General features: G+C 39.3%; 2 protein-coding genes across 2 annotated transcripts; one reads left to right on the forward strand and one right to left on the reverse strand.

Moving 5' to 3' along the window:
* The first annotated feature begins 56,996 nt into the window (after positions 1 to 56,996).
* Positions 56,997 to 60,986, forward strand: Rasl11b (RAS like family 11 member B). The gene is made up of 4 exons (XM_076864917.2): positions 56,997 to 57,284; positions 57,865 to 57,921; positions 58,982 to 59,058; positions 59,854 to 60,986. The coding sequence occupies exons 1-4, from the start codon at positions 57,143 to 57,145 to the stop codon at positions 60,322 to 60,324; spliced, it is 747 nt and encodes a 248-aa protein (XP_076721032.1). The 5' UTR covers positions 56,997 to 57,142; the 3' UTR covers positions 60,325 to 60,986.
* Positions 60,987 to 68,629: 7,643 nt separating this feature from the next.
* On the reverse strand, positions 68,630 to 468,529 carry Scfd2 (sec1 family domain containing 2). The gene is made up of 9 exons (XM_076864547.2): positions 467,606 to 468,529; positions 463,336 to 463,504; positions 426,099 to 426,226; positions 393,325 to 393,500; positions 308,875 to 309,124; positions 107,804 to 107,949; positions 95,364 to 95,498; positions 78,883 to 79,002; positions 68,630 to 69,044 (listed from the first exon to the last, which is right to left on the reverse strand). The coding sequence occupies exons 1-9, from the start codon at positions 468,441 to 468,443 to the stop codon at positions 68,952 to 68,954; spliced, it is 2,055 nt and encodes a 684-aa protein (XP_076720662.1). The 5' UTR covers positions 468,444 to 468,529; the 3' UTR covers positions 68,630 to 68,951.
* Between the last annotated feature and the right edge of the window lie 9,265 nt (positions 468,530 to 477,794).

Genomic DNA, 477,794 nt, shown 5'->3' on the forward strand with positions numbered 1-477,794 from the left:
GGCCCTTGAGGACCACAAGGCTCAAGAGTGACTGTCATAGAGGGTTTAACAAAGTGCAAGTGTTTCCCCCTCTGACCCTGTTCTCTTCTTCCCTTGTCTTGACTGGGTCTGGTAAACTTCGCCCCTTCCCTCTCTCTCTGCTAATATCGGAGCCTTTGGGATTCCAAATGGAGAGAATGGGTTTGAGCGACAGCAGGTAGAAGGAAGAGAGAAAAGAGGAGGCTTTCAAGAAGGAAAGGAGCATCCAGAGATCCAGAGGATCCATTTCAAGTAACATCATCTAAAGCATTATGAATAGTCAGAGCCCAAGACCATGGGGAAGATTTGTCATGGGTGTGAATCAGACTCCTTCACAGTTCTTCCAAAAAACAATTAATAACAAGAATTGTTATTAATTGGTTTCTTGACTTTTTTCTTTTAATGCACTTAAGATTTAATTTAGCAATATAAACCTGGCTAGCAAATAGATGCACCAGAGAAATGGCCCAGCTACTATTGGAACCACACTGTCCATGTAAACGATGTGCACTTAAAACATGCCACATACGTGTGACTCAATATATTGCTGATTTTAAAATTCATCTAATAAATCAGCTTCTGTCGTGTGATCCCATTTATTAACTACATTCTGAAAGATTAACAGTGGGAGGCATTAAAGAACATGTATTTTAAATGTAATTACATTATACAAGCAGGTACAGATGGCTGGCTATGCCCCCTTCTTAGAGTTGTACTTGGACTCAATTGCTCAATTGGGGACTAATTTGCCAGTCTGCCAATCAGGACATATGGCTAATTCTTACCAGTGGAATGTGAAGAGAACTGATGTGTCACTTCTGGGGTAGGACTTTTAAGAAAAGGGATTTGCTTTTTAAAATTTTTCTTTTTGTGCTCCCCTTTGCCTTCTGTTAGCTGGTATAGAGAACCCTAGGGAAACAGAGGCTATGGGACTACAACTTGGAAGGGGCTCAGGTCCCTAAATGACAATGTGGAGGAACAGCCAATGGCTGAGTAAAAATAACTTTTCTTTTCTCTTTTTATTTTTTCTTAGGCTGGTGATGGAACCCAGGGCCTTAAACATGCTAGGTATCACTCTACCACTGAGTTACATCCTAGGCCAGGAATACCTTCTTAAACATCACATGAGCAAGAAACAAATTTGTTTTGCCATGTCATTGATATTTGGGGGTTATTTGTTTGAGCAGCTAGCATTACTCTAACACAAATAATACTCACTGACCAGTAATTACAATTTTTATTTTCTTTTTATACACTTGTACTTTTTATAAAAATAATAAATTTAACATTTGTAGGATTCCAAGTTCTAGGTATAACAAGGAATGTCCTTACTAGTTTTTAAATTTCAAAACTCATATCATCTACATAAAGGTGGAAGGAGTTATAGAGGAAGGAGTAAAAAAAAATGGCAGATTAATGAACTGCCTCTTAACATTTCCTTTCATATTGGAACCTGATATGAGAAAGGTATCTATGCATTCCTAAGTTATTACTGCACCAGAAGGACCAAGCAGTGCCAAAGATTCTTGTCTATGCCCATTGTGACCAATTTTGCTTTTCCTTTAGTTGAATGGTATTTTAGGACTAGTAATTATGCATAACCATGGGGCAACTGAGGGCAAAGTACTTGTAAGCATAAGACCATAAAGGTGATGTGCCTACAATAGCTAAACTGTGGAACCAACCTAGATGCCCTTCAGTAGATGAATGGATTTAAAAATGTGGCATATATACACAATGGAATATTATCAGCAATAGAAGAGAATAAAATCATGGCATTTGCAGGTAAATGGACGAAGTTAGAGAAGATAATGCTAAATGAAGTTAGCCAATCCCCCCAAAAAACAAATACCAAATGTTTCCTCTGATATAAGGTGACTGACTCATAGTGGGGTAGTGAGGGAGAACTTGGGAGGAATAGAAGAACTCTAGATAGGGCAGAGGGGTGGGAGGGGAAGAGAGGGGGGAGGGAGCTAGCAATGATGGTGGAATGTGAAGGACATCATTATCCAAAGTACATGTATGAAGACATGAATTGGTGTGAACATACTTTATATACAAACAGAGATATGAAAAATTGTGTTCTATATGTACAATAAGAATTGTGATGCATTCTGCTGTCATGTATTTAAAAAAATAAAAGCAATTTAAAAATGATGTGCCTATTGTTTATCATCTATTTCACATAAACAAAGGAAGCTGAATTTAATGCTCTGTTGGTTAAAAAGAATTGCAGGTTTTTAGAAAAGCTGCATATAGTACTTTGGGGTTTTTTGCTATTATGGTTTTGGTTTTTTGGTACTGCGGATTTAATTCAGAGATGCTTAATCACTGAGGCACATCCCCAGCCCTTTTTAGTTTTTATTTAGAGACAGGGTCTCACTGAGTTGCTTAGGGCCTTGCTAAATTGCTGAGGCTGGGTTTGAACTTGCAATCCTCCTGCCTCAGCTTCCTGAGCTGCTGGGATTACAGGTGTGCAACACAGCACCCAGCTGCTTTGGGCTTAATTTCATGGGAGTTATGCTGCAGTGTCTTAATCAAAAACTCATAGCAAAGCGCAGTAACAGAACCCAAAGGCAATAAAAAGGTAAGGTCATTTAACTGCCAGGCTCTGTGAGATCTCGGGAGGGTACACACCAGCCACATTGTGCAAGGGTTTTAGTGGGTTTAAAGTTTCATCAAAAATTAAAAAAGAAGATAAAAAAAAGATTTGTAATTACTTGGAGTGCCAGAAGAAATCAGAGTTTAATTGTTTGGAGAATTAAAGCTTGCAAGGGAGGAGGGACGGGAACAGGAAAGACAGTAGAAGGAATCGGACACAACTTTCCTCCTGTGTTCATGTATGAATACACGACTCGTGAAAGTCCACATCATAGACAACCATAAGAATGGGAAGTTATCCTCCATGTAAGTGTGATATGCCAAAATACATTCTACTGTCATGTATATCTAAAAAGAACAAATAAAAATGAAAAAAAAATTAAGCATGCCATGAAAATTTGGGGAAAGAGTCTACCTTTAAATATAGGGAAATATTTATTTCCAGGGACAATATTAAGGGAAAAAATGATCAGATTTTTGTTTCTCAGGTCAATGATTACTGTGTTCTTTCATTTAGCATCTGAATGAGAGCAGAACCAGATCTTTGTGGACAGAGGCTTTATGTCAAATGAATAATTTACATACTGTCTGGCTGTGTCTACACAAAACTCAAATATCTACATAAGGAGTGTAAAGCTATTAAAATGCCAAATGATGCAAGGGTTTTTGATGTTTCCAAATATGTAGATGTTGTCTGTCTAGTTGACAAAACTCAGATAAGTATGGGCTTTTTATTTTTAGCATTGCTATTTTTAGTACAGAATTCTACCAATGTTTAGTAATGAGTGATAGGGTAATTGCTTCAAATTCTTGACCCCAAGAAATATTCAGAGAAGGCTTTGGAAAGCCTCGGGCCCTTCCAGGCTTCTTCTTTTCCCCAAATGTTGGGGGATGAACCCGGAGCTGTATGCATGCTAGGAAGGTGCTCTGCCATATATCTCTATTCCCAGCCCATCTTTCTAGGCTTCTGTGGGTACCATTTCCCCTGTCACTTTAAAACCAGTAAGTCCTATACATAGACCTGAATTATGACTGCAGCAGAGAGGCAGGGACATGCCAAGGATATAGAGAAGCTGGTATGGGCTAGTGGGCAGCCTACTGGCATGCATCCAGTAGGTTCTCAGTGAGTACATAAGAGAATCTGGCAATCAGAAGAGAATGTTCACAGACTCCCTTTACCAATCTGCCTCCTTATGAGCATCGGAAGTATTTATAAGGAAAAATTTCCCAGGCTCCTATTTAAAACCAGTCTCCAAATACAATTTCCATTTTGTATTCCCTCTAGTGGTTCTCTCCTCTCCTGCATTTCCTCTTATCTTCAGAATCCTCCCCATCAGCATGTACACATTCCTTAAAACACACACGCGCGTGCACCTGCATGTGCACACAGACACACATACACACACACTGTACCTTCTTTTAATACACCACCTCAGCTAGCTACTGCCACATTTAAAAGCAAACACCTCCAAGATTTGCCTGCATCAGTCTACAAGCTGTCTCCTCTCACCTCCCTTAAACCTGCTCTCTCAGGCTTGGTCCTGCCTCCTCCATCAGACCTGCTTTCAACAGCTGACGCTGCTCAACCCACCCATCGGTTCTTGGTCCTCCTCTTCACCTGATCTCTCTCTCTCACTTTTTATTTTGGAGTGCTAGGCTCCTGCATGCTAGGCGGGTGCTGTGCCATTGAGCCACATCTCCAGGCCACTTGGTCTCCTTCTAGTAGTACTTGACACCCTGGATCACTCTGTCCTCGATCTGCTTTCTTCTCCCCTTTCTTCTTTCTTTGGTTTCTAGGACATCAGACTCTCCTTGTTTTCCTCTTAAAATTTGCTGCTTATTGGTCTCCTTTGCTTTTCATTTCTCTCCCTCCAGACTTTTAGATTATCCCAGAGTTTAATCATTGGCCGTTTTATTTTGCTGCATCTAAATAAAGTTTTTGGAGATTGTATTTGATCTTAAAGTCTTACTGTCTGAATATTTACTATGTTTACTTACTGTATCCCAAACATATTTGCGATAAACTTAATCTCCAATGTGATGGTACTGGGCGGGGGGGGACCTTTGGAGGTGATTAGTTCACAAAGTTTTCATGAATAGGTTTGGTGCCCATGTAAAAGAAGCCCCAGAGAGCTCTTGCTTTAGGTTTGACTTCTGTTACTATAATATAAAACTTGGGGCTGGGTACCTTTTATAGAAAATAGGCTCATTTGACTCACAGTTCTGGAAGTTCAAAAGCATGGTCCCAGCATCTGTTAGGCTTTGTGATGGGCTCTTAGCAGATGGCATCACAATGGCAGGAACCTGTGTGGAAGAGATCAACGGTGAGCTGGGAAGCAAGTGGGGAGCAGGTTTTCTCTTCTTATAACCACCTTCCCCTGTAGGAGCCAGTTGACTGTCAGACTAGCATTAATCCTCCCTGAGGGTGGAGCCCCCAGGACCTAGTTGCCTTCCACTGGGCCCCATCTCTTAAAGGTCCCACCACCTCTTACCACCATCACTCTAGGGACCAAACTTCCAACACAGAAGGTTTGCGGGACACAGTTGAACCATATCCAGCAGCTCTCTGGGCCCTGTCTGCCATGTGAGGATACTGTGAGACAGTTGCACATGAAGGAAGTAGGCCCTCATCAGACACTGAATCTGCCGCTGTCTTCATCTTCTAGCTTCTAGAACATGAGAAATAAACTTTTGTTGTTTGTAATCAATCCAGTTTAGGGTATTTTGTTATAGCAGCCAAAAAAGACTAAACCTTATAGCTTGAAAATTCACACCTATGTCAACGACCCCTGAGTTTATATTTGAGTTTAGCCTTCTTTCCCAAACTCCAGAAGTCTGTCCACCTACCCAACTGTCTTCTCTCTATCTCCACTTGGATGTCTAGTAGATGATCAACCCCATAGTGCCCCGTCAATAAAGGCCACACTCTCCTTCCCAGTGCTCATGTCAAAAGCCATGAAGCGAGGTCTGGGGTTATGGTTCAGCGGTAGAGCGCTCGCCTAGCAGATGCAAGGCCCTGGGTTCTATCCTCAGCACCACATAAAAATAAATAAGTAAGTAAGTAAGTAAGTAAGTAAATAAATGGTATGATGTCCAACCACAACTAAAAAATAAATAATTAAAAAAAAAAAAAAAAAGCCATGAAGCGAATCCCTGACTCTTATTCATCTCATGCCCCGTTTCCAATTCTCACTTCACAGAAATCCTCCAGGTGCTACTTCAAAACATGCCCAGGGCTGGGTGCTTGTGGCCATCTTCACTACTTCGGCCCTGGTTGGAGGCACCATCACCTTTCCCTGCAGAGGCCCCTTGACAGGCTCCCTGGTTCTGCCCTTGGTTCCCCTAGTCTGTCTGAGACAGGGGGATTTTTATAAAACATGAGTCAGAGCATGTTACTGCCCTGCTCAGAATCCTGTGGTAGCTCCTCGCTCCACATAGAGGAAGAGGCCCTGAGTGATCTGCACCCCCTCCTGTGTTCTCTCCCTCTACCTGTGGCCCCAGTGATCCCAGGCCGCCTCCTCTCCAACAGCACCTCCTCCCTATCCCCTATCCCCCGCCAGGCTGCCCCTGCTGGCTTCTGAGGCTCCAGGCTGCTCCTGCTTACAGCCACTCTCCTGCTATCGAGTCCCACTCCTTCACCCCTTCAAGTCTTTGCTCATCTGTCACCTTCTCAATGGCACCTGCTCTGATGGCCCTTCTTAAAATTTCACCCCCAGCCCCCTGAATTCTTGAAAGTCCTCATTCTGCTCTGCGGTTCTAATCTCCTGTACAGTTACTTGTTTGTGATGTGCACTCTCTGTCTCTTCCCTCCCCCACGGGGACATTTATATTTAAACAGGATGCATTTAAATTTGCCTCCATGAGGACCAGGATCTTCCTGGATTTTTCACTGAGTATTCCAAGTGCCAAGAGCTGAGCCCGGCACACCAGAGGACACTCAATAAATATTTGTGCAGTGAATGGAATCACTGAGTGGAAGAACCTGGTAGTAAGATTCTCCTGATGATGATGATAACTTTTACTGAGCACCTATGCGAGATGCCATTCACAGGCCTGAGTCTTCATTTTATTTATTCTCCACAAGCCAGATGATACAAACACATTTATTTCCCCTATTTTTCAAAAAAGAAGTCTGAGGAACAGAAAATTTCTATAATTTGCCCCAGGTTACGTGACTGGAGAGTGGCAAAGCCAAGATTTGAACCCAGAACTGAATGTTCAACTTCCCTTTCTTTCCCTCCCTCCCTCCCTCCCTCCCTCCCTCCTTTCTTTCTTTCTTTCTTTTTCTGTATTTCTTTTTGGTACTAGGAATTGAACCCAGGAGCACTTTATCACTGGGCTATATCCCAGTCATTTTAATTTTTTATTTTGAGACAGTCTCCCTAAATTGCTTAAGGCCTTACTAAATTTCAGAGGCTGGCCTTGAACTTGCAATTCTCTGCCTCAGTTTCCCAAGTTGATTGGATTACAGGCGTGCACCACCGCACCTGGCTTCCCCACTATCTTTATACATTTTTGGAGTGAGCATATATTGTTACAACCTTTGGAGGTAATTTGGCTGTAGTATGAGTAGCTTTACAAAAAGATACACCCATAGTCTTTATTATAGAAAACCCATTGTGGATATACATTTGGGTCTATCATACTATCATTTGTTATAACAAACAAACAAGCAAGCAAATAAGAAGCCAGGATAACCAATGTAAGAAAGAAATCATGGTTCAGTTAATGGAAAGCTATATATCAATGATAAGGAGGGCTTAAAGGAATGTACAATGATACAGGACAGACTTTGCACCACATGTTAAGCAGAAGTGACAATAATAGCAAAATAGAGCATAAAATTTGGTACATTTATAATCCTCTGTTTTAAAATATCACATTATTGTTATAACTTCCTAATAAAAAACACATCATTTATGCATTAAAAATGGCTAAAAAAGCCAGGTATGATGGCATATGCCTATAATCCCGGTTGCTCAAGAGGCTGAGGCGGGAGGATTGCAAGTTCAAAGCCAGTTTCAACACTTTAGCAAGGCCCTAAGCAACTCAGTGAGACCCTGTCTCTGAATAAAATTTAAAAAAATGGGGGCTGAAGATGTGGCTCAGTGGTTGAGTGTGTCTGAGTTCAATTTCTGGTACCGAAAAATAAAAAAAAATAAATAAAAGACTAAAAAGCCTGAAAGATTTATCCTTAACAATTCATAATTGTTCTGAAGTTGTGATAGAAGTGATTTTTTTTCTGTCTTTCATAAATTTCTGTGTACTTCTATACTGATAGAAAGTTATTTTTAAAAGAGTCCCTTCCTCAACATCAATATATGCTTTTCCACTTATCAGACACATTAATAAAGTTTATGACAAAATTACACATACCTGGATAACTGATATGAAAGACTAGATCCCCATGAAAAACTGAATGGATTCTAAGTTAGAATATAATGATTGAATTTCACACATTCCAGGCTCAAATAGATGCATTGTATTGCCATATCTTTATCTAGGTAAGCTGCAATGAACCATTTCATTTAAGCATGCTAGGTTTTCACAGTTTCAATAAAGTCTAGTTTTTTCTTCCCCCATTTCTTTTGGAGATATGCCCACGGTAAGTATTACATTCTACTTATTTTTGGAGCATGTGGTTCTTGACAAGAGTGTAGTAAGTATCTTATTCCATGGCACAGAGCACCCGAGAAGTTGCTTCAAGAACACTGTAAATAAAATGTGTTCATACTGTGTCACTGCATTAAGAAATTACTGTATTAATCTGCACATTCCTGAGCAAGTACTTCCATATATTTTAACTCAGTTCCTGGGCAATTCTCTTGTTTACTTGGAAAACATCACTGCTTTTTTTTTTTTTTCTTTTTTCTGATGATAAGCCCTTCTGAGAACTGTCAGAAATCTACTTGGTACAAATAAGTACTGTGGGGTTTCTTAACACCCACAATAAGGCTAATGCCAGGATGATTAGTTAGCTTACTCAACAAAGAGAGAACAGGATGCATTTAAATTTGCACATGGAATGACTTGAAAGATTCCAAAAGGTTAAAGTTCCTAGATTAAGAGTCATGCAACTTGAAATTGCTTTTTTAAATCTATAATTCCTGAGGCCTCGAGAGAATCTCAGCATTCTTGTGGGTTTAGAGGTGAAATGTTTCAAAGGATTGAGGATGAATTTATTCAAAGAGAGGCTGCATGGGGAGTGGAAGAGCCAGGGTGGGGGGGGTGCCACAGGGAAGGGAGCACACTCATGCACACGTGAGTCACACTCAAGCCTGTTCTCACAGCTGCTGTAGCTCAACCCTGAGAACAGCAGTAGGAATGCCTGCCCAGATCAATGTGGCCCAGGAGGAGGGACGGCCTCTGTGCTCAGAGCTTTGCATCAGTGTGACAAAATACCTGAGAGACCTCATAGCTTCAGTCTACAGTCACTGGGCTCCATGATGTCGGGGCCTGTGGTGGGGCAGGATATCATGGCGGGAGGGCGTGGTGGGGCAGAGCTGCTCACCTCATGGTGGCCAGGAAGGAGGAGAGATACAGAAGAGAAGAGGAGAGGAGAGCAGGGTCAAGGATGAGATGTAGTCCCCGAGGACACACCCCAATCCCATCAACTAGGTCCCCACCTGAAGTTTCCACCATGTCCCAAGAGTCCATTCATCCATGAATCCATCAACAGATTGACCCTTTGACAGGGTCAGAGCCTCACCATCCAAACTCTTCCCCACCTCCCCATTCCTAAGCATTGCCCCACGGGGGACCAACCTTCAACCCATGAGCTTCTCTGGGGGACACTTCGTGTAAAAACCATAACAGCCTCCAACCTCAAAACTAGAGAAATGACCGTAGGCCTGAACCCCACGTCTAGAACTCAGGATGGGAGTGGAAGGAGAAGGGCACTGATTTCGGAGCAGCCCAGGCCCCAGACACAGGGCTAAGAGGAGAGGAATTCACACGTGGGAACCTGGGGACCAGCAATGATCAGCCACACACCCCAAACCCCAGGTCTGAGCTGGGAGTGAGCTGCTGCCCCTCACAGCGCCTCTTCCACGCCTGCGCCCTTCCCTCCCCCAGGGCTGTCAGGACCTTGCGCTTCTCTCTTCAGGCCTTTCCTCCTCCAATTTTTCTGCAGCTGTGGAAATGCTCCCTGGAGGGTCCCTCACAGGGGCATGAGCTGTAGGGAGCATTCGGGCCAGATTGCCCTGGTTTCTAGTCCCGTGGGGAAGGCCACCGCTGTCCTCCCAGGTGGCTCCTGAGAGACGCAGCTGGTCATGTCCGCTGCTCTGCTGGATCTGATGGCACCCATTTCTACTCGGGGCAAGTGGAGGCTTATCCTAGGTCCCTCAGCTAAGGCCTAGCAGCAATGGGACTTCAACTCCATTCTGCTCTTCTCCAAAACACAGATTCTTTTAATTCTACCACAATGCCACATCTGAGTTCTAGTCCTAATAGAAAATGTTAAAGACTTTCCCTGAAAGGTGGCTGGAGGTCTTCACTAACTAGGAAGCTGGTTTTAGCAATCCTGGTTCTTAAGTTTTCTCCTTCTTTCTTTCTCTCCATCCATTCTTCCCTTCCCTCTACTCTTCTCCCTCTCCCTCTCCCCCCTTCCTCTCTCTCTCTGTATTTTTTGTGGTGCTGAGGATGGAACCCAGGGCCTTTGTATGTGAAGCAAGCTCTCTACCAATTGACCTATATCCCCAGCCTCCTCCCTTTATCTTTTCTTTCTTCCAGTCTTAAGGGAAGCCTCACCCCCACTCCTTAACCTCCACCATCCATGTCTCCGCTGTGGACAACTGAACTTTAGAGACTGTCTGAATGCCCAGAGTGGGGTGGTACTGAGGACGCCAGTCCCAGGCTGCCCCCACTTACCCCCCCCATCCTGTGCCCTTTCCGGATCTCACTTTCCTCCCCATGTGAAGAGAGAAGGAAGAAGGATGCTCAGACGAATGGATGCAGGCAGTGGGCCCTTCCCCTGGGGGACTCTGGGGAAGGCAGGTGGAATGGAACACACGCTGGAAGGTTTTCAGCTTTGACAGTGTGAGCCGGCGGGGCTTCTTCACAGACAGTCATCATGGGAACAGGAGAGGAGAATGAGGCTGTAACGGAGGCCTGTGGAGCGGAAGTGTGAGGGAAGGAGGGAGACCTGGTTCTCAGCAGGGGGCGGAGCTCCCCACCCTGCAGGGCAAGTACGGCTGGCTTCTGGCCCCCTCTGGCTGCCCAAATCTGCCAGAACCTACCATGGAACACTTGAGCCATAAATAGAAGGGCTGAGGTTCAGGAAAGCCCACTCGGCCACTTACCAATAAATTACTAATGGCCCATTGATGGATCAAAGGGACACAGTCACAAGGAAGGCATAGCCACGTGTGTCTGAAGGCTTTTTCCTGTTCATATCCTCATTCCAGTAGCTGTGAATCAGAGACCTCGAATTCAGCATTGCCTCCTCCAGGAAGTCTTCCCTGACTTCAAGGTGGCCAGGGCAGGGTGGTTCTTCTCAGTCAGCATACCCAGCAGTACATGAACCTGGAGGGCTCACTCTGTTCATCCATCCATCTCTCCACCTGCTTGTGAGCTCCCAGAGGTGTGAGGCCCAATGTGGAGCAGGCCTTCAGGATCTGAGGCACCTACAGACTTCAGAAAGTGAAGGTAGGGTCGTTAGTGGTTATGTTCAAAGGCTGGGAGCCAGACTTCCTGGGGCTGGATCCTGCTATTAGCCCATAGTAACCGTGGCCTCAGTTTCTCCATCTGTCACATGGAGGTGTGATTGACCCCTGCCTCTTCATAGACTGTCATAGAGGTTGGCTCAGAGCCAGCCACTAGGCAGAGCAGGCAGCCTGTGAACAGGGTCATCTTACATATTATTAGGTAGAGAAAAAATTTTGGAGCAAGAAACAAATGCACTCTAGTTCAGTCCCTGCCTTTGCCTTGAATCCAGATTTTAGAGACTGACTCATCTCAAGTCCTGCCGCTCCCCGGGTGACTTGTGGTGCGTCCCGCTTTCCTGGAAACTGCATTCCGGTCATTCGTTTCAGCTGGCTGAGCTGTGACCAAAGGCTCACGGCCGCCACATGCCCAGAGTGGGATGGGTCAGCTTTGGCATTCCCGAGGGATTGACGACAGAGGTCCAGTCTTGTCCACTTAAACACAGGCGACATCATCCCACTTCTGTCCACTGAAGGACTTCTAGATGGCTTCAGATGGAACGGGGTTCATTTCCTGGGTGCTTCCATTTCTCTACACAGTTCTCAGAATTAACCTCCCCACTAAAAGACGACTCCTTCCCACGCCCTGCTCATCCCTCCACTGTTATTACCTCGTTAGTTCTCAAAACCCATGAGATGGACAGAATAGCCCCTCTCGTATAGCCAAGGGACTGGGAGCCCAGGGAAGTTAAGTGAATTGTCCTGATTGCCCAGAGAACAGTGTGAGGGCTCCTGGGCTCTTGAGACTCTCTTTTACAACACATTTGGAGATGCAAGAAATAATTCCTTCTTTAAACCTCTCAGTACTAAGCAGAGGCGGTTGATTTATCCACCCTCCCTTCTTAATTAATAACAAAGCATCCGGTTTTTAAGGAGGCACATGGGCACCTAGGATCAAGACTCCACCCCCAGCCTCCTAGCAGAGAGTTATGGCTACCTGATTAAATTGTGAGGGAAAGTGGAAGTGTTGTGTCCTAAGCAAAAGAAAACACCTGTCTTCCTCCTTCCTGCCGACTGGATGTGGCAGCTGCCCCCTCAAGCAGCCATGCTGAACCATGAGTTGGGGGCAAACTGTGTTGAGGATGACAGATAAAAGAAGATGCTAGATCCTCGATACTATGGCTAGACAATCCCGCCTCCGCTGGATCGCACAACACTTCGATCATGTGAGGAAGAGATGGATTTCCACCTTGTTTACACCTCTGTCACTTTTAGGTGACCCTAACTTACAGGAAACAAGTGATTTCCATTGCACTGAGGGGAAAAAAAAAAAAAAAAAAAACTCCTAGCTCCTGGGTTAAGGCAGACCCAGCCCTGGATCATCCTCTAACCTCGCCTTGCGCGATATTTCTTTTGTTGGCACGTGTTTAGCCCACTCTCCTTTTTTCTCACATGCTGCTCCTTCTGCCTGGAATGCTGTTCCCCTGGATAACTCCTGCTCCTCCCTGGGGTCTCCGTCTACAAGCTCCATGTTCGTGGATGGAGGTGACCCTTGATCAAATCTTCTTTTGTTCATTTTCTTTCCTGTTTTTTTTTTTCTCTCTTTTTTATAGCACCTCGGCTTTCAATGTGGAAACACGTATTTGATTGCATGCTTATTCTTATTTGTTTAATGCCTCCTAGACGTTAGCTCTGATTTCCAAGGGGCCTTACGGATGTATCCCTGGCCACACTCAGTGGCAGACTGTGGTCTCCAAAGGTGTTGGTGAGTATTTCCCGCCCATATGCCCTTCTGCACCCACCACCCTCCCATCTCCACCTCCTTGACCTGGGTGGGCCTGGTGACGGTTTCATGCATAGACCGGGGCCTGAGTAACGCTGTCCTGTTCTGTGGATGATCGTTGGCTGGCCTGGAGTCTTCGGCCTCCACCTTTGGAAGTCAGCTGCCCTGTGAGATGCGCAAGTGTCCTGAAGCCTCCCTGCTGTGTGAAGCCCACGCCAAGTGGAGATGGCCTGGGGGGAGGACACCCCATGGGCAGGGAGACTCCAAGGAGCACTGAGGTGCCGGCCTGGGAGGGAGCCATCTTGGATGTCCAGCCCTCGAAGACTCCAGCCCCAGATGTAAGCTGACTGCAGCCCCTTGAGCCCCCAAATAGAACCTCCCAGCTGATCTCGGCCAAAGCCCAAACCTGGGAGCAGGAATAATGAATTGTTCTTAAAAGCTATTTTGTTTTGAGGTGGTTTGTTATGCAGCAGTCAATGCTGTGAACGTTAGCACAGGGTATACAGTTGGCCAGTATCTGTCCAGTGACTGAGTAAATGAATAAGGTCTGATTTTGTTCTCATCATTCTTTGACTGCTGGAAGCTAAGGTGCACAGTCATTCCAAGACAGACCTAGCACTGGGTTATCTTCCAGGGTGGAGATCTTGCCTGGGCCTCCCACTTTCATGGAGGCCTGTGACATAACCCTTGCAAGACAAATATAAGAAGAGCAGGCCCAGGAGTGGAGGGTACAGTACTGGGAACAGGGCTGGGACATCAGCAGGTCATCACTGGCCGCTTGGCTTAGCGTGGTATGTGTTATCTTCAAGTCACTGTAAACACAGCTGGAGGAGTATCTGAACAAAGGTTAAGAAGGGCCAAAATAGGAAGGACAGAAGATGCAGAGACCCAGGGGGTAGCTTGGCCAGGGCTTTCTCTGGGCAGTGGGGTCACAGGCAATTTGAAGTATTTTCTCCCTTTTGCTCGTCTGTAATTTCTAAATACCCTTCAAAACATGTCTTACCATTTTACCAAAAATAAGAGATAAATTTGTATTTAAAGACTTTAGTTGTGCTGTGAACTTTGCAAAAGGCCCAAACTACCAAACAAACCGAAATAAAGACAAAACAGTAAGATAAAATCCCAGGCACCCAAATGACATTTTCTTTCTCAAAGTTAAACTAGAACCTACTGCATGATCCAGGAGTCCCACTCACAGCTGGGTTCATCTGCAAAGGAAAAGAAATCAGTATGTCAAGGAGACATGTCACTCTTGCTCAATGTCAAGACACTCACGATAGCTAAGATGTGGGAACGACCTCGTTAGTGTCCATCAACAGGCGAATGGATAGAGAAACCGTGGTCACTGTATACAGATGAATATTAGTCAGTACTAAAAAAGAAGAAAAATCTGTCATTTTGACATCATGGATGAGGTTAGAGAATGCTGTGCCAAGCCAGATAAGCCCAGAAATACAAACACAGCATGATCTCACTTACATGGGGACATTAACACATCCAATTCACAGAAGCAGAGAGTGGCCTCTGGTCATCAGGGCTGGAGGGGAGATGAATGGGAAAGGGGTGGCTGGTCACATGGTACAAACCTTCAGGTAGACCCGAGGAAAAACTTTCACTCATCAATTTGTGGCACAGTGACAATTGTTAATGATGTTGTACTATTTGTTTCCAAGTTGCCAAAAGTAGATTTTAGCACAGAAACCAGGGGTATGTGAAGTGATGAGGATGAGAGCTTGATTTAATCATTCCACAATGTATATGTTTATTATAACCACACATGATATCCCATAAATACACAAGATTACTAGTTATTCAGTTAAAAATATCATTAAAAATGACATTCCCATTAGCTATTCATCTCTTTCTTTCTTTTTTATTTTTCAAGTCTTGAAGGCCTTTATATTGGGAAATAAACAAGTAAGTGTATCCCACAGTAGCTTTTAAAGGTCGAACGAGCTTATAAATGGAAGGGGGCGTCAGGGGCGTGCATCTGCCTGAACCTGTGAGGAGCCTGTTCCCGCCTTCGTTATCCACGGGGTATTTGCTCAGCTCAAGCCATCCATGTCCCTTTTAGCAGAATCTCAGATTCACTGTATCCTCGTATTTATAATTACCCAACATCAAGTTGCTCTTTGGAAACGATTTTCAGTCATTATGCTCACTGGTGTGATTAATTACACCTTATTAAGAGACCAATATGCAATCTCTGGAAGTCTAACCTTTCTAACTCGGGGGTGGTGATTTTCGACTCAGTCAGCCTGGGAACCATTTAACTCCAAATCACCCCCAGGGATCCTCCCCAAGTAGGCAGCTCAGGATTTGGAAATCTGATGAGAAAAAGATAAAATAAATTAAAAAGCTAGAAAAAATAGTTTGTGAAGGGAATAACTCTTCGTGTCCACTGAGGACCTCCCAGGACTTCCCTAAGGGTGAGTTTACAGTTATTTAATCTCATTTTATTCTGTAGACACTTACTGACTTCTTGTCTGTGTCAGGAGCTAGTTGGATCACTGGCTGTTCATGACATATGACATGCATCATGCATTCATTCACTCAGCAAGGCTTTAATGAGCATCTGTTATGGGCTCAGCATTGTTCTAGGTGTAGATTCTTGTGTTATGTCAATGCATAAAGCAGACAAAAATCCCTTCCCTTGTGGAGATTTCATTCTAGTAGAAGGGAAGCATAATAGCAAGCCCCTTCTTACATAAGCAAATAACAGAGTGTATTAGAAGGTGACAAAACTGGGGAATTAAAAAGTAGAACAGGATAAAGGGCATGGAGGACGTGTGTGTGTGTGTGTGTGTGTGTGTGTGTGTGTGTGTGTGTTCAGTTTCACAATCATTAAATAGTGGGATGTATTGGGTTAATACTGTCCTCCCTAAAAGATATATCCGATTCCTAATTCCTGGAGCCTGTAAAAGTGACCTCATTTGGAAAAGAGATTCTGGCATACATAATTAAAGGTTTAAAGCTTTGAGTGTCCTGGATTATCCCTAGACAAGGAGCACCTGCAGCCTCCGGAAGCTGGAAGACACTGGGAAGGAGTCTCCCCGCAGCAGTTGAGGGAGTGTGGCTCTGCCAACACCTTGACTTTGGGCTTTTGGCCTCCTGGATTGTAAGAGAATAAACATCTGTTGTTTTAAAACTACCCAGTTTGTGGCAGTTTGTCTCCACAGCCTTAGGAAACTACTACAGGTGGTCAGAGTAGGTCTCATGGAAAGATGATATTGGGTGAAGTCTGAAGGAGATGGGGAAACCAGTTGTGTGTGTCCCAGTGTGAGGAACAGAGGCACCGAGGCCAGCATGGCTGGAGCAGGAGGGGTGAGAGGGACAGGAGGGAGAGGAGAACTGGACAGAGAAATAGCCTCAGGTGGAGGGGAGGTGGCCCGAGCATGCTGGGCCTCTCAGGGCATAACAGTGCCTGTAAATCACCCTAAAAGTGCTGCTGCAGAGCTCCTGTTGCGAGTCTAATGCCACGTCGTGGGTTCTCACCTACACAACTCTGTCTTCCTCATGGGGACCTTATAATGCAGGTTTCATTTCCCTGACTTTGTGGATGGAAAACTGTGTCATTACCAAGGTGCATAATTAGAAAGCGGTGGAGCTGCGCCTGGGACCAGTCCCTCTGCCCTAAAGCTCACACTTTCTCCAGCTCATCCCACAACCTTACAAGCAGATACTCAGCAAGGATGTAATGACCTGGGCAATAGTGATCTGTGACACTTCTGCTTCCAGCCATCGTAAGAGCAAGTCCCAACCCAGAGCCGACCGTGCATTACCTCTTCTTCTCTTCCTCAAACCTCAGGAGGGAGGACCGGTTAGGATGCTCCCCACTTGGCAGATGAAGAATCCAAGACTCAGAGAGGTTATGTAACTTATTTAAGTCACATGAATAGTAAATGGTGGACCCAAGCTCTGAGCCAAAAGAAGCTGGCTCTGGACTGTGTGTAGCCTTGACCTATGATTGTCTTCTCATTTACTGAACATTATTTTTAAAATCCTGTCATAGGCAGAACAATTGCCCTCCCCCAAAATGTCCAAATCCTAATCCCAGAACCTGTGACTATGCTAGTTTACATGACAAAAAGGATTTTGCAGGTGTGATTACATTAAGACCTGGGACTATTCTAAACCTTAACTATTTACATGATTCCTTCAAAGAGAACTCTCCCAGGCTGTGGAACAGGTGTTACATGGGAAGGAGAGTCCTGTGGAGAACCATGACTTGGATCATGGTCTCTAATTGCCTCAGAGCTGTGGCTGCACTTTGCTTTGGGAGCTTTCTGTGCAAAGGTGCAGGACAAGATTGCCCAGGAGCTATGGTAAAGCCCTGACTGAGGAAGTTCTGTGCAAAGGTATGGAACAGTAACAGTCTCAACCTTGAGCTCAGCTGCCAGGGATAGAGAATTCTGAGCATAACAAGATAGCCACGATATATCTTGCAAGGGTTGCAAACTTGAAGCCTTTCTACTTTGCAGAAATTCTCGACAATGGGCTTTCTGGGTGCAGCAGTATAATAACAGGATGTTCCTAGCACTGCAACAGTAAAATATCTACAAAAATGTTTTTAGTTCTGTAACATTTTAGTGCACAAAGGACAATACCCCGATAGTTTTAACTTCTTAATTGTGAGACCACTATATAATAAATGTGCTGCACTAGCTCTGAGTTGGTGTCCTGCCTGGCCCCAGATTTCTCTCTATAAATGTTGGTGCATCTTTCTTAATCTCCCATTGCCCCTCGCTGGTTTCTAGGGTTCGGCCATGCAGGTTGTGGCAGGGTCCAAGATACCATGTGAGAAGGGCTTACCCTTTGAGCTACTAGTTTTGAAAAGTGAGGAAGGCCTGAGCTCAGAGTAGTAGGCAGCCTTCTGGATCAGGAAAGGCAAGAAAATGGGCTCTCCCTGCCAGCCCCTCCAAGGAAGCCCATTTGGTATCTACCTAGGGAGATAGTTGGCCTGGCCTTCTGGCCTACAGGACCAGAAGGCAATATGTTTGCAGTGTTTTAAGCCATTCACTTTGTGATCATTTGTTACAGCCTCAATAGAAAATAAATATGAACATCTACTATGTGGCGGCACTGCTGTAGGCACCACGGATGCATAAGAAGGACACCGTGGGACAACCCCAGGATCTTGTGACAATGGGGGAGAGAAGCAGTGTGAGGCAGCAAGGGCCTAGGTAATCCCTTCTCCTCACAGCCCCAGAGTGAAGACAGCAGCCCTGAGTTCCTGGAGAAGGGGAGGTTGCACCCTTTCCCAGAGCTTTCTCCAACCCAGTGCTGGGCCTGCAGCTCTGGACCTCGGGGAGACCCTCATGTGGCTCAGCTCCAGCTCCTTGTCCTCTGCCTGCCCAGCAGCACCTGAGCGGCCAGAGGCTCTGGGTGTGGAGTCCCAGGAGGCCAATGGAGTCTCCCCTCCCTTTGCTTTTCATGTCCCCTCTCTCGCTCTGGGACAGCAAAGGGTTTACTGAGCCATGAGCGTGGCCTCTTGTTTGAAGCCGTCTTGAGTTTGAATTTCAGCTCCTTACTCCTTGACTTCTCAGCCCATCATCTCCTCACCTTCAAAATGGGCATATGGACACTCACTTTACAGCTGCAAAGACATATGTAGGTGTTCAGGTATTTGTGAAAAGTCACTGTATCTATCGCTGCTGAAGGAAGAGGAGCGGAGGTGGGAGAGCACTGGTTTCTCAATGTTATCACTGGTTGCTGAACCAACCCTGAGATTTCTTACCTGTTGACCATTAAACAATTGACAAATGTGCTTATAGATTAAAAAAAAAAAAAAAAAGCCCGTGTGAATGTAAAATAGTGCTCACTGAAGGCCAGGGAGGGTGGGGTGGCGGGGGATAAGAGGAGATTGGGTATGGGGTGTCAGACACAATCAGAAAAAATAAGTTCTAATAATATCACCTGGTTCCTCATTCATGTATACAATTATTACACACTAATAAAAACGAATGATAAGAGGCAGTTTGCCTTAGAGCACTGTTGGATTTTTAAATTTCTCATAACTGAAAATGTTCCCAGGAGATACAATAAGCCTGTACTTCCATATTCCCTTACCGGCACTGAGCTTCCCCATGTAGCTAAATTCATTTCTTTCCACTATAAATCAATTCTTTTCCTTCTTCTTTAGTCTAAGCAGAGAAGGGAGGCTTGTTGGGCCCCAGTCTTTGTTGTAGTTCCGCCTGTCAGATACGAGGTGGCTCTTGTCAAGGGTTAAACTTGGCTATTTGATCCCGTTTGTGGGACCTATTGCCTGATGTTGGCTGCGAGGGCCAGAATGTCGCTGCTTGGCCAGAACTCCTGGTGCCTGCTTTGCCACGGCTGTCTGCAGCAGACCGCGATGCCAAGAACAGGGATGGCCAGCCACCACCGCCAGAAGTGGGTGGGCGGTGTGTGTCCTGCTGCCTTCCCTCTTGGCCAGCTGTGCTGTCCAACCTCAAGCCTTCACTGGACTCCACTCCTCACATGGCCCGGCCCGTGGGTTTGCACAATTCTACCAGAAGCAAAGGGGCAGAAAAATCCAGGTCTGCCTCAGCCAGAGTGACTGTGACAGCTAATTTATGCATCAACTTGGCTAGGCCACAGCACCCACATAATGTGGTCAAACATTATTCCGGATGTTTCTGTTAGGGTATTTTGGGATGAGATTAACATTTAATCAGCCGACAGTGATAAAGCAGATTATCCTCCCTAGTACAGGTGGGCCTCATCCGATCACTTGAAGGCTGACCTCCTTCAAGCAAGAGGGACTTTGAGTGAGGGCCTGCCAACTTGAACTGCATCATTGGCTCCTTGCTGGCTCAGAGCCTGCCAGCCCATCTTGGCAGAGTTGGGACTTGCCAGCCTCTGTGATTGTGTGAACCAATTCCTTAAACTCTCTCAATCTTACCCTAACCTTATCCTCCATCTCCATATCTATAGCAGTCACCCTGTTATGGTTTGGATGTGTGGTGTACCTCAAGAGCTCATGTGCGAGACAATGCAAGAAGGTTCAGAGGAGAAATGACTGAGTTAGGAGAGCCTTAACCCAATCAGTGAATTATTCCCCTGATAGAGATTAGCTGAGTGGTAACTGAAGGCGGTATGTGTGGCTGGAGAAGGTGGGTCACTGGGTGTGCCTTTGGGGGTATATATTTTGCATCAGGTGAGTGGAGTCTCTCTGCTTCCCGATCATCATGTGAGCCACTTCCATCCACCACACTCTTCCACCATGATGTTCTGCCTCACCTTGATCCCCAAGAAATGGAGCTGGCTGGTTATGGACCTCTGACACCATGAGCCCCCAAATAAACTTTTCCTCCTTAAAATTGTTTTTGTCAAGGCTTTTGGTCATAGAAAAAAAAAATACTGACCAAAACACCCCCCTTTGCTATGGATGTCCATTCCAAGAATGGATGCGTGAAACCTTAAATAGTACTGAGTGAATACAAATTCCAACACCACAGGGCATCGCTCCCAGGGCCCTCTTGGATACCCAAATCTGCAGATGCTCAAGACTCTTAAATATGATGGCATAGTACTTAAATATAACCTATTCACTTGCTCACTGATATTTAAAAACATCTCTAGGTTACTTAACATACCTAATACAAGATAAATGCTATGTAAATAGTCATTATGTGCATTACTTAGAGAATAATGATGGGGAAAAAGCCTATGTAAGTTCAGTAAAGATGTAATTTTTTTTCTCCACATTTTCATTCCACCACTGCTTGAATGAACAGATACGGAAACCTGTGAATACAGAGTATTGACCAAACTATATATTCTTCCCTATACACACTTAACTTACAATAAAGTTTTATTTAAAAATTAGGTATTGCCTATACATACTTAACTTACAATAAAGTTTTATTTAAAAATTAGATATTGCCTGTACATACTTAATTTACAATAAAGTTTTATTTAAAAATTAGGTATTGCAAGAGATCAACAATAATAACTAATAATAAAATAACACAATTGTAACTATGCTCTAATAAAAATTATGTGAATATGGTATCTTTTTTTCAAAATATGTTACTCTATACACACCCTTCTTGTGATGATGTGAGATGATACAATGTCTGTGTGATGAGACAAAGTGAGATGGATGACAGAGACACTGTGATATAGCTACATAAAGGTCACTTGAACATAAGCACTACGATACTGTAAGAGTTGATCTGATAAAAAATATAGCTATAAATGACAAATGAATGGGTACATAGCATATACAGTGTGGATACACTGGACAAAGGGATAATTCATGTCCTGGCAGGATGAAGCATAATAGTGTGAGATTTCATTACACTACTCAGAACAGAGCACATTGAAAGCATGCATTGTTTATTTCTGGAATTTTCAATTTAATACTTTCAGGCCATGGATAACCAAGGGTAACTGAAAGCTCAGAAAACCCAAGTTGTGGATAAGGGGAACTACTATATATGTTTCTCCAGAGAATATATGTATATATATTCTGTTTCTCTGGAGAACCCTGACAATTTCAATAACCTACACCAACTTTCTGTTTTATTTTAGCTTTGTATCATGGCAGTTTAAACATATATAGCAATAGACAAAATAGTAATACAAACCCCCGTGTTCCTAGCACTCAGCTTTAACAACAATTAATTCATGACCTTTATTTTTTTTTATGTTATATACCTACCCACTTAACTATCTCCTTTATTATTTTGAAGACAACACAGACATCAACATTTCATCTACACATATTTTGGTGTATATCTCTAGAAGTCAAAGACTCTTCAAAATATAAACACAAGATCATTAGCACACTTAAAAATAAAAAAACCAATTCCTTAATATTATCAAATATTTAGCTTTACTCAAATTTCTACCACTTACCCTTTTGAAATTAGTTATATTATGCATTTTTTTTTTACTAATACAAAAGTTGCAGAATATCATGCTAAGCAAAATAAGACAATCCCAAAAAACCAAAGGATGAATATTTTCTCTGATATGTGGATGCTAATTCACAATAAGGGGGCAGGTAGCTAGGGAAGAATAGAGATACTTTAGATTAGGCAGAGGGGAGTAAAGGCAGGGGAGGGGGTATGGGGGTAGGAAGGAGAGTAGAATGAATCAGACATTGTTACCCTATGTACATATATGATTATACGACCAGTGGGATTCTACATCATGTACAACCAGAAGTATGAGAAATTATACTTCATCAATATATATGATATATCAAAGTACATTCTACTGTCATGTATAACTAATTAGAACAAATAAAAAATTAATACAAAAGTAGCATGTACTCATCGAGGAACTTTTGGAAAACATCGAAAAAGCACATTGACTAAAAATTAGAATCATCCACAGCTGTTGGGGCTGATGGTAGCCTCTACGGTGTCATTGTAAGAGTAGAAGAAGAGTCTTTCTGGTAGGCACAGCCTGTGCCAAGGTGCCAGCCACCGCTGTTCCCTCCAATGGATGCCATTGTGCCTGCACAAACTGGGCCCCTGCATGCTCACGGCCCCGAGTGTTCCGTCAGTGTTTACATTTTGGAGTACAGCCTTCCAGATTTTGTTACAGACATATGCATTATTTTTGCATAATTGCTTTCATACCGTGCATTCTGTTTTGTAAGCAGCTCTTTTCACTTAGTAGCAGACCATCAACATTTTTCCGTGTCATGAAATTTGCTTCCAAACTGTGACTTTCTATGACTATATGGGGTGCATTGTATGGCCAGACAACAATAGGCTTAAGCGACAGCCAATTGTCCAGACCCTTTGCCGGGGAATGCAATGCCTGTCTCAGGCAGATAAAACACAGGCAAGAACGGTGTGTCCCTCTTGGTAGAACATTCAAACAGGCAGGGAAATTTCTGCACATGCATTGCAAGATCATGAGGCTTTAAATTGGTTCCACCTGTTTGTTTGCAAAGAAACCAGAGGTATGGTTCCATTTAGTTCAACTCATGCCTTGAAGGGCCACGGGGCTGGGGGGACCGCCCCCTGATGTGTTTAGATTCTTAGCTCTTCCATAGTAAACAAGAAGTTTCAGCAAAAAGCAGAGAGGCAAGAAAAAATGGAACATACTTTTTAGGACAGTTAGACCTAAGTTATGTAAATAGGAGATCTGGGGTTTGGGAGACCAACCTGGGATGATGGGTGAGGCTGACAGAAGGCAGCAGGGGTGGGGTTCTCTCTGACTGGCACTGCTGGGTGGTAGGACAGCCGCACAATCATTCCTGGATGCAAAAACCCCCTAATTGCCTTGTAGGAAATAGCATCACCACAGACTCAAGGAGCTGGCTAATGGATTCTCGGAAAATTGCCAGCTCATAATCTCCATCTCTTGAGAACTAGGATAAACATGAGGTCAATTGCAAAGTGTCCATTTGCCCAAACCCACAACCCACAGTCAGCCAAATCCCAAGCTAGTGTTTTCTATGCCGGCTCTTATCATCTTTACTGAGTCCACAAAACTAAATGACTCAGTTTAATGAAGTCACTGGGACAGGGTGAGGTCACAAGGCAAATGTAAACCAGGAATTCCTAACCCCAGAGGCTATTCCAATTTTGGTGCCTTGAAATCCCTCGTATGGTAAAGTCACTTACATGCCAATCATCAGAACTGTAGACGGCAGCCCAAAGAAGGATTTAAGGGGGTCTGGGACGTAACTCAGTGGTAAAGTGCTTGCCTAGCATGCACGAGGCCTGGGTGGGATCCCTAGCACCACCAAAAATAAAAAATTAAAAATTAAAACAAAATAAGTAAATAAAAATGCTTAAAGGAAAAATCTCTCTGGTTTTGCATGAATATACAAATTAAAGTTAGATAAGAAGCCCACATCACTGGGCCTTGGTTGAGAGCTTTTCTCAGGATGAGAGGAGATGAAGAACACCAGATTCTCCTCAAAGATGACTGACATGCTGAACATGACCTGCTAGGTGCTCTTGAACCCCAACCCCATCATTTCTCATGCTTCCAAGAAACTGCATTCTCTTCTAAAAGGTCACCCAGTTCTTGTATCAGAAATGCTATTGGATGGGATATGACTTTCCTAGGATTGCTGTAACAAAGTTACCACAGCCAAGGTGGCCTAAAATAACAGATTATATCTCTTCTCTCAGACGTCCAGATGTTTGAAGTCTGAAATCAAGGTGTTGGCAGGGTTGTGCTCCCTCCAAACACTTGAGGAGGCTTTATTGAGGTGTTTCTTGGCTGGTGGCTACCTGACTCTAACCTCTTTCTCCATTTTCGCGTGGCCATCTTCCCCCTGTGTCTGGGTTCAGATTCTGTCTTATTGAAGGGACACCAGTTATAGTGGAGTATGGTCCACCCCTCATCTCAACCTGACTATGTCTGCAAAGGCCCTATTTCCACATGAGGTCATATTCACAAGTACAAGGGTTAGGATTCCATATCCTTAGGAGGATACAATGCAACCCATAATAGTTGGAAAGCTAAAAGATCTCAATCACCAAGGCTTTGTGGTCCTACACTTACCATTCCTGGTCCCCAGGTCCCCTCAATCTGTCCCCACAGGCACCCTCATGGCCTGCAGATTCAGGGCTGTTGGAAAAAGAGACCAAGTTCTTTCAGATAAGTCAGAGCCTAGATTCAGGTGGAAAGAGTCTGCCAGGCTGGGAGCTGCAGCACAAGCCCAGGAGGCAAGACCAGGACAGTGAAATCTGTGAGAGGGGCTTCCATCCTGGCAGACTGGGTATGCCCAGTTGAGACTGAAGGCATCAGACTCCTCTGCAGTCCCTGGCAAGTCCCCTGGTGATGCGAGCAGCCAGGCCATGAAATGAAGAGCAACCAGCCATACTGTCATGGGCCTCTTCCCTGGTCCCACAGGCTGCCAAGTTCAGGGACAGCGTTGAGGATAATCCGTCCTAAGGCCCCACGAGTGGTCAACCGCTCAAAGCTCATCATGAAACTGGCACTGGCAGGTGAGACCCAGTGGGCTTGGACACCTAGTGTACTCAGCGCAGGCTAAGTATGCCTGGCCTGGGCCCCGCTGAAGTGTGGGGACAGGCAGGGTGCACACGGGCACAGTCAGTGAGTGGGTGAGTGGGTTTCAGCTCCGGGTGAGACTGAGGGAACTTGACATGTTATTGGATCTAGGGCCGCAGAAGGTGAAGCCTGGGCCTCCACACATCCCAGGAATGCGGATGTAACGCTCTCCCTGTGTATCTGAGGCTGACAGGGTTTGACAGTCCCCATCTGGGAACAATAACAGCGAAACTGCAGGCCAGGCCCTGCAGCAGCTGCCGCCTCTCTCCTGGCTTCGCCTCCCTCACCCTTCTCTGCGCTGGGCACCCTGTGAGCTGGGACATGGAGGGAGTCCTGGGCTGCAGGCGGGAGGCCTGGAGGAGGCGGGCGGGGGCTGGCCTTCTGGAATGCTTGCCATTCCAGAGCAGTGGGCTGAAGACAGTCCATTTCCCTCCCTGGGAGACCTGAGTGGAATGCCACGGGAAGGCGATTTGGGATGCCAACTGATCACCCAGCCGGCTGCCGAGCGTCTCCGAGCATCAGGTGGCAGAGAGCCTGGGGGGTGGCCTTGTGTTTCTGTCACGTTTAATACCTCGGGCTTTCTTTGTGAGCATGGGGGAGGAGCTTTCATCGGGGAAGTTCAAAGCACTGTTCAGAAACTAATCCTCACTCTGATCTGAATTTTGTCGTGTAACTAAACTGATTACACGAGTTTGGTGAATCGGGGTGTGCTGCGCCCCTTGGACAGATTTCCGCATACTTTGCCCGGGGCCAGGGAGTGAGGTGGGGGTTGGTTTATGGTACGGAGCAGGAGCAGGAGCCGGATCAGGAGGGAACCTCCGTGACTGTACTGCCCAGTGTGGCATCGCCTGTTCCCTACGTGTGACACTGTGGGTATTGGATGTGAGAAGGCATCCGTGTGACTCCCAGATCTCGTCCTGAGCTCCAGAACAACATCTCTGACTGCTTCCTGGGCATCTCCACAGGCTTCCAAACACAACCTGCCCAGACTACCCCCTGACCCTGCTCCCTCCTGCAGCACATCCCCTAGACCGCAGCCGACTGCTGGGACACTGCCCTGGGCACTTGGGAGCCCTCATTTCTGTTCTCTTCTGGCTCTGCCCCTCTTTCCATAAGGACATGCCACCAAGCCCAGGCCAAGCCCTCTGCCCTTGCTTTTATTCCAGGTACTCAGAATTCTCTCCCTAATAGCTCTGAGTTTCTCCCAGGTCCCTTGTGGATCTCAGCCAGTGACTGCTGTGATTGCAAGGGCGGCAGGGGGTTGGGGCTGTGCAGACTGGGGAGCCACATGCCCAGCTCCTTACAGTGCAGGCAGAGGAGCCAGATTTAGGCTACTGGCTTCCATCAGTGGCAAAAGGTTCTGGTCTATCACCTGAGTTACCCATAAGCACCATGACATATATCCAGAGTTTTAAAGCTGACACTGATGCTCATGTTTGGACCCCTCCTGTCATCCCAAATGGATCCTTCAATCAGTCACCAAGATCCCTGATGCCGCCTCCAGAAGAGCCCATGTATGCATCCCCTTCTCTCCATCCAAACTGCCCCTCCCTCCTTCTGTCCTCCTGGGTGAAGCAACAGACTGGCCTCCCGGCCTCCGCACCTGCCCCTCTACCATTTGTTCTCTGCACGGGGACCAGAATGATCTTTCATCCTCCGATCTTGTCATTTGTTGGTTACTCATAATCTTAACAATCTGTCCTTGACCTTTAGCTCTCGGCTTGTAGAGCTGCCAGGGAGCTTCCTCTGCGGCCCCTCCTCCCTCCCATGGTGAATGTGAATTGTCTACAACCTCCAGCAGACTATGAGCACCATCGGGCTGTGGCATTGTTTGTGTTGGTTCTTGAGGCCACGACACCTAGCATGATGCCTTGGGCAAGTTAGATGCTTGACAAATGTTTTGTTGGATGAGAGACGGCTCATTGCTAGGTCAGAGGCAGACCGGTGTGGACCAGCCAGGTAACTGCTCAGACCACCAGTCTTTTGGAGTATTTGGACATTGTTGTGGAGCCAAAGCACCCTTGAAAATGTGTGGTGTTCATTCGTTTTTCATCACTGTCACCAAAATGCCTGATGAGAACGACTCAGAGGAGGAAAGGTTTATATTGGCTTATGATTTTAGAAGTGTCAGTCCCTGGCTGGCTGACTTCACTGCTGTGAGCCCGAGATGAGGCAGAACATCATGGCCAAAGAGCATGTCAAAGAGCACGTGAGAGAAAGCCACTCAGCTCAGTGAGAGGAAGCCAGGAAGGGGTGGGAGAGAGGTGGGGGAGGGGGAGGGGGGGACCAGGCATAAGACATATTCCCTGAGGGCACCCCAGGGAGCTACTTCCTCCAACCATGCCCCACCTGCCTGCAGTCCCCACCACTTCCCCCAGAGTCCACTGAAATGATCAATTCCATCAACTGGACTAACCCATGGATGAGGTCAGAACCCTCATGGTCCGATCACTTCCCCAAAGTCCCACCTCTGAACGTTGCTCACTGGGGACCAAGCCCTCAACTCACGAGCTTTTGGGGAATGTTCCAGATTTAAACCCTAACAGGTGCCATCATGGAACTAACTCTATCTGCCAGAATTCCCTGCTAGGGAATGGTACCTAACATGGTGAGGGGAAATCATTTGATATTCTCCGGGAAATATCTGAGTAACGAGGGTACTGATCCAGCTCTTTATAAAGTACTCTTTTGCAAGGTGCCTATGCAAGTTTGGGGCCAGATCAGAGTTTTGGAGGATCTGGGATAAGACATATTCCCTGGGGGCAGGTTGTGCTGCTCCTAATAGCCCCAATCTCCCCACTCGCTCAAAGCACTGTCATTGTCTTCTATGTAGCACAACCTCCTTTGCAGCTAGGTGCAGTTATGTGTCTGAGCTCTCACTATTGAAAAGTAAGCAGATTTGAGGTGGGACTTCTGAGAAGGTTCTATAGAGGGGAGAGTGTGAATCCTCTTTGCTCTTCCTTAGTTGCCTGGAATATGAATGCAATGGCTGGAGCTCCTGGCAACCATATTAGATCATGAGGAAACCATGAAGAATGGAAGCAATAAACCAAGACAATGAACCAGAGAGAAGAAAGAAGCCTAGGTCCCTCATGAGTTTATGGAGCCACTCTAGGAACTCTCTGGACCTCTGTTTGTGTGAGAGAGAAATAAACCACTTACTGAAGCTAGGTTTCTTACACTAGCAAAAAAAAAAAAAAAAAAAAAAAAAAAAAAAATACAGTCCCTCATTCAGTCTAGTACCAAATGGTTAGCTTGCCCTGGGATCCCACAATTCTCAGTTCTGCTCCTGGCCCTTGGTCCAGGACTCTCCTCCGCCTCCCACCCTCTGCTGCCCTTTTCCCATTTTGGCACAGCTCTAGGCACCCAGTGTCTCCTAAAGGCTTTCCATGACCAGCTCCCCCCACCTTGGCAAGATGCCCCCCGTCCTGCCCAACAGTGATCAGTAGAGTAAACTCAAACATAAGCAAGACCCTGCAGAGGCAAACAGAGAGACTTTCCCAGAAGTTTGGATCTTTTTGTTTGTTATGAAAATTGTTTCCTGGAACAAGTTGGTGAAATGTGATGGTTCCCTTGAAGCTGCAGACACAGACTACCCAGCATGCTCAGAGCACGCTGTACAGTTCTTCCAGGGATCCAGGGTGCGAGGCAGAAGTGGGGAGCGGAGGAACATCATTCTTCCTGGGGGAAAGGGGACATGGGGAGCCAGAGGCACAGAGGTGTAATTTCCCCCCCTGACATCTCACTTCCTTTTTTTTTTTTTAAGAGAGAGTGAGAGAGGGACAGAGAGAGAGAGAGAGAATTTTTTTTTTTAATATTTATTTTTTAGTTTTCGGCGGACACAACATCTTTGTTTGTATGTGGTGCTGAGAATCGAACCCGGGCCGCACGCATGCCAGGCGAGCGCGCTACCGCTTGAGCCACATCCCCAGCCCGACATCTCACTTCTGATGGCACCATTCTATTTCCCATCATGCGACCTCGATCTTTGTCCATGGCTGTGGCCTCTTGAAGTGCTCCCATGGATTCTGTGGCCCGTCTGGGAGCCAGGAATGGGGTTCAGTTCACTGACTTCCAAGGAAAGGAGAGCATCTCCGAGGGCAGGAGCCAGGAGGCTTTGAGAACAAATATTGCCCAAGGTCACTCAACTAGGTGGCCCAGAGTCTACTCTGTCATAACAATTCATAATAATAACAGCAGCAACTAAGAACTGTACTATCACCATGCCATACAGCATGTTAACATATTTCCTGACACGTACTCTGTTTTGTGCCTTACACACTTCAACTCCTTTAATCCTCAGGACAATCGCAGGGTCATTCTGATCTCCAGTCGAGAGATGAGGAGACCAAGGCATCAGCAGGTTACACACACCCCTATATCGTGGAAGAATGTAAGTGTAGGATCCCCCAGTTAAGAGGGGTTTTTTTTTGTGTGTGTGTGCCATATCTCAAGTGCTTTAGAAAAGGTATCACAGTCTGAGTTCCTACGGAAGGACATGCCTTTTCTTCAGTGTCTTCTGGGAGGGTGTCCTCCCATCTGCATGGGACCAGAGAGAGGGCTCAGTGTCAGGCTGCAGTCACGTGTAGGGTTGAGGGACAGGATCCCAGAAGTGGAGAGAGCTTCACTTCCTTCCCCACTGCTTTGTCTTTGTCACTTCTTCCAGGAGGACCTGGAGGGGCAATTCAGCCAGTGACATCCCCAGGGGGTGGTTTGGGTAGATGACCTTTGACTACAGAAACATGGGGACAGGTGAAACTTTAAGCAACAGGTGCACTGATAAAAATCTGGTGCCCCATTTTTACAAATAGAATTCTATTTGAAAGGCACAAGAGGTGTGTGTGTGTGTAGCTTGATTGTGGCGGGTCTTGGTGACTCATTTACAAAACCTGTTATCAGTCCTTTGCTCTATTTTCCTTGAAAATGTTGAGTTTTGATATAAGCATTGTTTAAATCTGAATGTCTCTGTTTTTATGACTCTGAAATATAATCTGATGTTCTGAGGTGGAGAGTTTCTGGAAATTATGACACTACCTGTGATCCCACCATAGGTAAGTGCTCAGGGACTGAGGAAATGGATCTGGCTTGGACCATTGGGACCATGGCTAGTGGGGTGGCCAGAGTCTAGCCATGCTTCACTGGACAGGCATTTTGAACTCTCTCTCTCTCTCTCTCTCTCTCTCTCTCTCTCTCTCTCTCTCTCTCTCCCCCTCTCTCTTTTAAAATCCTCCCTTTCAGTGTGATCTCAGATCTTTGGGTGACATCTTTTCACATAGTTTCTCCTGGGAACTTGGATGTCCAATGGGCATCACGAACTCAGTGTGTCCAAAATGGAACCTCTAATTGCCTCCTTGACATGCCTCATCCCTGCTTCCCCATCTCAGTTCTTGGAAACCATCTTTCTCCATTGCAGGACCCAAGCCCTGGAACTATCCTTGACTTCTTTCTCCCCTGCTCAACATTCAGACTTCCAGAATCCTTAGGGCTCCATTTCCATATTTTCAGAATTTGGCCTGTCTTCACCACTCTCACTACCACTGCTCTGGTGCAGGTCTCCATCTCTCCTGGGGCCATTGCAATCATCCATGTCCACTCTTGGCTCCATTGGTCTAGCTAGAATAAACCTGCCAAACAGAAGTGAGGTCTCATCAACCCTCTGCTCAGAACCTTCCAATGGTTTCTGAACTTTCAGAGGAAAGCCATGATCCTTGTGATCAGCTCCCCTCTCCTCCCACTGCATTGCAGACTCCATCTTCTGCTCTGCCCCCAGCCAAGGCTCTGCTCCAGCCTCCTTGCCGTTTGTTGAGCATGCCAGATCAAGTCCCATGGCAGAGCTTTCGCACTTGCCATTTTCCACCTCCTGAAACTCCCTCCTCTCCATGTCCTCTTCCTGCCCTTGGCCACAAGGAAGCTCCCTCGCTTCCTTTAGATTATTTTTCAAAAGCCACCTTCTCAGTGAGGTCTCCCTGACCATTCTATCGAACATTTACCTTCCACCAGCATGACCTCCATTCCTTCTGAAGTAGATGCTGCTGTTGTCCTGTCTAGATTCTTTTCCAGCCAGTGCACCCAGCCCACTGAATCACCCCACTTCTGTCTCAGTGAAGTGATAAAGTAAGAAAAAGGAATGTATTCATTTGCATCCAGGTATGATTTGAAAACCAGGCAGGAGAGGGAAGGTAAGAGGTGAAAGGTAGCAGGTGAGGCTGTTCTTCCTTGTTGGAGCAGAGATCAGAAAGTGTGATAGAGCTGGGAATGGCCACAGGCAAAGGGCAAAGCTCTTTTCTGGGTTACAACCCTGCCAAAGCAAGCTTGGAGCCTGACTCATACTAATGGTTAATTTTGGCACAGTGTCCAGCAGGCGTCTTAGGGCTGTGCTCCAGCCAGCCATACTGCCATCTCCTAGGAGTGATTCAGGGCTGGAGATACAGAATCAGACAATCCAAGTGAGGCCCAAATATTGGAGGTTCTGCACTATTGACTCCTCAATGACCTAGTTACTTTTCTGGGCTTGGTTTCTGGTCTGTGAACATTCTGTGCTTTTCAATGAGAGCCGGCTTTTGAATACTTCTCATGTTCCCAAACCCAGTAAGGTACCAGGATGTTACACGGGCACACACACTTTTACAGAGGAGGAAATAAAGGTACAGAGGCTTCAGCAACTCACCCAAGATTGCAGAATGAGTTGGTGGGAAAAAAGAGCTGGGAAAGAAGAGCAATAGGAAAGGTCTTTAGCAGAAAGGATGTCCATCAGGATGGACAAGCCCCAGCCATTTCCACTCTGCTTAAATTCCAACCAGCAAGTGCTGATTGGTCAAGCTCAGGTCAGGTCTCCCCCTGGACCAAACGAAGAAAAATGACTTCTCACATTTATCTTTTGTCTTACAAGCAATCATCCCCAAACTTAGTTGCTTAAGAAAGAAGTGAACATTTATTATGTGATGCTCTGTGGGCCAGGAATTTAGGAGCAGCTTGACAGGGTGATTCTGGACTAGGGTTTCCCATGAGTTGGCAAACTGCGGTCATCTGAAGTCTTGACTGGGGTTCCTCACACATCTCTAATCATCCCCTGCTTCAAATAGAGTTTGCTTCAAAGAATGTCTCACTCACACAGCTGAGCAGTTGGTGCTGGCTTTTGGCTGGAGGCCTCAGTTCCTTACCGTTTGGCTCTCTCCATGGGGCTTCTTGAGATCTTCATGACATGGCAGCTAGCTCCCCAGGCTGAGTGATCCAGGAAAGAAGAAAGTGGACACTGCCTGATTTTATGACATATGCCACTATTTCCACAATTTCTCTCTGGTTATGCAGGTCACAGCTATACAATGTGGACGGGGTGTATAAGGTGTGTCGAAACAAGGTTTCATTTGTGGTGTCCTGAAAACCTCTTAACACATTTCTTAAAAGGAAATAAACCAGAGTATGCTTAGGAGGAGGGAAAAATATTGTAAAACTAAGCCAAAACAAAACACACACACACACTTGCAGAAAACACTTGTCTCTTACAAGTAACAATGGGAAAATAATAGTGTCTACTTTGTAGTGTTGTCCAGAGAATTAATAGTTGGCTGGATCCTTGGCACCTCGTAGGCAGTAACACATTCTAGCTGTGGTTGTTACAGTTATCCATTTGCTAGTCCCATCAGGTTCCATCTGTGCTTTGCCCTAATTGGCATCTGTGTTTCACTTGTCACTGACTCCACTCACTCAGAGTTCAGCCCTCCCTGCACTCATGGTCTCTAGCTTGCACCCCCTTCCTCCTACCTGTCCCACTTTGCTTCCTTTTTTCCTGACAATATGCGAGCTACTCCATGTTGTCTTTACTCTGTTTGAGTCTTTGTCTCCATATGATTTCTCTGAATCACCCCACGTCCACTCTTGGCTCCATTGGTCTACTTTACCTGTAATTAAATTGCTTATATTGTCACCTGGAATTTTATCTGTGCCCAGATGGTAACAGGTCTTAAAAGGAGGCACCCTAAAATTCTTCCCTGCCACTCTAGTGGATGCAGAAGGCAGGCCCACCCAGGGAAAGCATAATAGTTGTTACCCTAATCTCTACCACTAAAACATCATTTTATAGTTTACAAAAATAATCTCATCTTTTATCAAGTGGCAAAATCTTGTCTGGTAAATGGAGTAAAATCTGTTTGAATTCTAAAATCTTGCACGAGTGAATAAAGTTGAATTCTTAGAAGTGTATGCCAAGGGGCTATCTGGTCTAGGCCTATGGAATTTGCTCTCCCCTAGATCTATTTTTTTAAATTAATTAATTTATTATTTATTTGGTACCAAGGATTGAACCCAGAGGCATTTAGCCAATGAGCCCCAGTCCCAGCCCTTTTTTGAAATTATTTTTTATTTTGAGACAGGGTCTTGCTAAGTTGCATAGGGCCTTGCTAAGTTGCTGAGGCTGGCTTTGAATTTGTAATCCTCCTGTGAGCCACTGGGATTTCAGGCATGCACCAGTGCTCCTAGCTTCAGCCTAAAATCTTGACTAGGGTTCCTCACACATCTCTAATCATCCCCTGCTTCAAATAGCATTTGCTTCAAAGATGCAACTTTGCTAGTCCCTTCATAGGGACTGTATGTAACTGTAACAACCACAACTAAAATGTGTTATTGCCTATGATGTGCCAAGATCCCATTCCAGGAATCAGTTGCTTGCAAGATAGGCAGAACACACTATTCATTCATTCAACTATTTTCAACGAATATTGCTAAAGAATCTCCTGGGACAATGTTCTGTGCTAGATGCTGGGGATGAATCTGAATTGAGCAGACTCCCTCCCTGTCCTCACAGAGCCTAGAGTTTGCAAGGCTAAGGGATGGTGAGGGGGAGGTGAAAGAAACATTAAACCAATAATTCCCCAAATATTTCATTCTGTGGTTTAATTCTGACTGTAGCAGAGGAAAGTGCAGAGGGTGACAGCGGAGTGTTTACAGAATATCTGACCTGCTCACTCTGCCCGCTGGCCCCAACTTGCCCTGGACCAGGCCTGGACTGACCCCTGCCCTCTGTTTCCCACACTCCAGGTCAGCTCACTTCCTGCTTGGTTCAGCCAATGGCAGGCACCTCCAGGAGGCTGGAGGGCAGGGCAAAGGGACAAAAGCCCAGTTCCTTTGGTCCCCTTCTGCCCTGCCTTGAATGGTGGCTTCCCCAGGGTGGCAGCTCCCACTGGGCAGGTCTGCTTTCTTAGTTTCTACATGGCTCTGCTTGTCCCTTCTCCTTTTGTCCCCTGCACTAGAGTAGTGACACTCCTACGGCTGCCAATTTCAGGTTGTCCCACCGTCCTGTCTCGGCTCCTCTGTCACCTGTGTAATACATTCCCTGGAGTAAGTTCCTGTTTTAGATACAAAGTGGTTTGTTTTCCTAGTTGAACTCAGACTGATGCAATTACGCTTTGTATTTTTAAACCCCAGCCGGGCCTTTGCAGCAGGGCCGGTGTCTGGTGTGGAGCAGGGATGTGACCTTCTCACAGACAGTGCCTGGCTGTGCCCTGTCTTAGGTCACTGCGAAAGTATGCAGCCCCGGGGCTGTAGGCAGGAACGGTTGGCACACGGAAAAGAAAGCACTCAGGTGGGACAGAGGCGGGGAGAGCTGCGTGAGTGCCTTCGCTTTCTAGATGAGGAACCTAACCCACAACCCCAAGTTTCCTGACTCTGAGACCATTTCCTCTCCAAACTCACCTGGCACCTTCAGAGTCCCACCTGTTAACCAAACCTATGAAATCATTCCAAGCTCTCCTGGCTTCATGGTGAATTCATCAAGAACTATTTGTCCACCACAATCTATGACACCTACCCTGAATGTGTTGTGGTTTTTGTTAGTGTCCAGAGTGGGGTAAGGGGAGAAAAAGTACTGTTATTTCAGCAGAGCAGATTTCTGAAGTCCAAAGGATCAATTAGCAGTGAGATCAGAAAGCAAACTGGGACTGAGACTGCGGGGCAGGAAAGGGTGACAGCCCTAGGTTCCTCTCCCCCGCAGCCATTGTCTCCATCTTTGAGGACACCGTGCATTTCCATTCAATGTGTTCCCTTGGTCTGGAATCGCTGCTGGAGCCCAAGGGAGGATTTTCATCTGTCCAGACACAAATGTTTCTCTCATTTAGCTCTGTGCATAGAAAACCTGACCTCCTTAGAAATGGCAGCCAGACAAACCTACCCTCCTCATAATCCTACAATTTCCCACTAATCAGATGTCTAGACAAGCATAGTCTCTGCCCCCTTTCCTGTTCGCAAATCTGCCTTGACAAGTCATATCCTCTGACAATACCATTAAAATGTTCTTTATTTGCTCTGGGAGCCTTCGGAGACTTGGTTGCTGGAAATGCTATCAGTTCCTGGATCAACTCAATTCTCTTAAAATCACGCTTTGATATTCCTCTGCTTAAATTTCGTTCTCTGGAGAGGAGTTCTGTTAACAAGGCAATTAGCATTGCTTTGAATACAGTAGGGTACTGTGGGTTTTGGGACCAGATGGCCCTGCGAGCCAAACCTGACTCAGGGTTACAGTGACTGGAGAGAAAGTCATTCTGTCTGTAGCTTGAGCCTGTTTAGACAACACAATGTGCTCCTTTAATCTGGTGAGGAAAATGTGTGAGAGAAGTTTGAATTTTCATCTATCCCTTAGAGAGCGGGAGAGACTACTGTTGGTTTCTCCCCCTTGATAGGCGAACTATATCTACCAAGGGTTGCAAAACCACACCATGAGGCTTAAAGCAAGATCTAACTTATATACTTTAAAAATACCACGAGAATAATGGAAATCAAGAGCTTCCAGAGGATGAACACCCTGGCTTCTTGTTTGAGGGGCTGGGCAATCCAGACACTGGTTAGACAGACCTTACCACTTCCACCTTCTTCCAACTCCACCCAACCCACTCTCAGTTAACTCCACCGAGAACTGGACTCAACAATCACAGACCCAAAGATGGTGTAGCTCTCATGGTGAAAAACAGCTGCAGCAACTTCCTTCCACACTGAAAAAAGAGTGTATTCTGTAAAAGTAATATATGCATATGATACAGTAAGCCCCACTCCATCTGAGGTTTTGCTTTTTGCAGTCTTACTTACCCATGGTCAAGTGCAATCTGAAAAGATTAAATGGAAAATTCCAGAAATAAGCAACTCATAAATTTTAAATAACTTTTAAAATTATTCGTTTGTTAAAATGTTCTATTTTTATTATTAGTTATTGTTGTTAATCTCTTACTGTGCCTAATTCATAAACTAAACTCATTAACAGGTGTGTATATGGGAAGAAAGCATAGTAGAGGGTTCATTATGATCCATGATTTGGGGCATTCCCTGTTATCTTGAAAAGTATCTCCCACACCTAAGAGAGGACTAATATTATAACCAGGTCTACACTGAAAAGATTTGCTGTAAATTAAAAAAAAAAATTACAATGAAAAGATCACTCCTCCTTAATCCCACCTACTCTTCTTGGCACTTTAGCTGTGGACGAGTGACTCATTTGTCCAGCTCCTGCTGAAGGTTGGTGAGGGTGTCCTGCCCCTTTTACCTGGGCTGCTTCGGTCCCTCGCTGTGTTTTTTGCCTTCCCTTATTCCCCATGCCCCAGGGGGAGACCCCTTCATGAGGCTCCTCAGGAGAAAGTTGAGGCAGATCCTTGTCTCCTAAAATGACCAGACTAAAGTAAGTGACCAGACGCCCTCCTGCAGCAGGCTCCACCCCTGAAGTCCAGGAGAGAGGAAATCAAGACCCCCTGAGTCCTAGGCAGGGAGGGGAGTGTCACACAGAAGTCATCAAATTTGCAAATGCATTTAAATGGTCTTTGGGCTATTTTTAGAAATCATCCCAAGAAGATATGTTCTGAAGTAGATTATAGACAGATCATAGACTGCACATGTACTTTCAAGTTAATTTTTTTTTCTTCTGGGATTTGGGTACCAAGAGTGCAGGCTGTCACACACCCAGCTATTTGTTTTTTAAAATTATTTTTATTTATTTATTTTATTGGTGCATTATAGTTATATATATGTTGATGGAATTTGTTGTTACATATTCTTACATGCACACAACATAACTATACAATTTGGCCAGTATTACTCCCCAGCATTTCTCCCTCCCTCCCTGCTTCTCTCTCTTTGGTCCCTTTTCTCTACACAGCCCTTTAATTTTTTTACATTCTAATTTAGCTTTTTTTTTTTTTTTTTAATGCTCTAAACTAACACTTAATTTTAGCACCTCGGTGATGATACACCCAGCGGGGCTATGAACTATAGTAATTTCAGGCATAAATAACAATGACATGTTAGAGTATTGTTCAAAGGTTCAATAGCATCACAAAGGACAAGCTATGTCTCAATTTCTCTCTAGAATGGGAAATGCCTTTTTCTGAAGGTTTAGCCTTTAGGAAAATTATGTATGTTGGTAAATTTGGTTGAAATAATCAAATGCCATCTGGGAGGCAGCTCTGGAATAATGAAGGTCCAGGCTTTCAGCCAGAGAGTCTTGCATTTGAACCTGATCTGGCTGTCTTACCACTTTACAATAGTGGGACCTGGGCTGCCTGACCTCCATCAGCCTCGTGACCCCACCTTTGAAGTGGAGAGAAGGTCCACAGTGAGTAAGGAGAGCCACTGTGAGGAGCCCCTGCCTGGAGTCATTCACTGGGGCTCTTCTCCATGGACAGACAACATGACCTGCCTGAACCTCAAGTCCTCTCTCCTCCCTCCGATGCCCTATTAGAAGATCCACACAGGAGCTGCAGTCAAGAGGAACCCCGAAATAAAAATAGGAATTATTAATTTATAAATAAAATAATCAATAAAATAAATATAAATATTTATTTATGGAATTTTCCATTTAATCTTTTCAGACTGCCCTTGGCCGTGGGTAACTACAGGCACTAATACACATAGCTCAGCTCCCCGTTTCTGATCCCTCCAAAGCACACAGTGATGGAGAAGACTGGCTGCATTCCTTGTTTCTCTTTCCCTTTTAATTTTGTCTCAGTAGAATGGGAACGAGGGAGGGAGCCAGGGCCCCCCGACCTCACAAAGGGCCAGTGTCTGTGGGCTTGGCATGTCTGGGAGGCCCATTAGGCTGAAAGGGGGTCCTGCCAAGTTTTCATATGGTTTTCATATCAGCCGGCTTGTTTTGACTCCTGTGAGCTTTCTCGCCACAATCCTCCTGGCAGGAAGGAAGCAGAGGATTCAGGAGCAATGGCTGCAATCGCACAGGCAACCCGGAGACAAAGAGAAGAAAACATCTCCAAGGCTGTGCAGGATCCCCCAAAGCTGTCCCCTCCAGGGGCTGTCTCCTCACTCCCCTTCCAAGGCGCCCAGACTCGGGCATGTGTTGGCCTCCAAAAAACTCAGTCATGTCTGCTCCTCCTTCCCAGAGGACAGGCAGGAGAATTTGGCAGACAAACAAAAGCCATTAGCAGCGTCTGGTCTGGAGGAGGCAGCAGCCGTTGGGGCAGTCTTCAGGCTCTGGTGGGACCATGTGGGCTGGTCCTTCATCAGCTACCCCTGGACAACTGCACCCAGGTTCATTTCCAATTTGGGCAACTGGTTTCCAGAGATAAAGATGGGTCAATCAGTCCAGGCTGATTCTAGGGGCTGACTCTAGATGGAGCTTGAGGGTACTTTGCAGGAAAAATAATAATGATGACAATTAATTATTAAGTCAACAAATATTTTTGAGCTCCTACTTTGTGCCCAGTACTTGAGTAGTTCCAAATGAAACAAATAGTCCCTGCCAAGGCTCCCTGGGTTGGCACTGACGCCAAGCATTTTCGAGTTATATTAATGGATTCGCTGATGTGCCTTGTGAAGTAGATACCGAAATTACTCCCATTCCTCCAGTGAGGAAAGATAAGTATCTTGCCCAAAATAACATTACTAGAATGGGAGTCACAATTGGGTGGTGGGTAAGAAAATGAAGCTAGGACCTTCCCAACATGAATGTCTGCCTGAGTCAGCTACCAAGTCTTCTGCTCCCTGGAGCTGCACCTCACCCTAGAAGACAGGAAAGGCCTGTGAAATCCTGACTCCATACACACAATGTCGTGCTGAGCTCTCAGGCCTTTGCACTATAACCTGCACAGCTTTCACTTCTACCAAGTGAAGGTGCACGGGGCCGGGGGTGGAGAGAATGGGGATGTGGGAGGATTCTCAGCCCAAAGCACATCACCTGGGTCCAGGAGAGCCTGGGTCCCACTCCCATCTTGCAACCTGAGACTTGCAACCTTTTTCTGAGACTGTCTTCATTGAACCCAGGCTCCTTCTCCCCTAAGGTCCTGGCTTGCACCTCATCTGGAGCTGGAGTTCCTCTTGACTGGGGCTCTGGCATGGATCTGCTAATAGGGATGGGGAGGGAGCAGAGAGTCAGGCAGCCTATGTCATCTGTTCATGGATGGGAAATGGGAGGAAACTACTTTGGGGCTTTCAGTCCTTAGGGCAATTATCCAACTTCAAGGAAGGGGGAAAGCATTATCTCTGTTGCCCTCATTGTCCACTCTGGACACTGCATCTTTATCATAATCTGGATGTGACCAGCAACTCTAGTCTCAGTTTCAACCCTTCCCCCTTCTGACTGACACCTTCCGCTTTCCCAGAACACAATCTCTAAAGCTCAACTCAAACATCTTCAGCCTCAGTGGGTAGAGGACCCAACAAGATCACTGCCCCAACCTGCCTCCTTTCTCACATCCCTCTGTCCCAAGCTTAGTGACCACAGTCTACGTCTAGAATTACTTACTTGCAAAGACCTGCCAGCCACCTCTTTCTCTTTCTTGTTCTTTCCTGGCAGAACATGAGTTCATTACACCTTCACCTGTGCCTGTCTGTAGGCTGCTGCACAAGATCGGAGAGAAACACTGCTATGCTGTTGACCACTGATCTCCAATAGGTCTTGAGACTGCCTGAAAATCCTAATATACACCCCCAACTTCTCCTTCCTCGTCCGTATCTCAGCTGCTGGCCTTGCTTTCCATGTCACTGAGATGAGGAAGCCCTTGGATAAGAACTTGCACACACTCCCACCATGCCCACCCTCCTGCCTTCATCAGTGTGATGCTCTCCCATCCCCGAGAGGGACAGTGCTGGCTACAGCCCAGGCAAAGATTTCCCTGAAGCTCTAAAGAAACTTCCACTTCCTCTATTTGGTTGTCCAGAACTTTGATGCAATCCTTACTGCAGTGGACACTGGGAAATGAGAACTCAGTCCTTTGTCATCTGTTTCAGAAGCAGCAAGGGCCAGGGAGCTGGGATTGGCCATTAGATCAGACAGCAACAGTGTCTGCCACAGATAGCCATGTTCATTCATGGCAGCGAGGTGGTTTCCTGTATTTTATGATGTTCTCCTAAGGTTCCCTTCCTCATTGAAGTATGGGGCCCTCATGGTACTGTTATCCTAGGTGGGGGTACATTTTTTACCCAAGTTAAGAGGAAAGATTTGGCCACTGTAAGCCTATTGAGTTCCTTGCTCCAGCTCTTAACATTAGTTGATACTTTATCACTTTATTAAAATGATCAGATTATTTTCTCACAACCTAAACATGGAGGCGTGGTCTGCTTTTTATGTTTCTGTCTTTAGGATCCATAGATATTTCTTCTTCATTCCCTCAACTACTCACTTATGTTGGGAACTGAGATGGGTTTATATATTGAAAAAAATGTAATGATGCTCTACAGCAAACAATGATAAAGGAACAAAGGCCTAGCAATGAAGATAAGGAAAAGTTACTGCAGAATATTCAAGATATGCATTCAGTTAAGCATGAATCTTAGTTGCAAGTCTTCCAGGAAATGTAAGGAATATTGATTATTAGTGAAGAATGAAAGAATACCTCATCATTCCATTAACTTGGCTTCAAAACTAAGCAGGTTTTGAGATCTGTGTCTTAATCAGCTCTTTTCTGTCCAGCCCACCCCCCCCACTTGGGAAGCCTCATAGAGATGTCTTCTCTGGCTGCTGCCATGTTGAAATCATGCCCATAGAGACTCCTCATTGGACACTAGAGCTTAGAGATGACCAATGAGAGCCTGAGGAGCCATTTTGAACAATGGGGAATGTTTACTAAGTGCCAAGTATTGGGAGAAGCCAACACCAAGTGCTCCAGGAACAATGCAGACATAGCCACAGATGCAAAGTCACACAAGAAAACCCTGCAAGTGAGCCAAAGGATCCTGTCTCAAGAGAAGACTCCCAAAGGCCTGCTTAACTGGGCAAAAGCCATTGGTTAAGGAAGACACTAAAGAATGCCTCTCTTTAAAAAAAAATTTAGAGCATTATAATTACAGTATTTGGGTTCATTTTGACAAATTAATACATGTAGGGGATTTGATTTCAATCTCCCTCCCCCTCCCCTTTCCCTTCCCCCCTTCCTCCCCCTGTTCCCTCTCTCTCCTTTATTGATAAGAATGCTTCTTTTTATTTTGAGTTTATTTTGAGTAGTAAGAAAGGCTCAAAGGGATTAAAGTAGTGAGCAGAATAGTTTGGGTAACTTTAAGAAATGACGACTCTGTGGTGACAACGGTTGCTCGGGAGGATCACCTTGTGAATGGCCACCAGGTACCACAACTGTGGAGCATCGGGAATGTCAGGAGTGTCATGGAGCCCAGGGTTGGCAGTGCATCCACCAGGCCCATCCACCATGCTTATCCTCCCTGGAAATCCACTTATCTGCATGATAAAATGAAAATGTCTCCAGGCAGTTTCGCCACCCCTCCTGCCTTTAGCTGAACAGGTTCTTCTCCCTAAGCTAGAGGCACCAAGAGTTAGTGCTGAGCATTTGAGTAGGATACTTTGGGTGAAACTGTCTCCAAAGATGATCTAAGGACTGTAGGGTTTAAGTGAGGGCAGGAGGCAGCAAAGAGCAAATTTCATTGCTGAATCAGGTTTTCTGTGGAAATTTCTTTTTACGTTCCTAAGTAATTAGGCATTCTGCTGTGACATCACGGCCAGCTTAATGCCAGAAAGCTATCAACGTGATGCTAGTCTCAACTTACCCAGAGCATCTTTGTGCTCCCCTGGTGCCCAGTTTGTGACTGTTAGCTTATGTTCAGTAAATCCTGCAGCCAACGAGAAGGAAAAGTCATGGTTTTGCAGAAATTAGGGCAAGGCAGTCCATAAATTTTTACTGACTTCACCTTTCTCACTCAAGTAAGTGTTTAATGAAGTCAAGAGAAAGGTGTCATCACAGGTTGGAAAATATTCCCCACCGTCAGCCTTCCAGAGGGAGCAGGGCCATTTCATTATCTATTTTCATCACCCAGGCTGCAGAATCCTGCTCCCAGCCTCTTCAGATGTCTGGTCTCTCTCCAAATGGGCTGAGCTCTCCTCCGGGAAGGAGGGCTGCCCACCTGGAGGCTTGGTAGAGGAATCCACCATCTGTCTATAAATGTGTTTTAACGCCCCCCACCCTCAGTGGAAGAGCTGCCTTCAACTTTTCTCACATCTACTATAAGTGGAAGGATGAACACAAACAAGGGCTGGCCCGGTCCTGGGGCCTTGTGCATGCATGTCTCATGCTCTATAGCCATCCTATGTTCTTTAACCTGCAGTCTTGGCTGGCTGGCAGTTTCCTTTCTTGGACTCGTCTCTGAACCTCTATTCAGCTGCACTACAACGTATATTAAGCATGCAGTTCAGGCCACACTGATGAACAGCTTCAAGAAATTTGTTCATATTTATTCTACATGGTGTTCTAGAGGTGCCCCTTATACAGAAAATGATATAAAATGGGGACCCCTGAATGATAACTAAGTGGCTGCACCTTGTATATTTTGTTGATGAGAATAGATGAATGACTGAATGAATGAAATTCTGGCTGAACATGCTTTCTTGGGCACACAAGGTTCTCCTTTTCTTTCTTTTTTTTTGAAAAAAAATATTTTATTTTTTAGTTTTAGTTGGACACAAGACCTTTATTTTGTTTATTTATTCTTATGTGGTGCTGAGGATTGAACCCAGGACCTTGCACGTGCTAGGCAAGCTCTCTACCGCTGAGCCACAACCCCAGCCCAAGGTTCTCTTTTTCATTATGTTGTCTATTCTAGCTTGCCTTTTCCTAATACAAACCTAACACATAGTAGATACTCCATAAATATTGCCTGGATGGTATCAGCTTCTAGATCAAATCTATTCCTATGATTATCTGCTTTCCATTTAGGCAATTTGACTGCTTATCGGAGCTTCTGGACAAGATCTGCTCAAGCAGACAGTTCTTTAGGATTGTTCATGCCCTCACCATCCTTCTTCTCCAGATTAGTGGTTACCCAGGGTTGCTCTTTCTCCTCATCCCATCACTCCTTTACTCTTGCTTGGTCCTACAGGTAGATGTCTGCTCCTGGATCACTGACGTGGTGAGTATTGTTTGTACCTTCTGAGACTCGTGATTCCCAGCATAAGGGCATTGAGAGGCGGCAGGACCCTAAAGATGTAGTTGGGTGGTTAAAGGGATTAGTGCCTTTTTCACAAGGGTTCCCACTCTCTCCAGACTGGATGAGTATAGCAAGAGCAGGTTGTAATGAAGTAAGGCTGCCCTTTTTGTGTTGTCTCAGCCTTGTGGGCCTGCCTGACCTTCCACTTTTCTATCATGTTCTGTTGCAGCATGAGGCCCTCATCAAAAGTTGCCACCATGCCCTGGGACTTCCCAGCCTCCAGAACCATGTACTTTTCTTTATAAATTCCCCAGTCTCAGGCATTCTATGACAACAACAGAAAACAGATTAAGACAACAGGGACTAAGCTCCGTGGTTATAGTTTCCTTGTTTTCCAAGAAACAACAAACATCAAAGATGGTCCACAGTTAAGTCAGTCTTTGGATAGTGGCCCATTTCTGAGGTTAGCCAAAGGCACCATGTTTCTTCTCCTGATTCCTTACTTCCTTCAATCCCTGTGCTTCTAGTGTAATCTGGAGTGCATCTGTCTTGCCAATGAACTATAGAAGGGATGTCTTTTAGTCAGCTTTTGTGTTGCTGTGACCAAAAGATTTGACAAGAACAATTAGTGGAGGAAAGTTTATTTGGGGGCTATAGTTTCAGAGGTCTCAGTCCATAGACGCCATTCTTTGGGGCCCAAGGTGAGGCAGAACATCATGATGGAAGAGTGTGGTGGAGGAGGTCAGCTCAGAACATGGCCACCAAGAAGCAGAGAGAGATCTCCTTCAACAAGGACAAAGGCTTGCCCCCAGTGACCCACCTTCTCTAGCCACACCCTACCTCCTATAGTTCCCACGTTAATCCTTATTAATGTGTGGATTAATGCACTGATCTGGTTCAGGCCCTCATTACCCGGTCATTCCACCCCTGCCCTGTCTTGCATTGTCTCACACATGAGCTTTTGGAGGATACCTCATGTCTGAACCATGACAGGTGGCTCTCTGCTCTGAGAGCTTTTCCTGCATGTTGCAGTCTTGGTTCACACTGAGTCTGGGTGGTAGCAGCCACTAACGAACGGTCAAGTCTGAACATGCCATCTCCCAGCTTCCAAGTCCTTCCATTATTTGGTTACATCTTATATATTGGGTTCAAGTGCCCTCTCTGTCCTCACACAATTCCTTCTGTCTTCGCAGCCTTTCCCACCCCCACCACAATACCACCTCCATTCCTCCTTCAGTTGCGCACTCTCATCAAATCTCATCCACCCTACAGAGTCCAGCTGGATTTCCAGCTCCTCCGAGAAGCTTCCTGCGGCCACTCCAGCACTTATCGATCTTCCTTTTCCTCCTTAAATACAGTCTGACATTTTTATGGCATAATATATAATTCATTCTTTCCTCTGTGGATTATTTTGCCTTCCTCGGTAGATTATAAATTTCCTGAGGACAAGGATTATGTCAAATTACTTCAGTGACTTTCACATTGGCACAAATGCACATCGTGATTTAACAAAAAACCGGACTGACCCTATATTATAGTTAAAAACCTAATATTTATGGGGTATCTCTCCTGGGAAATTTTTATTTTTTTAACATTTGAAAAATCCTTAACTTTTTCAAATTTTCAGCATCATGGTGATGAGGATAGTATTTGTTAGGGAATAAACTTTCTGACCACGTCAGAAGAATGAGCCATCTGTCCATGACAGAAACAGAATCTTTTCCTCCAAACCAGCTGGAGCCCGTTACCTGAACATAATTGTCACATGGGCAGGACATATGAAGCAATCGAAGGTTCTGTTGATGATTAAACAAACACTCAAGTGGAGCAGTGGCATTTGTCAACAGCCACCAGTGTTTGGCAAATGCGTTCCACGTCATTGAGCACTGGCCCTATTGTGAAGCATTATTCCAGTTTTGAATGGCACTGGCATTATGTAATAGAAGGACAGAAAGTGGAAAAAGCAAAACACCAAGACATAGATAAATGCCACTTTTCCTTTTCTAAGCACCTTACAGAATGTCTGGCTTATGGTTGGAGTTGAATTGAATTGGGACTTTGATGAAAATGAAGAGGTGCTTGGACTGAATGCTTAAATTAAATTCAAAAAGTGACTCTCTTTCCCCCCTCCTCCACTGGGAATAGGCAGAGTCTTGGTTTAGTGGCTTTTTTAGGCAACTGGTCCTAACCTTTCTATGCTCTGACTCGGAATTACGTCAGGGTCCAGCTGCTGTCCTGTAGCAGTGATCCACTCAGGTCTAGGGGGAAATACATAAAAAGTGACTTTTAACAACTGCAGGGCCCTTTAGAGTGTGTGTGTGCACATATGCACACACACACACACACACACACACACACACACACACACGCGTGCGCGCACACGCACAGAGGCTCCTGGACTCCAGCCTCCTTCTCAACCTGCTCTTGCATTGCACATATTCCATTCCAAATACAAAACTCCTCCAACCTGCAAGTCTCAGAAAAGATAAAAAGGGGCGATCAAGGCTGAGGATAAAGGGCACCCCGCTGGGTGGTCGCTAGACAGTGGTGCCTATTGAAAAGCAGGCAGCAGATTCTGAATCGTGGGTCTCTAGAGCCAGAATGTCTGGGTTCAGTTGTTGTCGTTCCCACCTTCTTTCTGTGTCTTCCCAAGCAAATGGCCTGATGTGTCTGGACCTGGACTCTATCTCTGTAAACAGGGATGACAACAGCATCTAAACAGTCTTGGTTTGTTGTGACAATTAAATGAGTCAGCTTGCTTGGAGCACTTATAATAGTACCAGGCACATGTTCTGTGCTCAGTTGGTATTAGTTAGCATTGCAGGGGAAGTTGCGCAAGTCCCAAACAGGTTAGGAAGGGCCCACAGAGAAAGTGAGTGATAGAAAACTGTATCTGCCAGTTCTTGCATTGACCCTGCCATCGTGGATAAATTCATCTGCAAGTGGAAGTAAGCGGGAAGTGCCTGCCCCATGCAGTTACAGTCCAGCATGTGGACTCAGTCGCAGATGCTCTAACGGGGAGATGCCTCGCCCTGGACGCTTGGTGAGCAGCACAGTGCCTGGCTCTCAGGAAGGAATCGGTACCATCCTCCTCCTGCAGGTAGGCCTCCCATGGATGCCCTTGACTGACCTCCCACTTCCATTCCACAATCAGTCACTCACCAAGATCCCGGGCAGAACCACCCACTTGGCTCCTTGTAATGCACCTTCTCTCTCTGCTTCCCTCCAGAGAACATTGCTGCCTGAACCATGAGCTCCAGACTCCCAGTTTTTCACTTCAGTTGCTCCTTTGGTTCTTGCTGAAGCATCTTTGGCAGATGTCTTCGCCTGCTCTGTTTTCACACCTTCCGCACCACCGCCCTGCCATTCCCTGTCTCACCTCCCATTCTGAGCCAATGACCTTACTTCTCTCTGCCTGAGACCCAGCTGGCCATCAGCAGCATTCTTTCCAAGCTCTCCACTTGGCAATCAACTCAAACCATGCAGTTCCTCCTTCTCAGTCAGTGGAGAGTGGGTCAAGGCCAAGCCAGTGCTAGGGCAACCTGGGAACCCTCACCTCCAAAGCCTGTGTTTCATCCCTTCCTCTAACCCCTCCAACCTCCACTCCTGCAGTTCTAGCTTTCTCAGACTCTCTCCACTGCCTCTTTTCTCAATGCCCACAAAACGCACAGATTCATTCATTCACTCACTCACAAATACCCATGAAGTGCTCACCTGTGTGCTATGGGCTAACTGTTATCCTAGGTTCTTGGGATAGAGCTGTGAATAAAATAAAATCTGTACCTACATGGAGCTCGCAGTATAGTGTGGAGAGTTGGAAATAAAATACCAAGCAAATGATGTGGCATATTGCATGGTAAATGATCAGCCTCTGTGTCTGTGGTTCTGCATCTGAGGATTCAACCAACTGAGAGTCCTAAATATTTGGGAAAATTTTGTATTTTTACTGAACATGTCCAGACTTTTTTCTTGTAATTATTTCTTTAACATTGTAGAATAAGAACTATTTACATAGTCTTTGCATTGTATAACTTATTATAAGTTATATAGAGGTGTTTAAAATATATGGGAGGATGTATTTAGGATAGATGCAACCACTGCACGATTTGATAGAAGGGAATTGAGCATCCATGGATTTGGGTATTTTTGGGGGGTCCTGGAATCCATGAATACTAAGGGGCAATTGTGCAACAAGTTTCAACCATGCATCAAGTGGCACTGGGCCTATGTGAGCTGGTGACCAAAGATGGAGGGAAAGAAAGAGAGAGCTTATGCAAGAAAGTGGCCTGTCATGGTTGTGCCAGTTCATGATGGTGAGGGAGAAGCTGTTCAATCTCCTGCTACTTGAACGAATATTTAAGACACTTCTGGAGTCAGCTGCCTTGGACAGTACAACAGTCTAGATATCGCTCTCCACAGTGTTCTGAGGCCTGGTGTGTGCTGTGACTGCAAGGATCCTGCCCTAAAGACACAGTGGGTCTGTTGATAGCACAATGCAATAGCTTGTCCAAAAGGAATCATTCCATCTCTTGCTTGGGGATAGGGAGCAGAGGAATGCCCTGGCTCTTGACTCCCCTGCATGTCTTTGGCAAATGAATACAAGAAATTCTTCAGCACGGGTCTTTCCTCCTATCTCCTCATCTAGGCCCAGGTAATGAGGAATTTGAGAGAGAACTTGATGAGCTGTAAATACGCTGCCTCCCAACCACTGATTAAAGGACAATGCAGGCTGGAAAAATAGCTCTTGGCTTCACTCTGATCACGAAGATGTAAACGTATTAAACTTGTATGACTTACTGGGCTCTTTCATATAACAGGTCTCATTGGATATTGAATGTATTGTGTGATAAAAAAAAATCTGTCATAATTTATTTACCATTGAGTTAAACAGATCTTTCTGTTAGCATGGGGGACACATTAAACTGCAAAAAATAAACAAATTCTGTTGTTGTTGCTTGCTTTTAGGGTCTGTTAAGAATTTTCTCAAATGATACTGAAATTTTCCTATCTTGTAATACTTAAGGTCCTGAAGTAGATAGCTTTACATTCCATATGAATTAATAATAATTACTAATGGGCTTCACACAATGTTCCCACAGAGATGTCCCTGCATACCAACTTTCATACTCCTGATGCTTGGCATATGTGATTCCTCTGCCAGCTGCATTGTGCCATGTGCAATTTCTATCTTGGGGCCAACTTGTTTCTTTATATAGAAACCAGTGCCTTATCAAATTAAGTAAGTACATGAGTCATTTGTGCATTTCCTAAAAACCATTACATCAAATTTTTTTCTCATCCACTACCTATTTTATTTTTTTTTTTCATTAGAAGGAAAATGTACTAACAATGCAAATATGGTGAAAAATCCTAAACACTGGTGGTCTACTGTTAAAAAAAAAAAAAAAGAGTTTCTGGGTGGTGATTGAATTTCATCCTTGTTTAAAAAATGATTGCACCTTCCTTTGCATCATCACCAACCAAGTAACTAATACACCTCTGTCAACTTGAGGCTCAACTTCTATAACTTCATACTATGACCATGATAACTTGGACACTAGTGAATGGCCTGAGACAGTAGCATTAATTAGCGTTTAGAAAGGTTCTGATGGTTACTGTAATTCTGAGAGCCAGAAAAAGCAATCACGATCATGGATTTGGTGCAAAACAAGACTCGATTTCTCGTTTTCTAGATGAAGTGTGAAATGGGGGAAGTGGCACTTGTTCTTTCCCTGGATCGTGGGTGGATATTTATGAAAAGTTCTGGTTTCCTTTTTCTTTAGATCCTTATGTTAAAGGAGCTAAAGCTCTGGGAAGAGGACACCATCTACCAAAACAATAAGAATTCCTTAGTGTGTCCTTCGATGGCTTTTTCTACATTCCGAGGGGCAGTAAGAGGGCAAATATTAGGTGTGTCCAATCTACTTAGGAATTTGAGACCCAAGGGGTTGGCTAAACAATTGGCTTAATTGTTGGGATTCTTTTATGAACCTTTTCTGCCTGTGCATAGCTTCTGATCACAAAATCTTGTCAAGTGTACCAAGAGTGCCCATTCCTGTGGACCCAAGGCCAAAATTCATTGCTTTCTGCTCCTTTGTTTTCTGGACAAATGATGGGTTAACGAGAAAAAGAGCAGGTGAACATGTTTGTACTGTTCTTCTTGCTGGACAAAAAAAAAAGAGACTGACCCAAAAGAATATTCTCACTGTCTACTCGCAGTATTATTAGACTTTTCATTTAACTAAGGGAACTCCTAAAAATGGCTTTATTAATAATGAAGTCATGTCAATTCCTCACATCTTTCAATGTTCCAAAAGCTTTGGGAAAATAGGCACTGAATTTTTTTTTTTCTACTCCTAAGTGAAAACACGAGGGAAACTCAGTAGTTGTCCCAAGCAATGTTGAAGACTTGAGTTTATTCTGAAATATTGACATCAGATTGCTTAGAAGTGGGAGATCTGTGTTCCTAGGAAAATGACTTGGGCTTATTAAGACTCAAGTCATTAGAGTAGAAGAAAACCTCAGATTTTTCCCTAAATGGAAAAAGAGAATTACTTTCATCTTTTCTTCATTATTACATTGAATTAGAGCAAGAGGGCAGAGTCAACCTTCCAGAAGACGACAGATAAAATCTGATTGAATAGCAGGGGAATATAACTGCGCAACACTAGTTCTTCTTTCTTCCTAGGCCTGGAAGGAGGAATTGTGACCTGTTTTGCTACCATAGAAACCCACCAAGGTATGTGAGGGGGGAGAGAGGGTCCATTCAAGGCCCATCCTCCCCCCTCTTGGAACTTAGGATCCCACTTTTTTCAAAGTTAAAGTTTTATAGTCAAGAGGCAAGAGGTATGTGTGTGTATGTTCCCTTTTATTTGAGTTCCTTCATGTCTACTTTGCCTTTTAAACCTAAGGATTCTGGCTGACTTTCAGTCTAGACTTGACCAGAAGGAAGGTTGGCAATTTAAAGCAAACCCCCCTGAGCATGCTACACGTCCCCCCGGAGCTCTCTGGTGTGGAATGTGCCGGCCTGTAGGATGTCTAACACACATTTCATGCAGTCACTGCATGACAGCTCTCTGCCATGCCTCATTATATCTGTCCTGTTCCTATTTGTATACTCAGAGATCTCTTTGAAGATAAGTTTTCTAGGTGAAATTCCTCCCCTCTTTAATTCACAGGCTGTTTCCAAGCCATGTTTTCCCTGAATTAAAAAAAAAAAAATCTGAATGTTAAAAGCTTTTATTGCAAGTATTTCCCAACACAGATGCAGGGGCCATGCCTCCCATGCAGCCCATGTCCAGGCAGCTACTGTCCCCATGTCCCTTCCCCACTACTTTCCAAATGCTGTAAAAAGCAAAGCAAAAATGCACCAGGCTTTTGGGAAGCTGGGAGCACGCCAAAGTCTGTCTTTCTGGAAGGAGGCTGGGGAGAGACAATGTGCTGCCGTGGGTGGTAGGGGTCCCACCACAGGAAGTGTTCTGGATGAGGTGCGACAATCTCATAGTAGGGATATTGTATGAGAGTTCAAAACCTCAGGGGAGAAGTTGGACCAGATACTCTACAATATATATATATATATATATATATATATATATATATATATATATATATATATATTTTTTTTTTTTTTTTTACTAAAAAAGAAAAATAAAAAAAGAATCAGACTTACTTTTTTTTTTTAAAGAAGTTTTTGATTTACAGCAAAACTGAAAAAAAAGGGGCAGAGAATTCCCACACACCTCCCCTCAACTTCCCCCACCCCACAATGGTATATTTGTCATAGTTAATGGAACCTTATCAACACATCATTATTACTCAAAGTCTATGGTCTATATTAAGGTTCAGTCTCAAGTGCTGTATATTCCATGGTTTTGAAAAAAATGTGAAGTGTGTCCACCATTACGGTGTCACATGGAGTAACTTCATTGCCCTAAAGGTCCTTGTGCTCCACTTGTTTGTCCCTCCTTCCCCTTCACCATGGGCAACCAACGATCTTTTTACTGACTTTATAGTTATGCCTTTCCCAGAATGTCACATGTAGGATCATCTCTACGTAGCCTTTTTAGACCGGCTTCTTTCACTTGGAGAATATTGCTTGTCTGGATGGACTAATGGCCTCATGAAATAAGAAGGATGTGACGGCCTAATGTCTGTAATGTCTATTGAAGAGAGATGGCTGAGCTGCAGAGTTCTGAGTGACGGGTGTGGCTGATGTTGGGGACCCATCCTAGTGTGGCAGCAGGGAGATCATGGCCCCAGGACAACAGAAAATGTGGGGACTTATTCAGTACAAGTGACAATGACTCAATGACAACCAGTTGGTTCTAAAAAGGGAGACTGTGTTGACTCCTGTAACTGGGGTAAGTCTGGATTTTCAGTCATGACTGGATGTAGAGCCAGAAAAGATGCCACTTGGGTTCTGGCTCTTTCTGTCTCTCAATTTTTGTCTTCTTCTAGGCTGGCTTCATTCTCAGGCACACTCACACATGAGGTAGTCAAGATGGTTCCCTGGAGCTGCAAGTTCACCTTCTACCAGGTGATTAACACCCGGCAAAGCTTTCGGGGAGTTATGTCACTGGACTGGCCATGAATTAATATGGGTGACAGGCCAGCACTGCCACTGGAATGAGAGGTTGGGATTGTCCCCACAGCACATTCACCAAGGAACAGGGAGGGTGTCTAAAGGAAAACTGGGATGTGCTTATTAAAAGAATGGAAAAGGATTCTGAGCAAGTGAAATCAACAGATGTTCCCTGTGGCAGAGCATGAGAAAACAGGAGGAGAATGGATTCAATACATACTATGTAAAAGCAATTAAACCTGTCCTCAATCCAATAAAACCAAACAAACCAAAACCCCCCAAAATCCTCTTTGTACTCCTTCTAATTGAAAACTAAATGTCTGGTAGGACACACTCTTTCCTGTGGGCTTTTGTGTTCTTGGGGCTGCTAAAGTGTGGAGGAAATGGTGGGTTCATACTTCGCTTCCTTTCTACCCATTTCTACTGTGATGTTGAGACTAGAAAGTTAAACATGACATTTCCCAGACTTCCTTGCAGTGAGGGTAATGGCTGTAAGTTAATTCCATTCAGTAAAGGTGCTCAGAGAAGTTCTACCAAGAAAAAGCTAGCAGGAAGGCAGCTCTCTGCTGCTTGATTGCTTTCTGCTGCCAGAGACAGTTGCGGAGATCTTGGGCTTTTCTGTAGCAACTTTCAATGTGCAGTCTCTGGTTTGGTGGGTTTTGAGAGACAGCAGCAGAGGTAGCCTTCGGAGTCCCCTGATTGTGGAAGTAGTAGCAGTTCTTAAGGTGGACCAGTTCTACAGCATTACTCTGGAAGCCATTTCTGTGGGCCCAGCTGAAAGCTTGCTATTTGTGCCCTTCCAACAGTGAAGACAGGGAGCTCACTGTTTGTTTGTTTGTTTTTAATTTTTGTTGTAGTTGTTGTTGTTTGTTTTCTTTTTTCAGGGAGTGGAGGTGGGTACCAGGGATTGAACTCAGGGGCACTCAGCCACTGAGCCACATCCAGCCCTATTTCTTTGTATTTTATTTAGAGACAGGGTCTCACTGAGATGCTTAGCACCTCGTTTTTGCTGAGGCTGGCTTTGGAAATCATGATCCTCCTGCCTCAGCCTCCTGAGACACTGGGATTACAGGCATGTGCCACCGTGCCCGGCCTATTTTTTTTTTCTTTTTTAATTTATTAAATCTATTCTGTTTAAAATAGCCAAAGAGGGGCTGGGGATGTGGCTCAAGCGGTAGCGCGCTCGTCTGGCATGCGTGCGGCCCGGGTTCGATCCTCAGCACCACATACCAACAAAGATGTTGTGTCTGCCAATAACTAAAAAAATAAAGAAATATTTAAAAAAAAAAAAAAAAAAAAAAATAAAAAAATAAAATAGCCAAAGAGGTATTTGTTTGCTGGATTCAAATAGGCAGGGTTGACATAAGTCTTGAAAAACAACAAAAATATGTTTGGTCCTTATTGAAGGCCCAGATGTTCAGATGGGTGCATTTGTGAGCAACCCTCAGTGAGAGGGGTAAAGAAGCTCCTTTGGCTTCCATGGGGCATGTTGCATGAAAGAAGGAAGGACCACACAAACCTCTCAGACCTCTTCTGTCAATATGCATGTCTCTCCTTAAAATTCACCAGGGCTCTTCTTTCTGCTCGCCAGTTGGGAACTATTCTTTCTTTCTTGAATTTGTTTTCGTGATGCGAGTGAGCTCTTTGCTTTATTCACTTATTCTTTCATTTCACAGTCTACAGATATTACTGAGTACCTTCTGTCTTTTGGCAGGGGATGTTTCCTCTATTAAGTGGCCCACCCAGACCACTCTCCTCGACTCCTGGCCCCTGCTACATCCTTGCATATCCATGTGTATTTGTATATCATTCACAACTTTGCAACCCCTCATACGCTCTTTCACACATGCTTCTTAGGGTGTCGTGATCCAGGCTTATAGTCCTGTAACTCCTGAATTTCTCCTATCAAAAGCATTTTCTCACATCCTATTGAAATTGCTTGGTCACTTGTTTCTCAGGCTAAATGTAATTGCCATAATGGCAAAGATGTGTCTCTCTTGTTGCCTGTGTAGACCCAAGACTCATGGGCATACCTATGTCCCAGAGGTTCAATAAATATTTATTGAGTTTATATTTTGGTATCCTAAGGGCTTCTGGACACTGAATTATCTTTGGAAGCTCTTAGAAAAAAGATCAGTTCTGAATATCCAAGGAGGTGATAGAAATTCCAGATGCTGAATTTTGTTTTTGAGGCAAAATCAAAACCTGGAAAAACATTTATTTTTATTCCTCCTGAAATCACTCATATTTTAATCCTCTATCCTCATCTCTTTTAGTTCCACCAGAGACACAGAGAGACAGAAAAAGAAAAAGAGAGACTTTTAAACCTCTTTGTAGCATGCGATGTAGCAAACCTCTATTGTGCCCTACCATACCATCTCATTGTGAATGTCCTGGCTATTTTAAATATTTTTGATGGAACATGTTAACATGCAGAACCATGAGCCACTAAGGTTTGCTAAGCAGCAGTGGATAACTGCCACTGGAAGGAAATGATAGGAGTGTTGTGAAAGCAAAATGAGATTTTAAAATGCAACATCCCTTTCCTACAGCCCTCAATAAATACCAGTTCTCCTGACCTGTCTCTTTCCTTTTCTTTTTTTAATTCTTTGAATTTACAAGAAGGAATAGGTCTGGGTCATCATCTGAGAGAGGTGGACTATATGGTAGATGCTTGGAATTTGAATTGCACTCTTTTCTTTTTTTCCATCTTTCTTTCCTCCTTTCTTTTTTGTGTTCTTTAAAGTACAGCCAGATCATTTAGGCCCAAAATAAGAATACCAAATTCAACCTTTGTGATGCAGACAGAAAAATCATAGGTTTGGTATAGTTTCATGGTAGTGAAAATCAAGCCCCAGAAGCTAAAATGATTCAAAGCAAAATTCTTCCCGACAACTTTTGTCATGTCTGGGGGTGGGGGGGAAGAGGGGTGAAAAGCAGTTAAACAAATACTGTAGACTACATAATTATTTTACCATGTAAACATGATAGAATTGCAAGCTTTTTGGGGGGTGGGGTTTAAAAGTACAAGGTTACCTGTAATTATAGTCTTGCTAAGTTTGATTTTATAGACCAGCAAAACTCAAATTTGATTTAAACCACACAGAAAGACATGAAGCATATTGGAAATGTTCTTTTTCTTTCTGACTCAAATGGCTGATCTTATTTCATTCTAGTGTCTCCCTAGAAGTGAACCTTTTATTATGGTTATTGCTAAAGTTGTGTGTCTTAGTAATTAAGTTGCCCATCCTAGAAGGCTTGCTACCAAAGCAGTTTGAGATTATCTTTTTTCCCCAAAGGCACAGACAGAGGTTTATTTAGGAAGTAGATACACATGCAAGGGAGAATGTGGGCTATCTTGAGAATGAGAAACCTTTGGAATAAAGCAAGGGATACACATTTAAGGGACAATGAGTGCGAGAGAGAGAGAGAGAGAGAGAGAGAGAGAGAGAGAGAATGAGAATGAATATTATTATCTTTTTATTTCCCCTTAAATTCCTTCAAACTTCTAAATTCCTTCAAACTTCTCTTGGAGACAAGAGAGTGCATCACAGTCTTCACTGGATCAGGTTGGTAAATTCTGCTAAATATCTGGTCAGTTAAACCCAGGGTGGAATGGGGTCAAATTAGATGCCTGATATGAAAATAAGGGAATTGGTTTATCATAAGTTTACATTTAAACCTTTAATGTGGATATACACAAATCACAAAATTTGTTGGAATATGCCACAGGATAAAAGACTCCGGGATGTCTGAGGTCCAGAAAAGCTGGAAGGAGGGTTCCGGGTATATGGGGTGATCAGCTTGAAAGAAGGGTGATGTATTTTGCAGTCAGTTCCAGCTACATAGGGTTGCTTGGAGGAGGAATTTGGCTTGCCATTGAAGATGCATTTCCCTGATGAGAATGTAAGGTTTGGAGCTCGAAATTTTATGAGTGCAGGGCCTACACCTCCCTTGGCATTAAGCCACTTTCAATTAACTCTTCTGGTATCTTGTGCCCAGAGACTAAGTACAGATCCTTTTGGGTTTCTGCTTCCCGATAGAGTCGGCATCCACAGACACTGCATTTGGGGTAACTGTTTTCTTACCATTTCATAGCTCCCCAGAGGAGGTGTGATGTGTGTGAGGCGCTAGAAAGCTTGTTGTATAATTACTTCTTGATTTGCCTCTTGGGGGCAGTACATGTGCTCTGCCGTGTGTGTGTGTGTGTGTGTGTGTGTGTGTGTGTGTGTGTGTGTGTTTTTTCATGCCAGCCTGCGCTGTCAACAGAGAACGTGGATCTAGAGCAAAATGGCACTATTTTGCCCCCAAGTCAAACATTACATTTTAGGGGGGTAGGTATGGGGGCCAATTATTGCAATTGTAGCTAAAATTTATGATCCAGGATGCCACCGCGGATGCATCCAAGTCAGTGCAATCACTCCCTAAATTAAGGAGCCCGGCAGCAGAATGCGAGGGAGCTCCAGTCCCCCCAAAAGCTCATCACACCCATGAGGTCCTGCACTGCCCTGAGCAGGCTCCCTAGGTAGGAACAGCTGTCCAGAAGTCAGCAGGATTCTGGGATGGGTGGGTTGGTGGGCTCAGGGAAGATGCCTGGGTATGCCCTTCGAAGCCTGGGGCCGCGCTCCCCCCAGGAAGACAGAGAACCGGATAAACTCACGCAGCCGCGGGGCCAGCACATTTCCCAGGGTCGGAGACGCCCGCTACCCCGCGGCCACAGCAGCTGCCCACTGCGGGCGCTGCTGGACCCAGCCCGGCGCTCGCCATTGGCTGAGCGGTGGGCTCCGGCCTACACGTCGCTCTCCCCGCGCCCGCGGCCCGGTTTTGCCCTCGCCTCACGGGGCCCAGGCACAGGCTCCAGGCACTCGCGGGGGCGCCGGGAGCGAGGAACAGCCTTGTGGGCGGGGCTTCGAGCCGAGGGCCCTGGGATTGGCCGCGGGGGGCGAGGGCGGGGCCGGCCTTGGAGAAAACCAGGCGCGCGCTGCCGTTGTGCAGTCCTAGCCCAGAGCTTCTGCTCTCTCGGTTCTGCGCCGTTTCCCTGCATTTCTTACTTTTTAATTTTTTTTCTTTACCGCGGAGCGCCCCGTCCGCGCCCACTCCTGCACTGCGCGACCTCCTCCCGCCCCGCAAGTCCGGTCCCGCGCGCGTGGTGCAGCCCCGGCTGGAGCGGCGATGCGCCTCATCCAGAACATGTGCACCATAGCCGAGTACCCTGCCCCCGGCAGCGCCTCCGCCGCCGATTGTTGCCTAGGGGCCGCCGGCCGCAGGCTGGTCAAGATCGCCGTGGTGGGAGCCAGCGGCGTGGGCAAGACCGGTGAGTCCCCGCGCTCAGGAGTTGGCGGGCGCGCAGTTCCAGGGCAGGACATGGGAGACCCGTGCCGAGATTCGTGGCTTAACCAGGCGTGGGGAAAGGTGGGAGCTGCAACTGGACCGCTTTCCCGCAGTCCCGCCGGGATTGCTTCAGCAGATGAGGCTGACTGGGATCCAGATTGGCCAGATGATTTCCCGGCCACTACCAGCACCACGGGGGTTAGATCTTTGGGGTTTAGAGCCTTGGGCGATGTCTAGCAGAGAAAGGGAAGTTAGTGAACATAATCCCTCCCAGAGGTCTCTAAAATTAGGGGAACGTTCGCTGCTGGAAGGCTTAGGTGTGGCTGAGCTGGACCCAGAGGAGGGGGTGGGCCACAAGACCCAGCTGGCAGAGCCATAATTCATCAGGCATGCTACCCCTTCGTCCTGTCTGTCTGGAAGAAGGGTCAAGGAGGTACAGGGTAGGAATTTCCTTCAGTGGCCGGCTGTGGCTTTCTCCAGGAAAGTTATTTTCCAGATGGGGGGTGGGGTGGAGAGTCATCCAATTCCCAGGGTTAACCCTCTTTCCTCTCTCTGACCTGCAGCTCTGGTGGTCCGGTTCCTCACTAAACGATTCATTGGTGACTACGAAAGAAACGCAGGTGAGGAAATGTGTTGAGGAAGATGCTGTCAGGAGTACTGCCATTCCCATTTCTCAGTGCCTCCCAGGCAGGTTCCTTTAGAGTGACAGTCTGAGAGCATCAGGATTCTGGCATTTACAATTCTGCATGTCCCTTTATACGACCCCCCCCCCCCCAAAAAAAAAAAAAAAAAAAAAAAAAAAAACCTGCCATCTGCCTCATTCCATTCCAGGCCCATTCATCATTTTATCAAGTGCCTGAAAGTATTCTCCTTGGTATGTTTTAACTATAGGGACCCCAGTTGGAAGCACCCTTTGTACTCCAGGGCCTCTCCCTTCAAAACAGGCCTGCAAAAGTCATAAAAAACATTGGCCAGCTCCTCCCCCTCCCCTCTTCCTCTCTGCTGGCTGCCTTTCAGAAGTGACCTTTTAAAGCAAAGGCCAAAGGACATCAGTTGTAAACCTAAAGTTCTCTTAACAAAGAAAATAACGGGATGGTAGAGTTTTAGAAGGAGAGTTCCTGAATAAATGAGAGGACAAATATTTCAATCCCTATGATTAAGAATAGCCACTGGGAGGCTTAAGGGCTTTCTACCTATGCTCTTTTAGCAAATTGCTTAAGTCCATAGAGCCTATGAATTACCTATAGGGGATTATTTGAAATGAACTATGCAGGCCATCTCAAGATACGATACGGTAGCCTTCTGCTTTGATGGAGAGTTGATAATTGTTGTGCCACATTTTTATTACATTTGATGTTAGCTGGGCATTACTAACCATATTTGCTTACTGAGCCATTATATCTCATGGCCCAAATATAAACTTCTTGTCAAAGAATGGTAACATATTAAAACAGAAACCCCACACAGGCTGAGCAACAAAATGTTCTTCAAGGAAACATTCTAGGGTTGAGTATATAATTCAGTGGTAAACTACTTGCCTAGCATGTATAAGGCTCTAGGTTCTTCTCCTCAGCAATATACATTCACCCCCACCACACACACATGTTTTAAAAGTTTTAAAAGTTGCACATGAAGGAAGATCATAATCTCTTTTTTTTGTCTGTTTGTTTGCCTTCATAGGTAATCTCTATACCAGACAAGTCCAGATAGAAGGTGAAACCCTGGCGATTCAAGTTCAGGATACTCCAGGTATTCAGGTAAGAAGCATTGAGACTTACTAGGTCAAAGGGGAGCTTAACTGTGGAATTGTTCAGTTGTTCTCAGAGTATCTCAAACTGGAGGGGGAAAAGACTTGAGGAGTCAGATCTAGACTTTTACATGTTGTTTGACACATTAATTGTATCTGGCTGTTGGTCAATCTTAGCCTGGCCTAATTTGGGAGATTTGGCTAAGAGGCAGAATCCTTCTCTTAGGAAGATTCAACACAGCAGGAAAGACTAAACCAAGCACTTGGAATTGGCGGTGATTCCTTGCTATGGTTAAAAAGGTCAGTTTTTACATATGTGTTTTTGGCATTAAAAACCAAATATCTAGGTATAGTCTCAAATACTTGGAATCACTTTTATGTTATGGAAAGTTACTCTATAGACAAAAGAGCCATGCTAGTGGTTTTTTTTTTTCCTTTTCTCCCTCTCCCGAACTGGGCAGTTATCCAGGTTTAAATGCTTCCAGCTCCTATCTTTACTTCCCCAGACTTACTGTCTAGCCAGTTAATTTCCCATTTTGTGCAACTACAAAGTCTCTCTGCATGGAGTTCTCTGCAGGTCAATTTTCCACTTGAGTGTGGTGAGCTGCACTGTTATTTATTCCAACTCTGTGCAGCTGGATCAACATATTGTCAAGAAAGCTGGAGTGTGTGGGGATCTAACTTGTTTATGACCTCCAGCCCGGCACTACTGTGAAGGGCTCTTTTGAATTTGCCAGCCACCCAAGCCAGGGTACTGTGCGGCACTGGCACTCCAATTCACCCTGGAACTGCCCTTCTCTTCCAGGTCCACGAGAATGGCCTGAGTTGCAGTGAACAGCTGAATCGGTGCATTCGCTGGGCAGATGCCGTGGTGATTGTTTTCTCTATTACTGACCACAAGAGCTATGAACTCATTGGCCAGCTCCACCAGCATGTCCAGCAGCTCCACCTGGGCACCCGGCTGCCTGTGGTGGTCGTGGCCAACAAAGCTGACCTATTGCATATCAAGCAGGTTGACCCTCAGCTTGGACTTCAACTGGCCAGTGTGCTGGGCTGTTCCTTCTATGAAGTGTCTGTCAGTGAAAATTACAATGATGTCTACAATGCTTTCCATGTCCTATGCAAAGAAGTGAGTCACAAACAGCAGCCCAGCAGCACACCAGAGAAGCGAAGAACCTCTCTCATTCCCAGGCCCAAGTCACCAAACATGCAGGACCTGAAGAGGAGGTTCAAGCAAGCTCTCTCTGCCAAAGTGAGAACTGTCACCTCTGTCTGAAGCAGGCCACTCAAGGGGATTTGGTCTTCTCAGAAAGAGGGCCTGAGGTTCTTCCAGTGCAGAAATGTTGGATGTTGGATGTAGTTCATGGTTCCAGAAAGGGCTGGAGCAGATGTGCCCAGAGGGCCTAAGGAACTGCTACAGAAAAGGAAGTGTTGTTTGGAGCAGGGGACAGGAGGACAGATGGATGAGGCTTGAGTGAGCCCATCGAGGCGCTCTGAATTATGTGACATATACTGTGTCTTTTCCTTTTGAGTGAAGAGGGGAGCAGACTGGCTTTGGCTTTTGTTCTTTGCCTTGTAAATGATGGTCAGTTGTAGTTTCACCAAATATATCGATGTGATTAATAGTGGGAAGGAAAGAACAAATTAAGCATTCACAGCCCCCTTTTTTTTCTTTCTCCCCCTCCCCCTTTCCTGTTGGATCAGTATGATTTGCATTTTTGGAACACTGTTCCTTACAGAATACCTTTCAAACTTGAAGGATACCCAGATTTCTTTAAGAACAAGGAGGAAGCCCCCCACACACACACACACAAAAGGTGGAGTTTATGGGCCAAAATATTCTGTATACAGACAGCGTAAGCTGTGGTTTTCAGGAAGGCGCTGGCTCTCCTGACACAGAATGGGCATGCCTGGTTGGACATGTGTGAATAGCTGTGAACTCAAAACAACCGAAACCCAGACAGACTAATTGTGAGACTGTGTAGTTTTTTTTTTTTTTTTTTTTTTTTAACTGTTGCTTGAAGTACACAGAAACAAAACTTGTCAATTGATTTTGGTGTGATTCAATTCAATGGCTCACGGCAATGACGTTAGGTTGATTCCTCAGCCTGGCTGAATCGTGGCTTTGGGTGGCTAACATACAAAACACTATGTTGCAGAAAGTGACCAGATGCCATGGCTACCCACCAAATCCCCTACCACAGATGCACTTTAAAAGCCACTCATGTTTTGGCTGAAACTGTAATTAATTTATTTTATGTATAATAAATCTGATTTTAAAACAGCAGACATCTGACTTGGTCTTTATTGAAATTTTAACCCTCTGCCCTTCAGATAAAACATCATTCAGTATCTTCTATTTCTTGGGCATGTTGAGTCAGGCATTATACACCTTTCAGAGTTATCTCTTAAGTCTCCCAATAAACCATTGAGGTCATTCGTTGGGGTATCTTTTATTAGCATCTCCATTTTATAGATGATGAAATTTAGACTTACGGAACAAGTTGAAGAACTGAAGGGCCACAACCTGTGAGTGTTGTGAACTGCGATTTATTTGGCACTTTATTTATTCTCCAGAGTAGCTTATGTCTATTCATTTCCTTCATGGTCTTCCAGGTAAACCTAAGACGAATGTCTTACTATGTGAATCTCGCAGCAAATCCTCAAGGGTAGAAATGCTTCTATACAAGATCAGTGCTTCTCTATGTGATTTATTTGGTAAGCCTCTTTGGGTGCACAGTTCTAAAAATACACTTTATTCTCACTGGAAAGCTCACAGCCACCAATGTATGGCTGCTCAGAGGCACTTCCACAGAGCTTTCTGCCAGTGTGTGTGCGATGACCGCTGGGCCTCTTATCTACTCCCACCTGGGCCTGGAAGCCTTTTTCATGCAAGCTAAGTGAGTCACCATCTTTGTGGGCAAATAATCGCACCTTCTATTTGAGTAGGGTTTTCACATACCTGATCTTGTTCAATCCTGGGGTAACCCTGTGAGAAGGGTGGGGGAGGTGATAACACCATTTTGCAAATGAGAAAAATGCACTCTGAGTTTTGAGTGGTGTCCTCAGGTTCATAACAGAGGACCTGAATCCGTATTTTCTGAATATATTCAATGTTCTCATGATATTGCTGCAGAGGTAGGGTGGTAGTGTCGGGGGAACAGCCACTGTGACTAGCTATTGGGGTCTACTATCACGTGGACCCAGATTTTCAAATCTGTTTTCCTGGAGGAAAAATCTGACTGTTCTTGACATTGATGCTCAGGTGATGCTCCAAAGCTTCCTCATATGCACTTGGAGTCCCACCTCACCTCAAGGGTGCATATGTTAGGGGCAGGGAGAGGAAAAGTTTCCAAGAGGAGACTAAAAACATCTTAGTACAAAGGCAGAGCCAACAATCTCTGACTGGAGTCCTCTCCCTTCATTCATTCTCAGTCTGCTTGGTTGTGTTAACAGTGACAAGTGAGTGGGAGGTTAATCTGTATATTTTTTTTACAGGGTCTCTTCCCCAGGTTCCAGAATGAAAGGAGGTAAAAGCTTCCCTGTGAGTGGCTTTCTGTGGCAAAGGTGCCTTTGCATTGGTCACTGCCATGCTGCTTCCCCTTCCTTTCGATCAGCTCCACACCTCTGTTTGCATCTTGCTGGCCTCCTCTGCTCCCGTGCTGGGTGTTTGCTGCACCTCTGCGTCCCTGGCCTCTGCTCCTCACTTCCTCACCCCTGCACAGAACTGGGTCTCACATGTCATCTCCATGTTCCAGCTTTAGTCCATTTAGAGGGATACAGGGGTTTGTTTCAGGCTATTGGGGGTGGGGAATGGGGAACAGAGGTAGATACAGAGTCCCAGCCAGAAACCACCCAGGGCCTAGTTCTGCCACCATCTCAGGCTGACTCCACTATCTATAATTGTGGAATACACTATGTTTTCTTTTCTGAATTCAACCTCATGTTTCATTATTTTTCTTATCTCTTTTATGACTAGTATTGTTTCTCATCATTTCATCCCCTAAGTTATAATCAGCTGGCTCTGAAAATCAGCCCTTTCCCTCCTGGGGCAGGGAAATCTCTCCTTTGCCACCTGGCAAGGGAAGGCAGGGGTGTGGATGTGTCTGGGTGTGGGGCAGTGGAGAAGGGGAAGGAATTCAAATTCAAATTTATTGAATGTTTACAGCATGCCACATTATACATGCTCACTTGTAATTTTTTGAAGAATCCTTAGAAAGGTACTATCACTTCGATTTCAAAGATGAGAAAATTGAGGCTCAGAGATGGCCCACTTAGGGCCATAAAGATGGTGACAATGATTGCTTCCACTATGTTTCTGAACATCTAGGTGCTGGGCATGGTGGGAGGTTTGAAATAACAGACATTTTCTACAACTCTACCATCCATCTTTAGTTTCTTCTCCTAAAAAGAAAATGGGAGGTTCGCAAGAACCAAATAGCCAGCCAGGCTCTGAAGTGGCAGATCCAGGACTCCATCCCAGGTTCTTATGATGCCACAGCTTAAAACTCTGGGGCCCGCTGTTCCTTGAATCAGACTCCACCAGGGACCTGCCTTCCCCACTCTGTTCTGGCCTGGGCCTGCTTCCTTCTGCTCCTGGCTCCTCCCTGGCCTAGCCCCCCTTTGGGGCTAGGCCACATCTGCTCTTGCCATCAGCCAGCTGCTGCTGCCCTCCAGCCCCCTCGGTAATAAAGATGTCCAGGCAGGAGGGGCGGCCACGCAGCCCGTCTGTCTAAGAACCAGCCGGACCCATGTCTGTCGTGATGTCTGGCTTTCGAGTTTCCTCCCTGCCTCAAATCAAAACCATTTGCAGGCTCTGCGGCAGGCCAAGCAGGGGCTGTACAGACAGGGATGGCTGATTTGCCAGCCTGGCCAGCTCTTAACCCCAAGGCTTAGGAGCTATGGATGTGTTTATAGAGAGATCCTTGTTTAGGAGAAAAATGGGATTTCAACATTCATCTTACACCCCAAGAGGGAAAAAAAGAAATCTATTTTCTGGGCAAATGAACAAGCTTGTGGGCAAATCCCCACAAAGGAGTAGTTGGGAAACTGTGATCCAGACTTGGCTTAGGGGAGATGGGATGGCTCAGAAGTCTCTGTAGAGAAAACTCACGACAGGCCCAGAGCAAGAGCGGGTGGGGGTGGGGGTCACAGCCCAGAAGGAATCATGGAGCTTGTCTGGTTACAATAAATAATCCAGGAAAACTGGTGTTGTTGGCACTCCCTTGAAAGTCTAAAGAGAAGATTCCAGAAAGTTCTTATTGTCCTCATTACTCCCGAATTTGAGAAGAGAACTGGATTACAGTTATTGCTGATGATGGCAAGACCCCAGCCACCCAATGCCTTCTTCTCACATAGTCTGCAAACCTCCCATCATCTTGTTTTGTCTCCTTAAATTCCTTTGAAAACAGAGATGGAGTTTCTTGATGTTTCTTGAGTAGGATGAAGACAATGTTTATAATACTGGGTTATTTGTTATTAAGATTTGGTTTCTGGTAACCAGGGTAAAATAAATAATAGTGGTCTTGGGGGCGGGAAGCTTGATGGAATTCTTTGTTATTTAAATGTGGCTGTAAGTAGGGGCCCTAGGAGAAGCAGAATATTTGCATAGGCCTGGCCCTGGGGACCATGCTGGGCTGAGTAATTAATTCTGGAGCTCTGCCAGACTCTGTTTGCAGAGGAGCTCCAGAAAGAGGCTTACAAAAGTACAAGTCAATTGCTACAAAGTATTTACACCTTTATCTACTGTTGTTTATAAAAAGTGGCCTGTGAGGTCCTTGGCAGGAGATTTGCATTTGTAAGTTGGCATTGACTCTGGCCAGCCAGTTCAGGTGGTAAACACTCACGCCAGGCCTGAGACAGGAGGAACAGCACTACCACTCAGCTCTGCATTTCATGTCACCTTTGGGTGGCTGAAATGGGGTGGGTGATCCCCTCAGAATGTCACATAGGACACAGGATAGAGGCATGAGGATGGGTAGAAAGGAGACAGACAGGACAACACAAGAGTAGCATAATTTGAAGTTCAGATTTATAAGTCACTTTCACATGCCTGATCACAAACAGCACTATTAAACTAATTATTAGACCTTGTCCACAGGTACACCAATACTATGCTGCATTTACAAAGCATAACAAGGAAGAAAAAGAATACCCTGTCCTGAAAATGGTCAAATGGCAGTAAATGACCCCCGACTGGCAACAGTCATGCCCAGTTACCAACACAAAGGAGAAATAAAAACACCCTCTTAGGTCATGTGCCTGTACTGTTGATCTCACATGTGGAATGTGCTAGTTAAGATGGTGCCATCACTTGTGCTCTACTCTGTCTCTCAGTGTGGACTTCTTTCTTTTTCTCAATAAGTTCAGTATGTGCTCACTTTGACCTGTCCTTAAATTCCTTTCTGTGACAACTTCAAGAACCCTAATGGCTAAGTTCAAGTCCACCTGCCTTTTGGGGATCTCCTTGGAACCCTCATCCCAATGACAAATGGACACATTTGGAAGAGAGTGAAATGGTAAATCAGGATGTCAATCTCAGATTCTCTATAACTATTTCTGAGTAATGTTAGTGATGGAGAAAGGACTCTTGGAGACAGATGGTCCTGCACAAGTAATCAGACATTAATCACGGACGGTGGTGACTCCAGTGAATGAGCTTACCTCATGCCATATTCCTGCTACATGTGCATCAGCTCTTTCAATTCTTGCCACAACCCAGTGTAGTAGGCCCATTGTCCTCTGATGTCATTGTCAGCTAAGACCAGGAAAAGTGAACCACTAAGTGAAAGAAGTGGAATTGGAATGTAGCCATGAGACTGGGCTACCAATACTGCTGTCAGGGTTATTTCGTCTTGGAAATGTACTGGACAAAGATATCCTCCATTTTTCATCTCCAGAGTGCCTTCAAACTTTTTCTTCATTTATTATTGCTCTCCTCCTGACACTTTAGCATTTTGTAAAGTAATTTCATTGGTGACTTCAGCAGTAAAGACAGACCTTGCTCGGGGGGTCACATGCTAAGCCATTGTGTTAGCAATGGCTCCATAGCATGCCTCCCTCGCCTGAGAAATGAGCACAGAAACAGTAGCAGAGAACTTCCAAGAGGGACAGTGGTTCCAAGAGGTTCCAAGATGTGCCAAGGGGACACCTCTTGGTACTATTATTATCTGTATTTTACAGATGCAGAAACAGGCTTGGAGGGATCCATATTGCTCTTAGTGGCAGAACTGACCCTGAGAAGGCTTCGGAGTTCTGTTCTGTACTCTGTTCCTTTGTAGAAGGTGAAGAAGGTAATTGGCAGCCCCTCCCTTGCCTGAGAAATGAGCACAGAAACAGTAGCAGAGAACTTCCAAGAGGGACAGTGGTTCTAAGAGGTTCCAAGATGTGCCAAGGGGACAGTGCTCCATTTCCTGAACCATCATCTTTTTCCTTATTTACTGAAGGCCCTTTGTGGGATTTATACCAAGTTTCTATGATGTTTTTGCTTTTTAACCAATCAGCTGTGTCCAGTCCTGTGCCTCCTGCCTTCTTATTCAAAGCAAACTGGCTAAGACTCACTTCCTCCAGTTCACCTTCCCTCCAAAGCCTTCTGCCATCTGCTTGTTCGCTGGCTCAGTTCCTCCAATCAGTGACCACAGTGATGGAAACAGATTATAAACAGCACTTTCTCCCCACCACTGAGAGACTAGGCCATGTTTAATGTGGCCATGTTTAATGCAGTATTGAGACCATTTTCAGGACATGGTAACTATTACATAGTAACACTTATAATTAGTCACTTTCTCCTATTATTATATAAAAATAGAAGACACTGAATGTTCTTCTGTAATATAAAAAAATTAACTTGTAAAAATACAATTGAAGTCACAAAAGTGCCAGGTGCAGTGGTGCACACCTGTAATCCCAGCTACTGGGGCAGCTGAGGCAGGAGGATCACAAATTCAAGGCCAGCGTCAGCAATTTTGCAAGATCCTGTCTCAATAAAAAAATATAAAAGACTGGGGATGTAGCTCAGTGGGAAAGTGCCCCTGGGTTCAATCCTCTTCACTGACTATACTCCAAATTTAAATTTTAATACCAAACAAAAATACAAGTTTGGTATTAAAAAAGAAAAAAAAAAACATAAGTATACAGAAAGCGAGACTCCCTCTTTTCATAGCCCTCCCATTGGATATTTTCTCCCAGAGGTAACCTTGTTAGGAGTTTGGTTCTATATTTCTAGAAAGCCTCCTTTGCCTGTAAGCATATGGTTTGCAACTTAACCTTGAGAAGATACTCACATAGGGCCCAGGCACAAAGGAAGCACTAGTTGCTTGTTCTGGGAGTGCCACCGAGTCAGGGATGTGTCTCCTCATGCATAACCATGTTTCGGAACCTAATAGAGGGCCTGGAATGTTATTGCAGGTGCTCACTCAACATGTGAGAATGAATTCAGATTTGAATTATATTATAGGTTTCTTCTAATTATACCATTTTATAAAATACTAGCCTCTGCTAACATCATAATGTCTTTGGGGCTACTGCCACTTTCTTCCTCATTCTGATAACTTTTAGACTAGCACGATAAAAAATAAATAAGTATATGAGGTCTCTGATATATTTCTTTAAATATTTATTTTTTTAGTTTTTGGTGGACACATCATCTTTATTTTTATTTTTATGTGGTGTTGAGTAACGAACCCTGTGCATGCCAGGCGAGCGCGCTACCGCTTGAGCCACATCCCCAGCCTGAGGTCTCCGATAGCTTGCACCAACAAAGAACTAGAGTGAGGGGCAAGAAAAAGAATGTCCATTTCTATAAAAAATCTTCACAGTTTTAAAAACAATTTTTTTAATTAAATACTTTTTAGAGAACTAAAATCAGATAAATGAGTGTTGTGGTTTAGTTTTATTTCCTCCACTTGTTCAATTCATATTAGAAACTTTTTCAGCTTTATTCCCTTGTTTCAAACATCTTTTAGAGATGCCAGAAATTTCCACCAATTGTACACCTATAAATGTCTGGGTTCCAAGCAGGTTTTTTTTTTTTTTTTTTTTTTTGTCTTTCTTTTCTTTTTCCCTAGGGTTCTCATATAATTTCACTAGGTGGGTCTCCAGAAAGAAATTTTAAACTTGCAGAAAAGATATATATTTCATTAGGAACTTGAAATCACAAAGGCCGTGGGGGTCGAGGTCCTGATCTAGACTCCCTGGGACAAGATTTCTTCTACTGGGCCTTCCTCTAGGGGGGAGGAAACCTCCAGGCAAGGCCAGTGCTCCCCTCGCCCTCTCTCCCACTGCTGTTCTAAGGAGCCTGGCAGCTCTGCCTCGCCAGCAGGCTGGAACAATGTGGCCCTTTGTTAGGCAGCATGATTTACAGCACACAGAGGCTGCCCCAGCGCCACCCCTCCCCTTGCCCGTCTTTTCAGAATTGTTTCAGATCAAGGGAGAAACAGAGCCTCAGACGCATCTGCAGCATGCCCTCCTCGGTTATGTAATCTTAAAGAAAAGCAAACTTTCCTCACACTCATAATTCTAAAGCATGCCTAAATTTTTCTTGGCCAATGTCAGATCAAAAGACTCATTGTCATCTACCCACACTTACCAACAGGCTTTTATTTAGAATTAATGAACTTACAGGAAGAATCACAAATAAAGAGTAAAGGACAAATGGAAATTATCACTATTAGGTCAGCTAAAGAGAACTTGACACTTTTAGAAAAATGAAAAAAACAACTTAAAAAAATATACGAGCAATCCAAACAGAGTACCTCGCTGCTCAGTTATCAAGACTCTTCCGGCAGAATGTGGTCATACCCACAATTAGCAACAGGGACACTGGTTTTGGAGGCATATCTGGAATGGGGACAGATGACGGTATTGGTATTCCAGCTTGGGCAGGTCTTATCTTCTTAGCAGTTGTCAGAAACCAAGGTCTGGATGTAGTCGATCAGTTGCAAATAACAGCTCGGGAATGTTAAGTGGCTTCAGGAGCCGTGTAGACAGTAGGATCACCTAACAACAGGAAGGGCAAACACACAGCAGAAATTAGGAAAGTCAATGCTGGGTTATTAGATGATAAGAAATAAAAATGCAATGCGTAAATTTGGAGGGGTGTGGAGAGAACCTCAATGAAAAAGGCAAAAGGTACAGGTTGAACACCACCTGGTGCCAGTGTCCTGGATGGAAGGAGGGATGCAGTCTAGGGAAGGTGGCCTGTGGGACAGCTGGGACGTTTACCAGACCTTTAACCAATGTTGTACATAGAACAGCTAAGAGGAACCCTGGGTGCACTGGGGCGGCTGGGCCCAGACACCACCTTGCTGTTAAATTGAATGCAGTAATTTGACCTCAATATTGAGGTTTCTTCCACTTTCAGGAAGACTTTGCTCCTTGAAGGGAGCAAATGGAGGTGAACCCAAGGTGGGGAATGCTGTTGTTGGGGATGACAATGATGACTCTATTAGTTTCTCCATATCATAAGCCAAATGGCTTAAATAACAGAAATCTCCTGTCCCACAGTTCTGGAGATGAGAAGTCCAAGATCAGCCCATAAGGTTGGTTGCTTCTAAGGGCTGCAGGAAGAATTCGGTCCACACCTTTTTCTCACTTCCCTGTGTATTCCCTTCTACTCATGTTTGCCACTGTGTCCAAATTTCTCCTTTCTATCTGGACACACTCATATTGAATTGGAGTCCATGTGAATGATCTCATTTTAACTCAATCATCTGCAAAGACCACATTTCCAAATAAGGTCACATTCACAGGTCTTAGAGGATGGGGTTAGAACTTCAACATCTCTTTTTTAGGGGGAAACATAATTCAATCTGTGATAATTATGCTGATGATTGCAGCTGATGTTCATTAGTTCTTATGCTACACAGGTTCTGAGGACTATCTCTAATCTCCATTTAATTCCTCAGCATACCCTTATGGAATAGTTGTTATTATTCCTATTTTGTAGACAGAAAAACAAAGTACAGAAAGGTTAAGTAGCTTTTCCAGGACAAATGTACGTGGGTAAGTCAGGAGCTGTTGAGGCTCCAGGATCACCTGTCTGTCACCTTTGGGCTCTCTGGCCCCTTGTTGGGTGATGCTTCCAGCTCCCTCAGCCTGGACTTCATTCTGGGGTGGATTTCTCTCTGGAACACTGGGAGAACCTGATCCTAGGGCTGGGGTGTGTGTGTGTAATGCTTGGTAAGTGCCCAGTGAGGTTTTGCCCAAGCAGGTGCTGTAACCCCCTCAGCAAGGAGGTGACTGTGGGAAATGGGGGAGGTGGTACTAGAGTTGGAATTTCCCAAGCCAGCGTCTGAGTGAAGGGGATTCTAGGGTGGCAGCATGACTGGGCTTCACCTGGCCATACTGCCTGGCCCTGTTACTTTGGAGGGAAGCAAGTTGGTCTGGACACATCCCATCCCCTGATTCTTATCCCCCAAAGTAGTCCTCAGTCCACTGTTCAAAACGGTAAAGTGACCAGATCCCATTTCAGCTGGTTCACTGATGAAAACAAAGTCTACATTCCCGCATGAAGGAAAAGTGGAAGGAACTAAGAAAGGAGAAAAGGAGGTCTTTCATCATTTTCTTGTTAAAGAAACAACTTTTAACAGTTTAATAAAGTTTTGTCTTTTTTTTTTTTAAGAAAAAACACTAGTTATTGAAAACATACAGTTTACTTGTTCTTTAAAGAGAATTATTAAAAAAAAAAAAATAGGTGGCTAGTGTCTTATGGCTGAATCGTATTTTGGCAGGAAAAAAAAAAACATGGAATTTGTGCTTGCCATTTTTCCTTGAAAGCAGGCAAAGAGTATTTGAGGACACTGAGTGAATATGAGCATCCTCTTATCACCCACACGTGTGGCTTAGACACTGTGGGCTTGGAGAGGGTCTCTTCTCATCCCAGGTCTGCACCAGGCCTAGCAGGTGAGTGTGATGGTGGCTACCAGGCCAGAGCCCACTGCAGACCCTGAGTGATCCAACTTCACTGCTGATAGGCTACACACCCTCTGGAAAGTCACCTAACTTCAAGTCCCCATGCCTCAGCTGTCACAGAAGGAAAAGAATGGCCTGAGCTCCCAGGATTGACATGAGGATTACATAAGCTCCTGTGTGGAGAGCACAGAAAGTGCTCAACAAGCGTCAGCTGCTGTTTTACTGTGATTTTTTTTTTTTTTTTTTTTTTTTTTGGTCACAGGCCTCCTTTTGAATATTATGTAAGTTAAGAACTCTCTAGAAAAATACACATATGCTCATATATAACTTTTCAAATGCAGTTTTAGGAGAGATTGGTGGACTCCTAGGGATCCACAGAACACAATTAGGAAGCCCATTTAAAAACGCTACATAAAGGCAAAAATTCTTTGCACACTCTCTGGAAGCAGAGTCTTCTGAGGTAAGAGAGGCCATTAATGGTTAATATACCAAAGGACCCAGCAAGGCAGCACCCCCTGTGACTTGCCAGTCCCCATCATACAGCCAGCCCCTGCTGTCCTGACGTCCTTGGTTCTCAAAGTTTGCTGGCAGAATTGAGGAACCTGGAGATTCAGTTGATGTCTGCATTTCAAGAGCAGCAATAACTGAACACCTGAGAGTGGAGGATCTATCACTCTTAGGTGGCGCGCTGGGCTCCTGACCATGGCCGACAGAGACTGTGGATCCACTGTCCACCACTGAGCTGGTACCCAAAGACCAGGTGCCTCACATCTAAACAAGCAAGTATTTACACACACCCCAGGCAACAGCTTAGTGAGAGCTAAACCAGAGTGTCTGTGGCCCACTCTGTGGAGAAGTGAAAAGAAACAGATGGAAAACAGAGGCAGCTCATAAAGTCGGTTAGGTGGCCTTTGAGGACGGGAAAGCCAGGCTGAGTCCATGGATTCTTCCCAGGAGTGAGAGGTTAAGAGTAAAGGTTCAGGAGCAACCAACTGGAGCTGGAACCCAGCTGACCCTGAAGAAGTTGTTTAATCATGCAGAGCCTCAGTTTCCTCATCTGTTAGGTATAATGTTTATGAGGATCCAATGGGAACAACTGTGTAAAACACTGAACACAGTAGGATCCAGAGGGGCCCAAGATGGCGGTTCTATCACCGTCTTGATCGCCATCACCACCATCGCCACCCTCACTGTTTGCTTCCTCTGCTGCACTCCTCTTGCTGCCCTTCCTCTGCTGTGCAGCCCCTGCTGTCACTAGGGCGATGCAGGGGAGGTGGAGTTGCCAGAACCTTCTTCTCCACCAAGTGTAAATCTGAGGGTATTACTCACAGGCTTCAAATCCTTGCCGCCTCCCCACTGCCCTTTGATAAGCCCAGCTCTCTGGAGAGTCTTCCAGGCTTCAGAATCGGCTCCTAGCTCAGCTCTTCACACCCCACCCCCTGCCTTCACACCCCTCACCATCAGTCCATGCTCCAGACACTCCAAATTATTAGCAGTTTTGTAACTGGCTTTTTCAGGGACAATTTAAAAAGTCTGGAAGAAGGTTTCCCTACTCTTGGGCTGAAGACATCTCAGTTGTCCTTCACTCTGCTCAGGTGTCACGGCCTCCAGAAAGTCTTCCCAGACTACCCTCCCCCAAGACTGTGTCCTCATGGTGGTTTATAATTCACAGCTTTCTCCATTTCCTCCACTGGGCTTCTTAGCACAGTTCCTGATACAGAGCAGGTCCCTGATTTAGTGAGTTCATAAAGAATTGATGAACAGAAACTGTACAGCGAAGGAGGCAGGGAGTTTAGCAATGGTCAACAGGAAGGTTTTCACTCAGAGAAGCTCTGGGAAAAGATGCTCCAATGGCTCTGGTTTTCACATGAATTCAACAAAAATCTACTCATCTAAAATTCCTATTAAAGAGCAAGTGGGGTCCCCTGGCTGAGTTCACACACAGTATGATAGGGACCCTTAGGTATTTTTTCATCTTAGGCATTTTTGACATTCAGACTGCTTTTGAGTATTTTTCTAGTTGGTTCAACTAAAGCCATTTCTGCACAAATGGACTCCAAATGGGGAAGGAAAAAAGACTCAAAAATGAAAAAGAAAATGCTCAGAAGAGCCTGAGACAGGCCTATCAGATGACACTTGGGTTTTTAAAACACAGCCAACAAGTGGGTGACAGGAGACAAACTAAATATTATCTCTAATGTCCTTTTAGAGAATGGCCTGCTATTAGGCAGTGAGAGCCCTAACGCAGAACCCAGGGCGGGCCCTGTCCTGGCCACCAGGCCACGCCTGGTCTCTGAGCTTTCTACTCCTTTGTCCCCCTTTTGTGTCTTTGCCCTTCTTCTCCGCCTCCCCTTCCTGCAGGGCGACTGCAGGGCGTCACTAAGTGTGGCTAGCAGTTCCACGGTGGAGTGTTGGGACGTGGAGATCCTTCATTAACAACAGGCATCTGGGACATAGCAGAAATCGGACATGAAAAAAAATGTGCTGGCTGACTGAGTCGGGGGAAGGACATTACATTCCCCAGAGCCAGGGAACTGATTCCCCGCTCCAGCACCTCCGGGCCCCATGCTGGTGGCGCTCTGCTCTAAGATGCCCTGCTCTCAGCACCAGGAGCAGCCCAGCCCCCAGAGACACCCAGCCCACTCTCTTGCTCAACCCTCCTCATCTGATATAATTTGCAGGTGCCAGCATCTTGCTGTTCTATTTCTGCTGAACGTGGAGGAACGTGGATGCTCATAACCCTCTGATTTCTAACACTGGGAATCAAAAGAAGCAGGGAATAATTTTGTTTTCTTCCTTTCTCTTTCTTGAGAGATTTTTCCCCCACCAAAAGTAACCCACATAAGCACAGGCACCACTATGCATATTCATTGACTTGAAGAACTATTTTTTGAGCACATATCATATTGGAGGCATCATCTAATTCTTGTGCGTGCATACACACCCATGTACACACTCACACACCTGTCTTAATTGTAAAAGGGTTTGATCTTACACCAATGGGACAATGGATTTTCCTTTTTTGGAAAATTCCTCGTAAACCATTTGACCTGCTTTCACCTTGTCCCAATCTCGGTGTGCTGTGCTTCAGGCTCCCCAAGAGCCTGGAAGTGTGAGATTCAGGTCATCTTTTGTCCCTTCTGATTTTTTGTAGGTGGAGTTGGTGTTTTTAAATTTACTCACCTCCCTCCCTGGGGCTTCTCATCAATTTAAAAATAACCTGGAAGCAGGTTTTAGAGCAGGATTTAGTTCTCCTTGAACCCCAGAAGTTGTGTGCAAAATTGTGTATTTGCATTTTTTGTCTTCCCCTAGTATTGAGGATTGAACTCCGGGGCATTTGAGTACTGAGCCACATCTCCAGCCCTTTATTATTATTATTATTATTGTTTTACTTTGAGACAGGGTCTCACTAGGTTGCCTGGGCTGTCTTCATATTGTGATCTTTTTGCCCCAGAGACCTGAGTAGCTGGGATTCTAGGGGTGAACCACTATACCTGACCTTGTGAACTTGTATGCCTGACCATACTTTAAAAAATATGATTATCATGTCCTCACTAAATATTCATCTCTGAAATGCAGAACTGCATGAAAGCAGGGTGGGTGATGAGCACAAGCCACCTCTGAAGAGTAGCAGGAGCCGGGTCTGCCTGCCCGCCTAGCCTCCTCTCTTTTCCTCAGCTGGCTGCTCCCTGTGCTTTCCAGCCCGGCTCCTCCATGTTATTTTCTTCTCACAATCACAGGCTTCTGAACTTACTGCCACCACCCGGCTGCACATCTCAGGTGACCAGAGCTGTCTGGCCACAAATCCCACACCAGGCAGCCAGTGAGTGAGGGGACAGGGGCTGGTGCTTGGCTGGGGAGGACTCCCACCTGGTTCTTGTGGCTCTCTGGGTGGGTTGGGGAGTTGAAGTCAAGGGAAGAGGGCTTTTTTGTGGCCAGGAAAAAGGACTTTTCCCAACTTGCCTCTTTCTCTCACCAGGATGTGTCCTGTGACCATAGACAGTGAGAGCAAAGCAAGTATCCCGTGTGAGTCCCACAGTCCTGGGGCCTAAAAGAGGGAACGTGTTTCTGGTTCCCCATGTTTCATGATATTCTTGTCACTCTTTGTGAGGGAAAGTTTGTTCCTGCAGGTGGCTTAAAAGAGTCCTATAGGCTTCCTTTGAATAGCTGATCCCTTATGTGCTTTTCGCATCTCAGATCCAAAGTGCTCTCCTCCCAGAGGAACCTGTGCCATCTAAAGGAAGCTTCTCCTCTGGTTTTCCCACCACAGCCCCCACCTGTATCCTCTGCATGTTCACCATGAGCTGCAGATCCTGCCTCTTATCAGTCACTCCCAGTTTTGAGAAAGCAGAAACGTATCTAGCTTGACTACTGCTCACCCTCTGCACAAATAGTGCTTGGCACAGAGTAGATGCTCAATAAATGTATTGTTGAGCGATAAGTTAATCCAATTTAGTAGAAATGATCTTAAGTGTCTCTACCTAGGTCTAAAAAGCACCCACAAACATATAGGATAGGGAAGATAGAGATTAGTAGCAATAGCTATAGAGATAAAGTGATTTTAGTTGTTCATATTCTCAATATGAATCAATAGGTTGGCATGATTTGTGTGGTCCAGAAAATCTTCTCTCTTATGCTACAATAATATAATAAATTTCTAATATTTAGTATCTGACAGTCAATGAACATGGATGAATATCCACTAAGTGGCAGACCCTCTTTGAGGTACTGGGAAACGATAGTTAAGAAAGGCAAAGTCCTGGAAGAGGTGCACAATAGAAAAGAAGCCCCAAAGGGAGGAGGATGAGACCCTGTGGGGTCTTGTGAGCCATGGCCAGGATGGGAGGAGGTGGCCTAATGTCCTCTGCACTGATCAGTCCACACAAGGGGATGGTTTTTTCAGTTCTAATTGTGTGAGAGAGAGAGACAAAATGAGGCTGATGGCAGCAGCCAGGATCACCAGGGGTCTCAGGTCTGTGTCACTGGGTGCAAGTGAGGTGGCTATAGGAAGTGAAGAGGAGCCCTGGGAGAGGAGAGGCACCTGCTTGGTAGGTCTGCAGGACTGCTGGGAAGACGGAACAGCCTCATTTGCTTTGAATTCTGTGTGGCCCCAGAGCTGAGTGAGTGAGGGCTCTCAGGAGGCTGACTGGGGCTGCGGCTAGCAGAGGTGGCCTCTCCTCAGGCCAGCCATGCACGGTGTGTGGATCCTGTGAACGCCCCCTTCAGTTAGGTTACACATATTCTTGACAGAAGTCTGAGTCCCCACAGGTAATGGAGCTGGTGCACATGTCATTGTGTAGATGGCTCAGCCACCAGGCCTGATTCCCAAGGTGCCTCTAAAAGCAGGAAACTGAACTCTTAGCTTAGCCGCCAGCCAGGGCAGCTGTGAGTCTGTCAGGTGTAGGAGAGGAAAATGCCAACACGCGTGATCCCCCTGCTTTCCCGAACTTGGAGAGGACACCGTGATAAATGACCCACTTCCCTTAATGCCTTGGGAATCTTCCCAGGGCCTATTAGCTCTTTGGGGAGCTTTGGGCACAAAGGACAAGTGGCAAGCCATTGACGCTGCTCCTTACGCCCAAAATTCTCTAAGAAGCTCTCTGGGCAGAAGACTGGGCACAGGATCAGATTGCGGCAAAGCCCTTGGAGGTTGGGGCTGTGTTGTCAAACTCAGGTCACAGGGCTTTGAAGACGCCTGCATTTATCCTTTTACAGCGAGGACTGCCATGTCTGCAGGCTGTTACAATGCATCCTTGTTTTGAAGAGCTAAGAATTGGGTTTACCGTGTTAGGGACAGTGAGAAGCATACTTTCTAATTTTTTTTTTAATGTGTTTTTCAAAAAAGGCAACTGCTCATTAAATAGATCTTTAACACTGCTGACAGAGAAGGTCCCAAATGCAGCAGAATTTACCAATTTATCAGAAGTTTCACTAGCTATGACCATAACAGGGTATAGTAATGACAGCAGGAATGGTCACAGCTAATGCCTGGTCACTCCTCTATTCAAGTACCTGTTGTAGCTCCCAAGTACCCAGTTCTGAGCTTCTCTAGTTGATTGTCTGGACACCAATAGAGACCAGGCTTGCTTGACATCACCAGGTGGCCCAATCACTTAACACAGACTAGTCAAAGGCAGAGGCAGGATTAGAATCCAGGCCTATCAAATCAAAACTGCTTCGTCAAACCAGTTCTCATGGAGTCAATAAATCCACCAAACTACTGAGTTCCTGCTACATGCTCAGGCCTAGAGAGCCCCGGTTTGTCCTCAGGGAATTCCTGAGGTTGAGGACACCAGGCCAGCAAAGAGAAAGCAGGTATGAGCAGGGCTTCACTGCACAGTATGGATCTGGGATGCCAGCAGAGGCGCAGGAAGGGCCTGGCTCAACAGCAGTACATCACAGAAGGGAAAACAGGGGCTCCCATCGCTGGCTGTGTGGACCCTGATGGCAGTGAGTTGATGCAGCACACAAAGATGACAGTAGGTCTCGGGCAGCCAGCAGAAATCCCACGGCCCCATCCAGCTGGTTTCTGTGCAGCTTGGTGGACAGTCCCCAGCACCAGCTGGCATCCTGCCTGAAGCACTGCACCTCTGTTTGGTGTTCTGCAAGCCACAAAGCATCGCCCAGCTGTGTGTAGAGGTGGCTCGAGGCTATGACCTCCAAATGTCAGGAAGATAACACCCTGGAACCAAGTCCCAATCAGGGGTGGGAGTCAAGGGGAGATATCCAGGTGATGCTGAGGCATGTCATACACGGTCCCTCAGGGCCCCAAGGAGGACTGGACCTCAGTTGTGTGCAGTATAACCAGCCCAGTGGTGCACCTTGTTCTGGATTTCGTCCCCTCACTGATGTCTGTTTCTCATCCCTCACTGCTGTTTCTTGGGATCATCTCCTAAGTAAACCAGCAGCTCTCGTGGCCCTGTGCCAGGGAAAGACACAGGGTGAGGGTTTAAATCTTACCAAGGTACTGACTCTGGGTCCCCAGTCAGACTGGAGCCTGCAGAGACTGAGGCACTCCTTTTCTGGAAGGCTCTTTCCTGGGCCATGAGCCTCAAACCCTCTTCCAAAGCAGGGTGGTGACTACTCAGAAAGGGTGGATAATCACCGTAGCCACCAGTGCTGCCAGCCGCCAGTCAGGCACCGTGTCAGAGGCACATTCTCAAACTGGATCTGATTTACAGCCAACCCACCCAGTTTTCTAAGTGAGAAAACAGGACCTTTCTCCCACAGATTCCTAGGATAGTCAAAGGCAGAGGCAGGACTAGAATCCAGGCCTATAAAACCAAAAGTTCTGTGTTTTGAACCTAGGTCTGCAGGGCAGGCTTCCTGTTTGGGAAATGGGATGGGACCTCACAGGAGAAAGCTACACACTAGTTATTGTCTTGGCGATATCTGTCCCCTAATGGGCACAGTTGGGAGGAGGTCTCTGAGTTGTCCCTCAACTATAGAGAGCCTATAAAGCAGGGCAAACTCTTGAGTGACTAAGCTCAGGTTGAATAATCAATGCACTAAGGAGTGATGATAGCGACACCTTGGCCTTGGAACCCAGACATAGGAAAGGATGGGGTGAGGAGAGCTCTCCTCCCTCTGCTCATTTCACCCACCCACCGTCACCCACCTGAGAGCAATTTACTTTGCAAGCAACACAGATTCAACTTAGGGTTAATTTGCTTGATGTGGGAATTAACCTGTCATAATGGACTCTATCAAAGTCCTCTACTGTGGGGAACGAAAGCCATTCAGAGGGTGCTAGGTTGGATCTAGACAGGAGGCTGGCAGATTCTGGGGCAAGCAGGGGACTGTGCTGAGGGCAGCAGCAGGTGGGAAAGAGAGAAAGCCAGGACAGAGAGGGACACCGGGACACCTGCTAGCCCCTCCCGCTCCTGCCTCTGGACTCTTGTTCTCATCACCCATGACTTCGTACCTGGGCTCCTGGCTTCAGGGAAGCCACAAGGTCTTTGACCATTTTGGCTTCAGAGACTGTGATGCCCCCCACCACGAAGAGGATCAGGAGTGGGTGGTCGCTGGGATGAGGCCGGCTCACCTGCAAAACAGAAGACCACCAGCGTCAGACGGTGGGCCCAGGGCTGCCACCTCATCATGCACATGGACTTTGAGAGACTATGATTTATCAGCCATCAGGTGTGTCAGTGCTTAGTGACTGAATTGACCAGGAAAATAACATGGTCCCTTATTATACCCATTTAAAGACTTTACCAAAAGAAAGGTCACAGGAGCTGGTGGCTACCAGACAAAAGTGAAGGCAGAGGATAGCACATTATATTCCTCAGAATTGTTCAGGTCCCAGCACAAACTTGCTTCCCTTCGTTGTTGCAGTGGTTACTTCCTTCAGAGCAGGTCCCACAGCCTGTGGCCACCATATTCTCTTATTTGTTTCCTGTCTGCTGTCTCTTGTACTAGAACAGAAACCTACCAGGGTAGGCACCTTATCTACCTGCTCTCTGCAACTCCCAGGATACCTAGTGTTTGGCCCAGAACAGGTGCTCTGCAAATGTGGGTGAAACTAATGAGCAGTCAGAACTCGCAGCAGGCGGAGGTGGGGGAGGTGTACAAAGATGGAGGAGACTGGGCCACCCTGGGGAGAGCAGACTCTAGCACAGACCTGACTTCTTCAAACAGTCTTAGTGGAGAACCCCCACTGCCTGGAACCCACAGCAGATGCTGTAGAGAATTCTTCATGATTACAAATGATTTCTCCAACGAGACCAAGTATTATTTTACCCCTAAAATCAGAAGGACTCTTTATAACCACTCAGGAAATGCAAGATAACCCCGTGAACGGACTTAACAAAATGACACCAACTGGACAATAGGGTTTCTAAGAATTATGTTTTGAGTTAGTTTTGGAAGCTGGAGTTGAGTTGGTGAGGAGTGGGCAGGAGGGAGGATGGAGCCAGGGTCTGGAGATAAGTGGTCGCTAGCTGTGGGGAGCAGCTCAGGGCCTGGCCAGGATGGAGCACACCTGGAGGCACGGACAGAAGGGCTCGTGTGTTCACTCACTCTGCTCACAGATGCACAAGCCTTTGCAGGCCTTGGAGTGTCCAAGGAGCAGCAGGGTGGGCAGTGGGGCACCAGGAAGTCTTTCTCTCCCTGTCCCAGCTCCTTTCTCAGCTGGGTTCTGCTGTCCCTTGCCTAAAGATACCCATTTCTCAGTCTCTTATTTTAAAAACTCTTAAAGGGATAACACATTAAATATTCCAAGTTTTATAACTTATTGGATTCTGCAGAGAAACTCACAGTAGGAAGGAAAAAAGAAAGAAAGTTGAAAAAAGAAAGGGAGGGAGGGAGGGAGGAAAGAAAGGGTGGAAGAAATTCTAAAGGTCTGCAAAATTCGTAATGGTGAATATTGGAAAAAGTTACAAAGCCCTTTCACCTTTAGAATAAGATTGTCGCCAGGCATGGTGACACGCTGTAATCCCAGAGGGAGGCTGAGGCAGGAGGTTGGTTCAAAGCCAACCTCAGCAAGAGTGAGACACTAAGCAACTCAGTGAGTCCCTGTCTCTATGTACAACACAAAACAGGGCTGGGGATGTGGCTCAGTGGTCAAGTGCCCCTGAGTTCAGTCCCCGGTACGCCCCTCACCCCAAAAGAGAAAAAGATCATCAACTCCTCACCCACCTCTAGCATCCTGCTCTGTCTCTCTCCTTCCCTTTGACCTCTTTCCATTTGCTGACTTCTTTCTTCCAACCCGCCATCCATAACACCCACTGAGACCCTGCTATTGTCACACTATCCCCTGGAATCGTTCACACTGAAGTCACTAATGGACATTATATTGTAGGAGTCAAAGGATACTTCTTTGACTTTATTTAACAGAACATTTCTGTGGCATTTGTCACAATTAATGATATCCTTTTTGGTTACCATGATAATACTCTTGGTCTTTCCTCTTTCTTCCTTTCCTTCCCCTTCCCTCCTTTTTCTTTCTTTCTTTCTCTCTCTCCCCCTCCCTCCCTCCTTCTATCCTCCCTCCTGTTTCTCTTTCTTTCTTCTCTCTCTTTTTTGTTGGAGAGGGCACCCAGGCCCTCATGCACACTAGGCAATTGCTCTACCACTGAGCAACACCCCCAGCTCTGATTTCTGTTTCTTCTCAGATAAATTTTGGCCCTGCTTAGGGCTCCATGCTTGACCTCTTACTCTTCTCCCTCAACACACCATCCCAAGGGACCTCATCTTCTCATCTGCCTTTGACAATTTTTTAAATACTTCCCAAGTTTGTCTTCAGCTCAAACATCTCTACGATCCTTGGACATTGCCACCTGGATGTCTCCTTGGATTCTAAACTCAACTGGCTTCAAATTTGATGTGCAACCTTCCTTCCAATTCTACTCTTCGCTTGAAACTTGAACCACAGTCACTCAAGCCAGGCGTAGGAGAGCCACCTCAGACTTGCTGCCACTTTTGTCTCTCAGGTTGAGTCCTGTCCTTTCTGCCCCTCACGGTCATCAGTATCTCCTGGACTCTCACATCCCCAACTTCTTCATTAGATTACTGCTACAGCTTTCTGCTTCATCTCTCAGTCCCTGGTCTGGATATTCTGCATCCATTCCCTTCATTTCTGCCTAGTAATCTTTCTTTTTTCTTTTTTTTTTTTTATGGTGCTGGGGATTGAACCAAGGGCCTTGTGCATGCGAGGCGGGTACTCTAGTAACTGAGCTACATCCCCAGCCTATAGTAATCTTTCTAATATACCAATATTTAGAATTGATTATAGTGAGCACAATGCTACTTGTGTGCATTTTCTTTTTCTAATTCTGAAAATATCTTTAGAAGGCAAGTGCAACTATTAGTGTATTTACAGATGAAAAGATTGAAGTAATGAATTATAGAGCCAGGGGCTACAGTCCTACCTACTGCTCAGCTCTGTTACATGTGCAGATTCTCTGCTTAGAGTTTCATGGCCATGAAGATGAAGTTCAAACTCCTCTATATACTTCAGTATATATACTTCAGTATATAAGGCTCATATTGCATAGCTTTGGGTTAAGTCTTCATTTCCTCTCCACTTTTTTTTTTTTTTTTTTTTCTGGAATCATTCACAATGACTTGTGCATGCCTCAATGCTTGGTTATTTGCATTTTTTGGAAAATTCTGTTGAATATGTGACATTTTATTGAATATAAGCCCCAGAAAGTGTATTCATCACAAGTGTACAATTTCATTTATTTTCACAAAGTAAATAAACCTGCATGCCCAACACCCAGATCAAGAAGTAAAACTTATACCTCAAGCCCCCTCCTGTCACCTCTTCTTCTAGGATAACCACCACCCTGACTTCTACTGCTCTATATGGTACTTTGATTCTTTTGCTTAACTCTAAGCCTGGGAGGTTTCAGCTACAGTCCATAGGTCCTGGTGAGGCCATACCAGAGGGTTTCAGCCTATCTCTAAGTCCATTAAACAGTTTGGGTGCCACCTGAGTCACATTATCTCAGGTAGCATTCAGTCTCCTCCATGTGGAGTCCCTCATCTCCCTCTTTGCCTATTTTCTTTTCTTCTCTTCTTTTCTTTTCTCTTCTCTCTTAAAAGCACACTCTCCTCTGAGAAGTTCTCCCCAGATATCTTTCAACCTCTGCCCATGATTCCAGCCTGATAGCCCCCTCTGTCTTTGCCTTGGAAAACCAAACTGCTACCCTGACATACCATCTCCTCCAGAGTCTGAGTTCCTGACAGGCAGGGACTGCACACATTTGCCTTGAAATTATGGGGCTGAGCATAGTACCTAGTACACAGGAAATGGTCAGAAATTGTTACATAAATAAAACAGAGGAATGAACAAGTGAATGGGATGCACAGGTTAATGGAGATGCCCTTCTTATCTTAGAGAGCTTCTAGAAAGTGCTTTGCTCATGGTTTGTCTGGCTGAATAACTGACCCTGGGATTCCTCCCAGCCCCACAAACAACTGTTGTTTCTCAATTCTGGGACAGAAACACAATTGACTCCAGAGCTTCAGCATGGTACAATATGTTCCCTGTGACATATGCTTTCCATAAGAGAGTCTGGAATCTGTAGTACATGACAAGAATCTTGGAAAGATGTACTGAAAGATGAAAAGGGGAAAAAGAAACGAACAGCAACAACAAAGAGCAATTCCCTGGAGGAGTGGAGGGAATGCTGGTTTTGTATAAATAAATGGGTCTAATTAATGCATGTTGCTGTTTGCTATTTGGGTTTTAGTTTAGATTTATGTTTTGATACCAGACTTTCCCTTCAGACCATGTCAGGTCAGCAGGCTGTTGGGAACTGGAGCCTCTTCCACCCAAATAATGCATTCTTTATTAGCAGCCATACATGGCTGGGTCCCATTTGTAAGTTAGTTCATGGTGAGACATACTTTGAAGATGAAAGGTTTAAGCATCATTTCTGCCATCACACATGCACAGATTTATAAAGCAAGTCAGTGTCTCTGCTCTTTCATTTTCAAAACTTTGCCAGCTGTGACTTTAAGGCAGCAGCTCTGGCCACAGAAGATGGTTTCCCTCCATTGTGTTGCTGCCTTTCCAGCAGAGGCTGTGGGTCCTCTTTGCAGGTGTGGATCTTAAGGGAGCCCTTTGATGTCTAAGTGGCTTCCAGGATAGGGTTGTCAAAAGGCTTTCTGTTGCTTCTGGTTTCTGGGTGCTTTCTAGGAGCCCTGGGAATCCTGTGGTCACTTCCCTCACATGGTGTTCTTTTACTCAATTTCTCTCCCTCTGTGGCTCCCTTGTACCTAGAACAAGGAAGGTCAGGTCCCCAATTCTTCATCAGTGGGCAGTACCTTGTAGAGGCAGAAACTGGAGCATGGGCCTTAAAGAGTACTAAACTCTGGAAAGATCCAAGCTGACTTTGAAGATGGCCCAACAAGGGCTTTTCTTCCACAGGAGTTGGTAACATTGCCACCACTGTCACCAGATATTTAATGTCTAATGCTGTGCTTCTTATTCAGTTTTTTTGTCCATTCGACAAATATTTATTGAGGGTCAGATGCTGCTTGAAGCATCTGGGATTTAGCAATGCACCAAACAGAGAAGAATTGGGGTGTTAGTTAGTTTTAGTGGTAGAACTTAGTTTTAGTGGTAGGGTGGAGGGTGGAGGGTGGGGTAAAAATAAATAAGTAAGCTGGTAAGTGCAGAAGGTGGTAGGTGCTATGGAGGAAAACTGGGGAGAGGGGAGCCATTACTCTAGGCCATACTTAGAATCTATGAAGTACGCAGAAGCCCCATTTTATAGAGACACTGAAGCTTAAAGGGTAAGATAATTCAAAGTCACCAAACTAATATGCTGTAGGATTGAGACTAAAATTCAAGACTATCTCCCTGAAGAGATACAAATGTCCTCCTTTGCAATCCACACACGGCCATTGATAAACCAATTCTTCACACTGAAAGTTCTTTAGAAACATCATTCAATTATCAGGTTCCTGTGGACTTGCCCATTTAGTCACGTTGCAAAAGGCTGCCATGCCACTACGCCACTCTGCTGTTAAGCTTGACCTCCCTGATGCATTTGCTGCAGGAGATGGCTTCCTCCTTCCTGAAACTTCTCCCACGCTCCCTCCTCCCTGAGCCCTCCTAAGAAGCTGTTCTCTTGCTCCATTACATATTGTGCTCCCATCTGGTCTGGTCTCCTATATTAGTCAGGTTTTTCTTGTCATTGTGATCAACATACCTGATAAGAACAACTTAGAAGTGGAAAAAGTTTATTTGGTTCACAGTTTCAGAGGTTCAGTTCATGGTCAGCCACCTTCATTGTTCTGGGTCCAAGGAGCATTGTGACAGAAAGGCATAGTGAAGGAAAGCTGTTCAACTCACAGTAGCCAGAAATCAAAGGACGGTGGGGGTGCACCGAGAACATACCCCCAGTGACCTACTTCCTCCAACTATGCCCCATCTGCCTACAGTTTCTACTTAATAATCTATTCAAATCACAAATCCATCAAATGGAAATAATCATCTAATTAGGTCAAAGCTGCCATAATCTAATCATTTAACCTCCTGCATTAGCACAGGAGCTTTTGGGGGACACCTCATATCCAAATCATAATACCTCCAGTTCCTGCTCTTTTCCCCACATCCTCCCTAGGCACCCCTCCCCCGCTCACAGTTCAATGCCTCACACATCCCAAGGGCTCCAGCTTGCTACTGTTGGACCAGGTTCTGCCAAGCCTAAGGGCTGTCTCCTGAGCCCCTAAGCTGTTCACGCCAAAATATAAGTTACCTTCTCCATTTCCTGCTTCCCAATAAGAGATAATGTCAACCACATCCATCTAGTCGCTCCAGACCAAGCAAATGGCCCTAGACAACTTCCTCTCACTTACTGCCACATTCAATCAATGCCCCCTCATTCCCTTAACCCTGAGCTTAGATTCTTACCTTCTCACTTTCCCTCCCTACCTGATGCCAGGTGGGCCCTTGTTTTCCCTTCTCTTAATGCCCCCGGGATTATCTTCATGAAATGTAAACTTGTTGTGTATTCTTAAAAAAAAATTTTCAATGACACTTCATTGTTTTGGGCCACATTTCAAACCTCCAGCCCTTGTTAATCTAGCTTCTGCTTACCTCTGTCTTAATATTCTTCTACTGCCTGCATGCCACCTTAGCTCCGTCACTTGGAACTAAAGCAATTCCCCCCTACCACGACAGTTCATCACTTTGTTCCTGATTCCTATTGGTCTGACAAAATTCAGTGTCTCTGGGAAACTTCCTCTGATCCTGGTTGAGCTACTCCTCTGTGCTCTCATATCACCTTTCCTGCACCACGCCTCTGTCTTGCAGTCCTCAGTTTTCTTGGGAATCTCCCCAACAAACTATAAGAAACATGACCTAGCTGTGCTGTGGTGTCTAATTCACCCTGATCTAGTTCATCTTACGTCTGCCTTCCATACAGCAGAAGACCTCAAGAATTATTCACTTCCAAACAAAGCAAAGCATCAAGTTCTTGTTTTTTGCTTAATGGGTTGTACTAAATGTCCATTTCACTAGAACTTATGGAACACATCTAGCTAGTGTTAGACATCAATCAAACCCCACCTCATAAAAAGGAACTCCAGAACTTGTACTCATTTAATCAACAACTTGAATGCTGAGATGGTTTCCTCTTGTCAGAAACGCTGTTAAGTATGATAGACCTAAGCCAACAATTTCTCTCTGACTCTTGTTTCTCTTGTGTGACTAAGAAGGAGCTGGACTAGATGATCTCCAAGGTATGTCTACCTCTCAAGTTCAAGGATCTAACATCAAAATTTACTTGAAGCCCAGTATTTCACTCTTCATTCCAAAATGAATGAAGAGTGAAATACTGGTATTTCACTGCTGACACTGCGGTAGATTCCTCTGTAGGTCTCTCTCCAGTCCACAAGCCAGTAGTCCCCCATGCACATGTTTGGAGCCATGTAGTTACAATGCGATCCTGCTGCCCAGCTACAGTTGATTGGTCATGGAATGGAGTCCAGAACTAGGCTGGGCCAACTACAGACCTTTTCCTCTGAATCAAAATTTGAACTAAGACAGATGAGGCTCCAAGCTAGGCTCTCAAAAAGAACTAAGCCATGGACTGGCTACTCAGCCATTCATTCAGCTAGTATTATTGAGCACCTAACAGAGGCTGGGCACTAGCCAGCTCCCTACCTCCCTCATGGCTTTCCAGTTCTTAGTCCCAGTCCTTCCTGAGGTCCACTGCATTGCTGTGCTTGAATTCCCTGGGACACCCCTTGGTCCTCATAATTGCCCTTTCTTGGATTAAGTTGTCACAATGTGTTGACATATTAATTGCAAATGAAAAAGTTTCAAATGTTATCTTCTCACTGTGCCCAGTTTTTCAGGGCCTGCTGAGCAGTCGTTCATTTCTCCTTGTGGATCTTTTTCTGTCACCACCTTGGGCGATGGGGCTTTTGTATCAACTCAAAGACAAAGCCCAGAGGTAAGCATTGGTAGCTTTCATGAGCGTTTTCACAAATCTCTTATTTTTTCCAATTAAACATGGCCACATAAGAAATGAAACGATAACAACAAAGAACACTACTTAAAAAGCACACAGGGAAGGAGGTGAAAGGGCCTCATGCAATTTCGTTAGATAAAACCCACCCTCCTCATGCCGATTCCAGCAGAGAACACATCTTGACAAATCATGTCCTCTAGTCAAAACAAGCTGAGGTCCAAACACATGGAGTAGATATAAAATACATTGTTTTCAGGAGACTGAACTCCAACCCACAAATTCCAGAAACGCACTTTAAAATTGCTGCTTATTAGACATGCCAGTTTTAAATTAAATTAATGTGCGGGTGAGGAATGTTTTGACTTATTTATTAGATTGCTATCAAGCTTTCCTCTAAGGAGCTCAAGGTGCTCTGTGCAGGACTACAGAGAGGGCAGCTGTTTCAGGAATGTCAGGGTTGGCCCTTCACAGTTCTTCCGAGACCCATAGGAACCCAGTGGGCTTCCTGGCTGCCCTTGGAAGCTGGCAGTCGAATGGGTGAGCCACAAGTGCATCAGGCTAAATTGGAACAGTTTCTTAAAGGTACAGAAGAGTGACCTGGTGGACATGCTAGCTCTTCTACCCAGCTGGTCTGGTTTACCTTACAGGTTTCCATGGAAATTGAGGAAAGTTCTGCACCTCCATTTCTTAGCAGGAAGTTGATTTTATACTTTTTTTCCCCCTTTTTTTCTTTAGATTATATTAAAAAACATCCTGGATAAATAGCAAGTTAGCCTTCATCATCAAAGCCTTTCTGGGCTCATTTATTTTGAGGCCAGGTCAGTAGTATGAATGATTTTCATGTCTTCTAGATTGGAGGGAAAACTCCTAGCTTCAGCCCAATACTGCCCTTGCCCAGTTGGAGAGTCAAGCATGTATTTAGCGGAGTGCAGACTGCATTTCTCAAGAGTGATCCTGACAATGTTTTCTGTTCCTTGTGCTCTTGGTCCTCTTTCAGTCTCTTCTCAAACCTGGGTAGGCATTGGTGACTGTCTCGCTAGTATGGAAGCAATGCTGCGTGACTTTGAAGGCTGCATCGTAAAACACAATACAGCTTCCACCTGGCTGTTCCTCTTTGGATGCTTGCCCCTAAAACACAGCTGCCGTGTGTGAGAAAGTTCATTAAAGAGGCCTATGTGGAGAGGGACTGGGGCCCCAGGCCATGTGCATGGTCAAGCTACCAGGAGATGCTCAGCATCAACTTAGTGTCCATGTGAATGAGCCACTCTCCCTGGGGGGTGCACCCTGAGCTCTGCCCAGACTGCAGAGTCATGAACATAATGGAGGGTTCGTGTTATTAGTCAATGTTTTGGGATAACTTTTTAAGAGACAACAAATAATCAGAACAAGTGGGATGAAAGACTTCTCTTGACACTCTGATTTACACAAGAAGGCATTGCAAAGAGAGGTTCAATGAATCGTAATATGATATAAATGAAGTTCTGACTCTAGTGAGGGTGTAATCCAGCTACCTTGACTTCCTTGCTCATGTGGAATTTGTTTGATGCAGAGAATCTTAGACACCCAGGCATTTTTTCATAAAATGCTGCTTATAAAAATGTATATAAATAGACTGGTTTTGGGAGCCACTTCCAAGTGCCTGGAACGGAGGCCTTCATTTGCCTAGGGAGGTGAGGCTGGCCCAAGAGCAGCAGCAAATCTGGTGGACAGCTCCTGTCCTCTCCCAGTACACAGCAACTATGCTACTGGGGAGTCAGGGACCTAAGCCATCTTGGGTTGTGCCTCTGTATTCTGCATGGCCAGGGTCTACTGCTGTGGGCCTCTAGGCCTTGAACCATCCTGTGTGGTACCTGTACAGTATTTCGTGGGCTCATCACACTTTGCCATAGGAGGAATAGTGTCCCCCAAGACAGAGAAGCTTGACAAGTTGAACCACAGTGAAGAAAGAAATGAGTCTGGAAAACCACATCACAGCCTTATGAAGGTGACTTCTGACAGACACAGTAAAGGAGGGCACTAAATCTCATGTCTTTCTGTCAAGAGCAAATTGCTAGTAAAATCTGCAATGTTTGTGTCTTCTTTGGGGACGGGGTGTCAATTCTATTGTATTCTATTCTATTATATTCTAGGCATTGAACCCAGGAGTGTTTTGCCATGGAGATACATCCCTGTTCTTTTTAATTTTTTTTTTTTTTTGAGACAGGGCATGCTAAGTTGCCCAGGCTGGCCTCAAACTTGTGATCTTTCTGCCTCATTCTCCCAAGTCACTGGGATCATAGGCATGCACTTACTGTGCCCAGCTCTTCTCTTTTATTGAATCACTTGTGCACCCAACAGTTTGGCTGTGTACACCAAATGCCTGAGTACCAGCTGTGTTCAGGGATACAAAGATGTTCTAGGTGGCTGCTTTCTCAAGAGTCATAATTCTAGAAAAGATCAGCAGATGCTTACATAGCACTTACTACAGGCTGTGTACTGTTCTGAGTTCTATATATGTAGTCACTCATTTAATTCTTAACTGCCCTATAAAGTTGGTGCTAATTACCATCCCCATTTTATAAATTAGGAAAGTCAAGAAAAAAGAGGCTAAATGATGTGCCCAAGGTCACATAGCTGGTGGGGCCCAAGTTCTAAGGCATGGGTGTAACTTCAGATGTATCACATGACTCTATTGTAAATAGAAGGCAGAAGGAAGTTAGGACAGAATGTATGAGATTGGTGGGAAAGGAATGTGCAAAACAGATAGCCATCTATTATTTACAGAAACTAAAAAAAAGGAGGCTAATAGAAAAGAGATTTCTCAATTTCTCAGATCTCCCCTGGTATCACTCATCTTCTATCTGACCACTTTGAGGATCTTTCTCTCTCAATTCACTTAATTTCTCTAGCAAATAAGCCCCTTTGCTTCTGTCCTTTTCTCCAAGGAGACAAAGAAGTTGGAAGAAACAGGTTTCTATGCTGTTGGTGTGGAAAGAAGATGAGACAGTCATTTGTTTTTGACAAAGGTGGAGGTAGCCTTGCCTCTGCTGTGCACGTGGTGGGAGTGTGATAAGCTCTGCTTCGGGGATTATGTAATGATGACCCAGTGGTCAGTTTCACCTTGCCTAGTAGCCACTAGAAAGGAGGAAAGGGACTCCACTGCGGGTCATTGGAGTTGATCAATAAGGCTGCTACCTTCTATACATAGCTGGTGAAATTACTGAAATGAAGCTTGGATTCAGAGCTATATAGTACGCCCCACTTAACTGATCTTTTGCTTTCCAGTTCCACTTACCTATGGTCAATTGCAGTCTGAAAATATAAAATGGAAAATTTCAGAAGCAATCAATTTGGAAATTTAAAACTGCATACTGTTTTGAGCAGTGTGATGAAATCTTATACTGTCCTGCTCTGTTCTGCTTACACACATTGTTCCTTTGTTCAGAGTATCTATACTGCAGTTGCTACCCACACATTAGTCACTTAGCAGCCATACTGGTTATCAGACCAACTGTGGCAATACCACACTGTTGGTGTTCAGAACCCTTATTTTACGTAATTATAGCCCAAAGCAGAAGAATAATGATGCTGGCAATTCCAATATGCCAAAGAGAAGCTTAGAAGTGCTTCCCTCAACTGAAAAAGTGAAAGTTCTTGACTTAATAAGGAAAGAAAAAAATAACTGTATGCTGACTTTGCTAAGACAAATGGTAAGAGCTAATTTACCCATGAAATTGTGAAGAAAAAGAAATCAGTTCTAGTTTTAATGTCACACTACAAACTGCAAAAGGTATGTCTACAGTGCATGATATGTGTTTAGTTAAGATGGCAAAGGCATTAAATTCATGTATATGTGTATAGAAAAAAAACACTCTACCAAGGGTTTGGCACTATCTGTGGTTTTGGGCATCCACAGTGGTCTTGGAATATATCCCCCATGAACTGATAGAGTTGGAAAGAGGAATCAGTGAGTTAAAACTGCTTTCTGAGAGAACACTATAATAGGCCCACTCTTAACCTCCCTCCCATCTTTGGTGAGTACCAGTTATGGTTTAGGTATGAAGTGTCCTCCAAAAGCTCACGTGTGAGACAATGCAAGACTATTCAAAGGCAAAATGATTAGATTCAGAGAGTTGTCACCTAATGGGGCATTAATCCTCTGATAGGGATGAGCTGGGAAGTAACTGTCAAATGCCTCCTCTTTGCTTTTGTGTCTCACTTTCAGTTCAAATTTAGGGGGTTGGCCACTTATGGACTGAGACCTCTGAAACTATGTTTCCTTCATTGAAATTGTTCTGGTTGGGTCTTCAGGTCACAGTGGTGAGAAAGCTGACTAAAACACAAGGCCTATCCAGATGCCAAGTACTGAGAATACAGAAGAGAATCTGACCTAGATCGCCTTCCGCTCTCACAGCCATAGCTTTGCATTTTCAGTGTGACTTACAGTAAGAAACACAGTTAAATCACACATGTGTATATATATCAGTTCCTAAGGCGTGCTGTTTTACCTCACTAAATGCAATGAATTCTGATCTAGTGTATTCTACTCGTGTCTTTAAAATAAAATGTTGATTACAACCCATTGAAATAATGTCTCTTTCCCCTAATGTGCAATGGACCGAGTTGTGCTAATCTGAAGAAAAACATTAATCTGCAGAAAGAAAGTTAACAAGTGTGATTACAGCATACTGTGTAAGGGTAGCCACAGGAGTGTGTACAAGGCATAGAGCTCTGAGGAGGACAGGAGCCTGGACAACTCTTTCCTTTGCTCTGTTACTGGGAGGGCAGACACAGTGCACCCCGTGGGGATCACTGAGGTTCCATTTCCAAGCACATCTCTCACTGGTTTCTCAGTCTTCCCTTGTCTTTTGCACAGTCTACAGATACTGCCTCTGGGTGACCTCAAGCCAACATGGTTCATGAGACCATCTCTAAGTACAGAGAAAGAGCAGGACTGGGCCAGCAACTTGGCTCCCTTCCAGCTGATGCTGCACTTCTAGAATCTCCCATTTGTACATAGTGCCCCAGGCAGGAGAAGGGTTCCACATGGATGGTTTTGTTTCATCAGCTCTGCCTATTTATTTCCTCCTGGCTCAGCAATGGGGAGTCTTGAGTGAGAAGTGAGGAGCAGAGGCACAGAATAGGGCAGCAAGTGGCAAGAAAGGCATGAGTGATATGTAGGCTGCTGATCCAGAAAGAAGAGGCCATGTGCAGAGGCAGCTCAATAGCAATGCACACATTTATCCTCCTGGGGTGCACCACCCAAGAGCCTGCGGCCAAGTCCCAGAGGAAAAGACAGGGTGCCAGCAGATCTGGCTGTCTGAGGGACCAACTCAGGCATAGACTTTATTCACAGCTACACAGATATTGGAAAGGAAAAGCATTTGTGCTTGTGAGTAATTCTGAAGAAAACCAGAATTAATAACATACGAATATTTAACTTCCAAAAAAATGCCTGGCAGTATCTCAGAGCCAAGACATGTGGCCAGGAGCCTGGGGTTTGGATAAATCCTGGTGTCACCACTATGTTGCCCTCTGGAGAGCACCTGAGAACAGAGGAAAGCGAGACACAATCCAGCCTTTTGGAGCTCACTTCCACTGATCAGCTTTTCTGACTCAGTTTCCTCACTGGAGAGACAGGGATAATGACAGGACCTACCCCTTAGGGTGGTCATGAGGATTAATACAAGAAAGGATGGAAACACACTGATCACAGGTTATTTCTCAAAGGAGACTGGTAAACCACCATAACCAGGTGAGACTGTGTCTTCTACACCCCTCTCTCCAACGGCCTTAGAGTGGAATGGAATCTCTTCTATCTCTTCACCTCCATCTCAAAGAAGTGTCTTTGGGAAATTAGGGGTTCCTCAAAACTCCTGTTGGCTGCAAGTTTATCACAATTATGTCCAAATCCTGAACACATAGGCCACACATAGCTTTCTTTGCTGAGCTCTATGAAATGTCAGGAAAATCCTACTATAGAGACCCAATCAGAAATAAAACAAAATGATTCTTCTTTGGGGGTACTGGGGTGGCAAGAGCTTTCCTACCAGCCTAGGGAGAGTCTCTCCAGCCCAGGTGGACAGATGAGGTGCCCTGCCTAGAGTTGAGGACTGAGCAGTGGATACTGACAGCTGCTGGGAGAACAGGGTAGTCTTCCTCCTCCTGCTTTTTTTTTTTTTTTTTTTTTTTTTAATCATTTTATGTGTGTGGTTTGGGGATAGAACTCAGGGCCTCACACATGCTAGGCAAGAACGCTTCCACTGAGCTACAACCCAAGTCCTTTATATTTTATTTTGAGACAAGGTCTGACTAAGTTTCTGAGGTTGGTCTCAAACATGTGATCCTGGGCTGGGTAGAGTTCTTGCCTTGCATGCACAAGGCCCTGGGTTCAACCCCAGCACCAACTCTCACACAAACAAAAAAGTGATCCTCCTGCCTCAGCCTCCTGAGTAGCTGGGATTATAGGTGTGTGCCACTGTGCCCAGCTCTGATTCCTTTTTCTTAATTCACGATGTGGAAACCTACCTCTGATATCATCTTCCAGCTGCCAGAGTGTTTCTTCATGAGCCCTCACAATGGGGTTTGGAACAGGGGACTTGGGAAAGAGGGAAGTGCAGTTTCCAAGTGCTGACCAAGTGCATTTAGCATAGTGGAGCTTCTGATCTCAGGAAGATGAAGAGTTTAAAGGGTAGCATTAAAATGTGACATCTCCTAGATGTTCCATGTCATGGAACAGTGGTGGGAAATGCCTGTGCATGGTCCCCCCACAGTACGACTGTGCAGCCTGCCATGCTCCATGGTCACCTCTGAAAGGCACAGGGTCCATTAGCAGGTAAACCCTGGATGCTGAATGACACAGGTAAGTTGTTTTTTGACCCAGCTTTTTACAAACCTATGTGATCGTGGAGCCCTTTTTGCTAATAAACAGTTCTTTCTGTCCAAGGGACATCATTGGAAAATGAGTAGAGTCAAGGTCCCCTCTCAACCAAAACTCACCTCTTAGAGTGCAGCAAACTGCCAATTGCTCCCTTGGTCAGACTCCTCCTTCAGGGCCCAACTTTACACAGAGGAGAAGCCTGTCTGGGAAAGGACAGAGAGGCCACTGTGCCATTCTCAGGCCTTACTGACCTGGACCTGAAACGCCACACTTGTTATTTAGTGTCTCTTCAGGAGTGAATGTGAGAACGAGAGAGGTCAAGTGGAGAAGGTTGGAAACCATGCTCAGCCTGGAAGTGTTTGAACATATTAGCCACCACAAAGGGCTAGTTAGGAAGAGGAGCTGCTCAGCGATTCTAGACTTACTGACACTCAATGCAGAAGCCCACAGGTGCTTTTAAGAAGTGGATCTGGGGGCTGGGGTTGTAGCTCAGTAGTAGAGCGCTCACCTAGCATGTGTGAGGCACTGTGTCTGCATCTCAGCACCGCATATGAATAAATAAAATAAAGGTCTGTCAACAACTAAAAAAATAATAATAAAAAAGAAGCCGATCTGCATTGCTTCATTAAAGAAAGAGAAGAAAGAGGAGGAGGGGGACCTGTAGGAGTTGGAAAATGCAGCAGCCAGGCATTGCAACAGAAATTGCTGGTAATTGGGACCAGCAGAACTGAGCCCTGTGTGTCTGCTCCAGCCGTTTACTGCTCGGTTGAGAGTCTGATTGTCTGGCGTCTGTCCTCGAGCTTTGGAATGGGATGTTTTTCTGGAATACGCATTTATTGAATTCTGAAAGGCCAGATCTTCTATGGAGATTAACTCACGATTTCAAAGACTTTTTGAAACTGGCAAGACATTCTGTTATTTCCAAAAGTCATGACCACCGAAATCCTGGCATAGCCTGGGAGGTCAGCCTGTTAATCTTGTTTAGATTCTTTTAAATTTAGAAACTTTATAGTAGGTTAAAAATAGAAGCCACTTGTGTACTTTTCCTCCTTTCATCCCCGCTTCAAGGGCTGTTCAATCATTTTGACCCACCCCAGATACGAGCCAGAAAAGTTCTAGCACTTGTCACTTAGAAGCCTCCTGGACCTAAACCCAAGTCATTCATTTCCAAATGGATTTTAGGTTGATGTTAGTCACAGGACTGTGCAGAATTTCTTGTTATCCTATAACATAAGTTCTAGAGTTAAGAGCAAAGGATTATCACTAGGCCTGGTGAATAGTATATGGATTCATGGTTAAGTGAAACGTGGGTCACAAGGAGAGAAGTTTCCAGTGCTGTTCCCCGTGTGGGAGGGGGTTGGTGTGTGCCACCACCTTAGGGTGCATTAGCGGGTGGGAAATGACAGTGCTCAGATCAGAAGAAGCTGTATGAGGCTGCAAGGTCAGGCTACTCATAACCAAAAGGTAAACAAAGACTGTCCTGATTTTAGAAGAGCTAAAATACAGATGGTTATCTGTGTGGCTCTGGCCAGGGCTCTCAGAGCACCACATTTTCATGCCCAGCCAAGGGAACGTCATTCTTCTCAGGATTACCTCTTCAAGGCTGCTTACCTTCATGAACATGCTAAATCCAGTTTTAAGGAGATCAGTGAGGCCTGAAGACATGTGCTCAATATCAACAGGATCTGGCTTCTCAGGATTAAATATTTCTTCCACAACCTGCTTCAACAATGGCTTATAGATTGCCTAGAAAAACAAAATATTGTGCTGTAAGTGAAAGCACTTGTTGGTTGTGTCTGGAGAAAGGACACCTTATCTGCATAAAGGAAAATAAAGCAAGTTTATTTTGATACTGAGCAATGGCTGTGCTTTGTGTGTGTATGTCTCTGAGCGTGTGTGTGTGTGTGTGTGTGTGTGTGTGTAAAGAAAATGAAATATGGAGTTTCTTTGATATTCTCATCCTAATTCTCTAACACTGTGTTCTGCCTCTTACACCCCTTTCTATAAGCAAATCTCTTTTACCAGAGTTATAATCATAGTTTGACTAATTGTTCAATTTTTTTAAAGTACAGGAATTGAACCTAGAGGTGCTTAACCACTGAGCCACATCCCAGCTTTTTTATTTTTTATTTTGAGACATGGTCTCGCTAAGTTGCTTAGGGTCTCACTAAGTGGCTGAGGCTAGCCTCGAACTTGTAATCATGTTGCCTCAGACTGGCTTCCAGCTAGATTTAAAGTGACAATTTTATGTGTGAAGTATGCTGGAAAGCAAAGTCCTGGCCTTTGATATAAATACGAAGATGGTCTCCATTTTTTTTCCTAAATATTTTTAGAATTACATTCCCCTCTGCTAGGAACTCTTTACTGATGATGTGTCATCAACATCCAAGTTTGAACCAATCCCCCTTCATCTAAAGAGCACAACTCTAAGCTCTGGCCAGAAAAAGCAGCTCAAGATGACAAAACAAATCTGACCGAGGTCAGGGCAGAAAGCAGGCCACAGAGCACTACAGGAATTTCAGCAGAATTAGGGTAATGTTAGTTTACAACAAATCCTAGAGTTTAATAAACGACGCTTTCCTCTTCTCTGACTTGAATAACCCGTCCATCTTTAGGTTGCACTGGGAGGCCGCTGTCTCATTGACTGCTGTGCTTTCCGAGCAGCAATTTCCTAAGATTTTCCCCATCTCTCTCTTTTTTTTTCATTTTCATTTTTTATTTATTTGTTGATTTCATGGGTGGTGCAGAGCTGGGGATGGAATCCAGGGTCTCAGGCATACTAGGCAAGCACTCTACCATTGAGCTACACAGAACTGATTGATTGACTGATTTTCTTTGCCATACTGTACCCCACCCCTTTTTAAGTTCTCACTGGAAGTTCTTCTGTGTCTTTGCTTCCCCTTAGCTGGGCCACCTTCCTCCCAATGTTGTTGTTGCTCCTGTTGATCAGCTCACATCTGGCACAGCATCTGGCAAATGCAGATGCAGGGCAAAGGCAGAAGAAAAGTCTCTCCTCCATGCACTCTCTGATCCACAAAGAGCCGTGGTCTAACAGTGTTAGAGTCTGTAAACAAGTCAGGATGGCGCCTGGCATTTTGCCAGAGAAATGTCAGAGTCTGTAAACAAGTCTGGATGGTGCCTGGCAAAATGCCAGAGGGAGTGGTTTGTGAAGTAACAAAAGCGAGCCATTAAGTGTCAAGATTCCTTATTGGTTGACTGCTGTATCTAGTTTATGCTAATTAAGATAAGCTGTGTGGAATGTATAAATATCGCTCTGGTCCTACAATAAACGGCTCCTACTTCTGCTGTATCAATCTACACAAGTTGTTCGTCACCCCCCAGTTATTTTGCTGCAGCCGGACTGCGGCATAACAGGGCACTGTGGGGTGCAGCAGACTTGAACTCTGTTTCTCTCTTTGCGTTGGCCAAATATGTGGCAGCCTGTAGCCGTGGTCACAGGTATTTAGTACACTGATCTCATCCCTGTCTTTATCTTGCTTTTTTAACAGACATATTAATTTATTTTTCCTTTATTCCAATTTTCTGGAAATATCTTAGAAATCAAGCAATATAGAGCTAATTAACATTAAAAATGTCCATTTATCCAGAATGTAGCTGGTCTCTGCTCCTCAGGGATATGATGCAGGGAGAACCAGTATCTGCTCAGTTGAAGATACCACCTTCCACCTTTTGATATTTATTAGTCAAGCAGACCATTGTGTGCCCAAAGATTTCATGATTAAATAAATGATCATGAAGGGCATGCATTGAAAAAGGCACATTGATAGGATAGCAATCTGTATAAAGCTATCGATCACCCTTGCTAATAATAAGAGAAATTTGAATTAACACTATACCAAGATTTTTTTTCAACTTAGGCAAGTATCCAAAAGTTGGAAAACACACACTTTTGATGAGGCCCAGGGGTCACAGGCACTCTCTGATGTGGCTGTTTGGAATGTGAATTGTTGCAACCAACACGAAGAACAATTTGTCAATACCCATCAAAACCACAATGCATTTGATGTAGCAATTCCACTTTTTAGAAGTTTATTCCTTGGATATGTTCATGGATGCAAATGAGATCCAAAAAAGGCTGTTTATTGTTTGAAATAGCAAAACCAGAGAAACCACCCTAGTCCTCATCACTAGGAGCTGTTGAATGAGTGAGGTAGATCTACAGGGAGGAAATTCACTCAAGTGAATGGGTGGGGGGGTGGGGGGGTGGGGACTTCTGCATTGATGTGGCAGAAAATGGGTACAGAATCATGCCTGATGGAAAAGGGCAAGATGAGCCACAGGGTATGGTGGGCTGGCATTTGTGTAAAGAGTGGGAGGAAGAACACGACAGTTTCTATTTGCTAAATACACAAAAATAAACTGCTGTGATTTATGCAAACTACAATCAGCAGAGATCAAGGAAACCAGACAAAGGGAGGAGGGAAGACTTTCCATTGTATCATTTTTATTTTTTTAAAGTACAGTTTAAGATACCACTATAAATAATAATAATAATAAACTACCTCCTATTTATTATAAATTAATAAATTATTTATGCACGGGAAAGAGATTACAGTAAAGCACACTGCCATGTTAATTAGGGCTATTTTATTTCTGTGCTCAGGAAGTAGGAGGTATTTATTTCTTATTTTTCCAAATTAAAAGGTCTACTTCTGGATTCATAAAACAACCCAACAAATAGCATGCTAAATGTTAACGCCCACAGAGCAGCCTCTGGTTCTGCAAATACTCTTCCTGGAGTAAGTTGTCTTGGGAGCACTTCTATCATCTTAATCCTTCAGGATATTTATTCTCCTTAACTTCAATTTTAATCTCTTTAAACCTTCTCCAAGAAGAAAGAATCATCAGACATTAGGTTCTTCTTTCTTAGCAATAGATTCCAATTTTCAGTCAGCTGACTAAAAGACTATCTCCTTCAGCCTTCTTTGCAGTGCAGTGTGGCTGTGTCCCTAAATTCTGCGCAATGAGATGTAAGTAGGAGAATCATAAGGGACTTTCAGAAGTCTTCTTTTTAAAATGGAAACACATACTTTTCTCTCCATTCTCTGTTCTGCTGCCTGGAATGTGGAAGTGATACCTGGAGCTCTAGCAGCCATCTTGGAAGACAGGGCTATTCCTTAGAGTTGGAGCAGAGAGCTAGGGAAACCTTGGGCAGGGATGATTTGTAGAGCGTCCATAATCAAACACAGATAGGCTAAATAAGGACCTATTCTACATGACAAAACTTTGTGGGTTTGAGCTACTGTTTTTCAGATTTCTGCCACTGAACTGAATGAATTTCTGATACAAAGCATGAAGGGAATATAGAGTCATAAGAGACCATTCTTTACTTCTAGGAGCTTACAGTTACTTGTTTTATTAGCATATATAAAATTTGTTCTTAAACAGCAACTTGACGTGAAAAACAGAGAACTACACATAGGCTTCATATTTTAGAAAAAAGATATATACTTCCCAATGAACACACCCACAAAAAGGTTGCTGCTTTTCAGTGATTCTGAGGGCTGGGGCTGAGGCTCAGTGGTAGAGTGCTCACCTAGCATGGGTGAGAGAGGCATTGGGTTCAATCCTCAGCACCACATAAAAATAAATAAAGGTACTGTGTCCTTCTACAACTAAAAAATTTTTTAAAAAAGAAAGAAAAGAAAAAGAAAAGCAATTCTGACCTAAGCTCAGACCATGGACAAAGGTGGCTCTGTAAACCAAGCTAAAACATACTCTGTTCTCCTCTGTGCTAAACACAGTATGTTCAGGGTGACAGGATTGTTCTCAGGTCTCCAGAGACCCCAAGGTAGACTGGAATAACAGGCAAGAGGAGGTAGGAGGATTAGGGAAAGCAGGGATTCTGGGACCTTTCTCTCTGCACCTGCCTCTTTCCCTCACTCTTGCTCCACTCTGGGCTGGACTTTGGGGAACAAAGCACCCCTGAACACATCATATACTATTCATCATATGGGGTGAGCAGAGATTTAGAAGTGCTGCTCCTTTAACACTTTTATTCTTGAGATTTTGTGGAGAATGTTGGAAGTCTTTTTTATGTTATTTTTTAAGATAGTAGGTGAACAGTTATTTAGAATGAGAAAATAAATAAAATTTAAAATACAAAAAAAGTAATAGATAAAAAAACACATCACATAATCCAAAAAAATAAATGTTTTTATTAACTGCTTGACATGCCCCTAGAATACTCATTTCTTATGCTTTTAGCTGCATTCTCTATTTATTTATTTATTTTGTGTTGGGGATTTAATTTAGGGTCTTGCTAAGTTGCTGAGGCTGGCTTCAACTTGTGATCCTCTGGCCTCAGCCTCCAGTGTTGCTGGGATTATAGGTGTGTTGAGCTCTTCTTGTCTCTCCATTTTTAAAGTTCCCTTTTAGACTCAGTTCTGTGATGCTGGTCTTCGCAAACCACATATGTGCATAGCCAATTGGGTGCGTTAGGCCCTGCCTATAGGGGTCACTAGAGGGAGGCTGGGAGGCAGAAAGAGCAAGCATGATTTCTCCTCCCTGGGGCTGTTCTTCCTGTCAGCATCGCCCTGGCAATGGCCTCTCCCCAGCAGAAGCTGACCTTCTTCTGGACTTTCGTCATAGGCTCCAGTAAATTACCATTCTTGTTTAAGCCATTTAGAGCTTTTTTTTTTTTTTTTTTTTCTATTTTTACTTATAACCCAAAGATAGTAAGTAATAGAAGTATTACTCATTTAAAGAGAAGTCGATAGCTTTTGTCATCTCATACTTAGAAAAAAAAAAAACACTAAATTTACAACTAAATACAAAATGACTAAGCAATATTTAAAAGTACAATTTGGGAAAGACTTTCTCGGGTACAAAGCATTGCTTGTCTTATGCCTTCTTAGGAACTACATCTGAACTTTTTCCAATTAGGGTTTTAATGATGAGAACCTTTGATTCCTTAATTTCAGCCACATAATTTGAATTGTTCTGATCCCCAAATCATGTTTGAACTCTGAAAAAAACTGCCTTGCCTATGGCTTTTCCAGAGATGAGATGAGAACCTGATTGTCACAAAATTGTCTACTCAGCCAGGAGCCACCCGCTTCTCAACAAAGGACCCTATGGAAGATGAAAAGGAGGTGGGTATCATTTCTCTGGAACCCTACCAAAAGTTTTTCTCACATGTTCGAAATGGCCAGAGGGTAGATCATTCATGTTGTTTGCTTCAACTTTAAGAGACTCAACCACAGTAATTTAAACTTTCCTAATCAGACACTGCCTAGCAGTTCACCTTTTTGCGGGGGAAGGAGAGGAATTAAAAATTCAGACAATTTGCTCTTTCCTTTTCTCATTGGTCATTTATTTCTTGCTTATTTCACATGCTGTAGGAGTGGGTTGGGGTGGTCTGTGTTCTAGACAACCATTCAGAGACCAGGTTCCTGCCACTGAGTGAGGCCTGGAATTCCACACTGGAGACTTCACATTTCCTCAGCAGATGATGACAGAGAGAAAGAGAGAGAGAGAGAGAGAGAGAGAGAGAAAGAGAGAGAGAGAGAGAGATATGCTATGGGCCTGGCTTGAAAATGTGTCACTTCTTGCCATAGTTCATTGGCCAGAATTAGTCACCCCTCCACATTTACCTACTAGAGAATCTGGAAAATGTACTCTCACTGCATGCTCAGGACAAGTAAATAGAGTTTGGGGAACACACAGTATTGTCTCTGCTACAGACACACTGTAAATTTTGAAGCAATATTAATAGAATTATTCCCTTAACAATTGGCATGTGTGAGCAAAGGATCATTAAACCCTTTTTCTCTTCTGCCTAGGAATTTGACCTTTGGTTAACTTTCTAGCTGTTTCCCTGGAAACCTGATAAAGAAAGAATGTCAAACTATGTAGCCAGGCAAGAGTGCTTATGACAAAATGACCCCGGCTTAGTGTACTGCATTAGACTGGGAGAACTACAAATATTTGATAGAAAGCTAGAGCTCTGGGCTCCTGAATACGATGACTTGAATAATACCTGGGCGTGTCCCTGGGAGGAGCACTGGAAGCTATGCCCACGGAGTTGCTGCTGAGAAATGAGCTCCTGTAAGATATGAGGCTTTAAAACCAGGGACTCCTGCACCCACCCGATGAGCAGCTAGTCCTCTCACTCCTGAACGTCCCCTCAGGACCAAGATGCATTGCTCCTTCCTTGATAGCTGCATGGGCTGCTTCATGCTTTACGGGTGGTCACGAGGACGACTGCAGGGAAGCCAACCCCTGGTGCTCCTCTGATGGCAAGCTCTGTTCCTGTCCTGGGCAGACTGCTGTCAGTGGGGTTGTGACTACAGAGCCAGCTTATCTGGAAGGCACAGGACACACAGACCTCGGGCCCACATTACTTTTCAGGGTCCATGACAATGTCTTAATTTTTTATATCAGAAGGAAAAAAAGAAGAAGCTTTAGGTCAAAATCATGTTTGAAATGAAATATTAATATGTTTTCCTTTACATCAGTATAATTATACTGAATGTTTTAACATTTCTTGTTTTTATGGGAATGAGCCTACAAAGGCAAGAGTGGTCATCACACAGCCGGCCCTGTCTGCTGGTCTCATGGGGCTGAAGGTTTGGTGGAGCCTGAAGAGATGCCCTGATAGCGGCACATGTGAAACAGCCAAAGTGTCACAGAGCTGATCTCATATCAGAAACTCCTTGCTTTCCATTCTTTAAATGCCTAGTATCTTCTTAAGAACAAACTGGACTTTTAAAAATGCCGTATTTAGGGCTGGGGATACAGCTCAGTGGTTCCGTGGTAGAGTGCCTCCCTGGTATGCACAAGGCCCGGGTACTAATCCCCAGGATCACAAAAAATACATAAAAAATAAAAATAAAAAATCATAAAAATAAAAACTGAAAAGCAAACAAAATATGCCACATTTAAACAAAATATGAAAAATAAAATACTCATGCCAATGTCCCCAGTTAATCTTGTGGTGGAGATAAGCAAGGTGTGGTTATATCTAGAAGACTTTCATTGCCTGAGAAAAGGTACCAGGTATAGCAGCAGTGTCCGACATTATCCATAACAGTCTAACTCCAGCCACTTCCAGAATTTGGTGCACTTTAAACACGGTCCAGGATATCCGTTTCCAAGGAAACCTGAACTGTCACCCCACGCTTGTTTCTCCCTCTTCCACAGAACTGACTCCAAACACCAACTTCTCATGAAACTAGACTTGTAGAGGGTATTCATTTTGTTTCAGTCCAAGACGGCAGAGATAAACATCTGCTTGAAACTGTGGCTTTACTTGACTATTCCATGGCTTATTTATTTTTATTTTTTGCTATACTATGACCTATTATTTTCTCCTTTCATCTTCTTAATGGAAATTGTTTGCAGATTAAATCAACGTTTCATTTGTTTATCTATTCACTCATCCATCCATCCATCCCATCCTTATATATAGAAGATTATTTTTAAAAAATTTGAATGTAGTCCCTCAACTTCAATATGAGGCAATCAAAACCAAAAGATAGTAAAGAAATTTGCTTGAGTTTACATGGCCATTTAGAAGTAGATGTCAGGACAGGGCCACATTTCCTGGCTTTCAGTTTTAGTCATGTCTCATGCTGATTCTTTCCATAAGGCCACTTAGCAGGTCTGGGTTTAGGTAGATAGAATCAGGAGAAGGAATCAAACTTAGCCTGGGAAATGAACAGCTGGCCGCCAGGGCTGGGGCTCGCTGAAGAAAGAGAGGGGCGTGGAGATGTTCAGAGATCTATTTTTCACTGGGCACAAGATGAATCAAACTTCCTGGACACTGTTGGGTCTAATGCTCCCGTTCAGCATGCCAAAGGCACAAGAGACTGCACACATCTGTGCAGAGTTTCTCAGCACAGCTCTGCTCTTGGAGACTTATGCCAAGGCCATGCAAGAGCCATCGACATTTGTCAGCTCCTTGCCCTGAGACCTCTGCTGATATGCTCCTGATGCCACCACTGAGGAACAGGGGCACATCAAACACTGGCACCAAGGAAGGTGCCCACGCCTCCATGGAACCGGGACGTGTGCAATAAGAAAAGGAAGTTGGGGCTGGGGGTGTGGCTCAAGTGGTAGCGCTCACCTGGCATGCGTGGGGTGCTGGGTTTGATCCTCAGCGCCACATAAAAATAAAATAAAGATGTTGTATCCACTGAAAATTGAAAAATAAATATTAAAAAATTCTCTCTCTCTCTTAAAAAAAAAAAAAGGAAAAGGAAGCACTAAAAATCCTGCTGCACAGGCACCGTGGGAGCCGGGAATTCGCTGGCCGTGGTGGACCCACAAACACAACCTTTTCAGAAAGAGGTTAGCACTACATAGCAGTAATGGCCAGTTTCAGAAGGTCCTCCTGCATAGCTCTCATTTGGTCAAAGGAAAGGATGGATGCTGCAGAAGATGACCAAGGCTCTCTGCTCTGAATTTCTTCATGGCTGTCATTGCAAATATTTATGTGATGGTGATTATGTGACATTCAGATGCTGTCCTGAGAGTTTTATAAGTATTAACTTACAAATCCTTAAAGCATCTTTGTGAGAGAGTCACAATTATAAGTTCCTTTTTATAGAGGGGGAACCAGGAATAGATAGGGAAGTGAGTTGCCTAAAGTCACTTTGTTAGTGTGGGGCTCAGCTGGTCTGTGAACACAGGTACCCTGGCTCTACAATCTTCTGTTAACCTCTGTGCTAACCTCCTTCTCAAAGAATGAAGAGCATAGGAAATGCCATTCTGGGTAGGGCCCACACTCTGGCATCCCTCCACCTACCTCCCTGCTCACCCAGAAGCGGCAAGTACTGGGCCCGACCCTACTGATCCATGGGGAGCAGCACAGAGGCTGCTTCCAGCAGTGCGGCATGTTCTTTACATCAGGAGCTTCAGCAGCAGCCTCCTCGTTCCCCCATCCCAGTCCCTGACCGTGGCGAGGTCCTGGCTTCCCTGGAGTGCCAGATCTGGTGATGTTCGAAACTTATTTCTGAGAGCAGATCTCCCTCCTCTGGGTCTTCCAGAGGTTTGATAATCCCTTGTATGAACCACATTCTCCTTCAAAGGCAGGAGTGGGGTCTGCTTTCTGCATCTGAACCATGATGGATACATGCAGGATAATACATGCAGATACAATAAGAAGCACCTCCAGCACCAGTGGGGAAACACGCGTACCTCTGAGAGTTAGCATGTGTGCATCAGAGCAGGAGAGAGGGCACTAGGGAGGGACCTGAGGTGGCAGGGGTCCCAAGACCAGGGCAGAGAGCCAGAGCACAGCACAGGGCAGATCTGGAATAGGAGCGGATGGCCCGACCAGGTGTAGTGCTTTCCTGGGTGTGCTGGGGAGCCCAGGATATCTCTTTTGCAGAGAGAGAAAGCACAGCACTGGACAGAAAGCACAGATTTCTCCTGGAGCCATGGGTTGAGGGCCAAATTGGGAGAAGAGATGGATAGAAAATTGCCCAGCCAAGTCCTATCTTCAAAAGTAGATCCAGCACTTTCTATACCAATTTATCCTGTGATCTGTAATAAAGACGTAAGTATTCCACAGAGGATGCATGTAGCAAGTATTTATTAAGCACCTGCTATGTGTAGGATACCTCTTTAGGCACTGAGGATATGGCAGTGAGCAAAACAGATCAGAAGCCCTGTGCTCACAAGGCTTACATCTGCAATTTAAAATTTTTTGAAATTTCAAAATACTTGAAAAGCCAAACAGGTAAAAACGATCCCTAATCCCATCGAAAGGTTTTCCTCTAGATATTAAATACAAAGCAGGAAGTCAGTGTTCCTCCCTGTCCATCCAACGCTCCCCGTCCTCTAGAAGGTCTCTGTTACAATTTTTTCCCCAAATTTTAAAGACTTATTAAACATACATACTCATATATATTTTTATATTATTATATCTTTATGAAATAGGATAATGCTTTACAGAATGATCTGTAATGTTTTTCTCCACCTAATGAATCATGAACCTATTGTAGTTGGACTTCCCCAAGAAGCAGACCTTGGGACAGAGATTCCATATGGCCCTTGCCAGCATACCCAGCTTAAGCCCATTAGTTCTATGGCTGTGCAGTATTTCACTATGTGTTCATAGCATTATTTATTTAATGCACACTTTATCCCACCCCACCCCCCACTTCCTGATAGTGGCCATCTAGGGTCTTTGGTGAGTGTGTTGATGTTACTGATTCCCTATTAGGGGAAGTAGATACAACAGGCCATGACAGAGGACAGAGTTCTGAGGCCTGGAGGACTGACAGCAAAGAATCCAGCTGGACTGCTCATCATTGTCCACATGACGCTCAAGGTTTATAGCTAATGCATGTGTATGTGAATGAAGCAGGCCAAATCCCTCACCACAATGATCAGAAAACGGAAAAGACCTCATTAAGTTAGTGGTTTATTTCCTCTTTCTAACTACAGCAGTCATTTGCTTCTTGACTTCTTTGGCCTAAACTTCATCGTACTTCACCAGTTCTATCATTCTTTTGGAACTAATCCATTCGGCAATATTTAAATTGCTGATTTTTTAAAATGACAAACTCATGTGATTAGTGATCTGAGTGATTATATTTTGTGGGAGTGCTATGCTCATATCTTTGTTTCTAAGTCAGGTGCCAATTTCTATGGTCTTCAGTATAGTGGCAAGTGATTTTGGATGACCATCAGCACCATCAATCAATACTTCTAGAACCTCCATGAGAACCATAGTACAGAGGAGCAGGAGATTTTTGTGCTGGCTGAGAAGACCCAGAATCTGCCGCTGGTCACTGTGTGCCCGGGGTAGGTCGCTTGGCTTTCCTGGGTCTCGGATGATGCCTCTTGGGCTTACTTATTGGAATCCAAGGAAAAACTAAGTGCAGATTGCTATACTTAGGAACTTCAGCTGCTATAGAAACACACGGGGGAGAATCAGGATGTGCTAGCTGTCATGGGGAGCGTTAGCTTGTCTATACACCCCCTTACAGAGCTGACTTTCTAAAGCTTAGCTTCTCACTGTGACACAGTCCTCACTAAGAGCACATTCAGCTCTCTAAGAAGTTTTAACAAATGCAGTGGATTTTACTAAAGATTTCATGGGAAGATGGAGAAGATTCCCACAGTCAAAATTCATGATATTTTCCATCAGAAACTTCTCTTCTTCCCTGGAAGCTCAGGCTTGGTCACCAGGAACCTTAGAGAGACTCCCCATGCTCCATGGCTACAGCTTTTTTTCACTCCTTGAGCTCCCCTCTGGCTTCTTCTGTGCATTCCCCACACTGAGTTTCATTTTAATATTGGTTTCTCATACTATCTTCCTACTCAATGGTCAAAACATTCTCTGATGTTCTCTTACTCTTCTCAGACAGCCCTGAGGAGGTTTTAATAATAAGTATTTGCCCCTCACAAACTTCTTTTTCCTTATTATATAATTTTTAAGTATTTTTATTATTCTGATTGTTCAAAATGTTTACAGACTGTTTAGATCCAGAAACTTAGGATTCATCTAGGGGCAGTCCTTCATTTGGCACCTCCCAAAGAAACAAAAACACTTGCCTAGGGCTATAAAATAAGCATATGACAGACCCACAGTCAATAAACTATGGATGTGCTGGGTGCAGTGGTGCATGCTTGTAATCCCAGCGGCTCTGGAACCTGAGGCAGGAGGATTATGAGTTCAAAGCCAGCCTCAGCAAAAGCAAGGTGCTAAGCAACTCAGTGAGACTCTGTCTCTAAATAAAATACAAAATAGGGCTGGGAATTTGGCTCAGTGGTTGAGTGCCCCTAAATTCAATTCCTGGTTACCCCCCACCAAAAAACAAAACAAAACAAAAAACAAAATCTATGGGTGAGTCTCAATCCAGTGCTCATCCTACTGCATCAAGCCTAGGGTACAAGTAAATTGAGAGCTTTCAGAATCAGTGGAACCCAAGCCCAGAACTAAAAGGGAATAGGCGTTCATCTAGAAAGAACCCCTCATCTTAGGAATTAATGAGGCTTTCTATATGTATAGTTGTAGCCTTTGAATCCTCAAAGTGCAACCAATTAGACAGTCACTTTAGGGCACATGCACTTGCCTGGTGGCTGTGATTCCCAGGGACACACACAGACTTAAACTGTTTCATGAGACTCCGAGCTCCGGCAATGTCCCGAAGAGTACTGAAGAGCTCATCCACGGCAATTTTGGATTTGTGAGATGTCAGGTTAATTGAAGAGTCACAGCCTGAAACAATCCAGAAATATTTTCTTAGGTGAGCAAATTCTTAAATTAAGTTTTCCTCATGACAGCTTGAGCTTGATAATACAGTTGGGAATTTTTTAAAAACCCCATTTTGCCCTGGCTGTTCACCAACTGGGCTGTTTCAATCACCCATGAGCAACAAAACATATTGAGTCTAAATGCCTCTGACAGAAGTGGTGCTCAGAATGCCTGGGGTCGCAGCCACTGGCTTAGACCCCTACACTGCAGACGGTTCATAGAAAGAAACTCCCTAGGGGCTGCACTCTTCAGAATACAGCTTTGGGAACGTCCAAGGAGCCTCAAAGGAAAATATAAGAGACCCCTTATGAAGCTCCCTTGCTTGAATCCCACTAACTGTTTCCATAAAGTCAGACAGAAAGACTGAAAAAAGATAATAGAGTTGCTCCAATAGCAGAACTTGCTGGGATGGGCATCTGTCTGATGTGCTAACAAAGCATAAGGATATTTCAAAAGGCAGCCATTCAGAGCTGAGGAGACACAAAGGGGCCTCGCAGAGTGTTCTTGGCATTCATTCTATTTCCTTTTGAATTAGATGGACTCACTCTCTATTTTGTTAGAAGCTCATTCAGGAGAGAAAAGATCAAGAATAAGACAGACGTTTTTAAAATGGAGAAAGATTAAAATGTGTATTCTTGGCCCTCTTATTTACATCAGATGAGCATTGACTCAGTACTTCTCACATCGCCCTGGTGAGGTAGGAGCAACTATGTTCTTCATCTTGAGGATGCAGGAACTGAGGTGCAGGTTAGGTAACACTCCCAAAAGTGGACATTATCAAAATCCTGCCCATATCTGCAGTGTCACCCCTCATGTCACCTGTAGGTTTGGTGAACAGTTCTTGGGCACTTTGAGTGCTTTCTAGATCAAGTTCCTGCATGTCTGTCTGTCTCCCTCTCTGTCCCTCATGTCTGTCTCTAGTTATCCCCATCTGGAGTTTTCTCTGGTTGTAAGAGTGTCAAACCTGCACAGGTGCAGACTGGAAGTGCTGGACAATCCATATACATAGAAATAACTCCACTTTCTCACTCCTTGCAGGGACACTTTTGAGTTGTAGTCTCCACAGCCTTTCTGAGGGGGTCAGCCACCCACAGCAGAAACTCATTCATGAACGTCCCCTTGATCAGTCTTCCTTCCTTCCCTGCTGGCTCATTGTGATCAGGGGCTCTTTCCAAATGCAGTAACTGCACTCAAATCCTTGTCTCAAGTCCTTGACTCCAGAGCTGCCACTGTAATTGAACCCAGGCAGGCTGCACCAGAGCTGTCCTCTCATTTGTCACTGTTGTTTGGAAATAGCTTTATTAAGATGTAAATCATTCCCCATTTAAAATGCACAATCCAATAGCACCCACAATCAATTTTAGAACAGCTTCTATTTCGCCAACAAGAAACCACATACCTGTCAGCAATACATCCCATTTTTTCCCTACCTCTACACCCTGGCAACCACCAAAATGCTTTCTGTCTATGGATTTACCAATTCTGAACATTTCATATAAATAGAATCATAGAATATGTGACATTTTGTGACTGGCTCTTTTCATTACCATGTTTTCAGGATTCATCCAAGTTGTACTGTGTATCAGTGCTTCATTCCTTTTTATTGCCTCCCATATTTCACTGAATGGAGACACTACATTTTATATACCCATTCTTCAATTAAGGGACATTTGGGTTCTTCCTACCAATTGTTAGTTTTGCATGTACAATTTTTTGAGTGGATACACATTTTTCTCTTGGGTATTTACCTAGAAATAGAATTGCTGGGTCACATGACAACTCTGTGTTGAAATTTTTGAAGAACAACAGACTGTTTTCCAAAGTCACTGTACTATTTGACATTCCCAACAGGAGTATAAGAGGGTTTAGCTTTATCTGTTTATTACCCAAATAATCCATTTTCTTTATTATAGCTATCCTACTTAGTATAAAGTGAAGAGACACTTGTTGATTTTAATCAGAGAACTTGTTTTTTAGGGAGAAATGATAGAATCAAACAAGCTTAAACTTAAAAAGGAATTTATATAACATTTATAGAAGCATTCAAAAGAACCCTAATCTATCAAGTAGCAAGGTAACACACGAATAGCTGAGTCCATACTCTTAATGACTGTGTGACATTTTATATAATAACTCTCAAAGGGCAGACAAAAATCCTCTGTCTAATCTTTGTCTTCTTGCTTCCAGAAACATCTGACTCATTACCATTAAGAAAAAAAATCAAAGTATAGTTGTGCTAATCCATTTTTCATTGTCATAATGAAATACTGGAGACTGGAAACTTTATAAAGAAAAAGGGTTTATTTAGCTCATAGGTTTGGGCTGGAAATCTAATATTTGGTGAACCTCTCTGCTCAGCCTCTGACAAGGGGCTCTTTAGCTACACCACAACATGACAGGTGGCATCATGGTGGGAGAATGTATGAGATCACATGGTGAGAGGAGAAGCCAGAGAATGAGGAGAGACCAGTATTTTTCCTTTAATAACAACTTGCTATTTTGAGAACTCTCTCTCTGTAAAACCAGTATTAATCCCTTCCAAGGTCAGTGCCCCTAATGACCTAATCACCTTCCACTGGGTCTTACCTCTTTACAGTTTTACCACTAGTTATATCACCACATTGGAGACCAAACTTCCAACACATGACCCTGGAGGACAACCCACACCCAAACCATAGCCCACTGAGAAAAAATCCTCCCTGTGCTCAACAGACCCTACACACATGGGATCTATGAACCGCAGGGGTTGGAAGGGAGCCAGCTGATGGAGAGGATTCAGGGGTCACATGTTCTTATTCCCTGGAACCCAATGCCAAACTTTGTGAGAAGGAGCACGTGTGCAGTTTTCTAAGGAACACATTCATAACTTCCTCCTGATTCCTAAAGAGGTTCATCACCAAGAAAAGCTCAGATCCACAGGCACAGACCATTGAATGACATCACACCATGCTTGTCCTCTGTAAGACACAATAGGGTCTGTGCATCTGGCACCAATCAACCAGAAGAAGTCCTGGAAGGGAATGGCTTCTCACTCAGTCAAGAGCTTTCTTCTTACAAATTCTCAGATTGAACCATTTAAGATGTCAGAAATTATATCAATGATATCTAAAGATTTAGAGTATGTATTGCTATTTCAAATAAAAAAGGCACAAAACTAAGGAGAAAGAAAATGATACTAGTTCTAATACTATGCAAAGTGTTTTATTTCTCTAAAAGACAACCTATCTAATAGACTGACATTTTTTATTTAAATCAATTCACTTTCTATAGAATTGAGAAATTTATCCAATTTTTTATATGGCTTAATTTTTTGGAAAGTGAGGAGTATATTTACCCATTAAGCTGAGTGTAGTAGAATCATCAGCTAGACTAAAGATTATTTACTAAAAATTCTAGATTATACATGGAAGTTGTTGATTGTACACTGAAGTTAAACAAAAGCAGGTTGTTTGAAAGAAGTGTTTATAGGTTTCTGGTGAATTGAGCTCAAATGAATTCAACAGGAAAATAAAACTGTCAAATTGCTGGAAGGAAAACAAAAAGTCCAAAATTGACTAATAAAGTAAAAGTCTCCTGAAAAATAGCCAATTATGTCCATTGTTCAAATCAGCCATACCAGGGCAACTTCCATCCAAATCATTAACTCTAACTCATCTGTTATCCCCAAAGAAGTATGCAAGGATGTGCATGCTTTGGTGACACTAGGTAAAGGGGATTTGTTTTTTTCAGTCTTTAGGCATTTTTCCTAATTAATCTTCACTAGAAAATCTATTTACCCAAATTGAAAGTTAAACGTGCAAATTCTTTAGAAATATGGTCAGAGAAGATAAATATCTTGTGGGAGATCACATATTGCTATCACCAGCAGGGCCAGAATCCAAAATGTCCCTAACTACAGACCTGAGCTGTCCATGTACATGGCCTCCCACCATTCAAAGTCTCATCTGTGAAGGCTGCTCATTTCAAGTTCACGTTGAAATTAACAGATAAGAGGGGATGTGGATACAAAAGCTATTAAGTGGGGTGAGTTATTTTCTGAGAGGATAGTAATCCCTATAATCATGGAATGCTTACTCTAAGCTAGGAACTATTCTAAGAAATTTATTCATATTAGCATGTTTAACCTCCACAGAAACCCATCAGATACTGCTGTCATTCTCATTTTGTAGATGGAGAAAGTGAGCCATAGAGAAGTTCCACAGGGTCGTTTCTCGAGTCAATGGTAAACCTGAGATTCAAATCCTTGCAGGCCCTCTCCAAAGGTGGTTCTGTGAATTCCCAGTACTGACTGCTGTCTCAGATGTGTTAAGATCACACATATAAAAAATCGATAGTACCCCCCCCCACACTTTTTTTTTTTTTTAAATAAAATACTTAATTCATCACCAAGCTAAAGAAACACTTTTAAAATGGAGGGAATGGTAATTGCCTCTCTTCCTGGGAAGACCTGGGCCTGTCCTGGGAGCAGATGCTAATTGGTGGTTCAGGTCTAGATCCTGGCCCTTCTCCCTTGGCCACACAAGGTGTGAGGTTTCCTAGGCCTGGCTGTGTGGGCTCCTTTGAATCTTTGCTCTGTAAGGTGCTGTATTCAGTTACTTCTAATAAGCCCCTGACAGCCTGCTTTATTAAGCCAGTTCCTGAGATAACAGCATTTTGTAAGGGAACTCTTAAGTGTACAATTCCAGTGAACTCCATTTAATCCACTTAGTTAAATAGGTAATAAAACAGAAGCTGATCCTAGCCTTTAGCTAAGCATAGTCTGTGTACTTTAGTTGCCTACCTCTTGATAAGGGAGGCCCCTGTTTTCTTCCCAAATGGGGGAGGGGATGACTCATTCTTGCAGTTTCTTTCTCTGTGGCCTGGCATCTCTTGGGCAGGGGTCCAGTTACTCCTCAGAGTAACAAAGCAGGGCTCCTGTATCATGCCCGCCCTCCCTGCCCTCCCCTCCCACCCTTCTCCATTTACTCAAGTCCATTGCCTTCAGCAGAGGCAGAAAGGTGGTTTCCATGGCTCTGTACATGGTGGGCCACATTTTCAGCCACAACAAGGTTAAAATGGAAAGCAGGCTGAATCACTTAGCGATCCCCTTGGGATGGCTGGAATGAAGCTCTGCTCCTTCCTCTATGTGGCTGAGATATTCTATTCTGTATGAAATGGTCTTGAAGCTTTGTGGTTCTTGGGACATCTTTTCATCGTTTCCATGGTTTGATTTTATTCCTTGTGAATTCAAGAAAATAAAGCAAATAAAGCATCTTGTATGGGAGACTTGCCTCAGTCTGGACTGGAACCGAAGTAGCTCTTATCTAAGGCCTTACACACATACACATTCACACACACACACACACACACACACACACACACACACGCAGATTAAACACAGGGCACAGTTACTTGTGTGGCTAGATGTGCTGAAGCAGGGAGCGTGGCTAGATTAGAATTTGAAATGTTTCCCTATTTACTGATATTATTCTTCTCGTAGTTCTAAAAGTTTTTCTGGCCCCTCATAACTTTGGAAAAAGGCAGGGTCAAAAAAAGACCATAATCTAAGAGTCAAGAGGCCTGGTCATGAGGCCATTTTTTTCTTCTGGCCCAAGGATGCTCTTCTTGTCCTTCTAACTGGTCTGGAATTGAAAGCACAGGCTACTTTCTTGTTTGTCCCCTGCTGGCTGCTTCTCTGCAAGCTGCAGGGGGCCCACCTCGAGGGACCAGTCAGAGAAAAGATCTGCTAGGGGGTTTGACATGGCTGGATAGGGCAGAGCACTGGGAGGTCACGACCTACCTCATCCATCCAGCAGTGTGACAATGCCTTTTCTCTCTTTTGAAATGAGTGTAAAAATGGAGTTTTCTCAGGGCTTTCATTAAAGGAGAAAATAAATAAACAAAATAAAAACCAAGAAGTCTTTAGCAAGTGGTGTCACATCTAAAATCTTCTAATGATGTGACTACTTAAAATGACTCCTGAGTCAGGTGGCCCTGCCAAGTACATAAGGCAAACAATAGAAGCTCTCTCTTCAAGTGTTCCTGGAAAGACAGGAGACTGGGAAAGTTATTTAAGGAGAGGAGCACGAAAAATCAATCTCTCACGCACATATCCATATCCATTCACCCATCCATCCTTATACACATATAAATAAATGTATTTTTTAAATTAAAACATAAATGTTGGGGCTGGGGCTGTGGCTCAGTGGTAGTGCCCTTGCCTGGCATGTGTGAGGCACTGGGTTCAATTATCAGCACCACATATAAATAAATAAAATAAAGATCTATCAACAACTAAAAAATATTTAAAAAAACATAAATATACTCTCATTTAGTAATCCTTTGATTAAAGGCCAAGGTCTATTTTTTGAGCATTGTCTGCTGGTCACAGTTCTTTCTTAACAACATGCAGGATGTACCTTGTAGGATTTCTGATATACCATTTACTCCATTTAAAATGGAACTGGCAGTTAAAGAGAACTTCAGCATAATCTGAGGGCAGAATTCTTTTACATTTTATTGTCTTTTGATCCTTTGTAGTTGCCTTATTTACACCTAATCTGAAAGGTTTATTTTGTTTGTTTGTGTGGTGCTGAGGATGGAGCCTAGGGCCTCATACATGGTAGGCAAGTGCTCTACCACTGAGCTACGTCCCCAGCCCACAAATGCATTTTTAAAAAGTGACTTATCTTTATTTTCAAAAGCATTCAATTAAGTTTGTCTCTAAAACAGTTTTCTTTCTAAATTTCTATTTTATCACTACATGAAAACATTTAATTAAATTTTGCAATTTAGTAACAAGTATAACTGGCATAAGTAGGTTTGGGGACAAACGTAGCCGACTATTGAGAAGTACCTAACTGGGAAGAGCAAATGTGCGTGGGCACACAGAGATGGCTTTAGAACCACGAGGTGTGAGTGTTTTGGCATTAGTCATATTTTACAGAAGGATTACTAACATTATTTTGGTGACTGGGTCATGTGAAGGCAGGTGAGGAATACAAGAAATGTGTGTAAGTATACAAAAATTTATATCCATTATATATATTATTACAAATGAGAAAAGATCTAAACACATTCCTGAGGTTCCAGTTATACTACCCAGACAGTCTCAGCTACATCATCAATCTCACCTAAATGACCTGGTGTGACTTTTGAGTCCTCTAATAAAAGAATGGTAATCTAGGTTGTCAGATTTCGGGTGTCACAGAGCCCATGTTCTCCTTCATTGTAGAGGCCCTGAGCGACACCACACAGCAGGGGCTTTTCAGCAGGGGTAGAGTACTGTTATGGTTTAGATAACATTTTGAAGTGTCCCCAGAAGCTCACCTGGGAGACAATGCAAGAGGATTTAGAGGTGAAATGATTGGTTCGTGAGAGCCTTAACCTAATCAGTGCATTGACCTGCTGATAGTTAACCCGGTAACTGGGTGGTAACTGTCAGCAGGCAGGGGGTGGCTAGAGGAGGGGGGTCCTTGAGGGCGGGCCTTCAGAGTATATATTTGTCCATGGTGAAAGAAGTCTCTCTCTTTGCTTCCTAGTACCATGTTCCCAGTTGCTTTCCTCCACCACACTCTTCTGCCATGATGTCCTGCCTCACCTCAGACTCCGAGGAATGGAGTTGGCCATCTGTGGACTGAGACCTCTAAAACCATGAACGGCCTCCAAAAACTTTTCCTTCTCTAATTGTTCTTGTCAGGTCTTTTGGTCATAGCAGAAAAAAAAAAAAAAACTGACTTAAACAAGCAATGACATGAATATGTTTAAGTGTCTGAGGTATTCTAACAAAATCTGTGCCAGAAATACCAAAGTGAGGCCACAAAGGGCCCAAAATAGATAGGTACCCATGAAGGCTATTTCCTGGTCTCTTCATAAGCCTCCCTCTGGCTCCTGCCCATACTGGTTGGACAGTCCTATTGGTTTGCTGACTCCTGCTCTGTATCCTATAATCTCTTATCCTGCAACTACAGTTGTTGCCTAAGTAACAATGGAGGGAAGCAGGCAGAAGGACAAGCTCCAATGGGAGCAAGACTCTGAACTCTCCTCTCCTGAACTCTCACTGCTGGTCCCTAGCACCTTACCTGGCCCACTAAATATTTCTTAAATAAATGAATGGGGAAAATAGAGAGGTTGTAGGAAAAATAGTGGAATCAGAGTAAACATTCTGTACAGCAACAGCACTGATTTTCTTGATAATAAACTTTATCTCAATGATAAACTACCTCTGCAGGAAATTTCAAACAAAGAGCTCCCAGCTGGTTTTGAGCAACTGCAGCCTACACTGGGAAACAGATCAACTCCCAAAAAGGCGACCAGAGAAGAGCAACCTCTGTGGTTGCTCTGATGAATTCTATGCAATGATGAATTCTGTTTGTCTATTTAACACACAAAACTAAACCACACATGGTTTAGGAATATATATATATGTGACAAAACTGTTTTTAAAAGAAGCAACAATGACAAATACACACTTCAGAGCAGTGGTTACCTGTGGACAGAGTGGAGTAGGGACATGTGTAAGCAAAGGGACAGGACAGGATGGTGGGTCCACGGGTGTTTTTTATATAATTATGCTTCTTAATATATGTCACCTAATCTTTTATAGATAACAGCTATCTTCATAAAAATATAAGAAAAACCAGTTCCACTGCTTTCTAAGCCTCCAGCAAATTCAGCTTTTTAAAATAGATGATTAAAGGAACAAATGACAGCTGAATTCTATTATCATTAGGCAGGTTTGGGATGAGTAGAAGACATGGGAAGACTTGTACAGTGAAGAGAGAATGTGACATGCTGCATGTGGCTGCCCAAGCTCTGAGGCTTTTGAGGAGAACTCATGTAGAAGGAAGAAGGAAAGAAACTGTTAGGAACATGCTTTGGAATGCACCCATTTTTAAGGGTAGCTTTGCCTGGCAGGGTTCAAGGTCAAGTTATCAGGCCCAGAAAGCAGAAATCCTATCTGAGGTGCAAGCAGAAGTGCCAAGGAGGCAGCAAATCAGGTGATACTAGATTATCACAAAGCCATGAAATGACCCAACTATTTCTAAAAATCTCCTCTAAGATGATTCTGAGAAATATCTCTAAGGTGGCTCTTCTGACTACCATAACTGAAAGATAGAGAATTTCTTTATCTTAAGATTGTATGTGGCTAACTAAAGGAAACCTTGAGAACTCAATACATGATGTGACACTGTATCATATGAATTGATACAATTTCATGTTCGTCATTATGTTGTCTATCAAACCAATCTAAATATATTATAGACAAAGAGATCCTGAAGTTCACCATTCAGAGTAACTGAAACAGATACAATGTTTGAGGGTATTTCTCAAAAAATGTAGGCATTGGATTTTTGATTAGTTACATAATCTTCTATTATTGGGCTTTTACCATGGGAAAATCAGATCTCTTTCATATCAATTTTGACTTTGGGCTGCTTTCCCAGTCATGAAACCTGCCATACAGCCACTTACAGAGCATGTGTTCACAAATCTCACCATCCCCGAGGAGTATGGGCTCCTACTAGTCATAGCCAAGGGCTCAAAGTGGCAGATCTCACTATAAGTGCTTCCTAAAAAGTTGCTTGTTTTTGTTCAGTTAAATTAATTCTACTGAATTACAAGCTTGCCATTTATACTATAATAAGTCCCCTTTCAAAGTGTGCTGACATTCATGCTGGGTCTGAAGAGCTCAATATGGTTTGCCCACTCTCAGAGCTGGCTTGACAGGTTATCTGGATCTGTTTTTTTTTTTTTTTTTTTTTAGAGAGAGGGAGGGAGGGAGGGAGGGAGGGAGGGAGAGAGAGGGAGAGAGAGAGAGAAAGAGAGAGAGAGAGAATTTTAATATTTATTTTTTAAGTTTTCGGCGGACATAACATTTTTGTTTGTATGTGGTGCTGAGGATGGAACCCTGGTGGCATGCATGCCAGGCGAGCGCGCTACCGCTTGAGCCACATCCCCAGCCCAGGATCTGGTTGTTTTCAAAAGCTTCCAGGTGGCAGAGCCCTGGGAGCTAGGCTGCACCTTAAGACCACCTGAAGGCCGCCCAGTAGAGGAACACTATGACAAATTGTTAACTGTGACTTCTCCTCTGAACCAGGAGAAAACAAGGTACACAGAGCAATCATCACACCCTGCCCACAAGTTAAGCACTGCTGGCGATATTTATGTTAAATTTTGCTTACTTTTTTTTTTGGCGGTTGGGGCAGTAGCTACAAAAGACAAAGCTGCAACAAAGATAACACAGGATGGATGAGAACAGGTTTGGAAAAATGTGATCTGCTTATTTTATTGTTCTCTGAATTGGAGAAAGCCTGCCAATCCTTCCATTACAGCCGGGAATAATATTTCCCCGGTGCAAAGTTTCAGCACCCATGGGCCAGGCCAGCATGTCAGAGAGAGGGAAAGGGAGTCCAGATACTCCTTCCATCAATGGTCCTTCCCAGACCCACTGGTGGCTGATCCCACCTGCCCTCCAGGAAGCATGTCTGATGTACCCCTTCCTGCAAGTAGCTTGTTGCTGTGTTACCCTCCATACCCTGTCCCGCCCTGTTCTTCATCGTTGCAAGGGTATGTGTGTATGTTGGTGGAAGAGGACAAGGGGGCATATTTGGGGACCTGAACAGATATAGCTGCAGCAGAGGCTCCAGAGCTCCCCCAAAAGACCACATGGAAGTCTTCCTGCAGGTACAGGTCAAAAAAGAAGCTGTGAAGAACCATAGTGTAAGGACTGTTTGTGTTCCAGTCTGATTCTTAGCCCATTTCCAGTCTAATTGCTGGTTTGAAAAATACTACCAAAAGCCCAATGCACATGAGGAAAAATAGATAAGGTTGTACTTCACTTTAGAAATGCCAATGAAAGTGGGCTTAAGAGTGTGCAAATAATACAGTGTCATTTCTGGCTATGACATGCTGCTGGGAAATGCTTTCTTACCCAGGTGGCCATGAACGCTGCCCTCTATAATGCCTGTTAATTACACAAACCTGCACTACGCTAATTGTCCATTTGTAGAAAAGGGCGAAATCAGAAGTTCAAATCATGGCATATTTAAAAGCTTTTCAAATTACTGTCTGGCCGTCTCCAGGCTCTTGTTCCCACTGTCATTTGGAAGAAGATTTCTTTAAACCCTTTGTTTTCCATTTTGTTTTTTGAGCTTCGGCTCCACTGGGCTTGTTATGAGATTCTGGAAGCACAGGGGGACAGCAGTGTCTTCTCACCCTCATATTTTTGGGGGAAGATGAAGTGGTTAAAAATAAGGGATCATTTTCTGATCTCTTTGGGGAATAGGGAAGAATAAGAGGGAAGCTTACTGGCCTAAAGTTTCTTTCATCCCTTTTGTTTCTTAAAAGAATAGAAGAGCAAATGGCGTTTATTTTTCTCCCAATAGCAGACAGATCAAGTGAGGCCCCTCCCTCTCCCCACCCCCAGGGGCACACAGCTCGGGCCTCACTCTAGGTCCCCTGCACCTGTTGTTGTAAATCTCCATTGAACCGAGCCAGCATTGCTGGGCCTGAAATTTAAGCTCTCACTAAATGAGGCCCCTTATCTATCACTTTTCTGTATTTTCTTTTGGAGTGGCGTGGATTAGTGTGTGGGTCAGCCATTCCTGATTCAGAGATGGGATGCAATCCAGAAAGGGCTGCCAATGAGCCTGTGGCAAGAGAGGAGGACAAAAATATCTCCCTGAAACCAGGAAGACGCTTGAGACAGACCCTGGAAACAAAGGCAGAGAAATCAAGGAAAGCTCACAGGCTCAAAGCCACTCAGGTGACACCCCAGTGGTTAGGATTTGGAAGGGGCAGGACAGAGCGCTGCAGTTTCTGCCTTGAGGAGTGAGTGAGGGTTTCTTTTCTGCAGCCTTCAAGGGACTCCTGACCTGCCTAATTACCGTCTAGACAGACTCCACACAGCTTTTACCCCTTTCCTTCAACCATTGCTGGAGATAACTGAGCTGAATCCCCTGGTTGACAGGGGACTCAAATTCTGTCTACAAAAAGAACTCATCACAAAGATGTAGGGCATCCACTCTTCCGCTGGCTTCTGAGCAGGGACATTGTGAAGCCCATAGCTGTTTTCACCATCACTCTATAAAGGTGAGGGAGGGTGATTTTAGGCAAGATGGCTGGGCAGAGCTCTTCCCTCAGCAGGATGGGGACGGGAGGGGTTAAGGCACAGAGCCAGCTCTGTGATCTGAGGGCAGAAGACACACGGCAGCCCAGAGAGGGCTCGACATCTCATGGGCCTGAAAGGGCAAGTTGGAGTGAATTAGTTGAGAAATAAAGACTGCGAAAAGGTTAGAATTTCTTTTGGCCTCCACTGTGCAAAGAAAAACCCCACTAACCCAGAAGGGCCACCTAGACACACAGGAATTCCCTCCACCCCAGCGTATCACTGCCTTCCTTTCTGGGCCCAGCACTCGCCTCCATTCCAGTGAAACTGTGCCTAGGGCTCAGGACCAGCCTTAATGAACAGCCATATCCCCTTTACCCACGGTTGCCACAACAGCTCCATTGTGAGCTCATAAAATGAGCCCGTCTCAGGCCTGCAACAGGTTTGGCGCCTGGTGCAGGGCCAGGCACCCAGGAGGTGGTCCATAAACGTAACATGTGGTAAGATTCAAAATGTGTAATTATTCTGGAAACAAAACAAGACGAAAATGCCCTGCATGGAAGTTGCTGGCTATAGCTTCAGGCTCCAGATTTTCAGAGGCCATTGCACCGTCTGGTTTGCTTTGGGGCCAGGGGGACATGAAGGTCTGGAAGGTGCACGAACTCTAAATGGACCTCTGGGAACTTCTGCAAAGCTCCCCACAGGCATAGTCAACAGGTATTGAGTGCCTACTGTATGCTGAGCTACTTGGCCTTATGTGGCTAGTGGCTACTGAATTTCACTGTATGTCACAGAATCCAGATTAAGAAAGAGCTAGAGAAGTCGTGCACACCTATAATGCAGTGACTCAGGAGACTGAGGCAAGTTTGAGGCCACCTCAGCAACTTAGTGAGGCACTGTCTCAAAATAAAAAAATTCAAAAAGGCTGAGGATGTAGCTCAGTGTTAAAGTGCCCCTGGGTTCAATCTCCAGTACCCCCGCCCCCAAAAAAGGACTAGAGAAATAAGGTAAAAGTTCCAAGGGTTTTCATAGTAATATTGTTTATAATGGTAAAAACTTGGAATTAATTAAATACCTATCAGTGGGAGGATAAAAATTAATGTGTTTGATCTATTATTGATTAATAAGAGATGCTAGATTAACTGACAAGAGTAGGTTGCTGAGCAGAACTACAGTACCTATGTTATACAGCATATATCCTATCTTGTACACACACACACACACACACACACACACGTACCCATTTGTATGTACAAATACAAAATAATTTATTACAAACTGTTTCACTCATTATTCCTCTGGACTTTCTGCTTTGATAGAAATATTCTGTATCTGTGTTGCCTAATACAGTAACCACTAGTCACATATAACCACTGAGCTCTTGAAATGTGGCTGGTGTTTCTGGTGAAACATTTAGCTAGTGGCTACTGTGACATACAGCACAACAGTAGAACATAAACCCAGGGAGGACAAAGACCTTTGTTTAAATGCTGATGTATGTGAACATTTTAAAATAGTGCCTGTGCTTGAAATGTGGTAGGTGCACAATAAATCACTGTTAAGCAGTTACCTCCTAAGGGTTCTTACTTGTGAATTATAAGAGGTTTCTACTTTCTTCTTTATGGGCCTCTGTTCCATTTTGATTTTTTAAGAAGCATATAATTTAAGCATTAAGAAAAAATAAAGATATGCTACCTCTGAAAAGCAATCCACATCAATCTCCTTTTACTTTTCATGGCTGACCCAAGTACTACTCACTTTGGCGGGCGGGGAGGGCGGCTGGCTCTGGGTAGTGGTGTGATTCATTGCTGGGTGCTCAGACTGACTTGCTCCCAGTGAACATTCCTGTGTGTCACAGCTTCACTCACTTAACCCCAGGCCCCTGTCCCTGATGCCTAGCAGAAGCCTGGGCTTCGGTTTCATCTTTCACTCCTCAGTGCGGGCTCTCAGCAAGGTCAACAGCAGAGGCTGTATTTCCAGTGGGGAAGAAACCCTGGCAGAAAATACTGTCTCTGTCGTTAAGATGCAGGGTCGGGCACATTCCTCTTGGTTATTTACAAGGCCAGTCTTGGACCTGATTTATCACCTTTCGAAGTCAGCGAGTGTCTAAGTGGTAGGATCCTAAGGTAGCTCTCCCTCTTCACCCGCACACCTGTCTAGCCTGTCTGTTCACTGAGTCCCCAAGGCACCGTGAATGCCACTGCTTGACCTTCGGCATCAGGCTGGGGCCTTGGGCTCTTCTCCTTCCAAGTCTGATGCGGGAAGCTGACCAAAGACTATTCTGCCCCTCTGCCTCCTTCAGCTTGTGCACCTGTCTGCCACGTCCACAATCCTAAACTTGAGTCACTTCTCAGTCACCTTCCCTTTGGCAACTCCTATGCACTATCTGTCCCATTACTTACTCGGTCTTTTCCTGTGAGTTAAACCAACGCGTCTATTTGTTAGTTGTAAGCTGATCTTCCTTCCTTTCAATACACAGTTACCGAGTGCTCAGTACACACTAGGCACTGGAGGCTCAGTGCCTCCGCTCATCTTATACTATGGGGAGGGAGAACAAACATTTGCACATCAATATACAAACCAATGAATCATAAGGTTATTGGAAAGAAATGCCCAGAAGAAAAATGAAGGTAGATATTTAAGAAATGGCAAAAAATTGGGCCTATTGGAGGAGGTGGAATCTTAGCAGAGACCTTCAAAAGAGTAGGCAAAAAGCTAAGCACTGAAAAAACAAATAACCCAATCAACAAATGGGCCAAGGACCTGAACAGACACTTCTCAGAAGAGGACATATAATCAATCAACAAATATATGAAAAAACGCTCATAATCTCTAGCAATCAGAGAAATGCAAATCAAAACTACTCTAAGATATCATCTCACTCCAGTCAGAATGGCAGCTATTATGTGCTGAGAGCCATGGCCGAGTCTGTAAGGCCCCTGGCATTTTGCCAACAGTATTGATTGACAGGCGAGGCATTACTATCTGCCTCTGCCGCTACTTTTGAGTTCTCGCACTACTTTGGAGTTCTCGTACTACTTTGGAGTTCTCGTGGGGATTTCCGGGGATTCCCCGAGAGTTCCCATTGGTTGGGGAAGTGCAGGAGGTGGGATTTCCGGGGATTCCCTGAGAGTTCCCATTGGTTGGTGAAGTGCAGGAGGAGGGGTTTCCGGGAGAGATTTTTCCGGCTGTGGGTTCCTGAACGAGCCACGTGTGATTCGGGAGAATTCTCCGGGAGCGTGTGTGAGGTTTTTTCTTGCAGTTCAAAAATAAAGTTTGTTCCTGATTCAGTGGCTCGTGATTTGTGCCCAGCCAGACTGCGGCAATTATGAAGTTTAAGTGTTGGCAAGGATGTGGGGGAAAAGGGAACACTCATACATTGTTGGTGGGACTGCAAATTCGTGCAGCCAATATGGAAAGAAGTATGGAGAATTCTTGGAAAACTTGGAATGGAACCACCATTTGACCCAGCTGTCCCTCTCCTCAGTCTATACCCAAAGGACTTAAAAACAGCGCACTACAGGGACACAGCCACATCAATGTTTATAGCAGCACAATTCACAATAGCTAAACTGCGGAGTCAACCTAGATGCCCTTCAGTAGATGAATGGATAAAAAAAAGTGGCATATATACACAATGGAATATTACTCAGCAATAAAAGAGAATAAAATCATGGCATTTGCAGATAAATGGATGGCTTTGGAGAAGATGATGTTAAGTGAAGTTAGCCAATTCCCAAAAAACAAATGCCGAATGTTTTCTCTGATATAAGGAGGCTGACTCATAATGGGGTAGGGAGGGGGAACAAGGGACGAATAGATGAATTCTAGATAGGAAAGAGGGGAGGGAGGCAGCATGGGATTAGCAAGGATGGTGGAATGTGATGGACATCATTATCCAAGTACATGTATGAAGATATGAATTGGGTGTCAACCTACTTTATATACAAACAGAGATATGAAAAATTGTGGTATATATGTGTAATAAGAATTGTATGCAAAAAAATAAGCACATGGATAAAGACAAGAATTGGCGTGAACATACTTTTTATACAAAGATATGAAAAACTGTGCTCTATATGTGTAATAAGAATTGTATTACATTCCGCTGTTGTATATTTTAAAAAAATAAAATCAATTAAAAAAGAATAAGCAGGAAAAAAAAAAGAGTAGGTAAACACTGCAGATACCTAGGAAAAAGCTTTCCAGGCAGACAGGAAGCAGTGCAAAGGCCCTGAGGTAAGGATATGGACTTATGGCCAAAAGGCTAAGTGCCTGGTGGAAGGGGAAGGGTCCCAGAGGAGCTCAGAGGCGCAGGCAGGGCCTCGTCAGCCACTATAGAAGGGAAGGGGAGAGCACACACATGAAGATGAAGATGGGAAGGACGGGATGCCCGCAAGTCTGGCACCTCCACAGGATGCTGAGTAGAGGTGCAGCAAAGGACACGTGGCCTGGAGAGCGACAGGCCCGCTGCAAGAGGTACCCAGACCTGTCCAACACCCCCTCTCCTTCTGACAGTAAGAACACAGTGAAACTTGGTGAGTAAAGCCACATTAAGTAACATGACAATCACCCAAACTGCCATAGGAGAAAGCTGCACATGAGCTGGCGTTACAATCACCAGCCTCTGCTCTGAGAGGCTCATATTGCAGTGGCAGAGTCACCAACTGAAGTGTGAAGAGAAGGGAAGTCAGGGAAGCCCAAGGCTGGCTGGCATTGCTGCCAGAATTTGCTTGAATATGAGCTGGGGGTGGGGGGGGGGGAAGCCTTCAGCTAGAAGGATCAGGTTGGTTCACTCTGGATCCTGAAAATTCAAGATTGGTCATGTAGCTTTAAAAGAAGGAAAGACTCTGATTACACACACAGAATCAAGGATTAGGCTGCTCTTTAAACTGTACAAGGTGAGGGCTCATGCATTGATTCACTCAACACCTGCTTACTGAGCACCTCCTGGCCCATGGCACTGAACACAGCACAGACCAGCAAACAAAACATAAAAAGTTACACTTGCACCAAACTCTCTTTGCATTTCTCCATTGAGCCTGAGAATGATGATAATAGGTAACTTAGTACTATTCTAAGTTCTTGATAAATGTGAATTCATTTAATCCTCAGAACTGTCCTATGAAACAGGTGCTGTCATCATCCCCATTACACAGAAGAGAAAAATGAGGCACCGAGAGATTGAGTGATTTACTCAGGCCACACAGGCAATTTATGGGCAGACCATTATTTGAACTGGAGCCATCTAGACCCAGTGTCCAGACTCTAAAATGCTATGTATTTATCACAGCAGGAAATCAATAAACAAACACCTGAAGGATTAAGATAACAAGTATAGCATAAACATAACAAAATGGTTCAAATTTAAACAAATAGGAGAAAGATCAGTCTAATCTATGACAGACCTAAATTATGGATTATTTAGAAAGATATTATCTTTATTACCTGCTAGTGATCCTAGGGCTCATCTGTAAGATACTAACAAGCACAGGAGTCTGCTTCTTGTTGCCATGAACATTTAAGACTGGATTTCTGCAAAGTGCCCAACACTAACCACACACCCCTCATATCATTAATGTGCTTTGTTCTCTCCAAAGAGCTAACAATGCTGTTACCATTTTCTTGATTTTACTCACTTGTGCAACAACCCTCACTTGATCTAGGTGAAAGGAATTTAAATTAAGATTCCATTGTACAAAATTAGATTTCGCTCCCAGGTTTACTCATCTCCAATGCCCCCGGGTAGTCACTGGTGTTGAACAGCATCCCAGGTCCCCTCTTCCTGGTGTGTGGTAGAATTTCATGCTTTCCCATGTGAGAAGGACCATGGATTGGCAGTGACAGGTGCCATATCTCGGTAGAAGCCTTTAAAAGCCAGTGTGTAGTTCACTTACTTCCTCTTCTACCTGACTCTGTGCCCACAGAAGCCAGTAGGCCTCTGGCTGCCTGCAAGGCCCCTACAAACCGAGGGGGACACAGGATACAGAGAAATTAATTGTTATCATTTAGATATAAGGTGTCCCCAAAAGCTCACGTGTGAAATAGTGCAAGAATTTTCTGAGGTGCAATGATTAGAATATGACAGATATGACCTAATAGGTGGATTAACCCACTGACAGGTTAACTGGGTGGTAACCATAGGCAGGTAGGTATGGCTGGAGGAGGTTATTGGGGGCGTGCCTTTGGGGTTGATATTTTGTCACTGGTGAGCAGAGCTCTCTACTTCCTTGTAGCCACGTCCTGAGTGGCCTTCTTCCTTGTATCCTCTGCCATGACCTCCCACCTCAACGTGGTCCCAGAGCTTTGGAGTTGGCTGACCATGGGATGAACCTCTGTGACCATGAGCCCAAATAAACCTTCCTCTTCTACATTGTCCTTGCCAGGTCTTTTGGTCACAGCAATGAAAAAGCTGAATAAAACACCAGTCTGCGTTGTTGTACACCACAACAACATGGCTCTCAATAACTAGAGGTTCTGCAGGTCTGGGTTCAACCACTGCAGAGAGAAAATTCTTGGGGAAAAAACTGCATCCATATTGAGCATTACAGACTTTCTTCTTGTCCTTGTTTCCTAATAATGTAGTGTAGCTACCAATTACATAACATTTATATTGTATTTGGTATTTTAATAATCCAGAGATAAAGTATATAGGAGAATGTGTGTAGGTTATATGCAAATACTATGTACCATTTTGTATCATGGACTTACTTGGACGTTTGAGTATTCTGGTACCTGTGGGAGTCCTGGATATCAAGAGATGACTGTACTGAGATTCTAGGGTTGTTTGTTGTTAGCTCATCCTAACCTTCACAGATACCAGCACTCCAAATTCTAGATGAAAGTGGAAGAAAATGAATAAAGAATCTAGCTAGTCAATTGAAAAGAAAATGAAAACGTTAAGTGACCATTACTGTATTTTAGATATGTACATGTTATGCACACCTAACCTTAGTAACACTGAGAAGTAGGTATTATCTCCATTTTATATTGAGGAAACTGAGGTTCAGAGAAGGAGGAGAACTTAGTCTAAGTTGCATAGCGAGTTAAGTGACAGAGATGAGTTTGAATCCGGGTCTGCATGAATCTGGTGATTACACTATGCTGTCTATAAAAAAGTATGACAACTAGATTGCTCCAAGGGCCAAACATGGGAATGCCAGGAGGGAGGGGCACCCAGGCAGAGTCCCACTCACCATGCTAACCTGCTGTCGGGCACTGGGTGGGATCCCCAGAGCACAGGGCAGCTATGCTGCTGAACTGGCGGTGCTCTAGGCTACAGTAAGTAAAGTTTCAGGATGGCGCAAGAAGAGCTGTGTTGTTTGGGTAGGGATTGGGTGGGACTTAGGGACACCCTCAGAGGCAAAGAAAGAAGGATAAGGGAACAAGAGAGGGGAGAAGGGAAACCAGGAAAGCAACAAGAAATAATGGCCAAATACAGAAGTCCTTCTCCTCCTGCCCAGATTTGCACACATTTGGTGAGAATATGCCACCTGCCTTGCCCTGACACACACAGCTATGGTGGCACGCTGCTACTGCTTGGTGACATCCAAGCCACCTGTGAAAGACAAGTGCGGCCCCATCCTGTTATCCACAGCAGCTCCCAGCCCAGCTGGCTTAGGAATTCCCACCAGGCAGGGAGCTCACTCCCGGAGGCACTGACGGGCCTTTGTCTGTCCATCTTCCTGCTCATTTATAACCTTATCGTATCCACCACACCTTGGACAGTGTCACTGGGCAGACAGTGCAGAGCAGTGGAGTTAGAAAAGTGTTCCAGGAAGCTGAGGGGCTGCGGAGCAACAGTAGGTTTGACATCCCTGACAACCCAGTAACAGATCCCCAGAGTGGCTCGTGTTTGTTCCCATTACCCTCAGTGAGGGTGGGCTGGGGGCACCACGGGGATGTTGGTGTGAAAGCAGTTGAGAGGACTGATTCCAGTGTCAACAGAACCTGAGGAACAGGGAGCTGATCCGGAGAGACATGACCATCCCGGTTGGAGGTTCTGATTTAGAGGAGATGGGATCTGTGTTGTTAGAAGCAAGGCCTCTGGAGCCAAGGAGACTGGAACAATTCCTGTCCTCTCCAGCACTGGCTATGTGGGCTGGACAAGTTGCCTAACTCCTTAGGCTTCATCAATGCATTATGGGAGATAACAGTACTTTTTTCCTAGGGGTGTTGGGGAGCAGATAAGTTACATGGGAAGACCTTGAACTGGTGCCTGACCCTCAGGGAAAGCAGCTTGGTCAGGTTACCTTTAGATGGCACTTTCAATGAGGTACACCTTGGTTTGGAACAGAAGGTAGGGGGACTAAGGGACCAGGAGAAAGCATAAACAAGTGGATCAGTGTGTTGACATTCAAAATGTTTAAGCCATCCTGAGCATGTCGACATGAGAATGTCCTCATCAAGATGGGATTTGCCTCTGTAGCAAAACATATGGATGGCTGAAGACTTGACCTATATAATCTACCTTGCAAGAAAAAAAAAGCACATAAAACAAGTATTAACTGAAAGAGAACTGGGCTTTATCTGAATATGCATTACCCTGCTGCTACTAGAGAAGAATCTTCTAAAATGCTTCAGGATGATTAAAATGAAAGAAACGTGTGGGAGTAGCCCACCAATTCAAGATGGTGTCCCTGGCACAGGAGGCTGGCGGCAGTTCCCAGCTCCTCCACACTAGCAATCAAGACTATGCCTCACGGAATGTACTGAATTCTAAATATCTCACTTGAAAGAAATCCTGTTAGTAACTCATGGCTTTAAAAAAAAAAAAATCCCCGTTGAAGGTGGGCATTAAGCTTTTGGCTCAGTCCATTCCATGGGACTATAACAGAATACTTGGGACCAGGTAGTTTATAAAGAATAGAAACACATTTCCTCATAGCTCTGAAGGGCAGGAAGTCCAAGATGAAGGTGTCAGTATCTGGTGTGGACCTTCTCGCTGTGTCCTCCTGTGGCAGGGGTCAGAAGGGCAAGAGAACTACCTGCCTCCCTCAGGCCCCTTTATAAGGACCTTCTGCTCAGGAAAGAGAAGTGCTCCTGGCCTCATCACCTCTGACGGGTCTGGCCCCTAACACTGTCCCACTGGTAACCCCTGAACTTTGGAGGGTCAGATCCCAACAACTATATGATGGCTCTGGGTGACCAGCTGCATTTCCTGTCCTCCCAACCCTTCAATGCACCTAAAATAGAACCACATTCAATCACATGGTCTCCTTTTATTTTTAGCCCACTGAGAACATTTTATTTACAAAAGACTCTAATAAAATGAAAGCCTAAAACATAAAAGCACCTGGGATATCTAAATGTCAATGGTGCAAACAATTTTCAGCAGATAAACCCTTAGAAATTGACAAGGATAATAAGAACTAAAAATATTCTCAATGGACTTCACTGAATGATAGATAACACCTGTAAATTTAAACCCATCCTGTCTCGAGTTGGGTCTGAATTTATACAGTTTTGCATGATTACTATAAGCATTATCTCTTACTACTTATTTTATGTCAATGTAGAACAAGACTGAGAATTCTCATTTCTTTAATCATACAAATGACATATTAGTACTTATTTTTAAAAAAGATTTTCATACTTCCACAATATTATTAAGTTTCACTCCAGGAGGCCTGTGGTTGGCGGAGAGAAAAAGTGTGCTGTTTTTGTAACAACCACGTCTTAGAGATCATGTCTTAAGCTTCATGTCCTCGATACTTAAGGAAGAGACCACAGGATGAAAAAGAATCATAACTGCATCATTCTATGCCTGAGTTCATGTCAGAGAACTGTGCAATACTGCAAAGAGATGGGTGGCATGGCCTATATCTGCTGTTTCAGTGACACATTTATCATCTAAAGTTTATGCTCGAGAACAAAATTGACTGGCCTTTCTTATATGTCTTATGTGAATATTATGCAGCCAACAAAAATATCTATATGGGAAGATCTGAAAAAAACTTTTAAGATATATTAAATCAGAAAAGCAAGCTGCAGAACAATATGTTGAATATGATGCTCATATATGCTTTAAAAAGCCTTATATACTTTTAAGCATCCCTTTGCATATACATTTGTTATGTACATACTTAAAAAAGAATGTGGAAGACTGTATCCAAACTGATGATAGAGGTTACTCAGGGAAAGAGGAATGGAATAAGAAAAGAGGAAACACTGAGAGGGACTTGTACTTTCATCTATATTGTCTAAATGTTGGTCAAGCATCATGAGTCTGACTTAACTACACACTTATTTTTCTTTAAGGAACTTATCCCAGTAAATCCGGCTGCCTTCTTATTTCTAGAGCTCGTCCCCCATTTAAGATTTTCTACTGTCAAATAATCTCTATGTAAATTCATACATTTGGAGTCTAAACTGGTTAAATCATCCTGTATCCTCCTTGTCATGGAAAAAAGTGGGGCTAGAACACTGATCTTTTTACAAATGTTTCTTTTTTCATCAGCACTCAGTGTTGATCCATGGGAAATGTGTTCTGCTTCTGCTAAGTCAAGGATAAAAAACTCCAAATCAGAAAAAACAGCATCACCACAATAAACAAAAGCAAAAAGATAGGATTCCTTATCAGCAGAAAGCCACAGCTCCCACTAGAACATGACCTTCTCACAGCCCCTGGTGACCAGAGGTCTCTAGGTGTACTTTCCAAGAGCACATTTCAAACGGAATGATTGTTTTACTGACTTTAGATTTAACTCTTTTTTTTTTCTCTCCAAACTTTAAGTTATGGAAGGATTCAAGAGGACTATAATACTCCTTTCTCTTCTTTAAGAATAAAGAGGGTGAGTTTTACACATTAATCTTCGGTGTGTGTGGGGATCTGATTCTTATTCTTAAATTAATGGTATTTTAAAAGCAAATCCTGCATCCTTTAAAAAATCATCTTCTATTTCTTATAGTCTTAGGAGAAAATAAAAGTTGTGAACTTGGAATAATTCTCAACAATGGAAAAAGGAAATAGGTTACTTGTAAAAGGTTCATAGAATAAGACGCTTACATCAAAAACTGAATCTCTTGGATTGTTACGCAGGATCTGCATTTTTAGCACCGACGGTCAGTCCTGACGGGTAGCCTGCTATCTTTCCTTCTTGGTGTAAATGCATCTTCTGAAGCTGTGATTAGCAGCCATAGATAGTCTCAAAAGGCCAAAAATATCCTCAAATTCTCACAGTAAAAGATTTTAAAGTTTCTATTTAAAAATAAGTATATCCCATTGAGTGATTTTAAAAGGAGGAAGAATGTCATATTTCAAAATTACCAGAGCATTCCAACTCTAAAAGAGTTGAGGTCATTTCCCCCCCCCTTACGGTTTGATGTCTATACCTCAAATTCATTATTATTTCTTCAACAAGGAGGAGTATTAAGTTCTCATAAAACTTTCTAGAGTTGGAAATACAAATGCTTTACCATGACAATGACTCTGATGAAGGTCATGAACCAGCATTACCATTCCTGTATCCTCAACTAAAAATATTATTTATGTTTCTATTGTTTTTCATAACACAGCTACGTAGTTTAATTTCCATAAAATCTTCAGAGTTAAAAGAAAATCGGTTCTCATCCTTTAAAAATTCTCATTTTCCAGTGTTGGAGCCGTTGAGAATAAAGGATTGGCATTATTACCCAGGGATTGTTTTTCTTTAGATCTCAGGTATTTATGGTTGGAAAGCTGGGAGAGGCAGGAAAGTACACATCAGAAGAAAAGGGTAATAATCTTTGGAATGAAATTGGCTGGGCCTGTCAAACTTCGCCGGCTGGAAGACACTATTGTTGTTTTCCCCTGATGCTATTTTTGAACCTCTTGTCTTGCTGATGCTTCCCAGCTGCTGGGGCCTGTGCACGGTGCCTGGGTGAGTGTGAGTGCGCTCATCCAGGCCACCTTGGGCTTCCAGCTATCAGAGCGGTGCTGGTCCTCCCCCTGTTCTTACAGTTTTTTCTCCTACCTAATTATATATATTTGATAACTCAGCTTGAAAAAACATCTTGGCAAATCACACTACAATCATTTCTCCTTTTGGCTCACCACTGAGAAAACTACATACTGTAATGAACCCGAGGTTCAGTCACAAACAGCTATTCCAGGGAGCTTCCAATTCACAGAGAAACTGCCAGACAGAAGCCAGGAGTCGATTCATTGTTCAGAGTAAGCTCTGGCCTTCACACACCTGTGACAGATGAAACTCAAGTTCCATCAGGGATTACTACTGTAAAGAAGTATCAGTTCTCTTCAAATTAATCTATTAATTCAGAAGAATTCAATGAAAGTCACAAAGTAAAGGGCATATGTGTAATTTAAAAAGTTGATTGGCTAACAATAACCTATGCATATATGAAGGTTAACAGTCATTAAACACATATGGTAATTAAGACAGTATGGTACTGACATAGAGACAGACAAAGAGACAAATAAAACCAAATAGAGGGCTGGGGTTGTGGCTCATGGGTAGAGCGCTCGCCTAGCATGTGAGAGGTGCTGGGTTTGAGCCTCAGCACCACTTAAAAACAATTAAACAAAATAAAGGCATTGTGTTCAACTACAACTGAAAAAAATGTTTGTTTATTTTTTTTTAAAAAAACAAATAAACCAAATAGAGGGTCTATGAACAGTTCCAGGCATATATGGAAACTTGATATTCAGCCAAGATGGCACTGAAATTCCACAGCAAAAGGGTGAACTACTACTGATCAAGTGGTATTTAGACAAAAACACTACAAAATCTCATCCCTACAATACAAAGTACATGGGGGAAAACTCAGATGCATTAAGACCTATAAGTGAATAACCCGAAACTTGAAAAATTTTTAAAAGAATTTAAGGATACCACAAACCAAGTGAAAAGACAAACCTAAGCTAGTCTAAGATACTTGTAACATATAGAACCAACAAAGGGTTGTCTAAACAAATAAAGAACTCGATAAGAAAATCAATAGAAAAATAATACACTTCTGAGTGGACAAGCAAAAAATTCAAATGGGCAAATCACAGAATAAACGAAGTGAACTACAAAAAACACATACTTTTTTTTTTTTTAAAACACAGATTCAGGAAAATGAGAATGATACACATGTAAAGCCCTTCAGGAACACAGCAATGGCTGGAAACCTCAGGTGACAGTGCTGTACTGAAGATAAAAACTGTAAGAGGAAATGGGACAAGGAGCATTATGTCCTTAGAACATGGCAGGGCTTTGCTGACGGCACACTTTCTCTTCCTTCTTTACTCCCTGGAACAAGGTTCCTAATACAAGATCAAGACATGACTGATACACCTGTGGTGCCACAGAAGAAATAGGGAGGTGGGGTGAGAAGACCTGGACTTATAGCAGCAAACTGTGGACAGACTTACAATCTTTGAGCCTCAGTTTTCCCTGAAAGAGCGACAGTGGCAATGAGCTAATGAACTGTAGCATAGGCTCTGCACAGCTCCACAGTGTAAGTCAGGGCCAATATCTGCTACTAGTGGTGACACGCCAAGTCTCTTCACTGCAACCAGTGGCTCACACATGCAAATATCATGATAATTTCCAGCTCCTACTTCTGTTGAAGTATGCATCCCAGAGGATGTAGCACCAGCCTAAGCAGCCAACAGAACAGGCTGGAGCCTTTCTGTTTCCTGCCAGTGTGTAACTTCATGGGGGTGGACAGGCTGGATTTAAATCAACAGGCGGGTTGATTCTTTTTGTGTCTATTTCCAGAGTGGTAATATACATTCTCTTTCTTCCACATCCTGCCTTCTATTTTCTTCTCCCTACACAGGCACTTTGAATACCAATTTATTAAAAATGGGCATCTTAAGAGACGGCTTAAAAAGACTCTTGCATCATCAGACTGAATTAGAATCTGAGCATAAAGACTTCTTATGAAACAGCATGGACAGCCACAAGACTGGACCTTGACGGATGTTGCAGGGCCATCAACTCTCTGTGCAACTGGGACCACGTAACCTTGCTGGTGCTCCATGTCCCTATCATAAGTCATTATAGGACAGTAAAATATCCTCAGAATACTAGTCTACAACAAACACACATCTAATGCTTCTCTTCATATGTTCGTAATTTAACAGTGAGATCTTTCCCAATATGTACATTATGAAAATCTGGCTCTAGGTTCAGAACCAGGAACCCAGGGAGAACGCAGGGCTGCTCTTCATGGGTGCGTTGTGTTAGTCTCTGACAATCATTTGCATCTGCAGCTGTCTCTGAAAGCTGCCACATTCCTTTTTGATGTCCAAGGTTCACCACTTTCCTTTTTGACTTAACCAACAGGTGTTCACTCGTGCATTGCTTTTCTGCATGAGCCATTTTTCTTCAGGGTTCCTTGCAGACAGAGCTTTTTTCTACAAGATTACTGACAGGCACGGATAAATAAATCCCCCCAGCCACTGGCTCTGCTCTGAGAGCCGCAGCCTGTTGTGTTCACCCTAGTCTCCTCCTTCCTCACTTCTTGGAAGATGCCTGGTTATAGGAGTGACTTGCAAGGGCCAGACCCAAATGCTCCATGGAAACAGTGGCACCCCAAATCTTTTATCCTTTGATTTAGGATATAAAAAAATCCAGACCTATACCCCCAAACCACAGGAGTAGGCAAGATGTTTGAACCTTGGTGCAGAATCCAGGAGGGTAAAGGGAAGCAGAGCCTGGAATTGTGGCACAATGTGGATTGCTGTGGAAAGCTGCTCTGGGCAGAGCGGGTGGGCAGATGGGACAGCAGACACATGTGTATGTCCAACAGGACAGCAGACAGGGGATGAGGCAGATGAAGAGGCTTTAAGATTAAATTTGGGGCACAGAACAAATAGGTCACCCTGAGAGCATGAGCATGGCGGATGATATTTAAAGTATTAATGGACCGCACACACGTGCATGGACTCACCTTTGTTTTGACCTTACAACCCATAGCTTCTCTTAGATGCTGAGTTACTAAGTGAGGTCCTGAGGACATTGAGGAGTGTGAAAGAGACAAGTCAGGCTTCTTACCCCAAGACTAGAGAAATGTCCCTGGGTTGTGGATGGTGTGGAATTGGGTGTGGTTGTGATGTAAGGAGAGGAAAAATGTTGGGAACACAAAGTGTAACAAATGTTACAGGATCCTAAAAAGGGGGCCATGCTCTTTATATATCTTTTCAGTAAAGGCTTGGGAGGAGGGAGAGAGTCCTTGGATAGACATATTTGTAGGTCTATAGAACAAGGCAGTCTATGCTTCACCTCTTGGTGACTCAGAGAAGAATTGGCTATGACATGTGTCATATGAGGTCACAGTGTTTTCCATGGCCCAGCACTGTCTGTGGCTCAGGGTGGCAGGGCTGCAGATGAAACCTAATAAAGACTCTGAGGACCCTGGGACTCCCTAGCTCAAAGATTGCAGAACCCAATGGAATTCAAAGAGACTCTGAGAGACAGTGAACTGGCTTCCAAACAGGAGCCAGGGACACCCACCAGGACCCTGTAGACTGACAGTGAAAGACCTGTGGGACAAAGGCTGTCTTGGGGATACTGTCAGAAACAGATACCAGCTCTTTATAGCCTTGGCTTTCAGAATATAGAAAAAAATGGTTGGGGCCCTAGACTTGCCAGAGAGTAATTTTTTGTAACCCAGGGGAATGGGAACACAATATATAAATTAAAGAAGTTAGAGAAAAATATTTAATGCTGCATTTGCTATATACCTACACATTTATCCTGATGCCAGTGCTCACCACACTGGTAAAAATCAACCTATAAAAGATGAGTCTAGTTTATGATTAACCCACTCCAAGAAGTGGTTTTGACTAACTGATTCTTCTCTTTGTCATTCTCTCCTCTCCTTCCTTTCTTCCCTTCTTTTTTGACTCACCAAATAGCCAGACACCCTGTTGAGAACTAGCAGTACTTTCCCCCTCACATCTGTTTTCTTCCCTCGAGATTTAGGAATTGAGCTTGGAGTGGGAGAAGCAGAGAGGGGCAGGAACAGGATTCTGACAATTAGATCTAATGCCATATAGGCCATATACTCCTAGGCCACAGTATCCATATAGGCAACATGGATATTGTGGCCTAGGAGCAGAGGAGGGCTCATTAATTTGAGACTGGAAGGTCTTTGAAAATGGATATCTCTTGCCTGGTCAATAAGAATCCTTAGGAAGACTAACTAACAACCTGAAAATCATATCTACCATGTAGTTCTGAAAATTCAGGGAGATTTACTATGGTGGAGACATCATCTGCAGAAAGACTATCCATGTGACCCATCTTGTCCTGCCCCCACTTCCACCCCAGCTATTTCCTTCCCCAGATGGGTACCCCATGGTGGGGCACAGACAGTGACACATGCCACAGCCAGGGATCTCTCAAGGGGCTATCTGAATGCAGCTGCTCTCCCCACTGCAGCCCTCTGCTGTCTGCTCCCAGGCAATGAGCAGCTAAGGTTTGCACCTTTGGAAAAGGTTGGCAGCTGCTGAGAGAGAAATACTGCAAGCATATTAAACAAGGCCAGTTAATACTACTCTGGAATGAAGTTCGTCTTCTCCCTCTCACAAAAAAGACTTTAAAAGCACTGCCATTATGACTTCAAAGGCTACTTCAACAATATTTTTATTTTATTTGTTCCAATCAGTTATACATGAAAGCAGAATGCTCTTCAATTCATTGTACACAGATGGAGCACAGTTTTTCACTTCTCTGGTTGTATACAAAGTAGGGCCACACCATTTGTGCAATCATACATGTGCCTAGGGTAATGATTTCCATCTCATTCCACCATCTTAACCTATTCCCACGGCCCCTACCCTTCCTCGCTTTAGGCCAATCCAAAGTTCCACTCATCCACCCCACCACCCGAAAGAAGAATTAATCAACAGTATCGTTTGAATGCGTGGCAGCCACATATAGAACCAGGGAGGTGACTCAAGCAACAGGTTGCTGAAGATGTTTTTCTTTCCTGATATATAACTCCCAATTTAGGAGGAACAGGGTGGATGAGAACTTTGTAATTTTTTGGTGACAAGGGGACACTTGCTGGAAACAGTCCAACAGAAAACTGACAGTATTTCACTCTCCCCAATATTAAATCCCCCCTATATTTTCTCAGGTAAAAATACAACTCTTCATGGAACCTAACTATTCCCTGGGAATGTCACCAAAGAGTAGGGCACTGCTAATAAAATTACAACCAGCATCTTGAAATCTGTAGAAGTATCTTTTTAATAGCTACAGAAGAGGGGAGTGGTGTCAATAGCTTTACTGTCCCACAGGGCCAACAGCTTACTCTACTGGTGAGGTTGAGTGCAAAGGCCTGTTCAAAAGTAACAGCAAGTGAATAAGAATGACAACCAGGCCAGGATGACAACCACAACCACAACCACTGCATTAGCTGAGCATTTACAAAGTACCGGGTGCAATATAAAAATAAAGATGTCTTTAGAATTAAACAACAACAACAAAATCACAGAGTGCTGGGTGTGCTTCACGTATTTCCATCCTTAGTCCTCATAGGAGCCTTTGAGGGACTTACTATTATGGTCTCCACCCAAAATTTATCTATAGAAATTTCCAATACTGCACTCCTAAAGAACTTGCACCCAGTTGAGTTTTATACCTGAAGCCTGACTGTCAGTTGATGCCATGGACCACGACTTGGAGTAAGAGGACAGCCAGCTTCAAGCAGAACAAACAGGAGGGAGGAATGTCTACTACGTCCACCATGTGAAGAGGTTCACAGGCAGTGCTGATCACAGTCCTGCCAAGTCCAAGTGCCTCCAAGCTGAGAGTGAGCAACAGTGGGGGAGGCTAGCACATCTCACCATGCCATGGTGCCCTGAGCACTAGAGCAGGGCCAGGCAGCTGCTCAGCAATACTATGTGATTTCTGGGGTGAGCCTCCCTGGGAATCATGGCTATTTGCTCATCTGTAGGTGGCAGTTGTATGTGTGGCCTGGGAAAATCTTTTCCCCTGTTAAAGCTTGGAAAGTGATGATTTTCAGCCATTTCTGAACTACCAAAACAATTTCATATGGTTCAAATGAATATTTTCAAGTTCAGATTATAAAGATAAGTTCCCAGAAGAGCAGGAAAATAGCCACTGAAGTCCCTGCCACTGAAGAGTACTGTCTGATGGTGACAGAAGCCTGGTTGGCTGTCAGGACATGAGAGCAGCTCCTACCCAGATCATAGTGTTCCGTTCCTGCTGCTGCTCTGAGTGCTCCTCGTAAGCTTCACACCAACCCCACAGCACTGGGATTGAGATGTCTCCTGCCATTTAGGGAGCAGAGGCATGGAGAGGTAAGGCATCTTGCCCAGGGTAACACAGCTATTAGGTAGCACAACCAGAATTGAAACACAGATAGCTGGGCACGGGTCTCAGCCACTAGACCATAGGCAAACACTTGAGTAGGTAGTAAGTGCTCACCTGTCCTTCGTTGTAGACTGCTAATAGCATCAATCAAATATCCCTGATATTTGATTCTCATTTGGGGGGTATCTTGGTTGTGTTCATGACTTGGTTTTTCTGGAGAAACTCTAACAGGTCCATTAGTCATTCTCTACTTGACAATGAACTTCCCCAGGTATGTTAACGACTCCCTCCTCAAACTCATGTAGCTCCTCACGCTTTCAAAATCTTCTGCATATTCATCTTTGCATTCATTCCTTACAGTCCCTGCCTCCTCCAATTTCCTGTATTTCACCCTAATACCCATGGGCAAACACATCTAAGGCCCAGAAACGCATCACGAAAGAGGAACACGCAGTCTAGCAAAAACCAGAAGGGAGAGTCTGAAAGAAAGCAAATAAAATAACCATGACTCACACAGCTGCATCAGCATCAAAGAAATGCATAAATTAAGTCCAGGATCTAATCATGTCCTCCAAGCACAAACACTGGCTCAAGGGTTGGCAGGCTTGCAGATGAACACACTGACTAGGACGTGGGATAAGGAGGGATTCTTCAGGGCCATGAAAGATAGAAGAAAGGGGCTCTGTCCCTGACCCCCACCCCAGGCAACGACCCCTCTCTGCATGGTGCAGACTCTCTTTCATCTGTTGCCTTTCTGCCTACTCCATTTGATCCCTAAAGGAACCTCACCCACTCACCCTCCTGCTCCTGACATCAAGTCTTCTCCCACACTCTACCCTATTCTTGAGACTTTTCTCACTCCATCTGGTGGCTACTTTCCTCCCACCCTTCGAGCTTCACCTTTCATCTCCTCTTGCACAAAGGCAACCCTGGGAAGGTAGCAATAGTGGTTGACTTTCTGCTTTGAGCACTGTTGTTCCAGAGTGTTCCCTCTGATCTTGGATGGGGTGGGAGGGCTCTGGAGAGGGGTTTCCAGGACTTCTCTCTGCTTAGGTAACTAAGGCACAAAGAGGTTCAATGATTTGTTTTAGGGACAGCATTGGTAAGCAACAGAGCTACAAGTCCAAACAGGAAGTCAGGCTCCAGAAATCTGCTCTTAGTTTTCCTCTAGAAGACTCCTGAAAATTGCCTCATTTTCCCATAACTTTGTAGGACATTCATATAAAGACCCTGGCAAGTTGGTCATGATGGAGCACACCTATAATCCAGCAACTTGGGATGCTCTCTGGCCATATGAATATTTTCCAGGACCATATCACCCTGGACTGCTGCAGCAAGCCGAGGTGCCTGCTGCTGTGGTTGGCGGTGCCATGGAGACTTCACTTACAGGCACTGACATTTGTTGGTGAAGTGAAGGCTACAGTGGGCTCAAGTCTTCCTTCCAGTCTTGGGTCTGAGATGCCACAGGAAGGGCACTGGGATAATCTTCCACAGCAGGAAGTATGGAAGAAGCCCACGGTCACTTCTGGAGCTTAAAGAACTGTCCTCTTTGCAGCAGTGGCCACCTCCCTACAGCAGGCCAGAATCGCCTGACACATTTAGAAGGAAAACCTCCTTCTGCTTGGAGACTGGAAGGGGCATGTGGTTGAAGGGCCAGAGGATAGTGCAGTGGCTTCATAACAGAGACTATAGCAGAAGTCAAGGGCTCTACACTGGGATTCTTATTGCAGGTGACAGAAATCTAGCTTAAATCATGTTTTATGGCAAACAGTGGAATGAATTGGTTCAAGCAACGAAAAGCCAAGGGAAGGACAGGTGGCCTGGTAGGTCCTGGAACACTGAAGTAAGACCCTGGATCCTCCCAGGCCCTTTCATCTCTTTTCTCTTCTCTCTGAGGATCAGCTTTCTTCTCCTACATACTGGTATCTTCAATGCAGTATAAAACATGGCTGCCAGCAGCTTTCATGAGCATATCTTCTCAGCCTCATGGTTAGGAAAAAATGTGCTTCCTTCCATGTCAATTAGTAAAGTCCTAAACAAGAAATTCAGATGGCCCAGTTCAGTGGCAAAAAAGGTGGGGTAGTATGATAGACAGCCCACTAAAATCTAATGGCTGGAGACAAAGAGTGTTTCCCCATGAAGAATTCTCAGGAGGCTGGGTGCATGGCAGGTGACATCACGATGCCCAACAAAGGATTTTCTAGTACAGAGCCCTCAAGTCTCTGCAGTATGGTGGAACACTGCCCCAGGGTGAGTAGCCAGAGGTTGGCCAAGGTGGAAGACACGATGGGCTGGAGTTGCTGAAATTTTAGCAAAATTCAGCTGGAGGTCAGAATGAATGTCCTTATAACCCAGGTCTTCAGTGTTTTGGGGAACTCCTATGGCCTGGGAGATTGAAGTCATAGGAGAGAGGAGGGCAAGTGGATCAGAGATACTCCAAAAGTCTCAAAACTACTCTGGGCTATATATTCAAAGGTTGCATTCCAGAGGAGTAGGCTTGCAAACACAGCATTGTAAATGTAAGGGACAGGTGGGGGCACAGCACTTCCACCTGAGCCCTGAAGAGTGGCTCTGACAGCTGGCGTGGGATGCACAGCTGGGTCCACAAGTGCTGGGTGTGTGGTTCTACTTACATCAATAACCAGGGCACACCGTATAAACATCAGATGAACATGAAAGCTGTAACATCTGGAGAACTGTCACCATCTGCCACTCTGAGAGGCAGATTTAAAGAATCAGCAGGAGAGGAGCAGTATGTGGTCTGAGTTTAAAAAAAAAAAAAATGTTGGCAGCTGCTGCCAGCTATCAGTTGCTGAGAATAGCAGTGGTTCTTCCTGACGTGGCAGTTTATGGGCTCTCACAAATCCCGGGTGACCCCTCACAAAGGCTGAGGCCCACATACCACACGGCTCCAACGGCCATCACTCACCAAGCGCATTCACCAGGTTTTGTTCTCATCTCTTCCGTTGCTTCACAATGGTAAGCGCGCACCAGGCCCCAAAACCAGAGAAAAAGAGAGGGGAGGCTACTCATGGAGATGTCAGCAAAAGAATTCTCTCTGCTGTCTGACTTAGACTCAATTCTCATTTGATTTTGTCCACAGAGATGAGACTTAAAAACCTGCAGCCCCAAGTCCTGGGCCAGGTGGCCTGGGTTTAGATGAAAATCTAACCTGCTGGAGGAATGTGTTTACATCAGACCGAGGTTATATTTATGTCTTAATTTGGTAGTATAAATCTCAGCTAGCCACTGCAAGCCGGACTCGGAGGGCTGTTTTTATTAACTGGCTGGTTGGTGCTGTTTTTAAGGGAGTCCCATTAAACCCCGCACACAGCTTCCTTGTGCTGCAGAACAGTGAAGGTGATTATGATCCAATGGCCATCTCCAGGCACTCCTCAGAACACAGGCTCATTGTACACAGAAATCAAGTCAGACACAAAGGAAGAAAGGTTCATTTTCTCTCATTGCATTCAAATTGTTCCTTTAGACTAGGCATGGCTACTCTTATTCCCCAAGGTGGGGAGGAAAAACAATGACACTTTAGGTCCAATTAGAAAGTACACCCAGCATACACATTTGATCCGAGGCTTTATAACAAGGTCATGAACTTGGGCTTACATACTAAAATCTGACTAGGCTAAGAGACCCTTTTGTCAATACAGTAAAGTGGGCTTTATGTGTGTGTTTATTTATGGTTAGGAAGGAGACTAATTGGTCTCTTATTCCAGTTCTGTCACCAACCAGGTACTTTTCTCACTTCTCAATGGAGGAAGGGAAGGTGCTGGACAAGGTAGTTTCCTGAGGTTCCTTTCAGAACTAACATTCTAGAACACGATAGCATTTAAAACAATTCATTTAAAATTATATTGTTATATCATGTACATGTACAAATATGTAACAACAAAACACACTATTATGTATAATTATAAGGTACCAATAAAAACATGAAAAAATAATGCCTAATACAGCATAAATTCTATGTAAAAAAAAAAAATTGGTCAGTATAATTCCCCAGAGTTTTTCCTTTCCCTCCCTTTGGTTCTTTTCCTCTATTCTATGATCTCCCTTTGATTTTCTTGAGATTCCCCTGCCCTACACCATTCATTTCCTTGTTCCTGTTTAGCTTCCACATGTGAGAGAAAACATACAATCCTTGACTTTCTGAATTTGGCCTATTTTGCTTAGCATAATGTTCTCAAGTTTCATTCATTTTCCTGCAAATGGCATAATTTCATTATTCTTTATGGCTAACAAAACTCCACTGTGTATATATACCACATTTTCTTTACCCATTCATTCACTTATTAATACCTAGGCTGGTTCCACAATTTGACTATTGTGAATTGTGCTGCTATAAACACAAGTTATCATGTACCACTACAGCATGCTTTCCTTTTCTTTTCCATATTTTTATTGGTGCATTATAGTTGTACATATGGTGGGATTTGTTGTTATATATTCACACATGCCCGTAATACGATATAATCTGGCTAATATCATTCCCCAGTATCTCCCCTTTCCTTCTCCTCTTCCTTCCCTCAGTCCCTTTCCTCTACTCTACTGATCTCCCTTGGATTTTCGTGAGATCCCTACCCTTCACTTTTCTTCTCCTTTTTTGCTTCCACATATGAGAGAAAACATATGACCCTTGACCTTTTTAGTTTGGCTTATTTTGCTTAACATAATTTCTTCAAGTTCCATCCATTTTCCTAAAAATGACACGTTTTCATTTTTTCTATATGGCTGAATAAAACTCCACTGTGTACATATACCACATTTTCTTTCCATGCATCCATTGGTGGACAACTAGGCTTGCTCCATAGTTTAACTATTGTGAATTGTTCTGCCAAACACATGGGTGTGCATGTATCACTATAGTATGATGACTTTAGTTCTTCAGGATAAACACCGAGGGGTGGTATAGCTGGGTCATATGGTGGCTCCATGCCTAGCCTTTCGAGGAGCCTCCAAACTGATTTCCACAGTGGTTGTACTATTTATAATCCCACATGGTGGCCTTTTCTTTTTCTTTTTTAAATTTATTTTTTAGTTATAGGTGGACACAATACCTTTATTTTATTTTTATTGAGTCCCGTGCTCATGCATGCTAGGCCAGCTCTCTGAGCCACACCCAGCCCCCGTGGTGGTCTTTTCTATGTGCTTGAGAAACACTCATAACTGGTCTTTCACTGCAGTTTCTCCTCCACTCCCCAAACTGACTTTAGTCTCTTACCACCCATCTAACATCTCTGTGTCTCAAGACAGACGGACTTCCTCATAGCCACCACAGGCTCAAGGACAAAGTTAAAATTTTCCAGAAGGGAGTTTCTAACTTGGGACCAGTTGAATCCCACATCAGTCACCCACTACTAGCATGCCAGGAGGAGATGTGTGGCCAGGGCTGAGAAAAGGGGTTTTTGTACTTCTTGCTCCCAGAAATACCTTGCCATTCCATCCAAAATAGTATTGATGCTTCTGGAAAACTATAGGTAAGTACAGTTCAAGCAGGGAGGTAATTTACCATATATAACAATAAGCTGATAATCATACTTGGGTACTAGCTGAATTCATTTATTAGGCAACATGCAAATTATTTTACATGTATGATATGTAATCCTCTTAATAACCCTTGGAGATAGGAAACATTATTATTCTGATGTTACAGAGTAAAATACTAAGGATTAGAGAGGTAAAGTAATTTGGAAGAGGTCTCAGGGTTTGGTGGTGGTCAAGTTGGCACTGGGATCCAGACATTCTAGACTCAAGTTAGAATTTAAGATGCCTCTTAAGAGAGGCAAAAGAGCAAAGCTTTGGGTGGGGTGTCAGGAGCCCTCCATAGCACTCTAGCCTAATGGCTGTGTGATGTTCAACAGGCCACTTCACAACTGTTAGCTGCAGGTGCTTAGTGCCTGATAACATATGATGTTGGGCTGGGTCAGTGTTTCCCAGAGCTTGGCAAACCGACCACTCTTGCCAGAATCACCAGATCTGAGTTCCACTCCAGATCTACAAAGTCAGAATCCCTGGGGTAAAGGGATTGTTGAACAAGAACCCAGGTGATTTTTAAGCATTAAAATCTGAGATAACATTGTCTGTGATTCATAAATCCACCTTTATTGTAACGGCCCAAAGTTTCCTTTGGTAAGAGACTTTTCAAGAAAGCAAGTTTTACTCTTTCATTGGGCCCAAAGTTAACCCTGAAATATCTGGAATATTCTTTAGATCAGTTGTATACAACCAAGATCTTGCTTCTTACAGGAGAGGCAAATTCTTCATCCTTTGAAAGGTTTAAACCATACCAAACAAATTCCTCCCATTGAAAAGGAATGCAAAAACAAGATGACATGACCTTAGCTGAAAGAATTTTCTTAAAGTTGTTTTTCAAATAGAAGTGAATAAACATATGGAACTAGTTACTGAGGAAAGGGTCACTAGATCAGGGACTACTGACAGCACATATGGGAGAGGAGGTGGATTCCAAACTGAAACACACACGAAAACAGGTAAAATTAGGCTATAAGGGAACAATGTGAGAGCAAATAGGTCTTGTCACCTTTAACCATGGTCTTAACTTTTTCTCCTAATTTATGTTGCTGCTGTCCGCTGAAAATGTCCCCTTCACCCCATTGTCTTCAGTCTTTCCTTTTGGGTCTACTGATTTTTGTCCCTCCCTGCTGAAACTTAGGTCAAGGGAGACCAAATAACCTGCTCTCTATGTTCCCTGTAATTTCATCATCATGCTGAGTGACTTCAAGGAGGCAAATCTCCTCAGCTGAGGCCTTGACCCTGGCCACGGATGGTCAGAGACCTGCATCAATCCAGCAGCCACCAGACCCAGGGGCTGCCTGCTGATCCATTTTCACAGAGATGCACTTCTCCTTTACCCATGCACTCATCCCTCTTTCTCAAACACACACACACACACACACACACACACACACACACGTGAGCACACACCAGCAAAAGTCATCCTCAATCTCAAAAATTTATCATGTATCAATGATGCAAAATAAGTTCCAGGATCTATGAGCAAAACAAAATTGTAAAGATGAATAAGATATGGTGTCCACCTTTAAATAAGATATGGTGTCCACCAGTTTTAGAGTAGGAGGGCTGCAGAAAGTAAGTGTGGTTGGAGTTCATGGTCATAATGAGCAGTCTGGTTATAAAATGGTCTCCTGAGGGACATGGGACCTGAGGCTGGCCTTGGAGGAGAGACTGAGGAATTAGGAAGAGGCAATGACTGCATCCATTCCCATTTCTATTGATAACAGCACATTGATTGTCATTAAACTTACCCTTGGCCCTTGTGGTTCACTTGAAGGATTCAAAACAAGCCATATTTGCTTAAACCATGGGCAAAGAAAAGCTCTCCTATACCTGGGGTTTCCCATTCAGAGTAAGTAGCCTCAGAGCTATTGGTGGTCATTTTGCTACTACCTTGAGAGGGGAGACGGGAGAGGGAAACCAACATAGAGGAAAGCAGAGCCAAGTTGGAGATAGACTCATAAGAACAAAGACAGAGGGAACCAGATGTATCCTTGGACCTTTTCATAAGAGCTGTTTGCTTTATCTTAATTTTTTATTGTGCTGAAATGGGCTTCCCCATAAATTTGATGGATGTAAGTGAGATGAAGGTGACATGATTAAGAAAAAGCACAGATGGACTATGACATGATTAAGTAAAAGCACAGTGGAAGAGGTCATTCTCCTTGGTCACCTCTCAAAACGTGCTGTCCCCCAGCCATTGTTTTCTTATTTGAAGTAATATGTTTAAAGGATAGTTGTGTTAATACTCTGGTAAGAACAGCTTAGGGGACACAGTATGACTGTCTCCCCCTCGCCTCCTTCAATCAGCCACAGGAAACCTGCCTCACCTCAATGGCTCTACCTGGCCACGGAATCTGGCTGCCTCTGAAAGAAGTCTAATCCCTTTTACTCAGGACCTCTTATCCAATATTTTACTATCTGGGTCAATGTGAATCTTTCTTTTCCAAATTAATTATCTCCATGCATGGCACAGCTGAAGTTCTGAGCTTGGATGAGATCCCAAAAGGACAGAAGAGGAGAAAGGGCCGAGGCCTGAATCCACACAGAGGTGACTTGTTTACACATGGCTCATTGATTGCCTTCTTTCTCCTGCCCCAGCCCAACATGCACAAATACTGGCTTTGTTTAGATCAAGAAGTTCCTAAACAAACACAGTTTTACTAAGTTGACTGAGTCTCCAAAAGTACTCCATTACTACTAGGGCACTTTAATTACTCTTTTTAAAAAGAACAAATGAATTTCTCTAAATTAGCAACTTGTTATGAGAAATGTCCTGGTTGCTAATAAAAACCAAAACCAAAAAACAAATGAGATTACTCTGGAACTATTTTTTAATGATAGTTGCATTAATATTCTGATGAGAATAGATAACTGGCTTTTTAATTGAAAAAAAAAAGTATTCTATCTACTGTCATTTTTCCTGCTGTTGTTGTTTTCTTCTGATGCAACATGAGATTGGAGGAATAGTGACACTATGTTGGGTCACTCACCCTTCCTGTTTTAAAAACTTTTACATGCACTTAATTCTTTTGCATTAAGAATTTCCTAAAAGGTCCTTGAACTGCCTTCTCTTCCCTGTTTCTTGGAGCAGGTTCTAAAAGCAATCCCATCTATCTTTCTCAGAGCACCCATGTCCTTGATTTGGCTTCCTCTTCCTCCTGTTCCCTCCTTCCTCTTTCCTTTCTCCTCTTCCTCCTCCTCCTTCTTTTCTTCTACTTCTCCTCCTCCTTCTACTTCTCCTCCTCCTTCTACTTCTCCTCCTCCTTCATCTTCTCCTCCTCCTCCTTTTTCTTCCCACCCCTCATGTTCCTTATGAAAAATTGAACTACTGCAAATAAATATAAGTATCTAAGGCAAAGTTACAAAATTTAACTGTTTTCAAGGTCTCCCCATCAGAGCCTGGGGGTGTAGCTCTAATGATCTATTTGGTTTTCTCAGACAGAGGGGGAAGAAAACTTCTGAGAGAGGTGTATCTTCTGTAAGTCCAATTAGCAGCAATCTGTTTCTCTGTCTCAGATCTGGGGCAAGAGAGGGTAGAAGGGAGATGGACATGATCCAGTCACAATATATGTATGTATGGAAATGACACAGTAAAAGCCATCAATCTGTACAATTACTATGTGTTAATAATCATAATAAAATTAAACATTTTATAGGCAAATAAAATAATGTGCAATAACAACAAAAAAACAGATGTGGAATGAGAAAATTTTGCATTCTGATCTCATCATAAATTGGTCAAGACAAGCATCAGTAAGTGGAACTTCAAAGTTCCATGTTGAGTAGCTATCTGAATAATTAATCAAATACATGAAAATCAAGAGATGTTTAAGAAAAATTAAAACTGGGTGTGAAAGATTAGTCATATATTTGTCCTTCACACATTACATTATTCCTTTGTGATTGAGAGTAAGAATAATACAGAGATTTTTATTGAATTATTTACACTGAAAAGCTCAATGTTGAATTAACTAAAACCAACACATCTTTCCCTAGATTAGGTCACTTAGCAATATTCTGGGCACTAATTTTAGAAATGGAAAGCCTCCAAGTTGTTATGTTCCAAGATTTTTAAGTTAATTAGTACAGAGAAATTATTTTTATCTATGCATCATGTAAAGATTCAAAAACTAGGTCAGGCCTTTTTCTGTCAATTGTTTAAGTTCTAGACTGGTTAAAGGCACAGGAGCTTAGCAGAAGGGTGAACAAGTATATATCACCAGGTTGGATTTGGTTCAGAGTTAATTCAGTAGTGACTGCTGACTGCTTTAACCATGAGGGTTCAATATTTTCTAATTAGAAAAGGGAAATCTTTTATTATATTATGAGGGGCCTCATTTTCTGGAAACCAATATTTTTTTCAAAGGCCTCTACAGTCCCTTGGTTATCCCCATCCATACTCCCAGGCACACTCTATGAGTTGTAGGCTTGAGTTTTCATTTCACTTCATGAATGGTTCAAAGCTAAACATAATCATTTTGCAATATGAAGACAATATATTCAGCTACTATAATCTACCTCAGATTGTCATGAGAATAGAGACCTTCAAGGATTCAGAGGTCACAAAAAAATGAACTCAGAATCAGAAGGGATCCCTGAATCTTTTAATCCCAAACTTCCATCCAGATTAGTTAGTGGTCCAGCCTTTACTTGATCACTTCTAAGAGTGGGACAGATTGAAATAGGATGGTCTCAGATAAGCATTTGAAATAACCCATGTTAACTTGGTCTGTAATATAGAAAACGTACCACTGGAGATTCTATCCCACAGTGGGAAAAAACCTCACAGAAGCTGAGAAGAGTTACAGAGAGGACATTAATCATATTACTCCTGATCACAAATGCAGAATTTATGGTGATTCATGGACACAGAAGAGTCACAATAATAACCAAACCTGTACAAAGACACACATATAAGTGTTATTCCCTGATATAACCTTTGCTCAAAAAGCATTTATTGAAAACTAAAACCTTCTTCTCAGCAAACAAACAAACAAACAAACAAACAAAAAAACAATCAGTGAGGTAAATAGAGAGCCTACTAATTGGGAACAAATTCTTACCATACATATGTCAGATAGAGCACTAATCTCTTGAATATATAAAGAACTCAAAAAATCCTAACCAAAGGAAAAAAAAAAACAAATGATCTAATCAATAAATGGGCCAAGAAACTGAATAGACACTTCTCAGAAGAAGACATATAATGAATCAACAAATATATGAAAAATGTTCAACATCTCTAGCAATTAGAGAAATGCAAATCAAAACCACTCTAAGATATCATCTCACTCCAGTCAGAATGGCAGCTATGATGAAGACAGACAACAATAAGTGTTGTCGGGAATGTGGGATAAAAGGCACACTCATACACTCCTGGTGGGACTGCAAATTGATGCAGTCAATATGGAAAACAGTATGGAGAATCCTTGGAAAACTTGGAATGGAACCACCATTTGACCCAGCTATCCCACTCCTCGGTCTATACCCAAAGGACTTAAAACAGCATACTACAGGGATACAGCCACATCAATGTTTAAAGCAGCACAATTCACATTAGCTAAACTGTGGAACCAACCTAGATGCCCTTCAGTAGATAAATGGATAAAGAAAATGTGGTATATATACACAATGGAAAGAGAATAGAATCATGGCATTTGCTGGTAAATGGATGGAGCTGAAGAATATAATGCTAAGTGAAATTAGCCAATCCACAAAAACCAAATGCCGAATGATTTCTCTGATTTAGGATGCTTATCCATAATATGCTGGGGGGGGGCAGGGGGATAGGAAAAATGGGGGGATAGGACAGGGTCATAGGGGTAGGAAAAATGGTGGAATGCGATGGTCATCATTACCCTAAGTACATATATGAAGACACAAAGGATGCGACTCTACTTTGTGTACAACCAGAGATATGAAAAATTGTGCTCTATGTATGTAATATGAATTGTAATGCATTCTGTTGTAATATACAACAAATTAAAATTTAAAAAAGCATTTATTGAATACAACTACCAGCTATACACATCATGGCTGCTGAAGGCTGAGCTGGAGAATATCAGAAATTTTCATGCTTCTATCCATGCCATTTCTGCAACCTGGTGTACGCCTTTGTTTTTCTGGAAGCTATATTGAAAACATCCTAATCACTTAAGTAGATTATAGAGGCTCAAGAAGGCCCTAATATTGATAGCTTCCTTAGCATATTATCAAACTTCTTAAGATAGTTCCTAACATTAGGGCATACTATTTACTGATTTCTTGCCTTAGCCCAGGCCACATGGCTGTCTGGCAGTCCCACCCCAATGCTCACTTTTCTTCATGCATAATCTCTTTAATTCTGTCCCTGTCAAGCTAGTCATGCTAGTGTTTGTTCTGCCCACACTGTGCCATGTTTTCCTACATCCACAATTTCATTTCCGCCTTCTCCCGTCAATAGGTCAGAACCTGTGCATGCCCAATTTCTATACTAATGCACAGATTTCAAAATGGTGTCAACATTACTTATAGGTCAGCTCCCAGCAGGAGTGCAGCAGGACACACATTGGGCTGTTCTCTGCCCATTCTGTTTTTCCATGCTTCCTCTAGTGCCCTCTGCTGTAGCCAGTATGCCTGGATCAAGCCTGTAAGCAAACACCTCACCACCATATATGTGGCCAAAACCTGCTCTGATTTGATTTCATCTGGTTTGACAGCTACTATAAAAAGACCACAGAAACTCACAATTGATTCTTCCATAGTTATGGCAGAAAGATCATAATTTGATTTCTTCTTCTGTCATGTACTACTCACAATATTTGATTCTAGTTTCTTCATATGATATTCTGTGGTAATAATGTTATAGCTATTGTGGGGATTAAAACAACATGGATAAACATGCCAAATATAGAACTCTGTGAGTGCTAAAAATGTGTTAAACTTGAATCTAATTTATAAAGGCTCTCTAGAGACTTTTAGGGATGAGAATTAAAAATGGCACAATCTTATAAAAATGACATCTGAATGACTTATAGCATCAGCAATTAACATTTCCGTTCTGACATATTTGGGTACCCAAGTCTTCATGGACATAGCAAATCACTAGGATTCTGGAGTCTAGGCCTCATGCCCTGCTTGGTACCATTTTGTCCATCCCTAAATTGTCAGAGTTGTTTTGCTTTAAGTAAATGCCCAAGGATACAGGTTTTGCAATTTTCCCTATTTGAAATTTGAAACAACCTAGAGTGATGATGTCTGCTTCTGTGCCTTCCTTCTACAAAGGTGCAAAGGAGGATGAGTGTGAGCACAGGTCCATGACCACCTGGATCCTTTTCTAGCCAGGCCAGTGATCATCCATTTCCTTGCTACTGTCACCAATCTTCTAAATCTTCAAGTCCCTTTCTTCTTTGTCACATTACTATACAAATCACATTTATAGTCTGTTTTCAGGCTTATAATGATTTCTCCAGAAATCACAACTATCCTTTACTCTAGCTAAAGTAGTTCCGAGGCCTTCTATCTTCTGCATATTTATTTTTTTAAATAAATTTGATTTTGTCGAATTGTTTCAGATTTATAAAAAATATAAACGAGGGAACTGGAGAGATGTTGATCAAAAAAAGCAACATTTCAGTTAGGAGGAATAAATACAAGGGATCTATTGTACAACATGGTGACTACAATTAATAACAATGTATTGTACTTGAATATTACTAGTGTAGATCTCCATATTTTCTCACCACACACATAAGTGTTAACTATGCAAGATAATGGATATGTCAGTTAATTTGATTAATAATTTCATAACATATATATATATATATATATATATATATGTATATACTATATATACATGTATACTACAAATATATACACTTTTTATATCAGTTAAAATAACTGTAAATTGAGAGTTTTGCTGCATGCCTTTATTCCCAGCTATTTAGGAAGCTGAGATGGGAAGACCACAAGTTCAAGGTCAGCTTGAACTTGTCTCAAAAGAAAAAAGGAATGAGATGTAGCTCAGCAGTAAAGTGACCCTGAGTTCAATCCCTAGTTCTTGCTCCAAATTTAAAAATTGTAAAGATATATTTGGCACAGTGGTGCATGCCTATAATCCCAGCAGCTAGAGAGCTGAGGTAAGAGGATAGCAACTCCATGAGGCCCTAAGCAACTCAGAGAGACCCTGTCTCTAAATAAAATATAAAAAAGGGATGGGGATGTGGCTCAGTGGTTGAGTGCCCCTGGATCCAATCCCTGGTACAAAAAAATAAAACTGTTACAGAGACTTCTCATATTCCTCTGTATGCATTTTCTCCGGCTGTGATAATTTGTTACTATTAATGAATGATATAATTTTGTTGCATAATTGTAACTAAAGTCTACACTTCATACAGAATTCCTTAATTTAAAAAAAGTGGTGAAAATATGTAACATAAAATCTACCATTTAAAAAATTCTAAGTGTGCATTCAGTGCCTTCAGCATACCCGTAGTGCTGTGCAACTGTTACTGCCATTCCATCTCCACAATTATTTTCATCTTGCAAAATTAAAATTCTGCCCTTGAACAATGATCTCTGGCAACCCCTGACCCCATCCTCCTGGCAGCCATCATTCTAATTTCTGTCTCTATGGGTTTGAGTACTATAGGTATCTTATATAAATGCAGACATACAGTATTTTGTCTTTTTATGAATGGCATGTGTTCAAAATTTACCCAGGTTGTCCATATTCTGCATCTTCAACCCACTTTGAAAAGGCATGTTCTTCACATTTCCCATCTTCTACCTTGGCTTTAACCTTCCTTCTAACTGATTCTCCACACTGGAGTCAGGCCTCTTCTACATGGAAATCCATCTAGCTTCTAGTTCTGGGACCTTTGCCTAAATCTCATTTAGGAACTGAGTCCTAAGAATGCCTCCTAGATAATAGTTTTGTTTTATTTTATTGTGATTATTTTTTGAGATGAGATTCTCACTAAATTGACCAGACTGTACTGGAACTTGTGATCTTCCTGCCTCAGTCTTCCAAATGGCTGGAATTATGGGTATGTACCACTGTGCTCAGCCTAAACCACATCTTCAGAGTGCTAACTAATGGCAGTCCTTGCTCTAAGCAATTTTACATATACTGTTTTATTTAATCTTCACAACATCCTTGAGAGGTAGGGACCACCTTATGTAATTCCATTTCACAGATAAGGAATCACAAGTTTAGAGGGAGGGTCAAGAATTTATGAAAGGAATACAGGACAGTCCTGGAATCCCAGCCTAGCAGCTCCAAGCATCCTGTGGTGTCTGTTAGTCCCTGCTGGTCCTGGCTGTCCTTCCACCAGGAAAGAGGTTCAGCTCTCTGTACTCCTCACATATCTCCAAATAAACTCACTTCTTCACCCAATTACAGCTGCAACTGATTCCTCTTGGAATCCCTTTCTGTTGTATTTGTCAGTTTGGGCCTGGGGGTGCCAGGTTTTCCTGAGCCATGCCTGAGCTTGCAGAGCCTACTGAACCCTGCCTTGACCACCTGGGCTCTGCATGATTCGGCCCCTTGCCCCTCCCCCTCCCTTCCCTATTCCACTTCTGTCAGTGTTGCTTTCCTTCCCAGCTCCAGCATACCTTTAGCCATGGTCCATTAGGTCATTCATTTCTTAATGTAATTATTTAACTACAGGACAGGTGGCTTCTTATGTCCCATCAACACTTTACTGAATAATCTAGAAGGCTGGCAATACACAATAATCAATCCAAAAGCCAAAGTGGTCCTATGATCTGGACATGGACCACTGTGTGCCAGGCACAGTGCTAAGCTGAACGTACAGGTGCGTCACCCAATTGTGTAGAGGGCTGCTGCTTGACATTTTAGATGCTAGGCACAGCATTCTCAGTAAAAGGCATGAAGTCAGAAGTGGCAGCAGGGAGGAGATGGGGTGCTTAGGATGACACCCTGCATTTAAAAGGGAACAAATCAGAACATGCAGGCACATTAGGTTGTACTATGGAGCTGGGCTTTGTTAGTGCCTGATTTTCTGATCTGTGGCCAGAGGGCAAACAGGTGATCAGATCTGCCTGCCTGTGTGTGGTTAGCATTGATGCAGTTGCAGCTGGCTGACATGGAACAGAGTCTATGATAAATTCTTCACTGCAACAGAGGAAGGCTGAGTAGAGGTGGTCGAGAACCGAGCCACAGGACAGTGGGCGTGATAACTGAGTTACACTTCCAATACCACAAGGCAGAATTGGACAGGGCAAGAAGGAAGCTGCTAGTTTGGGAACTGGTAGCACACTGTGTGTGTGTGTGTGTGTGTGTGTGTACGTGTGTGTGTGTGTGTGTGTGTGTGTGTGTGTGTGTTTAAGAGAGGGAGAAGGGGAGCAGGGGAAGGAGGGCATGTGTACATAAGAGATTCATGTACAGGCAACCAAACGTTATTTGGGGGTGGTGTTCTAGAATCACACCTGTTCTAGAATCACACACACACTCACTGCTTCTGTGAGGAGGAAAATGGTTGAGTAATTAGGGTTCATGATAGAATATGACACATTGAGGGGATCATAAAGGGCATCCTCAAACATCCACCTTGTCCTTCCAGGCACATGGGAGACATACAACTCTATTCCCTGCAGGTGACCTGGCGGTGACTCCTGTGGCTGGTGGAAAGCGAGCTGAGATCATGGTGTTGTTCCGGGCTGAGCTTTAAACCGCGTGTCTGTGATCTGCTGTTTCTTCTCCCCTGCTGCAGTGATGGCAGAAGTGCATGTGGAGATGGGGCCTGGGCTGGGGAGTGAGGGAGTGACTGACAAGCAGAGCCCTCTGCCGACCTGAGCTGGAGATGCAGAGAGGGAGAAGTGAATGTAGGCGGGGTAAGCCCCTCAGATTTGAGGGTAAGCCACTACCATGAGCCGTGAGCGTGATTTTGGAAAACATAAATATCGTGAGCCTGGACAAGAAGACAACATGCACAAGTGAAAATCACTGTTAAGCCGGACCAGGTGATGCACACCTGTAATCCCAGAAACTCAGGGGCTGAGCAGGAGGATCTCAAGTTCAAGTGGAGCCTTAATAAACTAGCAAGGCTCTAAGCAACTTAGACCTTGTCTCAAAATAAAAATAAAAAGAGGTTGGGATGTAGCTGAGTGACAGAACATCCCTGGATTCAAGCCCCAGCTCTGCAGGAAAAAAAAATCAGAATTTCTAAAATGTGCACTTTCCTTTAATATGGCTATATTTTCCCACTTAAAGAGAGCTGTAGGGATATAAAAGACAACCAGTAGTTACTAAGATTCTATTTAGGTGCAAATTTGAACTTAAGGCAGAGGCTCTGGTAAAGAAAGCACTGGGAGAAAGCTTCCAGATATGGCTGTAGAAGTGTACTGCTGTTGAGATGAAGAAACTCTGACCTGGCGGGAAAGTGTCACTTTGATAAACAGAATTTGTTAGGGGAGGTATTTCCCTTGTCTTTCAGAGCCAAGCAGAAAATTTCTTCCTTGGAAGTCTCAAGAAACTGTAGCTCTCCCTTCCCCGGCTCCTACTTTAATCAGAAGTGTCATCCAAATTCAGATAGCCACGTCCCAGGGCTTCACCTCCTCCTGAAGTCACAGAAAGTCCAGCAGAGAGTAAAGGCAGTTGGACCACAACTGAAAAGACAAAGCTTGATGACACTCAGAGAAAGCTGGGCTCAGAGGAGCCACTGTGCCAATGCACCCATAGCATGTAAGGAACTGGCATTCCTAAGGACCAAACACTCGGATGCCTCACTGTGGCTATCAGGTGAACCCAGAGTCTATAGCCCATCCCAGCTTTGTTGTTTACTCCCACTGAAAGGAATGACATTTGAGATTTTAGCATTAATCCTAACAGGCAGACTTGATTTGAATCCTAGCTCTACCATTTACTAGTTGGGTAACCTTGGGTAAGTTACTTTACCTCTCTGTGTTTAATTTTCTGATGTGAAAAATTGAGGTAATAATAGGACCTACTTCTTAAGGTTGCTGAAGGATTAAAGAGTCCTATTTGTAAAGTCCTAGCATGGAGCCTCACACACATGGAGCTCTGTGGCAGGCCAGCTGCTATTGCTGCTATTATTCTTATCCAAGTCCCTGGAACTCCCTTGAAATGGCAACTTTACTTTGAACTGTTGTCCCCACAGGAGAGTTAATTTTGCCATATGCCCTTGGCAGCAGAGAGAAACTTAAGGGCCTGTACATAACTGACGATTCTTGGAAGAAATTCAACTATTTTTGTACAATATTCATAGCATTATTAAGTGTCTGAAGGGGCCACTTACACTTGACTGCATTCTGTGGGAGAAATTATGTGCTATTATAGGACCATTTATGAAACTGAACAGCTGCTAGGGAATCCTTCCCAACAAGGTGAAGGGTCTACCACAATCCAGGCTCGGGTAGAGAGGGTCAGGTACAGAGGTCACATCCCTTGCCCTTTCTTAGGGCTGGGAGGCGAGAGCTTTGTGGGAAGAAGCAACACAGCATTATCAGGGAATCATGGCTGCAGCCAGCTGGGGTACTTTGGGATCCACTGATCTCACAGGCCAGACTACAGACCAGAAAAAAGACAGGCTGTCTGGTAGGGAAACTCTAAAAAAGAGGGCATCAGCTTTGCTTCTAGATTATTCCATCCAGTTAAAGATGGAAGGATTGGGGGAGACCCTGTTCGGGAATGATGACTGCAGGACTGGCTGGTTTCTCTTGTTCTGTGTTATCGGGAAGATGAATAGAGGGTGAAGAGAAAACAGACACCAAGGAGCTGTTGGGACCTCCAGAGCCCTGCTCCTGCTTCAGGTGTATGAGTAGGAAGCACAGAAGCCAGCGCCCTCCATGAAATCTTCTAGCCTGCCAAGGATAGACAGGCACACGCGCTGTGTCTGGCAGATGAGAAAACGCTCAAGCAAGGGTGTCGGATGTGTTGCTGGTCAGAAGCCTGAAGTGACACAAGAGATGAAAGGGGCTTGATTCTAAACTCAGATTCAGGATGATTTCTTTACCTGCTTGTTTTCTGTCTGCACCCAATGGCTCTATGGAACCAAGAGCTGCACTAAATGGACCACTTGGTTCACTGCTCTACCTCCAGCCTTAGAGCAGTGGTTGGCACACAGGAAGTGCTCAATAACTCCTCATGGGAAGGGTGAACAAAGGACTGAAAGAAGTATTGTGGAGAGGGAAGCAGGAAAACCAATGGCCATGTTCACTAAGGGAGAAATGCAATCAGGAGTCTTGGGGTCAAGGCCTAAAATGGAGGCTGATTCCAGAAGGTGTGAAGGGTCAAGGCTGAGGCAATGCTGAAAGTACTGTGGGGCAAGAGAGCATCCTCTTAGGCAGAATAACTGCATGGGAGCCCTGGCCACTGCTCTCCCTGGCCTCTGGTCCTATTCCCAAACGACCCTCTAGGCACTGCTAACGAACATTCTCATCAGAGTCTGGGAGAAGGGCCAGATTATGTATATCTGAGCCCAACCTTCCATGTGGAAAATTGCAGTGATACATCTTTCAGGGAGGATCAAATGCAAAGCATGTATATAAAACACCTGGCACAACACTTGGTGTACCATTAGCCCTCAAAAAAGGTAGCTATTATTGTTGTTTTGAAGATATCAAATTGTACCTATGGTTTATTTCTTTAAAATTTGTTTTTAGATTGTTTTTGTAATCACTGGATGCTTATTTGGATTCATTGTTTTAGAAAAATAAAAGGGCATATTTTGCTTTAAAACAAGAAAACAAACAGAAGGAAGCAGCAGCAGTGGATAAACATGGTTGGGACATGAATCGTGGAGAGCATGTGTGTTTATGAAGAGGGTCTTGGAATATCACCAAGGCATCCACAGCTCTCTGGTTCTAGTAAAACAACACTAAAAATGTGGCTTTTTTTTTTTTTTTTTTTTTAAGTATCACACTCAGGGTTAAGCAGGGGCAATAATTAGATTCCCAAGAAATATGTGTTTCCAGCCTCTATAAACTATTGAACTATTTTTCTTTGAAAGTAGTTAAAAGTATAAAGTAGAAAAATGGATTATTCAAAGGGCTAAGGAAATCATCTTGCAACACACCACCTGCCTGATCTTGGAGATGAGACTTCTCCCAAGCTGGCGGGTGTGACCCACACCCCCAGTGTGTAGGCTTGCCAGGGACATATGCAATGACACAACCCATATTCCTTTTTGTCTCTTCAATTTTCAGGATGTTCAGAAGTTGTCTTTACAAAAAGATAGATACATGGATTTTTTTTTCTTCTATGTCATTAAAACTTTACACTCACACACCCTAAAATGAGGTATTTCAAACATACAATAGCACAATAAAGTACTTTCCCATAATCAATAGATTTCATATATATGCACTTAAAGGTGCATTAAAAAGTCCGCTGAGAGACAAAAACCATCAATTCAGAAATAACAAGGTTAGTCTTGCCAGACAGAAAATTGCTATAGTAAAAAACCGGAACAAGCTTATAATACCTGTCCTGGCACAGAACCTCACATGCCTCAGGGTATGTTGTTATTGGCAACATAGTCAATCCCAATTATTTGCATTCATAAGATGAAGAGACATATACTTAATAGAAGAAAATGGCAAATCTAAAATCATGTTTGTTTTTCCTGTGAAAAGAAGTTAGAGACACTTATTTAGAAACAGAATAATCTGGGTTGGTTCCCATACCCCATGTCTCCCTCAACCCACCCAAGAGCAGAAACCTGAGAGTGGATCAGGACTTCTCCCTTCCCTTTGTTGTGCTTACCCCCTCACTCTTGGTTCCTCAGTACCAATCACTGCTCTATCTGCTCTCCACATCTAGGTTTTCAGATCCCCAGATTACTCCTTGTTGTGTCCTGCTCAGATCTATGGCATGCCACAGGTCCCAGGGCACCGTTTATACAGACTATAAGGTGGAGGGCATCTCCTGGAGTTGGGAATACCACAGACTTTTCTCACCCCATAGTCATCTTTTAACATGCAAATATAGTTATGGTGTTCTAATTCTTAAATCCTCAAAAAGGCATTAAAACGATGATGTTGAAGATGATACTAGAGCAGGTCCCTGTCCTATTTAAACATTTAACTTGTTTAGTTTTCACAATAGCCCAGTGTGTCAGGCACTATGATTATTCCCATTTTACAGATGACAAATAAGGTTCAGAGGTGTTAGGTAATTTGCCAAGATCATGTGGTTTCTATGGCTCCTTTTCTCTTAGAGGTAGAAGAGCACGGAGCAGGACTTAGGAGGGGGTAAAACTGGGCTGGTGTCTCCCAGGACTGCAGGAGTTATACCATGTAAAGAGGATTTAGTGAGGTCTCAATAAAGTTAGCTAACAATGTTATTATTTGTTTTTTAGGACACTGTTCAAATTTTATGGAGCACATGTGGAACATACCAGGAGTTTCATGACATGGCACCTGTCTTTTTACAATTTTGTCTCTGGCCACAGACCCTCTTGAACTCCAGCTATTTCCAGAGGACACTACTACTTCCTGTTTCTCTGCATACCTGACTCCTTTTCTTGAAATGCTTTCTTCTTTGGCAGGTAAATATCATTCACCCATCATGCTTCGCCTGGTCCTCCATACTGACGGAAGTACTTAGTTGCCCCAGAGCTCACAGAACCTTTCTTTATTACTTCACCCAGTTTCTGACATGATTTACTGATTTATTGATTTTGCATATGAATCTTCCTGCTAGACATAGCCCGTACTTGGTATGGTGCCTGGTGGATACTCAGCAAAGTGTAAAAACTGGATGGGATTGGTATGCAGAGGGCTCAGTTTCTAAATAAACCTATTTCAAAATTCACCTTTGTTTTTCTGGTACACTGATTTAAGAACATCTAATTAGTTATTATCTGCTATAGGCAATGGAAGAATTCTGGTTTGGGAGCCTGGGAATCTAAGATTGGAATTTTAACAACACCGTCCTGCTAATGAGAACAATATAAATTATAAAAATGCACTTTTAATAAAGGATGGTTAGAATTCCAATTTGGATACAAACCCACATGTAAATGCTGCATTCGGATAGAAAAGAGTGAGAGAGCAGTACATTTACTTTCTATGGAAGATGAAGTCTCCTGCCTGTTACAATTGTAGGCTTTAAGGCTTCTTGTATGGTATAAACATCCCTCTATTAATTGAAAACATACATCTCAATTAAAATATACATCTCAATTTCAAAGTACTGTATATTCCTGTAAATATACTTGGAAAAAATTTTTCCAGTGACTTGTGGCTAACCTCTCGTATTGTTTCAGGATCAGGGCATGGTAGAGGTTTATTAAAAGACAAATTCAAGAGAACTGCTATCTTTTCAAGGGAAATGGGAAGGTCATTGCTGGAAAGGAATAGCTCTCTATTTCATAGAGGAAGAAATCAAGGCTCAGAAGATTAATTTAATTTACTTCTCCAAATCACATCACCTTTAGGCAGAGGCGATAGCACATAAGAAGTCCCTGAATGAGAAAGAATGTGAGTGGGTGCAGGGTGAAGAAGGGGAGATGGTCAGGTTTGGTGGGCTGCCACCAGGGGTATGGGATGCATTCTGATGAAGCTGAAGGGCTTCCCACAAGGAAACAGTAGGTTCTGATCTATGTTTTCAAATACAAATATAGTATCACACTGCTGCTAGGAGGGGAAAGACCAGCTGGAGACTCTTAAAGTTGTGCAGGTATGAGATTATGGTAGTCCAGCTGAGAGTGTGATGATTGAATTGGAAAGAAGGGGTGGATTTGAGATACATTTTGGAATTGGAATCAAAAGGATTTGTGGGAGGTAAGAAGAAGGAAAGATCAAAGACGACTTTGACGTTTCTGGTTTGGGCAGATGGTGTTCCTGTTTATAAGACTGGAAGATACAAGTACAAGGAATGAAGAAACTGGCTTTGGACATGGTTATGTAAAGCTAGAAATGGAAACAGTGCAACAGAGGTTGCAATGCATGGTACCTGGCACTGAGCAGGCATGACGGTGGTGATGTTATTACCACCAGTGCCCCCATCACTACCACTCAAGGAGAGTTACAAAGGCCCAGGGGACAGATCTGAAAGATGATACAGTTTGGACAAAAGCCAGTTTAACTACACTGTGACAGGAAACTCATGCAAATGCCTCAAACTTTTGGTATAAAAATGGCATTCATTGAAATGACATGATTTTGATGACTCTTCTATATAAGTAGTCAAAAGCATGCTCTGGATTATAACTAGTACTGATCTAAAGTTTGAACAGAATTTGTTACTGAACTTTTCCACTCTTCCAAAGTAAACAGCTTTAATTCATAATAAAGAAAAAATAGCATAAATACTACCATTCCTATTTGATTGGTCCATTCTCTAAAAATGGATATATCTACAACATAGTTCCAAGTGTCCCTCACTGTCAGTGGAAAAGGGTCTTCCATTGTCATCTTAGGAGAGCACACCTTTCCTGCCTGCCCCGCCACTCCTTTCCTGAACATCTTGATTTGGGCAGGCTGAGTGCTTGGCATTCCTCTACTGCTCTCTACTGTTCAAAATCATTCAGCAGCTGGATACATGTCCACACATGGCAATGCACTGGGGAAAAAGTAGCAACCTTTATTTTCTCTATCTATACTTCATCCAAATTTATTTTAGAGAGACATACATGACAGAAATAGTCAAAATAATGGCCCACACGGGACAACAAATACTTTTAAGAAAATCCAGCCTCATGGAATTCCATTCGGCATTATTTATGGTCACTATTCTCTACTCTCTCAGAGAAGGTATTTTTATTGAGCTCCAGTGTGAACTATTTGATCCCTTGCTTTATTGTGATGGCTTTTGACAATGTTACAACTTGAAACACTTACACAAGGCATTGTTCAACTTACACAGGCATTGTTTCAATCCTTCAACCTAAAGCCTAGATGTTTGCCAGAGAACAGAGTCTATGAAAGTTCACGAATAAAGGGACAGAAGGACATGATAATTCTTTATACAGCCACATAAGGACACCAGATCCTAGAAAACCAAATTCAAATGTTCAATATATACATCTGCCATTTTTGATGCTTATAGAATGGGTTTTAATAATGGACACACCTAAAAGCACCATATGGCAGAGATTTGTGATAATATTTATAACTCTTCTTTCGTGTTAAATGATTTAAAGGGGGGAAGAGTCACATTTTAAAGCTGCCAAAATAGTTTCAAAACTGTAGCTGTGTGTGTGTACCTGTTTACACAAATGTTCAAAGACAATTTATTTATTTTAGCTTAGTGGAAATTTATCTCAAATGCCAAGATCTAAATTAAACTGCTTTGACAACCTACATATTCCAGACAATTATTATTTTTTTAATTTAAATAAAACACAGTGGCTCATAGAGGGTCTGTGCTCAGTTCCAAGAGCTAAGGGCTCAATTTCCTTGATCCTTTCAATAATTTGTCTATTTTACATTACAGAACCTAATAGTTTCTATGTTTTAGACTTTGAAACCCATCTAGATCATGAAAATGGTGACCTCTGCTGGAAAAAAATCAAACGAAACTACAGGCACAAACTCTGTCCTTTGTTTCTAGTTTGGTTTCATTATCTGGGATATGAAAAAAAAGAACTATTTGCTTGCTTTAGGAGTAAGTCTAGTATCCTTGCTTGCCAGAAGCAGACTCTCATTAAGACAGGTGCTCCACCTGGTCTCCTCTGTCCTGGGGAATTTAGACTGTTTTGTGGGACATCTCTTTTCCTAAGTCTCATCTCAATTATTAATTCCTCATAGCTTTCTTCCCTTCCTCCATCTCTCCTTCTCTCTCTCCCTTTCTTCTTCCTTGGTGAATATGGATCATAGGAATTTAAAACTAAAACATGTCACAGAGTTTGATTTTAATCTGGAAAGACATGCTATACTCCAGCAATCAGATTCTGGGATAATCCCTGAATCCTTGCTATCCACTTTTAATCTGAGTTGCTTTCAATGGGTTTCTCTTCTTTAATATCAAATATTCTCTAAGACAAGACATGTTTAAAATTGTCATTTTGATAAATAAATTCTGGGGAAAAAGATACCTTACATAAAATACCCTATCATATTCTGCTAGCATTTTAAATTCTCTTAAAAGAAGTACCATCTATTGTATTTGATTTTGCTTGGTCAATTTTAGAAAAGTTGGTTATTTTTCTTTTTTAAAATTATTATTTTAATTGTACAGATTTATGTGGTACAATGTGATAATGTAATACATGTATCCAGTGTATAATGATCAAGACAGTGTAGTTAACATTTCTTATACATTTGAAATTTGAAATTTTTTTCATTAACATAAAATTATAGATATTCATGGGGTTCAGGGTGATAGTTCAATACATATATACAGTATGTACTGATGGCTTCAGGGTAATTAATGTTCTCCTCTTCTTATCATTATTTTGTGTTTGGAGACTTTAAGTCTGTCTCTTCTAGTTATTCAGAAAATACATAATATATCATTATAAACTCTAATCCCCAACTGTTCTGGAGAGCACTGGAATCTATCATTTCTATCTAGCTATGTTGGGATGCCTATTGTTTAAGCTCCCACTCTGCTTCCTCCCCACCTTCCCAGCCACCAGTAGTCACTATTATACGTTTTGGTTGATTTAAAAAAAAAAAACATATCCACATGGGAGAGAACAACAAGTATTAGTCTCTCTGCTTCTGACTTATTTTACTTAGTATAATGTCCTCCGATTTCATCCATTTTGCTATAAATGACAGAATATTACTCCTTTTATGGCTGAATAATATTCTTTTCTCTCTTTCCATTTCTTTATCTATTAATCCATTGAAGGACATTTAGGTTGATTTACCATCTTAGCTATTGTGTTGCAGTGAACATGGGCATACAGGTATCTCTTTGGTAGACTGATTTAAACGTCTTTGGATATATGACCTGTTGGGAGTCACCCTGGCTCCAAAGACTAACTTCCCCATCCCCCGAGAAGAGATGTCCAATGGTAAGCCCTGCTGGCTCACATGATCCTAACCCACCAATCAGACTAGCCCTACTGGCTCACATGATCCTTACTCACCAATCAGACTAGCCCTGCTGGCTCACATGATCCTTACCCACCAATCAGAAAGCACCCCATGCCAACTGTCAAACTGTTCAACCATTAAACTATCATAACTGTCAAACCACCCCTGGTTCTATAAATATGCAGAGCTGTTCCTCAATAAATGGGCATTTTCTCTTACGACAAGCCTTGATCGTTCTTTCATGACCAGAAGTGGGATACCTGGATCAAATGTAAACCTAATTTTTAGTTTCTTGAGTGCCGACTCCGACCAGCAGAGTCAAACAAAAGAAAGACAAGGACCCCGTGGAACTGTGACAGGTTTTATTGAAGGCGCAACAAGAGGAACCCGGTACCAAGAAAGTGCGTAGTATATATAGGACATAGGAGCCAATCACAGAGGAGGTCACATCTCAACCTTGTGGACACATAATAGGAAAGACAGGAAGCATTTATTGGGCCCGAGCTCTTGTGGTTTCTACCGGCCAATGGGGTGGACTTCCTGGTACAGGCACAAACTTGTTTACGCCAAAGGCGGCTGATTTGGCCCAAAACCAAGCCCCATCTTTCCTTGGGCAGGGGACAACCCTAGGCCACAGGAACTGTCCCCGACACTTGAGGAGGCTCCATCCTGTTCTCCATAGTGCCTATACCAATTTATATTCTCATCAACAATGTATGAGACTTTCCCTTTCCCCACATCCTTACCAGCTTTACTTTTTATCTTTCTGATGGAGTGAATAGGGTTATCTGTTTACTGCTTCTGTGCAAAGCAGCTGTAGTGCTTGAGTCCATGGAAGAGAATGTAAGTGAGTGGTAGAGTATTCAAAATGCATGCTTCAGTCCCATTGGGCCAGGTTGCCAAACAGGAAGCCAGTGACATGTGTCATAAATATGACCCCCTGAATGAATTACTCCAAAGGCACTTTTTTGTAAGACTCTAACTTTGGAAAGGCAGAGACTGTGTCATATATGTCCATATTGAAATAAAAGGAAGGAACATATATAATACTAGAATCACTGATAAAACAAGGTGAAGAATTTGAATGTTGGCTTGTCTTAAAAAGTAACTTTTCCTGCTGCTTTATAAAATAGTGATCTCAGTACTCTGTCTCAAAGACACCATTGTTATGAGTGCTGCTCAAACACTCCTATGAGTATCCAACGCCCTTTTATTTCTTTGTCAGAGAAGCAAAAAGTGCCTGGCTGATTGACACTGGAATCAAATGCTTCCCAATGGAATTAAACTTGTAAAAGAGCTCCCAAGGGTTCAAGTTGCTCTGAAACCAGGGTCTCTTGAGGACATATATGACCTAAGAGTGACTATTATATGATAGAATGAATGGGAAATAGTTTATCAGTTGTGATTCCTAAACAAGTCTAAGTAGTTCTTCTTGTGGTTGATCACCAGTGACAAACCCTTAGGTCAGCAGAGGCCTAAAGTCATCTATCATTCTGATATAAAGGGAGAGGGGCTTGTGCAATGTTTAACCTCAGCTTCCAAGTATTTGAATTTGAGTCCTCTTTTCTTCAGGGACTGTCTTCAACTTTCCAAAACAACTTTAATGAAATGCAGCTGGATTTTGTACCTTTCCCAATAATGTAGGAGATGAAGAAAATAATTTTGCTTACTTGCCCACACCTTTTATAAGGCAAAGTGCAAGTAAACTATCAAAACCTTCTGAAACTTATTAAGCTGAATTCTGTCACCAGTAACAACACATTTTATAACTAAAAAAAAAAAAAAAAAGCTATGAGGAATTTTGAGCAGGACATGGGTACTTAAAAACACAACTCACTCATTTAATTGGGAACCATACAACTAAGCCTCAGACAATTTAAGTTTTAAAATTTCTCCTGGGGTTTTAAGAGTATTGATCATAAAATATTTACTTAATATTGTTGGACTGTGTGACTGCTTCCTGGCATTAGGAGTAATCCTTGCCCTGCTCTTATTCAGCTCAGAGAGCTGCACAGAATATTAAGCATGCATTAGTGAAAACCAGATGAACACCCAGCATTCTTTAAAATTTTGGGGACCTTCCTAATGTAGCAAAGTCATTTTAGTTATTTCCAGTAAATATTTATTTCACTTGGCATGGTGCTTAGCTCCATATTTTATTAATTAGCCTTATGTTTCATCCTAAATATTAAAATAGAAAGCTTTCAAGTTACTAAGGATCCTGAATGCATTTCTAATGAAATGCTAATTTCAAATTGGTGACTTTGGGGATTTGGGTGTTGATAAATTTGAGGGTGTTTTGGAGAGGTGTCTACTGCCATGTTGCAGCATGTTATAAAACCATGACAGTTTTATTCTATTAAGAAATCACACCCCCAAAGGTGTTTGGAAAACTTCCTTTAGAAGATTGCAAAATGCCAGATGTAAATGTTTTCATTTAAAAAATTAGTTTAGGAACACAAACATCAAATGTTTGTGATTTTAGAAGACCCAAGTAGCTGTCTGGAATTCTGGGTCAAAGACAGCAGGTTAGGGTCACATTAGGTTTAAAACAGTTTCTCCAAATATGCAACAGATGATGCTCTGCACATCCAGCTATGTTCCCCCATTCTAGAACAAAGCCCTAAACACACTCAGGGGTTTCCAATCAGATAAGCAAAATGCCAAGGAGAGGTGGGGCTGTATGTGGAGATTTTTAAAGGTGCTGATCTCCAAGAAGTAACTTCTAAGACACTGAAAGGACATAAATGGTGTGCAATTCTATATATTCTGCTCTTGCTCTTGCCCCTCTTGACATTGTGGTGGTGGAGACACATCTGAGCAGATCCTATTCTAGCCTTGTAGCCAACTCTCTCTGCAACCCTGGAGGGAAGATACTGCTGCACTTCTTCCTCTTCTCTCCCTTCCCTAGGCTACAGAAAGGAAAATGATATAAGGTTTTCTTAAGGTTGTTGATCATATGTAAAGTTTGGAGCTTCTTTTACCTTCTACTTTGCATATCAGGGTCATGTTCTATGCTATGAATCTCACTCTGTGACTTCCATGACTAACAATGAAGGCCCTGAGTGTAGAATGAGTGAATAAGTATTTTCTCAGCTACCATCGTGTGCTGGGTGCTGCAGGGAATGAGCCCATAAGTAAGACTCCATTCCTTGACTCATGCAGTTTAGGATCTAGTCATGGGTTTGCAAAAGTACCTAATTTAATAATTTATATCTCGGAGAAGGGGCCCAGCAGCCCGCCCGCATGGTAGACAGACCACCCCAATTGGAGGAGGGGCCCAGCCGCCGCCTGTGCCTGCATGGTAGGCAGACCACGCCACCTTGAGAAGGGGCCCAGCGGCCCGCCTGCACAGTAGACAGACCACCCCAGCTGGAGGAGGAGCCCAGCCTCCCGCCTGTGCAGTAGACAGACCACCCCAACTGGAGGAGGGGCGCTGCTGCCCGCCCGTGCAGTCATCTGACTGAGCTCTTGACAAACATAAGGTTTCCCTAACACCCCCCACCTCATCAAACACCTTATGAGAAAAATTGATGGAACTCATCTTGGAAAATCCCACCAACACTTAAAACCCACCAACCGGTTGGCATGGCTACCAGCGCGGTTCTGCAGCGGATCAGGCACCTGGTTTACATCTCAGAGAATAAGAGTAGAGAGGCCACAGGTGGAAGCTCAAGTCCTCTCATACTGACTACCACCACCATCCTGAACCCAGAGACTCAAGCTAGGAATAGACAACACCACCAACTGGAAGAAATGAAAACAGAGTTCTGAGAGACATTGTTTTTCTTTCTTTTATTCTCTTCTCTCTCTCTTTTCATCCATTCATCCAGTCTCCTCTACCCTTCCCCCTCTGGTCCTCGCAACCTCAACATATGTGAAACCAAAATTAGGCATGAAAAAGGTTTTTAATAACTGAATCATCAGAATAATATACTATAGAGGAATTGCATATGCCCCACCTCCCTCCCCCCTTTTTATTTCTTTTCTTTTTTCTCTTCTTTTCTTTTTCCCACTCTCTTTTTCTCTTCCTTTCCTTGTTATTTGTTTTCCTCCCTCTTACTCCCTCTATCCCACTTGCAACCCCATAAATTTTACTATTCATAAGTAGGGTAATCTTATAAATACAGATAGGAATTTGAATCTATACATTCTTCCACAAATTACCCATCTATTGGTAAGAGCTTTCCAAAGTTACTAAGTTACATTAACCCTATACCCTCACTCCTTTCCCCCTAAATATAACATCTTACACCTGAAATTCAGTTTTCTTCAAGCTACCAGAAACGGTAATGCCTTTCATGAAACTAATGACTATAGTTGTAAACGATAATTGAAACCAACATTGGTAGACATAGAGTCTAGCTATAAATGTAGTAATAAGGAAAATGTGTGCTTAGATGATGTATTATTGATATTGAGAACTGTTAACATTGTCTTTCTCCACAAAAGGGAGAATTTGCAACTATACAAGAGCAATATAAATATATAGGGGGAAAATTCAATAACACAACAGTTTCACAAAGCAGAAAGAAACGTGAGCAGTATGAAAAGACAAGAAAAGAAAGGACCACAAGCAATGCAGGTCAACTCAACTTTAGAAGAGGTAATATCTGCAGCAGATGGAATGTCAGATAAAGAATTCAGGATATACATGCTTCAGATGATCTGGAGTCTCAAGGAAGACATTAGACAGCAAAATCAGACAAGAAAAGATCACTTTGACAATGAATTACATAAACAAATCCAAAAAGCAAAAGATCAACTATACAGGGAGATAGAGGTTATAAAAAACAAACAGAAATCCTAGAAATGCAGGAAGCAATAAACCAAATTAAAAACTCAAATGAGAGTACTACCAGCAGAGTAGAACACTTAGAAGATAGAACATCAGACAATGAAAACAAAGTATTTCAACTTGAAAAGAACATAGAGAGCTCAGCGAGACTGTTAAGAAACCATGAGCAGAACATCCAAGAAATATGGGATAACATAAAGAGATCAAACTTAAGAGTTATTGGGATACAGGAAGGTATAGAGGTCCAAACCAAAGGAATGAGCAATCTGCTCAATGAAATAATACGAGAAAACTTCCCAGAATTGAAGAATGAAACAGAATCCCAAATCCTAGAAGCCTACAGGACGTCGAATGTGCAAAATCATAAGAGATCCACACCTAGACACATTATAATGAAGATGCCCAACATACAGAATAAGGAGAGAATTTTAAAAGCTACAAGAGAAAGGAAGCAGATTACATTTAGGGGTAAACCAATCAGGATAACAGCTTATCTTTCAACACAGACTCTGAAAGCTAGAAGATCCTGGAACAACATATTTCAAACACTGAAAGAAAATGGGTTCCAACCAAGAATTGTGTATTCAGCGAAATTAAGCTTCAGGATGGAAGATGAAATTAAAACCTTCCACGATAAACAAAAGTTAAAAGAATTTACAGCTAGAAAACCAGCTCTTCAAAACATCCTCGGAAAAACATTACAGGAAGAGGAAATGGAAAATAACAATGAAAACCAACAGCGGGAGGTAATACAGTAAAGGAAAAAAATAATCAAAGAGGAAAAACAAACCATGTTAAGTAACATAAATAAACAAATATGGCTGGAAGTACCATCCATATCTCAATAATACCCCTAAATGTTAAGGCTTAAACTCACCAATCAAGAGACACAGGCTAGTAGAATCGATCAAAAAAAAAAAAAAAAAAAGATCCAACAATATGCTGCCTACAGGAGACGCATTTGATAGGAAAAGACATACATAGACTGAAGGTGAAAAGTTGGGAAAAATCATATCACTCATATGGACCTCGGAAACAAGCAGGAGTGTCCATACTCATATCAAATAAAATAGACTTCAAGCCAAAGTTAATCAAAAGGGATAAAGAAGGACACTACATACTGCTCAAGGGAACCATACACCAACAAGACATAACAATCATAAATATATATGCCCCAAACAATGGTGCAGCTATGTTCATCAAACAAACTCTTCTCAAGTTCAAGAGTCTAATAGACCACCATACAATAATCATGGGAGACTTCAACACACCTCTCTCACCACTGGACAGATCTTCCAAACAAAAGTTGAATAAAGAAACTATAGAACTCAATAATACAATTAATAACCTAGACTTAATTGACATATATAGAATATACCACCCAACATCAAGCAGTTACACTTTTTTCTCAGCAGCACATGGATCCTTCTCAAAAATAGATCATATATTATGTCACAGGGCAACTCTTAGACAGTATAAAGGAGTAGAGATAATACCATGCATCCTATCTGATCATAATGGAATGAAACTAGAAATCAACGATAAAAGAAAGAAGGAAAAATCATGCATCACTTGGAGAATGAACAATAGGTTACTGAATGATCAATGGGTTACAGAAGACATCAAGGAGGAAATTAAAAAATTCTTAGAGATAAATGAAAACACAGACACAACATATCAGAATCTATGGGACACAATGAAAGCAGTTCTAAGAGGAAAATTCATTGCTTGGAGTTCATTCATTAAAAAAAGAAAAAAACAACAAATAAATGATCTCACACTTCATCTCAAAACCCTAGAAAAAGAAGAGCAAAACAACAGCAAAAGTAGTAGAAGGCAAGAAATAATTAAAATCAGAGTTGAAATCAATGAAATTCAAATAAAAGAAACAATTGAAAAAATTGACAAAACTAAAAGTTGGTTCTTTGAAAAAATAAATAAGATAGACAGGCCCTTAGCCATGCTAATGAAGAAAAGAAGAGAGAGAACTCAAATTACTAGCATACGGGATGAAAAAGGCAATATCACAACAGACACTTCAGAAATACAGAAGATAATTAGAAATTATTTTGAATCCTTATACTCCAATAAAATAGACTAAGTCATATGATCTGCCCAGATTGAGTCAGGAGGATATACACAACCTAAACAGACCAATATCAATTGAGGAAATAGAAGAAGTCATCAAAAGACTACCAACTAAGAAAAGCCCAGGACCGGATGGGTATACAGCAGAGTTTTACAAAACCTTTAAAGAAGAACTAATACCAATACTTTTCAAGCTAGTTCAGGAAATAGAAAGAGAGAGAACTTCCAAATTCATTCTACGAGGCCATCATCACCCTGATTCCTAAACCAGACAAAGACACTTCAAAGAAAGAAAACTACAGACCAATACCTCTAATGAACATAGATGCAAAAATCCTCAATAAAATTCTGGCAAATCGGATACAGAAACATATCAAAAAGATCGTGCATCATGATCAAGTAGGATTCATCCCTGGGATGCAAGGCTGGTTCAATTTACAGAAATCAATAAATGTTATTCACATCAATAGACTTAAAGATAAGAACCATATGATCATCTCGATAGATGCACAAAAAACATTCGACAAAGTACAGCATCCCTTTATGTTCAAAACTCTAGAAAAACTAGGGATAACAGGAACATACCTCAATATTGTAAAAGCTATATATGCTAAGCCTCAGGCTAGCATCATTCTGAATGGAGAAAAATTGAAGGCATTCCCTCTAAAATCTGGAACAAGACAGGGATGCCCTCTCTCACCACTTCTGTTCAACATAGTTCTCGAAACACTGGCCAGAGCAATTAGACAGACGAAAGAAATTAAAGGCATAAAGATAGGAAAAGAAGAACTTAAATTATCACTTTTTGTGGATGACATGATTCTATACCTAGCAGACCCAAAGGGTCTACAAAGAAACTACTAGAGCTAATAAATGAATTCAGCAAAGTCGCAGGATATAAAATCAACACACATAAATCAAAGGCATTCCTGTATATCAGCGACAAATCTTCTGAAATGGAAAGGAGGACAACCACCCCATTCACAATATCCTCAAAAAAAAAATACTTGGGAATCAACCTAACAAAAGAGGTGAAAGACTTATACAATGAAAACTACAGAACCCTAAAGAGAGAAATAGAAGATCTTAGAAGATGGAAAAATATACCCTGTTCATGGATAGGCAGAACTAACATCATCAAAATGGCAATATTACCAAAAGTTCTCTATAGGTTTAATGCAATGCCAATCAAAATCCCACCAGCATTTCTTGTAGAAATAGATAAAGCAATCATGAAATTCATATGGAAAAATAAAAGACCCAGAATAGCAAAAACAATTCTAAGCAGGAAAGGTGAATCAGGTGGTATAGCGATACCAGACTTCAAATTATACTACAGAGGAATAGTAACAAAAACAGCATGGTACTGGTACCAAAACAGGCAGGTGGACCAATGTACAGAATAGAGGACACAGAGACCAATCCACAAAATTACAACTATCTTATATTTGATAAAGGTGCTAAAAGCATGCAATGGAGGAAGGACAGCATCTTCAACAAATGGTGCTGGGAAAACTGGAAATCCATATACAACAAAATGAAACTGAATCCCTTTCTCTCGCCATGCACAAAAGTTAACTCAAAATGGATCAAAGAGCTTGATATCAAATCAGAGACTCTGCATCTGATAGAAGAAAAAGTTGGCTCCAATCTACATATTGTGGGATCGGGCTCCAAATTCCTCAATAGGACACCCATAGCACAAGCGTTAATAACAAAAATCAACAAATAGGACTTACTCAAACTAAAAAGTTTTTTTCTCAGCAAGAGAAACAATAAGAGAGGTAAATAGGGAGCCTACATCCTGGGAACAAATTTTTACTCCTCACACTTCAGATAGAGCCCCAATATCCAGAGTATACAAAGAACTCAAAAAATTAAACAATAAGAAAACAAATAACCCAATCAACAAATGGGCCAAGGACCTGAACAGACACTTCGCAGAGGAGGACATACAATCAATCAACAAGTACATGAAAAAATGCTCACCATCTCTAGCAGTCAGAGAAATGCAAATCAAAACCACCCTAAGATACCATCTCACTCCAGTAAGATTGGCAGCCATTATGAAGTCAAACAACAACAAGTGCTGGCAAGGATGTGGGGAAAAGGGTTCACTTGTACATTGCTGGTGGGACTGCAAGTTGGTGCAGCCAATTTGGAAAGCAGTTTGGAGATTCCTTGGAAAGCTGGGAATGGAACCACCATTTGACCCAGCTATTCCCCTTCTCGGTCTATTCCCTAAAGACCTAAAAAGAGCATACTACAGGGATACTGCTACATCGATGTTCATAGCAGCACAATTCACAATAGCTAGACTGTGGAACCAACCTAGATGCCCTTCTATAGATGAATGGATAAAAAATAATGTGGCATTTATACACAATGGAGTATTACTCTGCATTAAAAAATGACAAAATCATGGAATTTGCAGGGAAATGAATGGCATTAGAGCAGATTATGGTAAGTGAAGCTAGCCAATCCCTAAAAAACAAATGCCAAATGTCTTCTTTGATATAAGTAGAACAACTAAGAACAGAGCAGGGAGGAAGAGCATGAGAAGAAGATTAACATTAAACAGGGATGAGAGGTGGGAGGGAAAGGGAGAGAAAAGGGAAATTGCATGGAAATGGAAGGAGACCCTCATTGTTATACAAAATTACATATAAGAGGAAGTGAGGGGAAAGGGAAAAAAAAACAAGGGGGAGAAATGAATTACAGTAGATGGGGTAGAGAGAGAAGATGGGAGGGGAGGGGAGGGGACGGGGGATAGTAGAGGATAGGAAAGGCAGCAGAACACATCATACACTAGTATGGCAATATGTAAATCAGTGGATGTGTAACCGATGTGATTCTGCAATCTGTATACGGGGTAAAAATGGGAGTTCATAACCCACTTGAATCAAATGTATGAAATATGATATGTCAAGAATTATGTAATGTTTTGAACAACCAATAATAAAAATTAAAAAAATAAACTAAAAAATTATATCTCTAGACTACAGGGAAGAATTAAGTATTTATGAGAAGAGAAGTAAAATTAAAAGTCTAAACCATTTGAAATTATCAACACTTGGACATTTTTTAATCTATGAAATGGAAATTTCATATAGCTCAACCTAATGTTTTGTGAAAATTCAGAGTTTGATATATAATGTCTTGAAATGTTTAGTTGCAAACTAACCAAAGTTTGAAAGGATTTTTAAATGAGTGATCTCTGTATTGCTCCCTCTCCCCCTTCATTGTGCTTTAACAATACAATTGAGGAAACTCCCATTTTCTATCAGCCATTCCTTTCCTCTTCATGACAATGACTTTTTAGATCTTGCTCTCTTTTTCCTCTCCCTTTTCTTGAGTCTCTAGAGCATAGGTTCCTATAGAGTTTCTTCTTCAAGAGAGTTCACAGGAAGGTGAGCCATCTATTCTGAGATGGAGAGCACTTGAGATTGGCAATCTGCCATCATTATCAGCACCTTTTGAAAATTAGAATAACTGATAAATTTGTCACTGAACTAACTTCAAGCCTGCTTGGATTCTTTTACCTTTATCCTTCATTTATTTGAATTATTTTTTGTGCCTATCATACTGTTAACTGAGAAGGTGATGGTATATGCAACTAGCCGTCACCCACAAAGACAAACAACAGACAAAACACACAATGCAATGCCCTCTTATCAAATTGACCAATGGCAATAGCCGAAATACTTCTCCATGCAGAGGGACATACAGGCAAGAAATTAGGAGCATTGGGGTAACTCAGAAGATCCTCCCAAGGTTTGCCTAGAGAAAAGGCCGAGTGCAACATCTGACCAGAGAGCTCACCACAGCATCAGATACCCCTGCCCACCCCACCCCCCTTGGCTTTCTGAACTCAAGCTTTGCAGAAATCAGATGCTGCAGTTTTCTCAGCTGTGGGAGGAAAAAGAGAACCCTTAAGGGTAGGAAGAGAGAAGCAGCCAGCCACAACTCCCTCTTCACCTGTGGTAGGCAGAAACTTGAAAACTGAACTGTAATGCATCTTCAAATCCCTGACTACCACATGAGGATGGACATACAAACTACTAACTCAAGATTGCATTTTCTAAGTGTGACCAGGAAAGCATAGTTTAAGACATTATATATCAAAAGAAAACATAGTTCAGTATGATTGTGGACTTCCTCAAATATTCAGTCTAGGCTAAGGAAAGAATCAGGCCCATTGAATAATTTAAAGTAATAGGGCGAAACCAAGTAAGATTGCTTTATGATTTGACCTCATGAGCCACATTTGTCACAGGTTCCATAATTTAGGAGGCTTCTAGGAAGGGTGTAAGTTCAGAGGATCAAGTCCAGGGGGAAATGGCTGCTGCTAATTCTCAGGTTTTTGAACATTATAAAATCAGACTTCAACCTATGTAATACTTTATTGTTTTGTAAAAGCTGACTTGCCCTAATTTTCATCTTAATGTTGAGATACAGATTATGACATTTTTGAGGGATGCCAAACCTTCATTTTAATAACCTTTCATGAAGTCTGTGGCTGGATTTATTCTATTTCTGTCAGTATTTCCATTTAGGTACACACTCAGAGGCGATAGAGGATACATTTCCACTTTGTTATATGATAAATTCACTCCAGAATACTTTCTCATTTATTCTCCTTGAATTAATCATGCTTTCTCCCCCTCCTGCCCCTTTTTTCTAATACATTAATACATTTTCTTTTCTTCTTTTCTTGTTGGAGTAGGGAGCATGTACTAGGGATTGAACACATGGTGCTTTAGCACTAAGCCACATCCCTAGCTCTTTTTATCTTTTAAAAAAATTCTTTTAGTTGTAGTTGGACACAATACCTTTATTTATTTGTTTATAAGTGGTGCTGAGGATCGAACCCAGCACTGCCCACTAGACCAGCGCTCTACTGCTGAGCCACAACTCCACCCATTATTTTGTATCTTGAGATAGGATCTCTTGCTAAGTTGCTGAGGCTGGCCTCAAACTTGTCATCCTCCTGAGTTGCTGGGATTACAGGTGTTACCACAATGCCTGGGATTACAGGTGTTACCATGATGCCTGGAAATACTTTTTCTTGATTATAAGTCTGCTGTTCATTACTATTCAACTATTTTCTATAATACAAAATAACAACCACGTTTGACCACTCACTTGTTCTGAATACAGGTGGTCCCTGACTTACTATGATTTGATTTACTATTTTTCAACTTTATGAGGTACAAAAATGAAACATGTTCAGTAGTGATTGCACTTTGCATTTTGATCTTTTCCTGGACTAGTGATGCTCAGTCTGATACTGTCTTGAGATGGGCAGTGGCAGTGAGCTGCAGCTCCCAGGCAGCCATGGGATCATAAGGGAAAAGAACAGAAACTCTACAAGGGGCTGATTTACTAAGTGATGATGTTTGATAGGCTAATTGCAAAACCATTTTTCCACTTAGGATATCGTCAATTTATGAGATGTTCACCAGGATGTAACCCCATTGTAAGTTGAGGAGGACTAACATTTAATATTTTTTATCTCTAATAATCACGATAATCCTAGGGGTAAAGAAGCAATATGTTACAGGAGAAATTGGGACCTTAGAGAGGCCAAGTTAATTGCTCCAGTTGGTAAAGTTAACACATCAGGAAGCCCAACCTCTGCCTAGTATGTCCAATACTTATTCTGTTTGTTTCTGAAAGATGCACTGAATGAGCAGGCATTTTAAGAAAGGAAGAGAAATTTTGAATGACACTCCTAGTAATGCAAATATTTTAATGTCTTTTTGTGAAATCAACACCTATTTATTGATTTTTAAAGGGATGTTTGGAATCAATATGGCACTACTGATAATGTACACTGAGGAAAGATGATATAAATAGTCTCATTAATAGGCTAACTTCCATTTTGTCTTAATCCACACTGTGATCTCTAATATCATATAAAGTACATATTACACAATATAATATCATACAATAGTGTTTCAGCATCTGAAACATTTGAAATGTTCTAATTTAGGAATTCAACTTATGATAAAGACACTGTAAGTTTCCCTAGTGTGCATGCTTCAAATATAATGCCAAAAAAGATTAAAATGTCATGGAATGGTTCTGGAAGTGCCTGCAGCAGCATAATTTCTATCAGAGAAACCCTTTGCTTCTTTGTTAGATGTAATCTAATGATGCATATTTTCCATTTTTGGCATTGAATTATATGCACCCTGATTTCTCTCTTCATTTTTAAAATTCTACTTTCTTCCCAATCTGCCCAGTGCATTTTGTTTTCTCAAAACCGTGGCTTTTCTGTTGGGTGATTCATGATCTCTCCCTCTGGGTACTCTCTGTGCCCTTCAGACACCCCCTCCCTGTGCTCTCTGCTCCGCGTCTCAGGCGGGTACTCACCTCCCCTGTTTTCCTTCTCTGACTCTCCACCTCTGCCTTGGCTCCCTCCTCCCCTCCCTCTCATCCTTCATGCCTGCTTCAACTTTTGCTCGTTATTGCTGCATGCATAAATAGGCTGAGGTGATCTATCATTTATCTGAACACTCTGAGATAATCTCCTGTGGCATTGCATAGACAGTAATTAATCTAACGTTCTCATTTATTATCCTCCTAGAAGGAGTGCTGAAGCAGGGGTCAAAAATGAAAGAGACATCTTAACATGATTCAGTGGCTCCTGAAGGACAACCAGTTATAATACAAAAGCTGTCTTCTTACATTTAAGGTTGACTGCAAACATGCTTCTAATGAGACAAAGCTGCTGCAAAGATTAGTGAGGACCTGGCAGATTCCAGCACCTCCCCACCCACACACATGCCCGATGTGTTTTATTAGCCTTGTTTCACCATTACAATGAATAATAACTTGTTACTGTGCACTTCCAGTGTGCCAACCTGTTATTATTCCTTTTTAATTATTCAAAGCAAATTATCAAGAATACAAGTAATAAATGTTGGTGAGGATGTGGGGAAAAATGTACACTTATACATTGCTGGTGGGACTGCAAATTGGTGCCACCACTCTGGAAAGCAGTGTGGAGATTCCTCAGAAAACTTGGAATGGAACCACCATTTGATCCAGTTTTCCCATTCCTTGGTATATACCCAAAGGACTCAAAAATCAGCATACTACAGTGATGCAGCCACATCAATGTTTATAGCAGCTCAATTCACAATAGTTAAGCTATGGAGCCAACCTAGGTGCCCTTCAACAGATAAATGAATAAAGAAAATGTGGTATATATATACACCCAATGAAATATGTCTCAGCCATAGAGAAGAATGAAGTTATGGTATTTGCCAGTAAATGGATGCAACTGGAGACTATCATGCTAAGTGAAATAAGCCAATACTAAAAAAACCAAGGACCAAAAGTTCTCTCTGATATGTGGGTGCTAACTCACAATAAGTGGTAGTGGTGGTGGAGAGAACAGAACTACTTTGAACTACACAAAGGGGAATGAAGGGAAGGGAGTGGAGCTGGGAATAGGGAAGACAGTAGAATGAATCAGACATAACTTTTTTATGTTCATATATGAATACATGACAAGTGTAACTCACATCATGTACAACCACAAAAATGGAAAGTTTTACTCCATGTATGTATAATATGTCAAAATATACTCTACTGTCATGTCTAACTTAAGAGAACAATTTAAAAAAAATTTTAAAAATAAAGTGAATTATTAGTTGAAGGTTCTTCATATAGTTGCACAGTTTGTACAATGCATTAAGGAGTCCTGGCAAGGAAGAGAGCTGATGTGGCCTGCCAACCTGTAGGCACAGACTATCATTTATTCCCACTGTTCAGATGTAAAACATGGGGCACAGATGAATTAGGTAACTTGTCTAGATGGAAGAACCATGCAAATTACCAAGTTTAAACAGTCTATTTGAACACAAATGACAATGACAAATGTATAGTATATTGACCTGTGTAGTGTTCTCTCAGCAAAGCATGAACTGAGAGCAGATACTATGTCTATGTTATGCATTTTTGTAGGCAAGGTTATCTTAGAATAAATGACAAAAGTAAAGAGTAGAAGTCATCAAACATCTAAAGGATTGGTTTTTCTAACAAAAGAGAAATACAGAGATCCCAAAGAAACTGGCTGCAATTGTAGCTCTTAAGCATTAGCTTCATCTTTAGTTCCATCAGAATGAGGGCTGAGGGGGAGGGAGTAAGCAAGCCTGGGCAGACCCATCTGAACTTGGAGCAGACTGGGCTATAGGTGGGCATGCAGGGAGGGTCACTGGTGTGCACAATTGGGAGATCATGCTGATTAGGAGTGAGCAGGGTAGGAAAGGGGCAAGAGAGTTCACTGAGGGCTACTAGAGAGCATCTTGCAGGGCTAAAGAGGGACTGAGGAGATGTGGCCTGCCAGAAAACTTGTTTACAGAAGTACAGGGACGCTCAGGAGCTAGGTGGTTGGTGTCTGGAATGCTTGGGAGAGGTGAGTACATCTAATAACAATAGTGGCTTCACAGTAATTATTTATGTGTCAGGTCCTGTCTGAAACACTTTGTGAGTATTATCTGACTTCATCCTCACCAAAACCCCTAGGATTGTACTATGATTCCTCCTGTTTAAACATAAGGAATTGTAGCTAAGTAAACTGTCAAGGTCTTAAGGACAGTAGAAGACAGACTATGGATTCATTTCAAGATCTGCTGATTTCAGAGTCCATATTTTTGCCTTTTCCCCTTAGGCAGAGAGTTTGGGGTCCAGGGGGAGACCTCCCACCACCAAGAAGTATGGGCAAAGGATGGAAGGCTCCTGAACTTGGAGGTTCAGGGAAATCACATGGTTTTTGAGGAGGGGCTCAGCTTTGGGGAGCAAGATTGGCACCTCAGGACAAAGCCTAGTGAAGGTCAGGGGAGAGAGGGGATCATCAGAGACAAAGAAAGCCTAGTTACAAGCTCCACATAGAACAGCTCGAGGTGTTTGGATGCTGCTCCACCCGACTACCCAGAAAGGGAAGTGCTTTTAATTCTAAGGGCAGAATAAATTATGGAACCTGTGGTGGAACCTAGCTATGGAAAGCAGGGTGCCCTGTGCAGGCAGGAATCATTTTGTCATTAAATTTTTGAGTTCCAATTGTTCTGTCTGCCAATATTTTTCCCAAAGCTATTTCTAACCTTTTTGGAATGAGGTGGAGTCTAAACCTAAAAAAATGTACATCTGCATAGTGAATACATTTCCCCAGGCAACCTTAAAAAGTGTGTTTGTTTTTTCTTTAATTGGACATTGTATGTATGTGCTGCAGCTAAGTCATCCAAATACCTACTGTGGCTCACTAGATGCATATCTAAATGTGGCTCTATGTTTTGGTCTCCAGTGTGTTTGTAGGCTTGATGTTAGTTTTTTTATTAACTTGTGCTTTTCTTTCCTCCAGATGACTACTTTAAGAATAAAGGAACAGACAGTGGCAAGGAGCTGGCACACAGGGACTGTCTGATGAAAACAAAATGCCACTGCACAGATGCTGGGGGAAGTTGGCAATATTGTTGGAGTTCCACCCCAAGTTTCCAGACGGTGAAGATAAAAATGTCTATAAAATTAATTGAAATCACTGTAACTGTCTAGGACAGGTACTTTTTTTTTTGACACTGAAATTATTCATAGACTGCTATGATTTGGCAATCATTGCCCTCAGGAAAAAGAACTGGAGATAGAACTGTGGGAAGTAATTGGGAATGTCAGAAAGATGATAGGCATGGGGTTAGGAACTGCAGGCCTTGGTGGCTGTGCCATGGTGAGGGAACGTGGCACATGTGCACCTTGCCTGCCCTGCGTGTATCTTCCTGAGGCTGCTCCAACCCTGGACAGCTGCAGTGGAGCAGGGCTGCACTAGAGGCCACTGTGGTCAAGAGGGGCAGCTTCAAAAAGTCAGGAGTGGACCACTCAGGGGCCATTCCCGGGGCATTCTTAGACCAGCATCTCTTCTGAATGGTGGGCAGAAAAGATGAAAAAATACCTTGAGGCCTGTGGATCACAGACGGGGGTGCCTGAGGAAGCCCAAGGGTTCTGGACCAATTTTGCATGGACTGTGACTAAATCTGGAGAATTCTCTATATCTTTTTCACATTGCTTTTGTCCTTCACCTTTCTACCAAGCCCTCACATTTCACTAGCAGCTTATGTTATGACCATCCTGGAATTATAAGGGAACGTGGAAAGAATAAGGGACTTAGTGCTAGAGACCTAGACTGTACCTCTGGTTCTGCTAGCACTTCAGGCAAGTGCATTGAACTTTCTGGTATCAGTGTTTTCCTTGGTAAAAGGTAGAGAGTGGACTGCAAGAGCCAGTGCTCAATGAGGAATCTGGAGATCATCTAGCCCACTGGACACAAGACAAGGATCACCTTTTAGAGATGAGGAGAGAAAGGCACCAAGTAGTCACATGCTCCCCTGACATCTCAGGTGGTAGAGGTCCTACACTTAGACTTCAAAGCTTGTGACCAGTGAAGTCCTATTTTGCTGTGAAATGCCACAGAACAGTCTGGCTTGACACAGCTTCTGCTATCATTGCTTATGATACAAAGAAGCTCACTCATTAACAATAGGAAAGAATGAGAGTGTCTATATCTGTATAATATCATAAAGTATATTTACTGTCATCATCATCATCTCATAAAAATAAAACCTTTACAAACACCCATGGTGTTAATAATACCACTAATATATGTTGCTTAGGAAGTTCCTTAAGAAAGGAAGGAAACTGATACCGTAGTGTCATACAGTGTTGATTTGGTTTCTTTCTTTTTTATTTTATTTTATCTTTTTAGATTTGGTTTCTTAAGAATAAGAACTAACTCCTAACTCCTTTTGTTTGACCAGCACTCAGCAACATGCCTGGCCTTGGTAAGACAGAAAGAGAAATAAAGTTCAGAGATGGTCCTGAAACCTTCCCTCTCTTTTTCTTACCACTTCCCAAAAGATCTTTGTTGAAACACTATTGAAGCTCTGCTTGTTTTGAGGAAGTAGTATCTCTTGACCCCATCTCCAAGGAAAGGGGCAAGGAGCAGGTAGAAAGGGGAAAGGAAAGAGGGAAGGGGCTTAAGGAAGTCTGAGCCGAGAAGGCAGGTGGTTGTAGGTGACTATTGGGTTCCACGAGCATCCCCTGTAGTGTCATCTCCCATGCACCAGCTCTGAGGTTGCCATTCCCACCCAACATGGGAGGCCTTGATGGTCTGGCAGTAAGGGGACTGAGCTAGATTCTCGCTCAATGCCACTTCTAGCCAGAGTGATATCTGTTCCCAAATAACATTAAACAATGACTGGAATCCTGGTACTGCCTTTGAGTCACTATCTTCCTTTGTCTCCAGTTTAAAGAGAATAAGGCCACTTATTCTCACACCCCAAGTCAGACAAGGACCAAACTTTTAATTTGAAATTTTCATGCTAAAGGGGATAGAGGGACCCATTCCAAGCCTCTCTAGTCATTAAGACCCGCTCCCTTCTGGAACTAGAGCAAGGTCTTAGACACTTGATGTGCAGACGATAACGGAGTAATGATAAAAACCCTCCAGCTGGAGCGGGCTCCCTTCATCACCTCTAGAGCCCCCATCCCCGTTTCCTGTGTGGTGCATATTGAAAACACATTGGAGCTATTTTCCTCTTTTAAAATGCTGTTTTTATGTTTCAGCTTTCAAGATGTCCCAGCTTCTGCCGCGCAGCATCTTCACAGACCGACTCCATGTGCTTCATGTTCACATGCAGAGGGCTTTCCCGCCCTGCTCCTTCTAAGGAATACGAGGAAGATGCTGGCTTCAGGGACAAGCAGTTCTAGGGGTATCAGGGTGTGGGGTGGGAAGAGGGATGAAAAAATGAAATTCTACTGCAGCCCTTCTCATCTTGGAAAACCAAAACTTTGTGAATTATTTATGATTCTCCTGACCCTCACAGCAATGGAGGCTGTGGTTCTTGCCAAGAACAAATTAGGCTGTCTGCATCTATTGCTCCTCCCAATCCAGAAGATCTTGTGTGAGGAAGGAGCAAGGTCAGCAGCCAGGGCAGAGGATCAGCCCAAGAAAGGGGGAAGATAAGGCCGCATTCCAAGGCTTCTACTGGAAACATGACTCTTTGGAAGCACAGCAAATTTTTTTCAAAATCCAGAATGAGTACTTGGTTGCATTTTTAAGTCTAAAATGCTCAGAATGCCAGTGTCATCAAGCACATTTCAAATGTCTGACTTTTGTCTTGCTTTGGGGTCATGCATGATTCCAGGCAGGTCCTGGGATAGGTTTGGCTTCAGGGACATTGACCTTCCCCCAAACCCAGGGTCCCTCTTTATCCTGCAATGCTGGAAATCTTTAGACTGCGTCCCACTGAGCCCACCTCAGAACCTTCCCCTGGGCTCTCTCCTGTGTACAGCCAGTCATTATTATTGGCTCCATATGCAGCATCTGAAGGGAGCTTCAGGCTTCCCTCCTCCTACTCAGCCCCTTAGGGGGCCCTCTGGAGTTGGATGAAGGGATAAAAGCTCTTGGGGAAACACAGGTGGGCCCTGTTGGTAGGGACTATTGGAACTTTCTGTGGCAGGAATAAATAGGCAAAAGGCCTTTTGTAGTGGATTCTCTCATCCTTCCCAGGGGTAGGGGCAGGAAGGCAGGCCTCCTGCTTAAGTATGGCTCAGTTTGAAGCAGAACCTGGGGACAGGAGGTCTGCAGTAGAGAAGGAGGCGAATGCTAGTCCAGCCCTCAGAGAAAGGCCTTTATCTCAGAGCACTTATCATTCTCTTTGGGGCCTTAGGAATGGTAAAATGTCACAAAGGCCAACCCCAGGGCTTGGGAAAGAGGTCCCTTTTCCTGGTTGGGAAAAAGGCCTTAAGTTACAAGAAACCTCAAGGCATCTGTGTCGTGTAACCCATTCACAAGCGTAGACCACTGGTGGGGACACTGCATCTTCCATCCACATTCTGGGTGGTCCCTGAGTTACAGGTGGTAGAGAAAGGTATCACACGGATGAACCCTCATTTGGGCAAAAAAAAAAAAAAATACCAACCAAATATACGCTTTCTATGATTTCCCTCTGAAATTCGATATGAGAGTGTTTGAATTATCAATAGAGTTAATACATGGAATTAATTATTAAGGAATTGAATATTACTTTCCAGAACATAAGATGATCCTTGAGAGTGATGGTGCGCAAGACCCTTGGGGACCTGCTCTCATGAACTGACCAAGATGACACAGAATTATCCCAGCCCTCTGATCCTGAAGTCTTTTTGCACTTTGCATTTGCTTTGATGCCCTCATTTCAGAGTCAGGACAACAGAATTCAATCCAATGTAAGCATGAACTACCATGATTCCAAAATTAATAAAGGACGAATTAATGCCATTATATTCCATTTAATATTTTTTATCAGATTTCAGGATTTTGAAAGGAAAGAAGAAAGTTATTTGACCCATGATATCAGAAATACAACTGAGTCCTCTTGATTTAGTTCATTGCTGGTTAAACCTGGAAAAGTCTATATTTCATATCCTTGCAGCTTTATATTTCCAGCCTGCCTTTAGGATGCCATCTTGGGTAAGCTATGACTTTCTGAAATCACCCGAAGAGAGGTCCATGTACCACCTCATGAACAGCATGGTTCAAAGTCAGGTCATTGTGGAGGGGTTCAAGAAGTGTCCAGGGGGAATTCCTTGTTGTCCTCTCTGATCCCTCCTGGACTACGCTGGGCGGTGAGAGAGACAGTAGTCTCTGAGCTCCTGGGACACTGGGTGGCCTCCTGTGTAGTCTATTTACCTGTGTGTTTCTGTAAACACCAGAGACTGCATTTTCCTAACCTCTGCATTCCTCCCCACCCCCTCCCCCGCCTCCCTCGCAGCCTCTAGCACAATCCTTGGGGCATAGCAGATGCCCAAGAAGTGCTGATGGGATGCTGGAGGAGACAGCAACTGTGGGGGCAGGAGCTTTCATAGGGGGCTCCCTTTGGTGGCCAGGGTGAAGAGATCCCAGGACGGGCAAGGCTAGAAGAGCCTGTCCAGATGGCCCTTGGGCAGTCAGGTGGTGGCATGTGCTTGACTTCTGTCAGAGGCCCCAAACAAGATTTTGCCCCCAATTTCTAAATACCAAAAGATTTTTTTCCATGCATAGGGATTTCCAGCATCTCTTGAGAAAGCAGATCTCATTCCATCTTGGCAACACCTGGCAGGAGCTTAGCAGGAATGACTCCCTTTAGATGGAACACAGTCTCCAGTCCTCAAATCTCTTGTGTTTATACTCTCCATATGGTTCCCTGTGCCATCTGAATTTGCCTCTGTTCCACTGAAGGACAGGTTAGAAAGCCAGCCAGACGTGTATGGAGGAGCCCTAAGTCTCAAAGTTTCTAGGACACAGCACTGAATTTCTCAACGTCAAGTCTTGGCCTGTTTTTCAGGCAGCCTGCTACTCCTGGTCCTGGCAGTATGTATTCTCTATGCAGGGCTGGATTTTGCCAGCCGAGAAAAGCCAGGGTCCCTCATGGGAAGGGAAATAGCTGTTGCAGAACTGCTATGTGAATATAATGACCATTTGACGTATGTTTGCTAAATGATAAATTTCTCCTCACATACTAAAACAGACAAAATATTCATATTGAATCATATTCTAATTGACTTTCTTTGCATTGGCGAAATGTTACTATATTGGGACAATAATATTAAGATTTAATTATGTTGCACTAGAAGGCTCTGAAGAGATAATGTTCCTTCTTGAGTTGCATAATTAAAGCACTAAAAACTGAAGAGTATAAATGCTAAAAAGGAAAGTTCCACTGGCTAGTAGGCCTTGGTATCTAATCAGGTCACTTCTTGAGTTCAAAGCCTTCTGGAGTTACCCCCTACTTCCAGAATAAAGTCCTAGATTTGACATATAAGACCTTTTGGGATCAGTCCCAGCCTACCTTCCAAGTTACCCCTCCCATCTGTCTGTCTGCCTGCCTGTCTGTCTGTCTCTCTCTCTCTCTCTCTCTCTCTCTCTCTCTCTCTCTCTCACACACACACACACACACACACACACACATAATCTGAGAAACCCCCCCACCCCCACCCCAACTCAGCAATCTGAAGCCTTGAATGTTCCATATTCTCTGATACCTCTACATCTTGTCCACCTGGAAAACTACTCATTCCTCAAGAAACCATTCCTCCAGGGACCATCATAGATGTTAAGGAAGAGGGAGGTGGTTGATACCTATGAGCATTTTGTTGACTTCTTGCTCTGACTTTGAGTCCTCTGAGTTCAGGACTATGCTCTAACCTTCTTAAATTCTCTGTTAGCTCACAGTGGGAATCTAATATGTATTTATATCATATGAGTAAATTCTGCAATGCCAATAAGGTGAAAGAGCAATGGAAAAGAGAAACATGAAAGTAATTCTCTATCCCAAGATGAGTTTGTTTATTCTTTACTTTCTATGTGTGGAAACCAACTATGATTCCTAAGCTACATTTCATTCCAAAGGCTGAGATTACCCAGTAATAGGTATCAGTTAAAAATATCTCTATCAGTTAAAAGTATCATAAAAAGGGTCTTCAGGGTTTTCCCACATATTTAACACATGCCATAACTGCAAATGGGCATGTATAGTCTCCCCTTATCCTTGGTTTTACTTTGCAGTTTTAGTTACCATAGTTCCATCCAACTATGGTCCAAAAAATTCCAGAAATAAACAATACATAAGTTTTAAGTTGTATACTGTTCCTGTTAGCATGATGAAATCTCACTTAATCTTGTTCCATCACACTTGGGATGTGAATCATCCATTTGTGCAGTGTATCCATGCAGTATACAGTACCTGCCCAGAAGTCACTTCATAGCCATTTCAGTATTCAGATCAACTGAATATCTGTGTGATATCTCACAGAATCACAAGAAAGGTGAGTAGAGTGCAGTATTTTGAGAAACACAGACCACATGCACATAATTTTATCACAGTTCATTGTTATAACTGTTCTACTTTATTATTGTTGTTAATCTATTACTGTACCTAATATATCATTAAACTTTATTATAGGTATATAGCTCTATATAAGAAAACATAGTTTGGTACTACTTGCTGTTTCAGGCATCCACTGGGGATCTTGTAACATATCCCCATGGGTAAGGGGAGACTACTATCATATAGTACCACAGATATACATAAGAGATTATATAATAAAACATTTTGTACCTCCTTAGTTGATAGATAAGCAAATTGAATCCTTAAGAACAAGTCTGAAGGACTGAGGACACAGCCCAGCATGCACAGGGGCCTGGGTTCAATCCCCAGCACTACACAAACACACACAAAAAAGAAGATGAAAATACAAAAAAAAATTAATAATAAAGAAAAGAACAGGTTTGAGGTCATGCAGCTAGCTGATGGCAGAGACCAAAACTGAATCCTAAAATTGAGTGTTCTAGAAAGATCTAGAATTCTTCTATCATTGCAGTACTTAATCAAGAACAGTGAATTACACATTATAATAAATGCTACAACACTGTTTTCTTTGTATTAAATAAATGAGCATTCTTGATACTTCCCAAATATAATCCCTTGCTATAGTAATCAACCTAACTGCAGTTGTGCAGGTGGTGCTGTGGCCACCTTCTGAAGACATACTCTTTTGCTGGGAGGGAGCACAGGATGGCGGAGGAGTCTGTAGCTGCCTCCCTCAAAGGACTGTCCTACAGTGGTAATTTATGTGTGTAAATTGTTGTTTTCTTTACCAGGACAGCCAAGAGCATGCACAGGGGAGGGGGAATTATCCCTAATTACTCTAAAGAGTTTGCTCTAAAGTCATTCTACTTTCCTGCCTATTACTGAATTGTGGCTCTAAAATTATTATAACTCTTTCTTTATTTGGCTTAAGTTTTGCTTGATTTGCAATGTACAAAAAAAAGATAAAAAACTGATCTTTGTTTTCTTGTAGGAGGGGTAAAGGATATAAATATGCCCTTTATTACAATAATAGAAACAAACTAGTTTTTCAGAGGGAGGGTAAATTAGTAAGATCAGTAGTTTAATAATTTAAACTTTTAATGATGAGACAGGTTTGTGGGGGCAATAATATAATAAAAATTGTATAATGTATAATTAAAAGCAAAACACCACAAATTGACTTAAATTCATATGTGTTTATGTGTATGGCAATAGTATATGTAGGTATATTCAAGGAGAAAAGAGAGCTAACCTTTATAGGGCAACAAACACTGTGCCAAATACTTCACAACACCTCACATAATTCTCAGTAAATTTATGAGAAACATTTATGTCATTTTATATATGAGGAAACTGAGGGTATAAGTGGTTATGTAATTAGTATACAGTACCTGAGAAGCAAGCTGCAAAGCTAAAACTTGAATTCAAGATATCAGCTGATGAAGTCAATAACTGGACTTGCAATTAAGAAGACCATGGAATAATCTGAGAGCTTGGTTGTGGCTGTCAAGAAGGGCAGGAGGGGAAAAGAAAGGCCAGAATGTTGTGGTTCAACAAAAGAAGCATCAGAGAGGCACTGAAAGACCATTTGTGAGAAATCCATGTTTAACAGGAAGTTGGGAGGGGTGGGGACAAGAAATTCTGTCATTGGTGGGCAGGGGTGGGGACCTGGAATTGAAATCAGGGATACTTGTCCACTGAACCACATCCCCAACCCTATTTTATATTTTATTTAGAGACAGGGTCTCATTAAGTTGCTTAGCACCTTGATTTTTGCTGAGGCTGTCTTTGAACTCGAGATCCTCGTGCCTCAGCCTCTAGAGCCACTGGAATTACAGGCATGCGCTATGGTGCCCAGCTGGAATTCTGACTCTTCAAGTGTACGAAGCTGTATTTCCAAGTCAAGCAGGGAGCCAGAGGTGGGGACATGTCAGGAAAGGCATATTTGCCTAAAGGAGTTAGAATGCATGCAAGGGATGCCACAGCTGGGCAGTGCCACTCTGCTGCTCTGACATGGAGCGCTGGGCAGTGTAACTTTCCTCCTGTTAACAACTATGATCAGTGTCACTGATTATCATTACCAATCTTGCACTTATTTAGCATCTGATTCAATTCAACACTTCTTAAGTATCTCCTATGAGCCTCAATTTGGCTTTAGACAATGGATCTAAAGGTACAGGCAGAAAGAGAATTCATGACTTCTGGGACTTACAGATACATAAACAAATATATAAACAGATAAATCCCTGCCATTAGGACTTAAAGATCAGTTAAACACACACACACACACACACACACACACACACACACACAGATGGATCCTAAGATGTCTCCTTGGCTTCCCTTCCCTTCCTTCCTTCAGCCCGTGGTCAGGCCCATCATTAGTGCTGGGAGTACAGCAAGAGAGATCTCTCTCCTCAGAGGCTTAGGTTCTAGAGGTGACTTACCATGTATAGGTGTTTGCATGTAAATTCAAATTCATAAAATTACAAAATTTGATCCTCAATTGCAGTAGCCACATTTTAAGTACTCCACAGGCACTTCTGGATAGTGCTACATCGTAAATAATGTAGATATAGCACATTTCCATTACCACAGAAGGTACTGTTAACTGTTTTGGAGTCTTATTTTTGGTCAGTTCTTCAGAATCTAGCACTGAGCTTAGTAATAAACACTATTACATAGTTGTCAAATGTTACAATAGTGTGATAAGTACTGTAACAACAAAGAATGTCCCAGTATGGAAACAACACAGAGGAAGAAGTACTTTGTTTAAGTACTCAAGATAAATACTTAAAGAAGAGAGAGGATTGGTGCTAGGGTTTGAAATAGAATTAAAAGTTCTAGCATGACCAATATCTGCACATGTATACTCAGGAAAATGAGAAATTATATCCCATCTGATTCAAATGTATGACATGTCAAGATCACTGTACTGTAATGTGTAACTAAGTAAAACAAATTAAAATACAATTCAACAGAAAACAATGAAAAAAAATTCTGATATACATTTGGTCAACAGAGGCAGCTTGGAACAATTCTAAGGAGACCATAGTAGCAAAGGATTCCTTTCAAAGCTCAATCACAACTTTAATGATAGCACTAGTCAGATGCTTCTGGATGAGTGAGCTGGAAAGTGAGGAAAGAGAAAGCACACAATGACAGCTTTCAAATCCCTGAGGAATTCTCGTTAGAAGGAAGTCAACAAAACGCATGCCTCCTTATTTTAGGAAATAAACACTTTGCAATAAATGTCTGAATCCATCCTGGTTCTAAAGTATTACTATGCTCTTCCAAATGACTGCTATGTGAGGCCTCCCTTTTAATCAGCAAATATGCTAGTCAGAGCCATCTATAAAAAGAAGCGGTACTTAGGCGGCTATTCCTCAGCCACAGAAGGAAGCCGGTAACAACACATGCACACTATGTGGTCTGCGGGAGACCTCTGGGCCCTGATTCAGAACAGCTCTTGTCTAGAGCTGTCCAATCTGGTGGCTATCCCAGCAACACGAGATCAAGAAGATTGGTGAGTGTGCAAAGGAGACATAAACAAGTGCCGCCGGGAGGCCAGGTTAGGCTGACTTCAGTGACCAATGTCTGCTGACCAGAGACATGCAGGCAATTATCTTGCATAAAGAGGACCTGGTGGACGGCCAGATACCCACCCTCTGTCATTGTAGTCAGAATATGTCCCGTAACTAACATTTAGATACTACATGCCAGATATCATTTAGTTCATTAAATTCCTACAATGACCCTACAACAGGGGTACAATTATGACCCTTCTGACAGGTGAAAGAACTGTCACAGAAGGTAAGTGAGTTGCCCATGGTCATATAACTATGTCAATAGTCAATCTGGAATTCGAGAGCATTGGCCATGTGCCATGTGTGGTTGGGGACAGACCAGCCAAAGGAAGGAGGGTAAGGTGGTGGGAGGATTCAATGCACATATGTACTGTCGGAGGCATTCTAGAAACTTTCCAGGGTGATTTCCCTGCCTGGCACCATGAGGACAAGCTGTATACCATGGAAGTGAGGGGAGTGGAGAGGCGGGGAAGCTCTTACAGTTGGGTGGGTAGTTTAAGGGGTTAAGCGCCTCCCTCCCTCACTCTCTGGAAAGCTCTCTATTCTTAAGAGAAATGGGGCTTTCTACTCTTAACTTTGGCCAGGACTCCACTCCCCAAGTCCATGGAGGCTAGGGCAATAAATGTTGAAGAGATCTGCCAATTCTGTACTTTTCCATGAACTCCTGAGAGGGTTGAGCACCACTTACCCACCATTGCTGATCTCTGCAGATGGGAAAGTCCCTGGCATGCCTCCTGGAGGTCAGGCACCTGACCCTGCTCAGCAAGGACTGAGAGCTCTAAGTGTTGGCCAACTCTGTACCCCAATCACTGGCAGTCATTCATGAGGAGGAATCTGTGAGGTCTCCCTAAGCTCTTCATGTTCCAGCTGCAGGTTTGCATATTACCCACTACAAATATACTTAGTCACCTGGCTTGGGAAAGGTGATTCACTTTCTTAATTGCATATATTTCCTGAGGTCCTTTGGTTCCATAGGAAAGGGTAAAGCTATAAAAAGATGGAATAATAAAAGTTGCCATTAAAGAGACCCAAAGAATAGCACATTAAAAAAATAAGGCTTATGTGTGCTTATCAGAGTAGAAGTAAGTTTCCTTGTGTTGAGTTATGAAAACATCCAGTTTCTGATGAAGCTTCTCAATTATGTGTGCATATGCAAATATAAAAGGCAGAGCATTCTGCTGTCCACTTCACAGTAACGATGGTGGCACCTGCCTTTAAATACTCTCTACTTTGTGCCATATGCTCCATCCCACACTCCAGAAGAAAGTGGGGTGGGCAGAGCTCTGTGTTCCTGAAACAACTTTCCCTCCCCGATTCCTGCCTCTTCTTCAAACTCACTGCCTCATGCCATGATCTGCCTCCGGGCATAAGGTGTACCCCCACGTGCCTGCAGCCCGTGTACATCTAACACCTAAGCCTCCCCATCACTCCTCACCACACCTGTTCCCAGTATGGCTCTGCACATCCCTACTTGCCTTCATCTACCCCTGCGCAAGTTCCAGATCTTCGTGCCTGCTGGGATTCATGTCCATGAGGACACTCTCTGTGTCTTCAACTTCTTTGAAACTTCCCTTCACCTTCTTGCTCACCCCAAAAGCAGCCTTTCCACTCTCCTGCAGCCTTCCCAAGCAATGGATCTTCTCTCCCCCAAGATGTGGATCCTCTCTTCCCCAAGTTTCACACCACTGTGACTGGAGCGAGTGGATAGTCTCTTTCAGTGGGCAGCAGAAGCAGCACTGCCAACGGCAATGAGGGTTCAGGAATGTTCCTGGATTTTACATTTGGCTTTATAAGCAGGCTGTTTTAAGGACAGGCTGTTTTATGTCCTTATGGAGTTACCTAACCTACCTTAGCTAACTTCAGCAAATCATATTCTTTAATCCATTGTTGTTGCTGTTGTTGTTGTTTTTTACCAATTATAATATTATCTATGCTAGGTATCGAGGCAGTTTAAAAATATACACTGTGGGGCTGGGGATATGGCTCAAGCGGTAGCGCGCTCGCCTGGCATGCGTGCGGCCCGGGTTCGATCCTCAGCACCACATACAAAGTTGTGTCCGCCGAAAACTAAAAAATAAATATTTTTTAAAAATTTTCTCTCTCTCTCTCTCTCTCTCTCTCTCTCTCACTCCAATGTGGGGAATGATTAAGGGCATGTGAGTGGTTTCCAAAAGACCAGAATACAACAGACACCAGAATGGCAATATGTAAATCAATGGTTGTGCAACTGATGTGATTCTGCAATCTGTATACGGGGTAAAAATGGGAGTTCATATCCCACTTGAATCAAAGTGTGAAATATGATATATCAAGAACTATGTAATGTTTTGAACAACCTACAATAAAAATTAATTTAAAAAAAAGACCATATGTAAAAATTATTTTCATGCACAAATCTCAGACTTGATGCCACTAGAAGTCAGGAAGGAGCGTGGATGGAAGGACAAGCTGGGTGAGCCCTTCATTAGGGACAGCATGCCCCCCACTTGAACAGGGCAGTGTTTGCATACCTCTGGCCAATTGTGCTGTGGCCTCTGGATGCCAACAGCCAGATTTGCCCTTTTTTTTCCCCAAGGGATGCTAGAAATGCAGATTTTAAAGTAAAACATCAATTTTTAGTGGTAACTGATAATTTGAAAATTTAAAAACAGTGAGAAGTAGTTTGGTATTGTGTTAAGAGCATGGATTCTGAAGTTAGACTGTCTGTGTTTAAATTCTAGCTCTAGTACTTGCTCTGGTGTGTAGGGAGCAATCTATCTAACTCTTCTCTGTGTCAGTATTTGTATCTGTAAAATGGAGATGATAATAGTTCACACCTCCCAACTCTATAACTTGCTAGCCAGGGCCTGGAGATACTCCATGAAAGTTTGACAATTATAATCATCTACCAAATGTCAGGATGCCAACTGGCAACCTCCACTCATTAGCCACCCTTCATACACAACAGGGAAACACCAGCTATAAGCACCAGGGCATTGGTCTTAGTACATTTGAGTCAATATATAAGAGAACACTTTGGGATGCAAATAAGAAGGGCAGTTTGTAAGACTTAAGAGATCCCCAAAATAGATTCATGTGGAACAGAGTAACTTCCTTAAGAAGGTGAACTTGAGCTGCCCTCTAATGGAGTTATTGGCTAGAAAGAAAAAAAAAAAAAAAAAGAACAGAAGTTAGAGGAAGGTGGGTACATCAGTCAAAGCCTCTGCAGGAAACAGATGACATATTCAAACTGGATAATTTGAGGATAATTTAATAAATAAATTTACAAATATGTGTGCTGGGTTGAAGGAAACTAACAAGCGGAGGTCCAGCACTCCTGGGCTAGTCACAGGCCAGGCATAGGTCTGAAGAGCCAATGGAAAGAAGAGTCCAAAACAAAAAGAAAGCAGCTCAAAGGAGTGGGTGGCCTCATTCTCCCACTAAAGTCTATAGCTAAAACTCTCCATTAACTAATCCCAACCAGAAGCCATGGGGCAAGAGAGGTTCTGGTGTAGTCCACATAGGATTTGTTTCCTCCCCTTCCCATCCCAGAACAAAGCAGAGTGGAGAAGAGTGGGGAGAGGAGGAGAACCAGCACAAAGGGAGAGATGAAGCAAAATGTGAGCAAGAAAGCTATTCTGAACCTCAATTATTTAATCTACCATATTCATTTGCTCTCCCTAAAGTCCAGTAAATAACAGGAAACTTTACAATGTTGGAAGGACATTGTGGCCATGTAAACATGTTTGGTAAGGTAGCGAAGTAAGAGAAAGATGGAAGTCAGCCAACAGGTCAGGAAACAGGGGTGCATGTATAAGACATTTTCCAAATATTAGTGAACAGTGTCTGGGGTGTTTGTAGGAGGCACAACACAAGTAAAAAAAACTTGAACTTGAATGCCTAGCCAGGTTTTTGGAGACAAGCTATAGAAAGCAGCTGACACTGTTTTAACGGGCATGAACTCAAACTTAAGAGAATATGACTGGCTTCAAAGTGCAAGAGAAGTATTTTCCAATTCTGTATCTTTCTCTCATGCAGAACTGTATACTTGATTTAGCCAAAACTTAAATAAGTCATTTATGTACTTTTTCCTTCAATGGTGCAAAACAGATATGTGATCCTGACAGAATAATCTACACTCTCATGTAAAGAGCTGGGTCTAACAGCAATCCCAAAGCACTATGTGCATGATCATGTTTTTTCTTTGGATTGTCAGCTTCTCCTCCCAATTACCTTTGATAAACCTGTCATCATCCATAAATGGGTATAAACTCCCACTCTTTTTCTGCTAGTATCAGCTCTAGAGCAACACATTTCACAGTGTTAGGCAGTGTTTCCTCTTATCCTGAACTAACTTCCTTCCAGGGATCTTAAAGAATTTGGAGTCCAATTTTTCCAAAAGCACTGTCAAAGTCCTCACAGAAACTAAATGAACAAAGGATTCCATGGTCAAACAAGTTGGGGGAAATGCTGGCTGAGACCCACCAAGGTGACCAGGTTATATTTAAGGATAACCTTTTGAGAGCTTTTCATATCAAATGTGAATGGTTGGGTGTACTGAAAAACATGGTATGCAGACATCTTCAAACTTGCTTGGCTAAAGAATACCTTTTTTTTTTTTCAGCAAGCACCTTGTAGGAGAGGTGTGTTGCTGAAAACCCCTTGGAATCTGGATTACTAAAGAAGAAAGTGGGGTCCAAAGAACTGGAAACGTTTGGCTGAAGACTTAACAATTAATTGTGGCTTTCCCCTGACTGTAGTGGTACTGAGATTTAATATTGACCTTACACATAAGCTTCATTTACAGACCCAAGTAGGTTCAACCTCCAGTCCTACAGACTGAAGAATCCCAGCTATTTTGTTTTTTCCCAATATGGCAGCTGTTCTCACTCACCATCCATCCCTGCTCCCCATTTTACTTGCATTTCTCAGGATCTTGCCTGATTCTATCTTTTCTGAGGAACAAGGCCAGGAACAGCATGCACATTCCAGGTGGGAACACGGGATGGCTCTGTACATGTTTTCGGTCTGGGGTCTTGCACCTTTCCCAAGGACCCCAGCATTCCATTGGCCTGCAGGAGCTCAGTGTTCACTGTGATTTCTTAGGCTGCAAGGAGAGCTTGGAGAGCATCATTTCTAAGTCCATGGCTTATGTTTCATTTCCTCCCCTAGATTAGGATGCAGACTATCTTATCCTATCTTGTATCTCCCACAGTATCCAGCCTCCCCCATGAGTATGAGTTTCCCAAAGCTTTACCCTTATTTTGCTAAGTTGATATTTTAGAAGTTTCTTTCCTATGTCTGATCCTGCTCTGGCCTTAAAGAAAACACATTTGTTACATTTCTGTAGCCTTCACAAGATCTTCTTATTGTTTATATCTGACAGTTAACTTTACAATACCTCCAAATTCACAGTTACCTTGTTTAAATTACTTAAAGTTGTTTTGCATAAATTGGGTTTTTTTTGGGGGGGAGGGGGGCTTGTATTGCTACCTAAGTATGACAGATTTATATCCAATCAGAGATTGTCTTTAAAATGAATGATGGCTTTTATACAATAGCAAAGATGCTGGCAATGAAAGGCATAGTCAAGAGAACACACAGACTTCTGCTCACTGTCAAGGCTGACTGCGGAGTCCAGCTGCTCCTTACACACAGCAACAAGGACAGAACATTCTTGGCAGGAATACCTGTCCTTGTGGGCAAGTTGCCTCTATTCAGACCTCCCAGTACCCAGCACAGTTCTGGGCTCACAATAGATGCTCAATAAACATACTTTGTGGAATGCATGAGTGAATAAAGGAATGAACAAGAGAACAAAAAACAATATGGAAAAGAAACATCTTCCGTGTGAGACTGGTCTCTGCTCCCAAGCAAAATTTTTGGTTTTGTTTGTTCCTTTTCATGTTCTTTGGGATCCAACCCCTTCAACACATGTTTTTATACTCTGAGGCCATTCCTCAGATCCCAAACACAGTAGGGGGTAGTCTAGTCGTCATGTCCTTAGAAAAATGAACATTTAACATTTTTGCACCTCTTTTGTTCCAAGGAGAATTGATGCCATAAAAACATTAATGAAAAACCCTGAAAAAAAATGCCTTTAGGAAATAAAGGTTCCTAGAAAGAGTATTCAGATCAAACACTGTTCTAAAGCATGAAATGTGTCTGCTTTAATATTTGTACTTGGACTCTATTTTTCAAAAAGCAAAAAACAAAACAACAAAACCCAAATAAACAAAAAACCAACAACAGGCAAAAAACAGCAGAAAACTGCTTGCCAATTCATGGAACAATTGTTATATTCTGTATCTGTTTCTATGAGGATACTGTTATGGGGCTGTGTTCATAATAAAACTTTCATCCTAAATCTCTGTGCACCTTATGAATTTCACTCCATCTTGGCTTTTTTTCCCCTAAAAAAAGTCCCTCAGGTTCCTTTAATAACACCAGTAAAAAGCTCCAGCCTCCCCCAGCTGCAGAGGTTTACTGTCCTGAGAGATTTTCAATGTTACAATTCAAGCTTCCAATCAAAACAGTGACAGAATTGACATGATTTACCCAGAAGAAGGACTTGATTAGGGACCAGCACACTACCAAGCAAATACTAAGCAACTACGGGGAATTTTTCTTATGCAATATTCTCTCTGTTCACAACAAAAGCAAGCCAGAAAGAATTTCCTGTGCTACGGCTAAGTGAGATGGAAGCTTATTTCCAAGGGTCCTCGGGAACATTGCTCATAGTCAAGTGAAGCGGCCTTCACCTACGAGAAGCATGGGCTCCTTAAATGATTCCATCCTTCTCCATTCAAATGGAAACCAGCTGTACTTCTCAACTGTAACAAGAACACCTATCCAGGAGGTCAGAACTGGGCTGGGAGTCACCGCACTGAGAAATGTTTCATGCTTCTTTCTCTGCATTACAAGTTTGATCTGCTGTGTAGTGTCAGTGACAACCTGTGGCTGGGAATTTAATCCCTTGTTGCTTTCATAACATTATCTTTCTTCCTCTCTAGAAGGACAAATAAGCAAATAACATGCTGTGAATTAAAGACCGAAATGAACGTTGACTTCCAGAGAGAGAAAAGGATTCTGGGAAGACAAATTTAGGGATTTTCCACAGAGAATAATTAATTTTGGAAAGCCAATTTTAGACTTTCTTTTAAAATCTTTTAATTTAAATGGCTTGACTCTTTCTTTAGGATAATTTGAGAAGAATCCATCCCCCACTCACTGCCTACAAATTTCCAAAAACAACAGTAAGAAAAAGGTCCTGGCAGAAGTCAAAGGGTCAATGGACCCTAAATAGCTTTCAGGTTCAAGTATGCAGCATAAACAATGAGAAAAGCCCAGCCCTGTTATCATGAGTCACCCCTTGACAAGAGATTTCAAACCATAAAATTGAACAACTGCGTATGTAGCCCTCTGAACTGCCTGACTTACAAATCTCAGGGGGGTAAATTTGAAATCTGGAGAGGCTGGGATGTCTCATTAACATAAACGCACACACACACACACAGAGCAGAGACAGGAGGTGGATGCCAAGGCTCTGCTGGGACACACGTCAAGCAGGCTGGTCCTCTGTGAAGTGCTCCCCACTTCCAGGAGAACCCAGGGCTATCTGTCTGGTCTGGGCAGAGGCCACACTAATGGACTGTTTGATGCAATTCTCCTTAAAACAAGATTTGAAAAAAATCTTTCCTTGCTCTTTTTCTTTCATTTCTTTGTTTGCATGGGATAAAACCCATGTCCCTCTCTACCCTGCTTCATTTTCTTAGCATTTTAAAAGAGACGAACTTGTGTTTCTGATACTGCTCACAAGCACCTTCCATCCAGTTGGCAAAAAAGGTATATGCATTTAGGGAGTTAATTGACATCTTATTAATTTTGCTCAGATTCTCTCTTCTACCTCCCTCTCTATTCTTTTTCTCTCTTTTTCTTTTTTTCAAGAGAGAAAAAGCTAATGAAAACCATGTTTATGTGCTCAAAGGCACAGAGGAAATTCATTACTCTGAGGAATAGCACACTCCACAAGTGAAATGAAAGTAATCTTATTTATGACAGGAAGGGGCCCCTGCTAGACTGCACTGCGCCACACTGAGACGGCTGCATAGGAGGAGGCTGCGGGGCTCCCGCACCGCTTCCAAACAGCAGCCTCGCTGCCTTTGAGAACTGTTGGAAACTCTAGAAAAATAGCCATCCTAGACATGGGGAAAGAAAACCTGTTCAGAATGGATTCTTCTTCCCACCTTTCACTATCTTCCTGGGACTCCTTTTCACTAAATTTCAAAAAGAAGCCACATCAAACTGTTAATCCACAACATTTGTCCATGTACGGCCTGTAAATACAGCAGTGCTGGTCTCGTGGCCTTCATTCTCTTATTAGACAAGTTTTTCCCTGCACATTCATGGGTCCTAACCTGTGTGAACTCCTTAAATAACACTTTTACTTCAAATGTCCACTTGTGCCCTTGTGGCCAAGTCTCCCTTTCCTTCTTTAAAATTCCAACAACAGTGGGTACATTTCCCTTTTTACTATTTGAGCTTCTTCCATATGGCTTTTTAAAAATCTAATTCTTTCAGTTACTCAACAAAATTCTTGTGTACTTGGGGCAGGGGTTGTGGTTCAGTGGTAGAGTACGTGCCTGGCATGTGTGAGGCCCTGGGTTCAATCCTCAGTACTGCATATAAACAAACAAACAAATAAATAATAAAAGAGCCACTGACAACTAAAAAATTTTTTAAAAAAATTCTGTACACTAAAGTCTGCTTGGGAGACAGTTTCTTCACTTTTTTTCTAGAGAGTTTGAGTCCTTTATGAATCTTAATTAAAATTAGTGGGGTCTTGGCAGTGATAAGATGGTTTTGTAGTGTTTGTCGTTTGGCTCCAGAGGATCATCAGACCTAACCCTCATTTATAGATAGGAAACAGGCTCCAGGGAAGATCCTGGACTATATAGCTTCCTTTTTATTTCAGAGAATACACTTCTTTATACTCTAAGAAATTTAGATTTTTACCACCAAAGAAAAGATATTGTGAGTTCTACAGAGTGAATATTCCTCTCATCTATGTAAGAAGTGTTTTCTCTTCCTTCAATATAAAATTAAAAGGCTCAATAAAAAATATCTGTTATTTTGAAGTGACATACAGAGATGCTATATCCCAGAGCCAGTGGCAATTACATTAATTACCTAATTTGACCAACACATCTTTGCTAAGCTCTGAGGTACCAAGCAAGGTGAGGAGAAAGGCCCTGGAGAAACACCCCCCCCCGTCCATGTACAGGGGAGATTTGGCACACACTCTGCCACATTATGGTGTGGTAAATGCCATGATGCAGAAGCACAGGCCACCGTGAGAGAAAAGGCTTCCTCCAGGATGAAAGGAGGAGTGGGTCTGTGGACAGACTGGCAGTGACGCTGCAGGCACAGGGAATAGCTTGTTAAAGGTCTGGAGAAGAAAGTTTCAGAATTTAAAAAGTCAATATCAGTAATCCACAGTAGAGGAGGTAAGAAAGGAATTACAGTCAGAGTCTGGTTTCTACTGGCCACACCTGAAATCCAAGCGTTCTTTCCTGGCCTTGCCCAAGTTAACATTTTTAGTTTGGTATGTACCATTATTTTGTAGCTATTCTTCTGTCACCCCAGGGACTATTCTCCATTCAGCCTCGCAGCACACAGGTGATACACTTCGTTTGGGAAAGCCCCAAATCAAGCATGTATCAAGCACCTCACACGACTGCTCTCCCCATGTGTACGCTCAGCCCTGTGTGTGTATGTTCTTCCACTAAGGCACAGATGACATTGCAGCAGGGCACCCTTGGGTCTCTTAGAGGTGCAGGAAGGACTATTTTATCCACTTTCAAAATCCTGAAACAATGCCAAGCACAGAGTAGGAGATGAATAAATATTTATTGAAATAATACATGAGTTTGGTGAGTACAGTTCAATTTTCAAAACATAGGTCAATGAGCCTTTAAAAAAAAAAGTATCATGAGGACAGAAAGAGGAGATACTATAGACTGAAATGGAGTGAATTAAATTCTATGCATGATTATGCCAAAGTGAACCCAACTATTATGTATAGTCATACAGACCACAATTCACCAATAAAATCATTTTTAAAAACCATAAAAAATTTAAAAATATCCTACACAATGTATTTTATGTGGATGGTACAGGGGCAATCAAACATGGTCAAGGATCCCTATTCTGTGAAAATGAGCATAACTCAGACTCCCTGCTGTTTGGGTACAGGCCTATTTTTTCTCTGAGCCAATGGTATCCACTAGAAAATGTTACTGGTGCACTACTGGATGGCAGATGTTTTGAATAAAAAGTAGATATTACAGGCTAATGATTTAGCAAAATAAACCAAAAGGCAGCAAATCAGGAGGGAGAAGAACTATGTTAAAATGTCCAGCTTTGTTATAGGGTCTGCTATTTGCTACCTCAGTTTCTCATTAAGCAAATTTCACTATATTTAAGGCAATTTTAAGAGTAAACACAGAAAAACACAGTATAAAAACTAACCATATACTCAGATGGTCAGAACACAGGCCATGATTATGGATGTTAGGTCTGTGATCTTCCACTGTTGGTCCTTAAACACCCATCATTCATCCAGCATTCGCTGTGGACCTAGTTTGCACCAGGCACTGGGATGTGCGTTGGGAATACAGAGGTAAGAAGACAACAGTTCTTCCCTGAAGGAATTACAGTAAGGGAATTTATCAAAAAGTTACAACTAGCCCAACCTTTGGAAGAGGCAGTAGGAGAGCCAGGTGGGCATTCCTAGAGTGGCCACATCTCTCAGGTGCTTGTGGTTAACATGGGGCGGATCAGATAAGATGCAGACAGATTACCATGTGTCTCCCATCACTACTAGAAAAATAGCCCCCAAGCACTGGGTATGATCCAGAGTGGTAACAGAGCTCCACGTGCTCCACACTTGGTGTTCAGACTACATTGTCAAGTAGAACATTTATTAAAAATGTATTCATTTGCTTTTTAAAAAATTATTAAGGTTAGTGAGGGGAGGAATGGAGAGTAAATTAAATTGGTGAACAGTTTGGAAGCTTTGACTTCCTTGTGCAGTAACCTATTCTGGCCACAAAGAGGCACTCTGGATTAAAGAATGAGACAGCTTCTCTCTTCCCAGTACCTTCTGTGAGGGACTTTAAAAGAAACCTGGGTTTATCTAACATCAGAAGGCCAGCAGCTCTTGTTGGAAGGCAGATGTTTGTCCAGCACAAAGTACAGATGTTTTTGACTGAAGTTCCAACATAAGTCTTATTTATGAAAGAAGAATTAAATGAAGGTGAAGACTGATTTTTTTTCTAAAGCTAAAAATAACCTTTTTTTTTTTTTTTTAACCCAGTTACCTGGGGTGGGGAAATAAATAAACAAAACTAAAACATGAGACAACAATAACAAACAACAAAAAACCCTCACAAGCTAAGACAAAGTTCTGGAAACAATGAGGACTTTTTTGAAGAGGACACACTGCTGGAAGCCGCTCTGATAATATTCCCCTTGGCATTGATTTTGGATGATCGTATTCTAATAGGAATCTTCCTTAACCTTCATGTTGAACTAGCCAATAATCTCATGTTTGTAACATTACAGTCAGTTGCCATGGAAATAAATCTGCTGTCACAAATTTAGCTTTTTGGTTACAACTTCTGGATCATACAGGAGCAGAAAGCAAGAAAATCCTATCTATCCTGTGAGAACATTTTCATTTTTTAAGATTTCAAGCAGATTCCGAAAAACTGAAAAAAACTGCATAGTATGAATTTTTAAAAAGTCTTCCAAATCTATTTGCAAATTTTCAAAACTCTAGCACATTAAAATTTTTATTTAGCTGCAATTCCTGAGCTCTTTAACTATCAGTGAGCACTCTGAATATTCTTTGTACTAGACAAAATAAATGAATTGTGCTAAAGATGAGTAAGACAATATAATCAGAAGATAAATGAAAGAAAACTTATATTTTTAATTTTTAGTTTTAAACCGGATTTGTATGAAGTTTTTGAAAAGTCTCCTAGAGCACTTGAAAAAACAAGAATCCTAAGATTTTCCAAGTATTTCTGGACATTAAAAAATGACCAAAATATCCTTCCTCCTGCTTTCTATCCTCATTCCTTCCCCTAAAAGAGAGAAGCAAAAGTTCTTGCTATAACAATCATATTTGGGTGGGCACCATTGACTAATTATAACACAATAGGCTATTTTCTGCTTCCTAAAAATAAGGAGAGCAATTATCCAGGGGTGGGGGTGTTGTGCAATGGTACCACATGGACCACACTTTACCCACTAAAAATAAACATGGAAAACATTTAAATCACATATGAAAAATAAGGAAAGAGACAGGATGAATAAAAACAAGTTAAGTAAAAACACGCTGTGTGAGAGTGAGGTAACTTGCCCAAATTTTTGATGATGGTGATGTGATCTGTTTTATATCTATATTTAACTTGAAAGATGAAACAGTAAATGCTGTATGGGTTTTACAAACCTAAATAAAATCCTCAAAACACTTGATGGAGCTTCATCTTTGAAACCATTTAGATTAACCATTTAGATTCCATCAGAATATGGCACTTTAAAATAACCAACATTAGTACGATAATCTTCCTTTAAGATTGATTTTTGGAAAAAATAGTGAGCTATTTGTTGTAGTATAAAGAGCAATGGGCTGGGAATCAGGAGATGATTGAGATCAGCTGTGTAAGCCATGAGTTATGTCCTCTGGGGAGGTCACTTTATCTCCCTGGTGGGTGTCCGTCTGACCCTTATCAGACGTAAAATGAAGGGGTAGAACTGATGATTTCTAAGGCCCTTTCCAGCTCCAGTGGTCCAAGATTTTAGTTGTTACAATCAAACTCTTATTAAAGTTGTAAGTATCAACACTGGCAAAGAAAGTCAGCTAAGAGTTACAGGTTGAAGGCTGAGGAGGCTAAAGGAAAACTTAAAAGTAATTTCAAGAATAAATTTTATATACAATCGATCTTCTACTCAAATCACTAGTGACCATATCAATTCTCATTCCTCCTGCATTTCTCTGTCCAGGTAGCCTCCCAACATTACACAGACCCTCTCCTCAACACTCCTCCCCTCCTCCACAACCTCATTCCAGCTGGTGCCTTGGCTTTCTGCTTCTCCAAGAAGCAGAAGTCTATCAGATGGGGCCTTCGGTGCGCTCCTACCTCTCCTCTTCTGACCTCTGCACCTGTGCCCACGTGCTCATCCTTCCCTCCTGTGTCTAAGGATGAACTACTGCCTCTACTGCCAGTGAAAATCAAAGTCAGATGATGTCAATACTCTGCTGAAAACCCTCTGTGACCTACTTTTCATGAAGAGTCAAAGCAAAAGTCCCTGTGAAGGCCAACCTAAGCTCCGTCACCTCTCCTCCTGATCCTGCTCGCTCATTCTGACCTCCTGGCTGTTGTTCCTGGAGGAGGCCCAGCAAGCTTAAGGGCCTGGGCATTTGTTTTTCCCCAGACCTGGTAGGGCATTCACCCCCAAATCCCAAAGCCTCATGGTCCTGTTCCCTTCAGGTTTGTTCAGATGTAACCTTCAAGGAGACCCCTCCTGACCTTGCCATGTAAAATAGTACCCCCTATCCCACTCCATACCCTCCCTGACAATTTCCCCTGTTTTTTCTCCAAAGCTATCATTAGATGGGAGGTACTATAGACTTCATTACTATATTCCACACCAGAATGTAAGCTCCATGATGGCAAAACTTCATTGGTTTTATTTACTGGTCCAGCCCCGTAAGTAAATGATCTGATTAATTTCTATGACATTATTAAGCATATAAGAAAAGTTGATGAAAATTTGATATTGTAGCAAAATAAAATAAGCATTATTAACTATTATAAATTTGTTGTCCGTGGATTACTAAAATGGAAAAGGAAATAGGTAGCACATGTATAGCTAGAGAAAGGTAGGTCTAAATCTCAGAGCAACTCAGTGTTGCTCTGAACAACATGCAATCCAAAATGAGGTAAAAACAACACTTCTGACAAGCATCGCTCCTGACGGCAATAATCCAATGCTCTCACACTTCAGAGGCCAATTTCCTTCTGGTGATTTCTTCTCAATTCATCCTAAGTAGACAGAATCACTCAAGTCAGAGTGATTTATATTCAGTCAATCAATTTTCTGTCAGCAGGAAAACTGCACTCAGCCTATGAAGCGCAGTTTTCACGCTTGGAGTTCCCTTTATTGTTAGACATTTCTGGGAAAGAGACCCAACATATCAACCCTGAGGACCAAAACAGCATAGTCTGGGATGCTGAGGATGTCTAAACATAACAAACTCATATCAGCCTGACTTTGTTCATTAAGAACAATGTAAGGCACGTGCTCATGCAGGGCACATTTTAGATAGCTATGTCTGCTCTTGTTAGCCTTTAGACTGAGCATGATCACAGTGCAGTTTGTTATGATAGCCACAGTACGTATTTGAGGTCTGCAGGTACTAAGCAGAATACTCCATGTAGCTACATAGAAACCAGAGAACATCCAATTTCTACTTGGTGAGTAAAGAATCATACTCAATGCTAAAATGATTTCAGTAAGTCAGGCCCTCTTACATCCAGATGGTGGGAATAAAGGGCAGCAAATGTCCTGAGGTAAAATAGGACCCACAGTCATCAGGAGCCTTAAGAAGGATTGTAACCTTTGACCTCATAGTTCCATTTCCAGGACTTTATCCTAAGGAAGTAATCTAAGATAAGGACAAATATTTATGCACAAGGATATTCAAAAGCTAGAAACAACTGAAATGAACAAAAATAGAAAAATGCTTAAATAAATAATAGTAAATCTTAGAATATAATGCAACTATTAAAAATAAATTTTTGAAAAACAAATAATGTAGGAAGTACCCCTGATATAAAGATTAATCTTTATTTAAAGCCTGTTTGTGTGTATGTATATACATATGTGTATATATTTTTATATTTACATATATTTATGTATACATTCCTATGAACTAAGAGACTTACCAAAATATTTAGAGGAATTATCTATAGATGATGGGATTAAAGCTAATTTAAAATTTTTATCTTCATAATCTTCCACCATATACAGATATTGCTTAATTGTCATTGGCCTGATTATAAAAGGACACTCTGCTTTCATGATCAGGAGAAGAAAGAAAAAGTATGATTATATTGGTGTTGCTAAAATCCTCTCACTCTATCAGGCATATTACTTTTGTCAAAAAAGTTACTTCCAAACAAAAGATATACAAAATTATTCAGCTGTGCTACGTGGCTGCTTGCCTCCACCTTCTGGTGGGTTCTCTGGTGGCCACTCTTTGATTTAATTTAGATTAATATGGTGGGTCTTGGGTGACTGCTCTTCTGTGGATCCTAAGCAATGCTAATTATTATCATAAAGAACATGCTAGTCAGGAGGTTTAAGGTTTAGATGCAGAAAGCTCTGCCTACATTTCTGCCACTTGGCTCACCAAATTACAAGAGTCTGGCGAGTCAGTAGGAAAGACTCCAAACACAAAGGTCGTCTCTGGGCTACTGATCTTGTTGACCCCACCTCAGAGCCAAGAATTGCAGTGCCGTTTTCTCCTCCCACGCCAAAAACCATTAGCAACCAGCATGTCCTGGCTGATTCTTTTACAACTATCTTTGAATAGGTAATAGCTCTTCCGGTGCCCACACACTAAATTAGCATGTCATTTCATGACTTTTCTTCATTGTAAAGGCCTTTAATGTATCAGTACAATACTGTATTTGCTAATGTTAATTCATATTAATTAGATGGTATTCTCTTTCAAATCAGACCTCTGAAAGTCATATGGTAGAGAGTGGATGTGAAAGCCAATTATATACATCTGGTGACTAAATGGGTCACTGTTTCAAAACAGTTTTGTGATAAGGCAAATTATTCAGAGCCTATTCATTCATTTATAATAATTTTCAGACAGCTTAAAAAGAAAGCCCAGATATGGAGAAAGGAGAGGGTACTGTCTATCCTTTGTGTATTTTTTGCCTGCCTGCCCCCGCCCCCCATCTAGTCAGTCACTAAATCCTAGTGATTCAACATTGCTACTGTGGGCTGGGGTATGGCTCAGTGGTAAAGCACTTGCCGAGTATGCATGAGGACCTGGGTTTAGTCACCAGCCCTGCAATAAAACAAAACATCTCTAGTATCTGTATCTTCCAGTTCACTTCCATACTGTGGTGCCTAGAACAAGGTTTCCTGAAAGATGATTCCAGATCTTAAAGACTAAGTAGCTCATTCACTGGGGTACTTTCCTCTTTCCATGAGGAATCCCATGTTTCCAGCCTCCCCTGCCAGTGGGAAGGCCCTTGTGACTGACTATGGGTGCCACTGACATGAGCACTGCCACACCTGGCCCTAAAAACCTCCTTGGTACTGTAGTAGGAACCAGGTATTGGAGAAGATGAAGGCGGGTATCTGGGTTATGCTTGCATGAGGTTGATCGTGAGGACCTGCCCTAGCCCTTTCATGAAAATGTGGTGCGAGGGTCTTAATGCCAGGGCAGATGGTTTGCTTTAAGTACAAGTCAAAATTCTGTCCCAGACATTCCTTCCAGAATTGCTGCTGCGGCCACCTCATCATTTCTCCCTAAATTGTCTAAGCCAGCCTCAAAGTGATAGCTCTTTTAAAAGTCTTATATTCTTTTTGAAATAATTTCTACCATGACTAAGCATATGCATCTCTCACATGATATACTCATGTAGTGAAATTTTCAATTAAAGCAGAAAGCCATTTTAGAATGACAAGCATGAATTCAGGTCATTTAATTAATGATGGTCAGCTGTTAAACGTCTGAAGCCAATTTTAAATGATACTGAAGAGTTTCAAATATCTGTCAGTTTTTAATAAAAAAAAATTCAATTGTTTTAAAGTTTTTTCTTTAAAAAGATATCCTAAAATCCAAAACACTGAAATTTCTAATCCTAACTTTTTACAAAACATCTCTATCATGTTTTTTATAAAAACTTTCAACATATTTTATTTCTCTAGGCTTATTTTAAAACTAATGGAGAACCCTAATATTTTTCTAAACTTGCAAATCACTTCCTGAACGGAAACATGCTGTATGTTATGAACTTTAAAAGACGCGATGGCTTTTCTCCTTTGAAGCCTTTATAGTCTAGTGGGAGAGGGAAATACAAATAAATAACAGCAATACAACATGGGATGAAGTAAGTTCTCCAGGGGCACCCAGAGGGTGAAGGTGTTGGGAAAAGCTCCTTAGAGAAGGTGACATTTGAGATCTGTCAGGATTTGAAGATGTGGGGGAAGAACAAAGGAAGAAATGGTAGAGAAAAGCCTTGCTGGACTTTTTGACCATAATTTTCTCCCAATATTTTTTTCTTTTATATACTTCAGCAAAATCTTGTTTTGCTCATATAAACAGTGCCGACAGATGAACATGATAGTTATTTTTCTGTAGTGCCTCTATACTTGGCCCTAGAGGCCATCAGACAGAATCCAGGTGACATTCTATGATGACTGGTGCCAAGCCAGCAGATGGAAAACATTACTTAGCCCATTCTACCCCAATGACTGGATGCCAGCATCCCCATGTGAAAAATGAGGAGGGGGTCACAGGTCCATGTATCAGAAAGCATGATGGTTAATGCCACTGGGGATGTTGTCAAGTGATTTGTGGGATTGTCGGAAGCCCTTCTACTATACTCTTTTGTTATTTAAACTTTGGGAGTAGGAAAAATATTATCTCTAGTAGGTTGGAAAAGGAAACTGAACTATGTAAGGATGTCAAGTGCAGGTTAACTATTGAGAGATGCATGTAAAAAGGAAGAAACTTTGAAAAAAATATTTTTCTTGCTGGGGCATGGACTTTTTAAAAGTCGATAGTGATGAGGAATACAAGCAAAGATCTTTCTGTTCTTCTCTTCCTATAAGTCAGTCCTGAAAACATGCTGGGGCCCACAAGGTCAGGGTCTCAAAGGTCACTAGAGACCAACATTAAATCACATAGCAGGTATAGAAAAACCCCTATGTTCTGATTGTTCTTTATTTTCTGAAAGATATGTATATGGCATACATATATAATGTATGTCATTATAAACTATTATGACATAAATAGCTCATATAATGTTATATTAATATAATGTCATAAATAGCTCTTTATCTTTTTTGATTTAGCAAATTGGAAGTCAGAAAAAAAAAATCGTAATTGTGAGAATGGTTTAATAGAGAAACGTTAGGCCTTAGCGTTAGTGGCTAGGTTTTGAATCCCAACTCTGCATAACCTTGGCAAGTTTAAACTTTTTCCTTGTCTCCAGAGAGGGGATTAATTCCTGTAAAACTACTTCATAGGGAATTTAGAGATCAAAATAGAAATGAGATAGTACTTAAGAGACTCACTGGTCAGCTAGAAAAAAGTGCAAGGAGAGTTAAGTTTTTCTTCTTAATGTCAAGTAATAACAGCAAAATAATAATTGTAATGTACGTAGAGATTTTGACATTTTTATTTATTGCTTTATCCTCAGTGCCTGGCACAGTGCCTGGCAAAGAGCTAGAGTGTAAGAATTATTTATCGAACAAATAAACGAGTGGGCCCAAGGTAAATCTACAGATTAAGCAGTGCTTTCACAGGCTTTTTTTTTTAGAAATATCCAAAAGGCTAAAGAAAGCCACATTAAACCTCTAAGTATATCAGTCAACTGGTTTAATTTATGGTGCCCATGGGTAGTTGTATCTTCTTGAGACCTTTGTACATAAAGAGCTCAATAAATATTTAGACTCAGGGGTCAGGGGTTTAAATGTAGAGTTAGACTCCAGGGAGGGAAAACCCTTTCCTGAGAAACTACACCTAATTTTGAATTGCTAGTTCACTTCCCTATACCTCATTCTTTCCTTCTGATTTGAATTTTTCCCCCTAAAAGATGAATATTGCCGGGATGAAAAGTTGAAATCTGTAATTGAATTATGATTCAAATTCTAACACTATACTTGGAAAAACTAGGACATCACCTTCCAAAAATACACTTTGGGAAAATGAACCATGGATCCATGTGAACTCTAAAAAATATTGCTATAGCCACAGGAAGTACCAATAATCTAGGAAGCACAGGGTCTATTCTGAGGGTATAGTCTAGGTGGGCATGATGCTATGACATTAATCACTTCTTTTCTAAGATTCCAAATTCTAACCAATCTTAGTTCCTCATTTTTTTTTTTTTAGCTCCTAGGAAGCTCTGTGATGAATCTAAACTAATTTCAATCATACAGGACTTTATGGCTTTTGCTTTATGGCTTTTATCTTATGCTTTATAATTATACTCAGTGGTTTTCTTTATCATGCCTTTAGCTTAATTTTATTTTCTGTTTTTATTTTTTTCTTGCCCTGGTATTATCACTTATTATACAGTATGTTTCTCTATGCCACTTTGGCTCTCTTTTGAAAAGAGAGGTATTATTAATAAATGCACTTCCAGTGCCAGCAGCCCTGAGTGTGAGCTCTGCCCCACTGGTTGTGCATCTTCTTACCATGTGAGGGTGATCATTTAAGGGGCAACTTCATCCCACATTGGGAAGGCCTATTTGCATGAAAGATTGAGGGTGAGAGGGAATCCCTATTGATGAAAATCCAGAGTTCTAGAGACACTGTAAATTAAATAAATCTGAAGCTGACTTGGAATGTAAATGCCACAATCAGCTCTGGCCTTTTTGAAGGGCCTCCAGAACCAACCAACCTATGGAAACCTGCTACTCTCCATGTGTCTGCTGCCATTGAATAGTGGGTTGTGTTTCTAAACCCTAATGGCAAGTCAGCCAACATAAAGAAGGCTGAAGATTCACATACCTCCCCAACTTGAAGGATTCCAGGCTAAACTGTGACCACAGAAAAGTCCTCTAAAGAGTTGATGGCTGGTCAGTCTTTTCTTATTTAACACAAACTGGACAACAAATGCTGAAAACCCAACATTCTCTATTTAACTTGTTCCATGTAACAGGTAAGCAGGATTTAAAGCTCCGTTTTTAAAAACAGCATGATTGACTTGGAGGAAGATACTGAAGGAAAGGTCTGGGGGAGGGGAACAACATAGAGGAGGCCATCAGTAAATATTTGATGTATGAATGGTTAAATGAATAAACAATAGGCCAGGACACTATCAATTGTTTACTATAAGTTGTTTGGTTTGGTCTATTTTGAAGACTAGCTATGTAATATCAAATTGTGGACTTTACTTTTTGCTGAAATAAAATAAACAAATAAACAAACAAATAAAATAATCAGGTTTTTTTTTTTTCAGAAATCACTGGTAGCATTTTCATTAAAAGTTTATTTTAAATACCTTCAGCCATTTCCTTTGGCATCAGAAACTCCAAATAAGTTTTTAGCTGCCCCTAGGGATAATGTTACTATGAAAGAGTTCCATTGTCCCTTTAACTCTGTCCTGTCACCAACTCAATAAACACACATGGCCCAGATTATCCCAGGACCCAAACAGTTTGAAGAAAGCAGTCCTTGGTAATGTGGAGACTGGTACAGCTTCTGAACTTCTTCTCCAGAGTATCATCTTAGACTCTGCTAATATGCACTACCCTTGGCCCACTAGTTATACTATGCCTTAATCTGGTTACTGCTGAATGTGACACATTGTGATTAATTCAACCTGTGAGCATCTCCACAGCCCTACTGTGGGCTTTGCTGAAAGCTTCTATTATTATAGCCTGGAATAAAAAGAATGGAATAAAATAAGAGGAGAGAATGGAGGGAAGGTGGCTTAGCCCTTCTGGGTGGTCACCTCTGAAACAGAAAACTATACTTGCAAAAATCCTCAAATCATATTCATATACTTAAAAATGTCTTTATTTCCAAGTTGTAGATGAAGCACAGATGGGAATATCCATTTTACAACAAAATGAGAAAAATCAACACTAAAGCAAACATTTCTGTTAATCCATAAAACTTTTTTTAGTTTAATTGATACCAAATAGCATAGATACTTCCAAACCAAGAAACACATCAAAGAAAACTGAATATCCTCTGCGTTACTAAGGAAGAATGCCTAGTAAGTACAATTTCAAGATGATCATTAAAGTACTGGGAGACAGCTCTTTCCCAATTTCTATCATTTTAGTTAAAGCACAAATTTCCCTTCCAAAGTCAGTCATTTTTATGCTTTCTCAGTATACTCTATCATGATACTGCCCATTATCCACGAGCAAAATATCTCCATTGCAAATGCAAAAGACTCAAGTCAAAAAGAGAAATAAAAAGCTATTCAACTCATGCAGGAGAAACAACCATACTGAAAGTCTTTGAAGACAAGAACCTTATCTTACTCACCTCTGATGGCCCATGTGGCCTGCAGCTGGGCACCATAGTAGACCCCAAACTCTTATTTAATGGGAGGCATGTCACTTGTCTTCTGGATTGAATTTGAAATAAAATTTCTCTAAATCTAACTTTTGTTAAATATATGCACAAAGCTGATATACTTGATTTGTACAAGGCCAGTTTCACAGATTAAAATTTTCAAGAAATCTTTTTACTTAGGCTGAATTATGTTCTTAAAATCTACTTTAAATAAAATAGATGGAATAAATGACTACCATTTTAGTTTTCTTATTTCCCCTTCACAGAAAAAAAATTCCACATTTTACAAAAATGATTCCATCATTAGGAAAAAAATTCAAAAAAATCAAAAACCAGAATTCCTTCTCTTAAACTGTTACTTTTTATTACAATGTCCCCTCACCACCCCCCACAAACTGTTTTAAGTTACTCCTGGTCCCCCTTAGAGATATCAGGAAATTCTCTGCTTTGGGGAATAGAATATTCCAGTTTTAAGCCCCTTTCAAGAACATCCAGTCTAAGTTCTTCACTTATAGAAAAAGGAAACTTGTCCAGAGCCCACTGCCAATCAGAGGCATAACTGAAGTTCTACAGTGCTGGAACTGTCACTGTGCTTCCAAAGACTAGCATGACACCTGGTGCACAGCAGCCATTCAGTAGATATAACTGGATAAACAGATGATTTAACAGGAGCTAAAAAGGCTGCCTCAGTTTCTAGTCAAGCCTCCACAGCACTATGGACAAGTCACCAGACCAGTTTTGCAGTGGTGTACTGAATGAAAAATAATGATAACCTGGTCCATTTACAGAGTTAAATTAACCTCTTGTCAGTTGGTAGACACTGGGATTAAGTTATAGTGAAAACTCTACAAGTCCATACTAGCTTATCATTGTGTTGCTGTTGCTAACCTCTAAGTTCTAAGTGATCACACTAGTAGCCAGATCCTTTTGGATGTCTGAAATACTTTAAACTTCTAGGCAACTAGAGTAGTCACAACTGCTACTACTTGAAGGTTGTTTGAATAGGATGTAGTACAGGGTGGGTGAAAGAAACAATGAGAAGCAAACTTTTAAACTTAAACCACTATGCAGGGGGAAAAGCAAGAAATGGAGAATACAAATTCCAAAGCTGAAAATTATTACTAAGCTCTTCCAGATTTTTCCTACTAGTAAAAGTGTGAAGTTTCAAAATAATTCTTCTGGTCAAATTAGATGTGTTTTGAAATAGCAATGAATTAACTGTCACCCTAATAATCTGACAGAATTAACATAGACCAATGTAATAGATCCCCTTAAGTTCCTAACTAACTATACCACCAGTGAGAGAACCAGTTTCTAACTGAGTCAGGATCATCCAGAACCATAGACTTATTTCACTGGAGTGTTCTAAACTCAAGAGCTCTGAAAATACATTCTCTCAGCCCACTGTGTTCTTCTGATCCTTCTAGGTCTTGTTTGTCTGCCCTCTCCACATAGCTGCCCGGTCCCACACATCTCTCTTTTGCAACTGAGCCCTCAGAATTCATTCACAGAAAAGTTCTGGTCCAGTTCTGAAGTGTCCTGGGCAGTGATGTTGGAAAAGTGGGCCAGCTTGCCTGTGCTGGTCTCCTGATAGGCATGGGTAGGATGATTAAAGAAGTCACTCCCAGGCCCAAAATCTATAGTTCCATGTACTCTCTTAGTATGTGTCACTTGGTAATTCTATAAATTCACCACCTGGAAGTCTCAGGTGTTCGGGTGATTTGTTGAAGAATATGAGTAATGGATATACACATATTGAATGCAAAGTAAGTAAATTTTTGTGCTATTCAGATTTCATTATTTTCTTCTTTCTAGAAAGACTATAGGTAGCAAGCATTAAAGTTTTAAGAAAAACATGAGAGAAATGCTTGAAGTTTTATCCATTAACTTCTTTTTTGGCAAATTAGACAAAAGGCTATTATTATTTTTATTTTATTGATAAAAATATCAATAAAAAGTAAAGTTAAGTTAGTACCTTGGTAAAGTTAGCAATTGCAGAATAATTTTTTGTGAATCATATTATAATATTATTTACCTGACTTGTGGATATACATTCTCTGTCCAATACAGAGAGGGATTGTGTCACATTCCTTCTGTGATTCCCTCATAACATGGCTCAGTGATACATGCTGAATATGGAGGAAACAGAAGAGAGGTAAGGAGGGGGAAAGTAGAAGGAAGAAAGCTCTTTCCCAGGGTTCTAAGTTTTCCCTCCTCAAACATTTAATGAGGTAAATATTAAGGGGGAGTGACTGCTTGACTCTTTTCTAGTTTGCTGAAGTAACTTTTTTCCTGAATTCTACCACAGAGTTGATTCAGTCACTTGATGAAATGTCCTTAGGGCTTATGAGGGTTGGGAAGGTCCAGTGTATAATAAATTATTATTATTAAACTGGAGAGGTTTTCTGAACATTTCATTGATAAATGCATGCTATATGTAATTTACACCTTGCTTTGACATTCAGCTCTTTGAAACAAAAAAAAAAAATGTCAGTTTATAATACTCTGTTCCAATACAAGAAAAAAGGCAAGCACTTAGTAACAAAAATAATTCTATTATTCAGGGCTCAAACAAATATCAAATGTTTTTGAGCTATAAATTTTTCCTTTTAATGTGGTGAGTGTGTTTGTATGTATAAAGGAAAATCATTCTATAATTTTACACTTTACCTATTAGGAAAAATCTGGAAAAGTTTAACACCAATCTTCATCTTTGGAAAAATCCTACCAAAAATATTTAACCTCAAGTGTACACGCATTGCTTTTCATTAGCTTTGTTCTTCTGCCTACTCAACTTAGGTGAGTACCAAGTCCTATTCAATTGCTGAAAATGGCAAGAAGGGAACAAGGCAAAGCCTTTGGTAAGCATGTAGTCAGAGGCCCAGAGAACAGGAAAGAAGCCCTAATATTTTCTTCTGCACTCTTTTGGAACATCTTATGTGTGCACTGTACTTTGGAGATCTGCTCCTTAATTCAAGTTTTTATTAACTTGAGTTTAATTACAAAATGCCTTCACTATAACTTTATTATTCTATAAACAAGAACATGGTCTGAATGGGACCTGGTAGCTTCCTTTCTTGGAAAAAAATTAGAAGCAATATGGTAGATCTTAAAAAATTCACAACTTTGGAACAGAATGAAGTGTTCAGAAATATACCCACACATATGTGAAGAACTGATTTTGATAAATATGCAAAAGCAGTGCAATGAAGGAAGGAAAATCTTTATGACAAATGGTGCTGATATTATTGGATGTCTGTAAGCAAAAAAAATCTAATTAATACTTTATACATTACATAAAAATTAACTCTAAACTGATCAACTCTATGGTAAAATTCAGGAAAAAAGTTACTTCAGCAAAATAGAAAAGAGTCAAGCAATCACTCCCCCCTTAATATTTATCTCATTAAATGCTTGAGGAGGGAAAACTTAGAACCCTGGGAAAGAGATCTGAATATAAGAGTTAAAATTGTAAAACTTCTAGAAGAAAGTATAGGAGGAAAATATTGGAGGTTTTATGTTATGCAAAAATTTCTTAACTGATATCAGAGCCATAATTCATTTAAAAATGATGAATTAGATATCATCAAATTTAAAGATGCAGTTGAGAGAACAAAATTACAAATGCAGTATGAGAGAAAATATTTGCAAAACAATATCTGATAAAGAACTTGTATCCAAAAAAATACAAAATACATAAAACTCAATAAGAAAACAATCAGTGATAAAAAATGGTCTATAAGATGGTATAGATTAAAAAAATCTGACAGTTTTTAAAAATCAAATATATTTACTACATGACTCAGTAATCCCAATCTTGGGCATTTACACAAATGAAATTAAAGCTTGTGTTCACACAAAAAACCTTTATAATGAATTTATTCCATAATTTCAACAACTGGAAACAACTCAAAAGTCCTTCATTAGTATTGGGTAAATTAACTGGCATCTCTATACAATGGAAGACTTCTCAACAATAAAAATAAATGAACAACTGACACATACAACGTTGGTGGATCTCAAATGCATTATGCTTAGTGAAGGAAGCCATATTCAAAAGACTATATTCTGTAAGATTCCATTTTATGAAATTATGAAAAAGGCAAGATTATAAGAACAGAAAACAAAATAGTGGCAGGAGAAGGGCTTGACTACAAAGAGACAGTATGGGGAGACTTTTGAAGTGATGGGACAGTGCTGTATCTGGATTGTGGTGGTCACATGACTGTGTTCATTCCTAGAACTTTACACCAAAAAGTAAAGTTTACTATACTTAAATTAAAATGAACAACAATATTTCATGTAAATACCTACCAGCTGAGGGCTATTCAAATTAATTATGAGAAAAATGAATGAAATATTCCTGTCCAGGTATAAGATAGATTTGTATGCACTTGCAAGAAAAGTTGTCTAAGAGAAAAGAAAGTTACAGAAGTTTAGACATATGGTTAGTTCATCTTAAGGAACATATGCACATGTATGTTAGTAATTGTATAGGAAAAAAAAGACAAACATATTCTCCAAATAGGGAGAAATTTTCTAAGAAATTGAATGATAAGAGACTTTCATTTTCCATGATTTACCTATTATTATAATGTATACAGTTTTAAAAAAAAGATTTTCATAATACAAAAATATAAAGATCTAACATGTCTCAAGCTGAAGATATGCATGCATATTCCAATAAAAACAGAATTTAACTGATATCATGCCAGCCACTTAAAAATGTGTTTTACCTATAATTCAAAATGGAATCTTGATTTTGATTTAAAGAGTCAGATTTGAGAGTAAGATTGGCAGTTTCTCCTTGAGCCAGCATTTGTATGTCATTTAATGAAACCCAATCTGATAGTATATTATGGAAACATTTGGGTTGCCAATCAGTAAATGCCTGCCAAGTTTAAAAGAATGTTTTATGAAACCAATGACAAACACAAACTAATCTGAGACCTATTCTGTAAGCACAGGTGTATGTAAAAGCACAGCTTGCACAGCTCCTAAACTTAAATCTTTTTGGACACTTATGTTCTCTTGGATTTGAAGTTGTCTTTCACAGAAAATGTCTAATCTTTTAAAATCATATCCATCCACTATAGGCCAGAGAACTCATCTGCTCAAGGCCTAGGAAAAAAAATCTACATGACAACAATCCAACAATGAATGTAATGTCATGGTCCAACCAAACCCTGGGAAATATAGATCTTGGATATTTTCTTGGAACACTACACTTTATTGTAAGCCAGAATATGGAAGTTTTTATTAAGACTGCATTCAATGAAAATAAAATGGTGGTGCTACAGATCTTTTTAAGAGTGTTGGCCAATGTTAGGCTGTAAATGTAATATTTTTGGAAATTAATTGAAAACACAAATTGACTCTAGAAGAGCCACATGGTTCCCAGAATTTTTCTTAATAAGAACAGCATGTTGAAGAGATACTTCTGAAAAGAAAAAAATGAATACAAGTCTAGAAAAAGCATGTTTCCTGATTTACTAAGCTATTTATTGGCATTCACTGGTATCCAGTAAGAGAACTCCACCTCCCTACAGTTGACAAATCCTTTCATGAATCTCAAGAAGGTTCCATGGACCAGAGAACCTTCCCAAATGCAATCACCTTTCCCTGGCCCGGCCTCAACTATAAAGGCAACTCCATCTTCTTGGATATAATTTTTCAGATTGATTACTGGGCTTCTTTATGTTTCATTACAAATGTTCAAATGTTCACTGAAGAGTTTGTTTACAACTGCTCTCATTAGACACTCTGGTTTTGATGAAAATAGAACTTGAAGGAGAGTTTCATGTAGCAAACATGCCTTCTGTCTGAAGCCTCTAAGCCATGGCCATTACGAGTTTCCCTCTAAGTACAACAGCATACACAGAAAGAACCCAGAAAAACACCAGGTTCTTCACCAAAATGTAAATATATTTTAATATTAACAAATATCTTCTATAGACTCTCTCTCAAGATGGTAGTTTGATTGGAATTTGACATTTTTTTTCCTCTAGTCACACCTTAATTTTATAAGATGGGGTCATTCAACCCAAAATTTAATTACTATAATGCAATGAAATGAAATAATCTGAGATTCTATGTTTCATATGAAAGCTTGCTAGTGTATAATATGAAAAGTATGTAGCCATGTTTAGCACAAATAATGTACTTTTGACTACTTTTGTGGCTGAAAATTTCTATAAAAAGCTCTCAAGTATATTAAGAATTGTAACGCAAAAAAAAAAAAAAAAAATAGCATTACCTTAGATTAGGTAGAGGGAAGTGAAAGGAGGGGAAGGCAGGGGATGTGGGGATAAGAAAAATAGTAAAATGAATCAGACATTATTACTTTATGTATGTATGTGGGTGTATGACCAATGTGATTCTACAATATGTATATTCAGAAAAATTAGAAATTATATCCCATCTATGTACGATATATCAAAGTATATAGTGCATTCACTGTCATGTATAACTAATTAAAACAAATAAAAAATTTTTAAAAAAGCTCTCAATTGTACAATATTAACAATCCCTATTTTTTAGGTTTCCTCTGTTCTCTGCAAACCTCAGCCATAAGAGTTCTTACGTGGGGCTGGGGTTGTTGCTCAGCTACAGAGCCTAGCACGTGTGAGGCCCTGGGCTCGATCCTCAACACCACATAAAAATAAATAAGTAAAATAACGGTATTGTGTCTAACTACAACTAAAAAATAAACATTAAAAAAAGTTTTTTTTTTTTTTAAAGTTCTTACGCCTCTTAGGAGCAGGTTCATGAATCTTCAACATTGCCAACAAACACTGTAATTTTTAATTATTTAAAACTTACTGATAAATTTTATGAAAGATCTTTATTAAGAGTGAAAATGATAATTTTGAAAACAGATTAAGACATTTTAAACTTGTTGGTATTAATCTTTAGTGAGCAAGATAAAACCCTTGCTGAACTTAAATAATTGCTCAGGTTTTGGGTGTTTACTCATTTCCCTTATTTGGTGAAGGGAAGTTAAAAAAAAAAAAAAAGGAAACCACAGGGTCTACTCAGTCTATAAATCTGCTATTAGACATATGCTGTGCGTATTTTCATAAAGACTTTTATTATGTGGTCTGAAAGCAGCATAGCCATGCCAGATGGGTGGACTGAAATATAAAGCACATCTCTCAGAAGAAGCTATTATTGGGTCAGTAATGTGCTAATTAAAAGGGCTTATGCAACCATCTGTGGGATCCCCAATGGCAGAGGCTTATTTCTAGAATCGTCCATGCTGTTGCATCCTATGTTGCCTCCTATAGTTTTTGGATGCCTGAGACGTTCTCACTGATGGGAACAAAAGTGTTGAAGAATCTAGTGGATTTATAAGGTGTTCTTACACTTGACTAGTATTTCTTTTTTTTTTATTTTTATTGTTGGTTGTTCAAAACATTACATAGTTCTTGATATATCATATTTCACACTTTGATTCAAGTGGGTTATGAACTCCCATTTTTACCCCGTATACAGATTGCAGAATCACATCGGTTACACATCCACTGATTTACATATTGCCACACTAGTGTCTGTTGTATTCTGCTGCCTTTCCTATCCTCTGCTATCCCCCCTCCCCTCCCCTCCCCTCCCCCTTCTCTCTCTACCCCATCTACTGTAATTCATTTCTCCCCCTTGTTTTTTTTTTTCCCTTACTCCTCACTTCCTCTTGTATGTAATTTTGTATAACCATGAGGGTCTCCTTCCATTTCCATGCTATTTCCCATCTCTCTCCCTTTTCCTCCCACCTCTCATCCCTGTTTAATGTTAATCTTCTTCTCATGCTCTTCCTCCCTACTCTGTTCTTAGTTACTCTCCTTATATCAAAGAAGACATTTGGCATTTGTTTTTTAGGGATTGGCTAGCTTCACTTAGCATAATCTGCTCTAATGCCATCCATTTCCCTGCAAATTCTATGATTTTGTCATTGCACAAGACTTGGTAGATTTTAAGAGTTTTTATGTGTTTTGTTGTTGTTGCTCTAAAAACAATTCCATGCAGAATACATCAAAATCCATTACAATTACTGAAATAGCATTTAAATCAAGAGATGAGCTGCCTGGTGTAAGTAAACAAGTGAATAACTTGCATATCACAGTCTCCAGGTCTAAATGTAAGAATTTAGTTTTATAAGAGTATTGGGTGAAAATAAGAGCAACAAAGAAAATGAGCCACAATGTATTTGCTTTTGAAAATAAAAAAGGCCACTTGGTACATGTGGTTTAAGGTTTGGTTGATATAACTCTTAAGAAATACATATTTTGTTGCTTAAAAATCCCTGTTTTGGGCTGCAGCTGTAGCTCAGTGGCAGAGCGCTTGCCTAGCATGGGAGAGGCACTGGGTTCAATCCTTAGGACCACCTAAAAATAAATAAATAAAAGAAAGGCATGCTATTTATCTACAACTAATTAAAAAAAAAATCCCTGTTTCACTATTTGAGTGGTAGTACAATTACTTATAACTGTTGGTGCTGAAATTCTTAGTTTTTGTTCTTGTCTGACATTCTGTAGCATAGCCCAGGATCTACTCAGTTCTTCAATTTTATTATCCACTATCCTTAAGAGTTTTCTTATTTTTTATATATGTCCAGTTTTCAGTATAACAGCATGATGCATAAATGTTCCACTTTGTTAAGATAAGCTACAGGACAAATAGGCTCTGTCAAAAAGATAAAGCATATCTCAACACACTTAAGAACCCAGACCTGGTCTCCTGGGTCTAATTAAAGCATGGACATACTTCTTTCAGCAGAGCTTGACTATGCTTCCGACAGATGACTTCTGAGCCCTTTAGTCATTCACAACTCTGATGTGGCTTGCAAAGCCATTCTTGATGGGGACCACTACATGGCTTTTCTCTCATTCTCAAAACATCATGGTGGTAGAAGTACCAATTTCCCAACCCAAATGTGGAAGTGCATGAAGACATTACATTGGTTTCACCAACCTGACATCACATTTATTTTTATGTGAGTAAATAAGGTTTCTTTTTTTAAAAAAATAAAAAGCTGCAACAACGGTGTGCCCTCATTCCCACCAGGCCACAATAAGCCAGAGTGGAGGAAGGGCCAGTGCGTGTGTTATAGCCCGGCATGGTTCAACACACCATGTTCTTTGCCTTTCTTGATCCAACAGAAAATAAAAGGAGGTATGTACTAGAATTCCTGAAACTTTAAAGCAGGGTCTAAATATCTTCATAAATAAATAAAATAATGTGTACAGGAAAACATATATGGGAAATTTCTGGTATCAGACAAAAGTTCTTGCACATATTAAAAATTGAAAATACTTGCACATATTAAACTACTCTCCTCTTTGTTTTGTCTCAGTCCATATTTCCCATCTGAGTATTAATCCCCTGTATTCTACTTTCCTCTATTTATGCAAATGTTAGATTTCCAAAAATAGCAACACAATGGAGCCCCAGAATCCTTGGAGCCTATCCCCGTTCTTGGAGCAGCCTCTTGTGGTTTCTTCTTGGTACCATGCTGCTGCCATCCAAATGGGATCCCTGGTTTGTCATGGAGCAAGGTTGGGCTCAACAGTCACAAGAGGTGGCATGCCTTCCTCTGTCTTTTGAGACAGAGAAGTCTAGAAAGCACCTAGACTTTATAAGTGAGAACAAAAAGGGACCACAGGTACTGTTTCTAAAAGTAAGTCCCACTTTACTATTTCTGACCATGGCAGTGGATTTGGAAACCAACAAAACACAATTATGTTAAACATTAATCAAGAGGCTTCTTATTAAACAGAGCAGGAGTGAGAGGAAAGGAGGCTAGGAAAACATCTCCATAAAGCTCTGCTTCAAAGTGCTGTAGGCAACCCCAGATCAGATGGAAGCAGGAAAGGCGCTGTGGGGAATCAGATGAAGCCCACATCAGGGAAGAGTGGAGCAAAAGTGATGGCAGTGAGCCAAAAGGAGGCAGGAAGCAGATGGCAGTGAAATTAAAGTGTCATGATTAGGCTGGAGATCTTAGGTGGCTGTCAACTAACAAATAAAAATGAGTTAGGGAGATTTGTCATGCAAGAAACTGTATTGAAAAGAGAAACCAGCCATGTGTAACTCTAAATGATTGTTGACTGTGAAATTTCATGCATTTGTAAATAAGAATTAGTTAAATACCAGAAATATAAAGAAAGGATAATTATTTGGAAAACAATGTTTGGATAATCATATCAAAACATGAGGATTAGAATAGGAGAAACATGTTAATAAGTGTTCAAGGTCTCATCTTGTTAAACACAAAACAATTGGCAAAAAGTATTATTTTTAATATTGTTCCACTTTTGTATTTAACATGTTACACATATGATATATATGTTGTACATATATAATATGTACTTATATATGAAAAAGCTGTGTGAGAATACACACCATATATTTCAAGTAGTAAAGGGAAATAGAAAACATCTGTATACTTCTGTATTATTGGAAAACTTAAAAAAAAACATCTTTTAAAGTTTTTCTTCAAATAAAAACATAAAATATCAAAAAATAATAAATTTCCCAAAATATATTTTCAAAATAAGGAATCTCTATTATTTTTGGACATTGATATGCAGATGGGGAAGGCACTGGACTCGGCCATTTCCTCCTGAGTCTCCTTTAACAGGCAGTCTTCACTCCTGAATTCCCCTGTGGCTGTTCTCATCTTGCCAGACCTGCACCAGGGTCTGAGGTCCTCCCTCCCTGATCAGCCTTTCATTGTTGTAAGATGGACATCACTGAAGGTGTCCCTGCTCCACTCTGCTCTGCCCCATTAGACACACCCCACAGGCACTCTTCCTCCTCCTCTTGGAGAGCTCCTCTCTACCCCGGATTCCATTGCAAAGGCTTTTTTACTTCTTAATCCATGAATCTCTCCTGATATTATGGATTGTATAGGAAGCAGGTATGTGATCCAACCTGCACCAATAAGCATTGTACATATCATAAATTATCCCCATCCCCTTTTATTTTTGAGATTATAGCTGTTTATTAAAAAAATTGTTATTGGTGCCCATCCCCTCTTTATGCTGTGTGTGCTAGCTCAAGCAGGGTTCTAAGACTTGTAACCACATCTCCTAACCACTACATTTAATGACCAATTTTCTCACTTCTAGTACACTTGTATGGCATGAACATCACAGCTGAAGGTGTCACTAAAACTTTATGGGAATTCCTGAAAGGCACATTGAAAATAAACTACCTATAAAGAAAGTACTACTTTCCAGTGATTTTCATCATGAAAATACAAGTTTACACCTTTAAAAAGTTTGAGATCTATAAACAAGGACAGTGTGAGGTTTGGGAATGAACACTGAAGGAGCCTAAAGACCTGGTTTAGAATATGAACACTGAAGGAACCTGAAGTCCCAGGTTATATGACACTGGGAAAGCCAATTTACTATTCTGGGGCCTAATTTTGTGATTTTTAAAAAGTGTGGATTTTAGATAAATTTATTTCTAAGGTCCCTCGTAATTTTATAATTCTAGATCTGCTTAGGACTGTTTTGCCAAAGATTATTATAGTGAATAAAATGTACAATGTGCTCAATAAATAATTTAGTTTGAATAAATTAGTAAGCCATTAGAAACTTTGAGCATATTTTTGAGGACTTAGAAGCAACTAAATTAAAATATTTAATCTTGTAGACAAAGGAAATATGATTCATTTTTTTTTTTTTGTCTCCTTAAACTCTTCTGAAGTTTCTGGGATTCTGTGTTTTCTTCCCCTTCTAGCATTTTAGCTCCTCTTAGAAGCACCCTCATCCTTTTCACTAATTCCTCCTGCCAAACCCAAGCTCAAGATAAGCTCCTTTCCCTACCTTCCTGTCCTGTGTCAGATTCGCTGAGTGACAGGCATTAAAAAGTACTATGCAGTAATAATATATTTTGTCTGTATTTATTTGTGTTCATCTCCACCAGCTATAACACAGGCCTGCAAAGCCACGGAGATTTGTTTCATTCACATCTATATCTCCAGTGCTTAGCACATGGTGCTTTACAGGTACTTAATGAAAGCTTGTTGATTGAATGAAAGAAAGATCACTGTGAATATGGGTTTGAGTTATTTGGGCTAGAGACATAAATGTGTGGATTTCGAATGGGAAATAAGGAAAAAAAGTAATGTCAGAAGAGGGGAAGGGTAGTTGTCATTTTAAAAAGGGCAGGAAGCCATCTAGCAAAGACCTGAACAGGTGACAGAAGGAACCATTCTTTCTCTTACTAAGGTCCATGGGTTTGGCTCTTGGCTTGAACACAGGCCAAAGCTACTACCACACCACCAGCTCCACTACCCCTACCAGAGGCAGAGACCGGAAGGTGCGGAGGTCCTGAGGAAGGAGCAGTCCTGGCAGGTTTGGGGGATGTAGAGAAGCTAATGTAGCTCAAGTGGAATGAACGAGGTAAGACAGGGAGGAAGCGAGGTCTGAGAGGTTACACATCTCATGGGCTCCTAAGGCCACTGGGAGACTTTGGTTTTTATGCTGAATGAGGTGGTAAGTTACTGAGGGCTTTTCAAATAGAAGACTGATAAGTTTCAATATATGTTTTGAAAGGACAATTTTGGTTGCTATGATAAGAAAAGATTATAGGAGAGCAATAGCAGGAGCAGGGAGACCAGTCTGGATATAACACAGTGACTCCAGTTAGACAGATGCTCCACAGTCTGTCCAAAGCCACTGAGCCAAAGTCGAACCCACGCTGTCCTTCCCAGACTTGCTTCTTCATCTGTTTGTTCCACCTTTAAAAAAACAGCATCACTCAACACCCTGTTGCCTAAACCAGAAGGCATTTACAACTGACACATATTCCAATGGCTGTCCCCCAGGTACCTCTTAGAAGCCATTCCCTCCTCTCCACCAATGCAAGGGCTCTCATCAGCACTGGCTTGAACCCAGCAGTATCCTCCTAACAGGGTCTTCTTTCCAGTGTTGCTCTTAGCATAGTAACTTTTGAAAATCCAAATGTGACCACATTAGTCTCCATCTTCGATGACTCCCTACCACTTAAAGAATAAAATCTGTTCCGCAGGGCATGCAAGGCCTTTCAAGAAGTAGTTTTTGCCTAGCTGCACAGACTCTGCACTCACTTCCTGCTCTCATGTACCCTACTGTCTAGCCTGAGTAGAAAAGTTATTGTTCAAAATACCCTAACCATAGAAGTTGTGACACAGTAGGTCCTAGATTTCATTCTTCCTCTTCCTCCTCCTCTTTGCTCATCTGAGTTTTGCAAAGTTCTCTCAGTGATTCAAATGCAGCAATGATTAAAGTCAGAAGGTCCTATAGTATCCTGCTATAGTTCTGTCTCTGTTTTTACATAGTGAGTCTACTGGGAGGCAAGAGTATTTCTGCTTCTTTTTGCCAGCTCTTATTTGCATTCACTGCCTCCTTATCCAATTCCCATCTCCATTCGCCTCAAAAGAAAAACTGCCTTGGGTCTTGGCTGAGCTGTAGAACATACAGTCACCTAATACAATTGTTGATAAAAATGTACTAAAACTAAACAATGCTATTGCAATTTTAAAAAGTCAATAAATCTGTACCTGCATTCAGTGGGCAATGGCAGGAGAAGTGCCACTCTGCTCTAGGAGACAGCATGGTGCCCCAATACACCACAGCACCAAGTGAGCTTCACAAAGACTCAGGCTACCCAAAGAAGAATTCAGGCACATTTTTAGCATTTTATTTTTTTCTCTGTACTAAGTTTTACCAATATTGTTGTTTTGACTGCATGGACTCAACTGGAATTCATTAACATTTGTTTTATATTACAGACTTTTAGTTATTAGTATTCAATGAAATATGGTAGTGGTATTTGCTTTTCTAACCCCACAGGAACACCACTGGCAGGGGCACTTCATTTGTCAAAGTAATTTGTGTTTTCTTGCTATGTACTATTATGCCAAGGCCAACACATTTCTTATTAGATATCTAAGTCAGCTTTAAAAGTGTAACTTTGAGTGTCTGTAACATATTACTATATCTAGAACTTAGGTATATATAAAAATATGTTATATATGTGAATACCTTTTTCGCTCTCTGCCTAATGAAACACTTAAAATTTTATTTTCTCTCAAATTTCTTTATAAAATTAGATTGATTCTTATATATATACATATCTTATATCCTTCCAAATAATGTATTTTTCTTTGAATGTTTATCATAAAACTTTTGCCGTACACACACACACACACACACACACACACACACACACATATCAGTGTACAAAATGCTTAGTGGAAAAGTGAATAAATTAGTCTATCTACCAGTTATTTACATATTTTGGAAAATCAAAAATAGTGTGTGGCTATATGGATAAGTTCCTGTCAACTTAGAAAAAATTTAATATGCCCTAAAATGCTCTTCATAGAGAATTCTCTCATAGTTATCCAACTCCTTAAAATGTAGAGATTTGCTAACTATCCATGGAATTAAAAAACTTCATAGCTTCATATATCTGGAAGGTACCCCAGATCATTTAGCTGAACACTCATTTTAAAGATGAAGGAACCAAAGATCAGAGATGTCAAGTATATTTCCAAAGGCTACACAGTCTTCAAGGTACAGAGGCTGGACCAGAATCCAGCTCGCTGCATCTTTAGTTTAGTTCTTATTTTTCTTCTACTGTGAGGCTGAAAAGTTAATATTTAAAAGTACTTTCAGTACAAATCTTCAATGTTAAGATGATAAATTTGGGTATGGGCACAGATTATTCTAAAACATGTATCTTTTTTTAAAACAGCACAGGTTGTTTATTATTTTGATACCCTGAAAAATCACTAAAAGAGAACAAGTTCCAGAAAATAATGTTTCAACTAGAAAGTTCTGGTTTCAGTGATAATTTACAGTCCCATTTTAACAATGTCATGTATTACAGCAAAAATGTATATAGTAATTATTTCCCCAAGTTTTGATTTTTCATATTTCATTCGATAATCACTTACTGAGTGCCTACAACATTTTAAGAATTTTTCTACAACTTGGAGAAAGAGAATAAAAAGAGAAAGAGAAATTTCCTGCTCCCCTCTTGCAAGTATAAAACACAATTCTTCTCATGGATTGCTTCCTCTTGCCCATTAACTATCTGTTCCTCACCATATCCACCCCACCCCCAGACCAATCTGCACACATCCACAACTAGTGCACAAGCACATGCACACACAGGCCAATACTTCTACCTTCTCACAATTTTGAAATTCAAAAATCTCCCTACTTTTGGCCTTGAGGTTCTACTTAGGTTGTTTCTACCCAAAGAAGGCCATTAAGAACACATTTATTTCTTCCCAAGAACCCCATAAAGCTTGCTTCGCTATTTTGTTTACCTTGGCATAATGAATGAAGTTAAAACCTTTCTGAACAGGAATTTCCAAGTGGGTAACTCCCGGGATCTCAAATGATGATATTTTGCAGAGGTTTTAGTTCTGAAAAAGTGACTGGCCCTAGGCCTGACAGGCCTCCTGCCCCACATAGTCGTAGAGTCAAGGAGTTTCCCTTATGTTTGGCGATGGCTGAATATGACTCAGGCATTCATTCAGCCTTTCCACAAGACCCAGGAGCATCTGGGGTAAGGTAACTTGAAGATACTTTAAATACTCTAAAACTTAGTGGCTCACTTTAACCCTTACAGTATTGTTTTGACCTAAAAAAGAAAAAAGATAAAAATACACAATTAAAACATCAATTCCGGAGTCATTTTGTAGCTTGCAGAGCGAATCAAATGAATAGTAAATGAGAATTAGAAAACATGTCCCAAAGACTAAGTACAATAAAATGGTGTATTTGCTTTCAACCTAGGTCAGTTTATTTAACACAGAATACATCACAGACTTATTTCCATGTGGAAAAGCATTTTCTTTTGGGAACAAATTTAAACTTTTAAGAATCTGGAATTTATCAAGAAGGGCAAAAAGCATAATTATGATGCCAAGGACTGGAACTTTGTCTGACATGCATAATCTTAAGGTGGGTGGGTGAGGAGAAGAAATGTACAATGACCAGGGGGGAGGTTAGTAGTAACAGTAACAACAGCAACAATGCAAACACTGCACAGTGCATTCCATGTACCAGGGGCCGTGCAGAGCTCTTTTCATATCCTGAACTGAATCATTTCACCCTCAGAATGTCCTGAGGGTAGGTCTACAGACTGTAGACGCCCACAGCAGAGCACCAGGAGCTCTAAACCATGATGCTGACCCCTCACTGCCATCACACACCCCTACTGCCCAAATAACAAAGTGACATATAAACGTGAGCAGAGAGGCAGCGGGGTATGGGGTTCGGGTAACGCAGCAATTGAAATCACGGATCTTGCCTGACTCTGCCCCTTGCACCAAGCTGTCTCATCTCAGTTTTCTAATAATAAGATCTACACGGACCTCATGCCAGGTAATTTCATAAAATATTTTAGAAAACAACCATAAAATATTTCTTTAGAAAAGTAGCATACAAAATGATCTATACAAACTGTGTAAAAATGCACAGGCAAAATGTTCTCCCTCAGTGGAGGGATAATGAGTCATTTCATAGTTTTCTTTTAGGTCTGTTTTTTCTGTTTTCTTCTTTTGGATTTTCAATACTTTAAAACTTTCTTCAGCTGACATGTTTTCATTCATGTACTTACTCACTCAGCAAATGTTTATTCCTGCCATAAAAGTCTATAGAGATTAAAAAATAAAATGGAAAAAAGAAACAATAGAAGATATTCTGATATGTGTATGAAAGTCCATAAATACTCTAATATGACATGTAAACATAGTTGTATAAAGTAGGTAAACAAATTTTCCCTTTAAAATTCTATCTTTACTTTTTTTTTCCTATGGCTACCTTTAAAAGCAGAAAATTTTAAACTATTGATTACTTAAGAGAAGCAAGACCTTACCCGAGATACTTCACACTCCCCAATAATGGTTAACAAATGAGATGTCAATTCGACATTTTCAGTCAGAGGCACTGCTTTCTATAGCTCCAGATTAAGTGGCGGCAACCCTTGCCAGCAATAGTCTGGCTAAATAGCTGACGTGATTAACTGGATTGAGACAGATAGTAGAGAGGCCATGAGGAACATTTCAAGATGACAAAGAATTCAGAATTGGATTAGATTATTCTACTTCAATAATACAGATAACATCTCCATGTCTGGAACTGAAAATCACTGCCCATCCACTGGAGCCTGAGAGTTTTACATACAGCGGTAGGAGGTTCAGAGGGCAGAACAAGAACCAGGAAACGCCACACAGATAAAGCATCTGACTGCTGACACCATCCCTGGCCTCACTCCAATCCACTCTCAGCAGTGAGATCAACGTTTCATAAAACACAGATGTGGTCATGTGATCCTAGGTTGAAACTCCTTCAATGGCTTTCCCTGCTTTATTACCCCAAATGTTTTATTTTCATGGCCCACCAGGCCCTGGGTTGTCTGGCTGCAGCCCCCCTTCCTTTGGGCTTTGGCTGTGCTTCCTTCAGTTTCTAGAAGCCCAGTGCACCTTCTCTTGCTCACTCTGAAAGCTGCCTACTACTGTCTCAATTCTCCGTCATCTCTTAGTGACAGCTTATCCACATTTGCCTTAGAGGGACCTTCTCTGAACACTTCTTTACTACGTCAGGTCTCCTGATACATGCGTGCTCATACCTTCTGGCCTTTAGAGCCCTAATTTCAGATTTACAATTAAATTTTTATTTGTGTGATTGCTATATAAATTTCTGTCTCCTGGCTAACCTGCCAGATCCATGAAGGCAGAGATCACATCCATCTTGTCCCCTGCTCTATTCCTCATGCCAGGTTCAGCAAAGGCACTAATGAAGACTTATTGGATAAAAGACTGAATATAAATAATTGCAAAAAGTAAGACCAGCTTTAGCACATTTTATGTCATTGTGGTCAACTGGTGAGATGAAGACTCCTTATTTTTTTTTCTTCCAGTACTTGGAAGACATTCGTCAGCCTCCCTTCCAGTGACGCTCTAGGGCTTGCAGCTGTGCTCTGGCCTACCAAATACAGGAGTGATGAGAGCTCCTCCCAGACCTAGCAACAGAACACCCTGTCCAATCTTCTGTACCACTCTGATCCCCAGCAGTATGGTGGGAGGCTGAAGATTCCAAGCTGTGAGACCGCTTAGAGCCAGGAGAGGTATCACCTGAACACGCCATGTTTTGCTTAAGTGAGAAAATAAAATTTTATTAGGGCAAGCTGCTTTAATTTGGATTTTCATTACAATAGCTAGGGTAAGTTATGCTTACTAGGATAATTGCTGGGATGGCTAATGTGCTGCTCCACCTGAATGTAAAGCCAAGCTCATGCACTGAGGTAAACCACTGAGGCTTCCATGCTCACCTGCCTAAAGTTAAAACCCTGACATCCCGAAGAAGCCTGTTTAAAGAAGAAAGTAAGGGGTTGGGGCTGTAGCACAGTGGTAGAGCACTTGCCTAGCATATATGAGGCACTGGGATCAATCCTCAGCACTACATAAAAATAAACAAATAAAATAAAGGTATTCTGTCTTCTACAAGTACCAAAAAGAAGAAGAAAGAAAGGTTTTAAAATTTGTTCTCCTGAGTGCCTCCTTCACATCTTAGTCAAAGGGGAGAAAGTTCTCGAAGTAAGGAAAGGTAAAATACACAGAAAATATCTAAACACATCAATAAATGAGATGAGGATGGAGAGAAGAATGGCCCCAGCTTGCTGTTCTGGTGGGCCCAAATCTGGGGCTTGAATACTCAACACCAGGCCCCCTCTCCTTTAACCAAAGTACAACAGGGAATCTAGTTTAAAAAGGTAAAATTGGGGGGGCTAGGGTTATGGCTCAGTGGTAGAGCGGTTGCCTACCATGTGTGAGGCACTGGGTTTGATTCTCAGCACCACATATGAACAAATGAATATTTAAATGTTCATCAAAATATAATAAATTTTTTTTTTAAAAAAAGGCAAAATTGGGCTGGGGTTGTGGGCCAGTGGGAGAACACTTGCCTAGCATGTGTGAGGTACTGGGTTCGATTCTCAGCACCACATATAACTAAATGAATAAAGTAAAGAAGTCCATCAATAACTAAAAAAAATAATAAAAAATTATAAAAAGTAAAAATGCATAATATAACTTTTCTTATTGAGTCTTTCAGAGGTTTTCCTTGGCCTTCATAAGAAAATCCAAGATCCTCACAAGATCATATCACTGTCTCTGTCCCCACCCTCAACTCTGACTCATCTTCCTCCTCATCCCACACAACCAACTCTTTCAGCTTCTGGAACTTCAAGGGTTTTCTCCAACTTTACAGCCTCTGAATATGCTGTTCCTTCTGGTTAATTCCCACTCAGCCTTTGGTTCTCAGCTCAGCTGGCACTTCTTTGAGAAAGGATTTCCCAACCTCTAGAATAGGACACAATTTTGACTGATTGCTCACTACATTTTTTTGGTCACATGCCCCTATGTCTGCCACCTAGTAAGTTTTCAAAAGTCATTTAATTGATGGGATGGAATCAAACTTAAAAGCTTCTTCACAGCAAAGAAAACAATCAAAAATGTGAAGAGAGAGCCTACAGAATGGGAAAAAATCTTTAATGTTTTATCTGAGGTACATGTGGTAATCTCCAGGATATATAAAGAACTCAAAAAACCTAACACCAAAAAGTCAAATAAACCAATCAATAAATGGGCAAAGGAACTGAACAGACACTTCAGAGAAGAAGAAATGTAATCAATCAACAAATACATGAAAAAAATGTTCAACATCTCTAGCAATTAGAGAAATTCAAATTAAAACTATACAAAGATTCCATCTCACTACAGTCAGAATGGCAATTATCAAGAATACAAGCAACAATAAATGTTGGCAAAGATGTGGGGAAAAAGCTATACTCACATTGCTGGTGGGACTGCAAAATGGTGCAACCACTTTGGATAGCAGTATGATGATTCCTCAGAAAATTTGGAATGGAACAACCATTTGACCCAGTTATCCCACTCCTTGGTTTATACCCAAAGGGCTTAAAATCAACATACTATAATGACGCAGCCTCATCAAGATTTATAGCAGCTTAATTCATAATAGCTAACCTATGGAACCAACCTACATGCCCTTCAAAAGATGAATGAGTAAAGACAATGTGGTACACCTTAAACTCTACTACAGAGCAAAGATAAAAACTGCATGGTATTGGCACCAAAATATATATGAAAACCAATGGTACAAAATAGAAGACACAGAGACAAACTCATACACATATGGTTATCTCATACTAGACAAAGGTGCCAAAAACATACATTGGAGAAAAGATAGCCTATTCGACAAATGGTGCTGGGAAAACTGGAAATCCATATATAGCAAAATAAAATTAAACCTTTATCTTTCACCCTGCACAAAAATCAATTCAAAGTGGATCAAAGACTTAGGCATTAGAACAGAGACTCTACGCCTAATGGAAAAAAAAGTAGGCCAGAATCTTTTTCATGCCAGGTTAGGACCTGACTTCCTTAACAAGATGACTAAAGTAATGGAAGCAAAATTAAAAATCAATAAATGGGATGGATTCAAACTAAAAAGTTTCTTCTCAGCAAAGGAAACAATCAATAATGTAAAGAGAGAGCCCACAGAAAGGGAAAAAATCTTTACCACATGCACCTCAGATAGAGCATTAATCTCTAGGATATATAAAAACTCAAGAAACACAACACAAAGAAAACAAAGAACCCAATCAATAAATGGGCTAAGGAACTGAACAGAAACTTTACAGAAGAAATACAATCAATAAACAAACATGGAAAAATGTTTATCATTTCCAACAATTAGAGAAATGCAAATCAAAACTACTCTTAAGATTTCATCTCACTCCAGTCAGAATGGCAATTATTAAGAATAAAAGCAATTAAATTGTAAACCTCTTCATGTTAATGATTACTTTCTATTTACCTTTGAAGTATATGAAGTTTTAGTGTGGCTTTTTGGGAACCCAATATTTATAAAGGGCCAAAAATATTTCATGAGTATAACTTAGGAGAGAGAAAACTACACCTATCATAATGCTGGGAACACAGTCATAGAAATTTTCAATATAATCTCTTGCTACACATAAATACAATAAATAAGTGAATAATACTAAGTAGCCTAGTATTAATATAGTTAATTAATAAAAGTTACATTCATAGAATAAAGTTTGTTTCACATTTTTATTTGCCTTTATTTTAAATGAGCTACGTGAAATTTCTACTTTATCTAGGTAAACTGAATATTGTAGTTTCTTATTGCTCAACTCAATATATTCTTATTTTTTATATTTTTCTAATTTAATAAATAAAAATTAATTTTTCCTTCTAAAAAAAAGAATAAAAGCAATAATAGTGTTGCGAGGATATGGGGAAAAAGGTACACTCATACATTGCTGGTGGGACTGCAAATTGGTACAACCACTTTGGAAAGCAATATGCAGATTCCTCAGAAAACCTGGAATGGAATCAGCATTTGACCCAGCTATCCCACTCCTTGGTTTATACCTAAAGGATTTAAAATCAGCATACTACAGTGATGTAGCCACATCAATATTTATAGCAGCTCAATTCACAACAGCTAAACTATGGACCAACCTAGATGGCCTTCAACAGAAGAATGGATAAACCAGATGTGGTACATATATACAATGGAATATTACTCAGGCTTAAAGAAGAATGAAATTATGGCATTTTTAGGTAAATAGATGGAACTAGAGAACATCATGCCAAGTGAAATAAGCCAATCTCAAAAAACCAAAGGCCAAAGTTTCCTCTGATAAGCAGATACTGGTCCAGTAGTGGGTAGGGGGGCTGTAAGAAAGAATAAAGGGTCTTTGGACTGTGCAGAGGTTAGTGAGGGGAGGGGTGAGGCTGTGGGGAGGGGTGGGGCTTTGGGGATAGGAAGAATGGTAAAATGAGAGACATTATTGCCCTATATGTATGCATGATTACACTACTGGTGTGACTCTGCCTCTGCACCATGTACAGCCAGAGGAATGAGAAGTTGTGCTCCATTTGTGAACAATGTGTCAAAAAATGCATTCTACTGTCATGTATAACTAATTAGAACAAATTTAAAAAAATAAGTAGAAGGGAGGTCAGTAGAATAGAAGAAAAGGATGAGGAGGAGGGAAGGGAGGGATAGGAGAGGTACTAGGGAATAAAATTGATCAAATCATACTGTTTTATTGTGTGTACATATGAATATATTACAACAAATCCCACTGTTATGTATAATTATAATGCACCAATAAAAAGGGAAAATTGTGGTATATATGTAAACAATGGAGTATAACTCAGCCATAAAAAGAATGAAATTATAGCATTTGCTGGCAAATGGATGAAGCTGGAGAATATTATGCTAAATGAAATAAGCCCAACCCAAAGAATAAAAGGCCAAATGTTTTCTCTGATATGTGGATGCTGATTCACAACAAGTGGAGGGGGGCTAGGGAAAAATAGAGGTACTATGTATTAGACAGAGGGGAGTGAAGGAAGGGGAGGGAGTATGGAGATAGGAAGGGTAGTAGAATGAATCCGACATTATTACCCTATGAGCATATATGATTACAGGACAGGTGTAACTCTACATCATGTACAACCAGAAGAATGAGAGTTACACTCCATTTAGGTATGATGTGTCAAAATATATTCTACTGTCATGTATAACTAATTAGCACAAATAAAAAATCATTTAATTGACGAGTTAGAAGGCCATGAGAGGCTAAAGAGTAACGAGATAACTGAAACACTCTTGAACAGAACTTCATGGTCTTCAATGTTCCAAGTACTCACAGATCCGTACTCCCTCAGGTGGGACCATGTGACAATTCCCAGCTATGTATCACGTGATGACTGGGGCTTATACTATGAGCATTTTGTAAAGAGGGTTAAAATGAAAGTGGATAAAAAGTCCATTCTTGGTTTGTTTTCAGGTAACTAAAGGTCAACATGTGAAGGAAAAAATTAGTCACAAGTGGCCGCAGAGGTATCTTCATAGGATGCAAGTTACAAAACAAAGTTACTGCTACACGCAACAATAGAATGGATCTCACAGATGAAATAAAGACAGAAAGAAGCCAGAAATGAAAGAGCACGTATTGTATGATTCCAGTTATCTGAAGCTCAAAACTGGCAAATTAACATATGGTGACAGAGGTCGGAAGGTGGTTGCCTCTAGGATGTGGAAGAGGGCTGCTGTGGTGTTGGGAACGTGGTCTGCACAGGTGAGTGCTCACTATGGAAACTTCATCAGGCTGCACACTTAGGATCTGCATTACCGTATGGAAGTAGAAGCTGCAATGGCTCTCTCACAGCTGGGGACAAAGTTGCTCAGCAAGGCTCATAAAGCTCTTACTACCCAGACCCTCAATGGTCTCTTCTCAATTCCTGACACCTCACACTCACACACTATGCTCCAGTCACACCGTTCCCACTCCACAGCTCACCTTCATGCTTTTGGGTTCATTCTTCCCTCTGACTAGAGAGGACAGGCCTGCCATCCTCCTGACACCTTCCTACCCACCAGGTGTGTCAGTCAGCCTCACATTACGATAACAAAATACTTGAGATGATTTAAAAGGAGGAAAGGCTTATTTTGGGTCATGGTTTCAGAGTTTTCAGTCCATGGTTGGTCAGCCCAGTTGCTTTGGGGCCTGTGGAGAGATGTACCTCATGGAGGGAGTGTGTGGCATAAGAAGCTGCTCACTTCATGGTGGCCAAAAGAGGAGGGGAGGGAAGGGAATTCAGGATCCCAATGACACCTTCAAGTGCACACCCCCATATGACCAGGAAACTTCCAACTAGGCCCACCTCTTAAAGATCCCACCCTCCCCCAGGTTGGTGACCAAGCCTCTTCACACAGGCTACTGCAGGACACTTATCCAAACCATAGCACAAGGGAAGAATGTCCTCATAATTCCCTTGGTGAAGACTCCCCTGCTTCCCTGGGCTGGATCAGGAGTCTGTTCTTGTTCCCCTGTGTATTTTTCATTCCTTTTCTAATGACAACTAACACTCTGTATTGTAGTTGAATTTTTAGGTATTTGCTTTTCCCAAGCTACTATAGGGCAGAATCTTACACAAGTCATCTCTGTGTCCTTAGCTCCTGGCATGGTGCCCACTAAACAGAAGGTGCCTTACAAATATCTGTTGAACTCAAATAGAAAATAAAAAAAATACAGAGATATAATGGATAACAAAGATAAAAAGTACAGTTTAAACAATTTTTGATTAAAAAAAAAAACTAAAATCTTTTAGAGCACAAGAAGCTGAAGACAGATGAAGAATCAGCATGAATAGCTTAGTTATCAAAAACAAGTTTTTTTTAAAAAATTAAATTCCAACTTTAAAAATATAAATTAAATAGGGTAAACTTAACAGGAAGAGAAACAATGACAGCAATTATGGGTGGGTTTAGGGCACAGGTTAGGACATTCACAGCAATAACAGTGATAACAGAAAACTGTGGTGTCTAACATTGATTGAGTGCTTACTATTAACTAGGAAATTTGCATTCATTATCTGATTTAATCTCCATAATAACCCATCGAAGGTCTGCATTATTCTCTATTTTACCATATTAGAAAACTGATCCAAAAGGGTAACTTGCTGGAGGTCACACAGAGAGGATGTGGTATAGTTCAAATCTAAGCCAGGCCCATGAGACTCCAGAGCCTGAGGAAGAGGGACTATGGCCAAGATCCCTTTCACAAGGGCCCTTAGAGCCCATCATGGTGGATGACAGGTAGAAAAAGGACCCAGCCTGTCTCCCCTGTGTCTACCCTCAGCATTTAAACCTTCACAGCTGCTAGAGAGCTACCCCTGAGAAAGAGTGCCTCAGAGTCCCAGGGGTTTAGAAAGCAGCCTCAAAACAGGCCCATTACGAAACCACACGTGGCACAGTGTAGTGATTTCCTGTAAGGTATTCATCCCAGTAAATATTAGGGCAAAACAGAACCACCCTGGAGGAACCCACAGGATGAAAGATCTGAAGAAATAGCTACTGGTGTCCACGTGCAAAGAAATAAAAAGAGGAAAAGAGAGAGGGAAAAAACCCCACCAGAACTCACCAGTCTTATGACAGATACATGGGTCCTGCAGCAACCCACAACAAACATTCTGGTAAACGCCCTGGCACACCAAATGCCATCTGGTTCATTTAGGGCAGATCTTGGGTATAGTATATTTAGTGTGGCTTCCTAGGGTTTTGGGTATTGGAGCATGTGTCCACTTCTGGGTCTCCCTCCTGACTAGCTGACGTGAAAATCATCTCTCTGGCCAAAGCAGACCACCATGATGAGAACCACCAGCCTCGTGGTGGCTCTTCATGTGGTTTACTCCTAGCCCCGACACTTAACTAAAAAGGATGGATAATGACATACCCCAAAATGAACATGTGTATCCCTGGCACTTTTACCAAATCATGTTGCCATATTTTTTATATGTTATTCCTCAAGGTACCTTCCAAAACCAACACTTCCAGGGTGTCCTGCTACTCTGTAATATAACTAAATTTTTTTTCAGGTCATAGGGGAAGGCAAACAGACACATTTTTTACATTGACAGGCCTAAAAAAAACAACAATGCACAGCCTGTATTATACAATAGGAGCCTTGTATTTTTACAGCTAAGCTGCATTAAAATACAGCGAGTGGATCTAGACTAAATCAATTTAATGACCTCAGGTGAGGACCCAGGGGGATGTCCATTCTTACAGCAAGTCCTAACCATTCAACCCCAGCCATGGTCTAACACTAGGCCCCATCAACATCTCTAAAATGTTAATGTGAAATGTATATGTTTTACCTCTCAGAGAAAGGACAGCTGCTGAATTTAGAGAAAGAGTAGATTTTATAGGCAAATGCTAATTCTATTTTATCCACAACAAATGGATTTACATCAAACATTTTCTAAGTATTATTCAATCAGAATGCAGAATCATGCATGATGTACATTTTGGACAATAACAAGAAGTGTAAACCACCATGACACCAACTTCAAGATTGAATTTTCTGTAATATACTATTTCTTTTAAACTTAGCTTCTCTAGTAAGGAACCATTTTTAGCCACCAATAAATTATGTTTCTATACTTTCCCCATCTCCTGCAGCTTTAGATTCTTATATACACTACAATACAGTAATGATGGGGAAGGAGAGGGGACACCTAGTGGGAAGACTATAAAGAATGGAGAAGGAAGAGTAATGAAGACTTCCTGGAAGGAAATACTGGCAAAGAGACCAAAGTCAGGTACAGTTAACCAACAATATCAGGGACAGGGTACTTGCTATCAAGGCAGTGGGTAGGTGTGATGTGTCTTCAAGGTTTAGGGGGAAGGTCACTAGAGGCTTTTCATTAGTTTTCCAAATATGATAGAACATAAAAATTAAGCCATATATACCTTGTGCTGTGTTAGCTTTTAAAAGTAAAGTTATCAGCACTAATATTTAGCAGCTGCTGGGCAATACAAAGACTAGCAAGAACTTGATGTCAGCTTACAGAGTGAAGATTTCTAATGGCTAGAAAATTACTCAGCACTCCCTATTAAACCATCCCAGAATTTGACAAGAGGAAAGTTATTCTTCCTCAGCAGAAAATTTTCCAGTATAAATAGTGCTATCAAATAAAACCTGACCAACCAACAGGCAGCTGAATTTGTTATTAACTTAGCTAATTACAAATATAATTCATTTTAACGTTCTATCATAAATAATGCTCAGTCAGGAAGATAGAGGTGATAATTTTAGTACCATTATAGTGCTTTTATATTTAGTGCTACTACAGAGATTATTTTAAAAAGAATCCTATTTGACTTATACATAATACTTCATGAGTATATTTCCATATAATTGTGAGGAGCACAGTAGGAGATTCATTTGTGTTAAGAAAAGTATTGATGTCATATTTAGCAAAATATGTTGAAAAATACTCATTTGATTGCCATAATTTTTTATTTTGATCAAATTATTTTTGTGGCACTGGAGAACCCAGAGCCTTGCACACAGTAGGCAAGTGCTCTACCATTGAGCTACACCTCCAGACCAACAATGTTTTTAATAGATGAACCAATTATACATAGACACTTCAAATACATACAGTGTCCCAAGAAAAATGATAGAAGTTTAGGACCAAAGTCTTCATAGCAGTGGTGTCACTTGGGGAGCTTCAAAAATTACTATTCCTAGGTCACACTCCAGGCTAAGGACATCAGAGACTCTGGGGTTGAGACCAAGCACCAACAGTTGTAAAGCTCCCCACATGATTCCAATTTGCAGTCAAAGTTCACAACATTAATTGCCAAAAAGGAAAGCAAAATCACCCCAACAATCTGCTTTAACTGGCTCTTTTTGTTTGGATCTTTAAGTCTGGATCAACTTAAAAGGAAATAACAGTGAGAACTTTTAGTTAAGTGTAGAAGAATAAATACATAAGCTCATATCTGTTTTTTTCCCAACCCCTAAAACTACCAGTAAAGTAGTAAAAAAAAAAAAAAAAAAAAAAAAAAAAAAGTTACTAACCCACAAGGAAAAAGAAATTGGGAAGGAGGTAAACTTGATTCAAGGTAGACTTGGAAGATAGCACGCAGAAAGTGGTAAATGACTTAGAGCTAAGGAAGCTACCATGTGGCATGCCATTCAGTGCCACGGCATCTCAGAAATGCCCAGGACCACTGTGTGCCAGGGTACAGAGTAGAGCTCAGTGAAAAAAGTGGTTTAAAGTTTGTAGAGGAAAATCCTGAATAAAATGAAACACAGAGCTCCCAAAACCAAGGACACCAGAAACAGAGAAAGTTTGTGCTTGTTAAATCTCCCTACAACTGTGCGAGGGAGGTGTCTCGACCTCTTCTTACAGGTGAAGATACCTCTTTTATACTAAAAAAAAAAGTAAAGAACTTTTTTATACTAAAAATAATGAGAAATTTCCAAAAACTTTTGTTTATATGGGTTTTATCTACTGTTGGTTAGAAATTAAACCTGAAAATAATAACCCATTACATGTTAACAAAGTTACTTATTTTTATATCTTTAAAAACATATTTCCAAAAGCAACAAATATAGTGAATACTATGATTTCAAATTTTTGCAAATTTCCTAAATCTCTTGCTCAAAAGAAGGCAGATAGCATCTTTTATTTCCTTTTAGATTCAGTCTGTTGTGATATCACCCCTCAAGCAGCCACTATGAGCTCATGAAAATAAAAACCAGAAAGGCAGACAATGTATAGTCTTGTCACTTAACTATGGGGATGCATTCTGAGAATGTGTCATTAGGTGTTTTGTCATTATGGGTATATCATAAGTATATTTACACCTAGATGGTTCAGGTCCATCTCTTGATGCGACCTCTTGATACATACAAGAGGCGGGGTGAACATGGTGTTTGTGAAGCTGCTGTCAGTGTACCACTGTATGCTATCATATGGTCAACAACTTGTAGTAAGTATAGTATAGTAAATACCTAAACCAGAAGTCTCAATAATCATATGAACAGTTCAAGAACTGCTGCTATACTGGCTCATACACATAGAAGGAACTGGGAAATCAGAATTTATCCTATAATTACTTTTGAATAGCAAAAATATTTTGCACTATATTTTTGGTTAAAAGCATTAACCAAGTACTTCTATATAGATAGCATATAATATAAATTTATATTAAATTATACAAATAGAAAATATAAATATTTAAAATATACCATCATTTTTATAAGCCTGTTTCATCATTTCTTTATTAGATGTGCTAAGAACTTTAAAAGAATCAAATCTTTCTTGAGTTCTACATCTATTAGCAGAGAAAAACACAAAATTGAACATTTTGTCATTTCCAGTTCTAATGGCTAATATTTACTGCAACCTTGCTTGAGCCTGGTCTGTTCCTAAATGCTTTCCACTCGTTCACAACTGAGTCCTCACAATGGTGCTCGGGGAGGGGACTGAAGCCCAGAGAGGTTCAATTAACTTGTCCAAGGCAGGATAGTTGGTACATGGACCCAGGCAGTGTCTAACCAATGCCCATGCTTCAAACCACTGAGAGAAGTGTTACAGAATAATCCTGCTTGGCAGAATACAATGCAAATGAGGAGAGGGAAAACACAAATCAGAGAGGCTTTTAAGATTATGTCAGGCCCATAATGTAGCTGGGGGTCTATGGTTCTGCCTTCTGTTGCTTTTACATTGTGGGTTCCTTTAGGGCAGAGTTCTGCTTACTGCAGTTGTGTTATTTATTCATTTGGAAAATAACACCCTATGTGTGAAGTGCTTCAGGGCTGGGAGATCAGATGGTAGTTTTTAAGGACTTTTTCCCTGGGGAGGTGTGTCACAAGAAATTCTCATAAAGGCAATATGTCCCCCGTATCCATTATGCAAATCTAATTGCCTTAGTCTTCCTTCAGCAACTTACAAAGAACTGTGACACTAGTATACAAGTTGGTACAAAAGGGACAATAGGTCACTTTTCCCAAACCCACAGCAGGACAGAGGGCTGATGTTATTATATCCAGATGTGATGCCAGCCTTTAGTTCAGGGAGGTAGAAAGATGCTATTAGGTGATTTAAAATATATATTATTATCATTGTAATTATATGAGATAGTATGCAAAATCATAATAGTAGTAGTAGTAATAATGGTGGAGGAGGAGGAGACGCTTGTGGAAAACTTACGCTCAAACTCTCATCCTAGTTATCAGAGAAGCAAATGAAGAATTAGAGGTACTTTTGCTGAAGCATCACAATATGACTACTAGCCAAATATCATTTTTCTTCAGCTGGGAAATTCAGGAGTGGAGAGACCAGTACGCCGATGAACAAAATCAAGAGCTCTTTGTACTTGTGCAAACATTTTAAAGCTTGCTCAAACTTTAAAAGTTTTATCCCATCATAATATAAATATAATACAAGGGTAAAATTATGACTTAATAGTGACACACAGAGAAAGTATTTTTACTTCAAGTGAGAGGTTATGCAAATCACATCTGTGATTTGACATAAGAAAACCTGGATTTTGAGTATCTTCCTGGGACTTAGTCTCTCAGGTAACAAGGCTGGCATTAGTACATGGAACCCATATAATTTAATAGGTACATGATGATATGAAAACACTAAAATGTAAAATGACCTTGCCCTACCAAAAAAATCATTTGTCTTACAATTTCCTGAGTTCTTTTCACATTGAGATGTCAAAGTTGAAGTTTCAGTTTTAAAAATATATGTTCACAGCTAAATACCTAAGATAAGGTCCTGCTCATAAAAACAATTTTTTTTTACCATATACTTGTTAATAACATGGTAAAGATTAATTTAGCAATTTCATATCCTTCACTATTGGAAATATGATTGGGAGTAATTCCTTTGTTGGGCTTTAATCTTTATAAATACTGATATCATGGCACTCAACTTCAAATGTGAAAAACTGTTTTATCTATCTTTACATTAGAAATTCTAATCCTCCATCCCTTTAGAGAGAGAGAGAGAGAGAGAGAGAGAGAGAGAGAGGGAAAGCAATTTTTCTGTATACAATTCATCTTTCAATGTAACAGTCCTCCAAAAGCAGTAAGAGAAGCATATTTCCTTAGAGGAAATGTATCCTAAAATACATTTAAAATAAAAATTCTGATTTTAGAATGAGATAAAAAGGGAAGGAAGAAGAGAGGCCTGATTTCACTATCAAATAATTCAAATAATATAATTATCTCCTTTAACAGGTAAGAAGAGTGAAGCCCAGAGAGGCAATGCCACTTGCTCAAAGTCTCAAGTCTGCTCAACAGGAAGTTAGGGTTCAGTCTCGATCTCAAATCTGTCTTGAGTCCAGTACAATAGTGATAATAATAATCTTTCATTAAATGAGAAAAGAGAGAGAACATTACATCACCTAAATATGATTTTTTTTTTTTTTTTTTGGTATTGGTGGGATAGAACCCAGGGGCACTTAACTACTCCCACATCCTCAGCACTTTTTAAAATTTTATTTAGAGACAGGGTCTCATTGATTTGCTTAGCACCTCGCCACTGGCTTTGAACTCGTGATTCTCTTGCCTCATCCTCCAGAGCCGCTAGGATTACAGGCGTGCACCACTGTACCCTGGCAAGATTCACTTTTGAATGATGATATCCAGAATTTATTCTCTTCATTGAAAGTGAGTTCATCACTAAAACTAGAGTCACTTGATTAAAGTAACCCTCTGGGGGAAACCCCAGATAAGCATGATCAACTTTTGGAAAAGGATATCTCTGGCAGTTTCTATGCTTATCAGAACTTCTTGTTGTTATTACATTGTATACTTCTATTTTTTAAAAAATTTTAATTTGTTCTTTAGATATACATGACAGTAGAATATATTTTGACTTAGTATTCATACTTGGAGTCTAACTTCTCATTCTTGTGGTTGTACATGATGTGGAGTAACACTGGTTATATATTTACATATGAACATAGAAAAGTTATGTCCATTTCATTCTACTGTCTTTCCTATTCCCATCCCCTCTCCCTTCCTGTCATTCTCCTTTGTCTAATCCAATGAACTTCTATTCTTCTTCTCTTCTCCTTATTGTGTGTTAGTATCCTCATATCAGAGAGAACATTTGGCCATTGGTGTTTGGGGATTGGCTTATTTCACTTAGCATGATAGTCTCTAGTTCTGTTCATTTACTTGCAATAACCATGATTTCATTCTTTATGGCCGGGGGTTTTAGTCAGCTTTTTTGCTGCTGTGAAAAAAAGATAAGACCAGAACAATTTTAAAGGAGGTGAAGTTTATTTGAGGGCTCACAGTTTCAGAGGTCTTAGTCCATAGAAGGCTGGCGCCATTCCTCAGGGCTTGAGGTGAGGTTGAACATCATGGTGGGAGAGGGTGGCAGAGGGAAGCAGCTCACATCATGGTGACCAGGAGGCAGAGAGAGAGACTTCACTCTCCAGATACAAATACATACACCAAAGCTACACCATCCAGCCACACCCCAACTGCCTTTAGTTACCACTCAGTTAATCTCATCAGAGATTAATTCACTGATTGGGTTAAGACTCTCACAATCCAATCATTTTTCCTCTGAAACTTCTTGCATTGTCTCACACATGAGCTTTTGGGGGACACCTCATATCCAAACCGTAACACTGAGTAATATTCCATTATGTATAGATAGCATATGTTCTTTATCCTGTTGAAGGGCATCTAGGTTGGTTCCACAGTCTAGCTATTGTGAATTGAGCTGCTATAAACATTGGTATGACTGCATCACTGCAGTATGTTGATTTTTAAGTCCTTTGGGTATAAACCAAGGAGTGGGATAGCTGGGTCAAATGATGATTCCATTCCAAGTTTTCTGAGGAATCTCCATATTGCTTTCCAAAGTGGCTGCACTAATTTGCAGTCCCACCAGCAATGGATGAGTGTACCCTTTTCCCCACATTCTCACCAACATTGTTGCTTGTATTCTTGATAATTGCCATTCTGATTGGAGTGAGATGAAATCTCAGTGTAGTCTTAATTTTCTTTTCTCCAATTGCTAGAGATGTTGAACATTTTTTCATATATTTGTTGATTGGATCATCAGAATTTATTCCAGTTAAGCTCAAGGTATCAGGCATTTACCCTGGATTTTCTATTGTTTGTGGCTAACTTTGAAGAAAACTGGTCTTATGTCCCCTTTTCCATCTTCCCTCTCTCCCTTCTTTCCTTTTTCCTCCCTCTTTTCTTCAATCTCCAGCTCTCCCTTCCTACAGAAGTTTGCTCTTTATATGAAATATCCGTGTCAACTCAAGTTTACTTTCTTTCTTTGGTAATGGCTCCCAGTACTTCCATTTTTGATCAAACACCTGAATGCAACAAGAAAGCCACGCTTTGGAGAAGATTCTAACAATATCCTGTTACTGCAAATGGTCTTTTGGAAATTGAAAATTGGGGAGCACAGAATTTATTACTAGGGTGAGTGTCCTGAAGACATGCTAGAGCACACTTGTGCCTCATTTTCAAAATTACAAGCCACATTATTAACTTTCTGAATATATATAAATATATAACAAAGATTGTTATAAATAACAATCTTTGAAAATCCTGACAACAATCCAAGTAACAGTCCCAGATCTCTGAGAAAGAGAGAAGGGATAGGAAGGCCTTATGTTTGACAGTGATGCTCTGTTACTCAGTAAGCCCCATCAGAAGATATACACTAATGCAATGGAATTATCTGGAAAAAAATATAATCACAGTCTTAAAATATGTCCTTTCAAAGTCTGGATTCCAGCTCCACCACTTACTATTTATGAGCCTTTGGACAAGTTTACTAACTTACTTGAGCTTCAATTTCCTCATTGGAAAACAGGCATAAAAAAGGGAATGATTTCATAGGGTTCAGTGAGGTGATTCATGTAAGGTGTTCAGCTTAGTGTCTGTCACATAGAAATGATTCAATCAATCATGATTTATAATTAATAATGCTCTTAGTGTTTTTCTTTGGGGACATCCATAATTTTCCAATAGAATGCACACTTCTACAAGTTTATTTATGAAAGCATGTTTCTTTTTAGAAAAGATTCAATTTGTTTTTCCAACAGTTCCAGAAGTTAAAAATTAATCAGAAAATACCTTGAGAGTGACAAGAACACGTTCAGCAGAAGCTCATCCTGATAGAATAATTACTACACAAATGAAAGACACGTAACTAGAAGTGGTCCAAGATTACTTGTAGTAATTAGCACAATAAATTTAATACAGCTTTTATGTGTTAAGAATAGTTATACTGCAGGATTTTAATGCAAAAAAAAAAGAGAATAGTTATACTGCATATAAATTACTTCAAGGATATAGACCAGGGAAGTAATCTGGGGAAAAGGATAAGAGAGAAAAACTTTCATATAAATTTAAAAGGAAATCTGGAAAAAGTAATGAATACTTATACTGTAAGAACACTCACTACACAAATAATAAGTCAGATGTCCGATTACGAGAGAGCACAGAAACCTTCTCAATCCTTCTGAGAAACTATCATAGCAAACCATCAATAATACTCTGCTTTGTCTAATAGAATATATTATTTTTCTTAAACTACCGCCATATTTCAAGACATTAAATGCTTACTGTTTTTAAATTATTATCACACCTCAAAGTACAGTCATAGTATATTTTAGATTAACATTATTCAATAGCATTACTATTCTAGTTCAGAAAATTTTATTTTTAAAGAAAGAATATATGATAATTTTCTATTTGGTTTCTGTTACCATATCAAAGTAAGAGTTTTCTTTTTAACTTAAAAAAACTCAATATATATAATGCTCCCTGTAATGAACTATAGTTCTTTTTTTTAAAGAAACGCACAGTATAATCCTCAATTTGCAGAAGTGAATCAGATTGCGAACTGAAAGTTTCAAAAAGGAAATATCCAGCAGAGCCCTTGAATAACAATACCATATATTTCACAACCAAGTTCTTACTACTGTATTCACTGAACACCTCTCACAGAATAAAACTTTAAGAAACATAAACTGTGGCAAGAGCAGACAGAATATTCTGGAATTATGCTTTGAAATAAAATAATTCCTTTAACATCAGGAGATTTAACACTACCATTTCACCATGAAAATAATCACAGGTGAATGTTCTGACCAGGACTAATATTGTCTTTGAAGTTCTCTAAGTTCAAGAAAAATGGTGCTTAACAAAACTTTCACCTTACCAAAAGGTTACAAAGAAAACAATTTGTGGGTAAGGCCCAATCTTTTTTGGCTAATAGCTAAAATCTAAGCTGTAACCTTAAGCAAATTTTAAAAGTATATAAAAATCATGTTATTGTGACAACCTAAACTTGAGAGCCTGACCTTTCATCCTTATTTTACAGTTATCAGGATGATGGAATAACTGCGGGGTGACAGCTGGCTCTTAGTAATCAAAATCAGAATAGTCATTGTGTGTGCTTTTTCCTTGTGATTGTTTATGATATGTGTTCAAATTCTGTAGCAAAAATCGCAGCTGTAAAAACAAATTTTATAGCTGATACAGAACACCCAAAATAAATATAATAGGCTCAGAAGAACATTTGTGTGCACCTGGATGAGTCCCGTGGGGCTCTTTGGAAGTTGAAACATTAAAAATTGAAGGCTGTTCAGTGATCTGGGAGCCTCCATCCAATCAACAATATTAAAAAGAGTTTTAGCACATGCTGTTCCTTCTGCCTAGAAAACCTTTTGCTCCCTCTCCCTAGTTCACGCCAATTCTTCCTTCAGGTCTTGGCTGATGTGCTATTTCCTTGGGGGCCAGATATCTGACCTGCCAGATTCAGATCTTCCCAATACTGTATTTACCTTTCCTCCACAGCACTTGCCCCAGTTCCAACTTTACATTATAAAGTGTGTTTATTGGCTCAGTTCTCTCCCATTCAACTGCAAGCCTCAGGAGGAAAAGGGGCCACAGATGTTTGTTCTCACCATTGCAGCCCCAGAACCTAGGGCAAAGCTGGGCACATACTTTGACATGTGTTTTATGAAGGATGAAAGAGAAAAGGGGAGTCATTACCACTTAGCTAGTTATTACTGGTCAGTTAGGTAGTAATAACGATTAGCATTCTACCTGAGAGCCAAGCACAGTAGAGTAGTGTACCATCCACCAATCATCCTTTATTTCCTTCCAACTTCTATCTCCTCCTTCCCCCTGTCTTGCTGTGGGGAACACGGGTGGAGAAAGAGAAGTCGGGACTGGCATGGAGGTCTCAGTCCCATCTGTCTGACCTTCTAGCTCTTGCATTTATCCCAAACATGCTGTACTCATCCTGGACCTCATACCTTGATTTGGGGTAATATAATTAGAATTCATACTTACATTTCAATAAGGGCTCTCTGGGGGCTGGGTCATAACCCAAACAGTGGTGTCATAGCACTGCGCAGCTTTACCGAATGGGCCTGTGCACTGGGCACAACAGAACCTCGGAGGATCGTGTCCTCACCAGTCCGCAGGTATCCAGGGTAAAGAGACAGCTTGGTCCTTAACCAGGAAAAGGGCAAGGGCTGATAGAGTCTGGGCTTCAAAAGGCCAGAGGAGCCAGCCAGGAGAACCAGCAGGAGGAAACAGCCCTCAGAGTACGCAACCAGTCCTGTTCTTTCCTGACTGTGAAGAAATTAAAGATGGCCAAAGCAGTGCAACGGAAAGGGTCTTTTAGACTTTCCATAATAGACTTTTTTTAAAAAGAGAAGTTTTAGTTTCACAGAAAAAAATTCAGCAGAAACCACAGAGAATTCCCATATCCTGTTCCTCTACCTGCTTCACAGTGTCTAAGATATTTTTTTAAAAGATAAAAATGTAACTATCAGAAGTAAGATGTTCTAAATTATGTCCCTTTTTCAATTAACTAGTAAATGTCCTATTTTACACAACTATAATTGCTAACTTATTTTAAATGACTTAATTTTTAGTTAATTTTGAAAATTCAATAAATAATGATAAAGTGGGGAGAAAGAGAAAGAGCATAATTCCCTAACGAAAGGTAACTACAAAAAGTGTGTTGGAGTATATCTTTCAATGTAATATTTTTTCCTGTGTATGTATTTTTTAAATTTTAAGCACAAAATAAGATAACATTCTACATTGCATTTTGGTTAAATAGATGATAGTTATCATTATTCATATAACAGAATATTCTGACAACCTTTGCATTTCATTAATTAATTCCTCAATGCTATTTTTAAAGGCAGCATAATATTCCAGCTTGGAGGCCCATAGTCTTTAAAAACCTGTAACTCTGAGCTTACGACATTCAATATTTATGTGTGAAACTACAAGTATCTATTTTCCCCAATTCATTCTCTTACACCTCTTTAAAGAACAGCACTTTGTAGGGTGGGAAAATGAGCACAGAGAAACACTATATATAATTTATTTCAATCTTTATACAAGATCCTAGTGTTGGCAAGACAGGAGAGAAGAACAGCTCTTCCTATGACCCTCGTTTAACTTAAGACGGATGTACATGGTCCAAGGCCAGCAAAGCAATAAATAGGTTTTGGCAGCTCACTCTCTCTACCTTGAGTAGTATTACAGTGTGCCATTGGAGTGGGTCATTTAGAACAGGAAGCCAGGGACACTGTGTGGTGTTCTCCCAGGGTGAATTCACAGATACCTCATAGAAGGTTTTGGCAGGATTCTCAGTGGGCACAGAGAAGCATAGAAGTGGCTTTATCTTTGAGTCTCCGACTCAGCTGAAGGATTCGCTAGGGAATCCAGTAAAAGGGAAGGCCTGGGCTTGGGTTAAAAGAGCTGGTTTATTCTTGCTTGCACAGTGCACAAAAGCTTTACTGATTTGCCCAGCAGTCATCTGCTAATCTCACACCTTAGGATAAGTAATACCCACACATCCTCATTAACACCGCATCCTTGACTCTGAAGGGAAGGATATTCAGGAGACGGAATTTCTAATTCACAATGAATTGAGTTTCTATATTTTCACATCTTAAGGCAATTCAGCGTAGCTATTGCCATTCAGCCCACACAGGCAAAGCAAAGAAGCCTCATCAACAGAAGCAGCTGTATATCACAGTACTCACTTGGGAGGTGTTTGATTCTACCTAAGTGGCTATTTCATTTTTAGAAAATAAAACTGTGTGGTGGGGGAAAACTGCTACCTTTATTTATAGATTTCTTATTACTTTTCTCCAAAATGAAAAAAGCTTGTGAGTTTTTCTCCCTAGTAATAAAAGTACTGCAACATGATACTGTAAAAATCCATAGAATATAGAAAAGAAACTCCCCAAAGTAAAAAAAGAAAAATCACCTCTAACCCCATCATCCAAAGATAGCTGCTATTAAAAGATTGGATAGCTGGTGTCTACTGCGAGAGAGATCCTTTCCTCCCTGACACTTAAATATTTGAAAAAACACATTAGAAACACTTACTTTGTAACCTTTTCTACTTTAACAATTTACATATATATGTTTCTGTGTCAATCAACATTGATTTTTTACAGCTGCAAAATTAACTATTCTTAAAACTTGTAAAAAGCCTGACATATTTTTACTTCAGCAATTAAACTAGTAAGACCATTTGAGGGGAGTTATGTGTTTCATGTTGACATCTGACTTTTTCTAAAGAGGGAAATTTCTTAGTAGACATTAATTAAAATAAATAACCCAACCATTTATAGCTACAAAGTTATGCATAGCAAAGAAGACTGTATTATAAAAACAAAAATAAAACAATTAAAATGTCTAAAAAAATTTATTTTCTTAGAATGGGTTTTTATCAGTTGCTTACTTTTGAATGAATTAAACAAAATTTTTGAGATTATATGTATTGCCCAACATGTGTTACTTAAAACATGAAAATAAAAAGATGAGATTCTTTGTACAAAGCAAAAGCATTAAAAGCAAAAATTCAATTAAACTAAGAAAAATGTTCACTGGACTTTATTAATTTGAAATTAAATTATTATGAAAAGCAAAAGTCAATTAATTCTCAAAAGAAACCTTGATTAGTGTCCAAAATGATGAAGGGTGTAAATAAATTTTAAAATGAAAAGGGTGTAAATAAATTTTAAAATTGTTTAAAAATCTTTTAAGTAATATATCATAAGCAGAGTGCATGAAAAAGAAGTCTTTGGCTTATAATGTGTGAAGCAATTGATTTAACAGGGCAAATTAAAATAATCAGCAATTATTATCAAATGTTATCCATGCTGTGTACATTGCAGCACCAAATCTGGGTTTGGGGGTGGGGGAGCATGGGGAGGAACAGACAGACCCTAGATAGGGCAAAGCGGGGGAGGGGAAATGAGAGGGAGGAGGGGAGGAAAGGAAGTAGAATGAGATGAACATCAAGTGCATGTATGAAGACATGAATGGTGTGACCCTACACTGTGTACAACCAGAGATATGAAAAATTGTGCTATATATGTGTAAAATAAATTGAAATGCATTCTGCTGTCATATAGAACTAATTAGAATACATTAAAAAAAAAACTACCTTTCTTAGTCGAGCTTTTGGCTAGAATAGCCATGTGACTAACTTTCAGTCAATGAGATATAAGCATAAGTGCTGTTACTTCCAGGAAATGTTCTTAAACATGGTCTTCTTTCACTCCCTCCTCTGTGACTTCTTCTTCTTCTTCTTCTTCTTCTTCTTCTTCTTCTTCTTTTTTTCTGTTACAGCATATTTTTAAAAATTTTTTCCCATTCTTAAAAATTTGTTCTTGTTAGTCATATATGAGTAGAGTGTATTTTGACCTATTATATACACATGAAATATAACTTCACATTCTTGTGGTTGTACATGATGTGGAGTTAAACTGGCTGTGTATTCATATATGAACATGGAAAAGTTGTGTCTGATTCATTCTACTGTCTTTCCTATTCCCATCCTCCTCCCTTCCCTTCATTCCCATTTTTCTAATCCAATAAACTTCTGTGTCCTCTTTATTGCTGGACTGAATATAATGACAACTTGGAACTTGAGCTATTTTGGAATATAAGAAGGAAGTCATAAACTTAATAAAGCAAAACAAGACAGAAGGAGCCTGAGTCCCTAATTACTGAACCAACATGCTTGGTCTAGAGGCTTATCTTGAATTTGTACGTTTGAAAGGGAAATGAACTTAACATTTCATGAAGCCACAGTTGCTTTTAAGTGTTCTGTCACTCATAGCTGAACTGCTTATTAACAGATACAGATGTGAACACATGTAAGTTTGCATGTAATTTTAGGGTGTGTGTGTCTGTGGACCCCAAATTTAGAATATTACTTTAGGGATATGCATAGGATACACTGAGCGCCACTAGTGTCTGCTCTTTAATTAACAATTTTTTCATGTCCATTTTATTCCTTGATCTTCACAATCACCTATGAAGTAAATATTGTTTTAAATCTCATTTGTTTATTGATTTAAAAACAAAAAATCCTGAAGCTCAGCGTGTATCTCTTTTACAAAGTTAAAAATGGGGTGAAAACTATAATCAAGATGAAGGATTCCAAATCCCATGCTCTATCATTTCTAATAACTGCAGTACATGTACAGGCATGCCTTACTTTCACAAAAACTAATTCTTAAAAACAAGTAAGAAAGGCAAATGCATACAACTTAAGTGTAGGGATTATGTAATAAAACAGAGTTTCTATTCCCATATAACTAAAAAAAAGTGTAGAGATTATTATTATTATTTTTTTTTTTGGTGGTGCTGGGGATTGAACCCAGGGCCTTGTGCATGGAAGGCAAGCACTCTATCAACTGAGCTATATCCCCAGCCCCAATAAAGCTTTTGATTATTTAAAATTATTTTTAGATTTTGGTATCAGATAGAAATAGAATTTTCACATTATTAAAAACATAAAAAGCAATTAAAATTTTGCTTAACATACAATGCTGTAATATCACCAACAAAACCGTTCCTAAGAGTGCCACAGGCTGACAACCAAGCCTTCAGCATATGGGATCTTGGGCAATATTTACGATCCAAACCATAACAAGAATGCCAAGTGTTAAGGTACATAAACAAGTCAAGATGGCACCTGGTATTTTGCCAGAGAAATGTTAGAGTCTGTAAACAAGTCTGGATGGCGCCTGGCAAAATGCCAGAGGGAGTGGTTTGTGAAGTAACAAAAGTGAGCCATTAAGTGTGGACATTCCTTATTGGTTGACTGCTGTATCTATTTTATGCTAATTAGATAAGCTGTGTAAAATGTATAAATACCACTCCTGTCCTACAATAAATGGCTTCTATTCCTGCTGCATCAACGTACACAAGTCATTCGTCACCCCGCCCCCTCCGGCAGCCAAGAATTACATGATAGTACATGTAGTATGTTAACCAGGACCTGTCACAGAGTGAGTAAATACTGAAATTTTTTTGTGTTAGATGATCCAAGACCAACTAATCCAGAGGCTGGGCTGAGTTAGTCAGACTTTTTTTCTTGAGAATTTGAAATTGGGATGCAAATGAGTTGGTTAGCTGTGGAGAAGTGAAGTGTAAGATTATGTAGAATACAGACAACTCTACGTGATACACCAACACCCTGAGTGAGTGGGCTAATGAAGAAGCAGAAACCAAGAAAGAAGATGATCCTGGTCTGTAAAGGGGACAAGCACATACAAAAGTGTGTGTGTACTACCCAGAGAGAGACTGCCTGAATGAGACTAAAGCCCAAAGGTTAGAGCTCCCCTGAAGATTGGCTGCATTCTGCAACTGGACTCCAGATTGTTCTCCATTCTTTATCATCAGTACCCTTTCTCTTGATCTGGTTTGGGTTTCTGACCTTTGTTATCAATACTTCCTTTTCCTCATATTATTGCAACTTACTCTCTACTGCTGGTTAATATTCTAGTTCATCTAGCACAGTATCCCCAGCATAGAACATGCATTAAACACTTCCTTAGGACTTAGCCTTCTCATCCCTTCTGCTAAATTTCAGACATGGAAGGAAGCAAAATTCACATCTGAGGTGACTACCAACACCTTCCATAATGACTTCCTGGTAAAAGTCATTACCTGGGCTCCTTTTAGGCAAATTCGTCAGGTATAACAGATCAAGTTGGATTTTTCTGGTGGTCATCAGAATACTAGTGGAAAGGGATATTTCTTTGCTTCAAAAATATTACTTTAGGAATATGCATAGGATACACTGAGTGCCACTAGTGTCTGCTCTTTAATTATAAAAAATTACACTTGATATCACATTTTACTTAATGGGGTTATGTTTTTCTTCACATTTATTTTTGTCTTGAAATCAGTTTCTTTCTGATGGTGCTCTGCATTTTCTTAGTACAAAATGCAAAATCATTTCTTAAACTTTTGTAAATGGATTTATCTCTATTGACTCTATCAGCTTGCCAGTTATTCTCATTGTCAAGTAATAATAATCTGAATATAAATGCAGAAGGGTACATAATCACTTCCTACATTGTATGCTTATAATGATTCTATTTTTACATATTAGGGATTCTTAAAGGAGGATACAAGTGTGTGTACATACCATGACAGAAATACATGTATTATTTTTCCTTCTATAAATGTACAAAGCTTTGAAAGTTATTCATTTTCTATTGCTTAGATAAAGCTAATTTCATGGGTCTAATAAGGCTGATTGGGTCCCTATAATTTACCTGTGCTTTGTTTTTTTCCTAGTGGTAAATACTGAATGAGGCTGGCATACCAAGCATTCCAAACCCTTCTCACCCTATGAACTACATTTGGATTGTCCCTCTGAAAATGAGATCCAGATGCTAAAAAAAGGAGAAGACATTATTTTTCTTGCCAAAGGGTTTATAGATATTCATGAACAAAATGACATATATGTGCAGAGATTATTTACAAGAAAAAAATAAGAGAAGCAGTTATACAGCAAATGGTAAAATTTCTTAATGACATTTAATGAAGCCTGAGCCTCAACAACATTGTTCTCTTCAGTCTTAATTTCCTTGTATTACAAAAGAAAGCCTCTATGACAGTTATAACTTTTCACATGGACAACTGGACTAGTTACTCCAACCCCTTTCATTCTTTTCTAAAGAAATCTTTGATACAACAAAAACATTCCGTTATTTTCTTTTAGTTGAAAAAAAAACACCCCATCTTATAAAGTAGGTGTTCTTTACAGCATCAAGGTTGATGAAAAGCATTCCCTTGAACAGGAAGTGTGGAAGACAGAATGGCAGACAAGAGCTGACCCATCTGTGTGGAAACATGTCACCATCCTGAGAGGCCAAAACCACTGACAAGAGCATACCATTATTTACGAGAAGCCTCTGCTCCCTGGCTCTTGTCAGGCTCATTCCCAAGCCGCTGCGGGGCTGAGCGAGCGTGCTGATATCTGCCTGGCCTTGTGTCCTTGTTACTGTCAGGAGCGGAGGTGCTAGTGAAATGTTAAGGGGAAAATGAGGTGGATGGACCAATCACTGGCAGAAGAAGGCATTTAAAAAGCTGTGAGTTAAAAAGGACCTGCCAACTCTGAGCATTTAAATACAGTTCTCCATCCAATTTAATGAACCTTCAAATGGTGATGAGCAAGGGGTTCGGACTTCTCAGCAGCATTTCACTACACTGGCCCAGAGGAGGCTGCTGGCCACACTTGGGTTTATCCAATGTTTTATCTCATTTCCTTTTTTTTTTTAAAAAAAGAACAAATTATTTCTTCATTCAGCACCAAAATAGAACCTGGAAACAATAGGCTTGGTAATGGCACTAATTTTAATACATAAGAAGTCATTTTATATATTGCTCAAAGTTTGCCAAGAAAAGATTGAAGAGTCAGTTCAGTTGTAAAGACATATCTCATCTGAGCATCCAGTGGCATCTCATAAAACTTACACTGTTCTTCTTATGAGGAAGAATCTTCCTTTGTTCTTCTAAATAAATCCAGTTCTAGGGTTAAGGCTACATGCATAGGTAATCAGCCTAAGATTTAATTTTAGACTGCACAGTGTAGCAGGAAAATAACAACAAAACTAGAAAAGATAAATGGATGGATAGGTAGGTAGGTAGGTAGATAGATATATATATATAGAGACAGATAGACAGACAGATAGATAAAGGTTAAGGAGGCTGAGAAGTCCTATAATCTGCCATATAAAAGTGAAAGAACCAGAACATCAGGTAGTGTCATTCAATTTGAGTTTGAAGGCCTGAAAATACAGGGATGAGGGGGTGGGGTGAGGAGAGGCGAAAGGACTGAGTCTTAGTCTCAAAGTTCAAGGAACTAGAAGCTGGAACATTCATTTCAAACAAGGAGCAATTTTGTTCTATTCAGGCCCTTTGTGAATTGGCAGGTGCCTACCCTCACTGGTGAAGGAAATATTCATTACTTATTCCTTCAATTCAAATGCCAATCTCATCTGCAAACAACTGCACAGGCACATCCAGAAATAATGTTTTATCACCTCCCTGGGCATCTTTAGCCCATCAAGTTAACACTTAAAATTAACCATCACATTGAATTAAGATGGAACAGAACAAGGTGCAAATCAAGCAAGAACACAGCATTGCCATGAATCTGAAGCAGGTTTCCACAGGTATCCTACAATTAGGCACCACCACAGGCTATAATACCTAGATAGAGGGATCTAGATAGACGTAGCACTGAAAGTTTATCAACCTCTATGGTGCCCCTGCTTTCTAAAAGTTACTCCTCTTTCATCAGGAGGGATTCTGATCTGGATGGAAACAAAGCAAAGGGGAGAGATTGTCACAGGCATGTGATAAATCTAATGTGAAAAGGATTTTCAAATAACAAGGATTCAGATTGAAATTAATGTTAGAGTATTCAAAGTACCTAATAATCATTACTATATGGCTCTCGGCACAAGAATCATTAGATTCTTACTCATGTTTATACTCCATTTATATCTTGTTTCATCACTTGTATTTATTATCCAATTTCAAATCCTCAACCAAAAAGATGAGAAAGTCATTCTCTCCATTACAAATCACCCTTGGGCTAAGACCCTAAGGAATAGTTGATGGATATATGGCATATACAGATATATATTTGTGCTATACAGAAAACATATATAAGACGATTTATATGCAAAATATACATTTTAATATATACATAAAGAAATTCCTTTCTTCACATGGGAATAGTTAGGTATTCCTGTTGTGTAGCACATATGAACAGATGGTAAGGATTAACATATTTGTTTAAAGGTAATACCAGTGAATCTTTGCCTTTGGAGAAAAAGACCATCACATAGACCAAGTGTTTTAAGAATGCAAATTTTCCCTTCCTACCCCTTCCCCTTGACAATTTCTTCTCAGCCTACTAATTCTGAGTTCTCATTTCATGTTTAGATTTATAAGAAGTATGAACATTTTTAATAACCAGGTTTGGTCTGTCTTTTAGGGTAAGACAAACATTTTGTAAACAATAGATTAATAATATCATCTCAGTCTCCACTCAGGAACCTAAGATTTTTTTTCTGGTTCAAAAGTCCTTACAGAAGACACTCAAGCAAAACTTTAACTTTCTTGTATTATAGGATATTTTAGCACAATTAGAATATGTTATGGCAACAAAAACAATTAAATTATGCTCTATAATATAAACACTGAAGAAATTCAAGATTTCAATTGAAAATAACATATGTAGAAACAGAAATTTTAAATGTCAGGCTAAGTTTCCACTTACTCCTTCAAACCATCCAAAGTAACAGAAAAGAATCTACCAGTAGGAACCGTGATAGGACTTTCTCTGGCCCACAAAGAAACTAAGTCAATCATTCTCAATATTCACTGTGCAAAAAGGACAGGGAAGGGGAGTGGGAAGCCTTCCTTTAACAAGAACTATTTTTATGCAATTAGGAGATATGTCAACAACCGGATTTTAAAACCTCAAAATAAACACACCACTGGAGGAGCACTAACAATGATATTTCAATATAAATAGCTCTTTAGGGAATAGAAAAGCTAATCTGGTATGGCTGACCACTCTACAAAGGCACTGGAAGCAAACACACAATACAAAACCACACTTTTTACCACATTCAAGGCACCATCAATTCTATGTTCCATCTCAAAGACATTAAAATTTGAAAAAAAATGCATATTAAAGTAGACAAAATACAGCAAGTATGTGATAGTTCTAGCTTCAGGGATTATCTAGTGTATTATTTCAATTACTTGTTGCAAACTATAGTCAACTTGCTAATGTTCTATAAATGCAAGACATAATTAAGTCTACACTTGAGCACACTTGAAGCAGAATTTCAGGCAATTACCTTACTGGCTGGGTTAAAAAAGTCTAGGTGATCTCTACATAACCTACCATATAAACCCTAAGAGGAATATTTTTTTGTCATACATAACTTATTAAAAGGTAAAAATACTTAAGAATATAAGATTTTAGGAGGAAACTCTGGGTGAGTGATTATTCGTTGGATTATCTGGATGATTTGTTGTTGTTGTTGTTGTTAATTGATTTTTATAGGCTTCCTGTGCTGATTTTTCTTTTCTTTTAAAAATGTATTTAACTTCTTTTTTCTTTTGTTTTCCTTTGTTCTATACTGATTTTTTAAAAATGGGACAATTTACATATTAAAATTTACCACTTTAAATTATGAAATTCAGTGGATTTTATCATATTCACAAAGTTGTACAGCTGTCACCACTCTCTAATTCCAGAACACTTAAGTCATCCTTTAAAGAAACCCAGACCTATCAGGAGTCATTCCTTTCCCCCTTCCTCCTCCCTCCCCTTCTCTCCAGTCCTCTGCCAGGCTCTGGCAAACCCTAATCTTTCTGTCTCTATAGATTTTCCCATTCTGGACATTTAATATAAACGAAATCATACAATATGTGGTTTTCTTGTGTGTCTGGCTTCTTTCATTTAGCATAATGTTTTCAAGGTTCAGCATGTGTTGATACTTTTATCTATTTTCTTATATTATATAGATATAATACATTTTGCTAAACTGTTCATCAGCTGATGAACATTTGGGTTGTCACCAATTTGGGGTTTTTTGATTAATAAAAATGGAATATTCATTAGTAAGACTTCTGAAGCTTGAGAAAGAATAGCAAGAATTAATAAATGCAGTGGTATCATATTAAAAAGTGTCTGCTCAGCAAAGGAAACAATTAAGAATATGAAGAGCACCTACAGAATGGGAGAAAACCTCTGACAGAGGATTTATATCTTGGGTAGATAAATAACTTAAAAAAACTACCCCTAAAACCCCAATTAATAAATGGGCAAATGAATTTTTTCTCAAAAAAAAAAGAAATACAAATGATCTATATCTTGAGCAATTAGAAAAATACAAATGAAAACTATAATGAGATTTCATCTTACTCTAGTTAGAATGACAGCCATCAAGAATTTAAGAGAGAGAGAGAGAGAGAAAGAGAGAGAGAGAGAGAGAAAATATACAAACAATAATAAATGCTTCAGAGGATGTGGAGAAAAAGAAACACTTTTACACTGTTGGTGGGGTTATAAATTAGTAGAATTACTCTGGAAATCAGTATGGAGCTTCCTCAGAAGACTAGAAATGGAACCTCCATATCCCCCAGCTATACCACTCCTTGGTATTTATCCTAAAGAACTAAAGTCAGCATACTATAGTGATATGTGCACACCTATGTTTATAGCAGCACAATTCACAGTAGCTAAACTATGGAATCAGCTTAGGTGTCTGTCAATGAATGAATGGACTTTTTAAAATGTGGTTTATACATACAGTGGAGTTATATTCAGCCATAAAGAAGAATGAAATTATGTTAGTTGCAGGAAAATGGATGGAAGTTAAAAATTATATTAAATAAAATAAACCAAACTCAAAAGTCAAGGATCATATATTTTCTCTAATATGTGGGAGTTAGAGAGGAAAAAGAAAAAAAAAAAACATGGGGTGGGGAATCTCATGAAAATCTAAGGGAGATCAGGAGAGTACAGGAAAGGGACCAGGGAGGAGGGGAGGAAAAGAGCAAATAACTGGGAATGATATTGGTCAAATTATATTATTAGATTGTATGCATGTATGAATATATAACAATGCAGACCATCATTATGTTTAATTATAGTGCACTAAAAATACGAAAAAAAGAATGTACAGGGCTGGGGATGTGGCTCAAGCGGTAACGCGCTCACCTGGCATGCGTGCCGCCCGGTTCAATCCTCAGCACCACATACAAAGATGTTGTGTCTGCCAAAAATTAAAAAATAAATATTAAAATTCTCTCTCTCTCCCCCTCTCTCTTAAAAAAAAAAATGTACAAGCTTTGAGTGTGCATACATCCTCGATGCTCTTGGGAGTGGGTTGCTGGATTAACTTCTTGGAACACAATTGCTAGGTCAGATGATAATTCCAAGTTCAAATTTTCTGAGGATTTCCAAAACATTTTCCAAAGTGGTTGCACTATTTTCTATTCCCACCAATGGTGCACAAAGATTCTAATTTCTCCGAATCCTCATCAATATTCCTTCTCCTACCCAAATTACTATAGCTATTGCCATGGGTATGAAATGATACTTTTTTTATTGGGGGGGGCACCAGGGATTGAATTCAGGGATACTCGCCAGTCATATTTTGCATTTTATTTAGAGACAGGGTCTCACTGAGTTGCTTAGCACCTCACTTTTGCTGACGCTGGCCCCAAACTTGCAATCCTCCTGCCTCAGCATTCCAAGCCACTGGGATTACAGGCATGTGCCATGGTGCCTGGCTTAAACTGATTCTTATTGTGATTTTAACTTACATTTACCTATAGGTTAATGAAGCTGATCACTTTTTCATGTATTTACTGGTCATCATCTTTGAAAAATTGATGCATCTCACTTGTATGCATGTATGAATATATAACAATGCAGTGTATTCCCTTAAGCCAAAGCCTAATCCAGGTAAAGGTCCTAACTGTCTTCAGTTCTATATCGGTTGAGAGAAGTGAAGAAGCTGCATAAGAAAAGTTTGAAACTAGTAGAGATTGGATCATGAGATTTAGGAAAAGAGCCACCTCCATAACATTAAAGAGCAACGTAAAGCCGCAAGTGCTCATGTAAAAGCTGCAGTAAAATTTCTGGGAGATCCAAATGAAATAATTGATGAAGGTGGCTACACTAACCAACAAATTTTCATTGTAGAATGAGAAACCTTATGTTGAAGATGTCAGGTAGGGCTTTCATAGATAGACAGGAAAAGTTTCAAAGACAGGCTGGCTCCCTTCTTAAGGGCTAATGCAGCTAGTGATTTTACGTTGAAGCCAGTCTCCATATACCATTCTAAAACTCTTGGCTCCTTAGGAATTATACTATCTCTACTCTGCCTGTGTGCTATAGATGGAACAGCAAAGCCTGATGGCAGCACATCTGCTCACAACATGGCTTACTGGATATTTTAAGTCCACTGCTCAGGAACAAAAAAAAAAAAAAAAGAATCCTTTCAAAATATCACTGCTCATTGACAATGCACCTGGTCTCCCAAGAGCTCTGACAGAGATGTACAATGATGTCATGTTGTCATAAGGTGACAGCTACTGTGGGTAGTTATTTTTCTGATAGATCTGGGCAAAATGAATTGAAAACTTTCTAGAGAAGATTGGCCTTTCCAGGTGCCATTAAGAACTTTGGTAATTCATGGGAGGAGGTCAAAATATCAACATGAACAGGAGTTTGCAAGAGGGTGATTCCAAAACTCATGGAGTACTTTGAGGGGTTTAAACTACAGCTGTTTTAGGAATAGCAAAAGAATTAGAATTTGTATTAGTCAGCTGTCATCATTGTTAAAAAAAATACCTAACAAAAACAACTTAAAAGAGGAAAGATTTATTTTGGCTCACAGTTCCAGAGGCTTCATTTAGTCCATGGTCAGATGGCTCATGGCTTGGGGCCTGAAGTGAGGCAGAAGCTCAAAGCAGAGGGTGGGAAAAAAAGAAGGATATGGTGGAGGAAAGCTGCTCAGCTGATGGCAGCTGGGAGCAGGTGTGAGGGGGGCAAGAGGAAGGGGGAGGAGAAGGGGCCAGGAAAAAGATACAGTACCTGAAGACATGCCCCCAAGGACCCACTCCTTCTAACTAGGTTCCACCTCCTACAGTTCCAACCATCTTCCAATAGTCCATTCATCTATGAATACTTTGATTGATTCATCCATTTATGAAGTCAGAGCCCTCATAATCCAATCACTTCCCTAAATCCCTACTTCTGGTCATTGCTGCACACTGGGAACCAAGGATTCAGTGCATGAAACTCTGGGAGATACAACATATCCAAACCATAAGAAAATTAGAAGTAGAGGCTGAAGATATGACTGAATTGCTATAATCACATATAAATTTTTAATGCATAAGGAGCTGCTTCTTATGGATGAACAAACAAAATAGTTTCTGGAGAGGAAATCCAATTGAATCTGTGAAGACACTATTGAAATGACAACAAAAGACATAAAATAGCTCATAAAGTTAACTTATAAAGCAGTGGTAGGGTTTGAGAGGTTTGATTCCAATTTTGAAAAAAGTTCTACTCTGGATAAACTGCCATCAAACAATATCACATGATATACAGAAATCTTTCATGAAAGGAAAAGTCAATCAAATTGGCATACTTCATGATTTTCTTATTTTACAAAATTGTCACAGCCACCCCAACCTTCAATAACCATTACCTTGCTCAGATAGCAACCAAAAACACTGAGGCAAACCCCCACACCAGCAAAAAGACTGTGACTAGCAGAAGAGCCAGATGATTGTTATCAATTTTTTTTGTAATAAAGCATTCTTGAATTAAGATATATACATTTTAAGACAGTGGTATTGCATTCTTAATAGACTACTTATACAGTGTAAGCATAACTTTGATATGTCCTGGGAAACAAATCCATGTGACTCACATTATTGCAATATTCACTTTATTGTGGTGGTCTGGAACTGAACCTGTGATATCTCCAAAGTATGTTTGTTTTTAGCAAAATCTGTTTCAAAGCAAAGTACTGAAAATGAGGTTTGGCTCCTTCTCATTGTTTATGGTAAAATGAGAGAAAATGGAAATGTTTAAAGATGAAAAGCAAAAAGGAAGTGGAACATTAAGATTTGCAAGATTCTCAACCTATTTTACTGAAAAAAAAACCCAAAAACAGAAAAGTAAGGGTATGTCCAAGGAACCACTTGACAAAATTATGGATCAGTCATCTCAACAGAAGCCAGGAGTAACCACAAAAGATTGATACTGAAGTAGATTCAGAGATCATTAGGCTGCCTCCTCTATTTCAAAAGTGTGGGATAGGGGGCAGGAGTCCACCCCACCTTCCAAAGGCCAGATGACCTCCATGCAAAATTTCGAGGGCAGGGCTGCCCAAAGCAATGAGGGCAGGTGCACTTAACCCTTGAGGTCCCAAGCCCTTTCTGGCAAGGCTGCAGAGACAGGACCCCACCCAGTAGCTTTGCTTTAGTTGGTCTGGAAGGCAGAGCATCGAGCCAAAGAAAATGATTGTTGAGCCCTAAGATCTCAAGGAGTTTAAACTTACTTAGGATCCATCACCCCTTTCTTCTTTCCTATTTCTCCCTTTTGGGATGGAAATGTCTATTATATGCCTTTCCCACCATTTTATTTTAGAAGCATATAATTTGTTTGGTTTCACAAGCTTATTGCTTAAGAGAAATTTGCTTCAAGATGAAGCATAGCTTGAAATGTTGTCCCTACCTGATTTAGATATTTAGATGGCATCTTGGATTTCAGATTTTAGAGTTGGAGCTGGAATGAATTAAGACTTGTGGGTCTGTTGAGATGTAATGAAAGTCTTTTACATGTAAGGACATGAAGGAGGGGGGCGGGGCAATGGTGGATGCTATAGATTCAATGTTTGTGTCCTCCCAAAATTCATATAAGGAGGAGCCTTTGATAGGTGATTAAGTAGGTGAATGGGATAAGTGTCCTTATAAAAGAAACTCTGGAGAGCTTTTACCATGCGATGATTCAGCAAGCAGGTACCATGTATGAACCTAAGAGCTGACCCTCACTGGACATTGAATCTGCCAGAAGTGTGACCTAGGACTTCCCAGCCTCCAGAACTGTGAGAAAAAAAATTCTGCTATGTTTATACCACCTAGTCTTTGGCTTGCTCATGCTTAAGTTGTATTATTTACCTCTTTAATTTTTGAATAATAAGAATTCTTTATATATTTTAAATGCTAGATTATTATCACATATATGATTGAAATATTTTATCCAATTCTTTTTTTTCTTGTCTTTTTTTTATTGGTTATTCAAAACATTACAAAGACTGCAGAATCACATCGGTTACACATCCACATTTTTACATAATGCCATAATACTGACTGTTGTATTCTGCTACCTTTCCTATCCTCTACTATCCCCCCTCCCCTCCCCTCCCATCTTCTCTCTCTACCCCATCTACTGTAATTCATTTCTCTCCTTATTTTTTTCCCATTCCCCTCACAACCTCTTATATGTAATTTTGTATAACAATGAGGGTCTCCTTCCATTTCCATGCAATTTCCCTTTTCTCTCCCTTTCCCTCCCACTTCATGACTCTGTTTAATGTTAATCTTTTCCTCCTGCTCTTCCTCCCTGCTCTGTTCTTAGTTGCTCTCATTATATCAAAGAAGACATTTGGCATTTGTTTTTTAGGGATTGGCTAGCTTCACTTAGCATAATCTGCTCTAATGCCATCCATTTCCCTGCAAATTCCATGATTTTGTCATTTCTTAGTGCTGCGTAGTACTCCATTGTGTATAAATGCCACATTTTTTTTATCCATTCATCTATTGAGGGGCATCGGGGTTGGTTCCACAGTCTAGCTATTGTGAATTGTGCTGCTATGAACATCGATGTGGCAGTGTCCCTGTAGTACGCGCTTTTGAGGTCTTCAGGGAATAGTCCGAGAAGGGCAATAGCTGGGTCAAATGGTGGTTCCATTCCCAGCTTTCCCAGGAATCTCCATACTGCTTTCCATATTGGCCTCACCAATTTGCAGTCCCACCAGCAATGTACAAGAGTACCCTTTTCCCCACATCCTCGCCAGCACTTGTTATTGTTTGACTTCATAATGGCTGTCAATCTTACTGGAGTGAGATGGTATCTTAGGGTGGTTTTGATTTGCATTTCTCTGACTGCTAGAGATGGTGAGCATTTTTTCATGTACTTGTTGATTGTATGTCCTCCTCTGAGAAGTATCTGTTCAGGTCTTTGGCCCATTTGTTGATTGGGTTATTTGTTTTCTTATTGTTTAATTTTTTGAGTTCTTTGTATACTCTGGATATTAGGGCTCTATCTGAAGTATGAGGAGTAAAAATTTGTTCCCATGATGTAGGCTCCCTATTTACCTCTCTTATTGTTTCTCTTGCTGATTTGTTGATTCTTGTTATTAACTCTTGTGCTATGGGTGTCCTATTAAGGAATTTGGAGCCCGACCCCACAATATGTAGATCGGAGCCAACCTTTTCATCTATCAGACGTATAGTCTCTGATTTGATATCAAGGTCCTTGATCCATTTTGAGTTAACTTTTGTGCATTTATCCAATTCTTTTGAGTTGTCTTTTCACCCTCTTTCCATTGTCCTTTGAAGCAAAAAAGTTTTTAATTTTGATGAAATGGAATTGTGCTTCCCCATCCCACCCCTGGTACTGAGGGTTGAACCCAGAGGAGCTCTACCACTTTGAGGCACACCCCCAGCACTTTTTATTTTTTATATTGAGACAAGCCTTGCTAAATTGCTGAGGCTGCCTTGGAACTTGCAATCCTCCTGATTTAACCTCCCAAGCCACTGGGATTATAGGTGTGTGCCACCATGCCCAGCAAATTATGCTTATTTTTAAAATCATAAAATTCTTTATAAAATGTATCATTATGAAAATAGTAAGATTAAAATATAGGGCTTTTAAGTTATTTATTTGACAAATAACTATTGAAGCAGCCTACAATTTCTCTACTGGCACAAAAGTGAAGTTTTTTCTGTTTAATTCTCTAGTTATAAAAGAGATATCTATGAAATAACAAGTTAAAAATTTCTTATTCAGATGACACTGATTCATTTTGTCATAAGGTCATAAGACATTTATAACAAAAGTATGTATATACACGTTTGTGTATGAATATATATATATATATTTTTTTGTGTATTATGTTTGTATATGAATATATACATTTGTGTGTATGTGTATAAATTGCTTAGAAAGGCATTAAAATAAATCCGATAGGGCCATCTTTAGATAGCCTATCTGCTTAAAGAATTCCCATATTTTAAAATTAGCTTTATAATTTAATCATCATTTGAACTAAATGCTGTTATATTTGCTTGGCATCATTTCTGAAGTTGTAAAGATATACAAATATTTCCCCTGTGACATTCCAAAACATGCTTAACCATTAAAATAAAATTAATTTAAAGACATATATGCCAATATGTGTGATATATTTGTTTCTTCTACAGAGAGCTCCACACCAGAGTTTCGCTCTGGTAGTTATAAAGTATGCTATAGCGACTTCCAAGCACTGTACTGTTTTGCAATGAAAAACAAGATGGAGAAGCTTTGAAGGTTTGTCAAGAAACTGTGATGTCTGGGTGGCAAGTGGGATTTTGCTAGGCCCAAGGGACATTGTGAAACCCTCTTCCAGGCCATCTGTTGCTTTGTATGTACAGTTATGCTGGAAGCCAGTCAAAAAAAGGATGACAAGTGAAAACTATTTTGGCAACAAAACAAAAATTAAAAAACTGAAACATCTTCCCATAAACATTTGGGCTTTCTGTTGGATCCAAATTATACGTGGCAATGCTTTCTAGAAGATACACATGTTGAACTCACTGACAATGCTGTAAGAGAGAGGATGGAGAATGAAAAGTATCTAGCAGGGGGGCCTCATCCAGAAGCAGGAAGCAGCAGGTCTTTTCTTTCCAAGACAAAAATATGGGGATAGGAAGGATAGTCGAATAAAACAGACATATATGTACATATATGACTGCATGACCAATGTGACTCTACAACATGTACAATCAGAAAAATAAGAAGTTATACCCCATTTATGTATGATATATCAAAGTGCATAAACACATTCTATAGCCATGTATTACTAATTAAAACAAATATAAAAATTTTTTAAAAACCTCCTTGAGGGCAGAGATGAAAACCTTTACACTAGATATTTTTAGGAGCTCAATGATAGCTAAATAAATATGTGAAAATAGGGTATAGGAAAGAATCATAAGATCTGGATAGAAAAGAAAGAAGTTTCCATGAAAAGCCTCTACAGTTTGTGATTTGGAATGAGAAAGAGTCCAACTGATTACATAGTAGTATTCCTGAGTGAGGTCTTTAATAACAATTCATTCACTTACTCAGTGTTTGTGAATCTACAATGAATAGTCTTAGATAATGAGAATATAGCTATCAACAAAACAGACCAAATCTCTGCCCTCATGAAGCTTACAATTAAAGGCTAGTAATTATGGAGCACTGAGATGTGCTAAGCATTGTACTCAGGGCTTTATATGTCTTATCTCCTTTGATCATCACATCAACCCTATGAGATATACACTATCACTTCCCATTTTACAGATGGACAATCAAAGTTCAGGAACCAGTGACTTAGACACAGGCCTGTCTAGGCATTCAGTCCCTGTTCTTCACAAATGCCCAAGCCATCACTGATTCATCATGTCAACCCAAGACCACAATCATAACTGCTGTGCCATACTGCTTGATTTTGTATGCCAATTATACAAATGGGTGTTATAATATCTTATCATATATTATACATAGTGGTCATTAACAGATGAGAGGGAATTTCCAGATTTGTAAAGCTTAAGTCCAAGGGTTCAAAGAAGGCAACTTTGTGCCTTTGATGATTGTTGAAAGGGCAGGGTTAGGAGATATAAAGTTAAAAGAGATGGTTATAATGCAAGAAAATAATATTATGAGTTTTTCTGAGATACAAGGGAGCTCACTCCCAGCAGCTTAGGAGGCTGAGAAAGGAGGATTATAAATTCAAAGCCAGCCTCAGCAATTCAGTAAGGCCCTAAGCAACTCAGTGAGACGCTGTCTCTAAATAAAATTTAAAAAGGATGTGGCTCAATTGTTAAGTCCTCCTGGGTTCAATTCCTGGTACCCCCTCCCCCCCCAAAAAAAAGGAGGAGGAGGAGAAGGAGGAGGAGGGAGCTTTTTCCCATGAGGGATAAAGAATTAACTCTTAGAACATAGGGAAAAGAGAAAAATAGGTAAAAGAATTCTGGCAAACTATGCTAGGGTGGTATGGAAGACTCAAAAGTGATTATTAACAAGAAATTAAAAACATAAAGCCTAAAAAAAATCATCTGAATATGTATTGTCTCTGATTATCTTCCTTTAATCCAGACTCTGGAAATACCTTATAAAAATATTAACACAATCCTCTAGGAATATCTATATGAATCTTATTGCTAAATAAAAATTAATTATAATTTATTGTTCCATAAAATGTCAATTTAGTTCAACCTCAATAGTTCAAATTTAGGACACCTAAAGTCCCTCCTGAGTGCAGAGGCTACAACTTTTGCAAAAATTGCTTTGGCAGACCTGAGGGTTTCTGAGAGGAGAGATGTACTCTCACATCTGGATTATATAAGACTGCTGGAATATGGAGTCCAACACTTCAATTTCATTTTAGCAATGTCATACTTCCATGTTAATACATTCTATGTCGTATTCATTTTCCATTTACAATAACTTGAAGCTTCACCCTTTAAAAAATTCTTTTAATTTACATTCTGCTGGGATAACAAAATTCTACAAGAGACACCAATTTGATAAATAAATATAAATCCTCCAGAGTCAAAATCAACATAATTGTAGGTTTTTAGGCAAGTGGGGAATAAAAGGAGACATCAAAATTAGAATATTATTCATGCGAAATAATCCCACTGAATCAAAGCCACATTAGAAATTATCACATTAATAATTTATTATAGCCCAACTTGTGATTCATTTCATTCAACAAATATTTACACAATACAACATGTCACATGCCATGCTAGACCTTGTGCTGGAAGTGTGTGTGTGTGTGTGTGTGTGTGTGTGACATTACATTACACACACACACACACACACACTCACACACTCTGACAAAATCTCAGCCTTTTTTGAATTTACAATATGGCTGATAAAATACATAACATGACACATAATAAAAAGCTCCCTTGTTTTTAAAACATCTTAAAAGGAAAATGATCTTAATTTTGCTGGTTGAAATGTAAAATGATATTGCCATTCTGGAAAATACTTTGGCAATTTCCATAAGAAATAATTGTATACTTATCTGACAACCCAGCAATTATACTCTTATTCATTTATCCTAGAGGACTGAAAACTTATATTCACACAAAAACCTGAACATGAATGTTCATAGCAGCCTTGTTTGTAATAGCCCAGAATTGAAAATAATCCACATGTCCATCAATAAGTGAATAGTTAAACAACTGTGGTGTATATATGCCTAAAGCTCAGTAGTGAAAAGCAAGATGTGGGATGCCAAAGGAATTATTGGGACATGACACAACTTTAACAGATCTCAGTGGCAGATCTCATTTGAGAAAAACAGCCAGTCTCAACAGGTCACTTACCATATGATTCCATACATATAATATTCTTGAAATGATAAAATTATAGAGATAGAAAGCAGATTATTGGTTTCATGATGTAAGAATAATGAAAATTAAAATATAGTATGTGAGATGGCAACAAATATTATGATAAAAAATAAAGGAAACTGAAAAAAAAAAAAAAAAACAAGGGCCAATTTGGAGACAGGAGTTATTGTGTTTTGTGTAGGCCATTCAGCAAGACTGCTTTGAAGGAAGAAAGAGTGAGACAGTAGTTCTGAGGAAGAGAAGATAAATATGATTTACCTTTAACAAAAAGGATGGGGAAAAGAGATACATGTATTTGTGTGTGTGTGTGCATGCGTGTGTGTACGTGTGTGTGTGTGTGTGTGTGTGTGTGTGTGTAATGTCCCCACAAGAAAACACAAGATACTGAGGTATCTGGTGTCTCCAGGAAGCATAATGGTGGTGGTAGGGCTGGTGGAGCAGGTGGAGTAGGCTGGGAGGAAACCATTTCAACTGTATGTAATTTTTAAACTTTGAACTAAGTGACTAAAAATGAATAGCACTGAAATTATCTTTCTTATTTGAAATAGGTTATTCATATACTAATATAAATAAGAAGGGGAAACTTGAGAGAGTTAGAAAATTTGGCTTTACTAGGGGTATAACTTAGCCAAGCCACACGTCCTTTCAGAGCAGGGAGGTTGACAGTGCTGGGGATATAACTCAGGGCTGCTTTACCACTGAGCCACATCCCCAGTCATTTAAAATTTTTTTTCTTGAGACAGGGTTGTTTAGGGCCTCACTAAGTTGCTGAGACTGGCCTCAAACTTGAAATTCTCCTACCTAAACCTTCATGAGTCTCAATTTTCTCATTTGTAAATGGGACTCTTGTAGAGTAGCCTTACTTTAACTTACGTTATTCTCCATTGTGCTTTGCACCCAGCCCCTCGTCTATTCAAGCATGTGGTTTGTATTAGTTTGCAAGGGATGCCATAATAAACACCACATACTGGGTGGCTTAAACAAGAGAAATTTATTTTCTCACAATTCTGGAGTCTAGAAGTCTGAGATCCAGGTGTTGATAGGATTGCTTTTTGTAAGGCCTTTCCCCTCGGCTTGCAGATGGCCATCTTCTTTCTTCCTGTGTGTCCACATGGTCTTTCCTCTGTGTGTATCAGCATCCTAATCTTTCCTTATATTGGTACTAGTCATATTGGATTAGGGCCTACCCTAATGACCTCATCCCACTTTAAATTAACCTCCTTAAGGACATGATCCTCAAAAAAAGTCACATTCTGAGTTGCTGGGTGTCAGTGCTTTCACATATGAATTTGGGAGGGCTGCAGTTCAATTCACAACTTGGCTCTAGCACTCTACCCTTTTGTTCCAACATCATCAATTTTTTTACTCTCCAACAGATAATTTCTTCTTCTTCTTTTATTTTCCTTATATACAGTACTGAGGATTGAAACTAGAGTGCTCTACTAATGACCTACATTCCCAGCACTTTTTACTTTGGGACAGGTTCTCACTAAGTTGTCCAGGCTGGCCTTAAACTTGTGATTTTCCTGCCTCAGTCTCTCAAATTGCTATGATTACAGAATGTATCACCATTCCCAGGTATAGATCATTTCTATTGGCATAAAATATGCTTTTATTTCTCTTATCAAATATAATGCATTTATTTCTAAATATATATGACTCTACTTTCCCTTCCTACAACCAACTTATTTCTTCTGTCTCCTTTATAGACTAAGTGTTTCAAAGAGGTGTTCATAGTCAATGTCACATTCTTGTTTTCTAACTGTCTATTAAATGTAGTCCTACAAAGCCTTGCCCCTTTGCTATATTGAAACTGCTATTTCATATGTCAACAATAATCTCTATGTTGCAAAATACAGTGGTCAAAAAATGGTCCATGTCTGATTAGCAGCATTACTGATATATTTTAACTTAGCTTTAAAGATAACATATTATTTGAGGGGTCACTAGAGATCAAACTCAGGGATGCTTTACCACTAAGTCACATCCTCAGTCATTTTTATTTTTTATTTTGAGACAGGGCCTTGCTAAGTTGCTGAAGCTGGCCTCAAACTTGTAATCTTCTTTTTTCAGCCCCCTGAGTCACGGGGATTCTAGGCAAGCGCCATTACCCAGCAAGATGACATTCAATTGGGTTATCCTTCTACCTCACTGGTTGCTCTTTCTCATTTTTCACTGCTGGTTCCTTTCTTCTCCCCTTCCATTTCACATAAGTCTTTGGTTTTGCTTCCTTCTTTAACTATTCTTACCCGTTGGTGATATGATTCAGTCTTGTGACCTTATATAACATCTACATTCCAATGGCTCTTCAATTTCAGCCTTGGATGTCCAAACGATATGTCAACCTCAGCACAGTCAAGGGGAATTGATGTTTTTCTTTCAAAAACTACTTATATAAAGCCTCCTTCATCCCAGCTGACTTTAACTCCAATCCTTCTAGCTGTCAGATCAAAAACCCTGGAGTCATCTTTGACAGCTTTCTTTGCCTTATGTTGTATAACCATTCCATATCCAATCCTTAGTGTATAACCCTCAAAATAAATATAGAAACTGATCTCTTTGAACATCCTTCACTGTCCTGGGCCAGGCTTCCACCACCTCTCACACATGGCACTCTGAAAGCCTCCTCTGGGAGTTCCTGCTTCTGCTCCTGCTCCCCTCTTCAGTCTCTTTTCAACAGAATCCACAATGTGATCCTATGAAAATAAAGTCAGAGGGGACTTTTCTTCTTAAAATGCCCCAATGGCCCTACGTTTCACTGAGAGTTGAAACCATAACCCTGTAAAGGGCTCACAGACTTCATGGTATGCCGTTATCTTCCCCTTATCTTGCTCATTCTGTTCCTTAAACTTTCCCGACTTACCCAGCTTAGAAGCTTTGCTTTAAGCATTCCTTCTGCCTGGAAAGCTCTTCCCCCAGATAACTACTTTGTTACTCCCTGAACACTTTAAAATTATTTTTCTATCTCATCTTCTCAATGCACTCTGCCTGGCACTTCTATTTAATACTACCCACGTGAGTGCACACACATGCTCTCCAGATTTCCCTAACTCTATATTATTAGTTCTTCCCACAGTCTCAGCTTCCTTCAACTACCATACTATTATTTTCCCCACATCCCCTACCATCTAGTAAGATACTCTGTCAACTACTCATCTATCTATCCACACATTTTGTTTATTTCTTATTAAGTTTTTCCTTCAGCTAAATTGTAGGCTCTGTGGGGAAAGGGATCTTCCATGTGTTGTTCATTGCTATATCCTGGGCATCTCAGCAAGTGCTCAAAAACTATTTTTAAGTCAGTGAACACAAACACCAACACGATTGGTTCTATCACTTGTACCACCACCATTAATGTTAGAAATACATGAATAGTAAACAATTACAAATCATCACTAGTTTTCCAAAATCACTAAAGTCATTCACAGGACTATTTATGCAATCTGTTTCTTCCACATGGGTTCATAAAATTTCACAAAGCCAAGAGTTTATCATTACATTCCTCTTACCTTGAGCCCACTAAGCACGGAATTGTTAGCTCCTTTCCTCACAATATCCTCTAATGGTTGTTACTCTTTTGAGGGGTATTGTTACTTAACAAAATAAGGATTTATTAGTAAAAGGCATATTAATGTTCACAAAATACTGGACAAGACTGAATTGAACCTCATTCGAGTTCAGTGACATAGGTAGTATAAAAGGGGCAGATAATGTAGTTTCGTGGCACTACTAACCCCCAGCACAAACAGGAGAGAGAGAGGAAGAAAGGGAGGGAAAACTAGTTATGAAATACCAATAAATTATGGAACCAACAAAGAAAACCAGAAAGAATATGGATATCAGGGAAGTACTGAAATAAATAATAATAACAGCACTCTAATATCTTTTAAATTTTAAAATTTTAAAAAATTTATAATGGGAAATTTCACTTTGGCTCTTAAAAAATTCATGTCAGATTATGTAAAAGGAGACATATGCACTTGAAAATTACTTTATATTATTATTTCTGAAATGTTATTGCCATCAGGGGTCACATATATTTTTATACATACCTATATAGATACTTTTATGCATGTTTCAGGAGTAGTACAGGGACAATATAATCATGGTTTTCCTATTATGTTTCATACTAATTCTGAAACTGTTGTGGGCAAAAGTTAAAATTAAAGAATTAAATTAGAATGAATTAAATTAAAGAATATCAGAAACTTTAAAAACACAAAAGTAATAGGGCCTGGTACAGAAATGTACAACAAACATTGTCTATTATTATTATCTATTAAATTCCAAAAATATTAACATTTTAGTGATGGCTCTGAAGTTGTTAAGAATCAGAAGTACCATCACAGTTAAGAAAGATAAAACAAATTATGCAAGCAAATAAATAAATGTGCACATACATATGTGTGTAGTGAGAGATTGTTTTTTTTTAATAACTTTATTCTTTTTTATAATTTTGTTTTTTATAACTTTATTTATTTTTTATAACTTTATTTATTTTTATGCGGTGCTGAGGATCAAACCCAGGGCCTTCCAGGTGCTAGGCGAGCTCTCTACCACTGAGCCACATCCCCAGCCTGAGAGATGGTTTCTAAATCTGATCAATTAATCTATCCATGCTAGATAGCAAAATTGAATTGCCTTCATTAAATTAGGTGTTGAAAGGTTTTTAGGACTATATTATTTTATAAAAAGATACTTTTATAATTATTTTGAAAAATCATCTGTGAGAGTAGGCTCTGGATGAGGGATGAATGGAGGGATGAAAAACCAGATGCATGAGGCTCCCTATGGAACCAAATATGACCTCAGGCCAAACCCAACAAGTATTGAGAGTGAGTTTTTAGTTTTACTTCAGCATTATTCTAAAAAATGTGTAAGTTGTTTTGTTTTTTTTTTTAGTTTTTTTAGTATCTATCTATGGTAGTGAATGCAAGGTATACCAATGCTAAAATTGAACTGTAAAAAGTAAAATAGTTTGCAAGTTTCCTTAAATCTCATGACTATGCAACTATTCCAGAACTTTTGCATAAAGAACCACCATCCCCTAACCTGTGTTTCAGAATAAATCATGAACTCCACAGCTGGGAGACTAGATATAAAAAAGAAAGATCTCCACTTCTGGCACAACTTCAAATGCCTGAAAAGAGACAGAAAAATGTCAAATGCAACGATTACACTGAAGCACTGCAGCTCCCAGGGACAGGAAGAAACTACCAGTACTTTGTGTATGGCAAAATACTTAACCCACGTCACCTCTGAAAAGGCTGGCTTGTAGAAACTCAGAACCAGTGGCTGTCTGGGTTTACAAAAGTCACTCCTATGCTGTTGAAGAGCTGTGCTACCACATGCTGATGCATCTATAAGGAGACTGGGGCCCTTCTCTGGTCATTTTCCTGTCTTTGATTCCTGTCAAAACATTTCTGTTGCATTAATCCAAAGAGCAACCACAGAGTTCTTGAATTATATTCTTATTTGATAGTTGTTGTTTTTTTAAGTTCTAGATAATGAAGGGTTTCAGTAGATTCCAGCTCACAGAACATGTGTGAAGTTTTAAACTTTGATGTAAAGGATGTTACTCATGGAAGAAATATTTTGATGCTAGCTAGCATAGAGTCTGGAAGTACTGAGATAGTTTGAAATGACCAAAAAAATGTACTATGCATTGATTTTTAAATGAAAATTCAAAAAAAAACTTATAATGGTAGAGAAAACCCTATTTACAATGACATGGAAAAAGAGATAATACTTACAAGTAAACTTTAAAGTTCCAAAATATATAAATAAAACACTCCTGTGAAATACAAATGTAGACTTAAATAGATGGAGAAACATTTCTGGTTCTTAGCCAGGATATTTCAGCGTCAATAGAAGACATTTGTTATCACTAAGTCAATATGTAAATTTTGTGAAATCCTAACTTAAAAAAAAAAAAAGAAAAGAAAAAAGCCTTTTACCCCTCCTGGAAAAAGACAAATTGACTTTACTACATCTTACACTTCCTACAAAAAGAATAACCAAACAAGAGTATCTAGGAAAACAATGAAAAGGAAAAGCTGTGATGAAGGAATATCCATACCAGAAACATTAAAACCTACTAAAAGTCTCTATAATTAAAATGGTATTGTGCTGGAACACAAAGAGATACACAGACCAATGAATAGAGAACCATGAGTCCATAAAGACAGTCAACTGCAGATGGAACAGGTACATCTCAAAATGCTGGGACAAAGGGAGACTTCTTTTTTTTTTTTTGTACCCGGGATTAAACCCAGGGGCACTTAACAGCTGAGTCATATCCCCAATACTTTTTAATATTTTATTTAGAGACAGGGTCTTCCTGAGTTTCATAGGGCCTAAGTTTCTGAGGCTGGCTTTGAACATCTGATCTTAGACTTTATGACAAAAGGTGATGAGACAACTGAATAGCTATTTGGAAAAACAAATTTTTATCAATTTCTCATGCCAGCCATAAACATGAACTCCAAATTGATCTGATACCTAACTATAAGACTATACAATTAATTTTTAAGCTGCCAATTTACACTATAACCTGAATGCAGAAAGGTTTTCTAATTCTGAGTTAAAAGCCAGATATAATTTTTTCAAAAGACTGATATATTTCACTATCAAAATAATGAACAGCAAAATATCATAGGCAAAGTCATAAGACAAATAAATTAGAAAAAAATATTTGAAAATATACCATAAGAACAAATGTTCCTAATTTATAAATAACTTTAAAATTTTGATGAAAAGAGACCAAAAGTACTATAGAAAAATGGGCAAACAACATGAATAGACAATTCACATAAAAGATAAAAAGTTACTTTAAAATAGGAAAATATATTCAACTTCCCTTAAAAGAGAAATCCATAATATAATTACATCAAAATACCATTTTTCACTCAGCATATTGGTGAAAAAAATCTTGATAATACAGTTGGTTGGTGAGATTGGAGGAAAACTAGCCCTCCCTCATGTGACTAGTGAGAAGGCAGACAGTTACAACAATATACAAGCATTCTCAATTTCTAATTAAACTATACACATTAACCTTTATCCCACATATCATGACTACAATGACCTATTTAGAAATTTACTTTGATAATATACTTTCAAAACATATATACAATATTCTGCAGTAGATCATTATTTGGAATCATAAATATTTTAAAACAACCCAAAAATGCCTAAAATTTCAAACATAGAATATGGTTGAATTAACTCACACAACTGAAAGCTAGGCAGATATAAGAAAAAAGTTCTCTATGGACTGATACAGAATAACTTCCAGGATATATTATTCATTTTTAAAAGCACAGGAAAAAATAGTATGTATGTATAACATGGTACTTTTTATATATGAGGAAATAAGACAGCATAAATTTCCTCTTATTATTTTTGAAAAAGAAACACAAAATAATGAATCAGAAACTAATAAAATTGGTTACCTAGAAAGGGATTAAGTGGCAGGAGCACAGGATAGAGAAGTGAATGACATTTGTGATTGTACCTTTTTATACAGTTTTAAATATGGAAGAATGTTAATCTTTTACATATTGAAAAAATACAATTAAATCAATAAGCATAGGTAAAAACCCTAAGTTAAAATACAAACACAAACTGAATCCTGACTGAATTATAGAACCACATTGGGAAAGACAGGTGAAGGAAGGCTAGAGAAGAACTAATCCAAGTACCATTAGAATATAGTATTTTAATTAATACCCTCAGTCTGGGGGAGGGGAATCTGCAAGCAAATCTTAAACTATTTTTGTAGACTTTCTTTGGGGGGTTGGGAGGGCAGGTACTGGGGATTGAATCCAGAGGTACTTTACCACAGCCCTTTTTATTTTAAATTTAAAGACAGGGTCTCACTAAGTTTCTTAGGGCCTCACTAAGTTGCTGAGGCTGAATTTGAACTTAAAATACTCAGTCTAAACAGTTCCCTGATATGAAGACAAACAACTAACACCACCAACATCCATGTACACACATACACACACACACACACACACACACACAACCACACACAACCACACAAACACAAGCTCTGATCTTGGGAATCAATGGGAAAAAAAACTTGATGAGAAGCACAATATTTCTATGGTCTCAAAATAAATGACCATGAACTACGTATTAGTCACAAGGGAGAACAGTAACTTTATTATAGGAACAAACTAGATAACATATTGACCATCAAAATTAACATCATAAGTGAAGAGGTGGCTCTAGAGACATATCCTGAGAGGCCACAACTTCACTTATGTGCTCTTTCAGGTGAGATGGGGGTGAATCTAAACAATTTAATAAATGGATGATGGTGAGAGCCAGATTTTTTTACTGTTGGTATGGAAGTATATATACAGACATATAAGGATATGAGGCTATAATCCATCCATCCACATAGGTAATGAATTAAGAGTTGGAGATATCAGTATAACCAACATTGGGCTTAACTAGAGACAGATGGTTTCATAAAGAAATATTTTAGATATGTGCATCGACATGGATCTGAAAAAAAAATACACAGATACACACACACACACACACACACACACACACACACACTTGCTCTATAAGCTAAGAGGATTTAGAAGGACAATGACTTCTATGTAGTAACAAGCATACTTAGGTCTTGATCTTGATTTCTAATATTCTTCAGTGAAAAGAAACAACCCTTCTTGAAGAAATACCTGATTCTAGGATTAGGGCAGGAAATTTATAATGAATCTAGATCATTTTTTAGTTCCTGAATAAAGGAAGAGAGCTATGGAGGGAAGAAGGAAGGAAGGAAAAGAGGGGAGGGGGAGGAAGATGCATAAAGATGAAGAACACAGAAACTGACAAAAGTCAAGGATAAAATATTAGGAACAACAACAAAAAGAAGTATGGGATTATAATCCAAAGTACAAAATACATGCCCATCAGTCCATAGTGAAATAAATAAATAAGAAAATCTCTTTTACAGAAAAACTCCAAATAACTTACATAAATATTTTGCCATCAAGGAGGCAGAACATAATTCCCATTCATTAGTATGCTCCACATAATGACTTCCTTCCAAAGAGTGCATGCAGTATGTAAAGAGGAAAGAAGAATAAGTGCATCATGGAGAAAACAGGACTCTACCAAGTATCAGTGTCACATTTATACTACATACCCTTGATACCCTTGATACAATGTGACATAAGGATGCATGATTACTAAATTTAATATGGTCCTGGAACAGAAAAAGTATATTAGGTTAAATATTAAGGAAATGTGAAAAAATTAGAGACTGTTGTTAATAAAATATATCAATATCTTGTTACTTAGAATAAATGTGCATATTAACATGTGATGTTAAAATGTTAGCAAGTTTGAGAACCCCATATAATCTTTGCAATTTTTCTGTAAATGCAAAGCCATTCTAAAAAGTAAAATTTATTTAAAACAAAAATAAAAATAAAATCCACACCAGCTGAACAGTTTGTGCTAATAACTGCTGCAGAATATTAACACATAACAAAGACCACTTGTCATTTCCCCATAGTTCCCTTATCCAAAGCTCATAGGGTCATCCAGCATAGCATAGTTAGAGACTTAGTGGTAAAAAGGAAATGAGGCAGAATATGACCAATACGACATATTATTACTTAATTTTCTGATATATATAATTTCCATTCTTTTATCATAATCTTGTTTGAAATTATTCTGAGTTATCTCTGATTTTTTTCATCTTTCAAGCAAAACTCTGTGACACTTAGAAAGGCAAAAATTAGAGCAAACTGCAGACTAAAGATTACTATTCTGAATAGTAAAAGCTATTCTGGATCATAAAGTCCTGGGTACCAAGTGAGTCTTTGGACATATAATTGAGAAATGAAAAGGAAATAAATTATATAAGTTGAATTTTTGTACTTCTATCATTACTCATAGCATTATTGTTAATTTTACCATTTAAAATTTTTTATATTTGAATATATTGATTTGGGTTTCTGATTGTGTTATCTGAAATTTTTATTACAGATGATATTTCAAGACTACTTGTGTTTCAGTTTATCATACTGAATGCTATAAAAAGATCAGAATGAAACGCCTTTCATCCCTCTATTCTTGGGTGTATTAGGAAGTAACTGTGCTTAATATCAAGATGACTGTATTTGAGAAAAATAAAAGAAATATTAAAAATGAGTTCTTCATTGTCAAGGAGAATAGACTACAAAGGGGATTAGGGGGTTAATCTAAGACAGATGAGTTTAAAACAGCCTCATGAATGCAGGTCATTTAGTACTGGTAGGCAGAAGCTGAGGAAGGTTCATACACCAGTCAATACTGAACTAGATCTGGAATTTTTATGTCAATAGAGAAGATGGAATGGGGCTTTTCCACAACAATTTTAAAGACCACCTTCTAAATGACCTTGCCATATTTCCCCAGAATAGATGTCACTCAGAAAGTGTTTGATGACCAAATGGTTGATGAAGAAAGGAAAAGAGAACAGAGAATAAGAAGGGAGTGGGGATGAAATTAGGAATGACTATTCAACTAAAATCTTTAAGGTAGTTTAACCAACTCCAAAATATCTTATAATACAAAAGACTCTAGTCCTAATGTATTAATCAATTCAAATAGAAGCATTTAAATATGATTTCCAATTTTCTTAGTTTAATGCCACATCATTATAAAGTCATCTGGAATTCACTGTGCAGCTGCCATGGCTCTAAGTGAGCAAATATCAGTGAGTCATGACATCTGCCATCAAAGGGTCTGCAAACTCCACCTGAGCCAAGTAAGAGCCCTGAAAGTTTGTACCCTTTTTCTATTACAGGAACATAAAATAAACCTCAAAATAGTCTGCTGAAATAGTGTGACAGACTACAAGTCTTGGAACCAGACTCAGGTTTGAATCCCTAGTTTGGCACCTAGAAGCCCAGCTCCGTTCTTTCTCCAAGCTCGTTTCCTCACTGAGAAGACGTGGTCAATAGGTTCCTCAGAGGATCTTGTCTAATCTCTCTTTCTCCAGTCTACCCACTTCTCTCAATTGTCACTGTCTAAATGGAGTCTCCATCTTCTCTAGCTCCATGGACCTCAGCATCCCCACTAGCCTACCCTTATTCATTCTTTACCCTGCCCAATCCTATCTATTCACACCAGCCACAGCATCCTATCAAAAATACAGCTGAGTCTTACTCCACTTAAACCCTCTTATTGGCTTCCTATAACTCTTAGGATAAATGCCCACTCTTTAAGCTCGCTCACAGGCCTGCAATTAGTCTCATCACGTCGGTCACATTTGCCATTTTACCTTCTTTCTACCTCAGTCCCTTTGTCTTCTGCTTCAGAATTCAAATCAAACATTGCCTCCTAAGGAAGCCTTCCCTGACCTCAGGACCAGCCTGGCAGATTTTAGTGCTGCTCTCCCCAAATTTATTATTTTCCTCCTTCACAGGAAGAAAGGTAGGACTATACTTCTCATAGTCCAAGTTAGGGGTAACCATGACCCTTTCTGTGGCCACTGAGGCATGGGCAGAAGCTACTGTGTCACATCTGGGCAAAAAGTTTAATCACCAGTCCTGTTTACCTTGCTCTTTTTCTCTCCTCTGGAGAATAGCCACGTATTAGTGCTGCTCTCTCCATACATTTCTGGAGTGAGGAGGATGAAAATAACAATGGAGTACAGAGCTCTTAGTCCTCTGATGAACATGTAGGATAAGCCAGAAATTTATTACTTCAAGCCACTGAGATTTTGAGGTTTTTACTTCAAAATAATCTATCCTATCCTAATTGGTAGCCTTCAGTTAGAAATTCCACTAGAAGGCTCTCCCCACTAACAAGTCTCCTCTGCAATACTTCTTACCACTGCGCTCATGTGAGTCGTCTGTTCAATGACTCTCCTGCTAGAAGAATATAATCACACCAGGATGGGTTTGTCTGTTTACTTCTGGAGCTCTAGAAACTATCAAAGTACCTGACACAATTCTCAATAAGAGTTGGACAAAGGAACATATTCATTCTATGACATAATGTATATAATGAGGGAATGTGTATAAAATAGAATAAATCAAAGATTCAGAAGGTTTTCAATAATAATGATGTATTATTTCTCCTTGTTTTTGTTATTATTGTTGTATAACAACAAAAAACAAATTAGAGGCATCTTAGTGTAATGATTAAGAGCTAGACTTTGAAACCAAATTCTCCAGGTATTTGAATCCTGGTTCTACCACTAATTAACTGTGTGACTTTGGTTAAGTTACTTCAACTTTCAATCATTCATGTCCTCCTCTGTAAAGTATGGGGCAATAATTGCATTGGGAAGTAAGTAAATTTTTAATACACCTAAAACTATACCTGGTACACACTAAGCACTAGGTGTTTGTTAAATGTACACACACACACAGCATACATAATTATGAACATAAAAATGTGTTTGGTAGCTTTTGTTGAACTATATACCCAGGCTTCTTCAAAGAAGATGTACAGGGAGGTTCTGTGTAATATGAAGTCAGCATACACTAACTTTTCTCTCCCACTGAATTTAACTACAAGATTTGGACAGAGTATTTAAGCTCAGTATGATACAGAACCAACTCTGAAGTCTCATCAAAATTATGGTGAGTATACCATTTCTTCCCTTCTGTTTACCCAGCCTGTACTCAATGAAACCAAAATGCAAATTGAAGTTGATTTAGGATTTCACATCAGAATCATAAGCCAGAGGAAGTAAAACTGTTTTAAAGTGCTAAAAGAAAAGAAATACATTCAGTGAAAACAGACTTCATAATTGCAGGTGAAATAAATGTTTTTCAGATTAAAGAGGAGAATTTGTTGACAACAAACTTATTTTTTTAAAGATTTGCTTTAAAAAGTTATTCAGATTGAAGGAAATGATGTCAGGGATAAAGGTGTAACATTAGAAATTAAGGCAGAAAAATAGACATGGTAAATATATTGGTAAATATAATAAATTATTATAGGCAGATCTTTAAAAGATGTTCAATAATTGAAATAAAAATATAATATTAATAAACATAATTTAAATGTATGTAAACATAATACATAAGAGAATTACAACATAAAATAACATAAGTACAGAATGCTTCTACACCTTGAATAGTAAAATGTTGACTGTCAGGATACCATGTTAACTTTGTGTATGATAATCCCTAAAAATAGAATACAAAGAGATAAAATCAAACACACAATAAAAATTAAAATTAAATAGTAAAAAGATGTTAAAAAAATCTTAATAGTAGTCAGGAAACAGAAAATAGAAGAATGAAAAAATGAAATAAACAGAAAAATAATAAAATAGCAAAACTTAATCCAAACATTTCAGTTATTACAACAAATATAAATGGCCTATACACACGAAGCTAAAAGGCAGACAGTAGACTGGGTTAAGAAAACTAAAAGCAATGTAGGCACATAGACAAACTAGAGTGGCAACAGAAGATATACTGGGCAATATAGTTAGGAGACTTAAAACTATCTCATTCAAGAAAAAACTGAAAGAAGGTGATAAGAATAACCCTTGGCGAAAAGACTAGGACAGAATATCTTTAAATTTGTTTAAATATACAGCAAGAAACTGTTCTTTACTCAATGCTAGGTCCATCCTAGAAGCTTTCACACTCATAGAAGTGGTATAAGATTTGCTTTCTTCCTGATTCCTAGTGGACAAAATTAATGAGAGGAAGACAGATCATCAATCACCATAAGAATACAAAAAGAGAGAGGGCAGATTTACCCTCTCTTTGGAGGTATCTTTCCTAATGCTGAACACATGCTGAAGTTGTAGGAATGCTGTGGAAGAAACTGGGGAAAGCAAAGCCAGTCATGTTACTACTTTAATCTCATGTTTAATACTGATGATTGGATTATGGGGCTGGCAGGATATTTCCCCTTTGAACTTGCAATTTAAAAAATTTCTCTGACACACATATATGTGTAGCATGGCAATAAAGATGATAGTCAAATTCTCTTCAGTAGGTTTGTACAGACACTGCCTTTTAAAAGATCTAAGAATAGGATTTCTGTTCCAGAACAAAAATAAAATGCCGCAGAAATTTTTCATTACTTCTTAAGACATAAAAGATATATTTCATTTAAATCTGACCAATATTTATCTTCCACTTTTCTGAAATCTTTATTTCTTTTGGGTCCCTACATCTCTTTCATCTAGCCATGAACACTGGGTGGGCTGATTTCCCCTTGATTCAAGGATAAAGATGTGACACTGGTCTGATCAATCAGAACTCTGAATTCCTAGACCATGAGTTTGGTTCAAAAAATGGGAACATCAACTATCATGGCTCCTTAGAATTAACAGGAGCTAAGGGTTGTGGGGCATGCTTGTAATCCCAGCATCTTAGGAGGCTGAGGCAGGAGTATCACGGGTTCATAGCCACCCTTAGCAACTTAGCAAAGTTGTAAAAAAACACAACGAAACCCTGTCTCAAAATAAAAATATATTTAAAGTGGGGATGCAGGCTGGGGATGTGGCTCAAGCGGTAGTGCACTCGCCTGGCATGCGTGTGGCCCGGGTTCGATCCTCAGCACCACATACAAAAAAAAACAAAGATGTTGTGCCCGCCGAAAACTAAAAAATAAATATTAAAAAAAATTCTCTCTCTCTCTCTCTCTCTCTCTTTAAAAAATAAAAATAAAAATAAATAAATAAATAAAGTGGGGATGCTAGGGATGTGGCTAAGTGGTTAAGTTCCCCTGGGTTCAATCTCCAGTATCAAAAAAAGAAGAAAAAAAAAAGGAAATGCTGGGAGTAATATTGACAAATTGTGTTTTTTATATTGTGTACATTTATGAATATGTAACAAAAATATTCAATCAATATGTACAACTATAACACACCAATAAAGGAGCAAATAAAATAAATATAATCAATAAAATGAAAATTTGGTGGGGAAAAAAACAGAATTAATTCTAGGACTCTTATTCAAGCAACCAGGAGAGAAATACCTTTTGTTTTAGTTTGTATAGAACCTGGAGTGTGTATAATAGTTAGGATAGGCTAAATTATGTTGCAGTAAAATACCAAAACCTCAATGTAATTATAGTTACCCCTCACACTATTATCATGGATCAGAAGGGGAACACTCCACTAAATAATGTCACTCAGGGACTTTTACTCTTAGAGGCTCTGTCTTGACACATTCTCCAAGGATCGCAAGGCAGGGTGAAGAGGACATAGGGAATAATGCACTGGTTCCTAAACTCCTGCCCAGAAGTGACACATACCTCAGAGCCCAGTTTATTGATAAAAGCAAATCACATTGCCATACCTTATATCAGAAAATAAAGAAGCTTAATCCTACCATGTACCAAAAAAAAAAGAAACTCTGGTAAACATAGTTGGTAAACAACTAACAATTACACAGAATTTATTACATAGTCCCCTACACTGGAAGAGGGAGGGAAAGATTACTCTGGGCATCTGAATCCAGCTGTGCCTAAAGCTCAATGTCCTGAAGACTATTCAGTTATGTGAACCCAGTAACTCCCTTTTCTGTTCAATTCACTTGAGTTTGCTTTCTTAGATAACAACTGAAAGAATCCTAAGTCACATACTTCCCAGTGAATAACAGAGTTATGTGTTTTGAGGAAAATGGAAGAAGGCAGAAAGAGGTTAACAGATTGAAATACACACAGGTCATTAAGCAATCACAGAGCCTCTAGGTACCACCACTTTGTCACAGATGTCCTGAAATTCTGTAGGGGATAAAAGTTGAAGCTGTTGCACAAAGAACACAACAGTTGCATTAATTTTAACCATGTGTCGGCATCTTAGCTGAGGAATCCCAAGAAATAACCATGGAAAGGAGGGGTTTTTCTTCTTCACAGAGGTGAGTAGCACTCTCCTGGGACAAAGCCACAAAACCTGAGGGAATCCCAGACTGTGTTGACTGCTCCTATGACCCAACTGCGGAGAGCTGACACAAAAGGGACCACTCTTCAATTCACTACTTCCTGTGATCTGCCCAACTGGCCCCAGAACAGTGTGGAGGAAAAGTCTTGATACCTGTAAGGCTTAACCAAGATTATCCATTAAGACAAGGAGGGACATGTCCTTGTAGCCATATAGCTTTGAATTGAATTTGGGTTCAAGTTCTGCCTCTGCTACTTTTCTACTGAACATTTTTGGAAAGTTCCTTAACTTATGAGCCTCAGATTCCTCCTATGGACAGTGGGGCTAATAGCATCTACCACCATTTCTCAGAAATAAGACATGATTTTAGGAAAAGGTAAAATGTTCTACACAAGCCTGACTCACAGAGTGGGAAACTGAGAGATAAGAGCTTGCCTCCCTTTTGCCTTGCCTTTCCTGTGCTACTGTCTTGCTTTTTTCTGGAGGTGAGGAAAGGGAGGCTGCTAGTGTACAGGCAGGGTAGGAGTTTTGTGTACATTAGGGAAAGAATTTGTCAGGCTGCAAGGTCTAGAAAGTTCAAGGATAAGTCCACCAACCATGGTTTGTATCTTTGTAAAACTTCCTTTAACACAGTTTTTGATATGCTCAAGCATCACAGGCAATTTTGTATAAATGGTATCAAAGCAAAGAACTTCTTCAAACAGAAAGAAAATGGTAGTAATCAAGATCTATTTTTCCATCTAATCAGACTGATGGAGATTATAAATAAATAAAACATCAAGACAAGTTAGCCTTGAATGAAAAAGCTTAGATCTTTTTTTTTTTTCCTTAAAGAAAAATTCCCAGAAAGAGAACATTGGACTTCCATTTCAATTAAGTTGCACTCAATTCACCTAGAATTGATGTAGGGTACTTACTACATGCCAGATACTATGTAGTATGAGAGACATAAATACAAATAAGTAATGTTGCTATTAAGACAATCTCTTTGAGTTGGAAGCAGTAGTACTTACCTATAATTTCAAGCGGTTCAGGAGACTAAGGAGGAGGATCAGGAGTTCAGAGCTAGCCTCAGAAACTTAGCAAGGCCCTAACCAACTAAGTAAGACCCTATCTCTAAATAAAATATAAAAAGGGCTGGGGATGTGGCTCAGTGGTTAAGCGCTTCTGGATTCAATCCTTAGTACCAAAAAAAAAAAAAAAAAAAAAAAAGACAATCTCTTTGAGGGCAGGGACTTTTCTAGCTTGTTATGCGAGCCCTAGAACCTCCTCCCACCTGTACATGTGTACATGTAGGTGCTCAGTAAATAAGAAATAGCTGATGAAATGATTAGCTCAAGAAGTTCATGGTTTCCTGGGAGTTAAGAGTAAGTAGCATCTGTCATAATGGTGACTGCATTTCTTCACCTATATAGTTACTGATTAGACAGAGTTGTAGTGCTCAATGTGATGTGAAAGGATATAGGATATAGGTTCACAAAAACAGATCATCTGAATATTCTATAAGGAAAAAAATGTGCTTTAGAAAGTGCTTTGAGAGCATGAGATTCCATAATTGGAATAGTGGAGTACTCTTAGAGGTTCTGTCTAGAGGAAGACATGGAGGCAGCATACTATTAACTGAGAGCCTCCTGTAGGCAGGCTCCTCCCTCCTCTCTGTGAGGGTGGTGCTCCACATTACTGACTCCCAAAGTGGGAAACTAAGAGGTAAGAGCTTGCTAAGGTCACAGCAGAACTGTGATACATTCAATTCTGACTCTTCACCCTCTGCTGCCATTTAGCCCCACACATTTCCTGTTATAGCCTGCAAGGCATCCCCCCTCCTTTTTTTAATGGAAGGCTTTTGTTCAGTAGAAGCCATATCACATGAAGTACAAAAGCCACTCTGGGAGTCAATTCTAATTTTGATTGAAGGCACTCTATCTTGGTAGAAACCTGAAAGGAGACTTTAAGAAACTAGAAAGCAAGAGCCTGTCATAAATATTTTCTTTATGATGTTGCCCCTGAATCAAGTGTCCATTCAGAAAAAGGAAGGCGTGAATCAGAAGGAGGTGGCAATGAGGCCAGCAAAACAACAACAACAACAAAAAAAAAGAACCTGTGCCTTGATGGCTAAGAAAAAATTAAGTCCCCTTAAAGTCAGCATACATTGTTAAGTTTGCCAGTATTTGGGATAGGCAAGTCTTACCCCTCAAGTATACTTTCACTTCAAAACTTTTTATAATCCTCTGGGGAAAACAGATATGCTGAGGTATTCTAACAACACAGATGAAACCCAGAACCCCAGGGCCAATCAACAGTGACGTCACCCAGCATTCCAAAGCTGGCCTCTCACTGCAAAGGGCTTAGGCAGAAACCAGAGCCTTATTTTCCTTCAGCAATCAGGGGTTAGAAAGTGTTGGGGTTTTAAAGAGTAATTTCAATGGGAGGATAGTCACCTTCCTTCAAACAGCCTCATCCACCTTCCATAACCAGGAAAGCAGCGGGCTGGCTCCTTGAATGCACACCTGAAAGGCTCTTGCTTTGCCATATCGAACTTGGGGAAAAACACATCCGATATTTTTACAGTCTGATGATAAAAGGACTTTGCAATTCTCAAAGTAAAAAGTGCATTTAAGAGAAATCTAGTACACTTTAACAAATACAATTCTATTTGTCAAGTATACCTCAATAAAATTGGGGGGGAAAGAGAGATACAAAAGAATTTCTTATTGGCTACCTCTCTGTAATTTAAAGCAGATATCACCACTGCAATCACTACCCCACTAGAGCAGCAGCTGCCATTTGCTGAGGTCCACGATATACCAGGCGCTGGCCAACAATTCTATCTATCTCCAGCACCCCCAGGATACCCATTTTGTAGATGAGAAAATTAAGCTAGACATGTGATACAACTTACTCAAGGCCATAATACAAATAAATAGTAGAACCAGGATCCATTGCCAGGCAACTAAGGAGCCCTAGTTCTGACTGTGGTAAGAACAGTATTAACTTTTATGTTGACTGGTGGGGCAAGGCTCTGGTGTTATTAACAAAACAAGGATTGCAAGTTACCACCAAAATTCTCTGGGGCCCAGAGACACAGAGGTCTGTGTTTCATAGCCTACAGTGGGAGAAACAGACAGCATCAGGTTAGAGAAACTATGTAGCCCAACTGAATCCAAGAGGACATTTGCTTGGATAAAAAGAAAGAAAATTTGTTGAAATTTAATAAGGTCACCAAAGTTTAATGTCCCCAAAAGGGCTTTGGGATACAGTGGCCAAGGTATCCCATCACAAAATAAAAATAAAATCCAGTTTTTCATGGAAATGGAAAATTGCTAGTTGTCATCCAAACTCTGCATGTATTTAAAGAACGTCATTAATATCCCCGAACTGCCCCATTATGTCTCCTCTTCCAGCCAAACAAATGACCCCGAGTCCCCAAGCACTCAGGGGTTCTAGTCGTAGATTCATTCATTTAACAGATGTTTGCCAAGTGGCACATCCTGTGCTTGATACATTGCTGGGCCTCTAAGGACACTCATGGCTGTGTGGATCTCGAGTTCCTGTTTGCAAAAAAAAGTGACAGAATATTAAGTGAGCCATTTCCAAATTGGTCAGAACTGCTGCTCATTATATTCTTCCATTCCACCAACAGGAGGGTTGGAGGGAGCACAGTGCAGTGACAGTGAGGCAGAGGCCACCAAATGCATTGTGCCTGGGACCACAGGTAATAACTGTAGAATATATCAAGGGACAGATTCTGTGGCAGGATGAAGAGCACAGACTGCTTCTAAGGGGCAGCCACCATCCAGCTCCAAAAGTTCCCACATTTTCAGAAAGAAAAATAAGTAAGAAAATTAATTAATTAATTAAAATCCAACTATTCATTAGAATCTGTTGTTCAAATGGGTATTTTGGATTGAAAGTTAACATGAACCCTGAGTAGGCCAAGCAAAACAAGCTCCAGAACAGCAAAGGCTTGGTGGTTGTAAGTCTGGGATCCAGTTGCTTCTGAGGTATAGAAGAGAAGAGCTGACCGAATCTGGGGAATGCTGGTGTGGACCATTCCTTCAGGTTCCTTCCAAATACACAGAAGAAGTGACCCTGGGGTTACTGGCACAGCTTGCAGAGGGCTATGCTCACATCTTGACTCCTTGGTGCAGCACGTGACAGTCTAGCCAGGCTGCCTACATGTGGTTTCATGTGACACAAACATAACCAAGTGCTTGTAACTTGTACAATGATTAAAACTATATTGCCAGTGTGCTTTTTAAAAAGTAGACATTAATTAAGAACACCAACAGGAGCAGCTATCAATATAACTCTTATTCTTTTCAAAAAATGAGTCCTTCCTTCTTATATGTCAATGTCATTATCACATCATGTTATCCATTTAAACTCTGTTTACCAACTAGGATCACTTACAGAATCCCTTTCCAAGATTCACTAACGGAGGTGCTAAATATAAGGAACCAAGGGGAAAAATTCCTGGTCTCTGACTTCTGAACCCTGACACACTGCCAGCTCCAGTTCCAGCTCGCTCATGAAAGGGAAGGAAGAGTAGGAAGAATTATTATTTTGGCAGGAGCTTCAGTCACTAAACAACTTCATCACAACAAACAATGAAAGACAAACAGATGAGAAGGAATTGCTGGAGTGGTTCGGCCCAGAACCAGCCGGCAAGACAGCACAGAGATGAAGCAGCCTTTCCTTGGCCCCCTGGCCTAGGGTTGATTTCTGACTCTTTAGCATAATAGCAGTGTACATTAGATATAGCAATTAATCCTCTTCTATAAAACCAGTAGATTAAATGAGGTAAGTACACATGATATTTTATAGGCTTCCACTAAATGGTGGTTCTGCTTTTGTTTTTTTGCGGTGCTAGGGATTGATCCCCAGGCCTTGTGTATGCTAGGCATATTAGGCAAGTGCTGTCCTACTTAACTACCCTCCTCAGCTTTGCCTATTTTCATATTATTATAGTAAATGTGTAACTTATTTGTGTAAGAAAATTGAGACATTTCTTCACTGTGAGATTATTCACAATGTGTCTGTAATTCACATCCAATACTCCCCTCTGTTCCTGTAAAACTCTATAGAAGGACTACTTTGCTGACCCACTCTCCATCTAAATTATCATCACAGATCCACATTTTCAATGAAGACTACCATGTTGGATATCCACAATCTAGAGGTTAGTTGATTCATTTCATTTCCACCACTGATGTAAAGAATGCTTCCTTCCCCTACCATTCCTACCTAACCCCAGTCTGACAAGTATATGCAAAGATATCATCTTCTAAAGAAATAAAAAACAACATGCACAAACACTTCACCACTAAGTTTAAACATTACTAGTCAAAGTGAAAGTCAAAAAGATTAGGCTGCATACTAGAACAGCTATCTTTCCCCACTCTCAGAATGGGTTTAAAAATGTTTCAGGTTGGGCACAGTAAATGGGAAGAGGAAATGTATAAAGAGGTGAGCATGGGACCATGCACATTTCCACAGTAAACACTGCTCAGTGTTGGGCAACGCTGAGGAAACAGCCAACCTGAGACCAGGTGGCAACCTTGCTGCTAACATGGGATGGGGACACTGATGGACACAGCCAGTGTTAGTTGAGTGCCAGTGAGAAGCAATGCTCATTGATGCCCAAAAATCTGTTTAGAACCTCTAGGCAACCCCTCCAAGAGAGAAATTCCCACCACCTTGTTTGTGTGATTCACAAGAGAGGTTAAGGTCCGGGCTACATCAAATGGAATAACATTTCAAAGAAAAGCCCTTCTCCATCAAAAGGTCTGCAAAAAGAGCAGTGTGCTCTGTATGGTTCCATTTCCATACAGAGCCCCTAAACCACCTCCTCAACTTTCTGATTCAGTAGGTCAGGGAAGAACCTGCAAATGTATATTTTTCTGTGAAGAACCGGCAAAAGTATATTTTTAATGATAATCTCAGGTGATTCTGATACAGCTGCTTTGCAAAAATAGTGCTTGAAAGCGACTGTATCTAAAAAAGAGTTCCTACTGCATCCCTGTACCTAGCACCACCTCAGATGCCCAATTGTTCCTTTATAGCAACTGGTTGAAAGAAGAAAAACAGGAAGAGAGGAGGGAAAAAAGAAAGAACAACCCATTTTGAAAGCCTAATTGTACATCATATCATAACCGTTTGCAAATGTTGGGCTACAATGGTAGAATGCACCTTCCTTCATAACTGGTCTGGAAGACTCTTCACACTATGTGAGACAAATGAGTTATCTACATAACTACAGAGGTGTTAGGTAATTATTAGCTGTTAGTTGCTGTGTGGATGAGACACACCTGGAGAGAAAATGGGATTCCCAGGATCAGCTCTTATCAGGAAACTTTCCTACCCTCTGTGAGTTCTTTTCCACAAAATTTCTTTGGTTTGTTTTACTCCTACTGTGATCAGGTTAGAGAAGGATTTTCAGAAGACTGGAGGGTTAAAATATGGGTCTAAAATGTTTTGCACTCCAAGTATTGGCAGGAATGCTCAGTATCTGACTAGGAAAACAAGATGAGGGGAACAAAGGGGGGAAGGGAAAAACAATAAAGATGAAGAAAAAAATGGGAAAACAAATAGCTAATTTAACCAAAACTTCCAGAATTTAAAAATCTGGTTGCATAAAAATATCAAAGCACAAAAACAACTATTTCATTAATGACTGATAGTTGTTTTCACTGCATGAAATATTTTCCTAAATATATTTCAAATAACAGTTTCAAAATGCTGTTCATAGCTGTGGCTTCCTTTGATATTCCATTTTCTTCCTCAATCAGCCTTTCAATTCTCCAAGGCTGAGTCCCTCTGGTAAACCTGAAACATATTTGCCCTGTTGCAGAGTCAGAGTAAACCCAGAAACTGAGTGAGAGTTTCCTTCTTATTCTCTCATTCATTCAATTAATAGTAATGAAGAGCCTACTGTGTGCCTCCAAATATGATTGCTGTTTGAGATATGAAGGTGAGCAAACTTCGTGGAGTTTGTGGTCTGGGAGGGAAGGCAGTCACTAACTGAATGATCACACAGCTATATAATAAAATGCATTCGCTTGAAGACATTAATAACGGTGATGGAGGTGCCGAGCCAGACTGGAGGGTCATAGACGGGCCTGAGGAGCTGGGACTGGGCTGAGCTCTGAAGGGGTTAACTGAATGGGGCTGCGGAGGTGGTTGCAGAGAACTGCTTGTGTGAGGAACTCAGGTCTGAAGGGAGCATAATATATTTAAGGAAATGAAAAGCCTGTGGTTAGAGCAAATGAAATGAAAGAATAAAATAGCCTCAGAGTGAGAAGGTAACCATGGGAAAATCACATTCTGCTGCTCTGAAAAGGTCAGTACAGAAGGGTGTGTCACTTTGGTCCAGACACAGAGGACACAGTGGGTGTATCACAGTGTTTGGTAACTGTTCCTGGTTCCTCCCTACCCTGGAGAGTAATGACCTAGATTTTTTTTTTCAGCCTGATCATGTGCACTTTTGCTATTATTTTAGGCAAAATATTGATTGTTTTCACTGACAAACTGAAAAACAAGAGCCATGTCCTAAAAAAAATAAGCTAATAAAACAAACAATATAGGGGGCTGGGCTATAGCTTAGTGGTAAAGCACTTGCCTAGCACGTGCAAGGCCCTGAGCTAGATTCCCTGTACCACACACATGCACACACTCACACAAAGAGCCAATATATGTATGTTCTCAGAATATTTTTATGATTTTTTACACATTGAATCTGAGTTTCAAACACATTTAGCCATGATTTGGCTCAAGAAATAAGGAAGTAATTAAGAAACTGATATTTTGACTTATCTTTGCACAAGCCCTACCTAAAACCTCCCAACAAAAATACCCTGGCTTTTGTTCTGTTCTGAACTCTGTGTACGAGCAGCTCAGATACATAACAGCTTCAACACCTCCATCCTAATATCTGGCAGGGCTACTGCTCTGAAATGCTATAATCACCCTAAAGTCAAAAGCCATTTTAAAAAATGTCCATTCCTACAATGAAAGGGTTGTACTCGTCTCCGATGATGTCATTTTGTCTGGACGCCTGCGTTCCCAAGGAGAACAACTTGAAATCATCAGGAAGAGTGTGCAAACTTCCCAAGTGTCAGGGGGTGTGCAATCTTTCTGATTTCTTTTAGGTGTGAGATTAGGAATGGAAGAATGGTGAAGGAGAATAGTAGGCAAGAGATTAAAGCTTAAACATAAAAATAAAGAAAAAATTACAGACTAAATTTATGTCTTGGAATCAATTTCTTGAAACCAAATTTAAGGTATTCTACATTATTTAATATACAAAAAACATGTGCTTCATTTCTGTACATGAAAGAGATGACCAAAATACTACACACTATAACCACAAGTGTTACTGTTTACTTGGTAAACTGTTTCTACAATTTTACAGAAAGGATTTGCAACTCCAGTTAAACACATTTTAACTGTGAAGAAACTGTTCCTGGCCAAAGATTAAATTCCTTGTAAGGCAGAGATTTGTACAGAAAAGTAACCCTAAATCCTACCCCACTAAGTGAAAAGAACAGTTTGGATTTAACTGATTTTACTCACCACCACAACAAAAATAAGAAAATAAAGAGTCCATAATTTTAGAGTATAGTTTGGATAAAACCACAGTTTCTAAAATTAAAGCCCTAAACCATTCTGCATTTTAGAAAATGTAAATTGTTAATGAACACTGTACCATATCAGTTTCCTGTTCCAATTGGCTCTCTGTCAGGTTGGCAGCAACTCAAGAGCCTAAAGAAGAGGTGCAGGCATATGTTTTGTGTTTTAAAAAAAGAAAAGAAGAGGAAGAAAGAAGGGGGTTTCATTTTATAAACACTTGAGTGAAAATTACCATTCCATTTGGGACCAATTCTATCCAGGTGTTAAGGAGGAATAAACAGGCATCACATGAAGGCAGGAAGAGGCAGGCTTCTGTGGGAATTGGCTTCTTGGTTACATTTAAAACTAAACTTCAAAATACAAATCAATATCACTGGTTGCACATACACATTCTCCTTTTAGTTTTTAAAATGTTCATCTTCCACTTTTGCATCATATAAGAGCTTGATGTGTCTTTTAAAACATTTTTTTCTACTGAAATTTTAGGCCGAATAGTTTGTTATTTAAATGTTTTTCCTACCATCCAAGATCCTAATGCTTCTCCTTTTGGGGTTAGAGGATCCTCATTATTCTCCAATTAAGGGTAATTTTACTTTGCAAGAATAATGTCTCTTAGAAGTTGGGACACAGATGTTGGGACACTAGCATTCTCAACAACTTCCTTTCCATTGCTAGTTGTGAGATCTTTATGTTGATAATACATATATATACATAAATATATAAATAAATATATGTGTGTGTGTGTGTGTGTGTGTGTGTGTATTAATTCTAGGCACTATGACCTTAGTAGATCAATTGCAAAACAGATGTAAAACAAAAATCCACTTGATACCTTCTCCTAGGAGTATGTCTGGGATCTCTCTAGGTACCAATTGATTTTGCACCAAATATACATTGAAATACCAAAAGTCATTTTTCTCTATAGTGAGTTTAGAGGTAATTTTTAATTTTATTCTGTTAAAGAGAAAGAGATCTTTCGAATATTCTTTTTTTTTAAAGAGAGAGAGAGAATTTTAATATTTATTTTTTAGTTTTCGGCGGACACAACATCTTTATTTGTATGTGGTGCTGAGGATCGAACCCAGGCCGCACACATGCCAGGCGAGCACGCTACCGCTTGAGCCACATCCCCAGCCCCTCTTTCAAGTATTCTAACAAGTTTGTCTTCTGTAATAAGGAAAAAAACTCATTTATAAATATTTTTAAGGAATATGTAAAACTCCTGAATGAAGTTTTAAATTTTATCCAAAGGAGAATCCCTGCCCTTCTAAAACTTTAATTGCAAGAATTACACATAGTTACATAGCTACCCATCACAGGCACAATTACAGAAACTTGAGGGTTGAGAGGCAATCACAAGATGAAAGCACCTTTAGGTCTAAGAATTATTTTAATTAACAATTGCTCTGACACTGTTTTTCTAAGAGACTATGTAGAGAAAATCCTATATAATTATTTTTTGGCATGCAAACAGTTATTCAGGTATCGGTGATATTTCCTTCCCCTTCTACAGGCAAAACAACAAATTTGAGAGAGAGAAGAAAAAATACTTACATTTTTTTAAAACATAAAGATACAAACCTGGTTTACTGGTAAATGTTCTTATGGTAAACGTATCTAATTTTTCTATGTCAATAACTCCTTCTTTTATGGAATCATTCTGACTCTTACTCTAACTAACAAAGATGGGACTGTCGGGCTGGGGTTGTAGCTCAGTGGTAGAGCACTTGCTTAGCATGTGCAAGGCCCTGTGTTCAATCCTCAGCACCACATAAAAATAAATAAATAAAATAAAGGTATTGTGTCCAACTACAACTAAAATATAAATATTTTTAAAAATGAGACTGTCAATCACAGTATTAACTCCAAGGCCCATTTCTACAAATCCCAGACTCCAGTGCCCTCCCCCTCTTACACACACACACACACACACACACACACAGAGTCTGGTCACGTGGCCTGGCCAAAAGGTACCCCACCCCTGCAACAGTAACTGAAAGCCAATCACTTTCTTTCCTGGGATTGGAAAAAAGCACTCCTTTTCATGGGTTGCTATTCTGTAATGACATAAACCAGGAGTGTCTGGGAGGTATGAGAGGTCATACCGAGCAGCTGTGATAGGAAAGAACGGGACCACTGCCTAAAGGAAAGAAAAGTTTAGAAGATGCAGAGTCCTAATCACATTGTTGCTCCTGCCTCCACTTTTATATATACCCTCCCACCCCACTCCCACTCTCTGCAATTCCCAGATAGGCAAATACAAAAGGCAAACCCCAACCAGGAAAACATGTGACTCAGTATTAAAAAAATTTAAATCCAAGTGCTTAGATCTGAAATCATTAATCATATAATGAACAATTCAGTAGGAAAAAAAGAAAAAGACCATAACAATAATTAATAAGATAAAACTTAAGTTCATAACTCACTTGAATCAAATGTATGAAAGATGATATGTCATGAGCTTTGTAATGTTTTGAATAACCAATAAAAAAAGGAAAAAAAAATGATAAAACTTATAAGTATCCCCTACATTATTCTGTTTCCAAATTTTCTACAATGAGAATGATTGATTATAATAACCAAGAAAAATCTTAGGTGCATTTTATATACAAAAATAAATTTGAGAATGTTTGCCTGATAACAGTATGCAGGATGAAATCTAGGGGAGGCGGCCATGGGCCAGCATGCCTCTGGGGGAAAAGGAGCACCTTTGGAGAGATGTGAACAGGATCTCAAAGGAAACAGAAATGGGTTGCAGAAAGCAGCCAATGATAAGGAATTGAAGCTGAGTCAATGGCTCCCTTGCTTCTCCCCAGAAATGATGCCAGGATCCCTGAAATGACAGACTGTATGGAGGAAGAGCTGATTGGGAAGCAGGGGAAGTGCACATTGATTCTGGTAAAAATAAAAAAGTCCACTGAACTAGAACCACAGAATGGGTAAACAAAGAGGAGACATAAGATGTGCCTAGTACAGATTCTCATTTTTTGATAAGGATACTGAGGCAGCAACAAGCTAAGTGACTGACTTGTGAGTTACAGAAATACAGGCATGTTTACAAGCATAAATTGGGTCTCTTCCTCCCCCACTGTTTTCTGCAGCCACATAATCCAATTTCTCCTCCTTGATTCTCAGCTATGTGTTCAAGAAAACTACCCTTGTATCCCTTTATTCTTCCACAATTGAGAAATGTATATATTCAATATATAGTTAAGAAGAATCAGTAATGATTAATCTTAAAGAACTAGATAATCACATTCAATGAAAGTCACAGGTCTCCTAACAATGAGGAATGGTTTCTGAGAAATGTAACATTGACAATTTCATCATAGTGTGAATTTATATAAATCTAGACGGTATAGGTCAATCACTCAACATGACCTCTTGATGCAATCAAGAAACACAGTAAACAAAAGATGGAATTGCATGGGACCACCATCATACATGAACTCAACTGTTAACTGAAACCTTGGTATGTGGTGTGTGACACTGTTGGCATTGTGTGCAGACCCCAAAATTAGTGACATGGATATTATGTCACATGCATTTGTACAAATATAAATATGAGTACAAGATCTGTTCCAGTTTCTTAGTTAAGAATGATTGTTTTTATGATATGCCATGTAAAAATTAAGTATTTAAGAAAATAATGTGTAGGGATCCCTTAACACATTAAGTACAATTGCTTTTCTAGTTAGCTACCTCAATAAGCAGCTCAAATTTTTTTTCTTTCTTCACAGCTTAAGATATATTTTAAATATGTACTAAACATTTGAAACTTCACTTGATATAGCTGTTTAGTAATGTGTGCTGTGGTTAACTATTTTAATATGTTGGATAGTAAAACAAAATGTAACAGTTCCAACATTTCTCAGGGGAGTGATTTAGGGCAGACATATGTTCTTCATCAGAGTTTCCAGCAGAAATCTTAGAAATCAAGAGGAAAAATAGACCCTATTTTACCAAACAGTGTTGCAAACTACAACGGAAAACAAAAAATGTTCAGAGCTATTTTGTTTTGGCAGGCCTGAAACAGAAATCTGAAACACTAGAAATGAAGGAATGTAGGTTTCTTCATAGAAAAATCTAATATCAGCATGCCATAATAAATGGGACTCAAAAATATGAACCAAGAGATGAGGTGAAACTTTCTGAAATAAATCTTTTTCCACATTTTGAAGTCTTCTTTCAGTTGAGTTAGTGGATTCTACTGTCATAGTTTTATTCACTGTCACCTACTGTCACAAGCTAAAATTTCCATTCAGATTTCAATAACATGAAGATTGGTGTTGGACTTTTAAGATCACTCTTCTGTTAACACAGCAACATCCTTGTCATTGCCAGGCCAGGAGTATGTTCAAGGTTTAAAGAATAAATTCTCAAGGGACATATTTTTAAAATCTTGAAAACTGTTTTTCAGTTGGAATAGCATTCTTAAGCATATAAATATGCAGAAATGCATATTCTTAAATTTGACAAATGACTGAGAGAAAACTGTGAGATGAAGGAGGAATGCAGAGGTGATTGACAGTAAAGGAAGATTACAAGGAGAAATTCTTATTAGCTCCTCATTTTTTATAATTCTATGTTTGGGAGTACTTCATAATCTATTAAAAAGTCTAACTTTCTACAAGACTATGAAAAAATACCTGGCCCAGTATGAAAAATGCTTTGTTTGAAAGCATACCTCCTCTAACATAATAAACAGAATGTCAATGCCCTGTGCTAAAGGAGATGAAGGCTTTTATATCAAATAGCAGTCATGAATAGCAATAATGGTTTTATAGGACCTATGTTTACTTGAATTTTTCAAAAACAAAAGATGCACTGTCATAAACAAATGATTGCAAATAGGTTTTTACTGTTGGTTGTGGAATGTAGCTTTGTTTTACAGGGATAAGAGCATATATCTGTTTTCCACTGAAACATAGACCTGAAAATGTCATGAGCTGCCTTCCACAACCCAAAGGAAAACAGATCCTCGGACTCCTTCCACATTCAAAGTGGATGAGAAGACTCCTTTTTGAGATTTCAATGAGGACATGCAAGAGAACCCCAACTGAAGCTCACTGGACTATGCTAGCTTAAGTATCCTTAGGAATAATACCATCTATCTATCTATTGCTGGGCACTTTCTCCATCTTCGCTGCTGTCCATAGTGCTGCAGTAAACACCAGAGAGCTGACATCTTTGAGAAAATGGAATATTATTCAGCCTTAAAAATAAAATCCAGCAAGGTAGCAACCCAGATGAACCTAAGGACATTTACACTAAGTGAAATAAGCCAATCATAAAAGGACACATGCTAGAGGATTCCACTTATATGAGGTATCTAAAATGGGCAACTTTGTACAATGAAAGAGCAGAATGGTGATTACTAGGGGCTTGGGAGGGAGTTAAATGGAGATAAATCAATGGGCATAAAGTTTCCATTACATGTGATAGAAATGTTCTAGAGATCTGTCATATAACATTATGCCTATGTTTAACAGTATCAGAATGTATACTTGAAAATTTGCTAAGAGCGTAGCTCTCCTATAAGTGTTCTTACCACAATGAAATAAAATTTTAAAAAGAAGAGTGCTTTCTAAACTAAATCCACTTTCCTCATTTGTTAATATGCAGTTGATTTAAAAGAAGACAATGAAAGGAAGCAATCAAGAATGTGAAAAGATGGGGCTGGGGATGTGGCTCAAGCGGTAGCGCGCTCGCCTGGCATGCGTGCGGCCTGGGTTCGATTCTCAGCACCACATACAAACAAAGATGCTGTGTCCGCCGATAACTAAAAAATAAATATTAAAAATTCTCTCCCTCTCTCACTCTCTCTTTAAAAAAAAAAAAGAATGTGAAAAGAGAGCCTACAGAATGGGAGGAAATCTTTGCCACCTGCTCCTCAGATAAAGCATTAATCTCCAGGATATATAAAGAACTCAAAAAAAAAAAAAAAAACTAACACACACACACACACACACACACACACAAAATAACCCACTCAATAAATGGGCAAAGTAACTGAACAGGCACTTCTCAGAAGAAATATGATTGATCAACAAATACATTTTAAAATGTTCAACTTCTCTAGCAATTAGAGAAATTCAAATTAAAACTACACTGAGATTCCATCTTAACTCCAGTCAGAATGGCAATTATCAAGTATACAAGTAACCATAAATACTGGCAAGGATGTGGGGGAAAAGGCACACTCATACATTGCTGGTGGGACGACAAATAGGTGCAACTATTCTGGAAATCAGTATGGAGATTCCTTAGAATATTTGGAATGGAACCATCATTTGACCCAATTATCCACTCCTCCATATATACCCAAACAACTTAAAATCCATGTACTATAGTGACGCGGCCTCACCCATGTGTATAGCAGCTCAATTCACAATAGCTAAGCTATGGAACCAACCTATATGCCTTTCAACAGATGAATGAGTAAAGAAAATGTGGTGTGTTGTTGGGAGCTGCTCTGGGCAGAAGCTATGCACGCACCTTTAAGTCCCAGGTAAACAGGTACTGAACAGGTATTGCACCCTGCAATACAATTTGGACTTTACCTCCACTGGGATAAAGAGGTGCAGCTCCAGAAGTGGGCGTCATCCAATGGTGTTGGATTACACCCACTTGTTTGTTGTAACCCTACCCCTTGCCTCATTTGAATGACTTCTTCCCAATAAAATCCGGGTTCAAGGCATGCTCTTTCTCTTTCTTGCCTGCCTTGCCCCCCTTGTGGGAGCTGTGGCGGAGGAACAGTCACTGAACCCAAAGAAAAGGTACTTTCTGTGTGTCTTTATTTAGTCCCCAAGTTTATTTGGAGTAACCCTGACAGGTTTAGTCATGTATCATGACAGTGTATATATTCACCTGTGTAAATATTCAATGGAATATTTCTCAGCCATAAAGAAGAATGAAATTATGGCATTTACTGGTAAATGGATGGAACTGGAAACTATCATGCTAAGTGAAATAAACCAATCCCCAAAAACCAAAGGCTGAAGATTCTCTTTGATATACATATGCTAACACACAATAAGGGGGAGGAAAGGAAAGATAGAAGTTCACTGGATTAGTGAAGGGGAATGAGGGAAAGGGAAGGGAAATTGGAATAGGGAAAATAGCAGAATAAATTGGACATAACTTTCCTATGTTCATATATGAATATACACAACCCATGTAATTCCACATCATGTACAACCTCAAGAATAGGAAGTTATATTCCATGTATGTATAATACGGCAAAATACACTCTACTGTCATATATATCTAAAAAAAACCAAAAAATAATAAAACAAGGTAATGGACAAGTGAGACAGAACAGAGAATAAAAACTTTAATAAACAAAATGCTTTAAAGTCAAAAAATTTTAAAGCTTTTAAACGACTTTTAAAAATTAAGCATAAAGGTAATTTATACATTTTATGCAAATCAACATGGAGTTTTTGATTATTCTAATTAAGAGTATCAGGAGTCCCTATCTCATTATTTTATGGCAAAATTTTAGGTATGATAAAGCAAAGGAAACATAATTACAGATCTATCTAGAAGAATATTATCTTCACAGAATTGAAAGAGAACTTTATGTACTTTCTACAAAACTCACTCTTCACATTCTATAGGTACTTGAAAGTCTTATAACTCAATTAGTACAATTCCCAGTGCAAGTTCTTTGTGCTGGGAAGCTCTTCTCATGGGGTAAGTCAGACTTTCTGGATGGCTTTATTTTCCAGAACTATCTTCCCTTATATTAAACCCAAAGCTGCCCCTCAGCAGTTTTTGTCCAATAGACAAGATTTCTGTGAGACATCTACTTCCACTTAAATGGCATCTTTACAGAATCTATCTAGAAGGAAAAAATCTATGCAATCTCACTAGTAATCTTATGCCAGATAAAAATTTTAAAAATATAATTTTTAGTTTTAATAGTTAAAAGAGGTAGAAAAAGGACATCATTATATTCCTCCTTTACTTGCATGTTTTTTTCTTTATTTTATTATTATTGTTGTTTTTGCAATAACAGAAATAGAGCCCAGGTCCTTGCACACATGAGGCAAGTATTCTACCATTGAACTACATCCCCAAGCCCCCTTTCCTTTGCTTTCTCATGAAAACTATAGCACAGCATTTCGTCCATATGGATCTTTTAGATTTCTGATAAGTTCAGAAGCTAAAGATCCAGTTACAGATTCAAAAATCATTCCTCTATGAATCAATATTAGAGTAGGATCTCTAATATAAAAATTGTAACCTGCAAGTCCACAAGTTGAATCCTATTTTCCAGTAATACATCTTTAAACTCACACAGTGTTTAAGAAAACAAGCCAATTTCTTAAACTTGGGTGATATCAATTTTCTTTTTAAAAAAATCTAGATTCCTGCTTTCTTGAGAGATTAGAATACTAGATGCTCCCCTGGAAAAAATAAGAGCATCTTCAGTTTGCTACAATCTCTCCCTCTTCCTATAGTCCACTTTAGTAAGACTAACTTCACTTTGTCATTTATTACTGTATTTTTCACTTTTGTTTTTCAAAACCTGAACTACTGTACTAATTAATATTACTTGCTACTCCCTGAAGGCATTTGAGTTTGAGATTTCTATTATAATACATGGTTTCCCATTTTTAAAGGATGTGTGATATCATATAATCATGCTTCGGATATCTGTTAATTGGAGGACACAAAGGGAGAAAGTCCTATAAATTCATCAATATCTTTAAATGAATTCATCTTTTATAAATCACAATAGCACCTAAAATATTTGTATACTTATATGTAAAGAGTAATAGTTTGTGGGTGACACATACAGTACAAAGCAGTGAACCCTTGCTCTAAGTACTATGTTTTTCCAGATCTAAGAGCCAAAGTTTGAGAATCACTGTTTTAGTAAAAGAATTCTGGAATGAGAGAGAGAGAGAGAGAGAGAGAGAGAGAGAGAGAGAGAGAGAGAGAGAGGGAGGGAGGGAGGAAGACTCCAGCCCCATTCCTGCATTCGACAGGCTATTTATTGGTTGGTTGTTTAAGGTAAGCCAGTTAACATTTGAGGTCTTGATTTCCTCATGTGCAAAGTGAACAGACTGGATAATTGCTGAGACTCTTTCTATTAAGAAAGCATAACAATCTATACCTTATTAGCTCTTTTTTGTTGGTGGGGGAGTACCAGGGATTGAACTCAGAGACACTCAACCACTGGGCCACATCCCCAGACCTATTTTGTATTTTATTTAGAGACAGAGTCTCATTAAGTTGCTTAGTGGCTCACTTTTGCTGAGGCTGGCTTTGAACTCATGATGCTCCTGCCTCAGCCTCCTGAACTGCTGGGATTACAGGCGTGCACCACCATGCCTGGCTCTTATTAGCTCTTATACCTAACATAAAAACCCAGGCAACTACAGGACCTCCCAAAAGTGTACCTGGATTTATTAGGGGAAGGAATTGTCATGGAAAAATGAAAACAATGAAATCTGTAACTCTACTATTTTAAATATAAATATAATTTTATCATCTGTCCCAAAGCATGTTTGAAAAACTAGTAATTTGTGAATAAATGTTCTCAAAGAGAAGTTAGCATAACTGACATATTTAACCTGAGCTCAGATGTTTGGGGATATATGTTTATTAGACATGCAAGCTTATGTGCTCATGTATTCCATTTAAGGGATTGCATATGAAAGTGATTTCAACACTACATTGTTATTACCTAGGCTCGTCAGGTATTATAACGTTATTACCTGGTATTACCCTGATCCTTGTCTATATGGGATTCTATTTGGTGAGACTTAATACAGTAATGTCAATTCTTTACTCATGCATATCATTTAATACCAAGTCACTGTGACATTCATTTTCACCCATTTTGGATGCTTAACTTCTTATTATGATATTTATTATGTTGTTTGTGTGGTTTTCTAAGTCAGTCTTGTCTCTAAAACAGCTTTGAAAACTCTGAGACATTTCCTGATGATTTTAATAATGATAAAAATAACAATAATGGTAAATGTAACAATGATAATGACACAGTTAGTTAATATATACTGACAATACATTATGTTTCAAGATCTGTTCCAAGCACTCTATTTTATTTCATGAGTTTGGTTACTATTATTACCCCCACTTAATTTATGAGGAAAGAGGCTCTGTAAAGTTAAACCATCGACTCAAGATCACACAGTGACGAAGAGCCAGCACCCAGATCCACCTGACTCCAAATCCTGTGCTAAAAGAGCCCCAATATTCTGTACTGCTGCCCCACGTGTTCTACACATGGAGGGCTTATGCTAGACACCTACCCATGTTAATAAATATCAACTAGTTGAAAATGTTAGTATATAAGACCAATGAGCCAGCACAATATTATCTTAGTATATTCTTTAAAATAAATTTCCATGTCATTTTACTAAAATGAAGATGCTGAAGATACATAGCAAATACCAGTTTCTTACCTAATATCCAATCTCATATTATTTTTTTCTAAGAAAACCCTCACTTTGTTCCAAGATAACATATGCACTCATAAGACTGTCTGTAGCTAGCAGTAACTGTGCAATTCTAGCCAAGGATACAAGTCTTCTAAGTGAGGTTTTCAAGAAAACTATTATTTTTATTAGAAAAACTACTGTGTGGGGAGAGACTCAGCTCACATATTCCTTTTTCCTTCATCTCATCTTTCTTGCCCAATGCATGGGCACGATGCCTCAGCAGAAGTGACCCCTTGTGACCATGAAAAAACCACATCTTCAGGACACTGAAGAAGGAAGTAAGACCCTGAGGTCTGCCTGTCTCTGTGCTTTTGGTGAAAATAAATCCTGATTTATTAAGTTAATCTGGTACATTTTCTATTGCACACATCTGAGGCAATGACGACAATTGAAAATCCCAGATTATCAACAGGAAGTCAAATAAGAGTTTAATAAATGTAAATGACAATTTCTATGGTATTATCATGCCTCTATTTTGAAATAACAGAATTCTGAGATACTTTAGATCATTCATTCTCTTGCTTAACACTATGCCTAACACAATAGATCTGGCCTTTATTGACTTTGTCTTTAAAGCTACCATAAAAATGCTGGAAAAATAAATCAATGAGTAATAAAATTATTGTACCAAAAAAATCTTCCAACCACATTTTCCCCAGCTATCCCACTTCTCAGTTTATACCCAAAGGACTAAAAAACAGCATACTACAGGGACACAGCCACATCAGTGTTTACAGCAGCACAATTCACAATAGCTAAACTGTGGAACCAACCTAGATGCCCTTCAACAGATGAATGGATAATGAAAATGTGGTATATATACAATGAAAGGGTAAAGTTTCTAAGCTGCAAGGCCTGAGTTAAAAAGTGAAGGACCAGGTATTGTTAAGTTCCTCTGCTACACCCAGAACCTGAAATTCCTGAGGCAGTTAAGACAACGCCCACAATGCCCTACTGGCCATTTAGTTGATTAATAGCCTAGGGCCCTGTGCAGCTTGTCACGTAGGCATACAGGACCCGAACCAATCAGTTTGAATGTGTACCCCGCTTAGGAGTGACCAATCACCCCCGCCCAATCTGTTCCCGCCAATGAATGTGCTAATCATGTATTAGAGTTGTTGTTCAATTTTCCCGCGGTGTATAATGATTTGTTAAAGGAGACTGTGATGTATGCAAAGCCCCCGCCCTCCCCAGAAAGTGTACTTAAACACTGCTCAAGCCCTGCCCGGGGCTCTTGGCTGCTCTCCCTTCTTGAGTGGGCTGGGAGCCCCAGCGCGTTGGAATAGATCCCCAATAAATCCCCTTCTGCAATTGCATGAGCAGTCTCTTTCTCCGACGCTTCGCCGGACCCTTACAACACAATGGAATGCTGTTCGGCATTAAAAGAGAATAAAATCATGGCATCTGCAGGTAAATGGATGGAGTTAGATAATATTATGCTAAGTGAAGTTAGCCAATCCCAAAAAAACAAATGCCAAATGTTTTCTCTAATATAGGAGGCTGATTCATAATGGGGTTGTGCGGGGAGCATGGGAGGATTAGATGAACTTGAGACAGGGCCAAGGGGAGGGAAGGGAAGGGAGAAGGCATGGGGTTAGGAAAGATGGACATCATTACCCTAAGTACATGTATGAAGACACGAATGGTGTGACTCTGTGTACACCCAGAGACATGAAAAATTATGCTCTATATGTGTACTCTGAATTGAAATGCATTCTGCTGTCATATATAACAAATTAGAATAAATAAATAAATTTAAAAATCTTCCAAATAGTTTCCTGTGTCAAAAATAATATGGAAGTTTTGCTTCTGTTTCTTGATTCAGAGTTTTCTGACCAACCTGCCTTAGAGAACTGGTTTGCTCTTAACTGGCTACAGGTGTGCCAAGCTGCTGCTTAACCTCAGTCCAAGGGTCAGCTAGGTAGGAGGACTGCCTCTGACCACTGCAGTCTTATCTGTGCACACACCAGGTGAAAAACTTGAAATGCTCTCAAAATAATGATTACCGACTGACAATCCCAAATGGGCCCCAAATTAGTTCACACACATAACATCATTTTATTCTCTGTAAAATCACAGCAGTCAATAAGGCACCTATGTTTCAAGTCAAGTTCAAGACGGGTGATTTGCCCACAAGCACACAACACAGCTAGGAAACATCAGAGCCTGGACTTTCAATCAAGGATCCAAACCCTACATTTTTCTCTGATAGATCTCTCTGTATGATGACATTCCAAAGCCTATACAGACCTTTAAAAATAGCATTTGATTTCATTCTCTGAAGTTCAAATGGTTTTCCTTTGTTTTCTCTTGTGACTGCCCTGCAAACACTAACGTATACAGAAACTGATACTCTCTTTGAACTTAGCAGGACTGAGAAAGCATAACATTAATCAGCATATTTAGGCTGTACCACTTTTCTTTTTACAGCTCCGCACTCCCAACCTCCAGAGAGCTAATCCTTGTTATTTTGTGTGAGTTGGGGAAAAAATTTTTTTTTTTTTTTGCTCACCACTCTAGAAATATCCCCCAAAGTAGCTATTACAGATTAAAAAGAAAATGTCATTGACAGACATGTTAAGTTTTTGTTTTGCCAATCACAACTTCTTATTGCCCTTTCCACTTGATGAAAGAATACAGAAAAACGAAAGAAACTGTCAAAAATAAATTACATAATGATCAGAAAAAAAGGGAACTATGAATTTTAAACACAGGACAATTATTGTCAAGAGATATTACTGAAATCAATAGAATTTAAATTTTCTACTTCTGCTTCAAAAAACTAGATAACTGTTAGATTTCAATGGCTGGAAATAATAGTTCAATTTCTTTATAACAGTGCCAAAATGAAGAGGACTCATGTATGAAAACAGGAAGGTATGGAAAACATCTACAAGTAGCTAATATAGACAGATAAAAAAGCACAGACAATATCCAAAATGTTAATGAGAATATTAATTCTCCATTCAGAACCTCATGGGACAGTTGAGCACACATGGCATAAAACAACCATGAGTTACAGAATATGGTAACTTCAAAGTACAATGGTCTTAATCTTGAGAAGTACAGAAAAAGGGTTACTTTCTTGATCCTATCCACAGGTAAAAGGGAAAACTGCAGAAACACATAAAAAGTAGAGTACTTGTATTAATTGTTTTCAAAAATATTTAACAAAATTTTCATCAACCACAAAATATGCACAAGGCATAAAATAAATTCTGCCCTTAATAACACGAAAGTCAAGAATGTACACTGGAATAATGTAAACCCAACATTGTAGGCAAGTTCTTCATAAAAGCCAGGTTAACCTAGTTCCAGGATATGCTGAGCACATTTGAAAGGTAATTCAATTATCCCAATATATTTCACAAAACTGAATCACCCAATATTATGCTACTACTTTTTATCCCAAGATGTACCACATTCTTCTCAGCCATCTTAACTGTAAATATAAACCCTTCTATTTAGAAAATTTGGCTTCTCAACATATTTAATAAGGGGCATATCCACACTGGCCATGTAAAAGTCTGTCTTCAGAAATAAAGTCCTGTTGGTGTCTACAGAGGCTGATAAACATCTCTCTCTCTGTGTGTGTGTGTATGTACATGTATGTGCATGAGTCTGTTTGAGTAGTTAGTTCACCTTTATGAAAGTTAAGTAACACAACTTCTCCACCCTGTTTAAACTGTACACTCAAAGTTAATCCAGGCATAAATGTATACTTAACATTATAAAATATCTCTGAAATTTAAAGATACTAAAATTTCCACAAATTCTTATTTTTAATCTTCAATTTTGAGCTTACAAAAATTTTTCTAATATAAACATGAACTCAAACATATTTTAAAAGCAAGAAAATGCAATATTCTGAACAACCATAAATAAAGAAACTAATAAAAAAGGAACTGTTGGGTCAATGAACACCTTTAGTGAATGCTAAAAGAACACTCTTACAGCATGACATTACTTCCAAAAATAACATGGAAACATACAAACGTTATAAAAATCTATCCAAATGACCTCAGTTAAAATATACCGTCCTTGTTGTCTGTTTCTGAAATTATGCTCTTAAGAAGAACTTCCAATTAAATTCACCTAGCATTCAAATTTACTTTAAATTAAAGCTCTGTTCTAAGTACTGTACAAATCTTCTTAAGTCAATATTCATTTATAGCCAAACAAACCCATGTAATCACATATAGTGCTGAACTTAATGAAATGGAAACAAATTCCACAAGTTTTGCTCAAGTAGATTTGAGGCTGGACAACAGTCTCTATTCTAAGCAAGGAAATGTTTCATTTCTGTGGAAACTTTGGTTTCCATCTCATCAGGGTTTCACTTTCCAAAACCAACCACAGGAAAGGTTAGCAGTGGTCACAAAATAAAGCACATATGCAGGAGACACCATGGTTTATGGCACACAGTCTGCTTCTGAGAAGTCTGGAGGCTTTCCCAGAGAGAACCAACACAGGACAAGGGGAAAGTGGAGGACATTCAATCTGCTTCAGTCGAGCCTTTCTGAATGAAGAGGTCTGAATGCATCTGAACACACAGACACACACACACACACACACACACACACACACACACACATACACATGAACAAAGGGAAATTTGCTGTTTTTAAAGTACTTATGTTTTACATATAAGTTTTAATAACTTCTCACTCCCAGACCTGGGCTCAATCCATAGGAATAGAAATATGTTTTAACCAAACTAAAAAGGACTAGATTGAATTTGACAAACATACACAAATGGGTGTTTTTATGAGTTATATCATAGGTATTGTTGGAAATGAAAACAGATGTTATGATATTTAATTATATATTTCCCCCAAACTGACATAAACTACTTGCTATAATGTTAGGGCATCATTTGGGATAATAACAATTAATTCAAATTGAAATGAAGTATGAAAAGACAAAATATGAGACTATTCCTGAAAATGGCAATTTTCAACCCTGTAACATTGTATAACATCCTTAAAAAAAAAGTGTTAAGTTTGAAGTGACAATCTCAAGAAAAACATGCAATAGAAACCCTTAGTATAAAAGGTGCTACATTTTCTTTTTTTCCTTAAAGACAACATTATTCTCATAAGGAAAATGAATTCTGATGCTCATTTAGAAAGAAAGCCATTTCACTACCACAACTAGAAAAGAAAAACACCACAGTGAAAACCTGACCCTGCAGGTGGCTGGCATTCCTCAGGCCTCAAGAGATTCTGAATGATGCCAAGGGAGATGCTTATATCCTCTTCTTGAAATAGCCTTTACTTTTAACTCTGTTTTCTATATCATTGGTGTTTATGTCCTATAACTTTGTCGAACACTGACCTGTTATTTTTTGAAGCAAAGGTGACAACTCGGACTCCTCACAAAAAGCCTGAGCCAATGCTTTCTTCACTTTTTCTTCAGTATCTCCCAGGTCTTTGTCCACCACAAATTCTCCAGTGACAGAATAAATATATATGAGGAGGATCAGCAGCTCCTCAAGGTTATAGTCATCATTGGTCCTCTGGGTTGAAGGCTTAATCATAGGTAGCAGCTGACTTAATACAATAGACATTGATGATTCCCCAATGCTCTGAAATAGAAAGTGATAATAGGAAAATATGTCAATCTCATACAAAGACACAATTTATGCACCACAATTAGTCCAAAAATAGCTTGCAAACAAGTCTATGATTCTCACTGACCATGCTATTTTTATTTCTGTTTATTTTTCCTAGAGAGAATATTGCAAGAAGTTTGTCATAAAAGTTGTTGTTTTGTGAGCTCTAGTTTTGTAAAATGGCTGGTTACTATTGCTTAAACAAACAAGAGTCCACTAATTTTAAAAATAAAATGTTAAGTATTTCAGACACTTGAAATTCTAAATAAAAATAATATATTGTAAAATCATGTAATTTTTAAAAAATAAACAAATATGGCAGATCTATATACACAAATTAATGCTGACCCTTCCTAATAGAATCACCTCAGATTTTGCAGCATTCTTTTTTTTAATCTAATCTGTTATATATGACAGCAGGATGCATTACAATTCATATTACACAAATAGAGGGCAATTTTTATATCCCTGGTTGTACACAAAGTAGAATCACACCATTTGTGTTTTCATACATGTACTTAGGATAATGATGTCCGTCTCATTCCGTCATCTTTCCTACCCCCTTAAACCTTCTCCCTTCCCTGCCCTCCCCTTGGCCCTATCTAGAGTTCATCTAATTCTCCCATGTTCCCCCCGACACAACCCCATTATGAATCAGCCTCCTTGTATCAGAGAAAACGTTTGGCATTTGGTTTTGGGGGATTGGCTAACTTCACTTGGCATAATATTATCCAACTCCATCCATTTACCTGCAAATGCCTTGATTTTATTCTCTTTTAATGCTGAATAGCATTCTATTGTGTATGTATACCACATTTTCATTATCCATTCATCTACTGAAGGGCATCTACGTTGGTTCCACATTTTAGCTATTATGAATTGTGCTGCTATAAACATTGATGTGGCTGTGTCCCTACAGTATGCTATTTTTAAGTCCTTTGGGTACAGACCCGAGGAGTGGGATAGCTGGGTCAAATGGTTCCATTCTCAGTTTTCCAAAGAATCTCCATACTGCTTTCCATCTTGGCTGCACCAATTTGCAGTGCCACCAGCAATGTATGAGTGTGCCTTTTCCCCCACATCCTCACCAACACTTATTGTTGTTTGTATTCTTAACAGCTGCCATTCTGACTGGAGTGAGATGAAATCTTAGAATTTTTTTTAATTTGCATTACTCTAATTGCTAGAGATATTGAGCATTTTTTCATATATTTGTTGATTGGTTGTATATCATCTTCTGAGAAGTGTCTGTTCAATTCCTTGGCCCATTTATTAATTGGATTATTTGTTGTTTTGATGTTAAGATTTTTTTGAGTTTTTTATACATCCTAGAGATTAATGCTCTATCTGATGTGTGTGGTAAAATTTGCTCCCCAAATATAGGCTCTCTATTCACCTCACTGACTGACTGTTTTGCTGAGAAGAAGATTTTTAGTTTGAATCCATCTCATTTATTTATTCTTGATTTTTATTCTTATGCTATAGAAGTCTTATTATGGAAGTCAGGGCCTAATCTGACATAACGGAAATGTGGGCCTACTTTTTCTTGTATTAGGCACAGGGTCTCTGGTTTAATTCCTCGGACCTTGATCCACTTAGAGTTGAGTTTTGTGCATGGTGAGAGACAGGGGCTTAATTTCATTTTGTTGCATATGGATTTCCAGTTTTCCCAGCATCATTTGTTGAGGAGGCTATTTTTTCTCCAATATATGTTCTTGGTGTCTTTGTCTTATATAAGATAACTGTAGTTATATGGGTTTGTCACTGTGTTCTCTATCCTGTACCATTGGTCTACCAGTCTATTTTGCCACCAATACCATGCTGGCTTTGTTACTTTTGCTCTGTAGAATAGTTTAAGGTCTGGTATAGCGATGCCACCTGCTCCACTCTTCCTGCTAAGGATTGCTTTAGCTATTCTGGGTCTGTTATTTTTCCAGATGAATATCATAACTGCTTTTTCTATTTCTATAAGGTATGTCATTGGGATTTTGATTGGAATTACATTAAATCTGCATAGTGCTTCTGGTAGTATGGTCATTTTAACAAATTTAATTCTTCCTGTCCAAGAAATAGGGAGATTTTTCCATCTTCTATGGTCTTCTTTAATTTCTTTCTTTAGTGTTCTGTAGTTTTCATTGTAGAGTTCTTTTACCTCTTTTGTTGATTCCCAAGTATTTTTTTTTTTTAGGTTATTGTAAATGGGGGTAGTTTTCCTCATTTCCCTTTCAGAGGATTTGTCAGTGACATACAGAAATGCCTTTGATTTATCATTGTTAATTTTATATACTGCTACTTTGCCGAATTCATATATATTCATATATTCTTAGTTCTAGAAGTATTCTTGTGGAATTTTTGGACCTTCTAGGTTTAGTGATGCCACCTGCTTCACTCTTCCTGCTAAGCATTGCTTTAGCTATTCTGGGTCTCTTATTTTTTCAGGTGAATTTCATGACTGCTTTTTCTATTTCTATGAGGAATGTCATTGGGATTTTGATTGGAATTGCATTAAATTTGTATAGTGCTTTTGGTAGTTTGATCATTTTGACAATGTTAATTCTGCCTACACAGGAACAAGGGAGATCTTTCCATTTTCTAAGGTTTTCTTTAATTTCTTTCTTTAGTGTTCTGTATTTTTCATTGTAGAGGTCTTTTACCTCTTTCATTAAGTTGATTTCCAAGTATTTTATTATTTTTTGAGGCTACTGTAGATGGGGCAATTTTCCTCATTTACTTTTCAGAGGATTTGTCACTAATATGAAGAAATGCCTTTGATTTATGGGTTTTGATTTTGTATCCTGAATTCATTTACTAGTTCTAGAAGTTTTCTGGTGGAGCTTTTTGGGTCTTCTAGGTATAGAATCATATCATCAGCAAACAATGCTAATTTGAGTTCTTCTTTTCCTATCTGTATCCCTTTCATTTCTTTCATCTGCCTAATTGCTCTGGCCAGTGTTTCAAGAACTATGTTAAATAGAAGTGGTGAAAAAGGGCATCCCTGTCTTGTTCCAGTTTTTAGAGGGAATGCTTTCAATTTTTCTCCATTTAGAATGATGTTGGCCTGGGGTTTAGCATAGATAGCTTTTACCATGTTGAGATAGATTCCTGTTATCCCTGGTTTTTCTAGTGTTTTGAACATGAAGGGGTGCTGTATTTTGTTGAATGCTTTTTCTGCATCTATTGAGATGATCATATGATTCTTATTTTTAGGTCTATTGATGTGATGAATTACATTTATTGATTTCTGTATGTTGAACCAACCTGGCATTCCTGGGATGAATCCACTTGATCATGGTGTACTATCTTTTTGATATTTTTTTTTTTTTTGTATTCGAGATGCCAGAATTTTATTGAGAATTTGTGCACCTATGTTCATTAGAGATATTGGTCTGAAATTTTTTTTTCTTTGATGTGTCTTTACCTGGCTTTGGAATCAGGGTGATATTGGCCTCATAGAAAGAGTTTGGAAGTGCTCCTTCTTTTTCTATTTCATGAAATAATTTGAGGAGTATTGATATTAGTTCTGCATTAAAGGTCCTGTAGAACTCAGCTTTGTATCCATCCAGTCCTAGGCTTTAATTGGTTGGCAGGCTTCTGATAGCAACTTCTATTTTACTGCTTGAAATTGATCTGTTTAAATTGTGTATATCATCCTGATTCAATTTGGGCAAATCATATGACTCTATAAATTTGTTGATGCCTTCAATATTTTCTATTTTATTGGAGTACAAGTTTTCAAAATAGTTTCTAATATCTTTTGTATTTCTGTAATGTCTGTTGTGATATTTTCTTTTTCATCATGTATGTTAGTAATTTGAGTTTTCTTTCTCCTTCTCTTCATTAGCATGACTAAGGGTCTGTCAAGTTTATTTATTTTTTCAAAGAACCATTTTTTTTGTTTTTATTGAGAAGTTTTGCATCTATGCTCATTTTTTCAATTGTTTATTTCATTTCAATTTCATTGATTTCAGCTCTGATTTTAATTATTTCCTGCTTCTACTAATTTTGGTGTTGGTTTATTGTTCTTTTTCTAGGGCTTTGAGGTGTAATGTTAGGTTGACTTTTTCTTCTTTTAAGGAATGAACTCCATGCAATGAACTTTTCTCTTAGTACTGCCTTCATAGTGTCCCAAAGATTTCAATATGTTTTATCAATGTTCTCATTTACCTCTAAGAATTTTTGAATCTCCTCCTTTTGCAACCCATTGTTCATTCAGTAGCATATTATTTAGTCTCTAGGTATTGCAGTAGCTTTTATTTTTTATTTTGTCATTGTTTTTTAGTTTCATTCCATTATGATCTGATAGAAAGCAGGGTAGTATCTCTACTTTTTGTATTTGCTAAGAATTGTTTTGTGGCATATTATATGGTCTATTTTAGAGAAGTATCCATGTGCTGTTGAGAAGAAAGTATATTTGCTTGTTGAAGGATGAAATGTTCTATACATGTCAGTTAAGTCTAAGTTATTGATTGTATTATTGAGTGTCCCAAGATGAAGGTGGGCTAGGCTTGCGCTGCTAGGTGGGGGTAGGGGGTTGGCAGACCCAGATCTACCCTGGGCCTGGGTCTCATGCAGGTGGGCAGAGGCAGATCTGGGCTGGGCCTGAGCTCCAGTGGGTGTCTGCTAGTGGCGGGATGGACCCAGGCCTCCAGCATATTATTTAATATTCTTTTTTAATATTCTCTGGAAAATATTGCTCAGAATATATTTTCAACAACAAAGTCATTTTCTGCTAAATTTTATTAATAAGAAGTAAAAATGAGTAATGTCACTTAAGGCTCTAGATTTGTTTCAGGGAATGTAAAGGTAGTTCACCTTAAAATTTAAAAAAATATATATTTTATCTCTCCATCAACTTTTTCAGTGATTTTTAGCAGAGAATTTTCAATTTTTTTTGCATGTGATTATAGCATTGCATTACTAGAATAACTACATAACTCCCAAGGAACTACACTCAATCCTAACATAAATTTTTGGTGAATAGACAAATTCTAATTTTAAAACTCATAATTTAATTTCACTTATAAAACAGCCCCATAAGATTAAATTCCACTATTTGTATTTATATTTATCACAACTTGCAACTTACCTCAGAAGTGTTCTCTGAGCACCTACTAAGTTCCAGCTACTATTCTAGATCTAAGGATAACAGTGAGCAAACATTCCCTGCTTTCACCTTGTTTACATTCTAATGGGAGAAACAGATAATTAAAAAGCTAAAGAAGAAAATATATAGTGCAGTAGCCAGTGGTAAGTGCCATGGGGCCTCTGGGGTGTGTATATGTCATGTACATGTGTGCATGTATATGCAGCCACTATTTTGTATAGGTCGAGCGAGGTGAATAAGAGAGTACTGGGATGGGCAAAGACTTGTAGAAACTCTCAAGAGAAAGTTAACAGTAAACAGCTGAATATTGTTCCATACTGGGATGAGCATGCCAAGTGAGCTTTTCTAGTCATTTTTACACCTGGACAAATTGGATAGATCATGTTGAGGTTAAGGTTCCCAATTATATTTTGTATGCACATAAACACATACACAGAGAAAAACATCTGTTGCCATTTATTTCCACTGAAAGTCTTGGATGTTCGTAGTGTACCACTCAAAAACAAAATGTTAAGTATTTGGACTGGATAAGGTAAAAATGGAAAAGAACAGAGATTTTACTGGCATATGGTGACAGGGATGATTTACCAAGTATAAACAAATACGCTCCTCACAAGTAACAAGGCCGAAAGGCGGCAGGCACTCTATGACTGTCCCATCACCCAGAGTGTCTAGAGAGGAAACCTCAGGGGCTCTTTCTTTGCTTTACTAGCTGCCAAAGTAATTTAAACAAAAGGAGCCATATGGTTGACCTGTTCAAAAAGGGTCACGAAGACTGCCCTTGCATTTTTGCTTTTGACTCTCCAACTCCTTGGATGTCAGTGAGCACTTCCCTTCATTGCTTTATATCCCATTTCTAAAAAGCAGGTATATACCTAAGTATCTAACCTATAGGAGCCCTGTGGTTCTCTCCCCAGAGTAGAAAGTTTTTCTAAAAGACCATTTGAAAAAGTAAACCAGGGTAAGATAATTACCAATCATTTGTAAGTTTTCACACACTAACATCTGACCTTCTGGACTTCACGTAAGTCACTGGTCTATGATAGGGGCCAGAGTGTAGGATCCCCCCTCAGTGAGACTCTAGCAGACTTATGCTACACACCAATTTCAAAACTTACATTTGAAATATTCTTATTGCAACCCCAGAAACCAAAAATTAAGTTGAACACAAAGCCAAGAATACAAACCAGAGGCATAAAGTATGGTGAGGAAAAAAAGAGAGAGAGAGAGATTCCATTTCAGAAAGTGAGATTCCAATCCTGATTCTTTCATTAACTAGTTCCTTGACTTCTTGGGATCTTTTCATCTCTAAAATGACATGATCTGACTAGAAGAGGGTAGAGCAATGAGTGACATTTTGCTCAGATCTTCATTTTCATTTTCTTCGCTCCCTCCCCTTCCTTTTTTTACTTTACCATTGGTATTCTTAATATTCACTACTCAGCAAAATTTAAATGCTCAGCAAAGAAAAGCTTTACCATAGATGAGGATGAACAAGTTCAGAAATAGCTAAAGGTGCATGTGTAATGTGGGTTGGCACATTTCCTAATTTTGCCCACTGAAATGATCTGAAAGTCATGGCACCTCAGTAGCAATAAGCACATCTGGTAGCCAGACCTTGGTTTCTAATATCATTCTCCAAGAAAAGAAGCCCACGATCTCCAGAAAAATGACTGATTCGAGAGATCGTGCAGGAAAAACACAAGATGAACCAACTTTAGAGGCAGAAATCAAGAAAATGCTCAAAAAATGAAAGACACAGGAACCAACTAAAAGACTTCCAAATGACTGAAGCTGGGGTCATTTGAACAACAGTTGTATTTGTTTAAACCTAAAGTATACAATACGGGCTACGGTTGTGGCTCAGCAGCAGAGCACTCACTTAGCACCTGCAAGGCGCTGGGTTCAGTCCTCAGCACCACATAAAAATAAATAAATAAAATAAAGGTATTGTGTCCAACTACAACTAACAAAAAATTTTAAATAAAAATAAAGTATATAAAAGATATCCATCCATCAATAAGTATAAATGTGGAGAAGAGACAAGCCTTCCTTTAAAAACTCCAAATTACTTATGTAGATACTCTCTCCTTAGGAGGTGGGGCTTATTTCTCCCAATCAATTGTATATGCCCATAGTCATTTGCTTCTAAAGAGGAGAATATAGAAAAGACAAGATCAAAATAACTTGACCTTATCTAGGAGAACAAGGTTGACATAACCAGTGGTGTCATATTATTATCCCTAACCATGGACTTCATTTTTGCAGTGTTCTTTCCCCAGACCCATAACTCAAGCCCAACCATAACAAAAACATCAGACAGATCCCAACTGAGAACACTGTATAAAATGCCTGACTTACACTCCTCAAAATTGTCAAGATCATGAAAAATAAGGATCAACTGAAAAACTGTCACATAGCCAATGAGACTAAAAAACCCTAACTACAAAATGTAATGTGGCATCCTGGATGGGATACTAGATCAGAGAAAAAAGGAGGAAAAACTAATAAAATCTGAAAAGTCTGGAGTTTATAGTTTATATTAATGTACCCGTGTTGGTTCCATAGTTTTAAGGAATGTACTACACAATGTAATATCATAAGAATAAGGTGGAGGCTATATAGAAGCTATATATCTGTAAAATGGAAAAAGCACCACGAATACCTGATTATTAGGCAATGCGATAACAAAACAACATGTGTATAACATTGAGAGAAATTGTTTCAACTATCTGTGGTTTAGAATAAAGCACTAGCACAGTCTTTGGAAGGATTCTAACATAAGGTGACACCCTCTTTCCTGAGGACTAATTTAGCAGAAAACACTTTATCTTATTTAGGAATACACAATCACAGATTTGCTTCATCAGGTTGTTTTGGAGATATAATGACAAAAGTAAGCCACCCAGCCCAGTGCTCGGCACAAAGCCCCTTATGAATATCAACTGTGATTGCTACCATTCCCCCACCAGGTGACCTGGTCAGGAGGGCTGATGGAGTAACAGCCTACCTTCTAGGAATAGGAAGTCGTCTCAAAGGAGGGAAAGAGCCTACAAACACTGAGTTTGAAACTACACCTCAGAACTCAACTGCAGCCCTTAGTAAAAGGTCAAAGGAAAAATAAACATTATTAAATACCATCACTGAAAACAGAGAAGCACAGCAAGCCATGACCACAGTCAGGGGAAAATGGCTTCTTTGTAAAGTACCTGTGATGAAGTTTCTCAGTCACTTTATATAAACGGGCTTCCTAGTAGGAGCAGGGAACTAGAGCTGAGTCTAGAGTGAACAGACCCCTGTTTGTCTGCAGTCTGTAGCTCCTGTTGTTCTTGAATCAGTCCCCAACGACTCCACACAAAAGCCTTCTGTAAAATATGTGTTATCTTTAGAAAAGCTGACTTTTTGGCTGAATTACAACACCTCTGAGAAGCTTAGTCTCTGTTCTGGCATGAGCAGCATACTCCATATGACTGCAGGGCAGGCCAGGCCAGGCTGGCCCCACACCTGCTTCTCTGAGGCCAGAACCTGGAGACAGTGGTCAAAACTCCACGCCACGGCTACAGAACCTATCTCTGAAACTCCTCCCGGCCACGATGTGCACAGGCATATGGGATGTTGCCAGTGAGGACCCAAGAAAGTGCCCAAGGGCCTCTGCACCAAAACATCACTTACCTAAAACCTGTCACAAGGCTTTAAACTCCTGTAACTAAAGCCACTCTGTTTCTTTGGGCAATGGGCTTATTTTTATATACTCTAGCAATATGCAAAACTATAAATTAGTATGTGTAAGATAATCATAGATGTACTCATTCATCAACAAATACATCATACATATTTATTGTGCACACAATATGTGCCAAAGCCTGTGCTATGCTCTGGAAATACAAGAACAAAGCAAGACACAAAATTAAAGGAGCTCACTGGAGAACGGTGGTAGGAATCAACTGCTATGACAGTATTAGAAATAAGTTCTTTAACAGAAGTGTACATTTAGTTTAGAAACACACCTAAATCCTGGAAGAGGTGCACCTCAGCTAACTCTTAAAATAGTTAGCATCTAATATCAGGGAAGATCAAGGCTCTAAGAAATGAGCCTTGTTAAAGGCTCCCTTCATTCCTTTAATAAATATCCAATATGCAGTTATTAAGACTGTACAATAATCATAGGCCTCCAAAGAAGCCCATGTCCCAGGCCCTAGAATCTGTGAATATGTTACTTGATATGGCAAAAGGGACTTCGCAGATGTGATCAGAGCTATAGATCTTGAGATGGGGAGATAAACCTGAATTATCTGAGTAGGTCCAAACTAATCACATGAATGCTTACAAACAGAGAAACTTTCTCTGCTGTGGTCAGAGAGATGTGATGATGAAGGGTTAGAAAGATGCAGTGTTGCTGGCTTTGATGGAGGAAAAAGAACTACAAATGCAAGGGGCCTGTGAAAGCTGGAAGGGGAAAAGAAACAAGTTCTCTCCTACAACCTCTGATAAGAAATACATCTCTGATAACATCTTCATGTTAATCCAGTAAGACCTTCAGGAATGTAATGTAATAGATGTCTATTGTCTTAAGCCACCAAGTTTGTGGTCATATGCTGGAGCTACAGTAGGAAGTTAGTGTCGGTGGTTTGTGTGAAGTAGGGTATGAGCCACTGCACCAGAGCAGAGAACTGGCCCGTGGTAGGCCTGAATGTTTGCCCCCTCTAAAACTCATGCTGAAATTTAATTGCCATTAATACAGTACTAAGAGATGGATCTTTAAGAGGGATCCACCTTTGGAGTGGAATTTCTGCTACTATAAACAGGTGAGTTCTGCCACCTCTTGTTCACTCCTGGCCCTTCCACCTTCCACTAGAGGATGATGCAGCAGGAAGGCCCTTGATAGATGCAAACACCTTGATATGGACTTCCCAGACTCTAGAAGTATGAGCCAAAATCTTCTATTCATTATTAATTATCCAGTCTTGAGTGATCTAGTACATCAGCACAAAACAAAGCAAGATGTAGGGCTCAATATATATTTGCCAAATGACTGCAAGAACAAGCAAGAGCAAGTGTGAACAAGACTTCATTGGTACTTCTTTCTTTTGTACCACTAGAGCCAGTGAGTACTTTCAGAGATATGATAGAAAGGGAAGGCTTCAAGACACTTCAGAATTAAAACCTTCTAATTAATGATTTTGCCTACAACTACTCAGTCCAAAACCATGAAGTCTCCTAAGCTAACATTTATCAGACCCAGAATGATCACATAGAATGGTGGTTTTCCAAGTGGGGCACTTAGATCCCTGAGATCCCTGAGACCCTATCAACAGGTCCATGAGGTAAAAATTATTTTTATAATAATACCAAAACCTTCTTTGCCTTTTCCATTGTGTGGACACTTGTACTAAAACTGCAAAAGCATAATGGGTGAAATTGCCAATAACTTAACGCAGACTAAGTCTGTGGCTCCAAACTATGCTAATAGTTACTATTACACTCTGCTATGTATTCATAGTTGGAATTAAAATTCTGAAAAAATATGGTTTCACTGAAGAATTTAATTTTCACTGAAAAGTGTCCCTGATGAGAGTAAAATTATTAACCTTATGAACTCTCAATACTTAAATATCTTTTTCATATTCTGTGACAAAAAGGAAACCATATATGAAGCACTTTGCTGCATACTACCATATGGTGGTTATCTCTAGAAAAAGCCCTAGTGCAACTGTCTGACTTATGAACTGAACTCACTGCTTCCTTCCTGCAAAATCCCATTATTTGAAATAGTGATGGAGAAAGTGTGATTATTAAGAGCTGGGTATTTGGCAAGCACGTTCTCAAAACTGAGCAAAGTGAGCCTGTTCCTTCAAGGAAAACAACTGATGCATTTATTGTAAATGACAAAATTCTGGCTTTTAAGCAAAAATTGAATTTTTGGAAAACTTGTATCTGTCATTGCCAGATTCTCTATTCTTAAAGACTTTTCTGATGAGATAAGTGGTGATGTTAAAGTGTGATTTTTTTTTGAACTGTAAAATAAAATGTATCAACATTCAGAAGATCTATAAAATTCAATTGACCAATGCATTCCAAATGACCAGGCACAGGAGAAAAGATCCATACAAAATAAAGGTAAGCCAGTGTACGTAAAGTAAATAGGTACAAAAAGCTCATTCATGGTTTCCAGTTTCACATCACAACTTACCTTTAAGAGATCACTATCAATAGAGTTTAAATATGGTATCAAAAAAGGATGTCTATAAACATCTGAAAAGGCGATCAAAATATTCTTCCCTTTTCTAACTATGTATCTGCATGAGGCTGAATTTTCTTCACACACTTCAACCAAAAAAATATGGCAGCATATTAAATGAGGAAGCAAATACAAGAAGCCAGCTATTTTCAAGCAATAAGACATTTAATAGATTTTCAAAAACATAAACCAATGTTATACTTGCTTTCTTTTTTATTTTGGAAAATAGTTACTTTTCATAAAATATGTTATTTACATTAGCATGTAAAGGGCTATTACTTTGTAAAGGAATAAAATAATATCTTTAATTTTCTATTCTAATTTCTAATATTACATATTCATATTAATATTTAATAAATTTCAAAATGTTACATCCTAATGGGAAAGTTTATTATTTTCAACTTCCCTTAGCTGAACTGTAGAAAAATGGTGGCAAACCAGCTTCAACTATATTCTTAGAGAAGAAGGCCAAGCAACAAGATAGAAGGAAGATAGGTTCCTGCATCAGGGCTTCTCAAAATTTAATGTGCATATATATTACCTGAGAATTTTGTTAAATTTATTAGGTCTGGGATAGCCCCTGAAGATCCTGAACTCTTCACAGGTTTCCAAATGAATGTCAATGCACCCAATTATTTCTAGACCACAGCATAAAAGTGAAATAAATGATCCTATTTGCGTCACTGTATGTGTTCTTCTGATACAGAACACTTTAACTTGAATACTAAATAATATGATTCATAAATGCATCATCTCTAGCCAAATTTTTTCCTTTGTTCCAAATCCAATCTTTAGACTTTTCCATTGTATATCTCACCTGCAATTTTAATTCACTTTGTCTAAAACTGAAATCAATATTCATATCTCAAAATTTGAGCTTCTTCTGTATATCCTATATTATCATTTAGTACTATTATTCTTCCAGCTGGTCAAATAAAAAATTTGGACTCTTCCAGTATCTTCCTTATCCTTGCCACAGGACATAAGCCACCAAATACTGATGATTTTAATATCCATTCTCTCTTCTCCAACCCTTTTTCTACTACCAAAGTTGCAAATATCATTACCTCATTCTAAAAATTTGATCTATTTGGATTTATTTAGTGACAATAAAGGCTTCCTGATAAAGCCCTTACCATTAACACAGACATTCCTTTTACCCTTGTGGCCCTCATCCATCAGGAATCCTCTCTTCATAGATCCCAATTCAGCTTTCTGAACTTTTTCCATTTGCCTCTGAGCATTTGCATAGGCTTATCTCCCTGTCTAAGAATGTTCTTCTGCCTCTTCACCTGGTCTCAAGAGTCAACTCAAGTATTATCCTCTCTGAACTTCCCTTTTTGGATTAAATATGTCCAGTTAAAATACAAAATAAAAGAAAAATAAGTAAGTATGGCATTGGTTTATGTTTTTTAAGATCTTGTTCAGAGAGGCTGATCTCAAAATACAAATTTTCCCATATTTAATCCCTACCAGAAACAAACTGGCATTCTGTGTCCAAGAAACAAATTACTCTGTGGCAGTGAGGTATAGTGAATTCCTCATGAACACAAAAATACATTCAATAAATTGTCTCTCCCATTATAAATGCCACCAGATTTAAAAAAAAATGTGAGATATTCACACAATGGAATACTATGTAGCAATGAGAATGAATGCTCTACAATTTCACAAAACAAGAAAATCAATGAATCTAATAAATACAATGTTGAATGAAAAAGTTATAAAAAATAACATATTATACAATACCACTTGTTCAAACTATAAAAAGCAGGGGGAAAATAATCTATGTTTTTAAAAATCCCTACCCCATGGGAAGAGGGAGCAACTGTGAGGCAGCAAAAGGGGCTTCCAGGGTAGCTGGTAATCTTCCAGGCTGATCTGGGTGCTGATTACACAGCTGTCTTCAGTTAGTAAAAATTCATTGAGCTGTACTTTTCTATATTATATTTTACTTCAATAAAAAGTTTTTAAAATGCCATTATACCAGGCCATATTTCCTGTGTCCTGGGAAGAACAGAGCTATCTACTTAGAGTTCTTATTACAGATTAGCATTTATCCAAAGCAAGAGCAGGAAAACACAAGAAGCTTACAGGATTCATCAAATAATCTCATTGGGCTATGCATACCTTTGGCTAAGGGGACAGGGAAAGGTCCTGATTTCAGAGAGAGATGGAAAGAACAATTTCAAAGGCTGCTCAGTTTAAAATGCACATATGTTTCAGGGGGAATATAAACTTTTTTGTAATGTTTTTCCCCATCTCTCGGGAAATGATGTTATGCTGTGCTTCAAACAGAACTGCCAAGTTTAAGAAGCTGTGTTCTGTAAACAGGCTAGCAGGGCCTTAAGTCGCATGAAATGAGGGACAAGTGACTTCTTCCGAGAGCAGAACAGAACACCACGGGGAGTTGGGAACTGTGCATCCAACAAAACCGCCAGCCATTTGTCTTTATCTGGCCACCTTTAATGATTTAAGAGCTCTTGTTGTCATGTTATCATCAATCAATGACAATGATGGAGCAGCCTCTAAAATCCAGAGTTTTTAAAATGCAACTATCCGTGACCTAAATTTCCTGTGGTTCTGTTGGCCCCAGGTTAGGTCTGTTTGTCTATCATCAAGGGAGCCAATATAAATAATAAAAACAGGTCAATGCTGGGCCTTCCAAACTCTCTACAAAAAAATAAAAAATTAAAATCACACGTCTCAAATCAGTGCCTACTTAAGATGCCCACTCTTTGCTTGAGCTGTTATAAATTCTGCCCCTAGTAACAAAATATTCCACAAAATTTGTACATTATTTTAAAACTTATTTTGTTTTCTTCTTTCCTTGCTTGCTTTTTTTTTTTTTTTTTTTTTTTTCAATCTGGCCAAGCAACAATTTTGCAACTCTTAGCAGGCAACAAAGGTGAAATCATTTCGCTGACTTCACAAAAAGGAGCTACATTTTTGGCAAATTAGGAATGATAGAAGATAAAAATACAAATTTTAGCTCTTTTAATGGAGAATGTGATACCTTGTTCCCAAGTCCCTGCTAGAATTTGACTTCAAGAATCCACAGAGAAAGCAAACACTACCAAATGTTTTCAGAGGAGGGAGATAATGGCCAACAAAAAAGACCTGTGTAGGGGCTGGGGTTGTGGCTCATTGATAGAGTGCTTGCCTCGAATGAGTAAGGCACTGGGTTTGATGCTCAGTACCACATTAAAAAAAACCAAATAAAATAAAGATACACACACACACACACACACACACACACACCCCTATGTAAAAGCTGTCTGTGAAAAACAATTATCTTAAGTATTGTTTCAACACATTTCATATCACTTGTTGGGAAGTAGAGAAGGGCACTCAATGGTTAAGGCCTCAGGCTCCTCTCTGAGAGTGACCAGCAACACAGAAATGATACTCCGCAACAAAGCACTGTTCCTCATTCACGACCAGCCTATAGAAACCTGCTAGCAGTGTAACTGGGACAAGATCCTGTAGTCCCCTCCCAGAAGTGTCCCAGCCAGAAGCCCTTCAGGCTAAATCAGCCTACTAAGAAGCAATTCTGGAATGTTCTCTCTTCCTGAGGGGAAGTATGGACAAAGGCCTGAAAGGTAGAATGGATAGCAAAAATCATAGAGTAAATTTGCCTTTTATAGTCTCCCCATTCTCTCTGGCTTTCATTCTCTCTGTCCCCATCCAGAACTCACTGACTTCTTCCTATGAGCAAATAAGCCCATTCTTCCTCCAAGAGATGAATGACTAAGTGGCCAAACTCATCCAAGAAAAGTCTGCATTTAAAAAGAGGAGAGAGGGCTGGGTTTGTGGCTCAGCGGTAGAGCATTTGTCTAGTACACGTGAGGCACTGGGTTCCATCCTTAGTACCACATAAAAACAAATAAATAAAATAAAGGTATTGTGTCCATCTGCAACTAAAAAACAAACAAAAAAATTAGAAAAAGAGGAGAGAAAGAACCTCAGAGGATGTGGAGCTAACTCCTCAATGGAACTCTGTTTCAATGAGAATTTGGCAATAGAAAGCCTTTCTGAACCTACCTCAAATCACATTCTATAGAAATTAACTGAAGAGTACTTATTACCATTTTCCTCTTTTGAAAATGCACTGGTACAGATTCAGAAGGTAAGCATCTCATTTCCTTGTAGAATGAAATACTGCAATTTAAGTCATACTATACCTCTTAGCCATAGCAAAGCAGTTAACATCTCTGGGTCTTGAATTCTTGATACAAAATAGGGACAATACCACATACTTCACTAGGCTTTCATGGAATATAAACGAGATGAGCTCTTTATAAATTTTAAACAATTATATATTTGCTTTATTACTATATTTATTACTATTTTTTCAACTTTTCTCCAAAAGGATGCTTCTATGTAGACAGGGGAACCAGATGTATTTATATGCCCCTCAAGATTTACCTGCACCCTGCCCTCCAACCACCCAACCAAGCCTTGGCCACTTGTTCAATGGAGTCTCTGAGCTACTGCTGGCCCAGGACTGCTGATTCCTTAGATTTCCCTGGGGAAGACAATTTTGTCATGATTACATCATGCCCATGCAAGCTACAGCAGCTCCTTACCAAGATCAACCCCAACTGGCCTGCAGGAGGCCCTGGCTTCCTTCATGACCACCTAGAGGAACCAGAGGACACCATCTGGAAGTAAGAGTGATTGACATTCTTTGAGAAAAACTTTAAGGCCAATGAGACATAAGGAGACAGAAAAGAACTGGCAGATGCACCCCTCACCCAGACTCTCCCCTGCTAACTATCTCCAGCAGCAACAGTGCTGTCGAGCCTTCTTCAGGTTGTCGAATGATTGAATAACAAGCGGTGTTTCTTGTGAAACCATGGCCAGTTCAGTCATGGATCCTCTTGTATTTGCTTCCTTTCCTTCCTTCATCAATTTTCCTTTTCCCCTTACTCTTGCTATTCCAGGATTCCATCCCATCTACTTTAAAGAATTACCATACAAATTTTGCCCCAGAGTCTGTTTCCTAAGAAAATAGGACAAAAATACTTAGGCCACAAAGCTGAATTAGGCAAGAAGAAGGCTCCTGGTACCTCTGAGCTGTTTGATTTTGAGCATGTGTGCGCATATATGTGTGTGTGTGTGTGTGTGTGTGTGTGTGTGTGTGTGTTGTCTCTATAAGTACCTACTTGTATGAATTTTTAAATAGATAATCTTGAGGACAGAGGAAATCTCTGCCTGCACTGATGTAATGAATGAAAAAACAAATTCTTCTCAATGTGATATGAAAGGATCTTAACTATTGTTTTGAGTCTAATGGAGATTTAATCCTAGAGAGCTATGGAGTACACTCTGCATACTGACCTGCATGGTTCTGCATGATGGGCCCTGCCTCCCTTTATCTTAAACCACTCTTACTCCCCACCCCTTCCTTCTGTTTGCTCCAGCCACACTGCATTCACCCAGTCCCCCACCTCTGCCTTCTGTTTCTTCGTAGAAATTGTTACCATCTTATCTACTGTAAGCTTTACTTATTAACTTTATTTATTATCTATCTCATCACTCTAAAATGCATGGGAATAACAGGATTGTTTTCCATTTTGTTCATTACTGTGTCTCCAGTGTCTAAAACATATCTAATACATAGTAGGAACTCAATGTTTGTTGAATGATTGGATGACTGAGTAATGAACTTTCTGACATGATATGATTTTCTTCAACTCATCATTTCTCAGATGTACTTTTTTTTTTCCTTTTTTTTGTGGTGCCAGGGTTTGAACCCAGGGCCTTGTGTATCAGAGGCAAGCACTCTACCAACTGAGCTATATCCCCAGCCCTTAGATGTACTTTCTTTATTATTGTTGTAAAATATATGTAACACAGATTTACCACCTTGATTTTTTTATATTTTTCTGTTTTCCTTGAAAGATCTTTTTTATTAGGGCATTATAGTTATAAATACTAATTGGGTTCATTTTGACAAAATCATACATGTCCAGAATTTAATTTACTTCACTTTAGGCCCTAGTGACCTGGCTTTCCCCCTCCTCCTCCCTTCCCATTTGCCCTCCTCTATTTGTCTTCCTTTTTACTCATTTATTTATCTAATTTTAATTGGTGCCTTACAGATATAAATAAAGGTGGAATTCATTATATCTATGCATGCACATGGTGTAACTCATTCCACATTTCCTCCCCTTTCTCATCTTTGTTCCCTCCCTCTTTTTTTTTTTTTTTTTTTTTTTTTTTTTAGTTTTGTTGGAGTTTCTTTAGAAATGCGTGGATTTATTTCTATTTTTCCTAACTAAAGCTATCTGACATACTGGTACACTACTGTCCTTTTTCCTTTTTCTTTTCTTTTATTTATTTATTTTTATGTGGTGCTGAGGATCGAACCCAGAGCTTGAACATGCTAGGCGAGTGCTCTACCCCTGAGCCACCCCAGGGCCCTTTTCCTTCCCTCTTGATCTGCATCTTCTACTCCACTGATCTTCCATTTTTATGATAACAGACACCCTACACACACTTTCTTTCCCCTTATTTTGTTCTAGCTTCTGCATATGAGAGAAAACATTCAACCCTTGATTTTCTATGTCTGGTTTATTTCCCTTAGTGTGATGCTCTCCAGTTCCATCCATTTACTGGAAAATGCCATAATTTTATTCTTCTTTGTGACTGAGTAAAATTCTATTATATATATATATGTGTGTGTGTGTGTATGTACATCACATTTCATTAATTTATGCATCTATTGACAGGCATCTGGGCTGGTTCCATAACTTGACTATTATGAACTGTACTGCTATAAACATTGATATGACTGTGTCACTACAGCATTCTGATTTTATTTCTTTTGGATAAATACTGAGGAATAGGATAGCTAGATCACATGGCTATTCCATTCCTAGTTTTTTGAGGAATCTTCATAGTGCTTTCCAGAGTCGTTGTACTAATATGCAGTCCCACCAACAATGCACAATTGTCCATTTTTTCCACATCCTTTCCAACAGTTATTACTATTTATTATTGTTTGTATTCTTGATAATCGCCATCCTGACTAGAGTGAGATGAAATCTTAGTGAAGTTTTGATCTGCATTTCCCTGATTGCCAGAGATGGTAAATGTTTTTTCATATATTTACTGGCCATTTGTACTTCTTTTAAGAAATGTCTGTTTAGTTCTTTTGCCCACTTATTGATTAGGTTATTTGTTTTTTAAGTGCTAAGCTCTTTGAGTTCTTTATATATTCCTTCTTGGTTTTATTTCTTGAGCTTTAGGGATCTTGTTAAGGAAGTCAGTATCTGCACAAATGTGATATTTTTTAAGTGTACAGTCTCTATAAATTGAACCACACTATACTCTTCTAGAAGTGAAAAAGACAATTTTTCTCTTTTAGCTTATGGTTTATTCCACTTAGCCTAGTTTCTTCTGGGTTCTTTCATATTATAAAATGTGTCAGAATTTCATTTCTTTTTTTAATTTTTTTTTTGCAGTCGTAGATGGATAGCATGCCTTTATTTTATTTGTTTATTTTTATGTGGTGCTGAGGATTGAACCCAGTGCCTCACACATGCTAGGCAAGTACTTTGCTGCTGAGCAACAGCTCCATCCCAAAATTTCATTTCTTTTGAAAGTTAAAAAGTATCCCATCATATGTATATAACATTATGCTTATGTGTTCATTTGTCAATGAACATTTAGGTTGTTTCTTCCTTTTATGAATAATGCTGCTATGGATATTGGTGGTTCAGATGCACTTTCATTAAAAAAAAAAAAATAGAATGAAACATCAGAGATCATGACATCCAATCCTTGCAAATATATCAATTCTCCTTCTTTGCCTGAGTGACAACAAGGAAAAAAAATCTATGAAAAAGGTTGCTTGCTGAATAGGAATCATTAACTCTGCACTGGTACTGTCTGGTACACTACTGTCCTTTTTTCCTTTATGTGTTCTTGGTACCTCTGTCAAAAATCAACTGATAGTGCTGAGTAATATTCCATTGTGTATAAATGCCACATTTTTTTTTTTTATCCATTCATCTACTGAAGGGCATCTGGGTTGGTTCCACAGTCTAGCTATTGTGAATTGTGCTGCTATGAACATTGATGTAGCTGTGTCCCTGTTGTATGTTCTTTTTAGGTCTTTTGGGTATAGTCTGAGAAGGAGAATAGTTGGATCAAATGGTGGTTCCATTCTCAGCTTTCCAAGGAATCTCCATACTGCTTTCCAAATTGGCTGAACCAATTTGCAGTCCCACCAGCAATGTACAAGTGTATCCTTTTCCCCACATCCTCGCCAGCACTTGTTGTTGTTTGACTTCATAATGGCTGCCATTCTTACTGGAGTGAGATGGTATATTAGAGTGGTTTTAATTTGCATTTCTCCGATTGCTAGAGATGGTGAGCATTTTTTCGTGTATTTGTTAAATGATTGTATATCCTCCTCTGAGAAATGTCTGTTCAGATCCTTGGCCCATTTGTTGATTGGGTTATTTATTTTCTTGTTGTTTAATTTTTTGAGTTCTTTGTATACTCTGGAGATTAGAGCTCTATCTGAAGTGTGAGGGGTAAATATTTTTTCAGGGAAATGGATGGCATTAGAGCAGATTATGCTAAGTGAAGCTAGCCAATCCCTAAAAAACAAATGCAGAATGTCTTCTTTGATATAAGGGGTGGGGGTGACTCAAAATAGAGCAGGGAGGAAGAGCATGAGAAGAAGATTACCATTAAATAGGGACAAGAGGTACGTGGGAATGGGAGAGAGAAGGGGAATTGCATGGAAGATGGTAGGAGACCCTCATTGTTATGCAAAATTACATATAAGATGGTGTGAGGGGGAAGAAAAAAGAGAGAGAGAAACATGTCACAGTAGATTGGGTAGAAAGAGGTGATGGGAGGGGAAGGGAGGGGAGGGGGGATAGGAAGGGCAGCAGAATACAATAGACACTAGTATGGTCCTATGTATAAACATGGTTGTATAACCAATGTGATCCTGCAATCTGTACATGTGAAAAAATAAGATTACATACCCCATTTGAATCAAATGTATGATATGTCAAGATCATTGTAATGTTTTGAGCAACTAATTAAAAATTTTTTTTAAAAAACTGATAGGCAGGGTACAGTAGTACAGCAAGCCTGTAATCCCAGTGGCTTGGTTTTATTTCCTGAGGCAGGATGATTGTGAGTTCAAAGCTACACTTAGCAACCTAGTAAGGCCCTAAGCAAAAAGCAATTTAGCAAGACCCTGCCTCAAAATAAAATATGAAAAAAGGGCTGGGGATGTGGCTCATTGGTTCAGTACCCCATGGTTCAATTTCTGGTATCCAAAAAAAAAAAAAATCTTTAGAAATGCATGGTTTTAGTTCTATTTTTCCTAACTAAAGCTATCTGACATGATTTTTAATCCTCTTCAATTTATTCAGAGTTTGTTGTGGCCTAACATATAATCCATCCTGGAGAATATTCCATATTCACTTGAAAAGATTATTCTATTAATGTTGGATGGCATGTCCTGTACATGTCTGTTGGTCCATTGGTCTAAAGTATGATTCACATCCAATGTATCTTCATTATTTTCCATCTGGATGATCTACCAATTATAGAAAATCTGGCATTGAAGATTCCTACTACTACTACTACTACTACTACTATTATTATTATTATTATTAATTTTTTTGTAATCTATCTTTCCCTTCAGATCCTTTAATATTCTCTATATATATTTAGGTCTCCAATGTTGGGTGCATGTACACTTATACTAAGTATGTCATTTTGGTGAACTGATCCTTTTATCATTGAAGAATACCCTTCTTTGTCTCATTATAGATTTTGCCTTAAAGTCTATTTTTGTGTAAGTATGGCTATGCCTTTTTCAACACTTCACTTTCAGGTGTGTTGCTAAAAGTGAGGTTAATTTGTTATAGGCAATTGTGGGTTTTCTTTCCCCCATCCATTCAGCTAATCTATATCATTTTTTAAAGAATTTAATCCATTTACCTTCAAGTAACTATTGACAGGTAAGGACTTACTACTGCTATTCTGTAACTTGCTTTCTGGTTGTTTTATGGATTCTTTGCTCCTTCCTCTTTTGCTGTCTTACTATCTGATGGTTTTCTGTACTACTATGCTTTGAATTCTTTCTATATATGTTTTGTGATCTACTGTAGACTTTTTGTTTTATGGTTATTGCTATGAATTTGGGTGTGGTGTATCTTTAAGGGCTCATGTGTTGGAAGCTTGGTCTCCACTGTAACAATGTTGGAAGGTGGCAGAATCTTCATGAAGTGAGGCTTAGTGAAAGGTATTAGGTCACTGCGGGCACTGACCCTGAAAGGATTCATGTGTTTCTCATGGGATACTGGTTAGTTCCTATAATGGTAAGTTGTTAAAAAAGAGTGAGCCTGACTCCTGAATGCCTTTCTGTGTTCCTGTCTTGCCATATGATCTCTCTCTCTCTCTCTCTCTCTCTCACATGTACTACTATCAGTATGCCATCTGCCATATTGCAATATAGTCAGAAGGCTCTCAATAAGGCTAGCAAATGCCAGTGTCATGCTCGTAAACCTCCAAAACCTGCTACCTATCTGAATCTCTTTTGTTTCTAAAACACCCAATCTCAGGTATTTTGTTAAAGCAACAGAAAATAGGCTAATGTTAACATGAGGCTTACATAAAATATTTTATAGTTGTTATTTAATCTGATAACAACTTAAGTTTAATCAAACACAGTAATTCTACACTTTCATTCCCTATCCCATACAATACAGACATAAAAATAAACCATATAGAAGACTCAGATCCTAGTGACTTAAATAGTGGAATTGTAAAATATATAACTATATTTAAAATGTTAAAAGAAATAAAAGATGAAAACAAAACAATTAAGATGGGAAGAAGAGACTGTCAAAAATAACCTGAAGTTTAAAAGAAAAAAAATATAAGTTTTTGGGCTGGGGATGTGGCTCAAGCGGTAGCACACTCGCCTGGCATGCTCGTGGCGCTGGGTTTGATCCTCAGCACCACATACAAATAAAAAAAAATAAAGATGTTGTATCTGCCAAAAACTAAAAATATATATTATATTAAAAAAAATACAAGTTTTTAAAAGTGAAAAATATTTGAAATAAAAGCTCAAATACTGACTTCAAATATGAAAAGGACAAATAATAGGCAATAAGGCTAAAGATATTAACAAAATTATGGCAAAGGAAGAAAAGACAAAAAACCCAAAGATGAATACCAAGTGAGAAGGTCTAATACATGTTCAATTGGGATTCCAGAATTTTTAAAATGGAGAATCATATGTCATTTGCTGGTCAATGGATGAAACTGGAGAACAACATGCTACGAAAAATTAACTAGACTCAAAGTCAAAGATTTACTTTCATATGCAGAAGCTAGAGAGAAAAAAATATAAAAATGATCTTATGAGATCCAACATGGCGGCTGGTGGAGAGGCAGCACTTTCAGTACCCCCTCAATGATAGGGTGAGAGAGACGCATAGATACGCTTAGATTCTACCTGCTGAGAATCTCCTAGCAAAATTCCACTGAAGAGAGACCGGCCGGTAGTTACTAGGATTTTTGGAAGTGACAGTTTGCCCCAGACAAGTGAATCCCCACCACGAGACGCAGAGATCCAGACCCGCCAGCCGCTGTCCGCGCAACACAGCGCGGCCGCCCGCCCGCAACTACCGTGACTAATCGGCTAGTCTCCGAGACACAGCTAGGCATGAAGAGGTCTCTAGCCAAGCCTTCATGAAATAGCGAGCCTGGAGCTGAGGCCAACCGGGGACGGACCAGGCCCACCCCTCCCTTCAGACTCTCCAGCAAGGAGCCTGGGGCCTGCCATAGCAGAGAGGTGATGTCACCGGAGTTCGGCCGACAGAATTCCTTCCCAGTGGAATCCACTTTAGCAGGTGTGTGACTCCCACCCCATCCAGATACAAGCAGCCAGGAAACCTCAGGGATCTCTCCGGGGGGGGGGGGTGTCTGTATGGAAGCAGAGGGGATTCCCAATCCCCAACCCCCCATATCACCAGCGGCGACTCCCAGGGTCTTAGCCGCCAGTTTACCACAGCACAGGGGCTTAAATGGGACACACGGTGGGGCTGCAAGTGTAATTAGATCTTTGAAGAACCGCTACCGGTGAACAGGACCTGGCTGGCTGGCTGGCAGGAGGAAAGGGGGAGGGGCCGGAGAAGTGAAACAGCTCTGGACCAACAGGATTGAGAGACTCCCAGGAGCCGCCTTACAGGGACTGCTATTGGCACATAGAGGGCAGAAGCTCAGCTCGGAGGGCACAGCTCCGCCTACTGGAAGAGAAGAAAATGGATCTCTAAGACTTCATTTTTTTTTTCTTCTCTCTCTGTTCTTTTCTCCCCTTTTCCTTCTTTCTTTCTTTCCCATTTCAAGTTTTATTGTTCTTTTCATTCTCCTCTAATCTATCTATCTCTCTCTCCTTCTTTCTTTTTAAGAGCACCTTCCTTCCCCTACCCCTCAACTTTCATCCCAAGCATTACGTCTTCCATTACATGTAATTGTCTAAATGCAAATAGGTGAATGTTTTGAGGCTGTCTATAGGGCTCCTAAATACCTAGCTACTACCAACACCTGATCCAATCGCCTGTTAGTATCCCCCTTCAGTAGAGCGATCTTCTAAAGTAGCCAAGACATACTAAACCTCGTACCATCATAGCACCTAACCAAAACATAAAGTCCTAAGACCAAACAACAGATCACTATATGCATACAGAACCTGGAACCCTTTTATGAATTGAATGAATCAGCTTTAAAGTACAATAAAGCCCAACATTTCTAGGCATAGTCTCCCACCACAAAGGAGAGACATCAGAGATATACAAAACCAAAACAAATTTATAGGAGAAAGCAGAAACACAGCAGTCAAACAGAGCTGGAAAGTAATGTGAACAACATGAAAAAACAAGGGGAAAAAGGATTACAAACAATGCAGGACAACTTAAATCTACAGGAGGACCTAGAAGCATCAGAAACATGGACAGGGAAAGAACTCAAGGTATACCTAACTCAGATGGAACGGAATAATAGAGAAGACATGAGACAGAAAATCCAAGCAATGAAAGTATATTTTGAAAACGAATTAAACAAACAAATTCAATTGGCAAAGAACGAGCTTTACCAAGAGATAGAGATTTAAATAAAAAATCAAACAGTAATCCTAGAAATGCAGGAAACCATAAACCAAATTAAAAACTCTAACGAGAATATTACAAATAGACTAGATCAAGTAGAAGTCAGAACATCAGATAATGAAGACAAAGTTTATCAACTTGAAAAGAATATAGTCAAACAGAAAGGATGCTTAAATCTCACGAGCAATCTCATATCCAAGAGATATGAGATCTCATAAAAAAACCAAACTTGAGAGTCATTGGGATAGAAGAAGGTATAGAGGTTCAAACCAAAGGAATGGACAACCTATTAAATGAAATAATCCTAGAAAACTTCCCAGAGCTGAAAGATGGAATGGATTGCCAAATCCTGGAAGCCTACAGGACCTCAAACATTCAAAACCGTAATAGACCAACTCCAAGACATATAATTATGAAGACAGCCAACACACAAAACAAGGAGAGAATATTAAAAGCTTCGAGAGAAAGGAGGCAGATTACATTCAGGGGGAAACCAATTAGGTTAACGACTGATTTTTCATCACAGACTTTGAAAGCAAGAAGATCCTGGAACAACGTATTTCAAGCGCTGAAAAATAATGGATTCCAACCAAGAATACTGTATCCAGCTAAATTAAGCTTCAGATTTGACAATGAAATTAAAATCTTTCATGATGAACAAAAGCTAAAAGAATTCGTAGCCAGAAAACCAGCACTGGAAAGCATTTTGAGCAAAATACTACAAGAAGAGGAATTGAAAAATAGCGCCCAAAACTAACAGTGGGAAGTATCTCAGTAAAGGGGGAGAAAAATAACCAAAGAGAAAAAACTAGCCAAACTAAAATAAATAAATAAATAAACATGACTGGAAGTACAAACCATATTTCAATTGTAACCTTAAATGTTAATGGCTTAAATTCACAATCAAGAGACACAGGCTAGTAACCTGGATTAAAAAAACTAATCCAACAATATGCTGCCTTCAGGAGACTCATATGATAGGAAAAGACATACATAGGCTGAAGGTGAAAGGTTAGGAAAAATCATGCCACTCACATGGCCCTCGGAAGCAAGCAGGAGTGACCATACTCATATCGAATAAAATCAACTTCAAACCTAAGTTAATCAAAATGGATAAAGAAGGACACTATATACTGTTAAAAGGAACCATCCACCAACAAGACATAACAATTATCAATTTGTATGCACCAAACAATGGTGCTGCAACATTCATAAAACAAACTCTCCTCAAGTTCAAGAGTCAAATAGACCACAACACAATAATTATGGGTGACTTCAACACACTGCTCTCGCCATTAGACAGATCCTCTAGACAAAAGATGAATAAAGAAACTATAGAACTCAATAACACGATCAATAACCTAGACTTAACCAACATATATAGAATATATCAACCATCATCAAGTGGATACACGTTCTTCTCAGCAGCACATGGATCCTACTCAAAGACAGACCATATATTATGCCATAGGGCAACTCTTAGTAAACATAAAGGTGTGGAGATAATACCATGCACCATGTCTGATCATACTGGAATGAAACTGGAAATCAATGATAAAAGGAGGAAGGAAAACTCCTGCATCACCTGGAAAATGAACAATATGTTACTGAATGATTAATGGGTTACAAAAGACATGAAGGAGGAAACGAAAAAGTTCTTAGAGATAAATGACAATACAGACACAACATACTGGAATCTATGGGACACAATGAAAGCAGTTTTAAGAGGGAAATTCATTTCCTGGAGTTCATTCCTCAAAAAAAGAAAAAACCAACAAATAAATGAACTCACACTACATCTCAAAACCCTAGAAAAGGAAGAGCAAAACAACAGCAAATGTAGTAGAAGACAAGAAATAATTAAAATTAGAGCAGAAATCAATGAAATTGAAATACAAAAAAAACCATTAAAAAAATTGATAAAACTAAGAGTTGGTTTTTTGAAAAAATAAATAAGATCGACAGACCCTTAGCCATGCTAACGAAGAGAAGAGAGAGAACTCAAATTACTAACATATGGGATGAAAAAGACAATATCACAACAGACACTACAGAAATACAGAAGATAATTAGAAAGTATTTTGAAACCCTATATTCCAATAAAATAGAAGATAGTGAAGATATCGATAAATTTCTTAAGTCATATGATCTGCCCAGATTGAGTCAGGAGGATATAGACAACCTAAACAGACCAATAACAAAAGAAGAAATAGAAGAAGCCATCAAAAGACTACCAACCAAAAAGAGCCCTGGACCAGATGGGTATACAGCGTAGTTCTACAAAACCTTCAAAGAAGAATTAATACCAATACTTTTCAAGCTATTTCAAGAAATACAAAAAGAAGGAGCTCTTTCAAATTCATTCTATGAGGCCAACATCACCCTGATCCCGAAATCAGACAAAGACACTTCAAAGAAAGAAACTACAGACCAATATCTCTGATGAACTCAGATGCAAAAATTCTCAATAAAATCCTGGCAAATCGAATACAAAAGCAGATCAAAAAAATTGTGCACCATGATCAAGTAGGATTCATCCCTGGGATGCAAGGATGGTTCAATATACAGAAATCAATAAATATTATTCACCACATCAATAGTCTTGAAAATAAGAACCATATGATCATCTCGATAGATGCAGAAAAAACATTCGACAAAGTACAGCATCCCTTTATGTTCAAAACACTAGAAAAACTAGGGATAACAGGAACTTACCTCAACATTGTAAAAGCTATATATGCTAAGCCTCAGGCTAGCATCATTCTGAATGGAGAAAAACTGAAGGCATTCCCTCTAAAATCTGGAACAAGACAGGGATGCCCTCTCTCACCACTTCTGTTTAACATAGTTCTCGAAACACTGGCCAGAGCAATTAGACAGATGAAAGAAATTAAAGGCATAAAAATAGGAAAAGAAGAACTTAAATTATCACTATTTGCAGATGACATGATTCTACACCTAGAAGACCCAAAAGGGTCTACAAAGAAACTACTAGAACTAATAAATGAATTCAGCAAAGTGGCAGGATATAAAATCAACACGAATAAATCAAAGGCATTCCTGTATATCAGCGACAAAACTTCTGAAATGGAAATGAGGAAAACCACCCCATTCACAATATCCTCAAAAAAAATAAAATACTTGGGAATCAACCTAACAAAAGAGGTGAAAGATTTATACAATGAAAACTACAGAACCCTAAAGAGAAATAGAAGAAGATGGAAAAATATTCCCTGTTCATGGATAGGCAGAACTAACATCATCAAAATGGTGATATTACCCAAAGTTCTCTATAGGTTCAATGCAATGCCAATCAAAATCCCAATGGCATTTCTTGTAGAAATAGATAAAGCAATCATGAAATTCATATGGAGAAATAAAAGACCCAGAATAGCAAAAGCAATTCTAAGCAGGAAGTGTGAATCTGGAGGTATAGCGATACCAGATTTCAAACTGTACTACAGAGCAATAGTAACAAAAACAGCATGGTACTGGTACCAAAACAGGCAGGTGGACCAATGGTACAGAATAGAGGACACAGAGACCAATCCACAAAATTACAACGTTCTTATATTTGATAAAGGGGCTAAAAGCATGCAATGGAGGAAGGATAGCATCTTCAACAAATGGTGCTGGGAAAACTGGAAATCCATATGCAACAAAATGAAGCTGAACCCCTTTCTCTCGCCATGCACAAAAGTTAATTCAAAATGGATCAAAGAGCTTAATATCAAATCAGAGACATGGTGTCTGATAGAAGAAAAAGTTGGCTCCGATCTACATATTGTGGGGTCGGGCTCCAAATTCCTTAATAGGACGCCCATAGCCCAAGAGTTAATAACAAGAATAAACAAATGGGACTTACTTAAACTAAAAAGTTTTTTCTCAGCAAGAGAAACAATAAGAGAAGTAAATAGGGAGCCTACATCCTGGGAACAAATTTTTACCTCTCACACTTCAGATAGAGCCCTAATTTCCAGAATATACAGAGAACCCAAAAAATTAAACAATAAGATAACAAATAACCCAATCAACAAATGGGTCAAGGACCTGAACAGACACTTCTCAGAGGAGGACATACACTCAATCAACAAGTACATGAAAAAATGCTCACCATCTCTAGCAGTCAGAGAAATGCAAATCAAAACCACCCTAAGATACCATCTCACTCCAGTAAGAATGGCAGCCATTATGAAGTCAAACAACAAAAGTGCTGGCAAGGATGTGGGGAAAAGGGTACACTTGTACATTGCTGCTGGGACTGCAAATTGGTGCGGCCAATTTGGAAAGCAGTATGGAGATTCCTGGGAAAGCTGGAATTGGAACCACCATTTGTCCCAGGTAACGCCCTTCTCGGACTATTCCCTGAGGACCTTAAAAGAGCATACTATAGGGATACTGCCACATCAATGATAATAGCAGCACAATTCACAATAGCTAGACTGTGGAACCAACCTAGATGCCCTTCAATAGATGAATGGATAAAGAAAATGTGGCATTTATACACAATGGAGTATTACGCAGCACTAAAAAATGACAAAATCATGGAATCTGCAGGGAAATGGTTGGCATTAGAGCAGATTATGCTAAGTGAAGCTAGCCAATCCTTAAAAAACAAATGTCAAATGTCTTCTTTGATTTAAGGAGAGCAACTAAGAACTGAGCAGGGAGGAAGAGCATGAAGAAATGATTAACATTAAACAGAGACGAGTGGTGGGAGGGAAAGGGAGAGAGAAGGGAAATTGAATGGAAACGGAAGGAAACCCTCAATGTTATACAAAATCACATATAAGAGGTTGTGAGGGGAAAGGGGGGAAAAAACAAGGGAGAGAACTGAACAACAACAGATGAGGTAGAGAGGGAAGATGGGAGGGGAGGGGAGGGGGGATAGTAAGGGATAGGAAAGGCAGCAGAATACAACAGTCACTAATATGGCATTATGTAAAAATGTGAATGTGTAACTGATGTGATTCTGCAATTTGTATTTGGGGTAAAAATGGGAGTTCATAACTCACTTGAATCAAATGTATGAAAGATGATATGTCAGGAGCTTTGTAATGTTTTGAACAACCAATAAAAAAATGATCTTATGAAAATAGAAGGGAGAATAATAAAGGAAGAGTACACAGGTAGAGGGAGTAGGGGAAGAAAAGTGAAGAGACTGAGAAATAAAATCAACCAAATTATGCTATGTGCACATATGTAGATATCACAATAAATCTTAATTTTAGATATATCTGTAACACACCAATTAAAATAAATAAAGAGGATAAAGATCAATAGAGGAAGATGATCAGGGGGAAAGAGGAAAGGAGAGAAAGGGAAAGAACTAGAGAATGAAATGGAGTGGATTGTGTTATGTGCAATGAACCCTGGTATTATTGATGTATTATAAGAACATAATAAAAATGGAGAAGAACCATAATGTATTAGAATTTTCCAGAACTTACAAAAAACATAAATCTACAGACACTGAATATACAATATATGCCAAGCAAGGCAAATGTAAAGAAATCCAAAATTAGATATAATATTGTGAATTTGCAAAACACATATATACACAAATACAAATCTGAAAATCAAACAAAATGGATCACATACAAAGGAACTGGCATTACAGTGACTGTAGATGTCTCAACAGTGACACTGTAAGTTGGATATAGTAAAATAAAAAATGAAAGTACTAGTCATCTTTGTGCATTTAGCTTCTATTGTAGTCATACGCATATTAAAGAACCCAGAAAATGCTGGTAAAATAAATCAGATCTATTTTCCATCTCTACTTCAATCAAATGATTAAATTAGGCATTGGTATACCATTAATGAGAATACCATTAATGATATCTGAAATTGGCTTAATTCCTCATATTGTTAAGAGTGCTAGGGCTGATGGCAAGGTACACAGTTACAAAGTGAAAAACATCTGCTAATAAAAACAGTCCCCACACCCTCACACCTTTCTCTATGTCCTCAGTTAAAAGAAACGCCTTTTAGTTAGTACAGTTTGCCTTTGAGACAGTACAGTTTCTTTTATAAAAAAAGATTCATATTATCTATGAAAATGTTTTTGCCCGTGCAGGTAGCATAGGCCACTGTTTTGCATGTTGTGATGGATGAATGCATCATGTTGACTACAGAAAGTCTTACTCAGCTCCAACTTCAGTTTACTTGGGAGTTTCATATTCTGCTGACTACAGACAAAACTTTACCCCCCAACAATGGCTGCATATTTTAGCCATCCCCATAGAATTCCACAGGAATGTGTACTGAAATACAGGAACTCAGAAGGTACCCTAACAAACAGCAAAATTTTCAAATCACTTTCAGAGTTAATAACTTTTTCCCTGAACTAAAAAACAAATATTATTAGAAAAGAAATAAATTTTCTTTCTTAATGTAATATGATATATTTTAGCTTGGTTTGAATTTTTAAATTTCCTGTTTTTAGAAATGAAGAAATTGGATGTACAAATTCACTTGAGACAAAACTGTAATATTTTCCAAGTTATTCAAATATAACCCAAAATAGCCAGGCATGGTGGTGCAAGCCTGTAATCCCAATGTTTCAGGAGACTGAGACAGGAGGACAGTAAGTTCGAGGCCAGCCTTGGCAATTTAGCAAGGCTCTAAGCAACTTAGTAAGACACTTTCTCAAATTAAAAAATGAAAACAGCTGGGGATTTGGCTTGTTGTTTAAGCACCCATGGGCTCAATTCCTGGTACAAAATAAAAAGCAAACAAAAATAGCAAAAATATTACTAAATTTAAAATTTTCTTGCACATGAAACAAAACTAAATAATTATTTTAATCTGCAAGCAATTCAATGAGCTTGCATGATTACTATGTATTTCTGAAATCTTTCCATTGTCTGTATAGACTGAAATTAACTCCTAAGTTAACTTAAATACTACCATGAATTAGATTCATATCTGTTACTAGCTTATTTATGCCCTATTTTCTCAGAAAAGGTGTAAAGCAAAAAAGATCATTGACTGGTTTAGAACACTTTGGCATCCTTAAATTTGCCTCCGTGGACTATTTCCTCAGACTGCATAACTATAGGCCCTAAGAGTCTCAAAAATGGAAAAGCACTAAACTAACAGGTAAGACAACTGTCCCTTTTAGTGACTTTGGATTTGTCTTTTCAGGTATGAAATTGAAGCACTGCCAAGAGGATCCTCAAGGTCCCAGTTCTAGCTTTATAGTTCCATAATACCCATGGAATTTTCATACCTTCCAAGCCCCTGACTTCCTTCTCTATTCATTAAAGATCAAATACCAAAACTGTGAATTACAATTATGACTATGATTTTTCTTCCATTCCATTCTTTAGATCTCTCTACCTTGCACATAGTGGCCCATTTTCAATTTTTTTTCCTATTCAAATGATTTTTTTTCACTTTATTTCATAAAACAGGTTCATTCAATTGGGAAAGATCATTCAATCTGAGATAATAATGGAATGCACTATGGTAAAAATGTGTCATTGAATACTTAGATTTATACTAAGTAACACAGATAGAAACACATCCACCTATAAACAACTCTTTCTAAAATCTGTAACAAAATACAGGAGAATATATTTTACCAAGTCTAAAAATACCACATAGATTTTTAAATTAGTAATGCTTAAAAATACAGATGATATTCAAAGGAAATTTACTCTTGTGAAGTAGTAAAACATGATACATAGTTTAAACACATTATTTAAACTTTCCTTAAATCTCTTGGGGCTTGGCTGAGCACTGTGGCACAGGCCTGTAATCCAGCAGTTTGGGAGGCTGAGGCAAGAGGATCAAGAGTTAAAAGTCAGCTGTAGCAACTTAGCGAGGCCCTAAGCAACCTAGCAAGACCCTGTCTCAAAATAAAATATAAAAAATGGGCTGGGGATGTGGCTCAGTGTTTAAGAGCCTCTGGGTTCAGTTCCTGGTATCAAAAAAACACATTATACACATATATGTATACACACACACACACACACACACACACCCTCCAAAACACACATTTTCTATATGTATCTCGAGGCTCCCTGGGAGTGAACGGATGAGATAACCTGGGGAGGGAATGGACTATCACCGGCCAGTGCATCAATAAGCTGACACAGAAATGCTCCACGTCCACCAAACCTAAAGAGCACCTCTGATTCCTACCACAAGCTTAGAGGAAGGACCTGAAGAGGGAGGAAGGAACAACTGCCACAGCAAGGAAGCAGGCATCACAGGGACCAAAACCTTCTAGACCCTGCACTGAATGTCCTGTCACTTAGGTGCATCAGAGAGAAAGAACTTTAACTATAATGACTTAATGAAATCAAAAGCTGTTCTCCCATTTCTACTTCTTGTCTCCTCGGCCCCAATCCCTCTCTTTTTGAGAAAGGTCTTACTTTGTTGCTTGCCTCAGCCTACTGGCAGCTGAACTACAGACCAGCACCACCGCACATGGCTCTCTTATTTTTCTTTTGTTAGCTTTACCTCCCACCTCTTCCTTCTCTACACAATTCATTCTTTTTTTTTTTTTAGTTGTAGTTGGACATATATTTATTTATTTTTATGTGTGCTGATGATCAAACCCAGTGCCTCGAACGTACTAGACAAGTGCTCTTCTACTGAGCCACAACCAGCCCCTACCATTCATTCTTTTTTTTTTAATTTAATTTTTATTGTAGGTTGTTCAAAACATTACATAGTTCTTGATATATCATATTTCACACTTTGATTCAAGTGGGATATGAGCTCCCATTTTTACCCCGTATACAGATTGCAGAATCACATCAGTTGCACATCCATTGATTTACATATTGCCATTCTGGTGTCTGTTGTATTCTGCTGCCTTTCCTATCCTCTACTATCCCCCCTCCCCCCTCCCCTCCCCTCTTCTCTCTCTACCCCCTCTACTGTAATTCATTTCTCCCCCTTATATTCCTCTTGTATGTAATTTTGTATACCCCTGAGGGTCTCCTTCCAATTACATGCAATTTCCCTTCTCTCACCCTTTCCCTCCCACCTCTCATCCCTGTTTAATGTTAACCTTCTTCTCATGCTCTTCGTCCCTACTCTGTTCTTAGTTACTCTCCTTATATCAAAGAAGACATTTGGCATTTGTTTTTAAGGGATTGGCTAGCTTCACTTAGCATAATCTGCTCTAATGCCATCCATTTCCCTCCAAATTCTATGATTTTGTCATTTCTTAATGCAGAGTAATACTCCATTGTGTATAAATGCCACATTTTTTTTATCCATTCGTCTATTGAAGGGCATCTAGGTTGGTTCCACAGTCTTGCTATTGTGAATTGTGCTGCTATGAACATGGATGTAGCAGTGTCCCTATAGTGTGCTCTTTTTAGGTCTTTAGGGAATAGACCGAGTAGGGGAATAGCTGGATCAAATGGTGGTTCCATTCCGAGCTTTCCAAGAAATCTCCATACTGCTTTCCAAATTGGCCGCACCAATTTGCAGTCCCACCAGCAATGTACAAGAGTACCCTTTTCCCCACATCCTCGCCAGCACTTGTTGTTGTTTGACTTCCTAATGGCTGCCAATCTTACTGGAGTGAGATGGTATCTTAGGGTGGTTTTGATTTGCATTTCTCTGACTGCTAGAGATGGTGAGCATTTTTTCATATACTTGTTGATTGATTGTATGTCCTCCTCTGAGAAATTTCTGTTCAGGTCCTTGGCCCATTTGTTGATTGGGTTATTCGTTATCTCATTGTCTAATTTTTTTAGTTCTTTGTATATTCTGGATATTAGGGCTCTATCTGAAGTGTGAGGAGTAAAGATTTGTTCCCAGGACGTAGGCTCCCTATTTACCTCTCTTATTGTTTCTTTTGCTGAGAAAAAACTTTTTAGTTTGAGTAAGTCCCATTTGTTGATTCTAGTTATTAAAACTTGTGCTATGGGTGTCCTATTGAGGAATTTGGAGCCCGACCCCACAGTATGTAGATCATAGCCCACTTTTTCTTCTATCAGACGCCATGTCTCTGATTTGATATCTAGCTCCTTGATCCATTTTGAGTTAACTTTTGTGCATGGCGAGAGAAAGGGATTCACTTTCATTTTGTTGCATATGGATTTCCAGTTTTCCCAACACCATTTGTTGAAGATGCTATCCTTCTTCCATTGCATGCTTTTAGCCCCTTTATCGAATATAAGATAGTTGTAGTTTTGTGGATTGGTTTCTGTGTCCTCTATTCTGTACCATTGGTCCACCCGCCTGTTTTGGTACCAGTACCATGCTGTTTTTGTTACTATTGCTCTGTAGTATAGTTTGAAGTCTGGTATAGCTATACCGTCTGATTCACACTTCCTGCTTAGCATTGTTTTTGCTATTCTGGGTCTTTTATTTTTCCATATGAATTTCATGATTGCTTTCTCTATTTCTACAAGAAATGCCGTTGGGATTTTGATTGGCATTGCATTAAACTACAGAACCCTAAAGAGAAATAGAAGAAGATGGAAAAATATTCCCTGTTCATGGATAGGCAGAACTAACATCATCAAAATGGTGATATTACCCAAAGTTCTCTATAGGTTCAATGCAATGCCAATCAAAATCCCAATGGCATTGCATTAAACCTATAGAGAACTTTTGGTAATATCTCCATTTTGATGATGTTAGTTCTACCTATCCATGAACAGGGTATATTTTTCCATCTTCTAAGATCTTCTTCTATTTCTCTCTTTAGGGTTCTGTAGTTTTCATTGTATAAGTCTTTCACCTCTTTTGTTAGGTTGATTCCCAAGTATTTTATTTTTTTTGAGGATATTGTGAATGGGGTGGTTGTCCTTATTTCCATTTCAGAGGATTTGTCGCTGATATACAGGAATGCCTTTGATTTATGTGTGTTGATTTTATAGCCTGCCACTTTGCTGAATTCATTTATTAGCTCTAATAGTTTCTTTGTAGACCCTTTTGGGTCTGCTAGGTATAGAATCATGTCATCTGCAAATAGTGATAATTTGAGTTCTTCTTTTCCTATTTTTATGCCTTTAATTTCTTTCATCTGTCTAATTGCTCTGGCCAGTGATTCAAGAACTATGTTGAACAGAAGTGGTGAGAGAGGGCATCCCTGTCTTGTTCCAGATTTTACAGGGAATGCCTTCAGTTTTTCTCCATTCAGAATGATGCTAGCCTGAGGCTTAGCATAGATTGCTTTTACAATATTGAGGTATGTTCCTGTTATCCCTAGTTTTTCTAGTGTTTTGAACATAAAGGGATGCTGTACTTTGTCGAATGCTTTTTCCGCATCTATCGAGATGATCATATGGTTCTTATTTTTAATAAGATGTGGTGAATAACGTTTATTGATTTCCGTATATTGAACCAACCTTGCATCCCAGGGATAAATCCTACCTGATCATGGTGCACAATTTTTTTGATATGTTTTTGTATCTGGTTCGCCAGAAGTTTATTGAGGATTTTTGCATCTAGGTTCATTAGAGATATTGGTCTGTAGTTTTCTTTCTTTGAAGTGTCTTTGTCTGGTTTAGGAATCAGGGTGATGTTGGCCTCATAGAATGAATTTGGAAGTTCTCCCTCTTTTTCTATTTCCTGAAATACCTTGAAAAGTATTGGTATTAGTTCCTCTTTTTAGGTTTTGTAAAACTCTGCTGTATACCCATCCGGTCCTGGGCTTTTCTTAGTTGGTAGTCTTTTGATGGTATCTTCTATTTCCTCAATTGATATTGGTCTGTTTAGGTTGTCAATATCCTCCTGACTCAATCTGGGCAAATCATATGACTTAAGAAATTTATCGATGCCTTCACTATCTTCTATTTTATTGGAGTATAAGGATTCAAAATAATTTCTGATAATCTTCTGTATTTCTGAAGTGTCTGTTGTGATATTGCCTTTTTCATCCCGTATGCTGGTAATTTGAGTTCTCTCTCTTCTTCTCTTCGTTAGCGTGGCTAAGGGTCTGTCGATTTTATTTATTTTTTCAAAGAACCAACTTTTAGTTTTGTCAATTTTTTCAATTGTTTCTTTCGTTTCGATTTCATTAATTTCAGCTATGATTTTAATTATTTCTTGTCTTCTACTTCTTTTGCTGTTGTTTTGCTCTTCTTTTTCTAGGATTTTGAGTTGAAGTATTAGATCATTTATTTGTTGGTTTTTTCTTTTTTTAAGGAATGAACTCCAAGCAATAAATTTTCCTCTTAGAACTGCTTTCAATGTGTCCCATAGATTCCGATATGTTGTGTCTGTGTTTTCATTTATCTCTAAGAATTTTTTAATTTCCTCCTTGATGTCTTCTATAACCCATTGATCATTCAGTAACCTATTGTTCATTCTCCAAGTGATGCATGATTTTTCCTTACTTCTTTTATCGTTGATTTTCAATTTCATTCCATTATGATCAGATAAGATGCATGGTATTATCTCTACTCCTTTATATTGTCTAAGAGTTGCCCTGTGACATAATATATGATCTATTTTTGAGAAGGATCCATGTGCTGCTGAGAAAAAAGTGTAACTGCTTGATCTTGGGTGGTATATTCTATATATGTCAATTAAGTCTAGATTATTAATTATGTTATTGAGCTCTATAGTTTCCTTATTCAACTTTTGTTTGGAAGATCTGTCCAGTGGTGAGAGAGGTGTGTTGAAGTCTCCCATGATTATTGTATGGTGGTCTATTAGACTCTTGAACTTGAGAAGAGTTTGTTTGATGAACATAGCTGCACCATTGTTTGGGGCATATATATTTATGATTGTTATGTCTTGTTGGTGTATGGTTCCCTTGAGAAGTATGTACTGTCCCTCTTCATCCCTTCTGATTAACTTTGGCTTGAAATCTCTTTTATTTGATATGAGTATGGAAACTCCTGCTTGTTTCCGAAGTCCATATGAGTGATATGATTTTTCCCAACCTTTCACCTTCAGTCTATGTATGTCTTTTCCTATCAAATGCGTCTCCTGAAGGCAGCATATTGTTGGGTCTTGTTTTGTGATCCATTATACTAGCCTGTGTCTCTTAATTGGTGAGTTTAAGCCATTAACATTTAGGGTAATTATTGAGATATGGGTTGTTCTTCCAGCCATATTTGTTTATTTATGTTACTAAACATGGTTTGTTTTCCTCTTTGATTATTCCCCCCCCTTTACTGTACTGCCTCCCACTGTTGGTTTTCATTGATATTTTCCATTTCCTCTTCCTGTAATATTTTGCCGAGGATGTTTTGAAGAGATGGTTTTCTAGCTGCAAATTCTTTTAACTTTTGTTTATCATGGAAGGTTTTAATTTCATCTTCCATCCTGAAGCTTAATTTCGCGGGATACACAATTTTTGGTTGGAACCCATTTTCTTTCAGTGTTTGAAATATGTTGTTCCAGGATCTTCTAGCTTTCAGAGTCTGTGTTGAAAGATCAGCTGTTATCCTGATTGGTTTACCCCTGAATGTAATGTGCTTCCTTTCTCTTGTAGCTTTTAAAATTCTCTCCTTATTCTGTATGTTGGGCATCTTCATTATAATGTGTCTAGGTGTGGATCTCTTATGATTTTGCACATTTGGCGTCCTGTAGGCTTCTAGGATTTGGGATTCTGTCTCATTCTTCAAGTCTGGGAAGTTTTCTCGTATTATTTCGTTGAATAGATTGCTCATTCCTTTGGTTTGGACCTCAATACCTTCCTGTATCCCAATGACTCTTAAGTTTGGTCTCTTTATGTTATCCCATATTTCTTGAATGTTCTGCTCATGGTTTCTTAACAGCTTTGCTGAGCTGTCTATGTTCTTCTCCAGTTGAAATACTTTGTCTTCATTGTCTGATGTTCTATCTTCTAAGTGTTCTACTCTGATGGTAGTATTCTGAATTGAGTTTTTAAGTTGGTTTATTGTTTCCAGGATTTCTGTTTGTTTGTTTTTTATAACCTCTCCCTGTATAATTGATCTTTTGCTTCTTGGATTTGTTTATGTAATTCATTGTCGAAGTGGTCGAAGTGGTCTTTCATTGTCTGATTTTGCTGTCTAATGTCTTCCTTGAGACTCCAGATCATCTGAAGCATGTATATCCTGAATTCTTTATCTGACATTCCATCTGCTGCAGATATTACCTCTTCTAAAGTTGAGTTGACCTTCATTGCTTGTGGTCCTTTCTTTCCTTGTCTTTTCATACTGATCGCGTTTCTTTCTGCTTGGTGAAACTGTTGTGTTATTGATTTTTCCCCCTATATATTTATATTACTCTTGTATAGTTGCAAAGTCTCCCTCGCAGGCTTTGGCGGTGGTTCTGCCCCTCCTCCAATTGAGGCAATGTGCCTACCACGCCGGGAGGACGCTGTGCCTGTACTTTCGATGGGCCTGTTCTTTCGGTGGTCACAGGCCCGCCTACCTTGCAGGCGTGAGCAGCGGCTTTGCCCCTCCGCTGGCCGCTAGGCCTGTTCTGTCTGTCGGTTGCAGGTCTGTCTACCTAAAAGGCGCTGGTGGCGGCTCTGCCCCTCCCCCAACCGGGGCGATGTGTCTGGTGGGCCACTGGGCCTGTTTTGTCGGTGGTCACGGTTCCGCCTACCTTGCACGCGCGTGGAGCAGCTGTGTCCCTCCGAGAGTTGCTGGGCCTGACCTGCCGGTGGGTGGCAAGTGCGCCTACCTTGCAGGCGCGGGGGTAGCTCTGCTGCTCTGCGGGTCGCTGTGCCTGATCTGCTGGTGAGTCGCAAGTCTGCCTAACTTGCAGGCGCCCGGAGGCTCTGCCCCTCCCCCAACCGGGGCGGGGCGATGTGTCTGGCCGGCCGCTGGGCCTGTTCTGTCGGTGGTCAGGGTTCTGCCTACCTAGCAGGCTCGTGGGGCAGCTGTGCTCCCCCGCAGTTTGTTGGGCCTGACCTGCCGGTGGGTGGCAAGTGCACCTACCTTGCAGGCCCAGGGGTGGCTCTGCCGCTCCGCGATTGCTGGGCCTGATCTGATGGTGAGTCGCAGGTCTGCGTACCTTGCAGGCGCCCGGCGGCTCTGCCCCTCCCCCAACTGGGGCGGGGCAATGTGTCTGGCCAGCCTCTAGGCCTGTTCTGTCGGTGGTCAGGGTTCAGCCTACCTAGCAGGCTCGTGGGGCAGCTGTGCCCCTCCGCAGTTTGTTGGGCCTGACCTGCCGGTGGGTGGCAAATGCGCCTACCTTGCAGGCCCAGGAGTGGCTCTGCCGCTCCGCGGTTGCTGGGCCTGATCTGCTGGTGGGTCGCAGGTCTGCCTACCTTGCAGGCGCCCGGCGGCTCTGCCCCTCCCCCAACCGGGGCGGGGCGATGTGTCTGGCCGCCTCTAGGCCTGTTCTGTTGGTGGTCAGGGTTCAGCCTACCTAGCAGGCTCGTGGGGCAGCTGTGCCCCTCCGCAGTTTGTTGGGCCTGACCTGCCGGTGGGTGGCAAGTGTGCCTACCTTGCAGGCCCGGGGGTGGCTCTGCCGCTCCGCGGTTGCTGGGCCTGATCTCCCATTCATTCTTAATATCTATTTAACCAGTGTGTGTTTAGTGTTGAGGGCCACAGACAAGTCAAGATGGCGCCTGGCACTTTGCCAGGAGGAGTGGTTTGAGAAGTAACGCCAGCGAGCCATTAAGATGATGGAGATTCCTTAATGACTGACGCCTGTATCTAGATGATGTTAATTAAGTTAAGCTGTGCGTAATTATTAAGATGATGAGGATTCCTTAATGACTAATTGATGTATCTAGATGATGTTAATTGAAACAAGCTATGTATAATGAGTTAGGTATAAATACCTTTGCTGTCCTACAATGAAGCGGCTCCCGCTGTATCAACCTTCACAAGTTGCTAGTGGTGTCTTTCCTAACAGGTGCTATGTAGGAGCACAGAGGATGCATCAGTTCTGTCTAGGAAGAAGATGGAGGGGCTGGGGCTGGGGCTCAGCAGTAGCACACTTGCCTGGCATGTGTGAGGCACTGGGTTTGATTCTCAGCACTACATAAAATAAATAAAGGACTACCAACAACTAAAAAAGTAAAAATTAAAAAATTTTTTAAAAAGAAGATGGAAATCTCCACCAAGGAGGTGACTTAAAAAACAGGTCTTGAAGGATGAGGCTTTATATATGGCATCTTTAAGAATAAAGGATTGGTACAGGGGCCAGGGCAAAAGTTCTCAACCTGAAGGTATTATCCTTCTAGGAGGCATCTGGAACTGGAGACAGAATATTTTTGGTTGACACTATGACTAAGGAGCACTATAGGCACTCAGGTAGTCAGCAGACAGTGTGGCCAGGGGCACTAAATATCTTTCAGTACCCTAGACAGTCCTGCACAACAATGAACTGTGCTGCCCAAATGCCAGAGGACAGGGTAGGTAAAGTTATATGGTGTGATAAAGGAGAAAGCCTTTTCAAAGTGGCCTTTACAGTTTTCCTCCACTGTCTCCAATACCCAGCCTTCACTTTCAGGGCATCAACACATGGTTATACACCATATAATTAAGGGAGCACTATTCAAATCATAGACATCACAGATTTTTATAGTGATTGTGGCAGTTTTCAGAAAGACATGCTGGCGTGTCTGGAGGAAGCAGAATCTTTTGTTACTCTTATAAAGGTGAGTTAACTTGTTAACTAGTAGAAGTCCTGTGGTTTTCCTCTCCAACTCCATAACTATCCAAGAAAAACTGGTTCTAGTAAAGGAGAAAGTGATGGTGCTGATGGGTATGCACAGAAAGGAGAACAACAAGGAATCGGTCCACTTTCACATTGGGTCCCATTCTAATGAACCACGACTGTTGAAGGTCACCCACCAAGGGCTGCAAATAGTCTCTACATGAACCTACTTCCTCTTGAGTCTGGTGACTTCTGTTTCCAAGGTTTAATGGATAAGGGCTTATAGTCATCATCCACTTGACCTAGTCAGTGCTGCTCTCAAAATTCATTCTGGGCTCCAAGCTTCCTGCTTCCTGATCTCTGTTGCTGATTACTATTCCCTGGCAAGGGTCTACTGCTAGTTGGAGGGTCCTCCAGACACCCAAATATCAGCCAATAGCAAAGACACCAAACATGGTTTTCAAATGTTCTATTCAGTATCTGAATTAAACCAGAATTACTACAATTCATTATTTTAGGCAATTATTTTAATTACTAAGTAATAAAAGGCATGTGCATCAATGATTATAGCGGCACAATTCACAATAGCTATACTGTGGAACCAACCTAGATGCCCTTCAATAGATGAATGGATTAAAAAAAAATGTGGCATCTATACACAATGGAATATTATGCAGCACTAAAAAATGACAAAATCATAGAATTTGCAGAGAAATGGATGGCATTAGAGCAGATTATGCTAAGTGAAGCTAGCCAAGCCTTAAAAAACAAATGCCAAATGTCTTCTTTGATATAAAGAGAGCAACTAAGAACAGAACAGGAAGGAAGAGCATGAGGAAAAGACTAACATTAAACAAAGACGAGTGGGGGGAGAGAAAGGGAGAGAGAAGGGAAAGCATATGGAAATGGTAGGAGACCTTCAATGTTACACAAAATTATAAGAGGTTGTGAGGGGCAAGGGGGAGGGAAAAAAAGGGAGAGAATTGAACAACAGCAGAGGAGGTAGAGAGGGAAGATGGGAGGGGAGGGGAGGGGAGGGGAGGGGAGGGGAGGGGAGGGGAGGGGAGGGGAGGAGAGGGGGGATAGTAGGGGATAGGAATGGTAGCAGAATACAACAGTCACTAATATGCCATTATGTAAAAATGTGAGTGTGTAACCGATGTGATTCTGCAATTTGTATTTGGGGTAAAAATGGGAGTTCATAACCCAATTGAGTCAAATGTATGAAAGATGATATATCATGAGCTCTGTAATGTTTTGAACAATCAATAAAATAAATAAATACATAAATAAAAAATTTAAAAAAAATAAAAGGCATGTGCATACACACACACACACACACACACACACACACACACACACACGTCCCTGTACATGAAGATATTTCAAATTAACTGTGATTACAATCTGTAACTGAGACTTTCAGACTTTCTTAATTAAACTTCTTTCTAAGGTTAATGAACATTTTCAAAATAAAAGCATGCTACATAAAATTTGATAAAACTGGCTCCAAGTTAATTAAATTCATTTTCCTTCAGTAATAACCTGCCCTCCTACAAGCACAACATAAATAGCTTTGTAAGAGCAAGGCAGAAAACCATGGAACAGACAAAACAGCAACTACTAATGTAAAACATCAAGGGAGATACTCTGATCTGTAAGTAGAAATCTACAAGGGCGGACTTACTCTACAATCAGCACTTTTCAAGATTTTATTTGTGATCATGAAAAGAAACACTTAACTCTTGACTGTATGCAAGTCACGTCCCATACACTTTACATGTATTAACTCATTTGATCTTAACAGCCATGTGATATGGCTGCATTATTCTCCTCATTGTATAGTCTGATTTTTCCCATCCTTCAAGGTTCTTCCTTAATTACTCCCACCTTCCCCCATCAGCTCAAACTCTTTTCTACGACTCCCTTTCTCCACTCTGTTATGTTTATCTCTTTTAGAGAAGTTATCATAGTTCACCCTAAAGCTCCTCTGCATGGCTTTTTTTTTTCCATTACATCACAAGTTTCTGGAAAGGCTGATGACTCTACCTTATTGATTTATTCATCCCTACAGTGCCTAGCAGAGATTCTTGCACAAAGAACAGTCCAGAAAATGTTTGTTGAACTAACACTAGCATTATCATGGGAAAAAGAAGAAAGGAATTTAGCTACAGCTTTAAAAACAAAGAGCAGTGAATAAAAAGCAACAAGCAATTATTCTTTGTCTGCACACCAGAGAACAAGAGATCCCAGGGATTATGGGATAAAATATTTAAATATGAAGTAAGTCTTAAATCATAATTATAATGAAAGAAAATACAGGTGAATGTTTATATAATCTTAAGTGGGAGGCCTAAAATGACACTAAAAGCAAAATCAAGCAAGAGAGGAATTAAATAAATGGTCATGAGAGCCAGTTCTGAGTCAGGCTGTAGGGATTCAGTTCCCAATTTGGTGTTTGATGAGTCAGTCTCTTCATTGGTAAAGTGAGGTTGATAACAGTGCCTGATGCACACAGTGGTGGGGTGGAATGAATGAGAGAATGACTATGAAGTTCTTAACCCAATGCCTAATATAATGTCTTCCATAAATGCTGAAAATCAAGCCAATGAAGAAACAGATAGAGCTGACTGAATAAAATAAATAAATACCAAAGGCCAAACATGAAAAAAGATTATATTCTAAATATAGGAACAGCTTTTACAAAAAAACAAGAAAATAAAAATCTAATAAAAAGGAGACAAAAAAGAAAAATGGAAAGCAGAATGTAGTATTTCAAAGACTATTAATATTGCAAATGAAATTATCAAACATAAAAAATCCATGTTGTTTAAGTAATCAGAAGGCATTAGTTAAGGTTTTTGCTTGTTCATTTTGTTTTTGTTTTGCTTATTAAAATAGCTATAGATATGGTATAAAGTAATGAGCATGCTTCTGGATCTTTGTATAGAGCTTAAATTTGCATATTTCCAATCCATATTAAATTGGCATATTTTACCAAGAACCATCAAAAGCCTTAAAATGCACAAACATTTTGGGCTAGGAAATCTAGGTATTTATATCAAGGAAATAATCATTAATATGTACAAAGATACAAACTGCAGATTTCTATATAAGAGTGAAAAGGTGAATATAATCTAGTGATCCAACAAGGATAGTTTATAAATTATGGCATAGTTATAAAACTGTGATCAAATGCTGTGATCTTGTGGTAGAGGGGGTTAGCAATGATGGTGGAATGTGATGGACATCATTATCCAAAGTACATGTATGAAGACATGAATTGGTATGAACATACTTGATATACAAACAGAGATATGAAAAATTATGTTCTATATGTGTAATAGGAATTTGATGCATTCCACTGTCATGTATTTAAAAATAAAAGCAATTTTTAAAAAAGCAAATTGTACAACAGCATTATCATATGGTTCCTTTTTCATTAAAACAACTATAACAAAATGTGTATAGGTTCAAGAGTGTACACATACATACACATAAAGAAACATACTAAAATGCTAAAAATAATTATCTCTAGGTAATAAAAATCTCCAACATTTCCTAAACTTTTTATGAAAAATGTATTTTTATAATTAAGAAAATAAGAAAAATTACCTTTTCCAAAAAGAAAAACTAAACATTAGGAGATATTCATGAGTCATCTAGATATCCCTGACACTACACTATGTCTTCAATATATATTATATTATATGGTGGCTGCCCTACCCTTCTTAAAAAGGCATACAGTAAAGAGCTTCGGCCCACAGGTTATATGGGTAAATAAGCAGTCTAAGTAATTCAGTGAACAGTTCAACTAAATACTAAAAATAACTACTCAAGGAGACATCCTATGCTTAATGGCTAAATGGCATGAAAAGAAAGAAAGAAAGAAAGAAAACTATGTAGTGCTACATAAAGTAAAGACTTTCATCTCATGTTTAGTCAGCAGCAAAAAGAAAAAACAAAAGAAAGCATTAATTATTGAAGATTTAGTGATCTGTATGGTTATAGTTCCAGAAACACTTCCATTGTATGTTTATCTATGCTGTAACTCATTTGCTTTCCACAAATTTAAAGAAACCTCTTGGTTAATAGTTCAAATGCTTGTTCACAGCTGAGGGGAAAAGAACCCATTTCAACCACTTCAGAAATAGGCAAAAGGCAAACATTTTCATGTTTCAAATATGGCACATCTGGCCTTGAACTATTCTTCAAGCTCTTGGGAAGGAAGCAAGTTCTTTCTGAGTTCCATGCTGGGAAAATATAAGCATATTGCTGCTGGAGACCTCTTTGTTACCACTTAGAAAGAGACTACCCAAACTGAAAGTAATAAAGGGACTAGAACTAAGAAACAAACTCCTGATAAACCATTTTAAAAATCTGGATCCAATCATGCCTGAAGCTGTTAATTACCATTTGATTTAAATTTCTGTCACATGAAACCAAAAGGAGGCAATAAATATGGGAGAAAAGGAGGTTAGAGGATCATCTCTTTTCTCCCCCCATTTACCTACCTGTCTTAGTCAGCTTGAGCTGCTACGCCAAATCCCACAGACTGGGTGACTTAAAATCCCACAGACTGGGTGACTTAAAATCCCACAGACTGGGTGACTTAAAATCCCACAGACTGGGTGACTTAAATGAGACGCATTTCTTTCTCACAGTTCTAGGGGCCTGGAGAGTCCAAGATCAGGGTGCCAGCATGATCAGGTTCTGGTGAGGCCATCTTTCTGGTTTACAGACTTTGCTTCCTTGTTGTTGTATTTTCTTGTGGGAAAGAATCTTGTGAGCGTGCACATGTGATCTCTCTGGTCTCTTTATTCGGGCACTAATTCCATCATGAGTACTTCATCCACATGACCTCATCTATACTTTGTTTATTTCCAAATACTATCACATGAGCAGGGAAGCAGGTAGAGCTTCCCTGAATGAATTTGGGAGAAACACATTCAGTTCACATTATCTAAATTGTTTTTAGACACGCACACAAAAATAGTTTGGAGGAGGTTATTTTATGCTACCTCCAAGAAGATCCACATAGCCTTCATTGTAACAGAACATTTCACTAGAATGTTGGCTACATCCTTGAGTTCATTTTTCTACTTACCCCAAAGACTAGTTTAGTTCCTAGTCAGAATATCATTCATCAAATATTTGATGAAAAACGTATATGTGAATTTGACACTTACTTTCAATACAAACTAAACAATAAGATGAAAGATAAAATAAATGTATCAGCAACATGATATGAACATACAAAGGAGGAGTCCAATTCTATATGAAAACCAGAAATTCTAGAATCACATTCCAATTCTAATTGATCTGACTCCCTCCTGTTATATTCAACTTATCTCCTCATCTTTTCTTTAGCCCTACCTTCAACAAACACAAACTAATAATTGGTCTCTTCTATTCAACTACCTGAAGAAACAGCTCTGAAATGTAGGTGGAGACGTGTGTGTGTGTGTGTGTGTGTGTGTGTGTGTGTGTGTGTGTTTATGTATGTGTCCTTGTCATTGCTAACAAGGCCCCACCTGAGCTTACTTCATATGCTCTTGCTTCTTTGCACCAGCCACATGGACCTCCTTATTCATTAAAAATACTTGGCATCTTGCATGTCAGGCTTTTGCTGTAACAGCTGCATGCAGATGTCTTATGTAGCCTAATCTCATATCTCTCTTTAGTCTTTGCCTAAAAGTCGTCTTCTCATTGAGGCTTTCTTGACCATCCTATTTATAATTGTAAACATCTTCACCACTAACTTCCCATTGCATAGCCTTTATACTTCTATAACATTATTCTTCATACTTCTATAACATAATTCACTTATTGATTTTCATGATTTGTCTCTCTCCACATTAAGAAGGTAAAATCTATGAAAGCAGAGATTTTAGTCTGTGTTTTATTCTATTTTGAACACCAATGCCAATGAAATAGTAAGTATTAAATAAATTAACAAAGGGCAATGAAACATAATAACTACAAATGGATCTTCAAATGCTCTGATCAATATAAGTATTTTATAATCCAGTAAACTACAGATTATGCCTATGAACTCTTGTAGAAGTTGAAACCAGAAAATTGCTACAAATAAATTTAATATCAGAGTTGCCATAAAACTGTTCCAGACAATACAGAAATTAAGACATAAAATCATTTAAGAAATACGTTATTGAAGAAAAACTATACTGATAATCAGAAAGCATAAGATTTATACTTATTTGCTTTAGAGCTAGAACAATATAAAAAATAAGTAATATTCATTTGCAGAAAAATCAAGTCTGAAAATATTAATAAACTTAGATATATCAATCTAATATTATATTACCTCACATAGAAATTAAACCAGGACATCACAGCCTGCTGCCCCAGAGAGGTCTGACCCACCAGGCAGCCCCACTGGAGAGGGACACCACACCTGCCCAGAGAGGAACACCACACCACGGATCCCTATTCACCAATATGTGGCTCCACCCAAACTGCCTACATTTTGGGACACTGCAGCCACCACCATAGCCCTCCCCACATGGTAATTTCCACCATGGGCATCGGACAGGGCCAGAAGGCAGCTGCCTGTTGCAGCCCCACAGGCACACTGCAGCATCACTGAATAGGCCACCCCATGCCATCCTACGATCCATCCTTCTAGCCTCATCTCTGAAAGCAGTTGCCTCCATCTTGCGACACCTCCACTGCCATCTTGGGTTACCTCTGCTGTCACCTCTGCCGTCTTTAGCCGAGGCAGTTTCCACCTTGGGACACTGACTGGGGCCTGGAAGCCCAACATCAAGGTACCTACAGGACTGATGCCACTACTGCCACCAACTAGGGATATGGCCACTTCCATCTAGGGACAACAACCAGGACTTGGAAAACCATCACCAAGGTCCCTGTGGCCCAGCTGCACCAGATGCATCTCTACTAGACACCATCCTGTTGCAGAGGTAACGGGGAGCCTTTCATGGGGTTGCCCCTCTCTCTTTTTTCTCCTGCTAATAGCCAACTTCTTTTGATTACTCTTTCACTAGTTCTATAATCTAATACCTCTGTATTCTCACATCCTACCTAATAAACATCACAGCCCCTACTTACCATTAGAAACTGTAAACCATTATGCAAACCTACTGGCTAGATGATAGAAGACAACTGAACTCATCATTTCTGTTTATAGCAACAAAATTGTAAAGGTCAAAATAGAAGCTTCTTGATTTATGGCTGCATAGTGGTTGCATTGGGTGCTGTAAATACTGATATTTCCTGCTTAAAGGTGAAGTATTGGTAACCTGAAGGGACACTATAAGACTCTAGGGTAGAAGCTGCAATACCTCAGATCTACACCGCAAGAGAAGAAAACACATAGACAACATGAAAAAATAATGGAAGAAAGTGCCCCAAACAAACCAAGATACTAGATCAATAGAATACATTGGCAGAACAGTAGATGAAATATCAGAGAAGGAGTTCAAAATGTACATAATTAAAGTGATCTGTGAATTAAAGAATGACCTAAGTAAGCAAATACAGGCAAAAATTGATCAGTCCAATAAAGAGATAAGAGAGTAAATACAGGCAACCACTGGTCACACCAAAAAAGAGATAAGAGAGCAAACACAGGTAGCAAAAGATTACTTCAAGAAAGAGATATAGAGATTCTGGAAAAAAAAAAAAAACAGAAATCCTTGAAATGAAGAAAATAAACCAAATAAAAAACTCAATAGAAAGCATCACCAACAGACTAGAAAGAAAGAGCCTAAGATAATGAAGACAAAAATATACAATATTGAAAATAAAGTTGACCACATAGTGAAGATGGTAAGAAACCATGAATAGAACATTCAAAAATTATGGGATAACATCAAAAGAGCAAATTTAAGATTTATTGGGCTAGAAGAAGGTACAGAGATTCAAACCAAAGAAATGCACGATCTCTTCAATTAAATAATACCAGAAAACTTCCCAAACATGAAAAATTTCCCAAACATGAAAAATCAAATACAAGAAGCTTACAAGACACCAAATGTACAAAATTATAATAGATCTATACCAAGACGCATCATAATGAAAATGCCTAGTATACAGAATAAGGATAGAGTTTTAAAAGCCACAAGAGAGAGGAATCAGGTCACATATAGGGGGAGACCAATTTATATCCCAGCAGATTTTTCAACCCAGACTCTCAAAGCCAGGAGATCCTGGAACAGCATAAACTAAGCTCTGAAAGAATATGGGTGTATCCTGTTGTGTGTTTTACTAAACTCCCACCCCTTCTACTCTAGATTTAAATCCCACTGCAGAGTAACATGAAATCAAGGTCAGAATTGAATTTTCTTGTTCTCCCACTAACTCCGACTGTGTGACTATGTGCAAGTCACTCAATCTCTCTCCCCTAATCTATGAATGAGGACGGTGATTCCTCTCTGTTCTCCTCACAGATTTGTTATGATGATTAAATGGATAATTGATATAAAAATGCTCTGCAGAGAAGAGGTATAAATGCTAATCTTTGGATAGGAATGCATATTTTTAAAATATTATAAAGCAGTAGCACCTGATATAAATCTTTAAGGGTGGTACACTGAGAGAGTTTGATTATCTATTTGATTAGTGGCATAAAAAAAGTCAAGCATAAGATTACATAGTCAGGAAATGTAAAATATTCATATTAAAAACCATTTCTTTATTTTACAAAAATTTTGAGCACAAATAGCACCTAATTTGTCAATGCTAAACTGGGAAATGACTAAATTTCCTGAGAACTAAAAATAAGTCTACAATCAAACAAGTTCAGCTAAATAGGTTTTCAAGAAAAATATATACAATCAAAAAAAGTCTATCTAGGAATGAAAAAGAAAAAAATGAGCAAGAAAAGTCTGTAAAGGAAACAAAGACAAATAAATGCTGATATTAAAATATGTGTCATGAGCTGAGATTCCTACTACCTCTAAAGAGACCCCAACAGGATTTCGTTAAGTAGTTAACCAGCTTTAAGATCCCAGACAGTCAAGGTTGCTGTGATTATCTGTTGAAAGAAACAGACCTTCAGAGTACAAATATTTTCTAGTAACAGTAACAAAAAGACAAAAATAATCTAAGAAGTCCTTGAGGCTTCCTGTCACTACATCCATCACTTAAATCTATGGACCTCAGTAATTTGGGATTGAAAATTAATCAAAATGGTCCACAGGTCACTGGTCAGGTTTTTTCAGTCTTCAAAAAAGCTGGCCTAATTAACCAAATGGATTTTTAAAATGTCTTTTCTGGAAACCTTCACCTCACCAACAAAGGGAACTTCTAAGACTAAACAAAACCAAGAGCAGTTACTCCTATGCTGATTCTACTTAATTTCTCAGATCTCTGTTTAAGGGGCAGAAAAGGACAATAGCGTACATGACAGGATTTATTTTTCTTGTCTTTTTAAAAAGGTAGAACCTTAAGTATTCTTTTCTTTCTACCTCTAATATTTCAAACAAATTTTATTTTTATCAAAGGAAACATGAACATGGTCCACAGGATTTCATACAAATAAACAGAGTGATCTATAATGAAAAGCAACATCCTCAGCCCTTACCAAGCCTGCTCCTCCTTCTTGGAGGAAACCACTTTTGTTGATTGTTGGGTTAGTGTCCTCTGAAGATTCAGCATCAATCAAATGATGTGTCATAATTATACCACTTATTTTACAAATCATGATTGCTGACATTATCCATTGACTTATCACACACACAACTCACACACTTACAGACAACACATATTTATATCACAGCTTTGGTTTCTCTATTGATTAGCTTCTTAATTTTAAACACTGAAAATACTGTTGCCATCTTTGTTTCTTCTTCAGTCAACTACAGACCATACTTCTTATCTCACAGGTTTTGTTAATCAGCTCTCTGTCACTGTGACAAAGAACCTGAGAAAATCAACTTAAAGGAGGAAAAGTTCATTTTGGCTCACGGTTTCAGAGGTTTCCATCCATGGCCACCGGGCCTATGGTGAGGCAGATCATCATGGCAGAGAGTAAAGCTGCTCATCTCATGGCAGTCAGAAAGTAACATGAGAGAGAGAGAGAGGAAGGGACAGGGTCATTGGTCAGGTTTATTCAATCATTTAAAAAGCTGGCCTAATTAACCAAATGTATTTTTAAAATGTCTTTTCTGGAAACTTCACCTGGAAACCTTCACACTCCCAGTGACCTATTTCCTCCTACTAGCCCTACTTCCCAAATGCACCACCAGCTGGAGACCAAGCCTTCAACATATGAGCCTTTGGGGACATTCCAGATCCAAAGTATAACACAACAAACATACTAACAAGAGTAGAGTTTTTTTCCTCCTCCTCCTCCTCCACTCACTTCTACTACCACTAGTTTACCTTATACCTCAGAATGTTTTTTTTTTTTTTCCTTTTGGTCCATGCTTATGCCAACCATGAAAAGAAGAAATTCACTACTATCTATCACAATCATCTTGAAACTTATAATTACATAAGCATTTGTGCATTAATACTTTTTGTAATTTATCAAAATAAATTTATTGAAATTCAATATCCACTGTTAATGCATAAAGATCAGCACCTGATATAAATTTTTAAGAACATTTTTGTTTTCTTTTAGCACAAAATATAGTGGAATAAGTTAAAAAAAAAAAAAAAAGAGTAATATCAATTACCTGAGCTTTAGAGGGGTTTTTGTGTTTAAGAAAGTATTATGTGGGGCTGGGGATGTGGCTCAAGTGGTAGTGTGCTCGCCTGGCATGCGTGCGGTCCCGGTTTGATCCTCAGCACCACATACAAACAAAGATGTTGTGTCTGCCGAGAACTGAAAAATAAATATTAAAAAAAAAATTCTCTCTCTCTCTCTTTAAAAAAAAAAAAGAAAGTATTATATGATGAAGACTAACTGTTACTATTCATTATATTCTTTTCTTCATATTGCAAGTGAACATGGGTCAAATTTCTCAAGGACCTAAATTTTACTCATTCAAGGAAGTAGTAGTTAGAAATGATTAAGAACTCTTCTGCCTTCAACTTAAGGTCAGTGTATCTTTGAAATGAGAGGCCTTCCACAGTAGAATTCTACCATTAGAAAATATTAAAAATTAAGGTTAACTTAATTGTTTGGAAAGATTAACTACCTTCAGATTAACAGGATTACATCATAATCCTCTGCACAGAATATCAGCCTCCTTGACCAAAGAGCCATCTTCGTCACCATCTAATGACCTCTGGCACAGCCACCTTATATCCCCTAAGCCTCCAGCCCAGTATACAACAGAAAAGAATCCATTCTCATTTTCAAGGTCTCTCATATGGGTATCATGGCTTTAGATATAGATAAAGCTTCTAATTAAAAGTCCATGAATCTTGCTGGGCACGGTGGGCATGCTATGATCCCAGCAACGGGGGAGGCTGAGGCAGGAAGACTGTGAATTTGAGGCCAGCCTCAGCAATTTAGTGAGTCTATTTCAAAATAAAAATTATAAAGGGCTGGGTATGTTGTCCAATGGTATAGTGCTCCTGGGTTAAATTCCTGGTACAAAAGAAAAAAAAAGTCCATGGATCTCAATAGGACAGGGTTGGACATTAACAGGATTATAAATTACAGATGTGATGTAGAAACCCCATGTGACATTAAAATCAGAAAATGATCCTGCACTATGTAGTCATAAAAAAGGCTAAGAGCTTGGGCTGAATGACTGGTTACCATGATCACTGCCACACACAGAGGTATAACCTGAGCATGTGATCCAAGCCTCTATATCCCAATTTCCCCATTTAAAAATTGAGTTGTTACAAAAATTAAAAATGATGTCTGTAAAGCAATTGGCATGGTATACATTTATTTATAAAAGCCTCGCACAGGAGACCCACTAGTGTTTCTGGTCAGAAAGCCTTAGTTTGACTTCCCCAATTTTTTTATGTTGGACCTAACTACATCTTCCACCTCTGCATGCCTGATAAAGTCAAATGAATGACTTTCCTTTTCAGAAATCTGCCTTTGTCTCTAAAATCCATCAAGGCAAATAGGCCTGTTAGGCAAATAGCCTTAGAAGATCCTTCTTGGGGCTGCACTTCCTGAGACTTTAACCTTCACAATCTTCCCGCAGGTCCTAGTTTCATGTTGTATCTCTCAAATGCTTTCAGCATGAAATTTCTTATAGTCAGTCTTTATTTTAAGGTGCATTTGGAACTAAGAATGCTAAAAACAGATGTGCTATCTTTCAGATAGACTGAAGAAATCCTAAGAAAATACTGATTCGGAACTAACTGGATTGTGACTAAAATCCACTAAATAGTAGCTACTATTAACAGCACAAAGAAAACAAGTTTTGGTGCAGTGTTAAACAGATTTGAGGGCAAAGGAAAGTACATTTCTATGGAAATTTTTAAGGTACTACAAATGAAATGAAAACAGAAATTTAGTTCATAGACCAAAATTCACCATATGTGAAATATCAAATAAATAGCTATTCTAATCTCAAATAGTAATCTTTCCTTTCAGCCTTTCTCATTTTATTGGACTAAATATTTCAAGCCTCATCTGTGTTCTATTACATTCCCAAAGACAATATGATATCTAGGCTAGCGTTTATATATAAAAATCATTTTAAATCAGGAGGTGATATAAACTGATAGCCAGATTCCGTTGTCCTCATGACTTTATATAATTATATTGTCTTTTTTAAAATCCTGAGATGATCATTTTCTCCTTCGGCACAGAGTTTTTTGACTCTACTCTTCATGCCAACTTAGTCTCATCATGAAAATAAATTAAAAGTAGGTGGTCTGGTTAGTTTTCACAGTGCTACATTTTAATCAGGCAAAGCACTGAAGAAGACGATTGTAGAAATGCTGGCATATCTTCAAACAACAGTGCATGCTGTCCATTTTACTCACAATGAAAAAGCTCTTCAAGAGATTTCGATAAAGGTTTCCCTCCTACTCGCAGTCCACATTTGTAATGTTTATATAAGTGGGGGATATAAATCTTTCTCCAATGAACCCCATGGTTTTTAAGGCAGACTTCTTGTTATAAACTGCCTGTTTCCGATTTGCCTGCCTAAGCAAGCCAGGCAAAGCCCATTCGCGAGAGACTGGAACTAATTTAATGTGCTCCAGGTTTAAGCCCCCGGCCTCTGCGCCTTTACAGGGAGATTTTACACAGTGGATTACTGCTGACTTTAACAATGATTCATATGATAAGTGGCTTTCGATTTGTTTTTTAATGTCAGAAAATATGCATTGGCAAAATAAATGTCATGAAAATCATTTTTTAAAAGCAATACCCATAAAAAAAGGAAAAAGAATTCATCTTTTCCCCCAAATAAAAGACAGTCAGAATGTTTTTCATGCCAAAGGCTTGTTCACATGAATTTATAGTTTATTCAATGCAAAACAATACAAAGTTGTTTACAGTTACATTTAAGATTGGATGAACCCCAAGATGACTGGTTGAATCGATATACCACAAGATTTGTATCTGTTATTAAAAATACCAAAGCCACACTGAAGATAGACAAAAGCATCATTCTTCATCCAGCTTCAACGAATTTGATGCTTTTTTAAAAGATGCAAAATTCCTTGAAACCAACAATAATTAAAACAAAAACACATTCACAAAACCTTGAGTAAGATCCATCCTTCCCAAGCGTGTCAGGAGAAGAAAGTTTCCTCTGTTTAACCCAAAGGAAAAGAGTAGCAACAACATTAAAAGAATACAAACTGAAAAACAAAAGCATGCATTATGCTATTATTCTAGATTTCTTCTTTTAAGGGTACTGAACCAATTTTCCGAACGGGATTTTAAATGCCAAATGTAATGAGATTAAACTTGTCCCCAGTCAACTGTTGGTTTCTGTTTTCCCCCTTGATGTTCCTTTGGAAGGGCCACACAAAGTCTTACAGCAGGGGGCAGTATTGTAACATCATGCTCATACTTGAAAGGACTGAGGCCAGATTAAAGGAGGAAAAATGACCATTATTCTTCATTAAGATTTAACTGTGCTAGCATAATCACCCTCGTTTATTACAAAATTTTGGGCTTTCCCCTAAAGCCCAACCTGTTTTTTCACCACCTACCTCTTCAAAATAAGATACCTTAAATGATACAAAAAGCAAACTTTTTATTAAAAAAAAATACATATCTGAGACATGCTGATTGTTGTTTAGCAGTGGAAGGAGAACTATTCATTTAATGTCATATTTCAAAGCATGAAAACTTTTCCAAATGAAAATATCCAGATGTTCTTTATTGTAAATATAATATCATATTGGGAGATGGTTAAAAAATAAATGAATAAATATTTCATCTTGGTACAAAATGAAATGCAGAGCTAGTTTGTAAACACAAGCCAATGTGCCCCATGCTAATTAGATGTTAATTTCAAAAATATGGGGTAAAAAAATATTTACAAGTACAAGGATGTCTTCATATTTTCCAGAAATAAACTTTTTCTTTCCATCTGCCTAGGATAGCTCTTGGCTGGCCTATTAGGAAGTATGGAAAATGAAACTGTGCTGAATGCTTGGCTTCTAATTCTTACAAGGCTTTAGGGGTTTGCAGAGGGAGAAAAATAAACAAACAAACAAAAAACACAAAGTCTTTTCCAGGTCCCAAGAATACAGAGATAGATAGTAGTAAATTTTTAGCATACCTAATGGTAATCCATATGGATTTCTCTTGATTACTAAAAATCTGAGTGTTTGAAACATTTATAATACTTGAAAGCTAAAGTTACTAAACAAAACAACTAATTATTTAACCTTAAAACAAACATCCTACAGACTTAGCAAGTTTTATGTTCATCTTTGTCTTCAATTTCAACTCAAAGGTTTATTTGCTTACATGCTTTAAGAAACTAGGGTGTTATTAACTCAAACAAGAGGGGTTTTTTTTTTACAAATTTCATAATTCTAATAAAAACTGAATATTATAATTGTTGATAGGTACATAGGCTAATATTTTTAAATGTGCAAAAGGAGATGCTAAGAATGCCAAAACTATTCTAATATTTAAGAAACCAGCAAGAATGTATAGAACCATATGTAAATGCTCTCAATTTTAATTCAGTACATTCTTCTTACTATGGTACACTCTATCCATTTGTGTAAGTGGTTTTGGTGATGGGGGTTTCTTGGTTTTATGTTGTGCAAGTGTGTGGGGACATTCACACTTGTGTGCATGGTATTTGTTTAAAGGTACCAGGAGGCCCTACACTATGCTGCTACCAGGAGAACAGGATCTGTCCCTATGCCTTTGCACCAAAGTTCTCTCAATTGTGCTGATAGGCTCTTTTTCAAGACTTAACAGAAACACTGGCCTGTAATTACCACCACATTTCCCTCAAATTGAGCTAAACATTTAACTTGCCAGATGGTACATAATTCTTCATAATTATTGCAAAAAAAAAAAAAAAAGAATTGTGACAGTTGCAACAAAGTAATTGGCTAATGGAAGAGCAGCAGGTATGCAAGTCCCAGAAACATCTGTTTGAAACTCTGGGTCATTTGAAGAGTTTGTAAAAGGATCCCGTCTTCTAATTAGTTTCTCACTAACCAAAATATCACTGTCAAGGTTGTTTGAGGGGCCAAGGTTCTTCTGCAGCAAAGCTGATGTACTGCTCTGTCCCTCCAAGGGCAAGCACTTGTTTTACCTCTGGATGATGGCATTTGTGGTGAAAAAGGAGGCAGTATTTTCTCCTAGCAATAACACATTTTCCTCATTATTTAAGTCATTTCTCTATCACCTATAGTCAAAAAGCTTCCTGACACACTATATTAATGCTTACTTTCTTGCCTCTCTTTGTTTTTTATGTACCTAATGATTGAGTGAGGAGATGATCGCAAACAATAAGGTATGAGCTTTGGATTAAATGGCATAAGAAATCAATTTTGCCTTTGTCCTTGTTCCTGGTAAAAAGCTCCCACAAACCCTTAGAATTTCCTGAGAGACAGAAATGTCTTGTTATTTATAATAAGCCCCTTTTGATCACACCTGAGTTTAGTCTAAACAATGACTTACTGTGGGGCCCCTAGATGGTGTCAGCATGGATGGGGCTGGTCACCGGAAAGACCAAGTAATTAGAAGGCTGGAACTTTCAGCCCCATCCCCTAGTCTATCAGGAGGGGAGTGGGGCTGGAGATTGGGCTCTACAAAAAGTCTTGAACAATAAGATATCAAGACTTTCCTGGATGTGAGGGCAAACTGGCTGCATCATCTGTCACCCACTGGTCACCAGGGTTAATTCTGATGATCTCGCTGGCTAGGCAGGTGTCCATTTTCTCCGTCATCCCGATATACGTTTCCTGAGTGGGAATGGGTTAAAGCCAGGCTGTCTCCCACATGACTGATGACAGACTTTGGAGTATATTAGTCAGCTTGAGCCATACCAAAATACCACAACTGGATGGCTTGAACAACAGAAACTTTATTTTTTCACAGTTGTAGTAGCTGGAAGTCTGAGATCAGAGTGCCAATATGATCAGATTCTAGTGAGGGTTTTTCCCCCCTGGCTGGCAGATGGCTAATTGCTTACCATTTTCTCAACATGGCAGGGAGTGGGGTGGGGTGGGGTGGGACATAAGTACTTTTGTATCTCTTCTTAAAGGAGAGCGAGGAGAGTCACATCCTTATAACTTCATCTAAATCTAAATACCTCTCAAAGGCCTCCTCTCTAAATATAGTCACTTTGGGGATTAGGTAACAGGAATTTTGGGGAGACTCATACCATATAGTGCTAAGGCTGTTGGCCAAAATCAGAAATAGAGCTTGTAGTCAGGAATAATTCCTCCAAGGGATGAGTGTTTATTCTGCACCTGAATCCTCTGAACTAGAATCAAAGACACTGAGTGAATCCTAGAGTCAGGGTAATAGAGGCTTGTCTTAATCCCTACTGAGCAACTTCTGTTCTTCTTCCCATCCCTCCACCTCCAAATTCACCCTCAACAAAAAACTCACTGTAGAATACATAAAGTAGCACAAGTAGGAATATCTGAAAACTTTGAACTATTGTGGATTGAAAATAAAAAAAATTACTGCACCATCCTGATATGATCATATTTGAAAGGGAGTGTAAACACTGTCACCATGACTAATGACAGAGTTTTTCCCTCTACTTATGGTAAAAGCAATAATTTGTTTTCTGTTTGGAGAGTCAGGAGATGGAAGCCCTCTGCTAATAACCAAAAGAAGTTTTTCTCCACAAAGTAGAGTCTCTGGTTTGGGCAAAATGTGTTAAAATCAGATCCTCACTATATATTTATTGAGAAGTAAATGTAGATAAAAGTACATTCTGTCTTAATGACATGCATTTAATCTACATGTGACCTGTACAACCTCTAACAGACTCAATCTGAACACACATGCATGCTGAATTAATTCGATTTAGTTACTCAATTCTGTGAACATTTAATTTTCCACTGATATTTCATCACAACCATGTAAGCTCATTTTCCAAGTTAAAAGTTTTAAAACTTTTTGATTTCTTATGCCATTTAAGGGGAAATATTTTATAGAAAACAAAATTTATATAATCATTTATAAATAATAGGAACTTGAATTTCAAAAAGAGACAGAATGTGGTCAGATAGTCCTTTAAATTTATATTTGACTCCAGTAAGATAATTAGGCATAGTAGAAGATTTGCAAGTAAGATTGTCAATTTTAGAAAGATAAAAGGAATTCAGCATTAAGATGGCAAACTAAATGCATATACATAAACAAAGTCATTCACAAATCCCAGCTAAAATCACCAAAAAGAACAAAGTTTTATTCTTTATTCTTATTTTTTAATAAGTAAGTATTCTCTATTTTTTAACAAGTAAACTCATAAATACAAGGATATCTGGAGAGGATATGATAGAAACAAAATTTTAGAAGCTGAAAATTTAATGGATAAGTGCTAAAGGCCAAAATCTAGCTAATAGAAAAGCTGAGAAACAACACTATACTACTAATCAGGAAATGGCAGCAAGAGGTTCCTCTGAAATTAGAAGGGAATGGGAGTGAATTAAGAGTAAATGAAAGAAAGTTGTCTGAATCAGCTGGATCCCTAAGTTTCTTTCAACTCTCCTTGCACTTAGAAATTGCCTCTCTCTTACTTTGACAGCAGACCAGGGGTTTATTCTCTAAAGACCATAAGACAATTGAGTTTTAATCTAGGGATTGATTGGCAAAAACTTTACTCAAGATACACCAAAACCTGGATACTAACCTTTCTTCCATATGAATCCCCAAAGATACCTCCATTCCATGATGAAAATTGGAAAGGCACTCATTGAGGGAATATGTCTATCTCAGGAGGAAAGTCCTAATACTAATTTTGATGTATTATGGTTTAGATATGAGATCTTCGCCAAAATCTCATATGTGAGATAATGCAAAAGAGTTTAGAGGTGAAATGATTGGGTTATGAGAGCCTTAATTTAATCAGTGCATTCACCTACTTGTATGGATTCACTGAGTGGTAACTAGAGGCAGATAGGGTATGGCTGGTGGAGTTAAGTTACTTGGGGCATGCCTTTGGGTTTTATATTTTACCCTGGGTAAGCAGACTTTCTCTGCTTCCCAGTCATCATATCCTAAGCCACTTCCACTTTCCTCCTCCATGCGCATTTGCCACAAGGTTCTCCCTCATCTAGGGCCCAGAACTACAGAGTCAGCCATTTTTATATGCACATATAAACACCCTCCCCAAAATCTCTGTGTGTGCGTGTGTGGTGATGAACCTCACACATGCTAGGCAAGTGCTTTACTACTGAGCTATATACCCAGCCCAAGAACTCTTAAAATTAAAAATGTGATAGCAAAAATAAAATTAAAAGCTTAGAAGATAAAGTTGAAGACATCTCCCAAAAAAGCAAAAAGGAAACAAAAGCAATAGAAAATAGGAGAAAAAAATTTAAAAATTAGAAGACCAGTTAAAGAGGTGAAATCCAAATAATAGGAATTTAAGAAACAGAAAATAGAGAGAATGGAGAAAGGAAATCTCACACACACACACACACACACAAAATCAAGAAAATTTCCCAGAGAGAAAGACTATGAAATTGTATACTGAAAAAACACCCAGCAAAATAGGTGAAATTAAATCTACAACATTGTGCATAATTATAAAATTTCAGAAAACTGGCAACAAATATAAGACCTATAACTTCCCATAGAGGGAGAAAAAGAGTGTTACAAAGACTTCAACATCAGGCATCTCAAAAGCAGCTCTGGAAGCAAGAAAACAATGGAGCAATGTTTTCAAAATTCCAAAGGAAAATTATTTCTAAGCTGGAATTCTTTACTCAAATTATCAACATCTGAAAAGATATATCCTTGTGTTCTCTTTCTCAGGAAATTACTAGTCAATGTTTTTCATAAAAATGGGGGGGGTGTTAAGATAAAGTAAGATATGGGATGGTAAAAAAAAACAGGAGATCCAACACACACAAAAAAAAAAAAAGAAGAAGAAGAAGAAGAAGAAGAAAAAGGAATCTGCAAATAGAGAAGAAATAATATTTGATCACAACTGTGCACTAGGCATATAAGAGAAGTAGTCCAGACTGGACCCAGGGGACAGGCATGATGAAGGCTGTTATCATCAATGTACCCTTTACCACTCTGCTGTCTATTCAACCTGCCAAATAACTAAAGGATGAGCTCTACTGAATCAGAAGAGTAAACAAAAAAAAAAAAATGATCCAATAAAACATGATTCAATCTCAGGAAAAATGCAATTGAAATCTGAAAGTTGACAGCAAAGAATGATGATGCTCAGGATGAGAACTAGGCAGAGATAGAAAGAAAACAGAGGTTAGAAAAAGAAACCAAAGCAGAACAGGACTGCTTAAAACCCTGTCCCTAATGTGATTAACTGTAGGGAAAATTATAAAACCAACAAGAGAAAAAAAGAGTATTTAAAGATGCTCCCCAAATTACTAATAGATACAAGGCAAACCTAAATTAAAAATAAGATAGTTTATTAATTGAAGAAAAATAGAACATAAAAATACAAGCACACTCACAGTATATTACAAGGCTCAGCTGTGAATACTATTTGCTTGGTCATTTTTAACACTAATCATTAACCAGCTCAAATTTCAGTTACCTGGGGATGTTAACAGGGAGTAATTATTTAAAGTACAAACCTCACTGCTAACTCCTCAATCCACACATTATTGCACAAAAACCAGACATGCATCAAGATCAGTGACTAATTGTGTCACTTTTTTCAGGGTAATCAGTGATTGGTCACTGTCCATCTGTTATCCAGGTCACACAGAGACAGCAAAATGTGTGACGGTGTTGCCTCAGTATCTCTCACTGATGAACCCTGTGACATTTTTACCAAACAAAAAACAAAACAAAACAAAAACTGAAAGGGGAAACTGGTCAATGAAGATGAAAGTGCAGTAATAAAAAGTAATACCACTAACAGTGAAACACAAATAGAATGCAGAGTGAAGGCACACTCACCCATATGAAACAGGAAATTGGTTGTGATGAAGAAGATAAAGAGGTTCCAGAGAAGACAATGCAGGCAAAAAACTCTCACATGGAAGCCAATCCCCCAAAACCAAAGGCTGAATGTTCTTTTTGACATACAGACACTAACACATAATAAGGGAGACAGGAGTAGAAGTTCATAGGGTTAGACAAAGGGGAATGAAGGGGAAAAGGGGGATGGGAATAGGAAGACAGTGGAATGAACTGGACATAACTTCCCTATGTTCTTATGTGGATACACGACCAGTGAAAGTCCACATCATGGACAACCACAAGAATGGGAAGTTATACTCCATGTAAGCATAGTACGTCAAAATACACCCTATTGTCATGTATATCTAAATAAATATCTCACACTGAAGAAACTCTAAGAGACATTCATGGTCTTGACAGTGCAAAGAGTAGAATGTTATAATACTAATTTATCCATACAAGTACAGCCAAGAGTAAATGAGTTTTTAACATTTTGACCAAAAATTTGAAGTTCATGGAACAATTATATTTTTCTCATTGATTAATATCACTTTACACAGTTTCAGTTAATTGTCCTCACTATAGTCAAAGTGAAGACTGTTTATATTTGACCTTTAGAACAATATGCATGTATTACTTTGATAAATTAAATTAACAGCACCTGGAAAAGCCTAGGAATTTAATATAGTTTTGGGGGGAAAAGAAGTATGAAAACAGGAAGGAAGAAAAAAAAAAAAAGAGCTCACATTTTCAAACTGCTGCACTGATAAATCCAATAATCCTTAATGTCCAGAAAGGGTCAAACCACAAGAGATCCTGGACCAACAAAAACACGGCTGAGCAGTTTCAAAATCAATATTAGAAATGTTAAGTACTAAGCCCAGCATGGTGGCGCACACCTGTAATCCCAGCACCTCAGAAGGCTGAGACAGAAGGATCACAAATTCAAAGCCAGTCTCAGCCTCAGCAAATTAGCAAGACCGTGTCTCCAAAAAAGGGGGGTTGGCTTGGTTATATAGCTCAGTGTTAAGTCCCCCATCCTGAGTTTAATCCTCAGTACCAAAAAACAAAACAAAAAAAGAAAATTTTAAGTGCTTACATCTGGAAATAACTGCTTTTTACATATCTTATGTAAAATGAAAATTCTGATATTGGAAAAAATAGCTTATCAGGGCAGTAACAAGTAGATAATTCAGATATAACAACAATGCTTTTACAGACATTTATTGACTAATCTAGTATATGACATACATGTTCCTACAAATTATTTGCTGATATTCTGAACAATCTTGAGACACTGCAGTTTATACAGTCAGCACTCTATATCCATAGTTTCCAAATACAAGAATTCAACCAACTGTGAATTGAAATTTTTCAAAAAAGAAAAAAAAATCCAGGAAGTTCTAAAAGGTAAAACTCACATTTGCTGCTCACTGTGCACTAGGCTGAATCCATGCCAATGAAGAGGTATGCAGGCATACCCTGCATTAACCCCCTACCACTTATGATTGTGTCTGTATTAACATGCATGGGATTTTTTTTCCTGCTATTGCTCCCTAAAAATACAGTATAACTCTATTTACATAGCCTTTATATTGTATCAGGTATGATAATTAATCTACAAATGATTTAAATATACAGGAGAATACATATAAGTTATATACAAATATTATGCCATTTTATATAAGTGACTTGAACATTCCAGAATTTTTGCGTCTCAGGGCAGTCCTGGAACTCATCCCCAGCAGATACCAAAGGATGACTAGACTTTAGATGGCTAATATTTGTGTTCATATATTCCTGGAGAACTGAAAGCTGAAGCAGGAAAATGTAATGATTCTCCTTAAAAACACTAATGGTCAGTTCTTCCCTGAATGTAAGAATGTCCTCTTGGCTATTCCTTCCTGTAGTGCTAACAGAAGAGTCAGAAATCATTGATAATGAACAGATTTCATTATGTAGCCTCTGATTCATTAATTTATTTATGCATGCTCTCCCTGCATATTCAATTAATAAGCTTTCACAGACTATCTCCAATAGCCAGACACTATGTTAAGACTAAGAAAAATATGACAAGACATGCTGACTGTCCTCAAGAAACTACACCATAAAAAAGTGGAATACCTGTGTTTTTAGAGATCATATATTATTTTGAAAGTAACTTTAAGGTCTTACTCCATTTTTTAAAAATACAAAATTTAAAAGAGCAGATGTTGCATTTTGAGCGTGCCTTATGCCGAGGACGGAAAATGGCAATCAGCAAATCTAAAGACAACCTGGAGCTACATTAAAAGTTTGGGTAAGCCCAGCACAGTGGCTCACACCTGTAATCCCAAATACTCAGCAGGTAAGGGAGGAGGACCACAAGTTCAAGCCCAGTCTGGGCAACTTAGCGAGACACTGTCTTAAAAACAATAAACGTAAAAAGGGATGGGGATGTGGCTCAGAGGCAGAATCTTCCTGGGTTCAATCCACAGTTCCACAAAAAAAAAAAAAAGGAAGGAAGGAAAGAAAGAAAATAAGATAAAAAGAGGGAGGAGGGAGGAAAAGAGAGGGTAGAAGGGAGACAGAGAATTATGGGTGAATAAATGGATATACCATATATATTGCACATTTTTAAAATGTTGATGTATGTATGTATCTTTTTTGTTCTTCTCCCTTTGAACTACTTTCCAATTAACCTGGCCCTGACGACTGTGGATAACTTCAGAAAGTAGGATCACCCATTCTCAATTAACCCTTTGCTATTTTCATAGCTCTTGAGTAGAAAGAAAGAAAGAAAAAAAAAACCTCCTAGAGAGACATCTGTACTATCTATTTGCCTCTAATGCTTGGGGTTCTAGTCCCCAAACTATAGATATCTAGGATAACAAGTGTGTGGAGGTGGAAAAAGCAATGGGTTAACACTTCAGTGTGGTTGGGAAGATTTGCTTTGGCCAAGAGTTCTCAAACTGTGGTCAGGGAATCACTTAGGGACTTTTCCAGGGGGTCCTTGAGGCCAAAATGATTTTCACAGTAATACTAATACATTATTTGCCTTCTCCACTCTCAGTCTCTCAGGAGCATACAGTGACGTTTTCCAGAAGCTCTGTGTGTGTAATACAACAAATGATTGAATGCAGAAGTGGATAGGAGAATCCAGCTGTCTTCTATTAAGACAGGTATTAAAGAGATGTGTAAAATACAAAACGATGCCATTCTTCTCACTAAATATATATGTTTTGAAAACTGTAATTATTTTCATTAAAAATATATTCATGTTAGGCATTCATAAGATATTGTTATTTTAGTGAATAACATTTATTATTATGATATTTAATGAATAAAAATAGCTCTGCTTTAATTTCTAAAATTATTAATATCAGTAGATATAAGCCATATAAACAAAAGTTTCTTGGCATCCACAACAATTTTCAAGAACATAAAGGGGCCCTATGCCCCAAATGCTTGAGATCCAATGGGTTAAACCACATTCTAATGAGCCAAAAACACCAGCTAATGATTATGAATGTTAGGTTCATCAAGGACAAATTCTACCTAGGATTTTACTATTACACTTTTGCTTTTTCTTTCCCTCTTCAATTACTTTATTTGGGCTGGATAATATATTCTCCAGCTGTATTTTAGAGTGCCCAGTCATGCATCTCTGTTCCTTCTATTGGAAAATAGTCCCTGACCTTAATACAATTCACTGTTGGGAAAACATTCCCTTACCCTCAAAATAAAATGCTCCTTTCCTTCCCCAAAGTTGGTAAAGTTAACCACATAGAATAACCTATAAAGGGCCAGGACTGGCAAGGGTCAAAACAATACAAATGTTGGATACATGTTCATGTTGGGGTACTCTTCAGCACACCCAAGCTGACAAAACCATGAAGCAATCACCTGGCTCATCTCACTTCCCAAATCAACAACGCAATCCAGGACAGGCTGCAGACAGTGTCCAAATCAAAAGAGAGCAAGAAGCTATTGCACATGAACAGAGACTAGCACGATAAAATATTAAGGAGATAGCGAGGGAGTGAGGGAGTGTTTGTGTGTTGCAAGAGATCAGAATTAAGGTATAAGGAGAACTGTTCGTATTATAAGTGGACCTTTAGAGTAGTTCTTGTGATACGACTGTTACATGAAATATTTTTTTTCTTAAAATGGTGGCAGTTTTCAAAAGGAAACCAATTGAACCATTCACATCCTACTTCCCAGGTGAAACCTTCATTTAAAATAATGACATCAGTATATTTGGTTTGTTTATTTTAGCCAGCACATTTTACTTTTTTTCTATCTTGTTAGCAAATATAGTTAATTTTTTAAAAACAAATCTACACATGAGAGAAAACCAAATAGTTAACTAGGTGTAGGTAGAAAGGCAGCCAAGGAACATGTTCAGCTTGTATGTACCAGGATGGCTTGTTCTACTTAAAATATGGAAACACTTCAGTAATAATGATAAATGAAGTATGTATAAACACAGATGGCACACATACATACTTTCCAGCAATGATGACTGCATTAAAATTATTTAGTAGGCTTAGTATAAAAAGCATTACCTTTATTATAAAGTTTATATCTCAAGACAACCCAACTGCATAGAAAATTTTAGATATAATTATATCTAGCATAAGCATAAAGACACGAGTAAAGACAGAACTCAAGATCACTATCCTTTTATGTTTTATTGCTGCAGGTGTATAGGGAAAAAATTCCCCTTGATGATACACAGCACCAAAACAAACCCTCTAAAAGCTACTTTGGAATAGAGGAAGAAAAAATGCCTCTGACTTAATTCATTTCTCTTCAGGGATGTGAATTTGATACAAAAAGGGTCTGAAATTGAAACCAGAGTGAATATGACCTCCAAAGTCTATCTACTTTCAGTCAACCCTGGGGGGAAAAAAAGAACTTTTGTAAAAACCTTTAAGAGTTCGTATACAAAAACTTCATGCTAGTTCAAGCTAAAATACACTTTAAGATGTTCAGGCAAATATCAAAGCATAAAAGAGTAACAGTGGAATTTTGCTTCAAATTTTCTCACTCATCCAACTAATAATGTCTTGTTTTTAAGGTTTTATAATATGTAAGATCAAAATATAAGTGAAAATAATAATAATGATTACTACAACCAACAGAGCCAATAAGGCCTCAAACTTTGCCCAGCCATTCTTCCCTCCACACCTCCAAGCTTAGGCCCACTCCAGCATACAACCCAGCAGTGGCCTCCAACCTGCATGAGGATACACTTTCCTTCCTGATGTTTCTATCTAGGGCACTCTCTCTCCAGATGGCCTCTCTTCATTCAGGTCCCCTCTCAAATATTATTTCTTCATTTTCACTGCTCCGGGCCTGAGGTAAGGCAGAACATCATGACAGAAGGTTGTAGAGATGGAATATAGCTCAGAACATAGCAATCAGAAAGTTCTCACTTGGGACAAAATAAAAACCCCAAAGGCACACTTCCACTGACCCACCTTCTCCAGCCATACTCTATGTGCCTATAGTTACCACCTAGTTAAGTGGATTAGTCCACTGATTAGCTCACAACTCTCCTGATCTAATCGTTTCACCTCTGAACACTATTGCACTGTCTCATACATGAGTTTTTGGCAGACACCACATATCCACACCTTAACAAGAACATAATGTTAAGCAAAATAATCCAAACTCAGAAAGCAAAAGGTCCTATGATTCTTTCATATGTGGAAGCTGGAGAGGAAAAAAAAAAAAGAAAGGTAGGGGAGTCTCATGAAAATCAAAGGAGATGAGTAGAGTAAGCAACCAGGAGGAGGGAGGAGTAGAGGGAAAGGAGAAATACTGGGGAGTGATTTTGGCAAATTATATTGTCACATTGTTTGCTTGTACAGGTATGAATAATAAATACCACCACTATGTACAACTATAATATACTAATAAAAATATGCAGAAAAAAAAGAGTAAAGTGACATTGATCACTGCTGACTCTCTTCAAGGAAAAGAGGAAATAAAATAGTATCTCATTAGAATGATAAACTAAGGAGCAATGAATTTAAAGACTGAAAATCAGCCCCTTTGATTCCTGATCAAAGGACCCTATTGAGACTAACTTGTGTGTCTTTAATTTTGCCAAGATCTTGCCTTGTAACAAAAATTGTAAAATTAAATTAGAACCCCACTCAATCCAAGTCTTATGAATTAAAAGACTTTTCTAATGATTTATACTTGACAATACTACCACAGTCTGGAATGGTAATATCACCCCATCTCTAACTCCTTCTCCAATGGTGATTTGCCATGGATTTTGATCTAATGGATATTATTCAGATCTTTAGTGATATTTTTTTATGATTGCACTGATTGCTTAGTTACTTTTTTTACTTATTGCCCATATAAATTTCAAATCAAGATTTATTATAAGAGAAAATCAGTTTCAGATTAAAATAGCACTTCCAGGAGACAAATTGGATGAAAATAAAACCAGATTAATTTTGCTGGAAGATGGAAATGAGAAAATAAGAAGCAGGGAGAGAGCAGAAGCTCTGTACCTCAGGCAACACTTCCAGGCCTTGAACACCAGCAAGCACCATGAGAAGCTACCAGAAGAGGCAGCAGAGGAACCACAACAGAAAACTGCTCAGTTCCACACATGGAACTGATTCCACTGACTGTGTCCCTTTGTTCCTGGGGTACCTGACATTACGTTGAAGGAGTCAAATTTCAATATCAGCAAGTTTCCTGAACATATTGTTTTCTCATTAGGAGCATTACTGAAACAGCTTTTCACAGCATCAGTTAACACCTCAAAAATCTGTTCCTATATAACTATCTCATCTGGATTATGTCTTTCCCCTTGGACCCTTTTGTTTCTTCAACACAGGAAAACGTACAGATTTTAATCATGTTCTAAAACAGAAAAAGAAGCAACAATGACTCAGTGAATTAAATAAATACACACACACACACACACACACACACGTTTGTGTGTGTGTGTGTGTGTGTGTGTGTGTATAGTATTGAAACATGGAATCCTGACTGTGTCTGCACCACAAACAGCAGAGAGAAAACCACTGTATACAAAGACACTTCAACATTCTTCTTAAGGCTTTTACTGAAGAAATTATTTTTAAATTATGCAAATACACCACCATGAGTGGTTTGCCAAAAGGCTATTCTTTTATGAATAGGAGAGTGGATATCTATGATAAGTTTAAAAAATATTGTTACAAACTTTTGTTAATAAAATCTTGAACTCACTTTTTAAAAAAATTTTTTTGTTGTTTAATAACTTATTGTGGTAACTACTTCAATGACAGTTCTGGAGGAAGAAAAAAAAAGACTTGGAATTTTAACACCAATTAAATTCATTAAAAGTTGAAGACCTATTCCAAATAGTATTTTTCCCCTATAATATTGATTCCAAATGATTTTCCCAGTACAAATGAGTACTAGTTCTGGTTACCATATTTAATCATGATTTCAGAGAGATGTCAAAACATCAAAGAAGTATAGTCACAAGTAATATGCTAGGAGAAAAGATCTGGTGCCAAAAAGTTTAAAGCCCTAATTTGTATTGTGTCCTATCTAGTTACTGTTATCTTTGAAAAGTAATACAACTTCAGCTTTATGCATTTAATTTGGCACCCAGAGATTTGCAGACACGGGCAGTAGCAGATTCTACAGAAATGTATTTATGTAGTCCCTCAAAGGAAGTTTTGTTCTTCCCCCCAGAAGAGCATGGACTGGTCACCAGATGTGGAGCCCATATGGCACATGCACACAAGAGCCCTGGGACAGTAAGAAAGGAGCTAATAAACTCAACAGGCAGGAGCAACCATTCTAAGATGATGGACAAATGGCTGCTTCTACTGACTTTCTGGAAAAAATAAATAAATCACTTTATTTTTAAACACAGAAATATGCCTTGGTCAGTCATTTCTCTAACTCATTTTTTTAGTTTGAAAGAAAATTTATCCACATGTAGTTTATTGCTTGGTCTATATTCTGTCTTTTTCATGTGAAATTTGTGGTAAAGGAAAGAAAACTGAATCAGGAACAGATAGTAAGATTGCTTTAACTGGTGAAGAGTTAAATTCTGTTTGCTTGAACTTTCAAGGATCTGTTACAGCAAATCAGTCACTAAAGGCCTATATATTCTGTTTCTGACTTACTCTTGGATTTAATCCTTCATTTCCCACTTTCAACCCTTTATCCACAAAGGTGTACCTTAAAAACCCAGCCACAGTAAAAGGTCCTGAGGTCTACCATGTGCTATTGGGATTGTGCCCTTGTGTGTATAGTCCTCACTACCTTGCAAGTCTTTCCTAACCACCCTAACTAGCAAGTTTCCTTCCTTCAGAACATAGTTTAAGTGGTAACTGCTAATGGAAAATGTTTTTGACCTGCCTACCCCAAATTATGCCTTTTTAACATCATTTAAAATGAGCCACTGGAAATAAATTCACCAATACTTTTCTTTTTTTAGTATTTTTTAGAGCATATAGAGCACAAAGTTTTCATATCTCTGGTTGTATACAAAGTATATTCACACCAATTTTTATTTTCATACATGTACTTTGGATAATGATGCCCATCACATTCCACCATCATTTCTAACCCCATGCCCCCTCCCTTTCCCTCCTACCCCTCTGTCCTATCTAGAGTTCATCTATTCCTCCCATGTCCCCCTTCCCTACCCCACTATGAATCATCCTCCTTACATCAGAGAAAACATTTGGCATTTGGTTTTGGGGGATTGGCTAACTTCACTTAGCATTATCTTCTCTAACTCCATCCATTTATCTGCAAATGCCATGATTTTATTCTCTTTTATTGCTGAGTAATATTCCATTGTGTATATATATCACTTTTTTTTATCCATGCATCTACTGAAGGGCATCTAGGTTGGTTCCACAGTCTTGCTATTATGAATTGTACTGCTATAAACATTGACGTGGCTGTGTCCCTGTAGTATGTATTTTTTAAGTCCTTCCAGTATAAACTGAGCTGTGGCATAGCTGGATCAAACGGTGGTTCCATTCCCAATTTTCCAAGAAATCTCCATACTGCTTTTCATATTGGCTGTACCAATTTGCAGTCCCACCAGCAGTGTATAAGTGTACCTTTTCCCCCACATCCTTGCCAACACTTATTTTTGTTTGTATTCATAATAGCTGTCATTTACCAGACCTTAAACTATACTACAGAGCAATAGTAACAAAAACACCTTGGTATTGGCACCAACAGTACAACAGTACAGAGTAGAGGACACAGAGACTAACACACAAAATTACAATTATCTTATATTAGACAAAGGTGCCAAAAACATGCATTGGATAAAAGATAGCTTCTTCAACAAATAATGCTGAGAAAACTGGAAATCCATTTGGAACAAAATGAAATTAAACCCCTATCTCTCACCATGCACAAAACTCAACTCAAAATGGATCAAGAACCTAGGAATAAAACTAGAGACCCTGCATCTAATAGAAGAAAAAGTAGGCCCTAATCTGCATCAGGTGGGATTAGGCCTCAACTTCCTTAATAAGACTACTGTGGTGCAAGAATTAAAATCAAGAATCAATAAATGGGATGGATTCAAACTCAAAAGTTTCTTCTCAGCAAAAGAAACAATCTGTGAAATGAATAGAGAGCTTACATCTTGAGAGCAAATTTTTACCCCTCATACATCAGATAGAGTACTAATCTCTAGAGTATATAAAGAACTCAAAAAGTTAAACACAAAAAAAAAAAAAACCCAATCAATAAGTGGGCCAAGGATCTGAACAGACACTTCTCAGAAGATGATATACATCAATCAACAAATAATAAAAGATGTTCATCATCTCTAGCAATTATAGAAATGCAAATCAAAATGCCTCACCAATACTTTTCTATTCTCAAAAGAAGGAAACAAAGATAGATACTGATGAAAGATGACATTTATAGAGGTCTCTATGGCATACTCCATGCAAATTGTTTTATGCAAGTATCATTCAAGGTTATAGAATTGATATTCTAAAAGCTCCTACAAATGTATAAAAAGAATATAATCACAGATCCTGCAGAAACACAAAGAACATAAAAATTATTCATTTCAGCTGAGGTAGGATGAAAATGGTGACAATTTCTTCATTTTTCTCCTTTGGGAAGTGAAGTTTAATTTTTTCCCTTTGGCTCTATGATAGTCTCTTCAAGTTCTGGAACTTCCAAGGCCAAGTTATAAGAAGGCTTGCAGTTTTTACCAATCTCCCCAAAACAATTTCTCTGGGCCACTTAGCCTCCACTTGAGAAGTCGGACTACCCTGAGACTGCCATGTTGGAAAGTCCACTGTAGGCCCTACAGCCAAATCCATCCTTCTGTTTCCTATGTATACCAAACAAGTGGCAGAAGCTTTCTTGGGTCCTCCCTCCACCATGGGAATATTACCAAGTTACCTCAGTAGATGCCATGTGAAGCCAGAGAATTGCTGAGCTGAGGTCTGTCTGAATTCTTGCCACACAAAATCATGAACTATAACCAAACTCTTACTTTAAGCCAGTGAGTTTTGGGGTAATTTGCCATGCAGCAGTATATACCTGGAAAACCTATTGCTCATAAATAACTACAATTATCATTTTGATGTGTATCCAATGTTTCTATTAATTCTTTCTAAGCACCTAAGTTCCTTCTACTGTCTTCATGTTTTTAATTATATAACAGATGAGTTCATATACATATGCAGTTTTATTTTTCATATCCATATAAACTATTTTTCCATTAACATGACATAACATATCTCCACATCATTAAAAATATTCTTCCAGGACCCAATTTGACCACATTTATCCTGTTATTTTTCTTATCCATAAGTGTCATGTATATCTATCTTTGTCTTCATGGAAAATGCTGTTCCCATTTTGTTTTCACATTAAACAAATCAACTTACAGAAAAAAAAGAATACATCATCCCTACACAGACTAACTAGTAAAAGAAAACTTTTGTACTCTCTTGTAAAACCACATCATAGATGTTAAGAAAAATCACACGAATGGATTACAAGAGCTCCATGAGTCAACGTGGCAGCCTATCAATTTTCAACACATATTTTCCCCTGAAATAGGCTTTTGGGGAATTTAATTTTGCTCATTTACTATGTTTTTTAAGTAACTTTAAATTGGAAGATTAAAAAACAGTGTTTCCTATATATGTGTTAGGGAAGGCTCCTATTAAAATATATGGTGTGACCAATGTCACTGTGGGGTTTTTTTCCACAAATATAAAATGATATGTCACTCTAAAAGATGTATTTCCACAATGTTTGTAAAATGATACCACAACACCAGACTGCAGGTTATAAACCAGTACTGCTCCCACGGCAAGCACATAACAAATGGTCCTCCTTAAGAGCGCCCCTCTGTGCAGCTCTGTATCATTCCACAGTCATCACTTCAGGCACCCACAATCTCTGGAAAGAAAAATCCAGAGTGAGCCATGTCCATTCAACACTTCACACTTCTGTCAGCTCGTTGACTCAGAAGTAAAAAAGTGACAAAGGGGACTGCCAAGGCACACACATGCAGTCAGCCACTTCAGGTAAGCCAGATTCAACCATATCCCCAATATCCCTGGCCAGAAAGGAACTGGAACATTTCTTGAAATATTCCTCCAATTTTTGAACATTAACATCCCTTGACCAAAACAAAGCCAAACAAAACACCTCAATAAATAACTCACTCTATCTAGCCTTTGAGAATAGGAAAAAAAAAATGGAAAACAGAGGAGAAATCTATGCTCACACTCAAACCTACTACTGTCTAGCCTCAGGACTCACTAGTGTTAAGCTAAGTTCTAGCACCCTCAGAATGATTATATCAGAAGTGCTCTAGATAGTCAGCCAGCTAAGGGACAAGCCACATTGATACTTAAGAATCCAGATGTTTAAAAGAGGAGAAAAAAAAAAATCTCAGCAAACACTAGGGTGACCAGACTGGTACAAACAGCTAGAGGGAGTGGCTCAGATGGAAGATGGAATCAGTGCAGGGCAGCATACTCTGTTATTATTTCCCTTGGTCAAGCAAACCAGAATGGTACCTTCTTGTTTTTTCCCAGATGAACCCACCCACATTCACCTTCAGTCCCTGGCATAAAGTCTGTATTTGAACTTTTTTGGTTGACCCATAAAATACTTAGAACTAAATTTGTTAGCCTTGAATTTACTTTGCCTGATTACTAACTCTGGCTTCCAGCTGGAATAACACATAATATCACTGCTTCTAGGGCAAGCCCAGTTTAAAAGCAATAGTTCACAGAGCCTATGCATTTGACTCTCATTTCTAATCAGGTACTTGGCACAAATTCACCTAACTCCAAATCTGGCAAGGTGTCCATCCTGGGTAAAGGAATAAGAAGTTCATGGATATTAGCTTCTCTATTTTTCCATTTGTCTCTCTCCTTTATTATTCAAAAATACAATATTTTAATGCATTAGAGAACAATAATGAAATATTCTGCATAAAACAGTAAAATTGAATGATAAATATTTTTAAAAATGTGTAAGCCTCTTAAGGTTGAAATAAAGGCTTGGTAAGGAGTGAAACGCAAGATGAAAATCTAACTTGAACGCCAAACATTTTTAATAAACATTTTATTTATTTTTTAATTGGTGCATTTAGTTATACATAAAAGTAGAATTTATTGTGACATGTTCATACATGCATATGACAATAGTTTGGTTACTTTTATTCTGCTGTTCCTTTCCTTCCCCTTCCCTCCTCCTTCCCCCTCATTCACTTTCCTCTACTTTACTGGTTTCTCTTCTACTTTCATGAGATCCCTCCCTTTTAAAAAAATTCCTTATTTTCTTCTAGCTTCTGCAGGTAGGAGAAAACATTCAACCCATGACTTTGTGCATCTGGTTTATTTCACTCAGCATGATATTCTCCAGTTCTATCCATTTATCAGCAAATGACATTTCATTCTTCTTTATGAGTGAGTAAAACTCCATTGTGTATATTTACCACATTGTCTTATCCAATCATCTACGGAGGGACACCTAGACTGGTTTCATAGTTTGGCTATTGTGAACTGTGCTGCTATAAACATTGGTATGCATGTATCACTACAGTATACTCATTTTAGTTCTTTTCCATAAATACAAAGGAGTGGGATAGCTGGGTCATCAGGTAAGTCCATTCCAGATATTCTAATTTACAGTTCCACCAACAATGTTCCCCACATCCTCACCAGCATTTATTATTATTTGTATTTTTGATGATTGCCATTGAATGCCAAACTTATAGATAGATCAAGGATCAAGGAAAAGCCAGTTAGTAGGAAACTTTGCATTTTAGTGATTCTGGAACTCATAATATCATCAATTTAAACACATAAAAATTTGAGCTTTTATTAATGAGTTATATAGACCTTTCATGTATTAACAACTTTTTTTTCCCTCATACCTGAGAATAAATATGAAAGTGGCCAACAGCCATTCTGATGCCTTACCCCAGGACAAATATTCCAGTAGTGCATAGTAGTGAAGGGCCTGGCTTGAGCATCAGACAGACTTGGCTTTTAACCTGACTCTGATACTAGCAAATGGAATCAAATTCATGACACGTCCACCCTTTGCTATGCAATTCACAAGTTCAAATCAGCAATTTAAGAAATGTATTTAAGAAAATTGGTTGATCAGAATCTAGGACTTTCTTATAGAGGCAATACTATTGATACAGAACTTAGGTACTCAAACCAACCTACAAGATTCTATTTGGGCCTGTATCCCTGGTGATGGCACAAATAGTGCTAAGGTGCCTATTTCTAATCCACATTACAAAATAAGTTGCAGCATAAGCAAGAGACATTATATGTTTCGATTTTATAATTTCACTGGAAATTATAAAATTTGGAAGACATAACACACTCAAAAGATAGCTATTTCATGGAATACAACAGAATAATTTCTTTTGGAAAAGGTTTTTCAGCATTTTCTTTACTCATTTGGGGATGACACCTCTAGCAATGAATTAGAGGGCAGAGGCTTCCCTGGAGAGAAAAGAAAGTAATTAGAAGATTTATGTTTCTGAAAAATAGTAATATGTATATATTAACATGTATTGTTATTATTGTTAAATGTTATATATATTATGTTATATGTTATATATGTTACATATTTTTATTTATTATATGTTAAAATGTTATTATTAACATGTTATTATATATAATATAATATGTATATTACTAGTTATACATATATATGTTGTAGGAGAACACAATACCTTTATTTTATTTTTTTAAAACTAAATTCTTTTTTTTTTTGACACAATATCTTTATTTATTTATTTTTATGTGGTGCTGAGGATCAAATCCAGTGCCTCAAGTGTGCGAGGCAAGTGCTCTAACACTGAGCCCCAGACCTAGTAATGTTTATTAATTATCCTACCTATATGAGAGTGCCCCCCAGGTATTCTGAATTGCAAAAAGGAGCAGAGGAGTAAAATCCTGTCACTTAATAAGAGTCTAATCATGTGAACACTTGAGGAATAAATATGTTAGGCTACTTAGATCTCAGATTAAATTCCTGCCATTAATCTGGAACTTTTCTCAATTTGTCTGGAAAATTTTAAAACTCCGACCATTTAGTACTATGCTAAGATAAATAAATCTTCATAAAGTATGAAGATGAACATATTTGCATATGAAAATACAGATAAGCAAGACTAAGTAATGGAATGTCTGTAAGCCAATATGGTACTCAAAATCAGACAACCTTCTCCTCCCAGTTACAGGCAAGCCTTGGCCAGGGCAGACCTCCACTGAAGGCACAGGACAGGCTGACCACCCCCTGTTCCCAGATCACTCTAAAGAAGAGTAGAGAAAGAAGCAGCAGCTGCTACCCAGTGAGAGCAGATCCTAACCCTGAAGAGTGGCTCAAGGACCCCTCCAAGAACAATAAAAGCAGAGTTGAACCATCCCAAAATTACCAGCCAGACAAAACACCTCTGTTGCTAGGAGAGGAAGGAGTAGAATGTCAGAAAGAGGCAAGAGTGTGCCTAGGAAAACCCTTTGTCATGGAAATCAGGAGAGGGAGAAGATAGTTTTGCTCCAATACTTGCCCCTGCAGTTATTCTGAAGCAGTTTTATGAAAAGCAAATTTCACAATTTGCCTTCTCAGCAAAAATCCTATCAAAATCTTTCCCTCATCTATAAACAGTGCCCAGGTCTGGTTTAGGAAATCAACTTTCTCTGTTCTTTCCTCACCTTTTTTTTTTTTTTTTTTTTAAATGATATAACAGATGTGTTTGCAAGTGACAACATACCATGGTGCTGAATGACTCTGGATATCAAGGTCCTTGCCCACAGAAAACTAACTGGTAAAAACTTCCCAGAAAAATTCAATCCTAACTATAATCAATAAAAAATAAATAAATATTTAAAAACAGGATCACCTAAGGGGACAGTGAAGTCAGGAACAGCACAAAAATGAGCTATTCTATTTTCAAGACAAGCCATATGGCTTCAGAGCTAATAAAAGCATTAGAGAACTCAAAAGGCAAAACCCACCAAATTGTTACAGAACAAGCAAATACAGTATTATTTAATTTGTATGAATTTAGTTTGTTTTAGAAAAAAGGTAAATTTAAATATATTAAAATTTAATATATTTTAAAAATGAATCCTACCTATGAAAAACTACTTTGGCAACTAATGATATAGTATGGTCTATGTTTCATTGCAAAGAGAGATAAAACTAAAGCAATATTATACCCGTATTATCTTGAGTGGCTTTATAATTCACTTGTATTTTAAAGTCATTTTCCAAGATGTATTTCTTGATGTAAAATATAAATTGCGCCTAAAGAAATAACTAGAAATGTATAATACATATATTTAGAAAGCATGTGCTTTAGGAAACATAAACACAGCTGCTTCCTCTACTCCATATAGTCTGCTAGTATTTTATAACCACAGTAAATAATCCTACACCCAATAAAAGTTTTTCCTGTTACAATTAGCATAAAAACATCAGCTATACATTGCAGGTTTAAAAAACAACATTGCTAAACATTATCAAACACATATCAAAATACAAAAAGACATTAACATTTTTCAAAGTGACAAACTCATTCTTTCTCAATAAATTTTAATTTAGGAAAACAATATTAAGGTGAGAATATTATTAAGGGATTACTCACATAAAATAAGTTGGCATTTTAAATATTTTGGCTCAGCTAAAAGAATAAATAATAATAATAATTACCATTTATTGAGCAATTGGTATTTGCCAGGCCCTGAAACTTAGTGATACAGACATATGATCTCACTCAATCCTGAAATAACACCGGAGAGTAAATGCTTTCTTCCTACTTAAATGAGGAAATAAATTCAAAGTCTTTGCTACATTATAAAAAAGGTATTCTTCATGTCATTACCAATAAATTAAATAAATATGTACTCTTAGAAAGCAAAGTTATGGGAGTAAGAAATTCTGATGTGTTCTTACACTGTAGATAACTATAATTTACTGTTTCAAAAATGTTAGAAGAAAGGATTTTGAGTTTTCACCATAAGGAAATGATAAATGAAGAGATGTGTTTAACTTAATTTAAACATTATACAATTTATACATGTAGAAAACATCACCTTATCCCATTAATATGCATGCAGTTGTATGTTTTTATGTATTCATTAAAAATAAATTGAATTTAAATAATTTTTTTAAAAAAAATCAGTGTGATGCCCTAATTATAAACTGATAAAATAAAATTAATTTAAAAGAAAAAGAAAAATACAAAGAAAGCAAATCTACTTGGGGAACACATTCATTAATACCATAAATGTTTCTGTGTTCAAGTTAAACTTATTCCTTTTTAAAACAGAAACATAATGATTTGATAATTAGCATACATATATTCACTGCCTAAAATACTGTCTGTGATTTTGGACACTAAAGAGAAAAAAGAGTCACGAACATACTTTATTTCCTTTGGCTTTTTAAAATGTATTCCTATGCTAATAAATGAATATTTATATTAAATGAATATTTATATAGCATTTTATATGTTCAAAGGAGGAACTCGCTATTTCTTAATAGAATTCCTAAATCACTTCTAAGAGCCTAAGTCAAATGGGAGTCTTGTGAACAGTCCTCAGCTCTGTTGCTGACTCGTGTGAGATCACCAGAACCTGTGACCCATGAGCTAGCAGTGAGTTGAAGAAATTCTGCAAAACATTTTGAATTGTAGATTTCCAAGACTGATTTCTTTTTCTTAACCAAGGTTGCCTATAAGGTTACTTAGGCCATAAAGTCAACACTGAGGTTTCAGTGATGGAGGCCTGGTGGAAATAGTAGAAATAAGTCTCCCCAAAGAAATAAACAATTTTTAACATTAGTTGAGCTTTCTCAGTGGCTCTCAAGTCCTTGGGAAAAGCTAAACATTGCCCTCGTGCTCAAAATAAACTCAAATGCTCCATTTTCTAATCAAAGTCTGTAAAAGAGACAGCTGACCATACATTATAACCTATTACACTAATGGATGAGTGTATACTATACAAAATAAGCATGTTCATAGACAAAGAGCAATTATAATCGCCAGTTTATGAGTTTACCTATGCTAAAACCCTAACTTTTAAGGATCCAGAAATGACTAACACAGTGCTAGTCAGGGTGATATGCAATTATGATGAAAGTAGAGTCTTAGTATTTTAAATGTTTACTTCTTTTCCCCAGTCCTTTTTTCTTTTTTCTATTTGCTGAAAGCAAAACACCAAATACCGTGTTCACATCTAGTAGTCTAACAGTCTAATAGGAAACAAAAGATTCTGAATGTTAATTAGAAATAAATTAAAATATTAAGAGTTTGTCAAATTTCTTCAAAAACCGCTAATAAATTGACAGATTATCTTTCTTAGGAGAAAAGCTCTATCTAGTCTTGTTTAGAAACACTTTTATTTGGTTTGGGGCTACCTACTCTCACTTTGGAGCTACGTTCTCCAGAGTGAAGCGTTTGTGTCCGCCTGGTAGGGCAAGGGTCAAGAGGGAGGTTGCAAAAGTAACTTAAAGCAGGTTATCAGAGCACAGAGGGTGTCTATAGGGAGAGGCAATCACATCCCAGTGCAAGAGACCAGGGCCAAAGCTAGTGAGGAGGTTTTCTATGCACAGGTATGCCAGGGTCTAGTGCAGGTTATTGAAACCCAAGGGAATAGAGGGGGCATCCACATGAAGGATGAGGTAGGCAAGTCCCAGTGCAGAGTACAAGAACCTAAGCAAGTTGAGGAAGGTGTCCACATGACTATCAAGGACCAAAAATGGTAAAGAAGACATCCTGGGGAGAGGGTCAGAGATGGGATTATGCAGCAGCCGCCCTGCTTGGCTTATCAGAATCAGAAGGTCTCCATGCAAAGGCTAGGGGACAGCAACTAAATCCAGCAATGTTTGTGTGTGTGGAAACATACAACAGTTACTATTATGGTATTATGTAAAAATGTGATGTGTAACCGATGTGATTCTGCAATCTTTGTAATGTTTTGAATAACCAATAAAAAAAAAAAAAAAGAAACATACCATTGTGTGTGTGTGTAGGACCAGAAATACAATAAAGACTATTTAACATTTAAAATCTTTGAAGTACAATTCATCATATTAACAGATTAAGGGAGAATAATGAAATGGTCACTTAAAATTTCCAAATCTGCATAACAAAAAATCAATACTAGTTGAATTAACAAACACAAAAACCTCATCAAGCTAGAATTAGGATAGAATTTCCTTAGCCTGATTAAAAATAAAATAAGGGGATGAGATTGTGGCTCAGTGGTAGAACACTTGCCTAGCATGCATGAGGCACTAGGTTCAATCCCCGGTGCCACAATAAATAAATAAATAAATAAATAAATGTAGTGTGTCCATCTACAACAAAATATATAAATATATATTATATTATATATTTTAACATATATATGTTAAAAAATAAAATAAAACCTCAGAAAATATAATATCAAATCATAAAATTCTGGAACATTTCTTTAAAGTCAGAATTAAGATGAAGATGCCTAACGTGGTCTAGTATTCCTAGTCAATGTATTAAAGTAAGAAAGTGGTAGCAAAAGTGAAAAGGAAAAAATAAAAGTGCCATTATTTGCATGTGATATTATTGCCTACATAAAAGATCTAAAAGAATAAATGAATAATAGCAAGAAGTAAGGAAACCAGTTTTTTTGGTACATAATCACTATCCAAAAGCTGAGCTATTCCTTAATGCCAGCAATCAACTACAGAAAAATTGAATTTTAAAAAACCAAATTCAAAATAGCATTAAAGTCTTTAGAATATCCATGCACAAATCTAATAAATCTCTTTTTTAGAGAAGAGCATAACACTGGACATATGGACTCAAAATCCCTGACCAATAAAATAGACTAGAAACTAAAAACTATAACCTACTTTACATGGCAGCTTAATACATTATGTATCAATGTGGAAAAGACAAATATATGGCTTAAGTAATAGAATAATTATTGTTATAGTTTGGATAAAGGTGTCCCACAACAAACCCAGGTGCACTTCAACAGATGAATGGATAAAGAAAATGTGGCATGTATACACAATGGAATATTACTCAGCCTTAAAGAATGAAATTATGGCATTTGCTGGTAAATGGATGAAACTAGAGAATACCATGCTAAGTGAAATAAGCCAATCCCAAAGAACCAAAGGCTGAAATGTTTTCTCTGATATGCAGATACTAATTCACAATTGTAGGGGATGGAGAGGGAAGAATAGAGGTACTTTGGATTAGACAGGGGAGTGAAGGGAGGGGTGGGGATGTAGGGGTAGGAACAATAGTAGAATGAATCAGACAGTATTATCCTGAGTGCATATATGATTACACAAGTGATGTAACTCTAAATCATGTACGACCAGAAGAATGAGAGTCATACTTCATTTATGTATGATGTGTCAAAATACATTCTTTTGACATGTATAACTAAGTAGAACAAATTTTTAAAAGACTGAAAAAAAAAGAGTCAGTGGCCACTAAGTTACAGTTAAATCAAAGCTAGAAGTTCTGGGGCATATTGTATTCTAGGGTGACTGTAAATAACAGTAACATGCTATCACCTTTTGAAAAGCTACAAGAAAGGATTTTGAAAGTTTACACCATCATGGAATAACAAATGTTTGAAGAGATAGATTATGTTTAATCTGATATGAATATTACACATTTATACATGTATCAAAACAAAACATCACAAAATTTAATTTTTTAAAAACTTTACTCAAATGAGAAAAAGAGTCAATTATATTTGTTGTCAAATATATTTATATGAGTAAAACTTTCAAAATTTAAAAAAAAAAAAGCTTACCAAAAGCTCTGCTGGAAGCAAGAGGTGTAATGGTTAGATTATGAGAGCTGTGACCTATCAGTAGATTCATCCATTTGATGGGGATCATTTTAAAGAACTGGGTGGTAACTGTGGGCTGGTGGGGCGTGCCTAGAGGAAGTGGGTCACTGGGGTATTCTCTTGGAGGTTATGTCTTGACCCTGTCTCCTTCTCTGTTTCCTGGCTGCCAGGATTGGAGCAGCTTTCCTTCCCCACCCCTTCCACCATAACGTTCTGCCTCATCTCAGGTCCATGGAGGTGGCCAACCATGGACTAAAACCTCTGGAACCATGAGCCCAAATTAAACTTTTCCTCTTCTACATTGTCCTTGGCAGATATTTTTGTCATAGCAACCAAACACAATTATCATGTCACAGAGCAAGATATTTTGAAGTATGCTCAGAGTCATCACTTAGGACCCAGACCGTTCTGTCTTCCTCAGGATGCCAGTGAGCTTCCCTTCTTTTCACAAAGTGTGTAGAGTGTCACAAACATACATTAGGAGGCAGAAAAAGTGACTTGCATCTATATTGTATATCTTTTCTATCAAAACAAAAGAAAACCCTCCCTAGAAACACCTCCAGTAAACTTCACTTTGCCTCGTTGTGCCTAGAACTGCTATATCAATCACCAAGTATGGAAATAGGAAGAGCAAGGTAATCTGAGATCAAACAGGATTTGCCTGAACCATATGGAAAACAGAAATTGAAACAAAATTGGTATTCTGCCAACATGAAAAAGAGAAAAATGACTATTAGAGAAGTAATCTACAATATAATAGAGTATTCCATAAATAGTATAGGGAGATTAGGCTATCTATGTGGAAGACAAAAAAATAGATACTAATTATATCATAAATGTAAATAAATTCCAGATGGATTAAAAATTCAAATGTCAAGAATAAAAGTTAATTTACAGTGGAAAATACCAAACAATATATTTAGAAATTAGGGGTAGAAAAGAATTACTAATATAAAACATAAACACAAACTATAAAGAATGATATTTAACATATTACTTATATGTTAAAATTTAAACTTTTATATAATAAAACATATAGAAATTAAAGTTGAAAGACAACAATCAGAGAGTATTTACATGATATAACTTTAAAAAGTCTAACATATAAAATGTCAAACCAGATTTTCGTGACACAACAGATAAAAAATAGGCAAAATACAAGAATGAATGATTCAGAGTAGAGAAAATTAAATAGCCAAAAATAAAAGATAAGATGATCAGCCTCATCGGTGGTCCAAGAATTGCAAATCTATACAAAGAAACAATGATGAACAACTATAAAAATGATTTAGTTTTATTCATATCATTTTTATTTGTATACATGAATATGTGCAGGCATGCACACACACACGCACACATACACAAAAGCACCAGTTGAACAGCTTAACTAAACATCAATGTGGATCAGATAAATAAATTGTGTATTTGTGGTATGGATTAAATGAACAAACTAGAACCTTAAATAGAGCATATTGGGTTATCTTAGAAATAAAATATTCAGAGGAAAAAGCAAGTAGTTTAGGAATATTTATAATATTATGTCACTTAGGTAAAAATTAAAACCTATAACACAATATTCTGTATTCTTTATGAAAAGTAAATACTTACAAAAATACCTCTGGAGAAAGTAAATGGAGACTCAAATCAGAGAAGGGTTCAGTAACAGGGATGCCTCAACTTTATCTCTAGTTGTATTTCTTTAGTGAAACAAAGGTAAAAGATAAATATTTTTAAATGGTAAATTACACTGAGACTATATATAGAGTCCACAGACGTTTGTCCTTTCACCTAAGTTTATATTTTAAAGTACTTTATACTTTAACAATATTTTATAATTTTTAAAGCACAGTATAATTTATACTTTATAACATAAAAAATGTCTTTTTTAAAAAGTTTCCCTCCATGTACAAATTTCTGCATAAACACTACAAATGGAGTTCATCTCTTTTCATCTTTTGCTAAACATCATTAAGGCGCATGCTCTATGTTGTTTAAAGATTAGAGATTAAGTAGTATCAGAAAAAATGTAAATAGCAGTGCTATTTTAAAGGACAAATGGGAAGGATTGAATAAAGATGCCATGAAGATCAAGAAAGGTCCAAATGGCACAAAATCGAAAGGAGGTTTCCAAAAGTGAGTCAAACACTCAAAAAATATTCCCAGTATTGAGAAGCCAAAGATGTCACTGTCGAAAAAATTCTAGAAACAGGTCTGGCAAAAGTTTCTATCAAATTTTAATTTGGAGGTGCTTACTGAATGTGATGCAGAACACGTGTCAACAATACATTACTGAAACTCTAGTAAACATCAAAGTTTTCCCTGGAAGTCAAAAGCTCCCATAGCAACATACCTGGAGAAGGAGCCTTTCAAAAGCTAGAAAGTTGTCCCACTTGGCTGTCTGCGGGTGTTTCAAAGTTTGAACTGTGGCCAGCCCAAGCTGCAGGAGTCCACAATGATTCCTTAGAGCTTTGAGATTGTTCTTGAAGAGCTGAATATAGGTTGTAAGCTGTCCTGGCGAGACTCTCCCTGGAGAGACATAATAATTAATCAGCGTACCCTCTTCTGGAAGTAGGAAAAATAATGAGAAGATGCCATGAAAAACACCATTGTCTTATATTCGCACAGAACTTTAGAACTGACTGCACGCTTTCCTAAGCTGCTGTAATCTTCCCCACAGGAACAACAGCAAAGATGTTACCTGCATTTTTCAAGTAAGAAAACAGATGTTAAGGGACCAAACCAAGGTCATATGGCCAGTAGAATACATTTTAAAATCCTGTGATAAACTGTAAACAATTTTCAAATAAATATCAGTTTTATGTGACTATAGCTAGAACTTCAGATTACCACTCCATGATATATGATATAGGAATCCAAAAGGTCAGATTCCTAATTATAGGTATAACATAAAATATAGTTATGACTATAGCTTAAATTTTATCATTGATATCAGTGGATTCATAAATACTCCTGAGGATAAAAACTGTCTGTTACATGGAACAAAAATGTGTGGAGAAATTGGGTGGCAAAAACACTAGACAATGAAATATCAGAAGAAAGGGTTTGGTATGACATGTAGCACATTTGCTATACTGGTCACCCAGATATAGAAAAGGTCAGAGATTGTACAAGATACACACAGACACACATGCACACAACAATTTGTTAATTCATTCTCCCAGACCCCCTAAGTCCAATTTCTTCCCATAGCAGTCTTTGACTCACTCACTGCCACTCTCCAATCTTAAACTTCATCCCTGCCATTCACTGGTGCTTTGCATGAAGTCACTGGATACCAGATTTCCACCATCAGGCATAAAGAAAGCAATGGGGTCAACATAGCTGGAACTCAAGCAAATCATTCCTATACATTTTACCCACCTCCTCCTTGTAGGCTGTTCTTTGATACTGAAATTCAAGTATGTTTAGTTGTTATTTCATACACATGCTAGGCAAGCTCCCTACCACCAGCCATAGCCACCATATGTACATTTTAAAGGTAAGAGTGTCTTCAGTTAAAAAACATAAGCAAACTTTTGATTGTTAGCTTTTCCTGGCTAAGAGTCAGACTCAGTCACTCAGGTTTATGTAATGCTACCTTCCCACGTAAGGCATGTGATCTAAAGAAACAAAGTGAGTTATTTCATAACAGGAAATGCCAACAGAGCACAACACTGTGAACTCTGCAATTATTCACCATTCCTACTCTATTTTGTTCCCCTTTGCACAGTAAATCCTTTTCTCACAAACACTTCATGAGATATGTCCTAATAATTTATAACATGCTAACTGAAATTCAATAAAAAAGTATTTCACAAAAATGCCTTAAAATATAGGCTTGTGACATGACATTTTCAAATTTTTAATTTAATCACAAAAAATGTAATTCCAAAAAATGGAAATCAATGAATTGGCTACCAAAAATGTTGTAGTAAGATTAATGACTTGAATAAAGATTCTTAGTTCACATCAAGTAAAACAATGAGCAACTAGAACCAGGTGTTGAAAAGTAAAGCGCAGAACATTTATCCATACCTTACTTTTAAAAAAGGAAAAAAAATAACTTGACAGGTAGATTTATATGGTGGTTTTAAAATGTCAACCCAGAAGGCTTTGCAACACATTTTTAAAAGCTATAAAACAAGGATTATTTTACATCAAAATTGCATAAAGTATAGTAACTCTTTGAAAAGTGACAATTTCACATTTGAAAAGTGGTTTTCAAGCAAGAAATGCTATTGGGGTTTATTGTTCTTCTTTTTTTAATTTTAAGGAAAGAAATAAACTTCTGATTTCAATTTAGTTAAAAGAAAAATACAAAGCTTATCACCAATTCTATACATTTTTTAAAAACTCTTACTGAAATATAATTATCTTTCAGGGGAAAGGGTACAGATCTGGAAAATAAAAGAATTTAGTACTGTATTTTAATATTCTCTAAAACCCTTTCAATATTGAATTCAGTTAAATTCAAATGAATTATGAAGATTATTCTTCCCATTACTGCATACACAATAAATTACAGTTTGTTCAACCTGTTTTGTGACTTAGTAAAATTAAGTAAATTACCTACATATATTTAATTCTCTATTGGCATTCTTAAAATAAAGAGTATTTTGTTAGTGCCATGTATGATTTAATCCCATAACTGTTGTGGTGGGAACAAATAATAACCAACAAAAAATTTGTCTAAAAATAGTACATTTAGCTATTTTTAAAAAATCTCTTGATATAACATATAACCATACTGTCATTGCACATTTTTCATTCATCATATTCCCACAAACATGAATGAAAAACCCAATATGTACAGACTTTATATTTTTAAGACTCCCATCCCCAGAAATCAAATATTGGCATTTCATTTTTCTCCTTTCTCAATCATTTTCCAATATGATAAAAACAAAGCATATGGGAATATTTAAATATAATATACTCTTCTAAGACTCTGGTTCATTATTTCATACACAATTGGCAAAACAGAATAATATTAACATTTCACAAAAGTCACACCTGTTGATTTGTGATTTTTTTCCTCATTATTTTAATATTTGGTATCACCAAATAACAGCAACTGAACACAAAATAAATGAGCACAGCTGGATTCTGCGAGCCACAGAAGGAACTAAGTATTGCATGATGTGCCCATTCATTCCCAGCTCTTCCTCTTGGCTCTGCTGGCCACATGCCCTATCTTAAAATGTTTCCTGTTGGATTTGCCCTGATCTTCAGTTCATTTTGCTTTTGCTTCCATAACTAAACAACCTCAACTCCTCTCATACCACCTTGCAATAAGCTACCTTCAACTCTTTCATCCACATTAAGTCCTACATTTCCTCTAACATTTACATATAGAAATTGACTACGTCTTTCTAAATATACTAGTATTTTTATCAAGATTCTTGTTGTTTTGTTTGTGCTCTGATTACAAGGTTGAATAGATTTTTTAACAGGCTACTGCCAATTTTATACATACATACACACACACACACACACACACACACACACACACACACACATCTCAATCATGAGCCTTGACACCTAGCACATGATTTTGCAAAACAAAAATTTTCCCTTCCAAAGCAGGCAATTCTGCTAAAATTATTCACTGGACCATTCAATGAATTTTGAGTGTTAATTCAACAGTTAACAGAAAACAGCCTGAATTCCATATATGAAGAATGGTTTAGGAGTTTTGTTAATAATGTACAAAAGGCTCAAATGGTTACCCTGAGCACATGTGTTTACATCTATTTCTCAGGAGATCTCACCAGAATTACCACCAGAATGATAGAAAGCTGTAAAAAGGGGTAGGAAGATACCAACAAAAAGATCATCACACAGCCCAAAAGCAGACAAAAGAGTTCAACACCTTCTTCCCCCACTTATTAGTAATCTTTAAAACTTACATTACATGCCAAAGCTTTCTTTTTTGCTGTCAACCACTGAAGGTATCATATGGCTGTTCAAGTTCTAAGAAGAGGATATTAAGTCCCTGATCCTTCCCTTTCTTTCTTTTTCCCCCTTTCATCTTTTAAATCATCTGTGTTTTATGTTTATCTGCCCAAAATTGGTAGCACTACTTTTATTCCATAACCATGATTCAGCATTATCTGTTTTTGCTATATTTGATTCTAAAAGTTCAAACTCAATCTATACTATTTACATCATTGTATGTAACTATTAAGCATGTAACTATTCACAATTTACTTATTCACAAAGAAGATTTTATTTCTCCTTAGAATTCTCAATCATGTTTTTTGTTCTTTAGTATTTTTATCATCTTCTTGAACAAGCTTTAAACTATTCTAACCTTGAATACACTGTCCTATCTTTGTAGTTCATGCTTTTCCCCATTCCCAGAATACTCCACTGTGGCAGTTTGTTCTCTAGGCCTATCTGCACAGCCATCAGCCAGAATTCCTTCCATTGCTCTCTTCAGTTGGATCTATATTTTCTTTAAGTCCCCAATTTTTCTTTCTTAATGAACCATATTGTTTTGGTGAGCATCCTTAAGCTGATTGGAAAGCAAAGTATTTTTATATCAGAAAATTACTTTTTCCTGCCTTCACAGTTAATGACAATGTATCTGAATCTAGGATTCTTGGATTGAAAATAATTCATTGTTTCATTGTCTTCTGATATTGAGGGTTGCCAAAGAGAAATGTGTGCTTGTCTCAGTCTTGTTCATCTGCAGATGAGCTTCTCTTGGGGTCCTTAAGATTTTCTTACTCTTCAGTATCTAGGGAATCACAGAATCACAGTGTTTAATTTAGAAGGTTTTAAAAAAATCTTTTCTACTTGCTTGGGTAAGACTATTTAATTTGAAATTTTTTAAGACTAGGAAAGATCACATTTTTTCTTTGCTAATTTCCTATCCTCTACTTCCTCTCTCTGAAACTTTTAATAGTTTGGGGACCCCTGGATTCATTCTCTGTATCTTTAATCTTCTTTATTTTCCCTCATCTTTTCAAAGTCATCTTCTTTTTTTCTTACATCTTAGGTTTTTCAGACTTCAAACTTTTGTTGAATATTTTATTTCCACAATGATTTCTTTAATTTCTAAAAGCTCTTTTTAAAAATAGCTTTGCAGAGATATAACTCGTATATCATCAAATTCACCCTAAAAATGCACAATTAAGTGGGTTTGGTATATTCACTGAATTATACAAATGCTACGTAATTTCAGAAAAATTTTATTACTTCAAAATAATACCCCATGCCCAAATGAAAAAGTACTATTCATATTAGAATATAACTGGAACAGGACATCCATCTGGGAGACATAACTGTATTTAGTTATACCAAGAAACAGAGAAACAATAGAAATTAGAAAAAATCAAGTAGTAATAATTGAACTCTTTTTTATATACAGTGAAACAATTATTATGCATTTTTTAATCTAATGAAATATAATTTCCTGAAAGGCAAAAGAGGAATGTAAGAGTACTAATTGATAAAACAAAAATCATCATCATCATCATCATCATCATTATCATCTGCTGCTGCCATCTCCATAAAAGACTTTACCTGGAATATGTGAAAAGACCCTGCATCAAAGAGGAAGCCACCTTTCCAGAACATGAACTCCAAGATCAGAAGCCTCTGGTATAAAGGAGTTGGTAAGTGAGGAGCACAACATGCACATAGTAAAGCACACAAATCTTAAGTACATAGTTCAAATCAGTTTCACATATGTCTGTCCATATAATCACCTCCTGGATCAAGGTCTAGCATACATTCTATACCCTAGGAGATTCCCTGGAATGCTTATCCAGTCAACATTTCCCAAAAGGTAAACCAGTACTTTGCTCTCTATTACAACAAATCACATTTTGTCTGCTTTTGAACTTCATTTAAATGAAATTCTCCATATGTACTCGCTTTCACCTGGCTTCATTTGCTCCATACTATCCAAAAATCCATTTTGTTACTGTGTTTTATTGCTCTGTATGACTACACTAGTTTCTTTAAACATTTTGCTATTAAAGCTCATTTATGTTTTATAGTTTGGGGACATTATAAAAAATATTATGAACTTTCTAATACATGTCTTTGGGTGGACATAAGCACTCATTTCTACTGGATACACACCCAGTTGTGAAACTGCTAGATTTTACTTAATATGGTATAGTAGTTTCCCATGGCTGTATCAATATCCTCATATACTTAAAATATTATTTGATGTAACAATTTAACATGATTTTTAAAATAGATATAAGGTTTAAAATGAAGCGCAACTATATAAGTAGATTTCCTTATGGTTTTTATGCTGGGTAGCCAAAACTCTAATAAGAGGGAGAGAGAAAAATCAGGATGGAAACCACATTACCTACTTTTAGCAAGCACCTTGATTTTGTTTTCTCATTTTTGTTTGTTTTTTTAAATTTACTTTCCTAACAATTTACATAGACAGATGCTTGGAAGGCAAAAATTAATTTAATTAAAAAGTTACTTCAAAAAGCAGGATAGTGGGAGTAGTGGAATGAAAGAATTATATGTTCACTTTGTATTTTACGTATATTGTCATATGAATTTTTTATAAGCTTGAGCTAGTGTAACTTTTAAAATAATCTCTTGGCTCTAAAACAAAGTAATGTCTGTTTCTTGTAGAGTGGACAGATATTTGTTTTTCTCTGAGAAATTTGACTTTATTACTATCACTGATTTGTGCAATGGATAAAGCATGGTCTTTCAACAAATAAAGAAATAGAAGAGTAATAATAACTGCCTGCTTCTCACCTCAATTGAGGTCAAAGGGTAAAGAAATATGGTTAACATACAGGTGGAGAGATTTAAATCAGACCTGGGGTAAAAATCTTGATCATGATGACTATGAGACATTGAAATAAGTTATTAAAGGGGAAAGAGGAAAGAAATTACAAACCTTCTCCCACAGGGATTTGAAGGGCAGTATACACAGCCATCTGTATAGTGAAACTTGGATAAAGCCCAGCTGTGAATTAATGTTCATTTTTATAACACCATAAATATTGAGAAAAGTGTTCTGGTATATCCTTTAAATAGTATGTGTTTCTTGTTACACAGAATTTTTTTTTTAGCTCTACAACCATTATAATAATAGTAGAAGAAGAAACTAATGTGAAAAGAGTATTTTAATTACATAAATCAACTCAATTCCATGGGTCTAAAATTGAGAAATGTGCTATATGCTCTATTTCCAGGTTATTATGGAATAAAGTAACTGTTGCAGGATCAGGGGTTACACACAGAAAATAAATAGCTCTCCCTGAAGTTATGCAGAGCAGCGAAATTTAAAATCACCAGAAACATTTATGATTTGGCTTTCTGTGGAAATGTAGCCTTCCTAAAGCTAACTTAAACACTGGTTCAACATTTATAAATGATGTATAGAGCAAAGAAGAAAAGAGATTCTCCCCCAGCCCCACACCCTGCCCCCAGTTATCCAGGGGTCAGAACTCTAGCTTGCCAGAGAAGAAGCATCTCCTTGATGGTCCACTCTGACTTGGAAAGGAATATCTTCTCCTAAAGGAGAACCTCCCACCCTACAGCCATGGGCCTTCTCACCACCTCATGCTCTCAGGGATTTTCAACTCCTGCCTAACTTATAGCATAACCTTCAGGATTCCTTATGTCGAGAAAGCCTAAGAGGAGTAATAAGCAAAATGGCCGACTAGAGGTGCCCAATGCTCGCCCCCTCCTCCTCCATCCAGGGGAAGGATCAATAGAATTAATAAACAACTGCTCTTTGTAGAGAGTGACTAAGAGGAGACTACTAGAGTCTACAGTACAGGAAAGAAGCAAAAATCCTGTGAAGCACAAAACTTAGGATGGCCACATAGAGAAGGAAAGGAAACATTTTGTCTCTGTTGCCCTATGCCCCAGTCTGAAACAGAAGGTCTTCTCCCTACAGGAAAGAGGTGTGCAGAAGGTTCCCAGCTGCTCCTGTTCTCCCAGACACTTGCTGCCTCAACTACTGGAGAATCCTGCAGGCCTCACAGGTCCTGAGCTCAGCTTAGGAGCTGCCTGGAACTGCCTACAGTGGAATGCAGATCACATTACTCCAGAAAAGTTCATATTGTGTCCTGCCCACCATGGCTCAAGCCTCTAGTATTTTGTGCGTCTTCAAGCCAGAGCTCCTTCTAGAGTTCATTCTGCTCCAAAGGCCAGTAGCCACTGCATCCCTTCATCCCTAAGGCTCTGCCATCATTGCACCATGTATGTACACATGACAGAGCACCATTTCATGGCCAAGCTATCAAAGTTTCAACTGCAGACAGTTTCAACCAAAGTACAGCACTGTTCCCTGCAAGACCAGCCTCTCAGAGACCTGCAGCCCTGGTCCAGCACAGCATTTGTACCTCCAGGAACCTGAAATGATGTGGTGTCCTTCTCCTCAAGGAAACATTGCCTTGTCCAAGCTGTGCCACCCACCCTCTGGTCCAGAGAGCTACAGAGCTACAGAGTTGGATCTGAACTAGTCACCAGAGTCTGAACTGACGAGGAGTCTCAGCTCTCTGGGCAGTACACCTATCATTTCACTTCCATGCCCCTTCCCTTTTGCCATTCTGAGTTTTTCATGCTGTTGTACCCAGTCTCACAGAGTCAGACTCACTTCTGGGCCTCATCACCCTGGGGTCTATAAACACCTCAATGCAGTACCCCTCTCCTAGTGCTCCACTTACCATTGTACCCTGTTGGCTCCAGAGCCCAAATTGCAGCTGTGCTCTGCTACCCCAGGTTCAAGCCTCTGGAACATTCCTTCTTCCCCAGGACCATTCCAAGGTTGTTCTCCAACCTCCAGGATCAGAGTCACAACTATAACCCTCCCCCCTAAGCCCAAGCTACAAGGGAATTCTTCAAAGCCACAGTCCCCAGTTTTTTGGAAAAGTTGCATCCACCCATGTATCAGGGATTGAACCTGTGCCCACATTGCAGGTATCCCAATAGTTCAGCAAGACACTAATCCCCTGACCCCAGTATGACAGCAACTTTAACCATCTATTGTGGGAAGCCGTTCTCACACGTGATTGGGCACCTCCCTGACTGGGTGTGAGACCTTCTGGCCAAGCTGTGTCAGAACTTATCCCCACCCTTTTTAGGTGCGAGAGCCCATCCCTGTGGGGGTGTGACTGACCATTGACCCTGAGACCAATCACTGAACCTGACCTTGGAATGCTGTCCCCCTCGACCTTCATTGGATAGAATTTTCCCCTGAATTTCTTGTTCCCCAATAAAAGGCCACTCTCTGGCGTGCTTCTTCCTCTCTCCTACTAGTCTCTTGTGTAAACATCGCTACCCTACCAGGTGGCTCGAGGCAGGAGCCAGGAAGGGCTGTCTCTGACCTGGTCAAGAAAAAGGTAAATTGAGTTTATGTGTGTTTATTTTGATCTCACTAGTTAACTTCTATGCTTAGGACCTCTAGTATGAAGCTAGCGTGCTGGTCGCACGGCAGAATCTATGCCCTGGAACATAGCACTGCTGTGGTTGTGTATGGGTCACATAAGACCTGATACCAAGAAAGATGCCCTCAGCTAAGTCACCCCTCGATAAGAAAAAGAGAATTGGAATACCCCTAAAATTCTTGCTGCTGAGAAGCCTAACAATCTACCCTGCCACCACTTCTGCCAAATATTTCCACAGCCTGGGCCACTAAGGTACCTGTAGCCATTGCTGACATTGAACCCAGCTGAAGAAGCCGCACGAAGATAATTCTACTGGGTTCACCTGGAATCAGAGTCAACACACCCGACCAAAAGATATCCAAGGGCCTATCTACAGGGGAAAGTCTCTATGAAATCCATTCTAACTTTGAAAGGGGATCAGATGCACAAGTATCAACACAGAGGCATAAGAAACATGTAAAAGTGAGGATAGCACCAAAAGAACATAATACTTTTCCAGTAATTGTTCCAAAGGAATTCAAAATAATGATCTCTATGGAAACTAAGAAACTCAGTGAATTACAAGAGAATGCAGACAGGTAATTTATTCAAATCAGATAAATAATTCATAATATGAATAAGAAATCTAACACAAATAAATATCATCAAAAAAGAACCAAACTGAGGGCTGGAGTTGTGGCTCAGTATAGAGCACTTGCCTAGTATGTGTGAAGCACTGGGTTTGATTCTCAGCACTGCATATAAACAAATAAAATAAAGATCCATCAATGACTAAAAAAAAAAAAAAAAAGAACCAAACTGACATCTTGGAGCTGAAGAATTTGATGAATGAGATAAAAAGTAGAGAGCTTCAACAGCAGACTAAATCAAGCAGAAGTAGTATCTGTAAACTTAAAATTCACCTTTTAAAATAATCCAGTCACAGAAAACAAAAAAAAAATGCAATGAAAGAGTAAAGAAAGTCTACAGGACTTACTGGACACTACTAAGTAAACAAATGCAAGTAATAACAAAAAGAGAGCAAGAGTTACTATATTTAGATTAAATAGTCTTCAAGTCAAAACTATTGTCAAAGACAAAGAAGGACATTATTTAATGACATCAGGGTCAGGTAATCAAAAGGATTTAACAGTTGTAAATATACATGTGCCTAATATCAAAGAATCTACTAAATATATAAAGCAAATAGTATTAAATCTGAAGAGAGAAATAGGTTCCAATACAATAATAATAGGAGACCTTCAATACCCCTTTTTCATCAATGAATAGGTCAGCCAGACAGAAAATCAATGAGAAAATACTGGAATTGAACTAAATTTTAGACCAAATGGAGCTAACAGATATATGTAGAGCATTACATCCAATAGCACGAAACATGCATTCTTCTCTAGCACACATGGAGCATTCTCCAGGATATGTTACATTACATTTTCCAAGATTCTTCCCGACAAATTTAAGGGAAGAATCTTGGAAAATTCACAGATATGCATAAATTCCATGTTCCTGAGCAACTTAGAGATCAAGTAAGAAAAAAAATAGAAAAATTTAAAATATCTTCTTGAGACATAAAACAATAGAAACATAACCTATGGGATGCAACAAAAATAGTTCTAAGAGGAAGGTTTATGCCAATAAATAATTACATTAAAAAAGAATAAAGATACCAAATAATAGCATAACATTATACCTCAAGGAACTAGGGGAAAAAATTAAAAACAAAGTAAACCTTAAGTTAGCAGAAAGAGGAAAATAATGAAGATGAGAACAGAGCTCAATTCAACAGAGTACAGAAAAACCATAGGGGGGAAAATTGATAAAATCAAGAGTTGTTCTTTTTTCAAAATATATAAACAAAATTTAACAATTCCTAACCAAAAAAAGATAAAAGACTCAAATAAATAAATAAAATCAGAAACAAAAGTTGAGACATTGCAACAGACCCCTCAGAAATAAATAAGGGACTATTATGACCAATGATATGATAAGAATTGGATAACCTAGAGGAAATAAATATTTCTAGAAAAATATAGACTTCATTGAATTAAGAAAAAATGGAAGGCTTTAATAGCATTCTCCACCCCTACCCCGACCAAAGAAGCATAGATTTAAGTAGTAACTTTCAAATTTCTAACAAAGAAAAAGCCCTGGACTAGAGAGATGGCTTCACAACTGAATCCTACCAAATATTCAAAAGAAAAATTATTACCAATAAACTCTTCCAAATATAGCACTTGAGGGTTATGTTTACATATATTTTATGATATCAGCAATACCTAAGCTACACAAAGATATTATTAAAAAGGAGAACTATAACTTAGTATCTCTGATGAATACTGATGTGGTAATCCTCAATAAAATATTAGCAAACCAAATTCAACTACATCAAAAAGATTAAATATAATATCTAAGATTTATCCCTGTCATGAAGGCTGATTTAAGTGTGCAAATAATCAATGTAATACAAATCATCAACAGAATGAAAAATACAAACCACAAAATTATTCTCAGTTGATGCAAAAAAAGCACCTGACAAAGTTCAACAGGCTTTCTTAATAAAAAAAAAAAAAAAACTGTTAATTGTTTAGGAATATTAAAAAAAAATTCCACAATGTAATAAAGGCCACTCATGAAAAAACCCAAAACTAACACTGTAATCAGAGGAGAAAAACTAGAGCTTTTCTAATAAGATCAAGTACAAGGCAGGGATTGTTGCCACAACATAGTACTGTAAGTACTAGCAAGAGCAGTCAGACAAAAAAAAAAAAAAAAAAATGAATAAAAGGTATCTAAATCAAAAATGAAAAACTTACTTATTTGTAGATAATACAATCCTTTATGTTAAGTATCATGAAGATTCTACCCAAAACATTGTCAAAACAGGAGCTGGAGCTGGAGCTCAGTAACAGAGTGTGTGCCTAGCATGTGCGAGGCAATGGATTCAATTCTCAGCACTACATATAAATAAATAAAATAAAGGGTCCATTGACAACCAAAAATAATATTTTTTAAAAAACTGTCAAAACAAATAAATGCATTAGTTAAGTTGCAATATACAAAATCAATATATGAAAATGAGATTCTTTTCTATGTACAAACAATAATGTAAATGGAAAAGTGATAAATCAAGAAAACAATCCCATTTATGATTGCATCAAAAAATTACTTAGGAATAAATTTAAGAAAGGAGGTGAAATATTTGTACATTGAAAACTATAAAAATCAATGAAATAAATTTTTAAAAAACAAATAAATGGAAAGATATTCTGTGTTCATGGGTTGGAAGAATTATATTGTTAAAATGTTCATACTGCCCAAAGCAATATACAGATTCAATGCAATCCTTATCAAAATTCTAACGGCATTCTTCACAGAAAGTGAAAACACAAATTCATGTGGAACTACAAAACAAATAAGCAAGCAAACAAACAAAACAAAACAAAAAAACCCTGAATATACAAATCAATACTGAGAAAAACAAAATTGGGGGGCATCACACCTCCTAATTTAAAATTAGATTAAAATGCATAGCAATCCAAACAGAATAGTACTGGTACAAAAGCAGTAGGACAGGTGAACCAAATTAGAAAGTCTAGAAATGAATCCAAACACAAGTCAACTAATTTTCAGCAAAACCTCAGGAGAACATAATGAGAAAACAGTGCTGGGAAAACTGGGTCTCCTCATGCAAATACACGAAATTGGACCCTTTTCTTACACCATGTTAAAAAAATCAATTCAGAATGGATCAAGACCTCAATGTAAGACTGAAAACAACAAAAATCCTAGAACACAAGGGAAACGTCCTTGACACTGACTTTAGCAATGATTCTTTGATACAACACCAAAAGTAGATTTTGGTTGTTTTTATCACAAAAAGTAACTATATGAGAAATATTTTCATTTGATTCATTGCACTAATGACTTTACTATCAAGATATTTTTATAAAATCATGTTGTAAACCTCAAACATACATATAAAATTCATTATTTTTAGAAGGAAGATAATAAGACATAAAAAGAGGAAACATCTATTTAAATTAAAAGTACAGAGCAAGAGAGTAGATGTTTAAAGGACATTAGAAATTCAGATCCCCATCTACTGATGAAGAAATAAAGAAACAGAAGCGGGGGCTGGGGATGTGGCTCAAGCAGTAGCGCGCTCCCTGGCATGGGTGAGGCCCGGGTTCGATCCTCAGCACCACATACAAACAAAGATGTTGTGTCTGCCGAAAACTAAAAAATAAATATTTAAAAATTCTCTCTCTCTCTCTCTCTCTCTCTCTCTCTCTCTCTCTCTCTCTCTCTCTCTCTCTCTCTTAAAAAAAAAAAAAAGAAACAGAAGCAATAAGTGCTGCTATAGGTGATGGAGTTAAGCTGAAGCATTATTTAACAATCTTAAGACTCTGTCTCTTTCTCTAGATTCTCTTCTTCTCCACACCTCCTAAATGGATGTATTCCTTAGGGCCCTGATTCAACCTCTTATTCAGTCTACCATTTCTCTTAGGTCAACCTTATATGATACGTATTTCCTTCAGAAATTCATTACTCAGGTTTCAGTATAATCACTAGGCAACTAATCCAAATCTTACTCCAGTCACACTTCCCAACTAAAGGAACAATTTCTACAGATGGAATGATCCCACCCCTAGATTTGATCTGGTAGAGTATTCTTCACATTCAGTTACAGGAGTCTTGGTCATTATTTTTATATCCACGCAGAGATAATAATTTCATCATGCTATATCCTCACTTTACTCATATCTTGAATTCTTCACAAATGCTATGTTCCATGTAAGTCATTTCATCTAATTATCGGATTAACCAGTACTAGAATCCTTCCTTTATAAACAAACTCAGCAAAGTTAAAAATTTGCACATTCGAAAACAAGATATTTTACATGTTTTCTATCAACTACAAAGACTTACTATATAATAGGCACACATAATATTTTTTGAACAAAGGAAAATAGCCTGTTATCTCAAACTCAGAATAGCATCTAGAGAAGAGTTCGATGAGCTTTCTCGTCCTTTCTGATATTCAACTGATTCCACTGATCTCTAGGAAATTGTGCCAATAGAAACCCCAGAGAATATGACCTTCTTTTAAGTAATGGTTCTCAAAGATATTCTACAAACCCCTGGGTCCTGAAGCACATTCTGGCAAAGACAAATAATCTTCATAATAAATAATACTGAAGTTTTTTTTTTTTTTAAAGAGAGAGTGAGAGAGGGAGAGAGAGAGAGAAATAATTTTTTTAATATTTATTTTTTAGTTTTCGGTGGACACAACATCTTTGTTTATATGTGGTGCTGAGGATCGAACCCGGGCCGCACGCATGCCAGGCTAGCGCGCTACCGCTTGAGCCACATCCCCAGCCCATTACTGAAGTTTTACTTGATTTTGTTACTATATTATTTGGTGGGTAAAAGTGTTGATGCTTAGCATAAATCCAGGCACCAAATTATACTAGTCAGTGTCACTTCCAAACAACATTAGGAAACTATAAATGTTATTAATTTTATCAAATCTGAACCCTTGAGAAAACATCAATATTCTACATAAATAAATGGGAAATACACAAGTGGACTTCTAGTACATACTAAAATACAATGGCTATCTTGAGAGAAAGTTCTGGGGTGGTCACTTGGATCATGAACTTAACTAGCCATTTTTCATGCCAAAAAGAAGAGACAACTAGAAGACATGTTCTTCAGACATCTCCTAAAACATGAATGAAGTAAGCCCGTCACTTTGAGAAAAACTATTGGCATTTATATTGCCAATGACAAAAGACAATTTTGTGTGTAAAAAACTAGAATGTTTGAAAATTTGCATTTGTTGCTGAATCTTTATATTCCCACACTCAAAGATTCTCTAATGATATCAGTGGTAATATCAATAAATATGATTTTATTATATTGCATAATATGTGTCAGCATTTGGAAAATTGATATAATTTAGATAACCAATATTTTCAAGACACTAATATAAATGATTGATTCAAAGTGCAAGAGAGATGAATGGATTTTTTTTTTAATTGGAGCTTTATAGTTTCCCGTAGTAGTTGGGTTTGTCCTGACAAACTCATACACACAGGGATCTGGATTTCAGTTCATGATCTCCCCCTCTTCCCTCCCAACCTCCCTCCTCTCTCCCATTCTCCTCCCTCTACTCTACTAGTTTTGCTTTTGCCTGTCTATTAATTTGTGTTTGATTGGTTCCTTTTGCTATCCTATCTTCTCTTCCCCCTTCCCTTTATTTTGCTCAAGTTTCTGAATACAAAAGAAAACATTTGATCATTGAGTTTCTGGGTTTGGCTAATTTAACTTATCATGACATTCTCCATTTCCATCCTTTTACCAGCAAATGTGGTAATTTCATTGTTTTTAATGGTTAAGAAGAACTCCATTGTGTGTATGTATATTTGTATGTGTATGTATGCATGTGTATGTGAGATATATATATCACAATTTCTTAATTCATTCATCTATTCACAGATGCCCTAATAACATAATTCAGCTATTGTCAATTGTGCTGCTAAAAACATTTATGTGGCTGTGTTCCTGTAAAATGCTGATTTTAGGTCTTTTGAAGAAATACCAAGGAATGAGATAGCTGGGTCATATGGTGGTTCCACCCCTAGTTTTTTCAGGAATCTCCATATAGCTTTCCAGGATGGTTGTACTAGTCTGTAGTCCCACCAACAATGTATAAGTGTACCTTCCCCCCAACACACAACCTCACCAGCATTTATTATTGTTCATATTCTTTTTTTCCATAGCTTTATTGAGGTAAAACTGAAGTACAATAAAATGCATATATTTGAAATATGCAATTTGATCAGTTTTGACATGTGTGTAACCAATCAATAAATTAAAAAAAGCATTTCCATTGCTTTTTTAAATTTGAAATCATACAGATGATTTATTATATTAGAAATCAATCATCTTTAAATATATAGAACTCCACACCCATATGTCAACTATTTCAAAATTAAGTGGTGCACTTATAAATATCTCAGAGATCAAGGAAGAAAGCACAAGAAAAGTAAATAAAAATTGCTTTGCACTAAGTGATAATAAAAGCTTAAAATATCAGAATCTCTGGGATGAAACAGTACTCAGACGAATGTTTATAACTTAAAGTACTTGTATCAGAAAGGAGCTAGAATAACAATTGTTATTCATGTTCTTAATCACTGACATTCTGACTGGAGTAAGATAAAATTTTAGTGAAGTTTTGATTTGCATTTCCCTGATTGCTAGAAATGTTGAACATTTTTTCATGTATTTGTTGGCTATTTGGGTTTCTTCTTTTGAGAAGTTTCTGTTTAGTATTTTTGCCCACTTACTGATTGGGTTTTTTGTGTGGGGTTAAGTTTTTTGAGTTCTTTGTATATTCTAGTTAATCCCCTATTATAGGAGTAGCCAGCCAAGATTTTCTCCTATTCCAAAGGCTCTGTCTTCATGTTTTTAATTGTTTCCTTTGCTGTGCAGAAGCTTTTTAGTCTGATGGCATCCCACATACTACTTCTTGGTTTTATTTCTTGTGCTTTAGGGCTCTTATTAAGGAAGTCAGTGCCAGCACCTATAAGATGGAGTGCTGACCCTATCTTTTCTTCTACCGGTTGAAAAACTTCTGGTCTAATTCCTAAGTCTTTGATCCATTTCATTTTGAGTTTTGTGCAGGGTAAGAGATATGGGTCTAATTTCATTTTTCTACATATGGCATCCAGTTTTCCCAGGATTTACTAAAAAGGCTATCATTTTAACATTTTTTTAAAGGCTATCTTTTCTCCAAGATATATTTTTGGCACCTGTGTCTAGTAGCAGATGGCTATGGGTATGTGGATTTGTCTCTGTGTCTTTTATTCTATTCCATTGGCCTTCATGTCTATTTCGATGTCAGTATCATGCTGGTTTTGCTACTATACCTCTATAGCACAATTTCAGATCAGTTATTGTGATGCCTCCAGCTTCACTTTTCTTGCTTAGTATTGCATTGGGTATACCGGGTCTTTTATACCTCCAAATGAATTTAAGAATTATTTTTTCTAATTCTGTGAAGAATGTCATTGGTATTTTGATGGGGATTAAAGATGAATGAATTTTAATGGAACACAGTGTAAAAAATTCAAAGATGTTTTCATATTTCAAACTGCAACTACCATATAAGAAACTACTTTTTGTAAAGTTAGTGTAATATCAGAAAAAGAGTGTCTGTGGTCTTCTGAAAAGGTTATTAAAATACTCTTCCTTTTCAAACTTTTTATCTTTCTTTTTTAAGTTTCTTTTTTTAAATACCTTTATTTTATTTATTCATTTTTTTTAATTTGGTGCTGAGGATTGAACCTAGCGCCTTGCATGTGCTAGGAGAGTACTCTACCACTGAGCCTCAGGCCCAGTCCCAAACTTTTTATCTTTCTAAGGCCAACTTTTCTTCATATGCTTCATCTAAAATGATACAGCACAGTAGATTGCATGAAGAGACATATATTAGGATGAAGACAGTTGTATTTTGTTAAGTTAGACAGCAGAAATATGCAAACGTGTAGAGTACTGCCCCTCTTCTCGTTGCTTTAGAAAACAGATTTTTTTAAAAATTTTTAGATGTTGATGGACCTTTATTTTGTTCATTTATTTGTATGTGGTGCTGAGAATCAAACCCAGTGCCTCACACATGCTAGGCAAACGCTCTGCCACTGAGCCACAACCCCAGCACCAGATTTTTTTTAAATATTTTTTTTTAGAGGCTGGGGTTGTGGCTCAGTGATAGCATGCTCGCCTAGCATGCATGAGGCACTGGGTTCAATCCTCAGCACCACATAAAAATAAAGAAAATAAAGTCTATCAACAACTAAAAAAAAAGAATTAAATAGAAAATAATTGTTAAAATTTTTTTTTTAGTTGTAGTTGGACACAATACCTTTATTTATTTATTATTATGTGGTACTGAGGATCGAACCCAGGGCCTTGCACATGCTAGGCGAGCGTGCTACCATCGAGTCACAACCCCAGCCTCAGATTTTTTTTAATAACTGGTAATGGTTTATTATCTTTATATAAATTAATAAATATTTACAAAATATTTCCTACTTTAATTTCCAATATGATATCTTCTACCTACTCATCCCTTCATTTATCTGTCCCGTACATATCAATAGATATAATCCACATAAACCAAAAGCCTGTCAGCATCCTCAATAATTTTTTTAAAAATTGTAAAGGGATTCTGAGATTAAATAGTTTGAGAAGATATGTTCTAAATCAACATTGCACTTGGTTTCCAAAGGAAAGTAATAGAAAATGCAACCCATTAAAAAGATGATAAATCTTGACACTGTTAATTCAAAAATTTATTCATTCATTTCATAAATACTTATTGAGCATATAGCAAGTTCAAGGTCCTGTGTTAAGTACAAAGAAAATGAAGAAACACAGATAAGAATTCCAAGCCCCAACTACTCAGAGTCTGGTAGTAACTGCTATAATAGCAGAACAAACAAAAACAGTACTGAGAAGAATATAAGATTTCATCTCTTAGAGAGGATGGTATGGGCTGGGAGATATAATGGAGAAAATGTTGGGAAATAATTGTAAAAGCCAGGAGACAGAATTGTAGAAAATGAGTGTTCTTGTTTTGGAGGGAGTGAAAGTAGGGGAAGGCTTTAAGATCAGTAGCAGTCACTAACTGAGCATCTATATGCAAAATATGTCCAAGGAAACAAAGACATCTATAGTCTTCTAGCGAACTAGAAGTAAGGAAGAGAAGACATGAAACAACTAGGAAGAGGAAGCCATCAAAACAGCATAGTGATATGAGGACAACAGGAAAAAAGCCCAAGAAAGAAGATGTGAACAGAGTGGTACAAAGACATCAAGAGGAACAAGAAATATCAGAAAGGAGAACTGTAAACATAAATAATAATACTAAAATTTAAAATAGAAATATTCACTCTTTATTCCACACCACAATTACTGCCACACTTACTGAACCAACAAGTATTGAGCCACCCATTATGTACTAAATTCTTCAAATGGCCAATAAAGAACACAACATAAGGTTTTGGATTGACCCACATTCAACTCTATTACACTGTAGCAAGTGCTAAGGAAGCATCAATAAAAGAGCTGTGTATCCTAAGGAGTCAGAACAATCCATTCAGCCCACAAAGTGGGGGTGAAAAGCAAGGAAGAAAGGACTTAGATATAGCTCCACAGAGAAAGTGACAGCTATTATCAGGTCATGAAAAATAAGGTGGGTCTTAACAGGAAACAGACAAAAATATGTGTCTGTATTTGTGCACACATGCACCAGGGACACTATGTGGAAAATGAGTGTTCACAAAGTCAAGGCTGTGGCAGCAAAGAGCATTCTCAAGCAGTGAAAATAAGGAGCTCTTAACAGAGACAGTTCTTATGAGAGTGGAAGCTGGGAGAAATCTAAATCTTTAATGAAAACCAACAAGGGAAGGGTAGAGGAATGCAACCAACTGCATCCTGGCAGGAAAGAAGCCAAGAGAACAAGAAACACCCTAACCCAACTGATAGGCAAAGGACAGTCAAGCCTTTGAGGCAGCCCATAAAAGTCAACCTCCAGAGTCACAGGTAGAAAAGGGTGCAGAGTGGAGCTCGAGGAAAAAGCAAATCAAGTATTTCAGCAAAGGCAGCAGAGACCTGGATCTGCAAAAGCCTATGCTGGGGAATGGGGAGAAGAGAAATAAAGCAAGGGGAGTGGATGGGTAAAGTCAAAAGGCTCAAAGGCAGAAATTTTTCATAAACGGCATGTTTGTACACTATCTTGAGCCAATGGGGACCCCTCAAAGAGTTCTAAGCAGGAGGATGGCACGATCATATCTGCATTTGTAGCTCTGTAGATGCCACCCCCACCCTAATCATCAGATTCTCTATCCAAAAAAGAGTTTTGAGACAGAAGTCACTTAGACTCAGGTTTGTATCCTGGCTCATTCGCTCATTTGTGAGTCATTTCAAGGCCCAGGCAGAAGGCAGTCAACACACCAGCTTTTGAATAGAGAAAATCTACTACAAAAAAAAAAAAAAAAAAAAAAACCCAACTGTGAACTAGGGAACTGAAAAGATGGAATATCTCCAGGGTAAAATGGAGGTAAGAGCAGTCACTACCACTAGTGGTAAGAAAACCGACAGAGAGGAGAGAGAAAAAGAAATTGAATTACTAAAATTTACAAACTCAGGAACTTGTGAGCTTAAATTTGGAAAATTTGGACCTCCAAGAATAGAATGTTCATGGACCGGGCTGGGCTGGGCTGAGCTGAGCTGCACTGGGCTGGCGCCTCTGAGGTGTGAATGCCATGAAGTTGCATGTGTTGCCAGAGCTACAAACTGGATTCAGATGCTGCCACAGGAAGCCCCACCCCACCCCCACCAATACTGTGCACAACACAAGCAGAAGCAGAGTCTCTGGCAAGCAGACAGGAAGCCCCAGGTTGCTCCTTCACCCTGGAGCTTTGCAGTCTTCCTCAACACTCTCCATCAGCACAGCATAAAGGGGGCCAGCCAGGAGGGCAGAAGTGTGCTCTGCACAGTCTCAGCCCCAGCAGCACCGAGCAGAAGGGGGAGTTTTGATCTGAGAGACAACAACTTAACAACTGGCACAGGAATCCTGGAAAAGGGAGCCAACCTTCTGGGTCTGTTTTCCTTCTTGGTGAAATGGGAGTGAAACGGGAGTACCAAATTCACAAGGTTTAGGGGAACATTAAGTGAACTATGCAAAACTTCTGTTACAGCACCTGAAATAAAGTAGCTATTTGATAAAAATTAATTCCCTTCCCTATTCCCAAAATTTTGGTAACAACCAAAACATAAAGATAAGGATGAATGAGAGTTGAGAATCAATGTGTCTTACAAGGCATCTTTTGTAAGTTACTATATAACACATTGCATGTTGTTCTTATTAGGTTTTAACCTATCCTTTTTACAGATTGCCAACTTCCCATTTCCCCATCTGTTTTTTCCTTTATCTTTCTCTCTCTTTTACACTGTCCCTCTCTCACACACACACACAAAAAAATGTACATTCATACATGCTCCCCTTAATTCCACACAAAATTCTCCATAATGACAGCAAAAGACATAAATGTAATCAAAACATGGCTATTACGCACCAAAAACTGTGCTAATTCAAGTACTGTGGGAAGCCGTTCTCGAACATGATTGGGCACCTCCCTGACTGGGTGTGAGGCCTTCTGGCCAAGCTGTGTCAGAACTAATCCCCACCCTTTTTAGGTGTGAGAGCCCATCCGTGTGGGGGTGTGACTGACCATTGACTCTGAGACCAATCACTGACCCTGACCTTGGAATGCTGTCCCCCTCGACCTTCATTGGATGGAATTTTCCCCTGAATTTCTTGTTCCCCAATAAAAGGCCACTCCCTGGCGTGCCCTCTCTCTCTCCTGCTAGTCTCTTGTTTAAACCTCGCTGCCTCACCAGGTGGCTCGAGGCAGGAGCTAGAGGGGGCCGTCTCTGACCTGGTCAAGAAAAAGGTAAATTGAGTTTATGTGTGTTTATTTTGATCTCACTAGTTAACTTCTATGCTTAGGACCTCTAGTATGAAGCTAGCGTGCTGGTCGCACGGCAGAAAGTACCAAAAAACAGGAAGCAGAGGACTCTCAATAATATTGGAAAATAACATATTGAATAAAATTTTAGAGTGTTTTGATTTATTGCTATTTTTTAAAACTAGTTGAAATTGCTAAATGTTAAAGGCTGGAAACAACAGCAAACAAGGCATTGGGGGGCGGGGACAAAAATCACTGATTTTACGTAGAACTTGATTAAGAGAAGTGTGGTGTCCAAAATAGGGGAAGGCCAAGACAGTATCTTTGTTCAGCTGAGAGGTTAACAAACTAGAGCTTTGCTACTGGTTCGGAACCAGAGGCAGCCATGATGGTACAAAGTGGGCAGGCTTGTCTGTTCACAAATGGTTCAAAGAATTCATCATAAATTATTTGGAAAATAATAAACAGGGCTGACACTAAGGTGCCCCAGAACTATGAGAGCAAATTAAGAAGTATCACAGCATAGTGAATTGGATTATGATCTAGAAACGTAACTCAAGAGATTTTTCTATAAAAGTGTGGACCATAGAGGCACAGGAATTCCAATACAGTCAAGGTGGGATAGGGTAGAAGTGAAGATGTGAATGGAGTTGGAGAAGAAGTTAATCATAACTAAAGTAAAGTGAAAAACTATTCAGAATTATGTATAAAGAAAGACTTGGTTAAACCAGCCACCAGGGCACAAATCTGTAATCCTAGCTACCCTGGAGGCCAAGACAGGAGGATTACAAATATGAGGTCAGCCCAGGGAACAATAAGACCCTATCTCTTTTAAAAAAAAAAAAAAAAAAAAAAAAACAACAGGTAGGTTGTGCTTCTAGAAAGTAGATATTCAAACACTCAGCATAAGGCCTAGAAAAAGACAAGTGAAAAAAGAATGAATAGCATGTTCTTCTCAAAGAAAGAAGACTTTCCCTCAGACAGCACACAAATTCCAATTTGCTTCAAAGTGTTAACTACCACTAAGATCTGAGTTTTCATTCTCTTTCAATTTCCAGGAAATAGGTATTTCTCCAATTTTATGGATAAATAAATATGTTTGTCTAATAAGTGGCAGACCTGTGATTCAACCCCAAGAGGATTAACTTTGTACTCCATCAAAATCAGGAAGGCCAAAAGTCACAGAAAGCACACATATGAGAAAGAAGCAATAGCCTAGAAGTGGATACCATAGAGAAGTCGAGAAGAAAAAAGACTGAGGAAGAAAAAATCTCCTTAGTTTTAGTGTCTGGGAGACTTTTCAGTAAAAAAAGTACCAGCACCTACACTGCACTAAATTAATAAACAAAGAAACAGGCATCAAGTACAGAATACTCTCAAGAATTGTAGCTGCTAAAGAAAGGACAGTATTATTAGGAGATCTGTTTCCCTTCAGCTCTAACAAGATATTCTGCCACAAATTATATACTGAGGAATGTATCTCTTCTTCACAGAGCTGTAGGGCAGACAGGTGAAGATCTCTCCACCACCATGACCACAGTGGTACTTCAGAGAAGGTTCTCTCCAAGGTATCAGAGTTCAAGACAGGCATCTTCTCATTTCTTCTCTAAGTGGCCATTTTGGACACCATCAAATAGATTCTTGGCATTCTTACTTTCAGAATACATTTTCATTATGGAATCCAGTAAGAAAAGTACAAGTCACTCTTCATGTTTTTTTTTTTTTTTAAATCACTCTTCTGAAACATACTGCTTAACTGACAATTTAATAACAAGCTCTTAGAAAGATGACTTATGTTTATATGTGTTATGATAAAGTGATTTTTTTTATTTTAGCAAATAAACTCTTATCATTTAAGAGAATGGTGTTTATTTCTCTTGTTGCTCATAATGTTTAATATGAACTTACCTTGTACTGAGAAACTTTATATTTAAGATCTGAGGTTTTGGTCATGAGATCCTTCTCATTGAATATACACAAGAGAATCCTCAGTCTAGAAATAAAGTCTGTTTAATGTCTACAAAATACCAGAAGCCTCTATTGTAGTCAGGAAAATTTATACTGCAGTAAGAGTTACAGCAGGGGTGGGAGGACAGTGCATAATTTTAAAGTGCACTTCATAGTATTTCATAGTCTTAAATGCTGCTAGAAAAAAGCATTTAAATCATTAAGAGAACAAAGCTTCATTTTTAAAATAATAAGCTTATGATAGGCAGTTTTCAAAATTCAATGTCATTATGATTAAAACTTTCAGCTCTTTTTCTTACTTGCATGGTTATATGCCTGTTTATATATGGAAATGAGACACGTAAGAAATTCCAGCTAATGATATGAAGCAGAAATGGGCAGCTACACTGTGTTATTTTTTTACAAAATTATAATTGGCACAAGGATAGAGTATGAGCCAGTCTTGCTAGCAATCACCTATTTCTTTGTTTCTTTCTTCCTCTTGGATCCCACCCTCATGTGTAGAGTTTTGGGATAAAGAAAACCATTTTACCTAATATGGGGGAGAGGAGAAAATGCAAACATTGACATTTGATTTCCTCATGGGGGATCTGCCTTTTTATTTTTTTCCTGGCTCTTCACAAAAAATAAAATTTCTTGATCTTTTGAGAGTCCTACAGTGAGCAATCAGAATTGATTTCTGCTCTGTGACAGCATCATAAGGTTATGTCACTGAAACACAACGTAAACTAACCTTATCATTAAGACCCCTTGTGCATTCCTACTTTGATGATTCACAATACAAATTAATTCTTGTTTCAACATGTTCATGAATAAGGGATTCTAAAAGGTAAATACACTTGTTAGTAATGTATACCTAAGACAGGAAATAAAAGAGGGAGGAAGGAAAAAAAGAAAGAATAAAGGCATAAGAAAAGGAAGGAGGAAGGGAACTAAAATTGGTAATTAAATGCCAGAATGCTCTCAAAGCAGTAACTTTATTTCTACCCCAAACAACATGTAAGACTTCTGGCACTGATTACATGGAATTAGCATAATTTTATAAACAAAGTGTACATCCTCTGCCATCAGAATGCTTGGATTTGAATTCCAGTCCTACCCTTTATCAGATGTATGATCTTGAGTGACTTAATTTTTGTTGGTTTCCTCATCTGAAAAAAATGGGATATGTGAATTGTTCCTAGCTCATAGAATTACTGTAATGATTAAATAAAGCTACACATGTAAAGAAGTAGAAACTCTTGGCACAAAAGTTAATTATTTTCACTTTTCTTATCATTACTATGTTCTTTAAAATTCTCACATATAGTCACTTAATATATTAAAAGTCATAATTGCATTTTCATGTAATGACCCTATAACTTTTTTCTTCCTAGGCTCATCTACATTGTTCTATTTCCAAATTTTTGTTCTATTTCAACTTGATAGTTTGACTTTTTATTATTGTACCATAATTAAAAACTTAGGCTCCCTCCATGGAAAGCAGTATGCAGATTCCTAAAAAATATAAAAATAGATCTACCACACTACCCAGCAATTCTACTCCTAGGTATCTATCCAAAGTAAAGGAAGTCAGTGTGAAAAACATATACCTGCATACCCACATTTATTGCAGTAGTAGTATTCACAATAGCCAAGGTATAGAATCAGGCTAAATGCCCATCAACAGATGAGTGGGTTAAAAAAAATATATGGGATATATATATATATATATATATATATATATATATATATATATATACATACACACACACACACACACACACACAACTGAGTTTTATTCTGCTATAAAGAAGTGTCATTTGAATGGTCTGGAGGTTATCATGATTAAGTAAAATTAACCAGACATAGAAAAGTATCAAAAAAGTATCACATTACTGAAAATAAAAGAAAGACTATCAATATACTAATATTTAGTAGATATCAAAAAGCAGATTATAAGAAACCTTATTTTTAAAATAATTAATTTTTGCAAGTTTCAAGAAATAAATTCTACCTATTAACCAGACTCAATAGTCATATTTTAATATTTCCATATTAAAATTTAATGTATTATTAAAAACAAAAAACTTTATTTTTTTAAAGTTATTAATTTTTTTTATTGGTTGTTCAAAACATTACAAAGCTCATGACATATCATCTTTCATACATTTGATTCAAGTGAGTTATGAACTCCCATTTTTACCCCAAATACAAATTGCAGAATCACATCAGTTACACATTCACAATTTTTACATAATGCCATATTAGTGACTGTTGTATTCTGCTGCCTTTCCTATCCCCTACTATCCCCCCTCCCCTCCCCTCCCATCTTCCCTCTCTACCTCATCTGCTGTTGTTTGATTCTCTCCCTTGTTTCCCCCCCTTTCCCCTCACAACCTCTTATATGTAATTTTGTGTAACATTGAGGGTCTCCTACCATTTACATATGCTTTCCCTTCTCTCTCCTTTTCTCTCCCCCCACTCATCTCTGTTTAATGTTAATCTTTTCCTCATGCTCTTCCTCCCTGTTCTGTTCTTAGTTGCTCTCTTTATATCAAAGAAGACATTTGGCATTTGTTTTTTAAGGATTGACTAACTTCGCTTAGCATAATCTGTTCTAATGCCATCCATTTCCCTGCAAATTCGATGATTTTGTCATTTTTTAGTGCTGCGTAATACTCCATTGTGTATAGATACCACATTTTTTTTATCCACTCATCTATTGAAGGGCATCTAGGTTGGTTCCACAGTCTAGCTATTGTGAATTGTACCGCTATGATCATTGATGTGGCAGTATCCCAATAGTACGCTCTTTTAAGATCCTCAGGGAATAGTCCGAGAAGGGCGATAGCTGGGTCAAATGGTGGATCCATTCTCAGCTTTCCCAGGAATCTTCATACTGCTTTCCAAATTGGCCTCACCAATTTGCAGTCCCACCAGCAGTGTACAAGTGTACCCTTTTCCCCACATCCTCGCCAACACTTATTGTTGTTTGACTTCGTAATGGCTGCCAATCTTACTGGAGTGCGATGGTATCTTAGGGTGGTTTTGGTTTGCATTTCTCTGACTGCTAGAGATGGTGAGCATTTTTTCATGTATTTGTTGATTGATTGTATGTCCTCTGTGAAGTGTCTGTTCAGGTCCATGGCCCATTTGTTGATTGGGTTATTTGTTATCTTATTGTTTAATTTTTTGAGTTCTTTGTATATTCCGGATATTAGGGCTCTATCTGAAGTGTGGGGGGTAAAAATAGGTTCCCAAAATGTAGGCTCTCTATTTACCTCTCTTATTGTTTCTCTTGCTGAGAAAAAAACTTTTTAGTTTAAGTAAGTCCCATTTGTTTATTCTTGTTATTAACTCTTGGGCTATGGGCATCCTATAAAGGAATTTGGAGCCCGACCCCACAGTATGTAGATCACAGCCAACTTTTTCTTCTATCAGACACCGTATCTCTGATTTGATATCTAGCTCCTTGATCCATTTTGAGTTAACTTTTGTGTATGGCGAGAGAAAGGAATTCAGTTTCATTTTGTTGCATATGGATTTCCAGTTTTCCCAGCACCATTTGTTGAAGATGCTATCCTTCCTCCATTGCATGCTTTTAGCCCCTTTATCAAATATAAGAAAGTTGTACTTTTGTGGATTGGTTTCTGTGTCCTCTATTCTGTACCATTGGTCCACCTGCCTGTTTTGGTACCAGTACCACGCTGTTTTTGTTACTATGGCTTTGAGGTACAGTTTGAACTCTGGAATTGCTATACCTCCAGATTCACACTTCCTGCTTAGAATTGCTTTTGCTATTCTGGGTCTTTTATTTTTCCATATGAATTTCATGGTTGCTTTATCTATTTCTACAAAAAATGCCGGTGGGATTTTGATTGGCATCGCATTAAACCTCTAGAGAACTTTGGGTAATATCGCCATTTTGATGATGTTAGTTCTGCCTATCTAAAAACAGGGTACATTTTTCCATCTTCTAAGATCTTCTTCTATCTCTCTCTTTAGGGTTCTGTAGTTTTCATTGTATAAATCTTTCACCTCTTTTGTTAGGTTGATTCCCAAGTATCTTATTTTCTTTGAGGATATTGTGAATGGAGTGGTTTTCCTCATTTCCATTTCAGAAGTTTTGTTGCTGATATACAGGAATGCCTTTGATTTATGTGTGTTGATTTTATATCCTGCCACTTTACTGAATTCATTTATTAACTCTAGCAGTTTCTTTGTAGACCCTTTTGGGTCTGTTAAATATATTATCATGTCATCTGCAAATAGCGATAATTTAAGTTCTTCTTTTCCTATTTTATGCCTTTAATTTCTTTTGTCTGTCTAATTGCTCTGGCTAGTATTTCAAGAACTAAATTGAATAGAAGTGGTGATAGAGGGCATCCCTGTCTTGTTCCAGATTTTAGAGGGAATGCCTTCAGTTTTTCTCCATTTAGGATGATGTTAGCCTGAGGTTTAGCATATATAGCTTTTACCATGTTGAGGTAAGTTCCTGTTATCCCTAGTTTTTCTAGTGTTTTGAACATAAAGGGATGCTGTACTTTGTCAAATGCTTTTTCTGCATCTATAGAGATGATCATATGGTTCTTGTCTTTAAGTCTATTGATGTGGTGGATTACATTTATTGATTTCCGTATATTGAACCAGCCTTGCATCCCAGGGATGAATCCTACTTGATCATGATGCACAATTTTTTTGATATGTTTTTGTATTCGATTCGCCAGGATTTTATTGAGAATTTTTGCATCCAAGTTCATTAGAGATATTGGTCTGTAGTTTTCTTTCTTTGAAGTGTCTTTGTCTGGTTTCGGGATCAGGGTGATGTTGGTCTCATAGAATGAATTTGGAAGAACTCCTTCTTTTTCTATTTCTTGAAATAGCTTGAAAAGTATTGGTATTAATTCTTCTTTGAAGTTTTTGTAGAACTCCGCTGTATACCCATCCGGTCCAGGGCTTTTTTTGGTTGGTAGTCTTTTGATGGCTTCTTCTATTTCTTCTTTTGTTATTGGTCTGTTTAAATTGTGTGTCTTCCTGACTCAATCTGGGCAGATTGTATGACTTAAGAAATTTATCAATATCTTCACTATCTTCTATTTTATTGGAATATAGGGTTTCAAAATACTTTCTAATTATCTTCTGTATTTCTGTAGTGTCTGTTGTGATATTGCCTTTTTTAACCCATATGTTAGTAATTTCAGTTCTCTCTCTTCTTCTCTTCGTTAGCATGGCTAAGGGCCTGTCGGTCTTATTTATTTTTTCAAAGAACCAACTTTTAGTTTTTTCAATTTTTTCAATGGTGCTTTTTTGTTTCAATTTTGTTGATTTCTGCTCTAATTTTAATTATTTCTTGTCTTCTACTACATTTGCTGTTGTTTTGCTCTTCCTTTTCTAGGTTTTTGAGGTGTAGTGTGATTTCATTTACTTGTTGGTTTTTTTCTTTTTTTGAGGAAAGAACTCCAAGAAATGAATTTCCCTCTTAAAACTGCTTTCATTGTGTCCCATAGATTCAGGTATGTTGTGTCTGTATTGTCATTTGTCTCTAAGAATTTTTTTATCTCCTCCTTAATGTCTTCTGTAACCCATTGATCATTCAGTAACATATTGTTCATTTTCCATGTGATGTAGGATTTTTCCTTCCTTCTTTTATCATTGATTTTCAGTTTCATTCCATTATGATCAGATATGGTGCATGGTATTATCTCCACACCTTTATATTTACTGAGAGTCGCACTATGGCATAATATATGGTCTATCTTTGAGTAGGATCCATGTGCTGCTGAGAAGAACGTGTATCCACTTAATGATGGTTGATATATTCTATATATGTCGGTTAAGTCTAGGTTATTGATTGCGTTATTGAGTTTTATAGTTTCTTTGTTCAGCTTTTGTCTAGAGGATCTGTCCAATGGTGAGAGCGGTGTGTTGAAGTCCCCCATAATTATTGTGCTGTGGTCTATTTGACTCTTGAACGTGAGGAGAGTTTGTTTTATGAACATTGCAGCACCATTGTTCGGTGCATACAAATTGATAATTTTTATGTCTTGATGGTGGATGGTTCCTTTTAACAGTATATAGTGTCCTTCTTTATCCCTTTTGATTAACTTAGGTTTGAAGTTGATTTTATTCGATATGAGTATGGCCACTCCTGCTTGCTTCCAAGGGCCATGTGAGTGGTATGATTTTTCCCAACCTTTCACCTTCAGCCTGTGTATGTCTTTTCCTATGATATGAGTCTCCTGAAGGCAGCATATTGTTGGATTAGTTTTTTTAATCCAGGTTACTAGCCTATGTCTCTTGATTGGTGAATTTAAGCCATTAACATTTAAGGTTACAATTGAAATAAGGTTTGTACTTCCAGTCATGTTTATTTATTTATTTATTTTAGTTTGGATAGTTTTTCCTCTTTGGTTATTTTTCTCCCCCTTTACTGAGATACCTCCCACTGTTAGTTTTGGTCGCTATTTTTCAATTCCTCTTCTTGTAGTATTTTGCTCAAAATGCTTTGCAGTGCTGGTTTTCTGGCTGCAAATTCTTTTAGCTTTTGTTTATTGTGAAAGATTTTAATTTCATTGTCAAATCTGAAGCTTAATTTAGCTGGATACAGTATTCTTGGTTGGAATCCATTATTTTTAGCGTTTGAAATACGTTGTTCCAGGATCTTCTCGCTTCAAAGTCTGTGATGAAAAATCAGTTGTTAACCTAATTGGTTTACCCCTGAATGTAATCTGCCTCCTTTCTCTCGTAGCTTTTAATATTCTCTCCTTGTTCTGTATGTTATCTATCTTCATAATTATATGTCTTGGAGTTGGTCTATTATGGTTTTGGATGTTTGGGGTCCTGTAGGCTTCCAGGATTTGGCAATCCATTCCATCTTTCAGCTCTGGGAAGTTTTCTAGGATTATTTCCTTTAATAAGTTGTCCATTCTTTTGGTTTGAAACTCTGTGCCTTCTTCTATACCAATGACTCTCAAATTTGGTTTTTTTATGAGATCCCATATCTCTTGGATAGATTGCTCATGAGATTTAAGCATCTTTTCTGTGTTGACTATATTCTTTTCAAGTTGATAAACTTTGTCTTCATTATCTGATGTTCTGACTTCTACTTGATCTAGTCTATTTGTAATATTCTTGTTAGAGTTTTTAATCTGGTTTATGTTTTCTTGCATTTCTAGGATTACTGTTTGGTTTTTTTAAAAAATCTCTATCTCCTGGTAAAGCTACTTCTTTGCAGTTTGAATTTGTTTGTTTAGTTCGTTTTCAAAATATACTTTCAATGCTTGGACTTGCTGTCTCATGTCTTCTCTAATATTCTGTTCCATCTGAGTTAGGTATGCCTTAATTTCTTTCCCTGTCCATGTTTCTGATGCTTCTAGGTCCTCCTGTAGATTTAAGTTGTCTTGCATTGTTTGTAGTCCTTTTTTCCCTTGTTTTTTCATGTTGTTCATGTTACTTTCCGGCTCTGTTTGACTGCTTTGTAACTGCTTTCTCCTATACATTTGTTTTGGCTTTGTATATGTCTGTTGTCTCTCCTTTGTGGTGGGAGATTATGCCTAGATATGTTGGGGCTTTATTGTACTTTAAAGCTGATTCATTCAATTCATAAAAGGCTTCCAGGTTCTGTATGCATATAGTGATTTGTTGTTTGTTCTTAGGACTATATGTTTAGGTTAGGTGCTATGATGGTACGAGGTTTAGTATGTCTTGGCTACTTTAGAAGATTGCTCTACTGAAGGGGGATACTAACAGGCAATTGGGTCAGGGTGTTGGTAGTAGCTAGGTATTTAGGAGCCCTATAGACAGCCTCGAGACATTCACCTATTTGCAATTAGACAATTACACGTAATGGAAGACATAATGCTTGGGATGAAAGTTGGGGGGAGGGGAATGAAGGTGCTCTTAAAAACAAAGAAGGAGAGAGAGATAGATAGATTAGAGGAGAATGAAAAGAACAATAAAACTTTAAACAGGAAAGAAAGAGAGAAAGAAAAGGGGAGAAAGTAACAGAGAGAGAAGAAGAAGAAAAAAAAAATATTGAAGTCTTAGAGATCCATTTTCTTCTCTTCTAGTAGGCGGAGCTGTGCCTTCCAAGCAGAGCTTCTGCTCTCTACCTGCCCCAGCAATCCCTGTAATGTGTCTCCTGGGAGTCTCTCAGACTTGTCAGTCCAGAGCTGTTTCACTTCTCCGGCCCTTTCCCCCTTCCTCCTGTCAGCCAGCCAGCCAGGTCCTGTTCCCCAGAAGCGTTTCCCCAGAGATCTAGTTACACTTGCAGCCCCACTGCGTGTCCTATTTAAGCCCCAGTGCTGTGGTAAACTGGCGGCTAAGACCTTGGGAGTCACCGCTGGTGATATGGGGGGTTGGGGGTTGGGGATCCCCTCTACTTCCCTACAGACACGACCCCTGAGAGGTCCATGAAGTTTCCTGGCTGTTTGTATCTGGATGGGGAGGGAGTCACACTCCTGCTAAAGTGGATTCTGATGGGAAGGAATTAAAAAACTTGAAAAGCCAAATTTATTTTCTAAAATAAAAATATTACTTCTGTGATTTTGTTTTACTTTTTGGTAAAAAGAAAAAATATTTTAAAGAAATTTCAGCTGCAGATGTAGCTCAGTGGTAGAGCACTAGAAAGCACAAGGCCTTAAATTCAATCTCCAGTATCACAAAAATAAATTAATGAATTAATTAATAATGTTTAAAACACTTAAAATTCATTGCAGCCACATTCTTCCAAAGACAAAGTTGAATGTTAGAAAGAGAGAGAGAAACATGAAGTATGTGATCTATGGTGAAGAAGAAGTAACATTCATGTGACTGGACAATTAGCAGACTGCTCTAGGGTGAGGGGCCAGGATAGAACATATCTGTCTGCTCAGTTGCTTTTTCAGAATAATAGTTCATTCATTAATTCAAAACCAATGAAAGAACTTTCATCTACTATAAGTTGGACGGGGAGAAAAAGGGGAGTAGGGGTAGAATAGAATTAAGAGAAGTTAGTCCAGACTGATTTTGATAGTTTTAGAATCAGTTAAGAAACTAAAAGAATTATTCTTTGTAAGCAAGAACTTTCCTAAAGTTCCCAAGCATTCTAAGAAAAGTCATCAATGCCAAGCCCAAGGGCAGTGTGCACATAATTCTTCCCTATTCTTTCAGCAGTTCACAAATGCATTCAGTATTTTCACCACATTGGCTAGACTGGTACACAGTTCAGAGCAGGCTTACAGAAGTTTCCTAGGTGGAGTAGAAAGGCTTACCCATACTCATCTTGATTGGCAGGTTTTCTCTGCTTGCTGCTTCCACTAGATGTCTCCGAACTTCCATCACTGCCTCTTTGTGCTTGGTGTTCAGTAAGGCTTCCCACAGGGCTTTCGCAGCTGTGTCACTGCAACAGAACAACCACAACAAGAGCTTTAGAATAAATTTATACCAGAAAATGTAAAGGGCTGAAAGCACTTTTGAGCACTAATACAGTTTTTCTTACCAACAGACTCATTAGGATTAGGATTCAATAAGAAATATCTAATTTGTTTAATTGGCACAAATTATTGAGAAATTAGGAGTTTATAAAATCAAAACCAAAAAAAAAGGAATAAAAGTTATATTGTGCCATGAGAAGTATAGGAAAATACATAAAAACTTTTTTGAGATTTTTCACTTGAAAGTACTTCAGAGTGTAATTCAACTTTACTAGAGTAACATAAATGTTAAGCAAGTCAAAATTCGACATTTGTCTAAAAATTACTTTATCAGTGATTATAAGCCATGTGTCAATTTAAAATAACATACTTTTCTGAGAAATACAAAGCAATCAGCAATGAGAATTCCGGTTCAAAAATTACTCAATAGACTTCCTAATTAGTAGGCTTCCTGCTGAATAAAAATCAGGACTAGCACTAAGAAACCATGGGCTAAAGTATTCCACTTTGGGCCTTAGGTTGGAAAGATGGCCCTTGCAGAAGCCTTTACAATTAACTGTTTATGACTGCTCGAAGCATTGCATTATGCAGGGTCTCATCTGGGTTTCTTCCCCAATAGCCCTCTGTCTTACCCAACATGCCATGTCCAAATTATAAATGAGTACAGTGTTCTTTCCGGAAGATATCTGCCATGTAGCCAAGTATACACATTTGTAGTAACATTTTCAAAACAGAACATAAAGAAACAAAGATGACTTTTGTCCCTTTTTAAGGACTTCTTCCTCTATTTAAAGCACCACTAACTCTCCTACTATCCAGTTAGCACTCGTTTGAAAATGAATGCATTTTTTAAATTTTAGTTTTAAAAGTTTAGCTTTAAAGTTATACCTAACAAAATGCATCTTTCAAGTTTGGATTTGAGCTGGAATGCTGAAATTTCATAACTTAGCCCTAATTTTAATGTCTGGCACACAGTGATCTTTCATTAAACAGTAGTTGCTTTATTATCATCTATTTCCCCATAGTGAAATGAAATCACTGTTCAAAATACTCTTCTTGGTTTAATCTGATCAAAACTTTCAACCTGATTACTCTTGTGATGGTTAATCTTGGTTGTCAACCTGACTGGAATGAGAGACAACTAGAAAATTAGTAAAGCATATTTCTGGGTGTGTCTATGAGGGTGTTTCCAGAAACACTGGCATGTGGGTCAGCCAACTGAGGAAAGAAGACCAACCCTGAATGTGGGTAATATTATCAAATAGAGTGGGGGCCCAGATGGAACAAAAAGCAAAGGAGGAAAGTCAGTCACATGCACAGTGAGTGGTTCTTGAGCAGGTGTGGCTTTTGCTGCTGCCATAAGACATCAGCCTCCAGGTTCTTCAGCCTTTGAATGTAACTCACACCAGCAATTCTCCAGGGAGCTTCCAGACCTTCAGCCTGGACTGGGGTTACATCAATGGACCCTCCTGTCCTGAAGCTTCCCATTTCTTGGATTGAGCAGTTACTGGTTTCCCAACTCTCCAGTTTATAGATGGCCATTGTAGGAACAGCATCTAAGCCAATCTAATAAATCCTCCTTTATAATTATATACCCATTCTATTGGTTCTGCTCACTTAGAAAACCCTAATACAACTCTGCATCTATTATAAGTGTAATTTAAGTGAGGAAGTAAACTACATGCCAAGCCTGGTATCTGGTTGGAATTTAGATTCTAAAAACAAGATTTCAATTACTTAGTCTGAAAGAGAAATTAAAAAAAAAAAAAAAGTGTGGTAAGAGCCATGATCAACACTTGCATAGATCTTTATGCAAATCTAATCCTGTCTAGAAGGTGAGGAGCTAAAGGAAGGATTTCAACTGGAAATTATGAGCAAATACAACAAAACCCAAACTCCAAAAGCAGCCAAGGAAAGAAGTTATAACTCAATCTAGGAAGGAGAAGCCGTGAGGAAAGGCTTTAAAGAAAATATAAAATTGTAGTCACAGAAGAAAGTAGGACATTTTGGAATATACAAAGTCCTAGGGCTGTTTTGTTCTATGCCAAGGTACAAGGGGAGGGACAGAAGAAGTAAGGGCAAGAGAGGATGGGAGCCATACTATGGGGGCCCTGTATTTCTTGTCAGGTCTTTTGGCTTCAATCTGTAAGGGACAGGATTCCAAGGAATTTGTAATTAATTTCACACTGTAAGAAGAACAACATAGCTTAGCAGTTTTGAACATACTCTTTATCATAATTCAAAAGCAGGGTTTTCAGAAAGACACAATTTCTCTAAAGCTCAGCAGGCAATGGAAAATCACTGTAGAGTTCTGAGGGGGTAAGTTTCACTCCCAGTTTCCCTAACTTATGGTCCATAAATATACCTTACTTTTATTCTCAAAAGGACCTCTCCCTAGATCACAGAGATGTCTCAGAGAACCTCCCCAGCATAACATGTCACTACCCTTTTCCTTGCCACAAGAATATACATCTCTCTAATATAGTATTTGCCCAAGATCACAGTGAGTTAGGTAATGCTGTGGTTGACCAAATAAATTAGATTAGTGTAGAATTAAAACACGGGCTCTGAAATGCAAATCAAAACCACCCTAAGATACCATCTCACTCCAGTAAGATTGGCAGCCATTAGGAAGTCAAACAACAACAAGTGCTGGCGAGGATGTGGGGAAAAGGGTACTCTTGTACATTGCTGGTGGAACTGCAAATTGGTGCGGCCAATTTGGAAAGCAGTATGGAGATTTCTTGGAAAGCTGGGAATGGAACCACCATTTGATCCAGCTATTCCCCTACTCGGTCTATTCCCTAAAGACCTAAAAAGAGCACACTATAGGGACACTGCTACATCCATGTTCATAGCAGCACAATTCACAATAGCAAGACTGTGGAACCAACCTAGATGCCCTTCAATAGACGAATGGATAAAAAAAATGTGGCATTTATACACAATGGAGTATTACTCTGCATTAAAAAATGACAAAATCATAGAATTTGGAGGGAAATGGATGGCATTAGAGCAGATTATGCTAAGTGAAGCTAGCCAATCCCTTAAAAACAAATGCCAAATGGCTTCTTTGATATAAGGAGAGTAACTAAGAACAGAGTAGGGACGAAGAGCATGAGAAGAAGATTAACATTAAACAGGGATGAGAGGTGGGAGGGAAAGGGAGAGAGAAGGGAAATTGCATGTAAATGGAAGGAGACCCTCAGGGGTATACAAAATTACATACAAGAGGAAGTGAGGGGAAAGGAGGAAAAATATAAGGGGGAGAAATGAATTACAGTAGAGGGGGTAGAGAGAGAAGAGGGGAGGGGATGGGGGAGGGGAGATAGTAGAGGATAGGAAAGGCAGCAGAATACAACAGACACCAGAATGGCAATATGTAAATCAATGGTTGTGCAACTGATGCGATTCTGCAATCTGTATACGGGGTAAAAATGGGAGTTCATATCCCACTTGAATCAAAGTGTGAAATATGATATATCAAGAACTATGTAATGTTTTGAACAACCTACAATAAAAATTAATTTAAAAAAAATAAATAAAAATAAATAAATAAATAAAATAAAACATGGGCTCTGGAGTCCAACCGTTATCTTCTTTGCCCACTCCAAATATATGGCCTCCCATATCATCCTCCCAAGAACAAGAACCTTTTCCCCTCCTTTACCAGTAACATTCTTCCTGAAAACATTCCTTTATTCCCAGGTATCTGCTGAAATGTCACATTATCAGAGAGGTCTCCCCCACCACGCTAGGTAAAAGAGTGACAAAGCTCATCTCACTACCCCATCCTTGCACTCTTGCCTCCTCACTTGGTTTTACTGCTCCACATAATCCTTGCTGTGATTGGACCTACTGGATGTCTCCATGTTTGTTTGTTTGTTGCGTATCTTCCTCATGAAAGCTGAGACCCTCTGGGAAGGCAGAGATTTTGTTTAACTCATTGCTAATTCCCCACTACCTAGAACAAGGCAGACTTGTGGACGGCACACTCAATAAATATTGAATAAATAATACTTGCTAGCTGTGTACCTTTGTGCACATAATTCATTTTGCTCAGTTTTCTCATCTATGAAGATGAAAGTAATAAGAGTAACTTCACAGAGCTGTTGTAAGGAGTAAATAAAATAATGTACCTTAAGCAATTTGATTCACAATAAATTTTGAATAGATGTGTGGTTGTCACTGTAGTTGTTACTACTATTATTGTTCTTATGAATAATATTGTCCTATACTTTTTAATTCAGTATGCTTAAGTCTTGGCAATATATTGTGCAAATTCACTTAATTACATTGAGGTTTTTTTTAACCATAAATTACATTGATTTTTTTAAAAATATTTTTTAGTTGTAGATGGCCACAATATACTTATTTATTTATTTTTATGTGGTGCTAAGGATGAACCCAGTGCCTCAATTGTGCAAGGAAAGGACTCTACCACTGAGCTACAAATCCAGCCCCTACTTTGATTACTTTTATTCATAAGACCTTGATTCATGTCATACAGTATACTAAAGTCACTTTGGGCTTGAACTTTCTGCCTTTTATCTATTAAAACATTTTAGGAGAAATATATAGTATCCATGATCTCTGACACCACATGTAGACAGGATATGTTTCTTTGAAAATTGTTTTGTTTCTGTAAATAATTCCAGAATTACGTCTGACTTACTAATATCTACTTCCTCTCCTAAACAGTTTCCTAAACATCATACTAACCTCCACATCACATACGGTCACTTTAAGCTGATCAAATGAACATTCATGAATTAATCCAGGTTCTCTGAATGACTGACACTGAGGACAATCAAAGCCATACTATCTGGCTTAAATTAATCACCTTCACATCTTCAGCAGGACTAAGCCCAACCTGACACAGACAGATGAAAATCCATTTGTGTTTATTTTTTTTTCCTTTGTTTTGTGCTATTAGGGATTGAACCCAGGGTCTCACACATGCTAGCAAATGTTCTATCATTGGGCTATATCCCCAACCCTATTTGTATTTTATTTTAAGAAAAGGTCTCACTAAGTTACCCAGGCTGGCCTCAAACTTGCCATCCTCCTGCCTATGGAACTCTTTGGAGTCACTAGGATTACATGTGTGTGCCACGACATACAGCTGGCTCAATATCTTTTTAATAATCAGGCCCCTCATTGTCTCTTTTCTGGGGATGGTAGGGTGGTGGTGACTAAATTAAGAAATAGTTTTGAAAGGTAAATAAAGTATAACTATTTTATATTAAGATCTACTTTCAAATACCATCACTGTACCCTATTTTAAAAGCATTTACATACATGTATAAAAGCATTCATATACATACATATAAAAGAATTTACAAAATACCTTATATATCTCATTTGATCCTCACCTTATGAGCTAAGCCATTATTAGTGACCAATTAGATCCTCTGAGATGCCAACTGACTTAAGTACACTCAACCTGTAAATGGCAACTCAACCTGGCAAAAACAGGACTCATAACAAGATAATCTTTCTACTATAACATGCCTTGTTGATGGTAAGCAAATCATCAAAGAGAATCAATTATGTAGAATGTTAATTATTTTCAACTTGGTTTTCTCTTCTAATCCTTAACATCCATTATTCTTCTTTTAAACTCAAATGTGGACCCCACATAGGATAAAATGGAAAAGAGTAAAAAGTGAAGATCTACATAAAGTTATAAAGCAGGTAAAGCTCTCTCAGGATTCTGCAATTTTTATTTTAAATAATGTCATACTGTTACCCTTTAGTCATCAATAGCCACTGCTTTGTTACACAATACTAATTATTTCCCACTTTTACTCAGCTTTCTTTTTAAAATATTCAGCTTTTCTTGTTTCTCTCCAAACAAAACTTTGATGAATTTTCAAACATCCTACTTATATCATTTATATAACCAAAAGACAAAAAATTAAAGTCTAAATTGCTTAGAGATATTATTTTCAATCAGGCTATTATTTTATGTTCATTATAACCTCAGGAAAGAGTAGGGGAAATATCCTCTAGAAACTTTATGGCCCATAAACTGAGACAAAAATAAAGCCACTTGCCTAACATCTCGGTTTTTTTTTCATGTCTTATGTACTTTTTTTCATTTTATTTTTTTATTCTAATTTGTTATATATAACAGCAGAATGGATTACAATTCATATTACACATATAGAGCACATTTTTTAATATCTCTGGTTGTATACAAAGCATATTCACACCATTCATGTCTTCATACATGTACTTAGGGAAATGATGTCCATCTCATTCCACCATCTTTTTTATATCCCTTGGCCCCTCCCTTCCCCTCCCTCCCCTTTGCCCTATCTAGAGTTCATCTAATCTTCACATGCTTCCCCTCCCAACCCCACTATGAATCAGCCTCCTTATATCAGAGAAAACATTTGGCATTTGGTTTTTTTGGGATTGACTAACTTCACTTAGCATTATATTCTCCTATTCCATCCATTTACCTGCAAATACCATGATCTTATTCTCTTTTATTGCTGAATAATATTCCATTGTGTATAAACAGCATTTTCTTAATCCATTCATCTACTGACGACCATCTATCTAGATTGGTTCCACCATTTAGCTATTGTGAATTGTGGTGCAATAAACATTGATAACATCTCATTTTTAATAAAAATTTTTCAATAGAGCTCAAGTTCAATGAGCTCTTTCTGTCACTTTGGATAATTCAATTAATCTTCTTGGGACTTCTCTTTATAGGTGCAACTCATTTTTTTTTTCATTTATTGAGAGCTCAATATGTCATAGGCAATATAACTATTTTATATCACAAAATAACAATCTCCCAGGATATGTATCATTGACCCATTTTCATAAATAATAAAGCTGATTCTTACAGAGATGAAATCATCTGTCCAAAATACACAGCCAATAAATTAGGGTTTGAACCTGAGTCCCTAAAATTACAAAATCTACTTTTTACCACGATTCTACACCATTCTATAAAATTCAAGTTCTGGTTGAATTAAAATGTCAATGTCTGAGGTTCTTTGGGTCCCAAACAAACTATAAAGTTTCCATTATGTACTAGAAGTTCACATTTGTGAATATGCCTGACTTTGCCAACCTCAGCAGAAGATGGGTGAATATCTCACAATGCTTTTATTAAAACCTTTTTCTTTTTTACAAATCTAGTGACATTAATTAAAAGAGTTAACGAAAAAAAATTCCCAACAGCTCTATAGTATATAGACGAAACAATTTTCTATCTTCTTCTGTTTTTAAAGTTATATTTTTGGGGGCTGGGGTTATATGTAGCTCATTGTTTTAGAGATCTTGCCTAGCACGTGTGAGGCACTAGGTTTGATCCTCAGCACCACATACAAATAAATAAATTAAATAAAGGTATTGTGTCCATCTACAACTAAAAATATATTTTTAAAGTTATATTTTCCAAAAAGATAAACTTTGATTCATTGCAGCTACTAGAATAAATTTTATTTGTTATAATTAACTCTCTGAAATATATAATAAAAAGTACTATATTTGAACATCCAATATAGTACTATGAAATGCAATTAGTTTCTATATTTTCATTAACTACATCTGATACTAAATACATATCAAATGCATGTGCTTTTGATAAACTGATTGTTGTATCCTTAGAAATCAAACTACTTTTGACAAATTATCATCTTTGAAGACCACAAACCAGTAACATGCACATATTAATAAACTACTAAAGGTCATTTTTTAAAGTCTTTCAGAATACTTCTCTACATGAAGATATGGTTCTTTCAGATCATTCTTGACTTTTTATTCAGCAGTTTTTCTCTCCTTTAATGAAATCTTAGAAATGGCCTTGGTTTGGCATGTATGAAATGTCAAATGCAGAAACAGGAAATACTCATCACCAAATAAAACATAAAGAAGACAGCTTTAACTCTTAAAAGGTGGCTGACTGGTCAATCACGGTACTACCTCAGTCAAGGGGAAAGCATACAATTAGGAGACTGACAACTAAATGTGAATGTGCACAATCATCTTGTGACTAAACTCAGAGAAATAGCTTTTTAATGGCATCCACAGGAAGCTAAGGCTTACTCACAGAATTTGCAATAACAGCGACATTACTCCGACAGAAACACAATGACAAAAAAGAAAAAAATATATTTTCAACTAATTTTAAACAGAAAGCAAGCTGAATCATTTTATGAAGCAGGAAATTATTGCTTCCATCAATACTAAGCTTAATAGCTCTTAAGGTAGTTTTGTTCATGAAAACATTCACAGTGACTTCACTACTCATCTTTTCTCTTAACTACTTTTTTAAACAATTACTTCATCTTTAAGAAACTTATCCATTATGTGGAATTCATATTATCAAAATGGCCATACTAATAAAAGCAATATACAGATTCAATGCAATCCCTACCTAAATACTAATGACATTCTTCACAGAACTAGAAAAAAAATAGTCCTATAATTTGTTTAGAAAAATAAGAGATCCAGAATAGCCAAAGAAATCCTGTGCAAGTTCAAAGTTTAAGTCTTTACCTATAGGAGAATGAAGAGCCACTGAAAGAATTTCCCAGGGTAGCACTAGAATCAAATTTACTATTACTTTCACAGCTGAAAGAATACATGTACCTCCCAGCCAGTGAATATAATCTATCAGGATTTTGCTATTGATGGTTCTTCTTTGGGGTTTTGTTCTTTAGTTAACAAATATTTATTAAGTGCCTATGATGCACCACACACTGTTCTTGGGACTAGGATACAGCAGTGAGCAAAGCAAACAAAAAACCACTGCTGTCATGTAATCCATGTTTTGGAGTTTATTTTGAGAACATGATAAATAGAAATCTTAAAGAGGAATTGAGATCTTCCAGCAGTTCATTAGAAATTATCTCATCTACCTTCTTTCTAAGAAGAAAACTGTGAACATGATGATATACTGAGTACTTTGCTCAAGACCATAAGGTTTTGGTGAAAAAGACACCATAGCACTATAAAAAAAAATCAAAAACTGTACAGAAGCCACTCAAGGACACACACATACACAATCATCAACAGAAACAGCCTTTCATATGTGGTTTAGTAATTGATAGGAAAAGAACTATTTTAACAATTTTTGTATCCACTGTCACATTTGTTAAAAAATGTCTCCATAACTATCAAATACATTCAAAAGAAAAAAGACCAATTTAAAATATTAAATATAAATATCTCCTTGTAGTAACATTTTGGGAAGAAGCAGAACAGAATGAAAAAGCCTGAACCTTCACACAGTTCATTCTTTGGAGAAGTCACTTCTATCTACCTTTCAGGTCTCATTTATACTACAGGAAAGTAACTTTTACTATTTTGTTCAACAAAAATAAAGCATCATACTAATTTAACCTGTATTGTTCTAACTGAGGGAAAGAATGTTATTTCAAAAGCATGAATAAATGTCTATTATAAACATTCAATTAGCATAATAAGCTTGTTGTGAATTATATACTTTTGGCTTGGTATCCAAAAATTTAAAGATGTCCTAAAAGAATTCAGGCTCCTCCTGCATTAGTCTATAGCTAAGAGAAAATCCATCTGTGTGATTAGTTCCAGATTATAAACACATTAAAATATTTTTAACAGTATCGAAACCACAACCACGTGTTCATAAAATTAAATAAAATTCAGGATAAACACCAGATTTATAATGTTTGGAATATGTAAGCAAAGTTTCATCTCTTTCCAATATATACTCAATTTCATCATTTCTTCTTTCAATATGATGCTTTCATTCAGCACTGTCACAGACCTGAGAAACCTCTTACAAAGTAGATCAAAACATAACAATAGGGCTGGGGTTGTGGCTCAGTAGTGGAGCAACTGCCTACCAAGTGGGAGGTACTGGATTCCATTCTCAATACCACATATAAATAAATGAATAAAATAAAGGCTCATCAACATCAAAAAAATAATTTAAAAAAACAACAATATATGAAATGTTTAAACATCATATAAAATAACTAAGGCTAATTGGGCTTCATCTCAGTGCAAATAAATATCTTTTATTCCTAATCCTACTCTACCAGTTCATTAAGGGAAATGCTATAATCGACACAACTCATTAACAATGTCCTCTTAGCAAATAATAAAGTGTAGGAAAGACTGTTTTTCATATGGAAGATCTATAAATTTAACTCACTATGAAGATGTTAAATCACTATCACAACTAGCTTACTTGAAAAAAAAAAAACACACAATCCCTTTATGCACATTTTTCTACCTCCAAAAGATTTACTTTTGAGTCCCTGCAGGTCACCTCCCTAACTCACTCCAAAGGCCAGCACTTGCTCCACTGAAAAACCCAACTCTAGACTCAATTGGTTACATCTGGTTGTTTGGGCTCACATTCAAGATATGGAAAGTTAAGGACTAATTCCTGTGTCAAGGAGCTCTTAGAAGATTAGTGACAGTTGTTTAGTGAATCTTAGAAGCAAACTTCATTTGCCTACTTTACCCATCACTTTACTCCATGAAGAATGGTCATTTCAACATCACCATAATCTATTGTACTATTAAATACACAGTGATTCCAGAATCTATCACTCTGTTGGGTGACACCATTGTACCCAAACACATACATATATACGAAACTTCAAAGCTACTAAATTAGGAAAAGTTGATTTGTCAAAATTATTAAAGTCTTGATTTTTCCCTCATTGTTTTTTGTTTCAGTTTTGGTTCAAGTGGATATAAATTTGTTTTGCTCCTATTATTTACTACTTTAATGCTCATAGATTTTGGTAAGGTATTTCATGCCACCTCCCTTAATAGTAAAGGAGTTTAGTGTTGAGGTGTTGATAGAAATACAATCCTGAGAAGAGCATAATATACAGTAGTTCTTTAAATAAAAGGTTTTTAGGATTAGCAATCTCTTTAAGGGACAGAAAAGAGGATTTATTTTGAAGTTCTATTGGCAGAGTAAGTGTACTATTTTTACTTAGCATAAATGGATGGAGTTGGAGAATATCATGCTAAGCAAAATAAGCCAATCCCAAAAAACCAAAGGCCAAATGTTTTCTCTAATATGAAGATGTTAATTCATAATGGGGTCAGGCACTTGAGAAGAATAGATTTGGTAGAGGGAAGTGAAGGGAGTGGAGTGGAGGAGATGTGGAAATAGAAAAAAAAGTAGAACAAAACAGATATTATTGCTTTATGTATATATGTGACTGCATGTCCTATGTGATTCTACAACATGTACACTCAGAAAAATTAGAAATTATATCACATCTATATATGATATACTGAAGTGCATAAATGCATTCTACTGTCATGTATAACAATTTAAAAAATTAAAAAAATTTTTTTTTAAAAATGAAGTAGAGTTTCTTGAGGAACTAAATTATTCACCTTAAAGCTTTTTTTGCTTTAAACAAGATAAATTGTGTGTGTACGTGGGTCTGGGTTTTGTGTAGTAAAAGAACAGGACCTTACTTGACCTATAAAAAGGAAGGAGCTCTGTGTTGTTTCACTTCTCTGCTTCATAATAGCCAAGTCTGAGAACCACTTCAAAAAGCTCCAGGCATAAGGAATAAAGACAAACCTTCAAGGTTCTTTCCAGGTTCTTGTTGTGAAAATTGCCCTACTAGTAAAGGAGAGTCAAGGCAAAAATCCAAAATGAAAGGATACTAGGCACACATGTCTGGCATGTCTTCCACAAGGAAGAGCAAAATTCAAAGGGCTGGAACAACTAACACTCATTTTCAGTCAATCTTCTGGCAGAGCAGCACATCACCTCCTAAAAATCTCTTTAATATAGTTCTAAAATGGACCTGAGATTTATTTTAATCAGTATTGCAAGACATACTGACACTAAATGACTGTCAAGAAGAAAAAAATGTTTATACTCACAGAGTCACAGATCCCCTGAAACAAGAGGCTTGCCATGCCCTGCCAGACCATGCCAGGACACAGGGGAAGCATGGGGCTGGTGGGGGGCAGAGGGAAGGAAGCAATGAAGAGTCATAGAGGCATGCCATCATTGTGGTTTAGTGTCATTGTGTTTTAGTGTTTAGGGTTTAGAGTGATTTCAGTGGGCTCTAAAGAATAGGGGGTGCCCCCCACTCCAGTTGTTTGGTACCTAACTCTGGGGGACCTTAGAGTAAGGAAACATCGGCCTGGGGTGAACACCCCAGAGAAGGAGGTAGATATGCCTAGATGTATGTTAGTTCACACATGAAAGGCACATTTCCAGCTAGTTGTTTGCTTTCTCTAGGACCCATATCAAAGCATCAAGAACACAGAAAATAGAATACTGTTAATACAAACACTGAGATTACTTAACTATGTATTAATAAGTACAGCCTGGGAAAGTAGGTTAATAAAAATTATAGCAGATGAGAAAGGTATCTGTGACTAATCTCAACTAAAGATACATATGACACTGAATCAGCAATCAGGGCCTCTTTTCCAACCCTAATGGACCTTGCAATGCCCCTTTCTCACTAGAGAAACTATAAAGTTCTCTCTCATCTTTTTGCCTCTGAAATACATTTTCCTTAAGTACCTGATACAACCCAGAAAATTATTGTGTGTGTGTACACTTGTGTGCTCATATATATGTGGCAATAAAAGAAGACTCGTTGCCTTTCCAGGGAAAACAGATGACAAAAACTCTCAACATAATACATTCCTAGAAGAAAGTAAAGTATATTTGGAAGTTGTGACCCAGCAAAACAAAATGATTAACAAAAATAATTTTTTTTAAGAAAGAGAGAGAGTGAGAAAGAGGGAGAGAGAGAGAATTCTTTTAATATTTATTTTTCAGTTTTTGGCGGACACAACATCTTTGTCTGTATGTGGTGCTGAGGATCGAACCCGGGCCGCATGCATGCCAGGCGAGCTCGCTACCGCTTGAGCCACATCCCCAGCCCCCAAAAATAATTAATGCATTGTTCAATCATATCACAAAGAATTAGAAGAAAAGGAGAGAAAGATGAAGGAGTAAGAAAATAGAAGAAAGAAACAGGACTGGTCTTCAAGAGTTACAATTTAGGTCAGCATTAAACCAAGAAGGTTCCAGAATCATTTTGCCAAGGCATATTGTGAGACTCACTGAAAGCAGTTTTCAGAAAATACATAAACAAATCTGAAATCCCAAAGGAAAGATAGGTGCTCTGAAGGAAGTAGGCAAAGCATTTAACTTATCTTTACCTTCTCTGAGGCTTGCTGAATAAGATAAGATGGACTGATAGTAAAAGAGGAAGGCAGTTAGGCCAATGGGTCCCCACGAGGCTTCTCTAAATGTAAAGACCACTCCATGAAATTAACTTTTATAAATATTCCAAACATCCATCTGATTCCTTTGTCTTAGAGAGGCAGGAAAAGAAGAGTAGACCAGACCTGAGTGAAGGCTACAGACTCAAGGCCTAAAAGGGCACAACCAATCAGAAAGGTCATGGGCTGAACCAACAGCCCTAACACTTTCCAATACCTGTTTAACACAGATACAGACCAATAGACTTGGCTCTTTTCCAATACCTGATTAGCAGGATTTTGATCAATGCCCCTACCTGGTAACCATTTTAACCTCTAGACTAGTACACTTAAGTGGCAACCAGCGGCAATCAGGTTCCCTCTCACCAGTGAAAGTGCTGCTTCTTTTCTTCTCACTTAAATAAATCCTATTCAATTGTGCTTTCTCTTCATTGTGGATTTCATTCTTTGAATTTGTGAGACATAAACCCAGCAAGAAATCTTCAGTGAGCTTCTGGGGTCTGCTGCAATACTAGGGGGCATACCTGCAACATACCACTGCAATAGTAGCAGTGAAGAGTCCAGCTTTCCCAGCTGTGATCCATAGAGCTGATGCCAGTATGCATTTCCCTGTTCTGATTATCAGCTCACACTAAAATGGGCTTTCTCAGCTACAGAAACCTATAACTTAGGCAGACTTCCCTCTGGCAATTACAGCAGCAAAAGAAGAGAATTTAATTTCATCTGCAACTCCAGTTTTATTACAACCATATATCGCTGGCATTATTATAAACCAGTTTTCAGATGAGGAGTCTGAGGTTCAGAGAGCACAGGTAACAGCACCAATTCAAACAATATTTGTTAAGAGACTTTCAGGATACTTGAGTTCAGACTCCTAACTTCTCCCCAAAATAAATCCTGGAGGAACTAAAGAAAAAATACCAAGACATGAAAAAGTCTGTGAGAAAAATAGCAAACCAAATATGTAAGAAATAAGTCAAGGATGGCCACCATTACCACCCTTGTTCAACATCATGTGCAATGATAGAAGAAATAGAAACCAGCTTCTTGTTGCTAGAAAATATGGTTTAATATCAGTTTTATTAAACATCAAGATCCAAATTCCCCCAAATTCAAAACTTAAGTCAACTTTAAATGTCATGAAATAAATAGTGTAACCTACAGTTTCCTAAACATTCAGTTGACAAGTTGATTTCCATAGATGAACTGATTAATTTTCATTATATTAATGTAAACCAGAAAAAAATGTAAGTAGCACATGACACCCATGACTTTACAACTACACAGCTATCATTTCTTAGAATAAGGTTAATATCAGGTACTCCTCATTTAAGTTTAAAAAGCAACCAACCAAACAGCACCTTCCTTTCTTTACAAGTTAGTCCTAATAAAACAAAAACTCCTTCCTCATTTAGTTCCATTAGGTGGCACTGCACAAGAGAGGCATCCTGATGGAGCATCAGGGGTTAAGTGTCAAGTAGACAGACAAAATCTAGCATGGAGTGCCGAAGCCAGAGAGAGGTAAGGAGCAATTTCAGGGGGAGGGTTCTCTTCAGAAAGCAGGGTGTGGGAACCCAAGCAAGAAGAGAGGGGCAGGGCTAGGGATGTGGCTCAAGCGGTAGCGCGCTTGCCTGGCATGCATGCGGCCCGGGTTCGATCCTCAGCACCACATACAAACAAAGATGTTGTGTCCGCCGAAAACTGAAAAATAAATATTAAACAAATTCTCTCTCTCTCTCTCTCAAAAAAAAAAAAAAAAAGAGAGAGAGGGGCATCTGCATGAAGGGATCAAGGGCCCTGCTGGGAGCATCAAAGTATAACCAGGATGAGGACCTTCACATGGAACAGTGGGTAGCAGCAGTTTGACTCAGGAAGGCAGACCCCAAGTGGGATGAGAAAGGTATCCATGGCTCAGATGTCCAAAACCGAGTGGAATTGTGAGGATACCTTCACAGGTGTCCAACTGAAAGGGGTAAAGAGGGGTACAATGCCAAGGCAGGCCAAGCCAGAAAGTATCAGAACCTGAATGGTACAAAGGACTGTCCAGGCAGTGTGGGGTGGATGCTGTGGGTATTAGAAACTAGGAGGAAAGAAGAAAGCACTGATACAGAAGAGGAGGAAGAGGTAGCACTGATGAGAGTATATTGGTTAAACACAGGGGACTGAGCAAATAAGTATGTCGAGGGGTAAGAAGAGCCAACTTACCGATCAACTTACCAAGTATATATATGGAAAGCAAAAATTTAACTTGTGATACTGGCCTGAAACTGAAGTATTATTGTGAACTCATGATGTTCAATACACAGAGAAATCTGTATAAATATGTGTGTGTGTGTGTGTGTGTGTGTGTGTGTGTGTGTATTAATTCCTTAACTGTGTCCACTGTAAAGACCTGGGAACAATAACCCTCCAAAAACAGCAAATACACTGAGCACCCAGTTTTTGACTTCTAAATAAAGTTCTCCACTAAAAGAAATTGGTGCTCCCTAGAGAAATGACTGGTTCTAGGACTATAGAAGGAAAAGTATAAGATGTACCTGAACTATCTGATACCAGAAAGTAAGGGAATATTCAAAAGGATGATGATGATATATCCAAAGGACATAGAAGAATGGACACTGTAGAGTGTGGATTGTCTCCCCTGATGATCCTGTGGCTGGGAGCTGTGGCTCTCTGCCACTGCCTCATATCACACAGAGTATCCTACCAGATATTGTTAGCCCAGGAAAAATCAAAATTCCAAATTCAAAGTAGTTTCCGCTAAATGTGTATTGTTTTGTTTTTGTTTGTTTGGGTGGTTGTTTGGGGTGTTTTTTTTTTGTGGGGGGGGCTACTGGGAAATGAATGCAGGGGCACTCAGCTACTGAGTCACATCCCCCCACAAGCCTATATTTTTGTATTTCATTTAGAGACAAGGTCTAACTGAATTGCTTAGCACCTCACTTTTGGGGAGGCTGGCTTTGAACTTGTGATCCTCCTACCTCAGCCTCCCGAGCTGCTGGGATTACAGGAATGTACACCATGTCTGGCTGAATGTATATTGTTTTTCATATCATGGTAAAGTCAAACATTTCAACTGTTGAAAGAAAAGAAATGTCAACCCAATCCTATACCAGTGAAAGTTTCACTCGAGAGTGATGGGGAATTAAAATATTTTCAGATGAATAAAAGCTAAGTAATTTTGTTTCCAGTAGACCTTCTAATGAAAATTCTTTAAACTGAAAAGAAATTAGAAATATTTGAGATATCAGAAAGGAAGAAAGAACACAATAAGCAAAAATAAAGGTAAACACAATAAGCATTCCTTCTGAGCTTTCTAAACTGTTTGATGGTAGAAGCAAATATTATAACAATATCTGATGAGATTAAAAATGTATGTAGAGGAAATATTTAAGATGATTCTAAGTGTGGAATGGTAAAGGAAAATAAGAGGTAAGATTTCTACACTTCTCTCAAACAGGTAAAATGACAACACCAGTAGATTGTGATGCTATAACATCCAATTATAGTATATAGAAATGTATACATAGTATGTGCAAATATGGTATATATGTGTACATACATATGTGTGTGTGTGTGTGTGTGTGTGTCTTACAGGTAATATGTTATTTTATGTAATACCTAGTGCAACCATTGAAGAATCATACAAATAGACAGCTCAAAAACATTGAAGACAAATCAAGTGCAATTCTAAAAACTGTTCAAGTAACCTGCAGGAAAGCTAGATAAAAGAAACAGAAATGAAAAACAGTGGACATAAAAAGAACACAAGAACAAGAAGGGTAGATTCAAGCCCTAACATAAAGGCAGTTCCATTAAATACAAAGTGTCTAAATACATCAATTAAAAACAGAGATCCGCAAAATGGATTTAAAAAATATGACCCAATCATATGATTTTTATAACATACATCACACATAATGATAATGGATAATTAAAATAAAAGAAAATAAAAAGGCATATCAAGCAAACGTTAAACAAAAGCTATAATAAATCAGACAAAGTGATTTTAGGACAAAGAAAATTACCAGCAACAGAGTGGCATTATCTAATAACTAAAAGGTCAATGCACCAAAAAATACATATCAGTCCTAAAGCATATACATCAAACAGCAGAGCCAAAAACAAGGAGAAGTGCAATCTAATAGAACTAACATGAAAACTTGAGAGATCACAATTGTGGAATTTCATTACCCCCGTATCAACAATTGATAGAAAAACTAGAAAGAAAATCAGCAAAAATGTATAAGCACCCAACAACACCATCAACCAAAGGTTCAATCAACATTTATCAAATACGCCACCCAACAACAGCATTATACATGTTCTTTACAAGTGTTCATGGAAGAAATATCAAAGTAGACCATATCCTGGGCCATAAAACAAACATTAAATAACTCAAATCATACAGAGTGCATTCTCCAATGCACAATGGAAACAAACTCAAAATCAGTAACAGAAAATAAAACATGAAACATCTCCAAACACTTGGAACCTAAATGGCACGGTACTAAATAATCCATCAAGCAAAAAAAAAAAAAAAAAAAAAAAAATCACAAGGATTGCCATCAAATAGACTGAACAGAGTAAAAATGAAAATACAGCATGTCAAGATTTGAGGGCATGAATAAATAAATGCTGAGATGAGTTTTATAGCACACATGTATACATTAAAGAATAGGAAAAATTCTCCCACCTCAAAAAACTATAACAAACCAAACTCAAAATGAGCATAAGAAAGGAAATAATGAAAGAATAAATTCACAAAATTGAAAAATAAAAACAATACAGAAAGTCATTGAAACAAAGAATTATTTCCTTGAAAAAAAATCAGTAAGATTAACAAACTTCTAATAAGACTGACAAAATGGAGAAAATACATAAATTGCCAATATCAGTGATGAAATATGAAATAGCAACACAGAAAATACATACATCAAAGGGATGATAAAGGAATATCACAAACCATACTACACATGTAAATTTGACAACTTAGATGAAATGAACCAATTTCTTAAAGAACTATCACAATCCACCCAATGTAAAATAGATAACTTCAACATGGTGGGCTAGAGGGTGGCTGCATTCTGTGTCACTCCGGGATCTGGTATTCAAGTAGTAGGAATACTGTTTCTCTGTGAGTGATTTGCACAGGATTCCCTGCCCCTCTTCCATGCAGGTCCTCTGGGTGCCCAAGTAGGACCACCAGCATTAGCACCCATGGAGGACTCATGGCTACCCACCCACCCAAGAACTCCAGCAGCCACTCCCATGTGGATCCCATCTACCAACATGAGGCTCCTTCAGTCGCCTCCATCTTGGGGCACTGCAACAACTGCCACAGTCCCCTACACACGGTAGCTTGTACCTGGGGACATTGAACCAGGTCCACAGACAGCTGGCAGCCCCAATACTACACATTTCTGAAGACACAGCTCAATGTCACTGCACAAGCCCCACCGGACCCGACACTCCATCACTGAAAGCAGCCAGCTCCCTCTTGGGACACTTTTGTCACTATCTTTAGTTAGGGCAACTCCCAGCTTGGAACACTGGCTGGGGCTTAGAAGGAATATAGATGTATGGAAAGTCCCCAACTCCCCGCTCTCCCAGGCAGATGCTAACCTAGCACAGTGCATGCAGCTACATAGCTGGTCTGGAGCTTGCAAAACCAGGTCACAAAACTGGATCCTGAGCTGACCAATATAAAACATCTCTCAGCGACAGATACACAGCCCCCAGAGCACAACTCACAAGACCTCGGGAAAGAAATGTTCCCCATTAGGAAACAGAAAAGGAGAGGGTGAGTGAGATACAGTTTAGAGACTAAATTAGAGATCAGGAACTTCGAGGTCTACAGGAGATATGAGGAGATAAGACCAGGCACCCATATCACACCAGCAGGTCCCAAAGGAGATCCTGGGGTGCAGTCTCCCATCAAGGACTGGCAGGTACCATACCCCACTTCCAGGTGCCCTGTACCCAAGACCAACCCTTCCACCCTGGTAACCTTCATCATACTGAGGATGCAGACACCAGCAAACAACAGAAAACCCCACCTATTGGATGAGAAGGGAAGCTGGAAAGATACTGATCTCCATCTAAAACAATCCTTGTTTCTTCCTTCAAGATTTTTCTTTTTTCTTCCTCTCTATTCTCCTGCCCTCACATTCCCATCATTGTGAAACCAAGTACCTTGCATGAACTAGACTACTAAGGACTGGGATGTCTGAATAGTATATTACAGTGGTGTTGAATTTTCTTTTATCTCCTAGTTATACATTTTTTTACTTTTCTGTATTGATGTTTGTTTGTTTATTGTACTCTACTGTCTTCACACTTACTTGTCTCCCCAAAGTAACTTTCTCTCTCTTCTCCTACTACTAACAAACTTCTCTAGATTCCTCTTTCACACTTTCTAAGATTTAATAGCTTTATATCCTCACCTCCTACCACCTCAGAATCTCATCCTACACCTCACCCCTGGTTCTATGTCCACCATCAGAAACTGTACACCCTTTTCCAAACCTGCTTTTTATACTGAACTCACCATTTCTGTATATTGTGACAAGACTATAAAGGTCTTAATAGCAACTACTTGGTTTAAGGTTGTCTATTGTTTGTATTGAGATCTGTTAACATTGTTCCTCCCCTTAAAGGAGAGGTATTGGAACCCAGCAGGGGCACTAGAAGCCAATAGAATAAAAACAGTAATGCCTTGGATCCACAGTGCTAGGAGGGAAGACACAAGAACATGAAAAACCAAGGGGAAAAAGTACTCCAAACAAATCAAGATACTACATTATTAGAATCCATGGTTAGCAAAACAGAACAAATGACAGAGAAGGAGTTCAGACTGTATATAATTAAAATGTTCTGTGACTTAAAGGATGATACAAGAGAGCAAACACAGCAGCAAAAGATCATTTCAATAAAGAGCTACATAAGCAAATACAGGAAGCAAAAGATTACTTCAATAAAGAGACAGGTTCTGGAAAAAAAAATCCTTAAAATGAAAAAACAATAAACCAAATTAGAAGCCCAACAGAAAGTATCCCCAACAGATTACCATAGGAAGTCAGGACCTCAGACAATGAAGACAAAATAATAATCTTGAAAATAATGTAGATCACACAGTGAAGATGGTAAGAAACCATGAGCAGAACATTCAAGAAATATGGCATACCATAAAAAGACCCAATTTAAGAGTTACTGGGTATACCCATCCGGTCCTGGGCTTTTCTTAGTTGGTAGTCTTTTGATGGTATCTTCTATTTCCTCAATTGATATTGGTCTGTTTAGGTTGTCAATATCCTCCTGACTCAATCTGGGCAAATCATATGACTTAAGAAATTTATCGATGCCTTCACTATCTTCTATTTTATTGGAGTATAAGGATTCAAAATAATTTCTGATAATCTTCTGTATTTCTGAAGTGTCTGTTGTGATATTGCCTTTTTCATCCCGTATGCTGGTAATTTGAGTTCTCTCTCTTCTTCTCTTTGTTAGCGTGGCTAAGGGTCTGTCGATTTTATTTATTTTTTCAAAGAACCAACTTTTAGTTTTGTCAATTTTTTCAATTGTTTCTTTCGTTTCGATTTCATTAATTTCAGCTCTGATTTTAATTATTTCTTGTCTTCTACTTCTTTTGCTGTTGTTTTGCTCTTCTTTTTCTAGGATTTTGAGTTGAAGTATTAGATCATTTATTTGTTGGTTTTTTCTTTTTTTAAGGAATGAACTCCAAGCAATAAATTTTCCTCTTAGAACTGCTTTCAAAGTGTCCCATAGATTCCGATATGTTGTGTCTGTGTTTTCATTTATCTCTAAGAATTTTTTAATTTCCTCCTTGATGTCTTATATAACCCATTGATCATTCAGTAACCTATTGTTCATTCTCCAAGTGATGCATGATTTTTCCTTACTTCTTTTATCGTTGATTTTCAATTTCATTCCATTATGATCAGATAATATGCATGGTATTATCTCTACTCCTTTATACTGTCTAAGAGTTGCCCTGTGACATAATATATGATCTATTTTTGAGAAGGATCCATGTGCTGCTGTGAAAAAAGTGTAATTGCTTGATGTTGGGTGGTATATTCTATATATGTCAATTAAGTCTAGGTTATTAATTGTGTTATTGAGCTCTATAGTTTCCTTATTCAACTTTTGTTTGGAAGATCTGTCCAGTGGTGAGAGAGGTGTGTTGAAGTCTCCCATGATTATTGTATGGTGGTCTATTAGACTCTTGAACTTGAGAAGAGTTTGTTTGATGAACATAGCTGCACCATTGTTTGGGGCATATATATTTATGATTGTTATGTCTTGTTGGTGTATGGTTCCCTTGAGAAGTATGTAGTGTCCCTCTTCATCCCTTTTGATTAACTTTGGCTTGAAATCTATTTTATTTGAAATGAGTATGGACACTCCTGCTTGTTTCCGAAGTCCATATGAGTGATATGATTTTTCCCAACCTTTCACCTTCAGTCTATGTATGTCTTTTCCTATCAAATGCGTCTCCTGAAGGCAGCATATTGTTGGGTCTTGTTTAGTGATCCATTCTGCTAGCCTGTGTCTCTTAATTGGTGAGTTTAAGCCATTAACATTTAGAGTTATTATTGAAATATGGGTTGTTCTTCCAGCCATATTTGTTTATTTATGTTACTAAACATGGTTTGTTTTCCTCTTTGATTATTCCCCCCCACCTTTACTGTACTACCTCCCGCTGTTGGTTTTCATTGATATTTTCCATTTCCTCTTCCTGTAATATTTTGCCGAGGATGTTTTGAAGAGCTGGTTTTCTAGCTGCAAATTCTTTTAACTTTTGTTTATCATGGAAGGTTTTAATTTCATCTTCCATCCTGAACCTTAATTTCGCGGGATACACAATTCTTGGTTGGAACCCCTTTTCTTTCAGTGTTTGAAATATGTTATTCCAGGATCTTCTAGCTTTCAGAGTCTGTGTTGAAAGATCAGCTGTTATCCCGCATCTATCGAGATGACCATATGGTTCTTATTTTTAAGCCTGTTGATGTGGTGAATAACATTTATTGATTTCCGTATATTGAACCAACCTTGCATCCCAGGGATAAATCCTACCTGATCATGGTGCACAATTTTTTTGATATGTTTTTGTATCCGGTTCGCCAGAAGTTTATTGAGGATTTTTGCATCTAGGTTCATTAGAGATATTGGTCTGTAGTTTTCTTTCTTTGAAGTGTCTTTGTCTGGTTTAGGAATCAGGGTGATGTTGGCCTCATAGAATGAATTTGGAAGTTCTCCCTCTTTTTCTATTTCCTGAAATAGCTTGAAAAGTATTGGTGTTAATTCCTCTTTAAAGGTTTTGAAAAACTCAAAGACTTGAAGAATGAGACAGAATCCCAAATCCTAGAAGCCTACAGGACGCCGAATGTGCAAAATCATAAGAGATCCACACCTAGACACATTATAATGAAGATGCCCAACATACAGAATAAGGAGAGAATTTTAAAAGCTACAAGAGAAAGGAAGCAGATTACATTTAGGGGTAAACCAATCAGGATAACAGCTGACCTTTCAACACAGACTCTGAAAGCTAGAAGATCCTGGAACAACATATTTCAAATGCTGAAAGAAAATGGGTTCCAACCAAGAATTGTGTATCCAGTGAAATTAAGCTTCAGGATGGAAGATGAAATTAAAACCTTCCACGATAAACAAAAGTTAAAAGAATTTGCAGCTAGAAAACCATGTCTTCAAAACATCCTCAGCAAAACATTACAGGAAGAGGAAATGGAAAATAACAATGAAAACCAAGAGTGGGAGGTAATACAGTAAAGGGGGAAAAATAATCAAAGAGGAAAAACAAACCATATTAAGTAACATAAATAAACAAATATGGCTGGACAAACAATCCATATCTCAATAATAACCCTAAATGTTAATGGCTTAAACTCACCAATTAAGAGACACAGGCTAGTAGAATGAATCACAAAAAAAGACCCAACAATATGCTGCCAACAGGAGATGCATTTGATAGGAAAAGACATACATAGACTGAAGGTGAAAGGTTGGGAAAAATCATATCACTCATATGGACTTCGGAAACAAGCAGGAGTGTCCATACTCATATCAAATAAAATAGATTTCAAGCCAAAGTTAATCAAAAGGGATAAAGAGGGACACTACATACTGCTCAAGGGAACGATACACCAACAAGACATAACAATCATAAATATATATGCCCCAAACAATGGTGCAGCTATGTTCATCAAAAAAACTCTTCTCAAGTTCAAGAGTCTAATAGACCACCATACAATAATTATGGGAGACTTCAACACACCTCTCTCACCACTGGACAAAAGTTGAATAAAGAAACTATAGAACTCAATAACACAATTAATAACCTATATTTAATTGACATATATAGAATATACCACCCAACATCAAGCAATTACACTTTTTTCACAGCAGCACATGGATCCTTCTCAAAAATAGATCATATATTATGTCACAGGGCAACTCTTAGACAGTATAAAGGAGTAGAGATAATACCATGCATCTTATCTGATCATAATGGAATGAAATTGAAAATCAACGATAAAAGAAGTAAGAAAAAATCATGCACCACTTGGAGAATGAACAAAAGGTTACTGAATGATCAATGGGTTATATAAGACATCAAGGAGGAAATTAAAAAATTCTTAGAGATAAATGAAAACACAGACACAACATATCAGAATCTATGGGACACATTGAAAGCAGTTCTAAGAGGAAAATTCATTGCTTGGAGTTCATTCCTTAAAAAAAGAAAAAAACAACAAATAAATGACCTCATATTTCATCTCAAAATCCTAGAAAAAGAAGAGCAAAACAACAGCAAAAGAAGTAGAAGGCAAGAAATAATTAAAATCAGAGCTGAAATTAATGAAATTGAAAAAAAAAGAAACAATTGAAAAAATTGACAAAACTAAAAGTTGGTTCTTTGAAAAAATAAATAAGATCAACAGACCCTTAGCCACGCTAACGAAGAGGAGAGAGAACTCAAATTACTAGCATAAGGGATGAAAAAGGCAATATCACAACAGACACTTCAGAAATACAGAAGATAATCAGAAATTATTTTGAATCCTTATACTCCAATAAAATAGAAGATAGTGAAGTCATCGATAAATTTCTTAAGACATATGGTGGGACTGCAAATTGATGCGGCCAATTTGGAAAGCAGTATGGAGATTTCTTGGAAAGCTGGGAATGGAACCACCATTTGACCCAGCTATTGCCCTCTCGGACTATTCCCTAAAGACCTAAAAAGAGCATGCTACAGGGACACTGCTACATCAATGTTCATAGCAGCACAATTCACAATAGCAAGACTGTGGAACCAACCTAGATGCCCTTCAATAGACGAATGGATAAAAAAAAATGTGGCATTTATACACAATGGAGTATTACTCTGCATTAAAAAATGATAAAATCATAGAATTTGCAGGGAAATGGATGGCATTAGAGCAAATTATGCTAAGTGAAGCTAGCTAATCCCTAAAAAACAAATGCCAAATGTTTTCTTTGATATAAGGAGAGTAACTAAGAACAGAGTTGGGAGGAAGAGCATGAGAAGAAGATTAACATTAAACAGGGACGAGAGATGGGAGGGTAAAGGAGAGAGAAGGAAAATTGCATGGAAATGGAAGGAGGCCCTCATGGTTATACAAAATTACATATAAGAGGAACTGAGGGGAAAGGGAAAAAAAAAACAAGGGGGAGAAATGAATCACAGTAGAGGGGGTAGAGAGAGAAGATGGGAGGGGAGTGGGGGATGGGGGATAGTAGAGGATAGAAAATGCAGTAGAATACAACAGACACTAGTATAGCAATATGTAAAACAGTGGATGTGTAACCGATGTGATGCTGCAATCTGTATACGGGGTAAAAATGGGAGTTCATAACCCACTTGAATCAAAGTGTGAAATATGATATGTCAAGAACTATGTAATGTATTGAACAACCAACAATAAAAATTTAAAAAAATAATAAAATAAATAAAGAACTAAAAAAAAAAAGAATACAAACAACAATAAGTTTTGGCAAGGATGTGGGGGAAAAGGCACACTCGTACATTGCTGGTGGCACTGCAAATTAGTGCAGCCAATGTGGAAGCAGTATGGAAATTCCTTGGAAAACTAGAAATGGAACTACCAATTTGACCCAGTTATCCCACTCTCAGTCTATACCCAAAGGACTTAAAAACAGCATACTATAAGGACACAGCCATATCAATGTTTATAGCAGCACAATTCACAATAGCTAAACTGTGGAACCAACCTAGATGACTTTCAATAGAAGAATGGATAATGAAAATGTGGTATATATACACAATGGAATATTACTCAGTATTAAAAGAGAATAAAATGATGGCATTTTCAGATAAATGGACAGAGTTGGAGAATATTATGCTAAGTGAAGTAAGCCAAATCTCAAAAAACAAAATGTCAAATGTTTTTTTTGATACGGAGACTGATATATATAATGGGGATGCTTGGGAGAACATGGGAGGAATAGAGAAATTTTAGATAGGGCAAAGGGGAGGGCGGGAAAGGGAGGAGGCATGGGGGTAGGAAAGATGGTAGAATGAGATGGACATCATTACCCTAAGTACGTATATGAAGACACAAATGGTGTGACTCTACTTTGTATACAACCAGACACATGAAAAAATGTGCTCTATATGTATAATATGAATTGAATTACATCCTGTTGTCATATGTAACAAATTAGAATATAAAATAAAATAAATAATAATAATACAAATAAAGCTACAGAATAATGTTCCTTATGGATATAGATGCAAAAATCTTTAGCCAAATATTAGCAAACAGAATGCAGCAATATGTAAAAATAAATATATATCATGAAAAAATGGAGTTTATTCCAGTGATGGAAGGCTGGTTTATCACTATTTGGAAATGATTCAACATTTTCTTAGTTTAATGGCCCAGTTAATGATGTAAATACACTCCATTCCCAGGTTGCTTAACAATGTTGAAGTTAAATTGGCTCATAATTGTTAAGGCTCAAGCTGTTGGGTTTGTGTTTGATCTGCCCTGTATATTACATTGCTTTATAGTCTAAAAACAGAATCCTATTACCAAACTAAAAAGTAACATGAAAAATGGACTTACAATACTATTCTTGGCCTGGGGGAATAGCTCAGTGGTAGAGCACTTGCCTAGCATGTCCAAGGTCCTAAGTTAGACCCTAGGTTAACTATCAAAAAACAAAAACAACACAACACAAAATTAAAAAAAAAAAAAAAAAAAAAAAACTCTTTATAAACCAGATATTCATAATTTCTGAATTCATTTGTTTTCTTATATGTACATTCAACTAATCATGTGTCAGAAAGTTGGTATGATATGGTAGAAAAGGCATGTGCCTTGGAATTAAAAGAGAAAAAATTTCAAGATCTGACCCAGTTACTTACGGAAAAAAAATTTTTTTTAATATTTATTTTTTAGTTGTAGTTGGACACAATACCTTTATTTTATTTATTTATTTTTATGTGGTGCTGAGGATCGAATCTAGGACCTTACACGTGCTAGGCCAGCACTCTACCACTGAGCCACAACCCCAGCCCTCACTTAGGGAAAATTTGACTTAGATCAAGTTGCTTAAGACTCTTCTCTCAACTTCTATAAAAACAACAACAAAGGGGCTGGGGATGTGGCTCAAGCGGTAGCGCGCTCGCCTGGCGTGCGTGCGGCCAAGGTTCGATCCTCAGCACCACATACAAAGATGTTGTGTCTGCCGAAAACTAAAAAATAAATATTAAAATTCTCTCTCTCTCTCTCTCTCTCTCTCTCTCTCTTTTAAAAAAACAACAACAAAATAATAATAATAATATCTACCTTCTATAGTTGCTTTTGAATTAAGTGAAACAATAACTAAAATATGTAACACAATGCCTGACAAAATTCAGTTACTGAATTTTACTTACTTTCTTCTGACTTAGACAATGCAGTGCATTTGGTAAAGAGTACACACAAAAAAGCCTGTCCTGGGCTGGGGATGTGGCTCAAGCGGTAGCGTGCTCGCCTGGCATGCATGCGGCCCAGGTTCAATCCTCAGCACCACATACAAACAAAGATGTTGTGTCCGCCAAGAACTAAAAAAATAAATATTAAAAAATTCTCTCTCTCTCTCTCTTTAAAAAAAAAAGATTTTTAAAAAAGCCTGTCCTGCAGAAACTTAATGAAAGAAATAAGAGGTGCTCATGGACACACTCACAGACACACACCATATAATAACGTTTCAATCAACAATGGAACACAGAGATGATGGCAGTCCCATAAAATTTGATGGAGCTGAACAGTTCCTGTATGTCTAGTGACTCTGCAGCTCAAGGTGTGTTGGTGGTGATGCTGCATTACTGCATTGCCTGCTGTATGAAGTACAAGAAAGCAATTATGTATAGTACTTGATAAACAACTAAACACTGTTACTGGTTTACGCATTTACTATTCTTTACTTTTAATGTTAAAGTGTATTTCTTCTTTAAAGTTTATTGTTAAATAGTATGCATTTAACAATGGCAATAGCCTTATATATCCCATATCCGTACCTCTTCATTTCATCAAGAGGACATGTAGAGTGACTAATCTAAACTATCTAGGTTTGTGGAGTACAAGTTGTGATAGTTTCAAAACAATGAAATCACATAAGGACAAATTTCTCAGAGTAAATCTCAATCTTAAGCAACCCATGGCTATATATATAAATGCCAATCGAAAATGCTCTTCAATGACTTAAGTACTGAAATGAGGCATATAAAGCTTTTCAAGGATTTATGGCATTATTTTTATATTTGGCCTCAAATCTAATGTTAAAATTTATTCAAAAATATTTATTTGACCATTTATTGGTTGTTTTATTCAATTCACTAGCCCCTCTTTGAGTGCCAGGATACAATTACTACTTTCAAGGAAGTTACAATTTAATAGAAAAGAAAGATATAACAATTACAATGTAGCATTTTAATAAACCTTTTAAAAGAAATAATAGTTCACAGGGGAAGGAGAACCGCATAGGCAAGAAAAGCTTTCTAGAGGTTGAAAAGTAAGAGAGGTCAACTTTCTTTCCTAGGAGTAGAGAACTTGACCTTAAGAAGAAGTAATGTTTTATTGAAATATTATTTCTATCTATTTTTAATAAGATATATTCATATGACTGAATACTCAGAACACACAAACTAATAAATATAGTAAGATACCCTCTTCTTCCCTCCATCTTCACTTCACTAACTTTTCAGTCACCTAACAACCCTCTATGGAGAAACATAATGTCATCGGTACCTCGTACATTCTTCACATATATTTAAAGTATCATAAGTAAATTTGAATATTTCACAAATATTTTGCTAACCTAATGACTGTTTAAAAATTCAACAATTAAAGTCTAGAAAGTCCATTCTCTATTTTGGCTAACTCTCTCTTAGTCGAGTAATACACTCCCCTCATGTGTCCTGCCCTGACAATACCCATCACCATTCATTCCTTTCAACAGGTATCTCTGGAGTTCTGGTAGTATCTAGGCAAAGGGACATAGCAGTGAATAAAAGTGACAAATATCCCTGTTATTGTGAAACTCTCTAGTGGAAAACACAACATAAATAACTATATTCAACAGTAATAAGTGCAGGAAGAAAAAAAAATGAAATAGAGGAAATTGAAGTGCTAAGATGGTCATGAAAAGACTCACTAAAAAGGAAGAAATATGAGGTAAGTGTGTACCTGTGGGAAAAAGGATCTACGTGTGGGGAACATTAAGAGTCAAAGCCCTGAGGCAGAACCCTACACGCTTCATTGGAGGAATAGCAAGGAAGCTTGCTTATGTGGCTGGAAGAGTAAGTAAGGAGGAAAGAATAAGTTCAGAGAGGAACTGGAAGTCAGATGGCACACAGACTTTAGGCCATAGTAAGGCCTTTGGCTTTCAATGGGAGGCATTGAGAAGCAATCAGAGAAGGAGACACTGGATTCAGCAGAACCAGCATAACCGTGGGTGAGTGGATAGGCCAAGCTGGGGCACCAAGCACAGATATTGTCAATACAGGAAGGGAATTGGACAAAGGTTGCTTAAGGAGTTGAAAAAGACTAATGGGTTAGAAGAATCGAGCTGGGGACAGAAAATAAAAACCTACTTCAACAGGAGGAAAACATAAGAACAGAAATACTCTGCCTCTCTCTTGCCAAAAATATTCCATATAATCCAGGGAATAATAGACACGTACTGGAAAACCATGTTGTAATGCATTTAAGTTCTCAATTTCACATTTGCATTGGCAGTAACTTCAATTGCAATAATTACAAACAGCCTATTATGAAAATTATATTAGCAATAAATTTTTATTCTGAAGGCTTATATCATAGTTAGAAAGTTACTTTTTAAAGATTATTCCACTGCATGCACGTTTGTTGCCAAATTGCCCATCTGTTTTGCATTTTAATACTAAATGTTTTTATCCTCACTCTGGTGTCATTGAGAAGTTTTTGGAGAGTTGTCAGAGGTGGTAGTGGTTACTGATACCTTGATGGACATACAGTATATTCTAGGAAAAGTGACTTGTTTCAATTCCTTCTTTGCAGATAAATTAATTGATAAAATTAAGTCTTCCAAGAAAGACTGAAAAACTACCACTTTCTCCCAGTTAACTGCTTTATGCCATTTGTTTTAGTCAGCTTTTTCACTGCTGTGACTAAAAGACCTGACCAGAACACTTATACAGGAGGAAGGTTTATTTAGTGGCTCATAATTTCAGAGGAATCAGTCCATAAGATGCTGATTTCATTCCTCGGGGCTCAAGGTAAGGCAGGACATCATGGCAAAAGAGTGTGGGAGAGGAAAGCAGCTCACATTGTGATTAGAAAGCAGAGAGAGACATCTCCACTTGCCTGTTACAAATATATACACCACCACTTTTTCCACAAAAATAAAGTTAAAATCTCTCTTAGTCTGTCTTTGATTCAAGTTTCAAATGTAATGTTGTATTGTGTTAATTGTTAAAAGCCCTGCCTTACCTAAGATAAGGCTCTGCCTCCCACCTTACTCCATGTTAAAATGGCTCAAAAATAGGCTAGACTTCAATTCATTTAAAGTTGTGTTCAGGGCTGGGGATGTGGCTCAAGCGGTAGCGTGCTCGCCTGGCATGCGTGCGGCTCGGGTTCGATCCTCAGCAACACATACAAACAAACATATTGTGTCCACTGAGAACTAAAAAATAAATATTAAAATTCTCTCTCAAAAAAAATTAAAAATAAAGTTGTGTTCAAAAGATTGATTTCTGTTATAAAGATTACTATGGTCTCAAACAGGGGAAATGAGGTATAACTAAGTAAAGGTTCAAGATTTTTCTTTGTTCATAGCTATTACACAAACTGAATGTTTTTGCTCTGTAATTTCACTTTTTATTTTCCTTGTTAACGTTATTAACTGTTGCCTATTAATGTTGTGTAGAAGTACTGCTTCTAAAAAAAAACTTGGGTTAATTTGAGATAATAAAGCCATCACCTACAAGAAAAATATTATATAATGCTGATTTCCACTACTAATACCCAATTAAATGAAAGGGGTGACTGTAAAAATATAGATATTGAAGTTATAACCTGTTACTCCCTTTTTAAGTCTGGTGAAACTGTTTTTCTGGGTGTTTAAAACCAAAACCTTGTAGACCAAAGTCAAGAAAGTAAAAATGCCAAGGAAAAATCATTTTGTCACTTGCTCTCTACAGTCAGCCAGGACCCAGAGAACAAAGGGACCCCTCTCTGGCCCTACAACTCTGGTGAGCCACCGGATCTGCTGATCAGGGAGGTGGAGAGGACCCTAGAGATTAGGAAGCCAATCAGTGCACATTCTGCAAAATGGAGGGTCTTTAGAGACATAAATATCCCTGATGCTTCCAAGAAAAGCCACATGTGGTCAGCAAGACCCCAACCCATCCTGGCAAGTGGCACCATGGGTAGAGAAAAGCTAAAAGAGCCAGGAGGCTTCACACATGTCCCAAAGAGTGATCTCTGAGGAATCTCAGCTAACTCTTAAGAGTAAGTAGGAACAAAGTCATTTTGACCAACTTGGTCTTAAGCACCTGGCAGGAGAGTATAACCTAAAAACACAGTCCTACATGTACCATTTAAAAGGAAAAACAATGGCTGTTTAAATGTAACTTAAGATGCACACTTGAGTCAGTTCTACCAAAAGTAAGTAAAGCTGGAGTCTATAAAGAAAGGGTTCTTGTATGAGAATGAATAATAGTATTGATCACAAGAATCCCTAATTTGTCCCGAGTTAATTTGAGTCTGATTTCATATAGCTACAAATCTTCCTAACCTGCTACATTGATGAACTTGATCTGTTTTTCACTCATAATACTATGAGTCACTGTCTTCATGGTTTTCAGAGACCGTGGCTGAAATACCAATAGTTTTTGTTCTAATTAATTACAAAAATTAATGCTTTGCTCTTTATTGTTGTCTTAGCATGATCCCTGCCTTAAGTATGCCTTGTCCAGTCACCTGCCATCTGCCATGTGGACCTCTGGACTGCTCTGACGCTAGATGCTCTTAACTGTCCACACCCCAGCTGATACAAAACAAGAACTTTGGGTTACTTCCCCCAACTTCACCCCCTCAAAGGGGAAATAGCTTAGAGATGTCATTACCCACTTTCCACAGAAATGGAAGCTAGAAATTAACAATGGGGAATTGTAACAGGGGCTCAGTTGATGCTTTGACTATATCCCTTGTGCCTTTGAAACTTACATGTTTTTGTTTTCTTTTTCCCAACCTTTTTCTCCCTGAACTTCTCTTCCCTGATCTTCTTTTTCCTAACCTTCTCCTTCCTGATCTTCTCCTCCTTGATCTTCTTTTCCCTGATCTTCTCCCTCCTGATCTCTCCAATCTCATTTTCTCTGAATCACCTCATTAAAACCCCCCTATTCCTGCTGATAGGTAGAATCACAGACTTTGGGGCAGGAGTCCCCTGTATTTCTCCTTTGCTAGCAAAGCAATAAATTGTCTTTTTCCTTTTTCTCAAAATAAAACACACACACACACACACACACACACACACCAAAGCCACACCCTAATTCTCACCTCCTCCAGTCATACCTTACCTTTCAGTTACCACTCAGTTAATCCCTACCAGGGGATTAATCCATTGATTGGGTTAAGACTCTTACAACTCTTTCAATAATTTCTCATCTGAACCTTCTTGCATTGTCTCATGTGTGAGCTTTTAGGGGACAGCTTGTATCCAAACCATAACACTATTTTTGCTTATAATTTTCTCACCACCTATCTCTTTATCATGTACAACCTCACTTCTAGTTTCACTATTTCATTAGAATTGTTCTCATTTTCTTCTTCATTCAGATCCCTCTAGAACTCATCTTTGAGATATGTGAACATACTCTCATTTTCGGATGGCACTCAAAGCCTATTGTCTAGGATTACATTTGTTCCTAATCTATTGAGAAGAACACCCATGGAGAAAAAGAATTATAAGAAAAAACACATAAATGAACATAGTCTAAGTGTTGAGAGGCAGAACTGAGTCACAGCAAGGGTTGAGTTAGTATGATTATTTTAAGGGCAATAAGAGGCTTAGAAGTCAGTTAAAGCAATGTCTTTGTTTTATAGATGAAATAACAAGGTATTAAAAAATGTGCCAGGATTACAAATAATAGAAAAAAAGCAATTTGGTTTGGTTTAAATAATAAGGAAATGTATTCACCCACACAATATGAGCTCCAGAGAGTACAGGGGGAAAACCATAGTGCTCTTTGCAGCAGTCTTTGACACGGTAACTTCCATGGGTTAGCATCAACTTCTGGGCATGAGCAAGATGGCTGCAGCAGTTTTGAGATTTACATGAGAACCCTCGGGAGTTGGGGGAGCAATGGGAGCAATAGAAGGTTCTGTATGTCTCTTAAATCGTTTTTTGTTTTTGTTTTTTTTTTGTTTTTTTTTTTAAATTGGTTATTCAAAACATTACAAAGATTGGAGAATCACATCAGTTACACATCTTAAATTGTTTTTAAAAAGCATTACATTTCCACCAACAGTGTAAAAAGTGTTCCTTTTTCTCCATACCTTCTCTTCAGCATTTTTATTATTATTATTATTATTATTATTATTATTATTATTATTATTATTATTATTATAGAGTTTGAACCCAGAGGTGGCTTAATCACTTAGCCACATCCCCAACCATATTTGTTCTATTTAGAGACAGGGTCTCGCTGAGTTGTTCAAGGACTCACTAAGTTCCTGAGGCTGGCTTTGAACTCTCTATCCTCCTACCTCAGTCTCTCAAGCCTCTAGAATTGCAGGCATGCGACATCATGCCCAGCTTTGTTTTGTATTCTTGGTGATCACCATTCTGAATAGAGTGAGATGAAATCTCAGTGTAGTTTTGATTAACATTGCCTTAATTGCTAAGGATGTTGAACATTTTTCCATATATTTGTTGGCCATTTGTATTTGTTCTTTTGAGAAATGTGTATTTAGTTCATTTGCCTATTTATTAACTGGTTTTTTTTGGCCTTAAGTTTTTGGGGTTCTTTATATAGTTTTGAATATTAATCCTCTATCAGAAGAGCTGCTAGCAAAGATTTTCTCCCGTTCTGTAGGCTCTGTCTTCACATTTTTATTGTTTTTTAGGGGGTGGGGGATTGGAAATTAGTGCAATCACTGTGGAAATCAGCATGGAGTTCCTCAAAAGATAGGCATGGAACTACCATATGACCCAGATATACCACTCACTCCTCAGCATTTATCCTAAAGAATTAAAGTCAATATACTACAGTGATATATGCAGAACCTTGCTTATAGCATCATAATTCACAATAATCAAACTATGGAACCAATCTAGATATTTATCAGCAAATGAATGGAAAATGTATGTATACACAATGGAGTTTTATTCAGCCATAAATAAAAATGAAATGTCATTTGCAGCAAAATGGATGAAACTAGAGATCTTTATGATAAGCAAAATAAGGCAAAACTAGAAGGTCAAGGGACATATGTTTTCTTTGATATGCAGAAGCTAGAGAGGAAAAAGGAAAAGAAAGGTGGAAGGGGACCCATGAAAATCAAAGGGAGATAAGTAGAGTAAAGGAAAAGGACCAGGGGCATGGAGGAGGGGAAGAAAAGATGTGTACCAGGGTGCAGTGGTACACATTTGTAATTCTAGCTGAGATAAATCATTGTTACAAACAAAAAAAGGGTTCCTTAAAGGCTAGAATGATATTTTATATACTTTTATGTCCTTCATATATTCCTGCTCAGTATTTCTACTGAGGAATGATATTGGCCAAATTATATTGTTATATTGTGTGCATTTATAAATATATAACAACAAATCACATCATTATATACAATTATAAGTACCAATAAAAAAATGGGAAAAAAGAAGCAAAGAAATCTGAGCAAGAAGTCCTAAGAAGACTCCCTCTTACCATCTGCTCATTTCTCCATCAATCACTGGCAAGTGATATGGGACTTCAAGACTGACCTGGTGGGCTGGGGATGTGGCTCAAGCGGTAGCACGCTCACTTGGCATGCACACGGCGCTGGGTTCAATCCTCAGCACCACATACAAATAAAGATGTTGTGTCCACCGAAAACTAAAAAATAAATATTAAAAAATCTCTCTCTCAAAAAAAAAAAAAAAGAAAAAAGACTGACCTGGCTGATATTTGAACTAAGCTTAAGATAGAATGAATGCTTGAGAATCAAGATTAAATAAATTGGCCATATGAGAACATTAGTTATAGATCTCAAAGCCACCTTTATTCTAATATTTGTCTTATTATACTTCTAAGAATTTGTGTCTTTTCCTGCTCACTAAAATTGATGGATTCAACACCACTCTTTTGCAAACTTCTCTGGGGAGCTTGCTTGCTCTTGTTCTACGTTGAAAGTGGTGGGCTCATTTCCAGTTCTACCTCTATACACTTAATATGTTACCTAATGTTTCTTTGCCTCAGTTTCCCTACCTATAAAATTGTAATGGAATGATAATACCCACCAATTTGGGTTTCTGTGAAACTGAAAATGACCCCCCAAATGTAAATGCCTGGGAGTATCTATGCCTGGCATGTAATATGTCCTGAAAAATGTTCACAGAGTAGATGGCAGCAGTGGTCCACTGAGGTTGTCTCTCTTCTCTACACCCCATCACTACAGACCCTATGTTTCTATACCTGTGTTCATGCTAGTCCCCTCCTTTTTTCTATATCTCTCAAGACGTAATCAATTCAAGCATCACCCCTTCCACAAGGCCCAGACTGTCCCTACAAAGACAACATTATCCTGATATTTCGCTTATAGGAATTATAATTTGTAGCACAGACACATTAGTCTTGATTTCATATCATTTTGAATTTTCTTTTTCTTATTATACCTGGGATAAATCATTGTTACAAACAAGAAAAAGGGTTCCTTAAAGTTTAGAATGATATTTTATATACTTTTATGTCCTTCATATTACTTAACCTAAAATAAGACTCACAGTTAAATCCTTAATAATTAACTTCTGAAAAGCCCTCTAATAGTGATAAGTATATACAACCACAGTTATTTTTAGGTTTATATAGCTGCAGACCCTTGGTCTATGATTTTATTGTATGTACAAGCATTAAAAAGAAGACAGGTCAGCCAGGGTGCAGTGGTACACATTTGTAATTCTAGCTACTTTGAAGGCTAAAGCAGGAGGATTACAAGTTTGAGGAAGCCTGAACCATTTACTCAGATTCTACCTCAAAATAATTTTTTTTAAAAGCTAGGGGTGTATTTCAATGATAGTACACAAGCTTGGCACAGACAAAGCCCTGGGTTCAGTCCTCAGTACCCCCCACACACACACACACACACACAAGACAAGGTCTAGAATTTTTCATTTTCTTCCCATGCTGATCCATATGCACACTCTGGGCATCTGTTAAATGTTATTAACTATCCACAAAAAAGTTAAAATTTTAAGAGTTCCAAATAAATTATGTATATGGTAGGAAATTCCAAATGTATATATTACTGTTAAAATTTAAAACTATAATGCCAAAAGATTCTTATTTAAAAACAGAAATAAGAGAAACAGTTTTAGACATCTTTTTCCCTTTTAGTACAATTTTTAAAACAATAATAATTGTTTTAAATAATTCTGAAAAATTGTATGGTTTCAAGTACTCCATGTTTTTTCTTTCTTTTTTTTTTTGTTGTTGTGTGTGTGTGTGTGTGTGTGTGTGTGTGTGTGTTTCTAGGGATTGAACCCAGGGCCTTATGTATGCGAGGCAATCATTCTACTAACTGAACTACATACCTAGTCCATCTTTCGTTGCTTTAAGCATGTAAAAATAATATACTTACAAACAAAAACTTCTCCCATTGATGCCCAAGAGCATATCATTTACTTATTAAAAGATGGCACTGGTTCATAGCTATATGTGTCACTTTTTAGGCAAATGGGAAAAAAGCAAATGGGAAAAAAAATGAGGAGGCCTAGTCACAATTCCATATGAAACTATCTGTGAAATTGAGATACATCAACTGATTCAATTGACAGTGGAAACAAGCTTATAACATCTCCAAGTAACACTTCTGTAAAATGCCATACTCTCTGGCTTATTGTTATGTTTAATGGATGTAATTATTTTTAATTTAAAAATGATTCTTTCTAAGGTTATCCATTATGAATTTTTCAACTAGACCAACTCATCAGTGTTTCTTTGAACGTGGATACTCAGTGAAGAATAAGAAGAAAGGGAAAAGAGAGAACAAGAGAACAAAACTACACAACTTACTTGGATTGTGCAAGACAGCCTGGTGCAACCACATTCTGATTCTCCTCTTCCTGCTGGAGTGCAGTGAGCTCTACCATATTAACCATCACATCATTCGTGTGGCCTGGAAGTTGTGGAAGCACCGAAATGATCTTCTCTACTAAGTTATCTCCATGATGTCCAACAGCTCCTATTTCAGCAGAAAGAAAATGTAAACTCACAAACCGGGAGGAAAAAGTTAACTGGATAAATCCTTTATAATACCACTTCTATAAAAAATAATAGTCATTTTTAGTTTCTGCTACACAAAGCAAGTACATAAACCTAGTATTTTGGCCTTTGTAATACTTATCATATTAATCACCTCATCCATGTGTGCCTCATAGATTGACTTAATGCTCTATGAGGACAGGCATCTTATCTTCTCTGGTTATTGCTATATCCCTAGCACCAGCACAGTGCTACATATAGCAGGTGTTCATAAGTATTTGCTGAACAAATTTTCAACATATAGTCAATCAGTTAACTAAGTATCATAGGATGATATTAACCTGAAAATTTAAAGCAGTATTTGATTTTTATTGACAAAGACACTAAAATCCAGGACTTAGGAACCTCCAGTATAACCTCATCTTCATAATGACAAAGGCCCTGTTTATATAGTTCACCTACAGCCCACCATGTCTAGCATGGAAATTGGCAGCTAGTTGTCTCTTACTAAATATTTGTTGGATAAAGGAAAGATTATAAATGAACAAATGGTAACAGCTAGCAATGACACAACATTTGTTGAATGTTCTTTGCGTACTAGGTACTCAAAGAACTTTTCATGTGTTAGCTCTATTAATGAATGAATGAATGAACTCAAATTAAAACTCAACACTAAACAAATCATCTTTCCAAAAGCCATCATCATTTGAAAGACATTATTCTATCAATGGGTGGTATCTGCCATCCGCTTCAAATCAACCAATATTTTACTTCCTAATGTTATGTTCTGTCAGGTCATATTAATGGGACAGAAGAATTTAGATAGGAAAGCCCAAACCAGGAACCCAAAGTATCATCACCATCCTCATCTTCATGAAAACAGCTAATAGTTATTGAGGGCTTATGATATACCAGATGCTAAGTTCCATACAGTACATTTACTCTCAACTTAATTCTTACAACACCTCTAATATGTAAGTATTGTCATGTTCAGTTACATAATAGAAGATTAAATCACTTTCTCAAGATTAAGTAAATAATTAACTTGTTAATTAAAAAGAAAGAATTCAAACCCAGGAGTCAGATAATTCCAAAATCCATGTTCTTCATTAAAAAAAAAAAAATAGCCTCACAAAAGTGATTTAAGATAGAGCCAGGTAACTCTTTATGTTAAAGAACAGTTGCTTGTACTACCAGCAGGATATTTACTTATTCGGGGCAGAAGGAATATGGTTATCTTATTTATGTTGTCTGTAGTTTATGGTTATTTCCCCAGAAGTCAGACTAAGAGCTTGTTAATACCAGGTGACTGAATGCCTGGTAATTATGAATGGCCCTGGAATCCAGAGAGAGAGGTCAAAGTGTCTAAGTAAATTATGTCTTTAAGACCAAATCAGAGATACAAGACTTGCTCATAACATCATAAACATCTTTTTGTCTCCACTGGTTTCATCTTCACTTACTAAAAACTTTTATAAATCTCCAGTTATCATCATAACTTTTCTTTGATACTGATGCCCAAATTCTTATCTCTTCTCCCAAGCTATACTTAATTTTTCCTCTGTTATTCATAAAAATATGGTATAAATAAATGTTCTGTATGTGCTCTTGCTTTCCGGCTTATTTAGCCGCACAATCTGGTATCACTCAGTCCTCCTTCCTGTCCAAACTTGGGGGTCATCAGCAATTCTCAGACATTAGTGTGGCAGTATGTAAAAAAGTGGATGTGGAACTGATGTGAATCTGCAATATGTATACAGGGTAAAAATGGGAGTTCATAATCTGCTTGAATCAAATGTATGAAATATGATTATGTCAAGAGCTTTGTAATGTTTTGAACAACTAATAATTAAAAAAAAGAATAAAAAAAATTCAGAGAAGAGGAAAAACTTAATCTAGATAAGGGGTATTTGACAAAGGTAAATTTATGAGAAGTAAAAATAGAGAGGGTCTGCATAGGTGAAAAGGTCGATGTTTGTAGCAGAGTCAGTATATTCCTTTTTTTCTAATGGTACAGGGGGATTAAACCCAGGGGTGCTCTACCACTGAGCTATACACCCCAATCTTTTTTGTTTTATATTTTGAGACAGTTCTCACTAAACTACTGAGGCTTCTTTCAAACTTGCCATCCTCCTGCCTTAGCTTCCCCAATAGCTGGGATTACGTGTGCACCCTGCACTTGGCTACTTGCCTTTTTAATATGAAGGAAGAAAAGAAAAATACATGTGTAGAGATATAGAAAAGTTGGTAGAGGCCTGGGATGTAACTCAGCGGCAAAGCATTTGCCTTGCATTCACAAAGTCCTAGGTTCAACTCTCAGTTACAAAAAAAAAAAAAAAAACAGATAAATAAATAAATAAGAAAAGGTGGTATTTGGTGATAGAAGATAAGGAAGTTTTCTAATGGCTTCTGTTTTCTCAGTGATTCTACAAGCAAGAAAGTTGTGGGTGAGTTGGGGATGGGGAAGAGATCTAGAAACTTCCCTTGGAGAAAGTATGAAATAATTGCTATTGTGTGCCTATTTTGTTTTTCCATGGGTCTTATTTTCTAAGTCTTCCTTGACTGCTTTATGCTACTACTTTTACAGGGAAGAAGCTATGCTTACTTCATTTATTCTATATGTGAAAAAAAAGCATGTACAAAGATTAGATATTGAAGACATAAAAAAGTTATTGCTATGATGCCGAGCAGCCAGAGCACTGAAGTCTTAGAGGGAAATGAAAAAAATATACAAACTTCCTGATTAACTATGAAATAATAAGTCACATTTTTGGCATACAGGAAGAGATGCATAAACATATATACAATTCATTAAATATCTTAACAAGCATATACTCATCAAGTATTATAGTTTTAATCCTCTAAGCATCCAATTATGTTACAATTATTACTTATATTTAAATTGCAGTTTCACATTGGACACCTGGTTTTCCCAGTCACATAGTTAAAGTTCCACCTCAGTACTACCATTGCATCACATTTTATGATCTAAAAATTCATCTTATTAAGGTAAAAAACTCAAATACTTTATTATTGTTTATATAACTTCTTTCAACCTTTTTAATTACCTACTAAAGGGAATGCTTACCAATGTTAGTTTCCTGAGTATTCTTCCTAAACTTGTATGACTAGCATTTACTACTAGTAGCATTGTATCTACCTAGTTACAGAATAATAAATGTAACCTTTGAAAATAAATGCACACGTCAAGTATCACAAAGAGTTTTTTCTTTAGCCAATTTCAAGGTTACATTGTCCCTTATGTGTATAAATATTTAATACATTATTATGATTGAGACTACATACCCAATTGTTAACAGAATGTAAACTAAAGAAAGATCCAGGAGTGGTGGTATACACCTGTAATTCCAGCTACTCAGAAGTCCGAGGCAAGAGGATCACAATTTCAAAGCCAGCCTCAGAAACTTAGTAAAAAGGGCTAGGAATGTGGCTCAATGGCAAAGTGCTCCTGTGTTCAATCCCCAGTACCAAAAACAAACAAACAAACCTAAGAACAAATTAATAAATATCTGAAAACATTTATATACTTCTGTTTCATCTAATTTACTAGGAATATTTATGGGTAGTCTCATCTTTTAACATTTACAGGAAACTAAACTTCAACTGTCCATTATAATTTCATGTTTTGCTTTATAGTTTTCCTTCCCCTGTGTCATCTAACACCTCTCCAATAGATCAGAATCCTCATATGAAAGATTTTTGTAAATGTTGGCATCTTCAAATTTTAGAAAGCTTCCAGGTGGACAGTTCTCTGTGTAAGCATAATTCCATTCTCCAGTCTCATGAAGAGGCAGTTGTTTTAATATGGCAATCAATATAGAAGCTACGTTTACCCATTACGCACACTCAACAAATTGTATTATAATTGCTAACTTTCTTTTCTTGATCTCCCTTCTAAACTAAACTCTAAACTCTGAGAAATCAAGGACTGTGTCCACTTAGATCATCTTTGTCTCCTCAATCTCACATATAGTGAGAGGACAATAAAACATGCTGAATCAATGAAAGTGCCTGCACTGTAGAGAGTGAATATGAATAACTCCATAGCAATGCCACTAACCTGTGAGATCCAGAGTTCTATCCACAAAGACCACAGATGCCCTGCCTGTAGCATTCTTCCTTCTGTTCTTGGCAGGAGCATAATTGGCCAGATCTGCAGCGATGATCCGACTGAGGGAACCCACAGCAAAACACTCTTCACGTACCCCTATATGCTCACACAAAGAACTGAGACCCGACACCAGGCACCTGATCTGCAGCAGCAGCTTTGGAGTCAGGGTAGAGGCATCCACCTCACCCAGGCTTCCCAGCCTCCTCTTGTCCGGTCTGGCACTATTAAGGAGATGTACATCCTGGGGTAACAGTGGGAAAAGGGAAGCAAAGGCCGGAGTTAAGGCAAGGTGCGGAGCAGCAGGGGCGAGCAATAATGGGACGTGCAGCACCTCAGCTGTGTAGTTCATGTTTCCCATCCATTCACACAGCTTCTCCTCCAGCTGCTCGAACACCGGATGCTGCCCCTCCAGCTCGGCAGCTGCAGCCGCTGGGACATGGTTAGCCGTGAGGTGGACAGCGTGGCTCACTGATGTGACCACCACACAATACTGGAAGTGACTGCGGCATATTATGTCCCTTATGGTCTCCACAGTCCGACCTTTCAGCAGGCAGCTCAACACAAATACTGCCTTGGGCTGCTTGACTCCTCCACCAACTGCATCAGACTCGAACTCCCTCAGGTGAAACTCGGGACCACCCACGGCCTCTAGGAGCCGCGTGGATCCGCAGCCCCAGTGCAGGCTCTCGGCGCAGGCGGCGTCCAGGTAGACCACAGCCCGTTTCACTTTGGCCAGCACCTGCTCCCAGCCTTGCTGGGTGAAGGACACCACGCCCGGGGCACTCATGGCCGGGATTCACAGACTCGGGAAAACTCGGGTGCAGGAACTTCTGGCAGAACTCACAGCTTCCGGAAATTGGGTGTCCACAGACTTTGACAGTCAACACAGTACACGTGGTCCTGTCTGTGACGCGCCTGGTGACCGCGCACGGTGATGACGTAACTGAGCACTGATTGGCTAGATAGGAGGCTAGAGGAAAGGTGGGCGGGATTGGGAAGAAATGGGCGGAGCTCCGTGGCCCTGGGCTTCCTCGAAAGTTCCGGAGAAGAAAAGGGGCTGACTAGGAAAGAGCTGAGCTACGCAACCTTTGTCCCCCATCTGTCTGCTCAAGTTACCTTTCCGTGCTCCCTGAGAAGTCTTAGGAATAATAAAACCTGATCTGAAGTTTAATATCTTTCTCGGATATGAACACATCTCTGAAATTACAGCCACTTTCCCCATATAAAAACAGCAACTGCTGTGTAATAATTTGTAGTTGATAGGCTGCTATCACACGCGTTATTGTGCACACAAGCCTGTTTTTTGTTGTTGGTGGTGGTGGGTTTTGTTTTTTTTTTTTTTAACTTTTTTTTAGTTGTATGTGGACTCAATGCCTTTGTTTTTATGTAGTCCTAAGATCGAACCTCACCCTTGAGAGTCACTGAGGTACAACTCCAGCCTACAAACAAGCCTCTTACTAAACCTAATTTCCCTTTCTCCATCTTTTCACCTGCATCTCATTATCACTAAATCTTGACGTGTTTCAAAACTCCTAGAAACTAGTTCTACCTCTCCATCCTTGCTGTCACATCACTCAGCAATATCACTCACCTGGACTAACACAATGATTGTCCCATGATTTCCCAGTTTTCCATCTCTTCCACCTTCGATTCAGGTTTCTTCCTAATAAACTAAGGTGGTCCTTCCATTTTACTGCTTCAAAGCTTCACCTGGTCCAGTTGCCTATAGGATATATCCACACTCCTTCAAAGTTACCAAATCCTTCATGATTTCTCAATTTCTCTGCACTGATTCTCCCAGCCTAGAACATTATGTACCTGCACAACAAAATCAACGATCGACTCTGGAGAGTTTCACAGGCTCAATTTGTTCAACCAATATTTATTAAACACTTAAGTGAAACCACTGTGCCAAACTCCAAGATGAAATGATTAATAAATCATAGGACTCACAAAGAATTTGCACCTGATAAACTCTTACCCTAAAAAACCATTCCAATTATACATTCCATGTGAGGGTTTTCCTAACTCACTACCTCTACTAGCCTGTCCTCTTCTAAGTCTGCTAAGTACTTGCAACACCATTGGGTAAGTTTCAACATACCTATTTTCCTTAACATCTATTCTACTAGATTATGCACTAGACACCAAGGAATCCCCCAAATTAGAAGATAGTATGTGTTCTATAAGTGTTTGTTGAATGCTCAATTAATAACTTTAGATAGGGCAAAGGGGAGGGAGGGGAAGTGGGGTATAAGGTATGGGGGTAGGAAAGACTGTGGAATGAGCCAGAAATCATTATCATAAGTACATGTATGAAAAAACGAATGATGTGATGCTATTTTGTGTTCAACCAGAGGCATGAAAAATTGCACTCTATTTGTGTAATATGAATTAAATTGCATTCTGCTGTCATATATAATTAATTAGAATAAATAAATTTAAAAATTAAAAAAAATCCATATAATAAATATTCAGAAAACTTTTAATGAACTTGTACATTATTCCAGACCCTGTGTTGGGTATTCAGGATATGAACAGAAGTAAGCTAATCCTTGTCTTCAAAAAGAATTATACTGAAATAAAAGAACTCATACCAAGTGCAATAAAATATCACAGAAGCAATGATTTTTAAAAATACATAGGAGTTACTAGGGAAAGGAATAATAAATTCTGATTGAGTGAAAGAAAAAGGGAAGTGGTCAGAAGAAGTTTCATATAGAACATGAGTTTTTAGTTTCTTTCAAAGAAACCAGGTGTTTAGCAGGTGGACAGGATAGGGAGGAGTATTCTTGGTAGCCCAGGCAGAAAGTGCAACATGAAAAAAGTTGTTGAGGTATGAAACTGTAAAATGTGTTCTTTGGAACTACAAATAGGTTATTTTAGCTGGAGTGCAACTGCATAAAGAAAGGTCTAAGAAAAATATGAACACGTAACTAGAAAAGGAACAGACAAGTTCATGAAGCATCTTATTTTCTATTCTAAATAGTAGCAGCCAATTGGAAACTGTTGAAGTCTTTGGGTAGAAATTGCTTGTTCACCTCTGGATCTTATTTACTTATTTATTTATTTTGGTACCAGGAATTGAACTCAGGGGCAATCAACCAACCAGCCACTTCCCCTGCACTATTTTGTATTTAGAGACAGGGTCTCACTGAGTTAGTTGCTTAGTGCCTCGTTTTTGCTGAGTCTGCCTTTGAATTCACAATCCTCCTGCCTTAGCCTGCCACTGCACCCTCCTGCCACTGCACCCAGCTCACCTCTGCATTTTAGAAAAATAGGTTAGTTACCAGCAACAACTATAGCTAAGAGTTGTTAGGGATAACAATAAAAGAGAATGACAGAGGGTGGTGTATAAAGAGATGTTTAAAAAACAATGCCAGGGCTGGGGTTGTGGCTCACAATAAGGATTATAATAAATAATTATATTTATTACAATAAATAAGGATGTTGTGTTCACCACAAAAATATATATACATATATATATATATTTATATTTAATGTGTGTATATATATATATATATATATATATATATATATATTTAGTTGTAGTTGAACACAATGTCTATTTTATTTATTTTTATGTGGTGCTGAGGATTGAACCCAGCACCTCACACATGCTAGGCGAGCACTCTACTGCTGAGCCCCAGCTCTAGCCCCCCAAAAAATATATTTAGAAAAATATCCTGTTTACTTATAACTAAAAAATAAATATTAAAAAAAATAGTGCCAAAAGGTTTGGTGAGTTATCTAGCAGAGAGAAGGAGGCAGAAGGAGAATTTTAGATTAGCACCCAGTGTGTGGATCACTGGTAATGGCAGTGATATAATTGATATAATTCATTTTTATGAATTATATTTGAAAAATCAGAAAAACAGCAGATTGGGGAATAATATACTGAATTCAGTTGGAACATTTTTTAAATTATGGGAATATATGCATATCATAAAATTTACCATATTAGCTATTTTAAAGTGTATAGTTCAGGAGCATTAAGTACATTCACACTGTTGTATAACAAATATCCATAACATTGTATTTTGCAAAACTGAAATCCCATACACTTTAGACAGTTCTTCATTTCCTTCCCAAGCTTCTGGAAACCTCCACTCTACTTTGTTTCCATTAGTTGACTACTCTAGTATTCCACATAAGTGGAATCATACAGTATTTGATTTGTTGTCTTATTCTAGTTAGCATAATGTCCTATGTTCATCTATGTTGTAACATGTGTCAGTATTTATATCCTTTTAAAAATTGATTAATATTTCATGGTATGTATACATAGTATCTATCCATTCACCTGTTAATGGACATGAGTTGCTTCCACCTATAGGTTATTGTCAATAATACCGCTCTGAATGTGTATACCAATCTCTATATCCTGTCTTCGATTCTTTTGTGCATATATCTAGAAGAAAAAATGCTGAATCATACAATAATTCTATTGTTAATATTTCAAAAAACATTAGCTCTGTTTTCCACAGTAGCTACAACATTTTATATTCTCAATGACAATGCACAAAGGTTCCAATTTCTCCAAATTCTTTTATAATTGAATATCAGTTTAAGTGAAAAGTAGGGTCATCTTTCTGCTAAATATTTTCTTTCTTCTTTTTTGTGTGCTCTGCTATTTAGCCACACCCCTTTACAACCCCTGATCCTTTCTACTAAAATATGAGATTTCTGGGAACGCACACTAAATGGAACAAAGGTAAAGACTGAATTAAATGCATCATTGGGAGTCATATCTGCAAGAACTGGAAAGGAATAAGCATAGAGATTGTCTCAGTTCAAGCTGCTAAAACAGAAATACCATACACTGGATGACTTGAGCAATAGAGATTTATTTCTCACAGTCCTGAAAGCTGGGAAGTCCAAGATCAGAGTGCTGGGATTGACCAGTTCTGGTGCGGGACCTTTTCCTGGTTTGCAGATGGTTGTCTTTCAGCCATGCCATCATGTTGCAGACAACAAAGAGGAAGGGAGCAAGCTCTCCTGTCTTATGACGGACATGATATTCCTCCCTATCCAGGAGGGCTTCTTTTCTCCCCAAGGACCATCTTCAAACACCAGCATATGGTGGATTAAAGGGTTTCAACACAGAAATTTTTTTGTGTGGGTGGGGGACACAAACATTCAGTCCATAGTAGAGATGTGAAGGAACGACACTACAATGTTGACAAAGTTGATGAAGAATGTGGGGATAGGGAAGATCCCTAAACGTTGCTTAATGCATAGCCTGTGTAGCCTCCTGAAACTTTAGGACCTACCAGACCATGAAGGAGCTTGTAGGTCCCAAGGATTTGCATTTGACATGTCAGAGGAAGCCATTGAAGGGTTTTGTGTTACTTGAATTTCAGTATGGTAGTAGAGGTGGAGAGAAGAAGACAGATTTGGGATATATTTTGTATATATTTTGGATATATTTTATGAGAAGACCTAAGAGGATATTGCACAGTATGAGAGAGGCAGATGAGGGAAAAAAAAGAAGAGGAAAGGAAAAAAATGATTCTTTGGGTTTGTGTTGACATAATTATTTGAATAGTGATTACCAATATGAAAATGGTGTTTTAATCAGCTTTTTTTTTCCCATCTGTGGCCAAAATATCTAACAAGAACAATTAAAAGAGAAAAAAGTTTATTTGGAGGCTCACCATTTTAGAGGTCTTGGTCCAGCTGGCTTCATTCTTCAGGGCTCCAGGCTCGAGGTCAGGCCAAATATAAGAGCAGAAGAGTGTGGCAAAGGGAAGCAGGTCAAGACCTCATATCAGAAAGCAGAGACTCTACTCACCAGACACAAAGAATATACCTCAAAAGCACGCCCCCAGGGCCCCATCGTATCCAGCCACATCCTACCTGCTGTCAATTACACCTAGTTAATCCCATCAGGGGATTAATGTGCTGATTGGGTTAAGGCTTTCATAGCCCAATCATTTTACCTCTGAACCTTTTGCATTGTCCCACATGTGAGCTTTGCGAGACATCTCATATCTAAAGCATAAAGGAAATCTGGGGAATATGGCAATAGGATAGGACAAGCTTGAGAAGGGAATTCACAAATTCTGTTCTGGGCATAAGTTTGAAATGCCTATTAACTATCAAAAAGATTCATCTGATGAAATATCTGAGTGATGATATTTCAAGACATGAAGTGAAAACTGCAGGTAGGAATTTGAGAGTCTTTGGCTCCCAATGATGTAGGTGGTACTAAAAGTCATGTAACTGGATAGAATGTCCTTGATATGCAGGGTAGACAGAAAAGAAAGCCCCCCAAAAGTAATTTCTTTGTCTCAGATGTTATGGTGGAATAGAATAAATTAATGCTAACATGATCTGCTTAAGACTGTCACAGTTACCTTATTAAAATGTGATTTGTACTTCTCTGCTCAAAATAGTCAGCAATTCCTAAAAAAAAAAAAAAAAAAAAATCAAACATATTTCCCTTAACCTTATTTCTAAGTCCTCCATATACAGGATCAGTGCTTGGCTTAAGGATTCACTGACCACTTTCCATGTGATGGACATTATAAGACAAGATCTGGTGACTACACAGATTAAAACAAAATTTTGTTCTCATCCTTAAAGGGCACACCCAGTTTACATTAACAGTGTATGTGTAAATAGGAGACAACAGAACTTTCTAGAAACAACTAGCAATACAAAGTGTAAAGCTAAAGGATGTGAAGATGCAGAGGAGGATGGCTAACTGGGACTAATTCATCACTGGAGTATCAAAAAGAAGACAGGGACAGCTCTGCACAGGTGTAATTATTCTGGTTGTTCAAACAAGGATAGGCCTAGAAAAATAAATAAGTAAATAAATAAATAAAAATAAAACAACTAAAAAGAAAAAGAAAATGTTGGAGGGGTGGTGAGGAAAGGCCTAACCCATAACATGGCACCTCCTGGCCTCTAACTGGTCAATTCCTTTGATGTTTGCAACTTCATTTAACTTTGTTATCCTTTTAAGCACTGGTTATAAAACATTACTATATCAATTCACTGACATGCAAACTAAAGAACATTGACACTTAAGTGACATATCTAAAGTTGGCAGCAAATAGGACAGTTGTGCCCAAATGCCATATTCATGAAAAACACCTTTTTGAGTACTATATTTCCACACGCTGGTTGCTGTGCAAGACCTTTTAATTTGATTCTCAACTCTTGTCATCATTTTAACCACCATTTAATCATTTTAATGAAACATTCCTTAAGAGTGCTTCTCAGGGATAGATATATTAAAATCAGATTATTATTATTATCATCATCATCATCATTTATTTATTTATTGGGATGGAGGGTCTTGCTATGTTGCCCAGGTTGTAAACTTGTGGGTTCTAGTGATTCTCCCTTCTCAGCCTCCAGAGTAGCTGTGACTACAGAGGGGCACCACCATGCCTGGCTTATTATTTTTGCCAAGAAATAACAGATCACAAAAAACAATAAAATACTAAACCAATATGATCAGAACAAATGTAGTAGTTTGATAAGGTTATAGTGTGCCGCAGTCTGGCTGGTCACAAAATCACGAACCACTCAAGCAGGAACAAACTGTATTTCCAAAACTCCCGTGAACACCACACACCCATGCACACGGCCTTCTTCCGGGACACACCACACCAACTGGCAATCCCTCCTCTGGAAATCCCTCCTACCGCACTTCCCCAACCAATGGGAACTCTCAGGGAGAGCTCCAAAGTAGCAGGCTGAGGCGGACAGCAGGGGTCTAATCTCCAATTGAATGCACATCTTAACATAATCATTATCCTCTCAATGGCTTGCTGGTGTCACCTTTCAACCAAAAATGCCATGCGTCATTCCTACTGGCTATGGCTCTTAGCAATAGTGTATAGGGGAGGAAGTGTATAAAATATCTTCAAACTATGTATCTTTGACCTACCCCCTGGGTGAGTAAGCAGATAAAGACACCTTTAACTAAGGAAGTGTAGTCATGCCAGAAACTCAGTTTGGAAGCAAGGAAGGAAGAGGCCTTTTAAAAGTGGTTATTAGTGATTTATGGGCTTCTCTGCTTATAGAAATGTTCATTTTCAAAGCTAAGCTCAAATGCTAACCTCTACCATGAAGGTGATCTCATGCATCAATTATTCTTCACCAATTCTTTAGTTCAGTTTAAGCAATGCCTTGAAAGGGAAGCAGGTTTCAGGCAGCTGGGAGACGAAAAAAGCCCCTCAGCAAAAAGCAATTGGTTCTCCCATGAAATCACCAGTCATTAGGGATTTTTAGAATAATAAACAAAGAAAACCTTCATTCCATTTCTTTCAGCAAAACCAAGAAGGTCCATTTGGTGTTTTGTACCATGCAAGAAATGGAAGCAACAAAGAAGATGCCCTGTTTGAGGGAGGATTAGGTCTAATGAAGAGCCTGAACTGTACAATGTGATCAACTCACGCCATGGAGGAAGCACAAGGTCTAGACAGGTGATTAGCTCTGTCCTACTTATTCTCCAATACCACTGACTTCATCTACATTTCGTCATCATTTCAATCCAAGTATATTTGGGTTCTTTGAACATGCCAAGAATTCTTCTACCTCAGGGCCTTTGCACTTCCTAATTCCTTTGTTAGTCTATTCACACAGGAATCCACAGGGCTTACATCCTGTTTTCATGCAGGACTCAATACTTACATCACTTCACTAGAATAACTTTTTCAGACTACTCGATATAATTAAAAATATATATATATATATTTATTTATTTTTTAGTTTTCGGCGAACACAACATCTTTGTTTGTATGTGGTGCTGAGGATCGAACCCGGGCTGCACGCATGCCAGGTGAGCACGCTACCGCTTGAGCCGCATCCCCAGCCCCTACTCGATATAAATTTGCACCATCCCTCTTCATCACATTTCTCTGGACCTTCTTATAGCTTATTCCTCATAATTCTTAACATTTTTTTTTTGTTGTTGTTGTCCAACTCTCAAAAGAATGGAAGCCCCAGGAAAGGAAGGACTTTCTTTCTTTCTTTCTTTCTTTTTTTTTTTTTAACCCACTGCTAAATCTATGTAATTTTAAAGAGTTCCTGACCCTCAGTAGACTTTCCACAAATATTGATTGCATAAGTAAATAAACTGGAAGAGATGAAGTGGGATTCAGGAAAGATTTTACAAAGGTAAATAGAATTTAGAAGAATGTAAGGAATTGCTTTCAACAAAGTAGGTAGAGGTTCATTCAAAGATAAAGAGAATTAAAACCACATGGCTTGTTTAAATAACAGGAGATGGTGTGGAATTGGTGGGGTGTAAACACTTCCACCTTTTCCTTGAGGGAAAGTTAATTGCTTACCACCCTCTATCTTTCTCAGTAAACTGAGCTTTTTAAGGGCAATCTTGTTTTACTCATGTCTTTATTTTCCACCATCTTAAACAGAGCAGGTACCAATAGACTGTGGAATAAAGAAACAATATTTATTCATTAGAAAACACACAAAAAAAGTCTGTTCATTGATTTGTACAATCAAAATAGATTTCTTTCTGTTGAAAAATGAGTATCCCACTTGAAACTTGTAGAATTAAGGGAATCTTAGAAATATCTAATTCAGCTTTCTCACTTTGTAGGTTGATTACCCAAGGTCATACAACCAACTAGTTAAGAACTGGAATTCCATTTTTAACACAACCAATGTCATCTTGAGGCATTATTTATTAAAAAAACAAACAAACAAACAAACAAAAACTACCCATTCTTATGATCCAGCTTGAGGAAACACTTGGATAAAACTTCAGGAAACCACAAGGATCTTTATTATAGGATTTCTTTCTTCTGGCAAAAGATTTGAATGCAATCATGTGCATCAATAGCAAAGTAGCCATACTCACTTTGTGATAGCCATGCTACAGATTTTTATCCGCTTAAAAAAAGACACATTCTAGGCCTGGGGTTGTGGCTCAGCGGTAGAGCACTTGCCTAGCACATGGGAGAGGCCCTGGGTTCCATATTCAGCACCACATAAAAATAAATAAAATAAAGGTTAAAAAAAAGGCAGGGGACATATACTAAAATTAAAATGATCTTCAAGACTTTAGTAGGTTTAAAAAAAAAAAAAAGAGCAAGTCACAGGATGGTAGAGTATATACTATGCCTTTTAAGGCTCCTCAATTTCAAGTTCTTCC

The sequence above is a fragment of the Callospermophilus lateralis genome, chromosome 8 (assembly GCF_048772815.1).
Source record: "Callospermophilus lateralis isolate mCalLat2 chromosome 8, mCalLat2.hap1, whole genome shotgun sequence".
NCBI lineage: Eukaryota > Metazoa > Chordata > Mammalia > Rodentia > Sciuridae > Callospermophilus > Callospermophilus lateralis.

Excerpts from the sequence above, each read along its gene's own strand:
- Rasl11b (XM_076864917.2), top strand. The coding sequence starts at position 57,143 with ATGCGCCTCATCCAGAACATGTGCACCATAGCCGAGTACCCTGCCCCC. Across the intron at positions 57,922-58,981 it reads TGACTACGAAAGAAACGCAG|GTAATCTCTATACCAGACAA; the intron begins GTGAGGAAATGT and ends TTGCCTTCATAG. Across the intron at positions 59,059-59,853 it reads AGGATACTCCAGGTATTCAG|GTCCACGAGAATGGCCTGAG; the intron begins GTAAGAAGCATT and ends CTTCTCTTCCAG.
- Scfd2 (XM_076864547.2), bottom strand. The coding sequence starts at position 468,443 with ATGAGTGCCCCGGGCGTGGTGTCCTTCACCCAGCAAGGCTGGGAGCAG. Across the intron at positions 95,499-107,803 it reads CTGGGAATCACAGCCACCAG|GCAATCTATAAGCCATTGTT; the intron begins GCAAGTGCATGT and ends TTGTTTTTCTAG. Across the intron at positions 79,003-95,363 it reads GATTTAGCATGTTCATGAAG|GTGAGCCGGCCTCATCCCAG; the intron begins GTAAGCAGCCTT and ends TCTGTTTTGCAG.